Here is a 468,297-nt window from a genome sequence, read left to right on the forward strand (position 1 = left end):
TCTGGTTCCCGGAGACGCACGAGGTGGTGGAGATGGTCCCCTACAATTTGCATTCAAACGCGAACGCGCGCTAGGCGCCTGCTGAAAGCAGAGAACGCCGGTTCCCCAAACTCCGGGCCCGCGCTCGCCCCGAGGCCGCGGGAGCCTAAGGAACCTCCCGGTCAACCCCGCCACGCTAATAGGCGTCGCCGCGAGCCAATGAGTGTGTCGAGAGGCGGGGCCGAGAGACCGAAGGGGCGGGATTTCCCGCCTGACCGCCAGGCTCTAAGGGAGGTCTGCGCGGGCGGGGACGGCGGCCGAGCCTGCGAGAGAGGGTGGGTCGGGGTGGGGACCTGTGGGCGGCTGCCGCGTCTCCTACTGCTGCCCTCCCTCCGCCACGATGCCGGGGATCGACAAGCTGCCCATCGAGGAGACGCTGGAGGACAGCCCGCAGGTGAGGTGCGGGTGGCGGCGGGCAGCGAGGGAAGGAGCGGGGCGGGCCAACCCCAGGCCTGACGTTGCCGCGGTCGCAGGTGCCCGCCCCGGTCCAGGTGGGCGCCGCCGCCCTGTGCCCCCGCCCGCGGCGTGCGCTCCTAGAGCCACCGAGAGGCTGGGCCCTAGTCCGCGGCTCGCGTGGGCCCGCTCTGCTAGGCCGAGAGCCGCGCGCAGGGTCTGGGACGTCTGCGGTCGCCTTCGGTGGTGGGCCCGGCGGTCACGTACGAGCGCGGGGGTTTTTTTGGTTGTTTTTTTGCGGGGGGGGGGGGGGGTTGACGATAGGTCCGTTTTTATCGCTGTGGTCTGATGTGATAAATCTCGATCCTGGAATTTTCTCCCCAGAAACTTCTTCGGAGAAAATGCAGAAGGAGAAAGAACCAGGGTGACTTATTTGATAATTTCTGAGCAAGCTAGGGAAGGAGATGGATAATTTTTCTTGGAGAGATGCTAAGAGACTGTTAACTGGACGGTGTAGCCAGTCATCGGAGAAGCTCGTCTTGGTTCGGTAGCCTCCCCGCCTTGTGTGCCCAGGGTCGTGGCCGTGACTATAGCCGCTGTCACTCGAGCCTTGCACTGCGTGTGATGGACGGCGCCTTCGCGGTTCCAGGACTGCTGTGCCGCTCCTTGCAGACTTGGCCCTAATAAACTCGCCAAAATAAAAGCCTTGTGTTCTGCATTTTGCGCGTTGAGGATAATGCTGGTGTGATTACATTAGCTTGAGACAATCTAGGAAAACAACCATTCGTTATATTTTTAGTACTGAAAAAGGAAATCAGCTATCCGATTTTAAAATCATGGTGGGAGCTGTAACTGACATAGAGAAACCTCATCGTTATGTCTGTCTTACACAATAATTTAAGCTATTTAAGAGCACCTTGATGGTTGAATACCACTTAGAATGAGGAAAATGTTCTGAAATGTTCATTTAGAACTACAGTTGCATGTATTTCATGTGTCTTGGTTTAATAAGGCCTCAAAAGAACAGGAGGAAAGGGTTAGATCCTCTTTCCCTGGGTGGCACGCCTGCCGTGGATTTTGTGCCAAGTTGAAATTGGGCTCTGATTGTGGATTTGATTTGTTTTGGTTTTTTTTTCATGCTGAGAGTTATCTTCACAGGCCAATTGCCTGCTGGTAATGTACTCTTATCAGCCTATACTGATACAAAGAGAAACCCCCATCTTGGCTTATTTGACTGCTAGAATAGCCACTTCAAATTATTAATTTCTGCAGTGTAAAGTTATAAGCTATATTTGTCTCAAACATTTTGCAAAAATTTTGTGGGATGTCTTGGTCAGGTGTACTTTGTCCTTTTACTTTTTTATTATCTAAGACTCAACAGGTTGCCTTATTCTTTTACTTGGCCTGATTTTTATAGCCCATAAAGATGATAAACATCTCAAAATGGTTGTACAGTGCCGTAGCCATGATTTATGAGGAGGATATAATCTCTTGACTCATTTCTTGAACTTTTCACACAGTTAGATTACAACCTGAGCATTAGTTTTCTTTTTTTTTTTTTTTTACAAGAATGTGCTATATTAGTATTAGTTTTAATTTTTACTGAAATACTCACATCGATACTTAATTTTCTAGAAGTAATATCAGTAATCTTGAACTAGATAACGTTTATTTGGGAAGATTAGTTGGGGGCAAATGGGATTTGGAAAGGAATGACACTTGAATGACACTTGGAAGTAATTCTTAGGGAAAATCTGTGGCAGAATGGAAAGCCCTAGGTCTGGTATTCATGATATAATAGTTTTAATCTTCACTGTCACTTAATCCCTTCTGCTTTAGGGAAAATCACTCAACCTCTCTGAACCATCCCTGTTATAGATAGTAAATGTTTTTTATCTTTGTGCCTGGTTATAAAAATAATATTTACTTCAGAGAAATTGGAAGTAGAGAAGGAAAAGCAGTTATGTGCTATGTACTCAACAGCAAACCTTGTTAACAGTTTGCTTTCTTTTTTCTAATTTTTTTCTCTTACATGTTTTAAAGTAATTGAGATGATATTGTGCATACAATTTTTTGGCTTTAATTCAACATTATGGCTTAAGTATCTTTACATATTATTACATTCTGAATAAAAGAATTTAAAGCCTGCGTGTTTCCTTAACTGACTTAACAGTTGTCCTATTGGACTTTTAGAGTTTTTTCCCCAAATTTTGCTTTTCTATATAGAGCTGAGATTCCTGCTTTTGGGCATAAATGTCTGTTTAGGATAGAGTGCAAGAAGCTAAGTAACAAAGGGTATGGAAACTTTTAAAGCTTCTGATATAAGTTTTTATTAGATCATTTGGTCCTAATCATTTTTAAATAGCCTGCCAGTTGCCATGTAAAAAAGTTGGAGCCAAGGAGTCATGAAAGGCTACCCTGAATTACAGTTATTCTTTTTTTAGTTTTGATTTATAGTAACTATTAAATTAGGGAGGAATCTGCAAGTTCAAATCTAACAGATCAAACATTAGCCGTTCTAGAATTATCATGTCTAAACAACACCATTCTGGAAAAGATCATCTATTGAGGCAAAATATCTTAAGACTACACTAGATGCCTTGTTCATCCTTATATATTGTTTTGAAAATCAGAAACAAGATGAAACTTCCTAATTAGTAAGAACAGATATGATCTTTAAAAAATAATTGATTTTCTATGCAGATAAATACCTTATTAATGATTATTCATCCATCTAGAACTGTGAAGACAAACTCCAATCACAAAGGGTGGCTTCTTTGTCATAATGTAAAAAATGTGTCACAGATTATAACACTTTTTTTATCTCTTATCTATTGTAGAGTCTCCTTACAGCTGATGATGTTTTACTTGTAATTGCCTGCCAGTGTACACACTTGGTTCTTTCTGCTAGTGGCATGACTGGCCAAGTGTGACCTCTCAATGTTCAGCCAACAAATCAATTTAACAACAACTTGAAGCATTATCAGTCCTGTCCGTTGTTTAAAAGTATTCCTTTGACACCTTGTTAGATGAAGCAAGTGCCACTGTCTTCTTGCTGAGCCCTGGCTGAGGGGCTTCGCTTATTCTAGCATCGTCCTCATACGCCAAGGTTTCAGGTTCAATCCCCAGTCAGGCACATACAAGAATCAACCAGTGAAGGCATAAATAAATGGAACAACAAATCAGTGTATCTCTCTCCCCAACCCTCCCTCTCCCTTTCTTTCTCTAAAATCAATACATTTTAAAAATATTGCGGAATGGGTATCTGATGGCAATATTTGTAAGAAAATACAGGGTGGGGCAAAAGTAGGTTTACAGTTCTTATGTAAAACACAATAATAATAATACAAGAATTAAATTTTCTTGTATTCACAACTGTAAACCTACTTTTGCTCCATCCTGTATTGGGGACGAAAGTGGAGTGCTTCTAAGTAATATTTGTCATCTCAAGGCACAGAATGATATTGGATGAGAAAACATGGATATTAATAATTCTTGTGTCAAAAAGTGACTCACAAGAGTTGAACTCTGTGAAAAAATTTCAAGATTATATTAAATTTATGCTGCTTGTGTTTTCCTTTTTATGTTTATATGGGCATTATGTATAATTCTGTCTAACAAGATTTCTTGATGCTTTTCTTTTTATATCTTAAAATAGCACTTTGAGAGGTGGGAGTGGGGCACTAGAGCCAGGAAATAAAAAGATTCTGTCAGATCTAAATCTCTGGGGCATGGGGAAGGTGGAGGAGTGAGAATGTGGACTTTGTATACTGGCATAATGATTTCATACTTAAAATAAAACCATATTCACTTAGCTTCCTCTTCTGAAAATAGGAAGCTAAGGAATGAGTTGATTTTTTTTTTTTAAACCAACTTTTTTTTAATTGATTATTTTAGGGAGAGAGAGAAAGATCAATTTGTTGTTCCACTTATTTATGCATTCATTGGCTGATTCTTGTATGTTCCCTGACAGGGGATCAAACCCACAACCTTTGCATATCAGGAAGATGCTCCAGCTGTCTGAGCTACCCTTCTAGGGCCTAAAAACCAACCCTTAAGGTTGAGGCATTAATTAACTATTTTTAGAATAAAAATACAAGGTCATCTTTTTGACTTTAAGCTGCAGTTTTGGTTATAGTTTTTAGTATTTTAATTCTTTCTTGCCTTTGAGATATAAAAAAGTGAGTATACTTTGCCTTGGTATACTGAATTTCCTTATCTCTCATCCTTTTTTATTGACAATTTCAATATTTACCCACAAGTTTTTTCCCTTAAAATGAATATAATGTTTACATGCTCATTGGGAAAAAAAAAGCCTAACGATGTAGAAGTGCATAAAGAAGAAAAATAACACCAAATTTTGCACTCAAAAACATAGTTAATGTTTTATTTTTTTATTAAATATTTTATTGCTGTTCTATTCCAGTTGTCCCAATTTTTCCCCCTTTGCCCTCCTCCATCCCGCCCACACCCCATTCCACAGTCAGCCCTCACCCTGTTGTCCATGTCCATGGGTCATTCATACATGTTCCTTGACTAGTTCCTTCCCCTTCTTTCCACCTATATCCCCCTCTCCCCTCCCCTCTGGTTGCTGTCAGTCTTTTCCTTGTTTCCATGCCTCTGGTACTATTTTGCTCGTTTGTTTGTTTTCTTCATTAGGTTCCTTATAGGTGAGATTATATAGTGTTTGTCTTTCATTACCTGGCTTATTTCACTTAGCATAATATTCACTGGTTCTATCCATGCTGTTAAGCAAGATTGGAGTTCCTTCTTTCTTTCTGCTGTATGGTATTCCATTGTATAAATGTACCACAGTCTTTTGATCCACTCATTTACTGATGGGCACTTAGGCTGTTTCCAGCACTTGGCAATTGTAGATAACGTTCCTCTGAACATTTGGGTGCATACGTTCTTTTGAATTGGTATGTCAGCATTCTTAGGGTATAATCCCAGCAGTGGAATTACTGGGTCGAATGGCAGTTCCATTTTTAGTTTTTTGAGGAAATTCCGTACTGTTTTCCACAGTGGCTGCACCAGTCTGCATTCCCACCAACCGAGCACTAAGTTTCTCTTTTTTCCACATCCTCACCAGCACTTGTTTGTTGATTTATTAATGATGGCCATTTTGACCAGTGTGAGGTGGTATCTCATTGTGGTTTTAATTTACAACTCTCTGATAGCTAGTAATGTTGAGCATCTTTTCATATATCTATGGGCCCTCTGTATATCCTCCTTGGAGAAGTGTCTGTTCAGGTCCATAGTTAATGTTTTATAGGCCATGTTGGAGAGAGGCACTATGATATCATTTCTGGATTAGGATGGGGAGGTATTTGGCATACTAAGTTATCCCAAAATAAGACATTTAAAATATTTATACATGGAATACTATTAATCTTGCCTTGAATATTTCTGTTGATTTGTTTTAGTTTAACTACAGACTTTTTACTTCATAAAATATATCTTTGTTGTTTCTTCTAAAATTCATGTGTTGTATTTGGAAAATCCCTCTGTTATAATGAAGTGAAATTGAGAACAAAGAATCCCAACATCTTAGTATTACTATCAAAAGAGAAAATATATTAAAACTCAGATTAATTAGAGCTCTAATATTCTATAATTTTCCCTTCCTTTAGGAAAAAATTCCATGTGATTTATATAATGATTAATATAAACTCATTGCTTTTATTTTATACAGACAAGGTCTTTACTGGGTGTATTTGAAGAAGATGCTACAGCTATTTCCAACTATATGAACCAGTTGTATCAAGCTATGCATCGGATTTATGATGCACAGGTAAAAAGTTAAAGGGTGACTCCTTGCTTTTTAAAAATGAATCTTTAGTCCTGGCTCAGTTGTGTGGAGCATCATCCTGTGCACCAGAGGGTTGAGAGTTCAATTCCCAGTCAGGGCACCTGCCTAGGTCAGGGCACATGCCTAGTTTGTGGGTTGATCCTGTCAGGCCATGGTTGGCATGCATATGGGAGGCTGCTGATTGATGTTTCTCTCTCACATCAGATTTCTTTCTTTCTCTTTCTCTCCCCCTTCCTCTCTCTAACATCAATGAACATATTTATATTAAGGAAAAAAAATGAATCTTTAAGCCCACGAGGACAGAGAAGTGTTTATCTTTATCTTGTTTAGTGGTGCCTAGCCCTGACCTGGGCTCATAGTAATAAATAGTTGTTGAACGGGTGAATGAACATTAAGTATTTTGTATTATAGAGCTCACATTTCAATTACTAATGTATGGTTTGTAGTACCACAAAAGTTATGAAGATTGAAGCATCCTACCCTTCCTCCCCAAACCCAGTAAAGACTTTCTTAATTGAAACTTACTGATAATGACTTTTGCCTAAAATTTGTCTGAAAACCCTATGTTGGCACCAATTTTTCCTAACCATGCTTTTAATCTTATGGAATATTTCCTCCTCTTTTTGAGCAGAGAATTTGCAAGTAATTTCCCTTTATCTAGTTAATAGAAGGTGATAAAAATTAGATGTAGCTGTGGGACACAGGAGATGAATTTAAGAAAATAGAAATGACTAGATTTTTCTGTTGAACAGGAATAAGATTTGAGGCCTTGTTTATGAAACTTAATTATAAGCCGTAACAACAACCTTTCTTCTATAATAAACTTTCTTTGGGATTAATTAAGTATACTTATTTTTTTCCCCCTTCTAATTTTCTCTCCTTTCTGGACTCACATTTTCATTATGTACTTAAAAGTTGTTGTGATAGGTTTTTTTTCCTTCTGATTGGTCTCTCAGATTTGATTTCTGACCACAGATTGAGATGTAAAAGAAATTTTTTTTTTTGTCATTATAGTCATCACTGAAAAAAAAAACAACCTTTAAATTAAAAAATGTTTCCTTCATATGGCTCTGTTGCTATATTTTATGACTGAGTGGACCACATTTTGGTTCTATGTTATTAAATGCTTATCATGGTCTAGTATCAGCATCTAGAAAAAGAAAGTTGTCAATATAGAATCTCTTAAGATTTTGTTAAGATATGTACAGTTTACTTCCAGCTTTAAAGCTTTAACAATATTTATTTTAATGCTTAGTTTTTATTAGTTAAAAACAAATACACTTGGAACACCCCGGAATTCCTTGATGGTATATATTTCATGGTTTGCGTATCCCTTTAAAGCACTTTGATGATAATTCCATTTCCCTTGATTAGTGAGGGATTTAGAGAACTTGTACAGTGTTTATGTTAAGTGATAAATAAAAGTGGTGTAGGTATCTTCAACTAAAACTTTTTCTTATCAGTAATACTGGGTTAATTTGAATTAATCTTTTTCGTAGAATGAGTTAAGTGCAGCAACACACCTGACTTCAAAACTTTTAAAAGAATATGAAAAACAGGTACTGTATATGAAAGTTTTAAAAGCATAATTTAAACTATGCATTGATATAGTATCTATATAGTTAAGTACAATTTCTCAAGAATCTTAAGCTTTTTTGAATTCATGAAAATTAATTTTGATATGTCATTGAAATTCCATTATAGCACTTACATCTAATTTTAATGATTTAATATTAGATACAGAGGTTATATAATTTACCTCTCTTCTTTTTACAAGTGAAGAAACTGATGCTTTCCTAAGTTACACAGCTGGTTATTGGAGGAATTAGAGCTGAACACCAAATCTTTGAACTCCTAGTATGGTGTGCATTTCTATATACCATGTTAATTGGTTGCTTAGCAACATTTTAATTAATATTTACTAATTATATGAATTATACTATTTTATTAAAATAATATTTTTAGAGCTTATTCAAAATTTTAGAAGTTTTCTGAAGTTATATGAGGATTTGAAATTATAATGTCACTCACAAAAGACATAGAGCATTGACCCTTTACCTCATCTCTGTTTCTCACCTTTCAGCGTTTTCCATTGGGGGGTGATGATGAAGTTATGAGCTCTACTTTGCAACAGTTTTCAAAAGTTATAGATGAGGTAAGTGCTTATTTTATTTTGCTTGAATAAGTCATCCTATTATTAAGTTACTCAAGTTGTTTAGCTTTTTGGGGAACTTTTATTATGATTATATGAGTAGTTTCTATTAATAAAAGATTACTACTATTTAAGACCTTATTTCAACATCTTGGTGGTTGTCTTGTGAAAAAAATACTTTCTTTGTCTCATTAAAACAAATTGTTTTCAAACAAACTTACAGATATGCTCTCCTGGTACATGTAACAGTCAGTTGTTCACTGTCCTATTTGATTTATCAGGGGATAAAAGAGTTCAACTGTGAGCTATACCTAGGCTCTTTATGGTTTCCCTTTTTTTCTGTCAGGCAACATTTTACATTGAGTTCATTAATCTTTCCATTCCAGACAGCCAATATCAACCTTTAATTTCTCTAGTTTCAGAACAAATCACTAAAAACAGACCTTTCCTACTAGGAAAGGTGGGGAGAGAAGTTTGGAGACTCTATAACTATTCTCTGCTGGTTCAGTGAAAGCTCTTCTTTTCACAGGCACCATTAGATAGTTCTGTCTATTTTAGTCTCATAAGCGGAAAAATAATTTTTTGAAATATTTTAATAATTTATTATAGCAAAATACTGTCCAGCAGATCAATATAAATACTTACAGGAAATGGAATTTTTTTATTTTGGTAAAATATACATAACATAAAATTTACCACTGGTGACATTTAGTACATTCACAGTGTTATGCAACCATCAGCACTTACGTTTTAGAATACTTTTATCATCATCCCAAAGGAAACCCTCTGCCCGTTAAGTAGTCACTTCTTATTTGTCCCTCCCCTCAGCTTCTGGCAATCATAAATCTGCTTTCTGTTTGTGTGGATTTGCCTATTTTGAGTATTTCTTATAAATGGACTGATACAATCTGTGGGTGTTTATGTCTCTGCTTTTACTTAGCAAAATGTTTTCAGGGTTCATCTATGTTGTAGCATGAATAAGATTTCATTCCTGTTTTGGCTAAACAAAATTCCACTGTATGAATACTACATTTTACTTATCTATATATCAGTTGGTGGACATTTGGGTTGTTTTCCACCTTTTGGCTAATGCAAATAGTATTCAGTGGGCATTCATGCACAAGTTTTTGGGGTTTTTTGAACACCAGTTTTCAATTCTTTTGAGTGTATACCTTGGAGTGGGATTGTTGGGTCATATGGTAATTTTATGTTCACCGTGTTGAGGTACCAACAAACTGTTTCCAACAGCTTCTTTTTTCTATTCCCAGCAGAAATGTAAGAGGGTTCAAACTTCTCCATATTCTTACCAACACTTGTTATTTTCATTTATTTTTTTATTGTAGCCATCGAACTGGGTGTGAAGTAGAATCTCATCATAGTTTTGATGTACATTTTCCTGATGGCTGATGATATTGAGCACCTTTTCCTGTGCCAATTGGCCATTTGTGAATCTTTGATGAAGTATCTGTTAAGACCTTTGTCCATTTTTTAATTAGGTTATTTTTCTGTTATTACTGAGTTTAAGGTTTCTTTATTCTAGATACAATTTCCTTATTAGATATATGATTGGGAAATATTTTCTCCCAATCTGTAGATTGTCTTTTTATTTATTTATTTATTAAAAAATTTTTATTTTTAAATCATGTTTATTATAGTTGTCTCAATTTTTCCCTCTTTGCCCTCCCCACCCATCTCACCCCGCCCCCCTCTCCCACAGTCAGTTCCCACACTGTTGTCCATGCCCATGGGTCAATCCCATGTTCTCTTTTTAGTTCCTTTTCCTTCTTTCCACCATTGTCCTCCATCCCCTTTCCCTTCCTCTCTGGTCGCTTTCAGTCTGCTCCATGTTTCCTTGCTTGTGGTTTATCTTGTTCGTTAGTTTATTTTATTGAATAGATTCCACTTACAGGTGAAATCATATGGTATTAGTCTTTCACTGACTGGCTTATTTCACTTAGCATAATATTCTTCAGTTCCATCCATGTTGTTGCAAAAGGTAGGAGTTCCTTCTCTCTTTATTTTTTTAATGCAGATTGATTTTATCTATTTATTTTTAATGTCAAGATCCTTTATAAAATATTAAAAAATTTAAATCCCTTATAAAGTTTAAGCAATAAAAACAACATAAAACCAGCACAGAAATAATGAAGTAGGTCAAAGAAATAAAATGAGCATTCTGGAAACAAATGTATATATCTTAACAATGTAATATATGATTAAGTTGATATTTCAAATAAATGGGGAAAATAAGGCTTATTTAACAAATAAGGTGTGTGGACCACTGTTACTTGAAATAAAACAAATAGCCCTATTTCACACATTATACAAAAAATATTCAGGTGAGTTAAAAATCATATGTAAATTCTAAGGAGTTTTAGGAGAAAATACAAAATAATATTTTTCTTACTCTGAAGTAACATATTCAAACCCAGAAGCTATAAAGTAAGATACTGACAATATGACCATATTATATTTAAGACTGTATAGTAATATACATATTAAAAAAAGTTAAAGAACAGTGATAGAATAGGAAAGTATTGGCAACACATCTAAAAAAGGGTTAAAGCTTTGTGTTTTGTTTTTTTTTTAGGAAAATAATTCTATAAACACTCAAAAAATGGATAAAGAATACCAGAAAGTCAGCTAAAGCTTTTTTAAAAATAATAAATATAGGCAAGAAATACACAAAAACAGGTTTAGTTTCAACCAATAATAAAAGTAACACTTCAAATAACACATCATTGTCACAATCAGATTAAGTATTAAAAATATTGGTAATGTCAAGTATTGGTGACCGTGAAAGGAACTGGGTATTCACAGACTCTTTTTCTTCATCCTCTTAAAGAGGTCCCTTTTGCATATCTTGCTATGCTGGTTTGGTTGTAGCCTTCTTTTGTCTGGGAAACTCCTTATTTCGCCTTCCATTTTAATTGAGAGCCTTGCTAGGTTGAGCAGTCTTGGTTGCAGGCCTTTGCTTTTTGAGAAATCAGCTGCTAGCCGTATGGGGGCTCCCTTATAGGTTACTTACACATTTCTCCCTCACTTCCTTTAGGATTCTCTGTTTGTCTTTGATATTTGCCATTTTAACGATGATGTGTCTTGGAGTGGGCCTCATTGGGTTCCTCTCGAATGGGACTTTCTGTGCTTCCTGGACTTGCGTGACTTTTTCTCCCCTCCAATTAGGGAAGTTTTCCATCGTGACTTTTTCAAACAGGTTCTCTATCCCTTCCTCCTTCTCTTCACCTTCTGGTATCCCTGTTATACGGATATGATTCTGTTTCAGGTCATCCTGCGTTTCCCTATGCGCCTCTTCAATCTTTTTGAGTCTTTTTTCATTTTCTTGCTCTTTCTGGGAGCTTTTTTCTACCTTGTCCTCCAGCTCGCTGATTCGATCCTCTGCTTTATCTAGCCTTCTTTGGATTCCTTCTACTGTGTTCTTCAATTTAGAAATTGTACTCTTCATTTCCTCTTGTCTCTTACTGGTAGTTTCCATGTCCTTTTTCATGCTGATATAGTTTGCAGTAAGTTCCTCATAGTTTCCCTGGAGTATTTTGTAGTTCTCTCTGAGCTCACTGAGCTCATTGAGTATCCTTAGAACTTAGAACCATTGTTTCGAACTCAGTATCTGATAGTTTACTGGCCTCTTTCATTTAGTTCTGTTTCTGAGGATTCCTCCTTTGCCTTTGACTGGGGGGTGTTTCATTGTCTTCCCATTACTTGTGAGACTCTTCTTTTTTGCTTCTGCTTCTTAAATTGATCTGTCTTGATTTCCGGACTTTGTGGTGTGAACTTCCATGGTAGGAGACCGCTGTTCTTTCTTTCTGGATCTGCCTCTGATGATGTCAGATGTTGACCCTGTCTGACCTTAAGCAGTCTGTTTGAGACTTTCAGGAATCTACCCTCTGTGTCTGTCTCCTTCAGTTGTTAATATAGTCACTCTGCACTCAGTAGGCCAGCTTAGAGACACCACAGGGCGGTGCAGATCCCTCCTGGGGGCGGGGTTATTGGGTCCTCTCATGCTGCTGCCACTCAGAGGTTGGTCTTCCTGAGCCAGGTGGCTGCTGCTGAATAGGGGAGGGATCAGCACTGGGATCCCGTCTGATACTCTCTCTGTTTTCTCCCAAAAGCCTTTGTCTCCACTCTCTCCTCAAGTGTCTCTAGACCGCTCTGCACCCCCGTTAGCCAGGGATCTACTATCTGGGGCTACTATCTGTATTCAGCAGGGCTGAGTCCCTCCTGGGGGCAGGACTATTGTGTCCTCTCACTTTGTTGCCACTCAGGGGAGTGGTCTGCCTGAGCAAGATGAGTGCTGCTGCATGGGGAATGAGTCAGCACCAGGATCCTTCCGACTCTTCTCTCAATTCTCTCTCTAGTCTCTCCTCAGACATCTCTAGCCCACTCTGCCCCTTCCTTTGCCAGAGACCAGGGTAAATGGCTGCAAATAAAAATATGCATTGGCCCCTTAAACGACTCTTTTGTGTCTCTAGTGCCTGTCTCTGGCAGAGAGCAACCCTGCCGTTTTTTGCAGCTGGCTGTTAATGTGTACTTTTTGGGCTCTGGTGGTGTAGGCTGGAGATCCCTGCTTATGGTTTAGACCCTGCTCTTCTCAGGGGGACCCAATTGGCCGTTCCATTATTCTTCAGGTGCTGCTCTGCATGGGCACCCCGCCCTCCTTCTCGGGTCTCTACCACACTCCTTACCAGTTAGGTTGTACTAAAGCTGATTCTTCTGTCTGTCCGAGGTTATAAGGCTCCTCTCTCACTGTTGTTCAGTTGTTTGTTCCAGTTGATTTATCCACCTTTAGTTGTAATTCTCGGTTGGTCCAATGAGGAGGTCAGTGTGACCTCCACTCACTCCTCTGCCATTTTAAAGAGTTTATTCATTTTTTTAGAGAGAGGGGAAGGAAGGGAAAGAGGGAAAGAAACACTGATCAGTTGCTCCTCACACACCCCCAGCCAGGGACCTGGCGCACAATCCTGGCATGTGCACTGATCAGGACTTGAACCTGAGACCCTCCAGTTCATAGGCTGATGCTCAACCCACTGAGCCACACCAGCCAGGGCTGTATTGTCTTTTTACTTTATTTATTTATTGGTTGATTTTAGAGAGATAGAGGAAGAGAGAGAAACATTAATTTGTTGTTCCACTTATTTATGTGTTTATTGGTTGCTTCTTGTATTTGCCCTGAGTGGAGATTGAACCTGCAACCTTGGCTTATTGGGATGATGCTCTAACCAACTGTGCTACCTGGCTAGGGCCTTACTTTCTTGATAGTATCCTTTGGTGCACAAAAGTTACAATTTGATGACGTTCAATTTATAATTTCTTTTATTGCTTGTGTATTTGGTGTTATATCTGAGAAATCACTGCCAAATCCAAGGTTATCCTGTGTTTTCTTCTAAGACTTTTAAATGGAATTTTTTGACTGTGTATTTTTAATTATATCACAATATTTTTGTTCTTATTATGAACTTTTTTACTAGATTAATTTACGTAACACTGGTTAAATGTTTCTGTTATTTGGCCTTTTTGGTTTTTCTTTTACTAGCTTAGCTCTTGCCATGCAGTACTCTCGACACAGCTTGCTGATGCCATGATGTTCCCCATTACCCAGTTTAAAGAAAGAGATCTGAAAGGTACTAAATCAAGCTCTGTTTACTTTCATAGTTGTCAGAACATCAATGCCTGTAAAATACATATTACTTTATATCTTAACCATTTCTGAATACAGTTTGTGCCACTTTTACTTAAATTAGTTACTAAACATTTATAGGAGCTCCTTCAAGACATTTAACTAGATCCCAAGGAATACCAATATGAATAAGATGTCAATTCACTTGAGAAAGCCTAGAGAAGGATATAGGTTGGTTAAACAGATAATTACCATATACTGTCTCAATTAGGGAACGAGCAAGGTGTTGTGAGGTATCAGAGGATGGTGTCAGAAAGGCTTCATCAAGGGTGTGATGTGAGCATTGAACAATGAAAAGGAGTTTGCCAGGAGAAAAGAGTCATTATTTTACTAGAGGGACTAGGAAGCATAAAAGTATGGATTGTAGAAATACATGGTTTGTTTTGAGAATGACAAGAAATTCAGTGTGGCTGCAATGTTGAACGTATTGGGTATGGCAGGAGACAAATCTAGAAATAGATTAGTTGGGACTAGATTATGCTGAAGATGTTTGACTTGAGTTTATAAGCAAAGAGAAGCTAATGGAGGTCTTTAAGAAGTAGAAAGACATCCTTTTTTTGGAGGATGGAATAGAGTGGATTTGATGTCTAGGAGAATGGATTAGGAAGTTGTGAGAGTCCAGTGAGGTGTGACAAAGGCCTGAACTGAGACAGTGACAAAGGAGATGTAGACATGTTTTTGGGCTAGAATGGCAGGAGGTAAGAGTACTGGCACATCCAGCAACCCATGACTTAGTTGTTTGTGGTGGGTTTTTTCCCCCCATTTAGCATTATTCAGTGATGAAATGAGAGTTTTACAGAATTGGCTCTGTTTTCCCATGTCACAGTCTTAGAAAATTATACAGACTTATTTATAAAATATGTAAATAGAATAAAACATTGAACTAATGTTACCAGTGGATGGTAAAGTATTTAAATTGTAATGGAATAAAAACAAGTGTATTTTAGAGATGGAGTTTTATTTGTGGTGGTAATCCTCAAGAATGGTCATTTCAAGGTCAAGAAACAAGATCTCTTCTCAATCTATAGGGACTGAATGTCATAATCTTACTATTAAAATGTTCTTTGCTTCTCATTTAGCATTTGAACTTATTCGCGTCGATATCAAAAAATGAATTAATTTATATTCTGGTACTAAGGATATTTGTATATCTTAGGATTTGCAGTGGTTTAAAATTTTTTTTTTGTGCCACATTACTAATTGTGGCAAGTAGATTTTCTCAAGGTGTTACTGTTTCTAATGATAGTAAATGTTCCATTGACTAGCTGAAATACAGAATAGTGTTTTCACTTTGCATGTTGAGGTATGAAATGTTTTTTGGAGTTTTTATAGCTTAAATGACAATTACTGTTTTCTAAACAGAATTTAAGATATTTCATAAATATGCTACACTGAAATTATTCTTGAACTTTTCCAGAAATATTGACATTAAAGGAAGTGTTTCAGATTGCAAGTAATGGTAAGCTCCTAATACTTTACACAGTTATTTCTTTTAATAATGCGTTTTTTAAAAAATTAACACAGATCTGTGGCCAGATTCCATGCAATAGTTGAAAAAAAATGAACCCAATTAAAAGTTTAAATGAACATTATTTAAGTCAGCATTGTTATTTAAGTTGCATTGTTTAGACTACAGAAAAATTTAAAGGAAAATTAAATCATATCTTGTGATTTTTCTATGTTCATAATACCTAAAGAGATGATACAATATTTTCCCTGCCTTGTTTTCCTATATATTCCAAGTTTTCTTTAATGAGCATGTGCTATTTTTATACTAAAAACACTTCTCTATACTTTTAGTAAATTACAGTTTCCTTTGAATTAAATGTTACTAGCAATTTAATAAGTAGACACATGCTTTAGGGGAAATTTGGATAGGGGAACATTTAGCTGGATTAATCATATGGCAAGGAATTCTTACCTTGCTTTAGTACATTTTTTAAAAGCTCTACATATGAAGACCATTTAAAGCATTTATAAATTTTGCAAAGTCCTGTTTTATTGTTGTTAATAATCATTTCTGTTTTCCAGATCACGATGCTGCAATTAACAGATATAGCCGATTGTCAAAAAAAAGAGAAAATGACAAGGTATGATACATACTTAACTCCTTCAGTATGGCAATTAACAACTATTTCATTAGCTGGTCTAGTTTTTCCTGTTTAAAAACAGTAGCCAGCATTTATTTTGTATGTTTTGCTGTATTTCCTGTAGTTTATCTTTTTTAATTTATACTTACTAATTTTAGAGAGAGAAGAAGCGAGGAGAGACAGAAAGAGAGAGAGAGAGAGAATTTGTTGTTCCATTTATTTATGCATGCATTGGTTATTTCTTGTCTGTGCTCTGAGCAGAGATGGAACCCTCAGCCTTGGCATATCAGGATGACTCTTTCACCAGCGGAGCTACCTGGCCAGGACTCCCCTTAGTTTAGTCTTTTTTCCTAATTATTTCAAAGCTTTTTTGATAATTGTTAATTATCAAACAATTCGTGATTGACTCTTTTAAACAAAATACTTTTCTGCTGACAAAATTTTATGAGTAAACATAACTATTTCAAAAAATAATTGATGTCCAATATATAACATTGTCTCCTTTTGCTTTATATTTTGATAACATTGCATTTGTTCTGTTATTTGACCCCGTATGTATTCAGAAGTGTCTTCTGAGATACAGTAGTTATGCATACATAATTCAGTGAAATTCTGTTATGAGGACCTTCCAATTTACAGGGGAAAAATACAGAAATTTTTTTATTCTTCTTCAGGGAGTCAAATCCAGAAATATTACACTATATTTGAGGACAAATGCATTTGAGTAAAGAACAAATAGCAATATTAACAAGTTCATTTAGATGCTCCTTAAGGCCATTTCTCTCTCAGTGCCTAATTCAAGGCTTGCTGAGTAGGCCACCACTAGATGCCTGTGTGTGAGGTGATCTCTGTGCCTGGGAGTTGGTGTCTGTAGTCTTGGTTGCAGGTATGGATAGGCACACAGTGACCACGTGTGGGAATCTGTGCTTGGGTAGGATTTACTGTGCAGCAGCTATTGTGACATAATAAAGGGAACATTTCTCACATGAAGTTCAGTTCAAAGATCTGCTTTTCATTTCTAATTTTAGTCCACTGATTACTTGATGGTATAAATATTAATAAATATATTTTGAGATCTGTATTACTTTGTTACTTTGCTTTAGAGAAGTAGTTAAAAGCTCTAGGTATGAATTTTGGTATATTAATAAGTATTTTTAAAAACATCTTTCACCAATTTCATTCCATTTAAAAATTTAATTGAGCCCTAGCTGGTGTGGCTCAGTGGATTGAGTGCTGGCCTGCAAACCAGAGTTGCCGGTTCGATTCTCAGTCAGGGTACATGCCTGGGTTGTGGGCCAGGTCCCCAGTAGGGAGCACACAAGAGGAAACCTCACGTTGATGTTTTTCTCCCTCTCTTTCTCCTCCCTTCCTCTCTGTCTAAAAAAATAAATAAAATCTTTCAAAGATAATAAATAAGTAAAAACATAATTGAGCCTTGGCCAGTATGGCTTAATTGGTTGGAGTGTTGCCTGTGCACCAAAAGGTTGGAAATTTGATTCCTGGTCAGGACACATACTAGGTTGCAGATTTGATCTCTGGTGGGGCATGTTTGGGAGACAACAAATCAATGTTTCTTTCACATCTATGTTTTTTTCTCTCTCTCCCTTCCTCACTCTCTAATATCAATAAACATATTAAAAAATTTTTTAAAATTAATTAAACATCTACTGTATGTTGGCAACCATGGAGAAACAATGTGAATAGGCTCCACTCCTGCCCTCAAGGAGTGGGTAAACCACATTTCTCGAAGACTTCCTGTGTGAAAGCATACAACTGGACTAGATGCCAGAGTAGAAGGATGAAGAGAATGCTTGTATCCTGAATTAAGTGTAGTAATGGAATACCTAACAAAGTGCTGGGAGAGCACAGAAAGTGCAGCAGTCAACTTTGGTGAACTGGGAAAGCTTACACTTGTAGGAGGAGATATTTGCATTAAGATAAGTGGACTTCTCAGGTTTGGGACTGGGGAGAGGGCATTCCTGGAGAACAAATAGCTTTTGTAGAAGTAAGCGGTAGAGTCTGAAGAGTGTTAAGGTTTAAGAGCACTGGATTGCTTGGGGACAAATCTCACCTCTGTCACATGTTTGCTGAGGTCATACACTGGTTAGTTTCAAGCCTTTGTTTCTCTATCAAACAAACAAATTCCTTGATTAAGATGAAAAGAGATAATGCCTGCAGAGTACCTGGCTTATAGCAAGTTTTCATTAAACTCTAGCAATAATTATGATAATGGAAAGATAATCTTTGCAGTGTGTTGGGAGCATAGGACGTATTTGGGTAGGTATTGCAGAGATGACAAGCAAGTAGTGGTTTGGGGCCAGATTACTATGTTAATGACTTTGAAATTTGTGTTAGAGGGTGTTGGCAGCCACCAAAGGACTCTAAGTGGGTGAATAACTATGCAGTTGTCCTACAGATAAAATACTAAATGGGAATGTGAAGGGGACCACTGGAGGGAATCCAATGAAAAGTTACCAGAATAGTTTACAAAGACATTAGGAGAGTTTCAGCTAAGGTTGTTATTGAAAGTGGAGAGGAAGGAATACTATTGGAAGGTATTTCATAAGTAGAATTGATAGGACTTATGTTAGGAGGAGGAATCAAAAATAAGTCCCAGACAAATACCATATGATTTTATTCATGTGGAATCTAATGAACAAGTGGAACTAACAATCAAAATAGAGACAGACTCTGGGGGAGGGTTAGGGGTGGAGGGATCAAACAAAAAAGAAACAACTAATAGACATGTACAGCAGTGCTGGTGACTGGGAGGAAGATGGGTCGGGGGAGGTGGAAGAGGGTATATGAGGGAGAAATTGTAATGAAAAAATACAATAAAAAAAAACTACTTAAAAAAGTCCTAGAATTCTCAGATGATAGGATGGATTTTGGAATCATTAAGAAAGCTGAAAAACAAAAGAGAGGAGCAGATTTTGTGGGGAAGATGCTGTCTTTAGTTTTGTATATTTCCAGCACATCCTCCTGCCGCATACATACATACATAAAGAGCCCAGGTAGATATGTGCTTCCTTTGACACTTGTGAGAGTGATGGGCAGGAGATAAAAATTTCCAAGTCATTGGTGTATGGAATATTTTTTGTATTTAGTATTTTACATTCTGAAGCAAAGAAGAAGAGGGAAGAGCCTGTTACATATTACATAATAGGTGCTCAGTAAATATTTGTTGTCTGAATACAAGAACTTAAGGCAGCACACATTTTAAGTATGGGTGAAGGAAAACAAGCAAGTATAAGAGAGGAGGAACAGTAGGAAGGAACCAGCAGCAGACAGTGGTATGCTGTGAACTGACAAAGTAAAAGACTAATGGCTAAGCTAATACCAAACAAGTCTGTCCTTCCTCTGGGTGGTAGACTTTCTCTGCGATGCTTAGTTTATTATTGTACTATTCTTAGTTATATGCAGAATTCTGCTTTTAATGTATTTTAAAATTAAGTGGTTGGTAGTAAAACAAAAAAACTATCTTAGCCAATATTTTGCAGGATTTCAAATACCTAAGAAAATAGAAACCTATGCACAATTGCTGGTGATATACCTCTTTCCTTGTGTGGGCTCTTCTTAACAGCCGCTACTTCAAAATGAAATAAATAATAGTATTTTTAATATTTCACTTAAAGGTGAAGTATGAAGTAACAGAAGATGTCTACACTTCCAGAAAAAAACAACACCAAACCATGATGCATTATTTTTGTGCATTAAATACTCTTCAGTACAAGAAGAAAATAGCATTGTTAGAACCTCTACTTGGGTACATGCAAGCTCAGGTGAATGCCACACTGTGTTTTGGATTATAACTGCCCTAAAATCTTTATATTAAAGTATGATATTTGTGTTAAATATAAAGAGATTGTATTACAAACTAAGATCAAAATACAATTTTGTGCCTGTATTTTAAGAAGTAATTTAAAATGTCATCAGAATGTTATTTTGAGGAAATTAGGGAAAATGGTTTTCTTTGTAGATGATTTCAGATATTTTATGGTAAATGAAACCATTTATCTTGTATTTAGATCTTGTCCATCACTGTTGGGGACAGGGAACATAAAGCTAAATGAATGGTGAAATTAACCTGTTGCTAGAGCTTCTACTCACTCTTGCTTCATAATAGATTCAATAGAGAAGTTCGAATTTGTGTTATGTTGCTTGTATACTTCCTGAGTTAAAAATACTGATGAACTCCAAAGTGTCCCAAGAGGTGTACAACTGTAAGGGGGCTGGAAAATTAAATTTGCAAAATATGAGATGGCAGTCCCCTAAAAATGAGAGTTTAAAGAGATTTGAATATTCCATCAAGTATGACTACTATTATTCCTCAGATATAAAACTTTTAGTGTTAAACATGCAATAGGCCCTGGCTGGGATGGCTCAGTGGATTGAGCATGGGCCTGCAAACCAAAGGATTGCCAGTTCAATTCCCAGTCAGGGCACATATCTGGGTTGTGGTCCAGGTCCCCAGTAGGGGGCTCTCGAGACACAACCACACATTGATGTTTCTCTCCCTCTCTTTCTTCCCCCTTCCCCTCTCTCTAAAACTAGATAAAATATTAAAAAAAAAACAAAAACATGAAATAGTTTATCCATGTGATTTACTTGAAATGGTTTAAGATTTATTTTCCAGTTAAAAAAAATTGCTTACCATATGCGTGTATTAATATATAAAAGGACGTACAGAAAAGTTTAACTTCAGTTTCTTTAGTGGCCTCATGCCCAGAAGAAATCATTATAAACTGCAACCTATTTTTACACAGATGGAAATACTCCTTTGTTTTTTTACTTATCCATGTGTCTTGGACTTTGTTATATGATTCACTTAAAGTACTTTGTGTATGTCATTGTTTCTGTGTCCAACCTCCCACTCTCATACCCTCTTGCCTCAGATAAGTTTCTTTAAGATGGGTTCTGAAAACCTCAATGAACAACTGGAAGAATTCTTAACTAATATTGGAACAAGTGTACAAAAGTAAGTATTTTCTTCCTTAAAATTAAAAATGAAGTTATGTGAATGATAAATTAACAGCTAATTGTCATAATCTAAAAATATTTACTATTTAATTTTCTGAGGGGCTGTTTTCCCTGCCATGGGAGTGTTTCTCACATGTCTCATGACACTTCTTGTTTTTTTCAAATATCTTTTCCACAGAATCTGAACTCTGAATTTCATAACACTCAAATCTGATCGTATTTTATTGATTCTAAACTAGGTTTTATGTGTTACTATAACAGATACATCATAATAATAATTTATGTTAATTAACATCATGATTACAATTTTGGGGGATAGATGGGAGATTACTAAATAAATCTTGTTTTCCAAGCCTTGAAAGCTTAGAGAGAGAAAGCAGTTCTAATGAGGTTCAAAACTCTGAGCAGTGGTGTTCAATCTGAGATACAGGGTGAGATGAAAATGATTGTTGTTTTAAAGGCACAGAATAGTTTGAAACTTTCTCTAAAGTCAAGCATTGAATGTGGCTTCATAGATTTTGAATTTAGTATTGTTTCCAAAATATCTAAGTTTTAAATAAAATGTAAAGCTATTTTATGGCATGTTCTTGTTACTTTAACCACTGTTTGCTCTTTAAGAAAATGTATACAACAAATAACAGATAAACATGAATGGTAAGGAGTCCTTCATCTGTTGTGGTTGGTTAGTAAATAACCTGTTCTCTGTGTTAGTGTTCGCAGGGAAATGGACAGTGATGTAGAGACCATGCAGCAGACAATAGAGGATTTGGAAGTAGCCAGTGACCCTTTATATGTGCCTGACCCAGATCCAATGAAATTTCCTGTTAATCGAAATTTAACCCGAAAGGCTGGATACCTTAATGCGAGGAAGTAAGAAAGCTGTTGTTATTTTCATATATTGTATATCATTTAAGGTATTGGCAAGGGAATATAATATATAATTGATACTGTCTGACAAATTGTTTTGTTTTTACTAAAGGTTGAATCTTTTTAGTTAATGATAATAGTATTTATGTGAACTTTTTGACTTATTGAGTACATGAATAATTTTCAAAAGTAACAAATCGTTTAGATATTTGTTGAATAATTTAGAATTTTTTTAAAAAGTGAAATCAATTTGAGTTTAAATAAATCTGGCTTAACATGAATGCTATTAAATGTTATTTAACATACTTTAATATATGTAATTACACCGTCAAGTCAGATTTTAGTTTTCACCTGAAGATAGGATAAAGCATGTTAACCGTAGGAGTAAATTAAATTCTTTCGTTTTGAATTTACATCCTTGAAAAGTTGAACTATATTTTATGCAGCATCATTATAACAGTTGCAATTTGATAATTTCCAGACTTGTTTTAGAAATATACACACACACACATAGTCAGCATATGTGAATTTATTTTAGAGATGAAAAGATGATATTTATATTTTCTAGACACCTTGGCGCCTTTTGCAAGCTGGTTCTTTGTGATGTGCTTTATCTTGTGTTGGGCTTATAATGAAATTTCTTGTGGGTTATTAAAGAGTGAATGCACTTTTCTTCATTTAGTAAAACAGGTTTGGTGTCATCTACCTGGGACAGACAGTTTTACTTCACTCAGGGTGGAAATCTAATGAGTCAGGCCCGTGGGGATGTAGCAGGAGGCTTGGCCATGGACATAGACAACTGTTCAGTAATGGCTGTGGACTGTGAAGACAGGCGGTACTGTTTTCAGATCACCTCTTTTGATGGAAAAAAGTAAGTATTTTTCCTAATATTAATAAAGTCTGTAATATTTTAAGCTACTGAAATACAGGATAATTTCTATTCATTCATTTTATAGATATTTTAGGCTTATTATTTATCAAGATAATTTTCTTGTAGATGTGAGTTGAACTTTCTGGCCTGGTTAAATGATGTCTTAATATTTTAAAGTTATCAAAGTGAGGTCATTTGGTAAAGACCTGTGATTTCATGTTGAGACTGGTCACTGAAAATCCTGCAGAGTGTGCAGAAGGCAACGTAAGTTAGCGCAAAGAGCCCCAACCTTAGGGTCAGGAAGTTCACATTCTGGACCCATTACTTACTGTGTGGTCTCAGATAAGTTACATAACTTCTGAGCTCCATCTTTGTACACGTAAAATTGAGAGGGAGGTCATAATCCCTACTTTGTAAATGGTTAAGGAAAAATCAAAAGCTGCCATATATAATGTGCCTCACAAGTACAAATACTAGGTGCTAACAGTAATGTTATTTTTAGGTGTTAATCAAATATTTCTGATCAAATTATTTAGTCCATTAATTTTTTTTATATATTCAAGTAAATCAGTGAAATAAAATGAGCATTCTAGAAAAAAACATATGTATCTAACATCGTAATATATGATAAAATTGATATTTCAAATCAATGGGGAATAAGGCTTATCCAACAAATAAGGTACATGGACCTCTGTTACTTGAAATAAAACAAATAGCCCTATTTCACACATTATACAAAAAATTTTCAGGTCAGTTAAAAATCAATATGTAAAATCTAAGGAGTTTTAAGAGAAAATATAAAATAATATTTTTCTTGCCTGGAGAAAAATATTCAAATCTAGAAGCTATAAAGTAAAATATTAACATGACTCTATTAAACATTTAAGACTATACAGTAATATAAAAAAAGGTAAAGGACAAGGAAAAAATAGGAAAGTATTTGCAACACATCTAAAACATGGTTAATAGTTTTTTTAACAGAAAATATTCTATATTTAATCAAAAAATGGATGAAGAATACCAAAAAGTCATTTAAAGCCTTTTTAAAAATAATAAATATAGGCAAGAAATACACAAAAACAGGTTTAGTTTCAACCAATAATAAAGTAACACTTCAAATAACACATCATTGTCACAATCAGATTAAGTATTAAAAATATTGGTAATGTCAAGTATTGGTGACCGTGAAAGGAACTGGGTATTCACAGACTCTTTCTTCATCTTCTTAAAGCAGTCCCTTTTGCATATCTTGCTATGCTGGTTTGGTTGTAGCCTTCTTTTGTCTGGGAAACTCCTTATTTCGCCTTCCATTTTAATTGAGAGCCTTGCTAGGTTGAGCAGTCTTGGTTGCAGGCCTTTGCTTTTTGAGAAATCAGCTGCTAGCCGTATGGGGGCTCCCTTATAGGTTACTTACACATTTCTCCCTCACTTCCTTTAGGATTCTCTGTTTGTCTTTGATATTTGCCATTTTAACGATGATGTGTCTTGGAGTGGGCCTCATTGGGTTCCTCTCGAATGGGACTTTCTGTGCTTCCTGGACTTGCGTGACTTTTTCTCCCCTCCAATTAGGGAAGTTTTCCATCGTGACTTTTTCAAACAGGTTCTCTATCCCTTCCTCCTTCTCTTCACCTTCTGGTATCCCTGTTATACGGATATGATTCTGTTTCAGGTCATCCTGCGTTTCCCTATGCGCCTCTTCAATCTTTTTGAGTCTTTTTTCATTTTCTTGCTCTTTCTGGGAGCTTTTTTCTACCTTGTCCTCCAGCTCGCTGATTCGATCCTCTGCTTTATCTAGCCTTCTTTGGATTCCTTCTACTGTGTTCTTCAATTTAGAAATTGTACTCTTCATTTCCTCTTGTCTCTTACTGGTAGTTTCTATGTCCTTTTTCATGCTGATATAGTTTGCAGTAAGTTCCCCATAGTTTCCCTGGAGTATTTTGTAGTTCTCTCTGAGCTCACTGAGCTCATTGAGTATCCTTAGAACTTAGAACCATTGTTTCGAACTCAGTATCTGATAGTTTACTGGCCTCTTTCATTTAGTTCTGTTTCTGAGGATTCCTCCTTTGCCTTTGACTGGGGGGTGTTTCATTGTCTTCCCATTACTTGTGAGACTCTTCTTTTTTGCTTCTGCTTCTTAAATTGATCTGTCTTGATTTCCGGACTTTGTGGTGTGAACTTCCATGGTAGGAGACCGCTGTTCTTTCTTTCTGGATCTGCCTCTGATGATGTCAGATGTTGACCCTGTCTGACCTTAAGCAGTCTGTTTGAGACTTTCAGGAATCTACCCTCTGTGTCTGTCTCCTTCAGTTGTTAATATAGTCACTCTGCACTCAGTAGGCCAGCTTAGAGACACCACAGGGCGGTGCAGATCCCTCCTGGGGGCGGGGTTATTGGGTCCTCTCATGCTGCTGCCACTCAGAGGTTGGTCTTCCTGAGCCAGGTGGCTGCTGCTGAATAGGGGAGGGATCAGCACTGGGATCCCGTCTGATACTCTCTCTGTTTTCTCCCAAAAGCCTTTGTCTCCACTCTCTCCTCAAGTGTCTCTAGACCGCTCTGCGCCCCCGTTAGCCAGGGGTCTACTATCTGGGGCTGCCACTCTCTTCTGCAGTCAGGCCAAGTACCACCGGGCCAGGGCAGAGTCCCTCTTGGGGGTGGGGCTGCTGTGTCCTCTCATGCTATGGACGCTCAGGGGAGTGGTCTGCCTGAGCAAGATGGCTACTGCTGCATGGAAGATGAGTCAGTACCGGGATCCCAGCCGACCACTCCCTCGGTTCTCTCCCCAAAGCCTCCTTCCCCAGTCTCTCCTCAGATATCTCTAGCCCACTCTTCCCCTTCCTTTGCCGAAGACCAGGGTAAGTAGCTGCAAATAAAAATTTATGTGTTGGCCCTTTAAACGGCTCTTTGTGTCTCCATCCTCCTGTCTCTTGGCAGAGAGCAACTCTGCTGCTTTTTGCTGCTGGCTGTTATTTGTGTACTTTTTGGGCTCTGGTGTTGTAGGCTGGAGATCCCCACTTATGGTTTAGGCTCCACTCTTCTCAGGGGGATCTAACTGGCCATTTCAATATCCTTCCGGTGCTGCTGTCCATGGGTGCCCTGCCTATCTTCTTAAGTCTCTACCACACTCCTTACCCGTTAGGTTGTGCTAAAGCTGACTCTTCTGTGTGTCCGAGGTTATAGGGCTCCTCTCACGCTATTGTTCAGTTGTTTGTACCACGTGATTTTTCCACAATTTAGTTGTAATTCCAGGTTGGTCCAGTGAGGAGGTCAGTGTGACTTCCATTCACACCTCTGCCATGTGGATTCTCCCTTAGTCCATTAATGTTTATATTCTGTTTAAAAAATTTTCTATTATCTTTGCATTAAATGAGAATCCTTAGAACAAATTTTCGAAAAGCACAGAAAAACATACAAAAGAATATGAAAAAAAAGTTATAATCTCTCTAACCAGAGCCACACTGAACTTTTTGGTCTGTTGCCTATCGTTTTAATTACACTTTTTAAATAGTTGAGGAAATACTGTATATGTAATTTGGATCTGCATTCACTTATTAAAAACATAATGGCTACATTATATTCCACTTAAGGATGTACATCATGATTTAACATTTTTCCTGCCCTGGCTGGTATGTCCACTGAATTAAGCACTGACCTGTGAACTGAAAGGCTGCAAGTTTGTTTTACTGTCAGGGCACATGCCTGGGTTGTGGGCCAGGTCTTCAGCTGGGAGCATGTGAGAGGCAACTGACTAATGTTTCTCTCCTTCAATTCCTCCCGTTCCCTCTCTCTGAAAATAAATAAATAAAATCTTAAAATATTTTTTTTCTAATGAGGTTTTAGTTACCTGCAAATTTTTCCTACTTAATTGAAATACTGTTTCTTTTTTCTTTTTTCCTTCTGATTCCCTTTTTTTAAAAAATTTTATTTTAATTTATTTTTTCAAATACATTTGTCTCTGCCTACCCCCCACCACTTTCCCTTGCCCTCTTCCTCCTTCCCTCCCTCAGCTCTTCCCCTTTGGTTTTGCCCATGAGTCCTTGCTATATGTTCCTTGACTTTCCCCTTCCCTTCCTTTTCCCCGCCCCCGCTTCCTCCTTCCCTCTTGATCTTTCCCTTTGATCTTTCTTTTTGTTCAGAGCATCTCGAGGTTCCCTGAAAGTCATTTTCCCCTCTTTTTATATACATCAAGATGTTACCTTTTTGTCAAAACGGTTGTTTAATTTCATATTCCTTATACAAACATAGTGAATGCCAATTACTGTGTATCAGTTATCATGCTAGATGTTGGGAGTCCCTGTATTCATTTGTCAAAATTATCAAAATGTTAATACTTTACTATAAGTTCTTACCTTGTATTTTTTATTTTCAATTTTTTGCCAGTGCTTAGCATCATTTTCTATTTTATTTAGAAATAAAAAATGATTTGATTCAAGATTAGTAAATAATTTTTTCTCTAAACTCTTAAAACATGACCCTCTAACTTTAGAAAAGCTAAATATCCCTATGTTAGTAATTACTATGTTGAAAAATTTTGTTTAACTGTATTCAATGAGAAATAATAGTGAAGCAAAATTAGCGTTTTATATTAGGGTCAGCTCTTTATATTTGAAATATGTGTGTCGGAAGGTTGAAATGGATTGTCTTAGTTGCAGTGCACCTTTGTTATTGGCTGTCTTCTGAAAACCAGCACCTGTTTCTTTTTCAGTACATTTTGGCATAGATAGTCAAAGCCAAGAGTTGTTAAAATCGAAGTCCTAATGCCTCTGGTCATCTCCTTTTCCTAAGATACAACTGGTTATATGTTTTGGGTGTTTTGTTTTTTTTTTTAATATTGATTGGTTTTATATGTACCATTAAAGATAAAAAATTTTCTCAGATCATATTGAAAGTACTTTTTAAAAAGTTGAGGTTCAGGTTTTTTCTTTTTTTTCAGATCTTCAATTTTGCAAGCAGAGAGTAAAAAAGACCATGAAGAGGTAAAATTTTGTCTGGCTAATTTCTTCAGTAATATCTTAAGATATTTTTGCTGATGACAAAACATATTAATGTTTTCTTCATAGAAATTTGAAAAATTCTGGTTAATTAAAAATATCTTTTTTTATAAAAGGTTATTTTCCATAAACAACATTCTTAAATTTCAGAAAGAATTTTATAGTTGGACCTCTGAGGCCAGACCTTAGAGATTATTTCTCTCCTGTCTTTTTAAAGGATCTAATTCAGAAATGACCTTGTGACTGTTACTTTCTGGCAGGCTGTTAGTATCATGAGGTGACAGTTTATTTGCTTCTTTCACCTTCTGAGACAGTATTGGCTGCATTAAGAATATAGTGGCAGCAGATGCGGCATGGCAGGAAGCAACTAAAGCTTAAAACTTTAAGGAAATGAAAGACAGAAAAACAAAAATTTGGGAATGTCTTTTCTTCTTCTCGACTATTTTATTTTTGGCTCCATTTTTACTCATAGTACACCAAATATGGAAGGTAAGTTAGTACTAGGAACTGATGCATCAAAAACTTTGTCTTGAGAAATATCCTACAGTGAAAATACATTATAGGTTGATTGTGAGCCATTTTATCTGCCATTATAATTGTGTTGGTGAAAGAGAAGTTTACAGATTATATAGAGACTATATTTATTTGCTTCTTGTGAAAAAGAATGGATATTAAAACTTGGCTTTTGGACTCTGAAGAACACAGGCAAAAGCCTGCTCTCGCAGGGTTTACCAAACAGAAGAGTAGTTTAGTTTAGTGAGACTCATCAGGTACTAGAATTCTTAAGAGTGAAACAGATATGAAGCAGAGACAGTTTTCTATGTTAATTTTTTATAAACCCAAGAGAAATGAGGTATGTAAAATATATTCACCAGGAATATATTTAACTCCTAACTCATTTGCATTGGTGTTAATAATATCTGAGTTCAGACTGTGGTGTTTGGTAGAGATTAAGAGGGAAGTGATACAAAAAGATAAATATAGACCACTAAATTGTCATTTAACATAATTGCTATATTTTTTATTTCCCTTTATGAAATAAATTTGAGATACAATAATAAATCTGTTCAATGTTCTATTATACCCTCAATTATTTACATATATATGCTTATGTACAATATATGGGTAGGTATTTATCCTATAAAAAGATTATATGTTACTTCATCTAATGAAACTTGTTTTTCATTCAAATATTGAACATTCTCTTTTAGAAGAGAAGCATTGTAGAAAAAATATTAATCATAGTTTTGTTTTTTCCTCTTGCAGTGGATCTGTACGATAAACAACATATCTAAACAAATATATTTAAGTGAAAATCCAGAGGTAATATTTTTATTTTATTATATCCAGATATGGCTAAGTTAAATAAGTTTGTGGCTAATACAGCTTTTATTAATTAAGTCATAATTCTCAAGTTCTGTAATCTTTTAATTTGCCCTGGAATGCATAGCTTTAAAGTATCATGTGTTTAATGAATATGTGGTCTTCTTAGAACAATAGGAAGTCAAAGATACTGAGGTCAATCAACTAACAAATGTTTACTGGGCACTGACCCTGTGTAGTGCTGTGTTGAGCACAATGGAGAAGGAGAGAAGAAAATAAGCCAGGGCCTCTGTCCTCCAAGAGTCTATGTGTATGGAAGACAAAATTAAAACTTTAATATTTCATATAAAACAGTATACAGATCTGGCTGGTGTGGCTTAGTTGGTTGGAGCATTGTCCTGAGGGTTTGATTCCCAGTCAAGGCACATATCTAGGTTGCGGGTTCGATCCCCGGTCTGGGTGCGTGCAATACCCCCATTCCGGATCCATACAACCCCTGGTATGGGCACCAATCCCTAGTCTGGGTGCATACAGGAGGCAATCAATCAATGTCTGTCTCTCTCTTGCATAGATGTCTCCCTCTCCCTCTCTAAAACCAATGAAAAAAAAAATTCCTTGGATGAGGATTAAAAAAAAAACAGTATGTAATTGAAAACATATTGTGATAACCAAAGGCTTAAGATTTTAGAACATTAAGAGCTGAGGGACGGAATGAGGAAGGGGGCAAGGGAAAGTGGTGGGGGGGGAGGCAGAGACATGTATTTAAAAATAAAGAAAGAAAGAAAAAATCAGTGTGGACTTCAGTTTTAGAGAAAACTGGAGATGGTGGAAACCTCAGCTGGGTAGGATTTGTCCATGTTTTGAGGAAAAGAGAAGACATTGAAGATAAGAAAACAGAAACAAAGAACAAATTTTGATATGGTATGAATTGAGTCATATATTTGGTTTTGAAGGTTCTTGATGGAGAATAATGGAAAACTGAAATGTGCATACCAGTCACCTGGGGATCTCAAAATGCATTCAGTAGGACTGGGGTGAGGTGGCCTGAACTCTTAATTATGCCCGTTATACTTCGAGTAGCAAGGGTGTCAAACCAGATAAACTCAGCAGTGTAGACATAGTCATAGGTACACTCCAAACGTACAGGCAGAACACAGGGATGCAGAGTACTCTGGGAGGAATCAAATGGGTCCATACTGCAGTGTCGTTGGGAAAACACTTGGCTTATGACAGGAGCTGTCTTACTTCTGTCAGTCATGGTGGGCCCAGCTATGCTATGAACCTGGGCGCCTCCAAGGGCTGGATGGGTGTTAATGACTTCAGTTGAGGCAGAACAGGGCAAATTTCTCTAGAAAGTCCTCACTCTTTTAAGTCTTAAACTGTTGGTGTAATGGTTGATTAGATGAGAGTGTCTGGGGGCATGTAGGATTCCATTTTCATACGTCAGGCATGAACTGAGGGTCTGAACTGAGGAAAAAGAAGAAATAATGAATCATAGAAACAGGGAAAAAGAAATTGACTGGACTGATTAGTAACAGGACTAATGTAAGGAATGAAAGAGACATATTAAAGATGACTTCTGGGTTAAGCCCAAGTGAAGGAAACATTTTGGAAGAGTTCTGGTTTTTGTTTTTTTCTTAAATCATAATTGCTTTGAGGTGCCCCTCTAACACATGGTTTAGACACCTAGGAAAAAGTTTTGACTCAAAGAAACAAAATCTCAGATTTCCAAACTGTTAGTAATTTCTGATAGTTTTTTAATTATAATAATCTTATAAGTTTAAGAAATCAGTGCTCAGTGTAGAGAAGGCTTTTGCTTTTAGTAACTCGATCTCCTGCCAGTCTGGCTTTTCTTTCTGCTCTGTTATTTGAGCAACAAAAATTAAAATGTAAATTAGATGACTTGTTAATACCTGGGGAATACATAGAGAATACAGTGTTTGGACTTGAAAAATTCAGGCTTATTGTACTTTCCTATCAAAACTTAAGTTTTAAGTAATATTTTCCAAATTATCCAGAATTGTTTTATCTATATTAATGAGAAGAAATTTTGATCAGTTTGTGGCATTATCTTGGCATTTTTTGCTAACTATAAGACACAGAAATTTCAAAATATTTTGTGACCATATTTTCTAATCTAAATGCCATTTTATTTAGCCAATGTTTTATATAATAAGTTTACAAATATTTCTTATGGAAAACTTTCTTTCAAATTTTGGTCTGAAAATATCCATGATAATTTTATCAATAAGTATATAGATACGTCTGAGCATAAATATATTCTGGAAAATAATGAAAACTTCAGAAGCATAGTTATAAAATAGTTTTATATTTTGTGGCTCTTTTCTACTTCTAAATTACTTTTTTTTTTTTTAAGACTTTATTTACTTATTTCTAGAGGGAGGAGGAGAGGGAGAGAAACATCAGTGTGCCCTGGCTGATGTGGCTCAGTGGATTGAGTGCCGGCCTTTGAACCAAATGGTCGCCAGTTCGATTCCCAGTCAGGGAACATGCCTGAGTTGTGGGCTGGGTCTCCAGTAGAGGGTGCATGAGAAGCAACCACACATTGATGTTTCTGTCCCTCTCTTTCTCCTTCCCTTCTCCTCTAAAAATAAATAAAATCTTTAGAAAAGAAAAAAGAAACATTAACGTGTGGTTGCTTCTAATGTGTCCCCAACTGGGGACCTGGCCTGGAACCCAGGCATGTGCCCTGGCTGGGAAGTGAACCCATGACCCTTTGGTATGCAGGCTGGCACTCAATCTACTGAGCCACACCAGCCAGGGACTTAATTTCTTTATTTAGCAAATGTATTGAGTGTCTGGTATGCCAGACACAGTACTAGGTGTTAGCAATACATACTTTAATCCAAAAAGTCTCACAGTTAAAAATGTAAAGAAAAAACAGTATTTCCTAATATGTGTATTAGTAGAAAAAAAATCATATGCCCCCTCTCCACACACACATATTTACAGGAAGTAAGAGAAAATAAACGATAATGCTGCAAAGCAATTTGTGTATCTTAATGTCAAGACAAAGTACATGGAACTACTTTAGTAACTCCAACTTACACTTTATGTATAATTCAAGAACATTCTGACAATTCAGAGTTATATTCAAACTTTTGGTTTTCTCACTTTACAAAAAAAAAAAATAGGAAATTGCTGCCCGAGTAAATCAGTCAGCTTTGGAAGCTGTCACTCCTTCCCCATCTTTCCAGCAGAGGCACGAGAGTCTGCGGCCAGCAGGGTGAGTTACCAGACTGGGTTATGTAGAGAAATTTATGGGGTATTGGAAGTGTTAGGGAACACTTGATTTTAGTGGTGCTGCCTAGATTAGTAATAAACAGTTCCCTAAACAACATAGAAATTGTATTTTCAAGTTGGTAAATTTACCAGCAAGAGTGCTAAATAAATGATTCCGAGTCCCTATTGTTTATGTCTAGATTGAGGTGATTTATATTTTTAAATTTAGTACTTGGAAAGAAAGAAGTCTTTCGTTAAATAAGTACTATGATGTGGGATTGTGCTTATTAAAATTTGTTCTGCTCTTCTCATTGACTTACAAAGTTGTATTTTCTTTCTCATAGTTTAAGTGTTTAATTTCCCAAAGAGAAAACCAAATATAATGCCTTTTTGTTTTCTTCTGTGTTTAGACAATCTCGACCATCAACAGCTCGAACCAGCAGTTCAGGATCTTTAGGATCTGAATCCACAAATTTGGCTGCCCTCTCTCTGGATTCTCTTGTTGCCCCAGACACCCCAATACAGTTTGACATCATTTCTCCTGTGTGTGAAGATCAGTCTGGGCAGGCAAAAGCTCCTGGCCAGGGAGGCAGGTGGGTGACGGTATCACTGGGACATTGTACTCTAGTCTCTTAAGGTTTATGATTCCATTCCTGTGTTTCAGAGTCATCTTTTACATATCATATGCAACAGCTATGTTGTACCTTGTTTAGTTACCTAACATAATTTTGACAGTTGGGAAGAATCCTGGCAGGTTTTTCTTTGTTTTCTGCCTCAGTTAAATGAGTTAAGATAATTTAGTTTTAAAAGCATTTAATTCTGAATTTGCCTATCATATCTTCCTCGGTATTTGCTATTAAAATTGCAGAAGAAAGCCGACAGTCCTATCTTTAGGTCATGACAATATTTTTAAAATTCTTGAAAGTAATACATGTGCTATAGGTTTATTAGAAAATATTATCTGGTATCAGAATAAGAAATCTCTGAATTAATAATGAACCACCTTTTGTTTATATAATGAGAAATATCCTTGGGCAGAACATTAAAATTTTTCTTTGGCTGTGGATGAAGGAAATGTGACTTACGGCAAATTATTTATTAAGCAGGTTGGACCCCTAATAAATTTATAATATATTAATTTGGATATGCATGGTTGTGATCCAGAAAATGTAATTTACGTTTGATCACAGAAATATACTTAGCATTTGATATAATAGGTTAGACGTATATTGGGGAGATAATTTCATGTTAACTTAATGCCAGTGTTATTTTTGGACCACTTAGCTCTTTGTTTGCTTACAAAACTTACTTTGAATTGTACTTTTTTCCCTTCACTGGGGTTGTGCAAGAGCCAAGGACAGTAACATGGGAGATGGCTTCCATCTCTAGGTAGCTTTTTCTTTCTTTTGCATTCTGTTACATATGCCTTGAGAAATACAGGTTTAAAACTAGAAAATGTTGAAATTATCATAATTAACTTGTGACATATACTTAGAGAACCTAAAAAGAGGTTTTTCCATCCCAGAAAATGTTTGACATTTTTCTCAAGTAGCTAAAATTGACGCTAAATCAGCTGTTTCTCTGTCTTAGTTTATTTAAATTTATGAACTTCTGCAACATGTTTTTACAATATTGCGGAGAGGGGGTGCGGGGGTGTGTGTGTGTGTGTGATTTAAATTTATGAACTTCTGCAACATGTTTTTGCAGTATTGCGGGGTGGGTGGGTGTGTCCGAGCTTCCAATCCATTCACTCTTTCTAAAATGCAGCAACTTTGAGTTCAGTCTGTTAACCCAATGTAAAGGCGATGGCTTTCCTCAGAGCAGTCTGTTCATCTGCAATGTTCCTTAATAGAATGGAGTATATTAGAGTGTTTTTTTTTAAATGCATGTACAAGCTCTTGTGACTCTTAGTTTTTAACTCTGGTTTGATTGATATTCCTTCCCTGTAGCTCATTGTAACTAACTGTTGGTTCATAATTTTTAAAAAAACATTTCAGGCGGACAAATCCATTTGGAGAATCTGGAGGAGGTACAAAATCTGAAACTGAAGGTAAAACAGACATGCAGTGTTCTCGTATGTTTTAGAAATTCTCAGCAATAAACTGTAAAGAATTTGTTGTTTACATTTGTTCTGTCTGCTGTTTTAATGGTAACTTTACCTCACAATTTTTTCTTTTTACTCAAAGTACTCTTAAAGCAACAGAACTTAACTGGATTTAAGATTTTGTTATTCACTCAAAATTATAGAATATTATACTTTTGACCTCATAGTCAAGGTCTCAGTGCATATCCTTCAAGCTTTTCCTGACAGCAGATGTTTTCTTCTGGTCCTGGAGCATAACTTTTTTCCCTTTTTCTAGTAGCTGTTTATTTTTATTTAATGTCATACTTACAGAAAAGCTGTAAAAAAAATAGTGCAAGGAATTCTTTGTGTTAGAGCCACCAATTGTTGAAGCATAAACTTTGCTATTTGAATTTGAGACCTTAATTTTCCTGTAACTTGAACACTGTTGTTAGTAGTTCTCTAAATACTTCTGTTAGGTTGAAATTTTCACTGGAAAATCTAAAAGGAGGCAGTGTATTTTATTCTTTAGGAAAACAAATGTGGGATTTAAAAGTACGTAACACACCTTGTTCTGTCGTAGATTCTATTCTTCATCAGTTATTTATTGTCCGATTCCTTGGTTCTATGGAGGTGAAATCAGATGACAGTCCAGATGTTGTTTATGAAACAATGCGCCAAATCTTAGCTGCCCGGGCCATCCATAACATCTTTCGTATGACAGAATCACATTTGTTAGTCACTTGCGATTGTTTGAAGTAAGTAGTAACCTCTCCTTCAGAAAACTGTAGGAAAAATGTTTATATAATTTTAACCTAATTATAATTTGTTTTCCAAATTTTTAATTATTATTATAGGTTAATTGATCCACAGACACAAGTTACAAGGCTCATGGTGAGTTCTACATGTTTAAAGCTTAAAGTATCTTTGGGCATATACACATCTTACATCTTTATAATAATAATCCTGATCCTGTATATTCAGATGTAGTTTCAACTATAATTGATCTTTAGGCTGTCATAGTTAAGTTTATGGCCATCTCTCCAAAAAAAGTTAAAATTGAACATTCCAGGTAACTTAAAGAACTAGTGCAATCTGGTGTGATACGTAGTGTTTATCCCATAGCTAGGGAGCATATGTCATACACTAAAGAAACTAATAGTAGAATTTAAAAGGGGAATGTGATTGAGTTTATTTTATAATTAGCTATTTTGAAATAGCTGTAAGCGTGTGCTTCTGTTTAATCATTTCATAATATATACCACTTTTGTTACTGAATTTTACTTTGTAAAATGTGTTAATGACTAATAAAACAAATTCAGTATTCAACAACTTCTTATCCTACCTGGCAATCCACGCCAAATATATTATTTGTTCTTGGATTACCATTTTGTTAAGGGAAAAAACGGGGCTCTAATGTTCTATTTAGGTTATTTTTTTATAACTTAGCATGAATTTGTTATGTATAAGAGTACTGTTGTAATGGATTGAAAAATCTCATGTTTGCTTCTGGTATTTTTCTGTGGCAGTTTCCATTACCTAGTGTAGTTTTGTATGCTACACACCAGGAAAATAAGAGGCTTTTTGGATTTGTTCTTCGGACATCCGGAGGGAGAAGTGAAAGTAATCTATCATCAATCTGCTATATATTTGAATCAAACAATGAGGGGGAAAAGGTACCTGCTTTTCAAAATGTGTCTTTGTTGTGAAATACATATCATAGTCAAACTTCTTACTAAGATTTCTGGGAAAAAACTCAAACTTTGCCTAGTCCAACTGGATTGCTTAACCAAAGCCTGTTGCTCTGAAGAGTGCTGAGCTGATGTATTGGGCCTTCTAAGTTCTTTAGACCTGTATCTTTCTAGTCATTGGTAGCTGGTGCAATCTTCTGGCCTCATTAATTTATCCTGGGAATGCAATATATTCCCATAATCATCTATTTTCAGATGTCTTCAGCTTAGAGTAGCATCAGGAGGTGCTTGCTTCATTCTTTGCAGAGCCTATTATCTCAGTAATGAATAAGAGATGACAAAGTGGGTACATTAAAGAGGTGCCAGGCAGCAACTGAAGTTCACAGACTCTAAAGAGAATACACTACAGCTTGTTTTTGGGCCTGGAACATTCTTAAATCAGCTTTTTTTTTTTAAGCAATATATTATAATAAGTTATACTTTTCCCCTTTTAGATTTGTGATTCTGTTGGACTGGCAAAACAGATAGCTTTGCATGCGGAACTGGTAAGAATCTGAGACATTTAATTATCCAAGAATGTTGACTAAAGTAATAAATAAAGATTTTTCATATTGGCAAATAAGTAAAATGATTTTAAGTAAGGTTAACACTGGATACTATTGCTAATTTGGCATTTAGAATTTGTGTAAATGGCTAACAGAGTGTAAATCTTTGGTGCACTTTCTCATATAAATGCAGAAAATAATTTGAAAAGGTAACAAAGGTAATATTAATTGAAAAGTCTAAATTTTAAAGTTATTTCATATTTAATTCATTAGTTGTATTCATCTGTTCTTCAGGATCGTAGGGCATCAGAAAAACAAAAAGAAATAGAGAGAGTAAAAGAGAAGCAACAGAAAGAACTCAGTAAACAAAAACAAATTGAAAAGGTATGCAGTCCTAATGTTTGGATCTTCTCTGATGTGATCTTTGCAGAGTTTCCTTAATTCAGCACTGTGACTTTCAGATTTGAATTTCCAAATGAAGGTCTGTTTCTGCTTGCTCAGCTACTTTATAACCAGTTGGTTCATAGCATAGCAGAAAAGGATGACATCTGTCTTCTGACATGATGTTTACATTATAGTTACACTGACATGTGGAGTAACTTGCCATTTAGCAAACATATCAGAACTTTCTTGTTTCCATATCCCAGGGAGGTTGTCTCTGTCAAAGCAGGTCTTTTGACAGGCTCTGTCATATAGAGGTAACTGCCATTGCTGAAATTCACATTGGTCTTTAGGAATATATATTATATATAGGTAATCTATAAATATTTAATGTTACTAGGAGTGTCAAATCATTATCCATCCAAATTTTAAAACAAAATCTGGACAATGCATAGATAGGTGATACGTGAGATTGTAAAGGCCAGGTACAGGTTGCGGCATTGACAGTAGCAGATGAGATGACTGGGATACTTAATGAGAATGGGTCGGCAAGAATTGTCAGTGGAGTGGCTGTGTGGACAAAGGAGAGGAAAGTGGCAAAGATGACCCTGAAGTCAAGGCTTTCTTGATCGATTAGGCTGAGGGAAGGTGACAGGTGATTTAGCAAGATAAATTAGACAAAGATGAAGAACAGGGGATGTACAGTGATCTCTCGTGAGTGTTTTACTGTAGAGTATAGTGAGCGATAACAATGGCCTGAATTTGGTTATTGACCATAATAATGGAGAAGAGGGAAATACTTTTATAGGATTTAAAGAATGGAACCAGAGTTCATTTTGGTGCCTCATTGGTTGTGTGTGGCCTTTTTTTTAGTAAGTTGCCAGAATTATGCATTATATTTATGACAGAAGGATTGAAGTGGTTCTTAAGTATGTATTTTAACTGCATAGTTTTCCATTTGATTGCAAACAATTAACTTATAGTTTCTTTCTGTCTTTTCCACTAGGACTTAGAAGAACAAAGTCGGTTGATAGCTGCTTCCAGTAGACCAAACCAAGCCAGTAGTGAGGGGCAGTTTGTTGTCCTTAGCAGTAGCCAGTCAGAAGAGAGTGATTTGGGAGAAGAAGGAAAGAAGAGAGAGTCAGAAGCGTAAACTTGTCCTTGCTTTTGGTTGACAATTACCCCCTTCAAATTTATTGACAATTTCTGTGGTGAAATGGCACAAGGTAACAACTATGTTGAAATATCAAGGAGGAGACTAAAGTTTATATCTGCTTGTTAGTTTTAACTTCATTTTAAAAAATAACATTGACCTTGATGACAGGTTTGCATTGATTTCTTTTCCTTAAAAATAATAACCTATGCAGTAACATCAAATTCTGTATATCTAAAAGAAACCTGTTCATCTCCCGAAAGTAGATTGCCAAGGAATTATACTTGCTCAAGCCTTTTTTCCTTCAGATTGTGATATACATCATCTTGCATTGTAATTGGCTATGACCTTAAGAAATCATTTCTTCTTTAGCTTCAGATATTCATGGTTATGCTCCCTCTCTCTCATTAAGAACATTTTCTTGGTAGTGAGGAAGCTTTTGACTGAATAGGTTCAAAACCCTTTATACAGAAAATTCTACAAGTTTGCAAATATTTTAACAATATTAAATGTGCAATAGAATTTTTATAAAATAATTAGAAAAGAGATTTTAGACTTAAGGTTTTAAATTGTGGCAGGTGGCACTGTGGATTTCAGGGCACTTTTTCTTGGATCGCTCACATTTCTCTGATGTTCTTCACCTGATGCCATTGGGAAAGAAGCTTGTATCTTTAGTTCAGTTATTGATACAGCTCTGGGCATTTTATTATCACATTCTTAGTTCTCAGGTTGGAACTTGAATTATTGCTGCAGAGCAGTAATTGTTAAGATTCTGGAATTTATTAAAAGGGATTTTTTGTTGATTAAGTACATTTTAGATTAGGATTTAACATGTAAAGATGTTGTTACAGGATAATACATTGTATTTTCTGCATTGAGCAAGATAATTTTTATTGAAAATCAAGTGACATTTCAAAAGAAGGTCTATAATAATTGTTTCCTGCTTAAAGTAAAAATTCCCAGAGATTAGTTTAGAAAATGTCTTTTAAATTTCAGACTGATACCCATAGTATTTTCATAATCCCATGTTTTGATAAAATACTGACACCACTTTATATCCACAAAGGTAAATAACTAATATACAAGAATAGAATAATTTGCACTAATTATTGTAAATACTTGTACTCTTCCGATGAGTGAAATGTCTAGTTCCATAAAAGACTTAAAAGGAATTGAATGCTAGGAATAGGAGAGTTGACAAAGGAAGGGCTTAGAGTGTGGTGTCAAGGTTAAAATGACATTTCTCTACTGCCTACTTCTGTGTCAACACTTGATTTTTTGTCTTTACTCAGATTTTTAATGTTGCTGATAGAAATTATGTTCCTGTGTTTCACATGTAAAAGCATATATAGACAAGTTAAGTATATTGAATAAACTATTTTACAGTTATACATTTGAAATTTTCAAGAGATTAGCCACTAAGACTAATTTTACAAGGGAAAAGCCTTTCTTTTTAAATATATACATCTTTTTCTTCTTAGTTTTGAGTTAGGAATGGCATTTTTTAGTTCTCACAATATAGTACACTGTTTTCTGTAGGAATGGGATAGGTAATTATATATAGGGTCAGGATACTCTTTTATCCATGTGCCAAACGGGAATAATGATTACATGACAATCATTATTTTGAAGCCTTAGGTTACCAAAACACTTAGTAAAAATGTAGAGGTTTATGGGATACTTTCTGGAAAAAAAGCTCATTTTGTGCTTGCTTACAGGGGATGCTTTCACAACAGCTTGTGTCATTCCTCTTGTAGAAGTTGAAATTTCTTCTGTAGTCAGTACTTGATTAGTCTTGCAAGTCATGCTTTTGGGACCTTTTAGACAATTAATAAGCTTTCTGTTTCATTAAGTCTTTTGTTTATATTATTAAGTTGCCAACTCACTCAACTCAGATGAAATTTGTCACCCTACAAGAGAACTGGTCAGCATTAGAAGGCAGTTTTACTAAGCTGGTGCTTTGCAGGTAGTGAACTGCCTCCCTTTGTTAGCACTCTGGGTCAAAGTGTTGGGTAGTGTTAAGGGTGCTGGAAGGTGTCGGGGTGCTGGACAGACTTACAGTTCCTTTAAGTCATGTTTTGATAGGATTTCCACAATACACACATGTCCATAGGTCAGACAAATGCACATTCCAACACCAAACAGAAGTCATGTGTGAGTTTAATAATTTTTAGATGGTTCACCTTCTGTTCCATTACTATAGTACTATATGAACTGTTCAATTACTGCAAATATTGAAGCATCAACTTTAATAAACTTTTTTGATTAAAGAAGACTGCCCGTGGGTTCCTGTATAATGTTTAAATTGATCTTTTGTTACCCTTTGAAATCTCTCCTAGCTTTGGGATGCTTTGGTGTTAATTGAATTAGATTTTGGAATCTCTTCCTCAGATTCAAATTTAGACTTAGTGGTTTTTAGATTTAACAAAACTGATTTTTAAAAGGAAAGAAATTAAGTCTACCTAATTCTGCAATGCACTCTGTTACCTATATGAACAGTTCTTTTGTACCTATGGTAATGAAGTCAATAGATAGAAAACAAGTTATTCCTTTTCCCTATTAATATGTTCAGAACTTGCTAATAAGGGACTAAAACTATTACCTTAAACAGAATCCCCAAAGCCAGTCTGGTTTTTGTTTTGTCATGTCTACAATGATAACTTTGTGTTTAATTTCAAAAGAATTATCAGGCTCCACAGTCTAGGGGTGGTAGATTTATTTTACCTTTATGCTTGGAAAAAAGATAGTAAGTTGTGCATAACATTCTATGTAACATATAATTTTATGTGGTAAAGGAATTGGAATTAATTTTGACTTATATAAAGAAACTTGAAATATTTAAGATTTAAATCTTCCTATAAATGCTGATAGACTCTAAGGGCCCATGTGTTATAAAATCATCTGCCACCTGAATTAATGAAATGAAAATATTAACATTGGTTTTGACAATAACATCCTAGCATTCAGACTGTACTTTAAATATCAAACACTGATCATAGCAAGCAAGACTTTCATTTTATTTCTGGAAAGTTTGGTTTACTCTTCTTTCATGAGATTTTGTTCTCCTGCATTAATAAATAATACATAAAAATTTGAAACTGGAACTATATTATGCTTTTTAACCAATCTCTTGCAGCTGTACTCATATGTAATTTACTTCAGTTAACACAAGAACAAAGTTAATAATGTCATTAATATGAGATTAAGTTACAACTAATGTGTAAAACTGCTTTGTATATTTGGTGATTTTGTAATGTAAGTGAATTGATTAATCCTTATTTTACTGATACTGTTAAATCATGCAGCATACAATTAAATTCATGCTACATTTACCTTTAGAATTGGATTTGAAGAACTCAGTTTTATGTAATGGTGGTATACATGTATACATGTGGGGTGCAGAACTTATTTTTTCATTTTGTTAAAATAGATATTGCCTGACAAGGCTTCAGGAAATAATGCTGTTAGGAGATTTTTAATGTATAATAAAGTCCATGATTTTTGTACTGTCATTTTTTGTATGAAATATGTGTCATATATTCTGAATTTTATTTCTCTAAGTAATTTCAGTTGACGCTTATAAACAATTGGACTTTTTCTTAATTTGTTATGCCACTATAATTACACTTCTAGCCTCATTGCAAGTCCATAACAGCTAAAATGAAAAAGAAATTGTCACGTATTGAAAAGTAAAACTAATTCATCACTAGTGACTTTTTTTTTTCCTTTTAGAAAAATAAAGAAACTTCTCAGTAAGTACCCTAGACATGTTATGGACAATGTGACAGTGTATACTTGCTATGTTTGGTTCTATTCAAAGAAATTCCTATAGTTTAAAGGGGCAGGTTATTGTGTGTACCAGCTTAAGTGTCTTGGGCCTATAGTTGTAGTTTCCTGTAGCACTTACTAAGGTCTTTTCTTCTAATGGGAGTTTCTGTTCTTTCTTGTTTTGAATTTTATAAAATGTATATACACTTTTAGAAGGTCCAGGGGGTAGATGAAATTAACTTCAGAATTATGTAATTCATCTGATATAAGTGCATGTATCTCCTAAGTATATTTGTATATTGACATACATATAATTTACGTCACTTATAAAGAGATACTACAATTTGATTTAAAAAATAAAAACTATTTATGGCAGTCAGTTTTGCAATTTTTTTATGTGAAAACTATATTAAAAATAATTGTAAGTCTGTACTTACTCAAATAGTCTATATGGCCACAAATCCCTACATCAGAAAGAAATATAACTTCAGTTTACCTACAGTGGACTACATTATGCTAAAAAAAAATATGCTAAGGCTAAACATGTAAACATCAGGCTGTAGCTGACTGGATCTGTGAAAATAGACTACATCATCTTACCTCTCTGCGCTTCCTGTTGATGTGTCATCTAAATGCTACACATGTGTGACTGAGTGAATGCCTTCTTAGTTTCTTTCCTCATTTTCCACGCAGAGAAAACTGTACTTACAGCCCTCACTGGTGTGGCTCAGTGGATTGAGTGCCAGCCTGTGAACCAGAGGGTCACCAGTTCGATTCCCAGTGTAGGGCACATGCCTGGGTTGCAGGCCAGGTCCCCAATAGGGGGCACACAAGATGCAACCACACACTGATGTTTCCCTCTCTCCCTTCCCTTCTCTAAAAATAATTAAAATAAATAAATCTTTTTAAAAACTGTACTTACATACAGCATAGAACATATAGAAATAAAACTTTAAGATTCTATAATTGCAGCCCTTCTATATGTCCAGCACTGGACTGGTTCAGTATAGAAATTATAAGCCATCATTTTCTTGAAAACACTTGTAATTTCTATTCTAGTGATCACATTAACCAATAAATGATAAATGTTAACCAGGGTTTTGTGGAAAGAAGGGATGCATATTTCTCATTAATGATGAAATTGCAATTGAAGGCTCTATTACAATTAATTACTCCACCTCAATACTGGACTCTAGTAAACAGACACTAAGCTGGCCTCGGGACTTTTGCACAAGGATAGCTAACTTCTAGGTCATGTGCTGGAGTCAATATTTATTCACTGCAATCAATAACACATTTTATATATGTACTTCTCTATAAAGGGGATTACTGTTAAGAATTGTCTTGCATTATCAGAGGTGGCACCTATTATCTTGAGCATGTAGAAATGTGGATTCATACACTTAAAGATCAATATACAATTAGAACTGATGTATTTCAATTAATTGAAATTTTTACTGTTGGTCTTTTTAAACTACCTTTCAGATGCTAGCCATCTATATATTGAAAGGCTAGTTCAGAGCAACTCTTTAGGGAATGTAGATTGAATTGAGATTTTAGTTGCTAGGTAAAGGGAGAAGTAGAAAGCACATATAACAAGTCAAATTTTAAGTACTAAATAACTCTACCTTTTCAACCAGAATAGTTTGATTACCAGGCTCCTGTAAAAATTCCTTGTCCATAAAGGTCATATTCTTGGTAAAGGACATAAGCTTTTAGAAGATTGGGTAACGGAAGAAACGACATGAAGACAGGGCAACGCAAATGCAAACGTCCCATACACTTCCGGATCTTAAGGCGGCACAAATGTTTCAGGGAGCGAGGGTTTGCTAAAATGAGAGAAAGAGTTGTCCATTATCCAAAGGAAAAAAATTGATTTTTTAGTAATTTTAGGGTTTAGTTAGGAAATGTATTTTGTTAATACTTAAGCCACCAAGATTTTCATTTGCTGTGATTAAACGGAAAAGTGAATGGGGAAACAGCTCTTCATTTCCCATTCAATCCTTCTTGTAAACATGGTTTCAGAGCCATGTCAAGTTAGAATTCAAAGACTGGCATCAATTAATTGTGAGTCTGGCCTTTGAGACCTGAGGTTCTTAAATATGCATGTATTAATCCCCACTACCTCCACCCAATCTTGTTCCTCAGGGTCAGACTAAAAACTAAAGCTCACTACTCAGAAAGAAATTAAATGAAAAATTCTTTGACTTGATGTTCTACTGGAAAGTATTTGGTTTGAACAGTTATTTGATATGCTAAAGACTTAGATCTTAGCTTTTATTTATCTCTTTTTTTGTTGGCATTTCATAGCTTTTAATTCCTGTGTATACACTGTTCCATAGGATTAGTAGAAAAGTATTACCTACCTATATAATAAGTAGTTACCTAACACTTCATTTACCTGGAAAGATAATAAGTGCAAAGTACGTATAGTTACACACAGTAACATTTTTTAGATAGGAATAGTATTTTTCTTGGTTCCTTTAGGTCAAGTTTTTAATGAAGAGAAGAATGGTCTACAAAACAAGAATACAATTTGTATTTTTGTTAAGAACCTTCTACAAGAAAGAAAGATACTTACTCAAAATACTATGGATTTCTGACCAGAGCCCCTGTTTTTGGAGCACAGCTTTCAACTTTGAACAGATCCGAACTTGATCAACATAATCGAGCATCACTCGAACAACCTTTCCAGAGAGATGTTGCAGCCACGACAAAGTTATTACTTCACAGAACTGAGGAAGAAAATCAGAACTATGAAAGTAAATTAAAACTAAGTATTTATGGTTTAGCATAGTAACCAGAAGAGCAGTAAACTCAGAATCCAAGGTCTCAAGTTTCATGTTTATCAACTAAGGTGTTGAGCAAGAAAATCTACTTTGTAGCTCTAACATTTGGAAAGATATTTACTACTATACCTTCAGCACTATGTGAGATGTAGTGAAGGTGTGAAAGACTGTTATATAGTATCTGTTATCCCCTTTGGCCACGTGGCTGTCTGGCATAAAGATTACCTTTCTGGCTTCACCTAGATGTGGCCACCTGAGTTCTAGCCAATGAGATGTAAGTGGAAGTGTGAGTAACCCCGAATGCCCTTAAATAAGAGCAAGGCATGTGCTGCTTCCTCTGCCTGCCTCCCAGGTGGCTGGAATGTGGATGCAGGGGTCTCTTGTGAATCATGGAGCTGTACAGTTAGAAGCCTTTATTAAAAAAATTAAACTTCTGGCCTTTATTTGAGAGGGGAATGGGCCATCTTCTTAAAGCTCCTCTTTGGGTTTTCTATTATTTATAACCTATTCCCACCCTGTTACTTCAGGAAATGATAATTCCTGTCTTTAAGTAGCTTACACAGTCTTAGAGAAGATGTTCATGTAAAAGGTCAAGTCAGGAAATAACGTATGTGCCTAAATGCCAAATCTTACATTAATCATAACAAAAATAAGTCATACAATATAATATTTTGCCTTTCATTTTTCAGAATTGATTTGAAGTACTTTCTCCACTCAGTTTATTTTTATTTTCAGATGTTAGTATGAATTCAAGTATATATACTACATATACTGTGTGCTATGCACAGATCTGTAAGTTGAGGAAAGTGGTAAAAGCTTACATTCATATATTTGGGGGGGAGACACATAATCAGTAAAATTTTAAAAAATTTTAGCAATAAATGCTGTAAAAGAAAACAGTTTTATAAGAGAGTGATTAGGGAAGGGAACTACCTTATGTAAAGGCCTATTCAAAGAAGTAATGCTTGAAAGGAGACCTGAAGGCTGGCAGCTATTGTGAAACAGGAAGAGCTCAAGTTGGGGAAGTGGACATCATCGATTAGGTAGACCAGTGGGATGAAAGCCAAGAGAAAAATGTCTCAAGGAGAGCGGTCAACTATTTGTTGCAGTTCCTTTATTCATCAAACAGGTGACTAAAGAAAACCATTTAATCAAATGTTAGGGCTAAAGGAACCCCCCAAAACCCTAGGAGTACAGGTATCGTGAACCCAGAAGCATTTTAGTTAGGTAAGATTCAAAGAAAAAGCATAATGTATGCAAGACTGCATTCATGCTTGAAAACATTGCTCAGATGTTGCTTCATTGGTGACATTCCCTAGGTTGAATTAGTTTGTTTTTTTCTGAACTGTTCCTGTAACTTTTGCATCTTTCTACTATTTATTGTATATTAAATCCAACAATGAGTTTCTGGAGAGAATGAAGCCTTACCTATTGCTGCAGTTCAGGGCCACCAATAATGACTATATAAGGTGATATAGCCAATACTGTGGACTTACCATAGTATCTTTGATAACTGTAGGTGTCCAGCCCTCAAAAGTATAGCAATGATGAACTTTGTCTCCATGAGGGCAATCAAAGCATCGTTCTGTGTCATATCCATAATTTAATAGCATCCTGAGCATGACTTCGTCTTTCAGTGTGTATTGTAGTGCTGATGGGAAATGTAATGGGTTGACCCTGCAGAAGTAATTTACGTTGGCCCCGTGCCGTAGCAGCAGACTTATCAGCTCATAGTTGCCCATCCTTAGGGCTATCTGGAGGCAGTTAACTGGGTCTTGGTTAGGCAGAGCTCCAGCACTCAGAAGCAGCTTTACTGAAGAGAGGTCACCATTTGAGACTGCAAAATACAGAGCTGATTTCCTATGGTCATCATAATGTTTGCGAATTCTCTGATCTAGCATGAAATTTACATCAAATCCAGCCTGGATGAGCAGTTGCAGGCATTCAGGGTGTGCTCCTGCTGCAGCGCAGTGAACTGGACTAATGCCACTTCGCTTAATGGCGGCAAACTCTGTAACTGGGACCAAAATCTTCAGAGCTCTGGAAAAAAAATTTCAAAGTGTATTTAGAAATTGTTTTTTTAATATGCAGCATTATCATGTTTATGATTGTTTTATACTAGTACTGGATGGTGTTAGTATTAGGTAGTATTGAGAACCCCCAACCAAAAACACAGTTCTTGAATCCAAAACCTTGGATACCAAGTAAAGCTAAATGAAACTACTGTCTAGATTACAAACTCAGAATTAGCCCCATCAGTGAAACTTGAGGCTCCTCATGTTGCCTAAGGACCTGATAATAAAATTGTTTTATGTCTCTTGCTACAGACTATACCTGGCTTTATCACTTTCTAGCTGGTCAAGAGTTTATCTTTAAAAGGGGTATTGGAGTCCCAGCCAGGTGGTTCAGTTGGTTAGAGCATCATCCCAATATGTCATGGTTGCGGGTTCAATACCTGGTCAAGGCATATACAATTGAATACATCCATGAGTGGAACAAGAAATCTTGCTCACTCTTTTATGTGTGCATGTGCGCACGCGCACACACAGAGACACACACACACTTTTCACCTCTCCTCTCTGTCTCTTAAATCCATAAATAAAAATTTAAAAGAGATATTGGAGTTGTAGAATCAGAAATAAAGAATATAAAGTTTTCAGAAGCTGCTCCCCTCCCCCCGCAAAAAGTAGCTAATTCTTATTTCTATGATTTACAGTAATGTAATGGAACTTACAACAAGTGACCTCTGTCAGCTGCCACATGAATGGGTAGATGGCCTGAATTCTTGGGGACATTGGCATCAGCTCCATACTGTAGCAAGAGAATCACAGAGTCCGGATTTCCTCCACTAGCAGCTTCAAGTAAGATGGAAGAAGAGTCAGAGGCCTGACCAAGAGCATTAGCTCCTAAGAGGAGAAAGAGTCTCATTATGCTCAAAGACTTCTCCACTGTTTTGTTTAAGCATTCTTAAAAAAGGTATCACCACCACCAAAAAGCAATTATTGAACAGCAACTTTAGCAAAGCACTAAGAATCAAAGAAATAAATGTTAACTCCTGCTTTAGGCAGTATATAATCTAGTTGGGGAGGGAAAAAGTGGTGCAATCTGTAAATTATAAGTAGGTTGGCTTTCAGAGTAATTTTATGGTATTTATTTGAAACTTGAAAATTTCAAGAGGAATTATTTTATAAAAGGTGGTTTTATTTACAGACCAGCTTACAAAAGCCCACTTAACTCAAACACAATTGTATGTAGTTCAACCAATTCTGTTGAACTATATCACCATGCCACTGATGGATGTTATGATGGAAAATGGTTTTTATTTTTTTTCAGTTGCTCTTGCGGGAGGCATGGGGGAAGGGGAGGCAGAGAGAGAAAGAGATAGACAAACAGACAGACAGACATTGATTTGTTGTTTGACTTATTTACCCCTTCATTGGTTGCCTCTTGTATGTGCCCTGGCCAGGGACTGAACCCATGACCTTGGTGTACCTGGATAACACACTAACAAACTGAGCCACTTGGTCAGGATGGAAAAGGGCATTTTTCTGTATTAACTTGTTCTTAGGGAGCTGGTTATAGTAAGAGACAATGTAATTGTTTTTAGCTGGTGTTGGGGACAGCTGATAGTTAAAAGGATAAATTGTAGCACACTGTATGGGAAGTGTCATGTGAGTGGTGTGGGTAATAAAAGAGTACAGGCATATCTCAGAGATATTGTGGGTTTGGTCCCAGACCACCACAATGTAGTGAGTATTGAAATAAAGTGAACTGCAATCCTTTAGCTGGTGAAAGATCTTGCCTTCAATTTGTAAAAAGCACATCTGTGAAACACAATAAAGTGAAGTGCAATAAAATGAGGTATGCTGTATAGGCATAGGCAAAATATTCTCCAGAAGATCTCAGGGCTAGGGTTGTGGGGGGAACTAGGGGATGAAGGAAGGAGAAAGGAGTTTGGGGTCAGCTTTGGAAGACCCCTCAATACAATGGGCTTTAAAGAAAGAGTGGCATGTGAATGGACAAAAGAAAAGGGGAGCGTTCTGGATACATCCACTGCTCATATAAAAAAAGGTGTAGTGGCTTTAACTTAGCACAAACTCCATAGTCATCAGAATATAGTGGCTGCCCAAGGACCCTATTCCTAGAATGCATTAAGAAATATCTAGCTCTGGCTAGGTAGGTCAGTGGTTGGAGCATCTTTCCAACATGCCAAGGCTGCCACTTCAATCCCTCGTCAGGACATAATAAAAGAATCAACCAATGAATGCGTAAATAAGTGGAACAACACATCAATCGTTTCTCTCTCCTTCCTCTTTCTCTAAAATCAATAAAATAAAAATAAATGTTTACTAAGCTTCCATGAAATGAGTTTTACTATGTAATGGTTTATTTATATGCATAATAATTTCTGAATTTCACAACACCCTAAGAAGTAGATGCTAATATCTTCCTTTTAAAGATAAAGAAGCTGAGGCTCAATGAAGTAAAGTAACTTCCCCAGAGATGCACAGCTAGTCAAGAATTGTGTGGAGGGGGGCCCGACCCAGGGCCCATTTCTCTGATGCCATGGTGCCACTAGAGCAATGCATGGTGGTCAAGTAATGCAATTTGGAGTCAGACAGATGTGGGTTCAAATCTTGGTCCTGTCATTTCCTAGCTATTCATTTCCTGTAAATTACTTTGTAAGAGGTCACTTAAGGGAAATGCTCACTCACTGATCTCACTTAGGTCAACCAATGCTAGCTTTTTTGAAGGGCTGAGGATTTAAAATCTGTTGGTGCTTCTCTTTCTTTATATTTTAATCAATGACCTGTTAGAAAAAGTTACTTTTTGTGTAGATAAAGGATCCGATGTTTACTTTTATTATTTCACCCAACGACTTTCATCTCTGATATTGTTCATTTAAAACAGCTTAAAATGTCTTAGGGCTACTGATTGGAAACTAGCCCCCCTATATGATAGGAAAGATTTAGGTAAGTCTAAAAAGCAGTAGGTTGTTCTTAAATATAGGATTCCCTGCAGTTTAGAATATTGGAGACCAGGACCATGTATTGTAAAAGAGAGAAATAAGGCTTCTGGACACAAACAGGGAGGAGAATAAAGAAGATAATTCTAATACGGGCACTTTATTAAGTCTTGGTAAAAATTTGCTTCTTTGAAGAAAAAAAGCTTTAGATACTACATTGCTTCATCTAACTGTAATTGATGTGTTCACCTCAAAGATGATAAATGCCAAAGTCCTCTGGGCATAGGCCTCTGCCAGTTAAAGCAGGATCTAAAATAGCCACAGCTGTGGCACTGCTGGCCGGGGTGGGCATGGTTGAAGGAAGCTCTGCAACCGGTTGTGTCCCTGATCCTCTCTGCCCTCAAGTGTAAAATGAAGATAATAAATATCTGCCTCATAGGGGTTTTAGAAGATTACATGTGGCAACATAGGTAGCTTAATGCTTGGTGCTTAGAAAGCATTTAATAAATATGTTGCATTCCCCTTCTCTCAATTTTGGTTGTTACTAGAAGGGAGAACTGGGACCCAAAGTAAAGAAATCAGGAAGAAGTCCCTAACAACAAAAGTCATCTGATAACAAGATTGGACTGCCTCATGGCTTAGCTTCAGCAGAGGCAACATGTGGGGGATGTAGTGGGTTCTTTCGTTCTATGAATCTAGAAAAGGAAAACATGAAAAAAGTTAAACAAAGAACAACCATCCTCTCAGCATTGTTGGTGGACAGTAAGTGAGAGAAACCCAAATGCAGTCTAGTAATTTTAGGGAAAGTACTTCACACCAAATGAGAAATGTTCAACCTCCGACTTTTTTAGGCTTTTCAGTAGTCGATACTAACAAACTTCTTTCAAATATTTATATTAGGTTTAACTAAAATGTTAACTTCTATTATTTTAAAGTTCTCCATGAAGAGGAGAATAACCATGGATCATGTTACCCTATGGTAATGTGCTGACTGTGTAGAAAATCTTGCCTTTTTGAAGTAATATTTCCATGATTTCGGTGTGCCCATTTTGGGCAGCAAGAGCAAGCGGAGTGAATCCGTAGGAGCTCTGTGGGTCAGGGTGTGCCCCAGAAGCCAGCATTAGCTTCACCATGTTCTGTCTGCCCAGTTTGGCTGCTTCATGGAGAGCTGTCCTCTCATTGGCACACCGCAGATTGACATCAGCCCCATGGCTGATCAGCAAGGCGGCCATGTCGTAGGAGTCTTGCAGAACAGCTGGGAAATTAGAAGAGAGGCAGGCATTATGTTCAACAGGAAATGAAGGCCAGAGTGCCCCTCAGGCTTCTTAAGGAGCTCTTCCTACATACCCCCATGTGCCAGCATTTTGTGTTTGGAAACAGCATATAAAGTGAGGTGTATGTCAAATAATATTAACAGAGTTTTATATCAATAGGCCGTTTTTCTGTAAGCTATGACCAATTTTTCATTGTCTATTGGTGGCTCATGTGGCTGAAAAACAAATATAAAATTTTCATTTATTATTTTTAACTTTTATTGGGACTTAAGTACTCAATATATAGTCCTAGAAGTGCTTATAGCTACTTTAAAAGAAAAAAAAACAAAAATAGCAATAATTAGGAAATTTTTTTATGCTTGCATTTTGTTAACCAAAATTCTGTAACTGGTTTTTCTGCATTTATGCTGTTAATATTTAACCCTTCAAGATTCAAAAGCACCTTAATTTGTTCATCTCCCTATCCATTCCCTAATTATTGGCATTGACTGAGGACTCTTCCTAGGTGCCAGATGCTGAATGAGTATGCATTCTGCTCACAACCATTTATATTATGCAATAGAAAGTGCTCCAATTGCTCTAAGACTGGAAATGTAGAGTTCCAAGGGTGTTGGGTCATTTTTAATTCATTGAACCAGTACTCAGTGTGCCCTTTAATTCTGGAAACACATGCCCTTTATTTTAGGAAATAATTTCCTAGGCTTATTTCACTGATGCTATACTGTCTCCATCTTGCCTATTCTCTTCCCAGTATTTCTATTATTCACATGCTGCTCCTCTTGGATCATCCTTCTAGTTTTATTTCTTTTTCTTTCCTGTTTTCCATTTCTTATCTTCTTCTGGAAGCTTTCCTAAATTCTCTCTCCCAGCATTTATTTTGAGTTTTTATTTCTGCTATCATGTTTTTAATTTTTAAGAGCATTTTTGCTTTGTTCTGTGATTTTTTGGTAGTATCTGTTATTTCATTAATTTTCATTAATTCCTCTGTGGGAATTAATTTTCCCCTATGTTTTATTGTCTCTAAATAATCTCTTTCCTGAAGTTGCTTATGTCTATTTCTCGAAGACTTTCCTCAGATAGTCATTGGCTATCTGCTCATGATTAAGAGTTGGAGCGTGCCCTGGCTTGTGTGGCTCAATGGATTGAGCACCAGCCTCGAAACTAAAGGATCACGGGTTCAATTCCCAGCTGTTGCACATGCCTGGGTTGAGGGCCAGGACCCCCATTGGGGGTGTGCAGGAGGCAACCACCCATTGATGTTTCTTTTCCTCACTTTCTCCCTCCACTCCCCTCTCTCTAAAATAAATAAATAAAATCTTAAAAAAAAGGAGTTGGGGACTAAAAAGCTGATTAGAAATTCTAAACATTGGGTGGGACTTTTAGATTGCGGTCTTAACTATAGCTTGATATGCCTGGGCCATTTGTAGGGAAAGTCCCAATTTCACCATTTCCTCATTTTTATTCTTTTCTTTTTGGGGTGATCAAATTCTCCAGAGAAGTTACCTCTCGGAGCATAAAGTTCTGCATGTGGCTTATAGGATTCTGTTAGAGGAGGAGGGCCAGGAGTTCTCAGCCTGTATTTGCTTAATTCCTCCAGTGTTTTCAACCCAGTACTTCCACCCTTGCCTAATATCCCCCAGTGCATAAAGCCTCTGTTTAAACTATCCAGAGAATAAACCCACAGAATTTTGCGGGGATAGGGGAGGAGTCTGTCCCAGCAGGGTGGATTGGAAGAAGTGATCTAGAGATCGGACTACTTGTTTTTTAATAGTTTTCAGCCAGTCCACCTATTGTAGCTGTCTGTCCTTCATCTAGGCTCCATGAGGTAACTATTGCCAATAATGTTCAGGCCTTTTTACATAGTTGTGCTGGTGTTTGGCTTTTCCTACTACCAATTTAAGATTTGGCTTTCTTGTCATTATTCATCCATTTTCCAGGTTTTAAAAAATCATGTTCTTGGCCCTGACCAGTGTGACTTGGTTGGATGTCCTCCTGCAAAGCAGAAGATCACCAGTGTGATTCCCAGTCAGGGCACATGACTGGGCTTCAGGTTTGGTCCCCGGAATGTTTGAGAGGCAACTGATTGATGTTTCTTTCCCTCTCTTTCTCTTTCCCATCCCCTCTCTCTGAAAGTAAATAAATAAAGCCTTTAAAAAAATTTTAAAGGAAAAAAAATCTTGTCTCCTCTATTCTTCTCAGTCTTCAGTATCTTAACGCCTTAAAACAATTACTTAACTATAATTTTAGTGAACATTCAGGAGGGAACAAAATTAGGCATTTGTATTCAATCTGCCGTCTTTATCTGACCATTGGCTACTTCTTCCAGCTCTGTTCCCTCCTTACATTTCTTGTACCAGAATTAACTGGGCCAATGGAGGCACCATGAAGAATGATCAGTTCCTAACTAGGCAGAGATTTTGCATCAGGTCAGGTACCTGTGCCTGGTCAGTTGTGCACTGCTGCAGCTATGCGCGACAAGCTGCCTTTGAAACCTGTGGGCCTGGAGGAGGATCAGAGCCCAGACTCTTCTCCAGGGACAAGGTGTTAATTTACCTGTAAGAAGAGGAGAATTGCCTTCAAAATTCTTGGCATTTGGATTGCAGCCATTGAGAAGAAGAAAACTGGCATTTTCTAAGAGGTAATTGCTGACGGCCAAAAAAAGTGGTGTTTCACCATTTTGGGTGGTTTGCTCCCACACACTGGGTTTTGAAGCTGAAATAAATCCATTAGACCACACAGATTAAGATATAAAAATAAATTTTACATTTATTTCTCAGAAGCATTAGAAGAATTATAAAGGGAGTTTACCTTTCAAAGTTATTTCTAAAATGTTCTTATTTAATTGCACTGCAGCCTTATGCAGAGGAAGCCAGCCTATCTCATCTGCTTCATCAAAAGCAGAATGGTACTTGGTCAAGTGTGACAATGCATCTTCCTCACCTGTTAGCAAGTGAAATGAGAACAGATTCACATTTGGCACACACACAAGACAGCCTGAGCTGCTTCTGAATTCTACCGTCAAGGTCAGTGCATGCGACAACAGAATTCTGTCACCACCTTTTATGAAGGACAGACTTAAATGGCATAGGATAAACAAGTAGTAATGCCCTTCACCTGGCATTCCGTACCACCAGAGCCTGTGAATACCCATCATCTTGTCACATACAGAAAAATAGCTCTGTCCACCAAGAAGCCCAGGAGCTCTTCACTAAATTGTGCTGAAGTATTTTCTCCCAGGAAAGACCATATCAGACTTGACAATCAGCTGTGGACCCCAGAGTGTTCAGCATTTGGGAGAAACTGCTTCTAGGCTTCCTGACCTTCGAGGGAAATGCTGACAGTTGTCATCATTACCTCTTACCTCAAGTTGAAGGGGATAGAATAGGAAGAGTACTTAACTGTCTCTATTGTTTCAACTATCTTCTTACAGTCTGCGCTCAAGAAGGAATGGAAGCTGCATAGGGGAAAAAAACATATGTAATTCCAAAACTTAGGAAAAGACTAAGATATTTGACAAAAACAAAAGAAAAGGGTAAAGGCAATGGTAGTTAACCAGGGATGAAATCTTATATGAGGCAATGACTGAGTCTTAATAGAAATACTTCCAAAATGTAGTGTGACCCTTAACACGTACGTTCTGGGGAAACTCCTCTCCCGTGTCTGTCCTCCCTTGTGAGGGCAAGAACCGTGTCAGAGCCTGAATCACAGCAAGCCCTTAACATTTTCTGAACCGAATCAAACTTGCCTAGGACTGAAATGTCACATTATCACATGATAAAATTTAATGACTGGAATTTGTGCTCGGAAAACACTGTTAGCACTTTTTGAAGGAATACTTGTATTAAAATATTTAAAAATAAAGTTTCAGGCCCTGCCATGTAGCGCTGTTGGTTTAGAGCACTGTCCCAATATGCCAAGATTGTGGGTTCAATCCCCAGTCTGGGCACATACAAGAATCAGCCAATGAATGTATAATTAAGTGGAACAACAAATTGATGTTTCTCTCTCTCTTTTTCTTGCTTCCTCTCTCTAAAAATCAACAAGTACAAATTTAAAATAGAAAAATAAAGTTTTAAAGGTTACTTATGAATATTATATTATTTTTAAACCTAGAAAATAAAGTTTGTCACCTTCCCATTTTCTTTGATTATTCAATGAACCCAGCTTGAAGAGAATAAATTCCCTTAGACAATCTGTCTACTTATAATTTGGTCAATTAAATTCTCATAAACCTTTGAAATTATACTTAGAGATTTAGGATTGTATTTGTTTTTTATGGCTGCTATAAGAAATTGCCACACACTTACTGGTCTAAAATAACACAAACTTATTATAGTTCTGCAGTTTGGAAGTATGAAACGGGTCTCACTGGGATAAAATCAAGGTGTGGGGAGGCTCCAGGGAAGTATCTGCTTCTTATCATTTCCAGTTTCTAGAGGTCGCCCAGGTTTCTTAGGTCATGGGCACCTTCCTCTATATTCAAAGGCACCATTGTTTTGGCCACATCCTTCTACTCTGCCATCTCTCAGGTTCTCTCTCTTCTGCATTCCTCTTTCATTTCTAAAAGAGTCTCATGATTGCTCTGGCCAAGTGGCTCCATTGTTGGAACGTTGTCTCAGTCATCAAAAGGTTGTGGCTTTGATTTCTGGTCAGGGCACATACCTAGGCTGTGGGAGGCAACCAATCAATGTTTCTCTCTCTCTTTGATGTTTTTCCCCCTTCCCTTCCTCTCTCTCTAAACTCAATAAATACCCTTGGGTAGGGATTTAAAAAAAAAAAAAACAAACCCTTGTGATTATTGTGCATTGAGCCCACTGGGATAATCTAGGATAATCTCTCTATAATTTTTTAAAATTTATTTTAAAGAGAGAAAGAGAGAAAGAGACACAATGATTTGTTGCTCTATTTTTTTAATGCATTCATTAGTTGATTCTTGTATGTGCCCTGACTGGAGATCAAACCCACAGATTTGGTGTATTGGGAGGATGCTCTAATCAACAAAGTATCTGGCTGGTGCTAATTGCTTTATTTTAAAGCCAATTGAATAGGAACCTTAGTTCTATCTGCAGCCTTAATTCTGAACTGCAGTGGTTTTCAACCTTCTTCATCCCATGGCACACATAAACTAATTACTAAAATTCTGCGACACACCAAAAAAATAATTTTTGCCACTGTGAAAAAAAAATAGGTATAATTTTGATTGATTTACAAAAAAATAATAGTAATTACCTACATTTTTTGCTCCAAACTAACTTTAAAAAAAAATCAGTTGGCTATTCTTGTATATAAGGATTTCTGTCACCAGGAATTAACCAATCAAACACAACCTTATTATGTGACGTGACCAATAATATGCAACTCTATTATGTGACCTATGTATGTATGGCTCAAGACAGAGCATTCACACTGGATGGCTATTGTTTGACAATCTAGGGGAAAAGAGGTCAGTACCCCTGACTAAATAGTGAGGCATTGCATGTTATAAAAATTCTTGCAGCACACCATTGAAAATCTCTGCTCCATTGCCATGTAAGGTTACCTATACGTAGGTCACCATCACAGCAAACAGGGTTTATCACTCCTGAAAAACAGCAGTAAATACTTAGGAGTTGAGATTTCTGATCAGCCAGAGAGCATTTGACAAGGTGGGCTTGGCTGCAGACAGTCTATTTCCCAGGAAAATTTCTTTCAACACTGAGGGACCCATGGGGTCCTTTTTTAAGTGTCATACTAGAACTCTAAATCCACACTCTTCAGAAGGAGTTAGTTAGTCTCTTCTGGGTTTAAGTTTACATAATTCTTCCTTCTGTTTTGAGTAAAGACTGGACTTAAACCCACCCACCTCTCTGAAGTTGAAGATAACTATGTGCCTTGGTTGTATTTATGTGTTTCCTTAGCTCCCCAGAGACAACATGCTTTAGAATTCTCTAGTCTTTCATATTCTCGTGTATTTCTTGTTTCTGATTTTTGGTCTTCTTCTCCTCTAACTGTTTTACTGCCTCATTAAACTGTGAATTTTTTTCCAAATTTTTCCTGTCTTGTGAGGCATCAAATCTCATAGATATTTTAAGTATATACGCAGCTCCTTAATTCTGACCCTTTCTCCTGTTTTTTTGGTCAGAAAACTAGGGTCAGGCTGATGACAAGCCTCAACAGTTGAACACTTACTTATACTACATTGCAAGTGTAGTATACTACCATTACCTCTCATCCTCAGGTGCCTGCTGTGTAGTTCCTGGCTTGTGAATATCCTGTAAACTCTGTTGAATGATGAACTGGGTATCAAAGTCATCATCTATGTCTTCATCACTGGTGTAACTATCCATGTGAAACATCTACAGGTTTACTGTAAAGTCAGAATGAATTAAAAATATTTTTCCAGTTGTGAAAACAGATTATCAACTGCTTAAAATTATAAATGAAATTCAGAAAAGTAAAAAATTGATACAATTGATAAATGAAGAAAATGCAAAATCTAGAAAACAAGATATTCATTTAAACATTTTTTTAGAAACTTAAAAATTTTCTGAACTGTCCCAGATTCAACGTAAATTAGAGGTATCCATGTGTAACCATTTACTTAAAGCTTATTCAGGAAAAATGTCCTTTCATATAAAACTTAGGTCAGTACCATTGTAACTTTGGAAATGCTCATATTGATCTATTTTAGACTTGGCTTATGAGTTTTTCTCAATAATTGTAGCACTCACCCCCCAAAATATCTTTTCTCTGCACACACACACACACACACACACACACACACACACACAATGTTATGCTGGGAAAAAAAAACATTATTTAGTAAATACTAAAAATAAACATGTCATAGGAATACATGTACTCTCATAATACAACATAATAGGAAGAGTGGTAGTAAAAAACCAATGTATTTTAGTAGGCAGTATCTAAATTGTTTTAAAAAATTTTTCATTTTAGCATAGATAAGTCTGATTGCATACCAAAGACTTTTTACCTTTTGTTGTCACCTTTAGGACAGCACTGAAGTTTTCGTTGTTAAAGATTAGCACATCAGAATTTTCATTTATATTTAGGAACTCCACTCCCCTGTAATGACGATTCCATTAATAGCTGTTCTATAAATACTTGATCATAAGACAGTCTGGCACATTCTCCTTGTTTTCTTTCAATGTGGTTCAGCTCTGTTTGGAAACATGATCTCTTTTCTTCACTGCCACATTTATCCAATTTAAAGGATTAAACATTTATTTCTGGAACAAAATGCTTTTGCAGGGAGTTATCCATGTAAAGTGAATTCATTCTCTTAAGACTCATGTCCATAGCTACTGCAAACCAGAATCAATCTTCCACTTAGGAGAGGCCAAACATTTTGCTCCGACCAAATTTTCGAAAGTGATTATTGCAACAGTTCTGATTTACTGGGTAGCTGCACCTACATTTTCTTTGGATTGCAGAGCTATAACCTAAAGTATCCTGGGAATCCTAAGGAAGGAATTAACTCCACAGAGATAATATAATTTTGACTATAATTTTGTTTAATTTAAATGTTTTAAATTGTTAATATACACTAATATTATGAATGCATATTAAATAAGAGAATATTAACTATTATAAATAATGAGACCACTTCGCATTTATAATGAAATATGAAGCTAAAGCCAAGAAGTGCAAACCACCGTAGGTGCGTGGGATCAGCCTCCAGCCGTCTTACCACCTGCGCATGTCCACTTCATTGCTTTGTTTCCCTTCCTCTTCACAGGGGTACTGTGAGAAGTGGAACTAACGTTTCCAAGTATGACATAGGGGTTGAGTTTTTGAATTGTAATATTTTCCTTATTTATTACTTATTTATGTATTTTAAATTGTTATGTATAATCACTTCAGGTAGATGAGCAGAAAGTAAGCTATTACTGGAACTAAGGAAATGACTTAACACTTGTAAAAAGAGATGTTATCTGATTTTAGTTAATTTTACCTAGTTACTCTCCCCAAATCTGTTTTTCACATACATATCTAAGAAAAAGAACAAAATAAAAAGTTTCAAAAATTTTTTTGGGTGCTTCAAAGAAACATTTATGTTTCCTCACATAGGTGTCTGACTATGATTTCAAGAGTCCATGGGGTAGGCTGCATTCCAGTTGAGGGTCAGGGAAGGCAGCAATGCAAAGACCTTTCACAAAGACCATTTGAGAATGTTACCAAGGCATTAGCTTTATTATACATATATTTTGAAATACGCAAAGACAATGGGTTTTTTTTTACACTTCAGATGTTTTCTTAAATTTGTCCAGTTTAGTCATCCAACTGACAAAGCAAAGCAACCCCACGCTTAATCCAGTGTTGAGTGGGATGGTCTGTTTTTAACAACATTGCAATGACAAAGTTAGTAGAATGTCCTGTAGTGGAAAGAGTTCCTTTACGTTCACTTGTCTTGTAGAGGGGACAAACATAGGCATTCGACTTCGCAATTTGAGACTTTTTAGCTTGAAAAAAGAAAAAAAGAAACATGTTCATCTGGTAAAGGGAAAATAGCCTGTGGTACTAAAAGAACAATTATTTTGTAATAAAATGGCAAATACTAAATCTTAGATTATGGTTATAATATTTGAATACTTGCAAGTTGTTTTTTTTAAGTTTTTATAGTAATTATAGTTGTGAAGTATGGAAGTGATTTAATATGGTTCATGATTCTAGATCTAGAGGACAGGAATTGATTTTAAGGTCCTGATCACTTACCAGGCAAGAAAACACTCAAGAGGACTTGGGAGAGGAGGATGAAAGAAGGAGAAGGTAGGGAAGAAGGAATAAAGTACATCATAGGTGATGGGGCAGATGCAAAAAGAGAAACAACTGCTTAGAACTCTAAAACAAGATACCAATAAATCAGAAGTTGAAGTTACTCTTTGTTTACAGCAGATTATTATAAGAACATACCAATTCTTACTACTCACAAAAAGAACCTATATACAACCCTTGAAAAGTCAGGTATGAGATATTAGGAGTTGTTCTAAACTAAGGTCACATTTTTCATAGTTAAAATTGAACTGCATTAATAATGAAAATACTTAATGGGTTGGGTAGTGATTACAGGTGATTTGCAAATCTTTTCATTTACAGTTACTTGAGAGTAAAAGTTAGAGAAAAAAAGAGAAGACAAAAGAACAAATTTCATTTGTTCAGACTTGTGGAAAAATGATGATAGCAGGAGGAGGAAAGGAGCAAGTTGCTTTCCCAAGGGAGCAAAACTGGCCTGCACCCCATGTGGCTTTCACTGTCCACGCCTCGGGGTACCTGACTGGCTCCTAGGCCTAGCAGTTTTTATAGCCAGATAATTCTAGTCGCTATTTGTGTCTCTGAGAGGTGTGCAAAGAAAGGAACTTGAGAATCAAAATACTGATGGGAAGCTCTAGATTCTGGGATAAGAGCGAAAAAGAGGCAGAATGATATTCCTAAAATAATATACATGCAACACAAAAAGGGGAACAATGTATTTTCAGTGTAAACATTGTCACTATTTATTGTATTTGGACAAAATTCTAATATATTTGAGCAGAGACTTATTTGGGAGAAGAGTTAAAAATATTTATCATTATCCTCCCTAAAACTCTTAAGAAATTTTGTTACAAGTATCCTTACTTGGTTTTATCCATATGATGGGCATCAGGTCAAACAGAAGTTTGGGATATTGTTCAGCTAGTAATCCACTGTGAAAAGAAATTGAGAGGTGTTTATTAGACATAAAATGAAATTTTCTTCTAGAAATTGCTACTTTGATAGTTAATACAAGAGAGACCTAGAAATATGTAGAAAAAGAAATATAGAAAAAGGAAATAACCACCACAATAAAAACAAACCCAAGGAAGAGGTGATGAAGAATTGAGAGAAACAAAAGTATGGAAAGGCTACATGTACAAAAAGTGGGCAAATATCAATTCCTGCCATTTTAAAAGTACTGCCCATGAGGTAGACACTGGACTAACATTTGACCTTCACCATAATCTTGTCCCCATTCCTATTTCACAGATAAAGAGTAGAGGCTCAGAGAGGTTGAGTATGTTTCTCATAGTAACACAGCTCTTAAATGCCAGCTCGAGCATTCAAACATAGGTCTGTCTATCTAGAAAATGTGGTTTCTTTCCCCTATGCTACATTGTTTGCTTATTTGTTTGAAAGGAGGGAAGAAAGGAAGAAAAAGATGAGTGCATATATAAAGAAAAGAGAAATTTTATTACTCAGTAGAGTGATTAAAAAAAAGAGGGAAATAATCAAATGAATTACATGCATCCAAATCTTCTCATAGCTAGTCCTGCCTTAGAATTATCTTTGTAGAACCACTGTCTTGCTCCTTCTTAAGCGATTTTGCCTGCCTTTGCCTTTAACCCTCCCTTGAGAGCAAAGTCTAGCCCTGATTCAAGAAATAGAGGATGATGCTTATTAATGGATTAGTAAAGAGCAAGGCCCCAAGGGAAATGTTTTCTCCCTCTCTTACCTCTATATAAACAGGAATAGCATTGCTTAGTTTCCTAAGCTGGAAATTCAGTATTTATCTTAAATATTAATTTATCATGTCATCAAAATAAAAGAAAAAGTTTTCCATTCACCAGTAGAAATAGAAACTTTACTGTAACTGTAAATTGTTTAAATATGAGGTGTTCCTACATGTTCCAAAATGGAAGGTAACTGTTATAAAACGAAAGGAGGAGGAAAGTGATATCCATGAACTTTTATACTAGTAAGACTACTAAAATATTAATTTAAAAATTATTCAAGACCTAAAAATACTTATCACTTGCCCCAGCCCGAGTAATGATTTATGGCAAGAATTCTGATATTATTTATTACTTGACATATTCCCTAGAAAAGGCCTTTTGATTGAAGGAAAATAAGGCAGCAGCCAGCTTATCCAATCTAAGAGTTAGCTAAGTCGAAGAGGCCTTCACAGCTGAAACTACAGACCTTGTCCTGTCCCAGCGTGCTCCATCGAGATACAGTCCATGGATATAAACACCATCTTCTGGTGCTGTCTCAGAGGTATCAAAAGGAATAACCTGAAGGAAGAGGCACATGCTGGTAATGATCTCCTCTCCAGACAACTTCAGTCTCATAAAGAAAACATTAGCTAAATCTTCACAACACATTCAGGGAAACTCTCCTATATTATAGTTTCTTAAACTATAAATGTTTTAGTAAAATGTAAATGTAAAAAAGTACAATACAGTTCTTTCTGATGCATTTTATCAGGTTTACTGTACTACATATTAAATTTTGCTAAAATAGAAGAGCAGCATTGTATTTTTTAAAACAGAATTTTTATGAGTTTTTTGCATCAAAACTGACAACATATGCCCGGGAGCAAGATTGCAAATGCTCCTGGATTATTTGAATTCAATATTGAGATATATAAAAATTCTATAATAGATATAGTAAGATAAATATATACTTTCTTTGTGAAACTCAAAGGAAGAAAAGAAGTGAAATTGTATATAATGGGCTATAAAAATATGAATTCTGCATATTCTCCTTGCTTAAATACAAGACTCTGATGTAATGATATACTATGGAGCTTAAGGAGTTACTATACCTCAAATTCATATCCTAGTAAATCAATAGGGATGGTATATTTTCTGGCATAATTCTGCATAGCTCCAGTTAAAAAGGCTTGGGTAAAAAAGAAACCAGAGAGCCAAAATACGCAAGGTGTTCCTGAATCATACCAGTCCTATAAAGGAAAAACAAAATGCATTATGTTCATTTGTTCAACTTCCACAAGTGTCACCTGACATAAAATTCCTGATTCTGGGTTTCGTATCTGTTGCCCACAACTTTCCATCACGGGACTCTCTTCCCTGACACCAAACACACAACCTATCTTGGCCTTCCTACTTCTTTTCCCTTCTAATTACTCTTCTTGGAAAATTCTAACTCATTTTTAACATTAACCTGAATAAAACAAAGTATGAAAGATTCAAATTTTCTTCAAAAAGCCAAATATAAATTATTTATATTACTTAATCCCACTCAAAAGCAACCATCTTCAGAAATATTATCCATTAGCTAACTATAGCCCTCATGTGTTGATTTCAGTTCCTTAACCTTCTTAACCTCCCTGCCTCCCTGCTCACTGGCCGCATTCCAGTTTAGATATTTATGGTTTTCCTTCTGTATCAACATGTTTCTCTTCTTGCTGCTTCTCTCTCTGTTCAAAACATCTGTAATAATGCTGCCAGAGTATATCTCACCATGCATGGTTTGGTTCACGTTAAGCATCTTGCATGATTGTTCAATGATCTACTACTACCCCACCAAATTAAAGTCTAAATTTACCTTAGATTAAGGTAAATTGAAGTATCTTATTCAATTTAGTATCTTGAATAGTATTTAGTACTCTTTGCATAGTATCCTATTCAAAAAGTATCTTGAAGTATCCTATTCAAGATATTTCACAGTCCTGCCCCAAGTTGTATTTCCAGCTCTCTCTTTTTTAATTCCCTTTCAAGCATCTTACAGTCTAACCAGAATGCACCACTTGCAGGCTTCTTCTCTGTACTGGGTGGACATCTGTTGTTTTTTCTGTTTGTCTTAAAATGAAACTACTCTTACGTCTCCCTGGAGGATGAACCCTCTTACACTCTCAATACAAGCATTTCTGGTCGTGGTATTACACCTCCCGGGGTGGGCATGCGATTCATACCTAGCCAATCACACCCCCTGTCACAATGAGTGATTCTGGAATGGACATGTGACCCAGTGAAAGCCAGAAACGCTGAGACTCTTGCTGGGACTTTTGGAGAAAAGACTCACTCTCAACTTTTCGAAGTTGTGTGGATGAGAGGCTAGAGCTGCTTTTACTATCTTGCTACTCTCAGATGAAAACCCAGCTGAGAATTGTTAACCCACAGAGACTGGAGCCAAGAGATGAAGTGCAAGAAGCCAAGACCAGGTAACCATGTCTGTACCCCAGCTCAAATCCTGCCTGGAGCCACGTTTCCACATGGATTTTCCACTTACAGAAAGAAACAAACTTTGTTCTTGCTTATGTCAAAATTTTTCACAATGGAATCCACCTTAAATTATACAGTGCACAACTATCTCTCTAACTCCTCTACCTTTTTTTGCAGTGTCCAAATCAATTCATCCTTTAGACCCAGTTCAAATATTATCTCATCCAATAAACAAACTCTGCTTTCCTGAGCTAAAAGATCTTTCTTCCTTCTTTGAGTTTCCAGAGCATTTTACATGTTGGTCTTTTATGACACATCTGTTACCATACTGAATTAGTTTTTCTTAGATACATAGGCTATCTACCTATAGACTATTGTCAATTTGTAGGGAAGTTGGCAACTATGTTCAAAAACAAAGTGCTTTGGACAAAGTTGAGTCTTAATACACATTTTTTGACCAAACAGATGAATCAATAAAATGAACTTTGTCTCTGAGGGAGCAGCACACTATGGGAAGAAGCCAACTTTGTTTCCTGAGAGGAAGAGAACAAACCACTGCTAGAGATATTAAAACAAACCACTACAAATATTATAACCTATTAAGCCAAAAAGCAATAAAGAAAAAGATGGAGTTTGATAAGGGCACAAGCCAGGCAACCAGCACCATGCCCAAGAAAGCTGTGAGAACCCAGAAGGCAAGTGTTTAGAAAATTCCCTTACTCACATCAAGGGCTTCATTTAGCCAAGAATGCCATGAGTGTCTGGGTCAGCTACTTTTATATAATCTCTGAATTAGCAACCATTAACTGAGTGCTTAGTACACACCAGGCACTGCGCTAAGGACTTTACAACTATCACCCCAAATAGTCCACAGAATAACTTAGTGAGTTAGATATTTTCCTCCCATTTTACAGATGAGAAAACTGGGTCCAGGAAGATGAGTATATTGCTCAAATTCACACAGACACTGTCAGATCCTGGATTTAATATGAGATTATAGCCAATGTTCAAGAAAGCTTTTTAAAAAAAGGTATAGGAAGGAGAAGGGGGATATAAATAGGGTGAACAATGGGAGAGAAATGAGAAAAGGATAGAAAACTCCTGATGATTCATTTGCTTAATTTGTTAACTCTAAGAATGATGAGGAGGTGAAGTCAAGAGTCCAAGAGAAGGAAAGATGATGGGAAAATTATGCAGTTTTTGTAAGGGCGAGGGGGCAATGGAGGAGATCCATTCAGGGGAAGATTTGTGTTAGAGGGTGATAAAGGCTCAATAACGAGTTAGACCTTTCTTATTCATTCAAATGGAATGATTTCAAAGGGAAATCCAAATTTCAGAAAGTAGAAAGTTTGATGTGAACTTACATTGATACAACAAATTGAATTTGTTCTGGAGACTGTTCCAGTTGGCACCATGCCAGGACCCCTCTAGGAGATTAAGCTAAAGATTCATCAAGCCCCAGGAGAAAAGCAATATACTGAAATGCAAGCAGTTCCAATAAAAATTCTAGAAAAATTTGGGAAATAAGCTGGAGTATAAAAAAAAAATTGTAGAAAGGGGACAGTGCTTTTGATAAAGGACAGAAAGAGACTGGTACCTATTGGATGAAGTAAAAGACATATTGTAGACATGGCTAGTAATCACCCAGGTGTATACGCACTCACTTATCTAGTTAGCAAAGATAAAAATGAACACTAATTACTGAGAAATAGGCACTCATAATCACTATTGATGGGGAAAAAATTAAATAATTTTTCTGGAGGATAAATAGGTAATGTATATCAAAAGCACTAAAAATATGCTTGGAATGAATTAAAGCATAAGGCACCACCGACCATGAGGGATTTTTCTAGAAACACAAGGATGGTCTTACATTTGGAAATGTAGTGATATAATTCAATGCAATAAGGGCCTAAAAGAGATTTAAAAATGACATCACCAGCAATAAATGCTGAGAAAGCACTTGATAAAATTTAATAATTTCTGATTTTACAAAAGAATAGTTCAATTTACTGCATGCTTACCATATAGTGTAGACTTACCCTGTGAAATAAAAGTGCTCATTTTATGAATGATGAAATTGAGGCTACTAAGTGGCAACTCTTCTACAGCATAAACACTTAAAGTCACTATTCTATGTTTCTTTTGTTAAATGTACAATCTGTATAAAAAGCTCCTATAAATTAAAATTTTAAAAACAGTCCAAAACAAAATTAATAGGCAACTTACAGAAGAAAATACAAATGGCAAGCACATATATCAAAGGAAGCGCAGGCTCACTAATAAATAATCGAAGGAACTTGAAACAATAAGAAAACATTGACCAAAATAAGGGGGGATGTATGAGAGAGCATGTCCCTTCACATCTTTACAAGCACTGGATACTTTATGGTAAACTTCTACAGTGAAAGAAATAAGCTTTTATGTAATAAAAAGGCAACTCAACACTGAAAGGTCATATACTTATGTGAATTTCCAAAAAGTATTTTTGGGTCTCTCCCTACCACTTATCCCTACATAAATATCAACCATAGGATGGAGGTGAGCTGAGGAGTTAGGAAGGAAAAATAGTGCCTTGCCTTATGATTGTTTTCCTGCCCTGAACATCCTTTATGTGTGTGCTTGGGGCAGGAGTGAGGAGTAGGGGTGGGGAATGAGATTTCAAAGCACTCATCTTTTCCCTGGTTTTATGAGATAAGAGGTAAGAAGCAACTGATTTTCAAGATAATGGCCTATTATTGATAAGTCCAAGCCTCAAGTTCTTTTTGTAATCTATCATCAGTATTAAAATCATAAAACCACATTTGAGCCCTGGCTGGTTGGCTCACTGGATTGAGTGCCGGCCTGTGAACCAAAGGGTCACTGCTTCCATTCCCAGTCAGGGCACGTGCATGGGATGCGGGCCAGGTCCCCAGTAAGGGGTGTGCAAGAGGCAAGCACACATTGATGTTTCCCTTTCTTTCTCCCTCCCTTCCCCTCTATCTAAAAATAAATAAATAAAATCTGTAAAAATAATATATATATATATATATATATATATATATATATATATATATATATATATATAAATGTCACATATTACTTGGGTTCAAGTAAAGCCAAAATTTAAATCTTTCTCTTTTTTGACAGGTTGTTCTTTCTGAGGCTTTTTTTTTTTTTAATTTTGAAAACTTTAAAATTTTTTTAAGTTGTTGTTCAAGTACAATTGTCTCCATTTTCCACCCAGCAGTCTCCCTTCCCAGCCCATCCTCACCTTTAATTCTCTACTCAATACTTTGACCTTGTGCAATTTTCAATATTCTAAAATTTTGGTTAGATTAGCAGGAAACTATTAAATCACATTCCATTAAACTCAGAGACCTCAGGTGACCATAGTCAATTTCTAATGTCTCCCATTATATGTAATCTTTTACCTGTAAAAAGTTCAACCGGGCTAGAAAATCCGTGATGTAACTTCCTAGGGGTTTAAGACTTGGGTATGATCGTTTGGCCCATATTTCTGGAACTTTTCCAACTAGCAAACTGCCAGAGAGTGCCTCCAGCGCAGAATCCATTACAACCACACCCTTAATAGCTTTTTCAAGGTCCCGCAGAGTGTTACGTATAGTTTTAATTAAACTGCAAGAAAAGAAATTCTATCATCAATATATATATGAAGTAAATATCAACATGGAGCCTTTTCAGAAGCAATAGTAGGAATCTCACTCAGCTTTATGAGGCTGTTTCCCAAAGTATTGTCACCTGTACTTGGTAATGTAACATAATTTTATGTTATACTTAAATGAACATATTTCATTTTAATAATAAATATTTTTAAATATAGTAAATAATACAACTAGCTTTCTGGGTGTTATTGCTTAGGACCAGGATAATTTAAGCAGAGAATGATTTAAGGAAAAATTTTATGTAAATAATGTTACAGGTGACTTTGAAATGTGGAAAAAAGATCAAAGTATTATGTGATGGCTGAAACTGAGGAAACAATGCATCAAAGCATAAAGTGTATATTTACTTATGCACTTCCAAATACTTTGGTTCTCACTTAGGCCTAAACTGCTAAGAACATCATAAATATAACTGATATGAAGGTTTTAGGCTAGACGCCTAAGCAACTGAGGGATAATATGTTATTTTATATATTTATATATATTCTTATATATATACTTATATATATGCTCTTATGAAATACTGAATTAAGGCATTATAGAATTTTTTAATGTGTTTTATTTTAAAACAAGCCTGGAAACCCAAATAGACCTGGAAACACTTTAGAAAATTCATAACTAAAACAGTCTCCATTCTTTAAGCCAGTACTGAATTGTAGGAAATTCAATGAAAAACTTTAAAAACAAATAACATTTGTTTGCTATTTTGGGGTACCTAATCAACCCAGCTTGTACTCAGGAAGAAAAGGGAGGTGTATAAATGTCAAATGGAAGAAAATTGTCAAAAGATGTGACTACACATAGGCCTAATTAATGTTTGTTTCATCTTTAGTTCTTGAAAAGAATAATAGATTAATGAGAAACTCTGATTAATGAATATTTTCAACCAGATCTTTTTTTCATCATTATTGTTACATTATAAAAGATATCCTTACTTCTGGGGCAAAAATTAAAGTTATGCAATTAAATTATAAATTTAAAAAGGGGGGAAATTCTACAGAAATGGCAGGTTTTGATAATTTTTTCTTAAAATTTTAATACCAGTTTGTCTTTTTATCAACACAATGGTTGGTCACCTTCTGAATCACTAAGGATATAGATCCTTACTTGTTAAATCTTTCCATTTCTTGTACTAACACAGTGTTCATGCTCTCTTCATATCTCACAGGATACTTCCATAGGGATGATTCAATGTCAAAATCATTTGGTAGCTAAAAAAATAGATTTTGAAGATCATATATTACTCTTAGAATAAATAATTAGTTTCATTCAGCTATAATATCACTAATAGCTAACACTAAGAAGTTACTATTTGCTAAGTATTCTGTTAACCGCTTCCCATACATTATCTCATCTAATCCTTAGCATTCCCTCTTATGTGGCCATTATTACCTCCATTTACAGATGAGGACATTTAAGTAGAGAGAGGATGAGTAACTGCCCAAGGTCACACAGCCAAAAAGGGATCTGTTTAAGTCCGCAGGTCTCACTCCAAGGCCTATACTGCAGGATATGGCACTTCGCAGAAGATACATATTTCTGGAAAGTTTTGTAATTTCCTTTTGTAAATGGAATCTTATTTTGTATTGATAAAACTGATGTACCATTTCATAACTGTTTTATATTGATTTCCAACCAATTATCAACTGGCTTCAAATAGCTTAGCTTATGCCACTATCAAATAATGTGTGAATGTAGCAGGGTTCCAGGGCACAGGGAGAGAGAAGGTCACCATGTGTCTGATTTCTATGAGGCACCTCAGGGATGCTTGAGAATTGCTGAAAGGAACTTTGGGACTGATGATTAAGCTATAAGATGCTGGAATTCACACTCCTTAAGGGACAAAGAAGTTTCCCAATCAGGAAAATCCCAAATTTAAAAAGTTGAGCTACCCAGAGAGTCCCCAGGTGATGGTTGCTGGGTGGTGTAAGAATTTCTAAGTCACACTAGGTGGTGTCACTCACGGACCCTTTGGCTTAGTCCAAATAAGTCCCTCTACTCCATATAAGTCCCTCTACCCCAAATAAGTCCCAGATTCCACTGCCAGGTAATTTCCTGTTAGAGATCTTGTAAGTGCCACCATTCTGCAAGGGTAAGAACCTTTCCACAGAGATAAACCACAGAACCGGTAAGGGGCCACAGGTGAGAAGAGGCAAACAACAGAAGAAGCATTCTAGGAGGAGGGGAGGGAAGAGGCTAGCCTGCTCCCACCTAAGGGTCATAGGCATTGATGCTCCCCTCTCTTCCCCAGTGGCCACAGCCAGGTGTGTGATGAGCAGGCTCTTAAGGAGTGGCGCCAGGAAAGGCTACTAGCTGTGAGAGCTGAGGAGTAGTGCTGTCCATGGGCTTACAAAGCAGATGGACTATGGTCAGGTTCTGCTATGTCAGAGAGCCTAACAGTGAAATACACTGAAATATAGGGATAATTACACTATTTCCGCTAGAGGAGAATTGTGAAGATCTGTGCTTGGGACTATCATCTTTTTTAAAGTTACATTAGTACTTATTTATTGAACTTAAGATAGAAAAAAAAGTGAGAATAGATAGTATCATACCACTTTACCTAGTAGGGCTAAGTAAGTACAGTGGGCTCTATTATGGGGGCGGGGGGAGGGAGAGAGAGCCCTAACAGCTAACTTAGTGCTGATGTTGGCTCCCTTTGCCTCCTCACTTTCTAAGGTACAGCTTAAAAACTATTCACTCCTTGATCTAGTAAATTCAAACCATTCCCTCCATTATTAAAAAGGAGGTCCATTATCTTTGCTTAGAAATGGTAAGTACACATGTTCATTAGTTCATCAACAAAATATAGTTACTAAGAACTTACCATGTGCCCGGCATTATGCAAAGTACTTTATATCTATCTATCTATCTATCATCTATCTATCTATCTATCTATCTATCTATCTATCTATCTATCTATCTATCTATCCATAACAACTGAAGTCAATTAATTAATTTAAAAGATTGATTTAAGTATCTGCAATGGTGACTTAACCTTGACTCCTGCCTCAATACTGATGGACGTGATCCGCTTAACAACCTCAGGAAGATAGTGCAAGTTAATGAGTTGCTTGTGGATCCTCACATGAAACCCATCCCAAGTCTTAGAACCCCTCCCACAGGGAGTTTTACTTATATTGATTCTCAGAGTCTTTGTAGGCATCAGAACTGGTCCTTTCACTCTGAGATTCTTTTCCTTTGCATCTCTGACTAAATCAGCACACACTTTCTCCAAAGACTTTCTGTTGTGGCTGGTTAGAGTAATTCTAGTTTGGTGAATCGCCATCTCTGGTTCCATGAGAGTCTTTCTAGCATCTTTAAAAGTCATGGCTTAAAATGGGCAGAGGACCTAAACACATACTTCTCTCAAGGAGACATACAAATGGTGAACAGGTGTATGGAAAAATATTCAACCTCACTAGCTATGAGGGAGATACAAAGCAAAACTACCATGAAATACCACCTCACACTTGTTAGAATGCCTATTGTCAACAAGACAAGTGATAACAAGTGTTGGAGAGGTTGTGGAGAAAAAGGAACCCTCATTCACTGCTAGTGGGGATGTAAGCTGCTACAGCCATGATGAAAAACAGTCTTGTGGTTTCTCAAAAAATTAAGAATAGTGTTACCATATGATCCAGCAATCCCTCTCCTGGATATCTACCCAATAAACTAAAAAACATGTATTTGCAAAGATATATGCACCCCTATGTTCACTGCAGCATTATTCAAGGTGGCCAAGACATGGAAACAACCAAAGTGTCCTTTGATAGAGAATTGGATAAAGAAGATGTGGTACATATACACAATGGAATACTACTCAGCCATAAGAAAAGATGAAACACTGCCATTTGTGACAACATGGATGGACATTGAGAATTCTGTGCTAAGTCAGTCAGAAAAAAAACAACAACTAAGAATCATATGATTTCACTTACATGTAGGATATAAAACTAAAACCTGTGAACACAGACAGCGATGTGGTGGTTGCCAGCGGGGAGGGGACGGGAGAATAGGGGGTGAAAGGGGGCCTGATGTATGGTGATGGAAGATGGTTTGACCATAGGTGGTGGGTACACAGTGCAATATACAAAGCTAGTATCATAGAAAGAGCTAGTATCATACATTTGTACACTTGAAACCTACATGATCCTATTAACCAATGTCACCCCAATACATTTAATTTTTGAAAAAGCCATGGCTGGGTGCAGCTTCTTGATCGACTTGTTTCTCAGTGAAAATGAACAGTGGTGAGTCAGGAGCAGGTGTGGGCTGATGGAGCTCCGCTGCAGCTGCAACCAGTCTTCCTCAAAGAGCTATGTACTTTAAACTCATATCTCTTTAATGATCACCAGAACTCATCACCAGTGCATAGATTTGGACACTAATGCTCAGAAAGGTAAAATATCTGACTCAAAGTCATAATGCTCCTAAATGAAGTTTTCAGGTTGTCATTTCAGTACCATTTTGATTTGTATTATAAGCGACATATTTTAAAACATTAAAAAGGTATTTTAAACACTACCTTTTTGAGAATATCTTTGGTAATTTCAAGTAGAATCTGGTCAGTACTTCCTGAGGATCCTGTCTGTTTGGAGCCTCCCTGCGTGAGAAGCAAGGACTCAAAGAGGACTTTCGTTTGTTGAAGATCTTTGGAGATATCAACATTTTCATGTAATCCAAATATCTCAGGGTGTTGAGTAAATGGAAGTTTCTACCAGAATAGATTAAGCAAGCATCACATTTTCACTGGATACATTCATTCATAAGGTAGACATGTACAGACCAAACTGGATTAAAAATCAACTAAACAAATAATAAAGGAATCAAACTTTTCTAATTTTTAATATTTATTAGAAACAAAACATACTAAAAATTGATTAAAACCATAATACTTACCTAATCCGATACATTTCTAGGGAATATTTTACTACTTGTTCTTTAAAAAAATCACACTTAAATCTAACACTGTTTTCAGCAGTATTAGTTACCTTAATGAATTCAATGTAATCATTATAGGTGCCTTTGGGAGGTGCAAAATAGTTTCCACTAGGAGAAAACTTATAATGAGGGTTTTCGATTATGTGTGGATTATAAAAGTCAGCCAGCATGGTTAAAAGGAGACGTCTGTCCCAATCATCTGTCACTCTTCCTCCATAGTTACATTCCCCAGTCAGGTAAGAGATAGCTTCAAACGGAATTGTGTCATATTCATTTATAAACAACTGAAACAAATGAAAAATAAAAAGAGAAAAACAGTCTTTCACTTCATTTCCATTTTAAGATGGCATTAAATATCTGTCAATCAAACACCTATGAATACACATAGAAGTGGGATTGAAAGAATTATCATAATGGGTTATCTTTGGGTGACCTTTAGGAGGGCCCACGTCACATAAGCCCCCATTACAGCAAAAAAGCAGAAAAGTATTAATATTCTGTGTTTGTCTAGCTGGGCAAGTTCACTTCCTAGCTTTGGTTTTCTTAAAAGTGGGAATAATACTAACTTTACAGGGTTGCTGTGAGAATTAGAATTGATATAAGTAACATGCCTAGTTCAAAGTCTGAGTTAGTAGGGATTCACAGTGGATATTTTTATGTATGTACGTATTTGTTTATTTAGTAGAGATTTACAGTGGATATTGTAATTTATTTATTTATTTATTTATTTGGCAGGGCCTGCTGACCCCCTGAATACCTCACATTGTGAGTCCCAACCTTCCTTACAGCTAAGAGCTAGGCCTGTGCCCTGGGCTTGGATCTTAAGATGCATCCACCCCAGACTGAACTGGGGTTTGTTAAGCAACAAAGTAGGAATAGCAAAAAATCTTTTTTTGATGATATCAGAAAGCTAGCCAGAGTGTGTGTGGCAGGTATGTGAGCTGCAATGTCTAATATTCAGGAAGGGTAGAGGTGCTGCTCCTACCAGAAGTGGTGTGATCCTGGATATGACTCTGGATACCTTGGTTCTCCAGCTGTCTTGGTGATCCTGTAATCTACCCAATATTCTTTCAATAAATTCCTTTTCTATTTAAAGTAGACAGCCTGCTTCTGTTGACTGAGAGCTGAATTGTAGATTTGACAGAGAGGAGAAAAATAGAGGCTAGTGAAGACCTATATAAAGCCAACTCTGTGGAGGCTTTGAAAAAGACAGAACCAGGGTCCTTGATGACAACACTTTTGCTGCATCGACCAACTCCAGAACCTGTCCTTCCTCTGTACTTTTTTTTAATGCGAAATAAGTTTCATTATGGTTTAAGCCAGTTTGTATCAGGTTTTCCATTATTTGTAGCAGAAAAAAAATCCAAATGAAGATAGTGCTTCATTAAACCATAGTTATAATTATTCTTACTATCTACCTATCTATTAGTGATGTTGGGAGAACTGAATAAGTTATTCTAAGTGAAGGGTGTGAAACACAGTTATCCTCCATAAGGGTTAGTTCCTTTCTAATTTTACCTGTAGCTGTTGAATACTGATGCGTAAATCTGATTCATTAAATCCATATGGAATATTCCAACCAAGAGGACCAAATTTCTTTCTCTCTTGTACAAGTGCATGAAAAAAACAAACTCCAAACAGCAATTTCTCCCATGCCTTCAATATAAAAATTATACAACAAGAAAAAAATTCTGATCAGATTTTCAACAATTAAATGAGGAGACTCAGTGATCTTTTTCATTGTAACATTCAGGGATCATATACCACTAAAACCTTATACTTAAAAGAGACATGCTAACTAAAATAATGTTTAATATAAAAGTATTAATTTTAAGACTTAAAATCTCCAGAACTAGACAAATTGCAATAATACTAAAATTTATTAAAATGTAACAATTCTACCACCTACCAAAACATTGGTTAATAATACTTTGGTATTGCTCACAAATATTTACTTCAATACTTAAATATTATCATGTAGACTCACTGGCATATGCTTGAGATTTTAAGTGCAGGAGAATAATTAATTATTTTGATATGAATAAATACCAATATATAGTTTCTGATTTTGTGACTTTCCATTTGGAGATTTAAAAAATATTTTATTCATTTATTTTTATTTTATTTTATTTTTGTCTGTAAATTTTTTTAATTAATTAATTTATTTTTTCAAATACATTTGTCTCTACCTTCCTCCCTCCACTTTCCCTTACCCCCTCCCTCCCTCCCTCCCTCCCTCAACTCTTCCCCTTTGGTTTTGTCCATGAGTCCTTGCTATATGTTCCTTGACTTTCCCCTCCCCTTCCTTTCGCCCCCCCGGTATTCATTTATTTTTAAAGAGAGGGGAAGGGAGGGAGAAACAGAAAGAGAAAAACATTGATGTGACAGAGAAACAAGAAGCTACCTCTTGCACATGACCCAACTGGGGACTGAACCCAGGCATGTGCCCCGCCCAGGAATCAAATCAGTGACCTTTCACTTTGTGGGACAATACGCAACTAACTGAGCCACGCCAGTCATGACCTGAGATCATTTTTGAAACCACTGTTTATTTACTCTGCCTATGGTATCTTCATATGTATGATATGTATGTCACATGGGCCTCTACTAAGCCTATGCTAGTGCACTGGAGGATGGCTTCCCATCCCTTTGAGATCCCCCAAGATAAATTTCAAGTATGCTATACAGCATGTATTTTAAGTTAGATGATCTCAAACATAATTCAAAATGCAGTAAAAACCATCCAGTTATGTTCATGGGATTCAGTAGTAGAAAGTGTTTCTATAATATTAAAATGAAAGTACACCATGGCTTAATTGAATTGCTTTATCCTAGATATGCACATAAATCAAAGCATATACTGGATGAATGCTGTGGTGATACATTTAATAGGGGAAAATCATTTTTCAATGAGAGAAAAAAATAGTTTAGGTATATTTTCTACATAATGGGTTCCACATAATTTTCACATAATGGGTTTCTTAAGGAGGTGATAATTTTCCCACTTTTTTAGCCTGTGCTTGTGATCCAAGAAGGCTCTTGTGGTATCAGAGAAATCTTAGGAACAGAGTACAGAAAGATGCTTACTTAGTATGAGATGCTGTCTGCCTAAGATGAGTCTGAATGCAGAAAGAACTGCTTTCTACAGCTGTGACTGGAATTAGATATGGGCTGAAGAGATGTGTGTGATAAAGGACATCAGAGGAATTTGTCAGTCCTGTTACCTAGATTCTTAAAGAAAAACAAAAACAAAAACTATTAAAGAACCAACATGGTGGAGGAGTAAGTGAAAGCTATATTAACCTCCCTCCCAGGGCCAAACTGGAATTACAACTAAATTAAAGAAAAATCATCCTGAATAACCAACTGAACACTAGCTGGAGAGAAGGCTTATAACTCAGGATAGACAGAAGAAACCACATCACCACAAAAAGACTAGTAGGGAGTGCAAAGGCACAAGAGGATTGGCTGGGCTCCCACGGACAGCAGCTGAAGTTCCACAGGGATATTTCAGCAGCTGGGGATTCCTCCTAAGAAGTGGGGGGTCTAAACCTCAAACTAGCCTCCTCAGCACAGAGAATCAGAACTGGGAAAGGAACCCCACAACATCTAGCTGTAAGAAGCAGTGAGGTTTCTGTCCACCAGGAAAAGATGGCTAGAGATGCAGAGAGCCTCTCAAAAAGCCAATGCACAGAATTTTATTTGCAGCCACTTACCCTAGGCTATAGCAGTGGGAGGGCAGAGTGGATGACAGAGGTGTGAGGAATCTGGGGTTGGTGGCTCTGGGTAGAGAGCATATGGGCCAACTACCAGGATCCCTGTGCTGAGTCATTCCCCATACCACAGAAGCCATCTTTCTAGGGCAGAGCACTCCCCTCCATGTGGGATCAGCCTGAGGGGAAGCACTAGCCACACCGCAGGAATCCCTCTTGCCCCATTCTGTGGAGCTTAAGCTGGGATGCTGAGTACAGTTTAAGGCTAAATCAGTGATTAACCCTAACAGAGAAGACAGATTGCTGGGAGTTCTGAGATTTCGCTGACACTCCACCAGCCTGGTACTGGTAAAAGCCAGCTTAGGGGCTCAGCTTGGTTCTTTCTGTTCATATCCAGGCCCAGCAGAGGAAGCCACAAGCTATGGATCACTGATAGCTCCAAACAGGTTCCCCAAGGCCAGTCACAGGCAGCATCTGACATAGATTTGCATCAATGTCTATACAGATCTACCAAGTCATAGAAAGAAATACAAAGAAGCAGCCAAAATGGGAAGATAAAGAAACTGGGGTAGCAGTACTTATATCCAAAAAAACAGACTTTAAAACCAAGGCTACAGTAAGAGACAAAGAAGGACACTACATAATGATAAAGGGGATGATCTAACAAGAGGATATAACCCTGGTAAACATTTATGCACCCAACATAGGAAGCACTTAAATATGAAAAGCAAATCTTGATGGACATAAAGGGAGATATTGACAGAAATATAGTCAGTTGGGGATTTTAACACCCTATTGAATTCAAAGGATAGATCTTTTGGACATGATAGCAACAGACAGTGGCCTTAAATTACACAATAGATCAAATGGTTTTAATCGATATCTTCAAAGCATTTCACCCCAAACATAATTTTCAAGTGCACATGGAATGTTTTCTAGAATGGATCACATATTAGGGCACAGATAAGTCTCGATAAATTTAAGAAGACTGAAATCATATTAAGCATCTTCTCTGACCTCAATGCTGTGAAACTAGAAATCAATCACAAGAAGAACACTGAAAAACATGCAAAGACATGGAAGCTAAATAACATGTTATTCAACACTGAATGGGTCAACAACAAGATCAAGGAAAAAATGAAAAGATATGTTGAAACAAATGAAAATGAGGACACAACAGTCGAAGACCTGTGGGACACTGGGAAAGCAATCCTAAGGGGGAAATTCATACAATTAGAAGTCTATCTCAAAAAACAAGAAAAAAATCAATAAACAATTTAATGTTACACTTAAAAGAACTTGAAAAATAACCACAAAGCTCTAAGTTAGTAGAAGGAAGGAAATAATAAAGATCAGAGCAGAGATAAACAAAATAGAGTAAAAAAAGAAATGATACAAAAGATCAATGAATCCAAGACCAGGTTCTTTGAAAAGATAAACATGATTGATGAACCTTTAACCAGACCCATCAAGAAAAAAAGAGAGAGGACCTAAAAAATTAATATCAGAAATGAAAGAGGAGAAATAACAATTGACACCAAAATAAAATACAAAGGATCATAAGAAAATATTATGAACCACTGTAAGCCAACAAACTGGACAACTTGGATGAAATGAATAAATTCCTAGAAATGTATAGTCTTCCAAAACTAATTCAGGAGGAATCAGAGAATCTGAATAGACAGACTACACTTAGTTAAATTGAAGCAGTAATAAAAAAAACTCCCAATAAACAAAAGCCCTGGACCAGTTGGCTTCACAGGTGAACTTTACCAAACATTCCGAGAAGAACTAACACTTCTCCTTCTCAAACTATTTCATAAAATTCAAGAGGGAAGGCTCCCATACTCATTTTATGAGGTTAACATTATCCTAATTCCAAAACCAGATAAAGAAACTACAAAGAAAGAAAATTATAGGCCAATTTCCCTGATGAACATAGATGCTAAAATCCTTAACAACACACTAGAAAACCAAATACAGCAATGCATCAAAAAGATCATACACCATGATCAAGTGGAGTTTATTCTGCACATGCAAGGTTGGTACGACATTCCCAAATCAATAAATGTAATTCACCACATAAACAAAATGAAGGAAAAAAAAAACACATGGTCATATCAATGGATGCAGAAAAAGATTTGATAAAATCCAGCACCCACTTATGATCAAAACTGTCAGCAAAGCGGGATTAGAGGCAACATACATAAACATAATAAAAGCCATATATGACAAACCCACTGCCAGCATCATACTCAATGGGCAAAAACTACAAGAGCTCCCCTTAAGATTGGAAACAAGACAGGGATGTCCACTTTCACCTCTCTTATTCAACATAGTACTGGAAGTACTAGCCACAGCTATCAGACAAGATGAAGAAATAAAAGACATCTACGTTGGAAAGGAAGAAGTAAAACTGTCATTATTTGCAGATGACATGATACTGTACATGGAGAACACCAAAGATTCCACCAAGAAACTACTAGAATTTTTTTTAAGTATATTTATATTATATAGTACAACATTTTATTCAGACTAAAAATTAGTTTTTCCCCTTGATTTTTTTAAAATTTATTTACTTTTTAAATACATTTGTCTCTGCCTCCCCCCACCTCTTTCCCTTGCCCCCTCCCTCCCTCCCTCCCTCAGCTCTTCCCCTTTGGTTTTGTCCATGAGTCCTTGCTATATGTTCCTTGACTTTCCCCTTCCCTTCCCTTTCCCTGCCTCCCCCTTCCCTCTTGTCTCTGTTGATTTCTTTTCCTTTCAGTGTTGCTGGTCATATTTTCCTTGCATCTTTGCATTGTTGGTTAGGTTCCGCTTATAGGTGAGATCATATGGTATTTATCTTTCGCCCCCTGGCTTATTTCACTTAGCATGATGCTCTCCAGTTCCATCCATGCTGTCGCGAAATTTAGTAGTTCTTTTTTTCTTTCTGCTGCGTAGTATTCCATTGTGTATATGTACCATAATTTTTTGATCCAATCATCTACTGATGGGCATTTAGGTTGCTTCCAAGACTTGGCTATTGTAAATTGTGCTGCTATGAACATTGGGGTGCATAGGTTCTAGAAACTACTAGAATTGATAAATGAATTAGGCAAAGTAGCAGGATACAAAATTAATATCAGAAATCAGTTGCATTTTTATATGCCAATAATGAACTAACAGAAAGGGAAATTGAGAAAAGAACACATTTGCAATTGTTTCAAAAAGAATAAAATACCTAGTAATAAATCTAACCAAAGATGTAAAAGACCTGTACATGGAAAATTAAAAGACTCTATATAAAGAAATTGAGAAAGATACAAATAACTGGAAGCACATACCATGTTCATAGATAGGAAGAATTAACATCATTCAAACGTCCATGTTACCCAAAGCAATCTATAGATTCAACACAATTTCTACCAAGATTCCAAGGAAGTATTTCACAGAATTAGGACAAATATTTCAAAAATTTATATAAAACCACAAAAGACCCCACATAGCAACAGCGTTCCTGAGAAAGAACAAAGCTGGAAAAATCATGCTACCTAATATCAAACTATATTATAAGTCCACAGTAATCAAAATAGCATTGTACTGGCATAAAAATAGACACATAGATCAATGGAATAGGGAGGCTAGAAATATACCCAAACCTTTATAGTCAGTTAACATTTGACAGAGGAAGCAAGCACATAAAATGAGCCAAAGATAGTCTATTCAATAAACGGTGCTGGGAAAACTGAACAGATATGTGCAAAAAAATTAAACTAGACCACTTTCTTATACCACACACAAGAATAAATTCAAAATGGATTAAAGACTTAAATGTTAGACCCAAAACCATAAAATTTCTAGAAAAGAACACAGGCAGTAAAATCTCAGGCATTGTTCATAGCAATGTCTCATTGGATATATCTCCTCAGGCAAGGGAAACAAAAGAAAAAATAAAAAAATGAGACCACATCAAACTAAAAAGTTTTTGTACAGCAAAGGAAATCATCAACAAAAGAAAGACAACCCACAGAATGGGAGAACATATTTGCCTATCATCTGATAAGAGGTTTATATCCAAAATTTATAAAACTCCAAACTCCAAACAAAAAATAAGCCAATTAAAAATGGGCAATGGACTTGAATAGACACTTCCCAAAGAGGACATAGAGATGGCCAATAGACATATGAAAAGATGCTCAACATCACCAATCACCAGAGAAATGCAAGTTAAAACCATAATGAGATATCACCTCACACTGGTCAGAATGGCTATCATCAATAAATCAACAAACAACAAGCACTGGTGAAGATGTGGAGAAAGGGGAACCCTTGTGTATTGTTGGTAGGAATGTACATTTGTACAACCACTGTGGAAAGTTATATGGAAATACCTCAAAAACTTAAAAACAAATCTGCCCTTTGACCCAGCAATCCTACCTCTGGGAATATATCAAAAGAACCCCCAAACACTAATTCAAAAGAACATAAACACCCCTATGTTCATTTCAGCATTATTTACAATCACCAAGATATGGAAGCAGCCCAAGAGTCCATCAGTAGATGAGTGGATAAAACAGCTATGAGACATTTACACAATGGAATACTACTAGGCCGAAAAAATAAGAAAATTTTACCCTTTGCAACAGCATGGATGGTTCTGGAGAAAATTATGTTAAGTGAAAGAAGCCAGTTAGAGAAAAGCAAATACCATGTGATTTCACTCATATGTGTAATCTAATGTACAAACTGAACTAATAAGCAAAATAGAGACAGACTCATAGAGAGTAGGAAAAAGGACTCATGGACATGGACAACAGTGTGTTGATTGTGGGGTGGGTATAAAGGGAATAAATGGTAACAGAAAAAATACAATAAAAGCAATCTATGTATTCTAAAAACACTCAAATGTTTAAAAATACATATTGTTTTATAAAAAACCTTTTCTGAAGGCAGCATTTCCCTTCCCCCATATGTACTTTTTTCCAACTGATTTCTGAATTACATTTTTCCAGGGTACATTTTGTGACTAACCCACGGGTATAGCAGGCTGATATCATCATGTACCTAAAGATGATATCATCAACCCAGCATCAATGGCGTATGCCTTTTCGTTATTTTTCTATGATGTGGTGCTAGTTTGTGTTGACTCATCCAAATATCTTAGCAAGGCAGTGAAGATTTTCACAGTCTTGAACCTGTATTCCTTCCCATTCTTATTTCCCACCAGTCAAGTAAAAATGAGCTACTTGTTGCTCTTTCAACAGCCTTGTCATAATTCTGTGCCTTTAGGCATACTTCTTGTGTCTACTTCAAATGTCCCTTCCTCCAAGATACTTTCTTCAACAGCCAAGAAGAGTTAACCATACAAAAGTGGGAAGAGGCAGAGTGGCATGGGTACCAAATCTTGCCTCTAATACTTGCAAGCTATAAGACTTCAATGTTTTATTTGATTTGCCCGAGTTTTCATGTTTAAAAAACAAGGTTGTAACAATAATGCCCATATTACAGGGTTATAAGGCTTGTATATTTTAAACTACTTGGAACTTGCTGGTGTTCAATAAATACTTGTTCCCTTTCTCCCCTCCTTTCTTTTCCTTTCTTTGTCCTACCATAGCTCATGATAGAATTGTGGCAATGGTTCCCAAACTAGTTAACGTTTCAATCTCCTTTGTTATTAGTTTATTTATACCAGTTCTTGAGCTCCGCTTTGGACTTAGTGAATCAGAAGCTCCAGGAGTGGGCCACTGACATCTGTAACTTTAACAAGCTCCCCAGGTTTATGGGGTTAATGGTTAAGTTTGTCTTCCTTGCACATATTTCCCTTGACCAGAATGTAAGCTCCATGAAGACAGAGATTTTTAGATATTTATGAATTTCATATGTTTATATGTTCATCTCCATATTACTAGGTCCTAGAAGTGTGCCTAGTAAGTGTTCAAGAAATATTTACTGGATGGATGGATGATAATATAGGAAAATGTCCCTGCCCTTAAGGAAAACACAGCTGAATATAGGAGACAGATATGTAAACTGAGAAATAAATAAGATACTATCATTGCTAGGTAATACAAATGCCCAAGATGTCCATTTACCTGTGACTATAAAGATCATATTTACTTTTAATAGCCAAATGATGATAGCTCAAATTATTACTGGCCCAAAGGTCATAAATTGGCATTATTAAAGGGCATCCCAGCTGTTTCTGGGAGCCTCCAAAGGAGTTTCTTATGTACCTACCAAAAAAAAAAAGCCAGCTACCAAAACCCAAAGGCAGTGACTCTCAAAGTGTGCTTCCAGGACCATCAATATCAGCATCACCTAAGAATGTGTTAAAACTAAATTTTTAAGACCTACCCTAGACCAACTGAGTTAGAAATTCTGGCAGTAGCACCCCACCAGATGAACGTGATGCTCATTGAGAACCAATGTCACAGGGCATCTACACCCTTTTTCTTCTCTTACACTAGCTCCCATTTGTTTTACTATCAGAATAATTTCTTGGCGCATAAAAATGATAATACATGGCAAGAGGGTTATCTTTGAATGTGGTACAAGTCTGAGTGCGTGGGGCGCTTGCACCAAAGTTGCTTGCTCATACTGTAACTCAGGGGAGTGCTGCTTCTTGAACTCTGTGCCATTCTTTATTTTGGCCATCTAAACCCCAAAGCAGCTCTGCTTGTGTTTAGAATCTTTAAATGTTTCCCTTCTCTGCTTCTGGCTCTCTCAGCTCTAATTGCAGGAGCTCAGACCCTGGGTGGGGACAAGACACCACACCTTCTTCATTCAACTAATCTCTCTTCATAGCTAAAACCACCACGTATCTAGTCTGTTTTTCTCCCAGAGTTAGAAGCAAAATCATTACTCAGAATGAGAGCACACAGAAAGTATCATTAAGCAGAAAGAAACTAGCTGGCTTCCAAAGAATTCAATACTTTATCTTCAATATCATTCTTTTTCTAGCTCAAACAGGCAAATATGATAAATATTATTCATGTTTTGGAGGTGAGGGCAGTGGATTTTCTCCTAGTACTGGTGTTTTCTTCGATGTGGGGAAATCTCAATTAATGTAACACTTCTGAATATTCTCCTTCCTGTACTCACTGCAGGAGAGAAGAGTGACCCATCTGATCTGTAAATTTGGGAAAAGTTAACCAAATATGCTTTGCTCAGCTTCTCTCTTTTCTCTCTTAGACATGAGACTTCTGCAGAGAGGAATTTTTCCTCTGTTCCTCAGGGGGGATAAATCTGCTTAATTCTGGGCTCAGTAATATGAATCCCATTTCTACACAGACATAAACTACATCTTCCAACCTCATCTATATCAATAATTAAGGTTATAATTTGGTCCCCATGTATTTATACTTTTTCCTGTTTCTTAACTGGTAAGAATTAGAGCATGGGAAAGGGTACTATTATTGACACTCCTAAATTCCCTGATACCATGTGCAAAACTGTTTATGTGGATACATTGAAAAGCATTATTAATATGTCAAAGCATTATTGCTGTAATTTAAGTTTCATGAAAGCAGGTTATTGAGGGGAGTCTATTTTAATCTCATTGTTTTGTATCTAGTATGTAGGACTGTACCTAACACACTTATTTGTTGAATTAATAAATGATGTGAAAAGAGATAGCTATACTTGGGTCTTAGTCAAAGACTAATGGGCTTTGGTTTACAAACTAAGATACATTCATTTATTCAGCAAATATTCATTTGACTGTCTACTACTTGGGAAACGATACAAACAATTGGAAATACAATTATTGAAAAGATAGGTATAATTTCTGCCTTCTTAGGAAGTGCCTGAAGTTTAACATTATTAACTAAAACATATTCCATATTTTATCATTATATAAACATATTTTAAAAGTTTCAGAGGCTGAATATTACCAGCTCCTTTCCCTGGCATCCATGAAAAAACTGAAGATCAGAAACTGGATCAGTGAGATACGATTGAAGGAGATTTAGCCGAAGTCCCGTGGGAGGTTCATTGGTCATTTTTACTCCATTCTGTAGAATTGTTACTGGGAACTAAGACAAAATAAACAAAGAGCATTACTCAAGATAACCAGCTGGAGTCCTAATAATGCATACATCAGTGGATTAAAAATAAGGACAGGAGAGGACTCCAGAAATGTTTTTAAAAACTCTGCAAGTTAAGCAGTTAAAATTTGATTTAAGATATACAAGGTAACAGACAATTAAATATATCTATGGAACTCCAGAGGAAATAAACATACTTTTGGAGTTGGATAACTTGTGAGCCAAAGCCTAAAGGATGAGTTACAGACTTCAGGGGTAAAATCTTCACATATTTTTTCCAACATGGGCATCCAGGAGACAGCAAGGTGACAATTTTGTAGGCAAACCCAAGTTCCTTCTTCTATTGCTGCTTTAATCATTTTTGTTGCAATTGGTCCTTGTCCCTGTCCCAGTGAAATAGCTTGAAATTTATTTCCAGACATAGCTTTATCATTTGCAAATTTCAGCAGGCCTAAGAGGGCACAAAATATATGGGTTTCCGGCTTACTCTAAAATTATAAAATATGCCTTATGTTTCAGTAATAGGTGTTTAATTGGAAAATTCTAGTGACCTTTTCTTATAAATACCAGATTTACTAACTGATTCACAGTCATATAAAAGTGGACACTAAGCATATTGTTTTATTTATAATTTCTTTAAAGTTGACAGTATATACACTTACTGGCCATGGGATCTGCTCCTGGAGATAGCACAAAAATTAAAGGACTGGTGCAATTTGAATCCAAGTAACTCTTTGTCAAATCAAATGGTGGAGGCTCAACAAACTTTTTCCCTAGTTTGTCAGTTACATAATTTGTTATAGCTGAAGTTATCTGTTAAAGAGAGAAAAGATGTGATCTTTAATTTTTATTTCACATAACCACTTTATTACTGAAAACCAACAGAGTAAAATATGAGTTTAATGGCCAAGAAAAGCACACAGACTCTTATTAAAAGTCTATAAATTGATGAGACAAGACTAACAATCCAAAAGAAAAATTGGCAAAGAAGATAAACAGTTTATAGAAAATGAAATAGAAATGGATTTTACACTTATCAAGAGATGTTCAACCTCATTCAGTATAGCACAGACTGCAAACTGTTCCCCTTTTTGTCTCCTTTTGGTAATAGAACCCCAAGTTTTCCCAACTTTTCTTGCAGCTAGATGTGGTCATGTGACAAAGTTTTGACCAACATGATACAAATAGAAATTATAAGTGGAGCTTCCACATCATATTTTTATAAGAAAGCTGTTTGCCTTCAACATTCTTTTTCTCTTCAACAGATGAGGTGTTCATGAGCCACACTCTAGGAGGTTTCTCTAGCATGAGAGAAGGAACTTGAATCTCTAAAATGATTTCAAGAACAGAGCTGACCTGCTAGTCCATTTCCTCTGGACTGTTTATAAAGGAAGAAATTAATTTCACTTTTATTTAAGCTATGGTATTTTAGGTCTCTTAGTTAGGACATCTTAGTCTATACCCCAAAACTCATAAAATACAAATTATAACTATACTTAGATACTATTTTCACTTAACAGATTGTTATATAAATGGGACAAAGATAGCTCCTGTGTATTCACTCCTAGATTGTTTATTTCTTCCCTGCAGGCTGAAACCTATTAGCTCAAAAGCCCACCAGCACCAAACTCAAAATTTTACATATTCGGTTGTTTTAAACATAGCCCAAATAATCAGATTTTTAGGTACTTAGAGCCTGCCTAAATGTTGGGTTGCACCAAATATTTACTAGTCACAGATAAGATAAACCCCAGGACATTAAGACCCCAAGAGTCTGCTGCCCTTCGGAGCTCTGATCCAGAGACTCCCAGCGGTCAGTGTTGCTAAGCAAGATCACCTACACATTGCATAAGCTCCCTCTCCCTTGGGAGTTTCCTTACTCTTCTCCCTTTGGAGTAGTGAACATCTTCCACCCCACCCCACCATTCCAGGCTTTTTGACAGACTCCTGCTATCTCCCTTCCCAACGTGCAAACCCGTGAAAGCATCAACTAATGACGTTCATGTGTGCTACTGCCACCTCGTGGTCATATCTTTTTCTTTCACCAGTCCCCAAATTCCTCAAACCCTCTGCATGGATTTTCAAAGATCCAAAAGTTTGGCAATATACCGGTGTGGGCAAAAGTATGGGTAAAGTGACATTTTCACCTATGCTGTGGAAGAGTAACCTGGTATAACTTTCATGGCGGGCAATTTGACAATATCTGTATAATTACAATGGGCAAATCCACTGACCCAGAAATTTTATTCTCAGGCCTTTATTCTCAGAGGGCTTTGCACATGTGAGAAATGACTTTTGAATAAGGTTGTTCATTGCAGCATTTTTATAGTAGGTAATATACAAATATTGTAGTGATCCATCAATAGGAACCGGTTAAAGAAATTTTGGTATAATCATACAATGAAATACCATGCAATTGTAAAAAAGAATGAGAAAGCTCTGTATGAACTGATAGGGAAAATAAAAATATGTAAAACAGTGGATGCTACCATTTGTGTTCAGAGTTAATGGAGCCCTGACCAGTGTGGCTCAGTTGGTTGGATGCCATCTTGCAAACCAAAAGGCCAAAAGTTTGGTTCTCAGGGCACATGCCTAGGTTTCAGGTTCGATCCCTGGTCGGAGTCCTGTATGAAAAGCAACCAATTGATGTTTCTCTCTAACATCAATGTTTCTTTTCTTCTCTCTCTTTCTTCTCTCTAAAATCAATAAGCATGTCCTTGGGTGAGAATTAAAATAAACAAATAAAAGGAGAAACTACCTGTATGCATATTAAGGAGCAGATGGCATTAATTGCCTGCGGGGATGGAGACTGGAGGTCCACTTTTCACTGGATTCATATATTCATGTGATTCAAAACAGCATTTCAGATTTGAACCACAGGAATATGTTACCTATAAGTTATATTAAAGTTAATTTTAAAAAGTCTATTCTGCAACATTAGCAGCAGTAAGTAAATACAAAAAAGTATTGGGTATTATCTTCTAAATGTGAAACAACTTTCTAAAATGAAAACTGTAGGAATTCAATGAAAAGAGTAGAGAGAATCAAAGGCATCCGCAGTCCTGGAAGGTCTGTGGAATAGGTGGGAAAGAAGGATGGAGCTTTATATATGAGTCATTTTGTGCAGTTGTGAGCAATTCTGTAGTTTGAAACAGTGGAAGTTTCAAGGAGAACAAAATAAAGGAATGGCAGAATAGAGGTCAGATTAGTCAAGGTAACAAGATTGTCAAGCTGTATTTGTCATTATTCTGTATGTATTAAAAGGCCACTAAAGGTTTTTCAAAAAGGAGTTCACAATGATGAAGAAGCTTTTTATTTTTTAAAATAACTCCTCATGAACAAAGATGAAATTTTTTTTATTTATTTTTATCATTAATGCCATGTACAGTTTTTACATAGCACAATAGATTTTCAAAATATATTTCAAGGAAGGGGAGATTCTGAGGACACAGAGACCTTGCTTCCCATTAGTCTGCACACTGGTCAAAGGTAATGCTCCCTGAGATGATTAACTGTAATCAAGTATGACTGTTTTCTACAGAAAAAGTACCTCGTTCTAGCAGTTTAATATAAGAAAAAGTAATTCGACTTTTCTATAAGATTTTGATCCTTCATATAAGATACTCTAGAGATGAAATTATGGAGTTTTGAGCAGACCTGGAAATGGGCTTTGTGATAGTTAATTTTAAGTGTTAGCTTGGCTAGGACACTGTACCCAGATATTCAGTCAGATACTAGTCTAGATGTTGCTGTGAAGATATTTGAAAGATGTGAGTGGGCCTTGTCCAATCAGTTAAAGGACTTAAGAGAAAAAAGACTGGCTTCCACTGAAGAAGAGGAAAGTCTGCCAGCAGGCTGCCTTTGGATTTGAGCTGTATCATCAACTCTTCCCTGAATCTCTAAGCCTATAGATTTTGGACTAGCCACCTCCACAGTCATGAATCCAATTCCTTCAAATCTGTACCGCTCGCTCACTCTCTCTCCCCCCCCCTTCCCCCCCCCCCCCACACTACTGGTTCTGTTTCTCTGGAGAACCCTGACTAATACAGGCTTTAATGGAATTTCGTTTAATGGAATTTAGTTTGGTTCAATTAAAATCAACTCAATTCACAGACATTTATTGAGCTCCTACCATTTGCCAGACACTACTTTTTAAGTCTTGGAGATATATAGCAAAATAAGACATGGGTCCTGACTTTAAGAAGCTCACAAGCTAGAAGGAAAACCTAACAAATAGATAATTACTATATGTTCCAGTGTGGTAAGTGCTATGATATTTAAGCTCAGGCTCCCAAGCTTAGCAGACAAAGAAATAACCCACATGTGGTATTGAAGGAACATCTCCATTAGCCATCAGGGAGCCATTCAGTGGAATGCAAATAGGCAAGAGTTTCCCAGATGCAGAGATATACATTGCTTAGTTTACTATAAACAAGGGAGGTTACTGGTGATAAAATAAGGAGTAAAGAGTCAAGGGTCTTGACTTTTAAAGTCTTGACCTTCAAGGTCTTGACCTTTGGCCTTCAAGGGTCTTATTTTCTAGTTCAAGAAATGTGTATACACAACTGTAACCTAAGAAAGAATGAGGTAACTTTTAACAATGTATTGGGTTGGCCAAAAAGTTTGCTTAGTTTTTTCCCTAGGATGGCTCCAGTAGTGCTTAGTTGTCTTTAACTTCATTTGAAACAATTTTGTTAGATTGTATTGTGACAGCTGTCATAGCAGTATGAATTTTAAAAAAAACTTATCAAATCTGGTGATTTTTTGCAGCCATTTTAATATTGAAGATAGAAGAAAATATGCAACATTTTTGGCATATGATGCTTTATTTTGTCAAGAAAGGTAAAAACACAACTGAAATGCATAAAAAAATTTGTGCAGTTATAGAGAAAGTGCTGTGACTGACTGAAATTGAGTTGATCAAGTTGAGTTGATTTTAATTGAATTAAATTAAATGTGTCAAAAGTGGTTTGTGAAATTTCTTGGTCCTATTGACATTTTAGCCAAATGATTCTTTACTGTGGGGCTGTCTTATGCTTTGGAAGCTGTTTAGCAACACCCTGGGCCTCTAACCACTAGAAGCCAATAGCGGCAGACAGCCGACATACTCAAAATATCCAAATCAATGAAGTTATTGGTGAAAAAAAAAAATGTGTCTTTTATTTTATGACAAAAACTAGATGGACTTTTTGGCCAACTCACTACAAAGGTCTTTCTGAGTTAGAGTAAGGAGAAATACTCAGAAGTCAAGTAAATACATAGGCCTCCATTTGAACCTACTCAGAGACTGAATGATGCATTAAATAATGCTCCTTGTGAAACTTTACTCAAAACATAAAATGTGAAAGGAAGAAAGACAGACAAAAAGAAAGGAAGAAAAGAAGGGACCATCACCATCACTTTCAACACTTTCATTTTATAAATGGTGTAACTTCTGCTCAGAAAGGTGAAATGACTTAGTTTAAACTATATGTATGAGCATAGTTTTTAATTTTATCTGCTTAAAATTTTTCCTTTGTAACACCATAATTACCCTTCTTGAATATGTGAAAATTGTTATCACTCAATTTATTTTACCTATAGAATGATTTTTGTGCATGTTTCAAATAATAAAATTGTAACATGTATAAAATTTTCTACCATCTTCTGCTTCCAGCCAATATGGAGTTAACAGAGACCAGATTTATCCTTTCACCATAAATTAAAAAATGGGCAAAATTAATGAAACAATCATTTTCAGACATTGGCTATTCAGACAGCAGATGGTACAAGGCTGTGATCCATGAGAAAAAGGAAGCAAATCAGGTATTATGTCCTTGGTTTTCTTCTGAGAGGTACACTTCAGACTGTGGAACAGGGAGAGCACAAGAAAGCAGAGCGATACAGTGTTGTTGAGTTGGGAAGACAGGAATCAGAATTCAAGAACGCTGAAGCTGCTGGAGATTGCAGAGTTCAAATTAGAAGGGAAATTTCCAGAAAAAGAGCTCAGAAATCTTCACAACAGGAACCATGAACATTTACTGAATACTATCGTGTGCATGCGTAAGCCAAGGAAAGAGGGACTGGGGAGCTGTGAACTGGGGACCAGAGGAGCTACCAGAGTTCATGCAAGGCTGGGAATTACTCAAGTTTCTAATAGCCACAGTGGAGGGTCCTTGGTGACCACTTGGGGCATTCAGTAAAGGCCCCAGAAGGGCTATACTTCAGTAGTGGAGCTAAATTATCCACTGAGTAAAGGGTATTCTACACCTGCCCTAACAAATCTTAGAACAATCTTTGAAGGGAAAAATTGGAATTTAAGTAATTTAACTACATAACCAAAGGGGTTGGCAAACTATTTTCTATAAAGGGTTAGAAAGTAAACATTTTAGGTTTTGTGGGCCACAGACAACTTCTGCTGTGTATTCCTTTTCTTTTCTTTTCCTTTAAAACAACTCTTTAAATGATAAAAACCATTCTTAGCTCACAGGCTGGACAAAATTAGGTAATAGGCTGGATTTTGCCCATTGGTGTTGTTTATTAAACCCTGAACTCGCCAAACAAAATTCAACAATCTTCAAAAGAAGATAACAAAATTCAAATCATCAAGGATGTCCATCATCCAGTGAAGCATTCCTGGCCATGCCAAGAAGTAGTAAAATAGAATTTAAGTCCACAAGTAAAATCATTAAATAGAAACAGGTCTAGAAATGATGGCATTAGCAAAGATTTAAAAACTGTTACTATAACTGTGTTGAAGTATTTAAAGGAAACCATGAAAATAGAAATAGAACATGTGTGTGATCAATATATATTTCACACACTGATGTTTCTCCTTCTCTTTCTGTCTCTTGTACCCTCACTCTAAAAATAAATAAAATATTTAAAAAGGTAAGAGCATATTAGTCACCTGTGATATAATACCAGTCTAATGCATACTTAATTGGAATAATGGGTAAGGAGGCTAAAAATATTTGAAAAAATAATGGCCAAAATTTTACCAAGTTGAGGAAAACTTTAAACCTACAGATTGAAGGAGCTCCATGGATGCTTTAGAGTATCTGAAACAAGGGTTAAAGAACAAAATATCAATAACTTTAAACCTAGTCTTCAAAAATGGCAAATTACCTGGTTCCAAATGGAACTTATTTTTCTTTTACCTTATCGGGTCTTAAGCATCGAAGAATTATTATTTTCTGTAATTCATTTAGCTTCTGATCCATTGGTGCTGGAAATTTAGCATTGTGTGGCTCTTTACTGTCATATATTTCCTGCCATTCATTTATATATTCACAAAAATGTGCCCTAATGGAAAAAAAGATTAATAGTTATTCTTTCATAGGGGAAAATTTAAAGAGAGATTATAGAGGAAGGAGATAAATCAAGACAGCTAAAAAAACATTTAAAAATCACTAGATAACAAATTTATCCATCATTATTCAATACTAAATCAAGTTTAAACAATTACCTGAGCCCTTTGAAGGCAGGAAATTCACTAGCACGACAAATTTCCTCCCAGCTTTTTTCCTGTAACCATGTTGGATCAGGATTTTTCTCAGCAGTCTTAAGACTTACTCCTCCAGTTAAAAGAAACATAAATTCCTGGTAGTCAATCTCTTTCTTTGCCCTGTATTCCCAAAACAAAAACTAGTGTAAATTGTTGATTTAAAAATTTATTAAATTTCTGCTTTTATAGGTTGGATAAAATAAACAGGACTGATTCCAGATCTGTCAAATTGGAAGTGCAGGACAACCTGAAATGTAATAATATCCGTATAATAGAGATACAAGAAGGAGAAGAGGAACAAGGGATAGAGCACCTGTTTGAAAAAGTGATGATGGAAAACTTCCCTAAAGGAAGGAGAGAAAAAGTCACACAAGTCCAGGAAGCACAGAGGGTCCCATTCAAGAGGAACCCAATGAGACCCACTCTAAGACATATCATCATTAAAACAATAAATATCAAAGACAAACAGAGAATCCCAAAGACAGCAAGGGAGAAACAGGTAGTAACATACAAGAGAGCCCTGATATGGCTAGCTGCTGACTTCTCAACAGAAACACTACAAGCCAGAAGGGAATGGCAACAAATATTCCAAGTCATGAAAAGCAAGAGCCTGCAGCTAAGAGTACTCTACCCAAGGCTCTAAATTAAAATGGAAGGTGAAGTAAGGAGTTTCTCAGACAACAGAAGGCTAAAAGAATACATCTCCAACAAACCAGCATTACCAGATAAGCTAAAGAGTGAGAAAGAGAGGATCACCAGTACAAAGGGAAAGATTGAATAAGTACCTAACAATAATAACTTAAAGTGTAAATGGATTAAATGCCCCAATCAAAAGACACAAGATAGCTGAATGGATAAGAAAACATGACCCACACATACACTGCCTACAAGAAACCCACCTAAGACAAAGGACCAACACAGATTGAAGGTAAAGGGATGGAAAAAAATATTCCAAGCAAATGGACAGGAAAAAAAGCAGGGGTAGCAATACTTATATCAGACAAAAGGGATTCCAAAACAAAGGCCATAAAAAGAGACCCAGAGGGACACTTCATAATACTCAAAGGAAGAATCCATCAAGAAGACATAAACATTGTAAACTTATATGAACCTAACATAGGAGCACCCCAATATATATGGAAAATCTTGGAGGACTTCAAGAAAGATATAGACAGCAACACACTGGTAGTAGGGGATTTTAACACCCCACTGTCAACAATGGACAGATCTTCCAAACAAAACATCACCAAGGATATTGTGGAACTGAACAACGCATTAGATCAAATGGACTTAACTGCCATATATAGAACCTTTCATCCCAAAGAAGAAAATACACATTCTTTTCAAATGCACATGGAACATTTTCAAAGACAGACCACATGACAGGACACAAAACAAGTCTCAACAAATTCAAGAAACCTGAAATCACAACAAGAATTTTCTCAGATCACAAGGGCTTGAAACTAGAAACCAACCTCAAGGAAACAACTCAAAAACATTCAGACTCATGGAGACTGAATAGCATGTTTTTACACAATGAATGGGTCAATAATGAGATCAAAGAAGAAACCAAAAATTTCTGGAAACAAATTAAAATGAACACACAACAGTCCAAAACACACAACAGCGAATGCAGTCCTAGGGTTCATAGAAATTCAGGCCTACCTAAAAAAGATAGAAACATTTCAAATAAATGACCTACCCCTCCAGCTTCAAGAACTGGAGAAACAACAAAAAACAAAGCCCAGAGTCTGAAGAAGAAAGGAAATAATCTAGATCAGAGAAGAACTGAATGACAAAGAGACTAAAAGAACAATTCAAAGGATCAACCAATCCAGGAGTTGGTTCTTTGAAAAGATAAACAAAATCAACAAGGCTTTAAGCAGACTCATCAAGAAAAAAAGGGAGAGGACCCAAATAAATAAGATCAGAAATGAAAGAGGAGAAGTAACAACCGATACCACAGAAATGCAAAGGACTACAAGAAATTACTATGAACCACTATATGCCAAGACATTTGCAAACCTTGAAGAAATGGACAAATCTCTAGAAAAATATAACCTTCCAACACCGAATGAAGAAGCAGCAGAAAGCCTGAACAGACTGATAACAGCTGGGGAAATTGAAGCAGTAATCAAGAAACTCCTGGCACACAAAAGCCCTGGACTGGACATTTTCACAGGAGAATTTTACAGAACATTTAAGGAACAGCTAACCCCTGTCTTCAGACTCTTCCAAAAAATTCAAGGAGAGGGAAGACTCCCAAACTCTTTTTATGAGGTCAACATCATCCTAATTCCAAAACCAGATAAAGACACAACCAAGAAAGAAAACTATAGGCCAACATCGCTGATGAACATAGATGCTAAAATCCTCACAAAATATTGGCAAACAGCATTCAGCAATACATCAAAAAGGTCGTCCACCATGATCAAGTGGGATTCATCCCAGGGATGCAAGGATGGTTCAATATTCACAAATCAATAAACGTAATCTATCACATAAACAAAAAGAAAGACAGAAACCACATGATCCTATCAATGTTGAAAAAGCATTTGCTAAGGTACAGCATCCATTTATGATAAGAACACTCAGCACAGTGGGAATAAAGCGGGCATACTTCAACATCATAAAGGCCATTTATGAAAAAGATACAGCCAACCTCATACTCAATGGGCAAAAACCAAACACTTTCCCACTTAGATCAGGAACAAGACAAGGATGTCTGCTTTCACCTCTTCTATTCAACATAGTATTAAAAGTCCTAGCCACAGAGATCAGACAAGAAAATGAAATGAAAGACATCCAGATTGGAAAGGAGGAAGTAAAACTATCATTCTTTGCAAATGACATGATAGTGTACATAGAAAGCTCTGTAGACTCCACCAAAAAACTACTCGACCTAATAAGTGATTTTGGCAAAACAGCAGGACGCAAAGTCAATATTCAGAAATTGAAGACGTTTTTGTATACCAAAAATGAAATATCAGAAGCAGAAATCAAGAAAAAAAATCCCATTTGCTATAGCAACAAGAAAAATAAAGTACCTAGGAATAAATTTAATCAAAGATGTAAAAGACCTGTATGCAGAAAACTATACAACATTGAAGAAAGAAATTAAGGAAGACACAAATAAAGGGAAGCATATACTGTGTTCATGGATTGGAAGAATTAACATCATCAAAATGTCCATGCTGCCCAAAGCAATTTATAGATTCAATGCAATCCCTATTAAAATACCAATGATGTATTTCACAGATATAGGACAAACATTTTAAAAATTTATATGGAACCATAAATGACCCCAAATAGCTGCAGCAATTTTGAGAAAGAAGAACGAAGTAAGAGGAATCACAATACCTGACATCAAACTATATTACGAGGCCACTGTAATCAAAACAGTCTGGTACTGGCATAAGAACAGACACATAGATCAATGGAAAAGAACAGAGAGCCCAGAAATGAAACCATGTCTTCATTGTAAATTAATATGAGACAAGGGTGCAGAAGCAGAAAGTGGAATAAAAATAGCCTCTTCAACAAATGGTGCGGGAGAGCTGGACAGCTACATGCAAAAAATTGAATTCGACCACCAACTTACATCATACACAAAAATAACTCAGGACGGATAAAATACTTAAATATACCTTGCAACACCATAAAAGTCCTAGAGGAGAACATAGGCCTGAAACTCTCAGATATCCCATGCAGCAATATTTTTTACCAATATATGACCCCAGATCAAGGGACATAAAAGAAAAAATGAACCAATAGGACTTCATCAAAATAAGAAGCTTCTGCACAGCTAAAGAAGACATCAGGAAAATGAAAAGGGAACCAACTGTATGGGAAAATATATTTGCCAATGATACCTCAGACAGGGTTTTGATCTCCAAAATATATGAAGTACTCACACGACTTCATTCCAGGAAGGAAACAATCCAATTAAAAAATGGGCACAGGACCTGAACAGACACTTCTCCAAAGAGGGCATGCACAGGGCCCAGAGATATATGAAAGGATGCTCAATATCACTAGCCATCAGAGAAATGCAAATTAAAACCACAATGAGATACCACTTCACACCGGCAAGAATGGCCATCATAAATAAATCAACAAACGACAGGTGCTGGTCAGGTTGTGGAGAAAAGGGAACCCTAGTACACTGTTGGTGGAAATGCAGACTAGTGCAGCCACTGTGGAAAACAGTTTGGAATTTCCTCAAAAAGCTAAAAATGGAACTGCCTTTTGACCCAGCGAATCCATTGCTGGGAGTATATCCTAAGAATCCCAAAACACCAATTCAAAAGAACCTATGCACCCCAATGTTCATAGCAGCACAATTTACAACAGCCAAGTGCTGGAAGCAACCTAAGTGCCCATCAGTAAATGAGTGGACCAAAAAACCATGGTCCATTTACACAATGGAATACTACACAGCAGAAAGAAAGAAAGAAAGAAAGAGCTACTACCCTTCGCAACAGCATGCATGGAACTGGAGAGCATTAAGCATGCATGGAACTGGAGAGCATTATGCTAAGTGAAATAAGCCGGGCAGTGAAAGACAAATACCATATGATCTCACCTATAAGTGGAACTTAATCTGCAAAGCAAGCAGGCAAGGAAAATATGACCAGCAACATTGAAAGAAAGAAAAAACCGACAGGGACAGGAGAGAGGGAGGGAGAAGGGTAGGAGGAAGGAGAAGGGAAAGGGTCAGATCAAGGAACAGGTATGAAGGACACATGGATGAAGCCAAGATGGGGAAGGATTGAAGGGGGGAGGTGGGTGGGACAGGGGAAAATGGTGGTGGATAAAGGGAGACAAATGTATGTGAAAATTTTTTTAAAAGAAATAAATAATTTTTAAAAATGCCAGCCACTTATTTTGTATATATAGACAAACTGATTCTAAAGTTTACTTTATATGGAGAGGCAAAAACCCAGAATAACCAACACAATAGTGAAGGGGAAGAACAAAGAGGACTGACACTATGTGATTTCAAGACTCACTATATAAGACTGGGAGAAAATAATTACAAAAGACATATCTGGTAAAAGACTGGCAATCCAACTCAACAATAAAAAATAAACAACCAAACTGGTTAAAATACAGACAAAAGACCTAACAAGACCTCACCAAAGAAAGTATAAAGATGGCAAATAAACATATGAAAAGATTCTCAACATCATATGTCATTAGAAAAATGAAAATTAAAACAAGATAACAGTAGACATCTATTAGAATGGTCAAAATTGAGAACATTGACAAGACCCAGTGCTAGTAAGAATATGGAGCAACAGGAACTCATTTTTTTTTGCTGGTGGAATGCAAAATGATATGAGCTAGTTTGGAAGACAAGGTCTTACAAAACTTAACATACTCTTAACACTTGATCCAATAGTCATATTCTTTGGTATTTCATCAAATGAGTTGAAAAGTTATGTGTACACAAAAACCTGTACACAAATATTTGTAGCAGTTTTGTTCATAATTTCCAAAACTTGAAGAAAGCAAGGATTCCTTCAGTAGATGAACAGATAAATAAACTGTGATACATCTATACAATCCAATATTCTCCAGTGCTAAAAAAAAAGTAAGCTATCAGGCCATAAAAAGATATGGAAAGACCTTAAATACATATTATTAAGTGAAAGAAGCCCATCTGAAAAAACTTTCTTTCTTGACTTGGGTGATAGTGTTACAAAGATTTTTGCTTTGTAAGAATTTATTGACCTGTTCATGAATATTTTGTAAACTTTCCTGTGTAATCTAAATTTAAAAAATCAAATAAACAAAAACACCAATACTATTGTATGGAAATATACAAGTAAAGTCATGAATTAAACAGAGTAAACACCTTTATTAATTAGATATTCCAGGCAGGTTTTTAAAATAAATAAAGTAGGAAAAAGCAAGTAACTTACAAAAGAAGATTGGCACATAATAAAAAGGAAAACAACAGTTTGTCCTTCTCAAATAGTGACCGACATATATTACAGTATAAGTTGTATGTGAAGTGGTCATTCAAATATCGCAGGCGCTTTTCCAAGATTTTGGACTTGTTACTAAAAGGTCAAAAAAAGGAAAATATATTTAGTCAAATAAAACTAAGAGAAAAGTAAGTAAAATATAAATTAACATGTAATTGGTTTTTATTTTATCAAAGTACTTACTGTTGAAAATATGAAACCATACACACACACAAATGAGTGCACGTAAAACTGGTGAAGGCTGAATAAGCTATCTGGATTGTACCAAGTGAATTTCCTGGCTGTGAAATTATACTGCAATTATGCAAATATTACCATTGGAGAAACAAGGTGAAGGGTATAAGGGACCTCCTCGTAGAGCTTGTATGTGTGTACAATTTCTTACAAATCTTTATGTAAAAAACAGGGTATAATTCTATGAGAAAATGAAATATGGTTTACATTATCTATTTTCAAAATTTTAAATTTCATATTGTACTCCAAAATGACTGAAAACAATAAGTTAATTAAAAAACACCTATCAAATGTTTATTAGCCTGAGGATCTATGCTGGTAATGGAACTGTATGAGACAAAGAATTATAAAACATTTACTTGTCCCAAAGAAGCCTAAAATCTAGGTTAAAATCTATACATTAAAAACTATATATGAAAAATTAGAAAACATATAAACAAATGTGGTTACTTCTTGGTTGGGTTTTAACTATTTTCTTCTTTATTCTCATGTTTAAAAAATTTTGCAATTGGCATATATTGCTTTCATTGTTTTTAGTTTAATATTTTCAGTAATATTAATAGGAATATAAGATAATACACCCTTTCTGGAAAAATTCAGCAATTGCTTTAAAAAAATAAACAAGCAACTACCACATAACTCAGAAAGTGCATCCCTAGGCATTTGTCTTACAGAAATGAAAACTTAGGTTCACACAAAACCTGTACATACATGTTTACAGCAGTTTTATTTCTAATAGCCCAATATTGGAAATAACCCAAATGTCCTTCAATAGTTGAATGATTAAACAATCTGTAGCACATCAACATCATGAAATACTTTTCAGCAATAAAGAGGAGCAAAGTACTGATGCATGCAACAACTTGAATAAATTCTCAAAGAATTATGCTGGGTGAAAAAAGACAATCCCTCCAAATTATATGTTGTATGACTTCATTTATATAATGTTCTAAAAATGACAAAATTATAGAAATGAAAAACAGATTAGTGGTTGCAAAGGGTTAAGAAGAGTGTGGGGATGGGAGGGAAAAGGGTATGACTATAAAAGGGAAACATGGGGATCCTTGTGGGGATGGAAGTTTCATACGTTTTGACCATACAGTTTTTTTGTGTGTGTACAACTTCAATATCAATATCAATATACTGGTTGTGATATTGTACTATAGGTTTTCAATATGTCACCATTGGGGAAACTGGGTAAAAAGTATACAGGATCAATGTATTGTTTCTTATAATTGCATGTGAGTCTGCATTTACCTCAAACTTAAACATGTAATTTTAAAAAATAACACTTGTGTCCATGGAAATGGGATGGACAGGTGGGGGTAGTGACACTTCTTTGAACACATCTTTTAGTACAGGATTTATTTTGGAATTAAATTAATGGTTTATGTGCTGAAAGTATAATAAAATTAAAGTCAACAACAACAAAAATAAAATCAACATGAATGAGGAAAACACTCTGAAGTGAAATACAAAAATAAACACATGGACCTAATCATATTTCACATGAATATTACCATATTGAAGAGTGAAACAACTAACCCAAGTAACTTCAAAAAATTTTTTTTACTAGTGAGAGACAGAAACACTGATTTGTTGTTCTATTTATTTGTGCATTCATTTGTTGCTTCCCATATGTGCCCTAACTGGGGATTGAATTCACAACCTTGGCATATAGGGATGATGCTCTAACCAACTGAGCTACCCAGCCAGGGCTCAAGTAACTTTTGAATACATTTTTTGTGTGCATGTCTAAAACCAAAAAGACTGTAAGTTTCTGTGTGGACATATGCATTAAATTCTCTTCAGTATACACCCAAGAACTGCTGGATTTGTTGGAATTATTGGATCATATGGTAAATTTATGTTTAATATTTTGAGGAACTTCCAGAATGTTTCCAAAGTGACTGCACTATTTTACAATATCACTAACTGTGTATGAGGGTTCTGATGACTCTGCATCCTCATCAACATTTGTCATTAACATTTACGTCAGTTTCTCAACCTGAATTTCTTCCATCAGGTGGGTTATATAAATTCAAATTCCAAATTTCAACTGGGAAAGCTCAGGCATTCAATCACTCAGGAGACTGTTCTACAAAGAGCCCATGTAGAACACACATGGTAGGCTCAAATTATTTATTTGTTTGTTTACTGTTGCTTTATGATGACTTAATAAGAAGTTATTTATTTTCTAAAAGTATAAAAACACATATAAAAAGGGACTGAATATTGACTAGAATTAAGATGTAATATCACTGTAACAAACATCCCTGTGGGGAAGACCACTGTAGAGAAAGTATTGTTCCTAAATCATTAATAATCTTACTTACCAGTTGGCCCCTTGAACCATGTCTTTAAAAGAGAGCAGAAAAATTGACTAAAGCAAATCCCTCTATATCTAAATTCGTTCTTTCACCTTTCAATATTTTAAGTGTTCTATAATGAATATTATGTATTACACAAGTAATAAGAAAGAAGATATATATTTTTTATTTAATGAAAAGGATAGTGAAAATCCAACCTAGAGAGTATGAATGAAGCTGAGAAAGTTTACCTGTCATGAATAGAGTTGATATAAAGGTTCACAAACCAGGTGAGAGAGTACTGGTACATGGGATCAATGTTAGCCAGGTCTGCAATGCTAAAGAATAATATGGATGAATGTTTAGCAATGGGTCTATAGCCTTCTCGAGACTCTGCTATTTTCAGTTCTGTTTTTTCTGCAATCTGGAAGAGAAAAATCAAGATTAAGAAATAGAAAATGTGCTTTAATTATATATTTCTCATATAATGAATTTTATATTTAAAAAAATACCCACCTAACTCAATGACAAAATTATAGAAGCATAGTTTAAAAGAAAGGTTTTTATTAAGCTAAAAGCTAGGAAAGAACAAAGGAAGGAAAGGAGGGAGGGAGGGAGGAAACAGCTATGGAGGGAGGGAAGAGGAAGACTAGAGGTTTACACATTAAAGTTGTCATTACTCACCAACTCTCTGTCTTATTTGAGAAACACTAGAGTTATCAATCTTTGCTTATTTTTTGCCTGAATCTTACATGTATCTATTATAGTCACTCACCATCTTTTATTTCAATAGGTTCAAGATAGAGAGGGAGAGGGAGAATGAGAGAGAGGGAAAGAGAGAGAGAGGGGGAGAGAGAGAGAGAGAGAGAGAGAGAACGCGCACGCACAAGTATGCACATCTGTATGTTTAGGATGTCAACGTATGTACCAGGACCCAGCACAAAGTTTGGCAGCGTAGGTGTCATTAATGTTAGTTGGCTGATGGTCTTATACATTAAACATTAAAAATATCTTTTTTTCTGGAGGTGGAAGAGTATATAGAGGAATAAATGATGACAAAAGAAAAAAAGAAAAAAGATAACCTATGCTAAAACAAAAAAACATAATAAATAAGAATACATTTTTTTCAACTAGCTTCTGATATATTTAACTTTTCTAGACTAATAGGGGTGTAAATATTCAACTACAAAAGAAAAATAATTCTCCAAGATAACAACTCTTCAACTGACAATTGAATCTGATAATTTAATATTCTACAGGAAAAATGTGTAGAGTGCTTTTCCAACCCATTTTCCCTTCTTTGGAAATGCTAGCCACAGATTATGCTGAATAAGTGTGTCTATGCAGTCATGTTTATATTGAATGATCCCATTTAAAGCTGACACAGTTAGGCAGTAGGAATAGAACCAGACCCAAGATAAGCTAATCAGTTTTCTCCCCCAAATTTGCACCCTTTAAAAGCTTCAGAAAATGAAGTTCGCTGGTACTGAGCATCAGTGCTAAAAGGTAATGGGAACAGAGTTCATTTCTATGGGCCAGAAAAATGTAGAAGAAACAGGCACAAAAGTTTTATAGAAGAATTTGGTCTTCAATTGGAGTAGAGAACAGGGCAAAACAACCTTCGAGAGAGGGGAAGAGAAAGAGAGCATAGAAACATAACTCTTTCCATTTATTCCTTATGCTTGTATATACTTTGTTGTAGTTGGGAAAATAAAATATGCCCTGTATCTTTTTATTTGAGCTAATTTAAGTGGGTTCCTGTTTCTTGCAAACAAAGTTTTCCTAAAACTATGCAGTATTAACAACAACTAAAAGTAAGTTTTAAACCTCAATCTTGACTATAGCAAAGTAAAACAAAGCTATTAACAATGGAAATTAATGACATTTTACATAAGAAAGCATAATCTTAGTATTCTCATTTATACCTTCTGATTTTTAAGCCTTAATTTTTTTCATCTATCAGGGGACCTAGCCAGAAAGACATTGATTCATTAAATTTCTTTCTCTTTGTAAGATAAAACACTAGAACAAATAAATATATTTCCTCCCCTCTTTGAGTTTTAATAGGAAATAAACTGATAAATTCCTCCTATCCTTTTTCCCCTTTGAAAAACAGTGTCACAAGGTGACAATGAGCAGTTGGTTTTGCTCTGATGGACAGGGATGGAAGGAAGACATTATCTCATGGTCCCCAGACGGGGGACTGCCATAGGGTATTACTCTAAGACACTACTCTTTTGGCTCTTCTGAAATAAAAACAAACAAACAAAACTCCCAAAACAACAATAAAGAAAAACAACACACCTGAACAGAAAGTCATTACTATCACATTCACAAAACTAAACCCATCCCAAGGGAAGGTATTTACGCCGTCTAAAGGTCCTTTACTTCAGAACTGGGGTACACATGGTGGGGAGCAGCAGAAGGATGCTGAGCAATTAGTGTAATTTCTATTTAGGTTTTAAAAATTTTTTAAATTATCCTAATATTAAGTTGTGCTTAATACATTGGATGGGCCAAGGAAGATCAAAAGTTCTGAAAATCAGTAAAGTTAGCCTGCAGCAGCCATTCTGTAATAGCATTTAATTCTGTGAGCTTGGGCTTTGACTACTCTTTCTGGGCCCTAGTTTTCTCAACTATGAATTGCAAAAGATAACTGGTAGCTAAGCCCTCTTCCACTTATAATATTGTAGGATTTTGTTAAAATATATATAATTTTAAAATACCATTTGGCTGAGATAGATGAATTTGAAATAAATGTATTATTGGCTATGGACCACTTGTCTTCCTTCACCTGCCACCCCTAAATCTCATACCTCTCACCCTGACCAACAAATGACTAGCCAATGTCATAAAAAACATCTTTATTAGTTCCTACAACCACTTAATGTCCAATTAACCAGAAATTACAATTAGCTCCAAGCATCTTAAGCTTCAACCAACAGAGATAAGTCTAATTCTCAAATTCAGTTTTTAGGTGAGAGCCAATTAAATTTGGATAAACCTGACTAGTTTGCCTCACCTATGTAATAATTAAAAAATATTTTTAAAACTTCCATTCTAAATTTATTTCTCTGCATAAGGTACCATACAGATCAGACCATGTTTTGAATAATTCAGCAGTAAGATATTTATCCTCTTGTGAGTTTAACATTAGCTTCTATGTTTTGGTAATTTATTAATTTTCTTTTCTAGTAAGCTTAGTATACATACACAGCATTTTCTTAAGGCACTGGGAACACATTGGAATCTTAAGAATCAAAAGATTTCTAGGATTCTTGTTTTACCTGCTGTTTCTTTGTTATCTCATTGGACATCATTTTGGCGGAGTCTAAGACTTTAATTGCACTTTCATCTTCTAAAATGTTCCCTTCTGATGATGATAATGTTTCCAAAATATTTTTCTCTATATCTTTTAGCTGTTTCTTATTAGCTGCAGACTGAAGAATAAGAACATTTCGTTCCTCTTCCAATTCTGGTCTAAAAGATAAAAACATTTAGTCTAAATTTATAGTATTTTATCTAAATTTATATTTAAATAGTAGATATCACAATATCATAGACATTGGAATAATTTTGTAGATATGTAACACAAACTAAAGTGATTAATCTCTTTATCTTAACCTAAGGAAAAATTACTTCCATTCAAATAATAATTTGAGAAATTCAAGCAAAAAGGCATTAATTGTATATGTGCAAAATGTGGCAATAACATGTACTGTGGTAAGTCTAAGAATATATTAAGCTTATTCATATGGCTTGGCCGGTTATGTTATGTGAGGATAAGGACTGGAGAAGAAACTCAGAGTATGAAACTTCTTATTCATTTCTTAACTTTGTCATATTCAGCCTCATTTTCATTGTTTCTTCTACAATAGCAGACATAGAAAGGATGACTTGTTGTGTTAGTAACTCTTCAAGTAAAAGACAAAATTGGCACTAACAAAGATGGTATGAAACTTTAAAATAACTTAATTCACTGTTATAGAATGTTATGACATGGTTCTCTCTTGGATACTATGCATGTGAGACTGACATATTGGAAATAACAAAAGTACCTCATGGTTTCATATTTTCACTTACAATTTGATTTCATGTAATAGACTACTTGATAATGTTAAATTAAGCTTCAAGTGGAATTAAAGTTTTCTTTCAGGAAGCAATCCTTTATCAGTAGCCCTTCCAGGAATACTTTTTCTCATTTAAAAAAATAAAACATGCTAGTAATGAAAAATACATAAATTATGGAGAAAATGATAATAATTACCCATAATCTTAGCACCTGGGAGGATGATCACTGTTAACATCCTGCTGTATTCCTTCCCAATCTTTTTTTGTATATATGCATTTGACCACTTTTGTATTCATGCAAAATACTACCCCTCCTGTACGTAGTTTAGTATCCTGCTTTTTTGTTCTTATCTTAAGTATTTTCTTATGAACATCCTTTATATGTCTTTGAACACATTTCTGATTTTGTCCATATCATAAATTCCCAGGGGTAAAATTTTTTTGGCTGAAGCAATCAGATATAAGTCCGAAACTATAGCCTATCACCTGGATCTACTACACATATTAAAAGACCAATATAACATAGTTAACATAACTTACGTGTTATAGAATAGTTATTTTAAAACATATTATTTAATTTCTAATAACAATATAAAATTTGACAAGGTTTCAAAGTAATCACATTAATGAAAGTATTAATGGCCTACAAATATTCCTCTGTAGGTTATCTGGAAGCATCTGAGAAAATACATACCTCTCCTTTGCAACAACAATACCTAATAACTGATCTTCAAGTCCTTCTGGAGTTATCATGAAATTGAGCAAAGACAGTTTTGTAGCTAGCTCTGGCATATAATGTGGATTTCTCAGTTTTGTGGTGATATAAAACTTGAAATCAAAGGAATACTCAATAATGACCTCACCAAGTCTGATGCAATCAATACCACCTATATTTTGGAAAACAAATGCATAGTAAGTAAGCCAAATGTGAATAGCAACTCCCCCTATGTAAAGACTTTTCCCAGGTTACACAAAATTGAAAGTAGAATACAGATGTGACAAAAGTCAGAGGCACAGAGACAAGTAAGCAGTTATACGGCAGGACTCATTCATTCTGGGGTAGTTTAAGATAGTTTTCTCTGGTTGTGGAGTCTTCTAAATCAAGATTCCTTTTGCTCTTACTTCCTCTATCCATTTTGAATCATGATTATTCCAAAGTTATTTGTATATGACCAAAGTTCTGAAAAGTATTAGCGTTTGGAAGAGATGAAATTTTTATAAGCAGAAAAATATGAGGTGGACAATGTTTACCGAAAGTCAACTTTGGCCCACATTAACCACTGCTATTCATAATAATGGACTTTGTGTAAACCATGGCCACATGATACAGCAGTTTCAGGCTAGCTTCAACTTCTTTATGTTCTCCATTGAACCACAGTCTAGATAACAGTGCTTAAGGCAATGAAGGGAGGGCAACGTTCATTCTTGGTACTTGCACTAAATCTTCTTTCACACATAAAAGTGACACAGAAGGTTTGAGTTATTAACTTTATTATTAAATTTATATAGCAGTTTTTCTGCCTCAAAGATAAGTCTCAAAGATAGTCCAATCGCCTTTCAGCTCCACAACTAATATTAATTGATTTCTACCTTGTTTAAAAGTTTGTCTAAGTAGTAAAGGCTCCAAAGATGGATCCAGTTCTTCACCAACATTTTCTAACAGAAGCGGATTTCCAAATTGAATACAGTTCTCCAGTGTTCTCATATAATCTGAATCTGATAGTTTAATAACACTAAGCTGATTTTCTTTTTCAGAGTTTTTGATCCACTTATTGGCTTGACCTTGGGGGTCAATCATTAAAGGCCTAGAATATAATAAGAGAAATACTTAAGGAAATAAATATTCATATTTCTTTAAAATTATATAATTCAAATAATAAACATCACCATCAATTTGTAAAAATACAGCATGTTTCACATATATTATCAGGATTAATCTCTACAAAAGTACTATAAGAAAAGAGTGAAAAAGGAATTTTGTTTTCATTTATTTTTTAAATGAAGAAATGCAGTCTCACAGAGTACTTTGCACGATGTTCCATGGTTACAAAATTAGTTCAATGTCAGAAGTAGGATCCTGTGATCCTGTAAGCTGTGTCCTTTCCAATATAACACACTGTCTTCAAGGTAATTTTTTTTAACCCTCACCTGAGGATATGCTTCTTGATTTTATAGAGAGGAGAAGGGAGGGAGAGAGAGGAGAGAAACATAAATGTGAGAGAGAAACATCTATTGGTTGCCTCTTGCAAATGGCCCAACTGGGGACCAAACCCACAACCAAGGTATATGCTCTGACTGGGAACTGTACCCACAACCTTTCATTTACTGCATAATGCTCCAACCAACTGAGTTACACCAGCCAGGGCTCAAGGTAATTTTAATACATGATATCTGTTAACATAATATAAAAAGTTACATTTATTTGTTAAAAATTTAAAGTAAGAGATCTACTAGCCTTAGGTTATCAGTAGAGTCATGAACTAAGTTCCTAAGTTTAGTCTGGTATAAATTTAAGATCTATTTAGGATTTTTTTCTATGTAAGCATGGTAAAAACTTAATGTTTGAGAACATATGATTCATGGTTTCAAATATTCATAATATGTTGTGCTTTCTTTTTCTTCAGTGATAATGCTGCCCTAGGTTTCTTTTGGATTCAATACAGTGCATTAAATTATCTTTAAAAAATATTAGCATAGAAAGGGGAGTTTTCATCCCATGTCACATTCTCTTTCTGTTTCAACTGCTTCTAGGGATAAAATCTCCTTTCCCTTTTCCTATAAATAAGCTCTTTAATCAACTGCTCCCAGATAACTCTGTTCTTTTATTTTCTTTCCTTTCCAAAAGACGAAACAATACAATACTAGTTCCCTGGATGTTTTCTTTCTCAGGTCAAATTGTATTGAAATCCTACTGAAAGCAAAAAGAGGTTCAGACACTAGTCAAAATTTACTTTTGCTATCACAGTAAACAGTGGAAATGTGTACTGGAAATGAAAAAATTATTTTACACACAACTGCTTAAGTTGCCTAGTAATTAACTAGATGCATCATGTGCTATTTAAAGAGACTGTTTTTTCTCTTTTTCATATGCTTATTATTGGAAAAACACAGTATTTGTTCATTCCCTTACAAAAAGTAAAAATTTCTGTAAATTAACATTTCAATTTACAGAAATTGAAATGTTAATTGTATTTAACTTTTACAATTACAATTGTAATTGTAATTAAATGTAAATAGTATTGACTAGTACAGCTAGTCAATACTCTTGGTAATGCGTAAATCAATGTTCTTAGTATTGCCATAGAGATTCTTTCTTATTCTAAAAGAACTTCAACTCCCATTTGATACAATCTTTCATAAGTATGACAAATATAATTGGAAAATTGAGTTGTTGTGTCTAGCAGAGAGATAAGAGCAGGCCATGGTATTTATATTCCAAGTGTCCTTATTGTAGGTATGAAAATAATTCTAGTCTATATTTGAGATCTTTGTACAGTCTGAAGAGAAAAGCATTGTCAATCTATGCTTCTGACAGAGGTAGTAATTTGGGGGAAAACAAAGATTTACTGTTAACTAGCCAGGCTGATGTGCTAATAAACAATAATAAAGCAGGATACTATTTTCATCATGGTTAAAAAGCAAGCAAGTCAGAATTTGAAATACAGACAGTAAATGAGGTATTTGAAGATAGTAATTATAAAAACTGATATTTATTGAGCACTTACAGTCTAAGCACTTTCTCACAATATTTGTATGAGGTAGAAATTATAATCTTTACAAATGAGGCACCTGAGGCATTGAGAGATCAACTAATTACCAAAACCTCAGGATAGAAAGTCATAGAGGAAAATCCAGATATCCTGATACCAGTGTCTGCATTGCTCTCAACCACTGCACAATACTATAAATAGAAAAACCTCTAGAAATTATGAGCAAGCAGAACAAGGATTGATTAATTATAAACTATGGTTCTAGAAACACAACTAGCTAAATAATCTAAAAAACCTCCAGTCACCTAGTTTAGTTTATCCACTAGTAGTTAAAATATGACATTTTAAAAATACATAGGTGACATGCATTTAAGAGATATATACACACACAATAGAAGCATCCAGTAAAATACAGTGGCCAGAAACACAGACTAAACTGAATTCCAGAACAGTAAGCGTGTGAGCTGAAATGGTAGCCAGCCTTGTGGAGAGTGTCAGTTCCAATAATCTAGGGGCTCCTTGAATCCATATGTACAAAAAGCTGGAACTGGGCCCCTGTAGTAAGCTTAAACCCACAGAAGGCTTAGTGAAAGCATAAAGAGAAAAAAAAAATTCAACTCTCTGCATTAGGAGACAAGAATGAAGTATTTTGATTCCTGTCTTACTTCCAACTGGGAAAAAGTCCCCTGAGAATCTATAACCATGGGTCTACATTTCACAGAGGAACAGGGTGCAAGTTTAAACTATCTGTGTAACCAAGGAAACTCAAAGCTTGGAAATGAAAATGTATTGGGCAGAACTTATGTCTGGGAATCCTAGAAGAGGTAAAGGCAAACACACACATTGTAGCTGGAGCAAGAGCCAAAGAAAAACTCAACTCCTGGGTGAGGGTTGGAGGGTGTGGAGCAGAAAAACATCTTGGGCTAAAAATATTATACCTTTATCAACCTTTACCAAGTAGAGATCTCTCACTCTAGGAGAAGGGTGGGAAACTCCTTTTGAAGACCAACCGCAGGTGTAAGGCAGAATTAAGCAGTCATAGGAAGAAGGGACAGAAAGGTTGAAAAAGTCCTATCCTGAAGACCTATGTACACAGGGTCTTCCTAAGATTGACTAAGAAACAGAATAACAGAGAACTCCCACTCTGCCCCCCAAAAACCTAACAGAGTACCAAGCAATAGCAATCTATCTCCAGGCTAAGAGCAAAAATAAAGAGAGAGACCCGCTCTGTGTCAGGGATATCCAGGTGCTTACCTTCTTTTGCATCTTTGAATGTGATGAAAAGTAAGGATCTAATTTAATTTTTTTATAATGAAGCCATTTATGGCAGTACATCCTTTCCTCTCTGATTTTTAATGCAACTTTAATGTATCTCATATTCCAAAAGAATATTGGAATTTTCATTATAGTTTAAAAGGTAATGAATGTGATATCCTATTCTACATTTTACTTAACAGAGTAATTAAGAACAAAGATTTGGAAGTTAAATTGCTGGGTTCAATTTCTGACTCCACCATTTAATTAGCTCAGTTAGTTATCTTACTAAATTTCAAATTAGTAAATCACTCTGGGTCTCAGTTTCCTCATCTGTAAAATGGAATAATAATAATAATACCTAACTCATAGGAGTTAGTGTGGATAAAGGGCACTTATAACAGTTGTACCTCATGAATATAAGAGCTCCACAGTATTTATCATAGTATGTTTGAGATACTGTCCCATGAAAAGACTTTTAAAATTAGACAACAACATGATGAAATAGCCATATATAGGAAATTATTTCTCAGATGAGAGTAATTTTCCAAGCTTTTCAAAGTGATATAAATGAAAAGATAACAATAAGAACCATTTGGAATGTTCATATAATTATCATACTATTGATAGCAATTTTAAAAGATATCCATGAAATTGTATAAATTATAGTTATAGCATCTTGAAAATGGGTAGAAATACATAGTTAATATAAATACATTGGATAGCCAATAACTGGAAACAGCTTAAGTGTCCATCAATAGGAGAATCCATAAACGGTGATACAGTCATGCAATGGAATACTATTCAGTAACAAAAAATAGCAGCATTATGGTATGTGGAAGAAACCTTGCACAAAAGAGTATGTACAGAATGATTTGTTTATATGAAGTTCTAGAATAGGCAAAACTAATCTACTGAGGTGGTGACATGGGGCTCTGGATCTGAGGGTCCCTGTTTGGGCCAGCTGAGGAGGGAGCATGGACTCTGATCCCACAGAGCCCGTCCTGGGGTCGTCATGGATGGGGGAAATAAGTCATCCCATACACTTTTCTCTCAGTCTGCCAGGGGAAGGGGTGGCACTTCCCTCTAGTGGAGAAGGCCCTGAGCCCTTACGTCCAAATACTTTTATTGAAAGGATTATCAGTGGGGCTAGGTAAGAGGAATGTACAGGTGATCTCATTATAGCATATGTTAATGTTTACAGAGAATAGATGATGTTTTGAAGAAAACAAATGGCAGGCACACACCAATTTACATGGATCTGAGAAGAAACCAGTAAAAATGAGAGCGTAAACATAAGAGTGCCAAAGGGTTTAGGGCCAGGGTCTGTGAATAATGTAAATTTATTTCCCAGCATGAGCTGGTTATCATAGCTTTTGAGGGAAAAACAAGGCATGCTTTAAAGCATTTATTTCTATGTCTGATTTCCCCCAGGAACTGCCGGATCCAGTTCAGGGCTGTCTCCAGTGTTGTTTCAAACCTGAAGCAGGCAGGGGATTAGAGCCACCAAGAGATAAGGAGACTTCTTCCAGTTAGAATGATGACCTCAGCCATATCAAAGCCGAGGGTTGAGGATCTTTTTGCCCTTTCTCTGTGTCCCCCAAGTTTTTCCCTGATGCCCATTGTGGCTGTGCCTGTCTTAGGTTGCCCCTTCCATCTAGGGGTCTTACCCGTCATTGACTAACCAGCCATCCTCTAGGGCCAAGCAGGGTGATGTGAGAGAGGCAGGGGCTTTGCCTCTGCCAGGGAGACAGGTTTTGTTTCCTCAGTGGTCTATTTTCCCAAGGCCTCCTTGCTTGGCTCTAGCCTTGGAACCCTCTTGCCTGTTGGCAGGGCTTCAATTCCTGAAACCAGATGGGGCGTTTCCCACCAATCTATGGTAGAAAATAATCAGAGTAATAATTTCCTATGGTGAGGGTGGGAATTTACTGAGAAGGGACATAAGAGAAATTCCTGGGAGTCATATGCTCGACAGAGGTTTGTGTTACACAAGTGTATACTTTTATATACACTTTTTAAAGAACTTATGGAATGGTGTTCTAAAATTTTGTGTATTACATGGTATGAAATTTCACCTCAAAAGAAAATAAAAGATTAACAATATTGAACTTTAGTTAATGATATATATAGCTGAAGTATTGGGGAAAGGATATCCATGTCTGCAACTTAGGTTGAAATGCATAAAAAAAGAATGAGTTGATGAATGGATAGAGGGATGGATATATATTTGATAAAGCAGCAAGAATAATAAAATGTTAATGTCAGGATCTAGGTAGCTATATGGGTGCTTACTCTAAAATCCTTTCAACTTTTCTCTATGTTCAAAAACTTTCGAATACAATAATTGAAAAATAAATATACTTTATGTTACTTACCAACGCCTGGAGTTATTAACAATCACTCCATTATCTATGGAGAAAGTATCTTTTGGTAATCCAGCAATATTCCAAGCTCTAATTTTCACTGGATCACCCAGGGTCTTACTCAATGAGAACTCCTCTGAACATGGGATTTTTTTCTCCTATAAGAAATAAGCAAATATCTTGTATTTTCTTTCACCTTGTTGATTGCAATATATTTAAAATTAAAATATTGATTTGTTATTAGATATTATTTGATAACTCTAAGGAACAGAAAAAAAACCTGAATTGAAAGTTGAACTGTCATGGGGATATAAAGCATAGCACAGGGAATATTGTTAATAATATTGTAAGAACTATGTACAATGTCAAGTGGGCACTAGATTTATTGGGGGGATCACTTTGTAAGTTATATAAATGTCTAACCACCATGCTGTACACCTGAAACTGACATAATATTAAATGTCTACTATATTTGAAAAATTTTAAAAAATTTAAGAGAAAGTGAAAAATATATTAGAAAAAGTAAAAAAAGAAAGTTGTACTATGAAATACTTTACTGATCAAACAAGAAAGAAAAAAAAGGAAAAACCTCACATTTCCCTCTTCCCTCTTTTATTTCTTCCCTCTTCTGTCCTTGCTATCATCCTTTCCCCCCAAACACCCCAACTTGTACTTTGAATGTTCTAAAAAGGAACTTATGAAATATAAAATCATTACCTTGCACAACATGCTCCAATTTTCTACACATGTTTGTCGAAAGCCAGAAGTGAAAACACCAAGGTAGGCTATAACTCCTGCTGATACCAAGACATCACCAGTCAAATTTTCATACACTATCTGAAGGTCATCTGCAGCTTGAGACCATCTGTGAGATAAACCAAAGGCAAAATAGCCTCACTAAAGAAAGTGATGGAAGACAATAATTGAAAGGGCAATGAGCTTCTAGTCCAACTTCTATAACAAAAATCATAAAATGTTGGGCCCTTGCTTATCTATAAAATGAGGAGGTTGTGTCTCTTCTATCTCTAACATGTTTTAACATATATCTATGTTGTACAAATGATAATCAACCTTTCATTATTAGAATATTAGGCATTTTATTTTTGCAGGATTTGGCCGTTCAGAATAAACAAAAACGAAAACAAGCTTCTCTTCTCCAGCATTTGTCTAATTATTTTCATCAAGATGATCTGGTCTAGTGGCCCTGCTATTTGGTTCAGTATTAATTGTTGGTCTGTAAACATAGAAACATTTGCAATTTATTACCCAAAATTACATATAAGTTGTACAGAAACTGACATACTATTGCTAGAGTTGACATTTTTCCATTTAATGAAAACTTTACACTAAAAATTATATTCTAAAACTATCTAATCTGCACTACAAAGTCAAAGGCATATTACCTTATCATGCTATTCCTTCAACAAATGTAATTAATAAATGAGATAGCTGGTTGGTTAGTACAAATAAAAAATTAGAATAAAGCTAACTGGCTTTGTTAGATCAAACCAGTTACATCTTCTTTGAAATAAATTTCAATAAAGCGAGACATACTTTACTACCCCCCAACATTTTATTATGAAAAATTTTGAACATATGTGTAAAACTGGAAAGAATTGTACAATATTCACCCACATACTATTTAGATTAAAAATGATCATTTCCCTTACTTGCTTCTCTCTCTCTTTTAAAAAATCATTTGAAAGCAAGTTGTAAACAACATCCTTTGACATTGATATTCTGTTTGAAAAAGACTGGCCAGGTACCTTGTAGAATGTCCCACATTTTCAACAAGCCATTTTAAAATCAATAATCATAATAAATATCCAAAGAAAGTCACATATTCAAGACTGACATTCTTAAATATTGTTAAAATGAGCAGAAATCTGACCTTGATTTTTCTCCACCCAATCCTCCAATTAGTTGTGAGGCTCTTTCAAGTTTCTTAGCACAGAGTTCTACCTGGTCTTCTAAACGAGCCTTTTCCTCAGTCTTCTCAATAAATGTTCTTTGTAAATTTTCCAAATGATGTTCAACTTCTGCCAGTTCTGCTCTCTTCTGATTCAAGAGCTCCATTGTCTCAGCCAAGGACTTCTGAGCTTCTGTTAAGCGGGCTTTCTTAGGAGCCACTACCTGTTTGGGAACAATAGAAGCAGCTGTGATGTGTACTCTATAAAACTGACCTCTTATATAATCTTTTATAGATAATATGGATTAAAATGTTTATTATTATACATACACTAGTTATATATATAATAATGTTACACTTAAATCTTACATATTTTTATACACAAATAAATTAAAATATATTTATATATTGTATAAAATACATAATTCATTCCAAACTAGCACACTGTCCACACTGTCATATATAGAACAGATAAATTATTCTGGACTAACAACATCACAATATGTAGCAAAAATGGCACAATATGTCTCTAAATATAAGTTGCCATTGAACTGTTGCCAAAAACAGAGAAAAACTTGTAACAGAATTATAAATGTTTAAAATACATGAATGTACTTATTTTGTTGTTGTTTGTTGCTTTTTGTTTGTTTGTTTGTTTGTTTGTTTTGGTTTGATCTTTGCATTTCCAAGTCTGTGATCTTCTTCCCAATCAGGCGAGGCATACATTTGCCTTGGTTGGGAGGGGGTGCGGGGAGGGAGATTAAAACTATGATAGAAATACAAAGAAAAAGAAAGCTTTGATATTCAGTTTCACTACCAAAATTGAATTATCCTCAACAAATCTTGAAAAGCTACATTTTCTTTAGAGAAAAAGATTTCCTAAAGTTCTAATTTTATTATGCTCGTTAATATATAAAGAAAGGGGTTTGCCAAGCCAAATAGAAACAGACTCAGAGATACAGAGAACAAACAGACTGACAGCTGTCAGAGAGGAGGGGTGGTCAGGGGGCTGGATGAAAAAGGTGAAGGGATTAAGCAGTACAAATTGGTAGTTGCAAAATACCCACAGACGTGTGGATTGCAGCATGGAGAATATAGTCAATAATGTCGAGATAATGGGATATAGGGCCATAAGTTACAATGTATTTTTACTTGACTTTTATTTATATGTCCTGCTATATATGGGTAGAATTTTGCAAGCTACAGAGGACAAGGCCAGCATGTTCTCGGTCCTTTGTTAGCCAAATTTCCAAAATACCCTTAAACCACTCACTGTTTTCCCAGGAATTTGGCCCCAGCGAGTACTCCATGAAAGGTTTCCTATCAGTGCATCCATTGCTTTAGGGGCTCTTCCCATGCTCCGCCTCTTAACTCTGTTTGGATCTTCTTAATTCTAACACTTTGAATCAATTGTTTAATCTGCCACTTTATCTTTGAAGTTCTAGATTTTTCTTTGTTTCTGCCCACAGCTCATAAAACTCTAACTCTCTTTAGCTCCAGATCCCGATGGATACAGGTCAGGATATAGGTCAGTCAGGCCAATTTCAATGATCATCCCTGTTCATACTAGCCCCGACCAGGTTATGTCACATGCAAGTATTTTCTTCAACCACTAGGTACCCAGCGTCTGATGTTTATGCTGCAACAAGACAAGTTCTTTCTGGTATCACTTTTAGAAAAGTCTTAACTAGAAAATATATGCATAGATTTTAATTTCTGGGAATATTTCAATAGAAAATGGATGTGCTGATCCTCAAAATACCTTTGCAACTCTGTCATATACTTCCATAGCCATGATCCATTTACACAGACCTTCAGCAGCAGAAGAAGCTTTAGCAACCTTAGGGGGGTCAAATTCAGGGTTTGTTAAATATTCGCCACGAATCTTCTGCATAACAGTCACCTACACAACAAAGATTTAGATCTTAAAATTTCAATATATTGCATAATTATAAGATGAAAAAATAATCATAAATAGTAAAAAAGTTTGTATAAAAAGTTATGTTGTTTTTAAAAACCAGCCAGTACTTTGATTTTAAAAATCAAAAGATTTTTAAATAAGCATAATTATAGCAGAAACACAAGTAATTTGTGAGCAAAATATGCAAAATTATGACAGATATTGAGGAAAAATGCTTCTAAAAACATTAAAAGACTTTTGGGTTGAGAAAAAATGGAAACAAGAGAAAAGGATAATTAAACATTAATAAATAAAGTACAGATGGGAAAAATGCATTACACTTTATCGCACATAAATTTGTATATCAGATTTATTAAAAAGCTATCATAAGAAGACACTTAGAGAACTCTTTTGTGTTAATAATATACTAAAACAGTAATCTATTAAATGACTGTCAATGGTCTGAAAGAGGAAAGGGCCTATGATTTATGAGAATTCATAATAGTCATTAACAAATAGAATGTTCTTTTATTTATTATTTTATCCTAAATGGATATCTTCTTATGTTTTATATAGTATTACATAATGTTAAAGTTTTTACACATCTTAACAAGGTTACATTTACAAAAAAAAATCCAATGGAACTCACTGGAATGTTGTCCTTATCATATTCTCTCAAATCTCTTAAGAAATTCATGTCTCCCAGAAGTTTTTTGCTAGGTCCCCAGTAGTCTAATATCTGTAAATAAAATTTTGGAAGCTTATTAAGTGTACAATTAAAGATGCTCACTATAAAATTTTTTGTCTTGAAGTTTAAGACATATTTTTCAGAGAAACTATATATTTTCAAACTATCAACTTTTATCTTCTTGGAAATAGAGACTCCTTCCCCAGAGAGCATGTCATACATATCAAATATTTAAAATATGAACATGAACTTAGATATTAAATTTATTATAAAAATTAAACAAAATTTTGAAAAGCAAATATGATTATTTCTCTTTAGAAAATAAGAGAAGCAACTAGTACAAATACCATTACAATTTGATATAATTTTATTATTTCAACTTTTATTTTTATTTATTTTTAACTCTGTCAAACCAGAAAGATAGGGCTATATACAGAAAGATTGTGTCCCCCATCCCAAATTCATATATTGAAACCTAGAATCAAGATGGCAGAGGAGTGAAGTCATACTGACCTCCTCCCAGGACCAATTTGGAATTACAACTAAATTGTGGAGAAATCACCTGTAACAAGCAACTGGAAGTAGCAAGAGAGGAGCCTTAAAACCTCAGACAGACAGAAGAACCAGCTTTAGCACAACTTAACTGGTAAGGAGTACGGTAGAGACTTGAGAAGACAGGCAGAGTGCCCACGGGCAGCAGCATCAGAAGGATATTGAAATGGCCAGTGGGTTGCCCTGAGAAGAGCAGAGTCTAAACGATAAGTGGAGATCTCCAGCCTACAGCACCCGAGCCCAAAAAGTGTACAGATAACAGCCAGCTGCGAAAAGTGGCACGGTTGTTCTCTGCCAGAGACAGACGGCTTGACACGCAAAGAGCCTTTTAAAGGGCCAATGCATAAATCTTTATTTGTAGCCACTTACCCTGGTCTCCAGCAAAAGCGGGGTCAGAGTGGGCTAGAGATGCCTGAGGAGAGACTGGGGAAGGAGGCTTTGGGGAGAGAACTGAATGATAGCCAGAAGGATCCTGGTGCTGACTCACCTGCCATATGGCAGCAGCCATCTGGCTCAGGCAGACCTCTTCCCTGAGTGGCAACAGTGTGAGAATGCAATAGCCCTACTCCCAGGAGGGACTCTTCCCTGGCCCAGTGGTGCTAAAGCCTGACTTCTGAGAAGAGTGGTAGACACAGATAGTCGATCCCTGGCTAGAGGGGTACAGAGTGGTCTAGAGACACTTGAGGAGAGCCTGAAGACAGAGGCTTTGGGGAGAGAATGGAGAGACTAGTCATTGGGATCCCAGTGCTGATTCCTCCCCCATATGGCAGCAGCCATTTCTCTCTTAGGCAGACCACTCCCCTGAGCGGCAGCAGCGTGAGAGTACCCAATAACCCCGCCCTCAGGAGGAGCTCAGCTCCGCCCTGTGATGTCTAAGCCTGACTGCTGAGTGCAGAGAGACTAGATTAACCACTGAAGGAGACGGCCACAGCAGTAGATTCTTGGAAGTCTTGAACAGACTGCCTAAGGTGAGACAGAGTCAACATCTGACATCATCAGAGGCAGATCCAGAAAGAAAAAACAGCAGTCTCCTACCATAGAAATGTACACCACAAAGTCAGGAAAACAAGACAGATCAACTTAAGAAGCAGAAACAAAAAAGAAGACTCTCACAAATAATGGGAAAACAAAGAAACACTCCTCAGTCTAAGGGAAAGGAGGAATCCCCACAAAGAGAACTAAATGAAATAGAGGCAAGTAAACTATCAGATACTGAGTTCAAAACAATGGTTCTAAGGAAGCTCAATGAGCTCAGTGAGCTCAGAGAGACTTACAAAAAACTACAGGGAAACTACAAGGAACTTACTGCAAACTATATCAGCATGAAAAAGGACATAGAAACTATCAAAAAGAGGCAAGAGGAAATGAAGAATACAATGTCTGAATTGAAGAACATAGTAGAAGGAATTTAAAGAAGGCTAGATGAAGAAGGGGAATGAATCAGTGAGCTGGAGATAAAGTAGAAAAAAGCTCCCAGAAAGAGCAAGAAAATGAAAAAAGACTCAAAAAGAATGAAGAGGCATTGAGGGAAATGTAGGACAACCTGAAATGTAATAATATCTGAATAATTGGGATACCAGAAGTAGAAGAAGAGAGGCAAGGGATAGAGCACCTGTTTGAAAAAGTAACAATGGAAAACTTCCCTAATTGGAGGAGAGAAAAAGTCACACGAGTCCAGGAAGCACGGAGAGGTTCCATTCAAGAGGAACCCAATGAGGCCCACTCCAAGACACATCATCATTAAAATGGCAAATATCAAAGACAAACAGAGAATCCTAAAGGCAGCAATGGAGAAACAGGTAGTAACATGAAAGGGAGCCCCGATACAGCTAGCAGCTGACTTCTCTACAGAAACGCTACAAGCCAGAAGGGACTGGCAAGAAATATTCCAAGTCATGAAAAGCAAAGGCCTGCAACCAAGACTGCTCTACCTAGCAAGGCTCTTAATTAAAAGGAAGGCGAAATAAGGAGTTTCCCACACAAAAGAAGGTTGAAACCAAACCAGCATAGCAAGATATGCTAAAGGGACTGCTTTAAGAAGATTAAGAAAAAGAGTCTATGAATACCCAGTTCCTTTCAGTTACCAATACTTGATATTACCAATACTTTTAATGCTTATTTTCTGATTGTGACAATGATGTGTTATTTTAATTGTTACTTAATTCTTTGTTGAAACTAAATCTGTTTTTGTATATTTCTTGCTTATTTCTATTATTTTTAAAAAGCTGTAAATGACTTTTTGGTATTCTTTATCCATTTTTTATTAAATGTTTATAGAATCCCCTCCTAAAAAGACTATTAATTCTTTCTTAGATGCGTTGTAAATACTTTCCCATTCTATTACTTGTCCTTTACCTTTTTTTATACATATATGACTATATAGTATTAAATGTTTAATATAGTCATATTGTCAATTTCTCACTTTATAGCTTCTGGGTTTGAATATGTTACTTCAGGGTAAGAAAAGTATTATTTTGTATTTTCTCTTAAAACTCCTTAGATTTTACATATTGATTTTTAGCTCACCTAAATATTTTTGTATAATGTGTGAAAAACGGCTCTATATTTGTTTTATTTCAAGTAATAGTGGTCCATGCACCTTATTTGTTGAATAAGACTTATTTTCCCCATTGATTTGAAATATCAGTTTAGTCATATATTACATTGTTAGACAGATACATATGTTTGTTCCTAGAATCCTCATTTTTTTTCATTGACCTACTTGATTATTTCTGTGCTGGTGTCATGTTGTTTTAATTGCTGCGACTTTACAATGGATTTAAATTTTTTAATATTTTATCATGGATTTTGACATTAAAAAATAAATAAATAAAATCAATCTGCATTTTAAAAAAAGGAAAGAAACCTAATCCCCAGTGTAACAGTATTTGGGTCTTTGGGAGGTGATTAGGTCATGAATAGGATTAATGTTTTTATAGAGGAAATTTAAGAGAGCTCCCTTTCTCTTCTATCAATGCGTGGACACAGCAAAAAAATTGTCTATGAACCAGGAAACAGACTTAGACCCTCCTGGAGTCTTAACCTTGGAATTCCCAGGCTCCATTACCTTGAGAAAAAAAATTCTAGTGTTTATAAGCCACCCAGTCTATGTAATCTGTTATAGATGTCCAAATGGACTAAGACAGTTAGAAAATATTTTTCTTATTAACAACTAGGTTTCCTGAGTAAAATAAAGAAGAGAAAACAGAGAAAGATTGTACATTGTTCTACCAGTTATAGGATAAAGCACATGATACTTGTGCTAGTGAAAGGTATTAAACAACTATTTGAACATTCTTTTTCCTACTTCCAGAAGGCTGATCGGGGTGTAAGGTGTGTGAATGTGAGTGTTAGTGTGTATATGTGTACATGAAAAGAACTTGGTAAGGTAAAAGCCTATTTATTTCTTTTATTATCTCAAAGAAGGATAGAATCACACACACACAGACACACACACTCTTAATTCTCTAGTTCAGAGATTCAAACCTAGGTATTGTAAAAACCTGAAAGGAAAATAAGTCTAGCCCTGGCTGGTGTGGCTCAGTTGGTAGGAGAGTTGTCCTTTGCACCAAAAGGTTACAGGCACATACCTAGGTTGCAGGTTTGATCCCAGGTAGGGATACAGGTGCATGTGAGAGATCAATGTTTCTCTCTCTCTCTCTCTCCCTTCCTCCCTCCCTTCCTTTCATCTCTCTCTAAAAGCAATAAGCATGTTCTTGGTTGAAGATTAAAAAATAATAAAAAGAAAATAATTCTTTAGTAAAAGGTGAAAGATTTATATGATCTGAAGAGAAACCAGAGTATAAGTCTTTAACTTTAGGATGGATGCTATGCCTTCCTTTTTAAGGAATGTAGCCTTGAATAATACTTATCTATAACAACTAACATTTATTGTGACTTACTGTTTGTGAAACCTTATACATAAGAGCTTTATATGTGTTAACTAATCTAACCCTCACATTAACTTTATGAGGCAAGTACTATGATAACCTTCTTTTTACAGAGTTTCGCAGGGATTAAGCACCTTGTCCAAGGTCATATTGTCAAGGGGGCTGGGATTTCTGACAAGACATTCTGGCTACAGATCACATGCTTTTGACAACTTCAGTATACTGTAACATGGCAGAATTTTGTATGCTCAGAAACAACACCTAATGTGGTTATACAGAGCTCAACACAAATAACACTCCTTTTTTATTACAAACTCTCTTATTACAAAAATCCTGAGCATGTTATTCTGTAACAATAATAGCACACTAAAACGCACCATATGACATTTTAGGTGAAATGTTCAAATTAAAACTATAAGTTATTATACCCATATTATTACCCTTCCAATCACACTCAAGCAGGCATTACTTCTTCTGGACCCTGTATATCAGATTCTTGAGACCTTTAGCTGGAAAAGCACAGAAATCTCAGTATTCATTCAGTCCCATCCCCATGATAGAGGGGAAGCTACATAGACCAAAAAGGATATGGAATCAATTGGATCCACAGTTTTTCTGATGTTATACTGACTTTGCTTTGTCCTAGAATAAATACAGTGTTTTCCATAATTTATTCTGAAGCCATTTAATCTGGAAAACAATATTAACTCCCTGGGATGGGTACTGTTGACATTTAATCTGATAATAGTTGCTATAAATGTTCTGTATATTCATGAATATGATTTAAATCTATGTCTAGTTATTACCTTGCCTCCTGTTCCTGAAGGATCAGAAATTTTTTCTGGTTTGATATCTTTCATGACACAAACAGCAGCCATAACTAGTTTAACACCAGATGGAGGATTCTTCATTGATTTCACAATTGTAATGTCAGCTGGCTAAATCAAAAGAAAACAGGATATCTTAAGAATAGTTTATTTCTAAATAATTAATTTTTAAAGTAATGTTGGATAATTAGCATAAAAGAATTATTGGAAAAAAGTATTAATTTTCATTTGAATTTTAATTGGTTTTTTGGCTTTGCATGGCTATGAAAGAATTAACAGTATAGAATTTAGCACAGATTAACAACAATGGCTCTCAAAATGTGGATGATCATAGATCCTTATGAGAATATTATGACAGCTGTAAACTCTCCAGAAAAAAAGATTTTTGTACATAAACACAAAATTTGCTTGTAATCACATACCAAGCCCATACATGGAACCCATATTAAGAACCTAATTTAGACAGAATTGATGGGTTAAACTGGACATTAAGAATCCTCTCTGTTTATGCCCAAGCCATGTCCTTTATTGTAAGAGCTGAATGTTGACATGCTGAATCCTGGGGAGAATAGGCCCTTCTTCCTGGGAGACTAGTGCTATTCATGTTTGACTGTTCCTTCTGCGAGAAAGGGCCTTTCTCCTGGAAGGACCTGTTAGTTAATCAAGTCATGTAAGGCCCTTGGCATGTAGCCACCTTTGTCTCAAAACTATTTAAGCATAGCCCCAAAGTAAGACTGTGGAATCCCACGAAAGAAGGACACTTCTCTTGGAACTTTCCCAGTCAGACCCTGAATGCTGCCTCTGGGATTTCCCAGCATCTGTGTTAGGGTATTGGTGATTTTGTATGCTCTTGACTCTTAATTTCACTTTGCTTTCTCTAAGTAAAGTACTTAGTTATTTTTATTTGACTTGGGGTCTTTATTGTCTGCGAATCTGAACCCCCAAATTAAGTGGCAACCATCTCATATGTGCCTCTTAATGGCATAAGACTTAATTCTATATTTTATTATATGTAATATTAACTTTATCCCACCATCAAAATGAAAGAAGAGGTAGGTCTCAATTTCAAACTTATTTTTTTAAGTATATATTGTTCTGACAGACACAATAGATTCATTTACTTATTATTCACTCTAATATCCTTCTGACCTCACTCGCAATTGCTAGAAAGTGAACAAGTATATATTTTAGTTTCCCATGCAGCTAGAGTTGTGGAACGTCATTAGGATCCACCATTAGATCATTTGAATGATATTAGACTCAAACTGAGTAAGTGAGGCATCAAACTGAAGAATGTGAGGCATCTGTTTTGCCAATGTAGACTCTAGTAGAGATGGGGTAGCTCTGGAAAGGTTCTGTAAGCTTCTGACTCAGAGGGATTCTTCCTTTGGTACACTATTTCTGCAATTTGGCTTTGCGAGTCATTTCTGGCCAGTCAGCCTATGAGCTCTTCCAATGATTCTGTAATCTGTAAAATTCCCTAAAGAGTCCTATCTGCTTATACTAAACAGAGTCAATTCTCTTCTCTGTAACTGAACCTTAAATCATATGAAATACAGTATTTGATACCAAGAACGGTTCAAGCAACAGACTTGCAAAGAAAGGAGAACCTAATATTGATTTGATTCAGTAACTGGTGGGGTTTGAAGGCAGCAAGAATCCTGCGAGTTTCAGAGAATGGAGTGCTGAAAGTCCATGGTACACAGGGATAAAACAGTTACTTAGATTAATGCTCATGATCATCTAGAATGGAGTGTTTATTAAAAACAAGGCTTTGTCAGAATAATTGGCTGCTGTGATAAATGTCCACAAGGAAGGAACGAAGAAAGACCCTTGGGTAGAGTGTGGTGTTTAAATGTGCCAAATGGCAGACAGGAAGAACATAATAAGCTCAGGGTTTTAAATTCCTGGCTAACAACAGTATGAGAACAACACTAAGAAGTTTTCTATAAATGCTTTAAAATAACCTCATGTCTTATAACTACAAGGCTGATGTAACTGGAAATCAGACAGAATTTGATTCTGTGAGATGCTGAATTACCCCTAGGGTGAACTCACCATCTTATCAGGTTTCTTACATGAAAGTTAGGGCATTGATTAGGAAAGAAGGAAAAAAATGGGGTCTGAATATCCTGAACCACCATACTACACTGGGCCTCCCTAGTCAACAGAAGCTATTTCTTCTGCTCTGTTTGATGATGTTGTTCTGGTCTTGCCTAAAGACCCTATATAAATTCATATAATCCACAGTGTAATCCAGACAGGTGCCACCCACATCTATATTGGAAATGACCTTAAGTTTTTCTGTATATGAATGTCAAGGAGACTTCAGAACAGTAGCTATGCACTCCATTTAACATATGCCTTCTGGTCCATGTACAGAGCTACTTTGTCCTCTTGAAGACTGTGGTTCCACTTTCACTGAAATATCCTATGTGAAAATTATAAATACTATATGAAAAGAAAAAAATAAGATAATACATGAAAGAACTGTTAAGAGTCAAGTTTCATTTGACTGGACAAAAACAATTTAATAGCAACACACCACAAGCCAGGAAGTCAAGCCAGATCAATGTAAGAAGCAGAAGCAAAAAAAGAAGACTCTCACAAATAATGGGAAAACAAAGAAACACTCCTCAGTCTAAGGGAAAGGAGGAATCCCCACAAAGAGAACTAAATGAAATAGAGGCAAGTAAACTATCAGATACTGAGTTCAAAACAATGGTTCTAAGGAAGCTCAATGAGCTCAGTGAGCTCAGAGAGACTTACAAAAAACTACAGGGAAACTACAAGGAACTTACTGCAAACTATATCAGCATGAAAAAGGACATAGAAACTATCAAAAAGAGGCAAGAGGAAATGAAGAATACAATGTCTGAATTGAAGAACATAGTAGAAGGAATTTAAAGAAGGCTAGATGAAGAAGGGGAATGAATCAGTGAGCTGGAGATAAAGTAGAAAAAAGCTCCCAGAAAGAGCAAGAAAATGAAAAAAGACTCAAAAAGAATGAAGAGGCATTGAGGGAAATGTAGGACAACCTGAAATGTAATAATATCTGAATAATTGGGATACCAGAAGTAGAAGAAGAGAGGCAAGGGATAGAGCACCTGTTTGAAAAAGTAACAATGGAAAACTTCCCTAATTGGAGGAGAGAAAAAGTCACACGAGTCCAGGAAGCACGGAGAGGTTCCATTCAAGAGGAACCCAATGAGGCCCACTCCAAGACACATCATCATTAAAATGGCAAATATCAAAGACAAACAGAGAATCCTAAAGGCAGCAATGGAGAAACAGGTAGTAACATGAAAGGGAGCCCCGATACAGCTAGCAGCTGACTTCTCTACAGAAACGCTACAAGCCAGAAGGGACTGGCAAGAAATATTCCAAGTCATGAAAAGCAAAGGCCTGCAACCAAGACTGCTCTACCTAGCAAGGCTCTCAATTAAAAGGAAGGCGAGAACTTATACGCATGACCTGTGGACATGAACAATGTTGGGAGGGCTGCCTGAGGGAGTGCGGAGTGCTGGGTGGAGGGGGGAAAAGGGGAAAAATTGGGACAACTATAATAGCATAATCAATAAAATGTAATTTTTTTTTAAAAAAAGGAAGGTGAAATAAGGAATTTTCCAGACAACAGAAGGCTAAAAGAACATACCTCCACAAAATCAGCATTGCAAGATATTCTAAAGGGACTCCTTAAAGAAGATGAAGAAAAAGAGTGAGAAAGAGAGGAACACAAGCACAAAGGGAAAAAAATGAATAAGTACCTATCAATAATAACTTAAAATGTAAATGGATTAAATGCCCCAATCAAAAGACACAAGATATCTGAATGGATAGGAAAACATGACTCGCATATATGTTACCTACAAGAGGCCCACTTCAGAACTTACACGGAGTGAAAGTAAAGGAATGAAAAAAATATTCCAAGCAAATAGGCAGGAAAAAAAAGCAGGGGTAGCAATGCTTATATCAGACAAAAGGTATTCCAAAACAAAGGCCATAAAAAGAGACCCAGAAGGACACTTCGTAATACTCAAAGGAAGAATCCATCAAGAAGACATAAACATTGCAAACTTATATGAACCCAACATAGGAGCACCCCAATATATATGGGAAATCTTGGAGGACTTCAAGAAAGATATAGACAGCAACACACTGGTAGTAGGGGATTTTAACACCCCACTGTCAACAATGGATAGATCTTCCAAACAAAACATCACCAAGGATATTGTGGAACTGAACAACGCATTAGATCAAATGGACTTAACTGCCATATATAGAACCTTTCATCCCAAAGAAGAAAATACACATTCTTTTCAAATGCACATGGAACATTTTCAAAGACAGACCACATGACAGGACACAAAACAAATCTCAACAAATTCAAGAAACCTGAAATCACAACAAGAATTTTCTCAGATCACAAGGGCTTGAAACTAGAAACCAACCTCAAGGAAACAACTCAAAAACATTCAGACTCATGGAGACTGAATAGCATGTTTTTACACAATGAATGGGTCAATAATGAGATCAAAGAGGAAACCAAAAATTTCTGGAAACAAATTAAAATGAACACACAACAGTCCAAAACACACAACAGCGAATGCAGTCCTAGGGTTCATAGAAATTCAGGCCTACCTAAAAAAGATAGAAACATTTCAAATAAATGACCTAACCCTCTAGCTTCAAGAACTGGAGGAAAAACAACAAATAAGCCCAGAGTGAGTAGAAGGAAGGAAATAATCTAGATCAGAGCAGAATGGAATGACATAGAGGCTAAAAGAACAATTCAAAGGGTCAATCAATCCAGGAGCTGGTTCTTTGAAAAGATAAACAAAATCAACAAGGCTTTAAGCAGACTCATCAAGAAAAGAAGGGAGTAGACTCAAATAAAGAATATCATTTCTGATATTATCTGATTAGAAATGATATTCTTTATTTGGGATAAATAACAACTGATATCACAGAAATACAAAGGATTGTAAGAAATTACTATGAACAATTATATGCCAAGAAATTTGAAAACCTTGAAGAAATGGACAAATTTCTAGAAAAATATAACCTTCCAACACTGAATGAAGCAGCCGCAAAAACCCTGAACAGACTGGTAACAGCTGGTGAGACTGCAGTAATCAAAAAACTCCCAGCACACAAAAGCCCTGGACCAGAATGTTTCACAGGAGAATTTTACAAAATATTTAAGGAAGAACTAACCCCTGTCCTTCTCAGACTATTTCAAAAAATGCAAGAAGAGGGAAGACTTCCGGACTGTTTTTATGAGGCCAGCATCATCCTAATTCCAAAACCAGATATAGATACGACCAAGAAAGAAAAATTCAATTACGTGAAGAACTGCTTCCAGATGACTGACCAGGAGACTATTCAAGATCTCTGGCAGTGGAGGAAGTCTCTTGAAGAAAATAGTTTAAACAGTTTGTTAAAATTTTCCATCTTATTTCATTTCTGTAACAGTTGATATCTGGCCGTCCTTTTTATAATGCAGAGTGAGAATTTTCCCTACCGTGTCTGATAAATGTTGTCTAGGTTCTATTGCCAAGAATGTGTTGTCCAAAATGCCTGTTTAGTTTTTAAAGATGGAGCTCCACCCTTCGCTTGGTTTTAAGTATGTATGGAATGTTATGAGAGGACATAGTAGTGAAGGTCAGACAAATGGAAATGGTGGGGAGACAAAAATATACATGTGAAATAAACTCAGTATTTTAATTAAAAAAAAAAGAAAACAACAGGCCATTATCTCTGATGAACATAGATATTAAAATCCTCAACAAAGTATTGGCAAACTGCATCCAGAAATACATTAAAAAGATCATCCACCATGAAAAAAATAATATAATATCACCCACTGAAATAGCATTACACCTAATTAACCAAGTACCTATACACAATTTTACTTTGTTGGTGAAATTCTATGTAGCTAAATCAAATGCTTGCCTTTAATGTGTCCAGTGCAGACAGAGCTGCTTCCAAGGCTGGAATCGCCTCAGCTAAGTCACTTTCACACTCATTTTTCAGAAGCTGGGCTTCTTCAGCCTTTCCGCTAGCTATCTCTTCATCTAATTTAACAAACTTTCTTTTTGCTTCTACTTGCACAGACTCTATCTCAATAACCTAAAGAAAATAAAGAAAGAAAAAATACAGATAATTCCTCAAACATCCTATTGTTTTCTCCCTCTTAGAGACAGAAGAATGTTTAAAAATTAGGGAATCCAATATATCATTTTGAAGGGTAGAAAGGCCCAAGATAAAAAGAGGAGAAATACAAATACATGTAACCTAATGGTAATGGGCTTCCCACCTCCCTTCAAAAATAAAAGAAATGACCTAGGACCCAAAGAGATACACAATCAATATAAAAAGGTAAAGTCCTAAGATGGCAAAAAAAGTGAGGCTTATTTATTTTCAAAGCTAATTTTACATATTTCAATTGTCTTCTGACATCAATTTTTATAAAAACATTCAGGACACTTTACCTGCATCATATGTGCATTTTCAATTTTAGCTTCCTCTAATTTGGGCTGTAATTGAACAAGCTCCATTTTCATTTCACCAACCTAAATAGACAGTTTATCATTAAGTTTCCATAGCTACAATAGCTACAGAAGACAAACACAGAAAAGTGAAACTTAAATGTATTATAATGCATTAGGGTCAGAAAATCTTAACGTTTTCTTTCAGCCCTTTACATGATAAAATCATAAAAGTGTGCCCAGTTTCTTCACAAAATACTTTTTCTTCCTTGAGTACATGACAGGGCAGTTGGAGAACGCAGTTGCCATGGAAGAAATGCAGATAGAAAAGAAGATGGCAGCTTGGGGTATCCTTGTTAAATTATGTGCATGGTAAACAATGCATAGGAACCACCCTCATCTCTGTGCTTATATTGAACTAGTGCTAATAAGCATTAGTAGCCCTTGACTCACTTTTTGAAACTCCAATCTATATTTTACTAGCTATTAAAATAAAAAGTCAACACAGACTTATTATATTCTATCCAAGTTCCAAAAAATTAAGAATAAAACAAGGTATATTTAAGTCTGTGTGGTCTAGAAAATGTAATATACTTCTCTAAAACTCACTTTACTCATCTGTAAAATAAAGATCATAAATGTTTCTACCTCCTGGAGTTGTTATAAGGAATAAATGCATGTGACACATATAACACATTATCTGTGTGGCAGATAATGTACTATTGTTATTATTTCTTACAGTTCCCATTACATATTATCAGTTTGAGCAGCTCATCATATTTACCTGAGACTCAGCAAAAGCTAGTTTGTCAAGCCCATTCACGTATCGTTGTTTTGCTTCCATAACAGCTTGACGCTTCTTAGTCAAAAGCTGTCGAAATGAGGCAATAAGTTCAAGATAAGAAGTAGCAGTAACGTAGTTATGTCGTCCTAACTCTTGCAAGAACCTGAGGGAGGCAGATAACACATCTTATTATAAGTAATAGGCTTCACAAAGAGGTAAATTCAACACAGTATTAACAAACATTCAAGAATAAAGGTTAATTTTATTTAGAGGCTGCTGAGTACTTGAACTCCATAGAGTTCTAGAATTCTACACATAACCACATCCCAATCTCTTGTCTGCAAAATATCAAATAGCAATGATGTATTTAAAAAGGACAAATCAACAAAGATGTATATCAAAGGTGAACTATAGCAAGAAAGATATAGGCCTTTTTGCATGTTTCACAGGCCAGGAAGACCTAACTCTGTAGGGGACCCAAGATATTGTATAAGCTAGTCAAGTAGAGGAGAAAAGGGGATTGCAGATAGGATAGGAAGAATGAGTCAACATTCCTCGTGCAAGTGTGTCCCATGTCAGCTGAATGGGGTATGGCCAGAAGTACAAGACTACTACACATACAAATGGAAACAATGGAAGCAATGATATATCATAGCAAGTATGTAGACTAGATCCCAATTCTTGGTGCAACTGTTCCAAATTAACCGTCCTAGCTGGCTGTATGACTGTAGCTGTGGATAGACCAAGTACTATATTAAATATTGATATGAGCGCTAGGCTTATGCATCTTTGAAATGAAGGCCTCAGAGATTAACAGAGGTAAAATGTAGACTTTCAAGCCTCAGAGATTAACAGAGGTAAAATGGAGACTTTCAAAGTATCCACAGCCCAACCAACCAGCTCCCTGTATCTGAGAACTTCCACCCAGTGCTCCAGCAACGTGTATTCTATGAAACTTGCCATCCTAACCATAACTGATCAGGCTGGGGTTGGACACTGGACACAAAGGAGGCTAATCACATTTTGGAATAAATGTGGAGTAGGGAGTTGGAAACAGCCAAATCAGTCTCTGCCTTTAGCTGGAATTGCAAGAAGTAAACTTGAGAATCAAGAGACAGCTTGTTTCCTACATATGTACTGGGAAGTAGAAAATTCAGTCTGCAAAGAGAAAGAAGAAAGTAGATGCCCAGACAGAATTAGGAATGAGAAACAGAAAATGCATTTCTGGTTTTATGATGGCTTTCTAACTCCTGCTTCCAGTCACTGCTGCAATCCAGCTGTATGAGGGGGTACCCCCCAAAAACCAAACGGAATTATCTTCTGGATGGTGGGCCCCTTGTAGCACAGGCTTCCCTTGCTGGATTAGTGTTCTAAGAACCCATCTGTATCAGTGTACTAGCTGGCATTGCTGTGAGCTGCTGCATTTGGCTTTAGTGAATTTTTGTTTTTTTTAAGATTCTTTCAACGCATTTGCCCATTTCTTTTGATCAGTGATTTATGAGCGCACCTGCTCTCACTGTGTTAGTGTTCAACAGTTTTTGACCAAAAAAATGGCATGACCCCTTTGTCCCACCCTCCCTATTCACCTGATCTCACCTCGTGACTTTTTTTGTTTCCCCAGATGAAAAGAGTCCTTAAAGGGAAATATTTTGCCAATGTTAAAGAGGTGAAACAAAAAATGGCAGAAGCACTAAAAGGCATCAAAATCAAGAAATTCAAAAACTGTGTTGAGCAGTGGAAAAAAGTCTTGACAAATGTATTGGACCAAATGGGGAGTACTTTGAAGGTGACTGAGGTTTAAACATGGAAGAATAAATGCACAGTTTTTTATAAATAAATTCTGATTTTTTGGGTCCCCCCTCATATTATTTTCCTTAAGTTTTGTGAGACACCTCTGTATCTTTGAAATAAATTCCTTGTTTCTATTAAAGCTAGATCAAATAGCTTTCTATTACTTTCAAGCTGGGGGTCTTAACTAATTAAATGATGAGAGGGATCTAGAAAACATAGAAACCCTATTAAAATTTTGAGCTTACATAGAAAGATATGTTTCAAAATATAAGGCATTATTGTAATTAAAATATTTATTAATATTAACCTTTCTGAAAGATCCATAACAGAAGTGTGAAAGTGTTTGCAGATTGGAACTATTGCTTGTCGTTCAACCTCAGTAAGCTCCAGTGTTTCTAAGAATTTCACAGCTACAAGCTCAAGGGCATCGTCAGGCCATGGCTAGAAATAAGAAAGAGAAAGACTTATGAAATTTAAGATGAATAGTTTTACTACAACTATGTAAGTTAAGTGTCTTCCTACATAAGAAGAGCTTGGGGTTGAGAAAATTAAACCTTAATGGGAAAAACAGAATTGGGGGGACTAACGTCCAAGTAAATCTATGAATGACCTAATAAATATGTTCATATACTAAAATTAAAAATAACACAATATAAAGGAAAGGTCAATGATATTTTACATATAAAACATATATTTCACAGCTTTCCTAACTGTTCCACTTCTATACATAGGCATCCCAAATTTAGCATGACAGAGGCAGAGGCTGCTGGTTGCCCACCTAATATATATCAGCCCCTTTTCCTGACTCCAATTACATTATTTGGGTTTGTCAAAAAGTCTATTTAGTTTTTTCCATAAAATAAAAGACACATTTTTCATTTTCACCAATAATTTTATTGATTTGGATATTTTGAGTATGTTGGCTGTCTCCCACTATTGGCTTTTAGTGGGTAGAGGCCAGGTGTGCTGCCAAACATCTTCCAATGCATAAGACAGCCCCACAGCAAAGAACTGTTTGTCCAATATGTCAATAATACCAAGAAAATCCATAAACCACTTTTGACACATTCAATCAGTCATAGCACCTTCTCCATAGTGCACAATCTTTTTTTTTTTTTTGCATTTCAGTTGCATTTTTACCTTTCGTGAAATAATAAAGCATAATATGCTGAAAATGTTAAATACTTTCTTCCACCTTCAATATTAAAATGGCTGCACAAAAATTCACCAATTTTGGTAAATATTTTTTTTAAATGCACATCGATATCATACGGGAAAAACTAAACAAACTTTTTCACCAACCCAGTACATAGTAATATGTTCAGCCAAAAGAGTACATTTCCTAGACTCCCTTGCAACTCAGAGTGGATAAAAACATATATGCAGTTGTTGGGTGGGAATTTAAGGAAAGGCTCTTTAGAGGATTGCATCGAGGTGGCATGTATCATTTTTGCTATATTTTCCATTTTTCTATTTCTTGCCTGGAATACAAGATGTAAAAGTTGAAGCTGCAACATCCACCTTATACCATAAGATGACTTTGAGGCGAGAAACCACATGCAAAAGATAGTAAAGCAGAAAGAACTTGGGATTCTTATGATTTTGTTAAGCCACAAAAGCCCTAGTCAGCTAACCTTTAGGTTTTTTTCTATATCAGAGGAAAAAACCCCATGTGTTTAGTTTGGGTTTCTGTTACAAGTAACCATCATAATTCCTAACTGTCATTATATCCAAAGCTGAACTTTTGATTTTCTTCCCCACAAATTTGCTGCTTCTGCAGTCTTTCCTGTCTCAGTGCAATGGCTCCTTTACTTTTCCTGGAATATGCCAAGTATGCTCCTGCCTCTGAATCTTTCACTTGCTGTTCACTCTGATTAGAACCCTTCTCACCTAGGACTCCTTATGGTTCACTGACTAGGGATCAAACCCGCAAACTTTTGGTGCGTGGGATGACGCTCCAACCGAGTCACCTGGCTAGAGCAGAGTTTATTCTTGTCTTACATATTTTTCTATATGGACAACTGTAAATCTACTTTTGCCCACACTATATTCATGTGGTATTATTGTACTAATACATTTTTAAACCTTAATAGAGGTTTCTGAAGATTTATTATTAAGATTAGTGAATTTTTGTAAAAGGCCATAATAAATGTCATATAACTTATACATCACCGAGAACATTACAAAAGTATCATTGTGTTCTGAGTGCTTCATTTTTAATTATCCTGCTAATCATACTATCTGTAGCAGTTAGAATGTTTATGGTTAAAGTGACAGAAACCAGTCTTACTGTGTCTTCAAACAAAGTGGATATATTGTCACATACAAGATGTTCAGAAGTAGAGTATTTCCAGAGTTGCTTAATTTAGAAGTTCAATTATGTCATTGAGTATCCAGTTTTTTTTCTGTCTTTTTGTTCCACCATTCTTAGTGCTATTTATTTCATCCTTGTGCTTGGCCCATCATAGTGACAAGATGAATGCTGGTGCAGTGGATATTACATCCTTAAGTAACAAGGTTGAGAGACAGAAAAGGCCCTTTTCCTACCATGTAACACTTTTTAGAGTAAACATAATAATAATAATAAAGTAAAAGAACTTCCCCAAAGCAGACTTTAATTTAGGACCCATTGGCAAGGAATGGGTCATGAATAGGCTTGTGTATGAACCAATTAATGGTAATATTGAGAACACAAATACTGATTTAGACCAACCAAGAATCAATCTACATAAAGGGTGATTTCCCAAACAAATTGAGTAAGAGTGTCAATTTTAATCCATATGAAGTATTTCATACAAAAATGAATATTCCAATAATTCCTTCTCTTATTCTCTGAATTGTTTTGGCATGCCTGATAAATATACACCCTGCTGTGGAGACTAGGGATCTATCCATAAAGTCAATGCCTTCCTGATTGTGTGACACTCAGTGGTTTACACTCATTTCCTGAATTTCACAGACCCAGGCCCCAAGCAATGCCACCAGTGTCTCTGACACAGATTCTATACCCCCACTGCTTTATGGTGAAATCTGCTCAGTTTACCACTTAATCTGCCTTATCTATTTGCAACTCCCAGTCCCTTCTTTTTACAAGTTTCCCCAGCAAGTAAGGATCACTTATAATAGAACAGGAAGTCTCATGGTAATAAAAATGATATATAAAAGTAGTAGAACTGTACTGTTAAATTTCACAAAAAAACCCCTTATGATTAGACAGGTTTTCTTTGGTTGGCTGGTTTTGCTCTTGGGCTACTTAATGGAAGCAGTATTAAAACATGGCTTACATAAAGCAAAATTGTTTAACACACCTTTTATTGCTGTATAAACACTAAAACACCCACTAGATGAAACATATGTGCAATCCTTAAAAGGACAGAATTAGTTTTACAAACAATCAATTGACAAATATGTAAAAGAGAATACATTAGTATCAGAAATTTATTTTTAAAAGAAACTATCCACGGTCAATCAATAGTCAAAATTCTTTTTGGACATAGAACAATGAAATAGAAGGCACCATGACCTACTCTTCTCAATATCATAAGTACCTAATGATCTCATACAAGCAGTGACAATTTGCCTTTAAGTAAATTAAGATTAAGTGAGGTGGCAGCCTTCATTATTTAGTGCTGGCATGACCAAAATTGCTGCCCAGTTATTCTTCCTGTCTCATTTTGCCCCACTCCAAATCATTCAATTGGAGACCATACAGTCTCCAATTGTTTTGTTTTCTAAAATGAGAATTAGCTAAATATATGTTAATCATCGTGCATCATCTTTGGTATAAAACCATACTCCTAGGCTTGTTTGCAAATTCCTCTATAACCTGTCACAAACTCAGTGCTTCAAATTAACTCCTGCTGCCCTCATTGCTATACCAAATTATTTGTAGTTGCCTAAATGGGCCATGCTCTCTGCTATTTTACCTTTGAACATGCTGTTCTCATGTAGTGGTTGATTTTACATGCCAACTTGACTACAGGTACACATATATATTTGGTCAAACATTACACTGGGTGTTTCTGTGAGATGTGTTTTTTGGATGAGTTTAATATTTAATTCAACAGAGTGAGTAAGTCAGATTGCCCTCCCTAATATGAGTGGGCCTCATCCAATCAGATCAAGGCCTTAAAAAAACAAAAAGACTGGCTTTCCCCTAAATAAAGGGAAATTCCTTCTGTCTGACTATCTTCAGTCTGGGACATAAGTTTTTTTCCTGCTTTTAGACTTGAACTGAAACATCAGTCCTTACTGGTCTCAAGCCTGCTGGCCTTCAGACTGGAACTACAGCTCTCCTGGCTCTCTGGCTTGCCAACTGCAGGTCTTGGGACTTGTCAGCCTCCATAATCAAGTGAGCTAATTCTTTATTATATGTATTACATATATATATAAAATATATAATATACACAAGTACATATACATCTTTATATACACATGTGTGTGTATGTACACATAATACATTTTATTGGTTCTTAATATATCCTTCCAATATGCAATTAACTTATTTTCATATGTCAGAGATTTACAGTCTTAACCACATCTTTTGCACAAGGTTATGGCTCTTTTACTTCTCATTTGCTGATTTCTGTCTTCCAGTCTCGAGTGTGAGCTCCTTGTGGTGATCATGTAGTCATATCAGTCCCTGGTGCCAAGCACTATGCCTGTCCTTAGACTAAATGATCAAGAAGCATTTGCTGAATCTATATTAACACAGCTTGAGTAGGATTTCAGTAAAATTCCAAAAGGTTTAGTTGCCCCCACTAAAAAAAATTACAAACCTGAAACCAGTCAATGGTACAGCAGTTGATGAGGGATGGAAACTGTCTCAAGCGATTTCGAAAGGCATCTCCAATGGGGCTAAAGGCCACTACAATGTGAAGGTTATCTTTGCAGCGATTCACAAAGAAAGCAAACAGGGCTAAGGGACTGAGTTCTTCATGTTTACTGCCAGCCTGAGCTACTGGACGGACACCCTAGGGAATATCAGAAAATTAAAACCAGGTGAATAAAAGTAGATAAACAGATGAAATTAGTAGATATTAGAATATTAAGAATTTTTATTACTCTCCTTGTAAATATTTTTAAATTTTTATTTTCATATCAATAGAACAGCTTTGATATAGTCTGTATTTAGAGGACTTCTCCCAACTCCATAATTTTATAATTTAAAAACAAATATCTGCCAAGAATTTTACTTATAAAGATATACACAAAAGTTCACCAAAATACATTCAACATTGTTTTAAGAGGAAAAAAAATCTAAGGTATCCAATTAAAAACATTATAAAACATCCATATATTGCAACTTTATACAACTGTTAAAAATAATGAGGTATATCAATGTAAGTGCCATGGCAAGATCAGCAAGATAAAATAAGTGGAAAAAAATTGTGCAACAGTATATATAATATGATCCTCTTTGTTAAATTAAAAAATATATCAGTGTGTATGTATGTACATACATACTTTTTAATAGAAGTAGTCACAAAGAACTATTAGTAGTGGTTATTTTTGATGAGATGGACTTAAGGGACAGTTTGAGTGGAAAGCTTTCATTTTTTTTTGGACATTTTTCTTGGTTTATGTAATTCTATTCTTTTCCACTATGGACATTTTTATGCCATTTGAATTCTTTAACTTTATAATAGTTACATTTAAAAATGTAAATAGGATTCTCTGGTAATGATATTATTGGTCACTTTTAATTTTCTTTCTTTGTATATCTTTATATGAGAATGGCATTTTACATGTGGTTTGACATAATGGCTCCGGAACCAAACTTCTTGAATTCAAATCCCAGCTTTCAGTTTATTACCTATGTGATCTGGGGGAAAGTTATTTCACCTCTCTGTAACTTAGTTTCCTCATTTTTAAAATGGGGAAGAGTATGTACATTAAAGGACTGTTGAGGGGCCAAATGAATTATGACATGTGAACAGAGAATAGTTACTGCCATAGCAGTAAGTAACTGTTAGCTTTCATTTTGTATCCTAAATTTCTCCTTGCTCAGAGCACAAAAGATTTCATAGTCAATAAAGTGTCTTATAAATAGATTTAAAAATCTTTTTGTGATAGAGAGAGTGGTTACAATGATCATATAATTTCTATTGTTACTACAAATGAATTTATTTCTAAAGGAACTCTCTACTATAGATGTATTCTGGTTAATGTGATAACTATTTCGATTGGAAACTGTAAATCAATACAGTATATGCATTCTGATGGTAATTCTCAAATTATGATTACTATGGTCAGTGTCAGTATATTAGGTTACATTCAGGTGGTCTACCTGCACTAAATGTGGTAAATAAGAAGTCACTGCTACATTGAGAAAAGCATTGCAATAACTTAATTCTGCAAGGAGTGCAAATGGCATAGTGGAAAATTTGTTTAGAAATGTAGGTCTGAGGCTGGAACTCTGGTGAAGTCAGTCAGTCATGAGTCTATAAGAGGTGCCTGCTAGGCAGTGCCAAAGTCAAGTTACAGAGGTCAGTTATCAGGAATGAAGTTTAAAGTAAAAATTTCATTTTAAAGTAAAAATGAAGTTTAAAGTAAAGTAAAATGAAATAAGCAAAGTCTAAGACATGGTCTTCAAAGTTGTATGCATGGAATGATGTATAGTATGAAAAGAAAATAATATAATTTCTTTCATATTACCTTTTATATTTTAAAAAAACTGTATAAAACAAGCAGAAACAGGGATGTATTTCAGTACCCCTGAGTGCTGACCATGGCTATTTCCTTGTGGATAAATTGATATGGTGTTCCTAGGCTTGGGTGGGACGTGAAGAAAAGAAGTTTTTTAGGCCACTGTTGGATCATACCATTAAACAGTAGTGAAGCAAGCGTTGTAGCAAAATGATAGGAAGAAAAGGTAAACAATAGCTAAAATGAGCAGGAAAGCTTAGAAAAGCTTAGAAAATGCTACTCCCCAAAGGTGACTATTCCTTGAATGGGAGTATGGAATGGGAGCACTCCTATGAATTAGGAGAATCACCATGCTACAATAGCCTTGGCCATGTCCTTGGAACCTCTCAGATAAAATTAGAAACTTGGGATATTTTTTTTCTTTTCTTCTTCCCCACCCAGGCTACGAACTGGTAATGTACCATTTGTTGAGAGCTTTTTAAGTGTTTGACACTCCATAAGTGCTTTATTTCATTTGATCCTCAGACCTCACAACAACCTCATGTAGGAGGAGCTATAATGTATGCCATGGTTCCATTCCATACAAGAGGAAAGCAGGGTGCTTGAACTACTAGGGTAAATCCATTTTACTCCAGATGTTATCACTGGAAGCTGAGATGAAGCATTCAAGTGTGCATAATACATTCTGTGGGCAAACGTAGTTGTGGTAATAAGGAAGGGGAAATTACTAGCAAAGATCTTGTAGAAGATCTTAGAAATGGTAGTCGAAGGACAGAACATTTGAAGTAGTGGGTACTTGACAATTGCATTCTTTGCCAATTTAATCATAAAGCATTATACTTGGATATGTCAGAATTGTTTAGACAAGTAGTTTTATTAAGGGTTTTGAAGAATTTTAACCAGTGGTAAATCATAAAAGCTAATCAAGTAGTGTTTTTAAGCTCTATTTTCTTGTATTGCTGTAACTCTAAGACACGATTTAAAATCTCTAATCACTCATAAAACATGCTAAACAAAACTAATGAAACAAACTGCCATCATTATGAAAAAAGGAATTATAGAATAAAATTCTGTCTCATAACTATAGAAGCAATTTAAAATTCACCAAAAAAGATGTATTGATAAACTTTAAAATTTTAATTATCAAAATCCTTTGCACAAACTATACTTATCCTGAAGAGCAGAGAAAAAGTTTCAAGAACAATTCTGTGCTGGGAGAGGCACTCCTTAAAAAGCATTTACCTCCATCACTTCTTGTTTTTCATCTGCTGCAAAAATGTTAGGTACTTCTCCAGTATTAAGTACACTGTCGATATCCTCTAGAAAAGCTTCCTCTTTAATCTGAGTGTCCGTTATTAGAAAGACTGTCTTCTGGCCCCTCATGCCCACATTCCTCAATAGAACCTTAAAATAGCAAGGTACTTATAATCAGAATATGATATACATTTGTTGTTTCTGCTTTCCCTCCCCTTCTCCTTTTGATAACTTCTGAATTTTAGAGTACCACCTCTCCCTACTTCTGGTGGGGCTGTCAACCAGGGCCTCCATTTTCCTCATCCCCTAGTGGGAGACGCCCATCCAACTGGTCAGAGTTTCCCAAGACCCTAGACACAGTTGTTGATTCAGAAGAGGGTATATAATTTAAGTGAGCCCAATGACAGTCTTACTTCAGGGACTAAGAGGAACTTGAAAACAGAAAGAATCCCTGTCATTCCGAGGTGGAGAATATTAAGATCAGTAATCTAGCACTAGGGGACAACTGTGTTGTCACATAAATGAGTCTTCTGGAGAAAGAAGCCAAGTGGAAGCGAACAGGAGATAGAATAATTACTGAGGACTTAATCTGAGCCTGAAAATTCAGACATGTCAAAAGCCTGTCTACCTCTGGACTCTGAAGTCATGTAAGACAATAACTCTGTCTTTTGCTTAAGCTAAGGTGAGTATTTTGTTTTGTTTTGCTCTGCTCATCAACTGCATCCAAAAGTTCCCAACTAATATAAAGATATGAGCTCATTGGTATGCTGAAGACAACTTATTTGGGGTGGTAGAAGTGATTATTAAAATTTCAGGACCTTGTGAACAGATTGTTAAACTCAGCCAGCATTAAAAATTCAATTATATAAACTTATAATTAAATAAATTATATTTTAAAAGGGTAACAAACACACTCTTATTTTATTATGTTTACTATTATCTATGCTATGGAGGTTAATTAAATTGACTGTATTTATAGAGTGAAAAATCATGTAAGGTGTTCAAACATGTAACTTTTTACAACTCTCTTTTCAGTGACATAATGTTGATAACTTTAATCCTCCACAGTGGGAGTTTTTATGCCACAGAAATTTGCAAATGTTACAAATTAGAAGTTTCCCTATAACCTCCTGGAGAGTTGGTTGTTAAACATTTGCCAGCATTCCACTGGACATATTTTAAGTGAAAATAGTATCACTACTTCTGATAAAATAAACTTTTATCTTTATTTAAAAATCATATATTTTAAATAAATTATATTATTTAAATAACTGCTGAATTTCAATATTATACAAAACTATGCCTTTTTTCACTAAAGCCATCTTCCAATATGCAGGCTGTTGAGATTTTAGAAATGATATTCTATCATCAAAATGAGGCAAGCTAGCTTTTAAAGAAGTATTGTATCTAATCATGTGAGTTTTATTATTATTTTATAATGTTATTTTTTATAATTATTATTATATAAAAATAGAAAAATAAAATATAATAAATAGACTTAACTTATTGCCATAAGTATCACTATATTTAAAAGTCATACTTAAATAGGGGCATGTAGGGAGACTAAAGGGTAATGGAAAAAATACAATAAAGATTACATAAAATACAAAAATAACTAACTAAATAAATATATAATGTATGAAAGTGTTTCCAAATAGGAAAAGAGTTAAAATTTCCAAAATACTGATTATATGCCAGGGATATTACAAACAGCCTTACATACATAGTATAATTTAATCACAATAGCCTGTGATACAGGTGGTATTGCCCAAATTTTACAAAAGTCAATAGTGACATTAGCAAGATGACAGACTAAGAGGCTCCAAGGCCCCCTTTCTCCCATGGAAACACTAAATTAGCAATCCACAGAACAAAATAACCTTTGGGGGACCTATATAAACTAATTAAGAGGCTGTGATATGCGCAGGAGTACATAAAAAAGAGAAGGGGCAATTCAAGGAGGGTAAGAGAATTTATTTCATTTTTCTTACTCTAGCCGCCCCACCTTCACCCAGCATAGAGTAACACAATCAGGAGACTAGTATCAATTCCTGGTTCCTCCCTCAGAAGAGAAGGAATAAAGTGGAACTTGCATCTAGTATTCTGGCTTGTCTGAGGGGTTGCCTGAGGCACTGATTTCTGTCTTCCCTGACTCAGAACACTGATAGGAACAGGATCTAGTTTGGAAATGAGTTTGGAGGCCGTGGAAAACAGAGGCAAGCATCCCAGCACAATGGAGCAGCAGACTTGGAAGTTCCACAAAAAGGTGCCAGGGGGAGAAAGAGATTAAGGGCAGAAGAATGTAATAGAAACTAAAACTGAAAACTCATGAGAAGAAGAAGGAAATTAAAAGCCCAAAGTACCTATATATACTAGAATAAAAGCACATGCACAACCCCCCAAAAGATGCATGCATGCCTAGAAAAGTTCTGAGAAGTCACAGAACCTCTAGTTATGCTGATTGGTGTTTTCCCCCTGCATAAAGCCAGTATGTAAAAACTGGGAGAGGTGGCTGTTTATGAGTTGCTCAAAAACTCAACAAAGGATCACCAGGCATACAAAGAAACAGAGAAATGTGGTTCAATCAAAGGACCAGAATAAAGCTCCAAAGCCAGCTCTAAAGAAACGTCTATGAACCCTCTGTCAAGAAATTTAAAATAACTGTTTTAATGATGCTCAATAAGCTAAAAGAGAATAAAAATATACATCTAAAGGAAATCAGGAAAACAATGTATCAACAAAATGGGAATATCAATAGAAATTTAAACTATAAAAATAACTAAACAGAAAATCTGAAGCTGAAAAATACAAGAACTGAATTTCATACTGAACCCAGGTTCTGCTGCCTCTCACATGAAAAGCCAATAGTTAAGAAGCAAGTGTTGGTGCAAGAAAAGACAGCTTATTCAAGAGCCAGCAGCTGGAGAAGATGAGGGACTCTCATCAAAAAGACCATTTCAACATTTCAGTGTAGGCAGGGAATTTATGAGTGGGACGAGCGGGGAAGAGGAAGGCAGAGCAAACCAAAATGGAGGTGGCCTTCATTGAGTCAGCACAGTCTGATGCAATAACCATCTCAGAGCTGGCCAAGCAATGGTCAGGTTTTCTTCAGTCAGAGGCGAGCAAATCTCTTGGAGCCAAAATGCCTGAAGCCTGGTGTCTTCTTCCTTTGAGATTAGCTACTAGAATCCTTTAAGCAAGCAGGTTGTTTATCCATAAGTACATGTGAATTTACAAGTCATCATTTATAGAAACAATGCAAAAAGAATGGTGGGGTGAATATTTCTCCAGACATATTCAACATCAGAGTTGATCAGGTAGAAGTGTCAGTGAAGTTAAAGACAGGTCATTTGAAATCATTGAGTTAGAGGAATAAGAAGGAAAATGAATGTAGAGTGAACAGTTTAAAGCAGTGGTTCCCAACATTTTTGGCACTGGGGTTTCATGGTGAGGGTGAGGGGTATGGGTGGAGGTTGTCAGGGGAGACTGGAAGTGGAGCTCAGGTGGCTGTATATCAATTGCAGGGGGTTGAGATCTTCCTCTTACACACTCTTAAAACCCGTGCCTACACTTTGCTTGCTCACCTGCCACTCACCTTCTGCTGTGCGGCCTGGGTCCTAACAGGTCACAGGCCAGTACCAGTATGCAGCCTGGTAGTTAGGGACCCCTGGTTTAAGGGACTAATAGGATATGATCATGTGGATCAATGGATGAATTAGGGAAGTACCAGAAGGAAAAGAAAGTGTCTGAGAACTTATTTGAATATATAATAGCCAAAACTTCTCATATCTGAGGACATAAATGGATACACCAATCTAAGAAGCATACAAACTCCAACTACGGTAAACCCAAATTGATCCATACACTAAGACACATTATAATCCAACCGTTCAAAGACAAAGCAAGAATCTTGAAAGGAACAAGAGAAAAGCAGGTTCTCACGTATGAGGGAGCTTCGTAAAATTATAGGCATATTTCCCAGCAGATACCTTGCAGGCAGGCAGGGAGTAGGATGATACATTAAAAGTGTGGAAAGAAAAAAACCTGTCAACCAAGAATACTGTATCTGGAGAACTGTCCTTTTTTAAGTATAATTTATTCATTATGCTATTGCAGTTGTCCTCAATTTTCTCCTTTGTCCCCCTCTGATTCATATCCCACTTCCCTTCAGCAATCCCCACCTCAGTTCATGTTCATGGTTCATGTATATCAGTTCTTTATCTTCTCCATTTTCTGTACTATAATTATGAACAGTAAAATGACAACATATTCACAACTATCAACAGCTGAATATAAAAAACAAAAACAAAACTAAGCGAATAACTAGAGCAGGAAAAGAATGACAGATATGGAGAACTGCTTTTCAAAATAGATTAAGAAAATACACACACACACACACACACACACACATGCTGAGGGAATACATTACCACTAGACCTGCTCTTCAAGATACCCTAAAGGGACGCCTTTCAAGTTAAAAAGAAAGAATGCTGTATAGCAACACAAAGCCATAATAAAGTGTAAAGTATAGATTATACATAAAAGAAAGAAGGGAATCAAATCATGTCACTACAGATAATCAACAAAACACAAAAGAAGGGATTAAGAGAGGAAATAAGGGACAAAAAAACTATACAACATAATGAAAACAAGTAACAAATGCCAATTGTATATCCTTCCCTATGAGCAATTACAAGTGTAAATGGATTAATCTCCCCAAAAGACAGATTGGTTGAAAGGATAAAAGTACAGGATCCCATGATTTGCTGCCTGTAAGGGACTCAGTTTAGTCCCACAGACACATAAAGGCTAAAAGTAAAAGAATAGGAAAGATGATCAATGCAAATAGTAACAAAAAACAACAGAGCAGTTGTAGTGATATCAGACAAAAATAGGCTTTAAGTTAAAAACTCTCACAAGGGACATTATACATTATGTAATGATTAAAAGGTCAACTCATCAGGATGATATAACAGTTATAAATATTCACTGAACAGCACAGCTTCTAAACATATGACACAAACATTGACAGAACTGAAGGAAGAAAGGCAACACAATCATAGGGGACATCAACACTCTGACTTTCCATAAAATATAGAACAGCCAGACAGAAGATCAATAAGGAAACAGAGGATTTGAATAACACTATAAACCAATTAGAGCTAACAAATATGTGCAAAAACTTCACCCCAAAATAGCAGAATACACATTCTTCTTCTTTTTTAAGAAATATTTTATTTACTTTTAGAGAGAGGGGAAGGGAGGTAGAAAGAGAGGGAGAGAAACATTGACGTGACAGAGAAACATTGACTGGTGGCTTCTCGCATGCCCCCAACCAGGGACCTGCCAGCAACCTAGGCATGTGTCCTGACCAAGAATTGAACCAGCGACCTTTCAGTTTGCAAGATAAAGCCCAACCTACTGAGCCACACTCATCGGGGTCACATTCTTCTTAAGTGCACACAGAACATTCTCTAGGATAATAACAGTTTAGGCCACAATAAAAGTCAACAAATATAAGAAGATTTAAATCATATCAAGCATCTTTTCTGATCACAATGAAATGAAACTAGAAATAAATAACAAAGGAAAACTGAAAAAAAATCCACAAATACATGGCGATTTAACAACAAACTCTTAAATAACTGATAGGTCAAAGAAGAAATCACAAGTGAAATTAGAATATTTTTAAACAAATGAACATAAAACCCTATCATATCAACATTTATGGAGATGCAGTGAAAGCAGTGCTAAGAGAAAAGTTTATAGTTGTAAACACTTTTATTAAAAAATTCTCAAATGTTATCTTTCTTTATGTTAACTTTTAGGATATAGAAATTTAGTATGTGAGGGTCCCTGAAAATGAAAAAAAGTCCAGCAATGTCTCCCTTCCTTTTTTTCACGTTAAGTAATTGCTCTTCTGAGCCTTATGTGTAGTTGTATACACATAAGGATGAAAGCTCTACATATGCACTCCACTGTTCTATTGGTCACTGGGACAGCAAGACAGTTCCAAAGAAGCTAAGCTCAACTTCAGTTTCCTCCTCAGTAAAATACAAAGACAACCATACATGCTGCATTGAATTGTGGTGCCTACAGAATGGACGATGTACATAAAGCACTTAGAACAGTGCTCAACACACGCAGTAACTACTCTGTGGATAATATCATCACCAATGTATTCAGCATATAGCTAGACAGGTTGGCTCTCTCTTCACAGGTAAAGGAGTGCACTGATATTATTTTAGACACTAGATTTCGTAATTTTACCTTCAGGTCTTCTCTCCACTCATTCATACCATAGCTCTTAGAAATTTCTGGTTGGAAAATCTGCATTTTTGCCATAGATGTAGCCAGACGAGTCAAAGACTGACGACCGCTTCCTCCAAGTCCAACGAGCAAAGCATTTCCACCAGACTGCTTTAGAATTCGACATATTCGTGATAAATGTTCCAGCACATACCTACAAATAGCAATATTATACTTGAAAATATAAGTGCAAATGTACATTTACCCGTAACTACTGTTTTACTTTGCTAGAAGGATAGACTTTGCTGTCCCATACTAATTTTAAAGAGGTAATAATAAAAAGTGTGTGATTTTTCAAAAGCAGTTACAATTAGAACATTGGATGCAAAGGAAACTAAAGTACAAATTCAGGGAATGTAATATACAAATTATAGAAATACAATGAAATTGTAACCACTTATGTTAATTTTTTTAATGAAAGGATTTCCATGTGAGAAATAGGAAATCAGTTATTCTCAAAATAAAAAATTCAGGGAAGACAGCCTCATTAGTAAGTAGGGAAATTAAAGTTGGAGCCACTTTCCTTAGACTGGCCAAACTTACTATAAGTCTGGAAATCCTAAATATTGGCAAGGGCAAGAAACAACATAAGCTCTTAAAGACAATAATTATTTTTTAAGGAACTTTGGCAAAGCTTAGTGAAGTAGAAGATGCTATGTATCATGACACAATAATTTCACTTCTAGGAATATAGCCTGAAGGAATTCTTACACAGGCACCCAAGGAGACACGAACATTCAAACCTTTGTTTTATAATTGCAAAAACTAGAAGACACCTAAAAATGTCTCAGAAGAATGGCTACATTGTGTAACATTTATAAAGTGTAATGCAATGTAATAGTAAAAAAATCATTTTTTGCGTGTGAATTTTAAACATGTAAAATAAGAAAATGCATATATGGGGGTAAGCAAAAGTAGATTTACAGTTGTGAGTATGCAAAACATAGTTTCTTTTTTATTATTATTTATTAATTATTGTATTATTTTCCATAGAAACAACTGTAAACCTAGTTTTGACCACCCCTGTATGTTTGGGAACACACACATGTAGGAAAAGTCCAAAGACGCATGAGTTATCTTTTACTCCTACAGGGTACAATGGGGATGCAGTGAGTGAAGGTTGGCTACACAAGGGACTTCAAATAAATTGCTAATAATTTATTTCTTAAGCTCAGTTATGGGTACAAGGTTGTTTACCATAATATTTCTCATACCTTTTTATGCATTTAATATATTTCACAATAAATTTTTACAAATGGCAATTTCAACCATTAATATCAAACATAGGTACCTAAAAATGACGAGATTCATTCTTGTTTTGTGAGTTTGGTTATATTCATCTAAGCACTGGTCCACGATGTTACTAAAATGATGAATATTTGGAATTTCAATATAAACTCTATCATCTCCTTCAAGGTCAGGATTCATATAGTCACCAAACATAAGATTTCTTAAGTCCTTTTCAGTCACCTATAGAATGAAAATCAACAAATTATAAAACAAAAAAAATTTTTCTAAAATGTTTAAGAAAATATATAAAATTTTGTTTTGTTCACGTTATAGGATAATTATCAATTAGACAATGCTTTTAAATATTACGGTAGTACATAATACAGTTATAAAATTAGTACCTGAAATTATATCATGCCTAGGAAATTATATATGCCTAGGAAATAAACAAAGAGTTTTTTTTCTATTAAAAAAAAGGTTTTCCCCACTCTCCAGAGGCTAGAGAAGTCATTTTGAGTGACTTTCATTTATTGAGTAGTTACTAAGATTTGGTCACCATGTGAAACACTTTACATCCATTATATCATTTAATCTCTATCATATAGTTTTACTCTTTAAATAATTTCTATGTTACATACATAATTCCTCTAAAGACAAATCTTTTAAAAATAAATACCTATCTATGAGGAAAGTTAAAAGAATATGATCATTAAGAAGTAGTAGTTTTTACCAACAGAGACAAGAGGGAAGGAGGGAGGGGGGCGGGGGAAAAAGAAGGGAAGGGGAAAGTCAAGGAACATATAGCAAGGATTCATGGACAAAACCAAAGGGGAAGAGTTGAGGGAGGGAGGGAGGGGGCAAGGGAAAGTGGTGGGGGGGAGGCAGAGACAAATGTATTTGAAAAAATAAATTAATTAATAAAAAAAAAAGAAGTAGTAGCTTTTAAAGATAAGTTGATTGCTAAGTGAAATAAACCAGGTGGTGAAAGACAAATACCATATGATCTCATCTATAAGTGGAACCTAATCAACAAAACAAACAAGCAAGCAAAATATAACCAGAGACAATGAAATAAAGAACAAACTGACAGTAACCAGAGGGGAGAGGGGAGGGAGATAATCAGTAACCAGAGGGGTGGGGAGTAGGAAGAAGGGGAAGTGTCATCAAGGAACATGTATAAAGGACCCATGGACAAAACCAATGGAGGAAGGCATGAGATTGAGTGTGGGAGGTGGGAGTGGGTGGGTCAGAGGAGAATGGGGGTGGGGAACAACTGTAGTTGAACAACAATAAAAAAATAAATAAAATTTTAAAAACCAAAACCAAATTGTGAAAATAAAAATATAGTTGGCAAAAGAAAAAAAGATAAGTTGATTGTAATAATTCATGCTACTATACTGTTTTAACTTAATGTTTTTAATCACTAAATATACTCACTGGTGAATTCTCTTTCCTCAAATGTGAAAAGACACTATCAAATGATTCTTTAAAATGGTCCTTTATAACAACTTTAGTTAAATTGAACAGCCAGTATCGATCCTCATCATTAATGAGGCGATCATAAAACACTCGAAGAACCTCATGCACAAACAACCGGATCATGGTGTGCTTGCTCTCCACGGCATCCCTTTCAATGAGTAAGCAGCCCTGGATGACACGTGCAAAATCCCTCAAGTTGAAAGTGTAATGAGATTTTGTGGGAGTGGGCAAAAGATTTTCCATGGATTGTTTATATATCTGAATATGAAAGAAAAAGCAATAAAGCAAAGATAAAATGCTTATAATTAGCAAATCCATATAACAAATTGTATGTTATATAAAATATTTTATTTATTCTATTGGATTATATTGGCTTGGAAAATTGCATAGTATTTAAGCCTAGCATGGTATATGGCGTTTTGTTTTGTTTTGTTTTGTTTTGTTTTGTTTTGTTTATAGCACTCAACCAGACATTATGAATTTCAGGGAACTTAATATTATCTGATTCCATCCAACCCCAAGAGACAACAATGCTTTTATTTCCCAGTTACTATGACTGCCCCATTTAAAGGTGAATGACCTAGAATTAAGTAGTTAACAAAAACTTTAGCAGAAAGTGAAATCAGAAAACTCATTCTGAAGCATTCCAAATGAAGGAGAACATAAAATAATTTCCTTTTGAATACTATTGACTTCAAAACAAACCAACCTATCCTCTCCCTTCCCTTTTCTTTTTTTCTTTCTCCCCCTTCTTCCTTCTATCTTAACTGGCTATAATATGGAAATAAAGTATCTTTTTACTATATGCTAAATTCACCAAATAAAGTTTAATATTTTCTTTAAGGAAGATAAATTGAATTCATTTATAATGTTGCCTGAAAAAGACAAATGAATTTATTTATTTATTTATTTATTTATTTATTTATTTGTGTGTTCTATGATTCAACGCCCTTCCTTAACTTCCACACTTGGTAGGTCTATAATGCACTAAAGACAAAGGGTGGAAAAAGGATCCTTTCTGTATCCATTCTGCCTGACCAACTGCTCTCTCTTTTCAGGAGATGCCTGAAATATAAATATCATATTTTATAAATAGAAGCATTTTCTGTATGAGAATATGTATAGTAATTACAATGTACTATCTCTTTGCTCATAGTTTTTATATTTTAACAACACAAATTTTCCACCAGAATAAGGTAACTTTGAAAAGATACAATGTTCTTGGAAACTGAAGGAATGATTGTAGGGGGTCCTTTTTGCTTCTGGTTGCAATGATCCCAAAGTGGAGTTTACTTTATCAAAGATCCAGAAAGCTCACTTCAAGGAGATTATCACTGACTTACCTTGAATACATTTTTTTTTCTTTTACCATTAGCAATAAGACTGGCACCGACCTCTGAGCAGAGGCAGATAACAAGCTGATTAAATTAAGAGCCTCTCTTTGGTCATATGGGCAGTCTTGTTTTCTGTTCTCACCCTTGTGTTTCCTTGTAATTTTTTCACTGCTAATCCTAAATTGTGTGATATGGCTAAAAATAATAAATTTATAAGCTGCTTAAGTTTATTTTACTTTTTAAGACAAACATGAAGAAAGGGAGGGAAGAAAGAGAAGAGAAAATGTATGAATACCAGAGTAGAAACCTGACAATTTGGGAAATATCTACAATGTGGACGTACTGGTTCTGGATGGTTTCCTTATAACAACCTTGTGAAATAGGTACTAGCTCCCATTTTAATAATTAAAAAAATGAGTTTCCGGCAGCAGGGAGTAGGAGCAAATATAATAGTATCAACAATTTTTTTAAAAGAAAAATAAAAACAAGTGGAATTAGTTTTAATAATATACTTTGTTAAACCCAATAGGGCCAGAATATTGTCATTTCATTATATATAACAATATGAAAATTATTAATGAAATATTTTATATTCTCAAAAAAACGAGTTTCTGGAAGGCCAAGTTACTTGCTTAACTCCATATAGCTAGGAAATAGCAGTCAAGGCTCAAAGCCTATAGTTTTCCTAACTTCAAAGCCTTCTTAACAGCTTCTCTGACACTAAAGACCAAAGTAGATGTCTAAGGGATTACAAGTTTAAAAAAAAAAACCAGTAAGGACCCAAAGAGGTATATATACCAAAAACATTTTCTATTGCATTATTTGCTCACCTCCATAGTTCCACTGACAATTTGGTTTCCAATCAAAAAGTACTCTGGAGGAAATTCATGAGTCCTAAGGTAGAATGCTACAATTGATGAGAAAATTCGGACCATTGTTTCGTCACTAAAAGCATTAATAGTGCAGATATTGAAATGTCGAATAAAACGGGGAGTGACTGGATTTCTTCCACCACCTGGAAGGCCCATGGCAGCAATCAGCTCTATGTCTACCAATGTGATTTTACTTGTGTCCTTAAGGTCATACCTTGAAAATACATAAAAATTCAAAATGATCAGTTATAAAGCCAATAAGATGGCATGAAATGTAGATCTCTCTAGAAACTTAATCTGGTTTTAGCTTCTCTAAAAGGAAGAATTTCAGATAATGTTTGGAGTAGAGGAGAACTTTTTTTTTTTAAAGCAGTAATGTTTCTCCTTTCAGTGACACTGATTTTGTTGCCCAGAATTCTAGGAATCAAGATTGTCCCTTCCTTGTTCTTCCATTTCTTTCCTCCTACTCTTCTTTCCAATTTGACTCTTTGCTTGTCCTCTTCTTACTCTAAATCCAGAGCATGGATGAGAGACCAATCTGTGTGTAGCTGCTTACAGGCACGGTGATCATATGTCCCATTTTGCCTAAGATTCTGGTTTGTGCTTCTCCTGGAGTAATTATTAACATTCCTTTTACTCTCAGAAATGTCCCAGCTTGTACAATAAATTATATAGTCATCCTATTTACGGCAAAGTCCTGACTTCTTTTTCTTGTTTCAAATGTTATCCTTAAAACACATAAGGACATCTAAACAGTAGCTATATATAATACTTCTGTTATATAAAAAGGGACCCATTAGAGGAATAACAAATCTCCAAAGACTTTTTAATTAGAAAGGGGTATCTAAATGGCTCAATTTAGTTGGAATGACTCAATTGAAAAGGTTCTTATTTTCAATAGGTCATTAAGTCCTTTAATACTGAAGTTCTTTAAAAAATGGGGAGGGTGGTAGGAGAAATCTGTATAGCCAGTCCTTAGTCTAAGAGCACACTAGAAAGTATGAAAATGTGATTTGGTTTTTGGCAGCAACCATAATTGCTGTCAATAGGGTACTGGCTAAGTATATTATGGCAAGATCCATACAACTAAATAGTATTAAAAGCCAATATAACATGAGACAAATAACATGGATATGTGTTCAAGATAAATATTTACGTGAAAATACATTGCAAAAATGTGTAATATGAGTGTATTTTTACAAAAATAAAATTGTATTTATAAAGAAAAAACCCTGAAGTGATTGGGAATACAGTATTAACAGTGATTACATTTCAAAGGAAGTATTCCCAGGGCCTGCAGTAGTAACAAAAATGTATTTCCAAAATAGGACTTAGCTTCAAAATTAGTCTACCCTTGCCTTGAGATAAGAATAATGGTATATTGGGGATTAAAAAAGTATATTTAAGAGAAGAAAATGAAGAATTAGTAATCCTAACTAAAAGATACAGTGTTAGAAACTAACCATATCATCATAAAATGGGATGGAGGGAGTGCAGAGTCAGCTATGAAATTGCTGTTAACACCACGCCACCTCACAGATACGGTAGTCCCAAACAGCCACAAAGGATACAGGGAATTTAAAACAGTGGAAACATAGGGTGCTGATTATAATTACTTAGGTTGGAGACTATCCATAAATTATCAGTCCTGAAGGGGTGGTACTTTGAAAGATATCTCTAAATTATTTTCAACAATTGAAAATGACAGCTGAAAAGGAAAGAATTTGTTACATTGCTGAATACGTACATTTCCAATACTGGATTATTAACCTATTATCTAACTCAAACATTCAGAGGAAAACATAGTATTAAAGAGGCATAAAAAAAGTCTTCCAAAGTTTTCTGTATAAGAAAATAAGAATAACCATTTTCTTTTATAAATAACCTGAAAATATGTATTATTTTGCTGTGAAAGACTAAAATAGAGAGAACAAAAAATGACCCTAGCATTGCTAATTTAAGACTTCAATTAAGTAGTTACCAATTCCCACAGTCAAATAATTGTCGTAATAACTCAATAGGAGGTTGAGCTCCATATTTCTCCAATGCAGGCATATTCATGTCATCTATAAAAATTATACACTTCTTTCCCATTGGCGGTCCAAAAACTCCTTTGCGTCTTTTATCCAATCTAGCCATAATAATGTTCTAAAATATAAAGAAGAAAATGTAGTAACCATACTAACATAAGAAAAAAAGGAATTTAAGTCTAATTATATACAGAAATAATGTCAAGCAGCACTATGTGCATGTGTTTATTTATATTTATGCACTTTCAGAGTGATAGCAAAGTTCATATTCAATGTCATTCAAAACATTTATTGAAACCTTTCTATGTACTAAGAATTGTTACATACATACATATTTATATATTTATATTGTACACACATGCACATACACACACAAAATATTTTTTATTGGATACCCAAACACATAGCTATTAACTTTACTACCTAAAAGCAGTAACCTAAATTTGCAAAATTTGGAGATGAAGGGAATTTTATAGGTTTTAAAACAATGGAAATGAGTCCCATAGGTCAAGAGAGTTCGGACACACATAAATTTAGGAATGGATGATAAAAATGGTAATTAGAAAAGCCTCAGGCAAACGTTCACCTTGGCCCTTTTGAGGGTAAAAGGTGGGATGCACAGCTACATGATTCTTGTCACAGAAGGTATACAATAGTCCATGGTTTGAAAGATCATACACAGACAGAGCTTCTATAAGCAGCAAATGTCCCTAAGGATAACCTAGGAGAGTCTAGCAAGTTCTCTCTCACTCTCTCTGCCCTGACCCTTCTATTAAAAACTCCCTTCTCCATTTAAGAAATCAAGTGTTGCTTCTCAACAAAGCAAACAAATGAGCGGAATAGAACCGGGGACTTGGAAATAAAGAACAAACTGACAGTGACCAGAGGGGCGGGGGAGGAGGATAATGGGGGAACGAAGGGAAGGAGCAAGCAAAGGACCAGGAATAGAGGACTCATGGGCACGGACAAATGGGGGGGCTGACTGTGGGAGTGCGGGGGGATGTGGTGCGGTTGGGCAATGGGGAAAAAGGTGGGACAATGGTAACTGAACAACAGTAAGCTTAAAATATATTATTATAAACACATTTGTTGCTTCTTCTTGGGCTTAAAGAAAATGTGACAAACCTCAGTAATCCAGTATTAATGCAAATATGTTCTCTCAAACATTCGGCCTCAAAACCTGACTTTTAAAACTTACTTGTAATGCAAAAAATTAGAGTTTTGATGTTTTACTTAATTTCATAGAAAATTTACACAGCTGCTCTTTTAATATATGGTTTTAAACACTAATCAAATAAGGCAAAAAAATTTATAATTATAGACCCATGTTTCTGGCTTTAAACTAACCTGAACCTGGTTGGCACTGGTCCGTGCAGAGAAATTAACATAGAAAGGAAAGTACTTGTCCTTTTCCAAGTGATTCATTAGCTTATCCTTCACATACACTGATTTTCCTGTACCCGTTGGACCCACAAAAAGCAGTGGCCTTTAGGAAAACAATGAACATATCATTCAAAAGGGGAAAAAGTCAGAATACATTTCTACTAAGGGAAGCTGGAGTAAATGATTGTTTTCAATAATCAAATCATCTTCATCTGAAAACTCACATTTTAATCTATCATTGTTATATCATGAAAGACTGGTAAAGTAACAATTGGCACACGTTTATGCTTACTGTTACTTAGACTTCAATAGTAACAAACTATTATTTGAAAAGATGTAACATTACTAAATGCAAACACACTCATAAAACAAGTAATAACATGCTTAAATTTTCAGAAAAGAAAGCCAAAGTTTGTCTACTTAGAAAAATAATGTATTTGTATCTTTTAGTTAGCAGTACAGGCAACAGAGTGTTGTGTGGAATAGACTAATGACATGGTGACCAGAAGATACGTTTAGGCTGTTTCAGAGTTATCCCAATAGCATAAAGTTTGTGTGAGGAACTTAATGACAGCAAATTCTAAAGCTAAAAGTTATGTGTACCTACTAAGCATTTTAGAATCAAGTCAGAGTTACTGAAAATACTTGTCTAAAAGCAAACTTGAAGGAATTCTCCATTCAATGGGACCTCAAGAAGGGCTTCTCATTCTTAAGTGATCATAACTAATTTGAAAGGGAACACAATATTATGAGTTTATGTTCACAGAACTCTTAAGAAATCCAAGTTTGAGAAACACTGAATTAAAAATTAGCACTTTGCATGATAACTTGACACTACACAATATATAAAGACAAATGCAAGAGCTGGCACTAAAACTAAGCAACAGCTCTCAGAAGGAGTGATCTAAATAACCCAAATTATGATAATATTAATTTTTAAAATTGTCATTCAAGTAAAACATAAAATTAAAGTTCTTTTAGAACTACAGTAACCTCTGAGAATTCATCAATGTGTCCCAATCTGAGTACTACTTGCCTTATGAAAAACTATTTATTAAAACAATTTTAATAAATAAAATACTGTTCTTAAGTTGGGGTCCATGGACCAACTGGAGAAATTCTTAGACAGTATTCAGATAATCTGTGAACTGGGATGACAAAAAGTTTATGTCTTTATTTTCACTATCCTTAAGTAAAATGGAGCAATTGTATTAATAGTACCTGTGTCTTTGTCACCAGTAGAAATCATAGATATTAGACTAAATATTATAATTGTTAGTGATAAATCAAAACATTACTTATGCCATGACTTTTTCAAAGTTGTGACTCACTGCTAGATCTTACTATTTAATGTGTTAATAAAGAAGCAAATGTATTACTACTATAGCCCAAATTTGTTCAACATTTTAATAAATTTACTTCAATATGTGGTGTCTTCTGTAATCCTATGTTTATATTACTCACTTAAAAGCATTATTCTGACATGGCTCATAGCACAAAAGAACTCCCATACTAGAATTCCTTGGAATTGGCAAGTGCCTTCCTTGTCTAAAAATGTTTTAAGTATTAGCCACTAAATACAAAAATGCAACTATAAAATAGGGATAAAATAATGTTCCTTCATAGTTATTTTTTCTGGGGTTTTTTTGTTTTTTAAAAAAGATAAAGCTGCCACAAAATTCATTCAGAAACAAGTTCTTTATAAATAACAAATCATTACTTTCATGCATATTATGTTAGCTTCCCTAGTTCAAATAGTATTAATGATAAATTATGCCTCATGTTTTAAAAGAAAAATGACTACAAAAAATATTATTAAGGAAGTTGGTATGGGTATGCCTATGGTATGTGGTAGGCTTTTGATCAGTTTCATGTGCTCTTTTTTGATGTGCTCTTCTGATTTAAGTCTGAGTTTTCCATGTTTATCTTAAGTTACAAAGAACTAGAATAAGACATATTTGAAAACTTCTAAATATAATGGGAGGATGTGGATCATGGTTAGTCTCACCTCAGGAGTGCAGTGAAGCTTTGAGTAGAATGCATGACTATTTAATAATAACACTGATTTTCAGTCTGTTACAAATAAAAGAAATATCAAGTGGTTTATGAGGCAACAAAGTATGATGACAAAGGCTTTGCAGTAGGCAATAGGAAACCTGGATTCTAGGTTTGCCACTAAAGAGCTGTCACTACGGGCATGTCAATTAGTACCCCAGGGTCTCAATTACCTGAAAATGAATGAATGACCTCAAAGTTTACTTCAAAATATCTTATGACCCCATTAGAATGACACTGTTATGTTTAAAGTATATGTTATAAGAATTTCTTACTTTGCATAAGTAATACTCAAATTCATTAGAAATGTATATCTAATTGTGTCCATTGTAGGGACTATGATATCTTGAATCTTGACACTTTTATCTCCAAAATTAGTACTTTTAATTAATTCATTCCAATGGAGCCAGCGACCTCGGTTTTTCAACTACAAGAGAACATAAGTTTTAAAATATTATAACCATGCACTTGCTATCTGAAAGGCTCTTTTTAACACAGTTATCATATTTGCTTTTAAAAACTTTATAGTCTTTCTGCTTTTTGTATTATGAAGTAATAGTTTCATTCAAAATAGAGTATATAACATTTTCAAGTCATGAAGCACCTTAATAAACATCCATGAATACACTCCCCAATTTAAGAAATATATTTTTCTTTAGATTAATTTTCCTTTTCAATGGTAATCTGAACAATGTAATGAAATTTAGTTATCATAAATCCTAATCCTAAATCATAAATTCATTTATGAATTTATGACACAGCCATTGTCATTTGTGGGTGCTGGGCCTTTTGTACACACCAACCCTAGTCACCCTGCAAATACCGAACATTTCCTCTGAGCCTGATTCGCCTCATCTGTCACATGGGCATTATTTTTACTTTGCCCATTTCAGAGGAGGGAATAATGCTCAGAGATGATAAGTGACTTGTTCAAGGTCACTTAGCCGGTAAGTGGTGAGACTGAGATTCACATCCAGATCCGCTAACTCTAAAATTTCTGAAATATCTGAAATATCTAAAATTTCAGATCTTTTTGTATCTATATCCTCTTAACACTCCAATCTTTCCAAATCACCTTCAAGATGTCCTTTCACATACATCAAGTATTTATTTGACAGGTGCTATCATGTAGCTCAAGTTACAATTTACTGATGTTTCATTTTACATTCTCATATATTAAAGGGACAATAATCTAACTAGAAACAAAATATCATGTGAACTCACTATGTTTATTTCTCTAAAATTATTCTTTTTGGCATTTTGATCCAAGCTGATATTCAACAAGGACATATCAAAATGGCTGATCTGTTACAGAAATTCTTCTGAACCAGGGGTTAAACATTTGCTGTCCTGTCACCCTGAGGACCTCCCTGATCCATGCTCCCCCCACTCCTCCTCCACCATTATCTTCCTCTCCAGGTTGTCCAACCATTGCCTGAAGATTCCAAGGCCTCCTACCATTAAGCAACAAAGTAATTAAAACCTGGCAAAGTAAGGGGTCTTCTGAACCCTACTTCAGTACTATGGCTGGCAGCTAAGAATCTTTCACTCTTTTCTAGCAAATTGTGTCTGAAGAGTAGTAAATTTGCAAAGTTGATTAAATGTTTCATATCCTTAATATTTTAGGTTTTGGCTTTTATTTGTTCAAAGTTATATATGCACATATTATAGATGTAAAAATTTTACAAGGTTAAGAAAAACTGGAGTTGTGCTTACCTCCTCCCACATCAAATTAAAACAAATTTTACCACATCAAAATTAAGACAAAAGTATAGAACAACCACCCTTGAGAACCACCTGAAGACAAGCTGAACAGTATTCCTATAACTAAGGATATAAAGAAGCAGCCACACAAAGATGCAATTCACACTGCTCCTACATCGACATGTGGTGATTAAGAATCAGGAGGGATATCTTGACTAGAGAAGTCCCCCCTTAGGATAAAGGGGACCCACTCCGCACCAGACTCCCCATTTGGACTACCAATGCCAGGAAAAGGAGTCCGCACAACATTTGACAATGAAAATCAGTGGGGATTCTGTCCAGGTGAGACAGGGCTGTTCGAGACGCAGGTGTCCTCTTACAGGGCCTGAACACAGACTCACTCACTCACAAACACTTCACAGCAGCTCAAAAAGTGCCAGGGACACACCGGGAGGAACTGAATTGTCTGGTTTCAAAGTCAGGGATGGAAGGGCAGCTCCTGGACAGAAGTCCTGGCAGGTGCCATTGTTTCTTTGTTGAGCCCTCCCCGCACCCAGCCTGCAGGCAAAGGAGGGCTCCAAATCTGAGTCTCCATCAAATTGACTATTTGCCTCACACTGGGGATTCCCTGGAAATGTGCTCCACCCAACTCACTCACAGGCCCAGAACTCTTTCAACATCTGTTTCTTATAAGCGGCCAGTGTCGAGGTGCTGTGGACTTTCCTAAAATCTCTCAAAGGTCCACAAACTGCAAACAAGAAGTGGCTAGTCTTGACTTGCCCCTTACCACTTGCTGAGTGTTCCCATGGCTGGCATTAATGGCAGTGGCTCTCAGTTTGCAGCTAACCATCTCCCAGATGCCTCTAAGGCCAGAACAGGTGACAACCATCTGCAGATCACTGTGTAGCTCCTACCAAGCAGTCCTAGACTGGACAGAGGCAACAGCACACTTTGGCCTGAAGTAGAGCCTCTTCCAAGAGGGCTTGAAACCAACACACTCATTGGCTGGCTTCAGACCAACACCAGAACACTACCCCATTAGCTCCACAAACAACATACCCAAAGAGTAGACTGGGGAGGGACCAAAGTCCTGCTAAAGTGAATCCTGCTCTTTGGAATCAGCCCCTGCACCACAGTTCATCACTGTCATTTCTTGCAGCCCATCAGCCTGAGGGTCAAGCCCTCCCCCCCATGTTTTAACAGCAATCAAGGCTCAACTACAGCAAAAGGGCACACTCAGCCCACACAAGGCATATCCCTGGAGTACCCAGCTCAGGTTACTAAGAAGACTTCATCACTGGGCCCCATAGTATACCCACAGCATAGGACCACTCTGCCAAGACCAGGAGAATTAGCATATCTACCTAATACAGTCAAACCTTGCTTTCTCAAATGCTTCCCATCTCAAGTAATTTGGTTCTCGACCAAGTTACTCATGGAAAAAATGTTTTGGTTGTCAAACAAAACTTCGGTTCTCGACCTGACAAACCTTTCATGCTGATACCTGTATGAACAATCTTATCTCTCAAGTAACAAACAATAGAGGGAATGCAGAAGATGAGTATATTCATTTTTTTAACAAATTGCTTCTTGAACTGCCTTCAAGAATGAATTATGCTCAAGAACCAAGGTTCCACTGTACTTGAAAACAAACACAGGGAGTCCACTAAAATGAGGAGGGAAAGACATGTCCCATATAAAGTGACAGGATGAAACTTGAGAAAAAGGTCCAAACAAAATGGAGAAAAGCAATCTACCAAATACAGAATTCAAGACACTTTATAAGAATGCTCAATGAAAAAAGTAAGAATTGTTCAATGAACTTAAGGGTAGAGTAGATGAACTCAGTGTGAACTCCAACAAAGAGATGGGAAGCACAAAAATGGAGATAAAAAGCAAAAAAAAAAAAAAAAGCAGTTAGAATGAAGAATACATTAACCAAAATTAAGAATACAGTAGAAGAAATCAACAGTAGATTAGAAGAATCAGTGATCTGGAAGACCAGTTAATGAAAAACAGCCAATTGCAACAGCAAAAAAGAAAAAGAATTTTTAAAATGAGGATAGAGGACTTAAAGATGGTGGAGGAGTGATGGAAGTCAAACTACCTCTTCCCAGGACTAACCTGGAATTACAAATAAATTGTGGATAAATCACCTGGAAAACAACTGAACAATAGTAAGAGAGGAGCCTTAAAACCTTGGACAGACAGAGGAATCGGCTTCAGAAAAACCTAACTGATACAGAGTGAAGTAGATGCTAAAGAAGGTGGAGTAGGCACCCACAGGAAGTAGTGCAGAGGGATATTGAAACAGCTAGTTGGATCCCCCTGAGAAGAGCTGGGTATAGGTGGGGATCTCCAGCCTCCAGCACCAGAGCTCAAGAAGTACACAGATAACAGCCAACTACGGAAAGCAGCAGGGTTGCTCTCTGCCAGAGATAGGCAGCGGGAGATGCAAAGAGCCTTTTAAAGGGCCAACGCATAAATTTTTATTTGCAGCCACTTACCCTGGCTTCAGTAAATACTTTCTCATTCTATTACTTGCCTTTTAACTCTTTATATATGTATATTACTATATAGTCTTAAATGTTTAATGTAGTCATATTGTCAATTTCTTACTTTATAGCTCCTGGGTTTGAATATTTTACTTCAGGATAAGAAAAATATTATTTTGTATTTTCTCCTAAAACTCCTTCGATTTTACATATTGATTTTTAACTGACCTGAATATTTTTGTATAATGTGTGGAAAACGGCTCTATATTTGTTTTATTTCAAGTAATAGTGATTCATGCACCTTATTTGTTGAATACGCCTTATTTTATCCATTGATTTGAAATACCAATTTAACCATATATTACATTGTTAGACAGATATATATGTTTCTAGAATGCTCATTTTATTTCATTGCTCTACTTGATTATTTCTGTGCTGGTGTCATGTTGTTTTAATTGCTGCGACTTTATAATTGGTTTACATTTTTTAATATTTTACAGCAAATTTTGAGAAAAAAACAAATAAAATCAATCAGAATTTAAAAAAAGAGAAAGAAAGAAGGAACTCCTACCTTTTGCAACAACATGGATGGAACTTGAGAATATTATGCTAAGTGAAATAAGCCAGGTGGTGAAAGAAAAATACCATATGATGTCATGTATAAGTGGAATCTATTCAACAAAATAAACTAACAAACAAAATAAACCATAGGCAGGGAAACATGGAGCAGACTGAAAGTGACCAGAGGGGATGGGGAAGAAGGACAACAATGGAAAGAAGGAGAAGGGACTAGACAAAGAACATGTATGAATGATGCACGGACATGGACAACAGTGTAGGAATTGATTGTGGGAGTAGGGGTGGGGGGATTGGTGAGGAGAGCAAAGGGGAAAAATTGAGACAACTGTAATAGAATAAATGTGATTTTAAAGAAATAAAAAAATCTTTAAAAAATAATAAAATAATTATTCAAAAATTACTGTTTAAAATAGTCTTTTTGTAAATCCTATTTTAAAGTGCAGAAAATAGATTTAATTTAAATCTGAAATTGTAAACTATTCTTAAAGCAAGTTTTTCTATCTTTCCACATATTATAGGAAAAGAAACTACAGAGAAGGAACTAAAATTCTAACCACAGGATACAAAATAACTCTAGCATGGGAACTCGGAACTTTTGCCTGCTGATTCAAGACTTTGTGGTTTATAGTTTATCATTATAATCATTTTATGTCATACCTCATACATGTAATCATAGACTAAGCCTTTTTCATCAAAGTGGCATTCCCATTTACCCACAGAATGAGGCACTGGGTTGCTTTCATCTTTTCCCAGTATGATTAATCGTAAGAAAGAATCAAAAACAACACGACCATCTGTATCACAACTTCCTCCAATGGACCAAATCAAAGAAAATATAAAGCAAGCCTGTTGGTAAAAAGAAAATAATGATTAATTTAAACTATTTAAAAGAAATTTTTAACAAATTAATTACAATTTAACATATTAAGGCCTGGTTACCCTACTTGGAAAAGATCATATCTATAAATAAAATTGACTGGAGCACAGCTAAATCACATGAAGAGTCTTTCTCTGGCAATATCTGTCTAAATTAAAAATGCCCATGCCAAGTAATCTAGAAATTTCTCTTTTAGTACCTTATCCTGAAATATATTCCCACCTGTTAAAATGATATATGTACAAGAAAATTCACTGCAGCATTGTTTGTGATAGCTAAAGTTTAGAAGGAACCCAAATGTTCTTCAATAGGGATCTGCTTAATTGGACTATGCTACATACACTGAAATACATGCAGCTGATAAAAAAGAAGGTAAGATATATTGTGAGAAAAGATGCAAACAAGTATGTATGTTGTGCTAACATGTACAAAAATGTATACATATAAGAATATTCATTAAATACCTCTAGTAGGCCACCTAGGCACTGGTAATAACCCTGAGAGTGGCTGGGGAACTGGTATGGATGGAAAACCTACTTTTGCTTTTTGAATTTTACCTTAGGCACATGCCTTACCTGGTTTAAAAATCTATCAAATATATATATATTATTTATTTACTTATTTTGAATTTATTTTTTAAATACATTTTATTGATCATGCTGTTACAGTTGCCCCAATTTGCCCTGCTTTGTCCCCCTCCACCCAGTACCCCCATTCACTCCAGCAATCCCTCACCTTAGTTCATGTCCATGTGTCATGCATATAAGTTGGTTGGCTACTCCATTTCCTATACTGTTCTTAACATTCCCCTGTCTATTTTGTACCTACTAATTTGTACTTCCTAATCCCTGCACCTTTTCCCTCTTCTCCCTTTTCCCACTCCCAGCTGATAACCCTCCAAATGACCTCCATATCTATGATTCTGTTTCTGTTCTACTTGTTTGCTTAAATTGGTTTTTAGATTCAAATATATTTTAAGAGAAAAATTCCAAACAGATTTCAATCTATATTATTCTCAAAATGATTCTGAACTACTTAAATAATTTTGTGAGTTTAGGTTTACCAACAGAATGAAAAATTTCAGGAAATATATAACATGAAGGTGACATAGGTGAACTATTCCTAGGGTACTTTTATTTTAAAGAAGGGTAACACTGATACATAAGGAAGAATATTAAAAGCTAGTTGTGAGAAAGGTGGTTCCAAACTTAGGGAGAAAGGAGATATAAATATACTTCAAATATGTCTACTCAGTTTTGTCTGAAGTGGTAGAAAATAAGACAAAGGGGGAGGGGAAATAAGGAATTATGGGTATCAGCGAACTGTGGAATGTGAGACGCCTGAAGTAAATTTTCTGTGGGAACAAGATGAAGAGGAAACAATAGGAGGAAACTAGGACACTGCTACTGCCACAGAATAGAAGAGAAGAATAGAAGAGAAGAGAAGAGAAGGCAGACTGAGTAGAGTGTATAAAGACTTTAAGAATGAGGGGATAGATGGGAAAGTAGCATATACCAGAGAAGAGAACAAAACACCTCTTTCTTTTGGCTCCCTCACAGTCATGTGCTCTGGGCTTCTCTGACCTTCAGCCATTAGCTAACTTGGACCACAGACTCCTCTCTACCCAAATGCTCTATGGATTCTGCCATCAATACTCTACCCACCTGATTGGATGCCTGCTCCTCATCTTTTGTAGCCAGCTTCTTGCAGTCTACAGTCTGGCTTAACATTAAGACAAAATCAATTCACCTAAAGTCCATACTGAATTATATTAAGTTACCTTATTGTGAAGCAAATTATTATATTTTACCAATAACAGGGTATATTTGGTTCATTATGACATATTTTACTTTTTTAAAAAAGTGTTTTTATAAATCAAAATACCAGGTCAGGGCAACTTTAATGTCTTTAGCTATGCTTTCAGTTCACACCAAAAAAAGCCAGCTCTAGATTGCAAAATGTCTTTCTCAGTACAGGTATCATTTGTCACAGGCATATTTCATTCTGTAATGAAAAACCACATTAAGAAAAATACCAACCATAATCCAAACACGAATGTGCTTGCTTGTAGGATCATTTTCTACCACATCGCAGAGTAGTACTTCAAAGAGGCGAGTGAGAGACACAACCAAATTGCTATCACTTGTAGGAATCAGTTCCTGCAGAGTTAAAAGAATATATTTTCTTTCATCTTATTTGAAAAATAAAAGAAGATAAATATGTTAAAATCTGATAAAAGGACACATGGTTTTTACAAGGTCTTTATAACATTTCAATTTAAAGAAATGAAACTGTATGCATGATTAAAAAAAAAAAATTCTTGAGGCCCCAAGATGGTAGAGGAGTAAATAGAAATTGCACAAACCTCTTCCTAGGACCAAACCGGAATTAAACTAAATTATAGAAAAATCACCCTGAATAACCAACTGAACACTAGCTGGAAAGAAGCATTATAATCACAAACAGACAGAAGAAGCCACATCACCACAACAAGAGTGGTACAGACCACAGAGGAGGCACAAGAAGGCTGGTTGGGCTCCCACAAGTGACATCAGAAATTCCAAAAGGATATTTCAGCAGCCAGGGGGTTCCATGAGAAGTGTAGTTTCTAAACCCCAAGGTGGGCTCCCCAGCCTATGGTACCAGATCTAGGAAAGGAACCCAAATAACATACCACTGTGAAAAACAGCAAGGTTTCTGTCCACCAGGGAGAGATGGCTGGAGACAGAGAGAGCCTCTAAAGGGCCAACATATAAAATTTTGTTTGCAGCCCCTTAACCTGGGTTCTGGCAGAAGGAGGGCACAGTGGACTAGAGATGCATGAGGAGAGTCTGGGGTTGGTGGCTCTGGGGAGAAATCTGAAGGGACAGCTGCCAGGATCCCTGTGCTGAGTCATTCCCCATACTACAGAAACCATCTTTCTCAAGCAGGGGACTCTTTTCCACAGGGCATCGGTCTGAGGGGAAGGAACTGCACACCCCACTACCTGCAAGAATTACCCTACCCCACACTACGTAGCTTAAGCTGGGCTGTTGGAGATTGCCGTCTTAGTGATTAAGTTTAATAACTAAGGTGGATCTCTGGGAGCTCTGAGACTTTAGCTGATCCTCCCTTAACATTTACAGACTCAACATAGGAGCGCCTGAATATGTAAAGCATATCTTGATGAACATAAAGGGAGAAATAAACAGAAATACAGTCATAGTAGGGGATTTTAACACCCTATTGACTTCAGTGGATGGATCTTCCAGACAAAATATCAATAAGATGACACCGGTGTTAAATGACACATTAGATCAAGTGGGTTTAATTGATATCTTCAGAGCATTTCACCGCAAAACAGCAAAATATATATACTTTTCAAGGGCACATGGTATGTTTTCTAGGATAGACCACATGTTAGAACAGAAAACAAGTCGATAAATTTAAGAAGATCGAAATCATATCAAGGGAGTTTTCCATCAGGAGGATATAACCCTTACAAACATATATGGACCCAACATAGGAGCACCTAAATACATACAGAAAATATGGAGGTTTCTAAGAAGGAGATCATCAGCAATGTAGTCATGATAGGAGATTTTAGCACCCCACTGTCAACAATGGATAGATCTTTTAAACAAAGAATCCACAAGGATATTGTGTCATTGAACAACACTCTAAATCAGACATGTCCAACCTGCAGCCCATGGGCCACATGCAACCCAGGATGATTGTGAATGTGGCCCAACACATTCTGGTTGGGCCAAAATTATAAGTTTACTTAAAACATTGTGAGATTTTTTGGGGGGACTACATGTCACAATGCATTTATGTATTTAATGTGTGGCCCAAGACAACTCTTCTTCTTCCAGTGTGGCTCAGAGACACCAAAAAATTGGACACCCCTGCTCTATATCAATGGAGTTAATTGATATTTACATAACATTTCACACACAAAAAGCAGAGAATACATTCTTTTCAAAAGCACATGAATCAGTTTCAATGACAGACTATTTGTAGGACACAAAATAAGCCTTAACAAATTCAAGAAAATTGAAATCCTATAGGCATCCTCTTGGATAACAATGTCTTGAAACTAGAAACCAACCTCAAGGAAAAAACTCAAAAACATTCAATTACATGGAGACCAAATAACATGTTTTTAAATCATGAATGGGTTAACAATGAGATCAAGGATGAAATTTTAAAAAGTATCTGGAAACAAATGAAAATGGACTAAAAACAACCCTAAACCTATGGGATACAGCAAAGACATTCCTAAGGGGGAAGTTCATAGCAATACATGCCCACCTGAAGAAGAGAGAAAAATCTCCAATGAACAACCTAACCTTACATCTAAAATAGCTAGATGAATAACAACAAACAAAGCCCAGGGTGAGTAGAAGGAAGGAAATAATCAAGATCAGAGCAGAATTAAATGACATAGAGACTGAAAACACAATCCAAAGAATCAATGAATCCAGGAGCTGGTTTTTTGAAAAGATAGATAAAATTGACAAACCTTTAACTAGACTCATCACGAAAAAAAGAGAGAGGACCCAAGTAAATAAAACCAGAAACAAAAGAGGAATAACAACTGATACCAAATAAATACAAAGGATTGTAAGAAATTACTACGAACAACTATATGCCAAGAAATTGGACAATCAAGGCAAAATGGATGAATTTCTGGAAACATATGATCTCCCAAAACTGAATCAAGGAGAACCAGAATGCCTGAACAGTCCAATAACAACTAGCAAAATTGAAGCAGTAATCAAAAATATTCCTGCACACAAAAGCCCTGGACTGGATGGCTTCATAGGCAAATTTTACAAAACATCACAGAAAAGCTATCCTTCTCAAACTATCCCAAAAAATTCAAGAAGAGGGAAGCCTCCCAAACTCTTTTTATGAGGTCAGCATTATCCTAATTCCAAGACCAGATAAAGACATCAAAGAAAGAAAATTACAGGCCAATATCTCTGATGAACATAGATGTTAAAATCCTCAATAAAATATTGGCAATCTAGATCCAGCAATTCATAAACCGATCATACACCACAATCAAGTGGGATATATTCCAGGGATGCAAGGATGGCATAATATTTGCAAATCAATAAATGTAATATATCACATAAACAAAATGAAAGGCAAAAATCACATGACCATATCAATAGATGTTGAGAAAGCATTTGATAAAATCCAACACCTATTTATGATAAAAAAAAAAAACACTCAGTAAAGTGGGAATAGAGGGAGTTGCCTCAACATAATAAAGGCCATATATGAGAAACCTACTGGCAATATCATACTCAATGGGCAACAACTAAAAGCGTTTCCCTTAAGCTCAGGAACAAGACAAGGGTGCCTGCTTTTACCACTCTTATTCAACATAGTACTGGAAGTTCTAGCCACAGTGATTAGAAAAGAAAAAGAAATAAACAGCATACAAATAGAAAAGAATGAAGCAAAACTGTTATTATTTTCTGACAGCATGATACTGTACATCGTACAACTATGATCTCAACAAGAAAACTACTCAACCTAATAAGTGAATTCAGCAAAGTAGCAGGATACAAAGTCAATATTCAGAAATCAATGACATTCTTGTATACAAACAATGAAGTACTAGAAAGAGAAACTAAGAAAAAAATCTCATTTACTATCGCAACAAGAAAAAAAAGTACCTAGGAATAAATTTAAGTAAGCATGTAAAAACCTCTACTCAGAGAACTATAGAACATTGAAGAAAGAAATTGAGGAAGATGGAAATAAATAGAAGCATTTACCTTGTTCATGGACTGGAGAATTAACATGATTAAAATATCATGCTACCCAAAGCAATCTATAGATTCAACACAATTCCTATTAAAATACCAATGCAATATTTCACAGATCTAGAATATTCCAAAAATTTATATGGAACCAAAAAAGACCCCAAGTAGCCTCAGCAATCCTAAGAAGAACAAAGTTGGAGGGATTAAAATACCTGATACCAAACTATAATACAAGGTCACTGTAATCAAAACAGTCTGGTACTGGCATAAGAACAGACACATAGATCAATGGAACAGAATAGAGAGCCCAGGAATAAACCCCTCTATGGTCAATTAATATTTGATAAAGGGGGCATGAGCATACAATGGAGTAAAAACACTCTCTTCAATAAATGGTGGTGGGAGAATGGGACTATTATGTGCAAAAAATAAAACCAGACCACCAATTTACACCATACACCAGAATAAACCCAGAATAAAGGACTTAAATATAAGTCGTGGAATCACAAAAGTCCTAGCGGAAAACATAGGCAGTAAACTTCAGACATCTCATGTAGCAGTATTTTTGCTGATATATCCTTTAGGGCAAGGGAAACAAAGGAAAAAATAAACAAATGGGACTATATCAAAAAAGTCTGCACAGCTAAAGAAACAAACCATCATCAAAATGAAAAGGGAATCAACTGTGTGGGAGAACATATTTGCCAACAATATATTGGAAAGGGTTAATCTCCAAAATATATTAAAACCTCACATGACTAAACACCAGGAAGACAAACAACCCAATTAAAAAATAGACACTAAAAAATAGGACCTGAATAAACACGTCTCCAAGTTGACATACAGATTGCCCATAGACATGAAAAAATGTTCAATTATCTCTTCTCATCAGAGAGATGCAAACTAAAACCACAATGAGATATCACCTCACACCTGTCAAAAGGGGCATCATTAATAGATTGACAAGTGCTGGTGAGGTTGTGGAGAAAGGGGAACCCTAGTACACTCTTGGTAGGAATGCAGACTGGTGCAGCCATTGTGGAAAACAGTATGGATTTTCCTCAGAAAATTAAAAATGGAACTGCCTTATGACCCAGAAATTTCACTGCTTGGAATATACCCTAGGAATCCTGAAACACCAATGGAAAAGAACTTATGCACCTCTATGTTCAAAGCAGCACTATTTACAATAGCCAAGTGTTTAAAACAGCCCAAGTGTCCATCAGTAGATAAGTGGATTTAAAAACTATGGTACATTTACAAGATGTAATACTACACAGCAGAAACAAAAAAGGAAGTTCTTCCTTTTGCAATAGCATAGATAAAACTGGAGATTATTATGCTAAGTGAAATAAGCCAGTTGGTGAAAGACAAATATCATATGACCTCACTTATAAGAGGAATCTAATCAACAAAAAACGCTAATGAGAAAAATAGAACCCGAGGCAGAGAATCATGGAATAGACTGACAGTGCTAAGAGGGGAGGAAGGAGGTGGGGACTATTTGAAAGAGGGTGAAGGGATTAGTCAAAGAATATATATGAAGAACCCATGGACATGGACAACAGTGTAGGAACTTACTATGGAAGCAGGAGGTGGGGTAGGTGGAAGGGGATGAAGGAGGAAAACAATTGGGACAACTGTAAAAGCATAAACAATAATAAAAAAAATGTTTTTAGATGTACCCTTTGGTTTCCTCTTTGACAACATGGTTGTTAAAGTGTGTTACTTTGTTTCCATGTATTTGTGAATTTTTTTGTTCGTTTGTTTTCTTGCTGTTACTGACTTTTAGTTTTATCCCATAGTGGTTGGAAATGATACTTGGTATAATTTCAATCTTAAATTTAGAGACTTATTTTGTTATCTATCCTGAAGGATGTTATATGTGTGCTTGAGAAGAATGTGTATTCCACAGTTGAGTGAAAAGCTCTGTCTATGTCTGTTAGGTCCATTACGTTTATAGTATCATTCAAATCCCCTGTTTCTTACTGATTTTCTGCTGGATATTCTATCCCTTATCAAAACTAGGATATTGAAGTCTCCACTATTATTGTATTGCTATCAAATTCTCTTCTCAGATCTTTCAATATTTGTTTTATATACTTAAATGCTCCAATGTTGGATGTATATATTTACAACTGTTATACTTTCCTGTGAATTGACCATATTTAATAATTATATAAGGACCTCCTTTCTCTCTAGAGACAATTTTTGACTTAAAGTCTACTTTTCTGATATAATTATAGCCACCCCTGCTTTCTTTTGGATATTCCATTTGCATGGAATACCTTTATTCATTCCTTCACTTTTAGCCTATGCATGTCGAATCTAAATTGCATTTTTTCTAGACAACATATAGTTGGATCTTGTTTTTTTATTCCACTTAGTTTCACTATATCATTTGCTGGAAAGTCTAAGCCATTTACTTTTTAAAAAATATTGATAAGGAAGGATTTACTATTGCCATTTTGTTAACTCTTTTGTTTGTCTTGTCATTCTTTTGCCCCTCTTCTCTCTCTGTTGTTCCTCTTCGGGTTTTGCTGTGTTTTGTGTGACTTCTGTAACTAGGGGCTTACATAAAAATTTTTGTAACAGCATATTTTAAGCTGATAACAATTTAATTTTATTTGTATACAAGACCACTCCACATTTACTTCTCCTTTCTCCACATTATATGCTACTGATGTCACAATTAACATCTCTTTATATTATCAATCTGTTAACATAATTGTTATAGTTGTTTTTAATACTTTTGTCCTTTAATCTTTATAGTAGAATGGAGGCAATTTATCCATCACCATTATAGCAACATCCCTTTATCCACAGTTTCACGTTCCCTGGTTTCAGTTACCCATGGTCAACCATGGTCCACTATATTAAGTGGAAAGTTCCAGAAATGAATAGTTTATAAGTTTTAAATTGCACCTCATTCTAAATAGTGTGATGAAATCTTGTTCCACCCTACTTTGTCCTGTCCAGGTTATGAATCATACCTTTGCTACCTGCAGAAAGTCACTTAAGAACTCTGTGGGTTATCAGATTGACTGTTATGGTATCACAGTCCTTGTGTTCAAGTAATCCTTATTTTACTTAATAATGGACATAAGAGGTCAATAATAGTGATGCCAGCAATCAGGTATGCCATAGAGAAGTCATAAAGTACTTTCTTTAAATGAAAATATATGTATGTATAGAAAAAACATATATAGGGTTCAGTGTGGTCTGAGGTTTCAGGCATCCACTGGGGGTCTTGGAAAATAACCCCCATGGATAAGGGGGGAACCACTGTATTACAAACCTCTAGTAATCAAAACAGTATGGTACTGACATAAAATCAAATATATAAACAAATGGAACAGAAGAGAAAGCCCAGACATAAACCCAAACACATACAGTCAACTGATCTTCACTAAAGGGTCCCAAGAGTACACAATGGGGAAAAGGTAATCTGTTCAATAAATGGTGCTCAGAAAATTGGGTATCTACGTGTAAAAGAATGACATTGGGTCCTTATCTTACACCACACACAAATGTCAATCCAAAATGGGTTAATGACTTAAATATAAGACCTGAGATCATAAAACTCCTAGAAGAAAACATGGTGAATAAGCTCCTTGACAGTGACCTTAGAAATGATTTTTTTGACTATGACACTGAAAGATCAGACAGAAGTAAATATTAAGAAGTAGGGCTATATCAAACTAAAAGCACAGTAGAAAATGAAACAACAAAATGAAAAGGCAACCTATGGATTGAGAGAAAATATTGCAAACCATATATCTGATAAGGGGTTAATATCCAAAATATATTTAAAAAACTCATACAATTCAAAAGCAAAAAATTCCTATCAACGCAATTTAAAAATGGGTGAAGGACTTGAATAGATATTTTTTCCAAAGGAGACATACACATAATCAACAGATGAAAAGGCACTCAACATCACTAATCATCAATGAAATGCAAATCAAAACCATAATAAAATATGACTTCACACCTGTTATGGAAGCTATTACTTTAAAAAAAAAGATAGAAAGTGTTGGTGGGATGTAGAGAAAAGAAAAAATTTGTGCATTGTTGGTGGGAATATAAATTGGTACAGCCATTACGGAAACCAGTATAGAGGAGCCTCAAAAAACTAAAACTGAAAATAGAACTACCATATGATTCAGCAATCCCTGTTCAGAGTATGTAACCAAAGAAAATGAAATCAGTACCTCAAAGGGATATCTGTATTATCATGTTCATTGTAGCATTATTCACAGTAGCCCATATATGGAAACAAACTAAGTGTCTGATGATGGATGAATGGATCAAGAAATTGTATTATTATAATGGAATATTATTCAATCTTAAAAAAGGGATCCTTCTATTCGCAACAACATGGATTAAAAAAGATACTATAATAAGTGAGATAAGCCAGACACAGGAAGGAATAAACTGCATGATTGCATTTACATGTGGAATCTAAAAGTTGAATACATACAACCAGAGAGTAAAATGTTGGTTACTAGAGCTGGAAAGATGGGGAAAATAGGGAGACCCTGAGCAAGGGTACAAAGTTGCAGTTATGTAGGATAAATAAGTCTAGAGATCTAATGTACTGCATGATGACTATAGATAATAATGCTGATACAATACTGTATCAGTACTGGAAATGTGCTAAGAGAGTAGATTTATGTGCTCTCACCATACATATACACATACACAAAAAAAAATGGTAACTATTTGAGGAGATGATATAATTAGCTTGACTGTAGTAATAATTTCACTATGTGTATGTACATCAAATCATCATATTGTACAATTTATATATGATTTTTATTTAAAAAATTTTTAAATAACACCGACAGGGATAAATATTGATACATACATATACAAACACTTGAGTGCAAGTATAACTAGGGGAAGCTGCATAAGATCAGTAGAGGGTATTTATGTCAATATCCTCCTTGTGATATTAGAATATAGTCATGCAAACTGTTAACATTGAGGGAAATTGGGTGAAATGTACATGAAATTTCTATTATTTCTTAAAACTGCATGTGAATCCCTGATTGTCACAATAAACATTTCAATTTTTTTGAGAAAATGAACACTAGACATCTAAGCAGAAATTGATTTTAGTTATTTATCCTATCATTGTGACTTTAGACTTAGTCAAGTTGAATGAAAACTAAAGAAACTTGAGTGAGTCAGAAGATTATAGTGTTACCTTGCATTTTTTCTTACGAAGCTTTAAAGTGGGTGGTATTAACCAGTCAAAAAGTCCTCTCAGAAGAGCCTGATGATCTGGTTCCTGTAAAGGTTCTGCTAGTGAATTCAACCATGAAGACACAAGTGGTTCCCATCCTAACTGTGAGGGTTCCAAATAAATCATGCCACAGCGGCTTACAGTGGCAGGCTAGAGAAAAAAAAGGCAAATTTTCTTTTTCCAGTGTTGCTTTTATATCAGTAGTACCTGGCAGTTATTAGCTATTACTTTGCATGATCTATAAGGCTCTTCAGGAACTGGTCTCCTGTCTTTCTCTATATAGCCTCACATGTATTAGAGAAAACTATTTGAAGTTACAGTTCCCCAGGCATGACATGGCTTCAGGTCTTTACATTTTGTCATGACTTGGAATGCCTGGCCCCAACCAATCTCCCTGGAGAAGTCTTACTCCTCAAAACCAGATCAAACACTCAAACGTTTTCCACGGTCTTCCTCCATCCATTCTCCTCTGGGGCACCCACCCTCTCCATATTTTTAGAGCACTGACATGTAGCTCTTCATTGGAATTATTTATTAGCATGCTTCTCATCCTCCCTAAATGAACACCATCTTTGTATTCCTAGTGCCTAATTCATCTTCTGAGACATAATAAAAAACACATATTGACTAAGTGAATGAATGAATAAACAAATAAACAAATTACTGTTCTATTAAATTACGAACTTACTGAGGCCTGGGAAAGGTCCATTGCTTCAAAGATGAGGCTCATTTGAGGAGACATCTGAATAATTTCTCCACTCATAAGGCAGAGCTAAAAGCAATTATTTTTCAAATGTTTATGTAAAAAATTCTCAAACTTCTCAGATGAAAATTTTTCTAGTTTAAGAAAATGTATATCCTGTGATATGATGTAAAAGTATTAGCTTGATAGCCACACTATCATAATTGTAGGTCTAGTTCTGTCAATTACTTAGTAGATAAGCAAATATATAACATCTCTGAGTCTCAGCCTCTTCATCTATAAACAGGGATAATTTCTCTCTCATATAGTAAGGGAGCACGGGAACTACATGACATATTACAAAAACTGTAATACTATACAAATCTCAGTTCTTGTTATTAAAAATTATATGAAATACTCCTGATTTCATAGTTATCAGAATTCCTCTTTATTAATTAAAAAATACAAAAGAATAATATGAACATTCATATACCTATCTCCTAGTTTTATCAATCACCACTTTGCCATATTTGCTTCAGCTTTTTTAAAAAAAGTATTTTAAAGAGCATTACACATACCATGGCATTACACATACAAATAGGCCAATATGCATCTAAAAATTAGGGACTTTTCTATATCACAAAAAAACATGATCACATCTAACAAAAATTCCAATAATTGCTTAATATCAACAACTCACCCAATATTCAAATTTCCTCAGTTATACCAGAAATGTCTTTTCAGCTGATTTATTCAGAACAAAATACAATCAATGACCATGCATTGAGTCTGCTACACCTCTTTGGTCTCTTTTAATCTAAAACATTGTCTTTTAATCAAATATGTAAAAATTCAATTTATCAACTGCTCCCTTTCTACCAAACTCTTTTCTTGTCCATTATTTTCTAGAAGATGTTTTTTTTTGAGATGGGGGAAGGGAAAAAGAGAGTGAGAGAAACATTGATGTGAGAAACACCAATTGTTTGCCTCTTGTATGTGCCCTGACTTGGGACCTGCAACCCAGGCATGTGCCTTGACCAGGGATTGAACTGGTGACCTTTTGCTTTGCAGGGCAATGCCCAATCGACTAAGCCACACCAGTCAGGGTTCCTGTCCATTATTACTAAAGCTATTCTGTCTTCTTCATCTGTTTGGCTTCTAACTTTGGAATTATCATTAACTTTTAATAATTTTAATAATTATTATTAATTGTTGACATTCCAAATTAATTTCATTAGTAAGTCTTTTAAATTCTTCTTACTCATTTATGTTTCAGTGTTTTTTCTCTGTTTCTACCATTATCACTCTAGTTCCAGTTTCACTCCTGTCTAGCTTTACAAGGTCTGTCCAGAAAAGGTCCAACCATTGTTACTGTAACGAGAATGGTTAGCACAACTTCGATGTAACCTGGCAGCAAAGGAGAGTTGACTGGAATGCACATGTGTGAACAAGGACAACTTCACTGTACTAGTCAGTGGTGGTGGTAGATGCTGTTGAGTGAGCATGTGTACTGTGTGGCCATCGTATTCAAAATGAGTGAGTAGAGCAACGAATCTGCAACAAATTTTGTGTTAAGCTTGAACATTCCTCCATGGAAACTATTCAGATGATTTGGAAGACTGCAGCTATGGGCAACTGATGAATGGCAGCTTCATCACGATAATGTGCCTGGTCATGCATCATATCTCATGCAGAATTTTTTGGTGAAACATCAAATCACCCAGGTGACTGAGCCCCACTACAGTCCAGATTCAGCGCCCTGTGACTTTTCCCAAAACTAAAATCACCCTTGAAAGGGAAGAGATTTCAGACTATCAATGAGATTCAGGAAAATACGACAGGGCAGTTGATGTTGATTGGGAGAACTGTCTGAGGTCCCAAAGTGCCTACTTTGAAGGGGAGTACTATGTACAATGTTTCTTGTATCTTATATCTTCTCCAATAAATGTCTGTATTTTTCATATTACATGGATGGATACTTTCTGAACAGACCCTGTATGTCAACAACATGGTATTTAACATTTCTGGAGCTGTGTCTTATCTGTAAAATATATAAATTGTCTTGATCTGGACTGTCCAGTACGCTAACCAGTAATTGTATGTGGCTATTTATATTTTAACTAATTAAAGTTAAAAATATAAACTCAGGTTTTCAATTGCATAAGACACATTTCAAAATGCTCAAAATGTGAGTAAATACTTAATAAGCCACATGTCACTAGTGGCTACCTTATTGGGCAGTGCAGATATTTACATCATTGCAGAAAGTTCTATTGGAAGTACCAGTCTAGAATACTTTGAAGTTTCTACCAGACTATTTCAGCAAACATTCTCCTACTTGCTACAAATGTGGGAAGTAGAGTGAGTCTTCTATTTACTGTTGTTTCCCAAATACTTCCACTCCATCCTCCAGTACAAACCTTGCTCCTTTGATACCCCTGATTTCTGCTGTCACTCACCAGCACCCAATCATTCCCCTTTGTTAGCTAAAGCTTTTGGTACTTTGTTTAATCTCTTTCTACTATAACTCTGGCCTAATGCAGTCCTAATGCAGAGGAGCATCTCATAAAATTTGGATCCTTGACCACCTTGTCTTCACTTAGTTTTCTCCTATTACATGTCAGTCATCTACGTATATACCTGAAACCTTCTGGAACAGTACACAATTCTGAAATACTAAATTCAAGCATCCCAGTCTCTGCCCACAGACTCCTACCCATCCAGAGTAGGACTTCTCACTCATTAACTCCTACTACTCTTGGTCTTCATTTTCATATCCTTGTTGTTCTCACTTCCTCCACTATTAAGTAGCTTCCATTTTATGGTCTAGCACTATACCCTTCTCATGCCAATATCTTAAAGCCTTCCTGTATTTCCAGTGTAGAACATTTTCAGTCTACAGCCCCCCTCCAAACTGTTTAGACTAAGTAAGTCTCCTAAAGGCAGACCTTGGCACTACTACTAATAATTCATGGTTTTCAACTCAGTCAGGTTCTCAGTAACACTTTGGTATGCTTCTATAACTTCCTAGGCAGCTCTTTCCCATTTTCCAAATGGCTCATTTAAATCTTCCCTTTTCTCCTCAAGTATGCAAAGAAATAGGGCCTGCCATTTCACAAAGTAAAAATAAATAATCAAAAGGATTTCCCTTCAAATTTCTACTATCAAATCCATACATTCACTTGTATCTATACCTATCCTTTCTTGCTTCCCTCTCATCCACTATGAAACAATCCTGCTACCTGGCTATGAATTCTTAGACTTGACTCTACTTGACTCCTCTGTTCTGAATCATCACTATATTTTGTCTGTTTACTTACCCTTCTTAGTGTGATCAATATGATTAAATGTATGAGAGAAAGATTATGAATAAATGACCAACCACCTATGATAAAGTATTGGAGTATAAGTTTGAATGATAAATAAATTAATTTGCTAGTTTAGTATTATAGTTATTTCATGTAAGCATAAAAATAACTTGTGGCATATTCATATGGTAGAATACTAACAAAGACATAAAAAGAATAAATAAGTAAATAAATAAATAAAATGGAACTATAACAACATGACTATCACAGATGCTATACTGACCTGAAAAGGGGAAATACTAAAGAGTATAAAGAGTATAATTCCATTCACATGAAGTTTAAGAACTAGCATAACTAATTTATCACAGTAGACGTCAGAATGATGATCACCCCTGGGGTTTAAGGACTGGGAAGGGACATGAGTGAACCTTGTAGGGTACAAGAAAACTTACGACTTTTATTTAGGTGAAAGTTATTATGAATGTACACTTATGTAAAAAAAAGTCATAGAATCTAAAACTTAGTGTACTTTTAATTTTATTTTTATTCTTTTTTTAAAATTTATTTTTTTATTTATTCGTTTTTAGAGAGGGGAAAAGAGGGAGAAAGAGAGGGAATCATCAGTGTATGCTTGCCTCCTGTGCACCCCCTACTGGGTCCTGGCCTACAACCCAGGCATGTGCCCTGAAAGGGACTCGAACCAGCGACCCTTTGGTTCACAGGCCAGGACCACTAAGCCATACCAAACAGAGCTATTTTTATTCTTTTTAAATCCTTATATGAGAATATGTTTATTGATTTTAGAGAGAGAGGAAGAGAGAGATAGAGAGAAACATCGATGTAAGAGAGAAACATTGATCGGTTGCCTGGTATGCACCCAGACGAGATCAAACCTAGGCGTGTGCTCTGACCAGGAATTGAACCCACAATTTTCTGCTGTAAGGGATGATACTCCAACCAACTGAGCCACCTGGCCAGGGAAGTTAGTGCATTCTATACTGTATGTATGTTATCTCTCATTTAAATACTACAAGTCTTTGATTTTCTAGTTTTTTTGTATATCATAAAGCTTCTAAAGCAATATGCCACATATGACGCTGAAACATTTAATGTTTTCAAAAAGGAATACAGTCCTTTTCTTTTTTTCCTAAAATATTAATTTAAAGTTCTGAAGAAACCACAGGTCTGAAGTCACCTTATAACTTATTACCTATTATATTGCTACGCCTTCCTGCTAATACAGTAATTTTAATACAATATACTTTTATTCTACAAAAACTAAGCAAAGGATTTACTACAGCATAGTTTTTTATTGAAAGGATAACTTATAAACTTATGCAATTTATTTCATCCTTTATTTCAAATATATGATCCTGGGTGATTAGTTGTTGAACATATAACATTCCTTAAACATGTCTACATCTGTTTTGTTTTGCTTTTTAAAATTGTGGTAAAAAACATATGTAATACATATATAATTTACCTTATTAACCATTTTTAAGTTTACATGTCAGTAGTGTTAGTTATATTCATCTTGTGCAGCTGTTTTTTTTTTATCATGATGATTTTACCTTTTTATTATCGTCCAATACTGTGTTCATGCTCTCTATCCACAAAGTGTCAATGGGACCATCAAATACAACCCATTTCCGGTCAGGTGTTTCTGATAAGGCAAATTCTCTAAAAGTGTTAGCCACAATACCATCAGTCCACTGAGGAGGAAAAAAGGAAGAGTTGGAAAGCTTCCTGTATAAAACTACAAAGTGATGATACGAAAACATATCAAATTTCTTGATTTAATGTGCATTGTCAATAAGAGCTGAGAATGTTTATATTATATATTACCTCATGAGACACTGGATCAAACTGTCCAAAAAGTTGGCCCATAGTAATGGATTTGGGGTTTACAGTCCTGTAAATGACCTTTTCTTCCTCTCCACAGCCACGTTCATTCATAAGAGTTAGAGTATCAGCCAGCACATGCAGAACTTTTGTCTTAGCAGCAAAAGGCTCTCCTACTAACATAAAACTATTAAGGAAAAAAGTCATTACACAAAAATATTATAAAAATAATAGTAAGTTAAATTATTTGCCTATATAGTGGTATGTAAAATTTGACCCTATGATAATTCTACATATAACTTTTTAAATTATATGAATTTTTCTCAGACATGAAGAAAATACATTTAATTTCTGAATTGGTTGATCTCCAAATCAAATTCTCTACATTAATACCATTATCTATAAGAGAGAATGTAATTTAAAAAATCTCCAAGTGAAAATGAAAACTTAACAATTATATACTGTTGGAATTTTTAAAAACGACTTGGGTCCTTCTAAGGAGAGAAGGAAGAAGGGTTCTCTTTTCTCAAGACTTCACTTGCTATAGTAATTATTACTGCTCTTGGCCAAATACATCTGAATCTCCTTTCTCCTGCTTATAATGGGATTCCTCATTTTCTGTGGAAATAATAGGTGACTAATGAGTAATAATTGGAAATGATGGGTAGTACTTCCTAGCATGGAATAGATAATTGCCAGAGAGGGACCTTACAGAGCTCTCTCTTTACCATCTAGCATAGCTACAATCCACAATGTTGAGATGGTGGCTGCAATAGCCTAGGACTCTGAGTAATTATGATGAGGAGAGCCTCCCTGTTAACCTACGATGAATACAGCACGAATGAGACCTAAACCTTTGTTTTTTAAGTCATTAAGATTTGGGTGCTGATTGTTTCTACAGAATATCCTAGCCCATCCTAGAAGGAGGAAAGTATTCTTGTTATAATAAAAAAAAAACTACAATGTGTGGCATCAGCTTAGAGGCTATGCCATGGGTGACAAATGAACTATTATCAGAGGCTAAAAATTGGCAATTAATATTATGCAATGATGAAACATTTGGTAAATTTATCCCTTGAAGTGAACTGGATGACAGATAATACAAATAATAAAATTATAGTTTTAGGAGAAAAGGATAGTAAACAGAATATTATTAGTATGTACGGGCAATTGATTGCTGTATTTAATAAGGAACTATAAGAAAGAAATAAGCCCAGAAAAAAATAGGGAGTATTCAAGCAAGAATGAAAGAGAACAGAAAGAGTCTAGAAATTCAGGAAAATTGAAAGTGACAATTTTTTCTTGTCTCCAACTGGTAAAAGATAAATTGAGAAAAATCTTTGAACAAGAAAGATATGCTTGGGCTGGTGTCAAGGATCAAATCAAGGGTAGGGCCATTGTATCACTTTATTAAAACCTATAAAAAATTAGTATGATTCCCAGTAATCACTTCAGGAGGATAAAATAGCTCAGGAAAACAGATTAAGAGTGTAGTCCTCTGAATTAAGCCTGGCAGGTTGAAGGAACAACAATGAAGTTCAGAAAGGTATAATTTAATTAGGACTGTAGTTGCGGTGGCTAGCGCAGAGCTGCCTGGCATCTAATAGATACAAACTTTATTGTTTTTGAGAGAGTTTACTGACAAAGAAACCATGAGTCTAGGCTAAAACACACATGAATTGTCAAGACTTAAAAAGTGGAAATAAAGAACAAACTGACAGTAGCCAGAGGGGAGAGGGGAAGGGGATAACAGGGGAAAGAAGGAGAAAAGGAAAGCCAAGGAACACAAATAGAGGGCTCATGGCCAACGTCGGGGGATTGACTGCAGGAGTGGCGGGGATGGGGCAGGGGAGAGCAATGGGGGAGAAGCAGGACAACGGTAACTGAACAACAATAAAGAAAAAGAAAAATGAAAGTGCATACTAATGTAAAAAAATGATCCTTGAGTATTGGATGCATAAGGGTTGATTGTACTTGTATTCCCTCTATTTTTGTATATGTTTGAAAAATGACTTAATACAATGGTTGTATTTTTCTCTTTTAAATCCTGCCTTTAAAATAATCATGACTTTTGATACCTCAACTTTCTATAGGCAGGAAACAAGCTGAAAACATTTCTCAACTTCAAAAACATTTTCTCTATGGTCCACTTCACATGTGACCAGGAAGGAAAATGAAGGTGAAAAGACCACTCAGAAAGTTGAACAAAAGCCCACAGAGAATAATTAACTGGAAAGCCCCTCCCAGGGAGAATCAAGCAAAAGTCAACCCAGGTTTTATGGGGTTTTATGGTATGTTGATACAATTGGTGGGGAGGCTCTCTAAAGAAAATATATATATGCAATTATGAATATGAAATGTCCACAGCCACTTTAATGATGCCCTATATAATAAATTATGACCCTGTGGAGAGGCCCGTACAGGTGAGAGGTCCTGAAGTTTAAACTTCATTTGTTTCACTCAATCTCTCTCTAGAATTGGGGTCCTCACATGCCCAACTGAGTTTCCTATTGATCATTGTTTGCTGTGTCTCCTATTCTTCAATTTCTGAATGGGAGTGTTTGCTCCAATAATCCTATTCTAGTAGTAGGAAACCCACTACTATAATACTGTGTGAAGGGCAGCTAACTTGCCTTTCCAATTTGTAGGTCTCTGGATCAAGAACAACTTCCAAATTTGATACAGAAACTATCATGCATCACTTAGATATCATGAACTTTGAGTCTGGATCATTGATTGACTGGAATGTTTCTCCTTGGAAGGGAAGAGGATATTTTGTGTGCATCGAGGAAAGTGAATAATATATTTGATGACCAAAAGGACAAATTATATTGGTCACTAGTGCTAAGTCACTGAATGAATGCTCCTTACCAATCCTTGCTGGACATGTAGCACGAGGGAAAACAAAAAGAAAAACCTTGTTTTTAAGCCACTGGGATAAGGACTTGGGGATGAGGGGTGTTTCCTCCTTAGCCATCTAGCATACAGAGTTTGCTGAGTTTTTTGATGCACAAATTTAGTTGTTTTAATAGTTTAATTTTAAAATAACATCTAACACTGATAGACAATATTAATCTACAATCTTACCCATGTCTAACAATCATCATTTCATATGTCTGAATCATTTTTTCTAGAAAAAATTTCACAGGCTGAAGATTATGTACTTTGCAGGCTTCATGAGCACATTCCAAAAATTCCTAAAATAAAATAAAAATGGAATGCATTTCTATAAAATAGTTATTATAAAGCATGCCATACATATCTTATAAATGTAGATATTTCATTTAGAAATAAGAAAACTATATCTTCTTAAACTGAAAAATTATTTCTTAAAGCTTTATTTTTCATTTAAAAAGAAATAGAATTAAAATGCTTTTAAATTATTAGTATTCCCCATTATTAGTTATTAAAGAGCATAGCTCCATAGCATTAGGTGTATGCTATATGAAACAATTCTTTTTAATAGTGTTTTCCAGAATTTTACTTTTGGTTAGGATATGTAATAGAAGAATATGCCAAACAATCATTTATACTATAGTAACTAAAAATAAACAGAGGGACTAAAAACATCACAAGCATTTTAAAGATACAGAAGCACTTTAAATACAAATAAGTCTAAAGGAACTAAATTTCAAAAAGGGATGCCCCTTTCTTAAGTGAATACAAATCAAAAGCTAATTTTGTCCCTGGGAGCATTTTTCAAGTGTGAACATACGTGGCACTGGATTGGGCCTGCTATAGGCAGAGGGACTTTGCTGAAATAAGGAAAACCAACAGATTTTAATGGCCTTGTGGGCTTGTGTGACAGACTTGAATCTGGGGGAGACTCAAATGTATAAAGCTTTTTCTCTCCACTGCATATGCTTTTGCTGTATAAGGCATAGAGATATCCTTAGTCTTAGGATGTTTATATCTTAAAACACTGCTAGAGGGAGGGCTCTATAATACAGGACAATTCTCACTATAAAGACATTTGAAATCAGAGGTACAGTAAAGCTCAATAACTCTACAACAAAATCCTGACTTAGGTCAACTCCTAATTGAGTTGATCAGCAACTCACTTTAGCTATCTGAGAAAGGAAAAGACATGTTTATTATTTTTCTGCAGGAAAATAATACCATTTGATTCCCTACAATTATTTTATATACAATTTTTAACATAAAATCAGAACTTACAACTCATAAGAAATAGCTGATGATCAAGAGAAAAATACATTAAATATAACAAATTCACAGATGATCCACATCTCATAACTAGCAGACAAGAACATTAAAATCACTTTTACAGATGTTTAGAAGAAAATACAAGGTACAACAGAAAAATAGATGAAAAGATAAACAATTTAAGCAAAGAAATGGGATCTCTACTAAAATGAAATTGTACACACTAAAACTGAAAAACATAAAATACCATCATGTGCCACAAAATATTTTCATCAACAACAGTCTCCATATATGACCATGGTCCCATAAAATTATAAGGAAAAATTACAAAATGAAAAATTCCCACCACGTAGTAACATTGTAACTTTTATAACAACATAGTACAATGCATTGCTCACAGGTTTGTGGTAGTGTCGGTATAAACAAACCTGTTGTGCTGCCAGTCATACAAAGGTATAGCACACACCATTATGTATAATACATAATACTTGACAATAATAATAAATGACTATGTTACTGGTTTATATATTTACTATACTATACTTTTTATCATTATTTTAGAGTTTACTCTTTCTAAGCTTTTTGTAAAACAGTATGGCACGTTACAAACACGTGTCTTGACTTCCAGTCCTACAAGCTCCATTCATGGTAAGTACCCTATATAGGTATAACTTTTTTTAACCTTTAATACCAAAATTTTAGTTCGGCTTTCCTATGTTTAGTACACAAATTCTTACCCTTGTGGTACAACTGCCTAGAATATTCAGTACAGTAATAGGCTGTATAGGTTTGTAGCCTAAGAGCAATAGTCTATATCATTGTAGCCTAGGTGGGTGGTAGGCTATACCATCTAGGTTTTTGTAAGTGCACTCTATGATGTTCTAACAATGATAAAATTGCCTAACAATGCTTTTCTCAGAATATATCTCCATCACAAAACACAGTATGACTGTATGAAAAATTATAATTCATTGCAATCAGCAGAATGGATAAAGTCAAAAAAGAATCATTAACCTAAAAGACAGGACAATAAGAAGTATCCAAATACAGAATGAATAATAATAACAGTTTTTTTTAAAAAACAAAGCATAAAAGACATGTGAGAAAATATGAAATAGTCTATCATACATGTAATTGGAGTCCTCAAAGGACAAGAAAGAGGAAATAGGGCAGAAAAAATAATTTAAGAAATAATTACTGAGAATTTTCTAAATATATCAATCCACAGATTTAAGAAGTGCAGCAAATCTCAAACAGGGTAAGTACAAAACAGACAACACTAGGCACATAGTCAAGCAAGGAAAAACATATTTAAAACAGTTAAAGGGAAAAAAAACACATTACAGTCAGGGGAGCATAAATCAGAAGAATTCCTGGTTTCTAGCAGAGCAATAAAAGCCAGAAGTTAATGGAATGACATCTTTAAAATGATGGGGGTGCATATGTGGGCAGACCTCTGCCAATCTATATATAGTGAAAATATTCTTTAAAAATTAAGGCTAAATAAAGACATTTTCAAACATACAAAAGATGAGAGAATTTATTGTCAGGAGACCCACATGCACCTAAGAAGTACTGAAAGAAGTTCTTTACATTGAAGGGAAAAGATCCCAGATGAAAGACTATATCTACTGTATGGGATACAAAACACTAGAAACAATAAATGTGAATTACTTTTTTTTTCAAACACTAATACCTAAAGCAGAAGATAATTCTGGAGTGTATAACATACGTAAAAGTAAAATATATGACAATGATAATACAATGGGCAGGCGTAAGTAGACAATGAAACTGTCCTATTTAAAGTTCTTATATTGTTTCTGAAATGGTAGAATACAAACTTCAGGTAAAATATAATAAGTCAAGAATGTATATGATAACCTGTGGAGTGGCCATTGAGGTAAAACTAAAAAGTCAACAGAGAAGATTAATGAAATAATAAACATTACCTGAAACTTGAAGTAATTAAAGGAAAAACAAAGAAATGTATAGCATACATTAAAAAATGAGATGGTATAGTTAATAGTATTTTTCTTTTTCTAAGGCCACAGCACCCCTCTGCTCAGCTGCAGGCACACTGTGCTGACAGCAGCACATCTCCCAGCACTGATTCCCTAATATCAATAGTATTTTTTTGCAGTGTTTTAGGAAAAGACTTCAATTACAGATTTTAACCAGAAACTTTGAAAGTCAAAAACCATTTGCCATGGAACATCATAAAACATTCCGGGTTTGTCTGTCTTCCTTTAAAATAGCAACAAAAAATAAAATGCAATTAAAAAAAAAACAACAACAACAAAAAAACCCCTCTAACATAGAGAACCCTGTAGACTCTACCAAAAAACTACTCAACCTAATAAATGAATTTGGCAAAACAGCAGGATACAAAGTCAACATTCAGAAATCAAAGGCGTTTTTGTACACCAGCAATGCAATAGAAGAAGAAGAAATCAGAAAAAATATACCATTAGATATAGCACGAAAAAAGATAAAGTACCTAGGGATAAATTTAACCAAAGACACAAAAGACCTGTATGCAGAAAACTTTACAACATTGAAAAAAGAAATTAAGGAAGACACAAATAAATGGAAGCATATACCGTGCTCATGGATTGGAAGAATTAATATCCTCAAAATGTCCATACTACCCAAAGCAATTTATAGATTCAACACAATCCCTATTAAGATACCAATGACGTATTTCACAGAAATAGAACAGACATTTCAAAAATTCATATGGAACCATAAACGACCCCGAATAGCCGCAGCAATTTTGAGAAAGAAACACAAAGTAGGAGGGATCACAATACCGGACATCAAACTCTACTACAAAGCCACCATACTCAAAACAATCTGGTACTGGCACAAGAACAGACCCATAGACCAGTGGAACAGAACAGAAAGCCCAGAAATAAGCCCAGGTCTCTATGGACATCTAATATTCGACAAAGGGGGCAGAAGCATAAAATGGAGCAATAACAGCCTCTTCAACAAATGGTGTTGGGAGAGCTGGACCGCTACATGCAAAAAATTGAAATTGGATCATCAGCTGACACCATACACAAAAATAAACTCAAGATGGATAAAAGGCTTAAATATAAGTCGCAACACCATCAAAGTCCTCGAGGAGAACATTGGCAGGAAACTCTCAGATATCCCACACAGCAATTTTTTCACCAATATGTCTCCGAAAGCAAGGGACATAAAGGAAACAATAAACAAGTGGGACCTCATCAAAATAAGAAGCTTCAGCACGGCAAAAGAAAACATCAGCAAAATGAAAAGGGAGCCAACCGTATGGGAAAATATATTTGCTAATGATACATCAGATACAGGTTTGATCTCCAAGATATATAAAGAACTCACTCGACTCCACTCCAAGAAGACAAACGATCCAATCAAAAAATGGGCAAAGGACCTGGGCAGATGCTTTTCCAAGGAGGAGATGCAGAGGGCCCAGAGGCATTTGAAAGGATGCTCAGCATCACTAGCCATCAGAGAAATGCAGATCAAAACCACCATGAGGTACCACCTCACACCAGTCAGAATGGCCATCATAAACAGATCCACAAACAACAGGTGCTGGTGAGGCTGTGGAGAAAAGGGAACCCTAGTACACTGTTGGTGGGAATGCAGACTGGTGCAGCCACTATGGAAAGCAGTGTGGAATTTCCTCAGAAAGCTGAAAATGGAACTGCCTTTTGATCCAGCGATTCCCCTGCTGGGACTATACCCTGAGAACACCAAAACGCCAATACAAAAGAACCTATGCACCCCAATGTTCATAGCAGCACAATTTACAATAGCCAAGTGTTGGAAGCAACCTAAATGCCCATCAGTAGATGATTGGATCAAAAAATTATGGTACATATACACAATGGAGTACTACGCAGCAGAAAGAAAAAAAGAAGTACTAAACTTTGCGACAGCATGGATGGAACTGGAGAGCATCATGCTAAGCGAAATAAGCCAGGGGGCGAAAGACAAATACCATATGATCTCACCTATAAGTGGAACCTAACCAACAATGCAAAGATGCAAGGAAAATATGACCAGCAACACTGAAAGGAAAAGAAATCTACAGAGACAAGAGAGAAGGGGGGGCAGGGAAAGGGAAGGGAAGGGGAAAGTCAAGGAACATATAGCAAGGACTCAAAAAATTAAAAAAAAATTAAAAAAAAAAAAGAAAGAAAGAAAGAAAAAAAAAAACCTCTGCAATGAAGCCATGTAAATGATCAGATGTTTGGTTCAAAACAATGGTTCTAAAGAAGCTCAAAGGGAATTACCTTTCCCTTTGGAAAACGTTTCCCCATGTATGGAAAAACTACATGGAAACTACGAGGAATTTACTGCAAACTATATCAGCATGAAAGAGGACATAGAAACTATCAACAAGACGCAAGAGGAAATGAAGAATACCATGTGTCTGAATTAAAGAAAACAGTAGAAGGAATCCAAAGCAGGCTAGGTGAAGCAGAGGATCAAATCAGCAAGCTGGAGGATAAGGTAGAAAAAAGATCCCAGAAAGGACAAGAAAATGAAAAAAGACTCAGAAAGAATGAAGAGGCATTAAGGGAAATGCGGGACAACCTGAAACTTAATAATATCCATATAATGGGGACACCACAAGTAGAAGAGGAGCAAGGGATAGACAACCTGTTTGAAAAAGTAATGATGGAAAACTTCCCTAATTGGAGGAGAGCAGAAGTCACACAAGTCCAGGAAACACAAAGGATCCCGTTCGAGAGGAATCCAATGAGGCCCACTCCAAGACATATCACCATTAAAATGGCAAATATCAAAGACAAACAGAGAATCCTAAAGGCAGCAATGGAGAAAGAGGCAATAACATACAAGGGAGCCCCAATATGGCTAGCAGTTGACTTCTTAACAGAAACACTACAAGTCAGAAGGGAGTGGCAAGAAATATTCCAAGACGTGAAAAGCAAAGGCCTGTAACCAAGATTGCTCTACCCAGCAAGTCTCACAATTAAAACAGAAGGTGACATAAAGAGTTTCCCAGACAAAAGAAGGATAAAGGAATATACCTCCACCAAACCAGCACTGCATGATAAAGGGACTGCATGAAGAACATGAAGAAAAATAATGGGAAAAAGTGGAACACAGGTACAAAGAGAAAAAATGAATAAGTTTCTATCAATAATAACTTTAAATGTAAATCGATTAAATGTTCCAATCAAAAGACATGGGGGAGCTGAATGGATAAGAAAACATGACCAAAAGACCCACCTCAGAACAAAAGACCTACACAGACTGAAAGTAAAGGGATGGAAAAATATATTCCAAGCAAATGGACCAGAAAAAAAAGCAGGGGTAGCAATACTTATATCAGACAAAATAGATTTCAGACCAAAGACCATAAAAGAGACCCACAAGGACACTTCATAATACTCAAAGGAAGAATCCATCAAGAAGACATAAACAATGTGAACCTATATTCACCCAACATAGGAGCACCCAAATATATAAGGAAAATCTTGGAGGACTTCAAGAAAGATATAGACAGCAACACACCATTAGTAGAGGATTTTAATACTCCACTGTCAACAATGGATAGATCTTCCAAACAAAACATGAACAAGGATACTGTGGAACTGAACAACACATTAGACCAATCAGACTTAACTGACATATATAGAACCTTTCATCCCAAAGAAGCAAAATACAGATTCTTTTCAAATGCACATGGAAAATTTGCAAAGACAGATCACATCATAGGACACCAAACAAGCCTCAACAAATTCAAGAAAACTGAAATCACAACAAGAATTTTCTCAGACCACAAGGGCTTGAAACTAGAAACCAACCTCAAGGAAACACTCAGAAACATTCAAACTCATGGAGACTGAATAGCATGCTATTACACAATGAATGGGTCAATAATGAGATCAAAGAAGAAATCAAAAAGTTTCTGGAAACAGATGAAAATGAACACACAACAGTCCAAAATCTATGGGACACAGTGAACACAGTTCTGAGAGGGAAGTTCATAGAAATTCAGGCCTACCTAAAAAAGAGAGAAACATTGCAAATAAACAACCTAACCCTCCAGCTTCAAGTACTGGAGAAACAACAACAAACAAAGCCCAGAGTGGGTAAAAGGAAGGAAATAATCAAGATCAGAGCAGAAGTGAATGACATAGAGACCAAAAGAACAATTCAAAGGATCAACCAATCCAGGAGTTGGTTCATTGAAAAGATAAACAAAATCGACAAACTTTTCAGCAGACTTATCAAGAAAAAAAGGGAGAGGAACCGAATAAAGAATATCATAAATGAAAGAGGAGAAATAACAACTGATACCACAGAAATATAAAGGATTGTAAGAAATTACTATGAACAACTATATGCCAAAAAATTTGAAAACCTCAATGAAATGGACAAATTTCTAGAAAAATATAACCTTCCAACACTGAAAGAAGAAGAAGCAGAAATCCTGAACAGACTGATAACAGCTGGGGGAATTGAAGCAGTAATCAAAAAACTCCCGGCACACAAAAGCCTTGGACCAGATGGTTTCACAGGAGATTTTACAAAACATTTAAGGAAGAGCTAACCCTTGTCCATCTCATCCTATTCCAAAAAAAATCCAAGAAGAGGGAAGACTCCCAAATTCTTTTTACAAGGCCAGCATCATCCTAATCCCAAAACCAGATAAAGACACAACAGAGAAAGAAAACTGTAGGCCAATATCGCTGATGAACACAGACGCTAAAATACTCAAGAAAAGATTGGCAAACCTCACATGGCAATACATTAAAGAGCTCATCCACCATGATCAACTGGGATTCATCCCAGGGATGCAAGGATGGTTCAATATTTGCAAATCAATAAACATAATCCATCACATACGCAAAAGGAAAGACAGAAACCACATGATATTAGCAATAGATTTGGAAAAAGCATTTGTTAAGGTACAGCATCCATTTATGATAAGAACACTCAGCACAGTGGGAATAAACATAATAAAGACCATATGTCAAAAACCTACAACCAACACCATAAGTGGGCAAAAGCTAAAAGCTTTCCCTCTAAAATCAGGAACAAGACAAGGAAGTCCGCTTTCACCACTTCTATTCAACATAGTATTGGAAGTCCTAGCCACAGCGATCAGGCAAGAAAGAGAAATAAAAAGCAACCAAATTGGAAAGGAGGAAGTAAAACTATCATTCTTTGCAGATGACATGACAGTGTACATGGAAAACCCCATACACTCGTCCAAAAAAACTACTCGACCTAGTAAGTGAGTTTGGCAAAATAGCAGGACAGAAAGTCAATATTCAGAAATCGAAGGTGTTTTTGTATAGCAAAAAATGAAATACCAGAAGCAGAAATCAGGGGAAAAAATCCCATTTGCAATAGCAGCAAGAAAAATAAAGTGCCTTGGAATACACTTAACTAAGCAGGTAAAAGACCTCTACACAGTGACCTATACAACACTGAAGAAAGAAACTAAGGAAAACACAGAGGAGAATCAACATGGTGGAGGAGTGAGTGGAAGTCACACTGACCTCCTCCCAGGACCAACCTAGAATTATAACTAAATTGTGGAGAAATCACCCAGAACAAACAACTGAACAAGAGCAAGAGAGGAGCCTTGTAACCTCAGAGACAGAAGAATCGGTTTAGCACAATCTAACTGGTAAGGAATGTGGTAGAGACCTGCAAAGGCGGGTGAGGCGTTCACGGGTGGCAGCACCAGAAGGATACTGAAACAACCACTGGATTCCCCTGAGAAGAGTAGGATCTAAACCAAAAGCGGTGATCTCTAGCCTACAACACCAGAGCCCAAAAAGTACACAGAAAATAGCCAGCTGTAAAAAGCAGCAGGGTTGCTCTCTACCAGAGACAGGCAGCTGGAGACGAAAATGCCTGTTTAAAGGGCCAACGCACAAATTTTTATTTGCAGCCGCTTACTGTGGTCTCCAGCAAAGCCAGGGGCAGAGTGGGCTAGAGACACCTGAGGAGAGTCTGGGGAAGGAGGCTTTGGGGAGAGAACTGAGAGAGTAGAGTAACCGGCAGGATCTCAGTGCTGACTTCTCCCCCATGCGGCAGCAGCCATCATGCACAGGCATAGACCACTCCCCCTGAGCGGCACCAGTGTCAAAAGACCTCATAGCCCCACCCCCAGGTGAAATTTCACCCCACTCTGTGCTGTCAAAGCTGCCTGCTGAGTGCAGAGTGGCAGCCACAGACAGTAGATCCCTGGCTAAAGCAGCACAGAGAGGTCTGGCAACACTTGAGGAGAGACTGGAGACAGAAGCTTTGGGGAGAGAATGGAGAGAGTAGCTAGCAGGATCCCAGTGCTGGCTCCTCCCCCATATGCAGCAGTGTGAGAGGACCCAATAACCCCGCCCCCAGGAGGGACTCCACCCCACCCTGAGCTGTAAGGTGGCCTACTGAGTGCAGAGTGAATAGACTAACAGCTGAAGGAGACAGCCACAGACAGTATATTACTGGAAGTCTCGAACAGACTGCCTAAGGTCAGACAGGGTCAACATCTAACATCATCAGAGGCAGATCCAGAAAGTAAATACCGCGGTCTCCAACCACAGAAGTTCATACCACAAAGTCAGGAAATCAAGACTGATCAACTTAAGAATCAGAAGCAAAAGAGAAGAGTCTCACAAATAATGGGAAGACAGAGAAATACGCCCCACTCAAAGGGAAAGGAAGAATCCCCAGAAAGAGAACTAAATGAAATAGAGGCGAGTAAACTATCAGATATGGAGTTCCAAACAATGGTTCTAAGGAAGCTCAATGAGCTCAGTGAGCTCAGAAAGAATCATCAAAAACTACAAGGAAACTACAAGGAACTCACTGCAAACCATATCAGCATGAAAAAGGACATAGAAAGTATCAATAAGAGACAAAAGGAAATGAAGAATACAATTTCTGAATTGAAGAACACAGTACAAAGAATCAAAAGCAGGCTAGACGAAGCTAAAGACCGAATGAGCAAGCTGAAAGACAAGATAGAAAAAAGCTCCCAGAAAGAGCAAGAAAAAGAAAAAAAGACTCAAAAAGAATGAAGAGGCTTTTAGGGGAATGCAGGACAACCTGAAATGTAGTAATATCCTTATAATAGGGATATCAGAAGGAGAAGAGGATGAGGAAGGGATAGAGAACCTGTTTGAAAACGTAATGGCAGAAAATTTCCCTCCTTGGAGGAGAGAAAAAGTCACAGAAGTCCAGGAAGCACAGAGGGTCCCATTCAAGGGGAACCAATGAGGCCCACTCCAAGGCTCATCATCATTAAAATGGCAAATATCAAAGACAAACAGAGAATCCTAAAGCAGCAAGGGAGAAAGAGATAGTAACATAAAAGGAAGCCCCAATACAGCTAGCATCTGACTTCTCAGCAGAAACACTGCAAGCCAGAAGGGACTGGCAAGAAATATTCCAAGTATTGAAAAACAAAGGCCTGCAACCAAGACTGATGTACCCAGCCAGGCTCTCAATTAAAACGGAAGGCAAAATATGGAGTTTCCCAGACAAAAGAAGGCTAAAAGAATACACCTCCACCAAACCAGCACTGCAAAATATGCTAAAGGGTCTGCTTTAAGATGAAGAAAAAGTTTCTATGAATACCCAGTTCCTTTCAGAGTTGCCAATACTTGATATTATCAATATTTTTAATACTCATTAATCTGATTGTGACAATGATGTTATTTTAAATTTTCCTGTACTATTTGTTGAAACTAAACCTGTTTTAGTATATTTCTTGCCTATTTCTATTTTTTTTAAATAAAATCTTTAAATGACTTTTTGGTATTCTTTATCCATTTATTGATTAAAGATTTGTAGAACTCCCCCCCCCAAAAAAAAGAAACAAATAAAAAGCCTATTAACCATGTTTTAGATGTGTTGCAAATACTTTTCTATTCTATTCCTGGTCCTTTAACTTTTTTTATATGTATTTTACTATATAGTTAAATCTTTACTATAGTCATATTGTTAATATTTACTTTATAACTTCTGGGTTTGAATATTTTACTTCTGGTCATGAAAAATATTACTTCTATTTTCTTCTGAAACTCCTTAGATTCTACATATTGATTTTTAACTCACCTGAATATTTCTTGTACATTCTGTGAAATAAGGCTCTATATTTGTTTCATTTCAAGTAATAGTGTTCCATGTACCTTATTTGTTGAATAAGCCTTATTTTACCCATTGATTTGAATATAAACTTAATCATACATTGTTAGATAGATATATACATTTGTCTCTAGAATACTCAGCATATTTCATTGATCTACTTGATTATTTCTGTGCAGGTGTCATGTTGGTTTAATTGCTGAGACTTTATAATGGTTTTAAATTTTTTTAATATTTTATAATTAACTTTGACATTTAAAAAAATAAAGAAAATCAATCTGCATTTAAGAAAGAAAGAAAGAGAGAGAGATGGAATTCCTACCTTTTGCGACAACATGGATAGAACTGGAGAATATTAAGCTACGTGAAATAAGCCAGCTGATGAAAAACAAATACCATATAATCTCACCTATAAGTGGACTCTATTCAACAAAATAAACTAATGAACAGAATGAACCACAGGCACGGAAACATGGAGCCGACTGAAAGTGACCAGAGGGGATGGGGAAAGAGGACAATGGTGGAAAGAAGGGGAAGGGACTTGACAAAGATCATGTATGAATGACCCATGGACATGGACAACAGAGTGGGAATTGACTGTGGGAATGGGATACATGGATTGGGTAAAGGGGTAAAAATTGAGACAACTGTAATAGAATAAACATGATTTATAAATATAAATAAATTAAATTAAATTAAAATTAAGAAAAAGAAATTAAGGAAGACACAAATAAAGGGAAGCATATACTGTGTTCATGGATTGGAAGAATTAACATCATCAAAATGTCCATGCTGCCCCAAGCAATTTATAGATTCAATGCAATCCCTATTAAAATACCAATGATGTATTTCACAGATATAGGACAAACATTTTAAAAATTTATATGGAATCATAAACAACCCCAAAGAGACACAGACATTTTGAGAAATGAGAACAAAGTAGGATCACAATACCTGACATCAAACTATATTACAAGGCCACTGTAATCAGAACAGTCTGGTATTGGCATAAGAACAGATACATAGATCAGTGGAACAGAATAGAGAGCCTAGAAATAAACCCATGTCTCTATGGTCAATTAATATGAGACAAAGGGGGCAGAAGCATAAAATGGAATAAAAATAGCTTTTTCAACAAATGGTGTCGTGAGAGCTGGACAGCTACATGCAAAAAGTTGAAATTTGACCACCAATTTACATCATACACAAAAATAAACTCGGGATGGATAAAAGACTTATATATAAGTTGTGACACCATAAAAGTCCTAGAGGTGCACATAGGCAGGAAACTCTCAGATATTCCACGCAGCAATATTTTCATCGATATGTCCCCTGGAGCAAGGGACATAACGGTAAGAATAAACAAGTGGGACCTCATCAAAATAAGAAGGTTCTGCACGGCTAAAGAAAACATCAGCAAAATGAAAAGGGAGTCAATCATATGGGAAAATATATTTGCCGATGATACCTCAGACAAGGGTTTGGTCTCCAAAATATATGAAGAACTCACATGACTCCACTCCAGGAAGACAAACAATCCAATTAAAACATCGGCAAAGGACCTGAACAGACACTTCTCCAAGGAGGACGTACCCAGGGCCCAGAGACACATGAAAGGATGCTCAGCATCACTAGCCATCAGAGAGATGCAAATTAAAACCACAATTAGATACCACTTCACACCTGTCAGAATGGCCATCATAACCAAATCAACAAAGGGCAAGTGCCGGCGAGGCTGTGGAGAAAAGGGAACCCTAGTGCACTGTTGATGGGAATGCAGACTGGTGCAGCCACTGTAGAAAACAGTTCGGAATTTCCTCAAAAAGCTAAAAATGGAACTGCCTTTTGACCCAGCAATTCCACTGCTGCAGTTATACCCTAAGAACCCCAAAACACCAATTCAAAAGAACCTATGCCCCCCGATGTTCATAGCAGCACAATTTACAATAGCCAAGTGCTGGAAGCAACCTAAGTGCCCATCAGAAATGAGTGAATCAAAAAACTATGGTCCATTTACACAATGGAATACTACACAGCAGAAAGAAAGAAAGAGCTACTACCCTTCGTGACAGCATGGATGGAACTGGAGAGCATTATGCTAAGTGAAATAAGCCAGGAGGTGAAAGACAAATACCATATGATCTCATATGGTATTTCCCCTGTAAGGGGAACCTAATCAACAAAACAAATGAGCAAGGAAAATACAACCAGCAACATTGAGAGAAAAAAGAAACCGCCAATAACAAGAGGGAAGGGGGGAGGCGGGTAACAGGGAAAAGAAGGGGAAGGGTAAAATCAAGGAACAAGTATAAAGGACCCATGAACAAAGCCAAATGGTAGGAGGTGGGGGTGGGTGGGGCAGGGGAAAGTGGTGGTGGGAAAATGGAGACAAATGTATTTGAACAAAAATAAAACCTTAAAAAAATACTCTACAATTACAAGAGTCTTGTATCATAAAGAGAGGTCCCTTCAATAAAATGTATCATTTTAAGAAATAGAATAAAAGCATCATCACTTCACTTTCTTTGCCTATACTTGAATTTATCCCTTATACTTTTAGTAAAAATTCAAGTGTGCATTATATTTATATGCCTATTTATTCTCAGAGAGTATCAAAATTTCCAATATTCCTCCTATGAACTTCTATGTTCTCAGTGAATACAGGTATGACAGTCAACTTCATTAAACTAATGAATTTTGATTTTATCATATATAATCTAATTTCCTCAGCCCCAGTAGCTTAAGTCTAAGATGATATGATGTATGTGTGCATAAACTATTGTGAACTCTCCTACTTAATAAAACTATCAATAATTTATCATGGCATATGATCATAGCAGCTAATTCAGTTCCAAGTTATATAAAACAGCATTTCTTGAATTGGCTAAAATCTAAGGATTAGGGGTTGCCAAACAGTTCTTTAAACTCATTTATATGCTTTAGGTGTTTTGGAATGAGCCTTCTTGAACTTCCTTCACCACAGAGTCCTGTGATGCAGACCACCTACTTGCTGTTTCTTACTGAACAGATGACCGCCTTCCCTTTCTAGCATGATAATGTTTATTCAATTTAATGTCTTGTATTTATATAATATATCAACAGGAATGGTAATTACACTGTCTTGAAAATTAATCTGTCCATTTGTTTGTAACCAAAAGCATATCAGAAATCTGTAGTTCCCAGGTAATGACACACTTCCAAAACTCATTTTTACCATTGAAGTCCTAGTAGTATTTTTTAAATTGGAATCTATGGAGCCATGGATCTACTGTTATATTCATGGGAGTACAAGAGCTCCTCAAGAGAATGGTAAGATTTTGTATTTTTATTAAATAAAATCATATTAGCCTCTCCTGAATCATCTTGATAACAACCTGTGGTATAATACAAAAATATATATGGTCTTTGACAACATCCCCCGGCCTCTCCCCATCTCTCCCCACCCCCCTTCCCCAGCAACAAGTGACAGAGAGCTCCTATAAATTGGAATTTCTTGAGTGATAGGAGTGTCCTTTGTTATTCATAATGAGCACTTTTCCATCACACCTGAGTTTATGCTAAGAGATTACTTAGAATAATGACCCTAGATAAGCCTAAGGATGTAGCTAGTCAACAGAAAGAACCATTGGTTAGACGGCTGGAACTTTCAGCTCCACTTACCAACCTTTGAGTGAGGAGAGGAAGAGGAAGATTGAGCTTTATAAAAACTTTGAACAATGAGATTCAGGGAGCTTCTGGTTTGGTGAACACAGTAAGTTGCAGGGAGGGTGATACACCCTTAGGGCATGGAAGCTCCACTGTTGCCACCTCCCCATACCTTGACTGATACAACTTGTATCCTTTATAATAAACCAGTAAACATAAGTAAACTGTGTTCCTGAGTTTTATGAGCTATTCTAGCAAACCAGCACACTCGAAGTGGAGGGATCATGGAAAAAACTCTGAAGTACAGGTGACCTAGAACTTGAGACAGCTGTCAAAAGAAAGGCGTACTTTTGTAGAATTGAGCCCTAATTTGTAGAGCCTGACACTAATTCCAGGTAGTATTAGAAATGAATTCTTAAACAACCAGTTGGTGTCCACAGAATCAGAAAATTAAGTGTTGTTTGTGAAAAATACCCTAGAATCACCTTAATTTGATACTGGATATATATTAATTTTTGAGTTTGGAGAGAATTATACTAAGTGAAATAAATCAGGCGGTGAAAGACAAATATGATATGATCTCACCTGTAAGTGGAATCTAATCAACAAAACAAACAAGCAAGGAAAATAGAACGAGAGACATGGAAATGAACAAAATGACAGTAACTAGAGGGGAAGGGGGAAGGAGATAAAGGGAAAGAAGGGGAAATGTCAAGTTAAGGAATGTGTATGAAGGACCCAAGGACAAAGACAAAAGGGAAAGGGAGGGAAGGATGGGAGAGGATTGAATGTGGGAGGGTGGGGACAGGCAGGGCAGGGGAGAGTAATGGGGAAAATATGGGGACAACTGTAATTGAACAACAATAAAAAAAATTTTTAAATGAAAGCAAACAAGTAAATGCCTTTGAACCAAGTGACCACTTATTGATATAAAAGCTTAAACAAACAAAAAGTATTTTACAGCCTTGGCTGGTGTGGCTCAGTAGATTGAGCGCTGGCCTGCGAACCTAAGAGCTGCCAGTTCGATTCCCAGTCAGAGCGCATGCCTGGCTCTCCCTTCCCCTCTGCCTAAAAATAAATAAATAAAATCTTTTAAAAAAAACAAAGTATTTTACAGTAATATCAATAAAGAAGAGTGAAAGTATTGAAACATCATATGGCATAAGATAGTTTATACATGCTGAACTCAAAAGAATCTTCGCTGTACATTTTACCATAGAAAGTGCCATAATGTCACAATTTAGTTTTAGCCACACATCATCCATCTCATTAAATTGAGATTGTTTTGTTTGTAATTAACTTTAAATTATATTTTGATTTTATATTATATAACAGCTATAAACAGTAGGCGCGCACACACACACATACCTCTTATAATGTCTATAACTTAAATGGAATTGAAAATGCATATGATTTTTTCCTTTTAAAAAAAGCCAGCACATTATTTAAATTCAAGGAACAAATCCTTAGGTTAACTATAAGATGTTTTATCACTTTCAGTTTACTATCTTTTTCACTGGCTGAAGTATACAACAGTATTATAGTATACATAGTAGTAAGTATTATAAATCACAAGGTACAAAATAAAATTCATATTCTGTTATAACAAACCTTATCTTTGACTTGAACCTTGTAATCTTGGTATCATATAACAAAGTATTAAAATTTACTTATTTTCATATTAAAGTGCCCAAAATAAGGGTTTATCCTCCAAACAGAATAATGTCACTCATTTAATAAAACTTTATAAATTCTTGGGTCATCAAATAAATTCATTTACAGAATAAGTCATTCTCAGAGGTTTACTTACATGATAGTCAGCTTCAGGAAGTTTAATACCAGGAAATAAGTCACTAGTTATTCCATTAAATAAGGGTATATCATGTGATAAAAACTTTGGTTCATTTACATCTTTAATTGATCGAAGAAGCTAAAATCATCCAAAAAATGTAATATTAAGTTAATTGCCAGTATTTGCCCTCTCCTCCTTATACCCAAAGTCAAAGTTTCTTTTACACTCTTGCACGGAATCCCCATACAAAAAAGCCTAACTTCTTACCAAGCCAACAGGTCTTTACATTCTGATAAAGTAAAATGAATAACATAACACCTAAACTATCATTTCAACCTCATATAAAAAGGCTCAAAGCAAGAACTCCCTTTTTTGCCCATTTATAGTTCCTGATCAACTTCACTAAAAAAAAAATTATTTTGCTACTCAAGCTTTCTTTCACAATGTATATATTTAATACTTACAAGTATATCTTCATTTTCATTTGGAAATTTTAGTTTAAGGTTTCCAGCAGCCACTAAAACTGCTTTTACTGCTCGCATTCCATAGTCATAATGAAACTGTGATGAGAGCTGCTCTGAGCAAAGCCTGTAGGTCATTACTATCTTCACAGACAGAGGCTTTGCATTCAAAAATCCATAGGAATAGAGGGAGATTTCTGCTATGAGGGCATAGTTTGGAACCATCATAGCCACTGTTCTAAAAAGAACCTGAAGTATATAATAAATGAAATATATTATTTACATAAAGTAAACCATTTTTAAAGCTGAGCATAAGCACCCAAAGATAATGTGTTGATATTCAAGTTTATTCCCCCAATGCAGTACCCTTTCATTAACTCTGTTATTTTTCAGTAGCACATTAAGAGTTTTATGTACTTTAATAATTTTTAGATATATAAAAAAAAGCTTTTGGAAGTTTAATACACAGAAAAGGGAAATTATAAAAAATACACTATTTTTTGTGGATTATGCTGTTACTTTTGATTAACAAATTTACACTCATAAAAATACTACCTTAAGATTATCTGGCAATTCAGAACGTCCTGCATAGCCAGGATTCATGGTAATAGCCACAAAACAGTTTGGATTGAGTTTAAGTTCTGTCCCCTCAAAAATAAATACTTCCAGCTTCTGTTGAATGGCTCTCTGAATGCAAAGGATCTGTTGAGCTACCACCGACAACACTTCCAACTCAATTCGATTAAATTCATCAAAGCAAGCCCAAGCACCAGAAGAAGCCAATCCTTTAAAAAACTAAGGACAAGAAAAAGGGAGAAGATTTTCTTAGGAAAATGCATCGCTTGTTAAATATTTAACCTTTTAAGTCAAAGTTGAAATTTAAGCTTAATAGAAGTCCCAAAGGTATAAGCAATATCTTTACACCTAAAACCAAGGTTCAAGTAATGCTTAAACCACGTTTAAATAATGTTTAAATATGAGTTTGCTTCAGTTTATCCAGTCAGACTGAGCTGTAAGTTTGTAACGTTTAAAATGTAACTTTACCTTTCCCATTGCTAGATAATCTAGCCCATCTGAACAGTTGAACACCACACACTGTACAGCAAGAGCTTTAGCCAAGTCCTTGGTGGTTTCAGTTTTTCCTGTGCCTGCTGGCCCTTCTGGGGCACCTCCAAGGTTTAAATAGAAGGCACCAATCTGAAAAGAAAAGTTCATGTGAAAAGAAAGACATGCTTAAATGGAAAAAAAAATTAGACAATTGTTTGCAAAACAGATTGATTCAGTTTAATTGTAACTTCAGAGACTCAGTAATATAATTGCATTGTTCAGTTAATTTTTAGCACATAATTTGCTAGCTGCACGAAGATAAGCAGTTTGAAGAGTCTTTAAAAAGTGAAAATATATCAAAAATCTCCTTATGTTTTAACACTTTATATGTACTCCATTTGCCTTTAAAAAACAAACAGAATATAGCCTTGAGGTGTTATATTATAGCCATCCCTATATGAAATTTGGTGTTAAAATTTGGTCAGAAAGTTAAAATTTGGTCAGGAAGTTTTAATTAGAAGTGGTTGTGGGGACGATTATGGAGTTCAATAATGACAATCTCTTGAATAGCCTCAAAGAAGGTAAACACCTGAAAGTGAGTGTTATGAATGGTTGTCTATCAGTTGGAAGACAAACAAATGGCCTATTATATAATTTTATATATGAGTTACCCTGGCTATTGATCCTGATAACTCTTGCTATGTTCTCCATTCCCATAACTCTGTTCTATACTTCTCTTACCAGTAGTATTACTTTCTACCTTGCATTACAGTTAATTATGTACATTTCCCTCTCTCAATTAGACTTTAAGTTCAGTAAACACAACATCAGCAGTATCTGAATGCTTCTGAGTCCCCACAATGACTAGAACAGTGGCTGAACATTTTTAGAAGCATATAGATTACAGTTAATTCCCTACCTATGGAGCTTGCTTCACAAAAACCACCATGAGAGTTTGTGAAATTTAACACCTTTTAGGAAAAATAAGGTTAACAGACACAAAGTTGTACATATGGGGAAGCAGGAGGTATATGGGGACTCTTGTACTTTCTGCTTAATTTGCTCTTTAAAATGTCAATTTTTAAAATAAATAAAAAAATGCACCTATGAAAATCGTATTTTTACCTTTACTGAAATAAAACAACAGACATCTAAAAGAAGGCAATATCAATGGTTATTTCATCTATCTTAAATTTATGATAAATGCTCCACTGTTAATATCCATTAATTTGATTGTTGGAAACCTTTCCCTTTATAATTTCAAGAAAATGCTTACAAATGTGTTCCTTTTATTGTTAATATACTAGAAGACTTACTCGACTTTTCAACCTAGTGTTGCATACAGGTGTTTAATGTGCTTCTGATTTTACAACTTGAAGTTGTTACCTTCTACCTTAAAAGTATTCACAGCTTTGATTTCACTGAGGTCCCAGATAGGACATAGAAGCTTGAGATTCATTTATTCAACAAATATTTAGAGAGGAGTTATGTACTTGTTCACCACTCGAGAGGAAAACTAGACATGGTCCCTGCCCTCAGAGAGCTTCCTGAGAAATCTGAGGGTTTGGTGAAACATTTTATAGTAGATGGATCAGCACCCTACCCAGATTCCCTTTAGTGGTCACTGCATCTATCCTCCAAATGCTGTGAGTATCAGCTACAAATAGCTCCCAACTGCTCTTTTTTCCTGAAAATTGTTCTCAATTAATAGAAGGTTCCTTGTTGGCAAATACCTTGAAAGCTCACTTATACTCCTAACCCCAGGGGTGACCCATAGCCAACGACTATAAAGGGGTGTAAAAGCCACATCTCTTTGCCTTAAAGTGGGATGACTTTGTGCTGCCATTCATGCTCCAAATCTCCCTTGAGATCAGGCTAAGGATACATATTCGATGAAATCACATCTTTCCTTAGCTTTTCCCCCTGCTTTCTTCACTTCCTTACAGGTTTTTGCTGAGAGCATTCCCTAGTAAATCATTTGCCCAAGAATCCCCATTTCATTTCTGCTTCTAGAGGACTCAAAGACACTTTAATTTTACTTACTCAGCACAGGTAAGTTGGTGTTTCCTGATGCTCCTTCTCAATTTCCAGGTAGGGTTTCCAGGTTTAGCAAATTTAAATGTAGGATGCCCAGTTAAATTTGAATTTCTGACAATGAATAAATATGTCCTGTGCAATATTTGGGACATATTTATACTAAAAATGTATTTGTTGTTTATTTGAAATTCAAATTTATGCAGGGGTCCTGTATTTTATCTGGCAACCCTAATCCCAATTTTTGTTAATAGTCATAGCTCTATCCTCCATAGCTTCTCAACAAGCACATACCTCAGCACCAACCCCCTACATGTTAGCTCTCTCCCTCCTATTCAACAGAACTAAGTCGGAGTTCTAAGGCCCAAATGTACTTCCCTCATCTTCCTGTTATCTCTCCCAGAACTGAACTGCAAAAAAAAATTATACCATTTTCTGAAGTTCCAGTTTTCTTTTTAAATCTCCAATATCTTCCTTTTTCTAATTGTCCCCAATGGGGGTGATGGATGCTTTTCAAACATTAAAATTCAAACATGCTTATATTCTACAAAAGCACCCAGAATTAACTATTCATTACTATAACTTTACATAAAGGAATTTTGGAATTAGAAAAGAATAGCTGTATTCAACTATCACTGATAGAATAAAATGAGGATAGCAATGTTAAATTTGGACAAGGAAATCTGATACCACATCAAAAAGTAATCTTTAATGTATGAATTAAAGTAATTTAAATGCTTACCAATGTTCTGTAACACCTGTCAGTTAGAGGAGTAATGACCAGTCGAGGTGAGTTGCCTAGATATTCATAAGCATATTTTACATTGCAATTAATGATACGAACTCGAGCATTCTCATATTCCCAATAATATCGAAGCTGAGCAAGCCACTGGAAATCTGTATCATGTGAGACACCTAAAAAGAATAAAATAAAACAAGACACATAATCCTGAAATGTAAATAATTTGAAAAATAGGTATTTTATCATTTTTTATAGTAGAAAATGTTAAAACAACTCATGTTTTTCAATTTGTCAAAAAGATCATATAAAATATATTCTGTTGAAAGAGAAAAAAACATGTAGTCTAAGTCTTTGTTTCTAGAAGCTATTGCTATTTTATCTTTAATATTGAAGAAAAAGTCACATACCCATATCAATCATGTCCATGACCACATCTCTAGCGTGGACATCAATAGTAACTAAAGCCCCCAGAGTAGTCCTGGTCTGCTTTGAAAGTTTTCCTCTTACCAGCTCTACAATATCATTTAGTTGATTCTGAAGTTCCTTATAATACTTCTTTAAACCCTACAAAATTAAAAAGCAATTACTCTAATGTTACATAGTACCTAAAATATATATTTTATACACTTACTCTTATACAAAACAATCCTAACTCCATAATATATCCCAACATAAAAATGAATTAGAGTGATTTTGTCTAAGCTTAGTATGAAATATGTTTTCAAATAATTATAAAATTTTAATGCTATATGTAGAAATTGGGGAGAAGATTGGCTTTGCAAAGAATAAACTAAGAAACATAGCATGTAGAAAAAATAGTACTTTAAATCAAATAATGCTTTACCTTTGTCCCACCACTTATAACTTCCTGTGTCTCAGAAGTCCAGAACATTTGAGAAACACAAAGAACAACTTGGCCAGGCCATTCTCGAACCCAATCTCTTCTTGCCGAGTCTGGATAAGCCTGAATAATTAAAAAGCATTTCTAACTTTAAAAGATTACTAAAGGAAAAAAAGCTAAATGTCTAACAATAGAGAAGTGCAATATTTGGTACATCATAGGCTAGAATACCATATGGTCAAGAAAATTTTTGTATGACTATTTAAAATACCTGAAAATGTTTTTATAAATTATAATTATATTTTTAAACATGTATATATTTTTATATTCCTCTGCTGTGGGGAGTTGTCAAGTTTCTAAATAAAATGTCCATTACTTCTGTTAAAATATAAGAGCTTTATTAAACTAAAAAAATAAATCAGTTTAATAAATTATATACATCGATGCCAAGATTTAATTGAAAAGGAGACTGACTATACAATTTAGTAGAAAACTGGACTAGTATTAGAGCCCTTGTATTATTAATCCATAGCAATTCTAAAAATTTGTATGACCAGAGTATATAATTTGAATAATCATATATTTGTTTAATTATAATTGAACAACTTATGCTTTTGAATTCAAAGTATACTTTCATGTCCTTCTGACATTTTTATTTATTTAAAGGGATTTTGAAGGGGTTAAAAAATAACTTGCTTCAAAAGTAAATGATAATTTATAAAGGATCCTTGATAAAGGAGATCCAAATTATGAACTGGAAAAAAATAACCAATTGCAGGACAACGTTTGAAGTTGATGCTAGTAGACACTATAAATTTAATACAATGATACCATCTTTAATATAAGATTATAACACCATCTTCAACATACTTCAGATATAAACATAAGGATATAAAATATTATCATTAAAATGCCTTTTGAGTAGCAATATTTAGAAATAAATGCAAATGACTAACAAGTTTCAAAGAATGAATGAATCATTGCTATGTACATAGAAGAAAATTTCTATTCTTACTAAGGAAATGCTTTCATGGAAAATGTTATTCTTTCCTATATATTTTAGTTTGTTTAGAGTCATAAGTAGAAAAGAGAAAAAGTCAAGCTCTATCTACAGGAACAGTGAAGCTGAACAGAACAGTCACTGCAAGATGAGCTTCATAGGGCTCTTGGTAAAGGGAAAAGGATACCTCACTCACATGAAGTGAGTAACTGGATATAAGGCTGCAATGGCTTTTTAAGTGATTTTTTTTAACTACACAACTATTCCTTTGTGGTCCCCCAAAATAGAAATATACTGAAGCTTATCATTCAAGGTTAGGTTAACTGGATTAGCATAAGTGAGGTACATGTAGTGCCTAGGTGTTATATTTCTTTCAAATATATATCCCCCCTTAATGTTTGTTCAACTCATTTCAAGTTTTTAAGTAATAAGTTTTGAACAACAGTAAGAGAACTAGATCACACATTTAACACCCATGTCTGAGGTTATTTCTGATCACAGGGCCTTCACACTGGATACCAAGATGCTCTTCTATTTGCTCTTTATCTGGTTAATTCTTACTTACCCTTTGGGTCACAGTTTCAATTTCACTTTCTCTAATTGCCTATCACTAGAACCCTTCCCCCCTGTAATACATCTTATTATTCTTCTTTTGTAGCACTTAATCATGTATATAATCAATTCTTACTAATATTATCTTAATAATGTTAGAAACAAATAAAGAGTAAATAAAATAATAAATGGATTTAAATAGTAAAAACTTTAAGTGTTCATTTACTGGTACCCATTCAAAACTTCCTAAAAGAAAGCATTTTTAGAATATAAGGTAGAATATACTCAATTCAAGGAAACACACCAGTCTGGCTGCAGCGATCACGTCATGAATACTCCGGAGCATTAAATCTTCCACTTGAATGAGCCACTTTTCCACAGCACCTCGTGCTGCAGATGTAGAAATAAGTGCAATCAGCTCCACGCGCTCACCTTCAGAGCTATACATGGCCTTAATGTCCAAATTGGGAAGGAACTCCAATTTAGCAATGCCCTCAAAGCATTTTTTTAAATGAGGCTGAACTCTAAGTGGATCTTTGGTCTCTGACAAAATCTCTAACATTTCATCATTAGATAAAAAGAAGAAACTAGAGAAAAACATGAAAATAAAAGTGCTTTAGTTGTTATTCATCACACATCACAAAATGCTTTCAATGAGAGCACAGTTGATTATCCATCATACCGAGGGAAGAAAAGTCGTTTTTTTTCAAGATATGCATTAAGCCCTTTCATAATTTTCTCCAAAAGTTCATTGCAGTTCTGTAGTTTTTCCAATAAACCTGTTAAAGAAGTAGCAGCAAGAACCTAAAAGAGACAAATTTTTCAGTTCATCACTTATATACCAGATATAATTGTAAGACCTAAACATTAATCTATATTACATATTAAAAATGTTAAAATGTCAAAAGGTTTATGAAAATTGTCATAAAATGTTTTGTAATGGAAAACTATTAAAATTCAATAAATCACAACTCTTCTGATCCAAAGATGCTAGTCACAAATGGTAAGTTATAACTGTCATGCATATTTTCATTTCTCCTATTTTTTTTGAGTGATGTGGGAAGAGTCTGTTAAGTTGGTGTGTGATAATTATTTTAACATTTACAACTATCAGCTATAAACTTAACAATCTACATGTATGATTTGGCAAACTGTGTCTCATGGGATAAATCCAGTTTGCTACCAGTTTTTCCTTTTTTATGAGGTATAATTAACAAATAAAAATTTTATATATTTAAGATGTACAACTAGATGTTTTGATGTACACAGACATTGTTCTGCCAGTTTTTGTATGGGCTGCAAATGAAGAGTTATTTTTACACTCTCAAAAGTGTACACTTCTCAACGTGAGAAGTGACGTGAACACTTCTTCCAAGAAGATATACAAATGGCCAACAGATACAGGAAAAGTTGCTCACTTCACTAGTTATTAGGGAGATGCAAATCAAAACTACAATGAGATACCACCTCACATCTGTTAGAATGGCTAGTTTCAACAAGACAGGTAATAACAAGTGTTGGAATGGTTGTGGAGAAAAAAGAACCCTCATTCACTGCTGGTGGTAATGTAGACTAGTACAGCCACTATGGAAAACACAAGGGGGCTCTGCAAAAAAATTAAGAATAGGGTTACCATATGACCCAGCATCCCCTCTTCTGGGCATCTACCTGAAAAATTTGAAAACATTTATTTGCAAAGATAAATGTACCCCTATATTCATTATAGCATTATTCACAGTGGCCAAGACATGGAAACAACCAAAATGTCCTTCGATAGATGATTAGGTAAAAAAGATGTGGTACATATACACAATAGAATACTACTCAGCTGTAAAAATAAAGATGAAATACTGTCACTTGTGACAACATGGATGGACTTTGAGAATATCATGCTAAACAAAATAAGTCAGACAGAAAATTTAAGAACCATGTGATTTCACTTGTATGTGGGATATAAAACTGAAGTCAATAAATGAGTAAACAAGAAAAACGAACAGAAACTCAGACACAGACCACAGTATAGTGGTTACCGGGAGAAAGGGGGTTAGAGGGTAGTCAAGGGTGTCAAATATATCGTAAAGAAAGATGATTTAACTTGCATCATGGGCACACAATGCAATATACAGATCATGAATCATAAAAATGTACACTTGAAACCTATGTAAATAATCTTATTAACCAATGTTACCCCAATAAAATTAAATTTAAAAATAATTACAAGTAGTATATCTTATGAATTGAAAAGCAAAATTATTTTAATACTTTATACTTTCTTACATTTTTCCTGAACTTTCTAGTTTGTGTACAATGAGGTATTTTTTTTAATCAGAAAAAAAGCCAAATTCTTTTTTTTCATAGACGAAAATAAAGGTTCGCCTTTATTTGTAAGAGAAAAAATAAACACTACACCTTTGGATCTTTTGCACAAAACTTCATGATATCCCTCCAATGTCTGTCTACTGTCTGAAATTGACGTCCTTCTTCTGGCATCTGTTGCATGATATCCTCAGAACAAAAAATGGGCTCCAAGTATAACCACTGAGCTTGTACTTTTAACCATTCATCAATTGTTTCTTGTATTCGAATCAAGCGGTCCTCCCAAGCCTTAATGAAAAGCATAGTGTACTAATTCAGTTATTAAAGAAAAAAGATAAATTATAGCAAGAAATATGTATTTAAAATTGACTATTATTTTTAAATCAATGCACAATAGCTCAAGATCACTTATCAGTGTCTCACATAAGTTTACAAAAACTTTAGGAAGTCTGAAGTTTTCCTAAATCATTGGAACTCACAACTGGAAATGATTGTAATTATTTAGACCAATCTCTTAATCCCTAGGTAAACTACCTCAAATCCAAAAAGCATCCAGGAATATATGAGGGGGAACCCCCACAAAACCAGAATTGCCTTCCGGAGGATGTGTCCCTTGTAGTATAGGCTTCCCCCCTGCTAAGTGAGTGTTCTAGGAACTCATTTGTATCAGTGTCCTAGCAGGTGTTGTTGTGAGAGGCTGCCTTCAGCTTCAGTGAATTTTTTTGAAGACTCTTTCAACACTTTGCCCACTGCATGATAGGTGATTTCCAAGCACCTCTACCCACACCTTGCCAACTGTTTAGCAGTTTTTGACCAAAAACAGCATGACCCTTCTGCCCCACCCTCCCTGTTTACCCAGTCTCACCCTGAGCAACTTTTTTTTTTGTTTCCCAAGTGAAGGAGTCCTAAAAGGGAAACATTTTGTAGATGTGAAAAAGGTGAAACAAAAAATGGCAGAAGCACTAAAAGGCATCAAAATTGATGAGTTCAAAAACTGTTTGACCAGTGGGGAAAAAAGTCTTGATAGATGTATTGCATCCAATGGAGAGTACTTTGAGGGTGACTGAAGTTTAAACATGTAAGAATAAGTACACAATTTTTATAAATAAATTCCATTTTGGGGGGGTCCCCCTCATATCCTTATATAAAGCAATAGTTATAAACCTAGGGGCTAATTTGTTCCCCAACCCAAAGAACATCTGACAATGTCTGGAGACATTTTCATTGGTTGCAACCGATGGGCTGAGGGTGCTACTAATATCTACTGGGTAGAAGCCAGGAATGCTGCTAAACTCCCTGCAATGTACATGACAATTCTCACAGCAAAGAATTATTCAGCCTAAAATGTCTTTAGTGCCAGGTTGAAACACCCTGCTCTACAACACAATTTTTTTTTGGGGGGGGGGAACAAAACAAAAACAAAAAAAGTCTCCTTACTCTCATAAGTCTCCTAGAATCAATAAGATATTTCATTAGTGGAAATCATTCATATAATCTCTCTTTGGTTCTTAAATATGTGCCCTATGATCCTATCTTCCAAGATATTAGGTCTAATATTTTAGTTATTTTTAAAGCTCTAAATGAGCTTTTAATTTGTCTTGTAAATGTTCCCTTGTTAGACAAGAAATTTCTTCACAAGACATAATATAATATCTTATCAGGAAAGTTTAGGTCAGCCTCATTCATGAGAAAATGTGAAGCATCATGTCCTTTTAGAAGAACACAACTCTGTCTTATCTAAATATTGAGAGCTAAGGTCTTTCATAAAAACACTATTTATGCCCTGGCCAGTGTGGCTCAGCTGTTTGGAGTGTCACCCTGTAAACCGAAAGGTCACTGGTTCAATTCCCTGTCAGGGCACATACCTAGGTTGCAGGTTTGGTCACGGTTGGGGTATATATGAGAAGCAAATGACGTTTCTCTCTCACATTAATGATTCTCTATCCTTTTCCCTCTCTTCCCCTCTCTCTAAAATGAATATGCATATCCTTGGATGAGGATAAAAAAAAATTATTTACACTTAAAACCAGACTACTTTGATTTGAATTCTAGCTCTGTGTCACTTATTAGTTGGGTGAACTAGGGTAATTTATTTATTCTCCTATGCTTTTGTTTCCTTATCTATGAATACAGATTATAAAAAGTACCTGCCCTGTAAGTCTGTTATGGAAATTAAGTGGGCTGGTAAATGTAGAGCCCCTAGAGACATACCTGGTGCATAGTGAGAAATCAAGAAATATAAAAGGAAAAAATCTATTTGTTGTTTATCTTTCCCCACTATATATAGTCTCAATTAGAATTTTGATACTACCTATGAAAGCATTAGTTATTATAATTGGTTTGCTTTCTATATTTATCCACATCAACTATAAGGATATCAAATAATCTTATAGTCTCAAATATCACTTGTTTTTCCTCAAGTGGAAAATAATTCATTAATTATTCAGAAGGACCCTCAAGCTAGTTATTCAGAAATATATTTAAAGCATGGTATGTAAAACTTCACTATAAGTTACTAGGATATAGCATGGAACAGGGGCTAGGCTATTTAAAGTTGGAATAAACAATAAATACCAACTGTTTTCCTTCCAAGTCAATAGCTGTCTTTGGAGATTTTTTTCTAATAAAATATAATTTGTTCTTTTTTAAATCATTAGGGGTTATATCTCAGATCTGTTCTACATAGTTCCACACTAATTTTTAAATATCTGTTCCTGTATTTCTCCAAAGACATCCATCAAACTGACTTATTTCTACAGAACTATGTAATTAATATTGCAATTTTTACAAGTAACCAGGAACTATCCTGTTTAACATACCTTGATCTCTTTTTCAAATGGTTTAATGAAAGGTGAGCCTCTCATTGTCTGAGTTTTAATAATTTGATCATCAAGGAGAGTCTGAATCTCATCTACTGAAGAAAGAATGCAGACTCCAGTTTCACGATATAGACTTATATGAAAAGCAATATCATCCCAAGTTCCCATCATTGTATGCATGGCCTTCTCTAATGCAAATTCCTAAAATGGAAGAAAGGACAAAGAATGGGGTGGTGAAAAGAGAATCTTATTTACTACATTGACTTTCTCTAGTAAATTCGGTAAGTATATGTCTTAAAATAATCAGTGACTACAGTGTAATTGTCTTTAAGTTAGAAAAGTTTTAAAAACAATTTAAAAATTCCTAAGGAAAAAGTTAGTGTAGTTTTAAAAAATTCACTTGCTGTTAAAACTACTACTGTCAGTACTAAAGTAGACAACAGAATAAAACACTTCCGGGACTTCCCCTAACATAGCTTTTCTCCGGTCTATAATCTGGAGATGCTTTCTGTGTATTTCAGGAACCCTAGAGCACTATACTTATTCTGCTAGAACACACACAACATGCCACAAGCCACACACACATCTACCCAATACTCTTAATGAAAAAAATTGTATATTAAGACTAGCATATCATTCAGGCATATCAGAATGTGGTAGAATTAAGAAGAGGCCAAAGGAGCCATTTCTAGTATAGATTCAAGACAAGAAGTTAAGAGAGAAGTACACACTTCAGGAGAACTTCAAGATGGCAGAGAGTGAATGGAAGCCACACTGACCTCCTCCCAGGACCAATCTGGAATTACAACTAAATTGTGGAGAAATCACCTGAAACAAACAACTGAACAACAGCAAGAGAGGAGCCTTATAACCTCAGATAGACAGAGGAATTGGCTTTAGCACAACCTAAACTGGTAAGGAGGATGGCAGAGACTCCAGAAGGAGGGCTGGGGACCTACAGGTGGCAGCACCAGAGGGATATTTAAATGGTAAATCAGATCCCCCTGAGAAGAGCAGGGGCTGAACCATAGGCAGGGATTTCCAGCCTACAGCACCAGAACACAAGAAATACAAAGATAATAACCAGCTGTGAAAAGCAGCATGGTTGCTCGCTGGCAGAGATGGGCAGGTGGAGATGCAAAGTGCCGTTTAATGGGTCAGCGTATGAATTCTTATTTAGAGCCGCTTACCCTAGGCTCCAGCAAAAGTGGGGGTAAAGTGGGCTGGAGATGCCTGAGGAGAGACTGGGGAAGGATGCTTTAGGGAGAGAACTGAGAGAATAGCCAGTGGGATCCCATGGCTGACTCCTCCCCTATTTGGCAGCAGCCATCTGGCTAAGGCAGACCACTCCCCTGAGTAGCAACAGTGTGAGAGGACCCAATAACCCTGCCCCCAGGAGGGATTCTGCCCTTCTCTGTGGTGTCTAAACCTGACTGCCGAGTGCAGAGTGACTAGATAAACAACTGAAGGAGACAGCTACAGACAGTAGATTCCAGGAAGTCTCAAAAAGACTGCCTAAGGTCAGACAGGGTCAATTTCGGACATCATCAGAGGCAGATCCAGAAAGAAAAAACAGTGGTCCCCTACCATAGAAGTTCATACCACAAAGTCAGGAAGTCAAGAGAGATCAATTTAAGAAGCAGAAGCAAAAACGAAGTCTCACAAATAATGCAAACACAAAGAAACATCCCCCAATCAAAGGGAAAGGAGGAGTCCTGAGAAAGAGAAATAAATGAAATGGAGGCAACTATCAGATACTGAGTTCAAAACAATGGTTCTAAGGAACCTCAGTGAGCTCAGTGAACTCAGAAGAAATACAAAAAACTAAGTGGAAACTATGAGGAACTTAATGCAAACAGTATCAGCATGAAAAAGGACATAGAAACTACCAATAAGAGGCAAGAGGAACTGAAGAATACAATGTCTGAATTGAAGAACACAGCTGAAGGAATCAAAAGCAGGCTAGATGAAGCATAGGATTGAATCAGTGAGCTGGAGGATAACGTAGAAAAAAGCTACCAGAAACAGCAAGAAAATGAAAAAAGACTCAAACAGAATGAAGAGGCATTTAGGGAAATGTTGGGAACTGTCCCACCTGGTTTCAGGGACGGTAGCCTCACTGACGGGCAAGAGGACCCCAAGGCTGGAGCTAATCAAGGAGGCCTTGGGAAAACAGGCCACTGAGGAGATGAAACCTGTCCCCCTAGCAGGGGCGCAGCCCCTGCCTCCCTCACATCACCCTGCTTGGCCCTGTGATGATTGGTTGTTAATGACAGGTAAGTTCTCTCATGAGGAGAGATGACCTAAGAAAGATATCAGCCAATAAGGGCAGTGGGACAAGGACTTGGGGAACACGGATAAAGGGCAAAAAGGCCCACACCCCTTGGCTCAGCTTTGATATGGTCCAAGTCCTCATTCTATCTGAAAAAAGTCTCCTTATCTCTTGGTGGCTCAGCCCCACCCACCTGGCTCAGGCTTGAAACAATACTAAAGGCAGGTACAGCCCTAAACTGGATCAGGCAGTTCCCCGGGGACAATCAGGCCTAGAAGTAAGTTCCTCTAAGCATGCTTTGTTCTTCCCTCAAAAGCAATGATAACTGGCTTATACTGGGAAGGAGATTTACATTATTCATAGACCCTGACTTGAGGCAGATCTTTTGTGTTCTTCCAATTGTTATTCATAATCTCTATTTGTTCTATGTAAACATAGACTCCTGACATTGGTTGATGAGCTTTGCATCCATACGCCTGTGCATATGATTCTCAATAAAAGCCTTTGGACACAGGAGGGCTCAGGAGCTTCACCCTAGAAGGAGAGCCATGTCCGGTCTCCTGGCAAACAGAGAAGTGTTTGCGATGACTTGTGTAAACTACCCCCATCCATGACAACTGCGGGACAGGCTCTGCAGAATTCTGAGCCTCCCTCTCTCCTCAGCTGATTCCAGACAGTAACCTTCAGATCCTGGAGTACCTGTGCCCCCCGCTCCCTCACAACACATCGCTCACGGCGACAGGGAAATGCAGGACAACCTGAAATGTAATAATATCTGTATAATAGGGATAGCAGAAGGATAAGAAGAGGAGCAAGGGATAGAGAACCTGTCTGAAAAAAAGTAATTTAGGAAAACTTCCCTAATTGGAGGAGAGAAAAAGTCACAAGACCAGGAAGCACAGAGGATCCCATTCAAGAGGAAACCAATGAGGCTCACTCCAAGACACATCATCATTAAAATGGCAAATATCAAAGACAAACACAGAATCTTAAAGGCAACAAGAAAGAAAACCATAGTAACATACAAGGGATCCCTGATATGGCTAGCAGCTGACTTCTCAACAGAAACACTATAAGCCAGAAGTGAGTGGCAATAAATATTCCAAGTAATGAAAAGCAAAGGTCTGCAACCAAGGCTGCTCTTCCCAGCAAGTCTCACAATTAAAAAGAAGGTAAAAGAGATTCCCTCACAAAAGAAGGCTAAAAGAATACACTTCCACCAAACCAGCACTGGAAAATATGCTAAAGGGACTGCTTTAAGATAAAGAGTGAGAAAGAGTGGACCACAGGTACAAAGGGAAAAAATGAATAAGTACCTATCAATAATAACTTTAAATGTAAATTGATTAAATGTTCCAATCAAAAGACATGGGGGAGCTGAATGGATAAGAAAACATGACCAAAAGACCCACCTCAGAACAAAGGACCTACACAGACTGAAAGTAAAGGGATGGAAAAAAAATATTCCAAGCAAATGGACAGGGAAAAAAGCCAGGGGTAGCAATACTTTATCAGACAAAATAGATTTCAAAACAAAGGCCATAAAAAAACACCCGGAAGGACACTTCATAATACTCAAAGGAAGAATCAATCAAGAAGACATAAACATTGTAAACCTGTATGCACCCAACATAGGAGTGCGTAAATATATAAAGAAAACCTTGGAAGACTTCAAGAAAGATATAGACAGCAACACACCGGTAGTAGGGGATTTTAATATCCCACTGTCAACAATGGATAGATCTTCCAAACAAAACATGAACAAGGATATTGTGGAACTGAACAACGCATTGCACCAAATGTACCTAACTGGCATGTATAGAACCTTTCATCCCAAAGAAGCAAAATACACATTCTTTTCAAAAATGCATGGAACATTTGCAAAGACAGACCACAAGAGAGGATACAAAACAAGCCTCAACAAATTCAGGAAAACTGAAATCATAACAAGCATATTATGGTCGAAGCATATATTTTTTGAACCACAGGGGCTTGAAACTAGAAACTAACCTCAAGGAAACACTCAGAAACATTCAAACTCATGGAGACTGAATAGCATGCTATTACACAATGAATGGGTCAATAATGAGATCAAAGAAGAAATCAAAAAGTTTCTGGAAACAGATGAAAATGAACACACAACAGTCCAAAATCTATGGGACACAGTGAACACAGTTCTGAGAGGGAAGTTCATAGAAATACAGGCCTACCTAAAAAAGAGAGAAACATTGCAAATAAACAACCTAACCCTCCAGCTTCAAGTACTGGAGAAACAACAACAAACAAAGCCCAGAGTGGGTAAAAGGAAGGAAATAATCAAGATCAGAGCAGAAGTGAATGACATAGAGACCAAAAGAACAATTCAAAGGATCAACCAATCCAGGAGTTGGTTCATTGAAAAGATAAACAAAATCGACAAACTTTTCAGCAGACTTATCAAGAAAAAAAGGGAGAGGAACCGAATAAAGAATATCATAAATGAAAGAGGAGAAATAACAACTGATACCACAGAAATATAAAGGATTGTAAGAAATTACTATGAACAACTATATGCCAAAAAATTTGAAAACCTCAATGAAATGGACAAATTTCTAGAAAAATATAACCTTCCAACACTGAAAGAAGAAGAAGCAGAAATCCTGAACAGACTGATAACAGCTGGGGGAATTGAAGCAGTAATCAAAAAACTCCCGGCACACAAAAGCCTTGGACCAGATGGTTTCACAGGAGATTTTACAAAACATTTAAGGAAGAGCTAACCCTTGTCCATCTCATCCTATTCCAAAAAAATCCAAGAAGAGGGAAGACTCCCAAATTCTTTTTACAAGGCCAGCATCATCCTAATCCCAAAACCAGATAAAGACACAACAGAGAAAGAAAACTGTAGGCCAATATCGCTGATGAACACAGACGCTAAAATACTCAAGAAAAGATTGGCAAACCTCACATGGCAATACATTAAAGAGCTCATCCACCATGATCAACTGGGATTCATCCCAGGGATGCAAGGATGGTTCAATATTTGCAAATCAATAAACATAATCCATCACATACGCAAAAGGAAAGACAGAAACCACATGATATTAGCAATAGATTTGGAAAAAGCATTTGTTAAGGTACAGCATCCATTTATGATAAGAATACTCAGCACAGTGGGAATAAAGGGGGTATACCTCAACATAATAAAGACCATATGTCAAAAACCTACAGCCAACATCATAAATGGGCAAAAGCTAAAAGCTTTCCCTCTAAGATCAGGAACAAGACAAGGAAGTCCGCTTTCACCACTTCTATTCAACATAGTATTGGAAGTCCTAGCCACAGCGATCAGACAAGAAAAAGAAATAAAAAGCATCAAAATTGGAATGGAAGAAGTAAAACTATCATTGTTTGCAGATGACATGATAGCATACATAGAAAACCCTGTAGACTCCACCAAAAAAAACCACTCGACCTAGTAAGTGAATTTGGCAAAACAGTGGGATACAACGTCGATATTCAGAAATTGAAGGCATTTTTGTACACCAACAACGAAATATCAGAAGCAGATGTCAGGGGGGGGAAATCCCCTTTGCTATAGCAACAAGAAAAATAAAGTATCTAGGAATACACTTAACCAAGCAGGTAAAAAACCTGTACACAGAAAACTATACAACACTGAAGAAAGAAATATATTTGCCAATGATGCCTCAGACAGGAGTTCAGTCTCCAAAATATATGAAGAACTCACACGACTCCACTCCAGGAAGACAAACAATCCAATTAAAACATCAGCAAAGGACCTGAACAGACACTTCTCCAAGGAGGACGTACCCAGGGCCCAGAGACACATGAAAGGATGCTCAGCATCACTAGCCATCAGAGAGATGCAAATTAAAACCACAATTAGATACCACTTCACACCTGTCAGAATGGCCATCATAACCAAATCAACAAAGGGCAAGTGCCGGCGAGGCTGTGGAGAAAAGGGAACCTTAGTACACTCTTGATGGGAATGCAGACTGGTGCAGCCACTGTGGAAAACAGTTTGGAATTTCCTCAAAAAGCTAAAAATGGAACTGCCTTTTGACCCAGCAATTCCACTGCTGCAGTTATACCCTAAGAACCCCAAGACACCAATTCAAAAGAACCTATGCCCCCCGATGTTCATAGCAGCACAATTTACAATAGCCAGGTGCTGGAAGCAACCTAAGTGCCCATCAGAAATGAGTGAATCAAAAAACTATGGTCCATTTACACAATGGAATACTAAACAGCGAAAGAAAGAAAGAGCTACTACCCTTCGTGACAGCATGGATGGAACTGGAGAGCATTATGCTAAGTGAAATAAGCCAGGAGGTGAAAGACAAATACCATATGATCTCATATGGTATTTCCCCCTGTAAGGGGAACCTAATCAACAAAACAAATGAGCAAGGGAAATACAACCAGCAACATTGAGAGAAAAAAGAAACCGCCAATAACAAGAGGGAAGGGGGGAGGCGGGTAACAGGGAAAAGAAGGGGAAGGGTAAAATCAAGGAACAAGTATAAAGGACCCATGGAGAAAGCCAAAGTGGGGAAGGATTGAGGGTGGGAGGTGGGGGTGGGTGGGGCAGGGGAAAGTGGTGGTGGGAAAATGGAGACAAATGCATTTGAACAATAAAAAAAAATTTTTTTTAATTAAAAAGAAGAAGTACATCCTTGGGAAGGTGGGGAAGAATGGTATTGTAACTCTTTCCCCCAATTCCTCCCACTGCTATCCAGTACTATACATTCAACCACAACAGAACTATAATTATTTGATTAACATACTCATTAAGTAGAGTATTTCAGTTGATTATCATATTTACCTTGCTTGCACCTGCACTTATCACTTCAAATTTTTCCAAGTATGGTGTAAGGTTTAATTTTAGAACTTTTCTCAGTGTAGTTCCAGAATCTGGAGTCAAGTCATAGCCCACAATTTCTGATATCTGCTTCCAGTGACGTGCTCTCATTCCTGGATTACATAGGATGGAGACAGTAGGAATATATTCCTAATGGTAAAAATATAAACAATAATGAGTCATTCCTTTGACTTCCATATACATACACTTAAAATTAATATATATTGGGGGAGCTGAACCTGGCGGTTGCAGTAGTAGCTGGCATAGGTTTGGTGTGATGGTGACACTATCCTGTATCTGAGGAGGTCTCTACCAAGATTCAGCACTTTCATCTCCCTCCTGATGTGTCCACATCAGGGTATCCCATTTTCCCCCCAGTTCCCCCAAAACACATCTCTCCTGTCTCGTCCCAGATGCACAGTTTTGGTCTAATATTACATCCTTACCCCTAGTATTCCTTATTTCAATTTGACATTGTGGCTATTCTTGTGCTGTGTGTTGGTTGTCCCATGCTGGGAGAGCAAGGGCGCAAGATGCTAGGGAGACAGACCCCTGCCACAGGCTATGAGTGGGGGTCTGAGCTGGTCCAAGCATCTTGACATGCTTCTCATTGCTACTGACAGAAATGTGGCCAGGATTAAGCAGCAGTTGTATCCCCTTGGCAGCTCTGCTGCAGCAGGAGACCTGACTGGGACCTGGATTTCCCCTCATCACTTGCCTCCCCAATCAGAAACTCAAGTCCAACAGCCTTAGGCTCTAGAGACTCCTATTGTCCCCGAGAGGCTGAATTGGGCTGAGGCCCATAGGGCATCTTCTCTCAGGGATGAAGTTACTATTCTCAGATCCCAGCTTCAATCCCAGACTCAGGTGACTGAGGCACTAAGGCAAACTGTGTAGGGCCTGCTGAAGAGCAAGAGCAGCAGAAGTACCAAATTTGTGCCCTCGAAGCATGACTAAGTTGCTACAGGGGGGCCTGGAGTGGAAGGTTCTTCTCCTGGAGCAACACCTGGACAGGCTGAGAAGTGATCTGCAGCACCTTTGGAGCCAGGTGCAGGAATAGGCCCAAGCCCAAATACAAGTAGGATCACAAAACTAGTGTTACCAGTGGCCTTCACCAAGAGCTGCAGAACAAGAGACAACTGCTGTGAGATGAGTCAGAGATTCTGAGGGAGGAACTGAAGTTGGTGCAGGACCAGCTCACCCAGCCTCAGTAGTGGATGCTGAAACAGATGGTCGAGGGGCGGCAAGCTCAGGCCCACAGGTGGAAGATGTTGGAACAGCTGCAGAGTGGCCAGGACAGCAAGGAGGCTGCTAGGACAGACGCGCAGGATGCCCGGTGGGACCATGATCACCTCAGGACTTCCAAGCATGTCCTCCAGTCTAAGCTACCCCTGGCTCCCACCTTTGCCATATCTCTTCCTTCATCTAGCTTCAAAGCCAGTCATCAGAACAGTAACAGTAGCTGGAAACTTTTAAGGAAGCTAGATCTCCAGAAGAGCATCTTTTCTAACCTGGAACCCAGCAACTTTCAGCTCCAGGCCTAGAGCCTTGAGGAGTAGGACCTGTCCTTTAATGGCCTCAAGATACTCTTGAATGACCTGTACAGACTTGTAAGGGTAGGAAGATAAAAACTTTTTTGCTTACCTTCCCCTACAAGGCCCTATTTCTGGGCTCCCTGCCCCTTCCCTCTTGATCCAGCTGTTATCTGCCCTCCCGACTAAGGCTTGTCACTGCCTGCCCACCTGCCCACCAACTGCAATAAAATGGCTTAACCTTCAAAAAATTATTTAACATATTTAATGAGTATAATCAAAATCCCAATTAGATTTGGAGGGGGGAGACAAACTAGCAAAATTATTCTGAAGTTCATCTGTACAAATAAACATGTACAAATAGCTAGGAAAATTATAAGAGTGAAAAAAAGAGGGGTAAATGTTCTATAAGACATTGAAGTATATGATAAAACTATGGTAATTAAAATTGTTGCATTATTATAGAAATACAAAGTTGTTGTACATGTTATATGTAGAAATATATAGTATAAAATAACATAACATAAACACAATTGAAAGGGGAAATGTCATGTATAATAGCATCAAGAAGTATAAAAGAAGTACAAGACCTGTATACTGATAATTACAAACAATTGTTAGAAGAAATTAAAGAAACCTAAATAAATGGAAAGCCAGCCCATGTCCATATATTGGAAGAATTAATAGTGTTGTGGGTTTTTTTTTGTTTTTGGTGGGTTTGTTTGTTTGTTTGTTTTAGGCCAGTGCTCAATCCACAGAGCCACATCAGGCAGGGCAATATGACAAACTTTTAAGTCAAAGGGCCTACAAAAAATTTTTTTTTAATCTTAAGAAAGAAAATGAGGGTAGTGGTTGTCTCTGAAGGGAGGGAGGGTTACATAATGAGTTTTAGATGCCTCATTAACTTATATTTCTCAAGTTTACAGAAGAGAAAGAGGAGGAAGAAGAGAGAGGTGTTTGTTAAGAGGATTTACTTTATGTATATGTATATATTTTATTGATTATGCTATTACAGTTGTCCCATTATTTTCCCCCCCTTTATTCCCTTTTGCCCGGCACCCCCCTCCCACCAGCATTCCCCACCCCTTACTTCATGTCCATGGGTCATATGTGTAAGTTAATTGACTTCTCCATTTCCTATATTCTTAACTTCCCCCTGTATATTTTGTACCTATTATTTATGCTTCTTATCCCCTGTACCTTTGCTACCATTCTACCCTTTCCCCTCTGATTTCGATTTCTGTGATTCTGTTTCTGCTCTAGTTGTTTGTTTAGTTTGTCTTTGTTTTTGCTTTTTATGTTCAGTTGTTGGTAGTTATGAGTTTGTTGTCATTTTACTATTCATAGTTCTTGATCCTCTTCTTTTTCTTAAATAAGTCCCTTTAACCCTTCATATAATAAGGACTTGGTGATGATGAACTCCTTTAAATTTACTTTATCTAGGAAGCACTTTATCTGCCCTTCCATTATAAATGATAGCTGTGCCGGATAGAGTAATCTTGGATGTAGGTCCTTGCCTTTCATGACTTTGAATACTTCTTTCCAGCCCCTTCTTCCCTGTAAGGCTTCTCTTGAGAAAGCTGATAGTCTTATGGGAACTCCTTTGTAGGTAACTGTCTCCTTTCCTCTTGCCGTTTTTAAGATTTTCTCCTTATCTTTAATTTTGGGTAATGTACTTATGATGTCCCTTGGTGTGTGCTTCCTTGGATCCAGCTTCTTTGGGATTCTCTGAGCTACCTGGATCTCCTAGAAGTCTATTTCCTTGGCTAGATTGGGGGAGTTTTCCTCCATTATTTTTTAAAATAAGTTTTCAATTTCTTGCTCTTCCCACTCTCCTTTTGGCACCCCTATGATTCAGATGTTGGAACGTCCAAAGTTATCCCAGAGGTTCCTAAGCCTCTCCTCTTTTTTCTGAGTTCTTGTTTCTTGATTCTGTTCTGGTTGAATGTTTATTTCCTCCTTCTGCTCCAAACCATTGATTTGAATTCTGGTTTCCTTCCCTTCACTGTTGGTTCCCTGTATATTTTTCTTCACTTCACTTTGCATAGCCTTCGCTTTTTCCTCCATTTTGTGACCATACTCAACCATTTCTGTGGGCACCCTGATTACCAGTGTTTTGAACTGTGTGTCTCTGCTAAGCTTGCTATCTCTTCATCACTTTGATTCTATTTTTGGAGCTTTGATCTGTTCTTTCATTTGGGCTTTTTTTTTTTTTTTTTTTTTGGTCTCAGGGTGCTTGTTCCATTGGATGGGGTGGAGCCTTAGGTATTTGCCAGGGTGGGGCAACCCAGGTCACTGTGTTGTGATGTTGTATGTGGGGAAGGGGTCTGAGAGGAAACAATGACACTTGCTCAGCTCTCTGCCAGGTCTCAATCACTTCTGCCACTACCCACAAGCAAATTGGGCCCTTTTGTTGCTGATTCCTGGGTGGGTGGGTTTGTGTATGTTCTAGGACCCTGTGGGTCTATCCAACAAAGTTTCTTGTGAGTTTGGGAATTTCTCCCACTGCTCATCCCCCACAGGTTTTTACAGCCAGAAGTTTTGACGCTTTTTTTTCCCACACTGGAACCCTGGGTTGTGCAATCTGTCTCATTCCCCAGTTGTTCCTCCTGGTACATCCACGTGCAAAGTGGGACCTGGTCTACTGGCCACTGCCTCGTCTGCATGGTCCTCCAGCCTCCACCTTGCCATGATCCTCTCTGCTCTGGCTGCCCATCTCTGCACACACCCCCCTCCACTGGTCTGGATAAATGCTTCTTTTACTTCTTGGTTGTCGGACATCTATACAGTTCAATTCTCTTGCAGTTCTGGTTATTTTTTTTTTAATTTGTTGTTGTCCTTCTTTTGGTTGTGCAAGGAGCCAAAGTGTATCTACCTATACCTCCATCTTGGCCAGGAGTAGAATTAATATTGTTAAGATGGCAATGCTTCCGAATCAATCTACAGATTCAATGCAATCCCTATCAAAATCCCAGGTTCCTTTTTTTAAGGTTTAAAATGTATTTTAACAAATTGATTCTACATTACTGCTCCATTTCTCAGAAAAACTTCACAGGTATCAGAGAGAAATAAAAGAGTTTTAAAAATGCACTAAAAAAATGCATAACATAACTACCTATTAAAGGCACAACTAAGAGCTACTGTCAGATCTCCAGCATACAGCAACCCTGTTTCCAAGACTGTATTGGGCCTATCAAGAAAAACTATGAATAGCAATATCATGATACAAAAGTGACATTCCTGGGTTGTACTTAATGAAGAAAAAGGCTGACAACTCCAGAAATACATCAAGAGTTTATTAAGGGACCCTATGGACAGAAGCAATAGCAAAACAGTAGATCCCTACACCCTAAAGGGGATAAGTCTTGTTGTATATAGCCAAATGGTGTTGGCTAATACAGGTGGCTTATAGCCAAGTGGCATGGGCTAACATAGGTGGCTTATAGCCACTTGGCACAGATTTGTTAAGAGCTGCATAATCCAAAGCAGTAAACAATTTAATGGCCTCACTTACCTATGCAAGAACATTCCTTTCAGATAATACCGGCCCAAGCCTCCAGGGATTAACTGGATGTCAGCTTGCTTTGTAAAATGGTCATATTAAATACCAGGAATCATTTGCCTAACAATACAATAGAACCTTGTGTATGTTGTCTGTGAATTCTATGGACATTTGCTTGAATTCATACCTGGGAGTGAATGGAACACAGGGTCATTAAGTGATGTTTGATTTTTGTGGTATTTGTGTCAGTGTCTCTAAGTTTGGGGGAGGGGGATGGGTTATAAAAATGAGAAAGAAGATCGAAAAAGGCAGACAAGGAATGAAATGATCAAGATTAATGGGACTCTAGATCAAGATTAATCTAGATTAATGGGAAATGATCAAGATTAATGGGATCCATGTTGCCATGGTTCTCTGCAGGCCCTCAACAATCATATGAGATTTCAAGAATGCATTATACAGATTTGTTTAGTTAAACAATATACCATATAGAGGATTTGTTAAAAACCAACCCTTCATCACCCTTTGCTTCCAGCATATTCCCTAGAGAAGTACAGGCAGGGGCGACCTAACTACTGGGAAGAACCTCTAACACTTCCAGTACAGAATTATGGTTAGTTCAGAAAGAACCCTTCTTTTAGAATTTTTGGAAACTAGGCACTATAATTTTACAATGATCAGCAGCATATGGTTGGAACAAATGCAGCTTCAGGAGCTGCAGGATTGAGTGCAGCAAGGGTTCCACCAATCGCCTCAATTCCTTCTATTGTACCAGGTTGGCCAAAGCTGTTAATGAGGTAAACCCCCAGATTCCATCTAGCATCACCATGGCAGGTCCTGGTGGAGCTGAGGTACCAACTACCACAGAAGTATAGTATCGTGCCTCTGTTCTTTATGCCTATAGCACCTACTACCATCAACATCTGGCCCATCTATACCTCTCATGTGAGAGAAGGTTCCCTTGAATCCTTCCTGTTGTCACTGCATCATTTTTTCCTGTTGCTACTGCATCTCCTTTTCACAGCGCCTATGGTCCTTTCCTGCCTGGGCTCTAGTTGCTTCTGTTTTTTCATATCTTGGTAATGTAGCTTTTTCATCCTCCAAAGTTCTTGAAGCTTCATCAAATCCTGTCTCATTATCATGATCTGGTGCTCATGGTGGGCATCCTCTATCTCCATCTCAGTTTCTCATGAGTTTCCTTGATGTAGAGGTCCACTTGGTCCTGCTGTTGCTTCGGCATCTCAATGACTGCCTTCCAGCACATGGCATACTCATGTTCAAAAGCACACATCTGTGCAAATCTGGATAGCTGTTCTTGTTCCTTGTGAACTTGCCAGCTCTTTATACCAACCAGCTTCTCTGGCACTCCCTCTTCATCCTCTAACTGGTCATGGGCTCCACAGTTACAGGCCAATGTAATGTTTTTGGTGGGAAGAAGCCTTCACTGCATCTGTCCAGACTTTCTGAGCAGCTGGCTTCCTCAAGAACTCAACAATCCTTTTTCCTGAGGGCCTTCCTCAGTCATCCACAGTGAGTATAATACTCTCTATCTGGCCAAACACATAAAAGGCTTCCTTCAGCAGCATGTTGGACCCATACTGAAAAAGTATTTGGAACATGAGAAATGCACTATGATATGCCAAGCACACATAAAGCTGCATTCTATGAAGTGTCATGTTGTCTGTCAAGCTCCACTTTGGCAACTTCTGCAAGGGTTTGTGTTTCAAAGCAAATAAAGTTAAAGCCCTTGTCCTTATGAATGAATACTCTGTCCATCTTCCCATATTTCTCAAATAGTTTCCTCATTTCCTCTTTAGTGATGTCAGGAGGAAGCTTGCACACAAAGAGATGGCTACATTGGATGAAAGTCTTCTCTCCTGGGTTACTAAAATTCTTCAGGTCAACAATCAAGCCCTCGTTTTGGCTGCTGGTATGTTTCTCATTGGCAAGTATTGGAAGAAGCAGTGGCTTCTGCTGTTGCTGCTACTGGTGATTTTGATGATGCTTCCTTGGAGTATGGTTATGCTTCTCCAGATTAAAGATTTCATTGCTCTGCATTGAAACTATTCTCTCCTCAGAATAAAGGTGACATTACATGGCCTCTACCATCTCCCTCAGCTGACTATTTTTTACACAAATTGATAAGCTTATCATAAAATTCATATGAAAATACAAGGAATACAGAATAGCCTAGACAATCTTGGAAAAGAAGAATAAAGTTAGAGGACTCATACTTACAAATTTCAAAGCACGTTACAAGGCTGTAGTAATTGAGGCAGTCTGGCACTAACATAAAGACAGACATACAAATAAATGAAGTAGAATCAAGAGTCCATAAATAAACCCTTACATATACAGTCAACTGATTTTCAAAAAAAGTACCAATAAAATTCAATGGGAAAGAATAGTCTTTTAAACAAATGGTATTGGAACAGCCAGATTTCCACATATCCTAATCCTTGCCTCACATCACCTACAAAAAAATTAAATCAAAATGGGTCAAAGACCCTGGCCAGTGTGGCTCAGTTCTTTGGAGTGTCATCTTATGGACTGAGAGGTCTCAGGTTCGATTCCCAGTCAGGGCACATACCCAGTTTGTGGGTTCAATCTTTGATCAGGGTGCATATAAGAGGGCAACCAATTGATGTTACTTCCTCACGTCAGTATTTCTCTCTCTCTCTTTCCCTGCCTCTCTCTCTAGAAGCAATGAAAAAATGTCCTCAGGTGAGGGGGAAAAATGGATCAAAGACCTAAATGTAAGAATTAAGAATAAAAAATTCTTAGAAGAAAAATATGTGCAAATTATCATGGATTTAACAGTAATTTTCAGATATGACACAAAATCATAAGCAACAAAAAAAAATAGGTAAGTGACAGGTCAAAATTTAAAACTGTTCTTTAAAACACACCATCAAAAAAATTAAAATATAATCCATAGAATAAATGGTAAAATTTTGTAAATTATCTATCTAATTAGGGACTTGTGTTGAGAATATATAAAAAGTCTACAATTAAATAATGAGGCAAAAACATCTAATTTAAAAATGGACAAAGGAATCAGACAGATATTTTTCAAAAAAAAACAAACAAATGGCCAATAAGCACCTGGAAAGATGCATAACATCATTAGTCATCAGGCTAATGCAAACAAAAAACCACAATAAGATACCACTTAACACCCACTGGGATTGCAAAAAATATGGACAATAACAAGTATTGACAAGAATGTTTACAAATTGGAATACTCCCACCATGCATTGCTAGTGGAAATGTATTAGAGTGCAGCCACTTCGGAACAGTCTGGCAGTACCACCAAAAGTAAAAAAATAGAATTACATGCCCCTGCAATTCCATTTCAAGGAATATATCCAATAAAAGTGAAACAAAGGCCCAAAGCACACCTCAGAACAAAAGATTTACAGAGGCTGAAAGTGAAGGGATGGAAAAGTATGTCATGCAAATGCAGGCAAAAAAGAAAAGCTGAGGTAAGCGATATCTACATCTGACAAAATAGACTTCAAAACAATGGCCATAACAAAAGGCAAATAAGGTTACTACATAATACTAAAGGGATTGATCCAAGAAGAGGAAATAACTTCTGTAAACACACCCCATATATGAGCACCTAAATATATGAAGAAAATCTTGGTGTACTTTAAGGAAGAGAGTGACAGCAATACATCTATAGTAGGGGATTTTAACACACCAGTGTGACCAACTGATGGATAATCCAGACAAAAACACAACAAGGAAACAGTGACCTTAAGTGACACATTAGAATGAATGAATTTAATTGATATTTACAGAATATTTCATTCAAGAGCAGCAGAATACACATTATTCTGAAGTGTACATGGATCATTCTCAAAGACAGACCATATGTTAGGACACAAAATAACTTTGAAAAAAATACTTCAAATAATATGAAGCATTCTTTTTAATCACAATGGCATAAAACTAGAAAGCAATCTCAATTAAAAAACTCAGATTAGACCAGTGGAACAGAACAGAAAGCCCAGAAATAAGCCCAGGTCTCTATGGACATCTAATATTCGACAAAGGGGGCAGAAGCATAAAATGGAGCAATAACAGCCTCTTCAACAAATGGTGTTGGGAGAGCTGGACCGCTACATGCAAAAAATTGAAATTGGATCATCAGCTGACACCATACACAAAAATAAACTCAAGATGGATAAAAGGCTTAAATATAAGTCGCAACACCATCAAAGTCCTCGAGGAGAACATTGGCAGGAAACTCTCAGATATCCCACGCAGCAATTTTTTCACCAATATGTCTCCGAAAGCAAGGGACATAAAGGAAACAATAAACAAGTGGGACCTCATCAAAATAAGAAGCTTCTGCACGGCGAAAGAAAACATCAGCAAAATGAAAAGGGAGCCAACCGTATGGGAAAATATATTTGCTAATGATACATCAGATAGAGGTTTGATCTCCAAGATATATAAAGAACTCACTCGACTCCACTCCAAGAAGGCAAACGATCCAATCAAAAAATGGGCAAAGGACCTGGGCAGATGCTTTTCTAAGGAGGAGATACAGAGGGCCCAGAGGCATTTGAAAGGATGCTCAGCATCACTAGCCATCAGAGAAATGCAGATCAAAACCACCATGAGGTACCACCTCACACCGGTCAGAATGGCCATCATAAAGAGACCCACAAACAACAGGTGCTGGTGAGGCTGTGGAGAAAAGGGAACCCTAGTACACTGTTGGTGGGAATGCAGACTGGTGCAGCCACTATGGAAAGCAGTGTGGAATTTCCTCAGAAAGCTGAAAATGGAACTGCCTTTTGATCCAGCGATTCCCCTGCTGGGACTATACCCTGAGAACACCAAAACGCCAATACAAAAGAACCTATGCACCCCAATGTTCATAGCAGCACAATTTACAATAGCCAAGTCTTGGAAGCAACCTAAATGCCCATCAGTAGATGATTGGATCAAAAAATAATGGTACATATACACAATGGAATACTACGCAGCAGAAAGAAAAAAGAACTACTAAACTTCGCGACAGCATGGATGGAACTGGAGAGCATCATGCTAAGCGAAATAAGCCAGGGGGCGAAAGACAAATACCATATGATCTCACCTATAAGTGGAACCTAACCAACAATGCAAAGATGCAAGGAAAATATGACCAGCAACACTGAAAGGAAAAGAAATCAACAGAGACAAGAGGGAAGGGGCGGGGGGCAGGGAAAGAGAAGGGAAGGGGAAAGTCAAGGAACATATAGCAAGGACTCATGGACAAAACCAAAGGGGAAGAGCTGAGGGAGGGAAGGAGGGAGGGGGCAAGGGAAAGAGGTGGGGGGGAGGCAGAGACAAATGTATTTAAAAAGTAAATAAACTAAAAAGAACTCAAAATATTCATATACAAGGAGCCTAAATAGCATGTTATTAAATAATTAATGGATTATCATTGATATCAAGGAAGAAATGAAGAATTACCTGGGAACAAATGAAAATGAACACACAACAACCCAAATCCTATGGAACACAGCAAGAGCAGTCCTGAGAGGAAGTTCATAGTACTGCAGGCCTACCTCAAGAAGCAAGAAAAATCTCCAATAAACAATCTAAACCCTACACCTAAAAGAGCTAGAAAAACAACAGCAAACAAAGCTCAGAGTGAGTAGAGAGAAGGAAATAATCAACATCACAGTGGAAATAAGTGGCATAGAGACTAAAAAACAACTGGAAAGGTCAGTGAATCCAGGACCTGGTTCTTTGAAAAGATAAACAAAATTGATGAACCTTGAACCAGATTCATCAAGAAAAAAAGAGAGGACCCAAATAAATAATGAAATGAAAGAGGAAAAGTAACAACTGATATCACAGAAATACAAAGGATTGTAAGAAAATACTATGAACAACTATGCCAAGAAAGTAGATAACCTGGGTGAAATGGATAAATCCTAGAACCATACATTTTCCAAAACTGAATGAGGAAGAAACAGAAAACCTAAACAGTCCAATAACAACTAATGAAATTGAGGCAGTAATCAAAAAAAAAATTCGCAGCAAACAAAAATCCTGGACCAGATGGCTTCAGAGGCAAATGATCACCAATCATTTAAAGAAGAACCAACACCTATCCTTCTAACTATTCCAAAAAATTCAAAAGGAGGAAAGGCTGACAAGCTCTTTTTATAAGGCTGGTATTATCCTAATTACAAAATCAGATAAAGACACAACAAAGAAAAAAAATTATAGGCTAATATCCCTGATTAACATAGATGCTAAAATTCTCAACAAAATATTAGCAAACTGGATCCAGCAGTACAAAAAATAATAATACACCATGATCAAGTGGGATTTACCCCAGGGATGAAAAGTTGGTACAGTATTTGCAAATCAATAAATGTGATACATCACATAAATACATGAATATATCAATAGATACAGAAAAAGCATTTGATAAAATCCAGCACCCATTTATGATAAAAATTCTCAGTGAAGTAGGAATAGAGGGATCATGCCTCAACATTATAAAGGCTTTGCATGAAAAACCTATGGCCAACAACACACTCAATAGGCAAAAACTAAAAACATTTCCCTTAAGATCAGGAACAAGACAGGGATGTCCACTTTCACTACTCTATTTCAACATAGTACTGAAAGTCCTAGACACAGAGATCAGATCAGAAGAAAAAATAAAAGGCATCTAAATTGGAAAGGAGGAAGTAAACCTGTCATTCTCAAACAACATGACATTATTGTACATGGAAAACCCTATGCACTCCACCAAAAAACTATGTGACCTAATGAATGAATTCAGCAAAGTAGCAGTATACAAATTCAATACTCAAAATTGATGGCACTTTTTATACACCAATAATGAACTATCAGAAAGAGAAACTAAGAAAACAATGCCATTTACTATTGCACAAAAAAATAAATAAGGTACATAGGAATAAATTTAACCAAAGAGATAAAAGATCTGTACTTGGAAAACTATAGGACACTAAAGAAAGAAGTTGAGGAAGGTACAAATAAGTGAAAGCATATACCATATTCACAGATTGAGAGATTTAACATTATTAAAATGTCCATACTACTCAAAGCATCCTATAGAGTTAACACCATTCCTATTAAGATACCAATGGCATATTTCACAGATCTAGGACAAACATCCCAAAACCGTATATGTAGTCAAGAAAGAGCCTGAATAGCCTCAGCAATCATGAGAAGAAGAACAAAGTAGAGGGATCATAATACGATATCAAACTATATAATTAGGCCACTATAATCAAAACAGTCTCATACTGGCATGAGAACACATATAAATCAATGGAACAGAACAGAGAGCCTGACATAAACCCATGCCTTTATGGTCAATATTTGACAAAGGAGGCAAGAGTATACAATGTAGTGGAAAGACAGTCTATTAAATAAATGGTATTAGAAGAATTGGACTGGTACATGCAAAAAAGAAAAATGAAACTAGACCACCAACTAACACCATATACAAGAATAAACTCAAAATGCATGACAGGCTTATACATAAGTTGTGATACCATAAAAATCCTAAAGGTAAACACAGGTAGTAAAATTTCAGATATCCCACATGGCAACTGTTTTTGCTGATATATCTCCTAGGGCAAAGGAAACAAAGGAAAAAGTAAACAAATGGGACTACATCAAATTAAAAATTTTCTGCATAGCTTAAGAAACCAGTATCAAAATGAAAAGGGAACTGACCATATGGGAGAATACATTTGTCAATGATACATCGGACAAAAGTTTAATTTCCAAAACATATAAAAAACTTATATGACTCAATACCAGGAAGACAGCCCAATTAAAAAATGGGCAAAGGACCTGAATGTCTATTCCAAGGAGGACATACAGTTGGCCCATAGACATTTGAAAAAATGCTCAACATCATTAGCCACTAGAGAGATACAAATTAAAACCAAAATGAGATATCACCTCACACCTGCCAAAATGACCATAATTAATAAATTAACAATCAACAAGTGCTGACAAGGATGTGGAGAAAAGGGAACCCTTCATGGGAATGCATATTGGTTTAGCAGCTGTGGAAAACAGTATGGAATTTCCTCAAAAAATTAAAAATGAAACTGCTTTTTGACCCAGAAATTCCACTTCTGGGAATATATCCAAAGAATCTCAAAACACCAATTCAAAAAAAATGCACCCCTATGTTTATAGCAGCATTATTTATACCAGCCAAAATCTGGTAACAGCCTAAGTGCCCATCAGTAGATGAATGGATAAAAAAAAAAAAACGCTGTGGTACATTTATACAATGGAATATTACTCAGCAGTAAAAAAGAAGGAATTCTTACCTTTTGCAACAGCATGGATGAAAACGGAGACTATTATGCTAAGTGAAATAAGCCAGTCATTCAAAGACAAATACCATATGATGTCACTTATATGTGGAATCTAATGAATAAAATAAACTAATGAGCGAAACAGAATCATAGGCATAGGAACATGGAACAGACAGACAGCTGTAAGAGGAAAAGCATGCGAGGAGTGGTTAAAAGAAGGTGAAGCAATTAGCCAAAGAACATACTCATATATGCATGACCGACCCATGGACATGGACAATGGTGTGGAGATTGCCTGAAGGAGTATGAGGGAGCAAGGTAGAGAGGGACAAAAGGGGAAAATTGGGACAACTGTAATAGTATAAACAATAAAATATTTACAAAATATAGAAACATGTGCCCACATGAAAACTTGTACATGAATATTCAAAGCAGCATTATTCACAATAGCTAAAAAAAAAAAAACATAAATGCCCATCAAGTGGATGAATAAACAAAATGTAGTATATGCATACAATATAATGTTATTCATCAATAAAAAAGAATGACATATTTATTAAAGATGACCATTCTGACAGGTGTGAGGTCATATCTCATTGCAGTTTTAATTTGCATCTCTCTGATGGCTAGTGATGTTGAACATCTTTTCATATGTCTATGGGCCCTCTGTATGTCCTCCTTGGAGAAGTGTCTGTTCAGGCCCCTTGCCCATTTTTCAATTGGATTGTTAGTCTTCCTGATGTTTAGTCATATGAGTTCTTTATATATTTTGTAGATGAAACCCTTGTCCAATGTATCATTGGCAAATATGTTCTCCCATATAGTTGGTCCCCTTTTCATTTTGAGGATGGTTTCTTTAGCCGTGCTGAAGCTTTTTAGTTTGATGTAGCAAACAAGTGCCAGCAAGGACGTGGAGAAAAGGGAAACCTAGTACAATATTTGTGTCAATGCAGACTGGTGCAGCCACTGTAGAAAACAGTATGAAATTTCCTCAAAAAACTAAAAATGTAACTGCCTTTTGATTAAATGATTCTGCTGCTGGGAATATTCCCTAATAATCTCAAATTATCAATTCAAAAGAATTTATGTACCCCTATGTTCATAGTGGTGCTATTTACAATAACCAAGTGCTGGAAACAGTTTAAGTAAATGAGTGGATCAAAAACATTGTGGTACATTTATGCAATGGAATACTACACAGCAGAAAGAAAGAAGGAAATCCTTTCACAATAGCATGATGGAACCGGAGAATATTATGCTAAGTGAAATAAACCAGGTGGTGAAAGACAAATACCATATGATCTTACCTATAAGTGGAATTTATGCAACAAAATAACCTAGCGAACAAAATAAGCCACAGGCATGGAAACATGAAGCAGACTGAAAGTGACCAGAGGGGATGGGGAAGGAGGACAATGTTGGAAAGAAGAAGGGACTAAACAAAAAGCATGTATGAAGTGACCCATGGACACGGACAACAGAGTGGGAATTGACTTTGGTGGGGGGTGGGGTGGGATGGGTAGAGGCAGGCAAAGGGGGAAATATTGGAACAACATACTCCCATATGTACTACATATGTAATAGAATAATAAAAGTGATTTTAAAAAGAATATTTATTGAAAATAAAATATGTATTTCAGAACTAACTATAAAAAAAGAATGAAGTATGATTCATGTTTCAACATGGGTGAACCTTGAAAACATGCTAACTGAAAGAAGTCACAAAGGCCATATACTGTATGATTCCATTTATATGAAATGTCTGGAAAAGATAAATTCATAGAGACAGAAAGTAGATAAGGAGTTGCCAAGGCCTAGGAGGAAGAGAGCATGGAGAATAATTGCTAGTGATTATGGGCTTATTTTTTGTAGTGAAGAAGATGTTCTCAGATTAGATATTGATGATGTTTGCACAACTCTGTGAGTATTCTAAGAAACCACTGAACTGCACATTTTAAAGAGTGAGTTTTATGATGTGTACATTATATCTCAATAAGTCTATGTTTTTAAAAAAAGTAAGCCAAAACAAATGAAAAAACAGTAAACTAATGATAAAATTTTAAGTACATAAAATATTTTTCAGAAATGAAAGCAATCAACCAATACTACCCAATACCAACTTTGTTTCCAGAACAATATTATAGGACACTGGTTCTTCAAGTTTTAGATTTCACAACATATGTTAACAATAACAACTATCATAAAGAGAAATTAAGAAAACAGTTCCATTTACCGTTGCATCAAAAAATAACATAAAACCCACCATAAATTAACCAAGAAGGTAAAAGACCTATATTTTGAAAACTATAAAATACTGATACAAGAAATTGAAGGCAACACAAATAAATGGAAGAATATACTGTGATCATGGATTGGAAGGATATTTTTAAAATATCCATACCATTCAAAGATTTAATGCAATCCCTATCAAAATACCAATGGCATTTTTCCCACAAAACTAGAACAAAAAATCCTAAAATTTATATGAAACGACAAAAGCCCCAAATTGCTAAAGCAACTTGAGAAAGAACAAAGTTGGAGGTATCGCACACACTGATTTCAAACTGTATTACTAAGATACAATAATCAAAATAGTATGATACCACCACAAAAACAGACACACAGATCAATGGAACACAATAGAGAGCCCAGAAATAAACCCTCACATATATGGTTAATTAACTTACAACAAGGGAGGCAAGAATATAAAATGAGAAAATTACAGTCTCTTTAATACATGGTGTTGGGAAAACTGGATAGATACAAGCAAAAACTTAATCTGGATCATTTTCTTATACCACATAAAAAATAAACTAAAAATGGATTAAATTCTTAAATGTAAAACATACAGCCATAAAACTCCTAGAAGAAAACACAGGCAGAAACACTCTGACATCAGTTTCAGCAATATTTTTTTTGGATACACCTTCCCAGCAAGGACAACAAAAGCAAATAAAGCAAATGGGACTTCATCAAACTCAAGGGTTTTTGCACAGCAAAGAAAACCACCAACAAAACAAAAAGACAATCTACTGAATGAGAGAATATATTTGCAAATGGCATATCTGATAAGGGGTTAATATCCAAAGTATATAAAGAACTCATAAACTCAAAATAAAAACAAACAATCTGACTTAAAAAATGGGCAGACACCTGAAAAGACATTTCTTCAAAGAATACATATAGGTGTCCAACAACATATGAAAAGATGCTCAAAATCATTAATCATCAGTGAAATGCAAATCAAAATTACAATGAGATATCACTTCATACCTTTAAGAATGGCTGTAATAAAAAAGTTAACAAATAACAAGTATTGGCAAGGATGTGGAGAAGTGGGAACCTTCGTGCACTGTTAGGGTTGTAAATTGGTGCAGCCACCATGGAAAACAGTATGGAGGTTCCTCAAAAAAAGAAAATAGAACTACTATATGACCCTGCAATTCCAATTCTAGGTATTTATCTAAAGAAAACAAAAACACTAATTCTAAAAGATATATTTTCCCTCTATATGTTTATTGAAGCTTAGTTTACAATAGCCAAGACTTGGAAGCAACCTAGGTATCCATCAATAGATGACTGGATAAAGAAGTGGTGGTATACAATAGAATATTATTATTCAGCAATTAAAAAAAGAAGAAAATCTTGGCATATGTAACAACATGAATGGACCTAGATGGTATTATGCTAAGTTAAAAAAGACATGAAAGAGAAAAATACCATATGATTTCACATATGTGACTTAAGAAAACTGATGAACAAATGAAACAAAACAAAAAACAGAAACAAATACAGATACAAAGAACAAACTGATATTGCCAGAGAGTATGGGGGTGAAGACATGGGTAAAAAAACATGGATGGAAATAACAGGTACAAATTTCTAGTTATAACATATATAAGTCATAGGGATATAATGTACAGCAGAGGTAACAGTCAATAATATCATAATAACTTTGTGCAGTGGCAGATGGTTAAGAGACTTATTGTGGTGATCACATTATAAGGTATATAAATACAGAATCACTATGTTGTATACTTGAAACTAATTTAATATTGTATGTCAATTATAATTTAAATTTTTTTAAACTTGGGGGGAAAGGCAAAAAAAGGTATGTGGCATGTTCTTTCAATTTCATACAAGGTACAGTGGCCACCTAAGGAAAATTTAACTGTTTAAAAACTGTATTTTGTTCAATTCACTGTTTCCTATGTAAAGTCCCAGACTGCAAAATTACATGTTAGCTTGCAGTGTTTTGTCCAGTATAGCAAGTAATTTCTGCCTAATCAAAAAGGTAACTTCAAATGGTACAATGGCATATTGTTATGGCATACTGTTCTGTATGACATTAACCAATTAATACTACCAATCTTTTTCTAAGGTTCCTTTATTAAATTGCCTATAAATACTCAGCTCCTCAAATGCTCTTTGAACCAGACTTACCATCTCACTGGTTCTCTCATTAATTATAAAGTAGAATAAAATATTTGACATGTTTACTTTTATCTTTTTATGACAGTCATGTTTTGGGGGTTTTTTGTAAACAATAATAATTTAATAATTATTATTAAATAATGGTGACTGAGATACAAGAGGCTGGCTATATACTGCTAAGATATGCCATTAACAAGAACAGAACTGTGATATAAACCTAGGTAGAATGTCTCCAAAACTTTCCTAACTGCCTGCTACCCTGTGTTGTTGTCCTTAGTATAGGCTAACTGGTCTGTCCTATTAACTTTTTACCCTCTTTATATCATTGTATATCTAGTTATTATAATATTTCATCTTTGTTAAGCATTGTTCTATGAAGGAATCAATTTTGCTGACTTCATTAGAAAAAATATGAAGCATGGATTCAATAACACATCAAGTTTTCTGTATTCATTTTTTGTTTTACTCCCAAATCTATTTCTCTTCTTTACCAGTTAATGATGTTGAAGAGCCCTACCATGGCTTTCTAAAATACCGTTAATTGTATTCATACCTTAAAATTTTTTATGTGCTCCATTACTGTAGAGCACATAGTTATAGTAGGATTCTCTTTTGGTTCTTCTTCAAGTTTTTCTGTTTCCAGAGATCGTCTTTTTGATGACTTTCTTTTTTCTTGTAATTCCTTCTTTTGCTTCATTTGAAAAAATTTCAGCGTCTTAAAAATCTCTCGGGAAAATTCATCTACATCAGCTTCCATGCTTTCCCCATTAAGGTCCAAAAACCCTCCATCCATCCATCTGAATTAAAAGAAAAAATAATATTGAACTCAGACTTTTGGAGTTTGAAGGGACTTTAGTGATTCTTTAGGCTAGACCTCTCATTATGCAAAAGAAACAAGTGAGGGCAAGAGTAGATAACAGTTTTTTCTTAGCCACAGAGGTAGGACTGATGGTAAAGAGACAAGATTAAAACAATCATTTGAGCTATGCTGCATGCCTAAAAGGTGCACAGACTGTAAATGGATGACTAACGATATCCAATTAAATGTAGATTTCACTCCATACTTCTAATTTTTGGTATGAACATTCATCAAATTAATTAATTAATTTCATTAAAAAATGAATCACTCTGGAAAACTCAAGTGATACTTTAGATATTTTATGGAGTAGTAAACTGAGGCGATACCTTAGCAACATTTGAGGTTTCACCTATATGATACTTGGTTCTCTTCTAAATTAACAGATAAGTCCTACTCTAAGAACTTAGCCAACACCAACAAGAAATCTACATACATTTATTTTATAAATCCTTTTGTATCATTTGCTTAATTTTTACTACATTACCAGAAATTACCGTTTTTCTGTTCGTTGCCACTTCAAAACTAAATTAAAAAACTTATGGTAGGGTTCAATGTTGACTTTTAATTTATCCAGTTCAGGATATTTTGTCAATTCCCATTTGAAAAGTTCCTCTTCTTTATTAATAAACTGAACTGCTTCTTCAGATTCCTGAATACGTTTCTGTAGTTGTCTTACATCGGTCACATACTGAAAGTAAATAATTTTTTATCTCAAGAAATATCCAAGTAATGTTATAAAAATAAGATTATATGATTTAGCATAGACTATGTCCTTGTATTTATATAGACACTTTAAATACCAACTTCACAACATTACTTTTATAGCAAAAGCTATGGTTATATCTTACAAAACTAAGTCACAAAAAGATCACAGGAATAGTACTATTTCTAGGACTAAGAGTCAAACCTCTATTTGCCATAGAAGCACATGTTATTCTATATTTTTAAACTTATATGAACATGTCCTATATTAATCTATGAACCAGCTCCTGTCTTACATATTTATCAGACCTGTTGCATGCGGTCCAGTTCAGCAAATTCTGCAAACTCTTCCATGCGGCGCGATTCCTTTTCTATTTCCAAAATCAGTTTCTCTCTTTTAGCAATTAGCTCATTTTCTCTTTTATGTTTAGCATTCTCAATGAGCTTTATAAAAGACAATTTAATTATGTTAATTATTTTGTTACAAAGGAGTTATCACATCAGAAATCTTAATACTTTGTATAGTAATAATAACTATTAATGAAGTAAAAATGAGTGTAAAAATAAAACTGATATTAAAAATACAGAGTAATAAACCACACAAATTTTCATAGATTTTCAAAGTGACTGTAACAATTTTTATTTATTAATCAGATACCATAAGTATTTAACCAATTCTGAGATAATAATTAAAAAGCTACCATTTATTAAACACATGCTGTGTGTCAAGAACTATTAAAAATATTACTTACATTACCACAGGTATTATTATACTCATTTCAGAGATGAAGAAATTTAGACTTACGGAGATTAAGAGACATATCCAATGTCATAAAATCATTAAAGTCAAAATCTGGAAAAAAGATGGCGGAGGAGTGAATGGGAGTCACGCTTACCTCCTCCCAAGACCAAACTGGAATTGTGACTAAATAGTGGAGAAATCACCTGGAAAACAATGGAATGATAGAGGGAGAGGAGCCCTGGAGCTGCGGACAGAGAGTGTAATCAACTTTCACATCCGAACGGGTGAGAAGTGCGGTGGAGGCTCGAGAGGGTGGGCTGGGCACCGGGCACCAGAGGGACATTGAAATCGCCAGTTGGATCCCCCTGAGAAGAACAGGGTCTGAATCATAAACAGGGACCCCTAGACTACAGCAGCTGAAACCAGGAAAACACACAGACAAAACGCAACCCTGAAAAACTTAGGGGCACCCTCTGCCAGAGACAGGTGGCTGGAGATGCAAAGAGATATTTAAAGGGCCAACACAAAAATTTGCAGGGGCAGCCGCCCTCCTTGATCTCTGGGTAGAGGCGGCAGGAAAGTGGGCTGGTGCCTGAGGAAAGACTGGTGAGGAAAACTTTGTGAAGAGAACTGAGACAGTGGCCCATGGAGCCCTGGTGATAACTCACCTCCCACTCGGCAGCTGCCATCTCGCTCAGACATAAGGGAATCAATTAACCTGCCTTTTGCTCGCTCCACTTGTAACTTGCGCATGTGTGGGCAGGGGGCTGAGTGCACACTGGCTGGAAGAAATAGAAGATCCCTGGCCAAAGGGGACACACAGCTACATAAAGACCCTTGAAGAGAGACTGGAGATGGAGGAGTTGGGGAAAGAACTGAAGGATTATCGGAGATTCCCAGAGCAGACTCCCTGCCCATTCCATAGTCCCCATTTTCCGCATGCAGGCCATGCCCCCAAAGTCAGAAGCGGGTGAGTGATTACAACACCGTCCGCAGAAATAGTGGATCCCTGGCCGAAGGGGTCACAGAGCTACCCAGAGACCCTTGAGGAGAGATTGGAGACAGAGGCATTGGGGAGTCCCAGTGCTGATTCTTCCCCAGTCCACAATCTCCATCTGGCTCAGGTGGACTACTCCCCTGAGTGACAGCAGCCTATAAGGGCACAATAGTCCCACCATCAGGAGGCACTGCCTCGTGCTGTGGTGCCTAAGCCAGACAGATGAGGACAGAGTGACCAGATTGACAATCACAGGAGACAGACACAGAAAGTAGACTCCTGGAAGGCTCAAATAAATGGCCCAAGGTCAGATAGGGTCAACAAATGACACCATCAGAGGCAGACCTGGACAGAAGAGTAAAGAAAAAAATAGGTAAATAAAAAGACCTGCCTACTACCATAGAAGTTTAATCCACAAAGTCAGGAAATCTAGACGCATCAATTGAAGCAGAAGCAAAAAAAAAAAAAAAAAAAAAGACTCTCACAAAAATGAGAAGAAAAAGAAGTTCCCCCCCCCAAATGAGAGGAAAGGAGGAATCCCCACAGAGAGAGCTAAATGAAATAGAGGCAAGGGAACTATCAGATATTGAGTTAAAAACAATGGCTCTAAGGAAGCTCAATGAGCTCAGCCAGATCAAAGATAACTATGAGAAACTGCAGAGAAACTATCAGGAACTTACGGCAAACTATATCAACCTGGAAAAAGACATAGAAACTACCAAGAAGACTCAAGAGGATATAGAGAATACCATTTCTGAATTGAAGAACACAGTAGAAGGAATCAAAAGCAGGTGAGACGAAGCATAGGATCGAATCAGTGAGATGGAGGATAAAGTAGAAAAAAGCTCCCAGAAAGAACAAGAAATGGAAAAAAGACTCAAAAAGAATAAAGAGGCATTTAGGGAAATGCAGGACAACTTGAAACGCAATAATATCCGCATAATAGGGATACCAGAAGGAGAAGAAGAGGAGCAAGGGATAGAGAACCGCTTTGAAAAAGTAATGATGGAAAACTTCCCTAATTTGAGGAGAGAAGAAGTCACATAAGTCCAGGAAACACAGAGGATCCCGTTCAAGAGGAATCCAATGAGGCCCACTCCAAGACACATCACCATTAAAATGGCAAATATCAGATTGGAAAGATGGCGGAGGAGTGAAAGGGAGTCACGCTGACCTCCTCCCAAAACCAAACTGGAATTGCAACTAAATAATGGAGTAATCACCTGGAAAGCAGTGGAGCAATAGTGGGAGAGGAGCCTTGGTGCCGCGGACAGTGGATTCTACTCTCACACATCCCAAAGGGTGAGAATTGCGGTGGAGGCTCGAGAGGGTGGGCTGGGTGCGCACGGGCACTGGCACCAGAGGGACATTGAAATGGCCAGTTAGCGTCCCCCGGAGAAGAACGGGGTCTGAATCATAAACAGGAACCCCTAAACTACAGCAGCTAAAGCTGAGAAAATACAGACAAAACGCAACCCCAAAAAGCTTAGGGGTGCTCTCTGCCAGAGACAGGTGGCTGGGGATGCAAAAAGACATTTAAAGGGCAAACGCAAAAGTTGCAGCGGCAGCCACCCTCCTCGATCGCTGGGTAGAGGCGGCAGCAGGGTGGGCTGGTGCCTGGGAAAAGACTGGTGAGGAAAACTTTGTGAAGAGAACTGAGACAGCGGGCGGCGGAGCCCCGGTGATAACTCACCTCTCACTCTGCAGCTACCATCTCGCTCAGGCATAAGGGAATCAATTAACCTGCCTTTTGTGGGCTCCGCACACAGCTTATACGCGTGAGAGCTACGGGGCTGAGTGCAGACTGGCTGGGAGAGCCTTGAGGAGAGACTGGAGACGGAGGCGTTGGGGAAAGAACGGGAGGAGGAACCGGGGAGTCCTGACTCCCTCCCCGTTCGGTAGTCTCCATTGTGGGCTGGAAAGGCGCGACCCCAAAGAGGCAGAAGCAGGGCGCGCATGAACCAGACTGCCTGCGATTGAAACGCAGTCCGCACAGGGGTTGGATCCTTGGCCGAAGGGGTCACAGAACTGCCCAGAGGCTCCTCAGGGGAGACTAGAAACGGAGGCATTGGGGAAAGAACGGGAGGAGGAACCGGGGAGTCCTGACTCCTTTTCCTTGCCGTAGTCTCCATTGCGTGGGAAGAGGCCACATCCCCAAAGAGCCAAAAGCGGAAAAGCAAACATAGACACCCCCAAAACACCCAGAGCAGGCGCGCACACTTGCGCCGAGTGACCGGCGAGGGTTGGCGAGCGTGTGTGTGACCCACGCGGGCTGGCGAACGCTTGCACCTGCCAGCAAGGCCTCACACAGACTGGCACCCATACGGCCTCCGAGGGAGTGCACAGAGGGGCAAGGGCAGGCGTAAATTGACCTACCCGCCACGATTGCGGAGCGGCCCACAAAATAAGTAGAGCTGCCCAGAGTCCCTGGAGGAGAGACCAGAAACAGGATTAACCGGAGAGTCCTAGAGCTGATTTCCTCCCATTTCCGTAGTCCCCATTTGGCGAGGGCAAGCAACGCACCCAAAGAGCCAAAAGCGGGGAAAACACACAATAGAAGACCCTAAACTGACCAGTGCCGCATAGCTTGCGTGCCAGGGAGGCCAGATGAGTACGGGAGGTCGCGAATAAGCCCCCTGGTTTGGGGCAAGCACTTGCGAGCCCAGGCAGGTGGGGGACCCTGCCGCGCTGGGAACGCCCTCAAGGAGCCCGCGTGAGAGCGCAGAGAGATCCCAAAACATAGCTCAGCCCTGACCGAAGGGGTCACAGAGCTGCTCCAAGCAGGAGTCAGACACAGGCATTAGACTCCTGAAAGGCTCAAACAAACAACCCAAGGCCCTAAAGGGTCAACAACTGACATCATCAGAGGCAAGCCCAGAAAGAAAAGTAAAGGACAAAAATACTTAACAGACTCTCACAAAAATGGGAAGAAAAAGAAGTTCCCCTCAAATGAGTGGAAAAGGGGACTCCCCACAGAGAGAGCTAAATGAAATAGAGGCAAGGGAACTATCAGATATGGAATTTAAAACAATGGTCCTAAGGAAGCTCAATGAGCTCAGCCAGCTCAAAGATAACTATGAGAAACTGCAGAGAAACTATAAGGATCTTACAGCAAACTATATCAGCCTGGAAAAGGACATAGAAACTATCAAGAAGACACAAGAGGATATGAAGAATACCATTTCTGAATTGAAGAACACAGTAGAAGGAATCCAAAGCAGGCTGGATGAAGCTGAGGATCGAATCAGTGAGATGGAGGACAAGGTAGAAAAAAGCTCCCAGAAAGAACAAGAAATGGAAAAACGGCTCAAAAAGAATGAAGAAGCATTTAGGGAAATGCAGGACAACCTTAAACGCAATAATATCCATATAATAGGGATACCAGAAGGAGAAGAAGAGGAGCAAGGGATAGAGAACCTCCTCGAAAAAGTAATGATGGAAAATTTCCCTAATTTGAGGAGAGAAAGGCTCTCATGGATCCAGGAGGCACAGAGGACCCCACTCAAGAGGGACCCAAGGAGGTCCACTCCAAGACACATCATCATTAAAATGGCAAACGTCAAAGACAAAGAGAGAATCCTGAAGGCAGCAAGGGAGAAGGAGAAAGTAACATACAAGGGGGCCCCGATACGCCTAGGAGCTGACTTCTCAACAGAAACACTACAAGCCAGAAGGGAATGGCAACAAATATTCCAAGCCATGAAAAGCAAGGGCCTACAGCCAAGGCTGCTCTACCCAGCTAGGCTCTCCATTAAAATAGAAGGAGAAATACGGAGTTTCCCAGACAAAAGAAAGCTAAAAGAATACAACTCTACCAAACCAGCACTCCAAGATATGCTAAGGGGACTGGTTTAAGCAGATGAAGGAAAAGAATGAGACAGAGAGGAACACAAGTACAAAGAGAAAAGATGAGTAAGTTTCTATCAGTAATATCTCTCAATGTGAATGGACTAAATGCCCCAATCAAAAGACACAGGGTAGCTGAATGGATAAGAAAACATGACCCACACATATGCTGCCTACAAGAGACCCACCTCAGAGCAAAAGACCTACACAGATTGAAAGTAAAGGGATGGAAAATAATATTCCAAGCAAATGGACATGAGAAAAAGGCTGGCGTTGCCATACTTGTATCAGACAAAGTAGATTTCAAAGCAAAGGCCATAAAGAGAGACCCGGAGGGGCACTTTATCACACTTAAAGGAAGAATCTATCAAGAAGACATCAACATTGTAAACTTATATGCTCCCAATATAGGAGCCCCCAAGTTTATAAGGAAATTGTTGGATGACTTCCAAAAAGATATAGACAGCAACACACTGATAGTAGGGGATTTCAACACCCCACTGTCAAAAATGGACAGATCTTCCAAACAAAACATTAATAAACATATCGTGGCGCTGAATGACACACTGAATCAAAGAGACTTAACTGACATATACAGAACCTTACATCCCAAAGAAGAAAAATACACATTCTTTTCAAATGCTCATGGCAGTTTTTCAAAGATAGACCACATGATAGGACACAAAGCAAGCCTCAGCAAATTCAGGAAAATTGAAATAATACCAAACTTTTTCTCAGACCACAAGGCCTTGAAACTGGAAATCAACCTCAAAGAGAAACTTCAAAAACTTGCAAACTCATGGAGACTGAACAGTACACTATTAAACAATGAATGGGTCAATAATGAGATAAGAGAAGAAATCAAAAAATTTCTGGAAACAAATGAAAATGAACAGACAACTGTCCAAAACCTATGGGACACAGCAAAGGCGGTCCTGAGAGGGAAGTTCATAGCAATACAGGCTTACCTAAAAAAGATAGAAACATTTCAAATAAAAGACCTAACACTACAACTTGAAGAACTGGAGAAACAACAACAAATAAATCCCAGAGCAAGTAGAAGGAAGGAAATAGTCAAGATTAGAGCAGAACTGAATGACATAGAGACAAAAAGAACAATTCAGAGGATCAACCAATCCAGAAGCTGGTTCTTTGAAAAGATAAATAAAGTTGACAAGCCTTTAAGCAGGCTCATCAAGAAAAAAAGGGAGAGGACCCAAATTAATAATATCAGAAATGAAAGAGGAGAAATAACAACTGATACCACAGAAATACAAATGATCATCAGAAACTATTATGAACAATTATATGCCAAGAAATTTGAAAATCTTGATGAAATGGACAAATTTTTAGAAAAGTATAATCTTCCAACACTGAAGGAGGAAGAAACAGAAAGCTTGAACAGACCGATAACAGTTGGGGAAATTGAAGCAGTAATCAAGAAACTCCCAGCACACAAAAGCCCAGGGCCAGACGGTTTCCCAGGAGAATTTTACAAAACATTTAAGGAAGAGCTAACCCCTGTCCTTCTCAGACTATTCCAAAAAATCCAAGAGGAGGGAAGACTCCCAGACTCCTTCTATGAGGCCAGCATCACCCTGATCCCAAAACCAGATAAAGACCCTACCAAGAAAGAAAACTACAGGCCAATTTCGCTGATGAACATAGATGCTAAAATCCTCAACAAAATATTGGCAATCCGCATCCAGCAATACATTCAAAAGATTATCCACCACGATCAAGTGGGATTCATCCCAGGCATGCAGGGATGGTTCAATATACGCAAATCAGTAAACGTGATACATCACATAAATAAAAGAAAAGACAAAAACCACATTATCATCTCAATAGATGCAGAAAAAGCATTTAACAAGGTACAGCACCATTTATGATCAAAACACTCAGCAAAATGGGAATAAATGGGGCATTCCTCAACGTAATAAAGGCCATATATGAAAAACCTACAGCTAATATCATACTCAACGGGCAAAAACTGAAAGCTTTCCCACTAAGATCGGGAACACGACAAGGATGTCCGCTCTCACCGCTTCTTTTCAACATCGTATTGGAAGTCCTAGCCACAGCGGTCAGACAAGAGAAAGAGATAAAAGGCATCCAAATAGGAAAGGAGGAAGTAAAACTATCATTGTTTGCAGATGACATGATAGTGTACATAGAGAACCCTGTAGACTCTACCAAAAAACTCGTCAACCTAATAAGTGAATTTGGCAAAACAGCAGGATACAAAGTCAACATTCAGAAATCAAAGGTGTTTTTGTACACCAGCAATGTAATAGAAGAAGAAGAAATCAGAAAAAATATACCATTAGATATAGCACGAAAAAAGATAAAGTACCTAGGGATAAATTTAACCAAAGACACAAAAGACCTGTATGCAGAAAACCTTACAACATTGAAAAAAGAAATTAAGGAAGACACAAATAAATGGAAGCATATACCGTGCTCATGGATTGGAAGAATTAATATCCTCAAAATGTCCATACTACCCAAAGCAATTTATAGATTCAACACAATTCCTATTAAGATCCCAATGACGTATTTCACAGAAATAGAACAGACATTTCAAAAATTCATATGGAACCATAATCGACCTCGAATAGCCGCAGCAATTTTGAGAAAGAAACACAAAGTAGGAGGGATCACAATACCGGACATCAAACTCTACTACAAAACCACCATACTCAAAACAATCTGGTACTGGCACAAGAACAGACCCATAGACCAGTGGAACAGAACAGAAAGCCCAGAAATAAGCCCAGGTCTCTATGGACATCTAATATTCGACAAAGGGGGCAGAAGCATAAAATGGAGCAATAACAGCCTCTTCAACAAATGGTGTTGGGAGAGCTGGACCGCTACATGCAAAAAATTGAAATTGGATCATCAGCTGACACCATACACAAAAATAAACTCAAGATGGATAAAAGGCTTAAATATAAGTCGCAACACCATCAAAGTCCTCGAGGAGAACATTGGCAGGAAACTCTCAGATATCCCACGCAGCAATTTTTTCACCAATATGTCTCCGAAAGCAAGGGACATAAAGGAAACAATAAACAAGTGGGACCTCATCAAAATAAGAAGCTTCTGCACGGCGAAAGAAAACATCAGCAAAATGAAAAGGGAGCCAACCGTATGGGAAAATATATTTGCTAATGATACATCAGATAGAGGTTTGATCTCCAAGATATATAAAGAACTCACTTGACTCCACTCCAAGAAGGCAAACGATCCAATCAAAAAATGGGCAAAGGACCTGGGCAGATGCTTTTCCAAGGAGGAGATACAGAGGGCCCAGAGGCATTTGAAAGGATGCTCAGCATCACTAGCCATCAGAGAAATGCAGATCAAAACCACCATGAGGTACCACCTCACACCGGTCAGAATGGCCATCATAAACAGACCCACAAACAACAGGTGCTGGTGAGGCTGTGGAGAAAAGGGAACCCTAGTACACTGTTGGTGGGAATGCAGACTGGTGCAGCCACTATGGAAAGCAGTGTGGAATTTCCTCAGAAAGCTGAAAATGGAACTGCCTTTTGATCCAGCGATTCCCCTGCTGGGACTATACCCTGAGAACACCAAAACGCCAATACAAAAGAACCTATGCACCCCAATGTTCATAGCAGCACAATTTACAATAGCCAAGTCTTGGAAGCAACCTAAATGCCCATCAGTAGATGATTGGATCAAAAAATAATGGTACATATACACAATGGAATACTACGCAGCAGAAAGAAAAAAAGAACTACTAAACTTCGCGACAGCATGGATGGAACTGGAGAGCATCATGCTAAGCGAAATAAGCCAGGGGGCGAAAGACAAATACCATATGATCTCACCTATAAGTGGAACCTAACCAACAATGCAAAGATGCAAGGAAAATATGACCAGCAACACTGAAAGGAAAAGAAATCAACAGAGACAAGAGGGAAGGGGCGGGGGGCAGGGAAAGAGAAGGGAAGGGGAAAGTCAAGGAACATATAGCAAGGACTCATGGACAAAGCCAAAGTGGGGAAGGATTGAGGGAGGGAGAGGGGGGAGGGGGCGGGGAAAGTGGTGGGGGGAAAGCGGAGACAAATGTATTTGGAAAAATAAATAAATTAATTTTTAAAAACAGTCAAAATCTGGATTACAATGTTGGTTTACCTGACTTTTCATTACTGTACCATCTCTATTTAGAAGAAACTGGTTTACATTAGGATGTTTTTCAAAATCTAAATTATATTTTTTTTAGACAGGATCCTGATCCTATTACTTCTTATCTCTGTGATATTGCCCAAGTTATTTAACTTCTCTGAGATTTATTTTTCACATCATTGAAATGGGGAAAATAAGATTACCTGGGATTTTTGTGAGTATTAAAAAACTGAATAAGTGGAAAGCACTTAGTACAGTGCTTACTATTACTATTATTATCAAGTTATATAACAGTTCTGACTTCTTTAACATTAGTCTCAATTCTTACTAGACCATGTGAGTTAAATGTAATAGCCTGATCTAAGCCTGAAAGGTTGCTACCCACAATGTTTCTATCCCCAAATTCATACTGACAAATGCAGTTACTGTTTAAAGGTGGACAGAAAGTATGCATGACAATTAAACAAACATTGTGCTTAAAAAGTCAGAGTATAAAATACATACTGAAAAATATATTTACCTCATCATTTTCATCAAAGATGGGATTAATTTTCCAAGGCCACATAAGGACAGTTGAATTCAAAGCTAAATCTTCTTGAGGAAATAGAAAAACATCTAAAAAGTAACTCATTCGGCGTTTGGATTCCTACAAAAGAAACTCCATATATAACATATATACCATATAGAAAATATGACGCAATATAAGAGAGAAGAACCAACAATTTCTATACTGTTTCAAATTTCAATTTGACTCAGATTATTAACTGATAATTTCATATCACCCAAGTCAGATGGGTATTTCAACAGCTGCAAGATTTTTTTATTTGGCTACATAACACACAATTACAGGCCTATAAAGAAAATAAAGCTTTTTAAAAGTTTTCATTTGCAGATGGTTTAACATAAATGTACTCTTGTTCCTCCTTATTCATGACTAAAAAGGTGTCCAAGTATGCGACTTTTTGTTCAGTAATGCTCTACTTTTAATTGCAAAGAATTTTAAATTTTTTATTGTTATGTATTTGATTTTTAATGTTTGGTGACAAAGATTTTAGCATCTTTTATTTTGTTTTGCAAAATAAGTGACATTACCACTTTTATTTCCTACCATTAGTATACAAAAACTGTCCAGAAGAGTTTAGGGGTGAATGGAAAAGAAAAAAACTTTAGAAGAATAAGTGTGGAGACTTCAAGATGGCGGAGGAGTGAATGGAAGTCACACCAACCCCCTCCCAGGACCAATCTGGAATTACAACTAAATTGTGGAGAAATCACCTGGAAACAACTAAACACCTGCCTTGCTCAGGCAGACCACGCCCCCGAGTGGCAGCAATGTGAAAGGACACAATAGTCCTTCCCACAGGAGGAACTCTGTCCTGCTCTGACTGCTGAAGGCAGAGTGACTAGATTAACAACTGAAGGAGACAGACACAGACAGTAGATACCTGGGAGTCTCTTACTGACTGCTCAAGGTCAGACTGGGTCAACAGCTGACATCATCAGAGGCAGACCCAGAAAGAAAGAAAAAAAAAGCAGTCTCCTATCAGAGAAGTTCACATCACAGAGTCAGGAAGTCAGGACAGATCAATTTAAGAAGCAGAAGCAAAAAAAGATGAGTTTCACAAAAAAAATGGGAAGACAATGAAACAACCCTCAAATGAAGGGAAAGGAGGAATCCCCAGAAAGAGAAATAAATGAAATAGAGGCGAGTCAACTATCAGATATTGAGTTCCAAACAACTGTTCTAAGGAAGCTCAATGAGCTCAGTGAGCTCAGAGAGAATTACCAAAAACTCAGGGAAACTACGAGGAACTCACTACAAACTATATCGGCATGAAAAAGAACATAGAAACTATCAACATGAGGCACGAGGAACTGCAGAATACAATGTCTGAATTGAAGAACACAGTGGAAGGAATCTAAAGCAGGCTAGATGAAGCAGAGGATTGAAACAGTGAGCTGGAGGATAAGGTAGAAAAGACCTCCCAGAAAGAGCAAGAAAATGAAAAACGACTCAAAAAGAATGAAGAGGCATTTAGAGAAATGCAGGACAACCTGAAACATAATAATATCCGTATAATAGGGATGCCAGAAGGAGAGGAGGATGAGGAAGGGATAGAGAACCTGTTTGAAAAAGTAACAATACTAAACTTCCCTAATTGGAGGAGAGAAAATATCACACAAGTCCAGGAAGCACAGAGGGTCCCATTCAAGAGGAACCCAATGAGGCCCACTTCAAGACACATCATAAGTAAAATGGCAAACATCAAAGACAAACAGAGAATCCTAAAGGCAGCAAGGGAGAAATGGGTAGTAACATGAAAGGGAGCCCCAATACAGCTAGCAGCTGACTTCTCTACAGAAACACTACAAGCCAGAAGGGACTGGCAAGAAATATTCCAAGTCATGAAAAGCAAAGGCCTGCAGGCAAGGCTGCTCTACCTAGCAAGGCTCTCAATTAAAATGGAAGGTGAAATAAGGAGTTTCCCAGACAAAAGAAGGCTAAAAGAATACTCCTCCACCAAACCAGCACTACAGGATATGCTAAAGGGACTGCTTTAACAAGATGAAGAAAAAGAGTGAGAAAGAGGAGATCACAGGTACATTGGAAAAATATGAATAAGTACCTATCAATACTAACTTTAAATGTAAATGGATTAAATGCTTCAAATAGGTTCTTGCTCCCTTGTTTACTCTCTTCTCTTTCTGGTATTCCCATGATGCAGATGTTGTTATGCTTCATTTTGTCCAAAATGTTTGTAAAGCTCACCTCATTTTTTTTAATTCTTTTTTCTTTTTGCTGCTCTGCCTGGGTGTTTTTCTCTCCCGTGTCTTCCAAAACACTGATTCAATCCTCTGCTTCATCTAGCCTACTTTTTATTCCTTCTAATGCATTATTTATTTCAGATATTGCATTTGGGAGAACAGATTCACTGATACATCTGGTAAGGGGTTAATATCCAAAATTTATAAAGTACTTAAAAACTCAACACCAAAAAAAACAAACAACTCAATTAAAAAATGGGCAAAGGACCTGAATAGTCACTTCTCCAAAGAGGATATACAGATGGCCAATAGACATATGAAAATATGCTCAACATCAACATGCTCAATTATCAGAGAAATGCAAATTAATATCACAATGAGATACCATTTCACATCTGTCAGAATGTCTATCATCAATAAATCAAAAAACAGTAAGTGCCGGCAAGAATGTGGAGAAAGGGGAACCCTTTTGTACTGTTGGTGGGAATCCACATTGATGCGCCACTGTGGAAAGCAATATGTAAATACCTCAAAATATTAAAAGTGGATCAGCCTTTTGAACCAGCAATTCCACTTTTGGGGATATATCCAAGGGAACCCAAAACACTAATTCAAAAGAACATAAGCACCCCTATGTTCACTGCAACATTATTTACAATCTCCAAGTTATGGAAGCAGCCCAAGAGTCCATCAGGAGATGAGTGGGTAAAACAAGTATGGGATATTTACACAATGGAATACTACTCAGCTGTAAAAAAGAAGAAAATTTTACCCTTGTGGCAGTATGTATGGACGTGGAGAACATTATGCTAAATGAAATAAGCCAGTTAGAAAAAGACAAATACCATACAATTTCACTCATATGTGGAATCTGATGAACAAACTGAATTAACAAGCAAAACTGAGACAAGCTCATAGATGGAGAGCAGATGACAGGTAGTTGGGGGAGGAGGTTAGGGAGTGGAGAGATTGAGCAAAAAGAAAAAAGGACTCATGAGCATGGACAACAGTGTGGTAATTGCAGGGTGGGGTGAAGGGTATAAGGGAACTAAATATCAGTTGATGGCATGCGAGAGGTGACCAACTGATTTTTTCTCTCACACATCGATGTCCCCCCCGCTTTCTCCCTCCTTTACCATCTCTCAGATAAATAAATAAAATCTTTTATAAAAAAAAAATTCTTACCTGAATCCTTAAAACCAACTCTTGAATTCCTATTGTCCGGGCTTTTTCTACATATGATATCAGATCCATCATCTCTTCTGTTGTCTCAGGGACTTTTAATGCATGTTCTTTAATTGCTTCAAATTCACTGCAAATACTGACATAAAATTCGGCTTTACTATAGTTATGGTAGTTAATGCTGTATCATACTCAATAAATGTGGGTTATTGTGATAACTATAAAATTGGAACTGTGTGATATTCTAAAAATAATTGGTTAATTCACTAAGATGTCTTAAAATATTCAAGTATAACATACCTAATATAACTCAGCATACATCAAACATCTATAAAATTAAGGTAACATTTCCATGTGAAATTATGGTATATTTAAATTTTTTCGATTGATATCATCAACTCCCTTGAATACCCAGATAAGTAGTGTAACATGGAGCATACTTTGGATCAGGCAGCCCTAAATCTAAATCCGCCTCAGTTGTTACTTGCTTTGTGAACTTAGGCAAATCTCTGATGTTTAGTTTCCATATCTATAAAACAAAATTATTAACATTCATCTTGCTAGATTGTTGTAATATAATAATTAATGTAAAAGGGCCTGGTACAGAATACACTCTCATTTCCTAATAACTACAATTGTTAATATAATTATTAGCTTTATCATAATTATTATTAGTGCCTCTTGTGAAACATGGCAGTAGAACATGTAAAAAGATCAAACCCTTGTACACATTTTTTAAAATCTACAGTCCTCTTACAATATCCTGTGTATGTAAGAATAGATATCTTATAGTCATTTATTCAACTAAAGGTACATTTCATAGAACTTTTTCCCTGGGCTTTGCAATAGTTGTATTGTCATACCATTACCAGAAATATCAGAAAAACCTCATGCAAAAGCAAAGTATAAAAGAGATAAGTGACTTGAAAAAATAAATATTTCATGCAGGTGTTTTATTTCTATCATGTGGTAATATACTTCATTTAATAAATATATGAATATCTACAATATGCTAAGCAAAGTCTAAGCAGTGGAGCTCTAACAGCTAAAGATCAAGTCCTTTCTCCTGTAAAGCTTACATTCAAGTTGAGAGACAAAGCATATAAATACACAACACAATGTTAGGTTGTAAAAAGTACTATGAGGAAAAAGAAAGCAAGATAAAGATTTATGGAGTGTAGAGAAATGACCAGTATTTATATAGAGTGGCCAGGGAAGGGGCCCTTTAGGGAGGTGATAATCAACATGAGAAAACAAAAGAGTGAGTGCTGCAAATATCAGGGAAAAGCTTCTTAGAAGAAAAAGCAGTCAGGTAAACAGCCTGAGGTAGCAATAAGGCTGGCATATTTCAGGAGTGGCAAGCAGGCCAACATGAATACAAAGATGAGGACATAAAATAAAGTTGGAGAGGTAAGCAGGAGTCAGATCATGTAGGGCTTGTTAGTTAATTCTTTTTTCCCCTGGGTATTCTTTTTTTTAACTTTATTTTTATCAAAAATGTAAGAAGTATGTGTTAATGTGGATGTATGATAGTACTAGGGGTGTTTTCTTCCTGCTAGAGCAGAACCTACATGTTTTAGGGAGAGACATTACAGCAAAAGAAAAGGAGGCAACAAAATGAAAGCATGTTAGCACAAGCAGATGATAAACCAAACTATGAAGTAAGCAAATTGCACATACACACATTCAGCTAACAGGCCACAACTTTATTAATCCAATTTTATAGCCACCTTGCAAAGTAGATATTATGCCTCCATTTTAGACATAATCTAAAATGATTATGAGAAAAGTAAGCTAGGTGACACAACACGTAAATAATGGGGTTAGGAATAATTCCAGATATTCCCAATATCATTGGAAGTCTAAAAGTCTCTCCATTTTCATGCAACCTGTGTCCAAATACCGGTTTATTTCAATTTCTTCTTCTTTTTTAAGACTGCATTGCCTCAAAACTAGCCTCAAACAGAATCAAACAAAACAAAACTGGACCAATGCTACTACAAAGGAAACTCCCTGGGAGGCTGCTATGGGGAAAAAGTAGTAAGTACTACTAATGTTTTAATCTTGCGTTTTTAAACAAGAGTTATTATTAGCAAATATTTCTTGTAGCCTGATAGTGCTAAGTTTGGCAATTAATTTTACTTACTATTCGTTTTCTTTTCTATGTTTCGAAGCTATGTCATTTAATAATATATTTGCAAAGGCTCTTGCTTTATTTGTTAGGCCTGTCTTCAAATCTTCACAATCCAAACGAACCATAGGGAAATGAACCCACTGAGGCAAAAGCATTATTTCTGAGGCAAGACTGGAAAATTTTCCTACAAACTTAAAAAAACATTTTATAACAAAAAAAATGTTTACCATTATAATTCATCAGTGATTTTTATAGTATTATGGTGAATTTCTTAATTATATAATATAAATGCAAACTCATTTCTTTTTGCTAAGTGATTAAAATTTTCCCTTTGGTTGCATAAATCTTTTTTTCACCTGTCCTTTCACTAAGAAATTTGTCAGTCTACCAGTAAATATCCAATATGGTGCCATTTACAGATTAATATCTAAAAATTTCAGAAAATGAAATTTTCCTCAGTAATTATTGATATAAAAAAAATTATCCCAAAGTCAACTCATCTCTCTGTTTAGAAACAAATGTATATCATGTGGCAATTTGTGTAGCTGACAAATATTTGTTTGTACCATTATTGATGTCCCACTGAAGACTTTAATCCAATCTTCAGGAAAAGAAATATGTATAAGGAACTTTTTGGTTTTGGTCAAAATAATCCAGGAAAGAAACACTGTGTTCTGTTATTACCAAAAATCTCAAATACTGAAATTTATTCATTCTTAATAACAGATACTAGGATAATTTTTCAAAATTAAGCAAAGAAGTATGGGGAAAAAACCTAACAAGTTATTTTCTTTTTTCTGAAACTGAAACATACCTACCAACTCTGGGCAACTTTGACTTAATTCCACAATCCATCTTAATGTTGTATCTCTACCTTCTTACTCATCCAATATCCACCCTCTACCAAAACGTCTCATTTCTTTTTTTAAATTCCTTAAAGAGACTTTCCCTTTACTTCCCTTTCTTCTCTCAAGACTGCCTTATTTTTCCAGTTTCCAGTATTTTTGTGAGTTGGGCTTAAAGTTTTCAATGTGTAAGGGAGTTGAGAATATTTATTCATTCAAAGGCTGTCGAACACCTACTTGGTTCTTGCTGGGAAATATACCAAATAGAGAGTAGATAGAGCTGATAGCACTAGAAAAGGCAAAATAGATGTTTTCTTATTCTCAAGTACCATCATCCAGGTTTTTTGGGATGTTATTAACAGATGTGGAAAATAAAATGGGCTGGATCAAAGAAAATATGGCACACTGGAAACAACAAAAATGTCCATTTACAGTAGGAAAAATGGTATATCAATACAATGGAGTGTTGTGCTGTAATAAACTACAACTGTATGCAAAATATGGCATACAAACCACAATTACAGTATGTCTAGTATTGACAAAGAAATGCAGGGATATCTTACTAAATTTAAAAGTAAACTTTGGGGGGGGGTGGAAATGGAGACAACTGTAGTTGAACAATAAATAAATAAATAAATAAAATTAAGTTTTTAAACAGTTAAATAAATCATCCAGAAATTATACTATTCTGGAAAATCTCACAGAAAATACTAGAGCTAAGAAAAAAATCATTGCAAAGCCCAACAAAACATATGCTCAGCCTAGAGATTTAGGGTTTATAGATAGTATGAGTTATGGCAAAGACCACAAAAAATTTAGCTGTTAGCTCATAGAACATTCATTATGCCTACTCTCTGCACAGCATTATATTGAGATACATGGTAAAATACAAATGAATGAGAATATCATATCTGATTTTGTAAATAATGAATTTATTAATTCATAATATAGATTTATAAAGATATAAAACTGAAATAAGGTAAAAAGTATGCATATTAGAATAATATTAATATATAATCATCTCAATAGATGCAGAAGAAGCTTTTGGCAAAATTCAACACTCTTTCATGTTAACAGCAGTTCACAAACTAGGAATAGAAGATAACATCCTTAACTTGATTAAGAGTTATCTAGGAGAAATCTACAACTAACATTATAATGTTTATTTTTTAAATTAATGCTTTCCCAAAGAGCAAGATAAAGATATCTGCTCTCAACACTTCCACTCAATATTATACTAACCAAGGCAATAAGGCAAGAAAATAAAATAAGGCATCCATATTAAAAATGAAGAAGGATTTGTCTTTCACTGATTGGCTTATCTCACTTAGCATAATAGTCTCCAGTTCCATCCATATTGTCCGCAAAGGATAGGAATTCCTTCTTCTTTCTTTCTGCTGCATAGTATTGCACTGTGTAGATGAACTACAGTTTTTTAATCCATTCATCTACTGATGGGCACCTAGGCTGTTTCCAACACTTGACTATTGTAAATAGTGCTGCTATAAACATCAGGGTGAATAAGTTTTTTTGAATTGGTGTTTTGGGATCCTTACAGATATCACTTATAAGAGGCATCTAATGAACAAAATAAACCAATGAGCAAAACAGACCAGAGGCAGGGAAACAGGAAACAGACTGACAGCTGGCAGAGGAAAAGGGGTGGGGGGAATGGTGGGAAGAAGGGTAAGGGAGTAGTCAAAGAACATGTATGAATGATGCATGGACATGGACAATGGGGTGGGAATGGACTGTGGGAGCAGGAGTTGGGGTGGAATAGAGGAGGGCAAAGGAGGAAAAATTGGGACAACTATAATAGAATAAACCAGAATAAAAAAAAATGAAGAAGAAAGGCAATCTCTCTTTGCAAATAACATGACATTGCATAGAGATAATCCTAATGATATACACATGTACACATAAAACAATAAGAATTATTAAGCAAGTTCAGCAAGGTTGCAAGCTAGACCAATACATAGAACTAAACTGTATTTCTAGACCTTAACAATGAACAATCCAAAAATGAAATTAAGAACACAATTATATTTATAATAACTCCAAAATTAAAAATACTTAGAAATTAAATTTAACAAAACAAGTGAAAGACTAATAGAGCACAAAAATGTTGAAAAAATGGAAAAGTACTATATAATGGATTTAAATGATATAGACTACCTCCCTGTAACCTATTAGGAATATGCTTTATATGTTCAAGGTATAAAATAAAATATGAGCATAATAAAGAGAAAATTAAATTTACCAAAAATTGAGAAAACAAAATATCTGAAAGAACATTTTATTTAATATGAATAACAGTAGCTTAACACCAGAGAAGAAACGATTAATGAACTTAAAATGATGCTAAAGAACTATCTAAAATAAGGCAGAGAGAGAAAAAAAGTGAAATCTGAACAGAGCTTCAGTCTCTCTGAAATAGTATCAACCAGTCTAATATATGTGTAATTGGAATTCCAGAATTAGGGAATGGAAATATAGATAAAAATTGAAGAAATAACATCTGAATATTTTCTAAGTTTGATGAAAACTATGAAACCACAGATTTCATAATCTCAACAGTATTTCTTCTCAAGCAGAAGAAATACAAAGGAAACACCACCAAAGTTCTTCACAATTAAATAGCCAAAAAGCAACAAGAGCACAAAAAAAAGTCTTAAAAGCAACCAGGGAAAAAACATTACAGAAGAGATAGCATGACAACATGAAGAACTCTGTGGACATGCTCCCCAGTGACACTGGTGAAAATAATTTTGCAAACAAGCATGTAAAACCTCTGAAATGCTCCTAAAAGTATTTGAAAAATGAAGAAACATCTATTTTAAAAAACTATTAAAATTTGGTAAGAAAGGTGAGAATCTGTGGTATCAGAACCTAGGAACTCTCTAGGAACTCTATCCTTGCTCCCAGCTCAGCAAGATAGAAACGCCAGATTAGTGCACTCAAAAACACAGGGCTCTCTCTCCCCCCATATTTCACTTGGAGGGCTGAATTATCTGTTACTGAAGATAGGTTCTTGGTGAATTGCAGCTGGGAGGTGAGGACTCCCTTGTTCCACGCAGGTCCCACTAATGGAACAAAGCTCTGCCTTGGTCATGGTGGTACTGAATATACTGGGGCTCCAATCCTATTTGCCCTGGCTGGTAAGGTGGTGATTCCACACCAAGAGAAGCAGGTCAAGAAGCCCTCAGGTTACTGTTCTCCATCCTACTCCGTGTTCATCTCTTAAAGGGTTGTCACTGAGAGAAGCATGTTACTTTTCTCACTACCAGCTCCAGGATCCTGACTCAAACTTTGCCTGGGGGTGAAGAGGAAGCAGATAATAAAATAGCTCCTAATCTTTTCTCAAGGGAATTGATTTCATTTACAATAGAGCATGGAGAAGTTCATGTCTGAAAGTGCCATCAAAAGCAGTGGAGGTTGTGGGAACAATTTTAAGGAGATTCAGAGCTTTGGTAAAGATACAGCTAAATTGTAGGCCAGCTATTTTGAGGGAGAGAACCAGAGAAGGAGACTGATGGTAGGAACCCTCCTGGGGTCAGAACAAATATCAAACATTGACCTTGGGAACTGTACCTTCAATGGAGACTGAATTTGACTAAATTAATCACTAGAGCAATTTATACTCCATGGCATTGCTGAAAACAATAGAACAATCAGCCATCAATTAGTGGTGCTTAAGAGCTATACAATAGCCAGAGAAATGGAGAATAAAGCCCTGTTGAAACCATTACCATCCCAGTATTACTGTAGGCATACACAGAGCTGTGGCTCCCTGAAAAACATTATCAGAGGCTTAACACTACACAGAGTAGGGAGGAGGGGGAATACACTTCACTAAAATAGTCCACCCAGTCACTAAACAAATAAATGAGCAAATAACAATAATAAGCCTGAGAGAGGGATCAGTGCCTAGAGTTGCCACAATATACAGGGTCCAGCAGAAGTAACACCTGCTTGAGTGTGGTTGGTAGGGTAATAATATGGTTGTAATAATTTATAGTTTTAATTCGAATATTTCACCTAAAATATCATATGGTGTACATGAGTATGATGTTGTTATGTTACAGAATTACAAGCATATAATTTTGTAATGAAAAATTTTGTAATAGAAAGGGAACATTATTTATGCTGGACCCTGTATTATCTAACATGTCAAGATTCCATCAGAAAATATGAGACACACAGAGAATACAAGCAAGATCTACACACTCTGGAAAAAAGCAGACAACAGAAGCTGGATGTAAGGGCAAGCAAAAAGAGTTAAATTCAACAACAACAAAGAAACTTCAAAGTAGCTGTTATAACTGTGTCCAAGGAATTAAAGGAAATCACACTTGAAGTAAAGGAATGATACCAATATCTCATTAAATAGAAAATACCAGTAAAGATTTAGAAATTATAAAAAAAGTGGAAATTCTGAAGCTGAAAAGTACAATAACTGAAATAGAAAAGTCACTAGACAGGCTCAAGAGTCAGCTTGAACTGGCATAAGAAAGAATTAGCAAATGTGAAGGTAGACTGATATGTGCAATACAAAGAAGAGAAATAAACAAATTGAATTTAGAAAAAGAAACCTCTAATAAATATGAGCTAAATTAAGTGGACCAATATACATACAATAGAAGTATTAGGAGAGAAAAAGTAGAAAAAATATATTGAAGACATACTAGCTAAAAAATTCCTCAGTTTATTGAAAAACACCAAACTACACATACCCATAAAGCTCAAAAAACTCTAACTAGGAAAAATGGAAAGAGGACCAGAAACAGATACATCATGGTAAAAATGCATAAAGGCAAAAACAAGGATAAAACCTTGAAATAGCAAGGAAAAAAAATTGTCAATCAAGAATTCTGTAACCAGAAAGCTATCTTCCAAAAATGATAATAAAATAGGTATTTCCAAATATACAAAAACAGGGAATTTGTGCTTGCAGAGCTGTCTTACATGAAATATTCATGGGGGAGAGAAAGCTAAGATGGTGGCGTAGGTAAACATGGCTTGCCTCCTCACACAACCACATCAAAATTACAACTAAACTATAGAACAACCATTATGCAGAACTGCCCGCAATTTAGCTGAATGGAAGCCCTACAACTATGGAATTAAAGAAAATACATCAAGACTGGTAGGAGAGGAGGAGATGTTGAACAGGTTAGTCCCACACACACGTGTGGCAGATAAAAATTGGGAGGAATATCTCAAGAGCAAGGGTCTCAACCCCACACCAGACCACCCAGCCCAGGGTTCCAAGTGCCAGGAAGATAAGTCCCCATAACTTCTGGCTGCAAAAAAACAGCAGTGATTGAGGCTGTGGAAGACAGAAACTTCTGGATTCCCAGGCAGTTCCTCTAAAATGGTATCTGCACAGACTTACTCAGACTCACTTCCTCTGAGCTCCAGCACTGGGGCAGCAGCATAAAAGGCACTCAAGGCATACAGGGAGGAACTGAAGTGTCCATCATCAGGGCAAAAGATGGGGGACAGCTTTCTCCGAGCCAAAACTACCAGCAGAGATCATTGTTCCTTTTCTAGCCCTCCCCGCAGAGAGCCAGCAGGTGGGTGACATATCTGATACTCCATCAGCTTGGTTCACACTGTTTGCCCCACCCAGGTGGTTTCCTAAGGCCCTGCTCCACCCAACTTTCAGGCCCACCCAAGTTGTTTCCACTGGCTTTTTCATAAGAATGGCTTGTCCTGACTCATGCTTCAGATTTTCCTAAATTCTCTCAAACAAGCAGCATCTGGCCTCAGTGAGCACCATAACTTCTCACTAGGTGGCCACAGGCCAGGCACTAGCAGCAGCAGCTGGTCTGGGTTCACAACTTGGCCTAGCTTGGGCACCTCTAAATCCAGTGCAAGTAGGACCCATCTGCAGATCAGTTTGTAGCTTATGCCAGGTGACCTGAGACAGAATACAGGTTGTGACTGATCTTGACCCACACCTCCTGAGAAGCCCCAGAGCCTGCACACTCAGTGGACAGCTACAGACCACATTGCAGCTCTGCCATCCAACAACACAGTCAAGGTGCAGACTCAGCAGGCACCAGAGCCCTGCTAAAGTAAGTCCTGCTTTGTGGAGTGGGCCCCTGCACAGCTGATCCTCCAAGGTGGTTGGAGGTTGGTGGTCAGTGGTCACAGCCAGTACTCACAGCTGATTAGCGTGGGTAAATCCCTCCCATTGCCCTTCCAATACCAATCAAAGTTCATCCATAAGATAAGAGGGTGTACACAGTCCACATGGTGGGAGCACCTCGGGCACCCAGCTTGGGTGATAGGGGAGTCTGTGCCACTGGACCCCCTATCTACTAAAGGACATCTACTACATTAGGGCACTCTACCAAGCCAGGGAGACATAGCAGTTCTGCCTAATACATAGAAACAAATACAAAGAGGCTGCCAAAATGAGGAGACAAAGAAACATGGCCCAAATGAAAGAACAGAACAAAACTCCAGAAAAAGAACTAAACGAAATGCAGATAAGCAACCTACTAGATGCAGAGTTCAAATAGTGACTATAAATATGCTCAGTGAACTTAGAGGTGGAACAGATGAACTCAGGGAGAACTTCAATGCATAAAAAAGAACATAGAAATCATAAAAAAAAAGAGTCAGTCAGAAATGAGGGATACATTAACCGAAATGAAGAACAATTTACAGGAAATCAACAATAGAGTGGAAGAAACCAAGAATCATATCAGTGACTTGGAATATAAGAAAGCAAAAAACACTCAATCAGAACAGCAAGAAGAAAAAAAATGAAAAAGAAATGAGGGTAGTATAAGGAGCCTCTGGGACAACTTCAAGTATACCAACATTCGCATGATAGGGGTGCTGGAAGGAGAAGAGAGAGAGCGAGATACTGAAAACCTATTTGAGGAGAAATCAAGATGGTAGAGGTGTGAATGGAAGTCACACTGGCCTCCTCCCAGGACCAATCTGGAATTACAACTAAATTGTGAAGAAATCACCTGGAACAAAACTCTGAAAAATAGCGAGAGAGGAGCCTTATAACCTCGGACAGACAGAAGAACCAGCTTTAGCACAACCTAACTGGCAAGGAGTGTGGAAGAGATTCAAGAAGGCAGGCAGGACACCCACGGATGGCAGCACTAGAGGGTTATTGAAATGGCCCAATGAATCTCCCTGAGAAGAGCAGGGTCTAAACCATAAGCAAGGAGCTCCAGCCTACAGCACCAGAGCCCAAAAAGTATACAAATAACAACCAGCTGCAAAACGTGGCAGGGTTGCTCTCTGCCAGAAACAGGCAGATAGAGATGCAAAGAGCCCTTTAAAGGGCCAACCCATAAATTTGTATTTGACTCCACTTACCCTGGGCTCTGGCAGAGGCAAGGGCAGGGTGGCCTGGGGATGCCTGGAAAGGGACTTGGGAGGGAGTCTTTGGGGATAGAATGGAGAGAGTAGCTGGAGGGATCCTGGTGCTGACTCCTCCCCCATACAACAGCAGCCATCTGGTTCAGGCAGACCACTCCCCTGAGTGGCAGAAGCCTGAGAGGACCAAATAGCCCTGCCCCCCAGGAGGGACTCTGCCCTGCCCAGTAGTGCCTAACCCTGACTGTAGAATGCAGAATGACTAGATTAACAACTGAAGGAGACAGACACAGACAGTAGATTCCTGGAAGTCTTGAACAGACTGAATAGGTCAGACAGGGTCAACAGCTGACATCATCAGAGGCAGACCCAGAAAGAAAAAACAGTGGTCTCCCACCATAGAAATTCACACCACAAAGTCAGGAAATCAAGACAGATCAATTTAAGAAGCAGAAGCAAAAAAAGATGAGTTTCACAAAAAATGGGAACACAAAGAAACACTTCCCAGTCGAAGGGAAAGGAGGAATCCCCAGAAAGAGAAATAAATGAAATAGAGGTGAGTCAACTATCAGATATTGAGTTCCAAACAACTGTTCTAAGGAAGCTCAATGAGCTCAGTGAGCTCAGTGAGCTCAGAGAGAATTACCAAAAACTACAGAGAAACTACGAGGAACTTACTGCAAACTATATCGGCATGAAAAAGGACATAGAAACTATCAACATGAGGCACGAGGAACTGCAGAATACAATGTCTGAATTGAAGAACACAGTGGAAGGAATCTAAAGCAGGCTAGATGAAGCAGAGGATTGAAACAGTGAGCTGGAGGATAAGGTAGAAAAGACCTCCCAGAAAGAGCAAGAAAATGAAAAACGACTCAAAAAGAATGAAGAGGCATTTAGAGAAATGCAGGACAACCTGAAACATAATAATATCCGTATAATAGGGATGCCAGGAGAGGAGGATGAGGAAGAGATAGAGAACCTGTTTGAAAAAGTAGTGATGGAAAACTTCCCTAATTGGAGGAGAGAAAAAGGCACACAGCCCAGGAAGCACAGAGGGTCCCATTCAAGAGGAACCCAATGAGGCCCACTTCAAGACACATCATAAGTAAAATGGCAAACATCAAAGACAAACAGAGAATCCTAAAGGCAGCAAGGGAGAAATGGGTAGTAACATGAAAGGGAGCCCCGATACAGCTAGCAGCTGACTTCTCTACAGAAACACTACAAGCCAGAAGCGACTGGCAAGAAATATTCCAAGCCATGAAAAGCAAAGGCCTGCAGACAAGGCTGCTCTGCCCAGCAAGTCTCTCAGTTAAAACGGAGGGTGAAATAAGGAGTTTCCCAGACAAAAGAAGGCTAAAAGAATACACCTCCACCAAACCAGCATCGCAAGATATGCTAAAGGGACTGCTTTAAGAAGATGAAGAAAAAGTCTATGAATACCCAGTTCCTTTCTCAGTCACCAGTACTTGACATTACCAATATTTTTAACACTCATTAATCTGACTGTGACAATGATATTATTTTAATTGTTCCTGTACTGTTTGTTGAAACTAAACCTGTTTTAGTATATTTCTTGCCTATTTCTATTAATTTTTTTTAAAAAGCTTTAAATGACTTTTTGGTATTCTTTATCCATTTATTGATTAAAGATTTGTAGAACTTTTTTCCCTAAAAAAATAAAAGCCTATTAACCATGTTTTAGACGTGTTTCAAATACTTTTCTATTCTATTCCTTGTCTTTTAACTTTTTTTATATGTATATCATTATATAGTTAAATGTTTAATATAGTCATACTGTCAATATTTGCTTTATATATTCTGGGTTTGAATATTTTACTTCCGGTCATGAAAAATATTAGATCTATTTTCTTCTAAAACTCCTTAGATTCTACATATTGATTTTTAACTCACCTGAATATTTCTTGTATAATGTGTGAAATAGGGCTCTATATTTGTTTTATTTCAAGTAATAGTGGTCTATGCACCTTATTTGTTGAATAAGCCTTATTTTACCCATTGATTTGAAATATCAACTTAATCATACATATATTAATCAGATATATATGTTTGTCTCTGAAATGTTCATTATATTTCATTGATCTACTTTATTATTTCGGTGCAGGTGTCATGTTGGTTTAATTGCTGAGACTTTATAATGGTTTTAAATTTTTTTAATATTTTATAATTAACTTTGACATTTAAAAAATAAATAAAATCAATCTGCATTTAAGAAAGAAAGAAAGAGAGAGATGGAATTCCTACCTTTTACAACAACATGGATGGAACTGGAGAATATTAAGCTAAGTCAAATAAGCCTGCTGATGAAAAGCAAATACCATATGATCTCACCTATAAGTGGACTCTATTCAACAAAATAAACTAACGAACAAAATAAACCACAGGCATGGAGACATGGAGCAGACTGAAAGTGACCAGAAGGGATGGTGAAAGAGGACAATGGTGGAAAGAAGGAGAAGGGACTAGACGAAGAACATGTATGAATGACCCATGGACATGGACAACAGAGTGGGAATTGACTGCGGGAGTGTGGAGTTGGGGTGGGATGAGTGGAGGGGGTAAAGGGGGAAAAATTGAGACAACTGTAATAGAATAAACATATTTATAAATTTAAAATAATAAAAGCAAAAAAATTTATGTGGAAATATAAAAGGCCTAAAATAGTCAAATACTTTTGAAAAAGAAAACTGGAGAACTTAAATACTTGATTTTAAAACTTACCATAAAATTACAGAAATCAAGACACATGGTATTAGTAAAAGAAGAGATATATAAATCAATGGGGAAAAAATAGAAAATCCAGAAATAGGCCTGCCCACAAGCATAGGATCCCAGATGGCAGCCAAGTAGTTGGAAGTTAACACTCACCTCCCAGGACTAAACTGAAATTACAACTAAAATATACAGCACTCAACCAGAAATAGACCCACAACTAGACAGTCAATTGAATTTCAACAAAAATGCTAAGATAATTTAATGGAGAAAGATAATATTTTTCAGTAAATGATGCTAGAACAACTGGATACCCATGTGAAAAAAAAAACTGAATCATGACCCATATCCTGCAGGATATATAGTAGTTAACTTGGTAATAGATGCAAATATAAAAGCTAAAACTATAAAACTTCTGAAAAAAAAGAAGCAAATCTTAGTAACCATGAGTACGCAAAGATTTCTTAGGATACAAAAAGAATGAACCTGAAAAGTAAAAACAACTGGTAGACTAAATTTCATCAGAATTAAAAATGCCTGATCCTTGAAAGGCATAGTTACAAAAATAAAAAAGGCACATACTGGGAGAAAATATTTGAAGAACATATTTCAGATAAAGGACTTTTATCCAAAATATAGAGACTTCTTAAAACTCAATATGAATTTTCATAAATAACATAGTCCCCTAAAATATATCTATTATTACTGAATCACAGGAATACAAAAACCCCATTTAGAATGTGCAAATATTAGGACAGGTATTTTATTTTTTAAAGATACACAGATGGAAAATAACACACTAAAATATGTTCAATATCAGTAGTCATTAGGAAACTACAAATTAAAACCACAATGAGATACCGCCATACATTCAGTAGAATAACTAAACTGAAAAAGACTTATAATCTCAAAGGTTTGAAAAGATGTGGAAGAACTAGAACTCTCATACAGTGCTGGAGAGATTGTAAATGGTATAACTTATTTGGAAACAATTAGCAGTTTCCTAAAAAGTTAAAATTATACATCCCAGACTACCCCATGATCAAATTCATAAAAAGAGAAATGTAAGCATATGTCCACACAAAGTGTTGTATACAAAGACCATAGGAACTTTCCTATTAATAGCCACAAATTGGAAACAACCCAAATGTTGATTTCAAAATGAATGGATAAGCAAACCATATAGTATCTATATAGTAGAACACTACTCAGCAAACTTCCAGCCAAGATGGAGGTGTAGGTAGATACACTTTGCCTCCTGGCATAACCAAAAGGACAACAAATTTAAATATAAAAAATAACCAGAACTGCCAGAAAATCAAACTGTATTGAAGTCTGACAACCAAGGAGTTAAAGAAGATACATTCATCCAGACCTGTACGAGGGGCAGAGACAGGCAGCCGGGGTAGAGCGGATGTGCAGTAAGGTGGCGGCTGGCAGACCAGGCAGTCCCTCCTTTGCTTGTGGATAAAATGTGAGGGACAGCTGGCACGAGACAGACTGCAATCCAGGCCTCCCATGAGGGAAAAGAATTCCTCAAAACCTCTGCCTGTAAAAATCTGTGGGGGTTGTGGCAGCAGGTGAAACTCCCAGCCTCACAGGAGAATCTGTTGGAGAGACCCATAGGGTCCTAGAATGTACACAAAGCCACCCACCTGGCAATCCACACTAGAAGGACCCAATTTGCTTGTGGGTAGCAGAGGAAGTGACTGAAAGCCAGCAGAGAACTGAGCATGTGGCGTTCCCTCTCAGACCCCTCTTCCACATACAGTGCCACAACCCAGTGAAGAGGGTTGCCCTACCCTGGTGAATACCTAAGGCTCCACCCAATACAATGTAACAGGAGCACTGAGACAAAGAAATATGGCCCAAATGAAAGAACAGATCAAAGCTCCAAAAAGAGAACTACGCGATGAACAGATAGCCAACTTTTCAGATGTAGAGTTCAAAACACTGGTAATCTGGATGCTCACTGAATTGGTTCAGTATGGTCGCAAAAGGGAGGAAAAAGTCAAGGCCATGCAAAGTGAAATAAAGAAAAATATACAGGGAACCAATAGTGAAGGGAAGGAAACTGGGATTCAAATCCGTGATTTGGAGCAGAAAGAAGAGAACAAAATTCAATCAGACCAGAATGAAGAAACAAGATTTAAAAAAAAAAAAAAAAAAAATGAGGAGAGGCTTAGAAACCTCTGAGACAACTTTAAACATTCCAACATCTCAATCATAGGAGTGCCAGAAGGAGAGAGGAAGAACAAAAAATTGAAAACTTATTTTAAAAAGTAATGAAGGAGAACTTCTCCAATCTGGCCAAGGAAATAGACTTCCAGGAGATCCAGGTAGCTCAGCGGATCCCAAAGAAGTTGGACCCAAGGAAGCACACAGCAAGGCACATCATAATTACATTACCCGAGACTAAAGAGAAATTCTTAAAAGCAGCGAAAGAAAAGGAGACAATTACCTACAAAGGATTTCCCATAAGACTATCTGCTGACTTCTCAGAAGAAACCTTACAGGCAAGAAGGGGCTAAAAAGAAGTATTCAAAATCATGAAAGGCAAGGACCTACATCCAAGATTACTCTATCCAGCAAAGGTATCATTTAGAATGGAGGCATTTAGATAAAGTGGTAAATAGATAAATAGATAAATAGGTAAATAGGTAAATATTTTACCTATTATATTTTACCTATTAATAGATTAATAGGTAAAAAGGCATTTATCTATTTACCTTTAAAATAGGTAAAATAGGTAAATAGATAAATGCCTCCCAAATGGAGGCATTTGGGAAGCATTTAGATAAAGTGCTTCCCAAATAAGGTAAATCTAAAGGAGTTCATCATCATCAAGCCCTTATTATATTAAATGTTAAAGGGACTTATCTAAGAAAAAGAACGAAAACATTAAAATGACAACAAACTCACAACTATCAACAACTGAACCTAAACAAACAAACAAACAAACAAAACAACTAGAACAGGAACAGAATCATAGAAATGGAGATCAGAGGGGCGGGGGAGGTGGAAGAACTGGGGAAAAGCTACAGGGAATAAGCAGCATAAATAGTAGGTACAAAATAGACAGGGAAAGGTTAAGAATAGAATAGGGGTTGGAGAAGCCAAAGAACTTATATGTGTGACCCATGAACAGGAACTGGTTTGGGGCGGGGGTGCTACTTGGGTAGTGGTATGCAGAGTGGAGGGGAATCAAGGGGAGATAAAAAACAGGACAACTGTAATAACATAGTCAATAAAATATATATTAAAAAATAAAAATAAAATTAAAGTTATTATTGATTTAAAAAAGACTACTACTCAGCAATAAAAGGAAGAAGTTTTTGCAACAGCATGGATGGACACTTCTTCCATATCTATATTCCAGTACTTATGTCAATATATCATAGTTGTTATTTCTATGTCTGGCTTCCAGACCAAATACAAGCTCCTGAGAATAATGTTAATGTTTTGTTGTTTTTTATTTGGCATCACCAAAATCCTGCTAGGTGTCTAAATGTGATGAAGAAATTTTTGTTGAATCAATGAATGAGTGAATGAATGACTAAAGAAATTATAAGGGGTATCTATAAGTTTTTTGAAATGATGTTTTGAATAAGAAGTTCTACTAACTTTAATTGAAACAATTTTTTTAGAATAAGAATATCATCTTTTTAAAAATTCAAAAGGCATTAATGAAAAACAGGACTGCCACTCACCTCTGTGTATTCATCAAAAGTATGATCCTCTGCCTGAAAAGTCTCTACCAGTTCAACAGCAGTACCATCAAGAAGCCAATTATATTTTTCAACTGAAAATCAATAATCTAAGATAAATCTCAATAATATACCCTTTTAAAAAGATCAAGTGCTTTTTTTATATGATCATAGAATAGCCTATTCAATTGAATATTATTATTAATAGTGTTAACATACATTAATAAAAATAGAATAAAAGACTTAAGCAAATCAGGTTAAACACAGATGTTTTAAAATAAAGATAATAAGGTGTGCAATGATCTTAAAATAACTTCAAAATGTAAATAAGGCAGTTAATAAAAGGTTTTGCTTAAGAAAATGTCAAATAATTATATATTCTGATCTCATACGCACTTGAGGAGATCATAAAATTGAGCTGCAGTCTTCTAAACTATTCTTAGAAGTTGCCTTGCTTTCACACTGGACTTAGTTTTGTCCTTATTCCAACATCTCTGCTTTATTTTTATTTTTATTTTTTTGGGGTGTATTACCCTGTAACAGTTAACATTCGCCCCTTGAACCAGACAATAGAATTCAAGTTTCTTAGATTTGATCTTTCATGCTGCCAAAATCCATGTCCCTGCTAACTTCTGGCTCTCCCTGCTCTTTCATAGCAGCCCCAGACAATCAAATAACTGACCAAATTCTAGTAAAAATAAAGTATGATTCTTTTATGATAAAAAAGGTATATTTGTCACATATACCGTATGTCTCATACTGTTGTCTTGCACCTTCTAAGTTACGATGTACTGCCATCTTCAGTGTATCAAGAGCCCACTGTAACACGTGTTCAGGAAGTTCTGTGTCAAGATTTCCAGTTGTTGAACTTCCTGAGAGCCAGGAGGGTACTGTTTGGACATTCTAACATAAATAAAAATGACATTTTATAAAATAAATATCTGTGTTATTGCTCTATGTGTAGATCTTGTATTTTTTAACATTCTTTTCAGGTTTCAGTTGCTCAATAAAAGATAATGATGCAAATAATGATTTGAAGTTGTATGGTATAGGTTGTAGTGTAATATAAAACTTAAGATAGGTTAGCTTTCTATCATTCAAAAAATATTTATTGAGTAACTATCATGTCAAAGTGACTATACTAGAAAGCTCTAGAAAGTACTTAACTAGCTCACAACCCATTAGGGAAGATGAGACATGCACAAAAATATCATAACTATTGTACAATAAAACTCCTAAAGGACAAAAGTTATCTTCAGCCAGGAGACGCTCTCGAAGAGAAAACAAAAAAAGTTTTTAAAAATGTAAAATGACTTGAAGGATGGATATAAAACAAAGAGTTATAATATTTTATGTATATAAATACTTTATAGAGCTTCAACTCAATTTGAAATTCTGTAAAAGAGGCAGATAAAGAAACCTGATAGGTAAGGATAATGCAATACCTGCAGAGCTTCAGCTATTCGCTCTACCAAACCCAAAACAACATCTTCCACATCTTGAAAAGTAGGATAAAATTCCATTTTATCATCATCAACTGTCAATTCCATTTTAAATATCGGCAGCCCTTGTTCATCTTCTTCGTCAAAGACTTTTACAAATCTTTCTACAGTTCTCTTTAAGAGATCCTTTAGCTGCGTGATATCATATTACCATTATTTTAGAAAGTACAAATTTAACCTTTAACTAAAATCAGTGAACTTATGGCCTATAATTAAGTCATTCTGTCGATTCATTTAGTCTAGAAAATTATGTTCATTCAGCACAATATGTTCTTAATAAAGGTATTCTAAAATAGTAAATAGAAAAATATATTCAAACTTTAAGTTTTTTATAGCATACCAACAGTCTTAAAATGGAAATTCAGAATCTTCCACATTCTCTAGTGATTTTGTCCTTGGTACAAAAAAATATTCCAGAAGACCAAACAACACAGTGAAGACTGAGAGAAGGGGAGGCCTGACATCTGAGGGTAAGGGTGTCATGGGGTGACATGCACATGGGGTGAGGGATAGTGGTAAAGCTAAAGCCAGCTGCTATTGTCACAAGAACCAATTGTTCCATATTCAAAATTTTTGTGAGCCAGTTACTAAACCCTTGGATGCTTGAAAATCACCATGATGGGAATATTTACACCATGGAAATTAGCATACACTACAAATCAGGATTGTTGTGTTTGCTGTTTTTTCTGTTGAACCAGATTTTCAGCACACCAATAAGTGAGGGTAAAACCACTGGAACTTAGAAATATACAAAATAAGTTACCAAAGTATAAATAATACATTCTTATAATGAACCAACTATTGGAAATTTACCCAAGCAAACAAATATAGATCTAAATAATCTTCAAATGTTCCTCATCTCTTTACTTCTTAACAAATGATCATAGTTCTCTTAAGGGAGTAAAGCTAGAAAGCAAATAATGTATATTAGTTATAGTGTTACATACTAAATATTAAATATATATCTATATATCTCTCTCTATATACTATCCCTTTAAAAATACATTGCAAAGTTCATGGAATCTTTGGAGATCTTTACTATGCACAAGGAAAAGTTTTTACTCAAAACTATCTTTATGGAAATGTATTTCTACAATAATAAAAATCTGAGGAGCCCATAAATATAATTGTGTAAAATTGATATTCTCTGTTCGAGAATAAATCATCTCTGTCATTTAAAGATGATTAATAACATTTTATCCAAAATTTTACTGAGAACAAAATGAGACTCAATCAACTTGGAATTTCATAAATTCAAAAATATGTTTACTAAGATAGTTTTTTTGTTAATATATTCCATTAAAGGTATAGATAATTAGCTTACAGTCTTTAAACTTGAGCCCAGTAAATCACTAGAATATTGACACATACTTCTAGACTTTCCTCTCATTTTAGATTGCTTCAGAAATAAACCATTTTTCTGCTTAATTTAAGTAAAATTATAGTAAAAATGTTTTTCGTAATTTACTTCAAAATAATTACTTAGTACCATCTAAATAGATTTATATTTAAAATACTAAATTAATTTTAATAACATTATCATTTAAAATACATAAAACAGATTTACCTGATTTGACATAAGTGTGGAAACACAGCTGTAAAATGCATCCAGTTTTTCAGGTTTAATGCCGTCTAGTGCTTCCTTCTTGGTAAAAAAACTTATAACCTTTGGATACCAAGTGTTCATTATTTTCTCTTCTGCCTTTCTAGCTTGTATTGATAGATCATTTTTCAGTGATTCACAATCAATTGGGCCTTTAGCTCTATGTATGAGAAAAATAAAAATGATTTTAAAGCACATGATAGATATTGGTCTTGATATACAATTGCTAAAGCAAGTAAGATAAATTTAAAAAAATTTATAATTAAAAATTTTTTGAAATCTAAAGAAAAGTTTTGAAGATTTATCAATCAGTTTTAAAAATTATATAGTCAAAAATATAAAGACTCAAATAGGATACATTAAATTTTAAATGTTAATTATTAATAAATGAGGGATTTTACCTAATTCCTGTTAAGTCCAGCAAAGTTGTATTAGCAAATGTCATATAACCAAGGTCCAGTAACATTTTCATAATTGGATGAACGATGTGCAAATTAGCTAATATTTGACTTCTTGTCTGAAGATAGCTAGAATGCCAAGGATTAGAGTAATCCAGGCCTCTGGAAAAGCAATATACCACATTAAACAGGACTCAAACAATATACTTTAAATTTTAGAAATAATATTTATAATATGGAATTAGTATTAAAATGAGAAGACAGGGATTGAGTAGAGGGAAATGTGGTCAGCCATGGGAACCTTAGGAGATGTGCATGTAATAAAAATACATCAAGATCTTGAAAGTACATTATCTTCAGAAAGAACAGAGGTCATTTTAAAAATTTTTTAATTAGATTTATTGGCCCTGGCCAGTGTGGCTCAGTTGGTTGAGCATCATCTTGCTAACTGAAAGACTGCAGTTTGATTCCCAGCTGGGGCACAGTCCTGGGTTGCAGGTTTGGCCCCCAGTTGGGGCATGTACAAACATCAACCGATCCAAGTTTCTCTCTCACATCAATATTTCTCTCCCTCTTTTTCTCCCTCCCTTCCCCTCTCTCCAGAAGCAATAAAAGAAATTTTTTTAATTTTTAAAAAACTAAATTTATTGTAGGAACATTAGTAACATATGACATTTCAGGTGTACAACTTTATGATACATTTGTATATTCAATTGTGTGCTCACCACTCTAAGTCTAGTCTCTTTCTGTCACCAGATATTTGACTCCCTTTACCCTCTTCATTCTGGCCCAATCCCTTTCCCCTCAGGTAACCACCATACTAAGAACAGAGATCAATTATTTGTAAGGAAGGATGATTGGCCAGACATGAGTCTGCTAATATGTACTGTGCTCTGGTTCAGTTACCTTGGGTAGAGATAAATGAAAGCAGTCCTTAGGATTGGGGAGAAGGGGTGGAGAAATCTATATGGCATACACAACAGCTTCCTTAAGGTCAAGTTGAACTATATATAGGCTCCCCTAACTGCGTAGGCAACAACCAGACAAGTATAGTATAGAGGATTCTTTAGGGGAGGGGGAAAAACAGCAGTACTATTTTTTTTTAGGTGTGTTCAAAATGCCTTTGAGTTTCACAGTTGTAGACTTAAATGTAAGATCAGTTTATTTTCAATATGTTATCAAAACTTAGCACTGTTTTTAAAATAATTTACTCACACAGGGAATTCAGGTAAAGGGCCTCCTTCATCTTCAAGCCATTTAACTGGAGGTTTCACGAGAACACTCTTCACTAAAATACATATATATATATATGTGTGTGTATTAATACTTCTTGAAAATCCTTGTAACACCTACTCAATTCAAAGTTTCTAACTTTTGATATTGGATGGTACAGTTTACTATGCATTAAAATGATAAGAAAAATTCCTTTATTTGAAACAAAATCATGTTCTCAATACTTATTTTGGCCTTATTTCAGAGGTGAATGTGGTAAAGCCTCAATAAGTTCTGTTTTTTGCTTTCTGTCTACTCAGAAGTCACTGGTATGGCCACTTAAGAAAATTCCAATAAAAATTGCAAAGGTTAAATCCCTAATAAATCTCCCCAAATCCATTAATATTATTTTATAATCCAGTAAGTGTATAGCAACAACTGTAAAGACAAAGTGAAAAATCAAAATGCTATTTAGCTAATAAGCATAGAAAAATTACCCTTATATAAGAACACATAAAAATGCCCTTAAATTACAAATATTTTGACATTATAGGCTCAAAATAAGCATTTAAATAAAAATAATATCTAAGAATACAAATAGCTAAATATATAACATTCATTACTCATATTTCTACTTTTCATTGGGAGGAACAGGGGAGCAAAGGTGCTGTATATTACTTACCCAAATATCTCTTCATGCTTTTTTCAAAGTCACTTGACACCTCCTTTATGAGACTTTGAACAAGTTCTTCTTTTTTTTTCCCTTCCTTTAAAGACTTGGATATCAGCATTAACATACGATCCAGCCATTCTTGCTGAACAGGTACTATAGGACTACTTTCTACACATTGCTTCATATAAATATAGTTGAACTGAGAATGTAGTAAGAAAAAATTACATGTTCTAATTGGTGCTCTGTGTTCTCAAGACAACATTTTTTAGAATAAAAATATCTTGCAAATAGCATATTTTCAAAATAAAAATATTTGCCCAAAATTACAAAGATGTCATTTTACATTCTTCTGTATTCATAATGAGTTTTTGCCTAATTAATGTTCCCAGTATACTTTTTATTTTTCCAAGCAAAACAAAGAATCATTGTCTAACTTCCTTCATTTAACAAATATTCATTCATTCAACAAACATTCAGACTTTGTTCCAAATGCTGAGGATCCAGTAGTAAACAAAACATACAAAGCCCACGCTATATTGGAGACTATATTCTGGTACAGTTCAGTATAATATAATTTCATAAATTCTTCCATAACAATGAACAGTATAACAAAAATAGACATGAACAAATCAATAATCCTTGATCTTGGTATAGATATTTTAACATCAAGAAAATTTCAGTTTGTGCTACAAATAATTTAATGTAATACTAATGAAAATATCTACACATATTTTTAAGGGACTAGACAAGTTGAGCATAAATTTCATGAGGGGCAAAAAAGTAAGAAGAGCCAAGATATCCCTGAGAAAGAAATTTACAAGGGAAGACTAGCCCTAGGAGACATTAAAATATACTATAAAGTTTCTCTAACTGGAACAGAGTGGTACAGTTGCATGGTTACACCAGTGCAAAAAAAAGAATAAGTCCAGAAATAGATCCAGTACATGGGAAATTTTAGTATACGAAAAATGTGGTATTTCAAATCACTGAAGCAAGGTGAAGTTTTTAATGAATAGTTCTCAGACAACTGGTCAGCCATTTGAAAAAAGATACATGTAATCAATACCTTACACTATCCACAGAAATAAATTCAAAGTAGTTTAGGTATTTAAATTAAAAAGTGAAACAAAGACTAGGAGAAAAGATTAAATTTTTCTACAACTTAAATGTATTGAAAAATGTTATATAGTTCAAATCCCAGATACAAAAAGAAAATAAATGACTGAGAGACTTCAGGATGGGAGAGAAGAGTGAATGGAAGTCACACTGACCTCCTCCCAGGACCAATCTGGAGTTTCAACTAAATTGTAGAGAAATCACCTGGAACAAACAACTGAACAATAGTGAGACAGGAGCCTGATAACCTTGAGCAGACAGAAGAAGAATAGGCTTCAGAACAACCTAACTGGTAAGGAGTGTGGTAGAGACTCTAGAAGGTGGGAGGGGTACCCACAGGCGGCAGCACCAGAGGGATATTGAAATGGCCTACTGGATCCCCCTGAGAACAGGGTCTAAACCATAAGCAGGGAGCTCCAGCCTACAGAACCAAAGCCCAAAAAATACACAGATAACAACCAACTGCAAAAAGCAGCAGGGTTGCTCTCTGCCACAGACAGGCAGATTGACACACAAAGAGCCTTTTAAAGGGCCAATGCATACATTTTTATTTGCAACCACTTACCCTTGTCTCCAGCAAAGGCGGGTGCAGAGTGGGCTAGAGATGCCTGAGGAGAGACGGGGGAAACAGACTTTGGGGAAAGAACTGAGAGAGTAGCTGGTGGGATCCTGGTGCTGACTCCTCCCCCATTGGCAGCAGCCATCTGGCTCAAGCAGACCACTCTCCTGAGTGGCAACAAAGTGAGAAGATAAAATAACCCCACCCCCAGGAGGGACTCAGCCCTGGCTCAGTGGCACTAAAGCCTTACAGCTGAGTACAGAGTGGCAACAACAGATAGTAGATCCCTGGCTAAAGGGGGCACAGAGTGGTCTAGAGACACTTGAGGAGAGCCTGGAGATGGAGGCTTTGGGGAGAGAATGGAGAGGGTGGCTGGTGGGATCCTGGTGCTGACTCCTCCCCCATACAACAGCAGCCATCTGGTTCAGGCAGACCACTCCCCTGAGTGGCAGAAGCCTGAGAGGACCCAAAAACCCCACCTTGGCCCTGCCCTGTGGTGTCTCTCAGCCAGCCTGCTGAGTGCAGAAGAACTAGATTAACAACTGAAGGAGACAGACACAGACAGTAGATTCCTGGAAGTCTTGAACAGACTGAATAGGTCAGACAGGGTCAACAGCTGACATCATCAGAGGCAGACCCAGAAAGAAAAAACAGTGGTCTCCCACCATAGAAATTCACACCACAAAGTCAGGAAATCAAGACAGATCAATTTAAGAAGCAGAAGCAAAAAAAGATGAGTTTCACAAAAAATGGGAACACAAAGAAACACTTCCCAGTCGAAGGGAAAGGAGGAATCCCCAGAAAGAGAAATAAATGAAATAGAGGTGAGTCAACTATCAGATATTGAGTTCCAAACAACTGTTCTAAGGAAGCTCAATGAGCTCAGTGAGCTCAGTGAGCTCAGAGAGAATTACCAAAAACTACAGAGAAACTACGAGGAACTTACTGCAAACTATATCGGCATGAAAAAGGACATAGAAACTATCAACATGAGGCACGAGGAACTGCAGAATACAATGTCTGAATTGAAGAACACAGTGGAAGGAATCTAAAGCAGGCTAGATGAAGCAGAGGATTGAAACAGTGAGCTGGAGGATAAGGTAGAAAAGACCTCCCAGAAAGAGCAAGAAAATGAAAAACGACTCAAAAAGAATGAAGAGGCATTTAGAGAAATGCAGGACAACCTGAAACATAATAATATCCGTATAATAGGGATGCCAGGAGAGGAGGATGAGGAAGAGATAGAGAACCTGTTTGAAAAAGTAGTGATGGAAAACTTCCCTAATTGGAGGAGAGAAAAAGGCACACAGCCCAGGAAGCACAGAGGGTCCCATTCAAGAGGAACCCAATGAGGCCCACTTCAAGACACATCATAAGTAAAATGGCAAACATCAAAGACAAACAGAGAATCCTAAAGGCAGCAAGGGAGAAATGGGTAGTAACATGAAAGGGAGCCCCGATACAGCTAGCAGCTGACTTCTCTACAGAAACACTACAAGCCAGAAGCGACTGGCAAGAAATATTCCAAGCCATGAAAAGCAAAGGCCTGCAGACAAGGCTGCTCTGCCCAGCAAGTCTCTCAGTTAAAACGGAGGGTGAAATAAGGAGTTTCCCAGACAAAAGAAGGCTAAAAGAATACACCTCCACCAAACCAGCATCGCAAGATATGCTAAAGGGACTGCTTTAAGAAGATGAAGAAAAAGTCTATGAATACCCAGTTCCTTTCTCAGTCACCAGTACTTGACATTACCAATATTTTTAACACTCATTAATCTGACTGTGACAATGATGTTATTTTAATTGTTATTTTGTTATTGGTGAAACTAAACCTGTTTTAGTATATTTCTTGCCTATTTCTATTAATTTTTTAAAAAAAAGCTTTAAATGACTTTTTGTTATTCTTCATCCATTTTTTGATTAAATGTTTGTAGAATTTTTTCCCTTAACAAAAATTAACCTTTTTACTGACTTGTTGCAACACTTTCCTGTTCTGTTACTTGTCCTTTAACTTTTTTTACATGAATGTTACTGTATAGTCTTAAATGTTTAATATAGTCATATTGTCAATATTTTACTTTATAGCTTCTGGGTTTGAATATGTTACTTCAGAATAAGAAAAATATTGTTTTGTATTTTCTCCTAAAACTCCTTAGATTCCACATATTGATTTTTAACTAACCTGAATTTTTTTTTGTATAATGAGTGAAATAGGGCTCTATATTTGTTTTATTTCAAGTAATAATTGTCCACGCACCTTATTTGTTTAATAAGCCTTATCTTCCCCATGGATTTGAAATATCAATTTAATTATATATTACATTGTTAGATAGATATATATGTTTGTTTCTAGAATTCTCTTTGTAGTTCATTGACATACTTGATTATTTCTGTGCCAGTGTCATGTTGTTTTAATTGCTGAGACTTTTTTAATGGGTTTAAATTTTTAAATAATTTTATAATGGATTTTGACATTTAAAATAAATAAATAATTAAAATCAATCTGCATTTAAAAAAAAAGACAGAATGAACTCCTACCTTTTACAACAACATGGATGGAACTGGAGAATATTATACTAAGTGAAATAAGCCAGTTGGTGAAAGACAAATACCATATGATCTCACCTATAAGTGGAATATATTCAAAAAAAATAAACTAATGAACAAAATAAACCATAAGCATGGAAACATGGAGCAGACTGAAAGTGACCAGAGGGGATGGGGAAGGAGGATAATGGTGGAAAGAAGAAATTTCTAAACAAAGAATGTGTATAAATGACCCATGGACATGGACAACAGAGTTGGAATGACTGTAGGAGTTGGGGCATGGTGCGATGGGCGGAGGAGGGCACAGGGGAAATATTGAGATAACTATAATAGAATAAACATGATTTTAAAAAAAGAAATGAAGGCAAAGAAAGATTTAGGATTGAATAATCTACTTGAAATTAAAAAGTAAAAACCAAAGTAAAAGAAAGAAGGAACTCCTACTTTTTGCGACAACATGGATGGAAATGGAGAGCGTAATGCTAAGTGAAATAAGCCAGGTGGTAAAAGACAAATACCACATGATCTCCCCTATAAATGGAACCTAATCAACAAAACAAATGCACAAGCAAAACAGAACCAGAGACATGGTAATAAAGAAATAACTGACAGTGACCAGAGGGGAGGGAGATGTGGGATAATGGAGGAAAGACGGGGAAGGGGCAAGTCAAGAAACACATATAAAGGACCCACGGGCATGGACAATGGCATGAGGATTGACTGTGGGAGTGGGGGCAGTGGATGGGACAGGGGAGAGCACTAGGGGAAAAAGTGGGACAACTGTAATTGAACAACAATTTAAAAAAAGACAAATACCCTGCCCCCAAAAAATCTCTGACATCTAACATATGACTAGCACGCAATAGATTCTCAGTAAGTAATCATCATTATATCAATATTAAGATAATAAAAAGGAAGATGCATTCCTTTATAACTGCCACGTTGAATTTCTCTTTGTTTTTTAGTAAATGAACTATAATATTTAAAACTAATCCTTAAATAGCAAATGAAAACAATAAAGCTCTTAAAAATCCATATTGTCATCCATGATATGCTTGTTACTTTGGGCAGAGAAAATAAAAACCTCAGTCTCTAAGTTTCTTTCTTTCCTAGAAAGGCACTTAGAAGGTGGTCTTAGGAGGAGCTACATTGAAATAGTTTCTTTGAATATTTTCAAAAACAAATATAAAATATTGAACTTACTCCTTTCTTTTTAATTTCACTGGTCATCTGTCAAAAGCAAACAAAAAAGACAATTAAACCAAGAAGAGACACTTTTAAGTAATTTTATTTTAATTAAAATAGAATTTAAAATATATGTAATATTCTTTAGAAATACTAGTTAAATTGAAATTGACTTAAAGTAACTAAGAATAAAAACAGTGTAAGAATAAACTTTTTAAAAAGAAAACATAAACTTACAGTTGGAGGATAATCTGGCTCTGGTGATGAAGGTGTTCTTTTATCCAGTGTTCTGTCTAAATTTCTTTTGGCTCCATCAATTCTGAAATATATAGTTTTAAATATTTATTAAAACATTGCAATTTGAGCCCTTGCTGAATAGCTCATTTAGAGCATCATCCTAATGTGACAGGGTAGTGAGTTTGGACCCCTGGTCAGGACAAATGCAGGAGGCAACCAATGGATGAATAAATGAGTGGAGCAATAGATTGATGTTTCTTTCTCTCTTCAAGGTTGATTTTAAAATATTACAATTTAACATTTTTTTCAACTATACTTAAAGTAGGGAGACTGAAGAGTTCTTTATCTTACTGAATTTTCAAGGAGAAATTAATCCCAAAGATCACTGAGACCTTAATTTTCCAATTATTCATGTGTAATATAAAAGGGTGAGTTAAAAAATAAAAATCAAGACTTCCAGTCAAGATAGAGGTATAGGTAAACACACAACCACAGCAAAAATTACTAGTAGACTATGAAATAAGTATCACCCAAAATAGGCAGAAAATAGAGGTGTATGGAATTCCGATAACCAAGGAATTAAAGAAGCCACACTCTTCGAGTCGGGTAGGAGAGGTGTGGAGCTGCAGAGAGGCGCAGAGAGACACGGAGACATGAAGACACAATAAGGGCAGTCCCACACACAAGAGTGGTGGATAAAAATCAAGAGGTATACCTCAGGAGTGAGGGATCCCAGCCCCACACCAGACCACCCAGCCCAGTGTTCCAGCATGGGAAAGATAAGTCCCCATAACTTCTAGCTGTAAAAACCAGCGGGGGTTGGGGCAGTTAAAGAAACTGCCAGATTCTCAGGAATCTCCTCTTAAAGGGCTTGCAAGGGACTTAGGATGTAGCAAACTCACTCCCTCTGGGCTTCAGCACCAGGGCAACAGCTAGAAGACCACCAATGACACACAGGGAGAAATTGAAGGGTCTGGCATCAGGGTGAGTTCTGGGAGACATCTTCCTCCCTAACAAAACTCCAGAGACCAAGCAGCAGTACTGTCCCCTCTCTGAGCCCTCACCCACACAAAGACAGAGCGGTGACACGGGTTGCCATGCCCTGGTGATTACCTAAGGTTACTAGTGATTACCCATCCAACTACTAGTGCACTTTTCTACAATAGGCCATGCTACTAAGACAGGGAGCAGCTCTACCTACTACACAGAAACAAGCACAGGGAGGTTGCCAAAAGGAGACAAGGAAATATGGCCCAAATGAAAGAACAGAACAAAATTCCAGAAAAAAAGGAACTAAATGAAATGGAGATAAGCAATCTATCAGGTGCAGAATTCAAAACACTGGTTATTAGGATGCTCAAGGAACTCAATGGGTACTTCAACAGCATAAAAAAGACCCAGGCAGAAATGAAGGTTACACTAAGTGAAATAAAGAAAAATTTACAGGGAACCAACAGCAGAGTGGATGAAGCTGAGAATCAAATCAATGATTTGGAACATAAGGAAAAAAACAAAACAAAACATTCAATCCACACAGGAAGAAGAAAAAAGAATAAAAAAAAAACCAAAATGAGGACAGATTAAAGAGCCTTTGGGACATCTTCAAACATACCAACATTTGAAAAGAGAACGCCAAGGGGTGCCAGAAGGAAAAGAGAAAGAGCAAGAAATTGAAAACTTATTTGAAAAAATAATGAAAGAAAACTCCCAATCTGGCAAAGGAAATAGACATACAAGTCCAGGAAGCATAGAGTGTCCCAAATAAGATGGACCCAAAGAGGACCACACAAAGATACATCATAATTAAAATGCTAAAGGTTAAAGATAAAGAGAGAATCTTAAAAGCAGCAAGAGAAAAGCAGTTAGTTACCTACAAAGGAGTTCCCATAAGACTGTCAGCTGACTTCTCAAAAGAAACTTTGCAAGCTAGAAAGGACTGGCAAAAAGTATTAAAAGTGATGCAAAGCAAGAACCTACAACCAAGATTACACTATCCAGCAAAGCTATCATTTAGGATTGAAGGGCAGATAAAGTGTTTCCCAGACAAGGTAAAGCTGACGGAGTTCATCATCACCAAGCCTTTATTATATTTTTAAATTATATTTTATTGATTATGCTATTATAGTTGTCCCATTTTATTTCTCCCCTTTAGTCACCTCCACCCTGCACCTCCTCCCACCAGCATTCTTGCCCACCATAGTTCATGTCCTGGGTTATACATATAAGTTCTTCAGCTTGTCCATTTCCTGTACTATTCTTAACCTCCCCCTGTCTATTTTGTACCTACCATTTATGCTTCTTATTCCCTGTACCTTTGCCCCCTTTCTCCCCTCTCCTCCCTCCAGCTAATAACCCTCCATGTGACCTCCATTTCTGTGATTACGTTCCTGTTCTAGTTAGTGGCTTAGTTTTTGTTTTTGGGTTTTTTTTTAGGTTCAGTTGTTGATAGTTGTGAGTTTGTTGTCATTTTACTGTTAATACTTTTAATCCGCTTCTTGTTCTTAGATAAATCCCTTTAACATTTCATATAATAAGGGCTTGATGATGAACTCCTTTAACTTATTTTATCTGGGAAGCACTTTATCTGTCCTTCCATTCTAAATGATAGCTTTGCTGGATAGAGTAATCTTGGATGTAGGTCCTTGCCTTACATGATTTTGAATACTTCTTTCCAGACCCTTCTTCCCTGTAAGACTTCTTTTGAGGAATCAGCTGATAGTGTCATGGGAACTCCTTTGTAGGTAACTGTCTCCTTTTCTTTTGCTGCTTTTAAGAGTTTCTCCTTATCTTTAGTCTCGGGTAATGTAATTATGATGTGCCTCATTGTGTGCTTCCTTGGGTCCAATTTCTTTGGGACCCTCTGAGCTACCTGAATCTCCTAGAAGTCTATTTCCTTGGCTAGATTGGGGAAGTTCTCCCTCATTACTTTTTCAAATAAGTTTTCAATTTCTTGCTCTTCCTCTCTCCTTCTCGAACCCCTATGATTGAGATGTTGGAATGTTTAAAGTTGTCTCAGAGGTTTCTAAGCCTCTCATTTTTTTTTTTTTTTTTTGAAATCTTGTTTCTTCATTCTATTCTGGTTGAATGTTTGTCTCTTCTTTCTGCTCCAAATCACAGATATGAATCCCAGTTTCCTTCCCTTCACTACTGGTTCCCTGTATGTTTTTCTTTATTTCACTTTGCATGGCCTTCACTTTTTCCTCCCTTTTGCGACCATACTGAACCAATTCAGTGAGCATCCAGATTACCAGTGTTTTGAACTCTACATCTGAAAGGTTGGCTATCTGTTCATCGCGTAGTTCTCTTTTTGGAGCTTTGATCTGTTCTTTCATTTGGGCCATATTTCTTTGTCTCAGTGCTCCTGTTACATTGTATGGGGTGGAGCCTTAGGTATTTACCATGACAGGGCAACCCACTTTGCTGTATTGTGGCAGTGTATGTGGGGGAGGGGTCCAAGAGGGAATAATCCACTTGCTCAGCTCTTGCCCCACTTTCAGTTACTTCCCCTGCTACCCACAAGCAAATTGGGCCCTTCTGTTGCTGATTGCCAGGTGGGTGGATTTGTGTACATTCTAGGACCCTGTGGATCTCTCCAATGAACACTCAGTGAGGGCGGGAGATTCTCCTGCTGCTGAGACCACTACCGGTTTTTACAGTCAGAGGTTTTGAAGCTTTCTTTTCATGCACTGGAACCCTGGGTTGCATGGTCTGTCTTGCTCCCCTGTTGTTCCTCCTGGTTTATCTGCATGCAAATGTCAGATCGCCAGCCCTGTCTTGCCGGCCCAGTTCTCCAGCCACCACCTTGCTGCATGTCCTCTCCACCCCAGCTGCCCATCTCCGCCTCTCCTACTTGTCTGGATGAATGTTTCTTCTTTAAGTCCGCGGTTGTGGGACTTCCATACAGTTAGATTGTCTGACAGTTCTTGTTGTTTTTTTGTTTTTAAATTTGTTGTCCTTCTTTTGGTTGTGCAAGAAGGCCTCATCAAGCCTTTAGTATATGAAATGTTAAAGGGACTTATTTAAGAAAAAGAAGATCAAAACTATGAACATTAAAATGGCAATAAATTCACAACTATCCAAAATTGAATCTAAAAAACAAACTCAGCAAACAAGCAGAACAGAAACAGAATCATAGATATGGAGGTCATTTGGAGGGTTTTCAGTTAGGAGGGAGAACCTAGAGAATGGGGTAATGCAGGGATTAAGAAGTACAAATTAGTAGGTACAGAATAGACAGGGGGATGTTAAGAACAACTTAGGAAATGGAGTAGCCAAATAAATTACATGCATGACCCATGGACATGAGCGAAGGCAGGGTATTGCTAGAGGGAATAGGGGTACTGGGTGGGGGGCAGCAAAGAGGGAAAAATTGGGACAACTGTAATGGCATAATCAAGAAAATACATTTTAAAAACAAAAATAAAAATACTTTCAATTATAACTTATTGACAATTTTTAAGATAATCCTGATGCATTGTGGGCCCTTATGTGTATTATTTCTGTTCATTACCACCCTGTAAGAGAAGCCTTCCCTTACCACTTACATTAAGATGCACTTTTTTCACTATCCATCCATTTTACCCTCAATTACCAACATTTGATACATTATATGTTGTAAACTGTTTTATTCATTGTCATATTCCTAATGCCTACTGTCATACCTGGCATAGAGTAGGTGTTCACAAACAGTATAAATTTATCACTCATAAAATATAACTTCATCTTTAAATAAAGTATGTCATCATATAATCCATCCATTTGTCACCGAATATTTATTAAATATTACATTATGCAAGAGACTCTACTAGGTTTTATTGAAATACAGCAGCCACAAATCTCAAGGAATTTATAAACTGAAAGGGTGAGTAGGTAAAAATAGAGTGAAAGGTGTGGGACCCTGATGATTCAGAGGAGGGAAGAGTTCACTTCTACCTGGAAATAGCTGTAAAGGCTATATGAACAAGTTAGTATATACAATGAGCTTCAAATATAAAGAAGAGGATTTCAGGTGGATATATGGTTTTCCTGGGCAGACGGATCTAAAAACAAAAAGACCCTGAGAAACAGAAAGGAAATTGAATTATAAAGGAAAAAACAGGAGTAGGATATTGTCCAATCTGCCCAGAGTTTATGGGACCAGATGGAAATGTTTGGAGAAGTGGATTGGAATATCCAGCCAAAGGCCTCAAATGACAAGCCTTTTTATTCAACAGACAGTGGAACATCATTGAGAATTTATGAGCATGGGAACATTTTTAGGAAGAGAAATAGACCAATTTGCAAAGGCTAAATTTGTTGTAAGAGCTGGCCAAAGCAGAGAGAATACAAGGAAAATAAAAGAAACCTGAGAAAGATCGGAAGATGCCAAGCATGACAGGAAGGAGGAAGAACAAGAGTTGAAGGAGGCAAAGAAGATATGGTCAGAAATGCAAGAAGAGAACCAAAAGGAATTTCAAGGAAAGGAAGGCCACCAGAACCATAAAAGCATTGAGTGGTAAACTCCATAAAGATCAGGACCATATGGCCCTTCCAGGTAGCGCAGCTACTTAGACCATCGTCCCGATATACCAAGGTTGTGGAATTGATCTCTGGTCAGGGCACATACAAGAAACAACCGATGAATGCATAAATAAGTAGGACAACATATCAATGTTTCTTTCTCTCTCTCAAATCAATAAAAAATAAAAAAAGGACCATGTCTATTTTGCTCACTGCTCTATCTATACCACTTAGATAGTGTTCATCAAGGTCAACAAATATCTGTAAAATGATCAGAATAGTGAATTTGGAAAAGATACCATATGTCTAGTTCAGTACCTTGATAAATGAGTGCTCTCAAAAATACCAAATTGTAACCAGGCTGGTGAGAGGAAATAACATTAATTACTTTCTGAGATAGCCCAATTTACTGTTAGCTAGCTCATATTCTTAGAGACAAATTTCTTATGTTCAGTTGTATCCTTGTAATTTATACTGTCTGGAGCTATATACAAAAAGTCATATTCTTTTTCTATGTTACCCTTTTAAAACTTAATGATACATACAAAGTTCCTTCAACCATTCCTGTCGATAAAAGTTACCATATATAGTAAGCCTGTTATGTTCTAGGTATTAGCTTAAGATCTTTATATACATGGATCTCATTTAACATTCACAAAAATCCTAAGAGGTATGCATTATTCTAATCTCTATCTTACAGATAGGAAGATGAAAATAAGTTACCTGACTTGAAAAATTCACATAGCTAATAACATTTCATTTGTTTTATTTAAATAAAATTTGATATATAAGGGGTAAAAAGTGAGTCTTGGTTAATTCTTTGCATTGAGTAAACAATCCTTCCTCTATGAAACCCTGCTTTTCTGCATTTCAAAAAATCTTTTCAAAATAACAAAGAAGGAAAAATATACACCAAAAAATGAATTAATGGCACTTTAAGGATATTTATACCCCCTTCTATATTTTCACCATATATTGAAAAAATTAAATGTGATGAAGTTCTAGCCAGGCTAATAGCAACAAACATCTAATAAATTGCCCTTTATTTTCTTTTAAATTTAAAAGATATTTTCAACTACAGATGACATTGGATATTATTTTATATCAGTTTCAGGTGTACAGCATTATGGTTAGACATTTATATAATTTACATGTGATCCCCCCCAAAAAGTCTAGTACCTATCTGGCACCACACATAGTTATTACAATATTATTGACTATATTCCCTATGCTTTACTTTACATCCCTAATGAGCATCCCTCTTAAAATATGATCCCAGAATTCCAGATGATGTTTGACCAGTATAGAGTGAAAATTTTCTCTCCCACATTCTAGACATTCTACATCTATTGAAGCAGCCTAATAATGGATTAGCTTTCTTAGAGTAGCCTCTTTTCCCTGTTGAATCTTGCTGATACTGATCAAGATAAAATTCCAAAGCCTTTTTCACATGAAGTAGAAAATGGGCCTGTAATATTCTCCTTCCTCTTTCACTTACCCATCAAGGCCAGACTTCCATTCATCCATCATTATCTCCCTACACAGCCTATCTCTCAGTGATTTATCTTTTCAAGCAATCTGTGTTACACTGTGGTATGCTAATTGACACTAACTGGCTGGCACTGTAATTATCCCAACATAAATATGCCTAACTTCCTTGAGTTCTTAATATATAAATCCCACCCCTTAATATAGCAAAAATTTCCTGGAACATGTTTTCTCCTATTGCTATAACTAAAAAGAGCTAGGAAGAATATATGGTGAGCCTTTTTGCTCCCTGTCTATTTTTGATTTGTGTGTTAACAATCAAAACCAAATAAATAAACAAAACTGGATAATTTTAAAGGAATGCATGAAAGACAACATGCATGCAGTGAGAGAGAGACAGGCTAACCTGAATCAAGAGGGAGATAGTGGCCAAGGAAGAAATGGCTCATTCCTGGGTCTCTGGGAAGTGATAAAATGATTTTGGCTCGGCCAAGTGTTTCCAGGAATTGATTCCAACAGGAGCCCAGTTCTGCCCACTGTTGGAACCCATACATCCTACCTCTTTCCCAGAAGTCTAGCCACAGACTTTACCCCACCTTTAAAACAGGGAAGACTACATTCCTATTGCCAGCAAGGTAGAGGTAAGCAAAGAATGAAGAATCACAAAGTGCACAGTCATCCAGAAAAATGTGTTTCTCCACATCCATAAAAACTTTTTAATTCCAAATGCATTTTTCCCAAGTAAAACACCTGGCAATTCTAATATAACTATTAATACAGCATTCTGCTTCAGAATATTTTTAGACAGGATTTTTTATGAAGCACCCAAATGAGAGGAATACTGCTTGCAGATCTATACAAAGCACCATAAAGGGAAAGTTCCTCCTTTAAAAAGTCATTCATTCACCAACAATAACATGCCAGACACTGTGCTTTGATATCTCTGTCCTTAAGCATGTCAAAGTAAAGTAGAAGACAATGACAACTAAGAAAATAAACAATACATTATGTTATAACATAGTCTCCTCTCTCTGCTTATGACATCCTGTTCTCCCTCCTGTCTCACTGGAGGCACTTCCTCAGTTTATTTGCTGGTTGGCCCTTCTCTACTCAACATCTAAATATTATTATTCATAAAGGCTTAGTCCTAGGCCTTCTTCTCTCAAATCGATTTCTCTCTCTCTCTCTCTCTCTCTCTCTCCAATTACTCCCCATAGCTTTAAAAATCATCTACATTCTGCTGACTCCCAAAATGGTACCTGTAGTCTAGACCTCTTCTCTTATATGACCAACTTCCCAGTTAACAATATTTCCCCTTAGATGTTACATTGTACCCCAACTCCAAAAAAATGTATCATTGTTTTTTACCCCTTACCTCCCATCATCTCTTGGTCTTTGAATTTTCTATAAATATGAACACTACCATCTACCTTGTTTCCAGAGGCAACCCTGTAGCAAGTCCTATTGATTCAGGCTCCAAAACATCTCCGTCAATTTATTTCTCTCCTCCTCCATTGTCCCCAGCCTTATCTAAACCACAGTAAGTTCTCTTCTTTGCTACTACAAAAGCATCCTACCTGGTCTTCTTGTTTCCTTCTATTATTGCTCTCTTCCTTTCTACCTCAGTCTATTCCTAATAGCTAGAGTGATGTTTTTTAAGTGTATGTTGGATTTCATGTCACTTCCCAGTTTAAAACATTTCAATGGCTTCCACTGCATTTGAAATGGTATACACATATGAATTCCTTATCATGGCCTACAAAGCCTTTCACAATCTCCCCTTACCTTTCTCTCCATATTCACTGGATACCACTCTTTCCACAGCCCTTGATACTCTAGTAACACTGGCCTCTGTTAATTCCTAGAACACACTAAAAGCATCCATATTTCAGGGCTTTCATGCTTGCTATTCCCTTTGCTACAGTGCTGTTCCCATGTTTATTTAAATGACAAGTTTCTGATTGTTTAGATCCATACCTAAATATCATTTTCTACAGGCCTTTCCTAGTACCTATCACCATCTAAAAGGTTAACATATTCTTGTTTTTATAATGTATTTACTATCTGTCTCCTCTCACTAGAATATAAGCTTCTTAAAGACACAGTTCTTTCTGTTGTATTCTCTATGATCTCCCCAGCAACAAGCACAGCATCTGTGTAGCAATAGGTATTTAATACCTGCTACATAAACTGGTGTGAGAGAAATATGTATAAAGTGTTAAAGATGTATGAAGGGGATTAGGAGAATCTTCTCCAGAGGAGGTGATCTATAAACTAAGCCTTGAAGGGCCAGAATAAGAATTCAGGCAAACAAATACTTTCCAGTAAAGGAAACTGCAGGGAGTAATTGTGAAATTTATTTTTTTACTAAATTATGAAAAATATATATGTTCATGGAACTCTAAGTAGTTCAACATGACAATGTGAAAAAATGAAGAGTTTTAGAGTACAATATTATGTAACTCTTAAGGAACCTCCATTTCTAGTCTCTAAGTCTACTGAAACATTTAGTGGAGTCTTAGAAACAAAGTAGATAAAGAATCTCTAATAGTACATATACTAATATTAGTTAATATACCTTTTAAATTTGGATTTAAATATTAGATTACTGGTAAACTAATAAAATGTAAACCTAAAACGTTATGTAATTAACAGATCTGTTTAATTATAAGTAAAATAAAATTCTCAAAAATTTAAATTATTATTATTATTATTTTTTTATTATTGACTTTAGAGAGAAAGGTAGACAGAGAGAGAAAGAAACATCAATTTGTTTTTCCACTTATCTATGTATTCATTGGTTGCTTTTTGTATGTGCCCTGGCCAGAGATGGAATCCACAACCTCGGTATTTTGGGACGATGTCCTAACCAACTGAGCTACCCTGCCAGGGCCCCCAGTTTAACTTATTACATTAGCAACAATATTATCATCAACAATGTAACAGACAGTAAAACTTAGTCAGTTGCAAAACTGTGTGTAAATGAGGCAAACCAAGGGGAAAAGTTCAGAAAGAAAAGCAGGAATCCACTAGAGAAAAATTTCCCATTTTATAGTTCAGTGTTAGGGTAGAATCGTATGGATAAGATCGATGTTTTTTTTCTTCTTATTTATCCCCAGAGCCCCATAGAGTCAGGTACCTAGGAAATTCCCAGTAACAGCTGAATTGAACTGAACCATCCTTATCACAGCCTTTGGTAGGTAGTACCTAAATTAGTTTAATTTCCACTAAATTGGAGAGGAAAGGGCAGGATGTTGGACTACATTTTGTATGTAAAAATATTGAAGTACAAGTAGATTCAAGATATCTCATTAAGTGTTTGTTCAAATGAATTGCTATTCATAGAAGCCCAAATATTTGGTTTTACTTTCATGGACCAGTATGGTTATAATATATTGAAAGGAAGATATAGTGTGGTACTTAAAATATGTGAACTCTAGAACCAGATTGTCAGGGTCCAAATGCCAGCTGTGTGACCTATGGCAAGTTACTTAACTTCTCTGCACCCCAGTTTACTCATCTATAAAATAGAGATAACAACACTCACTTTGTAAGGCTGTTGTGAGAAGTATAGGTGAAGTGACAAAAACAATGGTTAGAGTAAGCACTAATAAGCATAAGCAATATATGCCATTTACTGTCATTATGATTACTTTTTCAATTGTTTTCCTAACTGAACTTTAAAGCAGTATTTTGCTCATGAACAACCTACATAAATAAAGCTTTTTATTTTATTTTTATGTGTTACTTTTTAATTATTAGGTAAATTAAACATTTCAATGTAAAAAAATACTTCAAGGTACAGGAAAAAATTTAGGTATTTTTATAACCTTGAAGTAGAGAGAGATTATTGTATAAGGATGATATCAGTGACAGAAGTCAAAAAAAGAAAAGAAAATTTTGAAGTTCTCTGAAATTAAAACTTAAAAATTAAAAACAAATGAAACATTGAAATACATTTGATACATTATTTTGGCAAATTATTACTGTACAATGAGCCCTGAAAGACAACTGAGCTATGGACATGACTAGAGAGTTCACAAAAAACTACTACAGATACAAAAAAACATATGAAATATGTCTTGGCCCATTACATATGCCTTCCTAAATAGAGGGTTTTTTCTATTCCCTTTCCCAAGCTGCAATGGAATTTCACCAGGACAGTAATGTTTGGTGACCTTCTCTCCCTTGCCCCCACTGAATTAAGGCTTTTGGTTGAATTAAGGCCTTTGGTTGAATTAAGGCTCCCTCTATAAGGGAGATTGAGAAAAGGGTTATGTCCCTCCTCTAGAGGCTACTCTTCTCAACCCTGAGGGTTGCACCAAGAGGGACACTTTTCAGGACTCTCCTTTCCTCTTTGTGAACACCTGATGGGGTATGTGGAGATAAAGCCTGCAAGAGTATGTGAACGCCTGCTTATTTGCAGCCCCCAGGACTCTACACTCTCTTGCAAGCCCACACTCAGCCCCCCACCAATTCATTAATTAATCCAGTTAAAGTCTTCTTAATAGGATCAGAGTATATTAACCCTTGGGGTAAGCAACTGTTTACATTCTACCTCACACAACAGGAGCAGGTCTATTCCTAAATGTCATACTGCTGTGTTGCCCAGAAACCTCAGCTCTCTGTTGAGTTAAATAAAAGCAGTGAACTTGGAAAAAAAAAAAAAGAACATGGAATATGTTCTATCCCAGCACTAATTAGGGAAGAACAAGAAAAACATCAAGAAGATCTTATTTCCCCTTTCAAATAGGCAAAGATGATAAAACGCTGATATCCAATGTTGGTAATGATGTGGGGAAGAGGACACTCTTTAATACACTGCTGATATGAATGAAAATTCACACTTCCCAAGGCAATCTGGCAATATGTGAAAAATGTATAGCTTGTTTCTAGAAATTTATTTTAAAGATATAAAGATGTGTGTAAGAAGTCAACTACTGGTATATTCCTCACAGTACTCTGTAAAATGTCCAAAGAGAATTGATTGTATAGTTTTATGGTGTAGGGACAATAATGGAAAACAGTCATTAAATATGATGTGGTATAAGTGTACTTACTGACGTAAAAGACCTTCACAATGTATTTCAAATGAAAACAAGAAGCCTATATAAGAGTATGTTAAGTATGGGTGTATAAAGCTTTTTGTGAAAATATGAACGCTAATCATTTCACTTGAATTCCAGACAAGAATTATTTACTAATATGCTACTTACACTAACTGATTAATTGTCTTCTTCTGCTCCTTGGATCTTCTGTAATTCAGCAGCTTACTTTGTGTTGATGTGTCAACACCTATGTCTTCAGGTGGACGGACGATGGGAGGTAATTTCAAGTTCAGAGCCTCCTTTTCCGCTGTAATGGCAGCTTTCTTTGGATCTGACATCTTGGTCCCCTAAAGATTAAAACACTCTATACTCTGAGGAGAAAAAGTCCATAAAGCCATTATTGTAAAAACTAGTCTCAATATGATCATAACATATCTTATATATCAATACCCAAGAGTCTAGGCCTTTTTAAGTCTTTCTCCCAAGTATGGTATTAGTCTAAAGAACAGCAGTTGAAGTAAGTGAACAGAGATCCCTGTTAGAGCTCTAACCATCCACTTGCTATGAAAAAATGAAATCAGTCACTTACAGGTTAGGGTTTCAGTTTCCTCAAGGATGAAATTACAGTCCTAAAATTCTGAATTCAAATTTTCCCTGAGATGTACATCACAATAACACCACCACCAACAAAATCCAGTGATTAAGGTATAATCCCTCTCCCCTCAAACCAATTTAATATCATTAATATTCAAACATCAATATTGTATCTTAGTCTTGCTACCTTCCTAGAAAGTGGTAGTATAATCAAGCAAAAATAGGTATACTTAATGCATAGACCACCTAAAATGTCATGAAAATACTGAATAATCATCTGTGATACCAACTGTATTTACCGCTGATTCCCGTAGAATGTGGAGATTCCTGCCTTGAAAAAGAAGATATTTCTGTTTGTACCCAATTCGTGATTTCCTGGCCTGGGGGAGGGGTGAAAAGCTGAGGACAAGGAAATACCTGTCTGTTTTTCACTACTTCCCAGCTGCGCAGATGAGAGGGAAATGTTCAGTGAGCTTATCTTCTGGTAAAAGAAAAAGGAAAAAAGTAAGGTGAAACCTATGAACCTCACCGACTCCCAGCCGAGCTAGGCGGTAGCCTGTCCAGATACTAAGTTGTCGCCATAGAAACTGCGGCGGTTGCAGTTGGAGATACTGGGTAAAGGTTGCCTGGAGAGGCATTCGCTGAGCTGCACAGATTAGGTTTACCTGCCACAACAATAATTCATTACTCAAGTATATAAAGGGTTGGATGAATGAGGGGTTTTGAGGGAGGGGGTGGGGGGTTGTTTGTGTGGGGTTTTGTTTTTTTTTTCCCTGTCTTCCCTTGTGAGGGGTCCAGTGAATCGGAATCTTCAAATGGTGGAAAACTGCAAGACTGGAAATTTGGATCTGTGGGAAAATACATTTATGTGAACATTCACTCTCAGTGGAGTGTCAAGTCTTCAAGTGCCCCCATAGTAACTTCCCTATAAGTACTGTTACTAATCAGCAATATAATATATCTTGTTTTTATATTTGTTATTTACTCACACAGCACTTTTCCTTCAGGAAATTCTTGGCAAAAAAGGTTAAGGTGTGTAAATTTTGTGAGCATGCTTATTAAGAGAAATGTGAAACTGTGCTCATTGAGGCTGCACAATGGATACTCCATCTTAACAATAATGGCCTAAATACTATATGCACAAATAAAATGGGGGGATAAATAAATCCTGGGGGTGTACTGGTGGCGTATTCATTCAACAAGTATTTGAGCAATATGCCAGTCATGATGAAAACATTTTTTTTCAAATAAGAATATAGCCCTACACTATTATGTCTGGCACACAATAGGTCCTCGAAAAGTGTCATTTGAGTGACTGAATAAACATATCAAATATACTTGTAACTTGTAAAAGCAAACTATCTTTCTGTTAAAAACAAAATACTTATATAAGTATGTGATGGTTCTTTGACATATCCCTCCCTATAAGGATTAAAGAAAGAACAGCGTTCTTTTGTAACATACACACATCTTCTCCTAGTTATTTAATCAAATCTAATGGTACTGTGGAGAGATTTTGAAGATATAATTCAAGTCCATAATAAATAGTGAGATTGTCTGGGTGGGCCTGACTCAATCAGTGGAAGTCCTTTTAAAAAGAAGGCTTAGGCATTCTATGAGTCTGATTTCAAACAGCAGCTAACTCTGTAATTTCTCTCCCACTCTGGATTTTCCCTTCCCGACAGCCTGCCCTACAGAACCTGGACTTGCCTACCAGCCTCCATAATTGCATAAGCTAATTCCTTGTAATAAATTCATACACACACACACACACACACACACACACACACACACATATGGATACATATAAGGAATACATATAAATTACTGGTTCTGGTTCCCTCAAACCCTAATACAATATATACCTTTTTTAATAGCATAATTTATGTGCGTATAATTTACATATTCTAAAATTCACCATTTTAAAGTATAAAACTCAATTATTTTTAGGAAATTTATAGATTTGTGCAATCATTACCAAGATCCAGTACTAAAATATTTCCATCACTGCAAAAAGTTCCCTTGGGCACATAATGCACTTAATCCCCATTCCCACCTCCAGCTCCAGCCAACCACTTATTTGCTTTAGGTCTCTACAGTTTCTGAAAATTTCATGTAAATGGAATCCTTTTTATGTAGACTTTTGTGTGGCTCCTTTCACTTAATAATATGTTTGAGGTTCATCCATGTGTAGTATGTAACAGAAATTCATTCTTTTTTATTGCTGAATAGTTTTCTGTTATATGAACATATCACATTTGGTTTATCCATTCACCAGTTGATGGACATCCAGATTGCTTCCAGTTTGGGACTATTATGAGTAATCCTGCCATAAACGTTTGTGCACAAGTCTTTGGATGAACATACATTTTCATTTCTCATTGATAAAAATCTAGAGTGGAACTGCTGGGTTGAATGGTAAGTCTGTGTTTAATCTTTTAAGAAATTGTCAAACTGTTTTTCCAAAGTTGCTGAAAGATTTTAAATCCTAGAGCAAAGGTTTTTCTCCTATATTTTCTTCTAGTTTTAGGTTTTACACTTTGGCCTGTGATTTATTTAAATTTCTGTATGTGGTGAGAGGTATGGATCCAAGTTCATTTTTTTTTTTTTGCATACATGTATAATTATTCCAGTACCACTTGTTGAAAAGGTTGTTCTTTCCCCACTGAACTGGTTTGGGAAAACAATCAATTGGCCATAATGTAAGGGTTTATTTCTACACATGCAGTTCTATTCCATTGATCTACATGTCTATCTTTATACCAATATCACACTGTCTTGATTAGTGCAGCTTTAGTAAGAATAGCTATAGTTTTCAAAAAGTGTAGTGTTAGTGCTCCAACTTTGTTCTTTTATAAAAAGAAACAATTTTGAATATTCTAAGTCCTTTGCATTTCCATATAATTTTTAGGATCAGTTTATCAGTGTCTTCAAAAGAGGCAGCTGGGATTTTAATAAATCTTTTGCTTTGAAGGAAAGAAAAACATGTTAAATATGTGAATATATTTACTTTGAAGCCTAAAATCCTTCCTTGAAAGCTCTATTTCTGAGTCTAAGGGTTAGAAATATTGTTTACAAGAGCAGATTATTTATGAAAACAGATAAATAATTGCAAAGCCTTCATTATTTAAGAGCACTTTATGGATATGACACAAAAATGTACTTCTCTAAAACTATACAAAAAGTTTCTTTTACTTCTTAAATGTTGAACATGCTAAGAGAACTTATGAGACTAATTTATTATGCTTTATATACTATGCATTGTTCATTTCAAAATTAAAAAGGGGATTACAGGGAAAATAAATGAGTTCATATGCTTAAGTTCTTCATGGAGCTAAACTGATAGGTTTTACCTAGGCTCTTTGATTGGATTTCTTCAAATTAATTTTTTATTGTTGTTACACTAACATTTTATCTTATATTAAATGATACACCTATATAATATATTATATATACTATTCTATACAGTATGATGTCATAGTTATAATGTCTATAATATCTATAATCTATAATGTCATTATTATAAATTACAATAAATATATTACAATACAAGAAATAGCACTGTTGGTGGGAGTGTAAACTGATGCAGCCAGTGATGGAAAACAGTATAGAGGTTCCTCAAAAAATTAAAAATAGAACTACCAAATGATCGAGAAATTCTAAAATATCCAAAGAAAATGAAATGACTGTCTCAGTAAGATATATGCACCTCCATGTTCATTGCAGCATTATATAATAGCCAAGACACAAAAACAACCTAATTGTAAGCATTCATCAATGGATTAATGGATAAAGACAAAGCAAATTATATGGATACAGTTATATAGATATAATAGAATATTATTCAGCTATAAAAAGAAGAAAATCCTGCCATTATGCTAAGTAAAATAAGTCAAAGATAAGTACTGTATGATCTCACATGTGGAATATACAAAAAACTGAATTCATAGACAGAGACAACAGATTGGTGGTTGTCAGAGGAAGGGGAAGGTGGCAGGGCTGGGGAGTGCAAGAAGTGGGCAAAGGTAGGCAAACAGTAAGAACTTCCATCACCTTCAGCAGTGTCATTTTTTAATGATTTTTTGTGCCTAATTTATTGTTTTTCCCCACAGTAATCCAACCAAACTCCAAATAATAAATTAAAATGGCTGATGATGCTGTTGATTCTGAAAAAGAAAAAAAAAAGTAAGAACTTCCAGTTACAAGATAATCGAGTTCTGGGATGTAATGTATAGCATAGTGATTGTAGTTAATAAACTACATTGTATATTTAAAAGTTGCTAAGAGGGTAAATCCTGAGGAGATTCTCATCACAAGAGAAAGGAAAAAATTTTAACTGTGAGATGATGTTACTTAAACTTATTGTGGCAATCATTTGGTAATATACACATATTAACCATTATGTCGTATGCCTGGGACTAATGCATTATGGACTAAAACAATATTATATATCAATTGTATCTCCATAAAACTGAAAAAATTATAAATTAAAATTTTTGATAAGTAAATAAAAGAAATTGGTCCCTGAAATAAAAAGCATATGGACATTATTAAATTTTGACTATATGAGGAAGTAGATAACCTTGAAGTGATTATTACCAGGTACTATTCAAAATTTCTGAGTGCTATCATTCGAAACTACAGTATCATGTTGACCCTCAGTAAAAAAAAAAGAGTTATATATTTTTTTAAGGCTTAAAATGTATTTTAATAAGTTGATGCTGCATTACTGCTCCATTTTCAAGAAAAATTCCAGAGGTATCAGGGAAAATAAAACATGCTACACCAATAAAAAAAAAATGCACAATATAACTGCTTAAGATAAGCAAGGCTAAGAGCTACTGCCTGACATTCAGCATACAGCAACCCTGTTCCCGGGGTTGTACTAGGCCTATCAAGAAAAGCCGTGAACACGACTCCACTACAGGCAAACAATCCAATTGAAAAATGGGGAAAGGACGTGAACAGACACTTCTCCAAGGAGGACATACACAGGGCCCAGAGACACATGAAAGGATGCTCAGCATCTCTAGCCATCAAAGAAATGCCAATTAAAACCACATTGAGATACTACTTCACACCGATCAGAATGGCCATCATAAACAAATCAACAAACAATGGGTGCTGGCGAGGTTGTGGAGAAAAGGGAACTCTAATACACTATTGGTGGGAATACAGACTGGTGCAGCCACTGTGGAAAACAGTTTGGAATTTCCTCAAAAAGCTAAAAATGGAACTGCCTTTTGACCCAGCAATTCCACTGGGTCAAAAGTGAAGTCTTGTGAAGTAATCACAAGACTTCAGGAATCCCAAAACACCAATTCAAAATAGCAGTACAACTTACAATAGCCAAGTGCTGGAGGCAACCTAAGTGCCCATCAGTTAAATGAATGGATCAAAAAAGTGTGGTACATTTACACAATGAAATACTACACAGCAGAAAGAAAGAAAGAGCTTCTATGCTTCTACCCTTTGCGACAGCATGTATGGAACTGGAGAGCATTATGCTAAGCGAAATAAACCAGGGGATGACAGACAAATACCGTATGATCTCACCTATTAATCAACAAAATGGACAAGCAAGGAAAATACAACAAGTAACATTGAAAAAGAAGCCAAAAGTGGCATGAGGGAAGGAGGGAGGAGGGTAACGGGGAAGGGAAGTGGAAGGGTCAAATCAAGGAACATGTATAAAGGACCCATGGATAAAGCCAAAGTGGAGAAGGATTGAGAGAGGGAGGGAGGTGGGGGTCGGTGGAGCAGGGGAAAGTGGTGGGGGGAAAATGGAGACAAATGTATTTGAACAATAAAAAATATATATATAAAAAATAAATTTCCCTGTCATTTTCAAAAAAAAAGGAAGAAGAAAGAAAATCTGTGAACAGCAACATCAGACACAAAAGGGCCATTCCTTGGTTGTCCTTACCCAGGAAAAAAAATGGAGGCAAGTTAACACAAGATTTTTTTTTTTACATATACTAAAATGAAAATCTCTAAGAGAAAATGTCTGTCTTAGGACATTAGGAAGGGATAGTATACGGTATACAACAGAACCATATGTATGTTATTGGTGACCGCTGCGGACATTTGCCTGAATTCCCACCTGGGAATAAATGGAGTCATGGGGCTAAGGTCACTGGGAGATGTTTGTGGTTTTTGTGGTATATGTGGCAGTGTCTCTGGAGTTGGGGAATTTAAAAAAAGAGAAAGCAAATAGAACAGGATAAACAAAGAATGGAATGATCAAGATTAATGGAGGCTCTAACTGGATCCACTTTGCCATTGTTCCCTCCCCTCGAGGCCCTCAATAATCACAAGACTTCAGGAATACACCACACGGATATGATTAAATGATATGCCACAGAATTCATTTGTTAAATATCGTCCCTCCCCCCACTCTGTCTCCAGCATACTCCCTAGAGCAGCACAGGTAAGGAAGACCTAATTATTGGTAGGAACCCCTAACACTTTTCCAGGATAGAATTACAGCTAGTCCAAAAAGGGTCCTTCTTTTAAGGGTTTTGGGAAACTACACAACGCAATTTTATTAGTATCAGTGATGTCTGTTTGGAGCCAATTCAACTCCAGGAGCTGCAGGGTTAAATGCGGGAGGGGTTCCACCAATTGCCCCTAATCCTTCCATTGTAGCAGCTTGACCCAAGCGTTCAGTAGTTGGTGGGGTCAATCCCAAGGTTCTATCTGGTATCCTAGTGGCAGGTCCTGGTGGAGCTGGGGTACCAACAGGCACAGGAACAGGGGTCATGGCACCTCTGTTATTTATGCCCATAGCACCTCCCACAGTTGCCATCTGGCCCATCCGTCTCTTCTGCTCTCTCGCATCAGGGAAGTTTCCTTTGAATCCCTCCTGCTGTCGTGACATCTCTTCCTCATGGCACCTGTACTCCTCCTCCTGCCTGAGCTCCAGTTGCTTTTGTCTTTGCACTTCTTGGTCATGCAGTTCTTCCATGCTCCAAAGTTCTTCCCGATGCCTCATCAAATCCTGTCTCATTAGTACCAGATCTAGCACATGATCTGGTGCTCATGACAAGCAGCCTCCATCTCCATCTCCAGTTTCTTATGATGAGCTTCCTTGACCTTGTGGCCCATTTGGTCCTGCTGTTGTTTATCCATCTCAATGAGTGCCTTCCAGTGCATGGCATACTCATATTCAAAGGAGCCAGGCTATGAAAATCTAGGTGGCTGCTCCCACTCTTTGTGAAATTGCTGGTTCTTCAAAACCAGCTTCTCTGGAAGTCCCTCTTCATCATCTATATGGTCCATGGGCTCCACAGTCACAGGCCGAGGAAATGTAGTTTGCAGGAAGGAGACCTCACTGCATCTTTCCAGGGCTGTCCAAGCAGATGGTTTCCCTGAGAATTCAACAATACCTTTTCCTGAGGGGTTTCCTGGATCATCCACAATGACTATGGCCCTCTCCACCTGATTGAACACAGAAAAGGCTTCCTCCAGCAGTTCATTGGACACATACTGAGGAAGGTTTCTAACTGTAAGGGATGCACTAAGTCGGGCAAAGTGCACACACAGCTGCTTTCCACGGAATGGCATGTTGTCCAGCTCTACTTTAGCAATCCCCTATAGGGTTCTTGTTTCCAAGTGGATAAAGCCAAAGCCCTTATAAATGAAGAATTTGCCTGCCTTCCCATATTCCTCAAATAGTTTCCTCAATTCCTCCTCAGTGATGCCAGGAGAAAAATTGCCCACAAAGAGCTGGCTACATTGGGTGAAGGTCTTTTCCCCTGGTTTCCTAAAAATCTTCAGAACAATAGTCAGGCCTTCATTTTCACTGCTGGCTTGTTGCCTATTTGCAGGTATTGGTGGTGGCAGAGGCTGTTGCTGCTGTTGCTGCTGCTGTTGCTGCTGCTGTTGTTGCTGCTGGTTGTGCTGCTGGTGGTGATGTTAATGATGCTTCCTTGGAGCATGGTTTTGCTTCTCCAAGTTAAAGGTTTTACTGCTCTGCATTTTTGAACCCCTCTACTGACTGTTATCTTCTCAGAGTAATGGCAATACTATACAGCCTCTACCCTCCAAAGAAAAGAGATAGAGGTATATCAATGACCTATGCTGTTAACCAAAGTGAAGGTAATCACAAGACACCAGTCTTCACACACTAATTTTTGCAAATAATGTGTAAGTAACAAGAATAATTCCATCAATTTTAACTTTTGCTTAGTGAAAGTTACCTTGCATTTCTTGATATGGACTTAGAAGGACGAATAAATAGATTTCTATTAGCCCCTTCTCTTTTCAGTATAAGGGAAAGCATAGTATTGGTTTGGTCTTTTAATCTCAAGTTTTAATTATATAATTTATATTTATTATGTACATAATATGCTATAATTTAGCCTCATGAATATATAGTTTCAAACACATTTATTGTGTATTATTTTCATGTCTGTTGAGTTCAAATTAAACTTTCTATGGAAAGCTGTGGCACTTTCAGAACACTTCAGAGGCTTTCTCTTGAAAGAATTGACAAAAGATAATGAAAAGAGAAGGGTGCTGAACCATGGGTATACTATAATCTTATTTGTGTAAAAAAGTGGAAGGGTATATCCTCGTAAATACAGGGTCTGGCAGACGTAAGGCCTGCTTGAGTGTGGTTGGTAGGGTAATAGTATGAGTGTAATAATTAATAGTTTTAATTTGATTATTTCATCTAAAATGTCATACAGTGTGCTTAGGTGTGATATTGTTATGTTACAGAATTACATGCTTATGATTTTGTAATAAAAAAGGGGGGGCTGTTATTTGTGCTGGACCCTGTATTTGAGTATGTATATGAGTCAGGGATAGGAGGATTACTTTTTTTCACTATGGATATATTTTAATCTTTCAGAAATACCCCCAAAAAACCCAAAAAAACCTGCAATAAAGAAGTATGACACTTCAAGGTATCTGTCCCAAAACCAAGATTAAGACTCTTCTACAGGGTTAAATTTGATCAGCTTGCTTGAAGTAAAGTCTAATAGGGCTTTTTTTCTTTAAGTTGATTTAACATTGAGTTCTGTAAAGTTCCATAAAGGAAAATGCTGGGGATAAGAAAAATGCCAGTTTTAAATTTATATTGCTACACATGCTAACTAAAAACTGGAGTACTAAAATTTATTTTCTTCCTTAGGTCAGTCAGTTGATTCAACGTATTGACTTTTATCCCTAAATTGCAACCTTGGACTACATATACCATCAGTTTCCAGTCAGCTGCCAAATGCTTGTGGGGTGTGGGCAGGGGAGGACAGGAATAGAAATTTCAAATGACTGCAAAACTCACCCTTCTTTTAGAACAGTCTAAAAGGCTTATTTCCCTCCTGGTAAGCCAGGGGCAAAGGTATGCCTTATGATTAGCTACCCCATAAAAACACATTCTACTTGTAGAGTAAGGTAGTATATATAAATACATCATTTGTCCAGAGAGGCGACTTCTCAATTCTTTGAATCTTCAAGAGCTTTCTTTAATTAATCACAGAATGTTAATTATATTAAATACCAAATCACTGTTTCTTGAAATACTTTCTTCATTTGGCTTTCAGTGAAGCTACACTTATTTCTTCTTACTAGCTATTCTCGGTCTGTCACCCACTCAGCAATGCCTGTGTGACCTTGAACAAATAAATTAACCTCTCTAGGCCTCACATGTGTAAGACATTTTTAGCATAGTCATCGCTCACTAAATAGTTACTATGTATTGTTCGTTGTTATTAACTACCACAAAGGCTCTGCTCTGCAAGTCGGCGCTTGCCCGGCCTTAGGCGAACCCACCACACCCCCTAAGAGGGCGAGCAGCGTCGGGAACGCTGTCGAAAGTAATTGAGCAACGCTTTTCACGCCCAGAGCCGGGTTGACAATCCGGGTGGAGTTCTCGCGCGGTTCAGCAGCCGACAGCGCGAAGAGAAGGCAGGCGCTTACAATCCAGGCAAGGGACCGCCTCCTCCAGGGAAGCGAACCCGGTAACGACGCCCAGCCACTTCCGGCTTGGCTCATCTTCCCTTTCATCCTCTAACTGCACTTTCGGTAAAATCATGGAGTCTAGTATTTCACTCTGGAACCTCTATATTTTCTTCATTTCCTCCTCTTTATGGCTCAAGTTGTAGATAAAAGTTAATCTTGGAGTTACTAAAAACATACCTGGCTACAAAAAGGAGCAAGTGAGCGGACGTGGCGAAAGTGCCTGACGTAAGCACCTCCGCCCTTTCCTCGCCGGCCGGAAGTTGCGGGACTGAATGGGTCTCAGAGCCGGTGACTCCATCTGCTCTCTTTCCACCTGAGGCTTAGCAGCCGCATGTCGCGTCAGCCTCTGGGCCACCAGGTCCATGTGGAGGCTCCCAGGCGCCCGGGCCGCACTTCGTGGGGTCCGCGCGGCCGTGAAGCGGCACAGTCGCGCCGAGACGGCAACTGAGAGGGCGGCGGGCGCGATGGAGCGGGCTGTAGTGCGGTGTGTGCCCTCCGAACCTAAACTAAGCTTGTCGTTCGCGCTGGCCGACGGCAGCCACAAAAACATGCAGCGCGACCAAAGTGAGCCCCTAGGTCGAGCCCTAAGCCGGATCGCCACCAACGCCCTCAAAGGCCACGCTAAAGCGACCGCAGCCAAGAAGAGCAGGAAGAACCGGCCAAACGCAAGCAGCGGCGTGGCCTGTTCCGGGACTGGGCCCGAGCCGGCTGCGGCCTGCGAGCCCGTGGTGAAGTTGTACTACCGTGAGGAGGCAGTGGCTGAAGACGTGCTCAATGTGGACGCCTGGCAGGACGGCGCTGTGCTGCAGATCGGCGATGTCAAGTACAAGGTGGAGCGCAACCCGCCCGCCTTCACCGAGCTGCAGTTGCCACGCTACATCATGGCCGGCTTCCCGGTTTGTCCCAAGCTCAGCCTTGAATTTGGGGATTCCGCCGGCTCCCTCTTCCGCTGGTACAGGGAAGCCAAACCCGGATCGGCAGAGCCGGAGGACGGGGGTCCCTCGTCGTTGTCTCCCTCCTCTCCCTCTCCTAGTTGGACGGAAACAGGTGTGGACGAGCGCGTCTACACCCCATCCAATGCAGACATCGGGCTACGGCTCAAGCTTCATTGTACCCCAGGCAATGGGCAGCGCTTCGGGCCAAGCCGGGAGTTGGAAAGTGTGTGTCCAGTGGAGGCTGGTCCTGGCACTTGCACCTTTGATCACCGGCATCTCTATACTAAGAAGGTGACGGACGACGCTCTCATCCGCACTGTCTCCTACAACATACTCGCTGACACCTACGCCCAGACTGAGTTTTCGCGGACAGTTCTATATCCCTACTGTGCCCCTTACGCCCTAGAGCTCGACTACCGTCAGAACCTTATCCAGAAGGAACTCACCGGGTACAACGCAGACCTCATTTGTTTGCAGGAGGTTGACCGCAACGTGTTTACGGACAGTCTGGTGCCGGCCCTCGAGGCCTTTGGGCTGGAAGGCGTGTTTCGAATCAAGCAGCAGGAAGGCCTGGCTACTTTTTACCGAAAGTCCAAGTTCAGCCTCCTTAGCCAGCATGACATTTCTTTCCATGAAGCCCTGGAGTCCGACCCACTTCACAAAGAACTGCTGGAGAAATTAGTTTTGTACCCGTCGGCACAGGAGAGGGTGCTCCAGAGATCTTCTGTCCTTCAGGTAAAGTAGCTTCAACCAGTCTCTTTACATACTTGTCCATTTTTAGGGCCCTGGAAAGGGAATGGGAGTGGGGCTGCTTATAATTGAGATGAAACCATCCAGATTTTACTGAAAGGTGTTCTTGTATCTTCAACACAAAGGTTAGCCTTCATTCATTCATTTAGCAGGTACCCAATGAGCTGTTATTCTACCCATTTTATAAGTGGGGAGATGGACAAATTTACTTACCGAAGTTCACACAAGTGTGGAGCCAGGATTCTTACCGTTAGTTATATATTCCATTATTGCTGGGTAGGGTATTAACTAACTACTGCCTAGCTTAAGCTATCTTAGTTTTGTTTTTTATTTAATTTATTTTTAGAGAGAGGAGGCGGGGGGGGGGGGGGGGGGGGCCGCAGGGGGACGTCCATTTGCTGTTCCACTTGTTTGTGCATTCACTGGTGGTTTATTGTATGTGCCCTGACCTGGGATCGGCAGCCTTGGTGAATTGGGATGATGCTCTAACCAACTGAGCTACCCGATCAGGGCAAGCTATCTTAGTTCCTTAAAAGCATTTATTTTGTGTTTGTCCAGAGTTTTTAGGTAATTGGTTTTGCCATTTTTTTTCAGCACCTACTGTGTTTCATGAACTTCCATGTAAGCTCATTTAATTGAATCCACACCACTGTCCCCCTTGAGGGGGGATAATTGTCTCTCTCTTTTTTTTTTCCTTTAAACCACTGATGAAGTTGGTGTAGGAAGAAAATCTCTTTCCAGATCACGTTGCTGTAAATGGTAGAGTGGGTATTCAGATCTAGGTCTGCCTCACTCCAAAGCCTGCACTATTTCCAACCTTGGTTTTGTCATCTAAAATATATTTTTTTTATGCTCCTGCATATATTGGGCTGTTACTAAAACATGTTACTCTTTGTCCTATTTATACAGTAGTCCCCCTTAGACATTGTTTCTGTTTCCTGCACTCTGAAAATACTAAATTAAAATTTTCAGAAGTAAACAATTCATACATTTTATTAATAAATTGCCTGCTGTTCTAAGTAGCATGATGAAGTCTCATGCCCTCCTGTACCATCCAGTTCAGGACGTGAATCATCCCCCTTTGCCTAGCATATCCATGCAGTATAGGCTACCTGTCCATTAGTCACTTGGTAGCCGTCTTGGGCGTCAGATGGGTTGTCACAGCGTCACAGTGCTTGTGTTCATGTAACCCTTATAGTAGACTAACGCTGAGTCACAATGCCTCCATCTTCACATCACTTCATGTCCTCGCATAGGTTGAGTACAATACGGTATTTTGGGGGAGAGAGATGTCACATTCACATTACTTTTATTACAGTATATGCAGTGTTACAATTGTTCTGTTTTATTATTGTTAATCTCTTACTTTGCCTAATTTATAAAATAAACTTTATCATAGGTATATACATATAGGAGAAAACATAGTGTATACAAGGTCTGTCCAGAAAGTATCCAGACATGTAATATGAAAAGTAGAGACATTTATTGAAGATACAAGAAACATTGTACATAGGACAGTGATACCTCAGTCCCCTTCGAAGTAGGCACTTTGGCACCTCACACAGTTCTCCTAATCGCCATCAGCTGCCCCAATATATTTTCCAGAATCTCATGGACAGTCTGAAATCTCTTCACTTTCAAAGTTGATTTTAGTTTTGGGAAAAGCCAGAAGTCACAGGGTGCCAAATCTGGGCTGTAGAGGGGCTGAGTCACCTGGGTGATTTAATGGTTCACCAAATAACTCTAAATGAGATGTGATACATGAGCAGGTGTGTTGTGATGAAGCTGCCAATCACCAATTTCCCATAGCTGCGGCCTTCTGAATCATCCCAATAGTTTCTGTGGAGGAATGTTCAAGCTTAATGCAAAATTTGATGCAGATTCATTGCTCTACTCAGTCATTTTGAATATGATGGCCACACAGTACACATGCTCACTCAGTGGCGTTTGTGGCCCCCACTGACCAGTACAGTGAAGTTGACATTGTTCATGCATGTGCATTCCAGTCCACTCTCATTAGCTGCTAGGTTACATCGATGTCATACAAACTGTTCCTATTATATTAACAGTGCTAGGCTTTTTCTGGACAGACGTTGTATATAGAGTTAGGTTTCAGGCATCCACTGAGGATCTTAGAACATATCCCCCATGAATAAGGGGGCACTACTGTATTCAAAAACTTTTAACAAAAGTTAAATTTCATAATTATGATCATACTTCATCAGTATGGGAAGGATATAGAATAAAGTGCTACTCCATATAGTCTTAGGTAAAAAAAATTGAGAAGATTGGCAGATAGCAACTGATGTCTTGTCACTTTCTGTATGTTTTTAGATTTCTGTTCTTCAGTCTGCAAAGGACTCTTCTAAAAAGATATGTGTCGCAAATACCCATCTCTACTGGCATCCCAAAGGTAGGTTTTATTGGTTTTTCACAGGCAACTTTAACATGGTAACTTAAGGTCAGTAAAGCTGTTTTACACAAATATATTTTTTCTTTTAGTTTTATTGAGATATAATTGACATACAGCATTACACAATTTAAGGTGTACAGCAAAATGACTTACACACATTGCAAAACTATTACCACAACAAGCTTAGGTAACAAAAAAAAGATGGTTTTATTTTTTGTGATAAGAGTTTTCAGGATTTACTCTCTTAGCAACTTTCAAATATACCAAACATACAGCAGTTGTTAACTATACTGTTCGTGTTGTATTTATCTTATAACTGGAAGTTTGTGCTTTTGGACCACTTTCATCTAATCTCCCCACGCACACATACACAAAAATATACATCTTCAGTGTCAGCCAGATGCTGTAGTTCGTGAGTTTTTTTCTTTTTTAACTTAAAAGCAACTTTAAAAAGTACTTACATTAATGTTTTTTTATATTCATAGGTGGGTACATTCGTCTCATTCAAATGGCAGTAGCCTTGGCTCACATTAGACATGTCTCTTGTGATTTGTATCCTGGCATACCGGTTATATTTTGTGGAGACTTTAATAGTACCCCATCTACAGGAATGTATCATTTTGTCATCAATGGCAACATTCCAGAGGATCATGAAGACTGGGCTTCCAATGGGGAAGAGGAACGATGCAACATGTCTCTTACCCATTTCCTGAAACTGAAAAGTGCTTGTGGTGAACCTGCTTACACAAACTATGTTGGTGGCTTTCATGGATGTCTGGATTACATTTTCATTGACTTAAATGCTTTAGAGGTTGAACAGGTGATTCCACTACCTAGTCACGAAGAAGTTACCACCCACCAGGCCTTACCTAGTGTTTCCCATCCCTCCGATCACATAGCACTTGTATGTGATTTAAAATGGAAGTAGATTTGTGTTTATTGGAATTTAAGTGTGCTTTAGTAAGGGAAATTAAATATGAATCAAAGTCTATGTATGACCTTCAAAGAGGAAAACTAGACACTAACATCGTAGTTTTTACCCTACTGGATATGTTCTTCATTACATGACTATTCATAATCTTTGCATAATAGAGTTTCTGTACCCTTTTTTGCCTACACTTGAAGGAAAAACAATATATTTATGACTGGCAGGGAACATTGAGTTATTGTGCACATTTTATAAGTACTTTTTTTTAGTTTAGTAATTAAGAATTTTGTAAAAAACCATTTGAATGATGCTGTAATTTTTCTATCATAACACACTTAAAATTGAATCATGTTTGTATAATTAGGGGTAAAATGCATACAAATTATGGTGAGAGGCCCAAGTTCTGATACATGGAAGGAATAGCATTAGTGTTTACCTCTACCTCAATTTGGTTAGCAATTTAATATGACTTCAGAGCTTTAACAGAAGATTAAAATATACTGTCACTGATTGCCATTGCTTCTCATCTTTCATTTTTCAATAAACATTTTCTTTCTCATTGCAGCTCATCTTAACTTATAGGATGCAGGCACAATTTGGTATTCAGGATGAATAGCAACAAAGTTAACTTGATCCCTTTGTCTTTACTCTTGCCCATGAAGAATGTTCATAAATTAATATGGAATTTGACCATGTGATATTAGAAAATACGGCATAGTGCATTATGAGAAACTCTATCAATGTGGGCTTTAAATCTGAGCTAGATGTTCTTTTAAAATTGGTTTATAAATAGGGGAGTAGTGGGGCTTTTGAGCATCTCAGAAATTATAGGCTTCAGCATTATAGTTTGAGTTACAGGGAAACATTGTATATATAATTTATATACTGTAATTTTTTTAATATAAAGCCAATTATTTTAAAATTAGAAATTAGTTATACTGATTAGTGTCTAGCCTACAGTAATAACCAAGCTTTTCTAACTCACTTATAACCATACCTAATTTGTAATGCTTTAGCTGTTGCTTTTTTTGATGTTCAGGAAAACTAATGTTATCCCATTTCTGTTTTTAATTTCTATCTTGGATAATAAAAGGCCACCCCTTCAATAAGAGCTCTGATTTTCCACAGTTGTGAGAGCCTTTCTTCCATTCTTTCACCTCTATATCCAACACCATGAGAACTTAACTCTTTTGATAAACTAGCCTGTAGTTGCATATTCTGCTCACTATCCAGTGTACTGTTAACTTTTAGTTTAGTAAGTTTGAGAATGAGAGGGTTTTACATGCACTTCAGATTGAACCTTGAAGTACTTAAAAGTGCCTGAGGGTAACATTAAGGTGGTAGTTTCTTGGGATCTTCTTTAGAAAAAACTAAATGAAAAATTGATATTACCAAATTGTGCTTTCCTAACTAACATTTTTTAGAGCATTTTAACAACAGTTTATAAATATGTAAATATTAAAGCCAGAATTTGATTCTTTTGCAAAAATATTTTTCTTTTTAAAATTTTGGTCTGCTTTCAAATAAACATGTTGACAAGGCTCTTAGAAAAACTTGAGAGGAAACAAAAAGCTAACCAAAAAGTTGAGAAACGCTTTGAAAGAAAAAAATTGTAACATAACATATTCATACCTATGAGAAAAACATACAGGTCCTATTTTAATAGCATGGCTAGCTAAATTGAATTCTGGTCAGAAAAACTCTGAACACTTATCAAAAATTCCACGTATGGAATCTTTAATTGCTTTTATTTACTGACTAAACTGTGATCAGATTGTATACAAGCATTTCAGGATATCTGGTAATAGGATATTATGAAGTGCCACATACTCTGGTTAAATCTTCAATATACAGATATGCTAATATGATGGGAGTCCAAAAGCAGGGAACACTAAGAAAGCTGAATAAATAGCATACCAAAATTTCCTTGTAATCAAGTCAGAATAAAGCATCATTCAGAAATGTTTGTGTTTAAAGCCATCTTTGTGACTTAATATTTCAGTTACTTTTGGGTTTTTAGTACATTTAATTTTCATAAAATATGGAAAGTCTAGCAACTCTATGGTGAGCCACATTTTAAGATGTCATTAGTTCTTGCTGTAGGAATTAACATTCTAAAATTTTATGTTGATTAGTGACTAAGGATTTATAGAACACATCCTGTTCATTGAACTTTTGCACAGTTGCCACTAGACGTGTCTACACTGGTAGTTCATAATTCATTAGCAAACATCATTTCTGGCTATAATGTGATGTTCTTTAAAATTCTGAATACTAACATCAGTTGTTTCAAATTTCCAAGAATTTCACTGGATGATGACTTCTGAGAGAATTAAGGCCTTATTATCCTCAGAATATGATGGTTTCAGTCTAGAGGTAGTAGATCTCTGAGGAACATAATACAAGGGAGAGAGAGTCCAAAGAAGACTACTGTGGGAAGATCTTCCTGGTGGAAACAGGCACCTTTAGATCTCATTCTCCAGTTATAAAATACAGGCAGAGGTTCCCTACAAACTTGAGACAAAACCCAAAACCTATATATAACGGTAAAAAGTTTGCACTACTAGTTTATCACAACACCCACATGACAACTGAATAGGGGAAATCTTTCCTCTAAAAAACATTTTGAGTTGATGCTGATTTTCATAATTCAAAAACATTTTGTTTTGAATTTTTTTAATATTTTGCTCAATATAGTACTAGAAGGAAATGCTATCTAGATTTCATTTTGGGAGAGGAAGCAACTTTAAGAGCTTTGACTTGTGAGTAATACTACAATTCATAAAATGGTCCACTTTATGAGGAAGTCCATGCTTTTAACTTTCTGGAAGTATTAGAGTTGTATTTCAGTGATTTTTGTAGCACTAAGTTCTGAGACTACAGTACCAAAGCATTTTTTTCACTGAAGTGAAATGCACATAAAACTAACCATTTTAAAGTGTGATTCCATTGCATTTAGTACATTCATGGCATGCAACCATGATCTCTAGTTCAAAAACATTTTCATCACCTCAAAGGAAACTCCTTATCCATTAAGCAGCCTCTCCTCCATCCCCTCCCCTCCAGCCCTTGGCAACTACTAATCTGCTTTGTGCCTCAGTGGATTTTCCTATTCTGGATATTTCATATAAATGGAATCATGCAATATGTGACCTTTTGTGTCTGGTTTCTTCCATTTAGCACAGTGTTTTTAAGGCTCAATGTTGTATCAATATTTCATTCCTTTGTGTGACTGAATAATACTGCATTGTATGGTCGTACTATATTTTGTTTATCCAAATGGATATCTGGATTGTTTCCATCTTTTGGTTATTGTGAATAAGGCTGCTATGAACATTTGTGTACAAGTGTTGCTTGGACATGTTTTCAATTCTTTCAGTCATATCCATAAAAGTGATTGCTGGGCCATGTGGTAACTGTGTTTAACTTTTTGAGAAACTGCCAAAATGTTTCCCACGGTGGCCACACCAGTTTACATTTCCTACAAGCAATGTATGAGTTTCAGTATCTCCATATCCTCACCGACTTATTTTATATTTTTTTAAATTTTAGCTATTGAAGTGGATATGGAGTGGTATTTTTACCAATGCATCTTAAAATTTAGTCCAATCAATTATGTTGCACTCATGAACTAGATTATTCACAATGGAATATACAGCCTTTTTTTTTTTTTCTAGAGAGCTCATCTTCAGCAATTCCTACTTATTTTTACAAGTTTCTGTCAAGTTAGAAAAGTCAGTCTCATTGCTTATTTTGAAAAGATTTGGGAAGAAAAACCAGTACAAAAAAAAAGGCTCTGGAATGTAAATAAACTAGAAAGAAGAGAAACCTAAGATAACAAAGAAAAGAAAAAGAAAGGAAGGAAGAAAGAAAAGAAAGATCATTTTAAAAATGTGGATCTACTTCATGGATTTCAGAGAATGAATTTGAATTTGCTTACTAGTGTTGGCTTTTAAATACTTTAGCCATGTTCCAGTATTAACCACCACTTTTAAAATCCCAATGTATGTACAGAGTAGCAGCAGATAGCAAGACTACCTAAATACTAATTCCTGAGAAAACTGAGATGGCTGTAGCTAAATCTTACCAAGTTATAATCATAAAAAAAAGAAGATTAAACTCTGATTGTTAGATATCATACATTTTGAAAAGAAACCCTAAATTCAAGATAAACTTTAATTTTATAAATTGGCCATCTTCACAGGGTGTTGAATCATATTGAAGCCAGGTGCTAAAATTAGCATTCTACGTATAAATGATAATCTAAATTGTAGACCTTAAAAATATTAAATCTTTTAATTCAGTTGGCTGCCACCCTCAATATAACTAGAATTAACAGCGGGGTTCAGAATTCTGCTGACATATAGATTGTCAAAATCTATGTCTCTATTGTCATTGTTTTACTCACAATTTTCAATTTTCTTGAGAAACTTCACTGAAAACAAATTGAATCATCTCCATCTTCTGTCCATTTTGTGTTGATTGTATGTCAAAGGGTTTATACAATGAAGTCCATTTTGCCCAGTAACCCATTTGAGTGATACTGTCCTAAGTGTTGCTGAAGTATATCTCCTTACTGTATTGAACTATCCCTAGTTTGCATTTTTGCTAATTTCATCTCATTTGTGTTCTATAATTGAAATTGGTTCAGTAGGGAATTGTTTAAGGCTTTATTTAGTTGGCTTCTTATAATGAATGACCAATATACATACTTTTCAAAATATTGCATATCCATTTTCCCTGTGGAATAGTTTGAAGGAATGGTATATCCAGAGATACAATTATTTAGAAACAAAGCTGGTCCTCAAAATGTCTGGGTGAAGTATATAGTGTTTTGGATATCAAACCAAAGATATTTCCGGAGCTCTAGAATTTTTAAGTACTGTAAGTAATGTAATTGTAATAACTTTTTTTTTTTTAATTACATACCTTAAGAAATCCAGCTTTTTGCATCCTGGCTTGTGTCCTTTTTCTTCTAAATGAAAGAATCCCATGATGCTTTGATACTTTGATCCAAAATTGATGTTTATTTTTTGTCTTATGGGCTTTTTGTTACTGCATGTCAACTGAATAGATAAGGACTGACCCCCAAAATAACCCCATACTCATTAGCAGTTACTCCCCGTTTCCCCTTCCCCTCAACTCCTGGGGACCACTTGCCTTTTTGTCTATGCATTTGCCTATACCAGGCATTTCATATAAATGCAGTCATACAATTATGTAATGTTTTTGTGACTGGCTTCTTTCACTTACTATGTTTTTAAGGTTCTTCCATACTTTGGTTTGTATTATTACTTTTTTCTTTTTTATAATGAATAATATTCCATTGTATGGACATACCACATTTTATTTATCAGTTGATAGATATTTGGATTGTGTCCCTTTTTTTGCTTTTATGAATAATCTTGTACATTTGTGAACAAGTTTTTGAGTGATCATATGTCTTTATTTCTCTTGGACATATATTTAAGAGTAGAATTGCTGGACAATATGGAAAGTGTTTAACTTTTTGAAGAACTACCACACTGTTATTAGCCAAAGCATTTCCACCAGCAATGTATGAGGGTTCCAATGTCGCCAACACTTATCTTTTGATTACAGCTATCCTAGTGTGAAGTAACACTTCATTGTGATTTTGATTTGCATTTCCCTGATAGCTAATGATGTTCAGCATCTTTTTATGTGCTTATTGGCCATTTGTATATCTTTGGAGCCTTTTTAAAAACTGAGTTGTCTTTTAGTGTTTAGTAACCCCCTCCCCCTTTTAAATCATCATCCCTCATCTCTTTAGGGCTCTCCAAGGGGCAAAGCTTGTTCAGTCTGTAATACATCCCTAACTCAACCCATCCTAAAAAAAAAAAAAAAAAAGGCAAAAGCCTGCCACCAAAATACTGACCAGTTCTTGAGATCTATCTCCCTGCCTGCAGATGGCAGAGCTAATAGATCCCATGACTCCCACTAAGTACCTAGATGCCCAATATTTCATACCATGAGAACAATGTAGAAATCCCTAGCAAGCTCAGGAAGGCACCTGACCCAACTCTCCTTTAAAACACAAAGGACCTTGCAGGCGTATACTTAATAATACAGCTGCCTTAATTATTCTTTACCTGAGTCCAGATTGTTCCTTTTGCTTTTGATTTTTCACAGTGTTTGTTACTAGAATATATCCATTTAAGTATTTTATGTGGTTTACGAAAATAAGGTAAAGGGATAGTTGTCAAAAAGCAGTAATAAACAAAAACAGCCAAGTAATCTTTCAGTAATGGTAGCTCCTTTAAGTTAGGCAGCTGAATAACTTGTCAAAATATGCATACTTGAAAAAATTCTATCAGGAATGTATTTGTGCTTAAATGACTCGGGAGTAAATTTGACAGCCAACTCCTAAGCCAATTTGATGTTTATATTAATACAACCTGTAAAGTAAAATATTTATATGATCTTAATGAGATTAAAAACATAAAGCTAGTATTTCATTCCTATTATTTTCATAAAAATAAGTAATTATAAACGTTTGAGAAGAGTGCTGATTCTTGGAAAAGGTAAACTGCTGGTAGTAGATTATTTCTAATCATTGTCTCAGAATTCAGCTTCTGACTCTGGAGCTGGTTGATTTTTTTCCCCTATAACTCAGCAGTCCCCAAACTTCTTCGCACCAGGGACTGGTGTTTTTTGGAAGGGGTTGGGGAATGGAGGCAGGCAGGAGGCGGAGCTAAGGTGAGGTTTTGCTCAGGAGGCGGAGCTCAAGCGAGCTTCCCTCTTGGCCAGGTAACTGAACGGCGGCCCAGGAGTTGAGGACCCCTGCTATAACTGATCTTCAGGTAATGTTCTTGCAGATTTACCAAACATTTGCTCTTTATTACTCAGTCTAAGTTTTTATATTAATTCTGCCAGTCGGTAACTAATATTTACATTAAAGAAATCTTGAACCATTACAACAGAAAGCATAAGCACTTGATTCCAATGACAAGTAAGAAGTCGCTTTCCCCTCTGACCAAGAACCAGAAATTCCACATTCAAGAAAGTTTGCTCCAGGGCTTTGGTTTCTAGTCTGGCATGTAACAAGCTTAGAAGTAGCCACTCTGAGCTAACAAGAAGTAAAAAACTCAACAATCTGAAAAAATCAACTATTCTTAGGTCCAAGAGAAATGTCACAGGACAGACAAACCAGGGCTCCCCAAATTGGAGAAACCAACAGGTGAATACAGAGTCATAAATTAAAGGAACAGAAACTGATGTGGGAACCAGTGCCAGGTAGGGAAACCCAAACTGTAATTGAGGAATTGCTGGAGGCTCAGTGTGGACAACTTAAAGTTAAAAACTCCAGGGGAATACAGTCATGGCTGAGAGGGGGCATACTTCTGTGAGTTTTACCACCTGGATTCCTGCCAGCTTCTCATAGCGCATATTGGAGAAAAATCCCCTCATTCTTCCAGCAGGGGGAGAGGGAAAGGAACCATTTTCAAAAATGCCAGGGCATCCTCTTTTTAACAAGTTCTGCCCTCATGAGAAACTAACCAGACCCTAATTTACAGGGGTTTTATCAGAACCTAAGGATATACTCAACTTCAGCCTACTCTAGCTCTCCTGTCCCACCTAAAGAAGAGAAAAAAGTACTGAAAAACACATGTGAAATTCACAGTCCAGAGACTAAGACCTAATCGAATTATAGAATGCTTTCTCTATCTCCACTCCTTACCCTGACATTACTAGAGCCCTATTTACAGCAGTTCTCTTTACTCAGTAGTAAATCATGTCCAGAGATCAAAAACTTACAATACACACTAAAAGGCAAAAAAGTTTGATGAGAGAGCAAGCATCAGAACCAGACTCATATGGTGGGGATGATGGAATTACCAGATCAGGGGTTTAAAACAATTATACTGATGTTAAGAGCTCTAAAGGACAAACAATATATAAGAACAAATAGGCAATGTTAGCAGAGGTGGAAATTCTAACAAAAAATAAATGCTAGAGATAAACATCATTACAAATGAAGAATGCCTTTGGTGGGCTTAGTAATAGATTGGATATGGCTAAGGAAACAATCTTTGTGCTGAGATGCTCTCTCTGAGATCTCTGAGATCGAGTCTATTTCAGTAGAAACCTCCAAAACTAAAAAGCAAAGAGGAAAAATAAACAAAACTCAAACTAAATTATCCAAGGACTGTGGAATAACTACAAAGGGTGTAACATATGTAATAGGAATACCAGAAGAAGAAGAGGAACACAATATTTGAAACAAAAATGACCAAGAATTTCAAGAATGTCAGGAAGCAAACCATACATCAAAAAATAAATAAGACCAAGTAGGAAAAATACCAAAAAACCTACACCTATGCATACCTTTTTCAAACTGAAGCAAATCAAAGGAAAAATTACTGAAAGAAACCAAAGGGAAACAAAAAACACTTTACTCATACAGCGAAGAGTTACATTTGGCTTCTCAGAAACCATGCTGCCAAAAGATAAATGGAATGAAATCTCTTAAAAAGGGCAGGGTGGGGATAGGAGACCTTCACCAAACTACAATTCTGTAATCTGAAATTTTGTCTTTCAAATGTGAAGGAGAAATAAAGACTCACAAACAAAAAAGGAGGAAATTTGTTGCCAGTAGACCTGTCCTTGCAAGAAATGTTAAAGTAATTTCTTTAGAAAGAAGGGAAATGATGCGTCAGAAACTTGGATCTACCTTTTCTTATTCCTAATTGATCTAACATATGAGTTTGTTCAAAAGAGTAACAGCAATACTGTATTTAATTATGTATGCTTATATATGTGAAGTAAGTGACCACAATGATATGAGGAACTGGAAGAAAGAATTAGGATTATTTTGTTATTATTAAGGTACCTTAATAATAGAAGAATTAGGGTTATTTTATTATTATTAAGGTACCTTAATAATAGGTACAGGTACCTTAAAGATATTGTAGGTATGGTTCCAACCCCCTACAATAAAACAAGTATTTCAATAAAACAAGCTGTAATCTTTTTGCTGGTGGAGTGTCTTCCTTTAATTTGTAAAAAAACACATCTGTGAAGTGCAATAACACAAAGTATGCCTGTACTACCACTACCCATGAAGCATTCAGGGTTATTTTAAGTGGATTGGATTAGTTGTAAGCATAACTTGCAAGCTCTAGGGCAACCACTAAAAAAGTTTTTAAAAGTATAACTGATATATTAATAAAGGAGAGAAAAGAGAATCATATATAGTGCTCAATTAAAACCACAAAGGGCAGAAGAAATAGAAAACTAACATAGAAACCAAGTAAGTGCAGCAATTAGAAAAATTACAAGTATGGTAGATATTAATCCAACTATGTCAATAATCACTTTAAACATCAATGGTATAAATGCACAAAATATAAGTCAGATTGTCAGGTGGATCAAAAATGAGGCCCAGTTACATGCTGTCTACAAGAGGCCCACTTTAAATGTAAATATAAAGACATATATAGATTAAAAGTAAATAGATATCAAGAGAATGAGAAGACAAGCCATAGACTGGAAGGAAGTATCTGCAAAAGACACATCTGATAAAAGACTGTTGTCCAAATACACAAAAACTCCTAAAACTCAACAATAAGAAAATGCAATTAAAAAATGAACCAAAGATCTACACCCCACTAAAGATATAGAGATGGCAAATAAGCATATGAAAAGTTGCTACACACCGTATGTTATCAGAAAAACATTAAAATGAGATGCCACTACACACCTAGTAGAACGCCCAAATCTAGAGCACTCAACACCAAATGCTGGTCAGGATGTGGAGCAACAATAACTCCCATACATTGCTGGTGGTAATGTGAAAATGGTATGGCCACTTTGGAGAGTGATGGTTTCTTACCAAACTGACCACTATTATCATCACAATCCAGCAATCATGCTCCTTGGTACCCAAAGGAGTTGAAAATTTACGTCTACACAAAAACCTGCACATGGATGTTTATAGCAGCTTTTTTCATAATTGTCAAAACTTGGAAGCAACCAAGATGTCCTTCAGTAGGTAAGTGGATAAAAAGTCATACATGAGCTATCAAGCCATGAAAAGACATGGAGGAAGATTAAATGCCTATTATGAAGTGAAAGAAGCCAATGTGAAAAAGGCTACATCTTGTATGATTCCAATTATATAACATTCTGGGAAAGGCAAAACCAGGGAGGCAGTGAAAAGATCAGTAGTTTCCAGGAAGGAGGAACGAACAGGCAGTGCACAGAGAACTTTTAGAGCAGTGAAAATGACTATACTATAACAATGGATATGTATTATACATTTTTCCAAACCCATAGAATGTACAACACCAAGAGTAAACTGTAATGTAAACTATGGATTTGAGGTGATTATGATTTGTCAATATAGGTTCATCAATTTTAACAATGTTCTATTTGGGTAGAGGATGTTAATAATGGGAAATGCTATGCACGTATGGGGGCAGGAGGTATATAGGAAATCTCTGTACATTCCTTTTTTTTTTCTTTTTTTTTTTTTTTTGGTGAACCTAAAAGTGCTCTAAAAAGTTTTTTAAAAAAGTAAATGGATGGAGAAAGCTATACCATTCTAACACTAATGAAAAGAAAGCAGGAGTAGTTATATCGAATTTCAGATAGACTTCAAAACGAGGAAAGTGAGGGATAAAAAGGGGCATTTCTGGATAAAGGGGTCAGCTCTCCAAGACCTAACAATTTTTAATGTGTATGTACCTAACAACAGAATGTCAAACTACATGAGGTGAGGCAAAAACAAAATATCACAAGAAGAAATACAAGGGTGGGGCAAATAATAATACAAAAATAAACTCTTGTGTTTTATGTACTCACAACTGTAAACCTAATTTTGCCACCCCTTGTATATGAACCCACTACAGAGACTTCGACACCCCTTTATCAGACTGATCAAGCAGGCAAAAATCAAGAGACACAGTTGAAATCAATACCCTCCAAAATCAACTGGTTGTAACTGACATCTATATAGACTACATCATCCAACAGAATAGACATTCTTCTCAAGCTCATGTAGAAATTAACCTAGACAGACCACAGTCTGGGTTCACAAATTGAAAAGAAATCATGGTGTCTACTCTCAGACTACAATGGAATCATAGAATAAATCAAAAACAGAAAGCTGGAAAATCCCCCAAACACTTACAGACAAAACAACACAGTTTTAAATAAGGCACAAAGAATCTTAAAGAAATTTTAAAATGTTTTGAAATAAAAATAAAAACATCAAATCTTCTGGGATGCAGTGGAAGAAGTGCTTGGAAGGGTATGTATAGCATGGAGTTCATATACAGGTTTCCACCACTAACTGCAAGTAGAGTGTTCCTATGAAAGCTTTCACAAGCTGAAATGACATCAAGTGAATAGCTTATTCAAGTTTATGTTCTGTCACTTTGCTTTTACAAAAGACCTATATTAGGAAGGTAAGGTAATGATGGCTTTATTCATAAAAGAAAAAAAAAGCCTCTTCGGATTTCTTCCATTTCATGAAAACAGGTACTAATGTAGGTCATCTGTTAAATCTAAGAGGCATAACATAAATGTTTGGAAAGTAGGTGATACCTGTATTAAAATATAAAATCAATCATCTATGCTTTCACCTTAGGAAACTAGAAAATAAGTAGCAAATGAAATCAAACGTAAGCAGAGAAAAGAAAAAACAATAAACTGAGAGCAGAAATCAATGAAATTGAAAAGAGAAAATCAATAATAATCAATGAAACCAAAAGCTGTTTTTCAAAAGACAAATAAAACCGATGAGCCTCCAGCCTAAGAAAGAGGACACATATTGGAAATGAGAGCTGGGAAATCACTAGATTTCATGGACTTTCAAAGAATGTTTTATCCCAATAAATGATCTGAAACTGTTACTACATGAGATAATTCTGTACATGTGCTAAAGAAAGCTTGAAAGTCTCAGTGAATGAAACACTGATACTCTGGAAAATTAAGATAACATATTTTACTTAAGTTTTATTTTTCAATCAAGAATATATAAAGTGAAGGGAGAAAAATCCATGGAAACAGAAATATGCAACAAAATATCAAGATACTACATCACAGAAAAGCAATTTGAGTGAATTTAGACAAAAGAAAATGGGGAATACTATTACAGACTTTTTTAAAAAGTTTATTGGACAAAGGGATAGAAAATAGATAATTGTTCTATCCTCAACTGTAATGCTGCTAGTCAGCCTTTAATAGAACTACAATTCTTCAGTTTCTCTATTAACATACTTAACAATTATTTGACAGAACACTTTTTAGTCTAGGGATATAATCAACTGTTCTATATAATAGGAGAGGTCACAGAAACCTCTTATTGACTGACCAACACTAAGTTTAACATTCATGTGAACAGTAAGCATTGCAATGCTTCAGCGTCAAGCATTTCATTAAAAAGTGCTGCATATGTCAACAAATTAGGACAATGATAGTGATTTTATGTTTGCACTGTTTGAAAACAATTATAGGTGTTACCTCTTAATTTGTCCTTTTTTAAAAAAGTTTATTTATTTATTTTTAGAGAGGGGAAAAAGAGAAAGAGAGGGAGAGAAAAATAAATGTGTGGTCGCATTTTGCGCGCCCCCTTCTGGGGACCTCGCCTGCAACCCCCAGGCATGTACACAACACTGGGAATGGAACCAGCAACCCTTTAGTTTGCAGGCCAGCACTCAATCCACTTAATTTATCCTTTCACTCAAATTTACTCACCTCTATTTGGAAAAAAATAGAACTTCTCAATGTTTCTTTTAATTATATTTTCTTAATTATACTATTACAGTTGTCCCAATTTTCCCCTTTTGCCCCCCTCCACAGAGCACTACCCATTCCCTCAGGCAATCCCCACAACATTGTTCATGTCCATGGGTCATGCATATAAGTTCTTTCACTACTCCATTTCCTATACTGTACTTTACATACCCATGGTTATCTGTAACTACCTGTTTGTACTTAATCCCATCACTTCTTCAGCATTCCCCAACATCTCCCTCCCATCTGGCAACCATCAAAACACTCTCCGTATCCATGATTCTGTCTCTGTTCTTCTCATTTGCTTACAGTTTTTTAGATTCAATTGTTGATACATATTTTTTGTTATTTTATTGTTCATAGTTTTGATCTTTTTTGTAAATAAGTCCCTTTAACATTTTATATAATAATGATTTGATGATGATCTCCTTTAGTTTCTTCTTGACTGAGAAACTCTATCTGCCCTTTGATTCTAAATGATATCTTTGCTGGGTGGAGCAATGTTGGCTATAGGTCCCTGCTTTTCATGACTTTCAGTATGTGTTGCCAATCCCTTCTAGCCTGAAAAGTTTCTTTTGAGAAATCAGCTGTCTTATGGAAAGTCCCCTGTAGGTAACTAACTTTTCTCTTGCTGCTTTTAAGATTGTCCATCTTTAACCTTTGGCATTTTACTTATGATATGTCTTGGAGTGGGCTTCTTCGCATCCACCTTGTTTGGGATTCTCTGTGCTTCCTAGACTTACATGTCTATTTCCTTCACTAAACTAGGGAAGTTTTCTTTATTTTTTCAAATAGATTTCCATTTTTTTCGCACTTTTTTTTCTCCTCCTGGCATTCCTATGATGCAAATATTGGACAGCTTGAAGTTGTTCCAGAGGCTCCTTACACTATCCTTGGTCTTTTTGCAGGGGAGAGGGATTCTTTTCTCTGTTATTCTGATTGGTTTTTTTGCTTCCTTATGTTCCAAATCATTGATTTCTTAGCTTTGACTCTACTGTTGTTTCCCTGTAAATTGTTCATTCCAATTATTGTATTCTTTGTTTCTGACTGGATCTTTTTTATGCTGCTGAGTCCCCACAAAGCTCTTTGAGCATCCTTTTAACCAGTGTTTTGAACTCTGCATCTGATAGATTATCTCCCATTTCATTTAGCTCTTTCTCTGAAGGTTTGATCTGTTCTTTTGCTTGGGCCATGGTCTTTGTCTCATTTTGGCAGTCTCCCTGTTGTTTGTTTCTATGTATTAGGTAGAACTGCTATGACTCCTGTCTTGGCAGTGTGGCCTAATGTAGTAGGTGTCCTGTGGGATCCAGGGGAACAGCCTCCCCTATCACCCAAGTTGGGTACTTGAGGTGTGCCCTTCATGTGGGCTGAGTACATCCTCCTCTTGTAGTTTAGGCTTGATTGCTGTTGGCTGGTCAATGAGAGGGATTTATCTAGGACAGTTAGCTCTAAGGACTGGCTGTGATCACTGACCACCAATCTTCACCCTCTGTGGAGAATCAGCTGTGCAGGTACAGGATGGTGATGCTCCAACGTGGTCTGTATATGCCCATTGTGTGCAGTCTCTGGGGTTTCCCAGGTGGTAGAGGCCAGACAACCCTGACATATGTTCTGCCCTGGGCCACCCTAATGAACTATCAAGAGATCTGAAATGGCTGCTAGTTGTGCTGGGCTTGGAGGTTCCCAGAAGCCAAGCTGTGAACCCAAGCTGGCTGGTGCTAGTGTCAGGCCTGAGGCCACTTTGCAAGAGGTACAGGGGTTGGAAGGTCACTGAGGCCACCTATTGCTTGGTTGAGAGGATTTAGGATGCTGTGAAGCATGAATCAAGACCAGCCATTCATGAGAAAGTGACTGTTGACAGCTTGGGTGGGCCTGTAAGTTGGGTGGGATGGAGTCTCAGGGGATCTCCAGAGAAGGACCAAGCGTTAGCCAGGTTGATGGAATCTGATACGGCTACCACCTATTGGCTTTGTGGGTGAACGGCTCGTAAAAGCGAAAATGGTCTCTGCCCACCTTTCTGTCTGAGCCAAAGCTATCCCCCAGTTCTCACATTGAAGCAAGACACTTCAATTTCTCCCTGTATGCCACTGGTGCCTTTAAAAATGCTACTCTGGTGCTGTAGCTCAGAGGGAGTATGTCTGAGTAATTCTGTGTGGGTTCTTTAAGAGGACCTGCTTGGGACTCCAGCAGTTTTTATCACCAACTCAATCCCCACCGATTTTTGCAGCCAGAAATTATGGGGATTTATATTCCTGGCACTGGAACCCTGGGCTGGGACTCCTCACTCCCAAGATATCCCTCCCCAATTTTATCCACCACACCTGGATGTTGAGCCAGCCCCTTCCACATCTCTGCCCCTCCTCCCAGTCTGGATAGATGTGCTTTCTTTAACTCTGTAGTTGTCAAGATTTCCATTCAACTCGATTTCCAACAGTCCCAAGTGATGGTTGTTTTAGTTTAGTTGTAATTTTGACAAGGTTGTGCAAGGTGAGCCATTTACCTATGCTGCCATCTTGACCAGAAGTCCCAACAAAGGGTTTCAGTACACACACACACCCGCCAAAAACCACCACCACCAAAAAAACCCTCACCCTGAAGTAGTATCTCTTTGGGTAAAAAACTTGCCAAGTTACTGCTTTCTTAAAAAAGGGAGGTGGAGGGAGGGACAATCTTGCAAATTTTTTTTACCCATTTAGTGAAAATTAGGTAATTTCATTTTTTTTATATGTAATGACTGTAGTAATCAGTTTATTACACAGATTAATCATTCTTGAATGTACAAGCTCCAGAGGAGCAACTGGGTCTTTAAATATACACAAGTATTTCCATCAAATGAATTTTCACCCTTTTCCAGAGACCTAAGCAGTTAAAAACATAAGAAAAATAAGAGCTATTAGCTATGTTAACTGAGAAACCACATACAAACCAAAGAATATAAAAGAGAAAAAGAGGGGCTGAAAGGACAAGGATTAAAGGGTGGGGAGATGTAAGAGGTGGGAACAAAGCCCATCACAATTTACATACTAATAGCTCCAATCCAGTTAAACTTAGACCGTAAAATGGTAGGTTTTAATCTGGTTGGTCGTAACTTTCACCTAAAACGTAGGTCCTTCAGCATAAATGAATACAGAAACAGCTTCATGATCTTCACCTTGCTTTTCATGTTTTGAGTTTAAAAGAATCTCACTTAAAAACCATCTCCTGTAAGTCAGTGGAGCTTTTCTTCCCCATCCAAGCACACACCATACCCACCACCCCTCACCTTCCTGTTATCCAAATTTAAATCAATAGGAAAGCTTTTAGTCTCACACCTAGGTTACACCTGGAGAACTGGCTTGTCACACACATACTTCTCTGCTAGGAGGCAATGTTGGTACAGAAGTACAGTATTTCTAGTTTGTTGTTCCAAGTATGTACAACACGCAGAACTGCTGTATCAGGTAAACATGTGCACAGGGGAAGATGAGGCGTGGGCTCATAGAAAGCAGTCAAATGGAAATCAAAAGGACTTTCTCTTTCAGAATTCCCCTATCTTTATTTGTAGATGTTACCCAGTAATTTAATTACATCGCATACTTCTGAGTCCCTTCCCGACCTATTCTGTTGTACTTTTCTGTTTTGTAGATCCGAGCAATCTCAGGCACTAAGGGATCATCTGGATTAGGATCACACAACAGAGAACAGAGGGTCAAGAGTACTTTTGAAATAGTTAGTGCTGGAGACCACTGTGACCATAGAATGTCAAGACAAATGCTGCCATTACTGTTAATATTTGGATGATAAATTCTTGTTGTAAATGCCTTAGGTGGTTTGAAGGGGTAATCTGTTGGGAAATGAATTGTCAAGAAAAATACTCCACCCTGATAGGGACTGTCGTTTGGCCCCATTATTGTAGCTTGCCAATGGAACGTATCATCTCCAACAGGACCTGCTGAACACTGTGCTGGGGGGTCCCGTGCCAGGGCATTCAATTCTTTGTGGATTCTCTTTAGAGCCATTGTGGAAGGCGGGTGGCGGCAGCCCCCGGGGCGGGAACGGGGACAGGGGAGGGACAGGGAAGGGGCGAGGGGGTGCAAGGCTGCCTCGGTGATCGTGGGTGTACCGGAGATGGGAGAACTCGGTCCGGCGGGACCTATTGAGGGCCAAGGCCCACTGGGCTCCTGCGCCTGCCGCAGCGGTCACCGCATCACCTGGCGGTGGCCCCTTTATCATTTTCTTAACGCAGTCATTTCCAACGACAGTAAGATCTACCTTACATCACAAGACTATATGAATTCTCCATACTCCCTTTCTTCAAGGTGTGAAAGGATCTCCGATGGCTTTTTTAAATTAATACAGTGGTAGTTTAACTGTAAACACTGAACCTTTGAAGTTTAATACCTCACCCCATAAAGCTACACATACTATACCACATCTTAGTTTTACTCAATAAGAAATGATACCTTTTATTTGTAGGGAGTAAGAGAAAATTCATCTAGTGAGCTAGGAAAGTAACCTGTTTGACAATCAACTACTTAATTACAATTTCCTTTCATTTGATCGTTTTTGTTGTTGTTTACAAGTCAAAACTATACATTATTTTACAAGCACAGGTTTTGATTTGAAAATAAAATTTCAATCCACAAATTTATATCAATTATACAAGCATGAGTCATTAAAAAGCTAGTTTATAAAATACTTGAGTATATAGAAAAATTAAATTACTCATAAGATTACCAAGTTGTCTTTAACAACTTAGTAAGTATAATGAACTACATACCTTTACTGCCTTAACAAAAAAATTACCATATTTTGCTGTGTATAACATACTTTTTGCCCGTTTTTTTGAATTTTTTTTAAGATGGAGAGGAGAGAGGAAGAGAAACAATACGTGGTTGCCTCTCACAGGCCCCTTACTGGGCACCTGGCCCATAACTCAGGCATGCACCCTGACTGGGAATCTAACCGACGATCCTTTGGTTTGCAGGCTGGCACTCAATCCACTGAGCCACACCAGTCGGGGTAAATTTTTGAGGAAAAATAAGGATGCGCATTATACATGGGCAATATTAATTCCATATCTATATAAATGTTTCTAATTATTTATGCTTATGCATTAAGTGTAACTGCAGAAAGCAGTAACATCACCTATATGCAAAATAATACCCTGGGATATGATAGTACTTTGTTCTAAATATAAACAAAAAATTGAATTAAAAAATTACAAGATTTTTTTCCTGAAAGTTTGGAGCCAAAACATTGGTGTACAATATACACAGCAGTGCATTATATACAGCAAAATACAGTAGTCACATGCAGCTCTCTGCAGTTCTGAAATTTGTGAAGCTAAAAAGTGCTTGTGAACTTTTTTCATGTAGAAAAGCAGCATCACTAAGTCTATATATTCTGCCATGAAACAGCACTTGAGTTTTTAACTAACCTAAGCTGTGAAACAAACACATGCATACATGATTTTTTGAGCAGTTCATTTTATTACAGCATTTTACTCTTGATTTGAGTTTAGAAATGTACAGTGTCAAAGTTTTTATCAAATAAAACTAATTTTTTAAGTTGCTTCCCCACCTTGTTATACACACAATAGCAACCCATATTTTATTTCCAATTTAAACAATTAATAAATTCACTGGGATCTGTATTATTGTTCACAGTATGTAAAATATATAAATCAACTTTGCTAAATAAGAAAATCCATTTCAAACATCTTTAAGACTCAAAAAGAACACACACAATTACACATTTTATCATTTTATTAGGAATAATTCCAAATGGGCTATGAAGAAAACTTATTTGAGTTTGATGTGTTTTCCAAAAACTCTTAATGAAGATATGTTCACCAATAAACAATAAAATATCAGCAGAACTATCATATATTGGGCAAAGAGTCAGGCTGATTCCAAAAGCAACATGCAACATAAAAAAGATACATTATAAAGAAAGACAATCTGCTGGATATTAAAAATCATCTCAATATGAACTCTTCGCTACCAGCACAGAACTGATTAGCTATCAAATCCAAACCACACCAAGGTAAGCTTGGCTGATAGAAGCCAGGAGTCAATAATGGGGAAAAAAATACTAAGTTCCTCAGTGCGAGAGATCTCAATAGTGTTTTGGCTCATTGCCCTGGCTGGTACAAGTAGTATAAGAAAATCTTTTTAGCAAGGGAGAAAAATAAATACAAATGGAATGCTACATTCTTTTTTATTTTTTAATCAGGAGACTGTCCCAGGAATGATAAAGGTATCAGTAAAGTAGCAAGGGGATAACTTAAAAACATTATTTGTTGTGGGCTCAAAAAAAAACATTCAAAACGATTTAAAGGTGTCACAATAGCTAAGTCCAGGCATTTAGGTGTAAAGGAAGTAAAATTAAAAGAGGACACTTTTTTTTTTCCAAGTTAAGGAGAATTTCTTTAAAACCAAGCATATTGCTAAAGTGCAACATTATACTTGGTAAACAATAATTGGCAACAAAGTAAGTTTAAACGCTGTAATATTCTGCCCAAACCAGTCCCAGATACTGTTTAATAACCAAGATGCAAACTAATTTTCTTGTAACAAGCCTAGGCCAATTCTATCAAACACGTCCTTGGTTAGACATCCAGTTTCATTTAACGTTTTGAAAGCTCATTTGACAGCCAGTCAAGTCCCTCATACAGACCAGTTCCTTGTGTAGCACAAGTGGCTTGAACATACCACTATAAAGAAAGGACAAGAAAACACTTGATTAATGTAAGATTATGTGTAAGAGTGTATAAAACTTATTCAGAAAATTATTTTCCCAACTGCTCAGAGGTATTATTTAGTCAGCAGTTACCATAAATGTATAGGAAAGAAAGGAAACAAAAAATATATAAAACCATAGAAATAAATAAGTATATTAAAGTAGTACATCTCAAATGATTTTGTATTTAACGATCTTAGTAACTATAAATGTTGGAAGTTTTCTCATAACTCTTGCTTCTCAAAACACTCTCACATTTAAAGTTACTCCTACCTAGACGTTAAACTTATTCCACTATCCACTACTTAATCTGAAAAGAACATTCATGGCAAGATTAGTAACTAATATAAAGCTACCCCCCGCCCCGGTACTTAAAACCCTCTTGTTTCCCATCAAAAAATACCTAGAAAGCAATTTCATTACCTAAAATGGATAGTTTATTTTTATTAATTTCTTTATTGATCAGGTTTATTTTGCCTTAGAATAAAGACCTTCACTTAATATTACAAGGTCACTGCAATTATTCCATGCTGGCAAATATTATTTGAATACCAAACATCCTAGAAGGCTGGGAAAAGACATGAATTTCTATCATCAGAGGATGGAAAACTGGTATCATTTGCAGTTTGTTTTATTTAAATCAGCCTGGAACACCTCAAACAGTCTTTGCAGTTACTGCAACAGCACAGTATTTTGTTACAAGCTAATGAAAAACTACTATAAAGCACAAAGCACACTAATAGTTTGTGATACCAACTTTACACATAGGAACGTATGTTGTGTTTGCCAATATTTAAATCACTGATGTAAAATAAGCTATAAGAGAGCAAATATTTCTTATAATTTTACATTTCAAAACTTAGTATCATAATAAGGTCCCACAAGCTTCTGACATTATCATGCAAACAGTACAAAACAGTAATATCTAAAATATGGCTGCTAAGAGCCAAATTACAAAGTATTTGCTGCAGGGGTATTTAAAACATAAAATTAAAAATATCAATCATCTTTAAATATTATCATTCTCATACAGTATAGTTTTCCAGATATTTATCAATATTAAACATTGTGAGGATAAAGTTAACAAACATCAAGTAAAGATATTTAAATCCTTGGATCCTTAACAGATATATATTAAAAGCTAAAAAAAAATGGAGACAGTATTAGCATAAAGTAAAATTGAACACAACATTTATAAAGGTATGAAATAAAGAGCTCATGTTTGTATATACAAGAGTTTACTACTGTAAATTAATGTTCACTGTCTGTTCAAAGGGGACAGTTAATAAATTTTTAAACTAAATACTAGCTAAAACACTTATCTTAATAATTCTAAGAGTCAGGAGGTTAATTTAAACCAAATACTTACTGTTCTGTTACGAAGGGACTGAAGACCTAATTTATCCGTCATTTCACTGATGGCCATAGCATTTGGCAAATCCTGTTTGTTTGCAAAAAGCAGCAATACCGCATCTTGCAACTCATCTTCCTGAAGCTGAAAATAAAAGCTAAGACATTAACAACTATAAAACTGGGATCCAATTACTGTAACAAACTAGGTAAAACACTGTCTTCCTACATATACTATTTACAACTTAGATCTCTTTATCTTTCTGTTTTTAAATCCTTAGCAAATAATTATGTTTTTGTGTAAAGCAAAATTTTTCAGGCCAATCATCCTATACTCCATTAAGGTAAATCATTCACTCAGCTTTCGTGTTCATCCACTGAAGGTCAGGACTGGCTAGTACAAGAAACACGCATGGCAATAAATATTATGATAGGATCTTATGGCACTTAGTAGTGAAAGTACAATATTTAGATAATGATTCTTTTTGGACTTTTATCCTTTCCTGCCAGCTGGACTAGAAAACAGTGAGACAACAATGTAATGGTTAGGGAATTAACAGCATCATGAAAAATGCAAGAATAAGTACCACACAGACAATAGTGTGGTGACTGCTGGGGCAGGGGGTATAAGGGGACTAAATGGTAATAGAAAAAATACAAAATAAAGCAGAAACAAAGAGCTACTACTACCCTTCACAACAACATGGATGAAACTGGAAAGCATTATGCTAAGCGAAATAAGCCAGGGGGTGAAAGACAAATACCAAAAGGACCCACGGACAAAGCCAAAGTGGGGAAGGATTGAGGGTGGGAGGTAGGGGTGGGTGGGACAGGAGAAAGTGGTGGCAGGAAAACGGAGACAAATGTATTTGAACAATAACAACAACAAATTAAAGCAAAAAAGAAAAAAAATAGAATAAATACCAAGAGTAGAAAGCCAGTAGAAATGAGGCACTGATACATGATATAATATGGATGAACCTTGAAAATTTATGCTCAGTGAAAAGTAACAAAAAGTTTAACCACATGTTGCATGATTCCAAGTATACGAACATCCAGAATAGGTGTATGTATAAAGACAGAAAGTAGATCAGTGTATATAGGGCTGGGGGTGTAGGGTGGACTAAGGAAAGGAATGGGTAATAAAATGGAACTATACTATAGTTTCATAGAACTATTAGTATAGATATTATATATATATATTATATATATAATATAACATATAATATAATAACAGAACTATTAGTATAGTTCTATGATTTCTTTGTGGGCTGATGTAAAATTAGGCAATGGCAATTGCTGTAACATTCTGTAAACTAATAACCAGTAACTTTTTACATTTTAATGAGTGAAGTTTATGGTATGAGACTTATTTCAAAGCTGTTTACAAAAAAAGGGGGGGTGGGTAGAAGGGATGACATTTAACTCATTAGACCAAAATAACCCCACCAGTTATTTTGTTACACATATACTGACACAATGGTTTTACAACTGCACTCCAGTCTTAGGAACAATGAATGGTAATTAAGATTTCATTTGAGTGAAAATTGTATGTTACAATTTGAAACTATGACAAGTTTCCTCAACAACTCCCCAATCAGGCATTTTAGCAACAGGAATGAAAACATTAATCCATTATATGGTGAGGCCAAAATGCCACTGTCAACCAAAATCCTACTGCCTGTCAGTGGAATTCTTTATCATGGTTACTATTACAAAACATTTCAAAGTATATATACACACTATAGACACAATACAAAGAAAATTGAACCCAATGAAAAGGAATTTGAACAAGGATCCTTACGTCACTAAAGTTTCAAAACTAGATTTTATATCTATAAAATAAAGACTGGACTAATATGTAGACTGCCTGAACCAGCGATACGCATCAAAGTCACTCATGGAGCATTCTGAAAACAAGCTGGGCTTTCTTCCTAACTTACTGAAGTAGCTACTCTTCTGTGTGTTTTTTAAGAAGCTCCATATGAGATTTTTATGTGCATTCTTAAGAACCTGTGATACAGTTCCTCAAGGTTCTTTCTAGCTCTAAAATGTTTCATTTGTGTAATGTAATCACAGTTAAAATGTGCCAACCATTACCACCACTATCACCCAAAAAATGCATCCTGGAAATGATAAAATTTTAAAAACCTACCCCCCCCGTGAAAAAAATAAAATAAAATATTGTTACCATTTTTTGCAGCTCTTCGGCTCCTTCCTGAATTCTTTCGCGATCATTGCTATCTACCACGAAAATAAGACCCTGGGAAAAAATTAAATAAATTATGACAACTAAATTTAAAAGACACTAAATATGAAACACAAGTACAGGCAGCAAAACGGTATCAAGAGGTCAATTTTGGGAAGAAAATGCCCTATTATTTTAAAAATAGAAAAAGAAAAGGGATCTAAGCACTGAAAACCAATTTGAGCACTATTTTTTATCTCAGTATTTGAAATGTTATTTTACTTATTTACTTATTTTTGAAATGTTTATTTTAAATCAAAAGAAATCTTACTCTTAACCAACTGATCACTTTTCTCAACTGCACAAAGAATAAATTTTACCCCATTCCCCTCCTTCCCTATGCCCTTGCATGTTTTAAGTGTAGGTAAGTTTAAGTAACAAAATGGCTACAAGTGGGGACAAAAGGAAAAGAATACGCCAAATTCATCAATTTACTAACTGAACTAACTTATTTAAAGGTGTGCCCAAATTGTTAAAAAAAAAAAAAAGAAGAAGAAGAAGGGGAAGAGGCACACTACAGCAGTTTTTCTATGTTTCATCAGGAAAAGTTAGCCTTGCTCCAGAATGTTGCCTCCCAACTCAATCAGTGTAAGGAAGTCTTAAGCAAAATATATTAAGAAAAACTCATGGTTGACTTTATCAAATAAGAAATTCTTAACAAAAAGGAAGGTAGTAATCATTCCTAAAGATATTCATAAACACTAGAATTCTATACTACAAAAGAAGTGGAATTGGGAAGCAGTTAAATAAAGACTCTTCTAAAAACTTTAAAATGGGAAAGTATAAAAAAATTCTCAACTGGAGAGAGGACAGATTAATTTTACAGCTTTATGAAAATCTATTCTTATTAATAGTAAAGTGATTACTTTGAAGGTTCTCCCCATAATCCAGACCACAGATCATTTGTCACCTTCATCACAAACTGTCTTGTATTATTTATGTAAGCAACTAGATTAAATCCACTGAGGGCAAAAGGCCACATACATCATTTTGTATTTACCTCTCAGTATTACACTGAGTTTGCTGAGGTATCTAATACTTATTTAAGGCAACAGTCAGTATTAAATCACACAGTATCATTTTGATCTAGCAACTTTCAAACCCATCTCCTTTATCTCTGTTGGAAACCATCATTTTAAACATCCTAATCTTTGAAAAAAAAACTTTTGGCAGTGTGAGAGCCAGTATGGCATAGTTAAAGGTACCCAACTTAAATCTCAGTAGCACTTATTAGTTATATAAATTACCTAATCCATAATCATGACTCCTCTTCTATAAAACAATACCACTAACTTTATAAGCCTTTTAAAAATTAAATATAAAAATATCTAGTATCATGCTTGGCTTACCACATTTACTTATATTTTGGCTCCTCCTTTTTTCCTATTCCCAAAGCTATTCCATTTTAGAATCTACCCCTCTAGAAGAGTTAATGCGGCTAAAAGGGATCTAACTTTTTCTGTGTTAACAATCCATTTTCATTCTGTTTTAAAACAAATAATGCTATCAGTCCTGAAGTAATGTTATTGAGAGGGAGAATTATTTTAAGAGTAAATTCTAAGTTATTCACTTCCTTGGACAGCCTAGAATCAAGAGTATAGAAAACCTAGGATTCCAAAGATAAACTTGGCTATGCTAAGAAAAGATTAAATGGCCAAAAATTTACTTAATTATCTATAACAAAATAACTGGAATTATCTAGTGAGGAAAGAGGAATTTACTATAATAAACATTGTCCTTGATTGTTAACACAAGTTAGAAGCACAATTAAATGGCATAATTAGTTCCTTATAAATTTTACAGCTAAAAGAAGAGCTTAACTGTCATTGCATCAGGTGGCAAACACTTTCTCCAGCAGGCATGAAGTCCCTAGGAAGAAGTACTTGGACTTCAGATTTAAGGTGATCTCAAGAGGCCAGGAATGGATCTAATTTCAAGTTAAGATCTCAAAGTAAATTATAAAATATTCTTAAAAAACCCTAGGGATAAGACCAGGGTTACCTTTGGTTAAGAATTAAAAGGCTAAGGATTTAAAAAGTTCTACTTCACACCTAATTTTACTTCAAAAGAGTTTGTTTCCTAAATGAAATACCTGTAACTTACTTCAGTTTTTCCTATGACTTACTTTAAAATAATCCAAAAGGTGAAGTACATTACAGAGGAGTACTGATTAAACAATACTAGCCATATCCTAATAATTGAAGTTAAGTAATAGATATGTGGGACTTTGTTATTCTCTCTCCTTTTGGGTTATCTGAAAATTTTTAAACCAGATTTTTAAAGCATGTGACTCGTATCAAAATATCTTTTCTAACCACAGCTATGCTAATGAATAGAAACATTCTAAAACCAAGCCACTTACTTAACATGCCATACTACTTAAACCTGGTTGCTTTCAGCCACTCATCTGGGGTATTCACTGCTACCTGGTGACAATGTAACCTCATTTGTAAACAATGTTGTGTTAAAGACCAAGAATGACTGACATCTGCAAATCTTTAACACGAAGTGCCTGTCAACATCACACATTACTTTGGAAAACACAATAGGATAGGAAGCAGGTTAAACAGAAACGCAGAACAAGAACCAGCTCTCCAGTCTTAAGTAATCATTCCAACCTTGTTTCCTTACATGTAAGAGTTAAGACTAGAGTGGTGGTTCTCAAAAGAGAACAATTCTGTCCCCAGGGGATATTTTGCAGTATATGGAGACATTCTGGGTTGTTGCAACTGGGTTGGGGGGAAGGAGGGTGTTATTTACTGTCACCAAGTGGGTAGAAGCCAGGAATGCCCAAAATGTATATAGTGCTGCTGTTGAAAATCTCTGTAATAGAGCTTGCTCTTCCCTCAAAGTAAGGTCCCCAAACCAGCAGCATCAGCACCACAACCTGAGACCTTGCTAGAAATCTCAGGCCTTACTCAGCCAGACCCTAAACTGATTGGTATTTTAACAAATACCCAGGTACTTATTGGCACATTAAAGTTTGAGAATTACTACTAATACCTGGTTGGTATCTCCAGAGATTCTGATTCAAGTGGTCTGGAGTTACGATTAGGGCTTTGGGATTGTGAAAGCTCTCCAAGTGATTCTAATGCACAGCCAAATTGTGAAGTTCTGCTTTAATGTCTCTTCCAAGTCGGTATTATATACACTACATGCTAATATAAAAATATCTTACAAATCAATTGAGATCTACTTTAATATATTTTTGTAATGTATTTTAATAAAGTAACAATTAACTGGGCTAAAAAAAGGAATATCTTACATTCATTAAAAACTATAAAGACAGAAAGTTACACAGACCTTATTTTCTAAACTAATAATAAAACCAAAAGTACTACTGATGAGACATCTAATTCAATCCTGAGAACAACCTCCTACTTTAAAATATTACTATGATAGCTATGTAAATTCCATTGACTACTTTAGCCTTCAAAGGCTTGAATGAGAGTCTACTGAAGAATATGAAGTAATGATAAGAGGCATGCCAACTCATATAGTAAATACCAACAGCTAGTTAAATGGTAGATATTAATGTAAACTCTAGAGCATGAAATCTATAAAGAAAAGTTATTAAAAATGTACAGCATTCCTTACCTGGGTATTCTGGAAGTAATGCCTCCAGAGAGGCCTTATTTTATCTTGACCACCAACATCCCATACTGTAAAACAAATGTTCTTATATTCTACTGTTTCCACATTAAAACCTACAAAGAAAAACACAAAAGACTGTTAAGCACAATGTTATTAAGAAAACAAATCCCTTTACTGTGAAATTATCTCACAGTTGCTTCTTAAAAGTCCCACTAGATAATCAACAAACTTAAAAACCTAAGAGTTATAATGATGAATGCATGTCATTGTACATTTGTCTAAACCCACAGAATGTACAACAAAAATGAACCCTAAGGTAAACTATGGAATTTTGGTGACTGTGATGCAAAAATGGAGGTTCACCATCAACTGTAACACTCTAGGTAGTGATATTTGAAAATAGGGGAAGATATGCATGCATGGGGGCAGGGGATAATTTGAGAAACATCCCAATTTTTCTGTGAACCTAAAACTGTCTTAAAAACATAAAGACTTTAAAAAACAAGGCAGTTTCAAAATTATTATTCTATTTCAGTTTATAATAATCACCTGTAAACTTTCTTACCAATGGTAGGAATGGTGGTGACTATCTCCCCTAACTTCAGTTTATACAGAATGGTCGTCTTGCCAGCAGCATCCAATCCAACTAGAAAAAGACATCACAGATTTTAAATCTAAGTCAAAAGTACACCCTAAAAAATACTTTTACAACAAATATATAGTTTGAAAGCTATAATTGACTGGTCAAGGCACAAATGAGTTAGAAATAAAATTCTCATTTCTGATTTCCAAAAGCAACGTATCCTATAGAAAGTGTTGCCTTTTCATTTCTCTTTCTAGGCCTTAAGAGGTAGCATGTAGTGTAAAGAAAAGAGTAGTATCTGACTGACTCAGGTTTTAATCTCTAAATTTGCTTTGCCACAAACTAGTCAACTTCCTTTGAACAAGTCACTTTAGGAAACTGAGGCCAGAGGAATTAGCTATAAAATAAGGGGACTGGATCAAATAATCTATATTTTCCGCCTCAAATATGTAGAAATTCTACGATCTTCTAGCATTTTAAAAAAACACAAATCAAACGTGAAGTCAGAGAACACATAAGAACAAGTGGAAAAGAATTAACCTGAAGATTAGTAAACTCAATACTATGCCCTAGTCTCATAAATGAGAAAGCAAAATGAGGACAATTTTACTCCTACTTAACGTTCAACGTTAAACATGCCAAAATAAGAACAAATGACTAGTTAATCATATTCATCTCCAATATATGTCTAAATTCTTAAAATGCTTCGTTTTGAAACTATACAAGTGTGGAAGAATAAAATTTGTTTTTGAAAAATTCCACAGTAGGACAAGAGGGCATATTACTTATTACAGTGATAGTAAAAAGCAAATTAAATGCTTACTTTCAGTATGAATCTCTCAAAATCTGCACATTCTACATTGTTTGCTAACGCCTTCATAAATAGGTCAATATCTAATAAGCTCATTGAATATACCATTGTTGTAAGGACATCACATTTGGCCACCTGGATTTCCACTACCACAGATTCTGAAATTTAACTGTATATTGATTTAAGGAAGGATGTTTTTAAAATACTGAATCAAAGCAAGATTTGGCACACAAAACCAAAGCTATTAAGTATTAAAAGAAAACCAGAAATCACCTTATTTACCTAATTTACAATTCTGTGCAAGAAAGTTTAATTTTTATCAGTTACTTAAAAACAGATCTAAAAGCTACAGACAATTCAGACTCATTCCACCCATATAACAACCCTTTCTGCTTTGTTCCCTATAAAGGGTAGCTTTTAAGACCTCTCGGTAAACTTGGGCATCTTATATCTTCCTATTCCTGTGTCCTCTAATCAAACTTTGTCCCCACTTCTTCATACTAGGATTCAGGTTTATTCTTTCCAAAATACTATTACATACTTACTAGACAGAGTGAGCAGCCCACTCTCAGCCCTTACTCATGGACATAAGAAAACCCAACCGTTAGCAGGAAGTGTTTTGTTTGAATATGGAACATTACCAAAAAGATCAGAAAACATAATTCTAAAAAATAAACAAAAGTAGCTACCTTAAAGTTTGGCATCTTCAGTAAATATACAGAAAACAGAAGAATAATGTATGATCTTTTCACTGTTCAGAAAAGCTGTCTCTTGAGAGCATAAATCCTCCTCAGGTGATTTTGATCAAATTTTAAAATAAAGCAAAATTCCCCTTTAAATAAGTCCAAATACGAATAAGCCCAAGTCAGAAGAATTGAAATTGAGAGGTTGATTAAAAAACATTTGAGTTACGAGTCTGAGAAGTATGGCACATGCCAGTCCTCACTGGGGTCCAAATGGACCTCATACCACTGTTTAAAAACAATGTATATCCAAAAACATTGACAAGGAATGGAAGAAAACCAGGAAAAATTTTGATTATGTAACTATTCTAAGTTATTGTAATCTAATTTTCTTTTAATAAAATTTTGTACCTGCTTGTATGCATAATTAATAATATTCTAATTCCATATTGTTAGATTTTTTGGTAATACAATAAAAATACATGTTACTTTCATTAAAAAAGAACAAATTTCCCAAGCAGATTTCCTTTATTAAAATGCTGAACTGGTTAGGTTCCTGATGCATCTGTCAGAAAGATGACTTAAGAACCTCAAATTTATTTATTTATTTATTTATTTATTTTAAAGGGAGTATAAAATAATGTAACCATAAAGTTTTTAAAGCATCCACAAGCTATTTTTAAATTAAAAGTTATAAGACAATATTTAAATGAATTGCAGCCACAAAGATTGTAAAATCATGAAGATATCTTTTGACTCGCACCCAAAATGATAGTGCTATACATATATGAAAACCAGAAATTCTTTTAAAAGGTATTTTCTATTGAAAGATGTACACATTAATGTACACCATCACTTAAAACTCATTATATAGGTCTTTCTTTACTCAAAAACATGTTTGTCTAACAATTTCGTGTTACTTTAGTAATTTAAGTTTGTATTTCCTTAATGTTGCAATATTTGGCAATGAGACTTCTCCACAAAATGAAAAGTATAACCAATTCTCAACTAGTCAAGATAAGACTCTAATCTATACAGTCCAGTTATGTCCTCCCTCCCTACCACTCCAATAAACAACTCGCTGTACTGAAAGATACACCAAAATTCCTTGTTCTCCTTAACTGAACCTACACTTTGAGAAGTGTTAACACACAAAAATACGCCACAAAATCTTTACCAATCATTAAAAAATGTTTAACTATGGCAGCAAGAAATACTTACATTTCAAATTAAGCTAGACTCCAGTTATGTTAACTTGGAGAGAAAAAAAAATACAGAAAGAAAAAGGAATGGAAAGAAAAAATGTATATTTTCAGGTGCCTAAGATTTCAGATAATAATTTTCTTCATTTTTTTCCTTTATCGTTCCAATTTTCTACAAGGAAGCTTGAAATACAACTTCATGGTAATTTAAAATTGAGTGTTTACTGTGTTCCAACCACACAAATGTAGGTGATTCCATACATTTTTATAATTTATTCTCCACAATAACCCTCCATTTCTCAGATGCAGCATATGAGGTCCAGAAATGTCCCCAGAATCAGAGTAATAAAAGAGAACCGATATTCAAACCGTAGACTTTGTGGAGAAATTAATTCCCTCATACTGGTAATAAATGTAAAATGGTGTAGCTGCTTTGGAAAACAGTTTGTCGGTCCCTCAAAATGTTAACAAACAAATCGACTCCTAGGTATTTATTTACCCAAGAACATTAAAAACACATGCCCACACAAAAACTTACAAATGTTCATGGTAGTATTATTCATAGTAGCCAAAAAGTGGAAACACATTTCCATTAACTGATGAACAGATAAACAAAATGTGGCATATATACATACAACGAAATTATTGGTTAGCTATAAAAAGGAATGAAGTACTGATACATGATATAGTATCAATAAACCCTGTAAACATGATGTGCTAAGTGAAAGAAGCTAGACGCCAAAAACATATTGTACAACTCCATTATATGAAATATTTTAAATAGACAAACCCATAGAAACATGACAGTTTATGGGCATGGGCTTTTTTTCCTGGGCTGATGGAAATGTTCTAGAATTAAGACAGTGGTTATGGTTACAAAAGTTGGTGACTTTACTAAAAACCACTGACCTGTATATTTTTAAAGGGGTGAATTTCATGTTATATGAATTATATCTCAATTTTTTAATTAAAAAAACAACAAAAAAATTCCTAGTCTGATGCTAGAGCTCTCAAATAGCATTCATACACTGCCATCCTGCCTTTGAATTTTTATGATGGATACACTTTATCTTAATATTTTATCTAATTACTCAGAGGTCTGACCACCAGAGGATCCTCCTAAACCTCTCTGGTCTCCACCACTCACCGTGCCCCACCCCTCCCAGACAAAACAGTCACATATAAGGTCAAGGCAGAACTTTACTGGTATTAGCAATCTTTTAGAAAGCTACACTTTTACAGCTTTTCAACAGTAAGGAACTTGCAAGTTCATGGAGTAGAATTATTCCTCTACAGAATACATTAGTGGTGTTCAGATATAAACAAAATGTGGGGAGTCATTCACCAAAATTACCTCTTACTAGATCAAGATATGGAAATCATATTTAAAATAGCGTAATGAAGGGCTACATGAGAGAGATTTAACTTGGAAAACTTGAATTTAAGCTCAGTATCAGTCACAGGAGTGATTTCTCCTTGGGGGAAAAATAACTACAACTGACAGATTTCTGTCAATCTATAGTTTAAATGACTTTAAATCTGATACTGCTGTTAATTAACTACAAGCTGTAACTTCAAACACCTTTTAAAATTACTTGAACTTCTGGAAGCAGGAATAGGAATAAAATTTAAAACTTCTCCACAGTCATTTGGCAAACCAGACTCAGTAGCTAACTGCTACCTCTTTAATTCTAATACTTCAATAGAGGTAAACATCTTCAGAGTATCTATTATTTATGCTATCACTCATAAAGCTGGACAAAAATTTCTAAGAATTATCAAGCTTCCAAATCACCTTTTTCTCTATACATCATATGGCTTCATTTGATGAGTTGCCGTAAAAGTTGTCCTTTTGACTGCAGTGTTTTTAATCAAGAAAACCTGATTATCCTGAAATTATAATGCAAAACAAAAATACCAAATCTGAATAATAAAATATTTAACATAAAATAAATAATTCCAGATCATGACTTCTATCCCCTGCACAAATGTAAAGTTAAGTACTTTTCTTCTTTCATTTTCTTTGCATCATTTTTGGGGGATAGGGGAAGAAATGCTCCCTTAATAGAGCAAGAACAGAAAAGTGCCTTTAGCATAACCCTACCTTTTTCTCCCCCTAAACTTTTAGCCATTACAAAGACTAAGGGAATGATAAACAGGAATTCATTTCTAATAATCTTCAGTAAAAGGATCAACCATACTACATTTCCAGGAACACAAGGACATACTAGTTAATCTCTTTAAGGAACAGGCTGAAAAGTCATTTATCACAGTCCAAAGTCCTCCCATTGACTTCAGATCCTTTTTTAGACTGCCATTTTTCAGAGACTTTTAAAGCCTAAATAATATGGTTGCTCTACTAAAATCCATTGTCACAAATGAAATCTGAGAAACTCTTTGAAAAAGAAAATATTTTGATTTACCTTTGTGAATGTTTCATTAACAACTGTTCCATCAATTGTGAAGAAGTTAGACTCTTAACAGAAAAATAAAAAAAGAAAAAAACAACTAAATGTGTTTACCCTTAATCTTAATACACATTAAGATTACTGAACCTTGCTTTGGAAAACTTTTCAATGGTAGAACTCGAAAATAAAACCTTTACCCCTTCCAGCCTCTAAGAAACAAGACAATGAACCAACAAGTTTCAATTTTAAAGTTAGAGCAGCACTTAACATTACTCGTACCCATGGAGCTTAACTGTGATAGAGAGACTACTCACAGTACTATGGGGGAGGGGTTGCTTACATCACCCAAGTGACAAGTCCCTTCTCCCCCAGCTAAGTCAAAAATGACCCCGAAAAGCAGTTTCTGAAAAGCCTATTTTCCAAAAAAAATTTAAAAAGAACCTTTGTAATTAAGAAGACTACAATAAAATTAAGCGTCATGATGTTGTTACTTAAGATGTGTTACCAGCTTTAAAACAAATTACTTTCTAAAAATTTTTCTCATTATACCTACCCAGCTGGACTAATAAAATTAACGATACAACAAATCTGAAAACCAAACAGAGTGAGCCAAACATACTTGGTTTTTGAGAAAGGCGAACAGAAACATTCATGAAAAACTCAGTTTTCAGAGCTACTAACAAGGGAAAGAAAAAAATATGAAGCGGAATGCAGCGCGAAACAAAGTTCAGAGAAATGAGCGCTGAGGACTCCAGACTCTTCTGATTCTTGGGTGTTCCTTTGCCACCGCACTGGGCCCAGACACTTCCTCCCCTGGCCGGCTCCAGGCTCTCGGCGACCGCTCGCTCACATACCACAGGAGTGTGCAGAGTGTGTACATGGGGTGGAAAGAGATGGAGGAAGGCTGGAGTCGCTCTGCCTCCCTCCCTACTGCTGCCCACACCCGGGGTAGAGGGGAGCCAGAATGCACTCAGAATAAGCCTCGCCAAAATCTTCCGGGCTCTGAGAGATCCGAGAGTTCGCTTTCCCCACATCTCCGCCCCATCTTGTCGGACTTTTAATGAGATTAAGGAGAGAAAGACAAACGCAGGAGGAGGAAACCTTACCCAAGCCGCTACACGGGCTCCTGGACAGTTCTGGGACGACCACCCATCCTTAACCCCATTGTTCCCCTTAGGAATTCCTCTCGACCCCCCAGCCACTGCCCCTCCCCCACCACAGCGGACTGAGGCAAAAAGAGGCCCGGAGGCCGCCGCACTGAGGCTGGGGCTGGGACTCAGGTCTCGTCGCTCACTCACCCATCAAAATGCGCATCTGCTTCTTGCCGAAGAGGCGGGAGAACAGGGATGAGATGGTGAGGCCCATGGCGGTAGTGGCACTTGCGATGGGCAGGAGCAGAAGAGGTTTGGAGCTTCCCCCGGCCTCTTCCTTTCACGCTCCCGGCAAATTGAGCGAGAAGGAATAGGCTGAGGAAGAGGGCGGCAGGAACGGCTCGCTACCCGGAGTGTCGGACGAAGCTCCGGTACAGGAATTAGCGGGGCGCGGACCTGCTCGACGACTGGCGCGGCAGCTCCGGCTCTTGTGTTAAGGGTTCGGCTGTGCCACGTCACGCGGCAGCCTTGGTGACTCCGGCAGCGGCCCGGCCCCTCCAACGCGGACAGAATCGCGTCACCACCACCCCATCCCCCTGCCCTTCCGGTGCTGCCCGAGCCACCGCGCCTGCGCACGGAACGGAGTGGCTAGCTTCGCTTACGTGCTTCACTAGTCGACGCCACCTCCGGGACGTGGCTCCGGGAGCCCGGCTGGGTCAGTTAGCACATGCGTAGTGGGAGACAGAGTCCCACAATGCATCATTCTGTCACTTCCAATCAGACTTTACAAACACTTCAGCCGGTTAAGTGCGTCGGGGAGGTTATACTCCTTGCTTCCGGAAAAGTGAGGTGTACGCTGTGAGTTAAGAGGTTGTTAACTTCCGTCTATTCTGCCTTTTGGGCGTCCTCTAACGCAATGGGCATTGGAGATTTCCCGGTCCCACGAACGTACACGTTGCACACGCGGAGCAGACTCTTGCTCTAGTGGAGGGTTGAAGACGGGCCTTGCTTTCTAAGGAGATAAGTGGTTAAAATCCAATTGAGCAGTCGGAGAGCTTATGGCAACCAGTGAAGAAGCTTGGCCTAGGTGCTTCTAACCTCACGCGAGGTCGTACTGAAAATTCCTAATTCTATCTCCACACAAGAGAACTCCGAGACATTTTCAACTGTTGAAGCTTTTTAAGAGAAGCCAACGAGGAAGGCTTGCTTTTCTATCTTTTCTCTCCCAGAAGCAAGTAAGATTGATTCCTTACTGTAGGGGAAGTGGGAAGCCTTCTCACTCTAAAATTATATATGATGTTAATGTTTTTGTGATTACAACATAAGGCATATGTCTTGTAAAAAAAAAAAAAGTATGGAAAAGCAAGTTCCTCATAATCTTCGCTACTTCCCACATAGTCCTACACTGTTGGTGCATTTTTGGATGCTCAACCACTCTAAAGATCTGTTTCAAGTTTTAAATCCTTTGGAAAAACTTTGTTGGCTCGATAAATGGCTCCAGCTCAAAGAATATAACCGGTCTTCATTTTTTTTTTTTAGTCTATTTTATTGATTATGCTATTACAGTTGTCCCATTTTTTTCTCCCCTTTATCCCCCCTCCACCCTGCACCACCCCCTGCCCTCCACCTCCCACCCCTTAGTTCATGTCCCTGGTTTGTATATATAAGTTATTTGGCTTCTCTATTTGCTATATTATTAATGCCCCCCCATCTGTTTTATACTTCCCAATTATGCTTCTTATTGCCTGTACCTTCCTCCCCCAATCTCCCTCTCCCCACTGATAACTCTCCATGTGATCCTCCTCTCTATGATTCTGTTACTGTTCTACTTGTTTGCTTAGTTTTTGTTTTTTAGGTTCAGGTGTTGTTAGGAGTTTGTTGTCATTTTGTTGTTGATAGTTTTGCCCTTTTATTTCTCAGAAAAGTCTCTTTAAGATTTCAAATAATAAGGGCATGGTGACGATGAACTCCTTTAACTTTACCTTATCTGGGAAGCTCTTTATCTGCCCTTCCATTCTAAATGATAGCTTTGTTGGATAGAGTAATCTTGGATGTAGGTCCTTGCCTTTAAGGACTTGAAATCCTCAAGCCCCTTATTGCCTGTTTCTTCTGAGAAATCAGCTGATAGTCTCATGGGAACTCCATTGTAAGTAACTGTCTCCTTTCCTCTTGCTGCTTTTAAGAGTCTCGATTTATCTTGAATCTTTGGTTACCTAATTATGATGCTCCTTGGGTCCAATTTCTTTGGGACTCTGGGCTTCCTGGAAGTCCGTTCCCTTCGCCAGATTGGGGAAGTTTCCTTCATTATTTTTTCAAATAAGTTTTCAATTTTTTGCTCTTCCTCTTCTCCTTGTGGCAGCCCTATGATTTCGATGTTGGAGCGCTGAAAGTTGTCCCAGAAGTTCCTAAGCCTCTCCTCATTTTTTTGAAACCTTTTTTCTTTATTCTGTTCCAATTGGATGTTTATTTCTTCCTTTTGTTCCAAATTGTTGATTTGAGTCCCGGTTTCCTTACTTTCACTGTTGGTTTCCTGTATATTTTGCTTTATTTTACTTTGTGTAGCCTTCATTTCTTCCTTCATTTTGCAACCAAGCTCAATCAATCCTGTGAGCATCCTGATTACTAGTGTTTTGAACTCGATATTATATATGTTGTCTGTCTCCTCGAGACTTAGGTCTTTTCCTGAAGCTTTGATCTGTTTTTCCATTTGAGCCATATTTCTTTGCCTCAGCGCACCTGTTATGTTGTAAGGGGGCGGAGTCTTAGGTGTTCTCCAGGGCCAGGCAGTGCTCTTTGCTTTGTAGAGGCACTGTCTGTGGGGGAGGAGTCAGCTGGAACAATGCTGCTCCCTTGCTCCTCTCTAGTCCCACTTTCCAACGAACTCTCCTGTGAGAGTGGGAGTTTCTCCCACCTTCACAACCCCTACAGTATTTTACAGCTAGAGGTTTTGAGTCTTTAGTTTCCTGATCAGCCAGCCCCTCCCAGCCCAGGAGGTCCTCTCCACCAGCTCGGCTGCCCATCTCTGCCCTTCCTATCAGTCTGAATAAATGTTTCTTTAACTCCTTAGTTGCCAGAGTTCCATGCAAGTTTGCCATTCTGGCAGTTCCAGTTGTTTATTGTTTTTAAATCGCTTGTTATCCTCCTTTTGGTTGTGCAAGGAGGCTAAGTGTTTTTACCTATGCCTCCATCTTGGTGGGAACTCTCTTCACTTCTAATATTACTATTGACAACACTCCTTTTTCCTACTTGTGTGAAAACGCTAAGAAGGCAGAACTCTAGTCCATTTTTATGTTCCATTGTATTCCTTGGATTTGGCATACCATGAATTCAAATATGGCTTAATGATGGAGAGATGGCTGAATAACTATGGTATAGTCATGCTATGGAATACTATCAGGAGTTAGAATGATGTAGAACTATAAATTCAGTTAGTGGAAAAAGCCAAATAATGACACAATACCGTAAAGTAATTTAAAAGTGTAGCTTTCCCCAAGTGTGTGTGTAAATGCACAAGAACTTTGAAGTAGAATCTGCAGTAGTGATAGCAGTTACCTGTTTAACCTCTATGGAGAGAAGAGGGATCCTTCCCCAGGAGTGAAGGAACCTGGTTTGGAAGTGGCAGTCAAAAAACAGTTTTATCTGTACTTAAAAAAATCAACTTTATTGAAATAAAATTTACATGCAATAAAATTCAGCAATTTTAAATGTACAATTTGATAAATTTCAACAACTATATATAGCCAATACCATAATCACGCTATCAATCCTACCTATTACCCCCCAAATTTCCTTCATACTCCTTTGTAATCACCCTCACCTTCAAGCCCCTGGCCCACCATTGATCTGCTGTCACTATAGCTTTGCCCTCTCCAAAATTTCATACAAATGAAATCATATGCTATGTAGTTTTTGTGTGTAGCTCGTTTCTCCTAGCATACTGATTTTGAGATTAATCCATGTTATATTGTTTATCAATAGTTCTTTCTTATTGCTGAGTAGTATTCCATTGAGTGGATATACCAAATTTCTTTATTCATTCACTAGTTGATAAACTTTGGGTTGTCTAGGTTTTGGACTTTTATGAATAAAACTTTTTGAACATTTTAGTACAGGTTTTTATGCCTCTGCATTAATTTTTTTTTTTTTTTTTTACTTTTTTTAACAAGTACTAATACTTTTATTATGGCATAAAGTGGTATTTTATACAGTAACTCAATTTTATAGTAAAAACATTTTATGTACAATTGTAAAGAAACCACTGTACAGATAAATTTAATGTAAAAATGGGTTGTATTTTAAAATATCATAAATTGGAAAATATTTTTTCTATATAATATAGCAAAAATGATAGCATTCCCCAGGCTAGCCCAACAAGCCCACTTCAATCAAGCAGTAGCTGAATTATACATTTATAAATATGGTTTGAATTCTGGGATCCAAGTAACTTTAGCTTCATTTATTGAAACAGCCTTAGTTATGCTTTCCTTCAAATTAAGTTGCATAAAGTAAAATATCCAATAATCTTCCCCTTTTGATTTAGGCCAGATTATTTTTCTTTAGGCTAATCTACATAAAGGTTTTAATGAAGGATAGGTATTGTGTCCTTTTATTATGTACTAGATAAGGTACCCATTTGTATCCAAAGTGAAATGTTTTGGTGGTTATGAAAATATGCTCAGTACTTGAGCAAAACCAGAATCTAATAAATTGTAATCCACAAGATACATGAGTTCTCTGTCATCGAACACCGTCCCCTATATCCCCATGGCTTGACAGGGAGCCATGAGAAACAGGAAGAAAAGTGGTAACATTGACAAATGGATCAAGGAATAAAAGCCAAGAGAATTTCTGAAAAACAGAGAAACACTGGTCAGAATTCAAAGATGGAACTGAACTCCAAACAGGAAAAGGACATTGCCTCAAGAATCAGGGTGGAGTTGTTATCTGAGCCCCTTACAGCAAGGTGATCAAGTAAGAGGCAGTTAAGAGATAAAATACACCACCAAGTGAGAGAAACCAGGTCTGACAAAGATTTCAGTTAGTTAAATAAAAACAAGACATGCCATATAGTTTAACTTCTCCCATCATAGTTTATTCCCTGAGATTCCCAGTACAGAAGTTTCTAGAAATTAAAGCAAGAAGACAATGGCACTCTTAAGCTCCTGGACCATGCAGAAAGTTTCCCAGAAAAGTATTATTTGAGAACTCAGAGACTTATCTGGCCAGAGGTTGTATCAAGTTCTTCAGTTCCCTTAAAACAACATCTTAAAATAACAACATAGCTTGTCTTAAAACAAAAACGTTTCCTAAGTACCTAAAACCTCCCAAAGGAATAGCAGTCTAATAGATTCCTATACTTTGGCTACAGGAACTAGGCCTTTGAGAAACTAATCCAGATCATTTTACCTAAAAATTTCAGTTTGCCTATTAGATGTTAACCTCTGGCAACATTAATGATCCATTAAGTTTTCACCATTAAAGGAATGCTTTATCATACATCTTCACTTGTTTTGCTCTTTGCTCTTAATAGATATTTCCTTCTCGCATATGAAAAGTATTTTCAGTTTTTTGTTTTGTTTTCCTTTAGCAATGCAAATCTCTGCCTCCTAACTCCCATAATTCCTTCCTGGTAAATAATACTGTCTTCCAATAAGAAGTGGAATACATTATCATTAAGTCCAATTTATCCAGCCTCCTTACAAAGAAAGTTATGGGGCCATCCTATACATTTGGAATCCCTTAAATATACTTGCTTTCTATTAAAATATTTTGTTATATATAAGATATATACAATTTGTGAAGAAGTCACTGAAGCACAAATCACCTTATATTGAGAAGCTAAAAATATATGAAAAAGCACATAACAATGGCTAATCCACATAATGTCTCCTATCAAATGCATCATGATCCTACAAATCTAGAGAGAGCATAGACTGCCATAAACTTTATTACATCCTAGCTAAGTTTTAGAAGTCTTGCTTCTAAACATTACTCAGTACTAATTCTCAGAAGACATGGTATAGGACCACATGAGGAATTGTTAGGCAGGTGGCTGAGGAATGCCAGTTACAGAACAAAGTGCTTCTCCAAGAGACTGTTGCATCTCCCATAGGTATTTAGAGAAGAACACTATTAAGAGATATTTTTAAGTATAAAGACAGGTCAACTTAAAAGTATAGACAGTACATGCTTAACTTCATTTTATAATCCATAAAAAATGCATTAGAATAAAAATTAATGAATTCATATCCCTTTTCAAAAGGAAAGTCTGATACAGAAGTAGCAATAAAGTTAATAAATGACAATCATCAGATGAAATAATTTGGATGAAGCTTGTCTCTAGAAGAGATGGGCCTGGACAACTGGTTAGGAAGGAAACACAATGTACTTTTAACTTTGTATGAAAAAAAACAGTTCAGTTCCATGTTGCCAAACACAGCTCTGTTTTGCCGTATAAATTTACTACTTCAATTACTGACCAAATGCTTTACTAAAACTCCATTTCTGGCCTGTTTTGGAATCTGTTATTCCTGTTGCCACCTCCTGATCGCTGTCTTCTGAAGTTTCTATTTCCTTCCCGCTATCCCGTGAGGCTTCTGTTTCCTTCCCGCTGGCCTCTGAAGTTTTGGTATCCTTCCCATGGTCCTTCCAGCTCCAGTTGCTCTGTGGCCACAGAGAGTTGCCAGCGCCATGAATCATGCCATTTTTCCTGTATTTCTGTTACTGCTGCAATGGAGACATCAAAACAAACACCTGGCTTTCCTTTAAGAAAGACCATCCCGTTCACTTTGGAATCAGTCTCCTCACCCAGTCGGTCTTTAAGTTCTTTCCAAGCATAAGTAATGTTTCGCATTTCAGTTGAGCACTTCAAGATCATGGTCACAAAGCCCACATCTGAGTTGATCAGGGAGCGCTGGTCTACAGATGTGGCACCTGAAATATGGGCCAGCGCTGCTACCAGGGCTTCCACAGCCCCCTTCTCCTTTCTGTTTCTCAGCTGATTGCTTGAAATGACTAATAGCAGTGGGAGGAACAGAATCCAAAAGCCTGATGGCATCTTTGCTGGAAGGTTTTATTATCTGTTGCAGAAGGAACACCTATTCATTTAAATTTAACTCCCGCTTTTTGCTCCACTTGTGCTGATATTCTTCTTTGTGCTGATAGAAGCGTATGCAAGTCCCAGTCCTTCCAGCTCTACCTGTTCACCTGAATAATGAATGTAGGACTCCACATCCTTTGGTGGAGAACTTTGTACAGCCAGAACCTCAGGGATGTCTAACCCTTGCTCAGCAACGTTGGTGGCAACCAAAACTCCAAAATCACCATTTCTAAAACCTTTGAGGGTGATTTCCCTTTGCTTCTGTGGAATGTCTCCGTGTAATGACTGAGCATCCTGCTTTATGGACACATTCTGAGACAATTCCTGAACTTTTTTCTTGGTTTCACAGATGATGATGGTGCACCCATAAAAACCACTGTACACTTGGCTCACATCCTCAATAACTGCTGCTCTCTGAGTCCAGTGGCACTTGATAACCAGATGCTCCACAGTTATTGCAGTTTTCTGAGTCTTTTTACCAATCAGGTCCACCTGTTCATATGTAGATTTCATGTATTTCTTAGCAAGATTATATACCCAATGAGGGCAAGTTGGAGAAAAGAGCAGTTTGGGGATTGTCTTCTGAATCTTTCTTGTATGCCACACTTAAAATCTCTTCCACTTGATCAGCACGCCCCATATCCAGCGTCTGATCAACTTCATCCAAGATAACATCCTTAAGTTTGGTGAGATCTAGCTTGCCATTCTGCAGGTGATCTTTGATACGACCTCGTGTCCCAACCAGGATGTCAATCACATTCCATATACATTCAGTTTGACCTCCATAAAAACAAGCCACTGCCAACTTGTTTGTGATGTCACTGAAGTCTTTGCTTATTTGATTTGCCAGTTCCCTTCTGGGTGCAAGAACCAGTACCTGAGGAGCACGGCCTCTCTTCCAGTCTTGCAATGTTGGGAAATGCCTGGCCTGGTTTCAGGAGCTGTAACCCTGCCAACAGGCTGGAGGGCCCCAAGGCTGGAAATAATCAGGAGGCCCCGGAGAAACAGGCTCCTGAGGCAACCTGACCTGTTCCCCTGGGCAGGGGCGTAGCGCCTGCCCCTCTGCTTTGCCTTGGGATGGTCCCTGCCAAGGACGGGTAAGACCCCTCAGGGGAGGGGCAACCTAAGACAGGCATTGACCGATAAAGGCAGCAAATAAGAAATTAGGGGACACAGAGAAGGGGCAAAAAGGCCCCCACACCTCAGCTTGGCCTGAACATGGCCGGAGTCCTCATTGCAGTGGAGGAGCAGTCTCCCTATCTCTTGGTGGTTCCCTCCCCACACCTGGCTCAGGCTTGAAACAGTGCAGGAAAAACAGCCCGTAATCAGACCTGGCAGTTCCCAGGGTAATCAGACCTAAAAGTAAATTCTTTAGAGAGTGTGCTCTGTTCCTCCCTCAGATCTCTGGTCAGCTCATGCTACGAAGAACCTTCACATTATTTACACCCGTTACCGTTTATCGTTAAGGCACTTGCCCGTCATTCTCTTTGTTTAGACTGGTCTCTTCTCGGACCCATGTAAATCAGTGAATTCCTGTCACTTGTTTTCTTAAAGGTATCTATTCTCTGGGAAACTTAACATGCTAATATAACGAGTGTACGTATGCATTCCTGTTATCTAGCCCACTGATAAATTTTTCAATAAAAGCCTTGGAACAAAGGGCAACGGAGCCTTCCCCACTAGGGGGATGTGCCACGGCCTTCTTCAGTAAGAGGGAAGTGCTCTGTCTGCTTTCCCGGCAAACAGAAAAGTGTTTGAAATGTTTTGTGTTTATTCCCCCTCATCCGTGACAACCCTGGGACGGCTCTGGGGGTTTCAGGGCCCTGCTCCCACCTCAGCTGGCCCCAACTGGCTTCCCTCAGGTTTCAGGGAGCGCTGTATTCTCTGCGGCGCTCCCCTGCACCAGGGTGCCCCTATAGCCGCTGGGCAGTGGGACATTGTAATTCTCCCAGAAGCTTCTCAGTCAAAGGGATGGCAAAGGAGAATGTCTTCCCAGTTCCTGTCTGTGCCTCTGCAATTAAATCTTTTCCACTATACACATGGTGCAATGTCTCTGCTTGTATAGGAAACAGGAAGGTCACCACACAGGCTTTGAGAAGTTTAATCATCTCTTCACATACAGGGAAATTAGATAAAGCTCCTTTTTGTTCCACAGGTATTTCCTGCTCCAACTCACTGTTACTTTCTTCACTGGCAGCTTTGTTGGAGATAGAGTCAGGTCCAGAATCAGAGAATCCATTCTTTAGTTTGGAGCTTTTCTCCCCAGTTTCTCCATTCATTCCCTTTTCTTTCTTCATCTTCTTGGGCTTAGGAGCACTTACTTCTTCAGAAGGCTCCTCATTTAACTTTTTTGGTTTTAGAAGAAACATCTTTTTTTCCCATGTGCTCTTTGGATTTTTACACTTTTGGTTTTAGGAGAAATTACATCATCTTGAGATGGCTCCTCTTTATTTTTTCCACTTTTGGATTTAGGAGAATTCATGTCAACCTCAGAAGGCCCTGCTTTCTTTTTAAGTTTTTTAGTTTTCAGGGAAATACCTTCTTCCTTTTCTTCTGCTGCCTCTTTAGTCTTACTAGATTTTGGCTTCTATTTTTTACCTTCTCATTTTATTTTTGCAGTATCTCTACTTTTCCCATGGCTACATCTGATTCAGAATTGGCGTCACCAAGAGGTTTCCCTGGCATCATTCAGGACAAGCTGTGTAGGCCTGAGGATCTCAACCACTGTGTGGAGACGAAGAGGGAGACTTAACCCTTTGGGACTCTCCACCCAGCTTTTCATTAATTTTTACAAGATGAATTTATCCATGCACTATTTATATAATGTAAAAAGTAATTTGATCAATGAGTTAACCAATTTTTAATTTATATTCTTCCAGACTTTCCTCTCTGAAATATGAACATACCTATCTAAATGTTAATGGGATTTTATACTGTGAAGCAAATCCTGTTTCAATTTAATAATATACTGTGGCCATTAAAAAATACCAGTACTTACAGATACAACTCATTCTTTTTAAGGGCTGCATTCCATTGTATGCATGTAAGATAACTTATTTAACTGATCTGTCAAATTGTGAAACATGCATACTCTTTAATCCAAAAATTCCACTTCCAGGAATTTTTGTTGTGGAAACAAAAATTTCCCTTAAGCTTGTTATGTGGTACTTGTAAGAAGTTCAGACAATGTTCATTTCAGCATTGTTTGTAATGGAGAAAACTAAAACATCGGTATCTTTTTTGAAAAGAAAATACTTAAATCTCCCTTTATTTCTTTCTCTCACTGATCACTAGCCCAGGTATTTCAACTTTGCTTTTGCTTTGCTGCATTTTATAAATCTGCTATGATAAATTAAAAGAGAAATTAGACCCACTGCCAGCATGAAGATTCAGTCTTTTTTCCTAATAGTGCCATCCTAGGTATTCTTTAGTTGCTTATTCCAACTGATGTTTCCTGCAGGATGGGGTTGAATAAGGAAAATCTGCAGAGTTTCAAAAAGAGTAAGCCGTTTTGTAAGTTGAGTAAAGCTCCATTTGGTAGAGCTACCCTTCAGAAACTCATTTCCCAGTAATGACTCTGAGCAATCATGAACAAAAACTTATTATTCAGGCGCATAAGGTAAAGCTATTTTGTATTCTACAATGACTTTATCTTGCTTTTCTATATTTCCAAAAGTTTAATTAATTATACAACATTTAAAGAATACCAAGGAAATCCAAAGGGAAAACAGTTTGTTTTCTGCACTCATACTTTTAAACTGTTTAAGCAATTTAATATGTTTATTAATTACTGGATTGAAGGAAAATAGTACATATTTAATTTTGTGATAACTTAGTGATTTTCCTAGAATTTAACTTAAATGCAATTAAAGACTGTCTTCCTTGAGAAGAATCTTCCTTTGTACTGGAGATACATGTAAAGAGTTGCTTAGCAATTGAATAACTTAAAATTGCATTTTGAAAGCTTGCTAGAGAAAAAAATAATTTTTGTATCCTTTATGTCTGTTTTGAGTTTTATATAGAATTTTTTTAAAAAATGTTCACCTGATTCTAAGGGTACTCTCAAATTGATTCTCTGTGTTTCTCAAGAAAAAGAAAATGAGTCTCTTTCCTCATAACTTCTTCCAAATCTTAATACATGTTTTCTCTTAAAATAGATGGAAAGAATTCTGATCTCCTCCCACAGCCTCCAAATCCTAAATCAAGAAAGAAGAAGAAGGGGGGAGGGAGAGGGAGAAGGAAGAAAGAAGAAAAGGAGAAAAAAGAAGAAGAAAGAAGAATGTTTACATTTCCATTTAAGAGGTGCTACCTATCAGCTAATTGAACTTACAAAATAGCATGTTAATGGCCAACTAAAATGTCTCTATTATAACGATAAGGATGATCAGAGTCAGAGAAATTAAGAAATTAAGTAACCTGCCCAAGGTCTCACAGATAATAAGCAGAACTGGGATAAGAACCTATTTCTTAGGATGTCAGTATCCTTAACCATTATTCTTAATAATGCCTTATTTTTAAAAAATGAGAAATTGGAGCCTCGGGCAGGAAAAAACGCTATTATTTAATCACCATCTACCAAGTCCTACATTTCGTTTAATCCTAACAACTTTGAGGAAGATGTTATAAGGTTGTCCCAATTCTAAAGCATGTGCTTATAAACAACACACTACACTAGGTATTATCATCTGATTTTTAAAATGAGACCTTTTCAATCACTCATGTATATTTATGTTCTAGTCCCATAAATTTAATATTGCAATATTTTTTGCTGTTTATGTCCTATTAGAATGTAAGCTTCTTAAGAAAACCATATCACTTTCTTTGAAATTTTCAAACTTGAGAGTATGTATTCTATAAATAGTGCTAATATTTAATAGCAACAAATGTTACTGAGCACTATCTGCCAACTATTGAACTTGAATCCCATTTAATCCTCTCAACAATTTAATCCATGCCATTCACTTTGTTCTCTGCAAGAATTACTCAGCTATTTCTAGTCCACTTGTTATTTGTACAATAGTGTAATTTTTGCCCTCATTGCCTAGCCCACCCCAAACTTCTATAAACTCCATTTTTATCTCATTATCTGACTGTTAACTCACCCTTGATTTTGTTTAAAATTCACATTCTCTGGACATTATTTTTTATCTGCAATAGTGAAAGAGTATCTGATTCTACAAAGAATCTTATGCACCCATTTCTGTCTCAACAGGGGAGTGGTATGTGAATTCTCCAAGTCTTTGGATGGTTTTGCCCAACTTATTACCTCTCAGCCACTCAAAGCCTCTGCCATGAGGTTAAGACCATTTAGTTTCAGTGCCTTTTATTAAGTATTCTTTAAAAAGAAAGTTTTGGCCCTGGCCAGGTGGCTCCGCTGATTAGAGCATCATCTTGATATGCCAAGGTTGTGTGTTTGATCCACAGTCAGGGCGCATATAAGAACCAACGAATAAGTGGAACAACTAATCAATGTTTCTCTCCTTTACTATCTCTAAAATCAATAAATTTTTTCAAAAGTTCTATTTATTCCATTTGATACTGTGGGAGAGAATATCTGGGTCTATGCCCTTATCTTTTCTAGGAGTCAGGGTTTTATTTGTTTTTTAAATAATTTTGGTAAACTGCTGACTTGGAAGAGTATAAAGTCTGCCTGACTTTAACACGTCAACATTCACCTATTTCTCTAATTTAAAGTATTTCCCCTGCTTTATTTGATTCGTAAAGAAGGCATAAATTTTAGACACGCCCTAACCTTTTTAAGTTTCTGGTAGGAAACTTTCTAAAAGTAAGAAATAAAACTACTTGACTAGTTCTCTTGAAAGGATTCATAGCAGTCAATTTCCTGACTTCCAAAAGAATGGGTCCTCTATTTTTCAGGATTTTAAGGCAGAGTGATTTTATAATGGGAATGTACCTTGAGGCCACAAACTCTACTAAGATTTGTATTCACCCTCTGAGATTTATAAAAGTTTCATGGTTAAAGAATCATTAGATAGGTTAAAGCTAAATGTCTAAACTACTTTGTACCATAACAACATTAATGAAATAAGGTTATTTTACAAACCCTTCCTCCCCTTGCCCCAATCTCCATCTATCCTGACTGTAATATTTTAAATGTCTCAATAATTGATAGTTCTGACATATCTTCCATGCTGCAAACCATAGAAATGAGAGAATTTATTTACAAAAATGTTTTTTCCTCCAAAAAATTAAATTTACTGACTCATATAATCCTCTCTTCATGGTAAATGATTGAGAGCATTAGTGAAATAATCAACATTAAATTTATATATCTCTATGGTTCTTTAACATGTGTCAGAATTCCTTGGAGGGCTTGTTAAATCCAGATTGCTAGAATTTTTGCTTTGGGTCAAATCAAGTTAAAAGAGCCAGATTTACCTTCTCATGTAAAATAATAATTAGAAAAGCAGATAAATATAAGAAACAATGGTTTTCAAGACAATGAACACCAGGCACTACATGGCAATGATTCCCGAAAGACAGAAAACAAATACACTGAGCCCTGAGCGTGAGATTGCCCCAGTTTACTGCCTTGACAAATGTTTCTAGGCCACGGCATAGAAAGGGGCAGGAGTGGGGTAGTTTGGTGAACTCTGAGCTGACAGTATGGGGAAACCAAACTTTTGCAGAGAATTCCATAGAGGAGAGAGCAGCATAGAAAGATAAAAACTCTTGTACAGAAAAAATCTGCAGGGGGTTCCCCTAAAATATTCAGCAGAGTATTGATCAGCATATGCATGTGAAGAAACTAACCAAAGCAAAGAACAATCAGAAAACATCAAATGGAACCGTGCCCAGGGTTGGAAAAAAAAAAAATTCACAACTTACGGGACAGTGGGTAAAGTATTCAAGGTCTTGCCTCAGTAGTGAAGAATAACAGTTCTAGACTGAGCACTGCTTTGGACATCTCTAAAAAAATTAACTTCAGTCTAGAACAACGCTCAAGAAGACATGTAAGGATACAAAAGCATCCAAAATCCAACAAGGTAAAATGCTAGCATCTAACCTAAGATCTGGCACGCAAAAAGACGGGAACACATGATGCATTGTAATGAGATAATCAATCAAAACCAACTCAGAATGTACACAGATAATACCTCAACCAGAAACATGGAAGACAAAGATGAATCAAGCTTTTGGGAAGAAAAATTTCATTGTCTAAGATGAAAAATACTAGATGGAATTAATGGCAGAATAGACAATACAGAAGAAAAGATAAATGAACTTTTAAGGCATAGCAATAAAAACACTCCCAAATGAAATAGAGTCAACAAAAACATAAAGATCACCAGTGAGCCGCAGGACAACCTCAAGCAATCTAATACATGATTCATTGAAGTCCCTTAAAGAAAAGGGGGAGGACAGAAAAAAATACCTGAAGACATAATGGCCAAAATTTTTCCAAATTTGATGACAACTATAAAACCATATATCCAAGATCAACTAATCTAGTTAAAGCACAAGGAACATGAATAAAACTACACCAAAGCATATTGTCATCAAATAACTCAAAACTAGTGACAAATAGAATCTTAAAAGCAGTCAGAAAAAAGGAGACTTATTAACTACACAGGTACCAAGAAAAAGATAACATTTCTCACTGGAACTATGCAAGTAAGACAGAGCAACACTTAATTTTTTTTAAAGATTTTATTTATTTTCAGAGGGGGATGAAGGGAGAAAGAGAGGAAGAGAAGTATCAATGTGTGGTTGCCTCTCATGCACCCCCCGCCCCGGGGACCTGGCCCGCAACCCAGGCATGTGCCCGAGCCATGAATCGAACCAGTGATCCTTTGGTTTGTAGGCCAGCACTCAATCCACTGAGCCACCCCAGCCAGGGCTAGAGCAACATTTTAAAATACTGGGGGTTGCGGGGGAGGACAACCTAAATATCTATATGCAGGGAAAACATACTTGAAAAAGAAGGCAAATAGATTTTTCAGACACACACAAGGTGAAAGAATTCTTCAACAGCAAATCTGCAATATGGAAATTTTAAAGGAACTTCAGCCAAAAGGAAAATTGTACCATACAGATCTATGCAAAGGAATAAAGAACACTAAAAGGTTACATATAAGATTATATATGTAAAAACTTTTCTTACTATTTAAAACCTTTAAAAAGATAATTGACAATTTAAACAAAAATAACGTACTGTGGAATTTATAACAAGTAATAGCAAAATTCATGAACAATAATATAAAGAAGGAGAGAAACAGAAGTGTACTATTACATATCCTTATTCTACATGAAATGACATACTATCATGAGAGGTAAACTGGTAAGTTTAAATGTATACCACAGCCCTGGCCCAGTTGCTCAGCTGGTTTAGAGCATCATCCTGATACTTTGAAATGATACAAACATTTGTGGGTTTGATACCTGGTTAGGCCACATACAAGAATTGACCAGTAAAGCCATAAATAAATGAAACAAATTGATGATTCCCTCTATCTCTCTAAAATCAATACATTAAAAAATTTATACTACAAACCTTAAAATAACTACTTTAAAACGATCAAGTGTTATAACTAGTAATCCCACAAAGGAGATATAATGAGATCATAAAAATATTCCATTAATTCAAAAGGCAGATAAAGACTAAAACAAACAGAAGATGAATAAAAAACGTAGCAAGGTAATAAAGCCTACCATATCATATTTATTGTAAATCGTATAAAAGGCAAAATTTGTCAAATTGGATAAAAAAGCAAGAACTATATGTTATCTACAAGACAAGTATTTAAATATAAAGACACAAATAAAAGCATGGAGGGCTTCAGTCAAGATGGAGGAGTAGGTAAACGTGCCTCACCTCTGCACACACTATAGCAAAAAATACAACTAGACTACGAAACAAATTTCAGCCAGAATTGTCAGAAAACCAAGTTGTATGGAAGTCTGACAACCAAGGATTTTAAAAAACCATATTCATCCAGATGAGTAGGAAAGGAGGTGGTGTGGAGAGGTGCTGAAGTGCACAGAGGCATTGAGCTGGGAACAGGTGGTCCTACATTCACATATGGTAGATAAAAAATGGAAGGGATACCTCAGGAGCGAGGGATCCCAGCCCCAGTCCAGACCACCCAGCCCAGAGTCCCAGCACCAGGAAAATAAGGCCCCATAATTTCTGGCTGTAAAAACAAGCTGGAGTTGGAGTGGTGGAAGAAGAGTGTGTCCTCTTAAAGTGCCCACAATGGAATGAGGACTCACACAACACCCACCCCTTGTGGATTCAGCACCAGGGCAACAGGTGGAAAGGTACCAGTGACGTATGGGGGAAAATGTGAAGTGTGAGTGGGGAGACAGCTTCCTCCCTGGCAAAACTCCAGAGGCCAGGCAGCAGCACTGTCCCCTCTGTGAGCCCTCACCCACACAGAGCAACAGAATAGTGACATGTGTTGCTTTGCTCTGGTGATTACCTAAGGCTTCACCCAATGTAACTTAACAGGTGCACTAAGAGAGTCAAAGCAGCTCTACATAATACATAGAAACAAATATAGGGAGGCTGCCAAAAATGAGGAGACAAAGAAATATGGTCCAAATGAAAAAAAAAACAAAACTCCAGAAAAAGAACTAAATGAAATGGGCATATGCAACTTATCAGATGCACAGTTCAAAACACTGGTTATCAGGATACTCCAGGAACTCAATGGGTACTTCAACGGCATAAAAAAGACCCAGGCAGAAATGAAGGTTGCATTAAGTGAAATAAAAATCCACAGGGAACAAACAGTGGAAGGGTTAAACCCAAGAATCAAATGAATGATTTGGAATGCAAGTGAAGAAAGAGGATTCAATCAGAACAGCAGGAAGAAAAAAGAATTTACAAAAAGGATAGGCTTTGAAGCCTCTGGGAAATCTTTAAACAGACCAACATCCAAATCAAAGGGGTGCCAGAAGGACAAGAGAAAGAGCAAGAAATTGAAAACTTATTTGAAAAATAAATGAAAGAAAACTTCCCTCATTTGGCAAAGGAAATAGACATACAAGTCCAGGAAGCACAGAAAGACCCAAACAAGATGGATCCAAAGAGGACCACACCAAGACAGATCATTATTAAAATGCCAAAGGTTAAAGATAAAGAGAGAAGCTTAAAAGTACATAGTTACCTACAAAGGAGTTCCCATAAGACGTTCAGCTGATTTCTCAAAAGAAACTTTGGAGCCCCCAGCCAAGATGGTGGCAAAAGCAGATATGGCTTGCCTCTTTGCACAACCACTTCAAAATTAACTAAAATATAGAACCACCACCAGTCAGAACCATCAGAATTTGAGCTGAATGGAAACCTGGCAACTATAGAATTAAAAACAAAAAACAAAACACACATCTATTGAACCAGTGGGAGGAGTGCAGATGTGGAACAGGCTGGTCTCTCACCCATGTGTGGTGGATAAAAATTTGGGAGTAATATCTCAAGAACAATCAGGTCTAGCTCCACCCCAGGCCCCCCATGCCAGGGTCCAGTGCCAGGAAGATAAATCGCCACATCTGGCTGAAAAAAACAGCAAGGATTGAGTCAGTGGAAGATATTTCTGGAGCCCCAAGCAGTTCCTCTCAAAAGAACCCACACACAGACTCACTTCAAGACTCACTCCCTCTGAGTTCCAGTGCCAGGGTGGCAGCTTGAAGGGCACCAGTGGCATAAAGGGAGAGGCTGAAGTGTCTGGCATCAGGGTGAACAGAGGCCACTGTTCCTTTTCTGAGCCCTTTGCCTGCAGGCCCATGTCATATTGGAGACTCCTCAACATGGCTAACACTGTTTGATCAGCCTTGGAGATCCCAAGAGACTCTGCCCCACTCAGCTTATGGGCCTACCCAAACTGTTCTTCTATATGCATATCTGGTCTCAGTTCATGCTTCACACCTTCCTAGATCCTATCAAACAAGCAACAGCTGGCCTCAGTGAACTCCAGGTCAGGCACTAGCAGCAGCCAGATTAGTTTCACAGAATGGCTTTGCCTGCGAATCTCCAAACCCAGCAAAAGTAGCCTTCTCATACTGCTTTATAGCTCGGGAAGGGCAGCCCTGGGAAAAACACAGGTGGGGGCTCACCGTGACCTGTATCCCCTGGGGATTCCCCATGGCCAGTGTACCGAGTGGATAGCTACAGATCACTTCAGAGCACAACCATGCTGCCCCTGCACAGCTGATCCCCAAAGAGGACAGAGGTTGGTGGTAAGAGGTCACAGCCAATCCTTGCATCTGACTGGCCTGGGTAAATCCCTCCCATTGACCTGTCAACAGCAACCAAGGCTCAACTACAAGAGGAGGGTGTAGTCAGCCCACCCAAAGGGCGCACCTCAAGTACCCAGCTTGGATGACAGGGGAGGCTGTGCCACTACATCCTACAGGACACAAACTACATTAGGTCCCAGTACCAAGACAAGGAGTCAAAGCAGCTTTACCTGACACATAGATATAAACACAGGGAGGCTGCCAAAACAAGGATATAAAGAAAGATGTCCCAAATGAACAAACAGATCAAAACTCCAGAGAAAGAGTTAAGTGAAATGGAGACAAGTAATCTATCAGATGCAGAGTTCAAAACACTGGTTATAAGGATGCTCAAGGAACTTAGTGAGGACCTCAGCAGCATAAAAAAGATCCAGTCAGAAACAGAGCATTCACTACTCGAAATAATAATTTACAGGGAAATAACAGTAGAGTGAATGAAGTCAAGAATCAAATCAATGATTTGGAACATAAGGAAACAAAAAACCATCAATCAGAACAACAAGAAAAAATCCAAAATGAATGAGGATAGTATAAGCAGCCTCTGGAACAACTTCAAGAGGTCCAACATTTGCATCACAGGGGTGCCAGAATGAGAGGAGAAAGAGCATGAAATTGGAAATCTCTTTGAAAAAATAATGGAAAAAAAGTCCTAAATTGGTGGGGGAAATAGACATGCGAGTCCAGGAAACAGAATCCCAATGTAGTTGGACCCAAAGATGATCGCACCAAGACACATCATAATTAAAATGTCAAGGGTTAAAGATAAAGAAGCTTACAATCAGCAAGAGAAAAGTAGAGTTACCTACAAAGGAGTTCCCATAAGACTATCAGCTGATTTCTCAAAAGAAACTTTGCAGGCAAGAAGAGGCTGCTGGCAAGTACTCAAAGTCATGAAAAGCAAGGACCTATAGCCAAAATTACTCTATCCAGCAAAGCTATCATTTAGAATGGAAGGGCAGATAAAGAGCTTCCCAGACAAGGTAATGCTAAAGGAATTAATCATTACCAAGCCATTATAATATGAAATGTTAAAGGGACTTAAGAAGATCAAAACTATGGACATTAAAATGACAATAAACACAACTATCAACAACTGAATCTAAAAAATAAAAACTAAGTAAACAACCAGAACAAGAACAGAATCATAGATATGGGGATCATTTGGAGGGTTATCAGCTGGGAGGGGAAGGGGCAGAAGAGGGATATGGTGCAAGGATCAAGAAGCATTCATTGGTAGGAAGAAAATAGGGGGATGTTAAGAATAGTATAGGAAAGAGAGAAGCCAAAGAACTTAACATGCACGACCCATGGACATGAACTACGGGTGGGCAGGATTGCTGGAGGGAAGGTGGGTACTGGGTGGCAGGTGGCAAAGGGAAAAAATAATTGGGACAACTGTAACAGCATAATCAATAAAATATACTTTAAAAAAAACAAAAACAAAAAGAAACTTTGCAGGCTAGAAGAGACTGGCAAAAAGTATTCAATATGATGAAAAGCAAGGACCTACAGCCTAGATTACTCTATCCGGCAACACTATCATTTAGAATTGAAGAGAATATTAAGTGCTTCCCAGAAAAGGTAAAGCTAAAGGTGTTCATTATCACTAAGCCATTATTATATGAAATGCTAAAGGGAGTTATATAAAAAATACCAAAACAATGAACATTAAAATGGCAATAAATTCAAAACTATCAATTGAATCCAAATAACAAACTAAGCAAACAAGCAGAACAGGACAGAATCATAGATATGAAGATCATCAGGAGGTTTATCCATTGGGAGAGGGAAGAGGGAGAATGAGGGAAAAGGTGAAGGGATCAAGAAACACAAATTGGTAGGTACAAAATTGACAGGGGATGATCAGAACTGTATAGCTAATGGAGTAGTAGCAGAAAATCAGCAAGGACATGAACAATACTGCCAACAAACTTGACCTAACTCACATTTATAAAACTTTCCATCCAATAACAGCAAAATTCACACTATTCACAAGTGTACCCAGAACATTTACCAAGATAAACCATATTCTGATCCATAAAACAAATCTTAGTAAATTTAAAACGATTCAAATCATAACATGTTCTCAAGCTACAATGTAATAAAATTAGAAATCAGTAACAAAAACATTTTGGAAAATCTACACATATTTGGATAAGTAAACACTACTTCTAAATAACCCATGGATCAAAACAGTCCAAAGGAAATTATGAGGTATTTTGTCCTGAATGAAAAGAAATATAAAACATCATAATTTATGGGATGCTAATAAAACAGAATGTAGTGGGAAACGTTGCAGGACATAAGATCAGCATGTAAAAATAAACTGTACACCAGTATTTTGACCTTAACTTTTTAATGAAAAATTGAAAGTTAGATTTTTTAAAATGATACTGTTTACTACATCAAAAATATGATAGGCTTAGAGATAAATTTGACAGAAGATGTTAAAGATTTGTATCCTGAAAACTATAAATATTGCTGAAATTAAAGACAAATAAATGGAGAGGCATACTTTATTCATGAATCAGAGGACAATACTAAGATGTTACTTTTTCTCCCAATTTATCTGTATATTTAATACAATCCCAATCAAAATCCAAGCAAGAATTTGTGCAGAAATTCATAAACTTCTGCTTCATCAAAAAAATACATGAAAATGAAAAAAGTCACAATTATGCATATGAAAGGGAATCTGATACCTAGAGAACACTCCAAATACAACCATTAGAACTTAACTCAATTTTTAAAATGATCAAAAGATATTAACAGATATTTTACCAAAGAACACATACATAATGATGAATAAGTTCATGAAAAGATGTTCAACATCACAGGTCATTAGGAAAATGCAAATTAAAATCCCAATGAGACAGCAATATAAGCCTATTAGAGCTAAAATTAAAAAGGCTGACGATACCAATGTTAGCTAGGATGTACAAAAACTGGAACTCTCTCATATACAGGTGGGGGAAACAAAGTGGTACAATCACTTTGGAAAATAGTTTCTTAAAAAGTTAAAGATTTACCTACCATATGATCCGGCCATCCCACTTATACTACTTCTAAGAATTTACCCAAGAGTGTAGGATATATATGGTCCATACAAAGACTTATATACAAGTGTTCACAGCAGCTTTATTTGTAATAGCCAAAAACTAGAACAATCCAAATGTCCATCAACAGGTGAGTAGATAAGAAATTTGTGTTATACTAAGAAATAAAAACAATGAAATATTGATACACACAACATAAATGAATCTCAAAATCCTTACATTGAATGGAAAAAAGACTGCTCTCTGCATTGATAGTAGCTCTCCTGCCACAGCCCCCCATTCCCTGAAAGTCTGCCCTGTACCAAATTCATCTCCACCACCTTCCTTGTCAGGAGCACTTCTCAGCTGCTGAGCCAGCCACTCTTTCACAGTCGTGCTGAAACAAACTGGGACACTGGCTGATGAGAGCAAGCCTCATGTGCTTGGCAGCCTCATGTCCCCTGATCTCTCTTATCCCTAGCCATAACTTCCAGACCAGTGCCATTTCAATAGACAGTGACCAGCAGCCAGGTTCACTGGGACTGAAGCTGCCATAACAGCTGGCTGGCTCGGGCTGGGATTGGAACTGTGTTTGGGAGCCTCATCATTGCATCTGGCAGGCACTCTTCTCTGAAGCAACAGCTCTTCTCCTATATCATTCTGGGCTTTGCCCTCTCAGAGGCCACAGGGCTCTTTTGCCAGATCATAGCCTTTTCTGACCTCTTTTCCATGTTAAGAAGCCCTTTCCAGCTGCCATAGTTCTTTCTCCCAAGTCTCGTCTGCCCTGTATCTTCCTTTTCCTATACATTCTCAGGCAGCATAGGGAAAGCAGATGGCTCAGGGTCTGACTAAGGGAAAACAAATACTGTATTAATAAGAAGGGGGAAAATGTCATATCAAAAAAAAGTACTATATGATTCCATTTATGTAAAATTCTAGGAAATACAATCTATAGTGACAGAATACATTATCAGGGGTTCTGGGGAGGCAGGGCGTGCAAAGGCACAGAAGAGAATTTTGGTGGTGATGGTTTTATGGGTGTTTTCAAATGTCAAAACATCAAATTGTGCACTTCAGGTGCATTCAATTTATTGTGTATCAATTATACTTCAACAAAGCTGGTTTTTAAAAACACAAATTTCTGGGTTCCAACTCTTAACAATTACCCAATTCATTAGATCAAAACCAATCATTTCAATAGTTCCTAAGGAAGTCTTAAACAATATTCATTTAATAGTAAGTATGACAACTCTGGAATATAAAGTTACTATTTTTCAGAAGTATTTCAATCTAGAAGCAACTCATACTACAATGTATTCATACTGGTTGTGTTGGAGTAAGTAGCTAGATACTGATGAGATAAAAGGGAGCAAGGCTGGTTGGGCTTGATTGAGTAGGAGGTTGCAGCTTTGCACACTCCAGGGGATGGTGGCATTGTCCCACCCAAGGATCGGTGCCCCTGTTCCCCCATGTAGGGAGGGGTGTTCTCCCCTACAGCAGCCAGCTCTCCAGTGCTGGGACTGGCAGGGGGAGGGAGTGGATTCCTCTACTGGGTGCATGCCAGTGGAGGCCAAGATGGTTGTCTGCAGGAGATCCTTCTGCTGAGGCATATGCAGTAGAAGCCAGGGTGGCAACCATAAAGGAGAGATCTCTAGCCTGGGGAAAGGATCGGATTGGATAAGGAACATATAAACCCCAGAGTTTTGAGAAATGGATTGGTCTGGGGGAGGAGGGCCCAGCACAAGCCCACAGAAGACTGGGAAAGAGATTGTTCAGTTTGAAAGCCCAAGGTAATATAAGCAAAGCTTAACAAAGGCCATAATTAAGAGAAGTGTAACATGTGCTTGTTCGCTCATTCTTAGTGGTAGCAATGCAGGCCTAGCACCTGTCCAGGCCTAGGCATGGGCTCCAAGTGCAGGCCTGGGTATAGCAGCACAGCTGGAAACAGAGGCAAAGCTAGCCAGATGGGAACAAAGGCTGAACTGGACTAGGCTTTGGCAATAGCACAGAGTTTCTGAACCCTGGCTCTTTTTCTGGGTTTGAAGACAAGGCTGGACTTCTTCCACAGCAGGATGGACAGAGATAAGACACGGGGAATCTGGGGGCAATCTTATTTCTCCCCCCATAGATCTTACCTACACCTCATCCTCTCATGTATGGGTCCACGGAAATGCTTTTTTTGCAATGCCGTGGAAGAACCCCATTTCCATTGCAACAGTTTCTATGAAAAAACAGGAGGGACAGCAAATAAGATGAAGGATCCGTGAAATTTAGCTTTCTAATGGCTAAGCAGAGATGATACTATGATGACAAAATGAATCGTAAGGCAATAATGAACAGAAGAACCCAAGCCTAGTGATGATGCTAGTAAAATACAATGAGACCTAGGATTATTGGACAACAATAATCTTAATTAGGAGAAAGGCATTCAAGTAACTGTGTGGCACTCAAGTAATGGGTAGCACAGAAAAGCTGGTGTTCAGAAGTGAAGGAGTTACACTGGAAAATAGGATATAGCAGAATGCTACTGCCATATTTTTCTCCCCTCAACATTTATGCATCATGTGATAGGCAATGTTGTAACTGCAAAATAAAGGTCATAAACCTATTTCATTAAGCAACCATCAACTTAAAACTTGCTTTTCTAAAAATTGGTTATTTTTAAGTATCATGATTCTCTACCTTACATCAAATAGCTTTACCTATTTCAAACAGGGAAGTTTAATTAGAAAAACATTCTAGATGCTGTTTTATTAACAAATGGTAATTTCTATTTGTATAATATATACTACAATTCAACCAAATTGTAGATGGCATATATCTTAGGAATGTGAAGGGATATCAAATTATTCATGATAATTTAGTCATTATTTAGTATATTTTGTTTAACAAATAATATCCATAATTAAGAGAAGTGTTTTATCTTCCTCAATTGTTTTTAGAGGACTAATATTTGAAAGTCAGTAAAATTCAGGTGTACAAAAACAAATGAATTAAGTTATGAGCAAGTGAAAACAAAAGGACAATTTTTAATGGCATCACTTTTAAATGTACTGAAATATTTTATAGCATCCTTTGAAGAATATTACCCAGTAACTTAAAAAAAGAGTAATATCCAACATATTTTATTATTAATAAATTAAAATCCAAAGAACAGTATCATATACTTGCTACTTACAAAAATGAAGAGGAAGAAATAAAAGTAATTTGAGATTTAAAGTTAAAAAAGGAAAAGGTAGCAAACAAAAGACAATCTAACAATACCTAGATTATTAAGCTAAAAAATTTTCATCAGGACATTTCATAATCAATACATTGCTAAGAAGAATGTGAGATCACTTAGTTGATGTCTTTCATTAAAGTGGACTATTCATCTGTTCATAGAGTAGTAAACAGAAGAAGGTTTTCATGAGAATTTTAAAAAGTTAGGAAGTAAAAGGAATCCCATAATGCACATTTCATTTACTGTGCATTTTTTAAAGCATTCCAACCTTATTCAGAAATAATGCAAGATATTCAAGTGTTTTAAAATCAAAGGCCTTTAATTCGGTTTTCAGTAATGACCATAAATGCCTTCACAAAACCTCTTTTTTCAATGAAAACAGAAGGCACTAGGCATTACATAACACCCTGAAAGCAGTGATTTCTTCTGATGCTGGTGGAGATAAACATTAAATGGCAGGTTTTAGAGCTTAACAATGTCTCCTAAAAAGGGGGGGGAGGGGTAGGGAAGGAGGATAACTCTGAAAATCACCCCAAAATTAAGTTACCAGTCAGTCTTTCTTGGATACCCAGTGCAATTTTAAATTATTTTTACAAGCAATTTGAAATTAATAGATAAACCAGGTTAAGTATGTTAGGGTTTTCAATGTTCGTTAGGTTTTATTTAAATATAGTAAATATAAAGATAATCATGATGCTAATTGGCATCATTTGATACTCATTAGCTATGCTAAACAAACTTGAAATGATACGTTCTGTAGTAATTTAAAATATCCTTGATATGACACTAACAACTTTTAAATTCTAGTGACAAAGTGCATATAAATTGTGAGATTATTAAAATATACCTTTTGAAAAAATAATAAGATGATCATTTATATCTAAATAGGGTTTCCCAAAAAGATATGAAATGCTTTAGCAATTTAAAAGTAGTTGTCCCTTTTCCACAGGGTAACTGCTGTTTCACAAAATAACTCATATGATCTGAAACAAATCATTTCTTTCAAATGCCATATTCTCTGACTTTGAGGTATGCTTTAAGAGACTATACCCATGAGAAAAGAGCATATTTGAGTATAGACCACAGTTACAAACACAAGGAGCTTTTCTTGAGCCAGGAGTTATATTAACAGAAAAGGATAGCTTCTGAAGCCATTTCTTTTACAAACACATAAAACTAAATTTGTTTGTTTACTTGGAGGGTAATTCAAGAAGCAGCTATTTACATATGTGCTAATGTCTTATGTGCCTATTTTAAACAGTGGCTTCTGTAGGACACTCCTCTTCTAACACAAACCAAACACTTTCGGTAGAGTAAACCACCAAACACCTTTGGTAGAGTAAACCAAACCACAATCTTCTATTTTTGGCAAGGTAGTGTAAAAAAACAAAAAACAAAACAGAAACAAAAAACTAGCTATAACAGTGATTCAGGCAAAAGTTCCCAAGTCAAACAACAGTAGGAAAAGTGTTCTGAAAAATACTAATTTTGGGGTGGGGAGGACCCTAACAAACATAATGCTGAAAATCTTATAATCACTCAAGTGACTGTGATATAAAATGTTTATGAATGTCTTTAAGAATATTTCAGTTTAAAAAGTAGCTGATTATGAGGTTTATAATTAAATGTCTCTGAAAAACATACAAACTAATTAACTTAAAAAGGAAGCAATTAATAAAGGTTAGAATGGAATTTACTCTTCCATAATTAATATGAGATGCCTTCTTGCCTTCAGAGAAACTGATTAAATTTGAAAATGGTATAAAAAATAATGAGAGGCCTTGGGCAGGTAGCTCAGTTGATTAGGGCATTGTCCTGATATATCAAGGTTGTGGGTTCAATCCCCAGTCAGGGCACATACAAGAAAGTAACCAATGAATGCATCAGTAAGTGGAACAACAAAAGGATTTTTCTCTCTTTCTGTCCTTTCTTCCTTCCTTCTTTCTTTCCTTCTTTCCTTCTTTCTTTCTTTCTTTCTTTCTTTCTTTCTTTCTTTCTTTTTCTTTCTTTCTTTCTTTTCTTTCTCTTTCCATCTTTCTCTCTCTCTCAAATCAATAAATAAAAATAAAAATGAAATGAAACATACATGACAATTGGAAAAAAAATACCATGCCACTACTAATAACATGATGGGAAGCAAGAAACATATTGTTTTTTAAGCAATTATGCAAAAGTATGCCTTACATAATTACATATCATAATCAAGAAGAAGCTTCAAGACTAGCAGCTGGGTTTTGTGAAACATGTAGGACAACAGAAGGCACTACAAAAGCATTAATTACTTCTAACTACAGTCGGACAGTTCAGTCTTTTCCTTCTTCTTAAGAAGATAGCCAGTGTGAATGCTATTTTTATATCCCCCTGAGTTGAACATGATTGGGCAAAGCAGCACCAATTTAAAAAAATATTGGCAGTGCCAGCACTGCAGTTTGGAATCACTTATACTGATGGCCCCACAGGTCTCTCATAAGAGCACTTTAGAACACGATTAAAAATATAGAAATGCCTTCAGATATCCATTTTTTTAAAATAATGCACTAAAAAGTCAGAACAGCCTTTCCACCCTGTAGCTAGCATTTACAGCTATCTTCCACTCCAGATCTCCTTTGTGAGTCCAACTGAAATGTCAGTATACTTCATGATGCACACACAGTCCTTTTGGCTGGAGAATCCTGGCAGATATCACGTCATGCCTGTTTTGAGTAGTATGCCTTGCAGGTCCTCTGGCAATGCCAAGATAATTGCGTCTATGTGTGTCCGTAACTTTTCCATGGTTTCAGGTTTCACAGGTAAATGCTCTCGATCAGCCTGCAGCTACAGAAGGAACATTTGGAAGCATTTAAATTATCCTTTGAGACTGTATTAATACATTGTGTTTTCTAAATAAACATTTTTAATGGTCTAATGATTTGGAAACTTCGAACTTCAACCAGAATTTACAGAAACTATAAAAAAGCAAGGAACATGCCATTTAAACAATATACTGTTTGAATTCAGTAAAGGACTTCTATGTAAATTGATAATACTTTGTGCATACCACGTAGTATTAAATATAAGTGACAATAGTTCTGTAGAGCTCATTAGATTCCATGTAAATACTTTTAAAATAATATGGCAACATTATGATCTGCTTGCATGACCAAGTATTTTCAGACAGATCTACCATCAACTGACCAATCTCCAGTCCTCTCATTTAAAAAGGTTACGTCTGATATATCATGGACTGTTACCTCAAATACGAAGAAAATATGTGCAAAGATCTTTGCCTGTTTGGGCTACATACCAGCTTACTTTTTAGTTTCAATACAAGGTCTACTGTTTCTACTTCTGTGTGTTTCTGGGTCCAGAGAAGTAAATCCTACAAGAATAAACAAATCCCAAATCATTTAAGTACTCAAAATCCTTTTAAAACTACTCTATTTCAATAGGTAAAACTACTGATAAGGACAGGAAGGAAAACGAGAACAGGTATTTCACCCAGATATAGAGTTATAGTACAAAAATAATTCTGTATGTAATAGTCTAACAATGTTAATTAGATAATTTTCAACATTAGCCAGGACATTTGTTGAATGTTTGGCAGTAAAATAAAATTTAAGAACTTCCTTTCTGAGGTAGCCCTTTTAGATCAATCACGAAAAACAATACTGCAACTTAAAATACAATACTCACTCCTACCCCACTAAATACTGAGTACTTGAATTTATAAGGAACATGACTAACAAATGAAGGTAACTGTGAACATAAATATAATACTGAATGTAAACTTTGCATATTCACATAAGCTCTTCCTGGACTTATTTGTGGTTGTCTTCATCGTATTCCTTCTCTTAAAACTATAATCACCACAAGTTTGTGATAGAAAATTTACACTGAGGCTAGCCCATCTCAAGCTAAATATAAATGAAAATGAGACTATTCTTTATATTTTCACTTACTTTAAAACAGTTTGGTAACATATTACAGAATATCAAAAATCTGTCCAAATACAGGGAAAAAATGTTAAAAGTAACTGGAAGAGGTTAATAAGGCATGCTAGAAAAAATCTGGAGTTAGACTGCTTAAATTTGAATCCTGACTCTTCCCAGTGGTATGCTGGAAAATATTTAACAACCAGAAAAAGTCTCTGGTTTGTACCATTTGTCAGTTTCTGTGGTATTATATGCCCACTATAGCCAATTTCAAACTACTAACTTGAGATCAGTGAATGCGGAGTGGGGAAAGAGATGTATAGTCAGCTCTTATGAGCCAATGCAGTGGGCTCTAGCTCCCTGCCTGCTCTTTTACTTAGCAGTGATGTGATCTGAAGCACGTAACTCAACTAATAATCTTCAGATGTCCCATAATGCAGATCACAACAAACCTACTTCAATGAAATATAAAAATTAAGACATCATCCCTATAGAGCACCTACACAGTCCTTAGCAAAGAGCATAGGATCTAGAAAAGCAAGCTATTACTATTTATAAAGTAGTAGTTATGGATTGTTTTCCAGCCTGTAAGGGTAACTTTTTTTTTTTTTTTTTAATATTTGTTAATATCACACAAGCATGCTATACTCTAACCTCTTTACAAAGAGCCTCTAGATGGAGTGCCTCCAATTTCTGGGTCATTTCCTTCCGCCGGGTCTTGAACCAACCATCAAAATTTGGGGATTTTAGAAAATGCCTATAAAAATAAATTTTAAAAAAGCAAGTTTGATTATGATTTACTTCTTCTCCTTAATATCTTTCCTAATATCCAAGAACTATGTGAAACAATGGAATTCTGAACTAAAGAACTTAGGTCCAGTTTTTTATTTTGGGTGTCTTTTTTGGTTTGTTTTTATTTTTTTTTAAGTAAAGCTCTACAGATGGGTGAAAAAGAATAAAGAAGACTAACCGGTAAAGTCCAATCCAATCGCCTTTTATTCTAGAGGTCAACTGAGGTCCTGTTTTCTCAAGTGTTTTCATAAATTCTTCTGGAAGGAATGGTCTTAATTGAGGTGGACTCTAGGAAAAAAGAACAAACTATATTTAAAATTAGAAATGGATATGTTAACAGAAAGTATTACAGTTAGAGGACTCTAGTAGGAACTTAATTGAATATATTTATACCTTCCATGGAGAAATACTTTTCTGCAAAGGCATCAAGCTTGCCACATATCTTTCCTAAAATCAAGAAAATAAAGTTTATCAAGTTAGGTGTTCTTACCCAGAGAGTCTTCCAAAACATTTAAATAGACCTACTTAAAAAAATGGGTTTCCAAGTTTTTCATCGCATGGTCTGTCAATGGACATCAACATCATCACCCTTCATAATGATAAAGCTAAATTCAGATTGAATCAAGAAGTCAGACGTTCAATAAAAATGTACCTAACCTTAGCTAACCCAAGCAACTACACATTCTTAAAGATAATAATTAACTTTCCACAAAATACACTCAACATTTAAAAATGTATAATCTCTTTTAATCCTTGCAACCATCCTATGTGGCAAGTATTATTAGGAACCCAGGGTTTCAAAAGGCTAAGTACCCTGCCTTCAAAAGGCTAAGTACCCTGGCCCAAGGCCACACAGTTTAAACCTCAATTCAGATCTACTTGATTTCAATCCATGCTCTTAAGCACCACAGAAAAGTTCATTTATGTAAACAAATGTAAATGGCATAAAACAAACTAACATCCACAAAGCAAGAAAGAATATTTCTTGCAAATATATAATAGCAAAGATCTCCAGATTACCCTCACATAGTATTCACAGATGGATTACTTTACACTAATAATTACACGGACCTGACATCAAACTCTATTACACGGTCACTGTAACCAAAACAGTCTGGTACTGGCATAAGACCAGACACATAGATCAATGGAACAGAATAGAGAGCCCAGAAAGAAACCCATGTCTCTACTGTCAATTCATATTTGACAAAGGGGCAGAAGCTTAAAATGGAGTAAAAATAGCCTCTTCAACAAATGGTGTTGGGAAAGCTGGACAGCTAGCTACATGCAAAAAAACCTGATATTTGACCACCAACTTACACCATACACAAAAAACCCCCCAAGATGGATAAAAGACATATATAAGTCGCAGCACCAAAAAAGCCCTAGAGGAGAACATAGGCAGGAAATTCTCAGATATTCCACGCAACAATATTTTCACCAATATGTCCCCTAGAGCAAGGGATATAAAGGAAAGAATAAACAAATGGGACTTCATCAAAATGAGAAGCTTCTGCATGGCTAAAGAAAACATCTGCAAAGTGAAAAGGAAACCAACCATATGGGAAAATATATTTGCTAATGATACATCAGACAAGAGTTTGATTTCCAAAATATATCAAGAACTCACACAATTCCCCTCCAGGAAGACAAACAATCCAATTAAAAAATGGGCAAAGGACCTGAACAGACACTTCTCCAAGGAGGACATACACAGGGCCCAGAGACATGTGAAAGGATGCTCAGCATCACTAGCCATCAGAGAGATGCAAATTAAAACCACAATGAGATATCACTTCACACCAGTCAGAATGGCCATCATTAGATCATTAAATGGTCATTTGTCCTTTGGGAAAAAAGACAAAGGACAAATGCTGGCGAGGTTGTGGAGAAAAGGGCACCCTAGCACACTGATGGTGCGAATGCAGACTGGTGCAGCCACTGTGGAAAACAGTTTGGAATTACCTCAAAAAGCTCAAAATGGAACAGCCTTTTGACCCAGAAATTCCACTGCTGGGATTATACTCCAAGAATCCCAAAACACCAATTCAAAAGAACCTATGCCCCCCAATGTTGACAGCAGCAGAATTTACAATAGCCAAGTACTGGAAACAGCCTAAGTGCCCATTAGTAAATGGGATGATCAAAAAACTACAGTACATTTACACAGTGGAATACTACACAGCAGAAAGAAATTGGCTTCACAACAGCATGGATGGAACTGGAGAGCATTATGCTAAGTGAAATAAGCTGGAGGTGAAGTCAAGTACCATATAATCTTACCTGTAAGTGGAACCTAATCAACAAAAGGAACAAGCAAGAAAAATTTAACCAGCAGCATTGAAAGAAAAAAGAAACTGACAGTAATGAGAGGGAAGGAGGAAGGAGGGTTACAAGAAGAAGAACGGGAAGGGTCAAATCAAGGAACATGTATAAAGGACCGATGGACAAAGCCAAAGTGGGGAAGGACTGAGGGTGGGAGGTGGGGGTGGGTGGGGTAGGGAGAAGTGGTGTTGGGAAAACAAAGACAAATGTATTTGAATAAAAAATAAATAAAAACAACAAAAAACTACATGGAATCTCTCTTGTACCCATTTTACAGACTAGGACCACATTATGGTACCGCCTGCTTCTGTGAGGCTTCACTTAGTATTTTAATGACTTCCTATGAATTTCATGGAATATCCACAGCATTCAGTTATGTATCCCATAAATGTTTATTGAGTGCTGCCATATACCAAACTGAGAAAAAGATAATAAGAAAGACAGGTAAGACCCCTGTCATCATGTAGCTACAGTTATGATACCAAACTCTGTTCAAGAAAATAAAATCAGAGAAAGAAGCTACAGAATAACCTATTAAGGTGCAAAATGCAACAAATATAGAACACTTTACTACAATTATTTCATTTAAGATATTCATAACAACCTGAAAGGTATTTAGAAAAAAATTGGAAAGAAACTGAGGTAAGAAAAAGGAAGTGACTTTCCAAAGTCACACAGTTAATACAAGAACAGAGTCCAGGTCTCTTGCAAAGGACTCTATTTTTTTAATCACTAAGCACATGAGCAGACACAACACATCCATTAATACAAGATTTTGGTGGATGGGAAAAACATTCATATAACCTTCAACAAATCATTAAATTAAGTAAATGTATATGTTAACTTACTAATGGAATGATGAAACTTTGTGTCAGTTCCAAGAAATAGCGTCGCAGAATAACACTCTGAGCCTCAGAAGGACGTTTCTGTTGTACACCCTTAAAAGAGGAAACAATAAGAACCTATATCCTAGTGTTAGGGAATATAAACCAATGGATAATTACAAAAGTTCAACTGATATATAATATGTATACATATATTACCTGATATAAAACAAGCCCTAGAACTTTTATCTTGAAATTTAATCTGAAATTCAATATACTGTGGAAAAAATTCTTAAAGAAAAACGTAAAACATTCACCTCATACTTAAAAGTATCACAATGTTCACAATGAAGACTGCCTTTATTTCATACTTGCTATATTAATACTACTTACATTTTCCAAAATGTATCCATCCCCTACTGTTTCTAACTATCCCTTACTGTTAATGTTTTTCATTATAACTTCCAAGTGTCTAGGAAGATAGGCACTAGGTTGCAGCTCCAGCTCCCAATTTTAAGCCTATAGTTGCTGCTACTGTAGTCTCCTGATTTTTATGAAACTTTGGTTCAAAAGAGAGACCTCATTTCATATCATTATACATAAAGCACACACTGCCTAACTGGATACTGCATACCTGAATAAGAAAATTTAAATTGGTAATATAAGTAAATAATTACCTTCTGTAATTGTTTTATGATCTCTTCATCTCTACTTAGATATGGCTTATAAGAAGTATAAACTCCTAAGAAGTAAAGAAAACAAGGTTAAAAGGGTTTTTTTTGTTTTGTTTTCTTTTTACCATGTACCCGCATATGTATAGATTTTGAAATTAATAAAAGTCAATACCAGGTTTAGAATCCAGCGTCTTTAGGTTCTTCAATTTCTTCACTTTAACCTGCTTAGGAATTTCACCTGAAGGAAACATCAGAAAGATTCTGAGAATTATTCAAATTTCACATCACAAAACTGAAATTTCTTAAGATTGATAATTGACTTACTATTTTCTGTTTAGTTGGGAATATTATAGCTAATGTATTCTTCCTAACATCATTTAATGTTCAAGAACTTATTACTGGTAGTTTAAAACAGGATAAAGGGAATACCAGATTATGACAGTATTACAGAAGCCATTTGTGTAAATTATAGAAAATGGGTAGTTGATTTTTCATTAATATCTATCATTACTTAAAATTTTCCCGTTACTCAACTTGTAATTTAAGATATATGTGCCAAATACATAATATTGAAAATGCACATACCAATAGAAATAAAATACCCTCTAAGAATAAATGGAATTAAAAGCAACTCCTTAATTAAAATGCAAATATAGTATTCAAAGGTTTTTTTCTGACACCTTCCAAAATTCTACTTTCGCAGAGTAGAAACTTACACTGCCATCCGGTGGTGACAGTGTATGCCCCAACCACAGGTCTGATTCACAGAGGGGCAGGATTCCTGAGTAGGGCTGCTGTGAATAACTCCTGTACAACATGTAGTGGTTCTAGTCTTAAGCTATAGAGAAGTTACAATCTAAACCACCCTAACTGGCAAGAAAATACCTCAAGTTAAACACTTAAAGTGTCATACATACACAAAACATAACAGGCTTTCTTTCTCTTTTCCTTTCTCCATCTTTCCCTTCCCCTCCGTTGGTCCTAGGTCTTTTAAAAGTACCTTCACCTGCCTGAAGAGATTTCTCAGAGCAGCAAGAATATTAACTGGCAAGATATCACAAGAAAAGAAACTGCAGATTGATATCCTTCATGGATACAGATGAGAAAATCCTCAACAAGAATATTAGTAAATCAAATCCAGGAACATAAAGAACTATAACTCATGACCAAATAGGATTTATCCAGGTAATGTAAGGCTAGTTTAATGTTTAATATCCAAAAATCAATTATTATAAAATAACATGTTAGCAAAAGACAAAAACCACATAATGATTTCCATAGATACAGAAAAAGTGTTTAACAAAATTCAACACTAATTCACACTCTCCACAAACTAGTAACAGAAAGGCACTTCTTCAGCCTGATTAAAACACATGTATGAAAAACTCACTTTTAACATCATAATTAGACTTGCATACTGAAAACTACAAAACATTGCTGACAAAAAGTAAAGAAGATTTGAACAATGAAGAAACATTCCAAGTTCCTGGCTTGCAAGAATCACTATTTTTCAGGTGGCAATTCTCTCCCAAATTGATTACATATTCAACACAACTCCTGTCAACATCCAAGCTACTTTTTTTGAAGAATGACAAAGTAATCTTAAAACGTATATAGAATGCGAAAGACCAAGAATAGCGAAAACAATTTTGGAAAAAAAGAACCCAAACAACTAACATTAAAAGTATTACACTTCCAGACTTCCTGTCAAAATGGCAGCATAGTCAGTCCTGGCTCAACCCTTCCCACAACCACATCAAAAATACAGCTAAAGCTCTAGCTGGTGTGACTCAGTGGATTGAGAGCCAGCCTGCAAAACAAAGGGTTGCCAGTTCGATTACCAGTGTAAGGCACATGCCTAGGTTGCAGGCCAGGTCCCCAGCAGGGGGCATGTGAAATGCAACCACACATTGATGTTTCTCCCTCTCTTTCTCCCTCTCCTCCCCTATGTAAAAATAAATAAATAAAATCTTTGAGGAAAAAAAAAAAGAGCTAAAATACAGAACAACCATCACTTAGAACCGTCAGAAATCAAGCTGAATGGAAGTCTGGCAACTACGGAATTAAATAAACCACATCCATCCAGACTGGTGGGAGGGGTTCAGACACAAAAGAGGCTGGTGCCTCATCCATGCATAGTAGATAAAAATTTGGGAGGGGAATATTAGAAGTGAGGAGTCCCTGTCCTACCCCAGACCCCAGGCCCAGGGTTCCAGTGCCAGGAAAACAAGTCCCCACAACTTCTGACTGTAAAAACCAGTGAGGATTGAGTCCGTGGAAGAAATTTCTGGAGCTCCAAGCAGTTCCTCTTAAAGAACCCATACATGGACTCACCTACTCAGACTCGCTCCCTCTGCGCTCCAGCACCAGGGTAGTAGCTTGAAAGGCACCAGTGGTACACAGGGAGTAAATAAAGTGTCTGGCATCAAGGCCAGCAGAGGCCATTGTGCCTTTTTTAAACCTACCACCCACAGAGCTGGCAAGCTGGTGCCATATCTGAGACTCCACCAACAAGGCTAACACTGTTTGACCACTTTTGGAGATCCCAGGGACTCCGCTCCTCCCAACTTATGGGCCCAACCAAGCTGCTTTTCCATACGAATGGCTGGTCTTGGCTCAGGCTTCATACCTTCTTAAATCCTATCAAACAAGCAACAGCTGGCTTCAGTGAGCCCCAGGCATGGCACTAGTAGCAGCCAGCCTAAATTCACAGCTTTGCTTCGCCTGGGAATCTCCAAGCCCAGCACAACTAGCATTCTCATTTTAGATTGCTTTATAGCTCAGGAAGGGTGGTCCGGGGCAAAACATAGGTGGGGGCTGACCTTGGCCTGCATTGCCTGGGAAACCCCAGGGCCAGCTAAAGACCACTTGGAGCACCGCCATCCTGCTCCTGCACAGCTGATCCTCCAATGAGAGTGGAGGTTGGTGGTGGTCACAGCCAATCATTGCTGCTGACTTGACCTGGGTAAATCCCTCCCATTGATCTGCTAACAGTGATCAAGGCTCAACTACAAGAGGAGAGTGTAGTCAGCCCACACAAAGGGTGTGTGCCTTGAATAACCAGCTTGGGTGACACCTACTACATTAAGTTCCAGTACCAAGACAATGAGTCAAAGCAGCTCTATACATAGAAACAAACCCAGGGAGGCTGACAAAATGAGAAGACAAACATAGCCCAAATGAGAGAACAGATCAAAACTCCAGAAAAAAAGCTAAATGAAATGGAGATAAGCAATCTATCAGATGCAGAGTTCAAAACACTGGTTCTAAAGATGCTTAAGGAACTTAATGAGGACCTTAACAGCATAAAAAAGACCCAGTCAGAAATGAAGGTTACACTAACTGGAATAAAGAACAATTTACAGGGAAATAACAGTAAAGTGGATGAAGTCGAGAATCAAATCAATGATATGGAACATAAGGAATCACAAAGCAACCAATCAGAACTGGAAGAAAAAAGAATCCAAAAAAATGAGGATAGTACAAGCAGCCTCTGGGACAACTGCAAGAGATCCAACATTCACATCATGGGGGTGCCAGAGGAGGAGAGAAAGAGTAAGAAATTAGAAATCTATTTGGAAAAATAATGAAAGAAAACTTCCCTAATTCTGGTGAAGGAAATAGACACGTTAAGTCCAGGAAGTACAGAGTCCCAAACAAGATGGACACAAACAAGTCCACACCAAGATACATCATAATTAAAATGCCAAAGGTTAAAGATAAAGAGAGAATCTTAAAAGCAGCAAGAGAAAAAAGTTACGCAGAGGGGAACTTCCATAAGATTGTCAGCTGACTTCTTAAAAGAAACTTTGCAGGCTAGAAGGGACTGGCAAGAAATATTCAAAGTCATGAAAAGCAGGGACCTACAGCCAAGATTGTTCTACCCAGCAAAACTATCTTTTAGAATCAAATGGCAGATAAAGAGCCTCCCAGACGAGAAAAAACTAAAGGAGTTCATCATCACCAAACCAGTATTATATGAAATGTTAAAGGGACTTATTTAAGAAAAAGAAGAAAATCAGCTCTGGCTGGTATGGCTTAGTGCACCGGGTGCTGGCCTGCAAACCAAAGGGTCGCCGGTTCAATTCCCAGTCAGGGCACATGCCTGGGTTGAGGGATGGGTCCCCAGTATGGGGTGCATGAGAGGCAACCACACATTGATGTTTCTCTCCTCTTTCTCCCTCCTTCCCCTCTCTCTAAAATAAATAAATAAAATACTTAAAAGAGAAAGAATAAAATCAAAACTAAGAACAATAAAATGGCAAAAAGTAAAAATGTATCAACAATTGAATCTAAAAAACAAACTAAGCAAACAAGAAGGACAGAGACAGAATCATGGATACAGAGACCATTTTGTTGGTTGCCAAATGGGAGAGGGGTGTGGGTGAATGGGTGAAGAGGTGAGGGGATTAAGAAGTACAAATAGGTAGTTACAGAATAGCCATGCAGATGTGAAGTACAGTACAGGAAATGGAGTAGCCAAAGAACTTATACGCATGACCCATGGACATAAATGATGGTGGAGGGATTGCCTGAGGGAGTGGGGGCTACTGGGTGGAGGATGGGTAAAGGGGGAAAAATCAGGGTAAAGGGGGACAAATCAGGACAACTGTGATAGCATAATCAATAAAACATAATTTAAAATTAAAAAAATTATACTTCCAGATTTCAAAACTTACTATAAAACTACAGTAATCAAGAGATTGTATTGCTGTAAAGATAAGACATATAGGTCAATGTGGCAGAAACAAGCATTCAGAAATAAACCCTTATATTTATGGCGAATTGATTTTCCACAAAGGTACCAATGTAAGTCAGTAGAAAAAGGATAGTCTTTTTAACAAATGGTGCTAGGACAACTAGATATCACCATGCAAAAACAATGATTTTAGACATTCAACCCACACCATAACAAAAAATAACTCAGTGATTCACAGACCCAAATGTAAGTGTTAACAGAATAAAACTTTTAGAAGAAAACATAGGAGAAGATCTTGGTGACCTTAGGTAGGCATTGAATTCTTAGATACAAAATCAAAAGGCCTATCCACAAAAGAAAAAAAAAAAAAGACCAGCTAGACTTATTGATTAAACACATTTTTGTGGTTACAAGAGGAAGAGGTAAGGGTTGAGGGAATTGGATAAAGGGAGTCAAAAGGTACAAACTTTCATTTACAAGATAAATAAATAATGGGGATAGCACATACAACTTGATGACTATAGTTAACACTGCTATATGGCATATTTAAAAGTTCTTAAGAGCGTTAACTCTTAAGAGTTCTCATCACAAGAAAGAAAACATTTTTTCTTTTTAAAATCCATATGAGATGATAGATGTTAAGTAAATTAGTGGTAATCATTTCACCGTACAGTTAAGTCAAGTCACTGTGCTGTATACTTTAAACTTAAATAATCCTGTTTCTCAATTACATCTCGATAAAACTGGAAAACAGTATGCCACTAAGAAAACAAAAAGAGAACACACATAGTATGAGAAAATATTTGCAAATCATGTATCTGAAAACAGACTTGTGTCCAAAACACATAAAGATCTCTTACAACTAAATAAGACAATAATCGAATTTAAAGTGGGCATAAGATTTAAATCAACATTTTATCAAAAATATATGAATGACTAATAAGTAGATGAAAAGATACTCAACATCATTAGTCACTAGGGAAGAACAAACCCACTAAATGCTACAATGAGAAAGATAGACAACATCAAATATTAGCAAGGACGTAAAGTAAAAGAAATCCTCATATACTGCTGATAAGGATGTAAAATGATTGGCTACTTTAGAAATAGTTTGGTGTTCCTTAAAAAGTTAAACAAATTTATCAATTCATGTTACCGTAACGATTTTATGCAAAAGTTCCTCTACTTACATCCCCAACAATGAGCCTTTCTTCATTGGAAAAAGGCAATAAATAGTAAACTATTAGTTACTTAACTAACTATATTATAATTAACCAAAGAGTCTATATTAATAGCATAAAACCATAAAAGTAAATGTCAAGATTAAATTAAGATTAAAAAAAACTTTTCATATCTTCTCTTAGCTAAGACTCTAGTGACTGCTGTGCTCTCAATTATCATTAATAATCAGACAGGACACTGGTGAGATGGCAGGAGACCATGACATTTACAGAGTGCCATGAGTCAGGCACTGTTTAATCTAGAAGACATAGTGTTCGAGGCCTAAGTGGGTGGTTCTGTGTAGGATCACACAGACCTGACTGCCAGAGTGAAACCTTATGCTCTTTCCTCAATTTCATAAGGCACCTAAGAATTTCAGTTTAAAATTGAGTCTAATATTTGTAAATAATATGATTTAAAAATGTTATTCTCTGACTCTAGTAATATCCATTTAGATTTATGTATATACTAGAATGGATCGCTTATAAAATAGTATTATCAAATAGTGTTTTAAATATACTTGTATATACCGAAAGTTTTTTAAGTTTTACTTATTTATTTTCAGAGAAAGGGGAAGGGAAGGAGAAAGAGTGGGAGAGAAAAAATGATCAGTTGCCTCTCATGTGCCCCGCAACTGGATACCTGGTCTGCAACCCAGACATGTGCCCTGACAGGGAATCGAACCAGTGACCTTTCAGTTTGTAGGCTGGCACTCAACTCAATAAGTCACACCAGCGAGGGGAAGAAATGATTTCTAAGTGTCACATTATAAAGTTATTTTTAAATATTTTCAAAATCTCAAGTCCCAACTATTTCAATGGAAAATTCAGAAACGTTGAGTAAGGAATGTCAGAGGTAGCACTAAATTGTCATCGAAGTTAACAAAACTTCCAACCTCAGAATTCATTGATTCACTTAAAAATACTATTTAAACAGCTACCATGGCTCTTTCTGCCATCTTGGAGTCTGTGGAGGACTGCTGGGACCAAAACTTCTAAAATGACAAATATATCTGTAAGGCCACGATCCAAGGCCATCGCTGTTAGCTTTGGTGGGCTCTCCAGAACGAGAATGAGCACAGAGCTGATCTTAAAACTGGAGTGTTTATGCTCAAAATGTAACTGAACTGTATCTAGGCAGGTGTGCTTACATGTACAAAAGCAAAGAACAACATAGTGACTCCTGGTGGCAAACTGAGTCATCTGGGAAAAGGTAACTCATGTGCATAGAAATAGTGGCATAGTTCGTGCCAAATTTGGAAGCAATCTTTTATTAAGGTCATTGGACACAGAATTCATGTTAATGCTGTACTCCTGGAGAATTTAAACTTACTAAAAAGTAAATACATAAAACTAGATTTGTTCTCTTACTAAAAAAAAAAAGGTAATAGTTACTATGAGTGAGGCACATACCTTATTTTCTCAAGGAAAACACAACCTTTTCACTAGCTCTTTAATCAATACCAATACCACAGAAATGTGTAACACTTGTTTTGAGACCCAACCAAGAATTTTATACCAAGTTGAATATTTTGAGCTTCTATAAGGTTTTATTCAAGCAGTGTTGGAAATCCTTTTTTAATTGAGCTATCCACGTATAAGAAGGAGCTCAAAGTTTTGAGGTGTCATTTTGCTATAATTCATTCCATGTTTATAACATTATAAGTACTATTTTTGGTAGGACGAACGATGGGCTACACATGTATATTTTAGTGAGAAGTTGTGCTCTTTTCCAAAAGGCCATTATTCAGGCTGTCTCAAAAAGACTGCCATCAACATAAAAAGTAACCAAAAAATGAAAACAAAGGAGAAGAAATAAACCTGCTCAGCAACATTACACACACAAGCAACAGAACACCAAGTTTATACTTTACCTGCTGGTTTAAGGTCTCCTATTCGAATAATGTGTGGCCAGTGCTGAAGTGTTTTTGCAAAAAAGGGGTTGGTTACTCCTAATATGACTGAAGGCCTACATAAAAACAAAACAAAAACAAAGTGAGAAAAAGATCAATGTTCCATCAGTGAAGAATAGTTTATAATTTCTTCTGAGTGAACAATAAACAGATTACCTTTCCCTTCATTCAACGTACCACATATAAACTACATGTCAGACACAACATTTAGCACGAGGCATATAAAAATGAAAAGACACAGTCTTTCTAAAAGGATATACATACTAAATTATGATGCTAGAAATTATAAGACAGTACAAGTGGTATAAAATGTACAATAATTACAAAGGAGATACGTCTACCAGGGATTAAAGGATGACCTCATCAAACAGATGACATTTGCACAAAGATATGAAAGATGAGTAGGAGTCTTTGCCAAGTGGATAAAGGTGGTAAAGGTGATGCAAGAGAATGAAGAGTAAGTGCAAAGCAATGAAATGAGATCATGATCTGTTTGTAGAACTACATATAGTTCAGCATTCCTAGAGCACGATGTGGAAGGATGAATAGTCAGAAATAAAAATAGTTGGGCAGATGGTGACCAAATCATTAAGTACCAAGTTAATATGCTGTACGTTTGAATGTTATCTGGTAGGCAAATGAAAGCTTCTAGAGAACTGATTAGAGGAATGTCACATGAATGAAAATGTACTTATTATTCTGGGGAAAGATAATCCCCAGAGTAACCTTTCTAATAAGTACATTAGAAAAAGCAACAGCAAATATGATAAAGAAACAGTAGGACTGGGAAGAGGGTTTTGGAAAGAAAATAACAAATGTAATAAGAGCTATTTTAGGATACTGAATTGACAGAATTTGGTAAAACTTGATGTGCATCATCATAAGAAGAAATTTATGACAATTTGGGTTTTGACAGCTGAGCAAAACGTAGTACCATTCATGAAAAGAGTCAGAGGCCTAGGATTAGAGAAGAAAAAGAGGAACAAAAAGAATTCAGTTTGAATGTGTTTTGTTTTAGGTGACATTAAGATGTCCAGGTAGCAATGTGGTTAAAAAATAAACCCAGACATATAGGTCTGGACATATATAGATCTTGGCTGGGAAGATAAACTTAACTTCAGTCATCAGTGTATAGGCTTTAACAGAAGCTGTGGGTACAGATAAGATTGTACAGAAAAAATTATCAGTCTGAAATCAGAACCCAGAACACAACACTGGAGAACACCAACACCTAACGGGGCACGAGAGAAAGAAAAGACTGCACAGGAGAGCGAGATGCACCACCAGGCAGCCAGATGAGAGTGGTATCAACGATTAAAATATTTTCAAAGCCAACAGTTTAAATGTTACAAGAAAGGGAACCAAGAAATGGTTATTCTTCTTTTGTTATCCTAGAAACTTACCCCTGTGAAAAGAAGATGAGTAATATAACAGGCACTAAAAGGGAAAGGGTAAGATAATTTTCCCCCTTTTACAGACTAGGGAGAATTTTCATGTTTATATGTGAATTCAATGAAGAGGAAGGAAGGAAAAGGAAGTTACAGAGCAAGAAGAAATAACTGATGCCATGAGAAGTCCTGCAGTATGAAAAGACGATAGAACTGAAAGTACAGTTGGATGGCTATTAATGACAATATAGCTCCCACTTATAAATCATTCAAAGAAAATAAGATACTCTTGAAATGTGGCCCAGCAGCTCCTCAAACCTTCTTCTATAAAACTAATCTGCCAATAAGTTCAAAATTTAAACTTTTAAATTATTATCAAAAATGATTCTATATAATTCGTTTATAAAAGTAATAATTGCTTAATAGAAGTTACTTTGTTTACTTACGGGGCTTGAGTACGGGTAGTATATTCTTTGAATTCACTATCATGAATAGTGAAATAAGGTCGGAAATCACTGAAGTACTTCAATGGAGAAATACAGCTGTGGAGCAAGAAGAACATGTAAAACCAAGGACACAAAAATTAAAGGCCCTGCTCAATAACTATAAAACATCAATATACACAATATGCCCCCAATAGGCTAATTTATCTACTTCAATAAATGGTAAACTCATTTCCAAAAACTAGAAAGCAAATAGAAATACATAGTGTGAAATGGCATACTAAAAGAACTGGACTTGGGGCAGAAGATAGGATAAAATTCTGGTTCTGCCATTCACTAGTTGCATGCCTTTTACTTGACATTGACCATTCATACAGCTACTATTTATCAGATACAAACTTCATGTAAGTCAGCAATTTTCAACCATTTTCATCTCATGGCCCACATAAACTAATTACTAAAATCCTGCAGCACACCAAAAAATATATTGAGTTGGCCAAAAAGTTCATTTGCTTTTTTTCCGTAAGATGGCTCTAGTAGCGCTTAGTTGTCTTTAACTTCATTCAAAACAATTTTGTTAGATTGTAACATGACAGCTGTCATATCAGCATGCATTTAAAAAAAATCAAAATTAGTGAATTTTTGTGTAGCCATTTTAATATTAGAGATGGAAGAAAATATGCAACATTTTTAGCATATTATATTTTGCTATTTCAAAGAAAGGTAAAAAAGCAACTGAAACACAAAAAGATTTGTGCAGTGTATGGAGAAGGTGCTATAACTGATCGGACATGTTAAAACTGTTTTGTGAAGTTTTGTGCTGGATATCTCTCTTTGGACAATGCTCCAGTCAGGAAGATCAGTTGAAGTTCATAGTAATCAAATTGAGACATTAATTGAGAATAATCAATGTTATACCCACATGGGAGATAGCTGACATACTCAATATCCAAATCAATAAAGTTTGGTGAAAATGAAAAATGTGTCTCTTATGGAAAAAACCATATGGACTTTTTGGCCAACCCAATATTTTTTGACAAAAAAAAAATCATTATTTTTTTCAAATTATAAGAGAAAGTTTATTTAGAAAGTTACAGAGGTAACAGAAGTTGAGCCCGCTGGGCTGTGTACACTCAGGAAACAAGTTACAGAAGTAAAAGGAGGGCCCTTGGAATTTAAGAAGGAAAGGCAAAAGTCACATGTGCCTGGGGGGAAGAGGAGAGGGAAAGGAAAGGCACAGGCATGCTCCTGAGGAGAGTGCAGGTATAATTTTTATTTGTTCACACCTGATGACTATTGTGTTGGCTGTTGTCATTTTTTAATTTAACCATCTAAGGGAAAAGAGATCAGTGCTCTTGACTAAATAGCCAGGTATTGCATGTTTTAAAAATTCTTGCAGCACACCTGTTGAAAATCATAGGTGTAGGTGAATGAATGTACTTGTTGCGCAGGAAAACAAGAACATGGTTCCAGCCTTCACGACGCCTGCATTAATTTTCTTATCCATAAACTGGTGTTATAAGGAGCACTACCTTCTTACAACGCTGTTGTGTGGATGAATGCAATGTGTACAAACATGTAACAAATGGGAAAGTGCTGTGACTATCACCATTACGAACCAAATAGATATACTCACTTAACAAGTGCCAATACGGTCTCTGAGGACTCTGAAGGTGACGGTGCCATGACCACAAGGGGCTCCCCCAACAGCACTAGCTCCCAAAGCATCTGACTATGAAGGAAAACTGGGCAGAAGCATCTGAAACATGTTTTACACAGCAGAAATACTGTTATTTAACCAACCTGTTAAGTTCTCACATAACCATTCTAAAAACTTCACATTGATATATAACTTCTTCCAGCTATTTGTACCTTGACCTGATATACAAATTCATTTGAAATATGGCAATACTTAGTTTAAAAGCAAATGCTTTCCATATTAAAAAATGATGAAAACATATCACAAGTCGGAGTTCTTACACTAAACACCACAATGATTTCCCAGACAAATACTCCTCATACAGACATGCTGCATATTTTTATAGCAACCGTGGAATTAGGTGGATGCCTAGCAGGACAAAACTCTGGTATATTAATTAGCCTCAGACATTTGGTAACTTTTACTTATTTAGTAACTTATTCCTTATAGGGTAATAATTTTTCATAGTAGTTTAGGGGAAAAAATACTTATCTACTTATAAAAACCATAATTGGTCAACCTAGTTGAAAACATATATTTTTTAAAAAAAGAAAAGGAAAAGAACAGCATTTAAGTGCAAAAATATGCAAAAAATTTGTGAGACAGAAATTAGGAAAAGTTCATTTTAACTGTTCAATGGCAAGGAAACAAACGTGAGGGAAGGGGAAAAAAACAAAAAACCCCAACAAATAGTTCATGGACAAGGCAAATGAGATCTTTTTCCTCTTTCCTTCCTAAACAATTCAATCCTAAAGCAGAACATGGTTCATGGTAGGAATCTCTGCCAGGAGGGAAAGAGAGCCATGTCGGGCTAGAGAGGGTAAGTCAGGGCTTATTTGATATAAGGTAGATATCCAGGTGGAGGGGGTGGCAGATGGAACCCAATGTGTTAAGGAAGGTGTACATGTGTGAAGGTGATCTGGTTTGGGTGACAGAGTCCAGGCAGGGTGAGGAACATGAAGGAGCAGGGTGGTGTGGAGTATCGGAGCCACAGGAGGTTGAAGAGGTTATTCATAGCGGGGTGTCAGAGCAGGGAAATGGGGGTGTCCACATTAAGAGGTGGCCTGTAGCGAGGTGTAGGAGCACAAGTAGTGTAAGGAGGGCATCCATATGAGCATTGGCCTGGCACCGGAAGTCGGAGTACAAGAAGGGTGAGGATGAAATGACCTACTGACTAAACCTAGTGTGGGATACGGAACCCTGACTGGGGTAGGAGCGTAACCATGCGAGAGTCAATCTGGCATGGAATAGAGCCTGAGCAGGATAAGAAGGGTGTCAGCTGGGTCTGGAGTGTCAGACAAAGCCCAAAAGAGGTAAGAGAGGCATTTGCACAGAAGAGGGCTGCAGCAGAGAGAGATTAGTTACTAACAGGGGATTGATCAAATAATTAAGTTAAGAATGGCAGGAGGTAGTTATTCAGAAAAAAAGAAATATACATATGGAAAGGAAGAAAACTAGAATGAACCCTGTCATGTTGGATTGGAATTGGGGGCACTAGAGTGAGTTTACAGTTTTCAATGTATATATGGAAATAGACATAAATACGAGTGTAAAGATGCACATATATATGAATATGCATGTATGCATGCATTTACAGATATATATATACACACACATGCATATAATATTCCTTAGCTCTGTTCACTAAGATGGCCTAAAAATCAAAGATATCCAATAGCAATGAGCATAACTAGTAACCAGCTCTTGGCTTCTAATTCCTAGTCTCCAGTGGCTGAGAAGGGTGAGGGGAGACCAAAGCTTTTTGGAGAAATAGCTGATTCCAGGAATGGGCAAGAGAAAATAAGATAATCTTGGAACTCAAAAGAACTTAAAATACATGTTCACACAAAGACTTAGACACAAATGTTCATAATAGCATCATACATTATAGCCCAAAAGTAGAAACCATCCAAATGTCTTTCGATGAATTAATGAATAAACTAAATGTGGTATATATCCATACAAAGGAAAATTACTCAACCATAAAAAAAATGAATAATTCATGCTACTGCATGAATAAATCATGAAAACAATATGCCAAGTGAAAGAAGGTAGACACCAAAAGCTACATATTGTATGAGTCTATTTACATGAAATGTCCAGAATAGGCAAATTCATAGAGACAGAAAGTAGATCAGTGATTACTAGCGGCTGGGAAACAGAGAATGGGGAGTAACTGCTAATACGGGTACAGGGTTACTTTTTGAAGGGATGAAAATGTCCTGAAACTAGACAGGAGTGATGGTCGCACAACTTTGTGACTATTAAAAGCCACTGGATTGTATACTTCAAAAGAGTAATATTGTGGTATGTGAATTATATATCAATTTTTAATTAAAAAAAATAAGCCTGAAATATCTTACACCAGAAAGAAAGTGTTCAACGAATGAAAAGAATATGTCAAAAAAGAGGCCAGGTTGAAATGGTTCTAACTGGTCAAATTGGGGATGATCTGAAGATCAAAACAGATGACGGTCATGGATTTTAATAACTTGCTGAATAAAACAGGAAACAGTCCACACAGATACAAATAAATAATGTGATGTTTTAAAATACTTCTACAAATTTATTGACACTCCTTTTAAAACATGGAGCCTAATTTTCCCTTTTTAGGTGTGGGGTGAATTAGTGGCTCACAGATAGTGAATAGAATAAGGTAAAGTGACAATGTACAGTTTTGAAAGCTAAGTCATAAAAGTCACTGTGGCTTCAGCTTTCCTTCAGATCACCTGCTGATGTTGTGAGAACATTCAAGAAGCCCTATGCAGAGGTTCAGGTGGCTAAGAATGAGGCTTCCTGCCAAGAGCCACAAGGAACTGTGACCTCCAACAGCCAAGTAAGTAAGCCTTCTGCAGAAGCAGATCTCCAGCCCCAATTGTCCTACTGACTAAACCTCAGCTGACATCTTGACTACAATCACATAACATATTCAGAGCTAGAACCATCCAGCTAAGCAGTTCCCAGATTCCTGACCCTCAGAAACTGTATGAAATATTGTTTGTTCTTTCAAGCCTCTAAGTATTGGGGTATTTTATTACACAGCAATAAATAACTAATATACATACTTTCAAAGTATCTCCCCACAAAATACTTAATTACAAAGAAAAAGAAAAACGTATCAATGAAGAAGCTTAAAGAACACTGCTTTAATTTTTTTTATCCTCACCCAAGGACCTTTTTTTTATGCTTTTAGAGAGAGAGGAAGTGGGGAGGGATGGCAGTAGGGGAAGAGGGAGGGGAAAGAAACACTGATGCAGGAGAGAAATATCAACAGGTTGCCTCGTATACATGAAGCAACCAGGACAAACCCACAACATAAGTATATGCTCTGACTGGGGATCAAACTAGCAGTCTTTCAGTTTACAGGACGATGCTTCAACCAACTGAGCCACACCAGCGAGGGCAGAGAACACCACTTCAATAACACTTCAGTAACAAGGAAAGCCAAACTTCTGTGCTACCTCCTTACGAAAGATTCAGACCCTGAAACTAATCCTGAGTAAATTCCAGACAAACCTAAGTTTAGGGATTTCCTGCAAAATAACTGTCCTGTAATCCACAGGAATGCCAGGGTCGCAAGCATGAAAGGAAGACTGAAGAGCTATGCCAGACTAAAAGAGAGAGACTAGAGAGACATGACAACTAAATACAACAGATGATTATCAACTAGGTATTACTGCGACAACTGGTGATATTTGAATGTGGTCTTATTATTAGATGATATTAATCTATCAATGTTAATTTTCCCATGTTGATAGTTGCATTGTGTCCTAATTTATAGGAAATAGACACTTAAATATTCAGGGGCGATGAGGCATCAGGTTTCCAACTTACAAATGGTTCAGGGAAAACAGTTTTCTGTAAATCTGTGATTGTTTCAAAATTTTATATATATTATATATAATTTTAAATATATTTTTTTATATTGTAAGTACATATATACAGTTGTTCCTTGGTACTGAAGGGGTATTGGTTCCATGACCCCTGCAGATACCAAAATCCACAGATGATCAAGTCCATTATATAAAATAACATAGTATTTGCATGTACCCTGTGCACATGCTCTCATATACTTTAAATTATCTCCAGATTACTTATAATACCTAATATAAATTCCATGTAAATAGTTGTTATATATAGCATATTGTTTACAGTTTAATGACAAGAAGTCTGTAAATATTCAGTACAGATGCAATCATCACAGGCCTAACTACACAGTACTAATTAGCAACAACATAACTTTAAAAAAATATTTTTGATCCCCAGTTAGGGGGAGAGGAAGGGGAACACAATCACACATAACTTACATGCCTCTCGCTGTGCAAAGAACCAACAATAAGTCAGTAAATATCATGAGGTGAAATGTCCTGGACTCTAGGCAAGAGAATATCAGTCTCTTTTGACAGAAAACTGCCCTTGAATTAAAAGCCCAACTTAAAAACTAAATGAGAAGACTATTCCTGTGTTCAACAGAGAAATAAAAACCAAAGGCATGGTCCCTGAATGAGTAGTAGCTTAACAAGCCTTAATCTGGTGAAAGGAGGGAAACTGGCCCCTATACTCAACTGTACCTCTGACACTCACCTTCAAACAGCTTTCCAGGTCTGTCCTTTGCTCATGAGCTTAGTCTTGTATACAAATACCACCTTCAGTCTAAATGATAACCACTCAAACTCTCACACTAATAAGGTAAAATGTAAACTCTTCATACACAAAATAGTGTTGTCATGGATAAAGCATTAATCCAATCATCCAGATATTAAATGCTTGGCCCAGTACTACTTCTGTGTGAGGTTATTATTCTTCGAAGTTTGTTTTTCTCACCTCTTGAATAACAAAATTAAAAAACAACATACTAACTTGTTCCTTTTAAAGAAATAACAACATGTAATTCATATTCAGGAGAAAAGACACATAATCTTCAAAAGTGTTAGTGGTGGACATAATTACCGCAAAAGCAACAATGATTGATAAAAAAGCATTAAAACTTATGCTTAGTAGTCCAAAATAAAACATGTCTGGCAAACACATTCTATATTAACTTTGCCAGTTATTCAATTTATTCCTCAATGATGAAGTATCAAAACTATAAAAAAAATTTTTAGTATGTATTTCCTGTGATTTTCATTTATTTGGGGAATACTTCCCCTTTTCATTTTAAGAATGCTACACTTATTTTTTTAAGAAAATTAATTTGTTTTTAAGATTTATAATTTACATACAGTAAAATTCTTACTCTTAGTATGTATTTCCTGTGATTTTCATTTATTTGGGGAATACTTCCCCTTTTCATTTTAAGAATGCTACACTTATTTTTTAAAGAAAATTAATTTGTGTTTAAGATTCATAATGTACATACAGTAAAATTCACCCTTACCAAAGAGAGAAGCGTTCCATGACCCCCCCAGAGTTTCCTCATTCTTTCTGTAGTCCATTTCCCTGCCCCACTCCCAGGTGACCACTACTCTGATTTCCGTCCCTATATTTTTGCCTTTTCCAGAGCATTGTATAAATAGAAACATTCAGTAAGCAGCTCTTTAAAATCTAGCTCTTTTCAACAAACTGACAGTAACCAGAGGGGAGGAGGAAAGGGAGTAACAGGGGAAAGAAGGAAAAGGGTCATCAAGGAACATGTATAAAGAACCTATGGATAGAGCCAAAAGGGAATAGGATTGAGGGTGGGAGGTGGGACACAGGGGTCGGTGGGGTAGGGAGAAGTGGTGGCGGGAAAATGGAGACGACTGTACTTGAACAATACAAATAAATAAATAAATAAATAAATAAATAAAACTCTTTTTACTAAACATAATGCTTCTGAGAGTCATCCATGTTGCTGACTACATCAATACTTAATTCTTTTTTTTTTTAAACTGCTGAGTAGTATTCCAGGCACATGCACATAGCTCATTTTGTTTATCCATTTATTAGTATTAGGCTGGTATATAAAGCTGCTATAAATATTTGCATATAGGTGTTTGTGCAGATACATGTTTTCATTTTTATTGGGTAAATACCTAGAAGTGGGATTACTGGGATGTGCTAAGGTCAATGTATAAAACAACTTTAGCATATAAAATTAATCAATCTTTGAAGCAGTATTCCATGTAATTTGAAGGCCACACACACTCACACTCACAAATCCATGCATACACAAAATCAAACCAAAACCCATTCAGCCCTGGCCAGGTAGCTTATTGGTTAGAGTATTGTTCTGATATGCCTAGGTTGTGGGTTCAATCCCCAGTGAGGGCACATACAAGAATCAACGAATGAATGCATAGATAAGTGGAACAACGAATTGATGTTTCTCTCTCTCCCCCTCTTCTCTACAATCAATTAAAAATAAAAAACCCATTCAAAGTTTTTCATGTGACTCCTGATTACATGTATTAGTTTGTAATTGCTCGTTTCTAACAGTGGTTTCTTCAGTTGGACTATACATGAGAACCGCCCGGGAGCTCAAACTTGGGCACCAACCCAAAGATTCTTATTTAGCTGCTCTGTGTAAAGCATAAACATTTTCATATTTAGCTGCTCTGTGTAAATCATAAACATTGGTACTTTTTCCTTCTTTCTTTTTTAAGTGCTAGATCATCTCTGTTATTTTTATTATTGCATTTTGAAAAGTTTCAAACATACAGAAAAATAAAGATAGTAGTGTAAGAACCCCTTTATACATATCATCTAGTGTTAACAATATTTTGCTATTTTTACTTCATTTTTTTCTTACTGAAGTACTTTAAAATAAAACACAAACCTTGTGACATTTCACCTCAAAACACTTTAAAATGCATCTCTAAAAAAAAAGTGCATTTTTTTTTATTACAATACCATTCTCACATTGAACCAAAACAATTTGTTTCTACAATGTAATACCCCAATCCATATCCAAATTTTCCTAACAGTCAAAGCTCAAAACACACACTTGGGGATGAACCATTGATTTATATAGCATGTGACACATAATGATTACTTTCTTCCAATGTTTCCCACATTTCATATAAGAACATTCATTTTCTAAAGAAATTAACAACATCACAAAGCAAAAGAGTAAAAGCAATTAAAATTTCTTACTCTTTACCTGAAAAGATCTACCTCATGAACAGTAGGTAAAACAACAGATATGTGTGTGTCTGCCTAAGATATAAAAAAGAAAAAATAGAGATGTCACTAAGATTTACAGAAATTGATTTTTAAAATATGGCTACTTATTTCATGATCAATAAGCATATTGCTCTATCTTACAAGATTGTCATTATCAAAGAGAAGCCACAAAGAGAGTGTGTCTTAACCAATCTCCCCTAACAGAGCAGAAGGTCAAGGAAACACAGATTCCATGGTTAAAGCATTAACTCAATAGCCAGATTAATTCACAACAGTATGAAATACTAACATAATACTAGTGGATATATGTAACAGGCAAAATTAGCTTTCCTTCTGTCCTCCATTTTATCCAATTCAAAGAACAATGGGTGTCCTGTTTCAAATGAAAAATTCAACCACCGTCATAAACTGATGTAGCTTGGGGAAAACTGAAAGGTAATCATAACTACAGAATCCTTTTGACAAAGCTTCCTAAAAACAGAAGACTGCTGACCACTCTTTAAGAGGCTCTGTTAGAATTAAATCTTATTGAAAAATAGTATTTACTTTTCCCTTGTCCTCACAATTACAGTATAAATTCTGAGTTCTCGACAGTGTCAGAGGAAGAACAAGAAAAATACCTGAGAAACATTAGGAAGCTTATTATCAATTCATTTAAAACCTTTAATTAGGATATTTCAGTAATATTAAAAAATGTACCATAAACCCAAGAAACTGCATTTGCCAGTTTAAAATTTCTGTTAAAGAGACTCTACGTGCTCGATTATTCTATCAGAGTACCACACTACCTGCTGAGTTAACTGCACTATTTGAGTTGTCCCAGGTTTGTCATGACATGTGGGAATCCGTACCTTAAAGAGAAAGAAGAAATTAACTTTGGCAACAAAAGAATGAATGTCCTTTCTATAATTTGTCAGTCCTACCACAATGAGGGATCAGAAGTGCTCTATCCTTCTGATAAAAAGGTATACTAAGCAATGCCTAAAAAGCCATAAAAACAAAGTATTTATGTCAGATTAAAAAATAAAGTCATACTTATTTTCAGTCACAGCAGAAGTAAGTGAACCAAGGTCTCTACACTCCCATACATAAATCACCAATCCAATAAAAAGCAAATGTGTTGAAAAACAGAAAAAGGACATCAACTTCATACCACTTCCTATTTATTGTTCCAATATTTGCTTAATATCCATACCCAAACATACCCTTTTAAGCTTGCCAAACTATGGAATAAGTATCACAGGAAACCATGAGAATTCTGAACCTGGAGCTACAAGTATACTTTTGAGGCTTTCCCAGGGTAAAAACAAAACAAAACACAGCTCCTACAGAAATAAGCACATCTAAAGAGAGAGCATTGCCAAAAATAAGTCCAACATGAAAATGAACTGCAAAAGAACTTAGAGCACATTCATACAAAGCCTGAGAGCAAGACGCTAATTCATTTTTTTAAATAGAAGAAATAAAATTTAATAAAGTGCAGTACCCTAGGATAGACATGTTTATTCTGATATTACATGTTAAGACCATTTAAGACTAAAAACCAATGTCTTTCCTAATTTCTTTTAATTTTTAATAATTCATCCTCAATTCTACAAGTATTCTGCAATACCATTCATTTCTGGGGGGCCATGGAGTAGAATTCTAGGTGACATTTACATTTACATGTATTATATAAGAATGACCCCCTCATGAAAATTCTACAGGATGATGGGCCAGTGGCCCCTGGAATTGTCTAATGGTTCTCTGCAGCATAATGCATTGTGGTATCAAAAAAACCTAGTAAAAGCTAGTAAAAGAGCTGAATGTTATTAGAAAGTTAGAAAACAGAACTCAATGTGACTGTCCTAGGGATCTTTTAAAAAGGAGACAAATGAAATATAAGCTATTACCTTCATTACCACCCCCATAATAGGCAGGTATAATGTTTTCCCTGGCACTGGAGCAGGCCATCGATCAACATCATTGCAAGCTGAAAAAAATAAAACTTCTTTAGTATAAATGGAAATATTAAAACTATGAAAAATAGCATATTAAAAATTAAAACTCTACTGTCCATAGAGCAGAAAAAATATACCAGGAAGGACGGAAGAATAAAGGTAAAATAAGAGTATAAGTAGTGAAAATACCTTACATTTCACCAGAAATACACCTATTCTGGATATAAATTGATCAATAAATTTTTTAAAGCAATGAAATAATAGGTCTAAAAGGAGTTTTTCTGTTCATCTATTACTACTAAAATTAGCTGCAAAAGCACACCACCTGGCAGAGGCCTTTTTTCTGTGTAGAGTAACATAAGAATGTCTGTTTAATAGTACAGCATCAACTCAGTATTTATTGTTAGTCTATGGTGCAAAAGGAGATAATAAATGACAACAGTCTTTCATGTATCTAGGTAAAGATACCAGAAGAATAGTATTACATCTCTCTCCCACCATAAAATTCTTATTTTTTAGAAGATCAGTTTTTAACAGATCATTCCCAGTAAAATGTTTTAAACTCCATCATAAAGGTACTTAAATAACACAATGTTTAACTTACCTGCTTCCAAATAAGGTTTGCTCTTTTCAAAATACTCTGGTGCTATCTGTTTGAGTACAGTGTGGAAAAAATGGATATAAGGTAGTTTGCTGATCAAAACCAAGGACTGGAGGGAAAAAAAGAAACAATGTTTTTTTTTGTTTCCTAATGATTATAATTTAAATTTGTCATTTCTTACATAGTCAATTACTAACAAGCTAAATTCAGCAAAAAGTATGGATTTTGAAATACAAAGGCTTTTACAGTAGATGGGTTAAAGGAAACATAAAACTATAGTTGCAGAATGCAAAATGTTTAAACTTATTACTGTACTTTAAGAACATAAAAGCATATTCACAGATTTTCCTTCTTTCCAGAAAAAAAAATTTCCTATAAACAGAATGTCATGGATAATTTCCAAATCCTATCTCCTATTGTCATTAGCAAAACAGGAATTAGCTATATGAATTGTTATCAGAAAAGGCCAAATTGTAATGCTTTTTCAAACTAAGACTTGTAACTATTATTTTTTTTATTTTTTATTGAACTTATTAGGGTGGTGTTGGTTCATAAAATGATAGAGGTTTTTATTCAATTTATTTTATTGATTATGGTATTACAGCAGACCCATTTTTCCCCCTTTGCCCCCTTCCACCCAGCACCCACCCCACTCCCTCAGGCAGTCCCCACATCATGTCCATGTCCATGGGTCATGCACATGGGTTGTTTGGAACTTTACATCCCATGACTATTTTGTAACTATCAACTTGTATTTAATTCCTTCACCTTTTTTGCCCTGATCTCCCCAGTCCCTCTCCCATCTGGCAACCATCAAAGTGTTCTCTGCATCTATAATTCTGTTTCTGTTCTGCTTGTTTGTTTTGAATTTCAGATTCAATTGTTGATTGATATGTATCTTACTGCCATTTTATTGTACATGTATTGATCTTCATTTTCTTTAATAAATCCCTTTATCATTTCATATAATAATGGTTTGGTGATGATGAACTCCTTCAGTTTTTCCTAGTCTGGAAAGCTCTTTATCTGCCTTTTGAATCTCAACAATAGTTTTCCTGGGTAATCTTGGTATTAAGTCCTTGCTTTCCATTTCTTTGAATTTTTCTGCCAATCCCATCTAGTCTGCAAAGTTTCTTTCGAGAAATCAGCTGACAATCTTATATAAATTCCTTGTAGGTAACTAACTACTTCTCTCTTAATGTTTTTAATATTCTCTTTGTCTTTAACCTTTGGCATTTTAATTATGGTGTGTCTTGGTGTGGGCCTCTTTGGGTTCACCTTGTGTGGGACCATCTGTGCTTCCTGGACTTGCATGTCTATTTCCTTCGCCAAATTAGGGAGGTTCTTCTGTCATCAGTTTTTCAAATAGGTTTTCAATTTCTTGCTCTCTCTCTCTTCCAGGGCTCCCATGATGCAAATGTTGGTACACTTGAAGTTGTCCCAAAGGCTCCTTACAATATCCTCATTTTTTAAAAATTCTTTTTTCTTCTTACTGTTCTGATTGGGTGCTTTTTGCTTTCTTACATTCTAAATCGCTGATGTGAATCTCGGCTTCATCCACTCTGTTGATTCCCTGTAAATTAATCTTCATTTCAGTTAGTGTAGCCTTCATTTCTGACTGGTTCTTTTTTATGGTTTTCATGTCTTTTATGCTGTTAAAGTTCTCTGAGTTCATCTGCTCTTCCCCTAAGTTCATTGAGCATCCTTATAACCACCATTTCAACTCTGCATCTAGTAAATAGATTGCTTGTTTCCATTTTGTTTAGTTCTTTTTCTGGAGTTTTGTTCTGTTTTCATTTGACCCTTTCTTTCTCTTCTCATTTTGGCAGTTTGTTTCTATGCATTAGGTAGAGCTGCTACAACTCCCTGTCTTGGTAGAGTGGCCTAATGTAGCAGGGGTTCTGTAGGATTTAGTACACAGCCTCCCCTATCACCTACACAGCTTGTAGGCTGTGTACACCCTCCTCTTATAGTTGAGACTTGATTGCTGTTGGCAGGTCAACGGGAGGGATTTACTCAGGCCGAACAGCTACAAGTACTGGCTGTGACCACAACTACCAATCTCCCACCACTGCTGAGGATCAGCTGAGCAGGGGCCCACTCTACACAGCAGAAGTTACTTTATCAGGGCTCTGGTGCCCACTGAGTCCACCTCTTGAGTATGTTGCTTGTGGAGGTGGTTGGGTGGTGGTGCTCTGACATGATCTGTAGCTGGCTAGCTGGGTGCGTAGACTCCAGGCTCCCCAAGAGTGCAGGCCAAGGTCAACCATTGCCTGTGTCCTGTCTGAGGCCACCTGACATAAGCCAGAGTTATCTGCAGATGGCTGCTACTTGTGCTGGGCCTGGAAGTACCCAAGCTAGGCCAAACTGTGAACGAAAGCCAGCTGCTGCTAGTTCATGGAGCTTACTGAGGACAGCTACTGCTTTTTTGAGAGGATTTAGTAAAATCTGAAGCATAAGCCAAAAAAAGCCATTCACATGAGAAAGCCAATGGAAACAGCTTGGGTGAGCCCGACAGTTGAGTGGGGCAGAGCCTCAGGCAATCACCAGGGTAGGGCAAATATATTGATAGAGTCAGATATGGTGCCTGCCTGTGAGCTCTGTGGGGGAGTAGGGCTCAGAAAAGAAGAATGGCCTCTACCAGTTCTATCTAGCAGAAAGCTATCTGTTAGCTCTTGCCTTGGTCCCAGACACTTCAGTTCCTCTCAGTATACCTCTGGTGCCTTCAAAGCTGCTGCCCTGTTGCTGGAGCTCAGAGGGAGTGAGCCTGAATAAGCCTGTGCATGGGCCCTTTAAGAGAAGCTGCCTGGGACTCCAGAAGTTTTTGTCTTCCATAGCTTCAATCCCTACTTGTTTTCACACCTAGAAATTATGGGAACTTACCTTCCTGGCACTTGAATCCTTGGCTGGGGGCTCTGTTGTAGGACTAGAACCCTTAGCTCCCAAGATATACCTCCCAATTTTTATCTGCCACACACGGATGTGGGACCACTTATTCTGTGTCTCTGCCCCTCCTACCAATATCAATGTGGTTTCTTTCTTAATTCCATAGTTGCAAGACTTCACTTAGCTCAATCTCTGGCATTTCTGAATAATGGTTTTTCCCTGGTTTACTTGTAATTTTAATGTGGTTGTGCGACGGTGTGAGCGTTATTTACCTAGGCCACCATCTTAGTTTTCTCCCCTATGGAACACTTTTAAAAATTACATAGGTTTCACCCTGGCTGGGTGGCTCAGTTGGTTGGAGCATACACCAGTACAGTTACTGGGTCAATTCCCGGTCAGGGCACATACCTAGGTTGCAGTTTTGATCCCCAGTCAGGACGCATACAGAAAGCAACCAGTGGATGTTTCTCTCTCATATGGATGTTTCTCTTTCTCTAATCAATAAACATATCCTTGGGTGAGGATTTAAAAATTTTTTAATTATATAGGTTTCAAGGGTACAATTCTATAAATGCATCATCTGTATATTGTATTGTGTATTTACCGCTGCAAGTCAAGTTTCCTCCCATCACCACTTATCCCCACTTTGCCTTCTCCTACCTCCCCCAGTATTTTAGACTTCAATGGTGACAGCCACATACTTGGAAATTGTGACTTCATGATTTTATCACTTCGGATATATAACCTAATCTTGCTTTTCAAAATCTGTTTTCTTGAAAACTATTTTTTACCTTTCCATCCAGCACCAATTACTGGTCAGGGCATATTCTGGGTATGAAAGGTAAAAAAATGTGTTCCAAAAGCTGGGAATGCATTGAAACGAAATAATATTTTTTAAGAAAGTAAAAGATTGTACATTTAGAGTAAAAACTATGTCTAAGATATTGCTAAGGTATATTCACTGACTCTTCAAAAAAGATAATGCAAGTTTTTATTAGTTGTAACTATGTTATAATCTGTTTATTCTTTATCTTATTCTAAAATGTAAAAATTAAGCAGATTCTTCTGACTTTTGACAGTTTCATAAAAAAGTGTAACTTATTGTCAGGAATCTAGTACAGAGAGAGTAGAAAGATAAAATTCAATAGCAGGTAAAAATCTAGGCATAGATGTCTATAATCTAAAAAATAAAGATAAAATATAAATTCTAGTATGTTTAAAAATAAAATATCAAAGGCTTTCAAGACTATTCATTCTAACAGTTTCTATCTAACCACAATATAAAAATTTTTCTATTATAGTGTATATGAAAATTACCTTCTGAAAGTAGCCTCTTTTTAGAGTTTTGTCTCGAACTTGTCGGAAATATACATATCCATAAAAATAAGCAGGATCCTTCTATAAAAAAGTGACAAATAAGAAAAAAAAATATATATATAGCTATTCTTTATTATTAACATTAGGCTCCTGTATAAACCTGAACAGAATCATGAGGTATACTTAGTCTTTTCCACCAACACAAAAAATAATCACTGACGGTAACAGCCAGATAAAAATCTGCTAACTTGCCCAAAGATGAAATAATCATACTAAAGTCATGTTTCCCCTCTAAAACTTACTCTGCTTACATTCATCATTCATAGCTGTACTAGGTAAAGGGAGTTAGGAAACAAACTGTTTTCCCCCAACACATAGTTTTTTTAAAGTCCTGCCTACACTTGGCCAGTCTTAACAGAATGAGGTATCCTAATGTAAAATTTCAAGAGAGAAAAATAAAAGGAGTTAAATGACAATCTGACTAATACATAGCCAGTTACATTTTTACCCAATAATAATGAAACACTGTAGTGTTTATCAACATACAATTTGAAAGGTAATTTACATTCCAAAAAACTTAAGAAGTTTTAATATCCTAATGGAATAAATTATGGCCCAGTTCCTTATTTGTTATTCTTTAAATAAATACTTATTGACCACCAAATACTTGTTCAAAATACTATGAACAAGGTATTATGTTAGAGAAGATAAAAACATGCATAAGACACAGTTCCTTAAGGAAATCACACGTAAAAGTACAAAAACCACCATTATGGAATAGAAGGTCAAGTACCATGAAGAAAGCAGAAAGTGTTACAAAGAGGTCAAGGGGGAAGAGATTATCTCTATGAGGATCAGTAAAGATTTCATGGAGACAGCTGATTTTAAATTGGGCATTGAAGGATGTATATGATTTAAACAAAGACAAAGACATTCCAGGTTTAGAGGTCCAGGAGTTTCAGCAAAAACACAGACACAGAAAAAATATAAGCTATCCCAGGGAAAAGCAAGATAAAAGTAGTTCATTTTGGCTAAAATATGGAACATGTAAAGAAATGGTATGAAGTTGGAAACTGAAAGGTAAAGGCCTTATTTTAGAAGGCCCAAAAAAATGAGGGCAAGGAAATAGTACTATCATTAGCTCTTGATTCATTAAATAATAGGTAGTCATTTTAGATTTTATTTACTTTTAGGTAATATATATTTATACTTTGGCTGGCAACACTGTAAGATACATTGCGTTGGAATGTCTTTGGGCAAATTTCATATCCGCAATACCCGTAAACTCCCTCAACTGTAAAAGGACTGCTCTCAGAACACTACAGGGAAGACTAATGAGATAATGTGTGCTTATTAATACAGTGTCTAGAACATAAAAAGGTCTAATAAATGTAGCTAATATTATCATCAGTTGAAAGAATACGTTAATAATGACAGTAAAAGGTCATGGAAAGGAGTAGATAGCTATAAGAGATATTTCAAAGGTAATACCTTTGCTAACTAAAAGGGGTTCCTGTAATTAGTGGAACCAGGTAGGTAAACTGCAAATGCTGATTTTAGGCAAACTATGTCAAGTTCATGCTGTATGTCTAATAGGACATCCAGATGGCAATATTCCTCATGCAGAGTACAAAACAGAAACCTATAGCCTGGAATTACCTAAATTATTAAAAGTATTTTTAGTAAACAGCAAGTATAAAATAAAGCTCATTAAAAAATCAAAAAGAGAACCATAACTCTATCATAAAGTAGGTAGGGATTACCACAGGGAATCTTCGACTCTGGGATATATTTTATGGTATAGTATCACTCTACCACCACATCTGAACAAAGAGTTATTAACAAATGAAAGAAATCAATTTATTTAATTCACAATGGGCATTATGTTTCAAGAACACTAACTTTATAAAGTCTCTTTCACTCACACACTGAATCTTTATGAATCAGACTCAGGAAATCCATCAGTGTGATATATATTAACAAAACCAAAATATTTCTGAATGCTATGAAGTAACTGAATAACTGAGTTTTAAAATTTCCTCTCACATTGACATTCTTCTATTACTACTTTTCCAACCTTTAGATAAACTGGTAAATCTTTGTCAAACTGATCCAGGAAACAATGCAGTGACACCCTTCTCCCAGAAGACTGTCGAAATCTAAAACAAAACTGGGTATCTCCAAGACAACCTAATGAAAACAAAAATAAAAGAAATTAAGGATAGCACAGTATAACAATTATTTATCCAGTTTCATCAAATGTTAAGAGTGGCAAGGGTCCTAGCAATCATTTAAATCCATTCTATCACATTTTTAGAGAAGAAGAAGGAGAGCTCATGAGAGTTCAAGTTGCTTGCTCAAAGCCAACTTCATTGGTTAGAGGCAAAGCCATTAGTAAAATATGCACTTTATTCCTAAGTCCCTCTATTATTTTTCCCATTCCATTTTTCCCCATGAAATTAAAATTTTTTGAAAACTGTATGTAATGTGGACTCACAAGCATAATAATGAGCAAAAGAAGCCATGAACAAAATAATACATACTGTTCAAATTCATGTATATAGTTGTTTATAAAAAAGCAGGCAAAACTATAGTGTTTAGGGGTGCACAGCTGGGTAATAAAACTACAAAGAAACTACAATAAAACTACAAAAAAAAAAAAACTACAAGAAACTTATTACTCTAAGAATTAGGATAGAGGTGGTTACTTTTGGGAGGGGACCTGAGGGAGCTTTTGAGGTGCTAGCAAAGTTCTATTTCTTAAACTTGTATGTGTTTTATATTTCACAATGAGACTTTTTAAAAAGACTTTATTTATTTATTTTTTAGAGAGAGAAGGGAGGGAGAAAGAGAGGGAAAGAAACTGCAGCAAACCAGGGACCTGGCCCACAACACAAGCATGTGCGCTGAACGGGAATCGAACCAGCAACCTTTCAGTTTGCAGGACACCACCCAACCCACTGAGCCACACTGGTCAGGGTCACAATGAGATTTTTTAAAAAAGACATCCTACTGGAAGAGCCCAATAATAAACTTAATACTTTAATCATTTTAATTAAAAATAAACTTTTAACCTTTAATCATTTTAAATAACCTCTTAAAACACATACACTTTACCTAAACTGCCAGGCAATAACTACAAAAAACAAAAACTGTGAATACTGTAAAAAACAAAAGACATATGAAGTTACTTGTCACTCAAATTTTTCCTGCTTACTATATTTAAAATTCTTAAGATTTTATTAAATGTAAAATGTGCTCAGGATTTTATTACTTATTATTATGCTCAAAAGTACTTTAGCATATGAAGTTCTCAACAAAAAAAGGAAAAGCTTGGTAATATGTTTACGTTTTTTTAAAAGCAACTCAGTATGTACACCTAAATGCAATTATAGAAACTAATATTTCTTTGGTGGTGGAAGGAAGAAACAAAGGGAACTGGGGGCGGGGGAGGGCAGTTGTCATGCAGGCTTTCAAGGCCAGGCAGGTTCACATGGGACTCCGAAAGACGGAAGAAAGTTCGCAGAGCCTTTGGGAAGTCTGACATGCCTTTATCCCCAGATGGGGTGATCCACCCACAAGCTGCAAGTGGCACCGTGGCAAGTCCTGGCTCCCTTATATATATACTAAGTGTGCACAAAGCTGCAAGATGCCAATACTGACCTTCAGTTATATAACAGACCTCCATTCTACACATGCAGGTCCCTACGCAACGGTGCTATAACGGTGTTATATGAACACCGTTAAATTTTGTCTGCCCTGACATCCAGGTGATGGAGCCTGACTGACTCCATTTTCCCTACACGGGTCAATTCAGTTTCTTTAATTTTTAAAGCAGGCGTATTAAAAATAAGGAAAATAATTGAAACCTGAGAAAATAAAAAATATTCCTAGCATTGTTTTAGTTCAACAGATTTATGTACTGATGGTTTAATTTTTCTTTTTAGAAGACATTATCTTTAAAAAAAAATCTACAGAGAAGTACAAACTAATTTCTCTGAGACAATAAGATAGAACAGGAATATGCAATAGATTTTAAGAAAGAAATATTATAGTATCTGGAAAATGTAAGGAATGCTAAAGCTTCGTGGAAGGGAAGCAATGAGCTCCTATAGCCTCAGATCCCTACTCGCCTGGCTCCATTCTCAAATCATGGGCATGCTGTAAGACCTTTCCAGTGACTAGCTGCACCCACAAGCTGTACAGAATTGGTCAGAAGGCTAGTTCACCAGGGCAAAAAGGCTTTAGTAGTGTCCTTATGAACTGAGGTAAATGGTTTCCATTTTATATTTCAATAATCTGTCCATTCACATACAAAAGATTACTAAAGAAATACCAACTCCTTATCTGGCTTTGTTGAGAATCTTTGTTCTCCATCCTGACCTCACCATTATTATCATAGGAAAGGAGGCATTACAGATTGGCAACCAGATTTTTCACATTTGCCTTGCAGAAAATGATACCTTAGAAAGGGAAGAGCAACTTGATTCCCTACAACCTCATAAATATATATTGTCAGTTTGTCTATATAACAAGAGACTGCAGTTCTACATAAGCAACATAATGATTAAATGTGAAAGATGGTTAAATGAGTGTGATCATGAGGAAAAAGTTATGATCTGAGGAAAAAGAAGTCACAAGCCATGGGACCTAGTCCCAGGACCATCAATAATTGCCTTCTAATTAACCTAAGGTTCTCAATGTCCTTAAAAAAAATAAGGGGTACCACAAGACAATCACTTAAAGTCACGTCCAGCAGTTACATTCAATGATTCTAAAAAAAAGTCCGTAACAGACCAACAACTCTACTGAATTCCAAGAATCATGCATCTTACCCAATATAAAGAAAAATAAAAGATCTATAAAGCTCCAAGTACTCCTAAAAGTTATGCTATGTGTGTCACAGCTTTCTGATTGTAGCATCAACGTGGAACATTTTAATGGAAATGATTTTTTTCTTTGTATTAACCAAAGTATGAAGATTAATTTACACAAATTTTAAGATTACATGGCAGCTCTCTAAGGAAAATACACCTTAATGCTGAGTTCTTGATCAAGACCAGCACAAACCCTTTCACATGATAGTACCAAGTGTTAAGGGAACAGCAAATCTGCTCATTAAGACTCCATAGCTTTAGAAAAAGTTGTACTTAAATTAATCTAACACAATTTTTACTAGCCTAGAAAACCAAACTAATAATCCAATACTCTTTATTTTTTTGGTGTTTATGTTTTACTATTTATTTATACTGTGTTCACGTCACTGTAGATTCATAAACAGAGTCCATGCCAAAATATTCTTAATCATTCCCCTTTGGGTGACTAAAAAAGTAGTAGTTCCCACTTTTCTTCTCTAATTCTTTTTTTTTCTTTTTTTGGTACTTTATTGATTATGCCATTACAGTTATCACAATTTTTGCCCCGCTGCCCCAATCCACCAAGCACCACGCATACCCTCTGGCAATACCTCCCTTTAGTTCATGTCCATGGGTCATGCATGTAAGTTCTTTGGCTACTCCATTTCCTATATTGTTCTTAACATCCCTCGGCTACTCAGTACCTACCATTTTGTCCTTCTTAATCCCTGCACCTTTTCCCCCATTCTTCCCTTTCCCCCTCCCAACTGATAACCCTTCAAATGATCTCTGTATCTATGATTGTTTGCTTTTTTGCTTAGTTTGTTTAGATTTAATTGTAGACAGCTGTGAATTTATTGACATTTTAAAATTCTTAGTTTTTACATTCTTTTTCTTAAGTAAGTCCCTTTAACATTTCATAGCATAATGGCTTGGTGATGACGAACTCCTTTAGCTTTACCTTGTCTGGGAAGCACTTTATCTGCCCTTGAATCATAACTGATAGCTTTTCTGGATAGAGTAATCTAGGTTGTAGGTCCTTGTTTTTCGTCACTTCAAATACTTCTTGCCAGTCCCTTCTAGCCTGCAAAGTTTCTTTTGAGAAATCAGCTGACAGTTTTATTGGGAAGTCCTTTGTAGGTAACTATCTGCTTTACTCCTGTTGCTTTTAAGATTCTCTCTTTATCTTTAACCCTTGGTATTTTAATTATGATGTATCTTGGTATGGTCCTCTTTGGGTCCATCTTGTTTGGGACGCTCTGTGCTTCCTGGACTTGTATGTCTATTTCCTTCACAAAATTAGGTAAGTTTTCTTTTATTATTTTTTCAAATAGATTTCCTTCCAATTTCTTCCTCTTTCTCTTCTCCTTCCAGCACCCCTATGATTTGAATGTTGGTACATCTGAAGTTGTCCCAGAGGCTCCTTAGCCTATCCTTGTTTTTTTGGGTTCTTTTTCCTTCTTGCTATTCTGATTGATTGCTTTTTTTTCTTCCTTATGTTCCAAATCATTGATTTGATTCTTGGCTTCATCCACTCTACTGTTGATTCCCTGTAAATTTTTATTTCACTTAATGCAAACTTCATTTCTGCCTGGGTCTTTTTTATGTTGTTGAAGTACCCAATGAGTTCCTTGAGCATCCTAATAACCAGTGTTTTGAACTTGGCATCTGATAGATTGCTTATCTCCATTTTGCCTAGTTCTTTTTCTGGAGTTTTGTTCTGTTCTTTCACTTGGCCCATATTTTTTTTATCTCCTCATTTTGGCCCATATTTTTTTGTCTCCTCATTTTGGCATCCTCTCTGTGTTTGTGTCTATGTATTAGGTAAAGCTGCTTTGACTATGTGTCTTAGTACAGTGGCCTACTATAGAAATAGCATACCCATAGTTGGATGGGGCAGAGTGCTAGGTAATCGCCAGGGCAGGGCAACCCATTTGAACCAAGCTGATAGTCTCAAATATGGTATCTCTGCTCTATGGCTCTGTGTGGAGTCTACTCAAAAAAGGGACAATAGATGCTGACTGGCCTCTGGGGTTTTGTCCAAGAGGACACTGTCCCATAGCACTTACCCTGATGCCAGACACTTTAGTTTCTCCCCGTGTGCCACTGGTGCCCTTCCAGCTGCTGCCCCAGTGCTGAAGCCCAAAGGTTGTGAGTCTGCATAAGTCCTAAGTCCAATTCAGGCTCTTTAAAAGGAGACACCTGAGAACCCGTCAGTTTCTTCTGCTACCCCAACCTCCATTGGTTTTTACAGCCAGAAGTTATGGGGACTTTTCTTCCTGGCACTGGAACCCTGGGCTGGGTGGTCTGATGTGGGGCTGGGTTCCCTTGCCCCCAAGTGAGGTATGCCGCCCAATTTTTATCCACCACATGTAGGTGTGGGACCACCTGTTCCGCGTCTCCACCCCTCCTACATGTCTGGATGAATGTGACCTCTTTAATTCCTTAGTTGTCAGACTCCCATACAGATCAATTTTCTGGGTGTTGATTCTGTGTGTTAGTTGTTTTGTATTTTAGTTTTAATTTTTGCTATGGTTATGCAAGGAGGCGAGCCATGTTTACCTCTGCCTCCATCTTGACCAGTCTAATCCAATATTCTTTAAACCAAGGAAATTCTGTCATCTTCCCCCACCAACCTTTTCCAAATAACTAAATTCTTATAATAGAAATCAAATAGAATCCTGGGTTGAAATTATTTTCATTATTTAGTCACTATGGCAGAAGTAATTTTTCCCTTCCAATATCAGTTGAGCACTGATATTTATTGAGTGCTTACTTTATTCCAGGCACTGTTCTAAATGCGTTAGAGACATTAACTCATTTGGTTTTCATGCTTCTCAGCATTGAAAGTCTCATTATTATTCCTGATTATAAGGAGTAAAAAAAGCAGAGAAAAGTTATGTAATCATCCAAAGAAATAAATTCACTAAATGGTAGGCGCAAGAATTTAAACCCAAGAAGTCTAAATCTGGAGCTGGTGTTCTTGACCACTATTATATCATACTAGCTCTTTCAAGTCAAAATGGACTTCAAAATACTACTTCCATTTATGTGAAATATCCAGAACAGGTAAATCCATAGAGACAGAAAGCAGATAGGTGGTTGCCTAGATCTGTTATCAGGGACTGGGGTGAGAAAAACAGAGTAGGGAGTTTCTTCTTTCTTTCTTTCTTTTCTTTCTTTTCTTTCTTTCTTTTCTTTCTTTCTTTCTTTCTTTCTTTCTTTCTTTCTTTCTTTCTTTCTTTCTTTCTTTCTTTTCTTTCTCTTCCTTCCTTCCTTCCTTCCTTCCTTTCTTTTTTCTTTCTTTCTTGCTTGCTTTCTTTCTAGGACATAAGCTTTTGGGGTTTTTTTAAAAGATTTTATTTATTTATTTATTTTTAGAGAGAGGAGAAGGGAAGAAAGAGAAGGAGAGAAACATCGATGTGCAAGAGATACATCAATCGGTTGCCTCACATGCCCCCACAACTGGTGACCTGGCTCACAACCCAGGCATGTGCCCTGACTGGGAATTGAACCAGAGACTTTCTGGTTTGCAGGCCCCAACTCGATTCACTGAACCACACCAGCCAGGGCAGAGTATAGAATTTCTTTTTGGGTGATGAATATTTTCTAAATTTGACTGCAATGATAGTTGCATGATGCTGTGAATATACAAAAAATCATTGAATTATATATTTCACATGTGTTAATTGTATCTCAATAAGGCTTTTTAAAAAATGTTACTTCTCTGACCATTAGAAAGGTTGAAAAACAAAATTCCTTCTGAAAATTCCTCTCAGATCATGGAGTTCTTAAACTCACTGTTCTCTGTGCAATACACTTCATTCAAGCAAGCAGCCAGTCCTTTCAGTCATGGCTCCTCCTATATGAACGCTATGCGGTATGCCAGAACTCTCCTCTCATTTTAAAATATGAAGGGCATAGAGTATTTTTGCAAGCTTCTTTTACATCTACCAATTACACTGAGACTACAAAGCTAAAGGTAAACATACTTCCTGTACCTAAAATATCATTTAAAGATTTGAGGGAAAAAAAGCTTAAATATTTTCCCTAAAGGGAACAGATTGTTTATTTTAAACATTGTTTATTATAAAGATTGTTTTAAATTTAAATTTTAAAGATTGTTTATTAGCACAAATACAGCTACAGAGCAGACCAGAATGCATAAGATGTGGATAAAACATGAGATTTCATGCACTAACCCTATCGTTGGCCTTCAGCTCTCTGTAGTCACTATCCCTGTGAGTAAAGCAGCTGAGTTGGAATTGGTGACAAACAGGAATTTGAAATAGGGCTTTTCCAGGTTTAGTCCACAGGCTGATACCAGTCTACAAATTCTTACTGATCCATGATGAAATAAATATCCAAGTTGAGAATAAGCATTTAGGAACTCTTAACAGCAATTTGATATTGTCATGACAAATCTGGACTTTTATTTTGCATTTTTTGGTTTTTCTCCCTTAATTTTTCTAGTAATTCCTTTAAAATGTATTTTATAAAAGCATTGGTCCACAAGATGGGAAATTAAAAAAAAAAAACTGGCTCCACATATAGTGTGAGAAGCACCGCTTTCGGCACTGGGAGGTGTAAAGCACATGATGATGTCCCTGCTGTTACAGAGAAGAAATCTGTTGAGACAATATTTTCTGCATATCTAATCCACCCAGAGCAAGGATTAATCTTTCCCTTGAACTCACCATTACTTAAAACTTTACTAATGCTGAGTTTTCTCTCTGGACATGTTTAAAACATAGTGGTTACAGTCCCTGGGTACCCATCACAGCCTAAGCCTCAGGAACACCTGTACCCAAATAATGCTAATGCTGAACAGTAATGAGAAAAAATATCTGAAAAATATTTATCAAAGAGTACGCATACTTTAAATCTAGGCTCCTAGGATAAAAGCCATTCAAATGGAACAAGAAATAAAAACCTAAAAACAAACCAATTTCTAAAGTCATGAGATCTAGAGAGGTGGGAGTATGTATGTGTATTGGTAGAGGGTGGAGGAGGTGGAAGACCGGCAAATCATTCCATTGGAAATGCCAAAAGCATTCCTCTTTACCTGTACAGCATAAAAGAGTCTAAATGTTCTTTTGTTTTTTAAAAGTGTGCACCATGGAACAAAAACCTAGACTTTCCTTAAGACTACTCTACTGTGCCTAGACTTCTTCTCATGACAATAAAGCTATTTCAGTAAAAATTAAATCCATTTCAAAGTTGGCACAGTAATCCCAACCTCATTTTAATAAAACACTTACATGAAACAAACTCTTTGAATAATCAAAAATGAGAATAGTGATCTCAAATATATACAAAACTCACAGTCTCTTGCTGTCTTGATTAAAATTCATTTGTTAAGAGGACAAAATGTTTCTAAGATCTTTTGTCAATTTTACTTTTAAGTACCAACCTGACTTCAAATAAAATGAACCACACTTCATTTGATGCAGATCTTATGAAAAAGGCATTACAAAACATCTGTAGGTCACTCGAATGCCTGAAATCATGATCGAATTCTGATTTATACAAATGTATACTTGAGATTAACTTCCAAAAAGAAAATGATGCATGGAGAGACTGACTACAAAACTGGAAATGAACAGGCTACCTGAACATCATATAATTAACCTCTTAGCCTTGATGCTCATGTAGAGATACGAAAAAGAAAGCAAGCCATGAAAAACAACTATGATCTGGGAGAAGAGAGTGTACAGTAGATTCTACTGGAACTCCAATCACATAATCAGCTTATCCTGCAATTCATACAACTCAGCTTATACTGAGCCCTGGAAGTCCAATCCACCACTCACTACACTCAAAACTGCATGTGTGGACTCTGTAGGCAAAACACATTAAAAGATTCCAATAATTCCAGGTCAGAACAAGTGCCCTACTGGGATCTTTTTATTTTATTTTACTTTATTTTTTTACCACAATAGCCTCTTTTTTTTTTTTACATATTTCATGAAAGTAAGTTCCAAACATATTAGAAGCAACCTCAAAAGGAAAGAAAACTGAGCTGTCTTTGCTTCACAGGCTTTTAACTCCTGTGTGTGATCATAGAGGTTGAATGCTCTGTTCACCATGCACCTGAAAAGCTGTTTTAAAAGTGAAACACAAGAGGTAGCCTGAACAGTTTCAACAATTAGGATCACACAAAGGGAGAGTTTGAAAGAGACCAGCAAAACCAAGTCTAAAATACTCATATCAAAACACAATAGGTTTTCTAGGTACCTATTCCAAGTACTTTCCACATATTAGCTCAAATACATTATTGAAAAGAACTTATGGTAATGCTTTATAACCAGGCTCACCCTGTTGGTTTCTTTTTAAACTCACTGCTTTTACAGAGTTCTTGGGATGCTCTCAAATCCTAAACAAAAGTAAACTATCTTACTACAAATACTCAAACATACCAATGTCACTGATTTTCAGTCTCTTCACTATTTCAATAGTGTATTGCTCCTTGATGTTTTATTGCATTACAACATAATTATTTTAAAAGTTGAACCAACTATAATCAACAAGACATGACTAGGCATTATGAAACTAGAAAATCTAAATCACTGGCATGTTAGTCTGAAACTGACTTTGCATACTAATATGCTGTTTTAGTCAATTTTCATATATTAACTGTATAATCCATATTCTTAGTATAAAATTCAACAGAAACACCACATGAAAAATAGTTACCTGAATTTGAATCTGGAAAAGACAAATAGCAAATATTGGTTTTCTGAAAAAGAAAACAAAAGCTATATATGTTGATACACACACACACCAAAAAAAAAAACACAAACAAATATAACAGTAGACTATACAGAGCAATATTTTTACTTACTTCTCTATCAGTAAGTTTGGAATGTTGAGGATAAATTACCTAGAAGAAAAAGAGTTAAATTTTGTTAGACAAATATATTGAGTATATATTATAAACATTAGTTAAGTATTTCTAAAATATTAGTTGTCTATGGTCAAATAGTTTCAAGAAATAGTTCACAAACTTTAACAATGAAACATGAGAAGCTGAGGGAATTGAGTAGGATTTACATTAGGCCAAAAAAAACCCCTTTTTGATTCAATGTTATCGCTAAAAGATTGGTAAGATCTTGAGTTATCAAGAATAATTTACCAACTGAATTACCAGAAACTCAAAGCTTATTGAGTCTTTTCTTTGGTAGCCTAAAATCTAAAGAGAAATTTATCTATCAACTGGTATCTATTTCAAGCAGTAATAGTTTTATTGAGTTCAAAAAGTAGTATAAATTACTAATTTTAAAAATGAAGAAAAATTAATTATCTGCTGTTTAAGAAATTTCAAAGGCCATCTCCCACCATACAGCCTATCCCAATTCCCTCCAATTCCTTTAATAATTCCACTTCTCGAGGCAGGTTGGTTTAGTGTCTATAGTAACCACAAGCCACATTGAGGGAAATTTCTCCCCTACAGCCCAAGAAAAGAAAGGCAGACTAGGTCAGAAAGCTAGGAACAAGCACTAGTAAACACCAGATCCAAGGGCACCCAATCATAAACCAATCAACTGCCTGGATGTGGCTGCATATAAAAATACTGCTCAAAAGAATACCAATGCTTAAGTGGACCACCCAGATTCTCTTTGGAATGTAAAGAAGAGATGGGATTAGGAGCAGCAGGTTAGCTAGAGGCTGAAAACAAAAAGGAGAGAAAAACAACACACATTATGTTAATTATTTATGCATAATTATAATTTAGTAGCTAAATTATGTGAATGTTGGGTTGCTAATGGGAGATCCATGACTTCCTACTTTTGGAAGAATCCATGAGTTTTTCCAGTCCCTAGGGCTGCCTGAGAGCCTGAAAATCTTCCCTTTCCAGAAATAACATACAGTAATATGTTATAAACTGTATTAAAGTGGTTTCACATATTTATTCCATTTATTTAGTTCTTACAATAACAGACAAGGCTAGTAGTGGTATCCCCACTTCATATGTAAGAAAACTAAGGTGAGAAAAAGGTTGGGAGAATTAATACTTAATGAGCATCTTCTGGAGTTTTTAATTTTCATAACCCTTTCAATTTTCCCCATCTTTACCAAAGAGGGAATGAATTCACAGTAGTTAAATAACTCTCCCAAAACTTGTCTAATAAATGCCAGAGCTAGGACTTGAATTTAGGTCTGATTCCAAAGTATATAAGCCACCATTCTTCACTGACTCTATAGTAGTGATCATTAACAAGCAATCACAGCCATATATATCCAGGTGTATGGGGAGGGTCCACAGAGCTAATATGTTACATGAAAACCACCCACCATTCTTGAAATAGAGAATGACACCAAAGCATATTCTCTCTACCTGCCCTGCTTTGTATCCCATGTTCTGACCAACCTGACTTAACCTCTGTCTCCACAACTCATGAAGGCAAGAACCTGGTCTCTTGTTCACCACTCTATCTTGACACCTAGAGCAGTCTCTGGTACATAGTAGACACTAAAAAATATTTCTTCAACCAGTGAATATACCCACAAATTAAGTCCACTCAACAATCAGTATTTAATACATAATTCTTCTTTATGTGTAGATATATCTCCTTTGAGACCCTTTTACCTTGTTCCGTTAAAGCAGAAATGGCAAGTTTATAACCTATTTAGCTATATGAGTATTTTATGAAAATCTCATTACATCTAACTCACACTGGAGTTTCCTCGTCTAAAACATTGGCAAGTTTGGTGGCCTGTACCAAGCCTAATCTTAGGCTCTAAAATAAGTTTTATGTAAGTGCCCTTCAGACTTTTATTTCTTGTGATTAAAATATCTACTCAAAAGCAAATACACAATGTTTCATTTCTTTTTCTTTTACATAATCATAGTGGTTCCTTTTGGACTTTGGTTTCGTATGGTTTAAAATACTAGCAGGACAATACAGAAAAAATGTTGGTGTATTTTACCTATATGAGTACCCTTAAATATACATAACACATGTGTATATGTATGTGTGTGTATTTAATAAGTTTATATATGTTATATATATTTAAGTAAGTCAGAAGGATATAAGAACTACGTAACCTATCAAGTCTGCCTTTTAAAAATTGTACTAATCTGTCAAACAGAATTCTCGAATCTCATTTTAATGTACTCTGTTCAGACTCCAGTGTTTTATTCTGGACTGGCTATAATATTTTTAAAAACAGTGTATTATTATATGCCATAACCATCCAAATGTTCACTCTATAATTAAGATCAGAAAAATCCACACATTTTTAAAACTTCAATTAAACCCCCATCTAAAAATAACAAAAGAAAATTAACCATTGCCAAGTATCTTGAACTGTACAAATTGTAACAGTTACTACAATTATTTTCTATGTATATACCTTATTTCATGGGGAAAAAAGTTTAAATATAAGTTTGGGGAAATCACTGTTAGTTAGCTCCGGATACCTGAATGGAACTAATCAACTGTGGATTGGCCCCAGTATCTGGAGATGCCTCTCTGCTTGAAGTTTTCTCTCGCCACAGCTCAAGTCCTGGCATCTCTGCCCCCAGGCCACTGGCATTCCTGGGAGGCATTAAAGGGGGACACAGAGCATCAGCTAATGTCACCCTGGCTGTTACCTAAGATAACATCTCCTATGTCATAACAAATGAGATAGATAGAGGTGGCCAGGTATTAAGTCAAGAAAAAAAGTAAGTTTTATTTGATATAATCATCTAGGCCTAAAAAATGACACAGCATATATATTTCACATTATGATAGAATAGGAAAAAATATGCCCCAGCAAAATATTAATATATATACTAAAAAACAGTATTATAAAATGTTTTAAATGGGGCTATTCTCTTTAAAGTATGTCTATCTGCCACTTGCCCTGCATACTCTAACATTCACACCATAGTGGGGGAATAAGCATGGTCCCAGGAAAAGGAAAATTAGTAATAACAGCTTACTGCTAGTATCACTTGGACATGGGAAAAGTTCATACCTACATGCACCCCTGTTGTATATAAATGGGTGCCTGACTATTGCTGTGTGCCTGAGTATCTGTCTTTATCGCACAGCCCAGCTAACATCTCAGGTTTGGAAAAGATTATTATTTCCCCAGAAACGCTTGCCTTATTTCCTTCATAAACATTAACTCATATACAAACATCATCATAACCTTAAAGAGAGGATGCATTTTATCACATGTGGCATTCTTTCCAATACTGTATAACCTCAGACTAATCATCAGGACATTCCAGAAGAACTCAATTTCAGGGACATCCTACAAAATACCTGACTAGTACTATTCCAAAATATAAAGGTCATGAAATATAAGATTAAGGACTTCCATAGACAGGTCAGGACTATGGAGACATTGACACCTATATGCCATGTAGAAACCTGGATTGAATCCTGAAACAAGAAAAGGGCACTAGAAAAATTGGTGAAATCCGAATAAACTCTGTTGTTATATTCTTAGTTATGATTACTGTACTATGTTTATGTAAAATGTTAATTTCAGAGTAAGCGGGATGAATTAATTTTGTAGTAACTCTATGTAAATCTAAATTATCTCAAAATAAGGTTTAAAAAAAGTAATACCTCTACTGCATATCCCACACAAAAAGTAACCCAAAGTGAATCAAAGACCTAAGTGTAAGAGCTAAAACTATATCTTAGAGGAAAGCATAGGAATAAATCTTTATGACTGTGGATTAAGCAATGGTTTCTTAGGTATGGTATCAAAAGCACAAGCAACCGAAGAAAACATAAATAAACTAGACTTCATCAAAATGTAAAACTTTTGTGCTTCAAAGAACACTACCCAGAAAGTGAAGACATCCCACAGAGAGAAAACATATATCTGATAAGGGCCTAGTATACAGAAAATATAAATAACACATTTCAATAATAAAAAGTCAAATAACCCCATTTTTAAATGGGCAAAGGATTTGATTAGACATTTCTCAAAACTATATATATAAATAAATGTTAAATTAAACACATGAAAAGACACTCATCATCATTAGTCATTAGTAGTGCAACTAAAATTGTAAGATACCACTTCATACCCACTAGAAGGCTGTAATCAAAAGGACAATGCTGGCCTGGTAGCCCAGTTGGCTTGGGCATCGTTCCATACAACAAAAGGTTGTAGATTTGATTCCCTAGTTAGGGTGTGTACTGGAGGCAACCAATGGATAGTTCTCTCTCACTTCAATGTTTCTCCCCCCGACCCCCACCTTTACCCCCTCTCTAAATCAATGAACATATCCTTGGATGAGGATTTTTTTTTTAATTTTTATAAAGAGCAGACAATAACCAGTGTTGGCAAGATATGGAGAAATTAAAACCTTTATATATTGCTGATGGAAATGTAAAATGCACCCATACTGGAAAACAGTTTAGTAAATAGACCCAGCAATTTCACTCCTAGGTATATAAACAGGAGAAGTGAAACATGTTCATACAAAAACTTATAAACAAATGTTCGTAACAGCATTATTCATGATAGCCAAAAAGAGGAAAGAATCCTTATTTCCATCAAATGATGAACAGATAAACAAAATGTGATACAGTGCATCCATGTAATGCTATAAAATTCAACCATAAAAATGAATAAAGGACTAATACATACAACATGAATGAACCTTGAAAATATTATACAAAGTGAAAGAAGCTAGACACAAAAGGCCACACACAGCATGATTCCATTCACATGAAATATACAGAATAATAGAGTACATGGAGACAAAAAGTGAATTTAGTGGCTGGCGTGGGGGAGGGGGGAGTTGGGAGTGGGGAGGAAATGGGTCATAACTGAAAGGGGATAAGGGAAATTTCGGGGCAGTGATAGTAGTCAGTTTTTTTATCCCTATGGTAGTGTCATGGCATGTTCACTTTATAAAAATTCAAACTACAGATTTAGGATTTGTGTACTTTTCTTTATGTATACTATACTTCAATAAAAAATATTTACTCATTTTAAAAAGTGGAAAAAATGGCCTGACACCACAGTAGTAAGACAGGCTGGGCCTCAGTCTATGATTTCAGCTCACTCAGAATCTGATATAAGCTCAATTATGCTACAGGAAAGCTTGATCAGTTTGAACATGAAATGGACAGTGAAGCATTTCTTCAAAAAACAGTAAAGTTTAGATATAATTGTCCATGTGTCACATAATGTATCACAGTAAATATAAAAACATAAATAAAGTACTTGTGAAAGGACTAACTGGACAGGAAAATGTCCCAGATTATGTCCGGGCTGGGATTATACAATTTCATAAAAGAATCAGAGATTAGTATCACCAAAGGCTTTGTAAAACTGGGAGCCTATGAAGCTCAGGACACTAAGGTTTTACTTATCAAATCAAAGAACTATGTCAAGCTACATGAAGTGCTACTAGTTCACAAGGAAATTGAAAAGCCATTATTAGTACCCTGAAAATCCTATCAAAACACTACTGTTAAATGGCTTACCTCCCCTGCTACATTGTAAACTCAATGAAGGGGGCAATGATCAAGGCTTTATCTCCAGAACATACTACTGCCTGGATATGGTAGGTGTCCAATAAATATCTGCTCAACAGATGGCTCAATGAGCAGTACGGTAACATACAATTACACATACATTTCAATTAAAAGAGTAAACTTGCTAATGATCAAGTACTGAAGCTACAGATCACCCAGTTTAAGAGTGAAAGACACACCCCTTCATACAACTGCCTTTATCCTTCTTAGAAAAATAAAAAGAAACTGCTAAAATAGAGAAAATTGGTGACTACTCCAGGCTCCACCCTACAAAAAGATAAGGGAGAAGAGGCAATGACTCAGAAAAACAAAAGCTGGAAAAAAAAGGAAGTCAATTCTGCTACCTGCTCTTTTAAAAACAGCATAAAAATTTATCTTCACCCCAAAGCAGAGATTTATCTTCAATTTGTTAAAAAAAAATGGGGGGAGGGGAATTAGTAACCTGTAAGAAATCTGACTCACACAGTATATTAATAAAATTGGCCCTGGCTGGTGTGGCTCAGTGGATTGAGCACCAGCCTAAGAACTGAAGGGTTGCTGGTTCGATTCCTAGTCAGGGCACATGCCTGGGTTGTGGGTTGGGTCCCCGGTAGGCGGCATGTAAGAAGAGCTCACACACTGATGTTTCTCTTTCTTTTTCCTTCCCTTTCCCTTTCTCTAAAAATGAATCAATAAAATCTTGTTTAAAAATTTAAGAAAATAAAATTGTCCTGCCTTGTACTGGTAATTTAACTGGCTTGAAATTTAGTAAGAAGTGCAATACAAACTATATGTACATACAAATAGGTTATGTTATAGATCATCTGCAAAATGAAATCTAATACTTGATTCCCAGGAAGTGATTTAAATACCTGCGATTCACATCCAAAGCTGTGTATTTTTTAAAAATCAATTTAAGGCAAGACAGGAGTTGAGGGAACAGCCAAGAACAGTCCCACACTGATTAATGAATGCGCAAGGACACCGACTATAAAAGAAACATATATTGGGCATGCATTAAATGACAGGCATTAATTTTTACATACATTACCTCATTTGGTACCTCCAACATCCTCACAATATTATCTTCCCACTTTATATTTGAGGAAAACATAACTCAAAGAATTGAAGAAACTGGCCAAAATTCAGACAAGTAACAAACGTTCAAAACCCCAAAACTTGGGCACTTTTCACTAGACTGAAATTCTGTCCAGAAACTGATAGGTCATAACCTTTAACAAGGGGAAAGCCACCAATGATGCCCTCAATTCTTACAAAATCAGAGGCCAGAGAGGTTCAGGAAGGCACCACAAATTACAGAAATGTCAACCCTTTATGACGTTGTGTGTTCACATGATTTAAAAACCTTCAAAAATGCAGAACATCTCTAAGATGTGCATGCAGACAGCCAATAAATCTGTCTACTGTGAAGAATAAAAAGGAAACTACTAAATATCAAAATTAACAAAAATGGTAAAATAAATTAGAGCCCATAAAAGTGTATTTATGAAGACTCTTTAATTATCTGGCAAATTGTTTATGAGAATGTTTATCACCAAAAGCAGACTCTTAGAGTAGTCCTGTTTGGCAGTCTACTGCCCAGCCCATGCTTTGGAAGTGTCCCCTTCCTCCTTCTGCAAGGGTGAGCCTAAGTAGCCACTACTTTTACTGGGACCCTATCTCCTGAATAAAACAGAGCACCTGACCCATGCTGAGCCAATCAGATACTCCAGTATTTGAATTACACTTCAGTCTGATTACAGAATACAAAAGTAGAGTAACTCAAATCAGTACCACAGGGGAACTCAAAGTCAAGTAAACTGGGGGAGCTGAAACTGAGATGCTTGTAGAGGAAACCACCCTTAGCATGAAGAATGGAACAGACTCGGAAAGAGAAGCAGAGACAAAAGACCACACAGCTCTAGAGACAAAGGCAAAAAAGCCTTTGGTGCTTTCCAAGTCCCATGAGGTTCATTCCTGTTTCCTACATCTGTGTTCCAAGAGACCCCTCACAATCAATCTCTTTCTACTTAAATTTATTTGAGAGGGTTTCTGTTCCTAACAATCAAATTAATCCTTGACAGATATGAAATTATACAAAGAAAAAAAGAATTAACAAAAAAGCCAAATATTAATAGTTGTTTCTTAGTATAATTATGAGTGATGTTTTCTAGTGTTTATAATTTTCTTTCTTGCCAAGTTTTCAACCATGAGCATATTATTACTCAAACAGGAAGAAAAAAACTTGAATAAATGAGGTAATTCTGCATTTAGATAATTAAGATTTTACTAAATAATCAGGTAACTTCAGATCTGAAAGTAACACAGACTATATAAAATCCAGAAAATTTCAAACCTGTTCCAGGGGACACTTGGATTCTCTGATGATGCCTCAGGGCCACCAAAGGGGGAAAAAGAAGCTAAGCACACCTCCCGCAGTCTACACCTTTTGCAGGCTCTTCTAGCTCAAAAGTCACCCTCCCTGTAACTGTCTCCTTCACTCAGGACAGCTTCCGGCCTCCCACCGCCCCGCCCCGTCCCGTCCCGTCCAGTCCCGCCTCGCCCACGAAGGTTTCATGCAACAGGGACAAATCCCCCAGCCACCCAGATCTTACAGCTGATTGTATCAGAGTGAGATACTGCCCCAAACCAGGCCTGAGTACCTTCCTCTGGTGTTTGGAATGAGACTGACATTTACACTCCACTTATGAGGCTGAAAGGGGCAACGTTACCACCATAAAGATGACCACGATAAAGCAGAGAAGTCAATCTGCAGGCAGCATGAAGCATGAACAAAATCCATAAAACAAAGGCACAAACAAGGGGCTTCCCTGTTCTGGATTTTAGCCATTTTCTGAAACTCCACTAGGTTTGTATCTTGGATATCTTAAAACACCTCTGTGGCCTGTAGCTTAGTTTCTGTTGTTTACAACCAAATATTCACAAAAAAGCTCCATTTTCAACCAGATTAGCCATTGAGATACCACATTAGCTTTGTACTTAACACAGGGGAAAACCATCCCCCTACTTAAAAAAAAAAAAAAGTATTGACTTAAGTAACTCAACTTCATTTTACAAGTGTGAAAACTGAAGTCCAAAGCCTCATCTTCACAAAGCAAAAGTTAGGGGTTCTCCCAGTTGAAAATGAAAAAGGGAATCTCAATGCTTCCCAAATACAGACTCACATAGGTCTTACAGGGACCCAGGCACTGTTCCAAATGCTTCACAAACATTAACTTAATCTAATTCCCACAACAATGCCAAGACACCTGTACTGTTATCCTGTTACAGAGGAGGAGCATGAGGCTGACAAGCAAAGTAATGTATCCGAAGTTACAGAGATTCAAACCGAGGCAGTCCAGCTCTAGAGTTCCTGATTAACATTCTATACTGTCACTTTAGTAGGGGTTTAAACTTATATAAGTGGCACTGTTTATTCATTTGTTTAAAATCTGCAAATGCTCTTTTCTGTCATGGCAGAACAGATTCTCAAGTCTTTCTCAAGCCTAAGATTCAATGACTTTTTAATAACACAGGTGGATTCTAGGATATTATTGTCAAAACTTAGTTTTTAATCTGATCTTTAATTAATTTCCTTTTTCAATCCCAATGGTTGTGCATTATAGGAAGTACTGCTGGACTACTATAAGTCACTTCCCCAACACAATTCTACACTCACCTTCTTGTCCCATTACAGCCACCTTTACTGTCCATTTTTGGCCTGAATATAGCTGTAATACAAAGATAAATACTATATATTTTTCAACTATTGTGTCACATTAATTTTTTTTTCTTTTTTAAATTATACTTATTGGAGTTAACACTGGTTAATAGGACCACATAAGTTTCAAGTTTCCCTTTATTTTAAAAGTGACAAAATGCAATATTCTACATCTCTCAGGAAAACAAAACAAAATTAAGTAGTGTTGCATCCCACTTAATGTGTTTGTCTTTGGATCCTTCATTAGGGAATCTTCCCCACTCTCATCCTACATCTTCTAAAATCACTGATTCTTAATCTAGGGACAATGGACAATAAAGTCTATACATAACCCCCCAGATAGTACATGGAAGCAAATATGTATTTTTTTATTAGTGAGCATTTTCCTAATAGAGAGTTCATGAAGTTCATCATATATGTTTTTTTAAGTTTTGGTATGCAAATTATGAACTACTGACCTAAAGAAAACTCTGTACAGTTAGCACATGCCATGGAAAATGAAATTCAAAGTAAGACCTTTAATGATCGTTTTTGTAGCACCACAATTATGCTAAGTATTGGTTTATTTGGTCAGAAAAACATATTCATGTTATCAAAAGTGTGTCAAATAATGAGAGCCCAAAAAGATTTTCTTTAGCTATATAAAAATGCAATCAGCCCTGGCTGGTGTGGCTCAGTGGATTGAGTATCAGCCTGTGAACCAAAGGGTTGTTGGTTCGATCCCATTCAAGGCACATCCTTGGGTTGTGGGTCAGGTCCCCAGTAGGTGGTGCATGAGAGGCAACCACACATTGATGTTTTTCTCCCAGTTTCCCCCTCCCTGACCCTCTGTATAAAAATAAATAAAAATCTTTTAAAAAATAATAAAATATCTAAAAAAATGCAATCAACTACAACCCAACCTATTGCTTTCTGGTTAAATTGTATTTTGCTATACGTATAACTTGAGGCTAACATGTCAATGTAATCGATAGATGGTTTATAAGCCTCTTCTTCAAATTCTTTGGGATCCATTATTTCTATCTCAATAAGATAAATAATTATTCCTGTATTCATTCATTCTATCAGCAAGTATTTACTGAACACCACTATGTGCCAAGCACTGCATTTGTCCCTCTGTGCTACTGTGATTAATTATTGGTTCTCCCCTAAACTGTCGTCTCAATCTGCAAATATAGTTTAAAGCACATCGTTCCTATCTGTAGGCCCAGCAACCAGCATAATGCCTAGATCTTCTTGGAAACAGTGTATGGAGCTGCATAATGATAAAACAGAGAAGACAAGCTAAATGTAAAAGCAGTGTCTCCACATTAAGAAAGACCTCCCTGGGCAATTTTGGTAGCCAACTCATGTCACTGAAATAAGAATGAAATTGTTCATTAAAATGTCATCACAACCCCCCAAAAATCTTTGAAACGTACATCCTTCTGATCACGTTTTTCTTGGACATATAAAGACAAGCAATCTTTTATCCTACAAAAGGTACCCTACACAATGTCATGAACTGGTAAAATTCAAAGGCCTTTCAATAGGCGCCATAAAAATGGAAAATTTGACAGATTCACAAACGACTTTCCCTGTATCCACCTTGATACTAACTTTCAGGCCAAACGTTTCAGAAGCAACAGCAAGAAATAACAGAAATGAGGAACAAGAGGAGGAAAAGGAGAAAAGACATGCTGAGATAAGCATTTCGGCTCAAGCTCAATGGAATGCTCTAAGTCAAGAGTTACCACTGTGAATGACCAAAACAATTCTGAGTCTAAAAAAAGTTTGTTGTGAGAGGCTGGGCTGTTATATTTTACCATATGCCAGGGGCATTGTTTGCTTCCTGAAAGAGTGCCAAACATCCTGCCAGCAGCCTCCTCCGGGTGCCGCTAACCACTTATGTATTCTTGTAACACCGGATTTAAAAAAAATATATATATATACACACACGCACGCACGCACGCGCGCACACACACACACACACACACACACACACACAACAAGCATTTAGGAAGGGCCCTGAGAGAACTTTTCACCCCTAGCCGCAGCCCAGGATCCTCCCACGGGAATTGCTAATGGACCACAGTCCGGCCCGATGGGCGGAGGGGCGGCCAGCCACGCCCGGATGCGCGGCGGCCAGGGTCCAGACCGGCTGGCCCGCCCCTCTGCTGGAGCGGAGCCGGCGCGGAGGACTGGGACACGGTGGAGGGACGGCGTTGCAGCTGGGCCTCACCTCCACGGCTTGGCCCAGCTCCAGGTCGAAGCCCACCACACACACGCAGTGCAGCCAGGCCGAGAAGCCATCCCAACGCAGCAGGCCCGGGCCACGGCCGTCCTCTTCTTCATCTTCCTCCGGCGTGGCTCCAGTCGCCACCAAGGGCGGCGCCTCGCGATCCTCCGCCGCCGCCTCCGCCGCCTCCGCCAGCGGCCCGCGGGAGCACGGCCCCGAGCCTGCCAGATCCCGCAAAGCCATCCGCCGGCTACTTGCTGTTCGTACCCCTTTGCTGTTCGCGCCCCCTCAACCGCGGTCCCGGCCACAGAGCGCTCGGCTCTGCGCAGGCGCAGCCACCGCTGCCGCAGCCCCGGAGGCCGGGCTCCGCCGAGGCGGGGCCGAGGCCCACGTGACCCTACGAGCCCAGCTCGGCTAGGTTCCTCCCCACCTCCACTTGGACGTGGGACGTCCTGCTGGCACTAGACGAGGGTGCGTCCGCCGCTGGCCGCCTTGTCTTAAAGCCTTCAAGACTGCACTGGTGCTTTATGAATCCTGGCACCTTCCTTCTCAATCCACCAATCAAGGAGTGAATGATTTTTTGGAATGACAGGGTTAATAATTATAAGATATTATTAAATTAAAACATAATGGTAATGGTGGCAAACATTGAACACTTACTATGCCACCTGATTTGAAAAGCAAATACTTTAAAAATATTACCTCTCTGAATCTTCACATCATGGCTAGTAGGTAGACCCCATTATTTTTTAATCATCACCTGATGCTTTGTTTTTCTTGACTTTAGCAAAAATTTTTGATATGCTTATTGACTTTAGAGAGAGAGGAAGGGAAAGAGAAAGCGAAACATCTACATGAGAGAGAAACATCATCAGCTGTCTTTCACTCATGCCTGGACTGGGATGGAATCCAAAACTTGTTTGTAGCCTGACCCAGAATGGAACCTACCACCTTTTGGTGGAGGAGGAACACTCCAACCAACTGAGCTACCAAGCCAGCTTACACTTCACTCAGTCTGTTTATTAACAGTTCTCTGCTTTCATCCTGGTTTGGTTGGGTGTCATCCTGCAAAGCAAAAGGTTGCAGGTTGAATTCTTGGTCAGGGCACATGCCTTGGTTGCGGGTTCAGTCTCTGGGAGGTGGGGGGGGGCATAGGAGTGGCAACTCATTGAAGTTTCTCTCTGGCGTGGATGTATTGTATTTCTCCCTTTCTCCCTTCCTCGTTCTCTAAAAATAATTAATTAAAAAAAATAGAGTTCTAGGCTTTCACTCACCTTTTCCCTTGCTTGTGAGTCACTCAACACTCACACGTCTCCAGAACATTTTGGAGCAGCATGTTGACCTCCACAACAACCTATGAATCACTCTCTCTTAGCAAGGGCCTAGTCTCAGGCAACTTTGTATTCTCAGAGACTAGTGCTGGATTGGGCACCCAGAAGGTGCTTCACTTGCTCAGTTGAATTGCTACTGAGGTTACTGGCTAGGATTTATTTGCACCTACCATGTTGAGTATAACATGTGCAGTAAAAATAACTAGGAAACACACAATAATACCCCAACAGTAAAAGACAATGGATATTAACCCACAATAAGTGTATTTTTAAAAAACAACACAATATCCATGCTTTATACACATTACCTTATCTAATCCTCCCAACAGCTCCAAAAGGCAAATCCTGCTGTTATTATTATTCCCATTTTACAGATAATGATCCTGAGGCTTCATGAGATGACAACGATGTCACAGCCAATAGGTGGCAGAACAGAGATTCAAACCTTGATCTGTCAGCCTGAGCCCAGATTTGCACTGCCCAGTCAAATCTACCCCTTTTGACAAACATTTTGCATTGCCCAGTCAAATCTCCCGCTTTTGACAAACACTTCCGTTCACATCCTTAGAATATTTTTTATTTGGAGTAACTGTTAGCATTCCTGTTTTCAAGAAGAGGGTCAAGTATCCTCAGACATCAGTGGTGATGTTTGCCATAGACTTTCTTTAGGACGTAAGATGAACTAGGGACAGTATTGTAGCTAAAGGCCAACTCTTTGGCTAAAGTAATTTAACCTCCTACTCCAGAGAACCACTGTAGTTAAGAAAGAAAAACTATATTCTGCAATTAAGTCACTAAGCCCACTATTAGGAAAGAACAGTAGCCTTTAGTATTAAAAACAGTATTAGAAATAACACTAGGATAGAAATCAGAAGTTTTGGATTCTAGAGCCAGCTCCACTCGTCATCATAGTAGGCAAGCTATTCAACCAAAGACTCAGTTTCTGCATTGGTAAAATGATCATTCCCAGCCTCATAACTTCACCAGTTGTCGGGAAGGGCCAATATCCCAGCACACACGTTTTACTGGATGCTGCCTCATTATTAATGATTAATGAACTTTAAACACCCACTGTTCCACAGGGCTGGTTATTTGACATGTGGATACAGATTGCTATTCCCCAAAATGCTGCTTTATAATTTTGGATTAAGAGTAATCTTATCAAAATACAGTATTCTGCAAACAACATACTAAGATGAACGTAAGTTTGATGAGAAAGAAAGCATAGCAAGGCTCTAAAGGATCTTAATAGTAAAAAAAAAAAAAAAATCATTCAATCTGCTTTGAAAAAAACAAACACTCTAAAACAAAATTCACAACCACCAGGGAAAACAGAGAAGTTCCTATAGTTTTTTGCCTTCTACCTTCATAACCGGTATTTTCTCTTAACATCAATTTTAACATATCTTTGTGGTTAATATTTGTATGAGATTTAAAGGAAAAAGCACTAATGTCTTTTTTTCCCTCTTAAATTTCTGTAATTAGAAACTTTGAATCTGAAAGGAGCTTGAATCATGTAATCCTTTCAAACCTACCATCCTATTCATGAACCTTGGATGTTTGGTCAGCCAGTTGTAGCCCTAACACCCCTCATTAAGGTAAAGTCACTACCTTACAAAGCTACTATTTTCTGGATGTACATAAGGGCTAGAAGATTCTTCTTTAAGGAGACAAGATCAGCCACTTTGTAATATACACCCATTGGTCTAAATTGTGCTTGCTGAGATTACACAGAGGAAGCAACTCTTCTCCATGATAGCTCTGCAAATGTTTGAAAATGGTTATCCCACAGCTTCATGCCTTCTAGTTCCCAAGGTAAACTACTTTGGTTCCTCTGACTCTTCCTCAAGAGATGTAGTTTCTAGGTCATTCATCATCCTGTTGCCCAACTGGGGCATACTCCAACTTGTCCACATCACACGTAAAATGAGGTACCCAGGAGGAAACACCGTCCTTCAGGTGTGACCTGACCACTGCGGAGTATACTCTGGGACTATGACCTTTCTTGTTCCAGCTACCAGCCTTCTATTAATGCTGATTCAGATCACATTTGCTTGTTTTGGCAGCCAGGTCACATCACTGGCTCAGGTTTCATTTACTGTCAACTAAAGCCCTGGGTCTTTTTTCATTTGAGAAGCACTTAAGTCAAAGTAGGCTGCTTTAGACAAGAGCATGACTGAATTCATGGCTCTGCTGCTCTTCTAATATTATGAACAACATTGAGCACAGGATTAAAAACACTCCAAACTTCCCTATTCACTCCTAACAAAACTCCTGGCATTTTAGAAATTTTCATAGTTTAAAAAAAAGAAGAAAGTGTGTGCATTAGATAAGGGTGGAAGTGCCAATTAGACAAGGGGGCCAAGTCTCTGGACTTAGTTTTACCAAAAGTACCTGAAAGGAGTCCGGATACGTAAGATATCTGTCTACTTGGGCTGCCAGAGGCCTTCCCTTTTGCTCTAAAGCTAAATGCTGCTGCAGCTGCTAAGCCATAACTATAATTGTGGTGGCAAGAAAACGCAGAGAAATACACAGAGGCTCAAATGCCAGTGTGTTATCAACAGAAAACTAAATTCCTGCCACATGCCTCTGAGAGACAAAATGCTGAAATGCAGATTTTAAAGCTGTAACCCAGGCAAAGGAGACAATCAAATACCCTGTTTGGTGCTTCCTAAATAGTATTTGTGAAAGCTTTAAAAAAAAATACTTTTTAAAGACCTTTGATTTTTTTATTTTTACATTCCTAATATCTATACAGTGCAGTGCCTGGCACATGGCAAACACTCAGTAAATAGTTAATGAATGAGAATACACTAAAAAAAAAAAAATCTCTAATTGCTGTTCTTCTGTTTGATAGAATTTTTCTTTCATGGTCAGTTGTATGAACACATGAAAAGTTAACATAAAAAGCTTCTTAAATGTAGTTCACTTTTAGCTTATGAAAAGTAAAGATAGTAACACTTCACTGATTTGAAGCTTGCTTTTTCAACTATCTGACCCTGTTGATGCCAAGGGACAGTTTTAATAGGCCTACTAGTAGTCAAAATGCAAAACAGAAAGGGTAACCAGTGAGGTTCATGCTCTTTAATCAGAGAGATGTGACGCCTTCACTCATAAATTATTTTGTCTAAATTTATACATAATTCTAACAGATACGCTTCTCTGGTTTCCCAGACTAACCAGAAACCAAGAAGAGTGAAGAGGTTGCTTGGAGCTGAGCATGAAAAGAGCAGAAAAAAAAGGCTATATTAGGTTAATAGAATGGAAGGAGAAAAAAAGGAGTCAGAAAATAAAAACAAAAGAAAAACATTCAGAAGCATATAAACTGAACTATTAACAGTGGTTGCCCATGGGGAATACAAATGCTGAGAAACAGAAGTGCTGGTGAATATAAATAGGGAAATTTGCTTTTTATCTTACATGATTTTGTATTGTTTTAGCTATTTATAAAGGGCATGCCTGTATTGCTTTTGTAACTAAAGATTAAGAGATAACAAAGGTGTAATAGGGTTCCATATAATGTGAAAAATTGGAAACCACCTAAATATCCAACAATAGAGGATTGACTGAAGAATATCATATATCCATTCAATAAACTGTTCTGCAGTCATTAAAATTGTCACAGAAGACCATTTTGTGGCAGAAAAATATTCAAAGTATATAGTTCCAGTAGAAAAATGTAGGTCACAAAACAAAATATAATAAATGATTCTGTTTTTATAAATTATTTACAAAATAAAAGACACTGGAGTTGATAAAAAAATATCTTGACATTGGAGAACGTTTTTGTTTAGAATTAAACATTTATTTTATCTGTATAATATCTCTGTAACTAAAAGTTTTGTGTCTGTATATATATATGTATGTATATATATTATAAATTAGAAAACAGCTGAAACAGAAAAGAAAGAAATTAAATGTTTTCACTAATATCTTTGTGGCAGAAACTGTAATGTCACTGTGATGGTTAATGTTATATGTCACCCTGACTGGGCCATCAAGTGCCCAGATATTTGGTTAATTATTATTCTGGGTGTATTTAAGTGGCTGTTTCTAGATGAGATTAACACTTGTATTGGTAGACTTGAGTAAAGCAGATTGCCCTCCCTAATATGGGTGGACCTCATGCAATCTATATAAGCCTGGATAAAACTGAAAAAAGCTGAGTGAGGGAGAATAAGCTCTCTGCCTGGCTGTCTTGGAATTGAGATATTGGTCATTTACCTTTGAACTCAGACTCAAATTGGAATGTTCAGGTTTCCTGGTTCTCAGGCCTTCGGACTTGGAAAAGAAATATACCATTGGCTCTCCTGAGACTCCATCTTGCTGTTTGCATATCATAGGACCTCTGAGCCTATACATCTTTTTATTTCTTTATTTTTTTTCATTTATTGATTTGAGAGAGAAAGAGGAAGGGAGAGTAAGAGAAACAGAGAAGCATTGATTTGTTACTCTACCCATTTATGCATTCATTGGTTGACTCTTATATGTGCCCTAACCGGGGATTGAACCCGCAACCTTAGTGTATTGGGGGCAATGCTCTAACCCACTGAGCTATCCAGCCAGGGCCTATACATCTTTTTAGAGAATACATAAATAATCATCAATAGAATGTTAGTAGAAATAGGGACAGTAAAGGCCGTTCTGGTGAGATCTCGATATTTTTGGAAAATGGAAAAAAGGTGATCCTGGTTATAAGTGACCAGAGAACTTGACTGAACTATATTCTGGTGTTTTGTAGAAAGTAACACTTGCAATGTATGAAGTTGGTTAGTTAGCTGAAGTGATTTTTAAGCAAAGTGTTAAAGGAGAAGTTGGATTTCTCCTGTCTGCTTACAGTAAAAAGCAAGATGAGAGAAATGAATTGAAGAAGAAATTGTTAAGCAAAAGCGAACAGAACTTAAAGACTTGTAATATTATCATTCTGTTCATACTATAAAAAATAAACTTGTTCTGAAGAGAACATTAAGGGTGTAGCCAAACAACAATTTGATAAGGAGGTTATTATGGGTGTGAACCACAGACCTTATCAGCCACCCCAGCACAAAATGAAGGAAGGCTGTCAGACTTCTTAAGTCCTACAGGACTGGACTATAAAGCTATACGGCTGCAAATGTGTGCTGTTCTTTAAGACTAAGGAAGAATGACCACACAGGTGGTTCAGAGATCATCAGGGCTGCTCCCTCGGTTTCAAGGAGGGGAGAGGGTACATTCATGAGTACGTGGATGCATGTGTGAGTATTGTGGCTGTGGATTCAGATTCAACAGTCTAGACAGCAGCCACGTGCACCAGCCTTGGGTGCTGGAGGTGGTAGGGGTGGTGAACAACAGAGCTTTGGGAGTGCAACCCCACTTGGCAGAGCTGTAGAGGTAGGACCACCACCCCAGTGAGTCTGGAAAACACAGCATCGAATCAAAGAGGGTTTCTTTCAAGCCTCAAGATCTAATGCTATTTGCCTTATCAGGTTTTAGAATGTCATTTCACCTGATACCCTTTTTTTCTTCCAGTTTTTTTCTTGGAATGAGAATGTTTATCTTTTGCATGTTTCGCCATTGTATTTGGAAACACGTATTTATCTGGTTTCATAGATTCACAGCTGGAGAGGAATGTTGCCTCAGGATGGATCATACTCTGTGTGTCATCCATATCTGATTTAGAAATTTAGATGGGATTTGAACTTTAGAATGCTGAGTTGAAGTTAAGACTTTTGGAACTATTAGGATTGAATAAACACATTTTGCATGCAAGAAGGAAATGAATTTGGGGGATCAGGAATAGAATATTATGGATTGACTGCATGTGTCCCCTGCAAATTCCTGTGTTGAAGCTCTAACAACTAATGTGATGGTATTTGGAGCTGTAATATAATTAGGTTTAGATGAGGTCATGAGGGTGGGGCCTGTGATGTGATTAGTTTCCTTTTAAGGAGGAGAGACCAGAGCACAAGCTAACTCTCTCTTTGCCTCCTTCTCCTTCTCTCCCCTACGTGGGAACACAGCAAGAAGGAGGCCATTTTAAGCCAGAAATTGAGTACTCACCAGGGAATCAAATTAGCCAGCACCTTAATCTTGGACTTTCTACTCTCCAGGACTGTGAGAGGTACCTATCTATTGTGTGAACCACCTAGACTATGTTATTGTATTTTGTCATATCAGTTCTAACTGAGCAGCTCCCCAATATCCATTTAACCCCTTTTTCCTAGTGATACAGCCTGGCTTAATTTGCGGTGGCACAGAGCCCAACTGAAAAACTGAATTTCTCAGTCTCTATAGAAGATATATGTGACCATGTGATGACTAAGATGCATGCAAAAGTGTTGGCTGGAACAGTTGGTTATACTCTTTAAAAAGCACACAGAAAAAATACATACAGCAAGCAGTTCTTGTCCTTTTGTACTCCTCTGTTTCCTTCTATTGCAAACCTGAATGTGAAGGCCAAAATTCAAGCAAACATTATGGGACCAGGAAGAAAATATCAAGAGACTCAATGTTCATAAGGCACCAAACCAATGCTAACAACAATCTGCTTCTGGACTTCTTAAAAATTAACCCTTATCTGTTTAAGTAGCTGTAGTTAGATCTGCATTTGCAGCCAAATGTAAATCATAACTGACATAAGTTGGATTTTACATTAAAACTTTACCATGTACCCTTAAAGCTACATCAGAAAGCTCAAATGGCAAGTAGACATTAGAAATCAATTTATGTTTAAAGTTGATCTCTCATTACTCTTTTTCATACAAACAGACTTAAAAATAGTTTTGTTTTGCAGAACTAGGACCTCTTTTTTGTTAGTTTTGTTGTAGAATCCCACTGTTCTTTCTTGCCCATCATGCTCTGTACCTTTTTCTACTTAAAGGTCCTGAGCTTTCCAACAGAGAGCCATCCTACCATTTTTCTAAGTCCATGAAGTTCAGGAGAAGGTCGATGCTACCAGTGGACTTCAGTGTGGGCACAAAACCCAGTCTAGTGAATCAGTGTACATCATATACCTATAATAACAATAAGTGAAGGCACATCCCCATGCATGACCCAGTCAAACAATGCAACTCAGCTCCAGGAGTCATTAGAACTGTTCTGAAAGAGACACTGTCCTAACACGAGAATTGCTGACAGGATAGAATATTAGCTTGGAGCTGTTAGTAAGTAGGCTTATTGCCATAAATGAAGAGCTGGCCTTAGATTGAAGCCAACAGAGAAAAAAAAAAAAGAAATCAAAAAGAGTAAGACTAAATCCTAATGATATCATTGAGCTCTGGGTTCAGCCAAGCCTGAACTTTTCAGGTAAATGAGTCAAATAAATTTTCCTTTTGGTTGAATAAGTTTGAGCTTAATCTTTTGGCATTTGCAACTATAGGAGTTCTAACTAGTAATGGTAAATAATCCTGATTCATTACATTAGGCTTTTACTATGCCATGTGTTCATAGAAAATTGTCCCTGAAGTTTACCAAAAAGCAGTATAATGGAACACTGACATAAAGCTTCTGGAGTTTTATATTATAAATAATTTGTGAATTACTTATAAATTCACAAATTTATAAATAATATTATAAATAATTTGTGAATTACTTATAAATTCACAAATTATTCATAATATAAAATAGGGGGATATCATTGCTATAATTATTAGCAGCTAGCTAAAGGATATTTATCTCACAAAAAAATGAAACAATTATTGTTAGAAAATAATTTTCAATACAAAACAAAAACATAGTTAACTCATTTTCCCTTCCTTCCTTCAAATATTTATTTAACTTATGAAAGTTACAGTATTAAATTGTGAGAAATAGCACACTGAATATGAAATGTTTTCTAGGACCTTAGAATTGAGCACAGCAGACAAAAAAATGAATGCTAATAACAGTTATACAACACTTTCTAAGAAAGAATAATAAGAAAAATAGGGAAGGTAAGAATGATTCTTTAATGTTATTAGAGCTGTTAAAGTTATTAGAAATCCTATAATTCTTTGAACAAATGGTTGAGGAAATTGTAGCTCAGTGACTTAGTTCCCTAGCAAGTCAGTGGCAATATCCTGCTGGAAGCCAGAAGTCCTAAGACACAGTCCAACAGTCCAACATTCTTTCTTACTACCCCACCCTATCTCTGTTATGAGAAGAGCAAAATACCAATAAGTTTCTCAAACTATGTAATTTTTATTTCACAAAACCTAAAATGGAGAATCTCAGAGACCACACTAAAGTAAGCTTGATTCTCCTCTTATCATTTAGAGGCAAAGGAGCAAGGCTCTGCCTCAGTTTCAGAGTTTGCCTTCAACTTTTTATCACTGTTTTTCTCTCACTGACTTTTGTTTTTTATTGGTCTGACCTTGAAAGTGCAGCAACCCTGCCTGAGAAAAATCCAAAACATCTTGTTTTAAACATGTTTGTTCCCTTCTGTATTCTGGGCAAACTAATGGAGTCTGATAGCTTGAACTAAAGGAGATACCTAAGTTAAACTTGATCCCGGAAGACTTCCTTGGCTGATTTCCCATCTGGGCAGTGCCAGCCTGCACAAAAGACTAAGCCACTGCAAACTCTATTATAAGAGTTTTATCTAACAAAAATAAAAATAAAAAAATGATTCCAAACTAAGACTGCTGTTTCTAGGCATCTTCTTGTCAAGAATTTACATAGAAGAATAACTGTCATTAGAAATAATTGCCATGAGAACATATTTACCAATGATATATCGGACAAGGGTTTCATCTCCAAAATATATAAAGAACTCATATGACTCAACACCAAGAAGATAAACACTCCAATTAAAAAATGGGCAAAGGACCGGCATAGACGCTTCTCCAAGGAGGACATACAGATGGCCTAGAGACGTATGAAAAGAATCCCAGCATCACTAACCATCAGAGAGATGCAAATTAAAACCACAATGAGATAATCACTTCATTCCTGTCAGAAAGGCTGTCATTAGCAAATCAACAAACAACAAATGCTGCCAAGGATGTGGAGAAAGGGGACCCCTAGCACTGTTGGTGGGAATGTGGACTGGTGCAGCCACTGTGGAAAAAAGTATGAGATTTCCTCAAAAAACTAAAAATCCCCCCCCTTCTTCTCTTTTTCCCTTTTTTTTTCTTTTTTTTTTTTTTTTTTTTTTTTTTTTTTTTTTTTTTTTTTCTTTTTTTTTTTTTTCCCCCCCCTCTCCCTTCTTCCCTTTTCCGGAACTGCTCCCCCCCCCCCCCCCCCCCCCCCTTTTTTTTTTTTTTTTTTTTTTTTTTTTCCCCCTCTTTTTCTCTTTCCCTTTCCCTCTTCTTTTCTCCCTTTCCTCTTTTTTTATTTTGACCCAGTGATTTCACTGCTGGGATTATACTCTAAGAATCCTGAGTGATCAATTCAAAAGAACTTAGGCCCTATGTTCATAGCAGTGCTATTTACAATAGCCAAGTATTGGAAACAGCCTAAGTGCCCAACAGTAAATGAGTGGATGGAAAAACTGTGGTACATTTACACAGTAGAAAGAAAAAAAGAACTCCTACCTTTTGCAACAGCATGGATGGAACTGGAGAATATTATGCTAAGTGAAATAAGCCAGTCGGTAAAGGAAAAATACCATATTATCTCACCTATAAGAGCAATCTAATGAATAAAATAAACTGAAAAACAAAATAGAACAATGGACATAGAAACATGGAACATACTGACAGTGGCCAGAGAAGAGAGAGGAGGGTGATAATGGTAGAAAGATGGGGAAGGGATTAGTTGGAGAAAATATATGAATGACCCATGGACACGAGCAATGGTGCAGGGATTGCCTATGGAGATGGGGAGTGGGCTGGGCAGAGGAGGGCAAGGGGAAAAATTGGGACAACTGTAACACAGTAACCATAAAAGAAGAAGTAATTGCCATGAAATATATATGTGTGTATATATGCATGTGTGTGTGTATATACATATGCAGTGTCACCAAGATGACAACCCCTATGAATAATTTGAGGAAGTGGCTTAAAAATTTGGTTTCAAAGAAGAACAAAGTCAGAGGACTCGTACTTCCTGACTACAACCCTTACTACAATGCTACAGTTATTAAAACAGTGAGACAGTGCCACACAGACATGTAGACTGATGGAACTGAGTAGATAGACCAGAAATAAACCATTGTGTATATGGTCAACAGTTTTCAACAATGGTGACAAGACCATTCATTGGGAAATGATAGTCTTTCCAACAAATGGTGCTGGAAAATCTGGGTACCCACATGCAAAAGAATGAAGATGGACCTTACCGTATACCATATATGAAGACAACTCAAAATGGATCAAAGACCTCTGAACATAAGAGCTAAACTTATAAAGTTGTTGGAAGGAAAAAAAAAGCTTTATCGCATTGAATTTGGCAATGGTTTTTTTAATATAACATCAAAGGACAGGCAACAAAAGAAAAAAATACATAAATTGAACTTCATCAAACTTAAAAACTTTGTGCATCAAAAGACACCATCAGCAGAGTGCGAAAGCAACATACAGAATGGGAGGAAATATTTGCAAATTATTTATTTGATAAAGGATTCATATCCAGAATATTTAAAGAACTCTGACAAGTCAAGCAACAGAAACCAAACAACCCAATTAAAAAATGGGTAAAGGACTTGAATAGATGTTTTTCCAAAGAAGATGTACAGATAGTCAATAAGCCCATGAAGGATGCTCAACATCACTAATCATTGAATGCATATCAAACCCACAATGAGAAACCACTTCACACCCATTATTACCAAAAACAAAGCAAGCCAGAACATAGCAAGTGTTAATGAGGATGTAGAGAAATTGGAACCCTTATACATTTCTAGCGGGGATGTAAAATGATACAGTCACTCCGGAAAACAGTATAGAAGTTTTTCCAAAAAACTAAAGATAGAAATATCACATAGTGCAGCTATCCTACTTCTGGACATATACTCAAAACAATTGAAAGCAAGGAATCAAACAAATAATTGTACATCAGTGTGCATATTAGCATTATTCACAATAGCCAAAAGTTGGAAACAACCCAAATTTCCATCTACAGGAGAATGGATAAACAAAATATGGTATATACATACAATAAAATATTATTCAGCCTTGAAAAGGAATAAAATTCTGATGCATGTTATAAACATGAATGAGACTTGAAGACATCCTAAGTGAAATAAGCTAGACACAAAAAGTCAAATGTGATTCCACTTATATTAGATCCTAGAGTAGTCAGACTCCCAGAGACAGAAAGTAAAATGGTGGTTGTTAGAAGCTGGGAGGAAGGAATGGGAAATTAGCCTGTTTGCTTTTACTGGTCACCTCTCATCAATTTCAATTTTTTATTCTCTGTTTTTATTTTTACCATAAATATACTCACCCTATGACACTTGCAGCACTTTTTCTACATTTGCACTTATGATGATGTAGGATTAGAGTTGCCAGATTTAGCACATACTTTATTTTTCATTTGTTGTCTCATTCTTTTTAAAAAAGTTATTATAGTTGGCATACAATATTATATTAGTTTTAAGTGTACAACATAGTGATTTGACATTTATATGCCTTACAATGTGATCACACAATAAGTCTAATAACCATATGTCACCATGCAAATTTATTATGATATTATTTACTCTATTCCCTGTGCTACTACACACTACAACTCCATGGTTTATTTATTTAACAACTGGAAGTTTGTGCCTCTTTTTGCCCCCTCCCTTCTGGCAACCATCAGTTTGTTCTCTATGAGTCTTTTTCTGTTTTGTTTGTTCATTTGTTTTGTTTGCTGTAATTCCACATGTAAATGAAATCATATGGTAATTGTCTTTTCTTTGTCTGACTTATTTTACTTCACATAATATCCTCTAGGTCCATCTGTATTGTCGTAAATGACAAGATTTCATTCTTTTTCATTACTAATATTCCATTGTACATATATTCCACCATTTCTTTATCCATTCATCTATCCATGCACATCTAGGTTGCTTCCATATCTTAGCCATTGTAAATAATGCTGCAAAGAATTTGGGGGTGGGGTGGTCCCGTATCTTTTAGAGTTAATTTTCATTTTCTTTGAATAAATACCCAGGATAGAATTGCTGGATTGTAGGGTTGTTCTATTTTTAATTTTTTCATGAATCTCCATACTGTTTTCCATGGTGGCTGCACACATTTACAATCCTACCAATAGTATAGAGTATTCCCTTTTCTCCACAACCTCACCGACAATTATTATTTGTTGTTGATTTTTTGATAATAGCTACTGTGACAGATGAGAGGCAACATCTCAGAAAGGTTTTGATTTGCATTCCTTGATAATTAGTGATGTTGATTAGTGATGTTAAGCATCTTTCATGTGTCTTTTGGTCACTCATTGTCTTCTTTGTAGAAATGTCTTATTCAGGTCCTCTGCCCATTTTTAAATCACATTGTTTGTTTTTTGATGTAGGGTTGTATGATTTCCTTGTATATTTTGGGAATTAACTTTTAATCAGACATATTATTTGCTAAATTTTCTCCTATTCAGTAGATTGTCTTTTAATTTTCCTGTTTCCTTCACCATACAGAGGCTTTCAATAGTTTGCTATAGTCTTAATTGTTTATTTTTTATTTTGTTCCCCTTGTTCAAGGGGACATACCTAAAAAATACTGCTAAGACCAATGTCAATGAATATACTGCCTATGTCATTTTCTAGGACTTGTATGGCTTTAGGTCTCACTTCTAAGTATTTAATTCATTTTGAGTTTATTTTTGTATATGATACAAGAAACTGATCCAGTTTCATTTTTTCCATATCTGTCCAGTTTTCCCAACACCACTTATTGAATAGACTGTCATCTCCCCATTGTATATTTATGCCTCCTTTGTCATAGATTAATTGACCATATAAACTGGGGTTTATTTCTGGTTTTAATGACAGTTATCATACTGTTTTGACTATTATAGCTTTGTAATATAGTTTGAAATCAGCAAGCATAACACCTCCAACTTTTTTCTTCTTTCTCAAGACTGCTTTAGCCATTTGGGATGTTTTGTGATTCTATATAAACTTTAGAATTATTTGTTCTAGTTATAAAAATAATGCCATTGGTAGTTTAATAGAAACTGCATTTACTCTGTAGATTGCTTTGGATACTATGGGCATTTTAACAATATTAATCTTTCCAATTTAAGAGCATGGTATATCCTTCCATTTATTTGTGTTCTTTTTAATTTATTTCTTCAATGTCTTATAGTTTTCAGAGTCTTACCTCTTTGTTTAAACTTATTTCTAGGTACTTTATTCTTTTTGATATAATTGTCAATGGTATTGTTTTCTTAATTTCTCTTTTTCATAGTTTGTTATTAGTTTAGAAATGCAACATATTTCTAAATATTAGTTTTGTGTCCTGCAACTTTACTGAATTTATGTATTGGTTCTAATACTTTTTTGGTAGAGTCTTTACTGTTTCTTATATATAGCGGCAGTCTTACTTCTTCCTTTCCAATTTGGATGCCTTTTTTCCCTTCTTCTTATGTAATTGCTGTGGCTGGGACTTCTAATACTATATAAAATAAAAGTAGTGAGAGTGGGCATCCTTCTCTTTTTCCTAATCTTAAAGGAAAAGCAATCATCTTTTCTTTAATTGATAATTGATTTGTGAGAGAGAGAGAGAGCAAGAGAAAAAGAGAGAGAGAGAAACATCAACCTGTTGTTCCACTTATTCATGCAGTCATTGATTGATTCTTGCATGTGCCCTGACCAGCATCAAATCTGCAACCTTGGTGTATCAGGACAATGTTCCAACCAACTGAGCTACCTAGCCAAGGCAAAAGCTTTCTCCTTTTCAGCAATAAGTATATCATTAGCTGTGGGTTTATCACATATGGCCTTTATTTTATTGAGGTATGTTCCCTCTATACCCACACTGTTGAGAGTTTTTTTAAATCATAAATAGATGTTAAATTTTGTCAAATGCTTTTCTGCATTTATTGATATGATCATATGGTTTTTATTCTTGATTTTATTTATGTGATATAGTGCATTGATTTGCATATATTGAACCATCTTTGTATCCCTGAAATAAATCTCACTTAATCATAGTGTATAATCCTTTTTATGTATTGTTGAATTTGGTTTGCTAATACTTTGTTAAGAATTTTTGCGTCTATGTTCATCAGGGTTACTGGTCTGTAATTTTTTTTTTTTTCTGTGCCAGTGCCTTTTGTAGTCTCTGGTTTTGGCACAAAGATAATGTTGGCCTCACTGAATGACTTTGAAAGCATTTCTTCTGTTTGGAATAGTTTGACAGAGAAATTGTTGTTTAATGGGTACCAAGTTTCAGTTAGGGATGATGAAAAAGTTCTTGAGATGGATAACAGCAATGGTTGTACAATAGTGTGAATGGACTTAATGCCACTGTTTAACAATGGTTAAGATAGTAAATATTATATTACATATATTTTACCACAAACAATTTTTTTTTTGCTTCAGTCACATAGGTACATTGAAAATCATTTTCAAGAGTCAGACTTGCCGATTCATAGGATTTTTTCTAACACTAATACACATATATGTGTATTTGGCCTTTACATTCATAAATATTCATTGACAACTTGCTGAGCTTCCAGAAATAAGCAAAACAGACATAGTTGCAGCCATAGCAGAGCTTATAGTTCACTGGGGTAAACAAGTAAAAAGAAAGTAAACAAGCAAATAACTTAAATAATTATAAATTATGGTAAGTGTGAAGAAGTAAGCATTATGATAAGATACAGATTAATGGGCGTGGGGAAGATCTACTTTAGATGGATCTGATAGATGGTGTATTAGTCTTCTGGGGCTTAGTAATATAATAAAAATAAACATTTGGTTTTTTGTCCCAGGTTCCTGGCATATAGCCCCTAAAAACTTTGGAATCGCAGGTATGATGATGAGTGTCTTTTGAATGTTAATGATGTTTAACATACATATGTTCTTCTCACTACTACTTATTTATACTTATATACACATCTTATGAGTTTCATTTATCCCACTTGTTTTTTTTTTCTATCTCGTATCCCAACATTCCCAAGTAGTATAACAAGTGCACGTTATACATCTGCACATGTTTCTTCTATATATAGTGATCTTCCTCTGTCTTATCTGATGACAAGATCCTTTAGCTTCTAGGTCCCAGCGGAAATGTCACCTCCTCTGAAAGGCTTTCTCTGCTGACTCATTATTATATAGAATGAAATATGTACACCTGACAAAAAATTCATAGTTCAAGCCCTAACCTTAATGTGACTATATTTGGAGACAGTGCCTTTATGGAAGGCACCTATCCAACAGGACGGTGCCTTTATAAGAGGAGGAAGAAACATTAGATCTCTCTCCTTTTCTACTTTAAGAAATGTCATGCGAGATGACAGCAACAAGCCCAAGGTCTACAAGCCAGAAGAGAGGCCTTACCAGAAACCATCACTGATGGCACCTTGATCTTGGATTTCTGAGCCTCCAGAACTGTGAGAAAATGAATTTCTGTTGCTTATTTTGTTATGGCAGCCTCTGAACTGCTTTTACTCACAATACTTCTGTCACTGAATTGTGGACTTTTTCCTTGTACCAACCAATTCTCCAACTCTCCAGATACCATTTTGGTGTTGAACAAGTGAATTAAATTTCAATTCTTATACTATCTACCTGGAGTTAGCACCAGATGCTACAAGTTAAAGGGTTCAGGACCACAAGACTGCCCCCACTTCAGATGCCAGTCAAGTCCCAGGTTGCCACCTGCACTTCTGACTACCCAGCTATATATCAAGAGTTCCTCCAACTCCCTCCTCAGGTTTGATAATTTGCTAGAACAGTTCATAGAACTCAGAAAAATACTTTACTTACTATTACTAGTTTATTATAAAACATACAACACAGGAATAGTCAAATGGAAAAGATGCAAAGGGCAAGGTGTTGGGGAAAAGTTGAGGAGCTTTCCATGGCCTCGCTGGTCATGTGGCCCTCCCAGTACTTCCATGTGTTCACCAACGCAGAAGCTTTGCAAGCCCCATCCTGTAGGGGTTCTTATGAAGGTTTCATTACATGGGCATGATTGATTAAAACATTGACCATTGGTGATTAACTCAATTTCCAGCCCCTGTTCTCTCCCTGACATCAGGAAATAGGGCTGAAAGTTCCAACCCTCCAATCAAGCCTAGGTCATTCTGGCAACTCAACCCCATCCTGAAGTTATCTAGTGGCCTCCAGCCACCTAGATAAACAGAAAGGAATTGAAAGACCAAGAGTAATATTTGAGAAACACTAAATATACATGAATCGCCAAAGCACTAAATATTCATGACAAATTAAATATGTATGAGATACTTAATATTCAGGGTACACCGAATTTATAAGCACTTAATATTTATGATGTCTTAATCCAACCACTTGATAATAACTATCTTGTCTATGTGTCCTCTTCTCCAAACACATCAACTCATAGCCCAAATCAAATCCATAGTTGTTCAGCAGGTTAATTGGCAAGTTACAAATACTAGCCAGGTATATATTTGCCTCTGTTTCTTTCTGGAAGAGCAAATATATATCATTTGCCAAGGGCATCTTTTGTCTTTAGGCTCCCTTGCTTAAACCTCAACTCTGGCTCATCAGCAGAGAAGACTGATGCCACAGAGAGATGCATATACAAACATTATGTAACCCAGGATTTAAGTAGTGTGATCCTTTCACCTCTCTTGCACCCTTTCCAAATAATGTATTAACTTACCCTGTCTCATTCCCCTTGCGTTGTGCTATGAGTTTTAAGTTGATTAAATAAGCTATGTGATTCAAGCATTTTAATTTGATCTGTGAGCCCTTCTGTTCTGTGACCTTTGGGATAGGCTGCCTGATAGAACGAGGTTTACAAAGTAATTTCCCATAGGACAGAAGGCCTTAACATGGGAAAATCTCAATATGTTCTAAAACCGCACTGTCCAATATGTTAGCCATTTAACACATGTGGCTATTTAAATTTAAGTTAATATTAAACAAAATTAAAAATACAAAACTAGTCATATTTCAAGAGTTCAGGTGCTCAAGAGTTACATGTGGTTGGTGGACACCAACAGACAACTGGACAATGCAGAAAAACATTTCCATGATCATAGAAAGTTCTGCTGGGCCATGATATTTCAGAAACTTAGAGGAGGCCAATATGGCTGGAGGGTAAAGCTGAGGAGAGTGACAAGAGGTGAGTTTGGGGGAGGAAGGAGTTGTCAACATCATGAAGGGACTTTCTCTTTTTTCTCTCTCCTTATCTCTTTCTGACTCATTCATGCTACATTTTATTCAAAAAGTCTCCCCTGACTGCCCTGTACTCCTTAGTCCCTCTCAACCAGAACATTTAGTTTATTTGTTTATATTTTTCATTAGATTCCACATGTAAATAAATCCATATGGTATTTGTCTTTCTCTGACTGGCTTATTTCACTTAGCATAATACTCTCTAGGTCCATCCATGCTGTTGCAAAAGGTAAGATTTACTTTTTTTAAGGCTGAGTAGTATTCCATTGTATAAATTTACCACAGCTTTTTTATCCACTCATCTAATGATGGGCATTTGGGCTGTTTCGAAATCTTGGCTATTGTAAATAATGCAGCAATGAACATAGGGATGTATACCATAGGATTGCACTTATATGTGGAATCTAATGAACAAAATAAACAAATTATTAACAGACTCATAGAGCTGTCAGAGGGACTGACAGCTGTCAGAGGGAAGGGGCTTGTGGGGCTGGGTGAAAAAGGTGAAGGAATAAAGCAAAAAAAAACAACTCAGACACATAAAACAGTATTGTGATTACCAAGGGAAAGGGGGTTGGGAGACAAAGAAGAGGGTAAAGGGGGGATATGTGATGATGGAGGGGACTTGATTTTGGGTGGTGAACATGCAATACAATATACAGATGATATATTATAGAATTGTGCACTTGAAACCTATACAATTTTATTAACCAAAGTCACCCCATTAAATTCAATAAATTTTTTTTAAAAAAGAAAACAAATGGGGCAAAGAAAACATTTAGAGTAGGTACTATAAAATTTGGAATTTATATATGTATCAGTTAGGACTCTTTTGGTTGCAAGTGACAGAAAACCCAACTCAAATGAAGTTATTAAACAATAAAAGGAAATACAGTGATTAGTGTAATTTAAAATTTTAGGGTATATTTTCCTTTTGGGTAGCTCTAGCCAGTCTTCAAAAATGTAATCAGGATTTGGTTGCTTTTCATTTCTAGGTTCTACCTTTCACTGAATTAGCTTTATTTTTGAGCTCTTTCTATGTGATTTCTACCCAACCCCAAACAAAGCTACAACTTTACATCCTCTCAGATTCAAAGCCAATGGAAAAATAGAATTTCTTCCTGGAAAATTTCAAGCAATTCTTGGAATTCGCCTTTTGATCTTGAATTGGTCATGCTCAGCCCTGGGCCACCACTGTGGTAAGCAGGATTCTGGATGCTGGCTGGTCAGATGTGATCACATGCTCCATCCCCAGAACTGGGAGGAGAGCCCTGTCCTAATCAAGTGAACTCAGAATGGAGGAAGGAGAATTCCTAAAGGAAAATTGAGTTTATTAGAAGGGAGGACACTGAGAGGCAAAAAAAAAAAAAAAAAATCTATGACCACCATAACTTATGTAACCTTATGAACTGCTTCATAACCTGCAGATATTTCACCTATTTTTATTTTTCTAAATCAAATTATATTTGGCACTGGCTTCACCTGCTGGGCTAATGTTAATGACCAACCTGCAAGGTTCCCCTCCACTTTGAAGTATACATAAATTATGGAATCCAAGAAAATTGAACTAAGAGCTTTGGCCTTGGTTCATCATGATAACTTGGATATGTTCATTGCCCTGTTTTTCCATTTGCACATGAGCAAATTGACTGAAGGCATCTACTCTCTTCATACCACTGGGATTTTTACTGCAGATCATGAGGCTAAATGGCTTAGTGTTGAGAGGCCGGGCATCCATACTCATCTTCTTCAGTGGTTTTTCATTTCCCAGAACAGAACTTATAGGATCAAAGCTCATGTCTCTATTAATCATGTATTCATATACTCTCTTATAGGAATTGCTGCAGTTTTACATGGGTAAGATTTTTCTTCCAAGTTAAACTATTTGTTTCATAATTTATACTGTTGCATGCCTCACTTTGCTGAGCATCGAGAATACAACAAATACTTGAAAGGTACAAAAAGGAAAAAACGCAGTTTCTCCCTAGAAGAATTTACAGCTGGCCAAGGGTATGACCAAGGAGAGGCCTAGTTACAACCGCTTATCAAGGAAGAGTAAGAGAACTGGAAAGGAGAAAAGGAAGCATTATAGGAGCTCTAAAAGAACAAGATATAATCTTATTAAGGGTTCTGAAAAGGATACATATACTCATTAAAAAAATGCCCTTGAGTCTTAAACCCCTTTGAGAAAGATAATTTTTTTTTATTTTCTAATTTCTTTGAAACAAGGATTTTTAATCTAAAACAACACTGTTGGGAGTAGATGCAGAAGTCTGGAATACATTATATTCTCTCTCCTGATACCTCTTTATTCAGATTCAGACTTTGTTTAAATTTTATTTGCCAGAGGTGTAATTTCATTAAACATTTATATCTGTCAATGTAGATTTAAACTGTGAAATTTAATTTTATAAAAGTTGTACATTCAACTAGCGCTACCAGTCTTTCACTCACTTTGATCAACTTTCATGACAATAATAATAGCCCTTGGTGCAGCCTGTAGTGATAAAGAGGGAGACCAGCAAACTGCAGGCACTATGTGCCGTTTCAGTACTTGTCCCTACCCTCCAACTCCCAGGTCCTGGAGAGCGGTGTGATAAAGTCATGTTTAGCTATATAACATTACAAACTGGCGAATAATATGTATACCATTCTCTTCTTTCTCTTTCCAGGTACTTTTCAAATAGCATTGGCTAAGAAACTAGCTGGATTGATAAAAGATATTGGTGAAGAGGAACACAGTGACTTAAAGAAGCATCAGACATAAGAAAAGCATTCTTTTTTATTACATAAGAATACTAAGGAGCAGAGAAACAAACATTAAATTATTTGATAGAAACATACACTTTATTTTATATTAGTGACTGATAACTAATAAAAAGTGAAATTCTAGAATGCTATGGGCATGCTTTTGAAAAAAGTTGCCAAAGAACATTTATGTGAGCTCTCTTGCAAAAATAGCACTAACAATAGGATCATACTAAATTACTTTATTTCAAATAACACACTGCAGGCCTGGATGAGGGAGTGGGGTCAAAGATGGAAAGAATTCAATCCTGAGAAGGGAGAACTAGTAAGGTTAGAAACTGCATTTGTTTCTGCAGCCAGTTTTCTGCTGGTTCGTTGATGGTTGGTCTGTATAAGATTGTAGCTGAATACGTGGTTTGCAGTGCTCTTCCCCTGAAGAGTCAGATTCAGTCGAAGTAAGATAAAGGCTAAGGATTTGCATTGTTAACAGACCCTCTAGGTTATTTAGATGCAGGTGATCTGAGGACTGTACCTTAAGAAACACTGCACATTCAGAGCGGTTGCTGCTTCATATTTTCTACATAGAATGTAGAATTTGGCAAGTTCTTTAGTTGGGTAGGCTTGTTAAGGGGACTTGTCCCGAGAGTTTGTTTAGGAAGCACACATTCTATGTGTCATTTGAAGTGCTGTGCGACTCCTGAGGGATGCTGGTGCAGCCGTTGGCTAAGGGACGCTTATGACTAGTGCTTCTTAAAATTTCCTGTGCACACAAATCACCAGGGAGCTTGTTGAAATGCAGATTTTAATACGGTGGGGCTGGGTGGGTCCTCAGAGTTCTGTATTTCTAACAAGCTTTCAGGTGATAACAATGCTGCTGGTCCCAGGGCTGTACTTTGATTGTAAGATTTTAACTGAAAGTGGAGTTATATAATGGAATTAGATATGGTCAGAAATTGCCTGCAAAGTGAAACACCAAAACATGAAACATAGCCAAGGTCTAAGAAAATTTAATCAAAAGGTTAAGCAAATTAGAACCATTAAGGAGATATACCTGGCAGCTCTCTGACTTTTTCAGGATGAATCCCTAAGGCTCTGGCTCTCAGCCTTTTATTTTTGCCCCACATGGAGCATGTTTGAATGTCAGTGTGAAAAGAGGGGGTCATAGTAAGGTCGCAAGCCAGATTCTATCAGTCTGTACCTGAAAAAGTTCAGCAAAGCTTCTTAAAAGGAAAAAACTCCTTGTTTTCTCTGACAAACCCACCTCCCACAAGCTAGAAAGTGCAACTTTGCAGTATAGTATCACTGATTATCACCACAGGAGTTTCAAAAAACAAGATCTTGTCTTTCTCTGCTGAAAACACTGGATAGTTCTCTACTTTTAATGGACAAACTCAGACTTCTGAGCTTTGAGTTTAATTTCCTCCACATTCTGCCCCATCCCTACATTTGAAACCTTATCTGTTATCAATATGCCCACACTTTTAGTGCAAGTCACACCTGCCTTCAGGGTATTCCCTACTTTAGGCCTCTGCTCTAGTCTGTTCTTTGCTGGAATACCCTTTTCCATTTTTTTTTTTTAAATAACTTTTAGACAGTGGGGAAGGGATGGAGAAAGAGATGAGGGAAACATCAATGTATAGGAGAAACATCAACTGGTTGCCTCCCACACACCGTGACCTGGGGACCTAGCCCGCAAACCAGGCATGTGCCCTGACTGGAAATCGAACAGGTGACCTTTTGGTTCATAGGCCGACACTTAATTCACTGAGCCACAGCAGCCAGGACCCCTTGTTCTTATATAGTCTTCAAAGACTGATTTAAACATAACAATAATGATGATGCAACCCAAATCTATATTTACAGAGTTCAAACTATTTGGTAGGCAAAAAAAATTACCAGAATGAGTCCTCCAACTCTAAGCAATAACGATTCTTATGATTGGCCATTCACTCAGGAAATATTTATTGTGCCCCAATGTGTGCCAGGCACTACTAGAGGCACTGAAAAACTAAATAGTAAAGTCCCTTCCTTCAGCAGGCTTACATTTCAATTTTAAGAGACAAATAACAAATAAACAGGCAATACGTTATTGATAGGTGTTGTGAATAAAAATGAAGCAGAGTATGGAGATACTGATAAAGACAATGGTTAGAGCAAACACCCGAATGGAGGTAACTGTTGCCTTTGAGAATAGCTGGAGGCAGAGAAAAAAGTAAAAGGCATGCTTGACATGTTTTGGCAAGGGGAGAGTGACTGAATAAGAGGATGGTTGGAACTGAGGCCAGAGAAGTGGAGGAGGTGGGGCTAAATCATAGAGGAGGTCTTTATAATTTAGTCTAAGGATTTTGCCTTTTCTTCTAAGTTAAACATAAAGTCATGGTCCTTTTTGAAAGACTCATGGACTATTGCCTTGAAAATTGATCACAGGGGAACAAGGGTGGAATCAGGGAGACCTGGTAGGAGGCTACTGCCAAGATCCAAGTGAGGCATGATGGAAGCTTGGCCCAAGGTAGAAGTAGAAGAGGTAGACAGAAGCGGTCAGATTCTGGGTCTAGTTAGAAGGTTCAGGAGGTAGAAGATGAGTGGGAGTGAGAGAATGAGAGGAACTAAAGGCAAATAAGTTTCTTGGTCTCTACAATGAGCAGGAGGAGTTGCTTATTGCTGCTATCTCATAGATAAAAAAATTTGAGGTTTAAGGAGGTTAAGTAACTCCTCCAAAGTCAACCGTCTAGTTGTCTGTTACAGATTTATCTGCAAAGACTGAGTTCCTCCTTTTTCCCATCTCCTCAAGAAAATAGCTTTTGCTAATGTAAAGACAGCGCTGAGGCTGGGAATGGATTGTGAAATTTTAAGATTTCATGTGCCTTTTTCTCTTGGAGTATCTAGCAAAGGACAAGACTCAGGTTGGGATGGCTACAAGATGTCTGGGAGACGATCTAAGCACTGAGACTCTGGAAAGAGCCTAGGAGTCCTGGGCTCCTTTGCTCTGGAGAACAGAGAGGGCTGTCTGAGACCCAACAAAGGAGGGTCAACAGCATAACCCCAATTTAGTTTCCCAGGAATAGTCATGTCCTAGACAGCTTGTGTAGTTCACTGCAATGAAGAAAAGAATCCCAGGAATAACTCTTGTCCACCTTGATGAGTGGGGTTCCTGAGCCATGTTTTATTTGAATGAATAAATGAAGAAAATAAATAGGACAAGGATGTTTGCCGTGGCATCAGTAATTAAAGGAAAACCTTGGAGTGACCAAATTGTTTGACAACATGGGAATGGTTGATTAAATTATGGTATTTATATGCATCTGTTTAGAAAGCTGGAACAGATAGGTATATATAGACGTGGAAAGGTGTCTCACATGTTGCAAAACGAAAGGATCAGTTTACAGAACAGTAGGTAGAATATGATTCTGTGTAAGTTAAACCATGTGTATATAAATACATACACAAATACATGTATGCAGAGATGATTGGAAACAAATTTATACATTGTAAACAATACTTATCTGTGGCCATTAAGGTTTATGTAATTTAGTTTATTTCCTGCTTTTCTGGATTAAATGAACTTTTAAAAATGAGCATGTTTCAGTTATGTAATCATATAAAAGTTTTCTTCTTAGAAAAAAACCTACTACTTAGAATTTTACAATTTTACCTTTATGCTGTAAAACTGGCTTACCTAAAACTAAGTTTAAAATATTTATTAGATATTTTTCACCTTAGAAAAATTTTACTAAGTCTCCATTTTCATCAATTAAATGTTCAAAATGTTAAATACATTAAGTGGTGTCTATGCTAACCACTAAATGGTAAAAACACTCAACTCCATTTACTCATTTTAAATATTCATTGGGCTTTCTTGCTAACAAAAATTAAGTTATTATTTATTAAAACCACAATTGTTTCCACAAATAAGATGACATGAATTCCACTGATACTACTTTTTCTTTACTGAGGCAGATTTGAAACAACCAAAGGAAAAAGTACTGTTCCAAATCACGGATTTTGTTACATTTATCACAATGACTCTTCTTCCCAGCTTGATTACAAAACTATATGACCTGCAAGTTACTTCTTTTAATCCTAATCCTACGAACACTGAATTTATGGACATAACATTTCTAAATACATAGTTCTAGATAAGTAAATCAGGTAAAATCCAGTGAATTGATTGAGTTGCAAATCTTAGAGCATTGGGTTCTAGGCCATACTTAGGTGTTAGAAATGAAAAATCACTGTAGTAGTTGAAAAACAATTTCAAAGAATTAGATGACTATTGACAATGAAATCAAGAAGTGAACTATGCCTGTAAAATACTCAATAAGGAATAAAGAAATCTGCCAAACCTGTTCAATAAAAGAAGAGGTTTTATTTTCTTTTGTTCACAAAAAGCTGGAAGAGGAAGAATGGAGATGAAGAAGAAGCAGAAGATCATGAAACTGATACAAATTTACTGGAAATAGGTGAAATAAACAGAAGGAAAATTTAATTGGAAAGAAAATTAGAACAATGATAAAGAAATGGAGTGTAGGCCATGACATATTAGAGGTGATAAGTTGATCTAAAAAGGAAACATTTTGGGGTGGATGAATAATTTTTAGATTTTGCCCTATCTTTCAACATTTATATCTACTTAGTCATCAGGTTCTGGTCATGGTAGAATCCTCAGCAAACCTGGAAGATATTAAAAAATGGTCTCCAAGCTACTCTCACTACCTGTACCTGGTTCTAATTCATTCGTCCAAACCTATCCCAAGATCTTGCTATAAATTTTATTTCTAAATGGTTTTGTAATCAGTGAAAAATAAATCTAAAACTCTAAATTTTATTAGATTTTATTCTACCCATGGACTTGTTTATATTTTAATAAGGAGTGCTAGCCTGAAAAAGCCTTCAAGACTCAAGTGCCATCTTTAGCCTGACCTTGCTCCCTCTTGGGTTTAATTCCAGACCAGTGTTTCTAGTTGCTCACTGTAAATGTTTACCTGAATGTCCCACACATCACTCAAACTCACCCCTTCAAAACTTTCTTCTCTTCCTGGATCCCACACCTTTCCTTTCCCGCACCCCTCACATTAAAAAATATTATACTTCTTAAAAGCCCTCTGAAACCATTATCCCTTTCTGTTCACCCTGCTAAGGACTTAGATCAGTCACTAATCATTTCTCATCTGGACTTGCAGTAGCTTCTAAATGGTCTTTCTGTCTCCAATCCATCTTCCATTTAGCCATCATTCTAAAACATACAATTGAGCATATCAGTTTCCTGTTTAAAATTTCTTCAGTGGCTCCTCGCTACTTTTAGGATTAAAATATACATATATATATATATATATATATATATATGCGCACATGGCATACAAGGTATTTGTAAGCTGGTTTCTGTCTATGAATCTCTTTCTACCTCATACTTTAAACATACTGCACCTAGTCATGCTGAACTAATTGCTGTTTTTCAAGCAAATTATGCTCTCTTACTTCTGGCTTTGTGGCCAAGCTGTTCCTTCAGCTTGAAAGGACTCCCCTTTCTCTATCTACATCTACCTGCATGCTCCTACTCATCTTGAAGATTCAGTTCATGTCCCCTTTTCTCTGAAGCCTTTCCTAACCAATTTAGGCAATAGTTTCATATAGACATTTATTATACATAGTGTTTTATATACTTATTGTTGCATAATAAATTATCCTAAAACTTAGTGGTTTACAACAGTAATAAACATTTATCTCTTATAGTTTCTATGGGTCAGGAATATGGGAGTCATTTGTCTGGGAAGTTCTGGCTAGGGTTTTCTCATGAGGTACAGTTAAATATCAGCTGGGGCTGCAGTCATCTGAAGGTTTGAATAGGGCTGGAAGACCGACTTACAATGGTTTACTCACAAGGCTGGCAAGTTGGTGCTGGATGTTGCTGGAGGCCTCAGTTCCTCTTCTGTTGACCTCACCACAGAGCTACTTACAAGTCTTCATGACCCTGGCTGGTGTGGCTCAGTTGGTTGAAGCATCATTCCATGACTGAAAGGTTGTATGTTTAATTCCTGGTCAAAGCACCTACCTAGGTTGCTGGTTCTATCCTCAGTCCCCAATGCTTGGTCTGGGTGTGTATGATCCCTGGTCTGGGCACCTACAGGAGGCAACCAATTGATGCTTTTCTTTGGCACTGATGTTTCTCTCTCTCCCTTCCTCTCTCTTTAAAAATAATAGAAAAAAAAGTCCTCAGGTGAGGATTTAAAAAAAAGAGAACTTCCAGTCAAGATGGAAGTGTAGGTAGACATGCTTTGCCTCCTTGTGTAACCACAAAAAGAATTACAACTAAATCTCAAAACAACACCCAGAACTGTCAGAAAATCAAGCTATGCGTGTCTAACAACCAAGGATTTAAAGAAGCCACAATCATGCAGACAGGTTGGAGGGGCAGAGATGGAGAGATGGTGTGGAAAGGCAAGGAGATGTGGTGTGGTGCAGAGAGGCTGCAGTGGTGGCAGAATAGGCATAGGTGGTCCCACATTCACATGTGGTGGAAAAAAATCGAGGGATACCTTGGGAGCAAGCATTCCCAGCCTCAGGCCAGACCACATGGTCTAGGATTCCAGCACTAGGACGATAAATCCCCATAACTTCTGATAAAAACCGGTGGGGATTGGAGTGGCAGAAGAAACTGCCAAATTTTCAGGAAACTTCTCTTAAAGGGCCCATATGGTCTTAAAATGTATACAAACCCACCCACTCCAGGATTCAACACCAGGGCAACAGATGGAAGGGGAGTGTATGAACAGACAAGAAATGGGGCAAGTGCCGGGAAAACCCCCAGAAGCCAGACAGCAGCACAGTCCCCTCTCTGAACCCTCCCCCAACACAGAGCCACAAAGCGGTGATGCAGGTTGTCCCACTCTGGAGATTACCTAAGCCTCTGCCCCACACAATTTGCAGGTGTCTTTACAGGGAGTCAAAGCAGCTCTGCTACCTAATACACAGAAACAAACTCAGGGAGGCTGCCAATGAAGAGACAAAGAATTATGGCCCAAATGAAAGAATAGAAAAAGCAGCCAAAAAAGAAGTGAACGAAATGGAGATAGCCAACCTATGGATGCAGAATTCAAAACGCTGGTGATCAGGGTGTTCAGAGAATTCACTGAGTACGGCAACAACATAAAGGAAGAAATGAAGGTTACCCTAGGTGAAATAAAGAAAAATCTACAGGGAACCAACAGTGGAGGGAAGGAAGCCAGGATTCAAATCAATGATTCTGAACATAAGTTAGAAATAAACATTCAACCAGAAAGAAGGAACAAGAATTCAACAAAAATGAGGATAGTGTAAGAAGACTCTGGGACATCTCCAAATGTGCCAACACCTGAATCATAGGGATGCCAGAAGGAGAAGAGGAAAAGCAAGAAATCGCTAACTTATTTGAAAAAAAATAAGGAAAGAAAACTTCTCTAACTTGGCCAAGAAAATAGACATACAAGTCCAGAAAGCACAGTGAGTCCCAAACAAGTTGTTCTCGAAGAGGACCACACCAAGACACGTCATAATTAGAATGCCAAAGGTTAAAGATAAAGAGAGAATCTTAAAAGCAGCAAGAGAAAAGCAGAGAGTCGCCTACAAAGGAGTTCCCATAAGACTATCTGCTGAGCCCTGGCTGGTGTGGCTCAGTGGATTGAGTGCTGGCCTGCAAACCGAAGGGTTGCCGGTTAGATTCCCATGTAGGTCACATGCCTGTGTTGAGGGCCAGGTCTCCCTGGCGAGGGGTGCATGAGAGGCAACCACACATTGATGTTTCTCGCTCTCTCTTTTTCTCTCTCCCTTCTGAAAATAATTTATTTATTTATTTATTCTATAAAATAAATAAATACAATCTTTTTTAAAAAAAGACTATCTGCTGATTTCTCAAAAGAAATTTTGCAGGCAAGAAGGGACTGGCAAGAAGTATTCAACGTGATGAAAATTAAGGACTTACCACCTATATTACTCTATCCAGCAAAGGTATCATTTAGAATGGAAGGACAGAGAAAGTGTTTCGCAGACGGGTAAAGCTAAATGAGCTCATCATCACCAAGCCTTCATTACATGAAATGCTAAAGGGACTTATTTAAGAAAAAGAAGATCAAAATTATGAACATTAAAAAGCCAACAAATTCACAACTATCAACAAATTAATCTAAAAAAAAAGAAAAACCTAAGCAAACAACCACAACAGGAACAGAATCATAGATATGGAGATGATTTGGAGGGTTATCAGCTGGGAGGGAGAAGAGGGAGAATGGGGAAAAGATGCAGGGATTAAAAAACACAATTGGAAGGTACAAAATACACAGGGGGATGTTAAGAATACTACAGGAAATGGAGAATCCAAAGAACTTATATGCACAACCCAAGGACATGAACAAAGGGGGAGATTGCTGGAGGGAAGGGGGTACCAGGTGGAGGGGGGAAAATAGGGAAAAATTGGGGCAACTATAATAACATAATCAATAAAATATACCAAAAAAAAGTATTTGTGAGATTATTGACCTCCCCCAAAGCAAGCAATCCAAAAGATCAAAGCAGAAGTTACAAATCCTTTACAACTACTCTTGGAAGTCATTTACTGTGACCTCTACCATACTCTGTCATTCACATAGACTAGCTATGATTCACTGTGACAGAAGACTACATAAGGACATGAATACAAAAAAAGGGAGGCTCATTTGGAGCCATCTTGGGGACTAACTATGGAATACAGAATAACAAAAATATATCACATCTCACTAGCTTACTTTTAATGTTGGCTTAAGTCCTCACGGCCCATTTCCTAGAAAGAGCAATTTCTTCCACTTCTGTATTTCTGATGTAGCTCTTGTGCTCTCAGGAACAGTTTCCCTTGTTCTTCTGCCCCAGCTTTCTGGATCTGCTGCAGCCCAGCTCTTTCTTACCCTATGTGGATATAGTTCCACTGGGCATCATCGTCTTGCACAGGTGACTGTCACCATTGCTTCTACCACTGACTTTTGGAAGTGCTTGATATTATCCAATAACATGAAACAAGCTCAAGAGCACAACTGAGGCCAGGCTATGATTGTTAACAAGCCTTTTCAGAAGGCCTGAGAAATACCAGGAAAGAAATATAATAGGGTAACTTAAGCTGTTATTAGCGGTAACTACTCTGAGAGATCCACTATCTAAACTTCCCTTCAGAATGGCACGAAAAAGTTCCTCTGGAAACTCTTTGACAACCAGATGATGTTCTCTTGTCCTATGTCCTATGTCCTGCAAAAGACAAGGCAGAACACAATCCGTCACCAGTGCAATTCATAATGTCTGGGATTTTCAGGATTAACACCACAAGCCTCACCACGGAGTGGTGGGCCAAGCATTCTCCTTTTCTAGTTCACAGCCTCTCCTCCAGCACTGGCTAAAGAGAATGAGCCTGTGCAGTCAGTCTCCCAGCATTCCTTTCCATCCAGTTCCATGACCCTCACAAAAACTCATGAAAGAATAGTACTCCCAACACTGCAAAGATACCCAGTAATGCATAAGCTGAGGACAGTCTAAATCCATACTTAGGGAAAAACATTTCCATATAGAAATCATAATCTATAGGGGCAGAAAACAACCAAAAGACATCTTATTAACAGCTTGAAGCATCTATATTTGCTTTACCTTAATTATTTCAAGTCTTTCCCAAGAACTAGACATGACTGATTATTTTATATTTACATAGCCCAAGAGACCACTTCAAGGTGTTTCCCAGGGCTAAGGAAGAGTTAGTACCAAAGGGAAATTGGATCCTTTGCTTTTTAATGGTAGAGTTTCCAGTTGCTTTACTCAAGGTTAAGAAATAAAATCCTGGCTTCAGCCAGACTGATTACATCACCTGCTGTAATTATTTCTTGGAAAGCATGTCTCCTCTTCATTAGAGAGCCCTGAGGTCAATCAGTAAAAATAGGACCTGAAATAGATATTAAAGGAATAAGTGGTTACTAGAAATAGAAGATAATGTCAAGCAGATTGTCATGTGGAAACAGTGGGCTGCAGTGAAATGACAGGAGACTTTTGGAGTCAAGCAAATGTAGATCTGCTATGTTATAGATGATTTTCCTATGGTGAGGTAACTCAGACTTAATTTCTCTGAGCCTTACTTTCTTCATCTGTGAAATAATGATAGCAATCTCTATGTCACAGGGTTGAGGATTAAATGAGAAAATATATAATCAAGCTATGGCATTCAGGTAGGCAGGCTATGCTCTAGGTACAGTACTGGATACCGGGAACAGAGTGATGAACAGATAAAAATGAGTCACTGTTTCCACCGAGATTTCAGTCCAGAGGGAAAACAGGCATTAAACAAAGAACTACCTAATTACAATGGTAATGAATGCTATAAAGAAGAAGCTTAATGTATCACAAAAGGAGACCTGACCTAATTTAAGGTAGTAGAAAACGTGGCCTTGAGGTAGTGACACCAAAGGTCAGGAGTCTGGTTTAGGAGAGAACATGTCAGGTTTCAGTTGGAGCATTCTAGGTTCCTAAAAGGTGCTCAAAAAATGGAAGCTGCTATTATTATTATTATTATTAATTTATTCAACAAGTATTGAGTATCAACCACGTGCTCTGTGTTACTAGGCATACTGAGAATACAATAAATGTGTACACTTGAGCAAATAGCTTCACTTTTTGAGCTTTGCTCTGTTCATCTGTTAAATAGGGATATTAACAGTACCTATTCCTTTAGTACTTTTTTTGAGAATTCAATGAGATGATGTATATCATGTTTAACAATGTTTTATATAAAGAGAAGATAATATATGCTAGTAATATTATTATTGTTAATTAGTCTAGCCTGGAAATATAATTTACAGGGCCCAATGCAAAATTAAATTCAGAGCCCTGAAAATTTCTTTTTTAAAAATTATTAAGAATTTCAATACTGCAACAGCAGAACATTAAACCAAGTGTGGGGCCCTGTGTGAGTGCACACTTACCAATCATGAAGACAGCCCTACCACTAATTATGTCATATATATAGGTATTTATACAGCTCACCTATTCAAAACGATTGAATTTTTCTGTGGGGTAAATTCCAAAACTCAATCTGTTGAATTTAGTTTATAAGGATAAAATATAAATATATTCAATATACCAATGGGTGATTGGTGCTTACATTTTTCTCAACATTTTAATATGAAAAAATTTTAAATAATATTAAAAGAATTTTATGATGAACACAGGTGTACATACCACTTAGATTTACAATTAACATTTTATTGTATTTGCTACATTATATATATATTCACCTCTATCCATTCCTCATTAAACTTTTTGGTTTTGTTGCATTTCAGAGTAAATTCTAGACATCAATATTACTACCTAAAGGCCAATTTGTTTGTTTTTCTTTAGATGTAAAATTGACAAACAAAGTAATACACAGATCTTAAGGGTAACTTGGCTAAGTTTTGACAAATGTGTATATCTCTGTGACCCAAACTACTAGAACATTACCATCACCCAAAAATATTTGTTCACACCTCTTCCCAAACAATTCTCATCTCAACCTCTCCCAAAGACAATTACTGTTCTGATTTTTTTTGTGTGTGTGCCTACATTTTCAAAAAGAGCCTTTATAAGTGCTTAGTTCAGTGTTTTCTTACATGGATGCATAGAATATTCTGCAGATTGTAAATTAAGAAAGATAAGTCTAGGATGCTCTGGTGCAATCAACAAATGCTTGTTGAGTCAAAGAGTGGAACTAGGGATATCACTTTATTGTTTTTCTTTAATAGTTTCATTTTTTTGGTAAAAGTGATACAATGTGTACTCCAGGAAAAATGTAAATAATATGTAAAATACAGAAAGGAAATAATAATGATCCATCATGGAGAGATAATCATTTTCAATACTTTGATGACACATCTCCCACGTATTTATTTATATATGTACAGTGACCTATGTATAAAATTTACAAAAATGGCAATCACATGTATAATTTGTTTCTATCACTTAACAATATGTTATAGATATTTTCCTCATCAATAAATATAGGATGGAATCATCATTTTTAATGGCCACACTAGATGGACATACCATTCTTTAATTAACCAGTTACCTACCCATGAATATTTAAGGTTTTTTTCCAAATTTTCAATATTAACTGAAATACTACAATGAACTTCCTTGTACATACATCTTTCTCTGAAATGTGTAATTAATTCCTTAGAATTAATTGTTAGGATTGAGATTACTGGGTTACAACCCGAGTATATGTCATATGCTGCTTTATGACATCAAAATGCTCCCCCAAAAGGAGACACTAATTTATATTCACTGGCTGGCTAAGTTTTAAGTTCCTAAGAATAGAAAATAAATGGTAGTTTCATCCTTTTTTCCTTTAAGATAGAAAAGGGAGAAACACATGAAATGCTAACATGCCTAGATTTAAACCAGCAAACATATGTGAATATATATAGATGTACCCCTAAAAGCACTGTAACTGAATTCAGTTGAACTCAATTCCATAAACAATCATTAAGTACCTATTACGTGCAAAGATAAGACTGCTACTTGAGCAGAAAGATTAAGAAGCTATGGACTCAATATTCAGAATACTCATACTCTGCTAGGACAACTTCCTTGGCTACAGTGATTTTCTTTGCTTAAGCCTACATGATGAGAATGGACCCTAAGCATATGCTACTAAAGGGGCACGGACTCCTACATTTGGCAAAACTCAAAAGATATAAATGAAAAGTCTTTCTCCCATCCTCGTTCCCCAGATCCATACTCCCACCTATTGTTCCCCTGTCCAGAGATTATCACTGTTACTGATTTCTTGTATATCTTCCCAGAAAATGCTCTCTCTATATATGTATACAGGCCTGTGCTTGAGCATGCAAAAACATTAATTGTCCACTCATTGCTTGCTAATTCAAGCAGTTTTTAAAATAGTATTATACTTACACATGATTTTGTACATTGCTCTTAAAGGTATTCCTTGGAGATTGTTTCATTATCCATTCATATAGAATTGCTTTATTTATTTTTTAACTTAGAGATTATTTCATAGCCCATTCTTAGGGAGCTGCTTAATTTTTTTTTTATCAGCTACACAATTTTCCATTACATGAATACACCTAATCAATATTCTATTGATTGACCCCTAGGTTGGCTCCAATATCTTGCTAATCCAATCCTGCAAAAAATGCCCTTCCAGATAGTGAAATCAATTTGGAATAAGAAACGACTATGTGAAGATAGTAATGGCTGGTTTCAAATCAAGTTAGTAAGTACTTATAGAGACATTTCTTCTGTTATAGATGAATATTAAAAGTACAAAGCATATCTGAGAGTATATGAAGGGGATCTCCCCCAAAAAATGAATTATTTTCTGGAGCTCACGTCCCTTGCAGTACAGGCTTCCCCTGCTTAGGTTAGTGTTCTAGGAACCCATCGGTATCAGTGTACCAGCTGGCATTGTTGTTAGAAGCTGAGTTTGGCTTCAGTGAATTTTTTTTTTTGAAGACTCTTTCAATGCATTTGCCTATTTCATGATGGGTGATTTAGGAGTGCAGCTGCCCACACAGCACTGCGTATTCAGCAGTTTTTGACCAAAAAATGGCATGACCCCCGTGCTTTGCCCTCCCTATTTACCCAATCTTGCCCCAAATGACTTCTTTTGTTTCCTGGGATGAAGAAAACTACTCAAAGGTTTTGCTGAAGTGAATGAGGTGAAACAAACAAAAAAAAGGCAGAAGCACTAAAATCGACAAGTTCAGAAACTGTTTTAAAAAATAGAAAAAACCTCTTGATAGGTGTATTGCATCAAATGAAGAGTACTTTGAAGGTGATTGAAGTTTAAATATGAAAGAATAAATACACAATTTTTTATAAATAAATTCTGGGGTTTTTGGGTCCCCCCTCAACTGTGTCTGAGATATGTTCCTCCAAATAAAAGAAAACCATAAAAGCCAACAGGAAATCTCCACCCACTCAGTCAGACTACTTAGGAGGAGTAAATAGATAGTTCTTATCCAGTGTTTTCTAGGTTCACAGTGGAGCTTTGTCACATTAATAGCGAAAACTCATTGTACAGTCCATGCCTTGGCACTAAGAACTTCCCCTACAGAGTTTGGATCTAGCATTATGGACATACAAATATTCGTCTCACACAAATAATTCATCAAAAGGCCTTTGGTCACACAAGTGGAGAAACAGATTTCCTTTCGCCCTTCCCATTGACTTTTTAAACTTCATTTTGAAATAATTACACTTAGAAAAAAGTTTCAAGAATAGCACATAGAACTCCCACACACTCTTTATTCAAATTTACTATTTTTTAACACTGGCCACATTTCTCTCTCTCTGTCTCTCTCTCTCTCTCTCTCTCTTGCTCTTTCTGTCTCACTCTCATTTTATATAGGTATATATATTTAAATGTGTACTTCATATTTAATATATTGGGTTGGCCAAAAAGTCCCTATTTTTTTTCATGAAATAAAAGACATATTTTTCATTTTCACTAATAACTTGATTTATTTGGACATTTTGAGTATATCGGCTATCTCCTGCATGTTATAACTTCAATTGTTCTCTATCAATGTCTCTATTTGATCACTATCACCTCCAACTGGTCTACCCAACTGTGCAGCATTGTCTAGCAAGAAATCTCCAGCATGAAACTTTGTAAATCACTCTTGGCATGTTTGATCGGTCACAGCACCTTCTCAATACGCTGCACAAATCTTTTTCTGCATTTCAGTTGCATTTTTACCTTTCCTGAAATAATAAAGCATAATATGCAAAAAATGTTGCTTATTTTCTTCCATCTTCAGTATTAAAATGGCTACACAAAAACTCACTGATTTTGTTAAGTTTTTTTAAATGCACGCTGATAAGACAACTGTCATAATACAAATAACATTTTAATGAAGCTAAAGACATCTAAGCACTGCTAAAGCCATCTTCTAGAAAAAAACAAACTGTTTGGTCACCCTGATATGATATGTAAGGGTTTTTTCCTGAATTATTTGAAAGTAGGTTGCATGTATAATGCCTCTACAACCCTTGAAATTTCAGTGTATATTTCCTAAAAACAAGAATATCCCATTGATTTGGAGGGAAAGACTAGCCTGGCTATATCCAACTGTCCTTTTAGGGAATTGTGGACTTTAAGAGCTAGAAGGAACCCTCTTTCTTTACACATAGGGAAACCCAGAATTAGCAAATTAGTCAGCCATGGTCACCTTGCCAGTATCTGGGACACGACCCTCTCTTTCCGGCTCTTTCCACGCTACAAGCTACTGGAGATCATCTGGTCCAAATGTTCAATAAATTTTACAGATTAGGAAACTATGGCTCTGAGAAAGTTTTTGATTTGTCTATGACTGCATAGGAAGTCGCCTGCTTGGAGTCCATTGGAAGCTATATGTCTTTGCTAAGGGTCCCAAGTAGACTAATTTTTTTAAATGCACGCTGATAAGACAACTGTCATAATACAAAAAAATTAGAAGCCTAATTTTCCTGAGTGCATACTCAATGAATAAGCTAAATGAAGAGCTAATATTTTTGCCTGCCCAGCAATCCTTTCGCTTCCTTCTGGCAAGAGCTTTGGGAAAACATCCCTCCTCCATTGGATACAGAGTTAATGGGACTGTCCTTCAAAGTGCCTCATCCTTGTGGCCATGAAATGTGCATGTAACCCAACCTAGGTCAATGGTCTCCGGGGTATTTGAATTTTGGAGAGAGGGTCTCAAGGACTGAAAAATTGTGATCTGATTCCTTCTAAAGGTGGTGCCCTGAAGTTGCTTATCTTCTCTGCTTCCCATACCACCTGACACTTGTTTCTTCAGGATTTATTTTCATTTTTCCAGGCACCCTCAAGTGTTTCCAATAATTTTCATAGGCTTAAGTTGGCCAGGGTTAGATTCTGTTGCTTGTCAAACCTGGATCCTAAACAGTAACAGCAGACTAGAAAAAAATTCACATTCAAGAACACCTGCCCAAGCAGAACTGTGACTTAGGTTGCATAGAAAAATGTTGGGCCTGAGTATGCCCTTCCACAAAGCTAAATGTGGAAGTGCTTTTCAGGCTCATCACTCTGCTGTTCAGTTTAACTTATGACACTCCACTTTCACACTCCCAGAAGTGACTGTTCCTGGAAATGAAGAGCAATCTCTCTGTTAGCTGTAGCTTTTAGAAATGTCTCCAGCATGGGGGCACCACTTAGTGGTTATTTTAACTCCATTTCCCCCAAACTGCTTCCTCTGGATTGTTACAGTGTTGAAATACAATCTGACTTGAGCACAAAGGATCGGCCGGTGGGCTCCCTGCCTGACTGACTCCAGGGCCTGCTGCCAGCAGGAAGTGAAGACACCATTTATTGTCTTTCCTGACAATCTATTCCCGGCCTCCTAAGACGACTTTTGGAAGGAACTCACACATATGCAAGAATGGCATTCAGATACTATATTTTGAATCTGAATCCAGGAAAAAAAAAAATCTTCATAAAAGCGTAATCATCTGCAAAGAGGTTCCCAAGCTCATGCTGAAAACAGCTCTCTCCTTCTTAAAATTTTTATTTTAATATTATTTAAAATAATCTAACTATATGCTACATGTAACTACATAGTCTATATAATTACTATTTATAATTTAATATTTTAAAAATATTATTACATAATTTAGCTTCTCAGCTATTTAAGAACAAGTCTTTCTATAGTCAAAGATCCAATAAATTAACAGATTACTTTTGTGCCTACTATGTGCTAGGCACTGTACAAGTTGCTGGAGAAAAGTAGGAAGGAAAAATAGTCAGGGCCCTTACTCTTACAATACTTACAGCCTAGAGGGAAACAAATTTGAAAGAGGTTATCCTCATATCCCACTACAAACTGCTACTAGTGCTATGAATAAGAATAGTAAACTACTTTATTCAAACAAATAGTTTCCACATTTCCAAGTGAATTTTTTCAAAGAACTATAGGTTAATCCTTCCCCTTGCTCCATTAGCCTATAAATGGTCAAGGTGACAGCATAGGTACACATGGCTCACCTCCTCACACAACCACATCAAAACTACAATTAAACTATAGAAAAGCCATCACTCAGAACTGTCAGAAATCAAGTTGAATGGAAGTCTGACAACTACAAAGTTACAGAAACCACATCCATCCACAGTGGTAGGAGAGGTGGAGAGGTGGAATGGGCTGGCCCTACATACACATGTGGTAGATAAAAATTGGGGATGGATATATCGGGATCAAGGAGTCCCAGCTCCACACCAGGACCCACAGCCCAGGGTTCCAGTGCCAGGAAGATAAGTCCCCATAATTTCTGGCTGCAATAATCAGTGGGGATCAAGTCAATGTAAGACACTTCTGGAGTCCCAAGCAGTTCCCATTAAAGAACCCACACATGGACTTTCTCAGACTCACCCCCTGTGAGCTCCAGCACCAGAGCAGCAGTAGGGGGCAAACTAAAGTGTCTGGCATAAAGGACAGAACTTAGGGACAGCTTTCTCTCAGACGGAAAGGCTTATGCAGGGTGGCCCTGCACAGAACACAGGTGGGGCTGACTTGACCTGTACAACCCTGGAAACTCCAGAGCCTACACAGTGGACAGCTACCAACCACATGGAGGTACCACCACCCTGCCCCTGTACAGCTAATCATCCATGGAGTGCGGGGGGTGGTGATCAGTGGTCACAGCCAGCCCTTGCAGCTGAATGACCTGGGTAAATCCCTCCCATTAACTTGCCAAAAGCAATCAAGGCTCAACTACAAGAGGAGGATGTACTCAGCCCACACAAAGGTGTTACCTACAAAGGGTGCACCTCGAGGATCCAGGTTGGGTGATAGGGGAGTCTGTGTCACTGCACCCTAAAGGACATCTTCTATATTAGGCAATGCTACCAAGACAGGGAGTTAGAGCAACACTACCTAATACGTAGAAACAAACACAGGGAGGCTGCCAAAATGAGGAGACAAAGAAACATGGTCCAAATGAAAGAACAGATCAAAACTCCAGAAAATGAACTAAACAAAATGGAAATAAGCAATCCATCAGATGCAGAAGTCAAAACACTGGTTATAAGGATGTTCAAGGAACTGGGAACCTCAACAGCATAAAAAAGATTCAGTCAGAAATGAAGGATACAATAACTGAAGTAAAGAACAACTTACAGGGAAACCACAATAGAGTCAGTGAAGCTGAGAATCAAATCAATGATTTGGAACATAAGGCAACAAAAAACAACCAATCAGAACAATGAGGGGGAAAAGTATCCAAAAAAGAGAAGGTGGTGTAAGAAGACTCTGGGACAGCTTCAAGTGGTCCAACATTTGCATTATTGAGGTGCCAGGAGGAGAAGAGAAAGAAAAAGATATTGGAAATCTATTTGAAAAAATAATGAAAGAAAACTTCCCTGATTTAGTTAAGGAAATAGACATGCGAGTCCAGGAAGCATAGAGAGTCCCAAACAAGATGGATGCAAAAAGGCCTACTCCAAGACACATCAGAGTTAAAATGCCAAAGGTTAAAGATAAAGAGAGAGCTTAAAAGCAGCAAGAGAAAAACAGTTAGTTACCTACAAGGGTATTTCCGTAAGACTGTCAACTGGTTTCTCAAAAGAAACTTTTCAGGCTAGAAAGGACTGGCAAGAAATATTCAAAGTCATGAAAAGCAAGGACCTACAACCAACATTGTTCTACCCAGCAAAACTATCATTTAGAATCAAAGGGCAGATAAAGAGTTTCCCAGATAAGAAAAAAACTAAAGGAGTTCCTTACAAAACCAATGTTATATGAAATGTTAAAGGGACTTATTTAAGGAAAAAAAGGAGATCAAAACTATGAAAAATAAAATGGCAAAAAATACAAATCTATCAACTGAATCTAAAAAACAAACTAAGCAAACCAGGAGAGCAGAGATAGAATCATGGATATAGAGAGTGTTTTGATGGTTGCCAGATGAAGAGGGTGTGGAGAGAGTGGTGAATAGGCAAGACGATTAAGAAGTGCAAATAGATATAGATTAGCCATGGGGATGTACAGTACAGTATAGGAAATGGAGTAGCCAAAGAACTTACATGCATGATCCATGGACATGAACAATGGTGGGAGGATTGCCTGAATGAGTGGGGAGTGCTAGGTGGATGGGGGCAAATGGGGAAAAATTGGGACAACTGTAATAGCATAATCAATAAAATATAATTAAAAATAAATGGTCTGTAAATATACCTTCACAATCCTGGCGAAAAAAATTATAGAAGAGCTAGTGTCACTTTCAGAATGAAACCTAAGTGTTCTGCTTTTATTTCCTCATTGCATTAGATTTAATGTTTTCAAAGCCAAGTAGAAGAGGAAAATCATTCAGACTTAATGTCCTAACAAATAAAAGACCACCATTTATAAGGCAAATATAAATGGGGAACATGTGCTCATTTTATGTTGTTGCTGTAATAAATTACCACAAAGTTAATGATATAAAACAACACAAATTTATCCTCTTAAGAGTTGTACAAGTCAGATGTTCGACAGGGTCTCACTAATCTAAAATCAAGGTATTGGCAGAACTGAATCCCCTTCTGGAAGCTCTAGGAGACTATCAGTTTCCTTTACTTTTTCTGGCTTCTAAAGGGTTCCTTCATTCCTTATTTCTTTTCCCTCTTCCTGCATCTGCAAACACAGCAACAGTGTTTGAGTCCTCATGCCACATCTCTGTCCTGACCTCTGCCTCCCTCTTCCACTTTTAAGAGCTCATGTGATTTAAAGTAGCTTCACCCAGATACTCCAGGATAATTTCCCCAGCTCAAATTCTATACCTTTAACCATCCCTGCAAAATCTCCTTTGTTTAACATTAGGCACTCAGGATTAGGACATGGGCACCTTTGAGGTATCATTATTCTGCTTACCACAGAAGGCATAGAAAATACTTTTGTTATGGATGAAAAAAAATAGTGATATTTCATTTTGTGTGGATAAAGTAATAGGTACAAAATGATACCATTTTTCTCTATAGCACCAAACTGCTTGCAGTGATTATCTTTGGGCAGTGGAACTATGGATAATTTTTCTTTATATTTTCTGTTTTGTAAGTGCTGTACATTGAAAATAAAATACTTAAAAAACATATATTGTGGTTATTTAGGAGAATATATTGCTAGGAAATGCATGCTAATTTATTTTGGAATAAAGCGTAATGATGCCTGAAACTTAGTGTCAAAGAGTTCTGAAAACACACTCATAGAAAAATAAGGAAAATATATCCAAGTGATAACAACTTTGAATCCAAGGCAGATTATATATATGTGTGTGTGTCTGTGTGTGTACACACACATATATAGTAATTTTATTTGTTTTCCTGTATATTTGAACATTTTTAATAAAAAGTTATAATAAAATGTAAAATTTTAATGGATATAGATTCTATATTTTATTTTCATCATTATTTTCAAGAATAACTGCAGCATCTAAGCTAAAGGGAATGATAAGTTACAAAATCAATGCAAGTTTTTTTCTGCAACCAACTTTACCACTCATACCAAGTTATATAACTAGCTCCCAGAAAATGGGGGAGATGGACCTGTCTGGTTTCACTTAAAAAGATGTCTGAGAAATCTGTCCATTGTCCAAAGTATAGTCACTTGGTGAGATGTTGTTGACCATTATCAGTGACAGCGTTGTACAGTAGTAGGAGCAATGCATTTCTCTAAAACAAAAGTTCTGATGGAGCTTATTAAAAAGAAATAAATAATTATATTAAAAAATAATGATACAAAAATATCGTAGTTTTCCCAGAACAAAGAATACACTTTTAAAATATCTATTTTTAATTGTTTTTTTTTTATAGAGGGAGGAAGGGAGACTCAGCAAGGGAGAGAAAGAGAGAGAGAAAGGGGAGAGAGAGAGAATCAGTTTGTTTTTCCACTCACTTATGCGTCCGTTGCTTGATTCTTGTATGTACCTTGAACCCACAACCTTGGAATATCAGGACAATGTTCTAATCAACTGAGCAACCTGGCTGGGGTCTTAAAATATATTTTCAAGGTCACTAGATGAACAAAACCACCACATATAAACTCTCTCTGATATTTTAATTGGTTATTTAACTAAGTTATTTAAAAACAAGCCCAGATATACCAATAAAAATTCAGAAAGAAAATGCCCTATATAGCTTTCTGACCCATCTGTGTTTTCCTTAAGCATTTGCTGCATTTCAAGGAACATTCTTAAATTGACTATTAAAAGTAGGAAAACACTTTCAGTAATCAAAAGGGAACATACAAAAATAATAAAAATAAACATAATTTTTTCCATTCTTTCCTTTCCCCCCATACTGGCTTTTTGCTATTGATATAAAGTATTTACCACTTCTAGAAATAAGGTTCTTACTGTTTATTTTTTCATTTTTAATAAATAATGTGGAATTTTTTAAAAGGGCGTGCCTCATGTGGCTTAGAAAAACATCTGGAAGGATGTAGTTCACAAACTGTTAACAGTGGTTACAAACTGAGGATTTATGATAAGGCTGGAGAAGACTTACTTTTCCTTACTTTGCTTTTTAAAAAAATATGTGCAATGAATGTGTATTATGTTTTATCAACCCCTCCCCCCCAAAAAAAATCAGTAAAGATTTTTTTAAAAAACAGCATGTACTTGAGATCTAGCATGCCAATTTATGATCAATCACTGAATCTCTTTAGGTCTCAGCTTTCCTACTTATAAAATGGGATTAATACCACACAGAGATGTCATGAGAAAACTGCCTTATCACATGGCAAATACACAGTCAATAAGGTTCTTTCTCTGAACCTCAGGTTCTTTGCCTGCAAAATGAGGGAGCTAGATTAGTTTTCTGTGATCCTTTTGAGAGTTAATATTCTGATACTCTCTCTTTATGTTCACAGAAAAAGATTGCTAATTGAAAAATAAATGTCTTTACTTGTCTTCAGATAATTATTATTATTTTTTTATTTCCTGTAGAACCAGGAAGCCAAAAAGAGATGAGCAGTACTTCTGGAATGTTTGGGCCACTCCACCCTGGGCACCTGGGAAATTACAGGGTATTTCCACTCATTAGAATCTCCCCGGTGAAGAGAGCTTTCCTTATTGGGAAAAGGATCAAACTTTGTTTTAATAAGCCAGTGTGTGCCATTAAAAATATCATATACTCTCAATTTTAATCTTTGATTCTTCAGGCCTCCTCTTTAATTAGTTTGCTTATCTATATTTCCAATCCAAATACTCATCCTAAGCAGTTATGCAAGTGTTCCATAATTCATTATATCAAATGTCATTGGTTAAAGTCCAATTAGGTCATTATCACTTAGGGAGTGTTGTATTTTAAGTAAGTTTAAAGAGTTGTCTCCTACACATCTGAAATGCTAATAATTGCCTGTCTTTCATGGTATCAGGGTAATAAATTTACAATTCTCTGCTTTTCCAAGATTGAAAAGCAGCATGTTTCATAGCAGTACTAATAGATATTTGTCTATCAAAAAAAGATAAAAATAAAAGAGAGAAAGCTACAACATTGGGAAATACCACCATTCTAAATTTCTCAAAACATGATGTTTTTTATTTAATTAAAATACTGTATGGATATAGAATCATAGAGAGGAACACCCACATGGCTTAGAATTCTAAATATCTCATGTATGAGATTTCTTAAGTTTTTTCTGTGCCTGCCAAATACCAGCGGGTGAAGAACGCCTTCAGTGTCATTTTGGCATTTCCAGCACCCTGCATAGCTTGGTAGGATCCCTTATCCTGACAGGTTATAGTAATCCAAGATTTTCTTGCAGAAAAAGCCTATTCTATTCTTATTGTTAAACATTAATTTTAAGAGTTATTGTAGTAGAACTGAACATATAGAAACACTTTTGTTCCCACATATATGGACAAGTTTCTCTATAGATAAATTAGGCATAATGCAACTTGCTCCTTCCTGTATGTGGCAAGATGGGAGAATTCTTACACTTAGTAATACTAAACTATTTTCCAGGCATCATGGTAATCACTTTGTCTTGCAATATTTTATTTAACCCTAACAAGACTCTGTGAGGTATTATCTACTTTTTTCAAATGAGGATATGAAACTCAGAGAAGTTAAACAATTTACCATTTACAGTGCTGGTAAATGGTGATGCAATATTTGATTCTGAAACCTGGATTTTTACTACTCTACTTTGACCGTCTAGGAAAAAGATGGAAATGTTCTGAAATCATTAGATTGCTTCCAAGTTCTTCAGCAACTGAAACCACACTTTTGTGCCTTTCTCCTTGACCCCTACACCTCATGCTCCAGTAATGCAGACTACTTGTAATTCTTCTAAAGTCCTATTGTCTCAAGTTTCTGGATTTTCTTTATGTTTTCTTGGCTTAAAATTTTGTTATCCCACTACTACCCGAGTAGCTGGCCTACCCCTACCATCTTTTCAAATCTCAGTTTAACCTATTCTACTATATTTCCATTACTTTTTTTTAAATCATTTTTTTTATTTTTCAAACATAGTTGACATACAATATTATATTAGTTTCAGGTGTATACCCGAGTGATTAAACATTATATAATTTACTAGGTGATTATCCTGATAAATCTAGTATGCATCTGACACCATATTTCCTATGCTTTACATTCTGTTTATTACATTATTCTAAATTAATATTCTAGATTAATTATGTAAGTTATTCTGTTACAACCAATTTGTACTTCTTAATACCTTCACCTTTTACACCCATCCCCCCAACAGCCTTCCTTCCGACAACTTTCAAAATGTTCTCTGAATCTATGAATCTGTTTCTGTTCTGCTTCTTTATTTTGTTTTTTTAGATTCATTTATTGATAGATATGTATGTATTGCCATTTTATTGTTCTTACTTTTGGTCTTTTTTTCCCTTCTTAAAGAAGACCCTTTAACATTTTATGTAATACTTCTTGGGTGGTGATGAATTCCTTTAGCTTTTCCTTGTCTGGGAAGCTCTCTGTTTTTCAATTGTAAAGGATAGCTTTGCTGGGTAGAGTAATCTTAGTTGCAGGTCCTTACTTTTCATCACTTTGTATATTTCTTGCCAGTCCCTTCTGGCCAGCAAAGTTTCTGTTGAGAAATCAGCTGACAGTCTTATGGGAGCTCCCTTGTAAGTAACTAACTGCTTTTCTCTTGCTGCTTAAGATTCTCTCTTTGGGGCCCTTGCCAAGTAGCTCAGTATGTTAGAGCATTATCTCTATACACCAAAGTTGTGGGTTTGATCCTCAGTCAAGGCATATATAAGAATCAACATATGAATGCATAAATAAGTGGAACAACAAATCAATTTTTCTGTCTTTCCTTCTCCTTTCCTCTCTTTCTAAAAGTAATAAAAATTTTAAAAATTCCCTCTTTGTCTTTAACCTTTTGCATTTTAATTATAATGTGTCTTGGTATGGGCCTCTTTGTGTTCACATTGTTTGACATTGTGCTGCCTGGACGTCTATGTCTATTTCCTTCACCTGGTCAGGGAAGTTTTCTGTCATTATTTTTTCAGATAGGCTTTCAGTTTATTGCTCTGCCTTCTCCTTCAGACAGCCTCATGATGCAAATGCTGGTACACCAGAAGTTGTCCCAGAGGCCCTTTACCTTACCTTGATTTCTTTGTTCTCATTGGGTGTTTTTTGTTTTCTTCTATTCCACATTACCAATTTGATTATTGCCTTCATCTGCTGTACTGCGAACTCCCTGTAAATTATTCTTGATTATAGGTAATGTATCCTTTGTTTCTGAGTGGTTCTTTTTTATGGTTTCCATGGCACTTTTTATGGTTTTCATGTCCCTTTTTATGCCATTGAAATTCTAAGTTCTTTGAGCATCCTTATACCCAGTGTTTTGAAATCTTCATTTTCTAGATTGCTTGTCTCCAGTCTGTCCTTTTTCTAGAGTTTTGTTCGTTCTTTCTTTTGGGACATCTTTCTTTGTCTCCTTGTTTTGGCAGCCTACCTGTGTTTGTTTCTATGTATTAGGTAGAGCTACTTTCTCTCCTGGGCTTTGTAGTGTGGCCTAATGTAGTAGGTGTCCTGCAGGGTCCAGTAGCACAATTTTCCTGTTCACCTGAGCTGGGCAATCCAGGTGAACCCTCCACCTCATGTGGGCTGTGTACACCTTCCTGTTGTAGTTGAGCAGTGATCACTGTTGGCATGTCAGTGGGAGGCATTTAGTTTCAGGCCAATTGGCTACAAGAACCAGCTGCAACCTCCTGTGACCACAGTGGAAGATCAGCTCTGTAGGCACCAGCCCCACAGAGCAAGCCTTACTTACTTCAGCAGGGCTCTGGTACTCGCTGAGTTCACCCCTTGATTGTGTCATTTGCAGAGGTGGATGGGTGGTGCTTCAACATGTTCTGAAGCTGTCCACTGAATGCACTGGTTCTGGTGCACACTAAGGTCAGCTGCCACCCATGCCCTACTTAAGATATCCTCTCCCCAACCCCGTTTACTTATGCTGCCATCTAGGCCATAGTTCCATTAATCTTCATATACTCATTATGGCAAGGATCTTATTGTGTCAGCACCTAAATTGTGAGCAACTTGAGGGACTCTTTTTTTCTTTTTTCCAGTGTTGTAGTTCCAGGGCCTTTCAATGTATCTGCTGCCCAGTAGGTATTCAATTAAATCTTTATAGAATGAATACATGAAAGAATGCATAAATGGCTTATAAATTGATGTACAGAACTCATTAGAAATATGTGGAAGGATCTATACTACTTTATTACACACAAGTTACTTGAAATAAAACTTCTCATCCTCTTATTTTAAAACTTTTCAACATATCCTAATTTTTCTCTAGAATAAAGTATGTTGGACACAGTAGTAGTTCAATATATATTTGCTGAATTAGTGAAGTCTCAGAAAAGTATACAAGTTCTCTTATATACTTTTGTAGGATGTATTCTTCTCTCCAGACTTACTTTGTGCCACTCCTCCTTCATCCTGTAATAATGAGTAACAGTATGTAATTTTTATTCATGTATCAAATATTTATTGAGTCACTATTAGGTGTCAAGCACATTGGTTTGTTGTTTCAAATAGCCTTGTTCTTTTTCTTGCTATTCCTTCTTTCTGAAAATTTATGCGGATATTCAGCAAATACATTTACTGTGATTTTCCTGCCTTCCTTCCTTCAGTTTAGTTACCTTCTCTAAAAGGGTGCCCCCTCCCTTCAGCATCATGTGCTTGCCCCCATTTATTAGCCCTAGTTACATCAAAGTAAGCTGTATCCGAGTTTGTCATCCCCCATACTCCCATCCCTATCCCACAATCCCTGAGTGTGCTCTCAGAGGGCAGGAATTAAGGTTTTGTTCACCCAGGGCCCAGCACAAAGTTTAGGACAGGGCCAAAGTCTTACATGTCAGTACTGGAATGAAGACTAACTACTCTGTTAACGTGGGTGATTACCTTGAATTCTCATATTAACAGATGAGTTTAGAATTATCTTCATGCTATAGATGAGAAAACCAGGCTTGAAAAGGTTTGGGAATTTAAGATTACAGTGGTGGAGTTTGCTGTCATAGGAATCTGACGAAGTCACCATTCATTCTAAGTAAGACTTTTATCCATCATCTTTTCTTGAAGCTGTCTTCAAGGCTTTTCAGGTTTTCCTTCTCAAGATCATACGATGTCTCATCTACTGTAATATAATGAGTGGGGGAAATATCCCTTTTTATCATATTGGAAATTTTTCAGACATCTCTCTAGAAGGAGCATGATTTTATTTTATTTTTAATTTAATTTTTTAAAATTTAAAACATTTATTTATTTATTTATTTATTTATTTATTTATTTATTAATTTAGAGAGGGTAAGGGAGGGAGAAAGAGAGGGAGAGAAACATCAATGTGTGATTGACTCTTGCACGCCCCCAACTGGGGACCCAGCTGACAACCCAGGCATGTGCCCTGACCGGTGACCCCTTGGTTCACAGGTCAGTATTCCATCCACTGAGTCACACTAACCAGGACAGGAATTAAACTTGTTGAAGTCACACTCTTTCTGGAGTAGAATCTGCTTTCGAACCCTGGGGTCAATAATAAGTCTACTGAGAAGACAGGTCACTCAAAATGGAATGCGGGGACTGACA

At 36.5% G+C, this 468,297-nt stretch overlaps 9 protein-coding genes, 1 long non-coding RNA gene and 2 pseudogenes across 14 annotated transcripts; 3 read left to right on the forward strand and 9 right to left on the reverse strand.

The window, feature by feature from the left end:
• Positions 1–322: 322 nt before the first annotated feature.
• Positions 323–40,555, forward strand: APPL1 (adaptor protein, phosphotyrosine interacting with PH domain and leucine zipper 1). Of its 3 annotated transcripts, XM_054595239.1 has the most exons (22): positions 323–433; positions 6,128–6,226; positions 7,744–7,803; positions 8,328–8,399; positions 13,945–14,032; positions 15,506–15,547; positions 16,120–16,178; positions 19,814–19,960; positions 21,074–21,156; positions 21,870–22,028; positions 22,708–22,896; positions 27,827–27,869; positions 29,151–29,207; positions 32,363–32,454; positions 32,861–33,043; positions 34,448–34,500; positions 35,096–35,270; positions 35,370–35,406; positions 36,042–36,188; positions 36,698–36,748; positions 37,043–37,132; positions 38,136–40,555. In XM_054595239.1, exons 1-22 carry the CDS (start codon positions 380–382, stop codon positions 38,280–38,282), a joined length of 2,127 nt encoding a protein of 708 aa, XP_054451214.1. In that variant the 5' UTR covers positions 323–379; the 3' UTR covers positions 38,283–40,555. The 3 variants fall into 3 exon arrangements, with proteins under 3 accessions (XP_054451214.1, XP_054451216.1, XP_054451215.1); XM_054595241.1 differs by lacking the exon at positions 37,043–37,132; XM_054595240.1 differs by lacking the exon at positions 7,744–7,803.
• LOC129088095 (uncharacterized) lies at positions 30,119–35,175 on the reverse strand. The gene is made up of 2 exons (XR_008530963.1): positions 35,081–35,175; positions 30,119–30,674 (listed from the first exon to the last, which is right to left on the reverse strand). It is a non-coding gene; the product is annotated as an uncharacterized LOC129088095 (long non-coding RNA).
• On the reverse strand, positions 35,185–58,145 carry ASB14 (ankyrin repeat and SOCS box containing 14). Of its 2 annotated transcripts, XM_054595243.1 has the most exons (11): positions 58,053–58,145; positions 57,284–57,425; positions 54,483–54,533; positions 53,888–54,024; positions 53,633–53,791; positions 50,815–51,060; positions 47,574–47,745; positions 46,336–46,879; positions 44,632–44,785; positions 43,679–43,879; positions 35,185–35,297 (listed from the first exon to the last, which is right to left on the reverse strand). In XM_054595243.1, the coding sequence occupies exons 2-10, from the start codon at positions 57,412–57,414 to the stop codon at positions 43,701–43,703; spliced, it is 1,773 nt and encodes a 590-aa protein (XP_054451218.1). In that variant the 5' UTR covers positions 57,415–57,425; positions 58,053–58,145; the 3' UTR covers positions 35,185–35,297; positions 43,679–43,700. The 2 variants fall into 2 exon arrangements, with proteins under 2 accessions (XP_054451218.1, XP_054451217.1); XM_054595242.1 differs by lacking the exons at positions 50,815–51,060; positions 53,633–53,791; positions 53,888–54,024; ... (1 more) ...; positions 57,284–57,425; positions 58,053–58,145 and adding an exon at positions 42,488–42,514 and having other exon boundaries at positions 47,574–47,793.
• A 1,205-nt stretch (positions 58,146–59,350) lies between these two features.
• On the reverse strand, positions 59,351–289,593 carry DNAH12 (dynein axonemal heavy chain 12). The gene is made up of 73 exons (XM_054561819.1): positions 289,420–289,593; positions 277,217–277,298; positions 276,998–277,024; positions 271,585–271,774; positions 270,906–270,978; positions 269,694–269,852; positions 269,257–269,452; positions 267,633–267,821; positions 266,934–267,090; positions 266,191–266,282; positions 251,562–251,740; positions 249,419–249,554; positions 245,988–246,113; positions 236,031–236,165; positions 235,514–235,707; positions 234,714–234,957; positions 216,333–216,518; positions 209,230–209,430; positions 206,504–206,698; positions 204,777–204,898; positions 204,399–204,681; positions 202,546–202,665; positions 202,109–202,265; positions 201,702–201,874; positions 198,923–199,075; positions 198,434–198,673; positions 197,882–198,127; positions 197,436–197,555; positions 180,782–180,891; positions 177,698–177,881; positions 177,424–177,564; positions 172,551–172,634; positions 171,824–172,012; positions 162,889–163,008; positions 160,630–160,818; positions 155,470–155,621; positions 153,104–153,242; positions 151,708–151,874; positions 149,685–149,940; positions 147,479–147,778; positions 146,103–146,281; positions 144,773–144,965; positions 138,491–138,652; positions 135,379–135,573; positions 130,908–131,041; positions 128,810–128,972; positions 128,029–128,109; positions 127,490–127,666; positions 121,514–121,645; positions 116,227–116,316; positions 115,440–115,580; positions 113,660–113,901; positions 112,486–112,633; positions 111,781–111,926; positions 106,032–106,246; positions 105,136–105,328; positions 103,658–103,850; positions 100,622–100,794; positions 97,762–97,902; positions 91,796–91,954; positions 91,488–91,632; positions 85,011–85,161; positions 84,546–84,799; positions 84,196–84,336; positions 74,127–74,264; positions 72,659–72,892; positions 72,193–72,381; positions 68,772–68,875; positions 67,413–67,617; positions 62,640–62,777; positions 62,015–62,106; positions 60,695–60,762; positions 59,351–59,541 (listed from the first exon to the last, which is right to left on the reverse strand). The coding sequence occupies exons 1-73, from the start codon at positions 289,587–289,589 to the stop codon at positions 59,351–59,353; spliced, it is 11,883 nt and encodes a 3,960-aa protein (XP_054417794.1). The 5' UTR covers positions 289,590–289,593.
• Positions 70,624–70,995, reverse strand: LOC129088465 (40S ribosomal protein S20-like). The gene has a single exon (XM_054595857.1). It carries the CDS (start codon positions 70,993–70,995, stop codon positions 70,624–70,626), a length of 372 nt encoding a protein of 123 aa, XP_054451832.1.
• Positions 289,594–296,398: 6,805 nt separating the features above from the next.
• On the reverse strand, positions 296,399–297,841 carry LOC129088135 (non-POU domain-containing octamer-binding protein-like; annotated as a pseudogene).
• A 2,224-nt stretch (positions 297,842–300,065) lies between these two features.
• Positions 300,066–308,894, forward strand: PDE12 (phosphodiesterase 12). Its single transcript, XM_054595030.1, has 3 exons — positions 300,066–301,481; positions 303,831–303,909; positions 304,395–308,894. The coding sequence occupies exons 1-3, from the start codon at positions 300,174–300,176 to the stop codon at positions 304,835–304,837; spliced, it is 1,830 nt and encodes a 609-aa protein (XP_054451005.1). The 5' UTR covers positions 300,066–300,173; the 3' UTR covers positions 304,838–308,894.
• A 12,265-nt stretch (positions 308,895–321,159) lies between these two features.
• Positions 321,160–321,646, reverse strand: LOC129088420 (ubiquitin-conjugating enzyme E2 D2-like). Its single transcript, XM_054595799.1, has one exon. It carries the CDS (start codon positions 321,592–321,594, stop codon positions 321,160–321,162), a length of 435 nt encoding a protein of 144 aa, XP_054451774.1. The 5' UTR covers positions 321,595–321,646.
• Positions 321,647–323,047: 1,401 nt separating this feature from the next.
• On the reverse strand, positions 323,048–338,872 carry ARF4 (ADP ribosylation factor 4). The gene is made up of 6 exons (XM_054595886.1): positions 338,497–338,872; positions 332,077–332,157; positions 331,515–331,624; positions 327,861–327,932; positions 325,689–325,814; positions 323,048–324,293 (listed from the first exon to the last, which is right to left on the reverse strand). Exons 1-6 carry the CDS (start codon positions 338,561–338,563, stop codon positions 324,207–324,209), a joined length of 543 nt encoding a protein of 180 aa, XP_054451861.1. The 5' UTR covers positions 338,564–338,872; the 3' UTR covers positions 323,048–324,206.
• Positions 338,873–344,760: 5,888 nt separating this feature from the next.
• Positions 344,761–348,077, reverse strand: LOC129088422 (nucleolar RNA helicase 2-like; annotated as a pseudogene).
• Positions 348,078–359,958: 11,881 nt separating this feature from the next.
• Positions 359,959–360,665, forward strand: LOC129088538 (ATP synthase F(0) complex subunit C2, mitochondrial-like). The gene is given in 2 exon segments (XM_054595928.1): positions 359,959–360,256; positions 360,258–360,665. Coding segments are annotated over 2 exon segments (336 nt in total). The 5' UTR covers positions 359,959–360,104; the 3' UTR covers positions 360,442–360,665.
• A 2,438-nt stretch (positions 360,666–363,103) lies between these two features.
• Positions 363,104–420,280, reverse strand: DENND6A (DENN domain containing 6A). 2 transcript variants are annotated; one of them, XM_054595684.1, is made up of 20 exons: positions 419,919–420,280; positions 408,342–408,380; positions 408,194–408,236; positions 398,719–398,831; positions 396,642–396,722; positions 392,442–392,547; positions 391,790–391,869; positions 390,686–390,748; positions 389,875–389,930; positions 382,731–382,853; positions 381,098–381,193; positions 379,225–379,319; positions 371,604–371,669; positions 371,435–371,499; positions 370,782–370,871; positions 368,002–368,055; positions 367,787–367,896; positions 367,471–367,573; positions 366,189–366,263; positions 363,105–365,719 (listed from the first exon to the last, which is right to left on the reverse strand). In XM_054595684.1, exons 1-20 carry the CDS (start codon positions 420,156–420,158, stop codon positions 365,588–365,590), a joined length of 1,830 nt encoding a protein of 609 aa, XP_054451659.1. In that variant the 5' UTR covers positions 420,159–420,280; the 3' UTR covers positions 363,105–365,587. The 2 variants fall into 2 exon arrangements, with proteins under 2 accessions (XP_054451660.1, XP_054451659.1); XM_054595685.1 differs by lacking the exon at positions 390,686–390,748 and having other exon boundaries at positions 363,104–365,719.
• Positions 420,281–468,297: the final 48,017 nt, after the last annotated feature.

Source organism: Pteronotus mesoamericanus, unplaced genomic scaffold (assembly GCF_021234165.1).
Source record: "Pteronotus mesoamericanus isolate MK-2021 breed Mesoamerican mustached bat unplaced genomic scaffold, CSHL_Meso_final scaffold_54, whole genome shotgun sequence".
In the NCBI taxonomy this organism is placed as follows: domain Eukaryota; kingdom Metazoa; phylum Chordata; class Mammalia; order Chiroptera; family Mormoopidae; genus Pteronotus; species Pteronotus mesoamericanus.

Excerpts from the sequence above, each read along its gene's own strand:
- APPL1 (XM_054595239.1), top strand. The coding sequence starts at position 380 with ATGCCGGGGATCGACAAGCTGCCCATCGAGGAGACGCTGGAGGACAGC. Across the intron at positions 14,033-15,505 it reads TAAAGAAAGAGATCTGAAAG|AAATATTGACATTAAAGGAA; the intron begins GTACTAAATCAA and ends GAACTTTTCCAG. Across the intron at positions 29,208-32,362 it reads ATTTAAGTGAAAATCCAGAG|GAAATTGCTGCCCGAGTAAA; the intron begins GTAATATTTTTA and ends AAAAAAAAATAG.
- DENND6A (XM_054595684.1), bottom strand. The coding sequence starts at position 420,158 with ATGGCTTTGCGGGATCTGGCAGGCTCGGGGCCGTGCTCCCGCGGGCCG. Across the intron at positions 381,194-382,730 it reads ACCGTATTGGCACTTGTTAA|CTGTATTTCTCCATTGAAGT; the intron begins GTGAGTATATCT and ends CTTGCTCCACAG. Across the intron at positions 371,670-379,224 it reads AGGAGACCTTAAACCAGCAG|GTGAAATTCCTAAGCAGGTT; the intron begins GTAAAGTATAAA and ends TGTTTCCTTCAG.
- ASB14 (XM_054595243.1), bottom strand. The coding sequence starts at position 57,414 with ATGTTTCACATGGATAGTTACACCAGTGATGAAGACATAGATGATGAC. Across the intron at positions 46,880-47,573 it reads GCTGACAGAGGTCACTTGTT|AGCTCTGAAGATTTTGGTCC; the intron begins GTAAGTTCCATT and ends TTTTTTTTCCAG. Across the intron at positions 43,880-44,631 it reads AGAAATCCATAGTATTTTGA|CAAACCCTCGCTCCCTGAAA; the intron begins GTAAGTATCTTT and ends CTCTCATTTTAG.
- PDE12 (XM_054595030.1), top strand. The coding sequence starts at position 300,174 with ATGTGGAGGCTCCCAGGCGCCCGGGCCGCACTTCGTGGGGTCCGCGCG. Across the intron at positions 301,482-303,830 it reads AGAGATCTTCTGTCCTTCAG|ATTTCTGTTCTTCAGTCTGC; the intron begins GTAAAGTAGCTT and ends GTATGTTTTTAG. Across the intron at positions 303,910-304,394 it reads TCTCTACTGGCATCCCAAAG|GTGGGTACATTCGTCTCATT; the intron begins GTAGGTTTTATT and ends TTATATTCATAG.
- LOC129088420 (XM_054595799.1), bottom strand. The coding sequence starts at position 321,594 with ATGGCTCTAAAGAGAATCCACAAAGAATTGAATGCCCTGGCACGGGAC.
- ARF4 (XM_054595886.1), bottom strand. The coding sequence starts at position 338,563 with ATGGGCCTCACCATCTCATCCCTGTTCTCCCGCCTCTTCGGCAAGAAG. Across the intron at positions 327,933-331,514 it reads ATTACTTCCAGAATACCCAG|GGTCTTATTTTCGTGGTAGA; the intron begins GTAAGGAATGCT and ends ATTTTTTCCCAG. Across the intron at positions 325,815-327,860 it reads CCGAAGAGCTGCAAAAAATG|CTTCAGGAAGATGAGTTGCA; the intron begins GTAACAATATTT and ends TTTTATTTTCAG.
- LOC129088465 (XM_054595857.1), bottom strand. The coding sequence starts at position 70,995 with ATGACTTTTAAAGATGCTAGAAAGACTCTCATGGAACCAGAGATGGCG.
- DNAH12 (XM_054561819.1), bottom strand. The coding sequence starts at position 289,589 with ATGTCAGATCCAAAGAAAGCTGCCATTACAGCGGAAAAGGAGGCTCTG. Across the intron at positions 267,091-267,632 it reads GAATAGCTGAAGCTCTGCAG|AATGTCCAAACAGTACCCTC; the intron begins GTATTGCATTAT and ends TATTTATGTTAG. Across the intron at positions 115,581-116,226 it reads ATGATAAGGACAACATTCCA|GTGACTGTTATGCAGAAGAT; the intron begins GTGAGTTCCATT and ends TTTGTTGTGTAG.